This window comes from Ranitomeya variabilis, chromosome 8 (genome assembly GCF_051348905.1).
Source record: "Ranitomeya variabilis isolate aRanVar5 chromosome 8, aRanVar5.hap1, whole genome shotgun sequence".
NCBI lineage: Eukaryota > Metazoa > Chordata > Amphibia > Anura > Dendrobatidae > Ranitomeya > Ranitomeya variabilis.
In genome coordinates this window covers 138,144,706-138,721,421 of record NC_135239.1, presented here as the reverse complement: position 1 = coordinate 138,721,421, position 576,716 = coordinate 138,144,706, and the positions used below count along the sequence as shown (strand labels likewise).

Genomic DNA, 576,716 nt, shown 5'->3' with positions numbered 1-576,716 from the left:
GGATGAGCCCTATGAAAGGCACGGACCAGATCGGAGGCATGAACATCAGAGGCAGTCACCCAAGAATTATCCTCCTGACCGTATCCCTTCCATTTGACCAGATACTGGAGTTTCCGTCTGGAAACACGGGAGTCCAAGATTTTTTCCACAACGTACTCCAACTCGCCCTCAACCAACACCGGAGCAGGAGGCTCAACGGAAGGCACAACCGGTACCTCATACCTGCGCAACAATGACCGATGAAAAACATTATGAATAGAAAAAGATGCAGGGAGGTCCAAACGGAAGGACACAGGGTTAAGAATCTCCAATATCTTGTACGGGCCGATGAACCGAGGCTTAAACTTGGGAGAAGAAACCCTCATAGGGACAAAACGAGAAGACAACCACACCAAGTCCCCGACACAAAGCCGAGGACCAACCCGACGCCGGCGGTTGGCAAAAAGCTGAGTCTTCTCCTGGGACAACTTCAAATTGTCCACCACCTGCCCCCAAATCTGATGCAACCTCTCCACCACAGCATCCACTCCAGGACAATCCGAAGGTTCCACCTGACCGGAGGAAAATCGAGGATGAAACCCCGAATTACAGAAAAAAGGAGACACCAAGGTGGCAGAGCTGGCCCGATTATTGAGGGCAAACTCCGCTAAAGGCAAAAAAGCAACCCAATCATCCTGATCAGCAGACACAAAACACCTCAAATATGTCTCCAAAGTCTGATTCGTCCGCTCGGTCTGGCCATTAGTCTGAGGATGGAAAGCAGACGAGAAAGACAAATCTATGCCCATCCTAGCACAGAATGCCCGCCAAAATCTAGACACGAATTGGGTTCCTCTGTCAGAAACGATATTCTCCGGAATACCATGCAAACGAACCACATTTTGAAAAAACAGAGGAACCAACTCGGAAGAAGAAGGCAACTTAGGCAAGGGAACCAAATGGACCATCTTAGAGAAACGGTCACACACCACCCAGATGACAGACATCTTCTGAGAAACGGGAAGATCCGAAATAAAATCCATCGAGATGTGCGTCCAAGGCCTCTTCGGGATAGGCAAGGGCAACAACAATCCACTAGCCCGAGAACAACAAGGCTTGGCCCGAGCACAAACGTCACAAGACTGCACAAAGCCTCGTACATCTCGTGACAGGGAAGGCCACCAGAAGGACCTTGCCACCAAATCCCTGGTACCAAAGATTCCAGGATGACCTGCCAACGCAGAAGAATGAACCTCAGAAATGACTTTACTGGTCCAATCATCAGGAACAAACAGTCTACCAGGTGGGCAACGATCAGGTCTATCCGCCTGAAAATCCTGCAAGGCCCGCCGCAGGTCTGGAGAAACGGCAGACAATATCACTCCATCCTTAAGGATACCTGTAGGTTCAGAATTACCAGGGGAGTCAGGCTCAAAACTCCTAGAAAGGGCATCCGCCTTAACATTCTTAGAACCCGGTAGGTATGACACCACAAAATTAAACCGAGAGAAAAACAACGACCAGCGCGCCTGTCTAGGATTCAGGCGTCTGGCGGACTCAAGATAAATTAAATTTTTGTGGTCGGTCAATACCACCACCTGATGTCTAGCCCCCTCAAGCCAATGACGCCACTCCTCAAAAGCCCACTTCATGGCCAAAAGCTCCCGATTCCCAATATCATAATTCCGCTCGGCGGGCGAAAATTTACGAGAAAAAAAAGCACAAGGTTTCATCACGGAGCAGTCGGAACTTCTTTGCGACAAAACCGCCCCAGCTCCGATTTCAGAAGCGTCGACCTCAACCTGAAAAGGAAGAGCAACATCAGGCTGACGCAACACAGGGGCGGAAGAAAAGCGGCGCTTAAGCTCCCGAAAGGCCTCCACAGCAGCAGGGGACCAATCAGCAACATCAGCACCCTTCTTAGTCAAATCAGTCAATGGTTTAACAACATCAGAAAAACCAGCAATAAATCGACGATAAAAGTTAGCAAAGCCCAAAAATTTCTGAAGACTCTTAAGAGAAGAGGGTTGCGTCCAATCACAAATAGCCCGAACCTTGACAGGATCCATCTCGATGGAAGAGGGGGAAAAAATGTATCCCAAGAAGGAAATCTTTTGAACCCCAAAAACGCACTTAGAACCCTTCACACACAAGGAATTAGACCGCAAAACCTGAAAAACCCTCCTGACCTGCTGGACATGAGAGTCCCAGTCATCCGAAAAAATCAGAATATCATCCAGATACACGATCATAAATTTATCCAAATAATCACGGAAAATGTCATGCATAAAGGACTGAAAGACTGAAGGGGCATTTGAAAGGCCAAAAGGCATCACCAAATACTCAAAGTGGCCCTCGGGCGTATTAAATGCGGTTTTCCACTCATCCCCCTGCTTAATTCGCACCAAATTATACGCCCCACGGAGATCTATCTTAGAGAACCACTTGGCCCCCTTTATGCGAGCAAACAAATCAGTCAGCAGTGGCAACGGATATTGATATTTAACCGTGATTTTATTCAAAAGCCGATAATCAATACACAGCCTCAAAGAGCCATCTTTCTTAGACACAAAGAAAAAACCGGCTCCTAAGGGAGATGACGAAGGACGAATATGTCCCTTTTCCAAGGACTCCTTTATATATTCTCGCATAGCAGCATGTTCAGGCACAGACAGATTAAATAAACGACCCTTAGGGTATTTACTACCCGGAATCAAATCTATGGCACAATCGCACTCCCGGTGCGGAGGTAATGAACCAAGCTTAGGTTCTTCAAAAACGTCACGATAGTCAGACAAGAATTCAGGAATCTCAGAGGGAATAGATGACGAAATGGAAACCAAAGGTACGTCCCCATGCATCCCCTTACATCCCCAGCTGTCATGATCTCTGCAGGCAGAGATCATAGCAAGCCTATAGAGGGACAAGCTCTCGGAAGATGGAACTATACTGACCATGAACTAAGCCTGCCGCGCAACTAGAAATAGCCAGGTAGCATTTCCTATTTATCGCTAGATGCCCAGCTCTGGCCTAAGACCTAAATAGCTAGCAGAGGGAAATATAAGACCTGGCTCACCTCTAGAGAAATATTCCAAAGAAGACAGTAGCCCCCCACATATAATGACGGTGAGTTCAGATGAAACAACAAACGCAGCAGGAAAATAGTCTTAGCAAATTTGAGGTCCGCTTACTAGATAGCAGAAGACAGATAGTATACTTTCATGGTCAGCAGAAAAACACTAACAAAACACCATCCAGAGATTACCTTAAACTCTGGCATTAACTCATAACGCCAGAGTAGCAATCCCAGATCAACGAGAGCTTTCCAGACACAGTAACAAAACTTCAGCTGTGAACTGGAACAAATAGGCAAAACAAAACATGGACAAAAGTCCAACTTATCTAGTAGTTGTCTAGAAGCAGGAACAAGCACTGAGAGGCATCAGATAACATTGTTGACCGGCAAGAAACCACCAGAGAAATGAGCTTAAATAGCGACACCCACTACTGATGGAATCAGGTGAAACAGGAAAGAGGATGACAAGTCCAATTCCACAAGCGGCCACCGAGGGAGCCCAGAATCCAAATTCACAACAGTACCCCCCCCTCAAGGAGGGGGCACCGAACCCTCACCAGATCCACCAGGGCGACCAGGATGAGCCCTATGGAAGGCACGAACAAGATCAGAAGCATGAACATCAGATGCATTGACCCAAGAATTATCCTCCTGGCCGTAACCCTTCCAGTTGACCAGATACTGGAGTTTCCGTCTGGAAACACGAGAGTCCAAAATTTTCTCCACAACGTACTCCAACTCACCCTCAACCAACACCGGAGCAGGAGGCTCAACTGAAGGTACAACAGGTACCTCATACCTGCGCAATAACGACCGATGAAAAACGTTATGAATGGAAAAGGACGCAGGGAGGTCCAAACGGAAAGAAACAGGATTAAGAATCTCCAATATTCTATAAGGGCCGATGAACCGAGGTTTAAACTTAGGAGAAGAGACCCTCATAGGGACAAAACGAGAAGACAACCACACTAAATCTCCAACACAAAGCCGAGAACCAACACGACGATGACGGTTGGCAAAACGCTGAGTCTTCTCCTGGGACAACTTCAAATTGTCCATAACCTGCCCCCAGATGTGATGCAATCTCTCCACCACCGCATCCACTCCAGGACAATCCGAGGATTCCACCTGACCGGAGGAAAATCGAGGGTGAAACCCCGAATTACAGAAAAACGGGGACACCAAGGTGGAAGAACTGGCCCGATTATTGAGGGCGAACTCTGCCAATGGCAAAAAAGCAACCCAATCATCCTGGTCAGCAGAGACAAAACACCTCAGATATGTCTCAAGGGTCTGATTAGTCCGCTCGGTCTGGCCATTAGTCTGAGGGTGAAAAGCAGATGAAAAAGACAAATCTATGCCCATCCTAGCACAGAATGCCCGCCAAAATCTAGACACAAATTGGGTACCTCTGTCAGAAACAATATTCTCAGGAATACCGTGCAATCGGACAACATTCTGAAAAAACAGAGGAACCAACTCAGAAGAAGAAGGCAACTTGGGCAGAGGAACCAAATGGACCATTTTAGAGAAACGGTCACAGACCACCCAGATGACAGACATCTTCTGGGAAACAGGCAGATCTGAAATAAAATCCATCGAGATGTGTGTCCAAGGCCTCTTAGGAATAGGCAAGGGCAACAGCAGTCCGCTAGCCCGAGAACTACAAGACTTGGCCCGAGCACAAACGTCACATGACTGCACAAAGACTCGCACATCTCGTGACAGAGAAGGCCACCAGAAGGATCTTGCCACCAAATCCCTGGTACCAAAAATTCCGGGATGACCTGCCAATGCAGAAGAATGTACCTCAGAGATGACTCTGCTGGTCCAATCATCCGGAACAAACAGTCTATCAGGCGGACAACGATCCGGTCTATCCGCCTGAAACTCTTGCAAGGACCGCCGCAGATCAGGAGAAACGGCCGACAAAATTACTCCCTCCCTAAGGATACCTGTGGGTTCAGAATTACCAGGAGAGTCCGGGTCAAAACTCCTAGAAAGGGCATCTGCCTTAACATTCTTAGAACCCGGTAGGTATGACACCACAAAATTAAAGCGAGAAAAAAATAAAGACCAGCGCGCCTGTCTAGGATTCAGGCGTCTGGCAGTCTCAAGATAAATCAAATTTTTGTGGTCAGTCAATACCACCACCTGATGCCTAGCCCCCTCGAGCCAATGGCGCCACTCCTCAAACGCCCACTTCATGGCCAAAAGCTCCCGATTACCAACATCATAATTCCGCTCTGCGGGCGAAAATTTGCGAGAAAAGAAGGCACAAGGCCTAATGACGGAGCAGTCGGAACCTTTCTGCGACAACACTGCCCCAGCTCCGATCTCCGAAGCGTCAACCTCAACCTGAAAAGGCAGATTCACATCAGGCTGACGCAACACAGGGGCAGAGGCAAAACGGCGCTTAAGCTCCTGAAAGGCCTCTACAGCATGAGGGGACCAATTAGCAACATCAGCGCCTTGTCTGGTCAAATCAGTCAGTGGTTTAACGACATCCGAAAAACCAGCAATAAATCGGCGGTAAAAGTTGGCAAAGCCCAAAAATCTCTGAAGACCCTTAAGAGAGGAGGGCTGAGTCCAGTCACAAATAGCTTGCACCTTGACGGGATCCATCTCAACGGAAGAGGGAGAAAAAATATACCCCAAAAAGGAAATTTTCTGGACCCCAAAAACGCACTTAGACCCCTTCACACATAAAGAATTAGACCGCAGAACCTGAAAAACTCTCCTGACCTGCTGGACATGAGAGTCCCAGTCATCAGAAAAAATCAGAATATCATCCAGATATATTATCACAAATTTATCCAGAAAATCGCGGAAAATATCATGCATAAAAGACTGGAAAACTGAAGGGGCATTAGAAAGACCAAAAGGCATGACCAAATACTCAAAGTGGCCCTCGGGCGTATTAAATGCGGTCTTCCACTCATCCCCCTGCCTGATCCGCACCAAATTATACGCCCCACGAAGATCAATTTTAGAGAACCACTTAGCACCCTCTATACGAGCAAACAAATCAGTAAGCAATGGCAATGGGTATTGATACTTAACAGTGATCTTATTCAGAAGCCGATAATCAATACATGGTCTCAAAGAGCCGTCTTTTTTTGAGACAAAGAAAAACCCAGCTCCCAAGGGAGAAGAAGACGGACGAATATGTCCCTTTTCCAAAGACTCCTTTATATATTCCCGCATAGCAGCATGTTCCGGCACAGACAAATTAAACAAACGACCCTTTGGATATTTACAACCCGGTATCAAATCTATGGCACAATCGCACTCACGGTGCGGAGGTAACGACCCAAGCTTGGGTTCGTCAAAGACGTCTTGATAATCAGAGAGGAACTCAGGGACTTCAGAGGGAATGGACGACGAAATAGAAACCAAAGGTACGTCCCCATGAATACCCTTACATCCCCAGCTCAACACAGACATTGCTCTCCAGTCCAAGACTGGGTTGTGAGACTGCAACCATGGCAATCCCAGTACCAAATCGTCATGTAAATTATACAGCACCAGGAAACGAATAATCTCCTGGTGATCCGGATTGATACGCATGGTTACTTGTGTCCAGTATTGTGGTTTATTATTAGCCAATGGGGTGGAGTCAATCCCCTTCAGAGGAATAAGAGTCTCCAAAGGCTCTAAATCAAAACCACAACGATTGGCAAAGGACCAATCCATAAGACTCAGAGCGGCGCCAGAGTCAACATAGGCGTCCGTGGCAATGGATGACAAAGAGCAAATCAGGGTTACAGACAAAATAAACTTAGACTGAATGGTGCCAATGGAAACAGACTTATCAAGCTTCTTTGTACGCCTAGAGCATGCCGATATAACATGAGTAGAATCCCCACAATAGAAACACAATCCATTCTTCCGTCTAAAATTCTGTCGCTCGCTCCTGGACAGAATTCTATCACACTGCATACTTTCTGGCGTCTTTTCCATAGACACCGCCAGATGGTGCACCGGTTTGCGCTCCCGCAGACGCCTATCAATCTGAATAGCCATTGTCATGGACTCATTCAGACCTGCAGGCAAAGGGAACCCCACCATAACATCCTTAACGGCATCAGAGAGACCTTCTCTGAAAGTTGCCGCCAAGGCGCACTCATTCCACTGAGTAAGCACAGACCATTTACGGAATTTTTGGCAGAAAACTTCAGCTTCGTCTTGCCCCTGAGATAGTGCCATCAAAGTTTTTTCTGCCTGAAGTTCCAAATGAGGTTCCTCATAAAGCAAGCCCAAGGCCAGAAAAAACGCATCCACATCGCGTAACGCAGGATCCCCTGCTGGCAATGAGAAGGCCCAATCTTGAGGGTCACCCCTGAGCAAGGAAATCACAATCCTAACCTGCTGAGCAGGGTCTCCAGCTGAACGAGACTTCAGGGACAAATAAAGCTTACAATTATTTCGGAAATTCTGGAAGCTAGCTCTATTCCCTGTGAAGAACTCCGGCAAAGGAATTCTCGGCTCAGATACCGGAGCATGTACCACAAAATCTTGTAAATTTTGTACTTTCGTGATGAGATTATTCAAACCCGCAGTTACACTCTGGAGATCCATTATTGTCAGGTGCACACAGAGCATACAGAGATTAGGAGGAGAGAGAGAAAAAAGACTGCAGCAAGGCAGACTGGAGGAAAAAAAAAAAAAAAAAAAATTTCAGCAGACTTCTTATAACTCTCCTTTCTCAACCTGGGTCTTTAACACTTTATTGGCCGGTCAAACTGTCATGATCTCTGCAGGCAGAGATCATAGCAAGCCTATAGAGGGACAAGCTCTCGGAAGATGGAACTATACTGACCATGAACTAAGCCTGCCGCGCAACTAGAAATAGCCAGGTAGCATTTCCTATTTATCGCTAGATGCCCAGCTCTGGCCTAAGACCTAAATAGCTAGCAGAGGGAAATATAAGACCTGGCTCACCTCTAGAGAAATATTCCAAAGAAGACAGTAGCCCCCCACATATAATGACGGTGAGTTCAGATGAAACAACAAACGCAGCAGGAAAATAGTCTTAGCAAATTTGAGGTCCGCTTACTAGATAGCAGAAGACAGATAGTATACTTTCATGGTCAGCAGAAAAACACTAACAAAACACCATCCAGAGATTACCTTAAACTCTGGCATTAACTCATAACGCCAGAGTAGCAATCCCAGATCAACGAGAGCTTTCCAGACACAGTAACAAAACTTCAGCTGTGAACTGGAACAAATAGGCAAAACAAAACATGGACAAAAGTCCAACTTATCTAGTAGTTGTCTAGAAGCAGGAACAAGCACTGAGAGGCATCAGATAACATTGTTGACCGGCAAGAAACCACCAGAGAAATGAGCTTAAATAGCGACACCCACTACTGATGGAATCAGGTGAAACAGGAAAGAGGATGACAAGTCCAATTCCACAAGCGGCCACCGAGGGAGCCCAGAATCCAAATTCACAACACCCAGCTTAACACAGACATAGCGTTCCAGTCGAGGACTGGGTTATGAGATTGCAGCCATGGCAATCCAAGCACCAACACATCATGTAGATTATACAGCACAAGAAAGCGAACAATCTCCTGATGATCCGGATTAATTCGCATAGTTACTTGTGTCCAGTATTGTGGTTTATTACTAGCCAATGGGGTGGAGTCAATCCCCTTCAGAGGTATAGGAGTTTCAAGAGGCTCTAAATCATACCCACAGCGTTTGGCAAAGGACCAATCCATAAGACTCAAAGCGGCGCCAGAGTCGACATAGGCATCCGCGGTAATAGATGATAAAGAACAAATCAGGGTCACAGATAGAATAAACTTAGACTGAAAAGTGCCAATTGAAACTGACTTATCAAGCTTCTTAGTACGCTTAGAGCATGCTGATATAACATGAGTTGAATCACCACAATAAAAGCACAACCCATTTTTTCGTCTAAAATTCTGCCGTTCGCTTCTGGACAGAATTCTATCACATTGCATATTCTCTGGCGTCTTCTCAGTAGACACCGCCAAATGGTGCACAGGTTTGCGCTCCCGCAGACGTCTATCGATCTGGATAGCCATTGTCATGGACTCATTCAGACCCGCAGGCACAGGGAACCCCACCATAACATCCTTAACGGCATCAGAGAGACCCTCTCTGAAATTCGCCGCCAGGGCGCACTCATTCCACTGAGTAAGCACAGACCATTTACGGAATTTTTGGCAGTATATTTCAACTTCATCTTGCCCCTGAGATAGGGACATCAAGGCTTTTTCCGCCTGAAGCTCTAAATGAGGTTCCTCATAAAGCAACCCCAAGGCCAGAAAAAACGCATCCACATTGAGCAACGCAGGATCCCCTGGAGCCAATGCAAAAGCCCAATCTTGAGGGTCGCCCCGGAGCAAGGAAATCACAATCCTGACCTGCTGAGCAGGATCTCCAGCAGAGCGAGATTTCAGGGACAAAAACAACTTGCAATTATTTTTGAAATTTTGAAAGCAAGATCTATTCCCCGAGAAAAATTCAGGCAAAGGAATTCTAGGTTCAGATATAGGAACATGAACAACAAAATCTTGTAAATTTTGAACTTTCGTGGTGAGATTATTCAAACCTGCAGCTAAACTCTGAATATCCATTTTAAACAGGTGAACACAGAGCCATTCCAGGATTAGAAGGAGAGAGAGAGAGGAAGGCTGCAATATAGGCAGACTTGCAAGTGATTCAATTGAAAGCACACTCAGAACTGAAGGAAAAAAAAAAAAAAAAATTTTCAGCAGACTTCTTTTTTCTCTCCTTTCTCTGCCAATTAATTTAACCCCTTGTTTGGCCGGTCAAACTGTTATGGTTCTCAATGGCAAGAGAACATAGCCCAGCATACATAGGAACTAGCTCTTGGAAGGATGGAAACTTAAACTGACCATGAACTAAACCTGCCGCACAACTAACAGTAGCCGGGTAGCGTAGCCTGCGTTTTATCCCTAGACGCCCAGCGCCGGCCGGAGGACTAACTAATCCTGGCAGAGGAAAATATAGTCCTGGCTCACCTCTAGAGAAATTTCCCCGAAAGGCAGACAGAGGCCCCCACATATATTGGCGGTGATTTAAGATGAAAATGACAAACGTAGTATGAAAATAGGTTTAGCAAAATCGAGGTCCACTTACTAGATAGCAGGAAGACAGAAAGGGTACTTTCATGGTCAGCTGAAAACCCTATCAATACACCATCCTGAAATTACTTTAAGACTCTAGTATTAACTCATAACATCAGAGTGGCAATTTCAGATCACAAGAGCTTTCCAGACACAGAAACGAAACTGCAGCTGTGAACTGGAACAAAATGCAAAAAACAAACAAGGACAAAAGTCCGACTTAGCTGGAAGTTGTCTGGTAGCAGGAACATGCACAGAAAGGCTTCTGATTACAATGTTGACCGGCATGGAAGTGACAGAGGAGCAAGGTTAAATAGCGACTCCCACATCCTGATGGGAACAGGTGAACAGAGGGGATGATGCACACAAGTTCAATTCCACCAGTGGCCACCGGGGGAGCCCAAAATCCAATTTCACAACAGCCTCCCATCTCTCACACATCATCTTACCCACTGTTCCAGGTCATGTTGTGGTCTCTGTCTACTGCCGCCTCCATGTCCGGTCTGTTGCTTTCTGCCTGCTCTCTGCATGCTTCCTGGCTGTGTGCATAGGGGGGCGGCGCCAGAACTCTCTGGTTCTTATGGAATCAGGGTGCACCTGTCTATTGTGTCCCTGACCAATTATCAAGAGGCCTCTAGTATTTAGGGCAGGTCCACCCTGTGGATTGTGCCTGTGCAATGTCTAAACTCAGATAGTGTCTAGCTTCTGAGCTGCCAGGCCTTGCTCTGTGTTCCTCCTTCTCTGGAGGCTCCACTCTTAGCTTTGCCTTGTTCTTGTTGGTCTGCCCTCCTGGAGGCTATATATCCTGGTCTCAGTGTCTGTGTCCTTGCTTTGCCTTGTTTTGGTCTGTCCGCCCTCCAGAAGGCAGAATATCATGGTCCCTGTCTCTTTGTTCTTGTGCTTTGTCTCGTTCCATTACCTTGTCTGAACTTTGTCCTACCTCTGTCTCCTTGTCTGTGGTTTCTTTCCCTGCTGTGTCTTTCCTTGTGTCCTCTGTTTGCTTATGCTCCGCACTCTTGTGGCTCTGCCTGCTCTGTACCCTTGTGACTTTGCCTGTGCTCTGCTCTCTTGCAGCTTTACCTCTGCTCCGCACTCCTGCGGTTCTGCTCCGTTCTATTCTGCTCCGCTCCTGCTGCTGCAGAATCTCTTGCTGCAGCTCCTCTCCGCATTCCTTGCGGTTCCGCTCTGCTTAGCTTCTGCTGCTGCAGAAAGCTCTTGCTGCAGCTCCTCTCCGTATTCCTTGCGGTTTTGCTTTGCTTAGCTTCTGATACTTCTCTATCTCTTGCTGCTCTACAGCTCCTATCCGCAGCCTTGCAGTTCTGCTCTGCTTAGCTTCTGCTGTTGCAGAAATCTCTTCTTGCTGCAGCTCCTCTCCACATTCCTTGCGGTTCCGTTCTGCTTAGCTTCTGTTGCTGCTCTATCTCTTGCTGCTCTACCGCTCCTATCTGCAGCCTTGCAGTTCCGCTCTGCTTAGCTTCTGCTGTTGCAGAAATCTCTTGCTGCAGCTCCTCTCTGCATTCCTTGTGGTTCCGCTCTGCTTAGCTTCTGTTGCTGCTCTATCTCTTGCTGCTCTGCCGCTCCTATGTGCAGCCTTGCGGTTCTCTTCCTGTGTGAACAGGTCCCAACCTGTTCCTTCATACTTCATATCCATATCAGAACTTCCTGTGTGAACAGGTCCCTACCTGCTCCTTCTTACACCACACCAACCAGCCCTGTGTCTCTGCCGTACCTGCCAGCCCTGTGTCTCTGCCATACCTGCCAGCCCTGTGTCTCTGCCATACCTGCCAGCCCTGTGTCTCTGCCATTCCTGCCAGCCCTGTGTCTCTGCCGTTCCTGCCAGCCCTGTGTCTCTGCCGTACCTGCCAGCCCTGTGTCTCTGCCATACTTGCCAGCCCTGTGTCTCTGCCTGCCCTGTGTCTGTGCCATGCCAGCCTACTCATCTGAGTTTCAGCTGTGCTCATCTGCCAGTCCTGCCTGTCGCCTGCACCAGTCCTGGTGTTCCTGTTTCCCAAGTGGGTTCAGCAGCCACAGCCAGACACCACCCTGGAGTAGCACATGGCAGCTGCCTGCCACACAAGCCTGACCTCACCATCAGAGGCTCCAGTGAAAACCAAGGCAGCTGTCCTAGTCATGCCCCTTCCAGGGTAGTCTGGTTTGTGGCTCAGTGGGGCCACAAACCCCCCGAGCTCATGCCCACCAGTCAGGGCGTGAGTGTGACAGTTTGCACAGGCCATGGCCTCCACTGTATCCCATGTCCTACCGCTCGCAGAGCATGATGAACTTTCTCTCTACCCGCATGAGCAACCTGAAAAATTTGTTCCACCAAGGGTGGTTCAGATTGAGGAGACTTCTGACCCAATTATAGTCTCTAACGCTCTCTACAATCATCGTCTGGCCTATGAGGAGGAGCATGACCCAGCAGACCTGCCTAGGTTCTATGGGAATCCAGAAGAAAGCCAAAGCTTCCTGGAACATTGCTTGCGCTACATCCTGCAGAATGCAGCTTTTTTCCCCTCTGACTGGTTTAAGGTGGGTTACATTTTGTCCTATCTAGCAGGAGATTCTTTATTATGGATTTGGCCCCCCTGGGAAGCAGGGGATCCTATCGTCATGAGTCTTGGGGCCTTCCTGGTGGCCTTCCGTAGAGTCTTTGACATACCTCGTCCTGCTGCTCCTGTAAAGTCTTCCCCACCTAGATCCGAGAGGCGCTCCAGACGGGCTAAACCCGTGAAGAAACCTCCACCTCAAGCCATGACCGTCTGTGATCCTCCAGTTCCTCTACTTGTTAAGGCAAGCTACCCAAGTGAAGCCTAAGAAGATTGAAGAGTGGGCTGGCAAAGCAGCAGCCTGAAATCAGCCGTAAGAAGGGCATACAGTGTCGCTGCTGTTGTGAGGAACACCTGGATGGCCTCTGTCCAGGGGATCTAAAGCTCCAAAACCTTGGGCCAGTAAGAGAGACTGCCCTTGGTGAGAATAACTCCCTTCCACTAAAGTCTGTGTCTGTTCCGGTGCCTTGTGGGAGCTTCGGCCCTGCAGATGTATTCAAGCTGCAATCCAGATGGAGTCTATGTGTGGTTCCTGTTCCACTGCTCCAGAATCCTATGAAGGTGTTTGGTGATGGCCGAGCCCTACTTATGAACAGTCCAGTGTCGAGGGGACAACTACAGCTCCAAATTGGAGCATTATATTTGAAGAAATTTGTTTTCCACTGGTTGACCAGTCCGCCTGTCGGTCATTCTGAGCCAGATACTCTGCTGCCTGTTCCGGTCCGAAGACCCAGCGTAGTTCTGGGTTTGGAAATGTCAAGTCTCCAGAGTTTTCTTGTTCCTAAACTGCAATGTCAATCTACAGTGTTGACATTCTCTCCACCTAATTGAGTAATGGTATGCTGACCTTACTGAAGTAAAGGAAGTAGTGGCACCCTCTCCGCACACCACCAGTGACAATACCAGTGACCAGTTCCCAGGAACATCCCTGTCGCTTAAATATTTTTCTCTGAACTATGGGCAGAAGATGCTCCCTGTAAAGATGCCTTCAGACTCCATGTGGCAGGTCGATAAAGAGGTTGAAGCAGAAGCTCTTGTATCTCTGTTTTTCTCTGATCCAGAGAAAGAGGCTGTCCAGTTTTCTCAGGGTACCAGGCTGAAGATGCTTCCTAAATGTATGCCTTCTTCTTCCAAGTGGCTACTCGGTGAAAATACCAAGACAGAGACTTACTCACCCTCTAATCCGGAAGAGGTTGTCCAGTTTTCTCAGGCTACCAGGCTGAAGATGCTTCCTGTATGTATGCCTCCAGCTTCCATCTGGCTATTGGGTGAAGATCATGGACAGAAGTGTGCTCATCTCTGCTTTCCACCAGTCTAAAGGAAGCTGATCTTGCTGGACTCAAAGAGATTTGGCAACCTGAGATCCCTAATGTCACACCTATCTCATCCTACCCGAGGAATGGCGTGATGGCTCTGACTATGTGTGCTCCTATCCTTCTTCTACAAGTTATTCTAATGGGCTTGAAGAAGAGGGGCCGTAACAACTCTGCCAGCATCACTACATGGCCTCCCATCTCTCACACACCATCTTACCCACTGCTCCAGGTCATGTTGTGGTCTCTGTCTACTGCTGTCTCCATGCTCTGTGTCTCTTGCTTTCTGCCTGCTCTCTGCATGCTTTCTGGCTGTGTGCATAGGGGGGCGGCGCCAGAACTCTCTGGTTCTTATGGAACCAGGGTGCACCTGTCTAATGTGTCCCTGACCAATTATCAAGAGGCCTCTAGTATTTAGGCAGCTCCACCCTGTGGACTGTGCCTGTGCAATGTCTAAACTCAGATAGTGTCTAGCTTCTGAGCTGCCAGGCCTTGCTCTGTGTTCCTCCTTCTCTGGAGGCTCCACTCTTAGCCTTGCCTTGTTCTTGTTGGTCTGCCCTCCTGGAGGCTATATATCCTGGTCTCAGAGTCTGTGTCCTTGCTTTGCCTTGTTTTGGTCTGTCCGCCCTCCAGGAGGCAGAATATCCTGGTCCCTGCCTCTTTGTTCTTGTGCTTTGTCTCATTCCATTACCTTGTCTGAACTTTGTCCTACCTCTGTCTCCTTGTCTGTGGTTTCTTTCCCTGCTGTGCCTTTCCTTGTGTCCTCTGTTTGCTTATGCTCTGCACTCTTGCGGCTCTGCCTGCTCTGTACCCTTGTGACTATGCCTGTGTTCCGCTCTCTTGCAGCTTTACCTCTGCTCCGCACTCCTGCGGTTCTGCAGTTCTATTCTACTCCATTCCTGCTGCTGCAGAAATCTCTTGCTGCAGCTCCTCTCCGCATTCCTTGGGATTCCGCTCTGCTCATCTTCTGTTGCTGCTCTATCCCTTGCTGCTCTACACAGTGGCATATCTAGGGGGAGCAGCCGGGGCATGTGCCCCGGGCGCAGCCGGCAGGGGGTCGCAGTTGGGCCGCCTAATGTGGCTGTCCGCAGTGTCTCCCCCAGCGGCTGCATTCTGCCGCCCCCGGTCTGGGAGTCAGCTGTTCTCTGTGCCGACTGTCAAGCTGACAGCTGGCACAGAGAAGCTGCAGAGCGCCGGCTCCCCACATGTGCGGAGGTGGAGGGGTGCCCCTGCAGGGTGGCTGCGGCGGGCAAGGAAGAATCCCTGCAGCTCCCCTGCCTACAAGAGAAAATAGCAGCGGAGTTGCAGTGATCTGTCTTCCTGCTTCCTGCCAGCGCTTCCTCTCACACAGATGCGACACTGGATGACATCATCATTCAGCGGAAGGCGATGGAGATGCTGCTGCAGAGCTCGAGGAGAGGTGAGAGGAGTGTGTGTGTGTGTGTGGCGCGCTGCAGGGGAATATACAGAGAAGTAAATGGTGTGTGTGTGTACGGGAGGAGAGGTCAATGATGGGGCTGACTTGGAGAGAGCAATGATGGGGATGGTGGGGGAGGAGAGGGAAAAGATGGGGCTGACGGGGAGAGAGCAATGATGGGGATGGTGGTGGAGGAGGAAATGATGGAAGTGGTGGAATGGGTAAGGATGGGGATGGTGGGGGAGGAGAGGGGAATGATCATGGGGCTGATGGGGAGAGGGCAATGTTGGGGATGGTGGGGGAGGAGAGGGCAATGATGGGGCTGACAGGGAGAGAGCAATGATGGGGATGGTGGTGGAGGAGGAAATGATGGAAGTGGTGGAATGGGCAAGGATGGGGATGGTGAGGGAGGAGAGGGTAATGATGGGGCTGACAGGGAGAGGGCAATGATGGAGATTGTGGGGGAGGAGAGGGCAATGATGGGGCTGATAGGGAGAGAGCAATGATGGGGATGATGGTGGAGGAGGAAATGATGGAAGTGGTGGAATGGGCAAGGATGAGGATCGTGGGGGAGGAGAGGGCAATGATGGGGCTGATGGGGAGAGGGCAATGATGGGGATGGTGGGGGAGGAGAGGGCAATGATGGGGCTGATGGGGAGAGAGCAATGATGGGGATGATGGTGGAGGAGGAAATGATGGAAGTGGTGGAATGGGCAAGGATGGGGTTCGTGGGGGAGGAGAGGTCAATGATGGGGCTGACGGGGAGAGGGCAATGATGGGGATGGTGGTTGAGGAGGAAATGATGGAAGTGGTGGAATGGGCAAGGATGGGGATGGTGGGGGAGGAGAGCGCAATGATGGGGCTGACAGGGAGAGGGAAATGATGGGGATGGTATGGAGGAGAGGGCAATGATGGGGCTGATGGGGAGAGGGCAATGATGAGGATGGTGGGGGTGGAAAGGGCAATGATGGGGCTGACGGGGAGAGAGCAATGATGGGGATGGTGGGGGAGGAGAGGGCAAAGATGGGGCTGACGGGGAGAGAGCAATGATGGGGATGGTGGTGGAGGAGGAAATAATGGAAGTGGTGGAATGGGCAAGGATGGGCATGGTGGGGGAGGAGAGGGGAATGATCATGGGGCTGATGGGGAGAGGGCAATGTTGGGGATGGTGGGGGAGGAGAGGGCAATGATGGGGCTGACAGGGAGAGAGCAATGATGGGGATGGTGGTGGAGGAGGAAATGATAGAAGTGGTGGAATGGGCAAGGATGGGGATGGTGGGGGAGGAGAGCGCAATGATGGGGCTGACAGTGAGAGGGAAATTATGGGGATGGTGGGGGAGGAGAGGGCAATGATGGGGTTGATGGGGAGAAGGCAATAATGGGGATGGTGGGGGAGGAGAGGGCAATGATGGAGCTGACGGGGAGAGAGCAATGATGGGGATGGTGGGGGAGGAGGAAATGATGGAAGTGGTGGAATGGGCAAGGATGGGGATGGTGGGGGAGGAAATGCTGGAGGTGGTTAAATGGGCAAGGATGGACATGACGGAGAAGGCAATGATGGAGGTGGTGAAGAGAGCAATGATGGGGTGGGGTAGAGGACAATAATATGTGTGTGGACAATTTGAGTGGGGATAGGGGGATTTATTATGTGTGGGGTGAGATTTGAGGACACAGAATGAAGAGCAAAAGGGGAGATGGGGGTATATATGAGGAAACAGTACAGGGGAATGGGGGGCATGTATGAGGAAACAATATGGGGGAATTGGGGGCATGTCTGAGGAAACAGTATTGGGGAATGGGGGGCATGTATGAAGAAACAGTATTGTGGAATGAGGGCATGTACGAGGAAACAGGCATGTATGAGGAAACAGTATTGTGGAATGAGGGCATGTGCGAGGAAACAATATTGGGGAATGGGGGGCATGTTTGAGAAAACAGTATGGGGAATTGGGGGCATGTTTGAGGAAACAGTATGGGGGAATTGGGGGCATGTATGAGGAAACAGTATGAGGGAATGGGGGGCATGTATGAGGAAACAATATGGGAGAATGAGGGCACAGTATGAGGAGCGATGTGAAAAATGTATGTGGACAAAGTACGGGGAGTGAGGGTGATGGGATGTGTGCAGACACAGTATGGGGAGTTAGGTGAGCAGGTAGTATAGAAATTGAGGGGGTAAATATATGAGGAGACAGTATGGTGAACAGGGGGATGTGAGAGGAGACAGTATGAGGAGGGAGGAGAATAGTGTGAGGAGACAGTATGGGGGCACAAAAGTGAGTGGGCACAGAATCGAAACTGAATAGTGGGGGTGTAGCATAGAGGGACAGTGTGAGGGCACAGCCAGGAGGGGACAGTATACCAGGAAGGGGGAGTGTGATGATAGAGTACAGTATAAATACTGGGCACTATAGGGGGACACAGTATGAGAGGACAGTGTGAAGAGGGGGCCGGTATGGAAAGGAGAGGTCAGTGTGAAGAGCATGTACCATAAGAGGGACAGTGTGGGGGTCATATTTTGTGCAGACAATATAGTGAGGGGCAATTTTTTATTCAGGAGCATTATAATGACACTTATATCTTTAAGGGCATCATGTGGAGATTTTCTGCAAAAGAGCGGAGAAGATGGAAGTCTGCAGAGACGAGCTGTGGATGAGAAAACTCATCATGGGGTCTGGACAAGATGAAGAAAAGAAGGAGAACGACTCCAGAGACGACGTCATCTATAAGGTACCTCGATGTAAATGTTATGTGTGATGCTAACTAACTCTCATGTTTTTATTTATGTTAGGAGCTTTAAAGGGGATGTCCAGGTTTGTAATGAGTCTGCAGTTATTCTTTGTGACTGCAGACTTCTGACTTCTCACAGTGCGCACTGCACGCTGTCAGGATTCTCTCGTGCTGACAATTTAGATACATGCGGTCACATGCTGACTAGACATGTGTGGCCTCACTCAATGAAAATGAACTGAGTGAGGCCGGGCACATCTAGTCGGAATGTATCCAAAGGTATACAAATCGCATGCTTGTGCTGACATGACTGTCCACCGGCCAGGGAGAATCCTAATAGTGTGCAGTGCATTAGTTGTGAGAATTCAGAAGCTGCTATGTCAGGATTCAGCTCTGCAGGGTCCAGCAGTCATCGCATTGACACTTTACTCATATGCGACTTTCATACTTGTGGTCCTGTGACAACGAGCTTCTCTTCCTGCTTCTCTCAGTTTTTCACTGATCATTGAGAGCATTAGGGAGAGGAGCTCATGGGTACATGACTAAGGCCGGGATCACACACAGCAAGATACGGCCGAGTCTCGCAGGTTAAAACTAAGTTCTGGCACCGGCACTCAAGAGCGGAGTGTGCGGCCACATAGCAATACATGGAGCCGCACGCTCCACTCCGGAGTGCCGGTGCCAGAGCTTGTTTTTAACCTGTGAGACTCGGCCGTATCTCGCTGTAGTGTGTCTCCGGCCTAAGTGTGAAAATCGCATTTGTCCTTGGTAGGGGGGGGGTGTGCGCCAAAATGAATTCTTGCCCCGGGTGCCAGAAACCCTAGATACACCTCTGGCTCTACTGCTCCTATCCGCAGCCTTGCGGTTCCGCTCTGCTTAGCTTCTGCTGTTGCAGAAATCTCTTGCTGCAGCTCCTCTCCGCATTCCTTGCAGTTCCGCCCTGCTTAGCTTCTGTTGCTGCTCTATCTCTTGCTGCTCTACCGCTCCTATCCGCAGCCTTGCGGTTCTCTTCCTGTGTGAACAGGTCCCAACCTGTTCCTTCATACTTCATATCCGTATCTGCACTTCCTGTGTGAACAGGTCCCTACCTGCTCCTTTTTACACCACACAAACCAGCCCTGTGTCTCTGCCGTTCCTGCCAGCCCTGTGTCTCTGCCGTTCCTGCCAGCCCTGTGTCTCTGCCATACCTACCAGCCATGTGTCTCTGCCATACTTGCCAGCCCTGTGTCTCTGCCAGCCCTGTGTCTCTGCCAGCCCTGTGTCTCTGCCGTGCCAGCCTACTCGTCTGAGTTTCAGCCGTGTTCATCTGCCAGTCCTGCCTGTCGCCTGCACCAGTCCTGGTGTTCCTGTTTCCCAAGTGGGTTCAGCAGCCACAGCCAGACACCACCCTGGAGTAGCACCTGGCAGCTGCCTGCCGCACAAGCCTGACCTCACCATCAGAGGCTCCAGTGAAAACCAAGGCAGCTGTCCTAGTCACGTCCCTTCCAGGGTAGTATGGTTTGTGGCACAGTGGGGCCACAAACCCCCCGAGCTCACGCCCACCACTCAGGGCGTGAGCGTGACAACAGATACACATCTGCTCTTCTTATGAAGAGGAATCATCCTTTCATTATGTTTTTTTCTGTTTTTGGTTCTCCATTTTCTTTCCAACCCCCGTTCTTTTCATTATTTTTGATCCATATATTGCTACAGTGGGCACGGAAAGTATTCAGACCCCTTTAAATTTTTCACTCTTTGTTTCATTGCAGCCATTTAGTAAATTTTTTTTAAAAATAATTTTTTCACATTAGTGTACATTCTGCACCCAATCTTGACTGAAAAAAACCCAGAAATGTAGAATTTTTTGCAAATTTAATAAAAAAGAAAAACTGAAATATCACATGGTCATAAGTATTCAGACTCTTTGCTCAGACAAATGCTGTCCATTTCCTTGTAATCCTCCTTGAGATGGTTCTACTCCTTCATTGGAGTCCAGTTGTGTTTAAATATACTGATAGGACTTGATTTGGAAAGGCACACATCTGTCTATATAAGACCTCACAGCTCACAGTGCTTGTCAGACTAAATGAGAATGATGAGGTCAAAAGGAACTGGCCAAGGAACTCAGAGACAGAATTGTGGTAAGGCACAGATCTGGTCAAGTTTACAACAGAATTTCTGCAGTACTCAAGGTTCCTAAGAGCACAGTGGCCTCCATAATCCTTAAATGGAAGAAGTTTGGGACCACCACAAGTCTCCAATCACCGTACACAGGATAATAAGGTACCATCAAAATTAGCAATTCACTGAAATATGTACCCAATTCATACAAATTAATCAAATAAAACATAACCTTTAATGATATTATGCTAAAAAGAAAAACAATCTTTTCATAAAAACATTAAACATTAATGACTCACAAAACACCTATTTTGTCTGCAAACACAATAAGGGAAAAGGAAGGATGGGTTCACCCTATCATTAACACTGATAGCTCCCTACCTGACTGTGGAGGTTGGCACCCATCACCTGCGCAATGGCGCCCCAACTCGTCGGCGGCTATCCCTCTCTCTCCCTGCAAATCCCTAACAAAAGGTGATAGGGTGCACAAGGTCAAAAGTAAGGTTTCATATGATCAAATCCCCATAGTGCCCAAGCTCTGATATATCATATGGTACGTGCACTATATCAGATGAGGCTACTTTCACGCATCAGTTTTTTTCCTTCAGGCACAATCCGACCAATTAGTAAAAAACTGGATCCGTCGCAAATAGTGAAAACTTCCTGTTCTGGGTAGAGGAGAGAGAGAGAGACCCCAGAACGGAAAATGTGCATGATTTGAATGGAAAACTGGATTTGGAGGCTTGATTCGTCATTTCACATGTCAGTTTCATACATTTTTCACCGGATCAGTTGCTGGGCGTTTTTTCGCCGGACAGAAAAAACGTTTCTCTGAACATTTTCTCCGTCTGCCGGAAACTATTTTTTGGATGGATCCGGCAAAAAAAGGACGAAACGTGTGGCCAGCAGGCGCAATCTGGCGCTAATACAACTCTATGATAAAAAACGGATTAGAGGGAAAAAAACATCGTATTTTTAAAAAACTCGCCAGATTGTGCCTGACGGCAAAAACCTGATATGTGAAAGTAGCCTAAGGCAATCACTATTGCAGGGGCATACAGTTAAAGTTAGAGAAACAATCAATATACCAGAAAGAATTCAGAACAAATAATAAATCTCATAGCCAATAGCACAAAAATGATATGCATGTATGTAAATGCAGCCAAAAATAATCGGGTCAAAAAATGGTACCCCCTTTTTGGCAGTAGCACTAACTCTCTTAATAAGGGGAAGATAGAGACTAAACCCCCTCAATAAGGGAACAGACAAAATATTTTGCAGGGGAGAGATCATATAGGTGTATAACAATTTGCACACAATCCCCATCACAATACAAACTTAGAGTAGAGCCTCGGGAAAGAAAGGAACCACATGTTAAAGGGAACCTGTCAACTGAATTTGGCGGGACCTGTTTTCGGTCATATGGGCGGGGTTTTCGGGTGTTTGATTCACCCTTTCCTTACCCACTGGCTGCATGCTGGCCGCCAGGGCCGGACTGGCCATTTGGCAATTCTGGCAAATGCCAGAAGGGCCTGTCTGGTCATGGGCTGCCTTGTCTGCTGCATTGTTAACAGAATCGGTGTTCTCAAGATACCCATACTGTTAAGAGTTGTGACTGAGTACAAAGTTGCTGACTCTGTCACTTACCCCAGCAGGCCACAGATATCATTAGAAATGTTGGTCTTGTATAAAATCTTCCTTTCCTCCATCCAGGGTAATATTAGTAATATATCCCATCTGGTTCATGGGGATGGGGACAACATGGGCCTGTGTGATTTTAAATGCCAGGGCTGAATTTCAGCCCCAGTCCGTACCTGCTGGCCGCAATATTGGATTGAAGTTCATTCTCTGTCCTCCGGAGTACACGCCTGCGCAAAGCAATATTGCCTTGCGCAGGCGTGTACTCCAGAGGACAGAGAATGAACTTCAATCCAATATTGCGGCCAGCATGCAGCCAGCGGGTAAGGAAAGGGTGAATCAAACACCCGAAAACCCCGCCCATATGACCCAAAACCGGTCCTGCCAAATTCAGGTGACAGGTTCCCTTTAAGTAGGTCAATAAAGTGCTTTTTGTGCATTAATATTTAGCTAGCACATTGTTATTGCACATGTCCATTACTCCAATAGAAACATTTTTCACAGCTACTACCCTTCAGATAATCCAGTATGTATATACTCGATGCATTTCCCCGTCTTAGCGGTTCATCAGGAGAACATACTGAAAACAAGAACTTATCGTGTCAACAAGAAGAAAGGGCCATAGATAGCGTGTGGATGGTGCCCATTAATGCGAATCACGGAGCCGGTGTCCACCTATGTGTTTTTGCAGTTCACCACTTTAGATTTACCATATATACTCGAGTATAAGAAGACCTGAGTATAAGCCGACCCCCCTAATTTTGCCACAAAAAAACTGAGAAAACTTAATGACTGGAGTATAAGCCTAGGGTGGAAATGCAGCAGCTACCGGTAAATGTCAAAAGTAAAAATAGATACCAATAAAAGTAAAATTAATTGAGACATCAGTAGGTTAAGTGTTTTTGAATATCCATATTGAATCAGGAGCCCCATATAATTCTCCATGCAGTTCATGATGGCCCCATAAGATGCTCCATATTAAAATATGCCCCATATAATCCTGCATAAAGGTTAATAATGGCCCCATAAGATGCTTCATAGACACATTTGCCCAATATAATGTTGCACAAATGTTGATTATGGCCCCATAAGATGCTCCATAAAGATATTTGTCCCATATAGTGCTGCACAAACGTTGATTATGGCCCCATACAGACACTTGCCCCATATAGTGCTGCACAAACGTTATGGCCCCATATAGTGCTGCACAAACGTTATGGCCCCCATATAGTGCTGCACAAACGTTATGGCCCCCATATAGTGCTGCACAAACGTTATGGCCCCATATAGTGCTGCACAAACGTTATGGCCCCCATATAGTGCTGCACAAACGTTATGGCCCCCATATAGTGCTGCACAAGCGTTATGGCCCCATATAGTGCTGCACAAACGTTATGGCCCCCATATAGTGCTGCACAAACGTTATGGCCCCCATATAGTGCTGCACAAATGTTATGGCCCCCATATAGTGCTGCACAAACGTTATGGCCCCATATAGTGCTGCACAAACGTTATGGCCCCCATATACTGCTGCACAAATGTTATGGCCCCCATGTAGTGCTGCACAAATGTTATGGCCCCCATATAGTGTTGCACAAATGTTATGGCCCCATATGATGCTCCATACAGACACTTGCCCCATTTGCTGTTGCTGCGATAAAAAAATAAAAAATCACATACTCACCTCTCCGTCGCTCAGGCCCCCGGCACTTGCTATATTCACCTGCTTCTCGTTACGGCACCGCTCAGTCTTCAGCATCTCCTGCACTGACGTTGAGGCAGAGGGCGCGCACTAACCACGTCACCGCACCGTCTGACCTCAGCGTCACTGCTTAAGATGGAGCGGCGCCGGAACGAGGAGCAGGTGAATATCGCGCAGCGCTCCCCTCCCCGTTATACTCACCTGCTCCTGGCGCTGTGCAGTCACTGCTTCTCCGCAGCTTCTTCCTGTACTGAGAACACCGTTACCGCTCATTACAGTGATGAATATGCGGCTCCACCTGTATGGGAGGTGGAGCCGCATATTCATTACTGTAATGAGCGGTACCATGTGACCGCTCACTACAGGAAGAAGCTGCCTGCGCCGGGGAAGCCAGGGATGTGCAGGGACCACGCCAGGAGCAGGAGAGTATAATTAGACAGCCCCCGCTCCCCCTCCCCTGCCGACCCCTGGGTATGACTCGAGTGTAAGCCGAGAGGGGGACTTTCAGCCCCCAAAAATGGGCTGAAAATCTTGGCTTATACTCGAGTACATAGGGTAATTGAATTCCCCTGCATGGGATCATAAGGTGATTACTTCAAGGTGACTGTTTGACTTAAAGGGTGTCTTGTAAGTTACATTTTGTAGCCTTATACTAGATCTGTGGCCAGTTGATTGTTGAATCACATTCAGTGACCTTTGTGTGTACAATTGAACAATGATTTTAGATGTCCTCTTTGTTATTTAGCCTGCTTAGTGAGTGTTGCTCTATTTCCTAATCATATAATGTATTTATTCAGGTAATAAAAATTTATCCATTCCATCTAAAAGTACTCTTTGACCCTCCTTGCTGGATATGGTGTATAAGGTTTTTTGATGTTCACATTGTATCATTGAGTTTTTGGAGTTGTTACCTGATCTCATAGATTAAGGGAATTTTTTGGTGTTTAGTACTCAAGGTTCCTAAGAGCACAGTGGCCTCCATAATCCTTAAATGGAAGTTTGGGACCACCAGAAGTCTTCCTAGACCTGGCCATCCAGCCAAACTGAGCAATCAAGGGAGAAGAGCCTTGATGAGATAGGTAAAGAAGAACCTCAAGATCACTGTGGCTGAGCTCCAGAGATGCAGTAGGGAGATGGGAGAAAGTTCCACAAAATCAACAATCACTGCAGCCCTCCACCAGTTGGGCCTCTATGGCAGAGTGGCCCAACGGAGGCCTCTCCTCAGTGCAAGACATATGAAAGACTGCATAGAGTTTGCTTATAAAAACACAAGAAAGACTCCAAGACTATGAAAAATAAGATCTGGTCTGATGAGGTGAAGATAGACCTTTTTGGTGATAATTCTAAGCAGTATGTGTGAAGAAAACCAGGCACTTCTCATCACCTGCCCAATACAATCCCAACAGTGAAACATGTTGGTGGCAGCTAGTGTTGAGCATTCCGATACCGCAAGTATCGGGTATCGGCCGATATTTGCTGTATCGGAATTCCGATACCGAGTTCCGATATTTTTGTGATATCGGAAATCGGAATCGGAAGTTCCCAGTGTATTGTTCCCAGGGTCTGGAGGAGAGGAGACTCTCCTTTAGGCCCTGGGATCCATATTCATGTAAAAAATAAAGAATTAAAATAAAAAATATGGATATACTCACCTCTCCGGCGGCCCCTGGACCTTACCGATGTAACCGGCAGCCTCCGTTCCTAAGAATGAGGAGTTTAGGACCTGCGATGACGTCGCGGCTTGTGATTGGTTGCGTGAGCGGTCACATGAGTGGTCACGCGACCAATCACAAGCCGCGACGTCATCGAAGGTCCTAAACTTATCATTCTTTGGAACGGAGGCTGCCGGTTACATCGGTAAGGTCCAGGGTACGCCGGAGAGGTGAGTATATCCATATTTTTTATTTTAATTCTTTATTTTTTACATGAATATGAATCCCAGGGCCTGAAGGAGAGTTTCCTCTCCTTCAGACCCTGGGAACCATCCAGGATACCTTCCGATACTTGTGTCCCATTGACTTGCATTGGTATCTGGTATCGGTATCGGCGATATCCCATATTTTTCGGATATCGGCCGATACCATCCGATACCGATACCTTTGAGTATCGGAAGGTATCGCTCAACACTAGTGGCAGCATCATGTTATGGGTGTGTTTTTCAGCTGCAGGGACAGGACAACTGGTTGTCATTGAAGGAAGCATGAATGCGGCCAAGTACAGACATATCCTGCATGAAAACCTCTTCCAGAGTGCTCTGGACCTCAGACTTGGCCGAAGGTTCAGCTTCCAATAAGACAATGACCCTAAGCACACAGCTAAAATAACAACAAAGGAGTGGCTTCAGAACAACTCTGTGACCATTCTTGACTGGCCCAGCCAGAGCCCTGACCTAAACCCAATTGAGCATCTCTGGAGAGACCTGAAAATGGCTGTCCACCAACATTCACCATCCATCGTGATGGAACTGGAGAGGATCTGCAAGGAAGAATGGCAGAGGATCCCCAAATCCAGGTGTGAAAAACTTGTTGCTTGTTGCGTCATTCTCAGAAGACTCATGGCTGTAATAGCTCAAAAGGGTGCTTCTACCTAATACTGACCAAAGGGTCTGAATACTTATGACCCTGTGATATCTCAGTTTTTCTTTTTAATAAATTTGCAAAAATGACTACATTTCTGTTTTTCTCAGTCAAGATGGGGTGCAGAGTGTACATTAATGAGAAAAAAATGAACTTTTTTGAACTTACCAAATGGCTGCAATGAAACAGAGTGAAAAATTTAAAGGGGTATGAATGCTTTCCGTACCCACTGTATGTGATATATATTGGGATCACCCTCAGCATTCGCACAGTAATTGTAATTCCTCCTAACACTGAGGGTATGTGCACACGTCAGGATTTTGTGCAGAATTTGTGCAGAATTTTCCTGAGATTTTCCTGAGGAAAATCTGGCACCACTCCCAGGAAATCCTTATGCGTTTTTTGTGCGTTTTTTCAAACACATAAAGTTGGTTGAAAAAAAAACACCTCCCATGAGGTCATTTCCTGGTCCAACCCCTCTTCTCCATTTTGCTTCCTTGTTGGATTCAACATGCCGCACCATCGTCTTACTCCACAACAGAACCGGCTACTGTTGCATACGGCACTGCTTTTGCTGCACCACCACAGCGATCTGGTAAGATAATGTCATTAGATGTGAACACTTTGCGTATTAGGCTGGTTTCACACTGTGTACAGCAGCCCATTCAACACATACGTTAACGGGCTGCTGTAACGCAAGTGCTGACTTTGGCACATTGCTAGCGCAGATAGAGCATCTGCTAGCTCTATCAGCGCTAGCAGTGACAGACACGGCAACGCTGCAGTCCGAGTCTCGGGGTCCAACCGTCACTGAAATGACGGCACATGGCTTGCGATGCGTCCGACATAGGAGTCAATGACGGCGCTAGCAGACTACGTTTCACCGCATTATGCAGCGGTGTAACGAAATCCGGCTAACGGACTGGGGGAACGCAATGTGAACCTAGCCTTAGGCTACGGAGATGCCTAGTTTATGACGCTGCGGATTGGCAGCAGTTTTCCATGCGTTGTACAGTTCCATGTAATAACGCATTCTATATTCTCCCATAGGAGCAATCTCGGAGAAGAAGGAATAGCAGACGTCAAAAAAGGATGTGGGTTCATCCCATTATTCAGGAACGGGAGGAAAAGGGACACTTCCATGTCCTTTACCGGGAGGTAAGATATAGGGAGAAATTGTATATTGACAGCTGATTTTATTTGTAACTTTTTATTGCTATATACAACGTACTTTATGTTTAAAATGTGTGTTTTAAATTATTTGATTTTAATTTTTTTTTTTATTTTTTTTTTCAGCTTTCCAGATAAATTTACTCAGTTTTGCCGGCTTTCCATTGAGGCATTTGATCGTCTTCTAATTCTTCTTGGTCCACACCTCAGTTATGAAGATACGGTCATGCGAAGAGCAATCTCTGCAGAGGAAAGGCTGCTCATCACCTTGCGGTAAGGCCTTGCTGCGAGTGCCCCCCTAAATGCTGCCACAATGCTGCCAGTTTCCCTCTTAATGCTGCCGCAATAGTGCGAGTGCCCCCATAATGCTGCCAGTTCCCCCATAATGCTGCCGCAATGCTGCGAGTGCCCCCATTATGCTGCCACAATGCTGCCAGTTCCCCCATAATGCTTCCGCAATGCTGCGAGTGCCCCCCTAATGCTTCCACAATGCTGCGAGTGCCCACATAATGCTGCCGCAATGCTGCGAGTGCCCCCATAATGCTGCCAGTTCCCCCATAATGCTGCCGCAATGCTGCGAGTGCCCCCATAATGCTGCCAGTTCCCCCATAATGCTGCCGCAATGCTGCGAGTGCCCCTATAATGCTTCCGCAATGCTGCGAGTGCCCCCATAATGCTGCCAGTTCCCCCATAATGCTGCCGCAATGCTGCGAGTGCCCCCATAATGCTGCCAGTTCCCCCATAACGCTGCCGCAATGCTGCGAGTGCCCCCAAAATGCTGCCAGTTCCCCCATAATGCTGCCGCAATGCTGCGAGTGCCCCTATAATGCTTCCGCAATGCTGCGAGTGCCCCCATAATGCTGCCAGTTCCCCCATAATGCTGCCGCAATGCTGTGAGTGCCCCCATAATGCTGCCAGTTCCCCCATAATGCTGCCGCAATGCTGCGAGTGCCCCTATAATGCTTCCGCAATGCTGCGAGTGCCCCCATAATGCTGCCAGTTCCCCCATAATGCTGCCGCAATGCTGCGAGTGCCCCCATTATGCTGCCACAATGCTGCCAGTTCCCCCATAATGCTGGCGCAATGCTGCGAGTGCCCCATAATGCTGCCAGTTCCCCCATAATGCTGCCGCAATGCTGCGAGTGCCCACATAATGCTGCCGCAATGCTGCGAGTGCCCCCATAATGCTGCCAGTTCCCCCATAATGCTGCCGCAATGCTGCGAGTGCCCCCATTATGCTGCCACAATGCTGCCAGTTCCCCCATAATGCCATCGCAATGCTGCGAGTGCCCCCATAATGCTGCCAGTTTCCCCATAATGCTGCCACAATGCTGCGAGTGCCCCCATAATGCTGCCAGTTCCCCCATAATGCTGCCGCAATGCTGCGAGTGCCCCTATAATGCTTCCGCAATGCTGCGAGTGCCCCTATAATGCTTCCGCAATGCTGCGAGTGCCCCCATAATGCTGCCGCAATGCTGCGAGTGCCCCCATAATGCTGCCGCAATGCTGCGAGTGCCCCCATTATGCTGCCACAATGCTGCCAGTTCCCCCATAATGCTGCCGCAATGCTGCGAGTGCCCCATAATGCTGCCAGTTCCCCCATAATAGAAGGTACGAAAGGCTAGCACTCGACTGTTGAGGATATGACGGTGCAAGTGAACGGAACCAGTAGTCCCATCAACCATCCAAATATATAATCACTGCACACGTACTATGGAATATGCTTGATGCAGGTGAACAAGTTTATTGAAATAATTGTTGCAGTAAGGTGAACTGAAGAAGCGATAGGCGTAAAAGACGTTTCGGCCAGCTCGTGGCCTTGATCACATCATCGCTAAAAATAAATCATATAGAAAGTAATGAATAACTATATACAAAAAGTAATAAATAGCAATATATACAACATATCTACATATATACAATTCTAGAATACATGTCAAAATCACCATAGTCAGAGTGATTCATATGATGCCAAAACTAGTACATCTACCATGTATGGTGAAATGGACGAAAAATAGAACAACAAGGAGAACTGGAGGTAGATATGGCGTGCATTGGAGCTGGAGAGTAAAGAGATGATAAACATAATGTAACATAATGTAACATACCCTGGTGAAAGGTTCCTTGTATACTGCCGTATTAGAGTGTTTACTAAGGGTATCAGCCAAAGATAGAGGAATAAGGTAATCCTATAAAGAATGATGGAATATAGTCAGTAGTGGCCATGGTATAAAAAGGCTGAAACGTACTCGCAGATCTATACTTTTGCTGCTACTCATAAACGTGGCCGTATAATGTAAAAATGGGGCTTACGTGCACCCATTGCTGTAAAACAGACAGGAATACGATATCCGCTAGGTTCATAATGAGTATACTTGCCAATTGAGTGCCTGTGTTGTAACAATTGTACCAGGCTGGTCGTTGTAGTATGCGGCACCTGTATAGGTATGGCTATGGGGATATACAGACATATAGTGAGATGAATCTGTAGGTTCAGTTCATAAAAGGTCAGAACAGAGAACTATAGTATACTTGCCAATGTGATTTTAATGTTGTATGTTCTATAGTACATCAGATGCCCCGAATAGATGGATCGTGTACACAAGTATAGCTGTGGGAATAGACATACACGGGGTAAATGAGTAGTCAGATAGGCTTATCAGGTAATTGTATGTTATGTGCGCTACCTGCCAGTATGCAGACCCAGTCCTGGCCCAATTATACGGATCCCCTGCTCTAGAGTCAGTGAGAGCTGTGGTGCACGGATATTTTGCTATAAGAGAAAAAGATGTAAGAGAAAAAGATGTAAGGTTGGGGTTTAATGGATGTCCCAAGTAACTTATCTGGTAAGTGAAGTCTCACATCCGCAGTCCGCTGGTGGCGTTCGTGGCTGGGAGGCAGCATAGGTGGCCAGGTGGAGGATGCAGACACAGACAGTGTCGTTGCTGAGGAATGGCTGCCATGTTCAGTCTGGCAGTACTCTATAAATCCCCGGCCGGTCAGCTGACCGGATGTGATGTGGGACGCCCACGCATGCGCTATTGGTATAGGATCCTGGGAGGTGAGGAGCCCGACATATCCGACGCCTGCGCAGTGCACAAAAGGCCAGTGTGCGCTTGTTCACAAGGCAGAGGGAAAAACCTGTATCCATATTGCAGCAGGAGCTGCAAGATGGCGCCCGCGCATGCGCAATGCGTATTGTGGGTTGGACTGTCACGGAGGTAGAATGAATGTGTGATGTAGCAGTGTTATGTACGCTACAGAGTGCCGATACTGCACAAAGCAGATAAGAAAGGGGATGCACCAGCGTTACTAAAAGGGAGGCGCTGGACAGGCCGAGTATGTCACACTACTGTATAAGATGCTGATTCAAAGAAAAAACTCTGCAGATACATAGTGAATATACATACATTTATAAATACATGGTAGGAGTCCAAACTGAAAAAGGAAATAAGAAATAAAGGAAAATAAATGAAATAAAAGCGGAACTAAGGGAAAATGAATGAGGGAGACTAAAATGAAAAGAAGATTTCTATGAAATAAAAATGGGGTATAAAGGGAAAATGAAGAAATAAATTTGAAAAAATATCTGAAAAAAATGAATGAAAAAATAATAATAAAAAAATAATAAAAATAATAATAATAAAAAATTAATGGGATGTAAGTCAAGGAACCCAGGGTGTATGAATCTTACCATCTCGAAAGTGCACGCTGTCGAAGCTATCAGTGCAGTGGCTCAACTCGTCTAGGAAAAATAGATAAGGTTGTTTATGTTAGCCAGTCAATCTCACGATTTAGCCCCCTTGGGTGAAGGGTATCTAGGGTATAAATCCAAAATGTTTCCCTTTGCTTTAAGAGTTGGATGTGATTGCCACCCCTTCTCGGGCGGGGTACTTTTTCAACTATCTGAAACCTGAGTTGGGCGATATTGTGTCTCGCTTCCTTAAAATGTGCAGGTAAAGGTAGCCATAACTTCTCACGCCTGATGGTAGATTTATGGCTGGATATTCGATCCCTAATCGCCTGGGTGGTCTCCCCCACATATAACAACCCACACGGGCATTTTATAATATACACCACAAAGCTTGTTGCGCAGGTGTAATAATCCTTAATGGGATATGATTTCCCAGTCCGTGGATGGATTACTTCGTTGCCTTTAATGATATTTGAGCAACTCATACAACTCAAGCAGGGAAAGGTGCCCGTTCTTCTTTGATCAGTCAGGGTTCTGGTAAGTGGTGGTTTATGTGACCCTAGATCAGCTCTTACCACCTTGTCCCGTATGTTCCTGGGTCGTCTGGTACACATTAATGGAGGATCCCTAAAGATAGATATATTGGGATAGGCCTTAATGAGGAGGGGCCAATGTCCTCGAATGAGATTGTGTATTTTGTGCATAGTAGGATGGTGGTTATGTACAAAAGGGAGTCTTGGGTTTTTTTGTACGCTAACCGCCCCATCATCTGGGTCACTAGTGGCTCGAGCTGATTCCATCTGGAGAAGGTTGGATGGGTAATTGCGGGCTTCAAATTTTTGTGTCATTTCCCAAATTCTGGTCTCTCTAGTTGGGGGGTCTGAAACGATTCTGGTGACCCTTTTAAATTGTGATCTGGGAAGGCTGTTTTTGATCGATTTAGGATGACAGCTGTTGTATAGCAAAAGGCTGTTACAATCAGTCGGTTTTGTGTAAATATCCGTGCTAAGATAGCCGTTGACATCCTTGAGTACCTTAGTGTCTAGAAATGTTACCTCGTTACTGTGGTGTATCAGTGTAAAAGACAGCTCTGACCTAACAGCATTGATGGTAGCATAGAATTCAAGGAGACTTGTTAGGTCTCCTTGCCATATACAAAAAATATCATCAATGTACCTATACCAGGTACGTGCGTGCTTCTGAAAGGCGGGGTCTGGGTATACGTGTTCTTTTTCGAACCGGTCCATGTACAGATTGGCATAAGCTGGGGCCACATTTGACCCCATGGCAGTACCACATATCTGCACGAAAAAATCATCCTCAAATAGAAAGAAATTCTCTCTAAGTACTAGGTTTAATAAGTCTGTACATAGTTCTTGGGAACCTTTGTCCACGTTGGCCTCATTGAGTGTCAGAGATACTGCCTCAATCCCCTTATCATGAGTGATTGACGTATACAGACTATTTACGTCAAAGGTGCATAGGATGCTAGCGCATGGGATATTGTTAATATTACGTATTTTTTTAAGGAAATCTCCAGTATCTAATATGAACGATTTTGTAAGTTTGGTATACGGTGTGAGTAGTTTTTCCAAAAACATGGACAAAGGATTTAATACTGAATCAGTTGAAGCCACTATAGGGCGACCGGGGGGATTCTGGAGATTCTTATGGATCTTAGGTAAAATGTAAATTACAGGAGTCACCGGATGGTTATTGGTAAGGTATGCTTTGGTTTTATTGTCAATAGTATTCAATAGTAAGTGTTTATCCAACACCCCCTTGATTTTTCGTTGTATGGAATAGGTTGGATCGGTCTGTAATATTTTATACGTAGTTGTGTCAGAGAGCTGTCTTCTCACCTCACCCACATAGAAGCTCTTATCCATGACAACGATAGCTCCCCCCTTGTCCGCTGGTTTAATGATGATATTTTTGTTCTCACTAAGTGAGTCCAAGGCCTGTTTTTCCAGGGGATCAAGATTGTGGCGGACAGGGAGGAAGCCTAATCGCTGTTCATGGAGTGTCTTTTTGACATCTCTGTCAAGTAGATTAACAAAGGTCTCAACCGCGTGATTAGATTTAGGTGGAATGAAAGTGCTGCGATTGCGTAAGCCAAGCTGCTCAATAGTAATGGTGGGTCTCTCTGTTTGGGCTGGTGTAGAAACAGGTCTAAGGGGATTAGTGGATTCCTCAAAGTGTACTTTGAGCCTAATACTTCTATAGAACCGTTGTAAATCCCTCTCCAGTTGGAAAGAATCCCATTTTGGGGTGGGACAGAATGATAGACCCATATTCAAGACCTTTAGTTCTAGAGGAGAAAGGGTATAGTTAGAGATATTGACTACAGAGTTTGGACTCCTACCTGAGATCTGAGCGTCATGTGACGATCCCCGTCTCTTCTTCCTGGACCTCCGAGTTGGCGTGTGTTTTGTCCTAAAAAACGAAGTCCAGATGTTTGAGCCCCACCAGTCTCGCTGCCGGATCCTGCAGAGGAACCCCCGGCAGGTGAGGAGCCCCCTGAGTGGTAGTTCCCTCCTGGGGTACGGCGATATCTGGGTCTTGGACGTTTGGGGAAGGGGTCCTCCCATTTATAAACGTTATTGGTCAAATAGTCCTCAGTGTCTCTTTGGAATTTGGTGCGTTTCCTGTCTTCCAAGACTTTTTGGTGTGTTGTTAGAATAGAGTCCACTTTATTCTTTAGTGTGGTAAATTCGGTGCCGCTCAAAGTAGATGTTAACTGTGTTTCAATACTCTCTATTTTTTCTTCCGTAGTTTTGATGGCTTCTTGAAGGTACTCAATGGTTAGCAGTATAATGTCAAATGAGCATTTGTTCAAAATTTTTTGAAAAGTTGCACAATACTTATCGTTGTCCGAAAATAAGGTTGGGCGAAGATTGCAACGTAGTCCTCGTGGTATTTTTCCTTGACGATGGTATTCCCCCAAGGTGGCACAATGTAGGTCGTAGCCGATGAGTCTTTTTTTCTCCTTCTCCCAATCCCTCGATTTAACGTCCTTGCTGGGTAGATGTAGGAAGTCTGTATTAGTTTTTATTTTAGACAGAATGGTAGAGCCTGTGGCATCATCGTAGACGTGGGTCTCAGTTGACATGGATTCGGTCGGTGCTTAAAACCAAAATTAGTCAATGTAGAAGGTACGAAAGGCTAGCACTCGACTGTTGAGGATATGACGGTGCAAGTGAACGGAACCAGTAGTCCCATCAACCATCCAAATATATAATCACTGCACACGTACTATGGAATATGCTTGATGCAGGTGAACAAGTTTATTGAAATAATTGTTGCAGTAAGGTGAACTGAAGAAGCGATAGGCGTAAAAGACGTTTCGGCCAGCTCGTGGCCTTGATCACATCATCGCTAAAAATAAATCATATAGAAAGTAATGAATAACTATATACAAAAAGTAATAAATAGCAATATATACAACATATCTACATATATACAATTCTAGAATACATGTCAAAATCACCATAGTCAGAGTGATTCATATGATGCCAAAACTAGTACATCTACCATGTATGGTGAAATGGACGAAAAATAGAACAACAAGGAGAACTGGAGGTAGATATGGCGTGCATTGGAGCTGGAGAGTAAAGAGATGATAAACATAATGTAACATAATGTAACATACCCTGGTGAAAGGTTCCTTGTATACTGCCGTATTAGAGTGTTTACTAAGGGTATCAGCCAAAGATAGAGGAATAAGGTAATCCTATAAAGAATGATGGAATATAGTCAGTAGTGGCCATGGTATAAAAAGGCTGAAACGTACTCGCAGATCTATACTTTTGCTGCTACTCATAAACGTGGCCGTATAATGTAAAAATGGGGCTTACGTGCACCCATTGCTGTAAAACAGACAGGAATACGATATCCGCTAGGTTCATAATGAGTATACTTGCCAATTGAGTGCCTGTGTTGTAACAATTGTACCAGGCTGGTCGTTGTAGTATGCGGCACCTGTATAGGTATGGCTATGGGGATATACAGACATATAGTGAGATGAATCTGTAGGTTCAGTTCATAAAAGGTCAGAACAGAGAACTATAGTATACTTGCCAATGTGATTTTAATGTTGTATGTTCTATAGTACATCAGATGCCCCGAATAGATGGATCGTGTACACAAGTATAGCTGTGGGAATAGACATACACGGGGTAAATGAGTAGTCAGATAGGCTTATCAGGTAATTGTATGTTATGTGCGCTACCTGCCAGTATGCAGACCCAGTCCTGGCCCAATTATACGGATCCCCTGCTCTAGAGTCAGTGAGAGCTGTGGTGCACGGATATTTTGCTATAAGAGAAAAAGATGTAAGAGAAAAAGATGTAAGGTTGGGGTTTAATGGATGTCCCAAGTAACTTATCTGGTAAGTGAAGTCTCACATCCGCAGTCCGCTGGTGGCGTTCGTGGCTGGGAGGCAGCATAGGTGGCCAGGTGGAGGATGCAGACACAGACAGTGTCGTTGCTGAGGAATGGCTGCCATGTTCAGTCTGGCAGTACTCTATAAATCCCCGGCCGGTCAGCTGACCGGATGTGATGTGGGACGCCCACGCATGCGCTATTGGTATAGGATCCTGGGAGGTGAGGAGCCCGACATATCCGACGCCTGCGCAGTGCACAAAAGGCCAGTGTGCGCTTGTTCACAAGGCAGAGGGAAAAACCTGTATCCATATTGCAGCAGGAGCTGCAAGATGGCGCCCGCGCATGCGCAATGCGTATTGTGGGTTGGACTGTCACGGAGGTAGAATGAATGTGTGATGTAGCAGTGTTATGTACGCTACAGAGTGCCGATACTGCACAAAGCAGATAAGAAAGGGGATGCACCAGCGTTACTAAAAGGGAGGCGCTGGACAGGCCGAGTATGTCACACTACTGTATAAGATGCTGATTCAAAGAAAAAACTCTGCAGATACATAGTGAATATACATACATTTATAAATACATGGTAGGAGTCCAAACTGAAAAAGGAAATAAGAAATAAAGGAAAATAAATGAAATAAAAGCGGAACTAAGGGAAAATGAATGAGGGAGACTAAAATGAAAAGAAGATTTCTATGAAATAAAAATGGGGTATAAAGGGAAAATGAAGAAATAAGAGTTTTTTCTTTGAATCAGCATCTTATACAGTAGTGTGACATACTCGGCCTGTCCAGCGCCTCCCTTTTAGTAACGCTGGTGCATCCCCTTTCTTATCTGCTTTGTGCAGTATCGGCACTCTGTAGCGTACATAACACTGCTACATCACACATTCATTCTACCTCCGTGACAGTCCAACCCACAATACGCATTGCGCATGCGCGGGCGCCATCTTGCAGCTCCTGCTGCAATATGGATACAGGTTTTTCCCTCTGCCTTGTGAACAAGCGCACACTGGCCTTTTGTGCACTGCGCAGGCGTCGGATATGTCGGGCTCCTCACCTCCCAGGATCCTATACCAATAGCGCATGCGTGGGCGTCCCACATCACATCCGGTCAGCTGACCGGCCGGGGATTTATAGAGTACTGCCAGACTGAACATGGCAGCCATTCCTCAGCAACGACACTGTCTGTGTCTGCATCCTCCACCTGGCCACCTATGCTGCCTCCCAGCCACGAACGCCACCAGCGGACTGCGGATGTGAGACTTCACTTACCAGATAAGTTACTTGGGACATCCATTAAACCCCAACCTTACATCTTTTTCTCTTACATCTTTTTCTCTTATAGCAAAATATCCGTGCACCACAGCTCTCACTGACTCTAGAGCAGGGGATCCGTATAATTGGGCCAGGACTGGGTCTGCATACTGGCAGGTAGCGCACATAACATACAATTACCTGATAAGCCTATCTGACTACTCATTTACCCCGTGTATGTCTATTCCCACAGCTATACTTGTGTACACGATCCATCTATTCGGGGCATCTGATGTACTATAGAACATACAACATTAAAATCACATTGGCAAGTATACTATAGTTCTCTGTTCTGACCTTTTATGAACTGAACCTACAGATTCATCTCACTATATGTCTGTATATCCCCATAGCCATACCTATACAGGTGCCGCATACTACAACGACCAGCCTGGTACAATTGTTACAACACAGGCACTCAATTGGCAAGTATACTCATTATGAACCTAGCGGATATCGTATTCCTGTCTGTTTTACAGCAATGGGTGCACGTAAGCCCCATTTTTACATTATACGGCCACGTTTATGAGTAGCAGCAAAAGTATAGATCTGCGAGTACGTTTCAGCCTTTTTATACCATGGCCACTACTGACTATATTCCATCATTCTTTATAGGATTACCTTATTCCTCTATCTTTGGCTGATACCCTTAGTAAACACTCTAATACGGCAGTATACAAGGAACCTTTCACCAGGGTATGTTACATTATGTTACATTATGTTTATCATCTCTTTACTCTCCAGCTCCAATGCACGCCATATCTACCTCCAGTTCTCCTTGTTGTTCTATTTTTCGTCCATTTCACCATACATGGTAGATGTACTAGTTTTGGCATCATATGAATCACTCTGACTATGGTGATTTTGACATGTATTCTAGAATTGTATATATGTAGATATGTTGTATATATTGCTATTTATTACTTTTTGTATATAGTTATTCATTACTTTCTATATGATTTATTTTTAGCGATGATGTGATCAAGGCCACGAGCTGGCCGAAACGTCTTTTACGCCTATCGCTTCTTCAGTTCACCTTACTGCAACAATTATTTCAATAAACTTGTTCACCTGCATCAAGCATATTCCATAGTACGTGTGCAGTGATTATATATTTGGATAGTTCCCCCATAATGTTGCCGCAATGCTGCGAGTGCCCACATAATGCTGCCACAATGCTGCGAGTGCCCCCATAATGCTGCCAGTTCCCCCATAATGCTGCCGCAATGCTGCGAGTGCCCCCATTATGCTGCCACAATGCTGCCAGTTCCCCCATAATGCTGCCGCAATGTTGCGAGTGCCCCCTAATGCTTCCACAATGCTGCGAGTGCCCACATAATGCTGCCGCAATGCTGCGAGTGCCCCATAATGCTGCCAGTTCCCCCATAATGCTGCCGCAATGCTGCGAGTGCCCCCATAATGCTTCCGCAATGCTGCGAGTGCCCCCATTAGGCTGCCACAATGCTGCCAGTTCCCCCATAATGCTGCCGCAATGCTGCGAGTGCCCCCATTATGCTGCCACAATGCTGCCAGTTCCCCCATAATGCTGCCGCAATGCTGCGAGTGCCCCCCTAATGCTTCCACAATGCTGCGAGTGCCCACATAATGCTGCCGCAATGCTGAGAGTGCCCACATAATGCTGCCACAATGCTGCCAGTTCCCCCATAATGCTGCCGCAATGCTGCGAGTGCCCCATAATGCTGCCAGTTCCCCCATAATGGTGCCGCAATGCTGCGAGTGCCCCCATGCTTCCGCAATGCTGCGAGTGCCCCCATTATGCTGCCACAATGCTGCCAGTTCCCCCATAATGCTGCCGAAATGCTGCGAGTGCCCCCATAATGCTGCCAGTTCCCCCATAATGCTGCCGCAATGCTGCGAGTGCCCCCATTATGCTGCCACAATGCTGCCAGTTCCCCCATAATGCTGCCGCAATGCTGCGAGTGCCCCCCTAATGCTTCTACAATGCTGCGAGTGCCCACATAATGCTGCCGCAATGCTGCGAGTGCCCCCATTATGCTGCCACAATGCTGCCAGTTCCCCCATAATGCTGCCGCAATGCTGCGAGTGCCCCCCTAATGCTTCTACAATGCTGCGAGTGCCCACATAATGCTGCCAGTTCCCCCATAATGCTGGCTCAATGCTGCGAGTGCCCACATAATGCTGCCGCAATGCTGTGAGTGCCCCCATAATGCTGCCAGTTTCCCCATAATGCTGCTGCAATGCTGCGAGTGCCCCCATTATGCTGCCATAATGCTGCCAGTGTCATGAGTTGTAGGTTTTATCTTGCAATACTTACATTTTGTGTTCTTAGTTATTCTAAAGAATTTTTTTTTTCTCTCATCAGGTTTTTAGCTACAGGAGAGAGCTACACATCCCTGCACCTCCAATTTAGGCTAGGCAAATCCACCATCTCGCAAATTGTACGGTGCACATGTATCGTCATCTGGCAGAAGTTGCAGCCCATCGTGATGCCTTGCCCAACCGAGGAGACTTGGCTGCAGGTTGCAGCTGGGTTTCAAACTGTGGCCAATTTCCCCAACTGCGTAGGTGCTGTTGATGGCAAACATGTGAGAGTGCTGAAGCCACCACGATCAGGATCAAGCTTCTTTAATTATAAGAAGTATTTTTCTGTTGTCCTGATGGCGGTGGCTGACGCACATCACAAGTTTGTTGCCATCGACGTCGGTGCCTATGGCAGTTCTGGGAACTCTCGGGTGCTGCAATCATCACAGATTGGACTTCAAATTCTTTGAGATGGCGGCACGCTCCCAGCCCCAAGACCTTTGCCGGGTTCCACACATCCAGTGCCCTTTGTGATGGTATCGGATGAGGCATTTCCCTTAAAGCCCAACCTGCTGCGCCCATACCCACGAAGAGCACTGGATGATCGGCGTAGGATTTTTAATTACAGGCTGTGCCGTGCACGAAGATATGTGGAATGTACCAGTTGAGGAGCCACAGGTGTCGGAATTAGTTGCAGTGGACAACTTTGGTCAAGGAAGGCAATGTAACTCGGGTGTGCGTGTGAGAGAAACCTTCGCAGACTACTTCATGAGTCCTGAAGGTGCCGTGCACTGGCAATACTCTTGTGCCGGTGTTGAGCAGCCTGAACTGCAGAGAAGATCGGATGCCTAAACCGAATCAAGGCCCAAGCCTGGACGTCAGCGATAACAGCAGAAAACATATGATGGCAAAACCCATACAAATAAGGAACCAGTCTGTACGGCAGAGATGATAACAACAGAGAAAATGCGAGACCTAATCCCTATCTAGCGAAGCCTATTTCCTATCTACCAAGGCCCCTTTTTAATCATCAATATGAAAGCAAATAATCGTTAATAAATACAAAATATGATTTTAATAATTATCGCTTCCATGTTTGATTTTTTTGTTAATGTTGCTTCATCAGATCACATTATCCGGTCTTCACATTTTGTAATCATTCAAACTCACAGAGTAGTATAACTAAACTTTTTTTATTAAATTAAAAAATAATTTTATTACATAAAAGAAAATGTTGTGAAGATTATTAAAGGACGATACATTAGCTGATGTAATATCCAAAAATCAATAACAAAAATTTTTTTTCAATAAACTTACATTTTATATAAAAAACCGTAAATAACTTATTCACATTTGGGCTGGAACTCTCATCACAGTAAAACATTGTCTACACTCCCATCTCTACTCAAAAAGGAGGAGACATCAAATCTCAAAAATTGTGATATTCCAGTTGATATCCATAACCCGTAAATAAGTCATGTTGGGAGGAGAGACTGGTATTGGGTGTACTGGTACGATGGCCAGTTGCTGTAGGTCCAGGTGTATGGCCATAACTGTAGGCCTCTACGTGGTCGGCCCTGTATGTTGCCGCCTGCCCATAACGCTGCGGTGCGGCTGCTGGTGGTGGTGGTGGAGGCACAATGGGGTTATTAAAAATACCCATCATAATTTGTTGAGCTGGGGGTAGGGTGGATGTGCCATCAATTGCCGTTAACAGACAATTGGCTGCTGTCATGTACATTTGCTGCTTGTCCCGTGGCAGTGTTCTAAGACGGTCTGCCAAAAGTGACCCAAATTTGTCTTGCTCATCTTGCTTGGCCGAATTGTCTAGCAGATTGAGCGTACGGCTTGTTAAGCTTTCTATAACTTGAGCTTGTTTAGACTTCTTTGGTGCCGCCCTTCTCAAAGCCACAGGATGGGCAGAAGCAGCCCCCATCCCCATGTGCCTCGACACACCACCACCAGAGTTGGCTGCAGCGTCCGAGGAAGTAGAAGCAGTGTTAGAGTCCAAAACTTCTCCCGCACGAGGTGCTAGGTCACGTTCTCCAAAGATATCGGTAACCGCTTGTGACCTTCCGGACAAAGACATGTCCCCCGGAGAAGCTTGGCTGCCCATCCTGCATTCTTCTACTTCCTCTCCAATATTGTCCTCCGTGGTGTCACCTAGGTCCGGAGGTGTTTGGGCACATACGTTGCTTTCAGTTCTGCAGACCAAAAAAAAAAAACAATGTTAAAAAAATAATATTTTCAATCATTACGTCAAGCTAAACAATATATATATATATATATATATATATATATATATATATATATATATATATATATATATATATATATATATATATATATAAACTACCTCCTCAAACTCCGGCTTCCCAATATAAACTGCAGCTGGTCTGCATATGGCACCCTCTTCCTTGGCGGCGAGCTGCCACTCGGAGTCTTGAGGGACTTCATGAATCGATCTGTCACTGACCGCCATCTTTTCTTCACATCGGTCACTGAAATGAAAGAATTTAAAAATAAAACATTACAAATCCCATTTTCAAACTTTTTCAAAATAATTAAAAAAATCAATACTTACAAATTGTTGTTTGCCACTGTTTAGGTAGATTCGGCCACTCTGGAAATAGAGCTGTTGCAATCTTGGGCCAGGCTTCACGCTTTGACCCCTTGTAATTCTCATTTGACCGATCCCAGACCTCCGGGTGTTTTTCAATCTGAAAAATAACAGATTACAAGGGAAAATTTGTATTAAAATTTATAGTGGACGAACAGAAATATACGGTTATCTACAGTTGCACAAAGACCGTGTGCAAGAAAATACATGTAAGTGAAGGTTTTTTGGGTCGTTACGCACAAAATTTTTCTCCCTGCTACTACGTGGCTGGGCTATATACTACGTGGCCTGTGCTATATAAGTGGCTGGGCAATATACTACATGGGCTGTGCTATATACGTGGCTGGGCAATATACTACGTGTCCTGTGCTATATACTACATGGGCTGTGCTATATAAGTGGCTGGGCAATATAATACATGGGCTGTGCTATATACGTGGTTGGGCTATATACTACGTGGCCTGTGCTATATACGTGGCTCGGCAATATACTACATGGGCTGTGCTATATACGTGGCTGGGCAATATACTACGTGGCCTGTGCTATATACGTGGCTGGGCAATATACTACATGGGCTGTGCTATATACGTGGCTGGGAAATATACTAAGTGGCCTGTGCTATATACTACATGGGCTGTGCTATATACGTGGTTGGGCTATATACTACATGGCCTGTGCAATATACTACATGGGCTGTGCTATATACGTGGCTGGGCAATATACTACATGGGCTGTGCTATATACATGGCTGGGCAATATACTACATGGGCTGTGCTATATACGTGGCTGGGAAATATACTAAGTGGCCTGTGCTATATACTACATGGGCTGTGCTATATACATGGCTGGGCAATATACTACATGGGCTGTGCTATATACGTGGCTGGGCAATATACTAAGTGGCCTGTGCTATATACTACATGGGCTGTGCTATATAAGTGGCTGGGCAATATACTACATGGGCTGTGCTATATACGTGGTTGGGTTATATACTACGTGGCCTGTGCTATACACTACATAGGCTGTGCTATATATGTGGCTGGGCAATATACTACATGGGCTGTGCTATATACATGGCTGGACAATATACTAAGTGGCCTGTGCTATATACTACATGGGCTGTGCTATATAAGTGGCTGGGCAATATACTACATGGGCTGTGCTATATATGTGGTTGGGCTATATACTACGTGGCCTGTGCTATACACTACATGGGCTGTGCTATATACATGGCTGGACAATATACTACGTGGCCTGTGCAATATACTAAATGGGCTGTGCTATATACGTGGCTGGGCAATATACTACATGGGCTGTGCTATATACATGGCTGGGCAATATACTACATGGGCTGTGCTATATACGTGGCTGGGCAATATACTAAGCGGCCTGTGCTATATACTACATGGGCTGTGCTATATAAGTGGCTGGGCAATATACTACATGGGCTGTGCTATATACATGGCTGGGCAATATACTACATGGGCTGTGCTATATACGTGGCTGGGCAATATACTAAGTGGCCTGTGCTATATACTACATGGGCTGTGCTATATAAGTGGCTGGGCAATATACTACATGGGCTGTGCTATATACGTGGTTGGGCTATAAACTACGTGGCCTGTGCTATACACTACATGGGCTGTGCTATATACGTGGCTGGGCAATATACTACATGGGCTGTGCTATATACATGGCTGGACAATATACTAAGTGGCCTGTGCTATATACTACATGGGCTGTGCTATATAAGTGGCTGGGCAATATACTACATGGGCTGTGCTATATACGTGGTTGGGCTATATACTACGTGGCCTGTGCTATACCAAAAAAGAGGGGTCCAGTAGTGAAACAGTCACCTCCAATCACTATAATCAACTCATAATCACCAAAAAATAACTGGTGAAATACCGAGGCTAAGACAAACATAGGTAAAATAGATATATTTATTAATACAGAAAATACATAAAATTTAACATAAAACAAAACAAGGGAATTTCCAAGATACGAAATAACTAATGGTCACATATATGTAAGGGTCCAAAAATTGTTGGACTATGCAGATTCAGAAAAATATATGTTGGTACATCATATATTGCCCATTTTAACAAAATGTATTTCAGATGTATAATATTTTTATATAAAGAAGGGCAAGACTAAGCACAATTCTTGACTACAGGAAATTCTTATGGACACAAATATGCAGTTCATATGTATATGAAAAAATATTTTTAAAGTGCCTAATGCTGTGCAAATAATGCTTTTTAGCTTAATCAAAATGTAATAAATCCATATACATATAGACACTCAGTATATCTCTACCTGAAATATCTAGATAAAGTGCCTAGTGCTGTACAACAATGCACATACAATATAATAAACAGCAGCAATAGTAAAAAAGCACTATGTAAAGTGCTCCATGCTGTGCAAAGAGTGCATATTATGAATGAATCAGCAAAACAGGAGGAACTGAGATGCGGGAGTGCAGCAAAAATAACCGCACCCCAGCCTGTAAATTTTGCTACTTATACTCAGTATATCTCTACCTGAAATATCTATGTAAGGTGCCTAGTGCTGTACGACAATGCATTTACCAAATAACAAGCAACGGCACTAGTAAAAAAGCACTATGTAAAGTGCTCCGTGCTGTGCAAAAGAGTGCATATTATGAATAAATCAGCAGATCAGCAAAACAGGAGGAACTGAGATGCGAGAGTGCAGCAAAAAGTGAAAAGTGACCGTACCATAAATAACCTGTGAATCTTGCTACTTACACTTTGGAGACCATCAGTGACCCCGACAGCGCCGTTTCGCCATATTGGCTTCCTCAAATGGGGGCGTGTCTGTGTGTTAACTAATCCGTGTTTTTAAGCCCACCTAGGGCACGCATCAACAGCTGATTCGGGTGTCGGCATTAACGGCATTCCTTTGCACATGTGCCGTTTTTCGGGCTTCCTCTGTTGGAAAAGTGACTTCCCTTGCCGCACACCTGGAACGCAGGCGTGGAACGCACTGCATCCAGTAGAGGGCGGGGTAGGAAGTCACGGAGTCGCCCCAAACTGCGCATGCGCTAGACATATGCCGAGCTAAACCGAAGGAAAGAAAAAGGAGGAGATAAAAACGTCATGGGGATATTGCGCCAGCTACAGTATTGGATAATCAGGTGCCGGGAAGAGTGAATACTAACTGTGCAGTGCAAAATACTGAAGGTGAAATAAATGAACATACTCACTATGTGAGGAAACATGTGAAATATATAACTGCCTCCATTTTGGATTGCATAAAAATAAATATAACAAAAGATAAATGGAAGTTATTATAAAATTGATATAGAAATTGATAACATACAACTGTTATTCATAATAATAATCCTTATACTGTGGCTAACATGATGAATAAAATAAATAAACAGATTATACGTGCATCAAGACGTGTATATGCACATTCAAAAATTGAATAGGTGAATGAATATAATTTAACACAATTAATGCTGTCAAGTATTATGTGAACATATTCAAAGTGGCTTCATCATCCATAGGTTGCGTGGTTCCCCATGAATGGGACACTTCCAAGGACAACGAATTCGGATCCTCCAAATATAAGATAGAAAGGCCATCCTAGACATATCATCCTGAGCTGGACAGACACCCCAAGTACATAATCCTTACTATCTAAAAAGCAACAAACAGAAAAGTTAAAATCCAAAATACACAAACACAACTAATTAAAAATAAAAAATAAATTAAAAACAGGAATATACGAGGAAATTTTTGCTTATTCATTTACTTTGTAGGATTTCTACCCTGCAATATTTCACAAAAATGCCGTGAACCCCAAATTTTCATTTAGGCTGTCTGGGGCCATAGTGCCCAGGAGGTAAATCCATTTACTCTCTTTCTGTGCCAGGGCTTTACTCAAATTACCTCCTCTTGGCCCCAGACAGATCTGGTCAATGGCTTGAATCCTCAAGCCAGATGGGTCACATTGATGGAAGGACTTAAAGTGCCTTGGAAGAGTTTTCAATGAGGCAATATCTTCTACTACAGACGCTTTTTCAATATCTCTTACGTGTTCTCTAGTTCTTATTCTGAGTTCATGGGTGGTAAGACCTATATAAACCTTTTTACAAGGGCAGCAAGCGTGGTACAAAACCCCCTTTGAAGAACAGGTAAGTTTTTTCCAGATTTTAAAGACTCTTGTACTGTCGTGATTATGGAAGCATGTACTTTTAAAATGATTACTACATGCTCTACAATCATTACACGGAAAAAATCCTTGGAATTTCGACTCAATCTTCTCCCTGGATTGATTTAAATAATGGCTATGCACCAAGAAATCGCTGAAATTCTTTGACCGTCTAGGAGTTAAGAGTGGTCGTTTTGGTAAGATCCTTCTTAAAATGGGATCAGATTGTAAAACAGCCCAATGTTTTTCAAATATTGTCACTAATTCAGGCCATTGCTTGTTATTTGCGGTAATGAATCTTACATAGTTGGAGGTCCCAATTGTCTCCTTTTTGGTTATATTTTGTTTATACAAAATCTCCTCTCTAGAATGTCTGATTTCCTTTTTAAATCCTCTTTTTATAATCCTCTTACTGTACCCACGGTCAACTAGCCTATAGGCCAGATCTGATGCTTGCCGCATAAAGTCTTCTTCCATAGTACATATCCTTTTTAATCTCATGAATTGGCCAGTTGGAATACCTTTTAATGTAGACCTATGATGTGCTGAAGATGCATGTAGCAGACTATTAGTCGCTGTTTCCTTTCTAAATACGTCCGTAACTACATTTCCATCTACAAGGGCCTCAATTTTGAGATCTAAGAATTCCACTTTTCTCCCATAATTGAAAGTGAGCTTGATGTTAAACTCATTCCGATTTAGCCTTTCCATGAGTAGAAGTAAATTTTCAAGTCCTCCCATATAAAAATAATGTCATCGATGTAGCGACTCCACCCATGGATGGAGTCACTACCAATGACAACCTCCTCCTGGAAGATCCTCCTCTCCCAGAATCCCATGAAAAGGTTCGCATACGAGGGGGCACAAGAGGCCCCCATCGCTGTACCTTGTTCTTGCAAAAAAATTTCATTATCAAAAATAAAAACATTATGCTCTAGTACAAACTTGAGGAGTAATAATATAAATTCAATTAAGGGAGGGTCCAGATTGCTCTCATAGAGAAAATGGGAAACTGCCAGCAAACCATCCTCATGCCTTATGGACGAATATAAAGCTTCTACATCCGCAGTAACAAATATGGCCCCCTCTTCCAATTGTAATGAGTCTAATCTCCTAAGCATGCTAGTCGTATCTTTGATATAGGAAGGTAAAGAGAGCACAAAAGGCTGCAAATAATGATCAATTATTGCACAAATATTTTCACATAGGCCTCCTATAGCTGACACTATAGGCCTCCCAGGAGGATCTATTGGATCCTTGTGCAACTTAGGTAGGATATAGAAAGTTGCTAGTCTAGGTTGTAATTTCTTTGTTTCATCTACCAATTTTTTAGGGATAATACCATCCTCATAAGCCGTCTCAAGTATGTCAATCAATTTTTGCTGGAATTCAGACAGGGGATTATAAGGTAATCTTCTGTAACATCTATCATAGTTCAGGATTTTTGCCACCTGTCTTTCATATAATATACAGGGCCAGATCACTGTATTTCCCCCTTTATCCGCTTTTTTAATTACTACATCTTTCAAAGACTGTAGTTCTGCAAGCGCTTTTTTCTCTTTACCACTCAAATTTGAAACCAACTCGGGAATGCGGGGCAGATTTTCCACCTCCTCAGTGACTAGTTTCATAAAAATTTCCACAGCCGAGCTAGTACTCAAACTTGGAAATTTACGCGATTTATTAATCAGATGCATTGGGAACTTACCCTCTTCCAATGCTTTATTCTCTTCCAGAAGGTCTTCCAAGTCCCTCAAGGTTTCTCTCTCAGCCTCAGTAAAACCATCCAAAGCACCATCATTTTTATAGTGTAATTTTCGTAAAATGACTTTTCTCGCGAACAGGTGAAGATCCTTTACTACCTGGAATGTATCTAGATGTGAGGAGCGGGAAAAGTTAAGACCTTTCTCTAATAATTTAAATTGAGAATCGCTCAGAATATAATTAGATAAATTAATTACCTTTGGTTTATCTGTAAATTTTCTATTCGTCCTTTTATGATTAAAGATGTCAGGATACTTTATATTTTCACGATTCCCTGCCCTGGTTTGCATACGACTATCACCACTACTTTCAGCTTCACTACATGAAGTGCTGCTTTCGGCATAGGACAACTGTTCACGTCTTGTATTTGAGTCTTTAAATCCATCTAATGCAGATTTTTTCTTTGGAAGTTGCCACCTAAATATTTTATCTGCTTCAAAGTCGGCTGTATCCCTCAAAAAATTTTTAAGTTTTAGTTCACTAATATCCTTCTCCCATTTATCTATATCTGTCTCCAGAGTTGTGATGAAATTCTCCATTCTATCAGCAGCCAACTGTCTCTTAAGGGTTTTATGCAGCTCTTCAATTTCAATGTCCAGAGCATTCATGCTACTTGTGTTTTTGTCTATTATAATTTTAATAAATTCAATCGAGCATGCAATAGCCGCCTTTTTCCACCTCTGGACTAAATCTAAATCTTCTAATTCAAAGGAGGGATAAACTTGCACTCTAAGTCCTCTAGGAATGATATTTTGTGCTATATAATTCTCCAGGGTGGCTTTACAGTACATGGGCTGTGCTATATACGTGGCTGGGCAATATACTACATGGGCTGTGCTATATAAGTGGTTGGGCTATATACTATGTGGCCTGTGCTATACACTACGTGGGCTGTGCTATATACGTGGCTGGGAAATATACTACATGGGCTGTGCTATATACGTGGCTGGGCAATATACTACGTGGCCTGTGCTATATACTACATGGGCTGTGCTATATAAGTGGCTGGGCAATATACTACATGGGCTGTGCTATATACGTGGTTGGGCTATATACTGCGTGGCCTGTGCTATATACTACGTGGGCTGTGCTATATACGTGGCTGGGAAATATACTACACTAGATTGTGGCCCGATTCTAACGCATCGGGTATTCTAGAATATGCATGTCCCCGTAGTATATGGACAATGATGATTCCAGAATTCGCGGCAGACTGTGCCCGTCGCTGATTGGTCGAGGCAACCTTTATGACATCATCGTCGCCATGGCAACCATTATGACATCTACGTCGATACTGTGCCCGTCGCTGATTGGTCGAGGCAAATTCGCGGCAGACTGTGCCCGTCGCTGATTGGTCGAGGCAACCTGGGCCTCGACCAATCAGAGACGCGGGATTTCCAGGACAGACAGACAGACAGACAGAAAGACAGACAGACGGAAAAACCCTTAGACAATTATATATATAGATGGGCTGTGCTATATACGTGGCTGGGCAATATACTACATGGGCTGTGCTATATACGTGGCTGGGCAATATACTACGTGGCCTGTGCTATATACTACATGGCCTGTGCTATATACTACATGGGCTGTGCTATATAAGTGGCTGGGCAATATACTACATGGGCTGTGCTATATACGTGGTTGGGCTATATACTACATGGCCAGTGCTATATACGTGGCTCGGCAATATACTACATGGGCTGTGCTATATACGTGGCTGGGCAATATACTACATGGGCAGTGCTATATACTATGTGGCCTGCGCGATATACTATGTGGGCTGTGTGACATACTACGTGGGCTGTGCGATATGCCACGTATATCGGGCCACCATCTAGTGTGTGTGTGTGTGTGTGTGTAATATATATATATATATATATATATATATATATATATATATACACTCACCGGCCACTTTATTAGGTACACCTGTCCAACTTCTTGTTAACTTAATTTCTAATCAGCCAATCACATGGCGTCAACTCAGTGCATTTAGGCATGTAGACATGGTCAAGACAATCTCCTGCAGTTCAAACCGAGCATCAGTATGGGGAAGAAAGGTGATTTGAGTGCCTTTGAACGTGGCATGGTTGTTGGTGCCAGAAGGGCTGGTCTGAGTATTTCAGAAACTGCTGATCTACTGGGATTTTCACGCACAACCATCTCTAGGGTTTACAGAGAATGGTCCGAAAAAGAAAAAAAATCCAGTGAGCGGCAGTTCTGTGGGCGGAAATGCCTTGTTGATGCCAGAGGTCAGAGGAGAATGGGCAGACTGGTTCGAGCTGATAGAAAGGCAACAGTGACTCAAATCGCCACCCGTTACAACCAAGGTAGGCCTAAGAGCATCTCTGAACGCACAGTGCGTCGAACTTTGAGGCAGATGGGCTACAGCAGCAGAAGACCACACCGGGTACCACTCCTTTCAGCTAAGAACAGGAAACTGAGGCTACAATTTGTACAAGCTCATCGAAATTGGACAGTAGAAGATTGGAAAAACGTTGCTTGGTCTGATGAGTCTCGATTTCTGCTGCGACATTCGGATGGTAGGGTCAGAATTTGGCGTAAACAACATGAAAGCATGGATCCATCCTGTCTTGTATGGAGCATCTTTGGGATGTGCAGCCGACAAATCTGCGGCAACTGTGTGATGCCATCATGTCAATATGGACCAAAATCTCTGAGGAATGCTTCCAGCACCTTGTTGAATCTATGCCACGAAGAATTGAGGCAATATATATATATATATATATATATATATATATATATATATATATATATATTTTACTATTGCATACAGCGCTAGATTGCAGAAAAGCCTGTAATTAAATTCCCGGCTTTTTATATCTCCTCTCTTCTCTTATATGGAATAACATACAGTAAACAATGTCATATTTTTTTGGAGGGGGCCATATTCCACCGCACTAATGTTTATAATGAGTACGTGCCAAATTTGGGCGCTAAAGCTATTAGACAAAAGGGTTAAATCATGGGAAAAAATGGCGTGGGCTCCCGCGCATTTTTCTCCGCCAGAGTGGTAAAGCCAGTGACTGAGGGCAGATATTAATAGCCTAGAGAGGGTCCATGGTTATTGCCCCCCCCTGGCTACAAACATCTGCCCCCAGCCACCCCAGAAAAGGCACATCTGGAAGATGCGCCTATTCTGGCACTTGGCCACTCTCTTCCCACTCCCGTGTAGCGGTGGGATATGGGGTAATGAAGGGTTAATGTCACCTTGCTATTGTAAGGTGACATTAAGCCAGATTAATAATGGAGAGGCGTCAATAAGACACCTATCCATTGTTAACCCTTGCACATGAAAAGGGTTAATAAAGACAGACACAAATGATTTCAAAATTTTAATGAAATAAAGACACCCAGTTTTAGACCACATTTTATTAAACTGGTAATCCAAGGGTTAAAAAAAAATTGGTTTACAATGGAACCGGTGCTAATGCACCTGTCCCCTTGTAAACATTACTGCAGATGATATGTATCATCTCTGCGCAGCCTCAGCGGCTGAACGGAGATGAACAGATAGTATGGGAAAAAATTTCCCACACTCCAGAGTTCACCTCCGGTCAGCCGGAGAGTCCGCGCAGCCGCAGTGACTACCGAACGAGTTCCCCCGAACAGCGCGAGCTGCCTTCGGGAGAACTCGGTATACAGTGAACGGGATCGCTTTACGATCCCGTTCATTGTATCGGCGGCCGCGGTTTAGAGCAGTCACATGTTATGTGGCTGCTCTAAACTCAAGATCCTCGTGGGACACTCGTTTAATTGGATGCTGCGGAGGGTAGGTATACATTGTGGTTTGTTTTTTAACTTTTTTTCTGACGAGGGATTCGTGGAATTGGGCGTTTAGGTGAGTATGGGTTTGTTTTTTTTAATTTATTTTAGGTGGCGATCGCCGGGGACAGGTATTTATAATTTATTTCCACAGGTAACCACTGGCCACCAATGAAAAGGAATATTATGGAAAAGTAAAAAATTTTTTTTTTTTGTTTTCCACTGCCCACCAATGAAAATGAAAAATTTAATGGGGACATAATTGATTTATATATTATTTCCACTGGCCACCAATGTTAATTATTAAACACTGGCCACCAATGTAAATTAATTAAAGGGACTATAACCTACAGTATATTTAATTAATTAATTTACCACTGGCCACCAATGTTAATTATTACACACTGGCCACCAATGATAATTTTGTGTGGGGGTGAATAATTGTATTGTTTAGGGGGAATGGGCCCGTAACCACTGGTCACCAATGACAAGTATTTTTGGGGACATTTTGTGGGGGAAATTATTGGGACATTTTATTTGGATATTTAGGGGGTGGGGGCCACAATAACATTAAAGTAAATAACAGCAGGGACAGTTCAATGGGAAATACTGCTCCCATCGAGCTGAGCCTGCTGCAACGACTTGGAGGGAACAGACAAAGGCTGATGTGTGTAGTCTCATCGGCCAATGTCCGAACACACGCACACACATATATACACAGACACACACACACATATATACACACACACACACATATATACACTATATACACAGACACACACACACACTTACCACACTTATCATCTGCACCACATCCAGGCTCATGCGATCGTAGCACTCCATGCCGGCAGCTATAACACAGGAAGACGGGAATGTGGGAGTTTCCGCTTCCTGGATTATGGGATGCGCATGCATGGCATGATGGGATGGCCATTATGGGATGGACATAGTGTTGTCACTTCCTGCTTTACCGCAAAAATAACGCTAGAAATCCGCAATTTTTTATGTTTGCGGATTTCTAGCGTTTCAATGCAAGTCTATGTGTGCGGGAAATCAGCGATTCCGCAAAATTAATGAACATGTTGCTTTTTTTTCCGCGATTCGTTTTTTTCGCGGAAAAAAACGCAACGTTTGCACTATTTTTGCGGAATACATAACAACGATTGGGAACCATATGTAAGCGTTTTTTTCACGTTTTTATCGCGATTTTATAGCGAAAAAACGCGAAAAAAACGTGAAAAATCCTGAACGTGTGCACATGGCCTGAACATTCTTTTCGTTAAATTAGTCTAAAATCTTCAGAGCTTCTCTTATCTATTATTATCCTTTATCTACCATTATCTTGTGTAACTACCACCAAATAATGAGCTGAAATCAAATCCACTCCACTCATGGTTCAATAGTTTAAGGGTATGTGCACACATCAGGATTTCTGGCAGAAATTTTCCTGACAAAAACCGGACATTTCTGCCAGAAATCCGCATGCGTTTTTTTTTGCGTTTTCCCCGCGTTTTTGACGCGTTTTTTGCGTGTTTTTTCGCTTTTTTATGCGTTTTTGATGCGTTTTTTTTCGCGTTTTCTCCCAATGCATAGAATAGCAGGAAAAACGTGAAAAAAACGCAAAAAATGAATGAACGTGCTGCTTTTTTTACCGTGATGCTTTTTTTTCACGGAAAAAACCGCATCATGTGCATAAAAATTGCAGAATGCATTCTAAATGATAGCATGCATAATGCATGCGTTTTTAATGAATTTTTATAGCGTTTTTATCACGAAAAAATGCAAAAAAACCTGAACGTGTGCACATACCCTAAAACAGCAGTAGCAGGATCTTGATAAGGAATGAATGCGCTAACACCATAGGTCAAGTACTCTTCCAGCATGCAAAATTTATTTATTCACTCAACTACCTTTTTATAACTATGGTTTTCAAAAATTTGAATTTTTTTTTTTGTTTCTTTGCGTTTACTTTTAAATGTATAAGCAATGCTTTTAAGTGATATACTGCATTATGCTATATGATTGTTTTGTGTGTACTTTACGATGTATACATGTGTTTCTGTCTGATTTCCTGCCCATTGGGTGTGGGGTGTTTTGTTTTTCTGGAAAGGATGCATTTTCATGGGCCTCTCTCACTGTAGGGCTGGAGTAACACTTGACGTATGAAAAATCGGTCCGTCTCTCTCTCTGTATGGTCATCCATGTGCAATGTGTTTGCAATGCGTTGATGAGATTGCCTCGCATCTATGTATCCGTATGACATCCGTATGGCTTTACATTTCTCACTGCTCTTCCCTAATGAATTTAATAGTTCAATGGGCTGAAATGAGGAAAATGTGTGCAGATTTCTAGCAAGTCACACTGATGGTCCGTGTGATGTCCGAATTTTTTTCTCGCACCCATAGACTTGCATTGGCAAGACTCAGGTGATATTGTGTAAAATCGCAGAATGCTGAGATTTCACTCGCACGTAGAATATGCCCAAGAAAAAAAACGGTGATGTGAGCTTCCACATAGATTAACACTGGTCCGAGTGCTATGCGATGTTTTCTCACATAGCACTCATCCGTATTATACGCTAGTGGGACTCCAGACTAAAAAAGACTCTGTATGTGTTGTGATGCAGTGACCCCTGTTACAGGTGGGGGGGGGGCACTGCATGGTCTCCTCAGAATATGCATGGAGGCGTATTGAGGCCATAGGAATGCATGGCAGTCGCATGCATAACTATGGTGATGAGACAAAGTACTGCATTATTGTGAATGACCGGTATGTGTGTCGCAGAGGAAGATACTCTGCACTGTCAGCCTGAAGTAAGGTTGTTCTGGGACCTGTAGTCCCACAAATAATTGTGTTGTTTTAGAGGGAGGCTGGCAGGGGTAGTTTTGAGAGCTGGGCGGGTCGGACTAGTCACACACACCTTCCGCCTATGGGAGTGGTTACAGCTTGTTAATGTGACCAGGGTGTGGGTCACATGGTACCTGTGTATGAACCTGAATGGTTCTTGGCTGGAAGATCCTGTGACAGGAAAGGCCTGGGTGTTGGGAGGTCCAGAGTGTGGACTGGATCCCTGAAGAGCACTTGGTGAGGCCGTACATCCTTGTGTGTTGGACGGTCCCATGTGAGGACAGACATCCTGAACAGCACACACAGTGGCCTGTGTGTTGAACGGTCCCAGGTGTGGACGGATGTCCTGAAGAGTGCACAGAAAGGCCGAATGTATGCAGAGTCTGCAATGGCACTGCATTGGGTGAGCTACAGCCCGTCTGAGGATCTGGACTGACTGATGTGTGCTTGCCAGGCAAGTTGGTGGTCCCAGTTCCGCAGTTTTACCTGGAGGAGAGAGGACTGACAGGAGGTCAGCGTGTGGAGCAGGAGCTCCAAAAAGGTAACACCCGGGAAGGGGGCTATCATAACGGCAGAGAAGTATCTGCCAGTGGAACAGACTGTTGGTGCTTATTGTGTTCAATTAACTAGTTGAACTGTGCGGCATGCGGTCACTCATGGCAACTGGACAAAGTAAGGTCCAGCATGTTTAGTGTCTGAGTTGAAGCCGTATATGGAATGTATATAATGAACTGGGCATGACCCAGTTTATGCTGCATAAAATAAACCAGATAGACTGTTTAAGTGAAAAACCATGCCTGTCTGAGTGTATCCCATAGCCAAGCGAGTGTCCCCCAACACATGGGGTAAGCTCTATCTTACAGTGTATAGACTGTCCTGAGGAAGTGGTGTGATTACCGCGTAACTCGTAGAAATAAAGTCTATTTCTCTATTGCATCTACTTGGACTCCACTTGTACATCATTCTGACAGGCAAGCAGGGCAGTCTGATGCCCCATTCTCTTTACTCAACAAAGAAATACTCACCTCTCTGACATTTTCATTGCTGCCATAGCTCCTCATTATCGGATGGCAGAGCTGATACTCTCAGCTGAGTGTATAAATTAAATTATATATTGACTTCCTTTCCCTCCTGTGATTGCTGCCCCTGGGACTATGATCTCACATCTGAGTGTCCACAGGCTGTTGCTTTATCAGTGAGACAACTCACAATGCTGGAGATGGGAGAATTTGGTTATCTTGACCAGAGATGAGAGAATATTTCAATATTCGGTTTGGCTCACGGTCACCGAATTTGCAATATTCGCCTATTTAATCGCTGAATATAGCCAAACATACACAGCACAAAAACCGGTGTTTCCCACGTAGCGCTTCTGACCGGCAGTAACGTTACCAGGATAAGTGACTGCTGTACCCGGCCGCCTCAATACACTGACAGGACGTAATCATTCCTGCAGTGAATCACTGAGCTGCTGTGAGAGGTCACACGAGTTCATGATGAACTCCGGTGAACTTTCTCATGCAGTAATGGTGCCTTGAGATCAAAGATCTGATCAGCAGATAAACACGTGCGACCTCTCTCACGGCAGCTCAGTGATACATTGCAGGAGCGATTGGCTCCTGCGTTAGTGCATAGCCAGCTGTCTTTGAGAGCAGTCACATTAGTGACTGCTCTCAAAGTAATCAGGACCTTCATGAGACATTATGGATTACCTTCTCAGTGGACAGGTGAGGAATATTGTGGTTTATTTTATTTTTGTTGCAGGAGACGTTGGCGTTCATGGATTAGGCGTTCAGTAAGTATGGTTTAATTTAGATTCAGGAGTCTGTGTCATTATTTCAAATAAAAAACTTTATTCTGGGTGTCTTTTTTTATAATATCACTACGGGGTTAGTAATGGGGGCACCTGTGGGCTTGATGTCACCTGACAATACAAAGGTGACATCAACCTCCCCAACCATTACCTCACTTGCCACCGCTACAGGGCAAGTGGGAAGAGTGAGGCTAAGTGCCAGATTTGGCAAATCTTACAGATGTGCCTTTTCTGGGGCAGCGGAGAGCTGATGTTTATAGTCTGGAAGAGGGCCAATATCTATGGCCCCTTCCTAGGCTATGAATATCAGCCCCCAGCTGTCTGCATAGTCTTTGCTAGTTAGATTTTAGAGGGGGACTCTATGTCAATTTTTTTTCTGGGGTCCCTCTCTAAACTAGCCAGTAAATGCTAAGCAAACAGCTGTGTCAATGACAATAGTGTCAATAACAGCTGCTGACAGCAAGCCCTAATCCCATTACCTTGATGCTACTGCATCTAAATGAAAAAGAGGGTGTTGAACAAAAAAATTACATCACCAAACTTTTTTTAATCTTTATTTAGCTCAACAAAGTCTTCATTGCTGTACAAAAATGCATACAAAATTGAGGCAAAAATCGCACCAAAAAACACGGCAAAACGTGCGTTTTTGTCACAGCGTTTTTGCTGCCAAGAAATGCAGAAACCTTGCAGAAATTTCTGCAAGCAAATACTCAACATGTGCACATACCTTAAGGCTGGAGTCACTCTAGTGATTTTAAAATCAGTCCAGTTTTGTTTCTGCAAAGTCGGATGAGTGTTATGTCATGCATTTTTCATGCAAGTATAAACCCATTTTTAAGGCCAGCCTCACACTAGCGAGTTTTACGGACGTATGAGCGCATAAACTACGTCCGTAAAATACGCATAACACACGGCCCAATGATTCCCTATGTCCCAGCTCCTATCAGCCGTATTTTACTGATCCGTATTATACGGTCTTGTACGGCCGTACAAAATCGCAGCATGCTGCGTTTGTCACCGTATTGCGCAAAGAAATCGCCAATGAAAGTCTATGGGGGCGAGAAAAATACAGATTACACACGGACCAGCAGTGTGACCTGCGAGAAATACGCACCGGTGTTAGAGAGAAAAGCCGGTAATTCAATTGCCGGCTTTTCATTTCTCCTTCCCAAACCCGACAGGATATGAGACATGGTTTACATACAGTAAACCATCTCATATCCTTTTTTTTTTGCATATTCCACACTACTAATGTTAGTAGTGTGTATGTGCAAAATTTGGGTGCTGTAGCTGCTAAAATAAAGGGTTAAATGGCGGAAAAAATTGGCGTGGGCTCCCGCGCAATTTTCTCCGCCAGAGTGGTAAAGCCAGTGACTGAGGGCAGATATTAATAGCCTAGAGAGGGTCCATGGTTATTGGCCCCCCTGGCTACAAACATCTGCCCCCAGCCACCCCAGGAAAGGCACATCTGGAAGATGCGCCTATTCTGGCACTTGGCCTCTCTCTTCCCACTCCCGTGTAGCGGTGGGATATGGGGTAATGAAGGGTTAATGTCACCTTGCTATTGTAAGGTGACATTAAGCCAGATTAATAATGGAGAGGTGTCAATTATGACACCTATCCATTATTAATCCAATAGTACGAAATGGTTAATAAAACACACACACATTATTACAAAGTCCTTTAATGAAATAAAGACACAGGTTGTTTAATATTTTATTATTCTCTTAATCCAGCTGAAGACCCTCGTTCTGTGAAAAAGTAAAAATAACAAATCAACAATATCTCATACCTTCCAATGATCAGTCACGTCCCACGAAGTAAATCCATCTGAAGGGGTTAAATCATTTTACAGCCAGGAGCTGTGCTAAAGCACTCGCTCCTGCCTGTAAATCCCCGGGTACTGAATGGAAAGCAGGGTGATCTGTAGTTACCTTGAGTTGCGGTGATGCGCCCTCTGCTGGATGTCCTCATGAACTGCCTTGGAAAAGTTCCCACGCTCAAGTTCATATGAGGACATCCAGCAGAGGGCGCATCACCGAGACTCAAGGTAACTACAGATCAAACTGCTTTCCATTCAGTACCCGGGGATTTACAGGCAGGAGCGAGTGCTTTAGCACAGCTCCTGGCTGTAAAATGATTTAACTTCTTCAGATGGATTTACTTCGTGGGACATAACGACGGAAGGTATGGAATATTGTTGTTTGTTTTCTTAACTTTGTTTCAGGACGATGGTCTTCAGGTGGATTAAGAGTCTAATAAAATATTACAACAACATGTGTCTTTATTTCATTAAAATACTTGTAAATAATGTGTGTGTGTGTTTTATTAACCATTTCGTACTATTGGATTAATAATGGATAGGTGTCATAATTGACGCCTCTCCATTATTAATCTGGCTTAATGTCACCTTACAATTGCAAGGTGACATTAACCCTTCATTACCCCATATCCCACCGCTACACCGGAGTGGGAAGAGAGTGGCCAAGTGCCAGAATAGGCGCATCTTCCAGATGTGCCTTTTCTGGGGTGGCTGGGGGCAGATGTTTGTAGCCAGGGGGGGCCAATAACCATGGACCCTCTCTAGGCTATTAATATCTGCCCTCAGTCACTGGCTTTACCACTCTGGCGGAGAAAATTGCGCGGGAGCCCACGCCAATTTTTTCCGCCATTTAACCCTTTATTTTACAAGCTACAGTGCCCAAATCTTGCACATACACACTACTAACATTAGTAGTGTGGAATATGCAAAAAAAAAAAAGGGATATGAGATGGTTTACTGTATGTAAACCACGTCTCATATCATGTCGGGTTTGGGAAGGAGAAATGAAAAGCCGGCAATTGAATTGCCGGCTTTTCACATATATCGCGCTGAATTAAATATAAATACAGAATATATATATTCTCAATGTCTCAATGACATATATATATATATATATATATATATATATATATACACTGTATATATGTTTTAACGAACATTTGAGCACATAAATCCATTAGATGTCGGTTTTGCAAGCCTGCGAGAAAATATCGCAGTACGGATGCCATACGGATTACTTACGGAGGATGCCATGCGCAAAATACGCTGACACACCCTGCCTGCGGATGACATACGGATCACTATTTTGGGGAATTTTCTGCGTATTACGGCCGTAAAAAACGGACCGTATTTACATATGCTGAGTGTGAGGCCGGCCTAACACTTAGCATCTGATTTACATCCTAAGGCCGGTTTCACACGTCCTGATATTTCTGGTTCTGGAAAAAATAGTACCAGAGATGTCAGTGACATATACAATTAGTACAGTGTGTGTGCAGCTTACTGAACATGTGTTATTATTAAAAGATTATTTTTTTAAAAAAATGGCATGGGCTGGGCATAATTTTCTTAACAAGCAGAGGGAATGACAATAGCTGGGGACCAATGTTTATAGCCTGGGAAGGGGTAATACCACTGGAGCTTCCCAGGCTATTAATATCAGTTCACAGCTGTATACTTAACCTTTACTGGCTATTAAAATTGGGGATGCCCCAAAAAGCTGCGGGCTGATATGAATAGCCTAGGAAGGGGCCATGGATACTGCTCCCCCCGCGCTAAAAGCATCAGCTCTCAGCTGTCCCAGAAAAGGCGCTTCTCTAAGATGTGCCAATTCTGTCACTTAGCCTCGCTCTTCCCACTTGCCCTGTAGCGGTGGCAAGTTGAGTGATAGTTAGGGGTGATGTCACCTTTGTATTGTCAGGTGACATCAAGCCCAGAGGTTAGTAATAGAAAGGCATCAATAAGACACCCCCATTACTAACCCCATAGTAACAGTGTATGAAAACACAGACACCCAGAATACAGTCTTTTACGATACGATACAATGCGATACACTTTATTGATCCCGGGGGAAATTACAGTATTACACAGCACGGTGGCGCAGTGGATAGCACAGCAGCCTTGCAGCGCTGGAGTCCTGGGTTCAAGCCCCACTAAGGACAACATCTGCAAAAGAGTTTGTATGTTCTCTCCGTGTTTGCGTGGGTTTCCTCCGGGTGCTCCGGTTTCCTCCCACATTCCAAAGACATACTGATAGGGAATTTAGATTGTGAGCCCCAACAGGGACAGCGACGATAATGTGTGCAACCTATAAAGCGCTGTGGAATATGTTAGCGCTATATAAAAATTATTATTATTATTAATACAAACAGCAGTACATAAAATATTAGGACACAAATTTTGCACAAGTATACCAACATTACATAACAAATAAATGTGGGTAGTTCAGGTATATAAGTCACTGTTAATTGACATTAGCACACCTGCAATCAGTCATTGTTGTCTACCACCCTTAGGAAATTATTATACATCCCCACAGCAGTAGGTACAAACGATTTCCTGAATTTCTCCTTCTTACACCTTAGTAGGATTAGACGGCTGCTGAATGTGCTCTTTTGCTTCAGGAACAGCTCGTATAGTGGGTGTGCATTATTGAGCATTATAGCCCTACACTTCTTCTGAATTCTATCCTCCAATACCTCCTCAAAAGAGTCCAGATGAGGGCCAACAGCCGCACTTGCCTTCTTGATAAGTTTGTTGAGCTTATTAGCGTCAGATACTCACACACTACTGCCCCAGCATATGATAGCAAAAAAAATGGCACTTGCCCCAACGGAATGGTAGAACATTTCCAGCATTTTATTGCACACATTCAAGGACCTGAGCTTCCGAAGAAAGTACAGTCTGCTCATTCCCTTCTTGTAAACCTTTTCTGTATGACACCTCCAATTTAGTTTACTGTCAAGGTGAACCCCCAAATATTTGTAGCTCTCAACTATCTCCACCTCCTGGCCAGTAATATTGATCGGTAAGTAATCCTCCTTTTTCTTTCTATAACTTACCACCAACTCCTTGGTTTTCTTTACATTTAGTTCTAGACAGTTAGTCCGGCACCAATCCACAAAGTCAGAAACCACCCTTCTATATTCCTCCTCCCCCTGGCCCCCCAGAATGCCCCCTACAATCAGAGTCATCTGAGAATTTTTGGAGGTGACAAAAATCTGAGTTATACTGAAAGTCAGCTGTATACAATGTGAAGAGGAAGAGCACTGTACCCTGAGGGGCTGCAACACTGCTCCGTACACTGCCAGATACCACCTCCCCCATCCTTACAAACTGCGGCCTGTCCGTCAGGTAGTCGTTTATCCAGTTCACCATCCCCTCATCTACCGCCATATCAGTCAACTTATTACATAGTAAGGGCAGCTGTAAGGTATTGAAAGCACTTGAGAAGTCAAAGAACAAGGCGCGAACTACAGATCCATCATTGTCCAAGAATGAATGTACTGTATGTAGCAGAGACACCCCCAATCTCTGCTGGTACGCAAACTGCAGGGGGTCAAAAAAACCCTCACCCTTGGACACAAGTAGGCGAGTATTATTCTCTCCAAGGACTTCATAGCATGTGATGTTAAGGCCACTGGACGATAGTCTTGTAGGGAAGTTGGAAAAGTGGTCTTCGGAATCGACAGCAGGCAGGTGGTCTTCCACAGTTCTGGTACAGCCTGTGATTGAAGGCTCCAGTTAAACAGGTGCTGGAAGACAGTACACAGTTGGTTTGCACATGCTCTGAGGACACGTGGACTGAGGCCATCGGGCCCAGCTGCTTTGCCAATAACAAGTCTACTAAACTGTTTTCTCACGTCGCTTTGGGAGACGGTGAAAGAAGGCAGTTTATTTAGTAGAAAGAATGACACAGACTCCTTTAATACATCTTAATTAAACCATACTTACGACCTCATCCATTTCACCAATGCTCTTGTCATCTGCAAAATAGTTAAAAATAAAAAACAACCATATTCCTCACCTTTCTGCCAAGATGCTGCTAATCCATCTGTCCCATGAGGGTTCTAGCTCTGCTACATCTAGATGGCAGGGTGCATGGTTGCATGATGCGACCATACAGCCTGTCATCCAGCAGAGATACTGAGCAGCGTCTGCTACGGCTGCCCAGTATCTCACGGTAAACTGGTAGGACCTGTCTGATGTCACTGCGAGAAAGTTCTCATGCTACCGGTGCCTTCAGACAGGTCCTGGGAGTTCACAGTCAATGAACTCACTTCACCTCTCTGATGATAGCATGAGTGCCATGGAGAATTTCCCCACAGCGCTCGAGCTAACGTCAAAATTGTACTGGAAATGTCAGTGTCCGTGCGTAATACTTGTGGTACACGTGTATCACCCATGTGCCGCATCAGTACCACACAGTGGGTGCCAGGGAAGCAGCAGTACAGTAAGGCTGGTTTCACATTTGTGATTGTGTCTGCAGCGTTTCAGCCGCATTCATCCGCATGCGTCGTGTTTTCCTATCTTTAATGTTGTGGACGCAGGTACATGCGTTTCTATGCTTTTGGCCGCGTTTGAGTACGCATGTGTCGTTTTGTCTTGTGCGGCTGGGTGCAGCTAATGCAACATGTTGCAACTTTGGTATCGGAATTTGCTGCCAGCAAACGCATGCGGACGCTTGCGGAAGGAATGCGTCAAAACAATGCATTACAGTCTATGAGACTCGCGTTTTCGTACGCATGTGTATTTCCAGAGAAAACATTCTAGACACGGATTAGACACCCCCCACACAAAGATAGATAAAAAGAAGGTGTGGGCACTGGCAGCACACTACTCTACAGACCCCTGGAAGAAGACAGACCTGAAGCACGGACTTGGAAGGATACTGAAACGGGTCCCGTTGAAGCGCCACAGTAGGCGTGAAACGGCCGTTGTCTTTTCCCTGCTCCCCCGTGCCGTCAGCATGTTATCTTCACTGTAAGTGTTCTCAATAAAGGACTTGGACCACGCATCTTCGGTGAGTGCTGCCGCATTTTTTCTTTTATATAGTATGGACTTTTGCTTATCTTCATGCGAGCACCGCCGTTGTGAGGAACAGGCTCTCCTATTTTCACTACAAGGTTACTAAAGCTGACACATATAGCGGCTGTGCAGCCCTGCTTTTCTCTGAAGTTATGAAAGCGAAGGTCTGTCTGTCCTTTTTTCTATCTTTAGTATGTACTAAATTCTGTCTATTTTTTCTTGCAGCCTTCATAATGTCTTCTTCATCCTTGTCTTCTGAGGTGCCCCCTGGCCAGGAATGTGCAGGCTGGGAAAGTGAAGTGAGTACATTCCCTACAGATTGGTAAGTATTCTCTGTCACATATACACGTGTGGTTATTTTTTAATTTTTTTCGGTTTCTTATCACACCAGTTCCACTGCAGCGGAGGCAGAACAGGAGCAGCCAGAGCACATTCGGATGGCAAGACGGCGTGTAAGTATACTTGACTGTCTTTTTTTTCAGGACTAAACTATTCTTGCTTGTTTTTATTTCACTTTGCTTCTATCTTCCCTTTTTTGTCTTGACTACTATTTATTTCTTTACTTTAACTTATTCTTTCCTGTTTTATGTATCTCTTATTTTCTTTCTTTTTGTTATTTTTACAACATTAATGTCTTTCTTTCTTTTCTAGGTTCCAGAACGGGAAGAAGACTTCCTTGACAATGACCTACTAATTTCTCTGGTCGAGGAGTGAGTCCCGTTGTGGGACACCCGGGTTCAGCAGCATTCGGACAACGTGGTCATCCGGCAGTTGTGGAATGAGGTGGCCTGAGCGATGATGGATGGCTGGGACAACGCCACGGCACGGGTTTGCAAGGAATTTTGTAAGTATTTAAATGTTGTGGGATGTGCCATTCACCTTGGCCGTGATCACACAACTGTTTGTGATGCGATAAACTCCTCTGAGTTTCTCGCATCACACACAGTTGTGTGATCGCGACCAAAAGTGCATTGACTAAAAATTTGTTATTGTTTTTCCAGTGAACAAAGTCAGAACCCATTGGCGTTCGATGAAGGATCGCTTCAACAAGGACCTTCAATAGGAGAGCCAGGTTTACAGTGGTGCTGCAGCAAGGATCCAAAAGTACAAGTATCATAACATGATGGCGTTTTTGAGACAGGTCCTTGCCCAGAGAACATAAGTATTTTTGTGTTGTATTGTATTGTGTTTTATTCTGTAATCTGTTTTTTTTTCTAGCCCACAGGAGATGGTGCTTGCCTTTTACTATTGTAAATTTTTGGTACTAATGTTTTTCTTTTCTTTTCACAGAACCTGGAGCAGCACCCTCAAACCTGGATCTGGAGCGGTCCTTCATCGAACAGCCACGGATCCGTCCCAGCCATCCAGCAGCGCAGCAGCAAGTGGGACTGCAACACAGACTGGAGACCAGGAAGCTGGTCCATCAGGTGTTCCCCTGCCTCTTTTTTTGGGGGGCTCTTCCCGCCAGTGGCAGAAGGCCTCGGACAGGCCACTCATGCCCGAGTTTCTTCACTTGAGGTCGGTCTTCCAGAATGGCTTAAAGGCACTGGGAGATAGACTGGAAAGTGGTCTGACTCATATTAACACACTTTTCCTGGATGTCAACCAGCGCCTTAACCATCTGGAAGCCAACCTCCAGAGACCAGCACATAATTTCTTCAATCAAATTGAACAGGGCATGTCGGAATACCTTACTCCTGATCTCCAGCACAATGTCATGCAGGCCTGCATTGCTGCTTACATGCAGGCTATGCAGCAGACTCGGTACATGCAGCAGTCATTGGGGGTATTTCCACCTGTGCCAACACTGACACGCTTGATCTCAGTACCGAGTTCTGCTGCATACCACTGCACGGCTACCACCATTCCAAGCCCTGCTGGACACCACTACAGCGCCCCCACTATGCCGAGTGCTGCTGCACAGTTCACCGCCACTACCATGCCGAGGGCTGCTCCTGCTTGGTCCTCCTCCACCACCACCACCAACAACATGCAGCAGCAAGCAGACCCTGGCAGGCCGTCCACCAGCACTGTGCCGCAGCAGCAGCAACAATGTTATGCTGCAAGGCCGTCCACCCACACCATGCTGCCACAACAGCAGCAACCGGATACTGCCAGGCCACCCACCCACACAATCCCATTAGACATGACGCCTACACTCCCCAGAAGACATCAGCGCGAAACACTGGGGAGGAAGAAAAAAAGCAATGGACTCTCGCACTCCCTCCACCCTCACCTCCAAATGCGTCTGCGATGTCCAGTTTCTCTCCCTTCCAGTGTTTCTGTTCCGTCCCATGCCTCCACTACCATCCCTGACCTCCCTGAACCCACTACTTTCATCGCCGCTTCCCCTTCGTCGTCTTTACCCAATCAAACGTCATCTCAGCTCCACACACCCCAGTTCTGTCACGTTACCCCAAGTCGCCGTAGTTAATGTAATTTTTTTTTTTAAAATAAATGTGTAGTTTTTAGCCCCTACTACGGTTTGGTTCTTTGGGTTCTGCCGCCGGCAACACACCGTGCGCTATCACACTGCACCGTACACTTTGTGTTTTTGTCACCTCATATCTCCAGGACTGACACAACTTTAACACTGCACTGCAGCTTTGTTTCTTGTGTCTGTCATGGAGCTATGAGTTGTAAAAAACAAACCTGACTTTCATTTTATCCAGCATCTCTTCAGTCTGCGTAATGTATTGGACAAAGAACCGCAGAAAACACGCGATCAAGCAACACCCAAAATAGTATTTTTTTAAATATGAAAAAACTTTATTCAGATGGTGCAAATGTGGTGCCAATATTCAAAAAGGGCTCTAAAAGTGAACCTGGAAATTATAGGCCAGTAAGTCTAACCTCTACTGTTGGTAAAATATTTGAAGGGTTTCTGAAGGATGTTATTCTGGATTATCTCAATGAGAATAACTGTTTAACTCCATATCAGCATGGGTTTATGAGAAATCGCTCCTGTCAAACCAATCTAATCAGTTTTTATGAAGAGGTAAGCTATAGGCTGGACCACGGTGAGTCATTGGACGTGGTATATCTCGATTTTTCCAAAGCATTTGATACCGTGCCGCACAAGAGGTTGGTACACAAAATGAGAATGCTTGGTCTGGGGGAAAATGTGTGTAAATGGGTTAGTAACTGGCTTAGTGATAGAAAGCAGAGGGTGGTTATAAATGGTATAGTCTCTAACTGGGTCGCTGTGACCAGTGGGGTACCGCAGGGGTCGGTATTGGGACCTGTTCTCTTTAACATATTCATTAATGATCTGGTAGAAGGTTTACACAGTAAAATATTGATATTTGCAGATGATACAAAACTATGTAAAGCAGTTAATACAAGAGAAGATAGTATTCTGCTACAGATGGATCTGGATAAGTTGGAAACTTGGGCTGAAAGGTGGCAGATGAGGTTTAACAATGATAAATGTAAGGTTATACACATGGGAAGAAAGAATAAATATCACCATTACACACTGAATGGGAAACCACTGGGTAAATCTGACAGGGAGAAGGACTTGGGGATCCTAGTTAGGCCGGAGACACACTGGTGCGAGAGACGGCCGAGTCTCGCTGGTTAAAAGCAAGCTGTGGCACCTGCATTCCGGAGCTGAGCGTGCAGCTCCATGTATTGCTATGGAGCCGCACGCTCTGCTCCGGAGTGCAGGTGCCACAGCTTGCTTTTAACCAGCGAGACTCGGCCGTCTCTCGCACCAGTGTGTCTCCGGCCTTAATGATAAACTTACCTGGAGCAGCCAGTGCCAGGCAGCAGCTGCCAAGGCAAACAGGATCATGGGGTGCATTAAAAGAGGTCTGGATACACATGATGAGAGCATTATACTGCCTCTGTACAAATCCCTAGTTAGACCGCACATGGAGTACTGTGTCCAGATTTGGGCACCGGTGCTCAGGAAGGATATAATGGAACTAGAGAGAGTACAAAGGAGGGCAACAAAATTAATAAAGGGGATGGGAGAACTACAATACCCAGATAGATTAGCGAAATTAGGATTATTTAGTCTAGAAAAAAGACTGAGGGGCGATCTAATAACCATGTATAAGTATATAAGGGGACAATACAAATATCTCGCTGAGGATCTGTTTATACCAAGGAAGGTGACGGGCACAAGGGGGCATTCTTTGCGTCTGGAGGAGAGAAGGTTTTTCCACCAAAATAGAAGAGGATTCTTTACTGTTAGGGCAGTGAGAATCTGGAATTGCTTGCCTGAGGAGGTGGTGATGGCGAACTCAGTCGAGGGGTTCAAGAGAGGCCTGGATGTCTTCCTGGAGCAGAACAATATTGTATCATACAATTATTAGGTTCTGTAGAAGGACGTAGATCTGGGGATTTATTTATTATGATGGAATATAGGCTGAACTGGATGGACAAATGTCTTTTTTCGGCCTTACTAACTATGTAACTATGTAACTATGTAAGATAATACCAGGGAAGGAAAACTGGGAAAACAAGGTTCATGCCGTTAGACACATGTTGGAAACGCAAGGGTGCACAGCAGTGGAATGACAATACATACAGTGGGGCAAAAAAGTATTTAGTCAGTCAGCAATAGTGCAAGTTCCACCACTTAAAAAGATGAGAGGCGTCTGTAATTTACATCATAGGTAGACCTCAACTATGGGAGACAAACTGAGAAAAAAAATCCAGAAAATCACATTGTCTGTTTTTTTATCATTTTATTTGCATATTATGGTGGAAAATAAGTATTTGGTCAGAAACAAAATTTCATCTCAATACTTTGTAATACATCCTTTGTTGGCAATGACAGAGGTCAAACGTTTTCTGTAAGTCTTCACAAGGTTGCCACACACTGTTGTTGGTATGTTGGCCCATTCCTCCATGCAGATCTCCTCTAGAGCAGTGATGTTTTTGGCTTTTCGCTTGGCAAACCTCCAAAGGTTTTCTATAGGGTTGAGATCTGGAGACTGGCTAGGCCACTCCAGGACCTTGAAATGCTTCTTATGAAGCCACTCCTTCGTTGCCCTGGCGGTGTGCTTTGGATCATTGTCATGTTGAAAGACCCAGCCACGTTTCATCTTCAATGCCCTTGCTGATGGAAGGAGGTTTGCACTCAAAATCTCACGATACATGGCCCCTTGAAAAAGGCCATCACGCCAAAACGCGCGTCGGGGCGGGTGCACGCTGTGGTGGTGTTGACTTTTCATCTGTCCAGGTAATCATCTACGGTGTACATTGTAATCAATTGTTGGTATTTTAAAATAGTTACCTGTGACCTTGCCGAACAGTGTTCTATTGATGGTATATATTTATTGTATGGCTATATTTACACCACCAATACCATTTCTATGGTGGTGTGCAATTTATGCATGTATGTATTGTCATTCCACTGCTGTGCACCCTTGCGTTTCCAACATGTGTCTAACGGCATGAACCTTGTTTTCCCAGTTTTCCTTCCCTGGTATTATCTGAATAAAGTTTTTTCATATTTATAAAAATACTATTTTGGGTGTTGCTTGATAGCGTGTTTTCTGCGGTTCTTTGTTATTTGCGATTATCCCTCTATATTTCATGATATAGCCCATAATATAATGTGATTTTCTAAATATATTATAAATAGATTGATTTGGGCATGTGCAGGGGCGTAGCTAGAGCTTTTGCCGCCCGGGGCTGTTCCCGAGTTTGGCGCCCCCCCCAGAATGTATGCGATTTTCACACTTAGTCATGTACCGACGAGCTCCTCTCCCTTAAAGGGAACCTGTCACCTGAATTTGGCGGGACCAGTTTTGGGTCATATGGGCGGGGTTTTCGGGTGTTTGATTCACCCTTTCCTTACCCGCTGGCTGCATGCTGGCCGCAATATTGGATTGAAGTTCATTCTCTGTCCTCTGGAGTACACACCAGCGCAAGGCAATATTGCCTTGCGCAGGCGTGTACTCCGGAGGACGTAGAAGGAGTTTCAATCCAATATTGCGGCCAGCATGCAGCCAGCGGGTAAGGAAAGGGTGAATCAAACACCCAAAAACCCCGCCCATATGACCCAAAACTGGTCCCGCCAAATTCAGGTGACAGGTTCCCTTTAAGCTCCCAATGTTAAGTGAAAAACTGAGAGAAGCAGAAGAGAAGCTCGTTGTTACAGGACCACGAGTATGAAAATCGCATATGAGTGACGTGTCCATGTGTCGACGACTGGAACCTGCAGAGCTGAATCCTGACATCGCAGCTTCTGAATTCTCACAACTAATGCACTGCACACTTTTAGGATTCTCCCTGGCCGGTGGACGGTCATGTCAGCATAAGCATGTGATTTGTATACTTCTGACCACATTCCGACTAGACGTGCCCAGCCTCACTCAGTTCATTATCATAGAGTGAGGCCACACATGTCTAGTCAGCATGTGACCGCATGTATGTAAATCGCCAGCACGAGAGAATCCTGACAGTGTGCAGTGCGCACTGTGAAAAGTCAGAAGTCTGCAGTCACAAAGAATGACTGCAGACTCATTACAAACCTGGACATCCCCTTTAATGCTCCTAACATAAATAAAAACATGAGAGTTAGTTAGTATCACAAATAACATTTACATCCAGGTACCTTATAGATGACGTCGCCTCTGGAGTTGTTCTCCTTCATTTCTTCATCTTGTCCAGACCCCATGATGAGTTTTCTGATCCACAGCCGTCTCTGCAGACTTCCATCTTCTCCGTTCTTTTGCAGAAAATCTCCACATGACGCCCTTAAAGATACAAGTGTCATTATAATGCTCCTGAATAAAAAATTGCCCCTCACTATATTGTCTGCATAAAATATGACCCCCACACTGTCCGTCTTATGGTACTTGCTCTTCACACTGACCTCTCCTTTCTATACCGGACCCCTCTTCACACTGACCTCTCACACTGTGTCCCCCCTATAGGGCCCAGTATTTATACTGTACTCTCTCATCACACTCCCCCTCCTTTGTATACTATCCCCTCCTGGCTGTGCCCTTACACTGTCCCCCATGCTACGCATGCACACATCCCAACACCCTCACTCCCCGTACTCTGTCCACATACGTTTTTCACATCGCTACTCATACTGTATCCGCATACATCCCCCCGTTTGACCCCAAGCTGTCTGCACCCATCCCCCATACTGTTTCCTCATATATGCCCCCCCATCTCCCCCTTTGCTCTTCATTTTGTGTCCTCAGATCTCCCCCACACATTAAATCCCCCATCTCCACTCACATTAAATCTCCCCCCACAATAAATCCCCTCATCTCCACTCATATTAAATATCCCCAATCCAATAATATATCCCACTATCCCCACTCACATTAAATCCCCCCCACTCACAGTAAATCCCCCCCACAATTTATGCCCCCCATCCCCACTCACATTAAATCCCCCCCACAATATATGCCCCCATCCCCACTCACAGTAAATCCCCCCCACAATATATGCCCCCCATCCCCGCACATTAAATCCCCCCCACAATATATCCCCCCCATCCCCGCACATTAAATCCCCCCCACAATATATCCCCCCATCCCCGCACATTAAATCCCCCCCACAATATATGCCCCCCATCCCCGCACATTAAATCCCCCCCACAATATATGCCCCCCATCCCCACTCACAGTAAATCCCCCCCACAATATATGCCCCCCATCCCCTCACATTAAATCCCCCCCACAATATATGCCCCCCATCCCCTCACATTAAATCCCCCCCACAATATATGCCCCCCATCCCCTCACATTAAATCCCCCCCACAATATATGCCCCCCCATCCCCTCACATTAAATCCCCCCCCACAATATATGCCCCCCATCCCCACTCACAGTAAATCTCCCCCACAATATATGCCCCCCATCCCCACTCACAGTAAATCCCCCCCACAATATATGCCCCCCATCCCCTCACATTAAATCCCCCCCACAATATATGCCCCCATCCCCACTCACAGTAAATCCCCCCCCCTGCACTTTCGGTGTCTTCAGCTCCACTGGAGCACTTACCACCGCTCTGCATCTCCTGCTCTGCCGCGCAGGTGAGTGACGTCAGCAGCGTGATCACATGACCTGATCACACTGCTGGCGTCGCTCTGACCCGGCAGTCAGAGCTTCAATTGTACTCGCATCTCAGATACGAGTACAATTGAACACTGGGAGCCGGCGCGCCGCAGCTTCTCTGTGCCGGCTGTCAGCTTGACAGTCGGCACAGAGAACAGCTGACTCCCAGTGCGGGGGGTGACAGAATGCAGCCGCCGGGGGAGACACTGCGGACCGCCGCTTTAGGCGGCCCGACTGCGCCCCCCTGCCGGCTGCTCCCCCCTAGATACGCCACTGACTCACCCCCGCATTGTGCCGCCCCCCCGCATTGTGCCGCCCGGGGCGGCCCGCCCCCCCCGCACCCCCCTTCCTACGCCACTGGGCATGTGTCTTGTGAAGTTGTTATGGTAATGTATTGGACGCAGAATGAAGAGACGATGGAGGTAATACAAGGCATATCTATACTTACCTGGCCAGGTGTCAGAAATAGTGAATTCAGGATGCACAAAACCCAGCTTCCTGAATTAAGTATTTCTGAATTAAGTATTTCTGACACCTGGCCTGGTAAGTATAGATATGCCTTGTATTACCTCCATCGTCTCTTCATTCTGCGTCCAATACATTACGCAGACTGAAGAAACGTTGGATCGCATCAGAAGTCGCTTACCATAGCACTGACATCATAATGGATTTGAGTTGATTAAACACAGAGGGCACTCGGTACAGGTTTCAAAACAGGTTATAAACAGGGATAAATTCTTCCCAGAGAACGTTCCACAAAGCACGGCAGGTGTCCGCAACTATTAAAGACAAGGTGGAAATCTCAAGCCGGTACTGAAAATGGAGCGATGATAAGCTCTCTCCGGTAGCCAGGAATCTACCAAAAAAGAAATAAACAAATTACAAACAATTCTATTTATGATGGGGTTTTGCTAATGCTAAACACACAAGGAAAAAACAAATTATACATGGCAGAACGATAATAATTATGACAGGCATTTTTTTTAAATATTACATACCTTAATGTGACCAGGAGACGTTCTTCAGCAGGAATCACTCGACGGAGCTGGGTGTCCTGTCTCCTGATGGCTCCTTGGACACGATCAAGCAAATCCTGGAATGTCTCTTTAGACATCCTTGTATATTCCACAAATTTTGCCGGGTTGGCATGGAGCTAGCTGTATAGGGTGTGGTAGGCTCCACGGCTCTCTAGCACTTCGATAATGGGGTTTCTCCAAAAACACCGACGCCGTGTTCTTCTCTGTCTTTCTCTGTTTCTTTGTTGCTCACAAGCAAACGCAAAGGCAAGAAACAGCTTGATATCTAAATCCAGGTTGAAATAAAATAGACATCGTGAAGCAGAATACAGGAGCAAAATCTGAAGATTTCAGCTGTACAAAGTGTCTATATAAAGAATTCTCATGAGATACGCCCATTAGATTTTTCTCCTGGCACATTTTTCACCTCTACAACTCATGCGCATAAAAACCGCAAACGCATGCAAACTTTGCATTTTTTTTGCCATCATGCGTAAGATAATGCGGATTAAAAATGCTGCGTTAACATGCACTTGTATTCATTTTTGCATGCGTTTACGGTTGCGGACGATACGCTGCGGACTCAACCGCAAATGTGAAACTAGCCTAAGCGCTGTTCCCAGGCTCCGGGTGCTGAAGATGACTCTCATCATTCTCCCTTGCTCTGCTGATGATCAGCACAAGCAGGGGAGAATGATGACAGTTGTATTCAAGTGAATGACAGCTAATAACAGTGACAGTAGAAGTGGCTGAGAGTATTCATCAGCCGGCTCCTATGTTGTAAATAAATGAAAAATCCAGCATGGGTTCCCCTGTATTTTTGATAACCAGCCAGGCAAAACTCACAGCTGTGGGCTGCAACCCTCAGCAGTCAGCTTTAGCAAGGCTAGTTATCAAGAATAGAGGGGTCCCCACGCCTTATTTTTAATTATTTAAATAAATAATATAAAAAATTCGTGTGGGGTCCCACCCCTTTTTTACAACCAGCCTTACTAAAGCTGACAGCTGGGGGCTGGTATTCTTAGGCTAGTAAGGGGCCATTGATATTGATGCCCCCAGCCTAAAAATAGTAGCCCTCAGCTGCCCAGAAAAGGTGCATTTGTTAGATGTGCCAATTCTGGCGCTTTACCTGGCTCTTCCCACTTGCAATTTAGCGGTGGCAAGTGGGGTTCATTGGGGTTGATGTCCCCTTTCTATTGTCAGGTGACATCAAGCCCACGGATTACTAATGGAGAAATATCTATAAGACACCTATCCATTACTAATCCTATAGTTACATGGTAAACACACAGTCAGAATAAAGTCCTTTATTAGAAATGACTAAACAGTTTTCCTTTTTTATTTAAAAAGAAAACACAGTTATACTCACCTAATTCCACTGAATACCTCATCTTATGTAAGAAAACAAAAATAAAAAACAACAATATCCCTCACCTGTATGTCATTCTGTCCCACACCGTAATCTATATCTGGTGGGATAAACAGTTTTCAACCTGGATGGTGCCAAGATTTGACGGTCCAGGCTGAGAACGACTGGTGAATGAGCTGCTGAGAGCGCAGCCTCAGTGAATAGCAGTGACATCGAGGTTACTGACGGTCACTGAGGCTGCGTTCTCAGCCGGGCTGAACAGCGGTGACCTCAGTACTGTGGGAAAAAGTCAGTGATGAGGTCACTGCTGTTCAGCGAGGCTAAGTGCCAGAATTGGAACACCTTAGAGATGCGCCTTTTCTGGGATGGCTGTGAGCTGATGTTTTTAGCCTGGGGGAGCAAGTATCCATGGCCCCTTCCAAGGCTATTAATATCAGCCTGCAACCGTCTGCATAGCCTTTGTTGGTTATTAATTATAGAGGCACTCTACATCATTTTTTTGGGGGTCCCCCATTTTAATTTCCAGTAAAGGCTAAGTATACAGCTGTGACCTGATATTAATAGCCTGGGAAGCTCCATGGGTATTATTCCCTTCCCAGGCTGTAAACATCTGCCCCCAGCCATCGGCGTTCCCTCTGCTGGTTATGAAAATAACTATCTATTCTATGTGTATTTACTGTATGTAATCCATCTCTTCTCGCTCCTATGTGATTTTACACTAAGCGGCTGCTGAATTGATGGCTTTTATTCTATCATCTACTTTAAAATACTTTAGTAGCAACACAATTATTTTCCTGTACTTTTACCAAATTATAACGACTTTTTCCAATTTTAACAATAATGCTTGTGCTACCGATCACGAATCCGAATGTGCCATATTCATGTGCCGAATTTATGTTTGGCGACCGTTTTCTAAACATATTTGCTCATCTCTAATCTTGACCTCTATATTGCAGGCAATGAACCCAGAAGCAGAGTATACGTATCCATAGAAATATATTGTGTGTATAACAATGTATTTTTATGGTGCCTGTACACTGAGGTGAACAAATTATTTTTTTTGTTCCTATAGTATTAAGAATTAGAAGCAATTACAATAATGATTTTTTTCTATGAGTCTCCCATTTCTTGAATCCACAACTTTAACATTAAAGAGAGCTGCTTTAAGCTTCTGAGCCACAAGCTCTTGTAACATCACCATGAGACTTTTGTGCACTTGATCTGTATTCCAGGATCTTACTACAGGCAGATTATACTGATGGAAATACACTGCTGTGTACAATGGAAGTATTTTTTATTATAGAGGCAGAATAAGAGATTTTTACATCCTATAAAATTACTAAAAAGTTATGAAAAACACTTGATAGTGAAAAAAATATTGTCATTTGTAATTTAATTTAAAAAAAAATAATAAACATCACAAATCAACACATAACATGGACAAATTTTGTGTCTGTGTAATCGTTACGACCCGCACATCACAGCGATCCGATAATTTACAGGTTCACGAAAAATAATGTAAAAAATGGCGTGATTGTTAATTTTTCTCATTAAACCCATAAAAAATGTAGTAAAACTGTAATGCTGAGACCGTGTTCACACATAGCATAAATGCTTTTCTTCGGCAGGTGTCCATACCAGAAGACGCAGTAACAATCTGCTCTGATTATTGCGTATTTCCTGGTTTCTTTGATACGTTTTCCCCCTTATTTGATATGATATTTGGGAAGATATGTAGCAGAGTTTTTAACGCTTGTTTAATACAGAAAAGCATTGATTCTGCAAATAAAAATCAAACTGCGTTTCTTTCCATCACAAGTTTTTTTTTCAGAGGAAGCCTATAGAGAATAAATGCACCAAAACTGCAGAGTTCAGCATCGTCTTCAGACCTCAGAGAGCGGAGATTTAATGGAATCACGTTCACTTGCTTTGAAATTTAGACCATGTTCACATGTAGCATAAATGCTGTGTATTTTCTGCTGCTGTTTGTGCTGAAAAATTCTGCTGTGTTTATCTGTCCAAACAAAATGGATGTGATTTAATGAAAACTGCGCCCGTTGTTAGAATTCAACAGACAGTATTTTACATTGTGTAACAGTTTGTATTTATCTCTATGCTGGTCTCTCCTCCTGCTTTACAGGTGTTCTTCCTTTTCCTTGCCTTTCCCATTCTTTTTCTTCCCCTCCTACCTCTTAAATGTTTTCTATATATATAGTATCTTATAAGTGTATCATAACCACTTTCCCTTGCTTATCCTGTACATACCAATCTTTTTCATTTTCCTTCTATTCCTTTATTTTTTTATTTTTTACCATTTTTAATAAACCATATTTTATCCTTCCCCCTCTTCATTTTTAACCCTTTCCTCCCTTTATTTTGCGCATATCTTCCATCCCTTTATTGTTGCTTTTTTGCTTTTATTTTGTTCTTGTTTTTGTCTATATTACTTTGCATTTATAATATAGAAATAGATATAATATGCGGTTGTTCAATCTTTATTTGCAGTTTTCAGTTAAAGAGATTCTTGTGCTTCGGGGCGGCCTGTGGGCAGAGCTGTGGGCGGGACTTTATGTGGCGCTCTACTTATTCATCATATGGGCTTATGACAGATATTGATCCCTCAGTAACCTGTCCCCTATTTTACATACTGAATATTCTATTATGGGGTTACAAAAAAAAAATCAAATTGATCAAAATGGCACCAGGGCCTGTTCTGTAGCATGATACATGCCTAAAATGGCTATATGTATTCATGCATTATTCCTATAATATAGTGGGGTGTAAAAGCAATTATCGTCTTCAAAATGGCGCGTTCTGATAGATGCTACTGTGCAAGCGCCAATGCCGGTGCCATTTTCATGGAGCCAAACTTCACTTTAAGTGCAGAATCAAATTTTTTCTTTCCTATAAAAAGCACATTAAAAACGCATCAAATAAGGGGGATAAGTTTGTTATAGTGCAGTTTGAAGTGGATCCTGCAGAAAACAAAACACAGTATTTCTGCAACGTGTGAACATGGACTTACAAACACAAAAAAGCCGGATGTCATAGGCCGGCGTCACACATGCGTGTTTTACGGACGTAAGAGCGCAAAAACTACGTCCGTAAAACTCGCATTACATACGGCACAATGATTCTCAATGGGTCTAGTCCTATCAGCCGTATATTACGGATCCGTAATATACGGCGTTCTACGGCCGTACAAAATCGCAGCATGCTGCGTTTGTCAGCGTATTGCGCAAAAAAATCGCCAATGAAAGTCTATGGGGGCGAGAAAAATACGGATTCCACACGGACCAGCAGTGTGACTTGCGAGAAATACGCAGCGGTGTTAGTGAAAAGTCGGTAATTCAATTGCCGGCTTTTCATTTCTCCTGCCTAAACCCGACAGGATATGAGACATGGTTTACATACAGTAAACCATCTCATATCCCATTTTTTTTTTGCATATTCCACACTACTAATGTTAGTAGTGTGTATGTGCAAAATTTCAGCGCTGTAGCTGCTAAAATAAAGGGTTAAATGGCGGAAAAAATTGGCGTGGGCTCCCGCGCAATTTTCTCTGCCAGAGTGGTAAAGCCAGTGACTGACGGCAGATATTAATAGCCAGGAGAGGGTCCATGGTTATTGGCCCCCCCGTGGCTACAAACATCTGCCCCCAGCCACCCCAGAAAAGGCACATCTGGAAGATGCGCCTGTTCTGGCACTTGGCCTCTCTCTTCCCACTCCCTGTAGTGGTGGGATATGGGGTAATGAAGGGTTAATTCCACCTTGCTATTGTAAGGTGACATTAAGCCAGATTAATAATGGAGAGGCGTCAATTATGACACCTATCCATTATTAATCCATTTGTCAGAAAGGGTTAAAAAACACACACACACACACATGATTTAAAAGTATTTTAACCCCTTCACCCCCAAGGGTGGTTTGCAAGTTAATGACCAGGCCAATTTTTACAATTCAGACCACTGTCCCTTTATGAGGTTATAACTCTGGAACGCTTCAACGGATCTTGGCGATTCTGACACTGTTTTCTCGTGACATATTTACTTCATGATAGTGGTAAAATTTCTTCGATATAACTTGCGTTTATTTGTGAAAAAAATGGATATTTGGCGAAAATTTTGAAAATTTCGCAATTTTCCAACTTTGAATTTTTATGCCCTTAAATCACAGACATATGTCACGCAAAATACTTAATAAGTAACATTTCCCACATGTCTACTTTACATTAGCACACTTTTGGAACCAAATTTTTTTTTGTTAGGGAGTTATAAGGGTTAAAAGTTGACCAGAAATTTCTCATTTTTACAACACCATTTTTTTTTAGGGACCACATCTCATTTGAAGTCATTTTGAGGGGTCTATATGACAGAAAATACCCAAATGTGACACCATTCTAAAAATTACACCCCTCAAGGTGCTCAAAACCACATTCAAGAAATGTATTAACCCTTCAGGTGTTTCACAGGAATTTTTGGAATGTTTAAATAAAAATGAACATTTAACTTTTTTTCACACAAAATTTATTTCAGCTCCAATTTGTTTTATTTTACCAAGGGTAACAGGAGAAAATGGACCGCTAAAGTTGTTGTACAATTTGTCCTGAGTACGCTGATACCCCATATGTGGGGGTAAACCACTGTTTGGGCGCATGGCAGAGCTCAGAAGGAAAGGAGCGCCATTTGACTTTTCAATGCAAAATTGACTGGAATTGACATGGGACGCCATGTTGCGTTTGGAGAGCCCCTGATGTGCCTAAACATTGAAACCCCCACAAGTGACACCATTTTGGAAAGTAGACCCCCTAAGGAACTTATCTAGATGTGTGGTGAGCACTTTGACCCAACAAGTGCTTCACAGAAGTTTATAATGCAGAGCCGTAAAAATAAAAAATCATATTTTTTCACAAAAATGATCTTTTCGCCAACATTTTTTTATTTTCCCAAGGGTAAGAGAAGAAATTAGACCACAAAAGTTGTTGTGCAATTTGTCCTGAGTACGACGATACCCCATATGTGGGTGTAAACCATTGTTTGGGCGCAGGGCAGAGCTCGGAAGGGAAGGAGCACCATTTGACTTTTCAATGAAAAATTGACTGGAATTAAGATGGGACGCCATGTTGCGTTTGGAGAGCCCCTGATGTGCCTAAACATTGAAACCCCCCACAAGTGACACCATTTTGGAAAGTAGACCCCTTAAGGAACTTATCTAGATGTGTGTTGAGCACTTTGACCCAACAAGTGCTTCACAGAAGTTTATAATGCAGAGCCGTAAAAATAAAAAATCATATTTTTTCACAAAAATGATCTTTTCACCCCCATTTTTTTATTTTCCCAAGGGTAAGAAAAGAAATTAGACCACAAAAGTTGTTGTGCAATTTGTCCTGAGTACGACGATACCCCATATGTGGGGGTAAACCACTGTTTGGGCGCATAGCAGAGCTCGGAAGGGAAGGAGCGCTATTTTACTTTTCAATGCAAAATTGACTGGAATTAAGATGGGACGCCATGTTGCGTTTGGAGAGCCCCTGATGTGCCTAAACATTAAAAACCCCCACAAGTGACACCATTTTGGAAAGTAGACCCCCTAAGGAACTTACCTAGATGTGTTGTGAGAACTTTGAACCCCCAAGTGTTTCACTACAGTTTATAACGCAGAGCCGTGAAAATAAAAATTATTATTTTTTTCACAAAAATGATTTTTTAGCCCCCCGTTTTGTATTTTCACAAGGGTAACAGGATAAATTGGACCCCAGAAGTTGTTGTCCAATTTGTCCTGTGTACGCTGATACCCCATATGTGGGGGTAAACCACTGTTTAAGCGCATGGCAGAGCTCGGAAGGGAAGGAGCGCCGTTTGGAATGCAGACTTAGATGGATTGGTCTGCAGGCGTCACGTTGCATTTGCAGAGCCCCTGATGTACCTAAACAGTAGAAACCCCCCACAAGTGACCCCATATTGGAAATTAGACCCCCCAAGGAACTTATCTAGATGTGTTGTGAAAACTTTGAACCCCCAAGTGTTTCACTACAGTTTACAACGCAGAGCCGTGAAAATAAAAAATCTTTTTTTTCCCACAAAACTTATTTTTTAGCCCCCAGTTTTGTATTTTCCCAAGGGTAACAGGAGAAATTGGACCCCAAAAGATGTTGTCCAATTTGTCCTGAGTACGCTGATACCCCATATGTTGGGGTAAACCCCTGTTTGGGTACACGGAAGAGCTCTGAAGGGAAGGAGCACTGTTTTACTTTTTCAACGCAGAATTGTCTGGAATTGAGATCGGATGCCATGTAACGTTTGGAGAGCCCCTGATGTGCCTAAACAGTGGAAACCCCCCAATTATAACTGAAACCCTAATCCAAACACACCCCTTACCCTAATCCCAACGGTAACCCTAACCACACCCCTAACCCTGACACACCCCTAACCCTAATCCCAACCCTATTCCCAACCGTAAATGTAATCCAAACACTAACCCTAACTTTAGCCCCAACCCTAACTGTAGCCTTAACCCTAGCCCCAACCCTAGCCCTAACCCTAGCAATAACCCTAACCCTAGCCCTAACCCTAGCCCTAACCCTAGCCCTAACCCTAATGGGAAAATGGAAATAAATACATTTTTTTATTTTTTTTATTTTTCCCTAACTAAGGGGGTGATGAAGGGGGGTTTGATTTACTTTTATAGCGGGTTATTTAGCGGATTTTTATGATTGGCAGCCGTCACACACTGAAAGACGCTTTTTATTGCAAAAAATATTTTTTGCGTTACCCCATTTTGAGAGCTATAATTTTTCCATATTTGAGTCCACAGAGTCATGTGAGGTCTTGTTTTTTGCGGGACGAGTTGACGTTTTTATTGGTATCATTTTCGGGCACATGACATTTTTTGATCACTTTTTATTCCGATTTTTGTGAGGCAGAATGACCAAAAACCAGCTATTCATGAATTTCTTTTGGGGGAGGCGTTTATACCGTTCCGCGTTTGGTAAAATTGATAAAGCAGTATTATTCTTCGGGTCAGTATGATTACAGCGATACCTCATTTATATCATTTTTTTATGTTTTGGCACTTTTATACGATAAAAGCTATTTTATAGAAAAAATAATTATTTTGGTATCGCTTTATTCTCAGGACTATAACTTTTTTATTTTTTTGCTGATGATGCTATATGGCGGCTCGTTTTTTGCGGGACAAGATGACGTTTTCAGCGTTACCATGGTTTTTTATATCTGTCTTTTTGATCGCGTGTTATTCCACTTTTTGTTCGGTGGTATGGTAATAAAGCGTCGTTTTTTGCCTCGTTTTTTTTTTCTCACGGTGTTTACTGAAGGGGTTAACTAGTGATATAGTTTTATAGGTTGGGTCGTTATGGACGCGGCGATACTAAATATGTGTACTTTTATTGTTTTGTTTTTTTTTATTTAGATAAAGAAATGTATTTATGGGAATAATATATATATTTTTTTCTTTATTTAGGAATTTATTTTTTATTTATTTTTTTACACATGTGGAAAATTTTTTTTTTTACATTTTTACTTTGTCCCAGGGGGGGACATCACAGATCGTTGATCTGACAGTGTGCACAGCACTCTGTCAGATCTGCGATCTGCTGTGCAGGGCTGCAGGCTTACCAGCGCCTGCTCTGAGCAGGCACTCGGTAAGCCACCTCCCTCCCTGCAGGACCCGGATGCCGCGGCCATCTTGGATCCGGGACCTGCAGCGAGGAGTGTTGTGAATTCTATTTTTGGGCTCCCTCTAGTGGTCACAAGCGGTACTGTGTAGTGTTGTCTTTCTGCAGGTTGGCTGCATCAGCTGGTTCGTTATCCTTGGTTGGTTTCCTATTTATCTCACCTGGAGACTCAGTTCCTTGCCTGCTATCAATGTATTCAGTGCTCTTCAGATTCCTTGTGTCTACCTTGCTCCCAGTCTCTCCAAGACAAGCTAAGTTTTTGTTTGATCATTTTTTGATTATCAGTGTTCATTATGTTTTTAGTCCAGCTCGCTAAAATGTGATTTCCTCGCTTGCTGGTTGCTCTAGGGGACTGAGTTTCTCCCCCCACACCGTTAGTTGGTGTGGGGGTTCTTGAAATCTCAGAGTGGATATTTTGTAAGGGTTTTTTACTGACTGCATAGATTCCCTTTTCTATTTTCTGCTATCTAGTATTAGTGGGCCTCATTTGCTGAATCTGCTTTCACCCCTGTGTATGTGCCTTCCTCTTACCTCACCGTTATTATCTGTTGGGGGCTTCTATATCTTTGGGGATTATTTCTCTGGAGGCAAGAGAGGTCTTTTCTTTCTCTCTAGGGGTAGTTAGTTCCTCAGGCTGGCTCGAGACGTCTAGGATTTTTAGGCACGTTCACCGGCTACTTCTAGTGTGTTTGGATAGGTTCAGATTTGCGGTCAGTCCAGTTTGCCACCTCCCTAGAGCTTGTCCTATGTTTGTTACTTAGCTGGAGTATTTGTGATCCTCAACCACTAAGGATCATAACAGTATAGCAGGCCAAAAAGTGTTTAATGCATCGCAGAAGTGGGATAAAAAGAAGACCGGAGTACATTTTGTTTTTTTTCCTCCCGCTTTTCCTTTGCTGCAGTCTGTTTAGCTTCTTTCATCCCCTTGAACTCTGGGTGGTTTTGAGCTCAGCTGCAGACATGAATGTTCAGACTCTGACTTCTAGTGTGGATCATCTTACTGCACGGGTGCAAAGTATTCAGGATTTTGTTATTCATAGCCCTATGTCAGAACCAAAGATACCCATTCCTGAGCTGTTTTCTGGAGATAGATCTAGGTTTCTAAATTTTAAGAATAATTGTAAGTTATTTCTATCTCTGAGACCTCGTTCCTCTGGTGATTCCGCTCAGCAAGTTAAAATTGTTATCTCCTTGTTGCGTGGCGACCCTCAAGATTGGGCTTTCTCTCTGGCTCCAGGAGATCCTGCATTGCTTAATGTGGATGCATTTTTTCTGGCTCTTGGACTGCTTTATGAGGAGCCTAATCTTGAGAATCAGGCAGAAAAAGCATTGCTGGCTATCTCTCAGGGTCAGGATGAAGCAGAGGTGTATTGTCAAAAATTTCGGAAATGGTCGGTGCTTACTCAATGGAATGAGTGTGCCCTGGCTGCAAATTTCAGAGAAGGTCTTTCTGAGGCCGTTAAGAATGTTATGGTGGGGTTTCCCACCCTTGCAAGTCTGAGTGATTCTATGGCTTTAGCCATTCAGGTTGATCGGCGTTTGCGGGAGCGCAAATCTGCTCATCCTTTGGCGGTATTTTCCGAACAGAGACCTGAGTCTATGCAATGTGACCGAACTCTGACCAGAATTGAGCGACAAAGTCATAGACGTCAAAATGGGTTGTGCTTTTACTGTGGTGATTCTACTCATGTTATCTCAGCATGCTCTAAACGCTTAAAAAAGAAATCTAAACCTGTCACCATTGGTACTATACAGCCTAAATTTATTTTGTCTGTTACTTTGATTTGTTCTTTGTCGTCCTACCCGGTTATGGCTTTTGTGGATTCGGGTGCTGCCCTGAATCTGATGGATTTGTCGTTTGCCAGGCGCTGTGGTTTTGTCCTGGAGCCTTTGGAATTTCCTATTCCTCTGAGGGGAATTGATGCTACGCCATTGGCTGAGAATAAGCCTCAGTATTGGACGCAAATGACCATGTGCATGACTCTCGTACATCAGGAGGTGATTCGCTTTCTTGTTCTGCATAATTTGCATGATGTTGTCATTTTGGGTCTGCCATGGCTGCAAGCTCATAATCCAGTTTTAGATTGGAAAGCTATGTCTGTGTCAAGTTGGGGTTGTCAGGGAATTCATGGCGATACTCCGTTGGTGTCTATTGCTTCTTCCACTCCTTCTGAGGTCCCTGAGTTTTTGTCTGACTACCAGGATGTATTTGATGAGCCCAGGTCCTGTGCCCTGCCTCCTCATAGGGATTGTGACTGTGCTATAAATTTAATTCCTGGTGGTAAATTCCCTAAGGGACGACTTTTTAATTTGTCTATACCAGAGCATGCCGCAATGCGGAGTTATATCAAGGAGTCTCTGGAGAAGGGACATATTCGCCCATCCTCTTCTCCTCTTGGTGCAGGTTTTTTTTTGTGGCCAAGAAGGACGGTTCTTTGAGACCTTGTATAGATTATCGTCTTCTGAATAAAATCACAGTCAAATTTCAGTATCCTTTGCCACTATTGTCTGATTTGTTTGCTCGGATTAAGGGTGCCAGTTGGTCCACCAAGATAGATCTCCGTGGTGCGTATAACCTTGTGCGCATTAAGCAGGGAGATGAATGGAAAACAGCATTTAATACGCCCGAAGACCATTTTGAGTACTTAGTGATGCCTTTTGGACTCTCTAATGCTCCTTCTGTGTTTCAGTCCTTCATGCATGACATCTTCCGAGAATACCTGGATAAATTTATGATTGTTTATCTGGATGACATTTTGGTATTTTCTGATGATTGGGAGTCCCATGTGAAGCAGGTCAGGATGGTGTTTCAGGTCCTGCGTGCTAATGCATTATTTGTGAAGGGCTCAAAATGCCTCTTCGGAGTACAGAAGGTCTCCTTTTTGGGTTTTATTTTTTCTCCTTCTACTGTGGAGATGGACCCAGTCAAGGTCCAGGCTATTCATGACTGGACTCAGCCCACGTCTGTTAAGAGTCTTCAGAAGTTCTTGGGTTTTGCTAATTTGTACCGTCGTTTCATCGCTAATTTTTCTAGCGTGGTTAAACCTTTGACGGATTTGACCAAGAAGGGTTCTGATGTGACTAATTGGTCTCCTGCGGCCGTGGAGGCCTTTCGGGAGCTGAAGCACCGGTTTTCTTCAGCTCCAGTCTTATGTCAGCCAGATGTCTCTCTCCCCTTCCAGGTCGAGGTTGATGCTTCTGAGATTGGAGCAGGGGCTGTTTTGTCGCAGAGAAGCTCTGATGGCTCTGTGATGAAGCCATGTGCTTTCTTTTCAAGAAAGTTTTCGCCTGCCGAGCGGAATTATGATGTTGGTAATCGGGAGTTGTTGGCTATGAAGTGGGCATTTGAGGAGTGGCGACATTGGCTTGAAGGAGCTAAACATCGTGTGGTGGTCTTGACTGATCACAAAAATCTGATTTACCTTGAATCTGCCAAGCGCCTGAATCCTAGACAGGCTCGTTGGTCGTTGTTTTTCTCCCGTTTCAACTTCGTGGTCTCATACCTGCCTGGTTCGAAGAACGTGAAAGCTGATGCACTTTCTAGGAGTTTTGTGCCTGACTCTCCGGGAGTTTCTGAGCCGGCTGGTATTCTCAGAGAGGGAGTGATTTTGTCTGCCATTTCCCCAGATTTGCGACGAGTGCTGCAGAAATTTCAGGCGGATAGACCTGACCGTTGTCCACCAGAGAGACTGTTTGTCCCGGATAGATGGACCAGCAGAGTTATTTCCGAGGTTCATTCTTCGGTGTTGGCGGGTCATCCTGGGATTTTTGGTACCAGAGATTTGGTGGCTAGGTCCTTCTGGTGGCCTTCCTTGTCGCGGGATGTGCGTTCCTTTGTGCAGTCTTGTGGGATTTGTGCTCGGGCTAAGCCTTGCTGTTCTCGTGCCAGCGGTTTGCTTTTGCCTTTGCCTGTTCCGAAAAGGCCTTGGACGCACATTTCCATGGATTTTATTTCGGATCTTCCAGTCTCTCAGAGAATGTCGGTCATCTGGGTGGTGTGTGATAGTTTTTCCAAGATGGTCCATTTGGTGCCCTTGCCTAAGTTGCCTTCTTCCTCCGATTTGGTTCCTCTATTTTTTCAGAATGTGGTTCGCTTGCACGGCATTCCTGAGAATATTGTGTCTGATAGAGGATCCCAGTTTGTGTCCAGGTTTTGGCGGACTTTTTGTGCTAAGATGGGCATTGATTTGTCTTTTTCGTCGGCCTTCCATCCTCAGACTAATGGCCAAACCGAGCGAACTAATCAGACGTTGGAAACTTATTTGAGATGTTTTGTTTCTGCTGATCAGGATGATTGGGTGACTTTTTTGCCATTGGCCGAGTTTGCCCTTAATAATCGGGCTAGTTCTGCTACTTTGGTTTCGCCTTTTTTCTGCAATTCTGGTTTCCATCCTCGTTTTTCCTCGGGTCAGGTTGAGCCTTCTGACTGTCCTGGGGTGGATTCTGTGGTGGATAGGTTGCAGCAGATTTGGAACCATGTGGTGGACAATTTGAGGTTGTCACAGGAGAAGGCTCAGCGCTTTGCCAACCGCCGCCGCGGTGTGGGTCCCCGACTTCGTGTTGGGGATTTGGTGTGGCTGTCTTCTCGGTATGTTCCTATGAAAGTCTCCTCTCCTAAATTCAAGCCTCGCTTCATTGGTCCTTATAAGATCTTGGAAATCCTTAACCCGGTGTCTTTTCGTTTGGATCTCCCAGCATCGTTTGCCATTCATAATGTGTTCCATAGGTCTTTGTTGCGGAGGTATGTGGTACCTGTGGTTCCTTCTGTTGAGCCTCCTGCTCCGGTGCTGGTCGAGGGCGAATTGGAGTACGTGGTGGAGAAGTGTTGTGAACTCTGTTTTCGGGATCCCTCTTGTGGTCACAGGTGGTATTGTGTGAGTTTTGTTTTTGGGCTCCCCCTGGTGGCTTTGTTGGTTATCCTGCTGATCTGTGGCTGGATCAGCTGCCTCGTTATGCACTAGGGAGTTTCCTATTTAGCTCTGCTTCACCTCCACTTGTTGCCGGCTGTCGATGTATTCAGTGCTATTTTGATCTCCCCTGATTATCTTCGTTTTCAGTCTCTTCTGGAGAAGCTAAGTTTCTGTTTGATTATTTTTTGCTCATCAGTCTGCAATATGATTTCAGTGTATGATGAGTTAGTCCAGCTTGCTAATATGTGAGTTCTTGCTGCTGGTAAGCTCTAGGGTACGGAGTTGCTTCCCCCGCACCGTTAGTTGGTGCGGGGGCTCGAGCAATCTCTGCGTGGATATTTTGCTTAGGGTTTTCTATTGACCGCACAGCTCCCTTCCTATTTTCTGCTATCTAATGTTAGCGGGCCTCATTTGCTAAATCTATTTCATCTCTGCGTTTGTGCTTTCCCCTTAGCTCGCCGTTAATATTTGTGGGGGGCTTTTCTATATCTTTGGGGTCATTTCTCTGAGGCAAGTAAGGACTTTACTTTCCCTCTAGGAATAGGTAGTTTCTCAGGCCGTGAAGAGACGTCTAGGATTTCCAGGTAACGTTCCACGGCTGCCTATAGTTGTTTGCGGATAGGATCAGGTTGCGGTCAATCCAGATACCACTTTCCCAGAGCTGGTCGTCGGTTTAGTTACTTAGCTAGTCAGACTTGTGATCCTTGCCACTAGGATCATAACAGTACAGCCGGCACATAAAGTGTTAATTGCATGGCAGAAGCAGGAGAAGAGAAGCCTTGAATAATTTTTTATTTTTTTTTGCTGCCGTGTGTCTAGCTGCTGTGTGTCTAGCTTCTCTCCTCCTCTTAATCTTGGTGTGGCTCTGAGTTCAGCTGCTGACATGGATATCCAGAGTTTGGCCTCCAGTGTAGATCATCTTGCTGCAAGGGTACAAAGTATTCAGGATTTTGTTGTTCACAGTCCTATGTCAGAGCCTAGAATACCTATTCCGGAGTTGTTTTCTGGAGATAGATCTAGGTTCCTGAATTTTAAGAACAATTGCAAATTGTTTCTTTCTTTGAAACCTCGTTCCTCTGGTGATTCCGTTCAGCAAGTTAAGATTATTATTTCTTTCTTGCGCGGCGACACTCAAGATTGGGCCTTCGCATTGGCGCCAGGGGATCCTGCATTGCTCAGTGTGGATGCGTTTTTTCTGGCCCTTGGATTGCTCTATGAGGAACCTAATCTTGAGAACCAGGCTGAAAAAGCTTTGTTGGCCCTCTCTCAGGGGCAAGATGAAGCAGAGGTGTATTGCCAGAAATTTCGGAAATGGTCGGTGCTTACTCAATGGAATGAGTGTGCCCTGGCTGCATATTTCAGAAAGGGTCTTTCTGAAGCCATTAAGAATGTCATGGTGGGGTTCCCTATGCCTGCAGGTCTGAATGACTCTGGCCATTCAGATTGATCGGCGTTTGCGGGAGCGCAAACCTGCGCACCATTTGGCGGTGTCTTCTGAACAGACACCTGAGTCTATGCAATGTGATAGAATTCTGACCAGAAGTGAACGGCAAAATTATAGTCGGCAAAATGGGTTGTGCTTTTACTGTGGTGACTCAGCTCATGTTATCTCAGCATGCTCTAAGCGCACAAAAAAGATTGATAAATCTGTCACCATCGGTACTTTACAGCCTAAGTTCATTTTGTCTGTTACCCTGATTTGTTCCCTGTCATCTTACCCGGTTATGGCTTTTGTAGATTCAGGTGCTGCCCTGAGCCTGATGGATTTGTCATTTGCCCGGCGCTGTGGTTTTGTTTTGGAGCCTTTAAAATTCCCTATTCCACTAAGGGGTATTGATGCTACACCATTGGCTATGAATAAACCTCAGTACTGGACGCAGGTGACCATGTGCATGACTCCTGTTCATCAGGAGGTGATTCGCTTTCTTGTTCTGCATAATTTGCATGATGTTGTCGTGTTGGGTCTGCCATGGTTGCAGACTCATAATCCAGTCCTGGATTGGAAAGCAATGTCTGTGTCAAGTTGGGGTTGCCAGGGAATTCATGGCGACGCTCCTGTGGTGTCAATTGCTTCATCCACTCCTTCTGAAGTCCCTGCGTTTTTGTCGGACTACCAGGATGTATTTGATGAGCCGAAAGTCAGTTCTCTACCTCCTCATAGGGATTGTGATTGTGCTATAAATTTGATTCCTGGTAGTATGTTTCCTAAGGGACGACTTTTCAATTTGTCAGTGCCGGAGCATGCTGCTATGCCGAGTTATATAAAGGAGTCTTTGGAGAAAGGACTTATTCGCCCCTCCTCCTCCCCTCTGGGTGCGGGATTCTTTTTTGTGGCTAAGAAGGATGGTTCCCTGAGACCTTGTATTGATTATCGCCTTCTAAATAAAATCACGGTCAAATTTCAGTATCCTTTGCCATTGTTATCTGATCTGTTTGCTCGCATTAGGGGGTCTAGTTGGTTCACCAAGATAGATCTTCGTGGTGCGTATAACCTTGTGCGTATTAGGCAGGGTGATGAATGGAAAACTGCATTTAATACGCCCGAAGGCCATTTCGAGTACTTGGTGATGCCTTTTGGACTTTCTAACGCTCCTTCTGTCTTTCAGTCCTTCATGCACGACATCTTCCGCGAGTATCTGGATAAATTTATGATTGTGTATCTGGATGATATTCTGTTTTTTTCTGATGATTGGGAGTCCCATGTTAAGCAGGTCAGGATGGTGTTTCAGGTCCTGCGTGCCAATGCTTTATTTGTGAAGGGCTCAAAATGTCTTTTTGGAGTCCAGAAGGTTTCTTTTTTGGGTTTCATTTTTTCCCCTTCTACTATTGAGATGGACCCAGTCAAGGTTCAGGCTATTCATGACTGGACTCAGCCTACATCTGTTAAGAGTCTTCAGAAGTTCTTGGGTTTTGCTAATTTTTACCGTCGCTTCATCGCTAATTTTTCTGGTGCTGTTAAGCCTTTGACGGATATGACCAAGAAGGGTTCTGATGTTACTAATTGGTCTCCTGCGGCTGTGGAGGCCTTTCGGGAGCTGAAGCGCCGGTTTTCCTCGGCTCCGGTCTTATGTCAGCCAGATGTCTCTCTTCCTTTCCAGGTAGAGGTTGATGCTTCTGAGATTGGAGCGGGGGCTGTTTTGTCACAGAGAAGCTCTGATGGCTCTGTGATGAAGCCATGTGCTTTCTTTTCAAGAAAGTTTTCGCCTGCCGAGCGGAATTATGATGTCGGTAATCGGGAGTTGTTGGCTATGAAGTGGGCATTTGAGGAGTGGCGACATTGGCTCGAGGGAGCTAAGCATCGTGTGGTGGTCTTGACTGATCACAAAAATCTGATTTATCTCGAGGCAGCCAAGCGGCTGAATCCTAGACAGGCTCGTTGGTCGTTGTTTTTCTCTCGTTTTGATTTCGTGGTCTCGTACCTGCCTGGTTCGAAGAATGTGAAGGCTGATGCTCTTTCTAGGAGTTTTGTGCCTGACTCTCCTGGAGATTCTGAGCCAGCTGGTATCCTCAGAGAAGGGGTGATTTTGTCTGCCATCTCCCCAGATTTGCGACGAGTGCTGCAGGAGTTTCAGGCGGATAGACCTGACCGTTGTCCACCGGAGAGACTGTTTGTCCCAGATAGATGGACCAACAGAGTTATTTCCGAGGTTCATTCTTCGGTGTTGGCAGGCCATCCTGGAATATATGGTACCAGAGATTTGGTGGCCAGGTGCTTTTGGTGGCCTTCCTTGTTGCGGGATGTGCGTTCCTTTGTGCAGTCTTGTGGAATTTGTGCTCGGGCTAAGCCTTGCTGTTCTCATGCCAGTGGGTTGCTGTTACCTTTGCCTGTCCCGAAGAGGCCTTGGACGCATATTTCCATGGATTTTATTTCAGATCTCCCTGTCTCTCAGAGAATGTCTGTCATCTGGGTGGTGTGTGATCGTTTTTCTAAGATGGTCCATTTGGTGCTCTTGCCTAAGTTGCCTTCCTCCTCCAAGTTGGTTCCGCTGTTTTTTCAAAATGTGGTTCGTTTGCACGGGATCCCTGAGAATATTGTTTCCGACAGAGGATCCCAGTTTGTGTCTAGATTTTGGCGGACCTTTTGTGCTAAGATGGGCATTGATTTGTCTTTTTCGTCGGCCTTCCATCCTCAGACGAATGGCCAGACCGAGCGAACTAATCAGACCTTGGAAACCTATTTAAGATGTTTTGTTTCTGCTGATCAGGATGACTGGGTGGCTTTTTTGCCATTGGCCGAATTTGCCCTTAATAATCGGGCTAGATCTGCTACTTTGGTTTCGCCTTTTTTTTGTAATTCGGGGTTTCATCCTCGTTTTTCCTCGGGTCAGGTGGAGCCTTCTGACTGTCCTGGAGTGGATCTTGTGGTGGATAGGTTGCATCAGATTTGGGATCATGTGGTGGACAATTTGAAGCTGTCACAAGAGAAGGCTCAGCGCTTTGCCAACCGCCGTCGCTGTGTGGGTCCCCGACTTCGCGTTGGGGACTTGGTGTGGTTGTCTTCTCGCTTTGTTCCTATGAAGGTCTCCTCTCCCAAGTTCAAGCCTCGGTTTATCGGTCCTTATAAGATTTTGGAAGTCCTTAACCCTGTGTCATTTCTTTTGGACCTCCCAGCATCGTTTGCTATTCATAATGTGTTCCATCGGTCGTTGTTGCGGAGGTATGTGGTGCATGTGGTTCCTTCGGTTGAGCCTCCTGCCCCTGTGCTGGTTGAGGGAGAATTGGAATACGTGGTGGAGAAGATCTTGGATTCTCGTATTTCTAGACGGAGGCTTCAGTATTTGGTTAAGTGGAAGGGCTATGGTCAGGAGGATAATTCCTGGGTTGTCGCCTCTGATGTTCATGCGGCTGATTTGGTTCGTGCCTTCCACGTGGCTCACCCTGATCGCCCTGGGGGTTTTTGATGAGGGTTCGGTGACCCCTCCTCAAGGGGGGGGGTACTGTTGTGAACTCTGTTTTCGGGCTCCCTCTTGTGGTCACAGGTGGTATTGTGTGAGTTTTGTTTTTGGGCTCCCCCTGGTGGCTTTGTTGGTTATCCTGCTGATCTGTGGCTGGATCAGCTGCCTCGTTATGCACTCGGGAGTTTCCTATTTAGCTCTGCTTCACCTCCACTTGTTGCCAGCTGTCGATGTATTCAGTGCTATTTTGATCTCCCCTGATTATCTTCGTTTTCAGTCTCTTCTGGAGAAGCTAAGTTTCTGTTTGATTATTTTTTGCTCATCAGTCTGCAATATGATTTCAGTGTATGATGAGTTAGTCCAGCTTGCTAATATGTGAGTTCTTGCTGCTGGTAAGCTCTGGGGTACGGAGTTGCTTCCCCCGCACCGTTAGTTGGTGCGGGGGCTCGAGCAATCTCTGCGTGGATATTTTGCTTAGGGTTTTCTATTGACCGCACAGCTCCCTCCCTATTTTCTGCTATCTAATGTTAGCGGGCCTCATTTGCTAAATCTATTTCATCTCTGCATTTGTGCTTTCCCCTTAGCTCGCCGTTAATATTTGTGGGGGGCTTTTCTATATCTTTGGGGTCATTTCTCTGAGGCAAGTAAGGACTTTACTTTCCCTCTAGGAATAGGTAGTTTCTCAGGCCGTGAAGAGACATCTAGGATTTCCAGGTAACGTTCCACGGCTGCCTATAGTTGTTTGCGGATAGGATCAGGTTGCGGTCAATCCAGATACCACTTTCCCAGAGCTGGTCGTCGGTTTAGGTACTTAGCTAGTCAGACTTGTGATCCTTGCCACTAGGATCATAACAGAGAAGATTTTGGATTCTCGTATCTCTAGACGGAGGCTTCAGTATTTGGTTAAGTGGAAGGGCTATGGTCAGGAGGCTAATTCCTGGGTTGTCGCCTCTGATGTTCATGCGGCCGATTTGGTTTGTGCCTTCCATGCGGCTCATCCTGATCGCCCTGGGGGTCTTGATGAGGGTTCGGTGACCCCTCCTCAAGGGGGGGGTACTGTTGTGAATTCTATTTTTGGGCTCCCTCTAGTGGTCACAAGCGGTACTGTGTAGTGTTGTCTTTCTGCAGGTTGGCTGCATCAGCTGGTTCGTTATCCTTGGTTGGTTTCTTATTTAGCTCACCTGGAGACTCAGTTCCTTGCCTGCTATCAATGTATTCAGTGCTCTTCAGCTTCCTTGTGTCTACCTTGCTCCCAGTCTCTCCAAGACAAGCTAAGTTTTTGTTTGATCATTTTTTGATTATCAGTGTTCATTATGTTTTTAGTCCAGCTCGCTAAAATGTGATTTCCTCGCTTGCTGGTTGCTCTAGGGGACTGAGTTTCTCCCCCCACACCGTTAGTTGGTGTGGGGGTTCTTGAAATCTCAGAGTGGATATTTTGTAAGGGTTTTTTACTGACCGCATAGATTCCCTTTTCTATTTTCTGCTATCTAGTATTAGTGGGCCTCATTTGCTGAATCTGCTTTCACCCCTGTGTATGTGCCTTCCTCTTACCTCACCGTTATTATCTGTTGGGGGCTTCTATATCTTTGGGGATTATTTCTCTGGAGGCAAGAGAGGTCTTTTCTTTCTCTCTAGGGGTAGTTAGTGCCTCAGGCTGGCTCGAGACGTCTAGGATTTTTAGGCACGTTCACCGGCTACTTCTAGTGTGTTTGGATAGGTTCAGATTTGCGGTCAGTCCAGTTTGCCACCTCCCTAGAGCTTGTCCTATGTTTGTTACTTAGCTGGAGTATTTGTGATCCTCAACCACTAAGGATCATAACAGAGGAGGGAGATAGGAGACCCTCGGAGCAACGCGATCACATCGCGTTGCTGCGGGGGTCTCAGGGAAGCCCGCAGGGAGCCCCCTCCCTGTGCGATGCTTCCCTATACCGCCGGTACACCGCGATCATGTTTGATCGCGGTGTGCCGGGGGTTAATGTGTCGGGAGCGGTCCGTGACCGCTCCTGGCACATAGTGCCGGATGTCAGCTGCGATATGCAGCTGACACTCGGCCGCGATCGGCCGCGCTCCCCCCGTGAGCGCGGCCGATCGCGTATGACGTACTATCCCGTCGGTGGTCATACGGGCCCACCCCACCTCGACGGGATAGTACGTCAGATGTCAGAAAGGGGTTAATGTAAGAAACAAACAGGTTGTTTTAGTATTTTATTGTTCTCTCAATCCATCAGGAACACCCTCGCTTGGCAAAATAATAAACACACAATATACATACCTTCTGATGTCCTATCACGTCCCACGAGGTAATCCATCTGAAGGGGTTAACTAATATTACAGGCATGAGCTGCGCTAAACCACTCGCTCGTGCCTGTAATCCCCGTGTGCTGAAAGGAAAGCAGAGTGTTCTATACTTACATTCAGTCGCGGTGATGCGCCCCTGCTGGATGTTCTCATGAACTGCAGCCTGGGAACTTTTTCCCACGCTCCAGGTCATATGAGGACATCCACCAGGGGGCGCATCACCGCGACTGAAGGAAATGTAGGTCAATGACCTACATTTCCTTCATTCGCCGGGGAATTACAAGCACGAGCACAGCTGCATTTGCAGGGCTCCTGCTTGTAAATTATTTTAACCCCTTCAGATGGATTACCTCGTGGGACGTGACGGTTCAACAGAGGGTATGTATCTTGTGCATTTATTGTTTTGCCAAGCGAGGGTCTGCAAATGGATTGAGAGAGCAATAAAATATTAAAACAACCGCTGTTTATTTCATTAAAATACTTTTAAATCATGTGTGTGTGTGATTTTTAACCCTTTCAAACAATTGGAATAATAATGGATAGGTGTCATAATTGACGCCTCTCCATTATTAATCTGGCTTAATGTCACCTTACAATAGCAAGGTGGCATTAACCCTTCATTACCCCATATCCCACCGCTACACGGGAGTGGGAAGAGAGTGGCCAAGTGCCAGAATAGGCGCATCTTCCAGATGTGCCTTTTCTGGGGTGGCTGGGGGCAGATGTTTGTAGCCAGGGGGGCCAATAACCATGGACCCTCTCCTGGCTATTAATATCTGCCCTCAGTCACTGGCTTTACCACTCTGGCGGAGAAAATTGCGCGGGAGCCCACGCCAATTTTTTCCACCATTTAACCCTTTATTTTAGCAGCTACAGCGCCCAAATTTTGCATACACACACTACTAACATTAGTAGTGTGGAATATGCAAAAAAAAGGGGGATATGACATGGTTTACTGTATGTAAACCATGTTTCATATCCTGTCGGGTTTGGGAAGGAGAAATTAAAAGCCGGCAATTGAATTACTGGCTTTTCACAGATATCGCGCTGAAGTAAATATAAATACAGAATATATATATATATATATATATATATATATGTCTCAATGACATATATATATATATACTGTATATACAGTTAGGTCCATATATATTTGGACACAGACAACATTTTTCTAATTTTAGTTATAGACATTACCACAATGAATTTTAAACAAAACAATTCCGATGCAGTTGAAGTTCAGACTTTCAGCTTTCATTTGGGGGTATCTACATTAAAATTGGATGATGGGTTTAGGAGTTTCAACTCCTTAACATGTGCCTCCCTGTTTTTAAAGGGACCAAAAGTAATTGGACAGATTAAATAATTTTAAATAAAATGTTCATTTCTAGTATTTGGTTGAAAACCCTTTGTTGGCAATGACTGCCTGAAGTCTTGAACTCATGGACATCACCAGACGCTGTGTTTCCTCCTTTTTGATGCTCTGCCAGGCCTTCACTGCGGTGGTTTTCAGTTGCTTTTTGTTTGTGGGCCTTACTGTCTGAAGTTTAGTCTTTAACAAGTGAAATGCATGCTCAATTGGGTTGAGATCAGGTGACTGACTTGGCCATTCAAGAATATTCCACTTCTTTGCTTTAATAAACTCCTGGGCTGCTTTGGCTTTGTTTTGAGTCGTTGTCCATCTGTAGTATGAAATGACGACCAATCAGTTTGGCTGCATTTGGCTGGATCTGAGCACACAGTGTGGGTCTGAATACCTCAGAATTCATTCGGCTGCTTCAGTCCTGTGTGACATCATCAATAAACACTAGTGACCCAGTGCCACTGGCAGCCATGCATGCCCAAGCCATCACACTGCCTCCGCTGTGTTTTACAGATGATGCGGTATGCTTTGGATCATGAGCCGTACCACACCTTCGCCATACTTTTCTCTTTCCATCATTCTGGTAGAGGATGATCTTGGTTTCATCTGTCCAAATAATGTTCTTCCAGAACTGTGCTGGCTTTTTTAGTTGTTTTTTTTTAGCAAAGTCCAGTCTAGCCTTTTTATTCTTGATGCTTATGAGTGGCTTGCACCGTGCAGTGAACCCTCTGTATTTACTTTCATGCAGTCTTCTCTTTATGGTAGATTTGGATATTGATACGCCGACCTCCGGGAGAGTGTTGTTCACTTGGTTGGCTGTTGTGAAGAAGTTTCTCTTCACCATGGAGATTATTCTGCGATCATCCCCAACTGTTGTCTTACGTGGGCGCTCAGGTCTTTTTGCATTGATGAGTTCACCAGTGCTTTCTTTCTTTCTCAGGATGCACCAAACTGTTGATTTTGCCACTCCTAATATTGTAGCAATTTCTCGGATGTTTTTTTTTTTCTGTTTTCGCAGCTTAAGGATGGCTTGTTTCACCTGCATGGAGAGCTCCTTTGACCGCATGTTTACTTCACAGCAAAACCTTCCAAATGCAAGCACTACACCTCAAATCAACTCCAGGCCTTTTATCTGCTTAATTTAGAATGACATAACGAAGGGACTGCCCACACCTGTCCATGAAATCGCCTTGGAGTCAATTGTCCAATTACTTTTGGTCCCTTTAAAAATAGGGCATATGCCCCCCTATCTGAAGAAGCCAGTCAGGCGAAACGGCGCTGTCGGGGTTGCTGTGGAACATCTCCCACCAGGACAGTTACTTGTAAGTTTACAATTTACTCTGTACAATGGCGTGCCACATGCTAGCACACTGTATAGTGGCGTATAGATATATTTATCAGTTTAGGCATTAGAGCACTTTAGGTCTGGCAAGCTATAGGTGATTATTGAGGTTAATTAAACTTGGTACCATAGGAACTGTGGTTTCCTGTCAAATTGATTGTATTCAATATACCTCTTTTAGTACCGTCTTGCTTAGGTAGAGAATTAGTATATTTTTTGTATTTCCTGGTGTGGTCATTGCTCCCAGCCGTTTTATGAGCTTTACCCTGCTTTTTTCTATATATTTGTATTTTACGATGTTTATTAAAATTGGTTTTTAAATTTATAAGATGAGAAAGGTCTGGTGGCTCCGACTGTGAATGAAGGAACAAAATATAACCCACATGTCCCAACTAGAGATGAGCAGGAAGCACAGATGACGTCCGGATGGCTCTGGGTGATCAAAAGTGGAGCCGGGACGCTGGAAGGTTAGAGATTCGTGGCCTCCCATCCAGCCGCCAGGTACCACTGACCTGGACTCTGGAGATTCATGAATCCATCTGCTCATCTCTAGTCCCAGCTCTCCTGGATCCAGCAGACAGTCCTGGATTTGGGTCTACGCCCTGCAGTCTCAGGCGTCTGCTGAATGTCCCCCCATCTGCGCCCCTCTGACAACTCCTCCTGCCAGGGAAAAAAGAAACAGTAAATGGGCACGGATTGGGGTGTGGCCAAAGCTTGCCGCGGCTGCAGCATGATCTGTCCCTTTTTCAGTTTTTCAAAAGTTGGGAGGTATTCAACAAGCACCATGGAAATAAAGCCCCGCAAAACAATGGGGGAACCACATTTCTTTCACTCGTTCACTTCAAATTTTTCCCCAGTACAATATATGGTAAAATGAATGGTGTCACTCAAAACTACAGAAAACAAGCCTCACATAGGAAAGGTACAGCTCTTTGAAGAAGGGGAATAAAACAATGCATAAATAATAATTGGCTTCAGGGGTTTAATAACAGAATATTTTTCCCCATCACGAAAATATTAAAAGCTGAAATGTTTTTTCCTCCTTTTTTGTGAAACACAGCTTGGTGCATTCAGGAGAGCTGCCAGTAGAGGACGCACACCCAGCCGGCTCCAGAAAGGCTCGTGATCTGGGTCTCACTCGTCCTGTGTCAGAGGAAGGACCACGATGGACCCCAGCAAACTTCTGTGTGAGTGTGAGAGGGAGGGCGCCTAGTGAGAGGAAAAGGAGGAGGAAAGGAAGAGGGAAGCGAGGAAGAGGAAAGAGAAGCAGAAGGAAACTGGCAGCAGCCGCCCCATCCCTCCTCCTGATAGACCTGAATGTCTGATCCCAGATTGCGCCCCTCCTCCCCGAGCATCTCCGCTCTGCACGGCAGCCTGATTGGAGCTCTGATTGTTCCAGAAACAGCGAGACAAGAAAATCGGGGGAAGCCGGGTCCAGCCCGGGAGTGGACTGATCTGTCCGCCCGCAGCCGGCATTTACCAGGCTGCGATCCGGGAGTAACCTTGTGGTCGGCATGGGGAAGTGACTGCGCCAGGTAAGGGCCGGGGTGTGATGCGTGGGCTCTCCTCACTGTCACCCTGGCTCGTTCTGTGTGTGTGGCGAGCCCCCGCGCCATTCTGCTGCTCCGTACTACAGGCCGACCGCAGCCGGTGAGGAGGCTGCTAACAGCGGGCCTCACTGTGTACGCCTGCGCCCGATCGTTCACCGTGGGGGAAGAGAAGCAGCCCGTTCACTTAGGGGACCCATTCATTCTCTTAGGGGGGTGGCCCATTCATTCCCTTAGGGCACACATTCACTTCCTTTGGGGTGGTGGCGGCCCATTCGTTCCCTGGTGGCGTCCCGTTCGTTCCCTGGTGGCGTCCCGTTCGTTCCCTGGTGGCGTCCCGTTCGTTCCCTGGTGGCGTCCCGTTCGTTCCCTGGTGGCGTCCCGTTCGTTCCCTGGTGGCGTCCCGTTCGTTCCCTGGTGGCGTCCCGTTCGTTCCCTGGTGGCGTCCCGTTCGTTCCCTGGTGGCGGCCCGTTCGTTCCCTGGTGGCGGCCCGTTCGTTCCCTGGTGGCGGCCCGTTCGTTCCCTGGTGGCGGCCCGTTCGTTCCCTGGTGGCGGCCCATTCGTTCCCTTTGGGGGGGGGGGGGTGGCCCATTCGTTCCCTTTGGGAGGGGGGGGGGGTGGTCCATTCGTTCCCTTTGGGAGGGGGGGGGCGGCCCATTCGTTCCCTTTGGGAGGGGGGGGGCGGCCCATTCGTTCCCTTTGGGAGGGGGGGGGGGCGGCCCATTCGTTCCCTTTGGGAGGGGGGGCGGCCCATTCGTTCCCTTTGGGAGGGGGGGGCGGCCCATTCGTTCCCTTTGGGAGGGGGGGGGCGGCCCATTCGTTCCCTTTGGGAGGGGGGGGGCGGCCCATTCGTTCCCTTTGGGAGGGGGGGGGCGGCCCATTCGTTCCCTTTGGGAGGGGGGGGGCGGCCCATTCGTTCCCTTTGGGAGGGGGGGGGCGGCCCATTCGTTCCCTTTGGGAGGAGGGGGGGGTGGCCCATTCGTTCCCTTTGGGAGGAGGGGGGGTGGCCCATTCATTGAATGTCCACCCGATGAAGACGGTATTTCCGTTGAAATTGTGGCTTAGCCCCAGCCTGGTGTCAGTTTTCTTTCAGTGCTCCTTCGACTGAGCTTTATAATTTCTTCTGTTTTGTCCTCCATCAGAGGTGACCTGCTGGAGCTGTGGGGGACACTGCCCTTTCCCCCTCGGGGCTACCTTTTCAGCGCTCCTAACTAAACCGCCCATTACTGACTTTGTTCATTGTATGGCGGCTCATTATATTGGTTTTCATTGGCTGCACATCAAGAAGAGTGAGTGACCATGAATGAAAATGCCAGGATGCAATGTGCCCATCATGTCATGTGGTCTACACACCCTGTGCCAGGTCTCCTACCTCCAGGGAGGCACTGCACAGTGACAGTGAGCTGTGCCAGGGTCTGTAGGAAGTGATGTTGCGTGTTATGAATATTTGGCCTAACAAGCTTCGGGGAGAAGGACGTTGCCCATTTATAGCCAGTCTATTCACTGCTTTCCTCTTCCATAGGGCCCATGATTTGCATCTGGCTTGTTCTATGGACAATGCTCCCCTTTTTTCCGTTATGCTTGTTTTTGCTGCTTATGTTGGTGAATATAAGATAAACTACTCTTGGGATTGGGGGTGCCGTGTCGTAAGTAGAGATGAGGGAATTTATTCGGGTTCCCTCTTATTCGGTAAGAACTATAGCTTGTCGAATTAGCTGCAGAGGGAACCCGGCTTCCTGGATTGCGGCAGCCGATCAGCACCGCAGCTGCATGTGTCATGGCTGTGTGGCAGTCAGAGCACATACATGGAGAGCCCAACAAACAGGTTCTACATGCATGTGTTGTCACTGAGACACATGCAGCTGCGGTGCTGATCAGCCGTCGCGATCCGTGTATCCGGGTTCCCTCTGCAGCTTATTCGGTAAGAACTATAGCTTACCGAATAAGCCCTGACCCGATCAAATTCGCTCAACTCTAGTCGTAAGCATTAGATGGGCTACGACTAGGTGGCATGCCCCAGTTTTAGGCTTCCTGGACTTAAGCTGCGTTGTGGACAGTTTGGGTCAGATGCTTTATGGTTTTGTGGACCTTCTCTCTCTTTGTCGCTTGTACTAAAAAGAACTAAGTTACCATAATGACTTTTTGTTTTTTTATAGACCCATCATTCATTGCCAGTTTCACAAAGAGATGGCGGATGAGTAGTTGTAAAGAATTGGGACCTCTTGTCGGGTTTCCTCTATCTTGAAGAAAATGTATAATATTGGGGTCTTTTCTCATCCTTCGGTTTTTGGGCAACGTTGCCCTTCTTGGATCACTTTGCAAAGCTCTTGTAGAAAGAAGCAACTTTACAAATGACCTCTTACTAAAAGTGTTATTTTCATGCACCAAAGGATTTTTAATTCTATCATGTACTGTTTGTTGCCTAGGTTACAAGCCACCACTGCAGTGTTTCAGAGGTAGCCGGTCTCCCAGTCAAGGACTGCTTGCAATCTTTGCTCTGAAGCTGACCGCATCCAGCATCAGTGACCTGGTGCTCCTCTGATGTTGCAGGCTCAAAGCGACCTCTGCGAGAGTGCACAGTTCAGACCTGCAACATGATTGCACCACTGGCCGAACTGTCAATCATCAGAGCACACTACCCCCTGGCTCCTAGATGCCGGGATGGTTTCTTCCAAGCCCCAGAAGAAGCTATCATTTGAACAACGAAACCCTGGGTTGAGCTACCTATTCAACATCAGCCAAGAGGTGGACTGCTCCATACGTTTGATTTTAAGCACTGTTTTAACTACTTATGTACTTTTTTTTCTTTTTCTTTTTTTTTTAAATTCAGTTTATTCGGTCTATATTTTGTTCTATCGGTTGAGGTATCCTATTGCCTACGTTCACTTCAGGTATTCTGGAACTGAGACACTTACGAGGCACCAGCCGCTTCACTGCGGATTTGTTATTGGACCGATTACTGTAAAACCAAGGGCTCTGTTCACATTATCGTTCATTTGCATTGGGTGGTGAGCTCTCCCGTTTCTACCCACTGTTGTAGCTATTTCACACATTTAGGCTATGTCTCCACGTTCAGGATGGCCGGCGGTATCGCCGCAGCGGCGAAGCCCCGCCCCCTTTCTGGGACGCGATCATGCCGGATGTGTTAACTCTTCACATCCGGGATGATCGCTCTCTCCCATAGCGCCCTGTGATATGCCTTGCGGGGACGCTGCGTCTCCGCAAGGTGTACGGACATGCTGCGATCTGAAAAGACGCGCAGCATGTCCGGAGTCGCAGGGCCGCCGCGTGCGGGTTTCCACGCATAGTGGAGACGGGATTTCATAAAATCCCCTCCACTATGCTGGAACATCTGGACGCTGCTTGTTTGACACTGCAGCTCTGCGCAGCGTCAAACAAGCAGCGTTTCCTGACCGTGGAAACATACCTTTAAAGGGATCATTTCCGCTGATACATGCCCACATTTTGTGGGCAGCTTGTATCAGCTCCTGGCTGCTATCGCAACCATGTATGTTTGGCTCTGAAACGCTGTCATTTCAGAGAAAAATATACTTTTAATAGCTACTGAGTCGCACTAATGACTAGTACAGGCGGGGCCCCGGTAACATCTCCCCACTCACTGACAGTGACTGGCAAGCCTGTGTGTGTAGGGATCGATCTGTCAGCGAGTGGGGACCCACCTGTACGACTAGTCGCCTGCACGACTAGTCGCCTGCACGGCTCCGTCCATGGCGGCTGATAAAAGCTTGTTTTTTTTTTTTTTCCCCCTCAAAAACGCAGAGTTTTGGAGACAATCGGACATGGCCATGATCGCAAAGTCTGTGGCTGATACATGCTGCCCAGGGTTTCAGCTGTGAGGTTCCCTCTAACCCCTGGGATTGTAGGGTTCATGCCTAAAACTGCTTTCGCTCCATTGGGTTTGTTGACAGGATTGATGCAATAACCCAATTTCTTTGTGTTTTTATTTAGTGTCTTCACAATGGAAGATGCCTGAAGAATGATCTGCTCGCCTGTTTGGCCTCTTTGGAAAGCTTAAGCTGCTAAGAGACACTCAAACTACTGAACGTATGCACAGCAAGTGGTTAAATTCTTAGGAGCAGTTAGTTAGCTCTTTTCAAGGAGGGATTTAGCACAGACCCGCTTGAAAGACGTATACACATACCATTAGGCTAGTTTCACACATCCGTTTTTTGTTTGCAGGCTAAATCCGACCAATTTGTAAAAAAACGGATCCAGCGCAAATTGTGAAAAACTGATGCACCGGATCCGTTATTTAGCTGGATCCGTCCTTCTTTAATGCGAGAGAGAGAGAAAAAACTGCATGATTTGTATGGGACCAGAACGGAAAAACCGCATAATTTGTATGGGAAATCGGATCCGGGCGCCAGATTCATTGTTTCACACCTCCGTTTCATGTGTTTTTGGCCGATTACGTCACTGTGCGTTTTTTTCCCGCCGGACAAAAAAACGTTGCAGTGCACGTTTTCTCCGTCCACCGGAAACGACTATTTGGACGGATCCGGAAAAAAACGGATGAAATATCTGGCCATCAGGCACAATCCGGCACTAATACAACTCTATGGGAAAAAAACGGTTCAGTTTTTTTCCAAAAAATGACGGATTGTGCCTGAAACAAAAAGCCTGATGTGTGAAAATAGCCTTAGGCCTCATTCAGACTTGTGTGAATCTTGTGTTCTGTCCGCGGTTTTTACTCATAGCTCATGAACCGACTATATTCCATGGGGCTGTGAAAATCATGGCCAGCACACGCATGGCATCAGTGTTCTGTGTGCAGTCTGTGATTATCATTGTAAGGGATAGGCGAAGCTTTGCAGTTTGAACATTTCTGTGAAAATTACAGATGAAACACTGATGGTAAAGACTGACCAAACAATCAAGAGAATGAATGAAAAACACTAAATAACGGTCAGTGTTTTTTTTTTTTGTCCAGGAAAATCACAGTCGTTTGAGGCAGGAATGGGCTTTACTAGTTGAGGTTTTTTTCAGGCGGACTTTGCCTGGCATCTGTACAGTAAAGAACTGCAAGACTGCTCCAAAAATTATCACCGTGCACAACAATGTCGAAACGACTTGCTATACACACGTTCATCAGTTTGTCACTTTTAATTGCTTCAGGTTTGGAAACAGTTAAAGGGCACCTGTCACCCCGTTTTTTCAGTATGAGATAAAAATACTGTTAAATAGGGCCTGAGCTGTGTATTACAACAGTGTATTTTGTGGACCCCGATTCCCCACCTATGCTGCCAAAATACGTTACCAAAGTAGCCGTTTTCGCCTGTCAATCAGGCTGGTCTGGTCAAAAGGGCGTGGTGTCTTCCCCCAGATCTTGCTTAGTTTTCCGTTGGTGGCGTAGTGGTTTGCGCATGCCCAAGGTCCCGAATCCACTGCACAGGGGAGTTAAAAGAGCGCGATGTGCACTATTTCATTGGTGATCGGTGGGGGCGGCCATCTTACTTTGGCCGCGCGTGCGCAGAAGCGGCGCTCTGCTGGCCGCGGCTTCAGGAAAATGGCCGCGGGATGCCGCGCGTGCGCAGATGGAGATCGCGGCGGCCATTTTCCTGAAGCAGAGTTCGCATCTCGGCTTCAGGAAAATGGCCGCCGCGATCTCCATCTGCGCACGCGCGGCATCCCGCGGCCATTTTCCTGAAGCCGTGGCCAGCAGAGCGCCGCTTCTGCGCACGTGCGGCCAAAGTAAGATGGCCGCCCCCACCGATCACCAATGAAATAGTGCACATCGCGCTCTTTTAACTCCCCTGTGCAGTGGATTCGGGACCTTGGGCATGCGCAAACCACTACGCCACCAACGGAAAACTAAGCAAGATCTGGGGGAAGACACCACGCCCTTTTGACCAGACCAGCCTGATTGACAGGCGAAAACGGCTACTTTGGTAACGTATTTTGGCAGCATAGGTGGGGAATCGGGGTCCACAAAATACACTATTGTAATGCACAGCTCAGGCCCTATTAACAGTATTTTTATCTCATACTGAAAAAACGGGGTGACAGGTGCCCTTTAAGAGTAACGTTTGTTCTTTGGCCACTTCCACTAGGACAATACACGCTAGTTTACATGGTAGCAAAAAGATGATGGCGAAACCACTTCAAGAAAAAGCACCTGTGTTTTCCTGAAGAGGCTTCATCCAAAAAATCCTCAGCTGGTGCTCAAGTGTCTTAATGATGCCATGTGTATGTACTTGAGCAGCATTGCTCATTTTACGCTACTGAGTTTTTCAGTAGTCCTTGGCTAAGTTCACATGGTCGTGGAATTTGTCATCTAAATCACTTCATGAGATTGTGATAAGATTCTGGATGCAGGTATCATGGTCCCCAACATGCACTAGTATGGTCTGTTTATGGGACCTTCACATGAACCTGAGGTAATAGACCATATGCAGTAGCACAGTACAAGGTCTTTTTTTTTTTTTTCCATGGGCAACACTCGAATCGAAAATACATCCTGGTGAATGTGGCATTTGTGAGCTCTTAGTATCTCATACACTGGACTCCTTTTTAGTGGATATATTTTTGCTGTTGCATGTGAATTTTACATAGTTTTTTTGCAGTCATTCTGAGTATCCTTTTTATACAACTGAATTGTGAATACACAATATGTAGCAATCTTGTAATTTTTCTCCACAGTTGGCTTAACCCCATAGTGACTGAGCCAATTTTGTTCTTAATGACCAAGCCAATTTTTACAATTCTGACCACTGTCATTTTATGAGGGTATAACTCTGAAATGCTTCAACAGATCCCGCTGATTCTGAGAATGTTTTTTCGTGACATATTGTACTTCATGATGGTGGTAAAACATATGCAATATGACTTGCGCTTATTTTTAGTAAAATTTAGCAATTTTCAAACTTTTAATTTTTGTGCGAGAATCATATCGCAAAAATAGTTAATAACATTTCCCACATGTCTACTTTACATCACCACAATTTTTAAAACTTAATTTTTATCTTCTCCGATAGCAGCACCTCCTGAGAGAGGGTGTCTGCCCACAAGGACAGGAAACCTACTGAATAAAGAGGCGAAACCTCTCTACATCAGTTCGGTTTCCTGATCTCGTTGGAACCTGCAAATGAAGCTGTACACTTACCTGGGAACGTAGGATGCCATCCGTGGGTGAGGTGATGCCGACCGGGAGGTTGGTGCAGCGCCGTGCAGGCTGAGACCTCTTGGGCAAATGTCTTCTAGCCGACACGGGTCCCGGGACTGCGCGCGCTGGAGTTTGCAGGAGTGCCCCAACGATGTGCACCGTGACTCGCTTCCAGGTCTGCTCACGGCCGGGGATGCTGGGGAAAGCTAGCGTGGCCTGGAGCAGAGTGTGCCGGAAAGCGAGGCCGCCTGAGTCTGCGAACGCGTGGGGCTAAAGGAATCCCTGCACACTGCGCGCCGGATTTGAAAACTCAGGAGACGAGGTGGGCGGGGCCACCGGATATTTAAAGGGAAGTGCCCAGGAAGATGATGGCATTGCCTGCAGCATCCGAGTCATGGATGAGCTACAGCAGCAGCGTCGCCCGACACCACAACTACTACCACCACCATCTTTTTCGCTGCAGTTGACACAGGAGCCTTTTCAGCGCCGCCAGGAGCATCGGCAAGGGCGCAATGGCAGTCGTACAAGCAGCAGGACCAACCTGAAGAGCAGGTCACGAGTTCACCGGCAGGTTGATCAGCTGAATGGTGAGTGATCTACGTGATAGTGCAATGTATTAAAGCAGCCCCCCCATTTTCTCTGTGTATTCCTTTACTAGGGAAGGCCCCTGAAACATAGTTCCAAGCAGAACAATAGGTAGTGCACTCCGCGCAAAGGGGATCTACTCAGCACTTATAATAAGAGACTCTGCCCTGGGTGTATACCGCAGACTGTTTCAGCTATGGACCTAAAAGCCATCATTAGATTGGAGGTCCAGGGGTCCTTAAAACACCTGATGGGGCAAAGAGAAGAGGGGAAGCGAGAACCACTGTCATCAGTCTGAAGGATCAGTAGAGTTCAAAGGGGAGAGTTCAGACCCGACGGAGTCATCCTCCTCCAATGAGGACACTGGGGGAAGGCCCTGCTTACCAGCTGAGGTTACTGATCAGCTGATTAGGGCAATATGGTCCACAATGGGCATATCTGATCCCAAGCCAACCAAGACAGTTCAGGACGTTATGTTTGGGGGCTTGGGTCAAAAAAAGAGACGTTCCTTTCCGGTTAATGAGAGAATCAAGATGCTCATTAATAAGGAGTAGAAAAGACTGGAAAGGAAAGAGACACTACCATAGTCTTCAAAACGGAGATACCCGTTTGATGAGGAAGATGCAGGCATATGGGAAAAGACATCAAAAATTGACGGCGCGGTTGCTAAGTCAGTTAAAAAAATCTACGTTGTCCTTTTTGGCAGGCTCGTTAAAGCCGGTGATAGCAGCAACCTGGATTGCAAGCTCAATGATGGTGTGGTTACAGCATCCTGGCGACCATCAAAAAGACAACACCCCAAGAGAGAAGATCCTGGTGGATCTACCGCTGCTACAGGGAGCAGCTTCCTTTCTGGCCGATGCCTTGGCTGACTGTTAGGTTAGCGACAAGATCAGCAAACCTCTCTAATGCTGCCCGTAGAGCCCTATGGTTCAAATGCTGGCTGGGAGATGCTCAGTTCAAAACTAGGCTATGCTCTATTCCGTGTGAAGGGAAGTATATTTTTGGTCAAGCTCTGGACAATATTCTCGATAAGGCAGCGGGCAAGAAGAAAGTTTTCTCTAGTGTGTCCCGTCCTCAGTTTAAAAGTTCCTTTTGTAGGAGAAGGTATAGTTGGAGTAGACCCTCCAAGTAACAGGACGACTGGAGGAATAAAAAAACGAAAAGCAAGGGTTTCATGTTTGTGGGTTCCTCGACGAGGAGCCGAAAATCCTCCAAGTGAAGGGTGGTCCCAGGTAGGAGGAAGGCTGTCCCACTTCCAAACTGCCTGGGAGGAAATCTCGGCCAATGCCTGGGTGCTTCTATTTATATAATTGCCTTGTAATGTTTTAATTTCCTGTTCTGTCCAGATGTCACCGTATCCCAGAATTCCAAGCGGAGGAAGTTCACTGACCGCCATACTGGGACACCCAAGTGATGGGTGTCTCAATATGAAAACTGCTGCTGGTACCAAACTACTGCGTGGTACCACCAGCAGAACACCGTCGTACCACAAACACACACTCTCTATATGCCGTACTCACCACACACTCTCTCTCTCACTCTCACTCTCTCACTCTCACTCTCACTCTCACTCATGCAGCCTCTTGCTCGGTACCACCAGCGGAACACCACCGTGAACACGCCGCCGTCGGGATCAGCGGAATGATTCACTGACTGCCGCCATCTTTGTACAGGAGGAGTGCATGCGCAGTTTTAATGTGACCGCCGCTATCTGTCTGCACAAAGATGGCGGCGGTCTGATTTACTTTCCTGCGCGAATTATGCATAAGTGCATTGAATCATTCGGCTGATCCCGGCAGCAGATGCGCGACGTGTCTACAGGCAGAGGAAGCCGGTCACATTAAAGGAGTTTTCCCGCGAACGAAATTTCATTTTAAAAATTGACTGCGTCTGACCGCGTAAGGAGCATACCACGTCTCCTGGGCAGGGGAGGAAGCAAAAGATAATACTGATATTTCACTGACTGTTTTTAAAAAATATTTTACCTCATAAAATGTATCCTCTGCGATCTCCTGCTGTAATGTCAGTATTGTCTTTTGCTTCCTCCCCTGCCCAAGAAGCTGTGGCATGTTTGGTACACGGTCAGACAGACAATTTTTAAAATCAACTTTGGTTTGTGGGAAAACCCCTTTAAAAAGCAAATATCAACGCCATCATGGCTCCTCATAAAAAGTACGCCAATGACAATGAAAGGAAAACAGCAAAGGCACAAAGTCGAAGACAACACAGGGAAAATGAGACTCTTGAAGAGCAACAGCATCTATGGGACAAAAACAATGCATATAAGCGTAGGCGTCAAGCACATAAGTCCCCTGATGCAAAAATCATTAGATTATCACAGGATGCCATTAGGCAACAACAGCGCCACATGCCTGCCCCCATCGTGACATTACCGCCCTCCCGATGCGATAGCATCGGGCCTCCATCTAGTAGTATGATAAGATCGGGGCTGAGACTAGTGTTTAGATCTACCCCCAGGCACAGCTTCAGGATCTCGGTCCCCAGATCCTGGAAGGAACAACAGGCCCTGGAAGCAGAGGTGTTGCTCCTACTTCAAAAGAGGGTGCTGATGGAGGTGCCCGTTCAGCAACAGGGGAGGGGATTTTATTCTCTCGTTTCGGGTAAGGAAGCCCCACCAGTCATTCAGGACTATTATCAATCAGGTTTCTGGTCTACAGACCATTCAAAATGGAGTCAATAAAGACAGCAATAAAGATCATGTTCCTGGGCTGTTACATAAGTGTCTTGGGTTTAAAGGACGCATATTACCATGTCCCCCATTCATCAGGAATACCAGCAATTCCTAAGGGTAGCGGTATATATAAACAGACAACCTCAGACATTTCCAGTACAGGGCTCTGCCCTTTGGTCTGTCCATGGCCCTGAGAATCTTAACCAAGATTGTTCTGGAGGTGACGGCACATTTATGGGACCAGAACGTAAAATGATAAATATCGAAAAGTCGAGGCTGCAGCCCCTGAAGGTTCAATCCTTCTTAGGGCTTATTTTGGACTTGAGAAGCAGGTCCGTCTCCTACCAGAGGAAAAGAAAGACAGGATTATAGCCTTAGTGTCAGCAGTACTGACCAACCTGATCATGTCTCTGAGGAAAGCTGTGTCCCTTTTAGGATCCTGTCACATCCTTGCTGCCGCCGCCTCCTGCCATACTCGCGTGTCTTCGGCTTCCCGGCGCGCCTCCTCTGCTGCAGATCCCCGCCTGGCGTCTTCTCCTCTGCGCTCACTCCCGGTCTCTGCCTCTCGTCGGCTGCGTGCGCACGCTGGGTTCAGCGCTGCGCGCGCACATTTCTGAGGGAGTTCCTGCTTTCCCTTCCCGTCCTCTCTATTCCTTTGGAGGACTCCAACCTGGAAGCACTACTTTGCGTTGCCTTATTACCCTACCCCTTCCTCCTTACTTTGCCTTGTGTTCATTTGTGCTCCACAAGTGATTCTGGCCGCACCATTGTCTCTGTGTTCCTAGACCTGACCTTGTTCTTCTACCCATTCTCTTTCTAGGTCCTGTTTATGTACTCAGTCCTGTCTGTTCCTTCTGGGTCCAGCCTGCTAGTCCGTAACCACCGTTCAGTCCTTGTTCCTGCCTCCGGTCTGCCTGTCCTCATCTTCCGTTTGGACTGTGTTTTCCGCTAGTCCTACCCTTCTGCTCTTTCCATTCCCTCGGAGTCCTGTCTGCCAATATGTGTCCTTCTTCTTGTTCCGCTCTCCCTGTCTTCCAGCTGCCGTGGCGATAGTCTCTCACGGGTCTGCCCCTAATGCTCCCTAATGTCCACCAGGTCAGCTCGCCCGTGGGAGGATCGTTGTCACGGTCCAGTGGGTCCACCCATTTGTACCTTCAGTTGCGTCCGCATCACAGATCCATGACTTCATGCATTCTAGCAGTGTAGTGGGCCCAGTGTCATGCAAGGGCCTTTCAGCAGGATGTCCTAGAAGTAGAATTGAAGCTTGCTGGATGTCTAGAGGGAAAGATTATACTCTCCCAGGAAGCAGTAGACTCCATGGCCTGGTGGCTGGATCCAGGGAATCTATCGTGAGGCATTCCATGGTCCCTCCAAATATCAGATGTGATAGTGGCAGATGTAAGTGCGGAAAGATGGGGCATGCATCCCGGGGACCATATAATTCGGGGAATCTGGTCAGAGGCAGAAGCAGGTGGTTCCTCAAACTACAGGGAACTGCTAGCAATAAAGAAGGGTGTACCACACACGCGAAACGCGCGTTGGGGTGTACCACCTGAACCAGGATCCATCGCCTACATTTGGTAAGCACCATCCTCAGATGCGACTCATTTTGACTGCTTTCACTTCCTTTTATGATGTTACTCTTCTGTGGTGGTTCCAGCCATGTTCCCATTTGTTATTATACCAGCACCTTAAACACTTATGGGACATGTGCAGTGGTCTTGTAATGGGGAGTGGTGACCCTGGTATTTCTGCTGTTTCCTGGATTGTCATGTTACACTGTAATGTTTTGTGTTCATTTTTATACTTTTTTAAATAAAAATCTTGGGTTTTATTATATCCATCTGAGTATTCATCAGTCTCCTAAATTTCACATGTTTCTCTTGGAGTTGGTGTGTATTTTCTATCAGGGTGGGCCACTACTTTGTGCCACCACCCGGTATATAGCATGCAGCTGAGGCTACTCTTTTTATTAGCAATAAAGAACGCAGTGATAGAGTTCCTACCCCATTTAGAAGGGAGCCACATTCGAATAATGTCAGACAACATGAACTTCTGTAGCATATATCAATCATCGGGGGGGGGGCACAAGATCCCGGTCCCTAATGTGGCTAGCTCGGGAAATTCTCCAGGTTATCAGGGAACATCAGCTGCAAATAAAGGGGAAAGAGAATGAGGGAGCAGATTTCCACAGCCGGACAACCTTTAAAACGGGGAATGGGAAGTGGATCCATCTATCTTTTCAACAGATTGTGAATCTTTGGGGGCTGCCAGAGATGGACTTATTTGCCAACAGGAAAACAAAGATCTTCTGTTTCCTGAACCCAAGAGAAGGACCATACACAATAGATGCACTGCAGATTCCTTGGAATTTCCGACTGGCTTATGCATTTCCCCCATTAATGTTGAACCCGGCAGTTCTGAGGAAGTTTCGAGAGGAAGGAGCAGATGTCATCCTCATTGCTCCATTTTGGCCCAAGAGACCATGATTCTCTTGTGGATGAGAAGGATGTCGTTGGCAGATCCCTGGATTCTCCCTGATGTTCCAGGTCTCCTCAGGCAGGGCCCAGTGTCACATCCTCAGAACTCGGGTCTAAATTTGATGGCCTGGATTTTGAGAGGGCGCTGCTAACACAGAGTTCTCTCCGACCTTGGTAGCTAATCTGATGCAGAGTAGGAAGCCTATAACAACTATGATTTATGCCAGGATATGGGCTAAGTTTTTGGCTTTTTCAGGGCAATCTGTTGGGAGTATGGTCCCAATCATAGATACTTAAGAATTCCTTCAGAGGGGTATGGAGATGGGCCTGGCCACCAGCGCTCTTATGGTATCCGCCTTAGGGGCCCTATACAACTATAACCTGGCGGCAGATAGGTGGGTGGTCAGGTTCATTAAAGCATGCCAGTGGTCTAGGCCTATGCCAGCTCCAAAAATGCCTCAGTGGGATTTAAATTTAGTCCTAGAAGCCTTAACAAAATCACCCTTTAAGCCCATACTTGAGGTACCAGGTAAGATACTAGCACTAAAGACAGTGATTCTAGTAGCCCTGACGTCGGCTGTGAGGTCTTCTATAGACAGGTGTATGCCTTTCCAAATCAAGTCCTATCAGTTTAATTAATCACAGCTGGACTCCAATTAAGGAGTAGAACCATCTCAAGGAGGAGCACAAGGAAATGGACAACATGTGACTTAAATATGAGTGTCTGAGCAATGGGTCTGAATACTTATGACGATGTGATATTTCAATTTTTCTTTTTTAATAACCATGCAAAAATTTGTATGTTTCTGTTTTTATTTCAGTTAAGATGGGGTGCAGAGTGTATGGCAATGTGAAAAAAATGAACTTTTTTGAATTTACCAGATGGCTGCAATGAAAGAGTGAAAATTTTTAAAGGGGTCTGAATACTTTCCGTACCTACTGTACATTAAGAATGAAAGCAGATCTTTATTACCTCATAACCTATACACGAAGAGGTTATTAGTATTCATGCATGGTAACAATATAATTGGCTCGTCTTAAGGCTGTGTGCACACGTTTCAGATTTTTCGTGTTTTTTTTAAGCTATAAAAACACGATAAAACCGTGAAAAAAAACGCTCACATTAAGCATCCAATTAATAGAATGCAATCCACATTTTGTATGCACATGCTGCGTTTTTTTCCGGAGCGGAAACGCATTCCTGAAAAAAACGCAGCATGTTCATTAATTTTCGGAATCGTGTGGATTCCGCACACATAAGAATGCATTGATCCCCTTACTTCCCGCATGGGGCTATGCCCACCATGCAGGAAGTAAGCGGATCATGTGCGGATGGTACCCAGAGTGGAGGAGAGGAGACTCTCCTCCAGGCCCTGGGAACCATATAGTAGTTTAAAAAAAAAAAAAAGGGCTATGCTTACCTTCTGACAGCCCCCGGAGTCCTCCCGCCTCTCGGCAGTGTACGCGGCGGCTTCCGTTCCCAGGGATGCTTTGTGCAAAGGACCTGGGATGATGTCCCGGTCACGTGACCGAGACATCATCCCAGGTCCTTCGCGCAAAGCATCCATGGGAACAGAAGCCGCCCCGTGCACCGCTGAGGAGATCAGGGGCTTTCGGAAGGTGAGAACAAGCATATTTTTTTTTTTTTTTTATAACAGATCTTTTCTTACTATTGATGCTGCATAGGCAGCATCAATAGTAAAAGGTTGGTCACACTTGTCAAACCCTGTTTGACAAGTGTGACCAACCTGTCAATCAGTTGTCCAAGCGATGCTACAGGTCGCTTGGAAAACGCTAGCATTCTGCAAGCTAATTCCGCATGCGATGTACCCTCGGCAGGAGTTCCGCGGCAATTCTACAACGTGTTCACTTAGCCTTACTCTAAATATATGCTGGCATTAGCACACATACTCCTCATTAGCTAGGTAATACTGTCTACACCTAGCTGAAAAGTTAAGTGTTTCCGCTCCTTAAGTTTTGTTTTCTTCAACTTTCCTTTGCTTTTTCTAAGTCCGTTAGACAAAGACATTTCTAAGGACTTCTGTTATCTCGCACACGCATACTGGCTCAAACTCCCATCTTGGAAAGCAGGAGAGACTATATGCAGAATATCCACAGTAGAGTCTGCATAGATAAATATAAATCCTGCTTTCACAGAAGCATAATATGAGTGATTCCCCATACTATTGCCCTATTTGCCTATCCCAACCAGACCTTTGTATTTCCCCGTTTTGAGACCTACCCCAGCTCTTACAACTATTATTTTTTTTTCAAATGATATATATTTTCTGCTTAGTAGGCCCCAGTAGAGTAATTTTTATGGAACAAAAATTCTCAATTACTATTCAAACAAATTTTCATCCACATGCCCATGTCTGTATACTCCAGAATGTGAACCCCACAAATATTCTTGAACAAAGTCAGGTCATCTTACAATTACAAGACAAGATTGGTCAAATAAATGTTTGTGAGCATTCATCCCAGGCTCTTTTCACACTAGCGTCGGCCCGACGTACCGACGCACGTTGTGAAATAAATGCACAACGGGGGCAGTGGATGCATTTTTTCAATGCATCCGCGGCCCTATTGTAATGTCCGGGGAGGAGTTCCGGTCGCGCATGCGCGGTCGGAAATGGCGGACACGACTCACAAAAAGTTACATGGAAGGTTTTTTTGAGCCGACGGTCCGCCAAAACACGACTCATCCGTCGCATGACAGATGCGACGTGTGGCCATACGTCGCAATGCGTCGCTAATGTAAGTCTATGGAGAAAAAACGCATCCTGCGGGCAACTTTGCAGGATGCGGTTTTTCTCCAAAACGAGGCATTGCGACGTACATCACACAACGCAAGTGTGAAAGCAGCCTTAGTCTGACTGTTTTTACGTCTGTCTTGCTACACAAAATTTTAGTTTTTTTATATTGTTTATGTTGGTGATACGGGCATGATAATTTTATTGGAGGATCTCTAATAATGAGGATGTTCCATACTTATACATTATCGGCTATACTGCATGGTTCCTGCTGAACCTCCTGTACCAGACAAAACGGTCAGGATTCTGCTGGGGATTGATTGTTTTGTTCATATCGAAGTTCCTATCTTGGTGCGCGGAAGCCTGCTATGCTGTACCACGTCTATTGGCACATTCGTCATTGTCACGATTCACACCGTGACTATCAAGATCCCTTAGCCGCAGCCAGCAGTTTGTCACGAAATCCACAGGGATTCCTGACCACTGCCTCAATTAGGTCACGGATTGGGGTGACTTTAGACCAACAGACGGCTATCACATGTGCAGGGGGCTTATCTTGGTTATCCCTCCACTGCCACAATGTGATGAAACGAAAATACACACAAGGCTATTGACCTCTTAGTTTACAGCAGGGGCTTATTTTAGGTATCCCACTGCTCTTCAATATACCATGAACTGCAGGGATTTGTGTATATCCCGCTTACAGTTCCCCTTAAACCTTGCAGCTCTCTGGCGCCCCCCTTTCTGTCAGGTCAGATTAGGTACTGCACCTAGGGTAATTAGTCGCCAGAAAGGCTGCCTGCTATGTACTGGCTATTGGGCACGCTGCAGCGACGCGATAAACTACTCCCGCTCAGGCAGGAACAATAATTATCAAGCCGCAGTCGCTACAGTGACACCCAAAGGCCTGCACAGTACGGTATCACTGCCACCAGCTTCGATTAAACGGGTCCGAAGCTAACCCAACACAGTAGCGTAATTTCCCTTCAAGAGACAGGGTACGTTTTTAGAGCAGGGAGGAAGAACTGGCATGAAATAATATACCCCACAAAATGTAGGCAGTGCTTTATCAAAATATTTTACAAAGATGTTACAAATGAGACAATTGCAAATATGTAAAAATAAAAGGATTAAATGAAGAAAAGATAACACTCACATATTCTCAGATCATTGCATTGCAGGCAACCATACGTCCCAGCTCATTGGTCGTGCTCAGGGCTCTCAGGAAATCACAAGAAGACTGAGCTGGGGATCCTGCCACAAACTTAAAACCTGCAGCTAGTGACATCACAGAAAGGCTGACTTATCCAGACCCTCCTCTCTCTACATTCTGACTAAGTATAAGCTAAATCTTTCTAAGACTTGTAATTCCGCTACTGCACATATCATAGTCGTAACAAACCCAGCATTCATCTCGGATTAACGTGGGCTTTCTAATGAGATCAAATATGTCCTATTATTTACAGAGCAATCCCTACTTCACCCGATGGAGTTAGACGCCCGTGTTTAGAGTGATGCGTAGATCCACCGAGGGAGAATAAGAAGATATCTCTACCATTTTCCTATCTTACATCGTCTGCCTAATATCTTACAAAAATGGAACAAAGGACTTCCATGATTCCGGAATCTTCTCTAACAGTTCCAGCTAGAGCAGTTGGGAGGGGGCGAGTAACTTTCTTCAGAGCCTAGAATTTATGGCACGGCCATAAAACCTCCTTCTGCCTTAGATTCAGAAACTCACAGGGAAGCAAAGAGAACCAGAGAGAGGGGGGGGTTTAGCCCCCCGCAGGCTGGCAAGAAAACTAACTTACGATATTTCATACCATATCGTGACAGTCATTCATATAGAGATTGATGGAACTAAATGGACGTTGTACGACCAGTCTCTGAATATTTCGGTCATTCTAGCCTTGCTGGTGTTCTTTCATCTTTGGAGCAAACTCAGCTTGGCCACATAGTTGGCTGCATTTTCCTCCACATTTTGCTGTTCACTCCAGTATAGTTTATTCTTAAATATACACAATTGTGGGAAAACTGTTTTGTTAGCAAGACCAAGTTATATAATCAGCAAATATGTTTTTAGGGGTATGTAAAAATTCCTGGAAGGATTTTCTTGTTTGATAGCTCAATGTCTCTGTAAGCTTTGACTGGGTCCTGGAATTCCTTCAATTTTACCCTAAAGACCAAATGGTGTGCCTTCTATTATTATAGGCATAGCTGTTTTGTCCAAAACCCACATTGGTGCTATATTGGATGCATTTCTGAATACCTGAAAAACTAGTGCAATAAAATTTGAGTTCCTCGGAACATACAATAGATTAATAAGAATTGAAAATATGCAAATTGTACATTTTCAAACTTGTGTTGCATCAACTGCATGTAAAATGGTGGTATCACACTGCTCACTATCTTTACTAATTTAACCCCTTTATCCCATATGACGTACTATCCCGTCGAGGTGACCTGGGACTTAATTCCCAGTGACTGGATAGTACGTCATAGGCGATCGCCGCGCTCACGGGGGGAGCGCGGCCGATCGGGGCCGGGTGTCAGCTGATTATTACAGCTGACATCTGGCACTATGTGCTAGGAACGGTCAAGGACCGCTCCCGGTACATTAACCCTCGGAACACTGCGATCAAACATGATCGCAGCGTTCTGGTGGCATAGGGAAGCATCGCGCAGGGAAGGGGCTCCCTGTGTGCTTCCCTGAGACCCGTGGAGCAACGCGATGTGATCGCGTTGCTCCGAGGGTCTCCTACCTCCTCTTCCTCCCTGCAGGCCCCGGATCGAAAATGGCCGCAGGGCTCCTTCTGGGTCCTGCAGGGAGGTGGCTTTCAAGCACCTGCTCAGAGCAGGCGCCGGGAAGCCTCCCTACTGTGCCTGTGTGATCGCTGATCTGACACACTGCTTTGCAAAGTGTCAGATCAGCGATCTGACACTATAGTATGATGTCCCCCTTGGGACAAAGTAAAAAAGTAAAAAAAAAAAAATATTTACATGTGTGAAAAAAAAAAATCCTAAATAAAGAAAACAAAAATATTGTTCCAATAAATACATTTCTTTATCTAAATAAAAAAACAAACAATAAAGGTACACATATTTAGTATCGCCGCATCTGTAACGACCCGACCTATAAAACTGTCCCACTAGTTAACCCCTTCAGTGAACACCGTAAAAAAAGAAGCAAAAAACAACACTTTATTATCATACTGCCGAACAAAAAGTGGAATTACATGCGATCAAAAAGACGGATATAAATAAACATTGTACCGTCGAAAAGTCATCTTGTCCTGCAAAATACGAGCCACCATACAGCATCATCAGCGAAAAAATAAAAAAGTTATAGTCCTCAGAATAAAGCAATGCAAAAATAATTTTTTTTATATAAAAGTTATCGTATAAAAGCGGCAAAACATAAAAAAATTGATATAAATGAGGTATTGCTGTAATAGTACTGACCCAAAGAATAAAACCAAACGTGGAATGGTATAAACGCCCCCCCCCCCCAAAAAAAAAAAAAATAAAAAAAAAATTCATGAATAGCTGGTTTTTGGTCATTCTGCCTCACAAAAATCGGAATAAATAGCGATTCAAAAAGTGTCACGACCCCGTAAATGGTACCAATAAAAACGTCAACTCGTCCCGCAAAAAATAAGACCTCACATGATTCTGTGGACCAAAATATGGAAAAATTATAGCTCTCAAAATGTGGAGACGCAAAACTATTTTTTGCAATAAAAAGCGTCTTTTAGTGTGTGACGGCTGCCAATCATAGAAATCCGCTAAAAAAACCACTATAAAAGTAAATCAAACCCCCCTTCATCACTCCCTTAGTTAGGTAAAAATAATAAAATTACTCCCTTAGTTAGGTAAAAATAATAAAATTTTAAAAAAATGTATTTATTTCCATTTTCCCGTTAGGGTTGTGGCTACAGTTAGCGTTAGGGTTAGGACTGAAGTTAGGGTTAGGGTTGGGGCTAAAGTTAGGGTTTGGATTACATTTACGGTTGTAATTAGGGTTAGGATTAGGGGTAGGGGTGTGGTTAGGGTTATGGTTGGGATTAGGGTTAGGGGTGTGTTGGAGTTAGGGGTGTGTTGGAGTTAGGGGTGTGGTTAGGGTTGGTAATAGGGTTAGGGGTGTGTTGGGGTTAGGGGTGTGGTTGGGATTAGGGCTAGGGGCATGTTCGGGTTAGGGGTGTGATTAGGGTTGAGATTAGGGTTAGGGTTTCAGTTAGAATTGGGGGGTTTCCACTGCTTAGGCACATCAGGGGCTCTCCAAACGCGACATGGCTTCCGATCTCAATTCCAGCCAGTTCTGCATTGAAAAAGTAAAACAGTGCTCCTTTCCTTCCGAGCTCTCCCGTGCGCCCAAACGGGTTTACCCCAACATATGAGGTATCAGCATACTCAGAACAAATTGGACAACAACCTTTGGGGTTCATTTTCTCCTATTACCCTTGGGAAAATACAAAACCGGGGGCTAAAAAATAATTTTTGTGGAAAAAAAAGGATTTTTTATTTTCACTGCTCTGCGTTATAAACTGTAGTTCTCACAACACATCTAGATAAGTTCCTTGGGGGGTCTAGTTTCCAATATGGGGTCACTTGTGGGGGTTTCTACTGTTTAGGTACATCATGGGCTCTGCAAATGCAACGTGACGCCTGCAGACCAATCCATCGAAGTCTGCATTCCAAACGGTGCTCCTTCCCTTCCGAGCTCTGCCATGCGCCCAAATGGTGGTTCCCCCACATATGCAGTATCAGCGTACTCAGGACAAATTGGACAACAACTTTTGGGATCCAATTTCTCATGTTACCCTTGGAAAAATACAAAACTGGGGGCTAAAAAAAATCATTTTTGTGGAAAAAAGATTTTTTATTTTCATCGCTCTGCATTATAAACTGTAGTGAAACACTTGGGGATTCACAGTTCTCCCAACACATCTAGATAAGTTCCTTAGGGGGTCTACTTTCCAAAATGGTGTCACTTGTGGGGGGTTTCAATGTTTAGGCACATCAGGGGCTCTCCAAACGCAACATGGCGTCCCATCTCAATTCCAGTCAATTTTGCATTGAAAAGTCAAACGTTGCTCCTTCCCTTCCGAGCTCTTCCATGCGCCCCCAAACAGTGGTTTACACCCACATATGGGGTCTCAGCATACTCGGGACTAATTGTACAATAACTTTTGGGGTCCAATTTCTCCTGTTACCCTTGGTAAAATAAAACAAATTGCAGCTGAATTACTTTTATTGTGAAAAAGTTAAATGTTCATTTTTTTTTTTTTTTTTACATTCCAAAAGTTCCTGTGAAACACCTGAAGGGTTAATAAACTTCTTGAGTGTGGTTTTGAGCACCTTGAGATGTGCAGTTTTTAGAATGGTGTCACACTTGGGTATTTTCTATCATATAGACCCCTCAAAGTGACTTCAAATGTGATGTGGTCCCTAAACAAAAAATGGTGTAAAAATGAGAAATTTCTGGTCAACTTTTAACCCTTATAACTCCCTAACAAATAAAAATTTTGGTTCCGAAATTGTGCTGATGTAAAGTAGACATGTGGGAAATGTTACTTATTAAGTATTTTGCGTGACATATCTCTGTGATTTAAGGGCATAAAAATTCAAAGTTGGAAAAATGCGAAATTTTCAAACTTTTTGCCAAATTTCAATTTTTTTCACAAATAAACACCGGTAATATCAAAGAAATTTTACCACTATCATGAAGTACAATATGTCACGAGAAAACAGTGTCAGAATTATCAGGATCCGTTAAAGCGTTCCAGAGTTGTAACCTCATAAAGGGACAGTGGTCAGAATTGCAAAAATTGGCCCGTCATTAACGTGCAAACCACCCTTAGGGGTTAATTTACAAAAATTACATTTATGGGGATTTCTGTTGCTCTTGAACCACACAGGCTCTGCAAATATGACAATCTATTCCAAACTGAGCCAAATTTGTACTCCAAAATTCACATTGTCCTCTTTAAATAGAACAAATTGAGTCTGAAGTAAAATTTTTGTGAAAAAAAAATAAAAATTAAATGTTCATTTTTTTTCCCCCACGTTGCTAAAGTTGCTGTGAAGGGTTAATAAACTTCATGAATGTGGTTTTGAGCACCTTGAGTGTATTTTTAGAATGGGTTCATTTTGGGGCATTTTCTGTCACAGACCTCTCAAATGTGATGTGGTCCCTAAAAAAAAATAAAATAAATAAATAAATTTGTAACTTTTGTTGGAAAAATGAGAAATCGCTCGTCAACTTTTAACCCTTATAACTTTCTAACAAGCAGAAAATTGTTTCCAAAATTGTGCTGATGTAGACGTGTGGGAAATGTTATTTATTAACTTTTTTGTGATATAACTCTGATTTAAGGGCATAACAGCTCATAATTGACAATTGCAACATTTTTGCTGAATTTCCGAATCATTCGGATCTGCTGAAGCATTCCAGAATTATTACCTCAAAGTGACACTGGTCAGAATTGTAAAAATTTGTCTTGGTCCTTAATGTCACATTTGGATTGGTCACTAAAGGTACCGTCACATTAAGCGACGCTGCAGCGATATAGACAACGATGCCGATCGCTGCAGCGTTGCTGTTTCGTCGTTGTGTGGTCGCTGGAGAGCTGTCACGCAGACAGCTCTCCAGCGACCAACTATGCCGAAGTCCCCGGGTAACCAGGGTAAACATTGGGTTACTAAGCGCAGGGCTGCGCTTAGTAACCCGATGTTTACCCTGGTTACCAGTGTAAATGTAAAAAACAAACACCACATACTTACATTCCGGTGTCTGTCGCGTCCCCCGGCGTCCGCTTCCCTGCACTGTGTAAGCGCCGGCCCTAAAGCAGAGCGGTGACGTCACCGCTGTGCTCTGCTTTACGGCCGGCCGGCGCTGACACAGTGCAGGGAAGCGGACGCCGGGGGACGCGACAGACATCAGAAGGTGAGTATGTAGTGGTTTTTTTTTTTTTTACATTTACAATGGTAACCAGGGTAAATATCGGGTTACTAAGCGCGGCCCTGCGCTTAGTAACCCGATGTTTACCCTGGTTACCAGTGAAGACATCGCTGGATCGGTGTCACACACACCGATCCAGCGATGTCAGCGGGTGATCCAGCGACGGAATAAAGTGCTGGCCTTCTAGCTCCGACCAACGATATCACAGCAGGATCCTGATCGCTGCTGCGTGTCAAACACAACGATATCGCTATCCAGGACGCTGCAACGTCACGGATCGCTATCGTTATCGTTAAGTTGTTCAGTGTGAAGGTACCTTAAGAGGTTAATCAAGAGGCACCACTAACCAAACACTATGAATACCAAAGAGATCTCCAAACAAGTCCGGGAAAATTGTTGTGAAGTACAAGTCAGGGTTGGGTTATTTATTTTTTTACCCCAATCTGATGACCCCTGGAGAACTATCATATCCATTATTATCAAAAGAAAGAACATGATACCACAACAAACCTGCCAAGACACTGCCGCCCACTGAAACTCTCAGCCCAGGCAAGGATGGCATTGTTAAGAGAGCCAACACAAAGACCAAAGGTAACTCTGAAGGAGCTGCAGAGTTCCCAAGCAGAGACTGGAATATCTGTCCATACAACCACAATAAGCCATACATGCCATTGAGATGGCCTTTATGGAAGAGTGGGCAGAAAATTCCTGTACTTGCGCACAAAAATTGTAAGGAACATTTTCAGTTTGCCAAAATACATGTGGGAGACTCCCCAAATGTATGGAGGAAGGGTGCTGTGCTCAGATGAGAGAAAAGTTTGACTTTTTGTCCACCAAGTTAAGCGCTGTGTCTTGCGCCAAAATAGCACAGCTCATTATCCAAAGAACACCATCCCCACAGTGAAATGTGGTGACCACATCATGCTGTAGGTATATTTTATGGCAGCAGGGACAAGAAAAATTGTCCAAATTGAGAGGAAGATGGATGGTGCAAAATAGAGGGATATTCTTGAGTAAAACCTGTTTGTCAGTTATTTGAGACTTGGATGGAGGTTCACCTTCCAACAAGACAATGACCCAAAGCATAGTACTAATGCAACATTCGAGTGGTTTAAGGGGAAACGTGTAAATGTTTTAGAGTGGCCTAGTTTAAGCTGAGACCTTAATAGAATTGAGAATCTGTGGTCGGACTAGAAGAGTGCTGTTCACCAGAGGAAACCATCTAACTCAAAGGAGCAGGCGCAGCTTTACCTTGAGAAATAGGCAAAAATCCAAGTTGCAAGATGTGGAAAGCTCATAGAGACTTGTATATACAAAGTGGCTGAAATTCCTGCAAAAGGAGGCTCTACAAAGTACTGACTTTACCGGGTGAATAGTTATGGACACTGAAGTTTTCAGTGATTTTGTCCTATTCGTTGTATGCTTCACATTAAAAGAAAACAAAATGTTCACAGTTGTAGGCATGTTCTATACATGAACTTAGGGCTCTTTTCCATTTGTGAGAAACACGTCCGTGTCTCGCATGTGAAAACCAAGCTCTGGTGCCGGCACTTGGGAGCGGAGCGTGCAGCTCCATGTGTTGCTATGCAGCTGCACGCTCCGCTCTGGAGTGCCGGCGCCAGAGCTTGGTTTTCACATGCAAGACACGGACGTTTATCTCGCAAGTGGAAAAGAGACCTTAAGCAAACTCTTAACCACCTCACCCTCAAGCCTGTTTTCACGTTCATGACCAGGTCAAATTTTACAATTCTAACCACTGTCGCTTTGAGGTAATAACTCTAGAAGGCTTCAAAGGATCTCACTGATTCTGAGTTTTTTTTATCTAGACATGTTACTTTAGGACAGTGGTAAAAATTTAATTTCTAGGACTTGTTTGTGGAAAAAAATCGGAAATTTGGTAAAAACTTGGCAATTTCACAATTTTCAAACTTTCAATGTTTATGCCCTTAAACCAGAGACTTGTCACACAAAATTGACAGTACATAACATTTCCCACGTGTACTTTACATCATAGTTACATACATAGTTACATACATAGTTATTAAGGTTGAAGGAAGACTTTAAGTCCATCTAGTTCAACCCATAGCCTAACCTAACATGCCCTAACATGTTGATCCAGAGGAAGGCAAAAAAAACCCATGTGGCAAAGAGTAAGCTCCACATAGGGGAAAAAAATTCCTTCCCGACTCCACCTACGGCATCCAGACTAGTTCCCTGGATCAACGCCCTATCAAGGAATCTAGTGTATATACCCTGTAACATTATACTTTTCAAGAAAGGTATCCAGTCCCCTCTTAAATTTAAGTAACAAATCACTCATTACAACATCATATGGCAGAGAGTTCCATAGTCTCACTGCTCTTACAGTAAAGAATCCGCGTCTGTTATTATGCTTAACCCCTTCACCCCCAAGGGTGGTTTGCACGTTATGGACCGGGCCAATTTTTACAATTCTGACCACTGTCCCTTTATGAGGTTATAACTCTGGAACGCTTCAACGGATCCTGGTGATTCTGACAATGTTTTCTCGTGACATATTGTACTTCATGATAGTGGTAAAATTTCTTTGATATTACCTGCGTTTATTTGTGAAAAAAATGGAAATTTGGTGAAAATTTTGAAAATTTCGCAATTTTCCAAATTTGAATTTTTATGCAATTAAATCACAGTGATATGTCACACAAAATACTTAATAAGTAACATTTCCCACACGTCTACTTTACATCAGCATCATTTTGGAACCAAAATTTTTTTTTGTTAGGGAGTTATAAGGGTTAAAAGTTGACCAGCAATTTCTCATTTTTACAACACCATTTTTTTTTAGGGACCACATCTCATTTGAAGTCATTTTGAGGGGTCTATATGATAGAAAATACCCAAGTGTGACACCATTCTAAAAACTGCACCCCTCAAGGTGCTCAAAACCACATTCAAAAAGTTTATTAACCCTTCAGGTGTTTCACAGGAATTTTTGGAATGTTTAAATAAAAATGAACATTTAACTTTTTTTCACACAAAATTTAATTGAGCTCCATTTTGTTTTATTTTACCAAGGGTAACAGGAGAAAATGGACCCCAAAAGATGTTATGCAATTTGTCCTGAGTACGCCGATACCCCATATGTGTGGGTAAACCACTGTTTGGGCGCATGACAGAGCTCGGAAGCGAAGGAGCGCCATTTGACTTTTCAATGCAAAATTGACTGGAATTGAGATGGGACGCCATGTTGCGTTTGGAGAGCCACTGATGTGCCTAAACATTGAAACCCACCACAAGTGACACCATTTTGGAAAGTAGACCCCCTAAGGAACTTATCTAGATGTGTGGTGAGCACTTTGACCCACCAAGTGCTTCACAGGAGTTTATAATGCAGGACCGTAAAAATAAAAAATCATATTTGTTCACAAAAATGATCTTTTCGCCCCCAATTTTTTATTTTCCCAAGGGTAAGAGAAGAAATTGGACCCCAAAAGTTGTTGTACAATTTGTCCTGAGTACTCTGATACCCCATATGTGGGGGTAAACCACTGTTTGGGCGCATGGGAGAGCTCGGAAGGGAAGGAGCGCCGTTTGACTTTTCACTGCAAAATTGACAGGAATTGAGATGGGACGCCATGTTGCGTTTGGAGAGCCACTGATGTGCCTAAACATTGAAACCCCCCACAAGTGACACCATTTTGGAAAGTAGACCCCCTAAGGAACTTATCTAGAAGTGTGGTGAGCACTTTGACCCACCAAGTGCTTCACAGAAGTTTATAATGCAGAGCCGTAAAAATAAAACAAAAATTTTTTTCCCACAAAAATTATATTTTAGCCCCCAGTTTTGTATTTTCCCGAGGGTAACAGGAGAAATTGGACCCCAAAAGTTGTTTTCCAATTTGTCATGAGTACGCTGATACCTGATATCTGGGGGGGAACCACCGTTTGAGCGCATGGCAGAGCTCGGAAGGGAAGGAGCATCATTTGCAATGCAGACTTAGATGGATTGGTCTGCAGGCGTCACATTGCGTTTGCAGAGCCCCTAATGTTCCTAAACAGTAGAAACCCCCCACAAGTGACCCAATATTGGAAACTAGACCCCCCACGGAACTTATCTAGTTGTGTTGTGAGAACTTTGAACCCCCAAGTGTTTCACTACAGTTTATAACGCAGAGCCGTGAAAATAAAAAAATAAAAAATTTCCCCGTAAAATTATTTTTTAGCCCCCAGTTTTGTATTTTCCCAATGGTAACAGGAGAAATTGGACCCCAAAAGTTGTTGTCCAATTTGTCTTGAGTACGCTGATACCCCATATGTGGGGGGGGAACCACCGTTTGGGCGCATGGGAGGGCTCGGAAGGGAAGGAGCGCCATTTGGAATGCAGACTTAGATGGAATGGTCTGCAGGCGTCACATTGCGTTTGCAGAGCCCCTAATGTACCTAAACAGTAGAAACCCCCCACAAGTGACACCATTTTGGAAAGTAGACCCCCTAAGGAACTCATCTAGATGTGTTGTGAGAGCTTTGAACCCCCTAGTGTTTCACTACAGTTTATAACGCAGAGCCATGCAAATAAAAAATATTTTTTTTTTCCACAAAAATTATTTTTTAGCCCCAGTTTTGTATTTTCCCAAGGGTAACAGGAGAAATTGGACCCCAAAAGTTGTTCTCCAATGTGTTCCGAGTACGCTGATACCCCATATGTTGGGGTAAACCCCTGTTTGGGCGCACGGGAGAGCTTGGAAGGGAAGGAGCACTGTTTTACTTTTTCAACGCAGAATTGGCTGGAATTGAAATGGGACGCCATGTCACGTTTGGAGAGCCCCTGATGTGCCTAAACAGTGGAAACCCCCCAATTATAACTGAAACCCTAATCCACACACACCCCTAACCCTAATCCCAACGGTAACCCTAACCACACCTCTAACCCAGACACACCCCTAACCCTAATCCCAACCCTATTCCCAACCGTAAATGTAATCCAAACCCTAACCCTAACTTTAGCCCCAACCCTAACCCTAACTTTAGCCCCAACCCTAAATGTAGCCCTAACCCTAGCACTAACGCTAGCCCTAACCCTAACCCTAGCCCTAACCCTAACGGGAAAATGGAAATAAATACATTTTTTAATTTTTTTTAATTTTTCCCTAACTAATGCTACATTCACATTAGCGTTCTGCGCCGCAGCATCGGGCGCCGCAGCGTCGCCGCATGCGTCATGCGCCCCTATATTTAACATGGGGGCGCATGGACATGCGTTGCACTTGCGTTTTACGACGCATGCGTCACTGCGGCGCACACGTCATGGCGCAGAGGACGCAGCAAGTTGCATTTTTTGTGCGTACAAAATCAAGCAAAAAGACGCATGCGTCGCAAAACGCAGCGTTGTGCATGCGGTGTTCCTGCGTTGTGTGTTGCGTCGCCGACGCTGCGGCGCATAACGCAAATGTGAACGTAGCCTAAGCGGGTGATGAAGGGGGGTTTGATTTACTTTTATAGCGGGTTATTTTGCGGATTTTTATGATTGGCAGCCGTCACACACTGAAAGACGCTTTTTATTGCAAAAAATATTTTTTGCATTACCACATTTTGAGAGCTATAATTTTTCCATATTTGAGTCCACAGAGTCATGTGAGGTCTTGTTTTTTGCGGGACGAGTTGACGTTTTTATTGGTAACATGTTCGGGCACGGGAGATTTTTTGATCGCTTTTTATTCCGATTTTTGTGAGGCAGAATGACCAAAAACCAGCTATTCATTAATTTCTTTTGGGGGAGGCGTTTATACCGTTCCGCGTTTGGTAAAATTGATAAAGCAGTTTTATTCTTCGGGTCAGTACGATTACAGCGATATCTCATTTACATAATTTTTTTATGTTTTGGCGCTTTTATACGATAAAAGCTATTTTATAGAAAAAATAATTATTTTGGCATCGCTTTATTCTGAGGACTATAACTTTTTTATTTTTTCGCTGATGATGGTGTATGGCGCCTCGTTTTTTGCGGGACAAGATGACGTTTTCAGCAGTACCATGGTTATTTATATCCGTCTTTTTGATCGCGTGTTATTCCACTTTTTGATTGGCGGTATGAGAATAAAGCGTTGTTTTTTGCCTCGTTTTTTTTTTTTTTTTTTACGGTGTTCACTGAAGGGGTTAACTAGTTATGTAGTTTTATAGGTGGGGTCGTTACGGACGCGGCGATACTAAATATGTGTACTTTTATTGTTTGATTTTTTTTTTTATTTAGATAAAGAAATGTATTTATGGGAATAATTTTTTTTTTTAATTTATTTATTTAGGAATTTTTTTTTTTATTTTTTTTTTACACATGTGGACATTTTTTTTTTTTTACTTTTTCACTTTGTCCCAGAGGGGAACATCACAGATCGATGATCTGATAGTGTGTACAGCACTCTATCAGATCACCGATCTCACTGACAGGGCTGCAGGCTTACCAGCGTCTGCACTGAGCAGGCACTCGGTAAGCCACCTCCTTCCCTGCAGGACCCGGATGCCGCGGCCATCTTGGATCTGGGACCTGCAGCGAGGAAGGAGGTAGGAGACCCTCGGAGCAACGCGATCACATCGCGTTGCTCCGGGGGTCTCAGGGAAGCACGCAGGGAGCCCCCTCCCTGCGCGATGCTTCCCTATACCGCCTGTACACCGCGATCATATTTGATCGCGGTGTGCCGGGGGTTAATGTGCCGGGGGCGGTCCGTGACCGCTCCTGGCACATAGTGCCGGATGTCAGCTGCGATAGTCAGCTGACACCCGGCCGCGATCGGCCGCGCTCCCCCCGTGAGCGCGGCCGATCGTGCTGGACGTACTATTCCGTCCTTGGGAAGTAGGGCCCACCCCACATGGACGGAATAGTACGTCCAATGACAGAAAGGGGTTAAACCTTCTTTCCTCCAGACGTAGAGGATGCCCCCTTGTCCCCGTCTCAGGTCTATGATTAAAAAGATCATCAGAAAGGTCTTTGTACTGTCCCCTCATATATTTATACATTAAAATAAGATCACCCCTTAGTCTTCGTTTTTCCAAACTAAACAGCCCCAAGTGTAATAACCTATCTTGGTATTGCAGACCCCCCAGTCCTCTAATAACCTTGGTCGCTCTTCTCTGCACCCGCTCTAGTTCATCTATGTCTTTCTTATACACCGGAGACCAGAACTGTGCACAATATTCTAAGTGTGGTCGAACTAGTGACTTGTATAGAGGTAAAATTATGTTCTCCTCATGAGCATCTATGCCTCTTTTAATACATCCCATTATTTTATTTGCCTTTGTAGCAGCTGCCTGACACTGGCCACTGAATGTGAGTTTGTCATCCACCCATACACCCAGGTCTTTTTCATTGATGGTTTTGCCCAGAGTTTTAGAATTAAGCACATTGTTATACATCTTATTACTTCTACCCAAGTGCGTGACCTTACATTTATCCCCATTAAAGCTCATTTGCCATTTAGCAGCCCAAGCTTCTAGTTTACATAAATCATCCTGTAATATAAAATTGTCCTCCCCTGTATTGATTACCCTGCAGAGTTTAGTGTCATCTGCAAATATTGAAATTCTACTCTGAATGCCCCCTACAAGGTCATTAATAAATATGTTGAAAAGAAGAGGGCCCAATACTGACCCCTGTGGTACCCCACTGCTAACCGCGACCCAGTCCGAGTGTGCTCCATTAATAACCACACTTTGTTTCCTATCCCTGAGCCAGCCCTCAATCCGCTTACACATATTTTCCCCTATCCCCATTATTCTCATTTTATGTATCAACCTTTTGTGTGGCACCGTATCAAAAGCTTTTGAAAAGTCCATATACACTGTTGTGAACTGTGTTTCTGGGCTCCCTCTGGTGGTCACTAACGGTATTGTGTTAGGCATGTCTTGTTGCAGGCCTGAGCTCCAGCTGTGTCGTTAAGCAGCGGGTGTTCCCTATTTAAGTCTCCTCCGGACTCAGTCTCTTGCCTGGCATCGTTGTATCCAGACCTATATGGTCTCCTCCGGATTCCTTTCAGTCTGTCTCATGCAAGAAAAGCTAAGTCCGTTTTGTATAATTTGGATCGTTTGCATTTTTCAGTGTCTTTGTCCAGCTTGCTTAATATTTGATTTTCTGGCTCGCTGGAAGCTCTAGGGGGCTGATATTCTCCCTCCGCACCGTCAGTCGGTGTGGGGGTTCTTGAATGTTCAGCGTGGATGTTTTTGTAGGGTTTTCTGCTGACCGCATAGTCCACTATCTACAGTTAGGTCCATATATATTTGGACAGAGACAACATTTTTCTAATTTTGGTTATAGAAATTACCACAATGAATTTTAAACAAAACAATTCAGATGCAGTTGAAGTTCAGACTTTTAGCTTTCATTTGAGGGTATCCACATTAAAATTGGATGAAGGGTTTAAGGAGTTTCAGCTCCTTAACATGTGCTACCCTGCTTTTAAAGGGACCAAAAGTAATTGGACAAATGACTCCAAGGCTATTTCATGGACAGGTGTGGGCAATCCCTTCGTTATGTCATTCTCAATTAAGCAGATAAAAGGTCTGGAGTTGATTTGAGGTGTGGTGCTTGCATTTGGAAGGTTTTGCTGTGAAGTAAACATGCGGTCAAAGGAGCTCTCCATGCAGGTGAAACAAGCCATCCTTAAGCTGCGAAAACAGAAAAAACCCATCTGAGAAATTGCTACAATATTAGGAGTGGCAAAATCTACAGTTTGGTACATCCTGATAAAGAAAGAAAGCACTGGTGAACTCATCAATGCAAAAAGACCTGGGCGCCCACAGAAGACAACAGTGGTGGATGACCGCAGAATAATCTCCATGGTGAAGAGAAACCCCTTCACAACAGCCAACCAAGTGAACAACACTCTCCAGGAGGTAGGCGTATCAATATCCAAATCTACCATAGAGAGAAGACTGCATGAAAGTAAATACAGAGGGTTCACTGCACGGTGCAAGCCACTCATAAGCATCAAGAATAAAAAGGCTAAACTGAACTTTGCTAAAAAACATCTAAAAAAGCCAGCACAGTTCTGGAAGAACATTCTTTGGACAGATGAAACCAAGATCAACCTCTACCAGAATGATGGAAAGAGAAAAGTATGGCGAAGGCGTGGTACAGCTCATGATCCAAAGCATACCACATCATCTGTAAAACATGGCAGAGGCAGTGTGATGGCTTGGGCATGCATGGCTGCCAGTGGCACTGGGTCACTAGTGTTTGTTGATGATGTGACACAGGACAGAAGCAGCCAAATGAATTCTGAGGTATTCAGAGCCATACTGCGCACTCAGATTCAGCCAAATGCAGCAAAACTGATTAGTCGTTGTTTCATACTTCAGATGGACAATGACCCAAAACATAAAGCCAAAGCAACCCAGGGGTTTATTAAAGCAAAGAAGTGGACTATTCTTGAATGGCCAAGTCAGTCACCTGATCTCAACCCAATTGAGCAGCATTTCACTTGTTAAAGACTAAACTTCAGACAGAAAGGCCCACAAACAAACAGCAACTGAAAACCACCGCAGTGAAGACCTGGAGTAGCATCAAAAAGGAGGAAACACAGCGTCTGGTGATGTACATGAGTTCAAGACTTCAGGCAGTCATTGCCAACAAAGGGTTTTCAACCAAGTACTAAAAATGAACATTTTAGTTAAAATTCTTGAATCTGTCCAATTACTTTTGGTCCCTTTAACCCCTTCCCGACATGTGACGGAATAGTACGTCACATGTCGGGACCCCCGCTTTGATGTGCGCTCCGGCTGTGAGCGCACATCAAAGTCGCGACATGTCAGCTGTTTTTTACAGCTGACATGTGCGCGCAATAGCGGCGGGTGAAATCGCGATCACCCGCCGCTATTAACTAGTTAAATGCCGCTGTCAAACGCAGACAGCGGCATTTAACTACCGCATCCGGCCGTGCGGCCGGATATGAGCGCATCGCCGACCCCCGTCACATGATCGGGGGTCGGCGATGCTCCTCCATTGTAACCATAGAGGTCCTTGAGACCTCTATGGTTACTGATTGCCGGTGGCTGTGAGCGCCCCCCTGTGCACACCTGCATTTTAGCTACATAACAGCGATCTGATGATCGCTGTTATGTAGCAGAGCCGATCGGGCTGTGCCTGCTTCTAGCCTCCCATGGAGGCTATAGAAGCATGGCAAAAGTAAAAAAAAAAAGTTTTTAAAAATGTGAAAAAAATAAAAAAAATATAAAAGTTTAAATCACCCCCCTTTCGCCCCAATCAAAATAAATCAATAAAAAAAACCCCCAACCTACACATATTTGGTATCGCCGCGTTAAGAATCGCCCGATCTATCAATAAAAAAAAAGCATTAACCTGATCGCTAAATGGCGTAATGAGAAAAAAATTTGAAACGCCAGATTTACGTTTTTTTGGTCGCCACGACATTGCATTAAAATGCAATAACGGGCGATCAAAAGAACGTATCTACACCAAAATGCTATCATTAAAAACGCCAGCTCAGCACGCAAAAAATAAGCCCTCACCTGACCCCAGATCACGAAAAATGGAGACGCTACGAGTATCGGAAAATGGCGCAATTTTGTTTTGTTTTGTTTTTTGTAAAGTTTGGAATTTTTTTTCACCACTTAGGTGAAAAATAACCTAGTCATGTTAGGTGTCTATGAACTCGTAGTGACCTGGAGAATCATAATGGCAGGTCAGTTTTAGCATTTAGTGAACCTAGCAAAATAGGCAAGCAAAAAACAAGTGTGGGATTGCACTTTTTTTGCAATTTCACTGCACTTGGAATTTTTTTCCCGTTTTCTAGTACACGACATGGTAAAACCAATGATGTCGTTCAAAAGTACAACTCGTCCCGCAAAAAATAAGCCCTCACATGGCCAAATTGACAGAAAAATAGAAAAGTTATGGCTCTGGGAAGGAGGGGAGCGAAAAACGAAAACGGAAAAACGGAAAAAGCTCCAGGGGTGAAGGGGTTAAAAACAGGGTGGCACATGTTAAGGAGCTGAAACTCCTAAACCCTTCATCCAATTTTAATGTGGATAACCTCAAATGAAAGCTGAAAGTCTGAAATTCAACTGCATCTGAATTGTTTTGTTTAAAATTCATTGTGGTAATGTCTGTAACCAAAATTAGAAAAATGTTGTCTCTGTCCAAATATATATGGACCTAACTGTATTTTCTGTCTATCTAGATTAGTGGGCCTCACTTTGCTGAATCTAGTTCATCTCTACGTTTGTGTTTTCCTCTTGCCTCACCGTTATTATTTGTTGGGGGCTTTCTATATCTTTGGGGTTCAATTTCTCTGGAGGCAAGTGAGGTCTTATTTTCCCTCTAGGGGTAGTCAGTTCTCCGGCTGGCTCGAGACGTCTAGAACCAACGTAGGCACGTTCACCGGCTGCTTCTAGTTGTGTGTGCTAGGATCAGGTATGCGGTTAGCCCAGTTTCCACCTCCCTAGAGCAGTATTTATGTTTTTGCTATCTTGCCGGAATATCAGAGATCCTCTACCACTGGGATCATAACAGTATGCCAGGCCCAAAGAAAATGTTTATTGCATCGCAGAAGCGGGATTAAAAAGAAGTTCTGAGTTTTTTTTTTTTTTTTTGTTGCTGCAGTTTGCCTAGCTTCTTCCATCCCCTTTTTCTCTGAGTGGCTGGAACTCTGCTGCAGATATGAATGTCCAGACTCTGACTTGTAGTGTGGATCAGCTTGCTGCTAGGGTGCAAAGCATTCAGGATTTTGTTATCCATAGCCCTATGTCTGAACTAAAAATACCTATTCCTGAGCCGTTTTTTGGAGATAGATCTAAGTTCCTGAATTTTAGGAATAATTGCAAATTGTTTCTGTCGCTGAAACCTCGTTCCTCTGGTGATTCCGCTCAGCAAGTTAAGATTGTTATTTCCTTCTTGCGCGGCGACCCTCAAGATTGGGCCTTCTCTCTGGCGCAAGGAGATCCTGCATTGGTGAATGTTGATGCGTTTTTCCTGGCACTTGGTTTGCTTTATGAGGAGCCTAATCTTGAAAATCAGGCTGAAAAGATGTTGCTGGCTATCTCTCAGGGTCAGGACGAAGCTGAGGTATATTGTCAAAAATTTCGGAAATGGTCCGTGCTTACTCAATGGAATGAGTGTGCACTGGCCGCAAATTTCAGAAATGGTCTTTCTGAAGCCATTAAAGATGTGATGGTGGGGTTTCCTATCCCTACAGGTCTGAATGATTCAATGGCTCTGGCCATTCAAATTGATCGACGTTTGCGGGAGCGCAAATCTGTTAATCCTTCGGCGGTGCTGTCTGAACGGTCACCTGATTCTATGCAATGTGACAGAATTCTGACCAGAGTCGAGCGACAAAATCATAGACGTCAAAATGGGTTGTGTTTCTACTGTGGTGATTCAACACATGTTATCTCAGCATGCTCTAAACGCTTAAAAAAAAATTGTTAATCCTGTCGCCATTGGTACTTTTCAGCCTAAGTTTAATTTGTTCATTATCTTCTTACTCAGTTATGGCTTTTGTGGATTCTGGTGCTGCTTTAAGTCTGATGGATTTGTCGTTTGCCAAGCGCTGCGGTTTTGTCCTGAAGCCTTTGGAAAATCCTATTCCTCTTAGAGGAATTGATTCTACGCCATTGGCAGAGAATAAACCTCAGTATTGGACGCAAGTGACCATGTGCATGACTCCTGTACATCAGGAGGTGATTCGTTTTCTGGTACTGCATAAAATGCATGATGTTGTCGTTTTGGGTCTGCCATGGTTACAGGCCCATAATCCAGTTTTAGATTGGAAAGCTATGACTGTGTCTAGTTGGGGGTGTCAGGGGATTCATGGCGATTCTCCATTGGTGTCTATTGCTTCTTCTACTCCTTCTGAGATCCCTGAGTTTTTGTCAGACTTTCAGGATGTATTTAATGAGGCCAGGTCCAGTGCCCTTCCTCCTCATAGGGACTGTGATTGTGCTATAGATTTGATTCCTGGTAGTAAGTTTCCTAAGGGACGACTCTTTAATTTATCTGTGCCAGAGCATGCCGTGATGCGGAGTTATATAAAGGAGTCTTTGGAGAAGGGACATAATCGCCCATCCTCTTCTCCTCTTGGTGCAGGATTCTTTTTTGTGGGCAAGAAAGACGGGTCTTTGAGACCTTGTATAGATTATCGTCTTCTGAATAAGATCACGGTTAAATTTCAGTATCCTTTGCCATTGTTGTCTGATTTGTTTGCTCGGATTAAGGGATCCAGTTGGTTCACCAAGATAGATCTTCGTGGTGCGTATAACCTTGTGCGCATAAAGCAGGGAGATGAATGGAAAAAGGCATTTAATACGCCCGAGGGTCATTTTGAGTACCCGGTGATGCCTTTTGGATTATCGAATGCCCCTTCTGTGTTTCAGTCCTTCATGCATGACATCTTCCGGAAATATCTGGATAAATTTATGATTATTTATCTGGATGATATTTTGTTTTTTTCTGATGATTGGGAGTCCCATGTGAACCAGGTCAGGATGGTGTTTCAGGTTCTGTGGGAGAATGCTCTATTTGTGAAGGGCTCAAAATGTATCTTTGGGGTACAGAAGGTTTCTTTTTTGGGTTTTATTTTTTCCCCTTCTACTGTGGAGATGGACCCAGTCAAGGTCCGTGCCATTCATGACTGGACTCAGCCCACGTCTGTTAAGAGCCTGCAGAAGTTCTTGGGCTTTGCTAATTTTTACCGTCGTTTTATCGCTAATTTTTCCAGCGTGGTTAAACCTTTGACGGATATGACCAAGAAGGGTTCTGATGTTGCTAATTGGTCTCCTGCGGCCGTGGAGGCCTTTCGGGAGCTGAAGCGTCGGTTTACTTCAGCGCCAGTCTTGTGCCAGCCGGATGTCTCTCTTCCCTTCCAGGTTGAAGTTGATGCTTCTGAGATTGGTGCAGGGGCTGTTTTGTCGCAAAAAAGTTCTGATGGCTCCGTGATGAAGCCATGTGCCTTCTTTTCAAGAAAATTTTCGCCTGCTGAGCGGAACTATGATGTTGGTAATCGGGAGTTGTTGGCTATGAAGTGGGCATTTGAGGAGTGGCGACATTGGCTCGAGGGAGCTAGACATCGTGTGGTGGTCTTGACTGATCATAAAAATCTGATTTACCTCGAGTCTGCCAAGCGCCTGAATCCTAGACAGGCTCGTTGGTCGTTGTTTTTCTCCCGTTTTGACTTTGTGGTCTCGTACCTGCCTGGTTCGAAGAACGTGAAGGCTGATGCACTTTCTAGGAGTTTTGTGCCTGACTCTCCGGGAGTCTCGGAGCCGGCTGGTATTCTCAGAGAGGGAGTGATTTTGTCTGCCATTTCCCCAGATTTGCGATGAGTGCTGCAGAAATTTCAGGCTGATAGACCTGATCGTTGCCCACCAGAGAGACTGTTTGTCCCTGACAGATGGACCAGCAGAGTTATTTCTGAGGTTCATTCTTCAGTGTTGGTGGGACATCCTGGGATTTTCGGTACCAGAGATTTGGTGGCTAGGTCCTTTTGGTGGCCTTCCTTGTCGCGGGATGTGCGTTCTTTTGTGCAGTCCTGTGGGCTTTGTGCTCGGGCTAAGCCTTGCTGTTCTCGTGCCAGCGGGTTGCTTTTGCCCTTGCCTATCCCGAAGAGGCCTTGGACGCACATTTCCATGGATTTCATTTCTGATCTTCCGGTATCTCGGAAGATGTCTGTCATCTGGGTGGTGTGCGATCGTTTTTCTAAAATGGTCCATTTGGTGCCCTTGCCTAAGTTGCCTTCCTCCTCTGATTTGGTCCCTTTGTTCTTTCAGAATGTGGTTCGTTTGCACGGCATCCCTGAGAATATTGTGTCTGACAGAGGATCCCAGTTTGTGTCCAGATTCTGGCGATCCTTTTGTGCTAAGATGGGTTTTGATTTGTCTTTTTCGTCGGCTTTTCATCCTCAGACTAATGGCCAGACCGAGCAAACTAATCAGACGTTGGAGACTTATTTGAGATGTTTTGTTTCTGCTGATCAGGACGACTGGGTTACCTTTTTGCCACTGGCCGAGTTTGCCCTTAATAATCGGGCTAGTTCTGCCACTTTGGTTTCACCCTTTTTCTGCAACTCTGGTTTTCATCCTCGTTTCTCCTCGGGCCAGGTTGAACCTTCTGACTGTCCTGGGGTTGATTCTGTGGTGGATAGGTTGCAGCGGATTTGGAACCATGTGGTGGACAATTTGAAATTGTCCCAAGACAAGGCCCAGCGTTTTGCCAACCGCCGCCGCGGTGTGGGTCCCCGACTTCGTGTTGGGGATTTGGTTTGGTTGTCTTCTCGGCATGTTCCTTTGAAAGTCTCCTCTCCTAAGTTCAAGCCTCGCTTTATCGGTCCTTATAAGATTTTGGAAATCCTTAACCCGGTGTCTTTTCGCTTGGACCTTCCAGCGTCATTTGCTATTCATAATGTGTTCCATAGGTCCTTGTTGCGGCGGTACGTGGTGCCTATGGTTCCTGCTGTTGAGCCTCCTGCCCCGGTTTTGGTTGAGGGCGAGTTGGAGTACGTGGTGGAGAAGATTCTGGATTCTCGTATCTCTAGACGGAAACTCCAGTATTTAGTTAAGTGGAAAGGCTATGGTCAGGAGGATAATTCCTGGGTTGTTGCCTCTGATGTTCATGCGGCTGATTTGGTTCATGCCTTTCACGCTGCTCATCCTGATCGCCCTGGGGATCTTGGTGAGGGTTCGGTGACCCCTCCTCAAGGGGGGGGGGTACTGTTGTGAACTGTGTTTCTGGGCTCCCTCTGGTGGTCACTAACGGTATTGTGTTAGGCATGTCTTGTTGCAGGCCTGAGCTCCAGCTGTGTCGTTAAGCAGCGGGTGTTCCCTATTTAAGTCTCCTCCGGACTCAGTCTCTTGCCTGGCATCGTTGTATCCAGACCTATATGGTCTCCTCCGGATTCCTTTCAGTCTGTCTCATGCAAGAAAAGCTAAGTCCGTTTTGTATAATTTGGATGGTTTGCATTTTTCAGTGTCTTTGTCCAGCTTGCTTAATATTTGATTTTCTGGCTCGCTGGAAGCTCTAGGGGGCTGATATTCTCCCTCCGCACCGTCAGTCGGTGTGGGGGTTCTTGAATGTTCAGCGTGGATGTTTTTGTAGGGTTTTCTGCTGACCGCATAGTCCACTATCTATTTTCTGTCTATCTAGATTAGTGGGCCTCACTTTGCTGAATCTAGTTCATCTCTACGTTTGTGTTTTCCTCTTGCCTCACCGTTATTATTTGTTGGGGGCTTTCTATATCTTTGGGGTTCAATTTCTCTGGAGGCAAGTGAGGTCTTATTTTCCCTCTAGGGGTAGTCAGTTCTCCAGCTGGCTCGAGATGTCTAGAACCAACGTAGGCACGTTCACCGGCTGCTTCTAGTTGTGTGTGCTAGGATCAGGTATGCGGTTAGCCCAGTTTCCACCTCCCTAGAGCAGTATTTATGTTTTTGCTATCTTGCCGGAATATCAGAGATCCTCTACCACTGGGATCATAACAATACACTACATCTACTGGGTTCCCTTGGTCCAGTCCGGAACTTACCTCTTCATAGAAGCTGATCAAATTAGTCTGACATGAACGGTCCCTAGTAAACCCGTGTTGATACTGGGTCATGAGGTTATTCCTCTTCAGATACTCCAGTATAACATCCCTTAGAATGCCCTCCAGGATTTTACCCACAGTAGAGGTTAAGCTTACTGGCCTATAATTTCCGAGTTCAGTTTTTGTCCCCTTTTTGAATATTGGCACCACGTTTGCTATACGCCAGTCCTGTGGTACAGACCCTGTTATTATGGACTCTTTAAAGATTAAAAATAATGCACAATTTTTGAAACCTATCGTATATACTCGAGTATAAGCCGACCCGAGTATATGCTGAGACCCCTTATTTTGTCACAAAAAAATGGGGAAACTTAATGACTCGAGTATAAGCCTAGGGTGGAAAATGCAGCAGCTACCGGTAAATGTCAAAAGTAAAAATAGGTACCAATAAAAGTAAAATTAATTGAGACATCAGTAGGTTTAGGCTAAGTTCACACATTGCAGAATTGCTGCGGAAGTTTCCGCGGCAATTCTGCGCCTCCTGCCGCGGGTATATCACATGCAGAATTTACATGCATATACCCGCAGAAAACTAGCGTTTTGCAAGCATAATTAGCTTGCAGAATGCTAGCGTTTCCCAAGCGATCTGTAGCATCGCTTGGAAAACTGACTGACAGGTTGGTCACACTTGTCAAACATAGTGTTTGACAAGTGTGACCAACTTTTTACTATAGATGCAGCCTATGCAGCATCTATAGTAAAAGATCGAATGTTTAAAAATAATAAAAAAAATAAAAAAAATGGTTATACTCACCTGCAGACCTCAGCGGCTTCCGTTCCTAATGCTGTGTGTTCAGGACCTTCCATTGACGTAGCGGTCACGTGACCGCGACGTCGTCGCGGTCATGTGACCGCGACGTCATCGCAGGTCCTTCACACACACCACGGAAGCCGCTGAGAAGGTCGGGCCGCCAGAAGGTGAGTATATCGCTATTTTTTATTTTAATTCTTTTTTTTTTTAACCAAATACATGGTGCCCAGTCCGTGGAGGAGAGTCTCCTCTCCTCCACCCTGGGTACCAACCGCACTTGATCTGCTTACTTCCCGCATGGTGTGCACAGCCCCGTGCGGGAAGTAAGCAGATCAATGCACTCCTATGTGTGCAGAATCGCCGCGATTCCGCAATTTTAATGAACATGCTGCGTTTTTTTCTGGATTGCGATTCCGCTCAGGAAAAAAATGCAGCATGTGCACAAAAAATGCGGATTGCATTCTGTTACATAGGATGCTTAATGTTAGCGTTTTTTTCGCGGTTTTATAGCGTTTTTATAGCGAAAAACCGCGAAAAAAAACCGCAAAAAATCTGCTACGTGTGCACACAGCCTAAGTGTTTTTGAATATCCATATTGATTCAGGAGCCCCATATAATGCTCCATACAGTTCATGATGGGCCCCATATAATGCTCCATACAAAATACGCCCCATATAATGCTCCATACAGTTTGATGGGCCCCATAAGATGCTCCATATAAAAATATGCCCCATATAATGCTGCACAAATGTTGATTATTGCCCCATAAGATGCTCCATAGACACATTTGCCCCATATAAAGCTGCATAAATGCTTATTATGGCCCCATAAGATGCTCCATAGAGATATTTGCCCCCATATAATGCTGCACATAGCCCCATAAGATGCTCCATAGAGATATTTGCCCCCATATAATGCTGCACGTGGCCCCATAAGATGCTCCATAGAGATATTTGCCCCATATGCTGTTGCTGCGTTAAAAAAAATAATCACATACTCACCTCTCGTCGCTCAGGCCCCCGGCACTTGCTATACTCACCTTCCCCGTTCCACCGCTGAGCACTGCTGTCTTCTGCACTGACTGTTCAGGCAGAGGGCTGCGCGCACACTAATCTTGTCATCGCGCCCTTTGACCTGAGCGTCACTGCAGAGGACGCGGAAGACGGAGTGGCACCGACGGTGGAACGTGGGACAGGTGAATATCGCGCACTGCCCCCGTTATACTCACCTGCTCCTGGTGCGGTCCCTGCAGGTCCCTGGTTCTCCGGGCGCTGACAGCTTCTTCCTGTATTGAGTGGTCACATGGTACTGCTCATTACAGTAATGAATATGCAGCTCCACCCCTATAGGAGTGGAGTCTGGTCCATTTTCATTACTGTAATGAGCGGTACCATGTGACCGCTCAATAGAGGAAGCTGTCAGCGCCCGGAGAACCAGGGACTGTGCCAGGAGCAGATGAGTATTATTAGACAGCTGCCGCTCTCCCTTCCCTGCCGACCCCTGGGAATGACTCGAGTATAAGCCGAGAGGGGCAATTTCAGCCTAGAAAAATGGGCTGAAATTCTCGGCCTATACTCGAGTATATACGGTAATTATTATTTTTTTTGTTGCAAGGGTTAAAAGTTGACAAGCGATTTTTCATTTTTCCAACAAAATTTAGAAAAACTATTTTTCTTAGGCCGGTTTCACATTAGAGTTTTGAGGAGCTGCGGACTTCCTCCGTGAAGCCCCGCCCTCGGCCGCCCCTCCGCCGCTAGCACCGCCTACTTTTGCATGCAGCCTGCGTACCTATCTTTAACATTAGGTACGCAGGTCGTGCAGCTGTATGCGGATGCTTCCGCATGCGTCGTTTTGACAATGTGGCGACCAGCGTAGGACGCAGTTGGTAGCAATTTAATTTTTTCTCCGCATTGTCAAAACGACGCATGCGGAAGCATCCGCATACAGCCGCACGACCTGCGTACCTAATGTTAAAGATAGGTACGCAGGTCGCATGCAGGCCGCATGCGGAAGTAGGCGGAGCTAGCGGTGGAGGTGCGACCGAGGGAGGGGCTTCACGGAGGAAGTGCGCAGCTCCTCAAAACGCTAGTGTGAAACTAGCCTTAGAAACCACTTCAGATTTGAAGTGACTTTGAGGGGCCCACATGACAGAAAATACCCAAAAGTAACACCATTTACCCCTCAAGATGCTCAAAACCACATTCAAGAAGTTTATTAACTCTTCAGGTGCTTCACAAGAACTGAAGCAATGTGGAAGGAAAACAAATAGCATTTAACATTTTTTCGCAAATTTAGCTTTAGAACCAAATTTTATTTTCACATACTGTATATACTAGAGTATAAGCGGAGATTTTCAGCCCAAAAAATGGTCTGAAAGTGCCCCTCTCGGCTTATACTCGAGTCATGGTCGGCAGGTGAGGGGGAGCGACGACTGTCACATACTCACCTGCTCGTGGCGCTCCTGACGCGGTCCCTGCATGTCCCACGGTCTTCGGGCGCGGCAGCTTCTTCCCCTGTTCAGCGGTCACTGGTACCGCTCATTAAAGTAATGAATATGGACTCCACTCCCATAGGGGTGGAGCCGAATATTCATTACTGTAATGAGCGGTACCATGTGACCGCTCACTACAGGAAGAAGCTGCCGCGCCCGGAGACAGTGGGACATGCAGGGACCGCGTCAGAAGCGCCGGGAGCAGGTGAGTATTTCATATAAACCTTTTCGCATTCCACCGACGCTCCGTCTTCCGCGTCCTCTGCAGTGACTGTTCAGGTCAGAGGGCGCGATGACGTATTAGTGTGCGCGCCACCCTCTGCGTGAACAGTCAGTGCGGAGAGATGGGACGCTGAGGAGCAGCAGGCAGTGACGACAGGTGAGTATGTCTTTTTTTTTTTTTGTGCAGCAGCCGCATTACATGTGAGCATTATATGGGGCATCTATGGGGCCATAAAGAGCTGCATGGAGCATTATATGGGGCATCTATGGGGCCATAAAGAACTGCATGGAGCATTATATGGGGCATCTATGGGGCCATAATGAACTGCATGTGGCTATATATGGGGCCATAAAGAACTGCATGGAATATTATATGGGGCATCTATGGGGCCATAAAGAACTGCATGGAGCATTATACGGGGCATATTTGTATATGGAGCATCTTATGGGGCTATAAAGAACTGTATGGAGCATTATATGGGGCTCCTGATTCAATATGGATATTCAAAAACACTTAACCTACTGATGTCTCAATTAATTTTACTTTTGTTGGTATCTTTTTTTATTTTTGACATTTACCGGTAGCTGCTGCATTTTCCACCCTAGGCTTATACTCGAGTCAATAAGTTTTCCCAGTTGTTTGTTGCAAAATTAGGGGGGTCAGCTTATACTCGGGTCGGCTTATACTCGAGTATACACGGTAGGTTATAGGAGAATAGCACCATTTGACTTTTTAAACAGAAATTTTGCTTGAATCGAGAGCGGATGCCATGTCTCATTTTTGGAGAGCCCCATATCTGCCTAAACAGTGGAACCCCCCACAAGTTACACCAATTTGGAAATTATGCTCCCCATCCCCCAAAGAATTTATCTAGATGTGTAGTGAGCACATTAAAGCCCCAGGTGCTTCAGAGAACTTAAGAACGTTGAGCTGTGAAAATAAAAAAAAAAATTTTCTCACAAAAATATTCTTTTAGACCCAATTTTTATTTTCACAAAAGTATCAGGAGAAAATGGACCCCAATATTTGCAATTTTTCCTGAGTACGCTGATTCTCCATATGTGGGGAAAAAACTACTGTTTGGACGCACGGCATGACTCAGAAGGGAATAATTGATGTTTTGGAATGCAGACTTTGATGGAATGGTCTGCGGGTGTTATGTCACATTTGGAGAGCCCTTGATGTGCCTAAACAGTGAAAACCCCCACAAGTGACCATATGTTGGAATTGTTCTAGTGTTTCCTGTAATGTGAATTTTATAATGTAGTGGCATACGCGAGTTGTGTAATGTACATCAGATTGCCATACGTGAGTTGTGAAAGTCAGAAATTAATTTAGTAGTTTATAAATATGTGGTACAGTTTGAAGTGTTATTTTATACACAGGCCAGGTTTGTCGGGGCAGGTGTCGCATTGATAAGTGGTGTCCTTGCATATTCACCTTCTGTAATGTGCTCAGCACCTCTTTTGCGACCTTTCTTTCTTTTTGGTTTGAGGACGTCACTGGGGAAATGTTGGCCTGGTACAATACGAGCACCTTCTGTTCCGGAAGTACTGGCGCCTAGTCCTTCCTGATCTGCAAAGATGAGGGCCTTGATTACTTCGTCCTGAAACTGAATGTACTTACCGGTCTGGCCTGCACATCATGATGGCACGGAAGCGTTGTACATTGCCATCTGTACGATGTGCACTGACGGCTTTTTGTACAACACTTTCTTTTCTCATGGCACTGTATGCCTGAAGGACTTGATTAGAGAACTCAACTACCCCCATGTTCTTGTACCCCAGTACACAGTCTGGTTTGGTGACCTGTGCAGAGGTACCTATTACAGAGGTGAGGTTGCCGCCATCACCATGTGTAGTGGTAAAGAAAAGGACATTCCTCTTGTCCTTGACCACCAGTATGTTGTTGCTACATTGGGCTCTGCTCTCTCACTTTTTGAGCAGCTGCCCAATTAGTGTCATAGGGAGACCTCTCTGATTTTTGCAGACAGTGCTGCAGTAGCTCGCACAAAAAGGGACTTTAAGAGCAGGTATAAAAGTTATCTACATAGAGGTGATAACCTTGATCCAGCAGTGGGTGCACCAAATCCCAAACAATTTTCCCACTCACTCCCAGGACACGGTGACATCCAAGGTGTTCAATCCTGGTGTCCTTCCCTTCATAAACTCTAAACCTGTGGGTGTACCCTGAGGTACTTTCACACAGTTTGTAAACTTTAATTCCGTACCTGGCCCTCTTACTGGACACGTATTGCCGTAATTTGTACCTCCTCATGAAATATGAAATATGTTAGGTACTCAATCACGCAGATGTCCCTTTAAGTAATGTACACCTCAACAAACTTGTTAAAGTGCTCAATAACTCGCCGAACTTTGAAAAGTCGATCAAAGTCTGGTTCATCTCGGGGAGGACATTGTGCAGTATCGCTGTAATTCTTAAACTTTTGGATTTCCAAAAATCGTTTGTGTCATAGGCATGCGAAACAGTGGAGTGTTGTATAAAGCGGCAGCATTCCAATATCAAAATATATATATATATATATATATATATATATATATATATATATATATATATATATATATATATATATATATATATATATATAATATTAGTAAAAAATGGAAGGCAGCACTCCAAAAAGTGATTTTAAACTACTTTTTGGAATGCCGCCTTCCGTTTTTGACTAATATTTGTTGGCAAGTATGGATTGATTGCTGGGATACTTTGCACCCATTTGACTTTGTGCTGTTCCATTTTTTTGTAGAAAAACAAAAAAAAATTATATATATATATATATATATATATATATATATATATATATATATATATATATATATATATTTTTTTTTATCTATTTAACCTATTGAACCCGTCCTATGCCCGGGTGGCGAGCATTTGTATTGGTTAGATGTTCTACATCCTGGTATGTGCTGATTCCATCCTGTGTCCTAACTTTATGTGCTGCTACCATCTTGCTCCTCCATCCTGTCATATGTATGTTGTCATTCTGTCATGTGCTGCTTTGATCCAGTGCCTCCATCCTGTCGTGCTGCTTTCTTCCTGCTCCCCCATCCTGTCATGTGCTGCTCCCATCCTGCGCCCCCATCCTGTCATGTGCTGCTTCCATCTTGAGCTCCTATTCTGTCACGTGCTGCTCCCATCCTGCGCCCCCATCCTGTCCTGCACCCCCATCCTGTCATGTGCTCCTCCCATCCTGCGCCCCCGTTCTGGCATGTGCTCCTCCCATCCTGCGCCCCCGTTCTGGCATATGCTCCTCCCATCCTGCGCCCTTATTCTGTAATGTGCTGCTTCCATCCATATGCCCTGTACGCTGCTCTATAAAGGTTGATGGCCTCCATAAGATGCTGCATAGTATATGCCTCGTGTGCTGCTCCATAAAAGTTGAAGGCCCCAATAAGATGCTCCATAGTGTTACAGTTGTGGCCAAAAGTATTGACACCCCTGCAATTCTGTCAGATAATACTCAGTTTCTTCCTGAAAATGATGGCAAACACAAATTCTTTGGTATTATTATCTTCATTTAATTTGTCTTAAATGAAAAAACACAAAAGAGAATGAAGCAAAAAGCAAAACATTGATCATTTCACACAAAACTCCAAAAATGGGCCAGACAAAAGTGTTGGCACCCTCAGCCTAATACTTGGTTGCACAACCTTTAGCCAAAATAACTGCGACCAACCGCTTCCGATAACCATCAATGAGTTTCTTACAATGCTCTGCTGGAATTTTAGACCATTCTTCTTTGTCAAACTGCTCCAGGTCCCTGATATTTGAAGGGTGCCTTCTCCATTTTTAGAACTCTCCACAGATGTTCTATGGGAATCAGGTCTGGACTCATTGCTGGCCACCTTAGAAGTCTCCAGTGCTTTCTCTCAAACTATTTTCTAGTGCTTTTTGAAGTGTGTTTTGGGTCTTTGTCCTGCTGGAAGACCCATGACCTCTGAGGGAGACCCAGCTTTCTCACACTGGGCCCTACATTATGCTGCAAAATTTGTTGGTAGTCTTCAGACTTCATAATGCCATGCACCAGGGCTGTGGAGTCGGAGTTAGTTTTGGTTGGAGTCGGTAGAAATGTAACGACTCCAGCTTTTAAAAAAAATGTATTAATATTTCATAATTGAACTTTCATATGAATTTTATAAATGTTACTCAAATATATATGTTCTATCAAACTATGAACAACAGTGATAAGCAGTTCTGCTGGATATAGACATTTCTTACTTCTTGTGTGTCACTGTTCTCCACTGCCCTTATCTAATCTTATACTTGGTTAACCTCATGGTGCCCCAACCCCCCTACTTACAATGTATGAAACTGAAAGTGAAAATGTGTTGCAAATTCTTAGTAGTAAATCTCCTCCTCTAGACTAGATGTTTACTAGGTGTGCGTCTTCCAAGCATCTCACAGCTGCTACTCAGAAGAGGAAGACTGTAAGAAGTATTATCCTTTCAACAAACTTTGCATCAGTTAACTGTGAGTACGTGAGGAATAACAGTATTACTGACCACTATATCAGTTGTACGACCTGGCAATAATTTTGTACAATTGTTTTTAGGAAAAACAATTGTCATTTGGATTGTGAATGCAGAATTAAAAACCTGAGAATGTCAAAGAAGCGTCACATTAAATCAGCTGTATTTGAACATTTCACCATCACTCAAGATAGAAAACATTATGTCTGTCAGTGTATGACAAATGATCCAGATGAAAACAAATGCTGTAAAGCCAAGATCAGTGCATATTCAGGCAAAGATAAAAATGCTCCTACCAGAGCTTCTAATCTAAAGAGACATTTACAGCGCTTTCATCCAGAGGTACTGAAAGCAGTGGATGAGAAAGACTGCATCCAAACCAATGAACCAGTGCCCAGCTCTTCCAGCCAAACAAAGGAGCAGAGAACTTTGCAGCCATCAGTTGCAAGATATTTTGTCAGTGACAAAGTTACTGTGACAATGACAGTAGATACATTTAAAAAACAGATCATAGAGCTTGTTGTAAAGGATAGTGTGCCTATTTCATTATTTTCATGACCAGCTTTTATGTGTCTGAATGGGGAAATGGCCCGCAAGCTTGGTGTTTCTCTGGAGAGAGAAAGTATTAGAAAATTAGTAATCGAAGAAGCTTTTAAACAAAAGGAAGAACTTAAAAAAACCTCTCAAGGGACGCTTTCTGTTTCTTAAAATGGATGCCTGCACACGTCACAGAGTGAACTATTTTGCCATCAATGTCCGATTTGTTTGTGACAAAAATGAAATAGTTACCAAGACATTGGCAGTAAAAGACACCAAAGCTCATCACACCAGTGAGTTTCTCCAGGTCTTGGTGGAAAAGGTTCTGCAAGACTATGACCTTAAAAAAGAGCAAGTTCTTTCTGTCGTAACTGACAATGCTTCAAATATGATAAGTACTATTAAGCTAATGAATGAGAGTAATGATGGTGACCAGCAGCTCGAAGAACATTCTGGGTCCACAGACACAGAAATGTTTGAAATAGAGGAACACAGTATTGTAACGGAGGAGCAAACTGAAGTTGCTTCAGATGAACAGCAACATGATAGTTTAGATGATCTTGTTGAAACTGTGTCAATACGTTCTTTCATTCATCACATGCGTTGTGTTGTGCATACGCTACAGCTGGCTATAAGAGACAGTCTGCAAGGACATGCTGCTGCACTGATTGGCAAGGTGAGAAAATTGGCTACTGTTGCCAGAACCCCTAAAGTTGACTCAATTTTGAAGAGACGTGCTGGAAAAGGGGCAATTATTGATCAAGCCACACGATGGGGCAGTACTTACTTAATGATTCAGCGCTTGGTTGAACTGAAAACCTTTCTTGTAGACATGGCTAACCCTCAACTGATGCTAAATACAAGTCGGTTGAATCAGGTGACTGAGCTGGAAAAATTGCTAGAGCACCCATTTACAGTGACTAAAAAATTACAAGCAGAGGACTTAACTTCAGGTATTTTCTTAAAGGAGTGGAAGAACCTGATGTTTCGCCTGTCCCAAAGAGAAGGGTTAATTGCAAGTGGCATTGCTACATCAATGAAACGGAGAGAGGAGCTACTATTACAAAATAACATTCTGTTGGCAGCTGTTTATGTAAACCCAATGCATCGGATTCTTCTAGATCAGAGGTCCCCAACCTTTTTTGCACCAGGGACCGGCTTTAAGCAAGACCAGTTTTCCATGGCCCGGTGGGGGTGGGGCAGGGGCGGGGCTTTGGTCATATGGGGGTGGGGTTATGGAGGGATGGAGCTTAGTGCATACTTATCATATAATTATGACATTTATAATGAGAATGTGATTCAACTTACCATAGGTTCAGAATGAGTGGGAGCACCATGCTTGTTTCCCTGGTGCTTTGCACCATTATTGCCCCATAGCTGTGCCATATAGTGCTCTGCACCATTATTGCCCCATAGCTGTGCCATACAGTGCTCTGCACCATTTATTATTGCCCCATAGCTGTGCCATACAGTGCTCTGCACCGTTCATAATTGCCCCATAGCTGTGCCATATAGTGCTCTGCACCGTTCATAATTGCCCCATAGCTGTGCCATATAGTGCTCTGCACCATTATTGCCCCATAGCTGTGCCATATAGTGCTCTGCACCATTGCCCCATAGCTGTGCCATACAGTGCTCTGCACCATTATTGCCCCATAGCTGTGCCATATAGTGCTCTGCACCATTATTGCCCCATAGCTGTGTCATATAGTGCTCTGCACTGTCCATTATTGCCCCATAGCTGTGCCATATAGTGCTCTGCACCATTGCCCCATAGCTGTGCCATACAGTGCTCTGCACCATTATTGCCCCATAGCTGTGCCATATAGTGCTCTGCACCATTATTGCCCCATAGCTGTGCCATATAGTGCTCTGCACCATTATTGCCCCATAGCTGTGCCATATAGTGCTCTGCACCATTGCCCCATAGCTGTGCCATACAGTGCTCTGCACCATTATTGCCCCATAGCTGTGCCATATAGTGCTCTGCACCATTATTGCCCCATAGCTGTGCCATACAGTGCTCTGCACCATTATTGCCCCATAGCTGTGCCATATAGTGCTCTGCACCATTATTGCCCCATAGCTGTGCCATACAGTGCTCTGCACCATTATTGCCCCATAGCTGTACCATATAGTGCTCTGCACCGTTGCCCCATAGCTGTGCCATACAGTGCTCTGCACCATTGCCCCATAGCTGTGCCATATAGTGCTCTGCACCATTATTGCCCCATAGCTGTGCCATATAGTGCCCTGCACCGTCCATTATTGCCCCATAGCTGTGCTGCTGCTGCTGCAATAAAAATAATAAAACACATACTCACCTCTCTTGCTTGCAGCTCCTCGGCGCCATCTTCCCGGCGTCTCTCTGCACTGACTGATCAGGCAGAGGGCGGCGCGCACACTATATGCGTCATCGCGCCCTCTGCCTGAACAGTCAGAGCGGAGAGACGCCGGGAAGATGGAGACAGCGCCCGGCGTGTGGAACGCGGACAGGTGACTATGTAATACTTACCTGCTCCCGGCGTCCCGCTCCTTCCCCCGGACAGCTGGTCTTCGGTGCCGCAGCCTCTTCCTCTGTCAGCGGTCACCGGCACCGCTGATTAGAGAAATGAATACGCGGCTCCGCCCCTATGGGAGGTGGAGCCGCCTATTCATTTCTCTAATGAGCGGTCCCACGTGACCGCTGAACAGGGGCGCCGCGGACCGGCTGAAAAACCCCAACGGCCCGGTCCTGGTCCGCGGACCGGCGGTTGGGGACCTCTGTTCTAGATGATCAACAGCTAACTAAAGGAAAAGAAGCTCTGTTTGAAATAGCAGTAAGGATGAAAGGGTTGCAGAACAGTCAGGAGGAACAAGAAGAATTTGGTCATCCTGCCACATCTTCACCCGCATCAACTGATGAAGAATTTAATTTCGAAAAATATTTGGATCACAAGGACCGTGCAAAGCGTTCCCGCATAGAAGAAGAGTCATCCCCATCAAAGAACACAGCCAGTACATTTCAGCAGAATTTTTCATGTGCACTAAAAGAAATTGAGAAATTTGACCGTTCATCAAAAGTAACAGTGCAACAAGCGATTCCTCTGTATCCTGACATTGTCAGATGTTGCCCGAGTGGTTACTGCTTTGCCACCAACCCAAGTTAGTGTAGAGAGGTTGTTCTCTGCTCTCAAAATAATTAGATCAGATTTGAGGGCATCCATGAAGGAGGATCTGACAGAGGCAATACTTTTTCTGAGGACAAATTTATAGATTTCTTCTTATTAACTGCATAACAGTGTTTATTGCATATTTACTTACAAGAGTTTAGAAAAGTTTAGAAAAGTTATTTGCTATATTCTAATTGTATTCTAATAAATATAGTTTTTGCTCTAAGTGGTCCGATTACTTATATGATGGTGAGTTACATACACTCACCGGCCACTTTATTAGGTACACCTGTCCAACTTCTTGTTAACACTTAATTTCTAATCAGCCAATCACATGGCGGCAACTCAGTGCATTTAGGCATGTAGACATGGTCAAGACAATCTCCTGCAGTTCAAACCGAGCATCAGTATGGGGAAGAAAGGTGATTTGAGTGCCTTTGAACGTGGCATGGTTGTTGGTGCCAGAAGGGCTGGTCTGAGTATTTCAGAAACTGCTGATCTACTGGGATTTTCACGCACAACCATCTCTAGGGTTTACAGAGAATGGTCCGAAAAAGAAAAAAAAATCCAGTGAGCGGCAGTTCTGTGGGCGGAAATGCCTTGTTGATGCCAGAGGTCAGAGGAGAATGGGCAGACTGGTTCGAGCTGATAGAAAGGCAACAGTGACTCAAATCGCCACCCGTTACAACCAAGGTAGGCCTAAGAGCATCTCTGAACGCACAGTGCGTCGAACTTTGAGGCAGATGGGCTACAGCAGCAGAAGACCACACTGGGTACCACTCCTTTCAGCTAAGAACAGGAAACTGAGGCTACAATTTGTACAAGCTCATCGAAATTGGACAGTAGAAGATTGGAAAAACGTTGCTTGGTCTGATGAGTCTCGATTTCTGCTGCGACATTCGGATGGTAGGGTCAGAATTTGGCGTAAACAACATGAAAGCATGGATCCATCCTGCCTTGTATGGAGCATCTTTGGGATGTGCAGCTGACAAATCTGCGGCAACTGTGTGATGCCATCATGTCAATATGGACCAAAATCTCTGAGGAATGCTTCCAGCACCTTGTTGAATCTATGCCATGAAGAATTGAGGCAGTTCTGAAGGCAAAAGGGGGTCCAACCCGTTACTAGCATGGTGTACCTAATAAAGTGGCCGGTGAGTGTATATAGTTACATTTATAGTTTTATTAAGGTTGAAGGAAGACTGTAAGTCCATCTAGTTCAACCCATAGCCTAACCTAACATGCCCTAACATGTTGATCCAGGGGAAGGCAAAAAAACCCCATGTGGCAAAGAGTAACTCCACCATGGGGAAAAAAATTCCTTCCCGACTCCACATACGGCAATCAGACTAGTTCCCTGGATCAACGCCTTATCAAGGAATCTAGTGTATATACCCTGTAACATTATACTTTTCCAGAAAGGTATCCAGTCCCCTCTTAAATTTAATTAATGAATCACTCATTACAACATCATACGGCAGAGAGTTCCATAGTCTCACTGCTCTTACAGTAAAGAATCCGCGTCTGTTATTATGTTTAAACCTTCTTTCCTCCAGACGTAGAGGATGCCCCCTTGTCCCTGTCTCAGGTCTATGATTAAAAAGATCATCAGAAAGGTCTTTGTACTGTCCCCTCATATATTTATACATTAACATAAGATCACCCCTTAGTCTTCGTTTTTCCAAACTAAATAGCCCCAAGTGTAATAACCTATCTTGGTATTGCAGACCCCCCAGTCCTCTAATAACCTTGGTCGCTCTTCTCTGCACCCGCTCCAGTTCAGCTATGTCTTTCTTATACACCGGAGACCAGAACTGTGCACAGTATTCTAAGTGTGGTCAAACTAGTGACTTGTATAGAGGTAAAATTATGTTCTCCTCATGAGCATCTATGCCTCTTTTAATACATCCCATTATTTTATTTGCCTTTGTAGCAGCTGCCTGACACTGGCCACTGAATATGAGTTTGTCATCCACCCATACACCCAGGTCTTTTTCATTGACTGTTTAGCCCAGAGTTTTAGAATTAAGCACATAGTTATACATCTTATTACTTCTACCCAAGTGCATGACCTTACATTTATCCCCATTAAAGCTCATTTGCCATTTATCAGCCCAAGCTTCTAGTTTACATAAATCATCCTGTAATATAAAATTGTCCTCCCCTGTATTGATTACCCTGCAGAGTTTAGTGTCATCTGCAAATATTGAAATTCTACTCTGAATGCCCCCTACAAGGTCATTAATAAATATGTTAAAAAGAAGAGGGCCCAATACTGACCCCTGTGGTACCCCACTGCTAACCGTGACCCAGTCCGAGTGTGCTCCATTAATAACCACCCTTTGTTTCCTATCCCTGAGCCAGCTCTCAACCCACTTACACATATTTTCCCCTATCCCCATTACTCTCATTTTATGTAACAACCTTTTGTGTGGCACCGTATCAAAAGCTTTGGAAAAGTCCATATATACTACGTCCACTGGGTTCCCTTGGTCCAGTCCTGAACTTACCTCTTCATAGAAGCTGATCAAATTAGTCTGACATGAACGGTCCCTAGTAAACCCGTGCTGATACTGGGTCATGAGGTTATTCCTTTTTCAGATACTCCAGCATAGCATCCCTTAGAATGCCCTCCAGGATTTTACCCACAGTAGAGGTTAAACTTACTGGCCTATAATTACCGAGTTCAGTTTTTGCCCCTTTTTTGAATATTGGCACCACATTTGCTATACGCCAGTCCTGTGGTACAGACCCTGTTATTATGGAGTCTTTAAAGATTAAAAATAATGGTCTATCAATGACTGTACTTAGTTCCTGCAGTACTCGGGGGTGTATCCCATCCGGGCCCGGAGATTTGTCAATTTTAGTTATTTTTAGACGCCGCTGTACTTCCTGCTGGGTTAAGCAGGTGACATTTAATGGGGAATTTTTATCACTAGTCATTTTGTCTGCCATGGGATTTTCTTTTGTAAATACTGATGAAAAAAAGTCATTTAGCATATTGGCTTTTTCCTCATCCTCATCCACCATTTCACCCAGACTATTTTTAAGGGGGCCAACACTCATTTTTTAGTTTCTTACTATTTATATAGTTAAAGAATATTTTGGGATTATTTTTACTCTCTCTGGCAATGAGTCTCTCTGTCTCAATCTTTGCTGCCTTGATTTGCTTTTTACAGAATGTATTTAATTTTCTGTATTTATTTAATGCCTCCTCACTACCTACTTCCTTTAATTCTCTAAATGCTTTCTTTTTGTCCCTTATTGCGCCCCTTACAGCTTTATTTAGCCATATTGGTTTCCTCCTATTTCTAGTATGTTTATTCCCATACGGTATATACTGTGCACAGGTCCTATCCAGGATGCTAATAAATGTCTCCCATTTTCTTTGTGTATTTTTGTGTCTCAGGATATCGTCCCAGTTAATTGCACCAAGATCCTCTCTCATCCGTTGGAAATTTGCCCTCCTGAAGTTTAGTGTCCTTGTCACCCCCCTACTACCCATCTTATTAAAGGTTACATGAAAACTTATTATTTTGTGATCACTATTCCCCAAGTGACCCCCAACCCTTATATTTGATATGCGGTCTGGCCTGTTGGTTAATATTAGGTCTAGCAGTGCCCCCCTCCTTGTTGGGTCCTGAACCAGTTGTGAAAGGTAATTGTCTCTCATAGTTACATAGTTATTAAGGTTGAAGGAAGACTTTAAGTCCATCTAGTTCAACCCATAGCCTAGCATGCCCTAACATGTTGATCCAGGGGAAGGTAAAAAAACCCCATGTGGTAAGAGTAAGCTCCATCATGGGGAAAAAAATTCCTTCCCGACCCCACATACGGCAATCAGACTAGTTCCCTGGATCAACGCCTTATCAAGGAATCTAATATATATACCCTGTAATATTATACTTTTCCAGAAAGGTATCCAGTCCCCTCTTAAATTGAAGCAATGAGTCACTCATTACAACATCATACGGCAGAGAGTTCCATAGTCTCACTGCTCTTATAGTAAAGAATCCGCGTCTGTTATTATGCTTAAACCTTTTTTCCTCCAGACGTAGAGGATGCCCCCTTGTCCCTGTCAGCGGTCTATGATTAAAAAGATCAGCAGAAAGGTCTTTGTACTGTCCCCTCATATATTTATACATTAACATAAGATCACCCCTTAGTCTTCGTTTTTCCAAACTAAATAGCCCCAAGTGTAATAACCTATCTTGGTATTGCAGACCCCCCAGTCCTCTAATAACCTTGGTTGCTCTTCTCTGCACCCGCTCCAGTTCAGCTATGTCTTTCAAAAACCGATTACCTTTGCTGGAACTGCAGGTTTCTGTTCCCCAATCTATTTCAGGGTAGTTGAAGTCCCCCATAATAATGACTTCTCCTTGAGTCGCAGCTTCATCTATTTGCTTTACGAGGATATTCTCCATTGCTTCCATTAGTTTTGGAGATTTATAACAAACCCCTATCAGTAATTTATTATTTTTTCCCCCTCCCCTTATCTCCACCCACAGAGACTCTACATTTTCATTAGATTCACCTATATTATCACGCAGGATGGGTTTTAAGGTCTATTTTACAAACAGACACACCCCACCCCCTCGCTTATCTGTACGGTCATTTCTGAAAAGGCTATAGCCCTGCAAGTTAACAGCCCAGTCATGGCTCGCATCCAGCCACGTCTCAGATATCCCCACCATGTCATAATTATGCTCCAACAACATTAGTTCTAATTCATCCATTTTGTTGGCGAGGCTTCTGGCATTAGTATACATGCACTTGATGTTACTCTCTGTACCTCTATTCTTTCTTAAATTACTAACTGTTCTAACCCCACCCCCCATGCCACCGCCACCCCCAACTTCCTTATTTGTGCCCAGGTCTCTATCTGCACTATCTTCCCCTCCTATAAAATGAATACCCTCCCCCCCAATCCCTAGTTTAAACACTCCTCCAACCTTCTAACCATTTTCTCCCCCAGCACAGCTGCACCTTCCCCATTGAGGTGCAGCCCGTCCCTAGCGTAGAGCCTGTAGCCAACTGAGAAGTCGGCCCAGTTCTGCAGGAACCCAAACCCCTCCTTCCTACACCAATTCTTGAGCCACTTATTAACCTCCCTAATCTCCCGTTGTCTCTCTGGCGTGGCACGTGGTACAGGCAGTATTTCGGAAAATACCACGTTGGAGGTCCTTGCTTTCAGCTTGCAGCTCAATTCCCTGAAATCATCTTTAAGGACCTTCCACCTACCTCTAACTTTGTCATTTGTGCCAATGTGCACCATGACCGCTGGGTCCTCACCAGCCCCTCCCAGTAATCTGTCCACCCGATCAGCGATGTGTCGGACTCGAGCGCCAGGTAGGCAGCACACCGTCCGACGATCCCTGTCTTTGTGACAGATTGCCCTATCTGTTCCCCTAATAATTGAGTCCCCCACTACCAGCACCTGTCTGGCCTGCCCTGCTCTCCTTTTTCCCTCCTTACTGGAGCAGTCACTCCTCCGGCTTTCAGAGGACATGCCTGGCTGCAGCAGTGCTACCCCTGTACTGGCACCCCCCTCATCTGCCAACTTAGCAAACTTATTGGGGTGTGCCAGATCAGGACTAGCCTCCCTGGCACTCTTCCCTCTACCCCGCCTTCTATCTGTCACCCAGCTAACTGCCACACTGTCCTGCAGCTCCATCCTACCATCCCCCTCCTCATCTATCCCATTGAGCGTCTGCTCTGTGAGCAGAAGACTCCTCTCCATATTGTCTATGGATCTCAGTGTTGCCAGCTGCACATTTAGATCCAGTATCTGGGTTTCCAAATGCACAATGTGCTCACATCTCGCACAGCAGTATGCACCCTCGACCGGCTGGTCAAGGACTGCATACATGTGGCAAGATGTACACTGGATGGCATTAACAATTGTGGAGCACATTTCCTAATGGGGATTGCACCACACAGAAACGTTAATTAAAAATAAATACAAAGTATTAATTAAACCAAAAAAAAACAAAACAGAAGCAATTCCTCCCTTGGAAACTCCCTGATTCCAAAGTCACTGAATCACAAGTCACACACTTACCGCCGTTCACACTTACGCTCAGGTCACACTCAGCTCGCTCACACTCGCTGTGCTGAAGATTTATAGATTTTTTTTTTTTTTCCTCTATCTCCCCTCAACAGCAATCCACCTTGCTGTTCAGATGCACTTCCAAAAAGGACTTGAGCCCCAAACAGCTGCCCCTTATATCCCCTTAATTATGAGCCCCCACCCTAAGTTAACTCCTTATGAATATAGCTACTCCCAATTCAGCAACTCACTCCAATTCACACAGGTATTTGTTAAAGGCCTTCCAAATACCTCTTCACTGAATCACAAGTCACACACTTACCGCCGTTCACACTTACGCTCAGGTCACACTCAGCTCGCTCACACTCGCTGTGCTGAAGATTTATAGATTTTTTTTTTTTTTCTCTATCTCCCCTCAACAGCAATCCACCTTGCTGTTCAGATGCACTTCCAAAAAGGACTTGAGCCCCAAACAGCTGCCCCTTATATCCCCTTAATTATGAGCCCCCACCCTAAGTTAACTCCTTATGAATATAGCTACTCCCAATTCAGCAACTCACTCCAATTCACACAGGTATTTGTTAAAGGCCTTCCAAATACCTCTTCACTGAATCACAAGTCACACACTTACCGCCGTTCACACTTACGCTCTGGTCACACTCAGCTCGCTCACACTCGCTGTGCTGAAGATTTATAGATTAACTGAGTAACTGAATAAGCACGATGTTAATATTTTACAACAGTAAATTTATTGTTACGAATTGGCCATTTATGAAGGAGTCGGAGTCGGAACCTGATAAAATGCAGGAGTCTGAGTCTGAGTCTGAGTCACAACTGTGGCTTACCGACTCCACAGCCCTGCCATGCACACGGTCAAGCAGTCCAGTGCCAGAGGCAGCAAAGCAACCCCAAAACATCAGGGAACCTCTGCCATGTTTGACTGTAGGGACCGTGTTCTTTTCTTTGAATGCCTCTATGTTGATGCCTTTGCCCAAAAAGCTCTACTTTTGTCTCATCTGATCAGAGAACATTATTCCAAAACATTTTAGGCTTTTTCAGGTAATTTTTGGCAAGCTCCAGCCTGGCTTTTGTATGTCTCTGGGTAAGAAGTGGGGTCTTCCTGGGTCTCCTACCATACAGTCCCTTTTCATTCAGACGCCGACGGATAGTACGGGTTGACACTGTTGTACCCTCGGACTGCAGGGCAGCTTGAACTTGTTTGGATGTTAGTTGAGGTTCTTTATCCAACATCCGCACAATCTTGCGTTGAAATCTCTTGTCAGTTTTTCTTTTCCGTCCACATCTAGGGAGGTTAGCCACAGTCCCATGGGCTTTAAACTTCTTGATGACACTGCGCACGGTAGACACAGGAACATTCAGGTCTTTGGAGATGGACTTGTAGCCTTGAGATTGCTCATGCTTCCTCACAATTTGGTTTCTCAAGTCCTCAGACAGTTCTTTGGTCTTCTTTCTTTTCTCCATGCTCAATGTGGTACACACAAGGACACAGGACAGAGGTTGAGTCAACTTTAATCCATGTCAACTGGCTGCAAGTGTGATTTAGTTATTGCCAACACCTGTTAGGTGCCACAGCTAAGTTACAGGTGCTGTTAATTACACAAATTAGAGGAGCATCACATGATTTTTGGAACAGTGCCAATACTTTTGTCTACCCCCTTTTTTATGTTTGGTGTAGAATTATATCCAATTTGGCTTTAGGACAATTCTTTGTGTGTTTTTTCATTTAAGACCAATTAAATGAAGATCATAATACCAAAGAATTTGTGTTTGCAATCATTTTCAGGAAGAAACTGAGTATCTGACAGAATTGCAGGGGTGTCAATACTTTTGGCCACAACTGTATATGCGCTGTATGCTGCTGGGTGCCGAGTGCCGCAGTGTCTCTTCAAGAAAATGGCGCCGGAAAGCGCGGACTGCGCAGGTGCCAATTGCCGCGACGTCATGAGGGGGCGGGATTGTGACGCGGCATTTGGCGCCTGCGCAGTCCGTGCTTTCCGCCTGCGCCGTATGCTGCTGCGATAAACAAAAAAAAAGACATACTTACCTATCCTCGCTGGGTGCCGAGTGCCGCAGTGTGTCTAAAACAAAATGGCCCCGGAGAGCGGGACTAAGCAGGCGCCAATTGCCGGAAAGCGCCGATTCCGGGAGCAGTGGGACATTCGGCGGAATCAGGGGGCGTGGGGACACTGTGGTGGTGGACTTCATCAGTAGGTGAGATCGTGACGCCGACATCGGTACCAGCGCAGCGCGAGACCGCTACATCATCATCTCGCGAGATCGCAGCATGGAGCGGTTACCGGAGCGTCGCGAGCGGGAAAGGCCTGTTGTGGATCCGAGGGGCCGACGGACTGTGAGTATATAATGATTTTTTATTTTTTTAATTATTTTTAACATTAGATGTTTTTACTATTGACGCTGCATAGGCTGCGTCAATAGTAAAAACTTGGTCACACAGGGTTAATAGCGGCGATAACGGAGTGCGTTACCCGCGGCATAACGCGGTCCGTTACCGCCGGCATTAACCCTGTGTGAGCGGTGACCGGAGGGGTGTATGCGGGCGCCGGGCACTGAGTGCGGGGAGTAAGGAGCTTCCATTTTCTTCCAGACTGTGCGCGTCGCTGATTGGTCGTGGGCGTTTTGCCACGACCAAGCAGCGACTTGGATTCCATGACAGACAGAGGCCGCGACCAATGAATATCCGTGACAGACAGAAGGACAGACAGAAAGACTGAAGTGACCCATAGACATTTATATAGTAGAGGTATGTATATACAGTACAGATCAAAAGTTTGGACACACCTTCTCATTTAAAGATTTTTCTGTATTTTCAGGACTATGAAAATTGTAAATTCACACTGAAGGCATCAAAACTATGAATTAACACATGTGGAATTATATACTTAATAAAAAAGTGTGAAACAACTGAAAATGTCTTATATTCTAGGTTCTTCAAAGTAGCCACCTTTTGCTTTGATGAATGCTTTGCACACTCTTGGTATTCTCTTGATGAACTTCAAGAGGTAGTCACCAGAAATGGTCTAACGAAAATCTTGAAGGAGTTCCCAGAGATGCTTAGCACTTGTTGGCCCTTTTGCCTTCACTCTGCTGTACAGCTCACCCCAAACCATCTCGATTGGGTTCAGGTCTGGTGACTGTGGAGGCCAGGTCATCTGGTGTAGCACCCCATCACTCTTCTTCTTGGTCAAATAGCCCTTACGCAGCCTGGAGGTGTGTTTGGGGTCATTGTCCTGTTGAAAAATAAATGATGGTCCAACTAAACGCAAACCGGATGGAATAGCATGCCGCTGCAAGATGCTGTGGTAGCCATGCTGGTTCAGTGTGCCTTCAATTTTGAATAAATCCCCAACAGTGTCACCAGCAAAGCACCCCCCCACACCATCACACCTCCTCCATGCTTCACGGGGAGAACCAGGCATGTAGAGTCCATCCGTTCACCTTTTCTGCATCGCACAAAGACACTGGTTGCTTTGGTCTGATGAGTCCAAATTTGACATCTTTGGTTCCACAGATTTCCACTGGTCTAATGTCCATTCCTTGGGTTCTTTAGGCCAAACAAGTCTCTTCTGCTTGTTGCCTGTCTTTAGCAGTGGTTTCCTAGCAGCTTTTTTACCATGAAGGCCTGCTGCACAAAGTCTCCTCTTAACAGTTGTTGTAGAGATGTGTCTGCTGCTAGAACTCTGTGTGGCATTGACCTGGTCTCTAATCTGAGCTGCTGTTAAACTGCAATTTCTGAGGCTGTTGACTCGGATAAATTCTCAGAAGCAGAGGTGACTCTTGGTCTTCCTTTCTGGGAGCGGTCCTCATGTGAGCCAGTTTCTTTGTAGCGCTTGATGGTTTTTGCAACTGCACTTGGGGACACTTTCAAAGTTTTCCTAATTTTTCGGACTGACTGACCTTCATTTCTTAAAGTAATGATGGGCACTCGTTTTTCTTTACTTAGCTGCTTTTTTCTTGTCATAATACAAATTCTAACAGTCTGTTCAGTAGGACTATCAGCTGTGTATCCACCAAACTTCTGCTCAACACAACTGATGGTCCCAACCCCATTTATAAGGTAAGAAATCCCACTTATTAAGCCTGACAGGGCACACCTGTGAAGTGAAAACCATTTCCGGTGACTACCTCTTGAAGTTCATCAAGAAAATGCCAAGAGTGTGCAAAGCAGTCATGAAAGCAAAAGGTGGCTACTTTGAATAACCTAGAATATAAGACATCTTTTCAGTTGTTTCACACTTTATGATAAGTATATAGTTCCACATGTGTTAATTCATAGCTTTGATGCCTTCAGTTTGAATGTACAATTTTCATAGTCATGAAAATACAGAAAGATCTTTAAATGAGTAGGTGTGTCCAAACTTTTGGTCTGTACTGTGTGTGTGTGTGTATATGTATATATACACTCACTGGCCACTTTATTAGGTACATCTGTCCAACTTCTTGTTAACACTTAATTTCTAATCAGCCAATCACATGGCGGCAACTCAGTGCATTTAGGCATGTAGACATGGTCAAGACAATCTCCTGCAGTTCAAACCGAGCATCAGTATGGGGAAGAAAGGTGATTTGAGTGCCTTTGAACGTGGCATGGTTGTTGGTGCCAGAAGGGCTGGTCTGAGTATTTCAGAAACTGCTGATCTACTGGGATTTTCACACACAACCATCTCTAGGGTTTACAGAGAATGGTCCGAAAAAGAAAAAAAATCCAGTGAGCGGCAGTTCTGTGGGCGGAAATGCCTTGTTGATGCCAGAGGTCAGAGGAGAATGGGCAGACTGGTTCGAGCTGATAGAAAGGCAACAGTGACTCAAATCGCCACCCGTTACAACCAAGGTAGGCCTAAGAGCATCTCTGAACGCACAGTGCGTCGAACTTTGAGGCAGATGGGCTACAGCAGCAGAAGACCACACCGGGTACCACTCCTTTCAGCTAAGAACAGGAAACTGAGGCTACAATTTGTACAAGCTCATCGAAATTGGACAGTAGAAGAGTGGAAAAACGTTGCTTGGTCTGATGAGTCTCGATTTCTGCTGCGACATTCGGATGGTAGGGTCAGAATTTGGCGTAAACAACATGAAAGCATGGATCCATCCTGCCTTGTATGGAGCATCTTTGGGATGTGCAGCCGACAAATCTGCGGCAACTGTGTGATGCCATCATGTCAATATGGACCAAAATCTCTGAGGAATGCTTCCAGCACCTTGTTGAATCTATGCCACGAAGAATTGAGGCAGTTCTGAAGGCAAAAGGGGGTCCAACCCGTTACTAGCATGGTGTACCTAATAAAGTGGCCAGTGAGTGTGTATATGTATATATATATATATATATATATATATATATATATATATATATATATATATATAATATACCGTATAAGCAGAGTTTTTCATCTCATTTTTTGTTAGGCTGAAAGTGCCCATCTCGGCTTATACTCGAGTCTTCGTCACAGGGGGCCGGCGGTGTAGAGAAAGCAGCTGTCACATATTCACCCCCACCTGATGGGTCTCTGCAGGTCCCTGCTACTCAGATGGTCTCTGGCATCTGCAGCTCTTCCTGTGTTCAGCGGTCACATGGTACCGCTCATTAACCCCTTCATGACCCAGCCTATTTTGACCTTAATGACCTGGCCATTTTTTGCAATTCTGACCACTGTCCCTTTATGAGGTAATAACTCAGGAACACTTCAACGGATCCTAGCGGTTCTGACATATTGGGCTTCATGTTAGTGTAAATTTAGGTCGATAATTTTTGCATTTGTTTGTGAAAAAAATGGAAATTTGGCTAAAATTTTCAAATTTTGAATTTTTATTCTGTTAAACCAGAGAGTTATGTGACACAAAATAGTTAATAAATAACATTACCCACATGTCTACTTTACATCAGCACAATTTTGGGAACAAAATTTTATTTGGTTAGGAAGTTATTCATTTTTACAACAAAATTTACAAAACCATTTTTTTTAGGGACTACCTCACATTTGAAGTCAGTTTGAAAGGTCTATATGGCTGAAAATGCCCAAAAGTGACACCATTCTAAAAACTGCACCCCTCAAAGTGCTGAAAACCACATTCAAGAAGTTTATTAACCGTTCAGGTGCTTCACAGCAGCAGAAGCAACATGGAAGGAAAAAATGAACATTTAACTTTTTAGTCACAAAAATGATCTTTAACAAAAATGTTTTAATTTTCCCAAGGGTAAAAGGAGAAACTGGACCCCAAAAGTTATTGCACAATTTGTCCTGAGTACGCCGATACCCCATATATGGGGGGAACCACTGTTTGGGCGCACGACAGGGCTCGGAAGGGAAGGAGCGGCATTTGACTTTTTCAATGAAAAATTGGCTCCAATCTTTAGCGGACACCATGTCGCGTTTGGAGAGCCCCTGTGTGCCTAAACATTGGAGGTCCCCCACAAGTGACCCCATTTTGGAAACTAGACCCCCCAAGGAGCTTATCTAGGTGCATAGTGAGCACTTTGAACCTCCCAGGTGCTACACAAATTGATCCGTAAAAAGTGTTTTTTTTTTCACTAAAATTTTTTTAGCCTCAATTTTTTCATTTTCACCTGGGCAACAGGATAAAATGGATCCTATAATGTGTTGGGCAATTTCACCTGAGTACACCGATACCTCACATGTGGGGGTAAACCACTGTTTGTGAACACGGCAAGGCTCGGAAGGGAAGGAGCGCCATTTGACTTTTGAATGAAAAATTAGCTCCAAACGTTAGCGGACACCATGTCGTGTTTGGAGGGCCCCTGTGTGCCTAAACATTGGAGCTCCCCCACAAATGACCCCATTTTGGAAACTATACCTCCCAAGAAACTAATCTAGATGTGCGGTGACCACTTTAAACTCCCAAGTGCTTCACAGAAGTTTATAACGCAGAGCCGTGAAAATAAAAAATCATTTTTCTTTCCTCAAAAAATATTTTTTAGCCCGCAATTTTTTATTTTCTCAATGGTAACAGGAGAAATTAAACCTCCAAAGTTATTGTGCAATTTTGCCTGAGTACGCTTATGCCCCATATGTTTTGGTAAACCACTGTTTGGGCACACATCGGGGCTTGGAAAGGAGGGAGCACCATTTGACTTTTTGAACGCAAGATTGACTGGAATCAATGGTGGCGCCATGTCGCGTTTGGAGACCCCTAATGTGCCTAAACAGTGGAAACCCCTCAATTCGAACTTCAACACTAACCCCAACACACCCCTAATCCCAACCCTAACCATGACCCTAATCACATCCCTAACCCTAATCCCAACCCTAACCACAACTCTAACCCCAACACACCCCTAACCCTAATCCCAACCATAACCCTAACCACAAGCCTAACCCTAATCTTAACCCTATTTCCAACCCTAGCCCTAATTCCAACCCTAACCCTAAGGCTATGTGCCCATGTTGCGGATTCATGTGAGGATTTTTCCGCACTGTTTTTGAGAAATCCGCAGGTAAAAGGCACTGCGTTTTAACTGTGGATTTACCTCGGATTTCCATTATTTTTGGTGCGGATTTCACCTGTGGATTCCTATTGAGGAATAGGTGTAAAACTCTGCGGAATCCGCACAAAGAATTGACATGCTGAGGAAAATACAACGCAGCTTTTCCGCGCGTTATTTTCCGCACCATGGGCACAGCAGATTTGGTTTTCCATAGGTTTACATAATACTGTAAACGTGATGGAAAACTGCTACGAATCTGCAGCGGCCAATCCGCTGCGAATCCGCAGCCAAATCCGGACCATGTGCACATAGCCTAGTTCTAACCCTCAGCCTAGTTCTAACCCTCAGCCTAGTTCTAACCCTAACACTAGTTCTAACCCTAACGCTAGTTCTAACCCTAACGCTAGTTCTAACCCTAACGCTAGTTCTAACCCTAACGCTAGTTCTAACCCTAACGCTAGTTCTAACCCTAACGCTAGTTCTAACCCTAACGCTAGTTCTAACCCTAACGCTAGTTCTAACCCTAACGCTAGTTCTAACCCTAACGCTAGTTCTAACCCTAACGCTAGTTCTAACCCTAACGCTAGTTCTAACCCTAACGCTAGTTCTAACCCTAACGCTAGTTCTAACCCTAACGCTAGTTCTAACCCTAACGCTAGTTCTAACCCTAACGCTAGTTCTAACCCTAACGCTAGTTCTAACCCTAACGCTAGTTCTAACCCTAACGCTAGTTCTAACCCTAACGCTAGTTCTAACCCTAACGCTAGTTCTAACCCTAACGCTAGTTCTAACCCTAACGCTAGTTCTAACCCTAACGCTAGTTCTAACCCTAACGCTAGTTCTAACCCTAACGCTAGTTCTAACCCTAACGCTAGTTCTAACCCTAACGCTAGTTCTAACCCTAACGCTAGTTCTAACCCTAACGCTAGTTCTAACCCTAACGCTAGTTCTAACCCTAACGCTAGTTCTAACCCTAACGCTAGTTCTAACCCTAACGCTAGTTCTAACCCTAACGCTAGTTCTAACCCTAACGCTAGTTCTAACCCTAACGCTAGTTCTAACCCTAACGCTAGTTCTAACCCTAACGCTAGTTCTAACCCTAACGCTAGTTCTAACCCTAACGCTAGTTCTAACCCTAACGCAAGTGGAAAAATAAAAGTAAATATGTTTTCTTTATTTTATTATTGTCTCTACCTATGGGGGTGATAATGGGGGGGTTCATTTACTATTTTTTTTTATTTTGATCACTGTGATAGGTTTCATCACAGTGATCAAAATGTACCTGGAATGAATCTGCCATCCATTTTGGAAGATGGCGGCGCCCATGGAGGAGAGACGGACACCGGGAGGGACAGCGGAGCTCGGTAAGTATGGGGGGGTGGGATCAGAGCACAGCGGGCGCGGACAGGAGGACGGAGGGGAGCGGAGGGCTGGGGAGGAGATCGGTGGCGGGGCAGATCTTGAGCTTCAGCCATGGCCGATGATGTTGCAGCATCGGCCATGGCTGGATTGTACTATTTCACCAATTTTCATTGGTGAAATATAACGGTTGCTCTGATTGGCTGTTGAAAGTTAAACAGTCAATCAGAGCGATCGTAGCCCCTGGGCTGAAGTACCACTCCCCCTGCAGGTCGGGTGAAATTACAGTTAACCCTTTCACCCAACCTGCAGGGACGAGATCATTCTGTGACACAGCAAATTCGTCACAGGTCGGATTGGCACCGACTTTCATGACGCATACGCTGTGTCACAGGTTGGGAAGGGGTTAAAGTAATGTATATGGACGCGCCTCCACTCCCATAGGCGCGGAGCTCACATTTATTATTTTAATGAGTGGTACCATGTGACCGCTAAACACAGGAACAAGCTGCCAGAGACCATCGGGGAAGCAGAGACCACGCCAGGATGGGGTGAGTATGACGGGGGAGGGTGAGCCATGCGATATTCACCTGTCCCCGTTCCACTGCCGCGCTGTGTTTACGCGTCCTCTAGCTGTGACGTTCGTCAAAGGGTGCGATGACTTGTTCAATGCGCGCCCTCTTCCTGAACAGTCACTGCAGAGAGCTGGAAGACGCAGCGGCACGCGGCGGTGGAACGGGGACAGGTGAATATCGCAAGTGTCGGGGGCCTGAGCCAGCTGCGACACCGGCACCTGTCCCCAATAGCGTGCCGGTGTCCCCGCGTGCTCAGGACACCGGCACTCGGCGCCCAGCGATGAGAGGTAAGTATGTAATTTTTTTTTTTAATCGCAGCATCAGCATCAGAGCTGTGGAGTCGGTAAGCCACAGTTGCGACTCCGACTCCTGGATTTTATCAGGTTCCGACTCCGGCTCCGACTCCTTCATAAATGGCCAATTCGTAACAATAAATCTACTGTTGTAAAATATTAACATCGTGCTTATTCAGTTTCTCACCATCATATAAGTAATCAGACCACTTAGAGCAAAAACTATATTTATTAGAATACAATTAGAATATAGCAAATAACTTTTCTAAACTTTTCTAAACTCTTGTAAGTAAATATGCAATAAACACTGTTATGCAGTTAATAAGAAGAAATCTATAAATTTGTCCTCAGAAAAAGTATTGCCTCTGTCAGATGCTCCTTCATGGATGCCCTCAAATCTGATCTAATTATTTTGAGAGCAGAGAACAACCTCTCTACACTAACTTGGGTTGGTGGCAAAGCAGTAACCACTCGGGCAACATCTCTGACAATGTCAGGATACAGAGGAATCACTTGTTGCACTGTTATTTTTGATGAATGGTCAAATTTCTCAATTTCTTTTAGTGCACATGAAAAATTCTGCTGAAATGTACTGGCTGTGTTCTTTGATGGGGATGACTCTTCTTCTATGCGGGAACGCTTTGCACGGTCCTTGTGATCCAAATATTTTTCGAAATTAAATTCTTCATCAGTTGATGCAGGTGAAGATGTGGCAGGATGACCAAATTCTTCTTGTTCCTCCTGACTGTTCTGCAACCCTTTCATCCTTACTGCTATTTCAAAGAGAGCTGCTTTTCCTTTAGTTAGCTGTTGATCATCTAGAAGAATCCGATGCATTGGGTCTACATAAACAGCTGCCAAAAGAATGTTATTTTGTAATAGTAGCTCCTCTCTCCGTTTCATTGATGTAGCAATGCCACTTGCAATTAACCCTCCTCTTTGGGACAGGCGAAACATCAGGTTCTTCCACTCCTTTAACCCTTTCACGACATGCGCCGTACATGTACTGCGCATGCCGTGTCTCCCCCTTTGATGTGGGCTCCGGCGCTGAGCCCACATCAAAGTCGCGACATGTCAGCTGTTTTGTACAGCTGACATGTGCGCGCAATAGCGGCGGGTGAAATCGCTATTCACCCGCCGCTATTAACCTGTTAAATGCCGCTGTCAAACGCAGACCGCGGCATTTAACTACCGCATCTGGCCGGGCGGCCGGAAATGACGTCATCACCGACCCCCGTCACATGATCGGGGGTCGGCGATGTGTCAGGATGGTAACCATAGAGGTCCTTGAGACCTCTATGGTTACTGATGCCGGCCTGCTGTGAGCGCCCCCCTGTGGTCGGCGCTCACAGCACACCTGCATTTCAGCTACATAGGAGCGATCTGATGATCGCTGCTATGTAGCTGAGCCAATCGAGTTGTGCCAGCTTCTAGCCTCCCATGGAGGCTATTGAAGCATGGCACAGGTAAAAAAAAATGTATAAAACATAAAAGTTTAAATCACCCCCCTTTCGCCCCATCCTAAATAAAACAATAAAAAAAAAATCAAACCTACACTTATTTGGTATCGCCGCGTTCAGAATCGCCCGATCTATCAATAAAAAAAATTAGCATTAACCTGATCGCTAAACAGCGTAGCGAGAAAAAAATTCAAAACGCCAGAATTACGTTTTTTTGGTCGCCGCAACATTGCATTAAAATGCAATAACGGGCGATCAAAAGAACGTATCTGCACACAAGTGATATTAAAAACGTAATCTCGGCACACAAAAAATAAGCCCTCACCCGACCCCAGATCACGAAAAATGGAGACGCTACGGGTATCGGAAAATGGCACTTTTTTTTTTTTTTTTTTTTTTTTTTTAAGCAAAGTTTTGAATTTTTTTTCACCACTTGGATAAAAAATAACCTAGACATGTTAGGTGTCTATGAACTCGTAATGACCTAGATAATCACAATGGCAGGTCAGTTTTAGCATTTAGTGAACCTAGCAAAAAAGCCAAACAAAAAACAAGTGTGGGATTGCACTTTTTTTTGCAATTTCACCGCACTTGGAATTTTTTTCCCGTTTTCTAGTAAAAGACATGGTAAAACCAATGGTGTCGTTCAAAAGTACAACTCGTCCTGCAAAAAATAAGCCCTCACATGACCATATTGACGGAAAAATAAAAAAGTTATGGCTCTGGGAAGGAGGGGAGTGAAAAACGAAAACGCAAAAACGAAAAAGGGCCGCGACTTGAAGGGGTTAAGAAAATACCTGGAGTTAAGTCCTCTGCTTGTAATTTTTTAGTCACTGTAAATGGGTGCTCTAGCAATTTTTCCAGCTCGGTCACCTGATTCCACTGACTTTCATTTAGCGTCAGTTGAGGGTTAGCCATGTCTACAAGAAAGGTTTTCAGTTCAACCAAGCGCTGAATCATTAAGTAAGTACTGCCCCATCGTGTGGCTTGATCAATAATTGCCCCTTTTCCAGCACGTCTCTTCAAAATTGAGTCAACTTTAGGGGTTCTGGCAACAGTAGCCAATTTTCTCACCTTGCCAATCAGTGCATCAGTCCTTGCAGACTGTCTCTTATAGCCAGCTGTAGCGTATGCACAACACAACGCATGTGATGAATGAAAGAATGTATTGACACAGTTTCAACAAGATCATCTAAACTATCATGTTGCTGTTCATCTGAAGCAACTTCAGTTTGCTCCTCTGTTACAATACTGTGTTCCTCTATTTCAAACATTTCTGTGTCTGTGGACCCAGAATGTTCTTCGAGCTGCTGGTCACCATCATTACTCTCATTCATTAGCTTAATAGTACTTATCATATTTGAAGCATTGTCAGTTACGACAGAAAGAACTTGCTCTTTTTTAAGGTCATAGTCTTGCAGAACCTTTTCCACCAAGACCTGGAGAAACTCACTGGTGTGATGAGCTTTGGTGTCTTTTACTGCCAATGTCTTGGTAACTATTTCATTTTTGTCACAAACAAATCGGACATTGATGGCAAAATAGTTCACTCTGTGACGTGTGCAGGCATCCATTTTAAGAAACAGAAAGCGTCCCTTGAGAGGTTTTTTTAAGTTCTTCCTTTTGTTTAAAAGCTTCTTTGACTACTAATTTTCTAATACTCTCTCTCTCTCTCCAGAGAAACACCAAGCTTGCGGGCCATTTCCCCATTCAGACACATAAAAGCTGGTCGTGAAAATAATGAAATAGGCACACTATCCTTTACAACAAGCTCTATGATCTGTTTTTTAAATGTATCTACTGTCATTGTCACAGTAACTTTGTCACTGACAAAATATTTTGCAACTGATGGCTGCAAAGTTCTCTGCTCCTTTGTTTGGCTGGAAGAGCTGGGCACTGGTTCATTGGTTTGGATGCAGTCTTTCTCATCCACTGCTTTCAGTACCTCTGGATGAAAGCGCTGTAAAGGCCCCGTCTCACTAAGCGATTTACCAACGATCACGACCAGCGATACGACCTGGCCGTGATCGTTGGTAAGTCGCTGTGTGGTCGCTGGGGAGCTGTCACACAGACCGCTCTCTCCAGCGACCAACGATCAGGGGAACGACTTCGGCATCGTTGAAACTGTCTTCAACGATGCCGAAGTCCCCCTGCAGCACCCGGGTAACCAGGGTAAACATCGGGTTACTAAGCGCAGGGCCGCGCATAGTAACCCGATGTTTACCCTGGTTACCAGCGTAAATGTAAAAAAAAACAAACAGTACATACTCGCCTTTCGGTGTCCAGGTCCCTTGCCGTCTGCTTCCTGCTCTGACTGAGATCCGGCCGTACAGTGAGAGCAGAGCGCAGCGGTGACGTCACCGCTGTGCTCTCACTTCTCACTGTACGGCCGGCAGTCAGTGAGAGCAGGAAGCAGACGGCAAGGGACCTGGACACCGAAAGGCGAGTATGTACTGTTTGTTTTTTTTTACATTTACGCTGGTAACCAGGGTAAACATCGGGTTACTAAGCGCGGCCCTGCGCTTAGTAACCCGATGTTTACCCTGGTTACCAGTGAAGACATCGCTGGATCAGTGTCACACACACCGATTCAGCGATGTCAGCGGGGCCTCAACGACCAAAAAAAGGTCCAGGCCATTCCGACACGACCAGCGATCTCGCAGCAGGGGCCTGATCGCTGGTACGTGTCACACATAGCGAGATCGCTATGGAGGTCGCTGTTGCGTCACAAAACTTGTGACTCAGCAGCGATCTCGCTAGCGATCTCGCTATGTGAGACGGGGCCTTTAATGTCTCTTTAGATTAGAAGCTCTGGTAGGAGCATTTTTATCTTTGCCTGAATATGCACTGATCTTGGCTTCATAGCATTTGTTTTCATCTGGATCATTTGTCATACACTGACAGACATAATGTTTTCTATCTTGAGTGATGGTGAAATGTTCAAATACAGCTGATTTAATGTGATGCTTCTTTGACATTCTCAGGTTTTTAATTCTGCATTCACAATCCAAATGACAATTATTTTTTCTAAGAACAATTGTACAAAATTATTGCCAGGTCGTGCAACTGATATAGTGGTCAGTAATACTGTTATTCCTCACGTACTCACAGTTAACAGATGCAAAGTTTGTTGAAAGGATAATACTTCTTACAATCTTCCTCTTCTGAGTAGCAGCTGTGAGATGCTTGGAAGACGCACACCTAGTAAACATCTAGTCTAGAGGAGGAGCTTTACTACTAAGAATTTGCAACACATTTTCACTTTCAGTTTCATACATTGTAAGTAGGGGGGTTGGGGCACCATGAGGTTAACCAAGTATAAGATTAGATAAGGGCAGTGGAGAACAGTGACACACAAGAAGTAAGAAATGTCTATATCCAGCAGAACTGCTTATCACTGTTGTTCATAGTTTGATAGAACATATATATTTGAGTAACATTTATAAAATTCATATGAAAGTTCAATTATGAAATATTAATACATTTTTTTTACAGCTGGAGTTGGTACATTTCTTCCGACTCCGACTCCAACCAAAACTAACTCCGACTCCAAATCACGCCTCCGACTCCACAGCCCTGAGCAGCATATGTGGCATATTATTTTATGAAGCATCTTATGGGGCCATCATTAACCTTTGTGTAGCATTATATGGGGCATATTTTTGTATGGAGCATCTTATGGGGCTCATCATGAACTTTATGGGGCGTATTTTGTATGGAGCATCTTATGGGGCTCATCATGAACTGTATGGAACATTATATGGGGCTCCTCATTCAATATGGATATTCAAAAACATTTAAGCTACTGATGTCTCAATCAATTTTACTTATAATGGTATCTATTTTCATTTTTGAAATTTACCAGTAGCTGCTGCATTTCCCACCCTAGGCTTATACTCAAGTCAATAAGTTTTCCCACTTTTTTTGTGGCAAAATTAGGGGCCTCGGCTTATACTCGGGTCAGCTTATGCGAAGTATATAATGTATATGTGTAAAAAAAAAAATATATATATATATATATATATATATATATATATATATATATATATATATATAATATATATATATATATATATATATATATATATATATATATATATATTATATCTCTATCTATCTAATATACTTTCGCCTACTACAGTATTTTATACTGAATATAGTCAGGGTTAGTGTGAGTTGCAGACACACGCGCACACACACACACACAATCAGTGATTTCTGTCACCGACCAGCGATCGACGGCTGTAGGGCGCACTCAGGCGTGTGGTGCAGAAAAAGGCTTAATAAAAGACTGGGGAAAAGAAGTCCTAGAAAACAAGTGATTTACGTCACTGATGAGCGCTCAGCGCTGCGGGAAATGTGAAATCGAGCAATCAAGTACTGATCAATGTGGAGACATGGGGGGTGGGTGTCGGCGGGTGCCTCGGTCTGCTAGCCGAAACCGCATGGACCAGGGATCGACCAGCCGAACGCTGTCTCTCCTTTTAACGTGGGCATGACGCTACTCAGACAAAACAGGGTGAGGGGAAAATGGTGTGGCAACGCTTTGAGCCACAAAACCGGCAGATAACACGTAGAACAGTCCTAGTAAAATACCCCAAGATAGTGTACATTAGAGTCTCATTCCTCCGCTGACTCGCTGGGATAATGGCAGCTGTTACTTCCGAGCTCCCAGCATCTGCTACCCAATCTGTGGCACACACACAAATAGGTAACGACCAGCATAGGGAGATGACAGTCCATTCAGGTACAAGGCCGGTTGACCAAGGTTCACAATCTGGCTTCTCTAAACATCTCCATGGAGTCAGGCGACCGGCCAGTCCCAATCCTGGCTTTCTCCAAACTTATCCGTGGTTCAGAGATGGTCAATGGAGCAGATCTGTATTCTTCCAACCGGAGCCGAGAACACCTAGGTTGTTTCCTGTAGAATGATAGATCCCAGTCTCTCATGATGGAGCCATGACGAATTGGCTGCTGTCTTGTCTGTGGTCCTTTGGATGTATGGATGTTTTGGCAGAATCTCTGGCTGTCTCTCTCGGTCTATGTTTGAGTCTCTGTACAGAGGCATGTAACCTATTTTTATATTTAACAAGTGTCCTTCAGTCCAGCATCACTGATAAGGGGAAGAATGGTGACAACCAATTCGCCTTATTTGATTGTAATCTATTTGCATAGTTTTTCCTCTTCTGTTTTAAAAATCAACAAACTGTCTGGACTACCCAATGCTTAATTAGCATATCACTAGTCATTAAGGTTAAGAGCACACTGTCAAATATCAGCTTACAAGTCAATATTACAGGCTTACACAAACAAAAGTCTGTTTTCTTGACTATCCTGAAAGAAATGCATACATTCAAAAGCCAGCATACAGATAACAGCCTATTCTTTTTGGTTTGCTAAAAATATGCGTCTGGTTAATGAAGATACAATGCTGTGAACATTGGGAACAGGAATGTATTTTTCAACAGCAGCAGCACCAGAAAAAGTGATGGCATAGGCTTGAAAAAGTCTAACACCATAAGGCCCAGCACAGCGCAACAGAGCTTCGGTCACACGGGTCAAATCGCCTCTGTACACTCTGATGCGAATGGCTTCCTCATCCAATCTCGCCAATCACAGCTGACTCTGGTGATCTGACATCTAATATTCTTAGTATCCAGAGTTCCTGGCTACTTAAGGGATAGCTCCAGTGTGCTACAGGTTTTTGATAATTTTAAATGGGATTAAAATATTTGCTTCAATTCTTGTGATGTGGTGAAATTATATTTGGTAATTCCCCATGATGTAGCAATTCAGGCAATTAAACATCACATTGATAAATATAGTTCATAATGCTTAGAAATCAAACAGTTTATCACTGTATTAAAATATCTAATGGGACATAACTATTTTATGTCAATTCCACCTCTATTCCACCTTTAATTTCCCCCCCCCCCCCCCCGCTTGCAATATTGTACATGGCGTGGTGGGGGGAGTTTTTTCATCTTTCAATTTATAAAATCGTTTATTCATTCATTTTTTTTTTTTTTTAATTTGCATCGTTGGGTTGGTACTGATGATACGTGGATGACCTGTTGGTCTTTTGGACTCGTGGCATGTTGTCTGTAGCACATTTTGTTTCTTACCTCAATTCGAATAGTTTGAACTTGAGGTTTACAAGTTGTCCCCCCTCTGACATTGTCTTTCTTTCTACCTTCTTTCTACCTTCATGGCTCAAAACAATAATGTGGGTACTGCACACTATAGAAAGGAAGTATCTGGCAACTCCGTATTGTTAGCTTCCAGGTGCCACCCACATCATACCACTAGATGCATCCCCTATGGAGAATTGGTACGGGCCAAACAAACCTGAGAAAGCATTCAACATGGAAAAAGACATATTATTTTTTTCAAGACTGAAAAATAAAAGATACACTACTTCTGAAATTCATTCATCTTTACGTAACTAAAGTTAATAAAAGAACCAGGGAGGAACTTCTTTATAGCAACAGACACCAATTGAAAGAGTAAACTTCATGCCCCATCACCTTTTCCACTGTCTTCAGTTCAATAAAATTAAAACTATCATTGACAAATACTTGCCTGTTATTAACCAGGATGATACTTTGAGGGACATATTAAATAATGGATGTTGCTACGTTGTAAAACGAGGGCGATCCATAGGAAATGCTTTTTCCACAAGCCTCTTTCTGACCCCACTTGGCTTTCTCAAAGGGAAGGGGCTTTTTTTAAATGTGGGAGAAACCAGTGTGATGTGTTAGTTTACTATAAATTAAGAGTTCATTTATTTTGCCATCTGTTGATAGTCACAAAAATTATTTTAATCAATTGTGATTATTGTCTATTTTATTGAATGCACTTTGTGTCAAGTACGTTACATTGGATGTACTATTAGAAAACGCAAAACGGTATTGCAGAATATTTAACTAATGTTAAAAACAAATGTTGCACCTATTCAGGTGCAGCCAAGCATTTTATTAGGGTACGTTACCATGATCAGGAACTCCTGCGGGTTTGACCCTGCATATTTATGCAGCATTAAATACGCAGTGGCCAGATGTTACAGCATAGTGGATGGGATTTCTAGAAATCACATGTCCACTGTATGTCTGTGCACCTGCAGATCACCCGTGGAAACTGACATGCGGCAGATCTTTCAAGTCCGTAGCATGTCAGTTACTCGTGTGGATACAAATGCGGATTTTCCCCATAGACTTGCAGTAATGAGGAAAATCCGTATGTGTAAAAACGTAAAGGTGTGTCCGCTAATAGTGCGGACGTTCTGCAGCGTCAAAACCGCAGCAGATCCTGAACTTGGGAACGTAAACTTAAAGTGCACAATGTGGATATACAGTGGGTATGGAAAGTATTCAGACCGCTTTAAATTTTTCACTCTTTGTTTCATTGCGGCCATTTAGTAAATTCAAAAAAAGTTCATTTTTTTTCTCATTAATGTACACTCTGCACCCCCATCTTGACTAAAAAAAAAAACCAAAAATCAGAAACCTGTCTAAAGAAGACCTCACAGCTCACAGTGCATGTCAGACCAAATGAGAATCATGAGGTCAAAGGAACTGGCCAAGGAGCTCAGAGACAGGAATTGTGGCAAGGCACAGATCTGGCCAAGGTTACAACAGAATTCCTGCAGTACACAAGGTTACTGAGAGCCCAGTGGCCTTGATAATCCTTAAATGGAAGAAGTTGGGACCACCAGAAGTCTTCCTAGACCTGTCCGTCCAGCCAACCTAAGCAATTGTGGGAGAAGAGCCTTGGTGAGAAAGGTAAAGAAGAACTGCTAGATCACTTTGGCTGAGCTCCAGAGATGCAGTAGGGAGATGGGAGAAAGTTCACCAAAGTCAGCTATCACTGCAGCCCTCCACCAGTTGGGCCTTTATGACTGAGTGGCCAGATGGAAGCCTTTCCTCCGTGCAAGACATATGAAACCCCGCATAGTTTGCTAAAAAAACACAAGAAGGACTCCCAGACTTTGAGAAAAAAGATTCTCTTGCCTGTTGAGACGAAGATAGACCTTTTTGGGGATAATACTAAGCCGTATATGTGGAGAAAACCAGCCACTGCTCATCACCTGCCCATTACAATCCCAACAGTGAAACATGGTGGTGGCAGCATCATGCTATGAGGGTTTTTTTTTTCAGCTGGGACAGGACGACTGGTTGTCATTGAAGGAAACATGAATGTGGCCAAGTACAGAGATATCCTGGATGAAAACCTTTTCGAGTGCTTTGGACCTCAGACTTGGCCGAAGGTTCACCTTCCATCAAGATCATGACCCTTAGCACACAGCTAAAATAACAACAAAGGAGTGGCTTCAGAACAACTCTGTGACTATTCTTGACTGGCCCAGACAGAGCCCTGACCTAAACCCAATTGATCATCTCTGGAGAGACCTGAAAATGGCTGTCCACCAACATTCACCATCCAACCTCATGGAACTGGAGGGGATCTGCAAGGAAAAATGGCAGAGGATCCCCAAATCCAGGTGTGAAATACTTGTTGCATCATTCTCAAGAAGACTCATGGCTGTACTAGCTCAAAATTGTGCTTCTACTCATTACTGTGCAAAGGTAAAGGCACCAACTCACAGACGTTATCAGCATGGCAAAATATTATAGCACACCAAAATGGAAAAAGATGAGCGGAATAAATCCTAACCTGCTGTAATCAACTGGACCTACTAAGCAGGACAGGTCGTAAATAGTGAATAAACAAAAGGAAATGGCCGAAGGCCAGAACAAACGACCAACAAAGTCCATATATATAAATATGTATCAAAATATTTATTTATTAAAGAATAATACACAGAACAACATGGACACAGGGTATGAAAAAACGGCACAAGGGAACGACAACCATAGCCAAAGAGTACGAAAAACTAGCTAGTGTGGACGGACATGTGGAACCCCCACATCAGATGTGATATTGCTGTGTGTGATAGTACTAATATCACGGTAGTCAGAGAAGAAAAATAAAAAAATAAAAAATAAAAAAAATTGAATCATAAATCACTTATATATAATCCATGAGAATCAGACTGTAGCCCGGAAAATCTCATGCTGATGTTAAAGTAATGCACCAAAATTGGCAGCAGCATATAAAACATAGGATCATGTAAAGGAAAATTCACTAACAATCCCAGTAAGTATAGACATTTGTATAGATATTACATACCACAGCAATGTGATGTGAGGGTGCAGCAGGGCCGTCCACACACCCCAACGATCGTTTCGGATACTCTCCTTCCTCAGGGGGCATAGTGGCAGGTGTCTGAAGCAGGCATTAAATAGTAGTGACCCCCGAAAGTAGAGGAGTCCCAACCCGGAAGTATATATGTCTCCATGGAAACCCGCAATAATAAGTATAATGAAACATGAAAAACTGTGCAGTGCTGCACCCGGTAACCCCACCATCCACCTGCGCAAGCACCGCGCCACAGCACACCAGGAGAAATCACGGGGCCCCGTGCATCTCACCGGTGGGCGGGCAGAAGGGCGAGCGCTGGAGAGGGGCGGAGCTAGTGCCTCACATGCACAGAAGAAACAGGAAGCTGTAAAAACGCCATATTGGAAAGGGGCACCAGGTAAAAAGGATCGCTCAGCATAAAGAACGATATCCCATCAAGATTTAAGAAAGAAGGGCAGATTGCACAGGTACAATATTGTACCAAAGTGCCCAAATTGTATTCAATAGCCGAACAAAAATATGGCGCTACATCTCGGAAGGGTCAAACCCGCACCCAGAATATATTATAAAAGGGGAGGGCAAAACCAGAACCACATTTGTACTATAGGGACAAGGCATAAATGCCTACTAGAAAAATGCAGGTTTAAAAAAAAAAACAAAAAAAAACAATAATAATAATTAAAGGCCAGTGTCAATTAATGATAGCACGTCAAAAACAGGACATAAATATCATAACGCCCGTATACATGTAAAAAATAATAATAAATAGGCATTAAATATGCCCAAAAAGACGTAGGTATGCCCAAACAGGCCCAGCATATCAAGATGAAAAAATGGTATGGCAGTTATCAAATCTATGAATAATAGTATATATAAGCCACAGACACACAGCCAATACCATGCCCAATACCGATATAGACATAAGTGAAGTTTCTATATGCATGTGAAAATTCACAATAATCAAAACACAGCCACAATGCTTGTGATGCTTTATAGAAGTCGTATATATGTCACAATGTCCATTAGGGTATAGAAGGTCAGAAACATAATGTCCCAAATGAATGCTTTCTGGATGGCATGATTGTCAATTATAATGTCCTCAGGAACCGATGACGTATTCCATAAATGTTCCATAGCGAGTTTCTTAAGGTGCTTGTTCCATATACTCAGGGGTCACACCACAAAACGCCATGCTTTATAGGAGAGGCCATCATTCGAATTTTCACCCGTATAAAAGGCATGGGTTTCAACAGGGTGATGGTGTCCACCAGAATAAGGTAATTAACTTAAGTGATTATACACTTTCTTCTACAGACATATCTTTGTTGGAGAAAGGCTTGTCCTTTTCTCCATCTACTGGGCCTGACACCTTCACACTGATAAAAGATTTGCACTTATTTGCTCGGTCTTTATTATTTAAACGATATTTCTTTGATGAAAACCTACATGCTTTATTTCCTTCAGAAGAGGAGCAAGCAGCACTGAGGGCCCTGGAGGAGCTGTCCGAGGAACAAAGTATACCAGAAGGAGGTAGGATCCCATCCTCTATCTGGCCACGTTCTAGGAGGTTCCCCCCACTTTCTACCTGTAGTAACATAGAGCTAATTGTACAGGTTGTAACCAATGATTTCTTAAAAATTCCTAAAGTTGTGCAGGCTGATAACCTAACTAGGAATGAACGTCAGTGCCTCCGTACCCTGCAGGATCTGCCAGGTATAGTGTTGAAGCCAGCGGACAAGGGGGGAAATATAGTTTTGTGGCCCACAGTCCAATATGAACATGAGGCTTTTCGTCAACTCAATGATTCCACCTGTTACAAGAAATTGTCATACAACCCCCTGTCCGCTTATACTATGGCACTCCGCACTATCCTGGCGGAGGCTGTGGAAGGGGGTGCCATTACGAAGGAACTTGCAGCTGCCCTTACTGTCACTGAACCTGTGATCTCTACTTTCTATTTACTACCGAAAGTACACAAAAGTGTTAAGACACCTCCGGGGCGCCCCATTGTATCGGGCCGGGGGAACTTCCTGGAACATGTTAACAGGTGGATCAATTCAATTCTGCAACCTCTAGTGGAAGGTTTACCTTCATACCTCAAGGACACGACCCACCTGTTACGGATGGTGGATGGTCTTCCATTAGATCCTGACACCCTTCTGGTTACTGCCGATGTTGAATCGTTATATACGAGTATCAGGCATGTAGATGGCCTTAATGCAGCAAAATTCTTTTTAGAATCATCGGACTGCTCCTCGAATTTGAGGGCCCTGGTGCTTCAGCTCCTCGAATTTACATTGACACACAATTTTTTTGTTTTTAAGGGGTCCTTCTTCCTGCAGCTCCAAGGAACGGCTATGGGGGCGGTTTTTGCTCCCTCGTATGCCAATCTGTTCCTGGGGCTGTGGGAGAGGGACCTCTTCCTGTCAGACCAGCGATCGTCATCAATGGACCGCGTCCTTATGTGGACGCGGTACATTGATGACATGTTTCTGGTCTAGCAGGGCTCTGTCTCGGCCCTTACGGAGCTGATACATGAGCTTAATACTAATAGCCTCAATATACGTCTCACTACTCACCACCATTGTAGTGAGGTTGAATTTTTGGATGTGACCTTGAGGAGAGGGGATACGGGCAACATCTGTACTAGCATCTTTAGGAAACCTACCGCCACCAACGCACTCCTTCATGCCACGTCGGCCCACCCTCAACATATGATTAATGCAGTACCGGTGGGGCAGTTTCTCCGCCTTTGCCGAATCTGCTCTACACAGGCGGCTTTTGAGCAGGAGGCGGAGAACCTTAAATTGTGTTTTCGCGAGCGTGGCTATAGCAATCGTGCTATTAAGAGGGCATACCATCGTGCCAAATGGTCGGATAGGGATGGTCTCCTATATAATGAGGGCAGAAAGAAGAATGATTCAAATGTAACCAGATTTATAACTAATTTTAATTCTCAATCTGACTTAATTCGCTCTGCGAATAAAATCTTGGCCCATCCTTATGGCGGATAAGAAGATTGCCAAACTATTACCAGAACGCCCACAGATCACCTTCAGACGTGCTAAAAATCTGCGTGACCGCCTTGTCAGGAGCCATTATAATATTTCATCTCCCCATACGTTTTTGGATTCATTCAAGGCTCGACAGGGATGCTTCCCGTGCGGCCACTGTGTGGCGTGCATCAATATTGACTGCATATTTGTGACTCTTCTGGTCAGAAAACTTTTGAAATAAAAAGATCTATTACTTGTAATACCAGAAATGTCATATACTTTGCGGTCTGTCCATGCTCCCTGATCTATGTAGGACTAACAACACGTCAACTAAAAGTCCGGGTCAGGGAGCATGTACGAGGCATAGAAGCCGCTAGGGAGCAAGATGATGTGACACTCCTAAAGACAATACCTAAGCATTTTAAGCTATTTCACAACTGCAGTAGCAGGGACCTAAGGGTTAAGGGAATTGATATTGTGGACCCAGGCATTCGTGGCGGTAAAATTTCTCAGCGGCTAGCACAGCTTGAGTCACTTTGGATCTGGACTCTAAACACGGTCCACCCGTATGGTCTCAACGAGAGCCTCAGCTTCGCCCCCTTCCTATGATCGCCATTCACTGTACTATATGACACCTGCCACTATGCCCCCTGAGGAAGGAGAGTATCCGAAACGATCGTTGGGGTGTGTGGACGGCCCCGCTGCACCCTCACATCACATTGCTGTGGTATGTAATATCTATACAAATGTCTATACTTACCGGGATTGTTAGTGAATTTTCCTTTACATGATCCTATGTTTTATATGCTGCTGCCAATTTTGGTGCATTACTTTAACATCAGCATGAGATTTTCCGGGCTACAGTCTGATTCTCATGGATTATATATAAGTGATTTATGATTCAATTTTTTTTATTTTTTTTATTTTTTATTTTTTTATTTTTCTTCTCTGACTACCGTGATATTAGTACTATCACACACAGCAATATCACATCTGATGTGGGGGTTCCACGTGTCCGTCCACACTAGCTAGTTTTTCGTACTCTTTGGCTATGGTTGTCGTTCCCTTGTGCCGTTTTTTCATACCCTGTGTCCATGTTGTTCTGTGTATTATTCTTTAATAAATAAATATTTTGATACATATTTATATATATGGACTTTGTTGGTCGTTTGTTCTGGCCTTCGGCCATTTCCTTTTGTTCATTACTGTGCAAAGGGTCTAAATTCTTATGACCATGTGATATTTTCAGTTTTTCTTTTTTAATAAATTTGCAAAAATTTCTACATTTTGTTTTTTTTCAGTCAAGATGGGGTGCAGAGTATACATTACTGAGAAAAGAACTTTTTTTAATTTACTAAATGGCTGCAATGAAACAGAGTGAAAAATTTAAAGCGGTCTGAATACTTTCCGTAATGTGAACTGAGAAAAAACAATGCGGCAGCACTCACCAGTATGGTGCGGTAACGGTCCTTTATTGACAGATGAAACTGTGAAACAACATCTTCACGGCATCGGGGGATGTACAAAGGAAGAGGTGAGCAGGGAACGACGACGGCAACCGTTTCGCGCTAATCCAGCGCTTCTACGGGTGTAACGAGCTGGGAAGTGACGCCAGTAGAAATAGGTTGGTCAAATGACCCATCCCACTCCCACTACACGCCCACCTCCCGCACTCATAGTGTATAATATGAACAACACATAAAAACACAATAAACAGCAAATATTAAAATCAAAGTCACGAGGAGGTGACCTACACAGGTTTCTTCTCAGACAAGAAGCGCGGTGGATTATGCGGACCAGAGCCGCAGGACCTTCCGGCTTTAATGAGAGGACAGATATGTCTGTCTTTTTATAACAATCCTGTAGCCTATCCCGAGTATCTCTATGTATTAATGGTCGGCTTGTTTTCTTAGGATTAATCGTCTAGCCCGTTATTTTGCTATTAGGAGATATTTATAGTGTTTTTCTTCTTTTTCCCGTTTGTGATGTGATTACGAGATTATGAAATGGTGATGTTAATTGTTATGTAGTGTCACCATCATGCACTTTATTTGTATTTCCAGAGCTTTTTTTCTCTTGACTTTGATTTTAATATTTGCTGTTTATTGTGTTTTTATGTGTTGTTCATATTATACACTATGAGTGCGGAAGGTGGGCGTGTAGTGGGAGTGGGATGGGTCATTTGACCAACCTATTTCTACTGGCGTCACTTCCCAGCTCGTTAGACCCGTAGAAGCGCTGGATTAGCGCGAAACGGTTGCCGTCGTCGTTCCCTGCTCACCTCTTCCTTTGTACATCCCCCGATGCCGTGAAGATGTTGTTTCACAGTTTCGTCTGTCAATAAAGGACCGTTACCGCACCATACTGGTGAGTGCTGCCGCATTGTTTTTTCTCAGTTCAAATTTTGGCATAGACTTTTTTCCTTGCGAGCACCTCCAGCACTTAAGAAGAATATCTCAACACAGACACCAGAAGTGGACTGCACGTCCTACGCTTACATATAAGTGGTTGTGCGGCTTCATTTTTTTCTATTTTTTCTGAATACTTTCCGTACCCACTGTATGTGTGGTTTCAGATTTTTTGGAATGGAGAGAGTTAAATGAGAGGGTGACTGGCAGAAGCATTTAACCAAAGGGGAAGCTTTTTGGATACTCCCAATACCAAATTCCCTGGTGGTATGAACTCTTACATTTATTAGGGTTTTTTATGTAGTGCATACATTCTAGGCTTTCATAAACAGTTAAGCCCTTTGTCTAGGTATAGTTTGCAGTCCGTATAGGAGTATACATGCTAATTGTTTTTCACTGATTGTTTTTTGTTATATCTATATACACTCACCGGCCACTTTATTAGGTACACCTGTCCAACTTCTTGTTAACACTTAATTTCTAATCAGCCAATCACATGGCGGCAACTCAGTGCATTTAGGCATGTAGACATGGTCAAGACAATCTCCTGCAGTTCAAACCGAGCATCAGTATGGGGAAGAAAGGTGATTTGAGTGCCTTTGAACGTGGCATGGTTGTTGGTGCCAGAAGGGCTGGTCTGAGTATTTCAGAAACTGCTGATCTACTGGGATTTTCACGCACAACCATCTCTAGGGTTTACAGAGAATGGTCCGAAAAAGAAAAAAAAATCCAGTGAGCGGCAGTTCTGTGGGCGGAAATGCCTTGTTGATGCCAGAGGTCAGAGGAGAATGGGCAGACTGGTTCGAGCTGATAGAAAGGCAACAGTGACTCAAATCGCCACCCGTTACAACCAAGGTAGGCCTAAGAGCATCTCTGAACGCACAGTGCGTCGAACTTTGAGGCAGATGGGCTACAGCAGCAGAAGACCACACCGGGTACCACTCCTTTCAGCTAAGAACAGGAAACTGAGGCTACAATTTGTACAAGCTCATCGAAATTGGACAGTAGAAGATTGGAAAAACGTTGCTTGGTCTGATGAGTCTCGATTTCTGCTGCGACATTCGGATGGTAGGGTCAGAATTTGGCGTAAACAACATGAAAGCATGGATCCATCCTGCCTTGTATGGAGCATCTTTGGGATGTGCAGCCGACAAATCTGCGGCAACTGTGTGATGCCATCATGTCAATATGGACCAAAATCTCTGAGGAATGCTTCCAGCACCTTGTTGAATCTATGCCACGAAGAATTGAGGCAGTTCTGAAGGCAAAAGGGGGTCCAACCCGTTACTAGCATGGTGTACCTAATAAAGTGGCCGGTGAGTGTATATCTACTATATAATTGTCTAAGGGTCACTTCTGTCTTTCTGTCTGTCACGGAAATCCCAAGTCGCTGATTGGTCGTGGCCAGCGGCCGCGACCAATCAGCGATGGGCACAGTCCGGCTGCGAAATGACCGCTCCCTACTCCCCCGCCGTTAGTGCCCGCTCCATACTCAAGCCCCCCCCAATCAGCGCCCTCCACCCACATAGCGTTGTAGCAGTCCTTTAAACCGACTGCGTTACACCGCGGCATAACGCGGTGTAACGCAGTCTGTTAACGCTGCTATTAACCCTATGTGACGAGCTTTTTACTATTGATGCTGCCTATGCAGCATCAATAGTAAAAAGATCTAATGTTAAAAATAATAAAAAACAATAAAAAATCGTGATATACTCACCTTCTGGGGCCTTTCCCGCTCCTCGCGACACTCCTGGCCATGCATTGCTGTCTCGCGAGATGATGACGTAGTGCTCTCGCGAGACCGCTACGTCATCTCGCGAGACCGCAATGCATTCTTGGGACCGGAACGTCGCGAGGAGCATCGCTGAACGCCTCGCCTGGATCCGGGGGCCGCCGGAGGGTGAGTATATAACTATTTTTTTATTTTATTTTTTTTAACGGGGATATGGTGCCCACACTGCTACATAGTACTTGGGCTGTGTTATATACTGTGTAGCTGCTATATATTACGTGGGCAGTGTTATATACTGCGTGGGCTGTGCTATATATTACGTGGGCTGTGCTATATACTGCGTGGGCAGTGTTATATACTGCGTGGGCAGTGTTATATACTGCGTGGGCAGTGTTATATACTGCATGGGCAGTGTTATATACTACGTGGGCAGTGTTATATACTACGTGCCTGTGTTATATACTACGTGGCTGTGCTATATACTACGTGGGCAGTGTTATATACTAAGTGGCTGCTATATACTAAGTGGCTGCTATATACTAAGTGGCTGTGCTATATACTGAGTGGCTGTGCTATATACTGAGTGGCTGTGCTATATACTGAGTGGCTGTGCTATATACTGAGTGGCTGTTTGTGTTACATACTGTGTGGGCTGTGCTATATACAGTCATATGAAAAAGTTTGGGCACCCCTATTAATCTTAAGCTTAATGTTTTATAAAAATTGTTTTCTTTGCAACAGCTATTTCAGTTTCATATATCTAATAACTGTTGGACACAGTAATGTTTCTGCCTTGAAATTAGGTTTATTGTACTAACAGAAAATGCAATCTGCATTCAAACAAAATTTGACAGGTGCATAATTATGGGCACCCTTGTCATTTTCTTGTTTTAAATACTCCTACCTACTTTTTACTGACTTACTAAAGCACTTTTTTTGGTTTTGTAACCTCATTGAGTTTTGAACTTCATAGCTAGGTGTATGCAATCATGAGAAAAGCTACTTAAAGTGGCCACTTGCAAGTTGTTCTCCTGTTTGAATCTCCTCTGAAGAGTGGCATCATGGGCTGATGCCGATTCACAGTGACACCATCTGCAGCAAGTTGATGCTGCAGATCTCTGGAGGTGGCCTGAGGATTGTCCTTGACTGATCTCACCATTCTTCTTCTCTGCCTTTCTGATGTTTTTCTTGGCCTGCCACTTCTGGCCTTAACAAGAACTGTACCTGTGTTCTTCCATTTCCTTACTATGTTCCTCACAGTGGAAATTGACAGGTTAAATCTCAGACAGCTTTTTGTATCCTTCCCCTGAACAACTATGTTGAATAATCTTTGTTTTCAGATCATTTGACAGTTGTTTTGAGGAGCCCATGATGCCACTCTTCGGAGGAGATTCAAACAGGAGAACAACTTGCAAGTGGCCAACTTTAAGTAGCTTTTCTCATGATTGCATACACCTAGCTATGAAGTTCAAAGCTCAATGAGGTTACAAAACAAAAAAAAGTGCTTTAGTAAGTCAGTAAAAAGTAGGTAGGAGTATTTAAAACAAGAAAATGATAAGGGTGCCCATACTTATGCACCTGTCAAATTTAGTTTGAATGCAGATTGCACATTTTCTGTTAGTACAATAAACCTCATTTCAAGGCAGAAACATTACTGTGTCCAACAGTTATTAGATATATGAAACTGAAATAGCTGTTGCAAAAAAAAACAATTTTATAAAACATTAAGCTTAAGATTAATAGGGGTGCCCAAACTTTTTCGTATGACTGTAGTGCGTGGGCCGTGTTATATACTACATGGCTTCTATATACTACATGGCTGTGTTATATACTGCGTGGCTGCTATATACATACATACATATTCTAGAATACCCGATGCGTTCGAATCGGGCCACAATCTAGTGTATGTATATGTGTGTGTGTGTATGTGTATATGTGTGTGTATATATATATATATATCTCTCTATCTTGTGCGATTCATTTTCTTTATGCTATAATTAAGGGTGGTTTCTCCGCTTCAAAGTTTGTTTGTTTTTTCTCACCATTTCTTTTCTGTCAATTTTAATGGACTATTAATAAAATGGAATACCGTAATTTTTATCGACAGATGGCTGTCTTGGAGTTCCCTTTGCTTACCCGTTTGCGCTGACTCTCCACCCTCTGGTTGATATATGAAGCACGGACAGCAACTACTAGCAGCTCTGGTGAGCTTTTCTTTCTAAAAGAGAATGTTAAGCTGCAGCTTTGTACAGTTGTTTCTAATATACCGTTATGCGGTAAATGGCTTGGTTCAATTTTTTACATTTCTTCTTTGCAGTAGAATCCATTAGGCTGTGAGAATGGGATTTGAATCCTAAATCTATTGTGGTAGTTCCCATTTTCCCTCCGGCCCTAGTTTGCTTGCAGATCCAAACCTGTGCTGTGACACAGAGACCAGCCCTGCGTGTGCTGCAGTATAGAGGCTCTAATTAGCTCGGATAAGCACCTGCTTTTAGCATGTATGGCTTCTCTCGTCAGAAACTGCCTCCTTGTTACCATGGAGAGAGGATTGCTTAAGAGCCCACAGTTTACACAAGCTAGCTGCTGTAGGGGGAGTAATTGCTAAGAAAATGATAAAAATCAAAATGTCATTCTTTGTATGCCATGTCTCATGGCAGCAGACGGTTAATAAGGGAAATTTGAGAAAAAATAGCATTTTTCTACATGTACAGTACAGACCAAAAGTTTGGACACACCACCTCATTTAAAGAGTTTTCGGTATTTTCAGGACTATGAAAATTGTACATTCACACTTGAAGGCATCAAAACTATGGATTAACACATGTGGAATTATATACTTAAAGGGAACCTGTCACCCCCCCCCCCTTCCTAGGCGTTTGTAACTAAAAGAGTCACCTTGTGCGGCACTTATGCTGCATTCTGACAAGGTGGCTCTTTTAGTTATTGGTGCTGTAACTTCAGAAATAATCCATTTTATAATTTGTCTCAAATACCCTGAATCAGTCCTGGAGGCAGGTCTTTCCCCCCCCCTGCTGCAAACGCAGCACCGCCGTCACTCATGTCTTCTTGGTTCCGGGCGCCGCCTCCTCAGCGCTGTTTTCAAATGAGCCGGCGCCTGCGCTCTTTTCTCATGCCTTGGGCATGCGCAGTGAGCTCCCCGTCCTCTGTCCTCATTTGCAGTCTAGCTGACTGCGCCTGTGCGGCCACCCTGCCCGGGATCCCGCCCCGCAGTGTCTTCTGATTTATTCTAACTGCGGGGCTGGGATTCCTGGGCATGCGCAGTGCATATCTAAGCCTCTCACTCATCTCCCTCCGCCTTCTTCAGACTGTGCGGCGTCAGCTGATCCCTAAGCGCATGCCACGGCGATTAGGGATCAGCTGACTCAAGGATCTTGGGAGATAGGGATCTCGGGCAGGGCGGCTGCACAGGCGCAGTCAGCTAGACTGCAAATGAGGACAGAGGACGGGCAGCGCTTACTGCGCATTCACAAGGCATGAGAAAAGAGCTCATTTGAAAACAGCGCTGAGGAGGCGGCGCCAAGAGGACATGAGTGACGGCGGTGCTGCGTTTGCAACAGTGAGAGAAAGACCTGCCTCCAGGACTGATTCAAGGTATTTGGGACAAATTATAAAATGGATCATTTCTGAAGTTACAGCACCAATAACTAAAAGAGCCACCTTGTCAGAATGCAGCATTAGTGCTGCACAAGGTGGCTCTTTTAGTTACAAAGCCTGGGGGGATGACAGGTTCCCTTTAACAAAAAAGTGTGAAACAACTGAAAATATGTCTTACATTCTAGGTTTTTCAAAGTAGCCACCTTTTGCTTTGATGACTGCTTTGCACACTCTTGGCATTTTCTTGTTGAGCTTCAAGAGGTAGTCACCGAGAATGGTTTTCACTTCACAGGTGTGCCCTGTCAGGTTTAATAAGTGGGAATTCTTGCCTTATAAATGGGGTTGGGACCATCAGTTGTGTTGTGCAGAAGTCTGGTGGATACACAGCTGATAGTCCCACTGAATAGACTGTTAAAATGTGTATTATGGCAAGAAAAAAGCAGCTAAGTAAAGAAAAACGAGTGGCCATCATTACTTTAACCCCTTAATGACAGCCAATACGTCTTTTAACTGACCTGAGATATAAGAGAATAGCATCCCCATACAGGTGACAGTCCAGCAGCTGTCAGTTGTACACTATAGCTGACAACTTGCTGTATCAGCCACGATCAGTGTTTGCCCCGTCCAACTCTACTTAACCCCTTAGATGCTGCTGTCAATAGTAACTACATCATATAAATGGTTAACAGAGTGTGGGGGCTTCCTCTTTATCCCAATTGGTGCCCTCAGATCATGATTTTGTGGTCCTAATGTTTGCGATGGCAATTCATGACCAAATAGCGGCCTTACAGTCTGACGGCTTTTGTGACCTGTTCAGACGTTAGAGGCATTTAGGTGGTAAAAATACACTTTTTCATTTCTGTCATACCACTTTGCATTAATTCCTGAAAATCACCTGAAAGGTAAATGAACTACCTGACTGCAGTTTTCAATATGTCAGGGGGTGCTTTTTTTTAAAATGGTATAACTTTTGGGGTTTTCTCAATATTTGGGACCCCTAAAGTCACTTCAAACATGGATAGGTCCCTAAAAAATAAATTTTGTAAATTTCCTTGAAAAAATTAAAAATTACTGCTACATTTGTAAACCTCCTAAAATGCTAACAAAATAAAATAACATTTCTCAAATGGCGCTGATGTAAAGCAGACATGTGGGAAATGCTTTTTATTAATTTTTTGCTGTGGTATGACTATCTGGATTAAAGGGATAATCATTCAAAGTTTGAAAATTGCTAATTTTTTTACATTTTTCTCAAATTTCTGATATTTTTTATAAATAAACACAAAAGATATCGACCTAAATTTACCATTATCATAAAGTATAATGTGTCTCGAAAAAACAATCTCTAAATCACTGGGATTTGTTGAAGCATTCCAGAGTTATTACCACATAAAGTGACACTGGTCAGATTTAAAAAATTTGGCTCCGTCACTAAGGGGTTAAGAAATGAAGGTCAGTCAGTCCGAAAAATTAGGAAAACTTTGAAAGTGTCCCCAAGTGCAGTTGCAAAAACCATCAAGCGCTACAAAGAAACTGGCTCACATGAGGACCGCCCCAGGAAAGGAAGACCAAGAGTCACCTCTGCTTCTGAGGATAAGTTTATCCGAGTCACCAGCCTCAGAAATTGCAGGTTAACAGCAGCCCAGATTACAGACCAGGTCAATGCCGCACAGAGTTCTAGCAGCAGACACATCTCTACAACAACTGTTAAGAGGAGACTTTGTGCAGCATTCCTTCATGGTAAAATAGCTGCTAGGAAACCACTGCTAAGGACAGGCAACAAGCAGAAGAGACTTGTTTGGGCTAAAGAGCACAAGGAATGGACATTAGACCAGTGAAAATCTGTGCTTTGGTCTTATAAGTCCAAATTTGAGATCTTTGGTTCCAACCACCGTGTCTTTGTGTGACGCTGAAAAGGTGAACGGATGTACTCTACATACCTGGTTCCCACCGTGAAGCATGGAGAAGGAGGTGTGATGGTGTGGGGAGGTGCTTTGCTGGTGTCACTGTTGGGGATTTATTCAAACTTGAAGGCATACTGAACCAGCATGGCTACCACAGCTTCTTGCAGCGGCATGCTATTCCATCCGGTTTGCATTTATTTGGACCATCATTTATTTTTCAACAGGACAATGACCCCAAACACACCTCCAGGCTGTATAAGGGCTATTTGACCAAGAAGGAGAGTGATGGGGTGCTACGCCAGATAACCGAGCCTCCACAGTCACCAGACCTGAACCCAATCGAGATGGTTTGGGGTGAGCTGGACCGCAAAGTGAATGCAAAAGGGCCAACAAGTGCTAAGCATCTCTGGGAACTCCTTTAAGATTGTTGGAAGACCATTCCCGGTGACTACCTCTTGAAGCTCATCAAGAGAATGCCAAGAGTGTGCAAAGCACTCATCAAAGCAAAAGGTGGCTACTTTGAAGAACCTAGAATGTAAGACATATTTTCAGTTGTTTCACACTTTTTTGTTAAGTATTTAATTCCACATGTGTTAATTCATAGTTTTGATGCCTTCAGTGTGAATGTATAATTTTCATAGTCCTGAAAATACAGAAAAATCTTTAAATGAGAAGGTGTGTCCAAACTTTTGCGCTGTACTGTATATACTTGATGTACTTGATGTGTTCGCCTTCTACATTGTTGTAATTTAATGAACCTTTCAAAAATGCAATTTGAAAAATAATGACCATATTTAAGACTTGGGACCTGGCATCATGTTCTGACAAGGACTTAAAGGAGTTTTCCAGAATTATGCTTAGTTGTCACACACATTATGGGAAGACTAATTGCAACACGAGGGGAAAGGGGGAATGGAGACCACTAGGTAATATCTAATAGCACCCTGCCTCCCCTCCCGTCCCTATATTGGTTCCACACCAATTGCCGAGCAGCAATCTAAGGCTTGCATATTCCTAGAGCTAGGCCCTGAATAGGGAAAGGGGGGTGGAATGAACACTGGTCAGTCCCCACTGAACACTAAAGATAAGAAGGGAGACAAACAAGGGGAAGCAACTTAACTTGAGCAGATTTCAGAGAGAACATGAAACGTCATCTAACAGCACCAGAGAGGAAGTAAGTGGACTGCTATGGCTTCAAGACTTCACAAGGGGAAAATGTGAATATCATCGGCGACTCTCTGAAGCAGACTGGGAATCTTTAAACACCCAGGTCCAGGTGTGTCAATTTGAGCTGGAGGGAGGTTGCCACTGGGTCCAAAAGTCTGAAGGATTAAAAAGGTGTCTGCAATACCAAACAGAGACCTTCTGCGGCCTGTTGCAGAGCGACTGTAGCACCTGGCACACTTGTGACATTAGTTTCCTGGCTACATAATGTGAAAAAAAACAAAAAAACTACTCATCGACCATAGGTCACGTGCACTATATTGGTGATGTCACTTCTGTGGCCTGTGGTGAAGTACAGCTCATTTTGTTATTTACATTGGGCAAACCAGGAAACTAAAAATAATTAGTCGAAGAAAACCCCTTGAACCCGAAGAGCCAGTCATGCATCTGCTGTCCAGACCACCCTGGCTGTATTGTGCCCACCGTCACTTATTCCATTAGTGGGCAGCTAAGGAACCTATCAGCGACATAGGAAGACATTGTCTACATTCATCTCTTGGGCTAAATGGTTGGTGATATGGGTAGTTGGGAAGTCTTTCTGCAGGATTTCAAAGTGTATCTGTTTCATTGTTCTCACTCAACCTAAGGGATCATTTAGACATAAGTTTTCCTTGTGCGAGTGTATTTCAAGAATAGACCTCGTACGTGCTGTGGTTTACTGTGGTTACTGTGCTGTTCACATGACTAGTTTTTTGGCTCGAGTGGTACACAGCAAAACAAGAGACAAGTCTGTTTTTTTTTTTATCCAAGGCACAGATCAAACACAAATGCAAGCCTGTGCATGTGTGGATTAACGGGCAGCACTCAGATGTAGTTTGTGTTTTGTCTATTTTTCACTGACTTTTTAAGAGAAACTTTCATATCCCCCTCCCCCCTATGCAAAAAAACACTGATCAAACACTGATGAAAATTGGTAATTTTTTTTAATTGCATACTAGAATAATCACTGACCTCTGAATTGAGACTGACTCACTGTTGATTGATTCCAAACATGTTGAGGGGAGAGCTCTGTGCAGGCCACTTTTTAAGCCACTCCAGACTCTCCATACCATTGTCATGAACATTTTCTTTGTGCTCAAGGGCACTGTCATGCTGGTAGACAGTAACTTCACCCAAAAGTGGCACAACTTTGTAAAACTATAACTAATGTAGCAATGCCAGATAGGCTAGGGTTAAATCATAGTTTTGTAGGCTCTGATTAGGTTTACCTGGCTGGCTCTGCATATAACCAGGCTACTGTTGTGCTCAAAAGTTTGCATACCCTGGCAATATGAATGATAATACCAAATCTTTTTCTCCACTCAGTTAGTGGTTGGGTGAAGCCATTTATTGTTCGACTACTGTGTTTTCTCTTTTTAAATCATAATGACAACCCAAAACATCCAAATGACCCTGATCAATAGTTCACATAGTTCACATACCCCATTTCCTAATACTGTGTATTGCCCCCTCTAACATCAATGACAGCTTGAAGTCTTTTGGGGTAGTTGTGGATGAGGTTCTTTATTTTCTCAGATGGTAAAGCTGTCCACTCTTCGTGGCAAAACGCCTCCAATTCCTGTAAATTCCTGGTATGTCTAGCATGATCTGCACGCTTGAGATCTCCCCAGAGTGGCTCAATGATATTGAGGTCAGGAGACTGAGATGGCCACTCCAGAACCTTCACTTTGTTCTGCTGCAGCCAATGAGAGTGTAATAATTATAGGGGATAACTCGGGAGACTCTTTGCGTGGAACAAGACAACTACAGGACACAGTTTTATAAGTGGTAAAGTCTATATCATCACACGGTGATTCAAACAGGTGCAGAGAGAAACTCTAGTCCACAACACTTGGTGCAAATAATAAACACAGCTTAGCAGTCTATAGGAAACTTCAGAGGAAAATGCAATCAAGCAGAAAGTCTATGAAGCACAGTTATTCTTGAGGATACTTGACACGAATAAATCCTTGTCTTAGTCCAGACACCGATAGATAAGCTTATTAGGCATTTCAAATCATATCTTAGCTCAACCAGGGAGGCCTGGTTAATAGTCTCAGGTATTGCAAAGCAGCAACAGCTTACATGACTAGCAAATGCAGATGGAAGTAAACACGAACAGCAGATGAAGGAGGATTACTGGAAACTTGTGTATGCAGCAGGAACTCAGAGCAGAGTAGCAGGATCACCTCACAGGTTCACAGGAGCAGGTGTATAGCCAGGGAGTAATCAGAGGTCAGGAGCTGGATGCAAGGCAGAATACTCTAGCACAGACTGAAGGCTGGGGTGGAGTTTTATAGCAGGAGACAGTGCACATGAGACCAAAGATGCCATCTTGGAAAAGGGCAGTAATGCACAAAAGGTAAAAAATGTTCATAGTCCTGACATTATTCCCTCCTTAGAAGCAGCCTCAGGACGATCCTGGACCTGGTTTCTCAGGGAATCTCTGATGAAAACGAGAAATCTTCTGTTGGGCATTGATGTTTTCCACAGGTACCCAAGAGTCTTCTTCAGGGGGATATCCCTGCCATCCGATTCCTGCGAATCCTGGAATCAATAATTTCCTCCACCACGAATTGTTCTTGCCCATCAATCACCACAGGCTGCGGAGGTGGCACAACACAAGTCCCTGGAAGGTATTAGGAGATACAGGCTTTAGTAAAGATACATGAAAACCTGGGTGTACCTTCATTGTCTTAGGCAGCTTCAGCCGGCAGGCCACAGAGCTCACAATACCGTTGATCTTGAAAGGGCCAATGAATTTCTGTCCAAGTTTTTGTGAAGGAACGTTTAACTTCAGATTCTTAGTTGCTAACCACACGGAATCTCCTACCTTGAACATGGGTGCAGGTTTACGGAATCTATCAGCCGATCTCTTATAACATTCTTGAGCTGTGGTCATGGATTCCTTCAGAACCTCCAGATTCTGTCTCATCGCAGTCAGCCTTTCCTCCACTGCCGGAACTGGAGAATTAATTGGAGACCTAGGTAAAATACATGGATGATAACCCAGATTGGCAAAGAAAGGTGTAAATTTAGTGGAGGCGCTCTGAGAATTATTATATGAAAATTCGGCTAACGGCAACAACTCCAACCAATCATCCTGGAGATGGCTGACATAACATCTTAGATATTGTTCCAGCGTCTGGTTGGTACGCTCAGTCTGACCATTTGGGGATGGTAAGCGGAAGAGAGACTGACATTAATATTGAGTGCAGAGCAAAACCCCTTCCAGAATCTTGAAGTGAACTGTACTCCACGGTGAGAGATGATCTCATCCGGAACCTCATGCAACCGAAAGACATTCTGTATAACCAAGTTCACTGTATCTTTAGCTGAGGGGAGGCCGGTGCATGGAACAAAATGAGCAGCTTTAGTCAGGCGATCAACTACCACCATGATTGTATTCATGCCCCCCGATGTAGGCAGCTCCACAATAAAGTCCATTGATAAAGACCCCCAAGGGCGGGACGGAACAGGTAATGGTTGTAGAAGACCCGTTGGTGCCACATGAGGAGTCTTGTAACGGTCACATACCTCGCAAGAGAGAACATAGTCCTTGGTATCCTTCAGGCAAGTTGGCCACCAGAAGAATCGGCTCAGGAACTCGTGTCTTCTGTACCCCCTGTGACCAGCCAACTTGGAGTCATGTACCAACTTGAGGATCTGCAGACGGATGACCTCCGGGACGTAGATACGTCGATCTCTGAACCACATGCCACCCTTAAAGACAAGATTAATATCCACAGGTGGGTTGGCCAGAAATACATCACCTTCATAGGCCTCCCTGCACTCCTTCCACAAGTCCTGATCGTGGATAACTCCGATGAAATTGGCATCAGATAGAATTGTCTTGGACGGGGCTCCAGGTACGGAATCCGCAGCATGGATTTGGGATAAAGCATCAGCCTTCCCATTACGAGAACCTGGACGGTACGAGATAACAAAGTTAAATTGATTTAAGAATAAGTTCCAACGAGCCTGACTAGGAGAAAGACATCTAGCGGATCTAAGGAACTCTAGATTGCGATGGTCAGTTAGCACTATGATCTGTTGTGCAGCTCCTTGCCGATGATGCCTCCATTCTTTGAAAGCCACAATAATAGCCAGCAATTCCTTGTCTCCCACGTCGTAATTCTTCTCTGCTGAGGTTAGTGTACGGGAAAAGAAAGCACAAGGATGTAGCAGACCCTTCTCTCCAGTTCTTTGGGAGAGAATAGCCCCCAAAGCATTATCAGAAGCGTGCACCTCCACAATGAAAGGAAGGGTTGGATCTGGGTGTATCAACAGCGGTGGTGATGTGAAACAGACTTTAAGCCGATCAAAAGCTTCTTGAGCCTGTGATGACCACTTAAAGGGCTTTTCCTTCTTTGTCAAGGAAGTAATTGGACGGACAATATCAGAAAAATTTCGAATGAAGCGTCTGTAGAAATTTGCAAAACCAATAAAACGTTGGACCTCTTTAACGTTCTTGGGTACCGGCTAGTCAAGGATAGCCTGAATCTTACCAGATTCCATGTTCAGCCCCTGGGGAGAGATGATATAACCTAAGAACTGTATCTCAGAACGATGGAACTCGCATTTCTCCGACTTAATATACAGATGGTTCTCTTTCAGACGTCTTAAAACAGTTTTGACATGTTCTTCATGTTCCTGTAGAGACTCAGAAAAGATTAGTATATCGTCCAAATAGATCACTACAAACTGGTCCAACAAATCTCTGAAAATGTCATTAGCAAGGTGTTGAAATGTTGCAGGGGCGTTACAAAGCCCGAAGGGCATCACAGGAGATTCAAAGTGTCCATACCGGCATCTGAATGCTGTCTTCCACTCATCCCCTGGACGAATACGCACCAAATTATAAGTCCCACGAAGATCCAGTTTAGAGAACACCTTAGCATGGCGGACTCTTTCCAGTAATTTGGGAATCAGAGGCAAAGGGTAACGGTTTCGTACGGTTACTGTGACGCTGTAAGAATCAGGCTGCACTCAGATGTCATCCGAGTGCAGTCCCATTTGAGAGAGTGGATTCAAACAGGGACAACGGAGAGTGGACCCACTGGACCGTGACGACGAACCCCTCTCGGACGAGCTGACCAGGTGGACCGCCCCCTATACAGGGAGCGTTAGGGGCAGGCCCGTGAGGGACTATCGCCACGGAAGCTGGAGGGTCGACTGAGATAAGAAGGGTACACTGCAGGAACTCAGGGACCGAAGGAAACAGCGGAGGAAACAGAGGGAATGGCAAGGAACTACTGAGACGAGGGAGAAGATGGGAATACTACAGAGACACGGAGGCTGACGAGACAATATGGAGACACAGAGGCTGACGGGAGCAAGGAAATGGTAAAGGAGCCAGGCAGGTACCGCAGAGAAACAGGAACTGAAGGAACAAAGCAGGAACACAGGAAAATCAGGCAGGTACTGCAGAGGAAGGAGGAGTCCCAAGGTCAGAAAGCTAGGAACGCACAGAGACCACAGGTGACCAGAAGCACTTGTAAACACAAATGATCATCAGGCACAGAGGAGCAGCAGGAAGCAGCTTATATACCAGCGTGAGGGCTACTTCCGGGTTACAGTCCTCCAGGATGACAGAGAGGACAGGAAAGAGTGCCAACAGAGGAATCAGATGTGCGCACGCGCAGAGCTGAATGCGCCGCGCGCGCGCACCCGGCGAGCTGCAGAAGCCGGGGGCGAGCGCTGCATGACAGTACCCCCGTCTTTACGCCCCTCCTTTTTAAGACTTGAAAGAAACCGGGACAAAATGCGAGGGGCCTGAATGTTCTCACGAGGCTCCCAGGACCTCTCCTCAGGACCAAAACCTTTCCAGTCAACCAAAAACAAAGTTCTCCCTCTAAGTTTTTTCATGGCTAAAATGTCCCTAACTTCAAAGACATCATCCTCGGAAACAGGCGAAGGAGAACAAAGGTTAGAAGAATGAAACTGATTAAAAACTACGGGTTTAAGGAGAGACACATGAAAAGAATTAGAAATACGCAGAGAGGCAGGCAACTTAAGTTTGTAAGAGACGTCATTAATACGAGACAAAACTTCGAATGGACCGATATAGCGAGGACCCAGCTTATGTGAAGGAATTTTGAGACGGATAAATTTAGAAGAAACCCAAACCTTGTCCCCAGGATGGAATATAGGAGAATCGAGGCGTCTTTTGTCCGCATGTCTCTTCATCCTGACTTGAGCCAACTCAAGGGCAGACTTGGTCTCCTGCCAGACCCTGGAGAACTCTCTAGACAGAAGATCAGCCGCTGGTACAGTAGAGACAGGAGGAACCGGAAGAGGAAGACCAGGATGTTGACCGTAGACGATAAAAAATGGAGATTTGTTAGTAGCTTCGCTGGAATGGTTATTGTAAGAAAACTCAGCCCATGGCAGCAAGTCAGACCAATCATTCTGATGGGAATTGGAAAAATGACGGAGATAAGTTACCAAGGTCTGATTAGTACGTTCCACCTGGCCATTGGACTGCGGATGGTAGGCCGAAGAAAAGTCAAGCGAAATGTTCATAGATTTGCAGAGGGATTTCCAGAAGCGGGCGGTGAATTGAACACCTCGGTCAGAAACAATATGTAAAGGAAGACCATGAAGACGAAAAATATGGTGAACAAAAATCTTTGCCAATTCGGGAGCAGAAGGCAAACCAGGTAGTGCAATGAAATGAGCCATCTTGGAGAAACGATCCATGACCACGAAGATGACGGTACAACCAGATGAAGAAGGCAGGTCAGTGATGAAGTCCATTGATAAATGTTGCCACGGAGTGGAGGGTACCGGTAAAGGATGCAAAAGCCCGGAAGGTAGTTGCCTGGGAATTTTATTCTTGGCACAGGAGGGACAAGAGGCGACAAAACTTTGGACGTCCTTGGACAACGTAGGCCACCAGTAATAGCGAGAGATCAGACGGAGGGTTTTTTTGAGACCTACATGTCCAGCTAATTTGGAGGCATGACCCCAAAGTAAGATGCGTTCTCTGTTCTCTTCAGCAACTAAGGTCTTACCCGGAGGCAACGAGGAAAGAGAGAGAGGAGCAACTGTGATGACTCTAGCAGGATCGATGATGTGCGCAGGTTCTTCCTCCATATCCACCGCCTGGAATGACCTAGACAGAGCGTCGGCTCTGGAGTTTTTATCTCCTGGCAGGAAACGAAGTTCGAAGTCAAACCTGGCGAAAAACAAGGCCCACCTGGCCTGCCGAGGATTTAGTCTTTGCGCAGAGCGGATATATGCCAGATTCTTGTGATCTGTGTAAATTACAAAACGATGTAAAGCCCCCTCCAAGAGGTACCGCCACTCCTCCAATGCCAACCTGATTGCCAAAAGTTCTTTATCACCGATAGAATAATTCTTTTCAGAGGAGGAGAAGATCTTAGAGAAAAAACCACAGGGCACAAGACGACCAGAAGAGGATTTCTGCGAGAGCACAGCTCCAGCTCCAATTGCAGAAGCATCTACTTCAAGGATGAAGGGTTTATTGGCCACAGGACGATGAAGAATAGGAGCGGAGGCGAAGGCCTGCTTGATGGACCGGAAAGCCTCTTCGGCCTCAGACGACCATAGATGAGGATTGGCACCCTTCCGAATCATGGAGGAGATTGGAGCAGAAAGAGAGGAAAAGTGAGGGATAAACTGCCGATAGTAGTTAGCAAATCCAAGAAATCGCTGAATTGCTTTCACTCCAAGAGGACGTGGCCAGTTGAGCACGGCAGAAACTTTTCCTGGATCCATACACAAACCAGCGTCGGAAATGATGAAACCCAAGAAGGGAAGAGATGACTGTTCGAAGACACATTTTTCCAGTTTTGCGTACAGCCGATTCTCTCTCAAACGCTGAAGTACTTGCCGTACATCTCTTCTGTGAGTAGACAGATCTGGAGAGAACACAAGGATATCGTCCAAGTACACTACAACACAGGTGTAAAGTAGATCCCGAAAAACATCATTTACAAACTCCTGGAAGACTGCGGGTGCGTTGCATAAACCGAATGGCATAACCAAATATTCATAATGACCATCTCTGGTATTAAACGCAGTCTTCCACTCGTCACCGGAACGGATACGGACCAAATTATAAGCTCCTCTGAGATCCAATTTGGTAAAGATTCGTGCTCCACGTAGACGATCAAAGAGTTCTGGTATGAGAGGAAGTGGGTACTTGTTCTTGATCGTGATAGTGTTGAGACCCCGATAGTCTATACATGGGCGAAGAGAACCGTCCTTCTTCTTGACGAAGAAGAACCCAGCTCCTGCAGGTGAGGAGGACTTTCGAATGAAGCCTCTGGCCAGATTCTCTTGAATATATTCGGACATGGCTTGAGTTTCGGTAGGAGACAATGGGTAAATACGTCCTCGAGGTGGAGTAGAACTAGGAACAAGGTCTATCGGGCAGTCATAAGAGCGGTGCGGCGGCAAGATCTCCGCCTCCTTCTTGTTAAAGACATCCGAGAAGGCGCAATAGGCTGGAGGAATTCCCGTGGATTCCGAAGCAGACCGAAAGGAGGACGCAGGCTTGACAGGAAGCAGGCACCTGTTCAGACAAGACTGTCCCCACCGTAGAACATCTCCAGTGCGCCAGTCCAGAGTGGGTTCGTGATCTCTCAGCCAAGGAAGACCCAACAGGAAAGAATGAGACAATGAAGGTAAAACATAAAAGGCCAGTTTCTCACGATGAAGAGCTCCAATCTGAAGTTCAACTTCCTCCGTAACTAAGTTGACGGTCTCCCGCAAAGGCTGACCATCGACGGAAGCTATTTGTCTAGGAGTCTCCAAGGGTCTAACAGGTATCCCAAGCCTGTTAACAACCTCGAGCTGAACAAAGTTCCCAGCCGCTCCTGAATCAACATAAGCCTCCAGAGAAAAGTGACGGGAACCTAAATGTAGAATAACAGACAAAACCAGAGGTGGAGAGGAGTCATAACCACCTAGGAAGGCCTCTCTTACCTGTCCTAGGCGGAGGCGTTTCCCGACCTCTGAGGACAGGCGCGTAAGAGATGAGAGGCACTACCGCAGTAAAAACAGAGACCTTGTGCGAGTCTCTCCTTGCGGCGCTGCTCGGAAGACTCAAAGCGATCGACCTGCATGGGTTCAGGAGAAGATGAAGAAACCACCGGGGCTGTTTGAGAAAAAGAAGTCCCTCGAGCAATAGTGGTCTGGCGAAGAGGTCTCTTTTCTCTGGCAAGCTCGCGAGTGCGCTCCTGAAAGCGCAGATCAATGCGTATGGCCAAGGAGATAAGATCATCCAAAGAGGTGGGAGTGTCCCGTCCTGCCAGCTCATCCTTAATCCGTGAAGACAAACCACGCCAAAACGCTCCAACCAAAGCCTCATTATTCCACCCAAGGTCTGAAGACAGAGTCCGGAAACGGATGGCGTACTGAGCTACAGAGAGAGTGGCCTGGCTAAGGTTAAAGAGGGACTCTGTGGTAGAGACCAGACGTCCAGGTTCATCAAAAACCTTGCGGAAGGTATCCAGGAACGGATTGAGTTGGGAGACCAAAGGATCATTACGCTCCCAGAGGGGATTAACCCATGCCAAAGCCTCACCCTCCAAATGGGATACTATAAAAACAACCTTAGCTCGATCGGTGGGATAAAGTAGCGGAGACAATTCAAAATGCAACTGGCATTGAATAAGAAAGCCGCGGCATGCTTTAGGATCCCCACCATACCGAGGAGGTCTAGCAAGTCGGGGCGAGGGTTGTGGCGCAGAGACAGGAGTGGAGACAGAGGCCACATTCTGGAGGGCGAGAAGCCGATCATTAATAGAGGCCAAAAAATTCGAAATATGGGACTGAGTGTCCCATTGTAGACCTAGCTCCAGCTGAAGGGCAACCAACTGCGGAGCAATACCAGGATCAGAAGGCTGTAAAGCCGCTAGGCGAGACTCCATATTTTTTAAAAACGACATGATCCTAGTCTGGTTTTCACACAAAAAGAGTAAGTCTTTTTGAGTAGCGGAAGCTCCAGCGGGGTCCATGGCCTGATGATACTGTGACGCTGTAAGAATCAGGCTGCACTCAGATGTCATCCGAGTGCAGTCCCATTTGAGAGAGTGGATTCAAACAGGGACAACGGAGAGTGGACCCACTGGACCGTGACGACGAACCCCTCTCGGACGAGCTGACCAGGTGGACCGCCCCCTATACAGGGAGCGTTAGGGGCAGGCCCGTGAGGGACTATCGCCACGGAAGCTGGAGGGTCGACTGAGATAAGAAGGGTACACTGCAGGAACTCAGGGACCGAAGGAAACAGCGGAGGAAACAGAGGGAATGGCAAGGAACTACTGAGACGAGGGAGAAGATGGGAATACTACAGAGACACGGAGGCTGACGAGACAATATGGAGACACAGAGGCTGACGGGAGCAAGGAAATGGTAAAGGAGCCAGGCAGGTACCGCAGAGAAACAGGAACTGAAGGAACAAAGCAGGAACACAGGAAAATCAGGCAGGTACTGCAGAGGAAGGAGGAGTCCCAAGGTCAGAAAGCTAGGAACGCACAGAGACCACAGGTGACCAGAAGCACTTGTAAACACAAATGATCATCAGGCACAGAGGAGCAGCAGGAAGCAGCTTATATACCAGCGTGAGGGCTACTTCCGGGTTACAGTCCTCCAGGATGACAGAGAGGACAGGAAAGAGTGCCAACAGAGGAATCAGATGTGCGCACGCGCAGAGCTGAATGCGCCGCGCGCGCGCACCCGGCGAGCTGCAGAAGCCGGGGGCGAGCGCTGCATGACAGTTACCTTGAGTTCTCGATAGTCAACACAGGGTCTCAGGGTCCCATCCTTCTTCTTTACAAAAAAGATAGGTGCTCCTGCTGGTGAGGAAGAAGGGCGTATGAAGCCTTTGGCCAGATTTTCATCAATATACTCTAAGGCTTGAAGCTCAGGTGCCGCCAAAGGGTATATGTTACCAAAACGAATGGCTGCCCCGGGAAGCAGCTCAATGGGACAGTCATAATGCCTGTGTGGAGGAAGCTGATCTGCATTCTTCTTGTCACAGATGTCAGAGAACTCTTTATATGCTGGAGGTAAAGAAAATACCTGTACATGTGGTTCCCTAGCCGTGGACTCAGGGACAGCTTCTGTTAACACTGGATTGCTCCTTGTTGGAAAGATAATCTCCTTGGTCTCCCAGTTGATAATTGGGTTCTGAGAATGCAACCAAGGAATGCCTAGAATCAATTTGCATGGGCACCTCCTCCACCTCCCAAGAGGTTTTACCTGCAGGCTCTTTGGAAGGAAGGGAAAGTTAGAAACACGGTTATATGCAGCAAATTTCCCCTGCCTACGTTCAGGAAGGCGAATGTCCTATGCGCACACAATGCTGTATAAATGTCTCTAGCTCTTGTGGTGACTCAGAGCGGGCTAGTTCATCTTTTACAATACTAGACAGACCCCTTTTAACAATAGGCAATTGTGCATAACTGTCCCAGTTGGTATCTACCGCCAATCTCCTGAATTCAGTGGTATACTCAATAACAGAACGTTTAGCCTGGCGTAAAGACAACAAAGCAGATTCAGCGGTTGCACGGCGGCCAAGAAATCATCCAAGTCATTTAACCATGGGTCACAAGACTCAATCATCGGATTCGCCCAGGCGAGCGCTCGTGAGGTCAGTAGCATTATTACACACAATACTTTGGATCTATCAGTAGGAGAACGGTCAGCATGCACATCAAAATATAGCATACATTGATTCACAAAGCCACGAAATTTGTCGCGATCACCATTAAATCTGAATGGGGGCAAATTAGGTGGGCCAGCTGGTGGCGGTTGCCCAGAGGGTAAAGTCACTTGTGCAGCTATTTGCGTGCTTATGTCCTAAAAAGCCTGTCCATACTGGGACTCTATGCCAGCAAGTTTGTTTTCCTGCGCTGCCATGCGGTTGCTCAAGTCCTGCAAAGTTTGTCCAAACACTTGTTGATTGTGTTCAAAGCTTCCAAACTTCTTTTGCAGACCTTCCACATCTTTCTGCAGTGATCTAATTATGGAAAATACCTGCTCTAATTTGCTTTCTGCAGTCATTGTTCTAGCAGTCTCCTTTTTTTTTTTTAGGCTAGAGTATCCTGTAATAATTTTGATTAGGGTCATTTGGATGTTTTTTGGTTGTCATTATGATTTAAAAAGAGAACACAGTAGTTTGACAATAAATGGCTTCACCAAACCACTAACCAGTCCATGAGTGGAAAAAGTTTTGGTGATATTATTCATATTCTCTGAAAAAAGGCCAAGAAAGTAAAAAGTCTGGTGGGGTATGTAAACTTTTCAGCACAACTGTATGTGTTCATTAGTGATGAGCATGCTCAAGTGTAATCTGTCTACCGCATCAAAACATACAGCCACACTGACTCGAATATATTATCAGAGCATGCCCAAGATACTCTGATAATACCTGAGCATGCTCGGATAACACTGTATCCGAGCTTGTTCGCTCATCACTAGTGTTCATTTAAGTTAATGTGCTGGGGAGGCTGAGCAGACTGGATGTGTTGAAGTTAAAGAGAGACAAGCCAGAATCTCTCTGAGAAGGGTCTGTATGCTCCGTGTGCACAAACTGAAAGTATCAGTGGTTGCTGTGGACGATAGCCATTTTGTTTGACCGAACTGGGGCTAGCTCACCAGTGTCTGAAGTAGTCAGGGTCTATATTATTTAGTTAGCACCTGGACAAGGTTAGGTATTTGTTTGATTTTGTTTTTGGTGCTGTGCAACCATTAGAAGTAAACATTCTGTTTATGGCATCAGAACCCTGTGCCTGAGTGAACGCTACCTAATGGCTATATGAACATGTTAATCCCTACAATTGGATAAAATGCGGGTGTGAAGTCTCCAAGGGTACAAGTGATTGCACAGTGAAGATTGTATGTCCTGGGTAAAGGCTGCAGGAGTTGTGGCAGCAGATGGCTCTCCTGGCAGGAACTGTCAGAGCCAGGGAGACTGCATCTCCCACAAGCCAAAGTGTGGATACCCATGTGAAGCAAACAGTGTGGGAGGCCTTGCAGAAAATGTTAAAATGTTTCTGGAGGATAAGTCGAGGCTTTCATGACTGTATTTGAGAGGGTGTTAGACAGGGAGAAACTGTTCCCAGAGCCATGGGCAAAGGTCCTTACTCTGTACCTTTCTGGGGAACCGCAGAAACATGCTATGACCTTACCATGTGTATGATGCCAAGGAGTATGACAAGCTGAAGGTGGAGATTATGCCACATTTGGGCTTAACCCTGGCAGTCTGAGTACAATGGGTGCACCTCTGGCTCTACCAAAAGGACAAGCTTTCCCAGTCCCAGATTTTTGACCTGTTAAACCTGGTGCAAAAATGGCTGAAATATGTATCTATATAATAGTCTAAGGGGTACTTCCGTCTCTGTAACGGAAATCCCGCTTCGCTGATTGGTCGCGGCCTGCCGGCCGCAACCAATCAGCGACAGGCTTAGTCCGTCCACGAATTGGCACCTCCCTACTCTCCTCCAGTCAGTGCCCCCTCCCTACTCCCCTCCAGTCAGTGCCAGTGTGTCGCCCCATCCCGGACAAGCTTTTTACTATTGATGCTGCCTATGCAGCATCAATAGTATAAAGATATAATGTTAAAAAAAAATAAAAAATTGTGCTATTCTCACCTTCCGACGTCCACCGATGCACGCTATGCTGCCGCCAGCTTCCGTTCCTAGTGATTCATTGTGAAATTACCCAGATGACTGAGCGGTCTCGCGAGACCTTTAAGTCATCTGGGTAATTTCGCAATGCATCCGTGGGAACGGAAGCTGGCGGTAGCATCGCGTGCATCGACACAGCTTCGCTGGACTCCGGAGGGTGAGTATTTAACTATTTTTTATTTATTTTTTTTTTAACAGGGATATGGTGCCCACACTGCTATATACTACGTGGGCTGTTTTGTATACTGCATGGGCTGTGTTATATACTGCATGGGCTGTGTTATATACTACGTGGCCTGTGTTATATACTGCGTGGCCTGTGCTGTATATTGCGTGGGCTGTGTTGTATATTACATGGGCTGTGCTGTATATTACGTGGGCTGTGCTGTATATTACGTGGGCTGTGCTGTATATTACGTGGGCTGTGCTGTATATTACGTGGGCTGTGCTGTATATTACGTGGGCTGTGCTGTATATTACGTGGGCTGTGCTGTATATTACGTGGGCTGTGCTGTATATTACGTGGGCTGTTATATACTGCATGGGCTGTGTTATATACTGCATGGGCTGTGTTATATACTGCATGGGCTGTGTTATATACTGCATGGGCTGTGTTATATACTGCATGGGCTGTGTTATACAGTTGTGGCCAAAAGTATTGACACCCCTGCAATTCTATCAGATAATACTCAGTTTCTTCTTGAAAATGATTGCAATCACAAATTCTTTGGTATTATTATCTTCATTTAATTTGTCTTAAATGAAAAAACACAAAAGAGAATGAAGCAAAAAGCAAAACATTGATCATTTCACACAAAACTCCAAAAATGGGCCAGACTAAAGTATTGGCACCCTCGGCCTAATACTTGGTTGCACAACCTTTAGCCAAAATAACTGCGACCAACCACTTCCGGTAACCATCAGAGTTTCTTACAATGCTCTGCTGGAATTTTAGACCATTCTTCTTTGTCAAACTGCTCCAGGTCCCTGATATTTGAAGGGTGCCTTCTCCAAACTGCCATTTTTAGATCTCTCCACAGGTGTTCTATGGGATTCAGGTCTGGACTCATTGCTGGCCACCTTAGAAGTCTCCAGTGCTTTCTCTCAAACTATTTTCTAGTGCTTTTTGAAGTGTGTTTTGGTCATTGTCCTGCTGGAAGACCCATGACCTCTGAGGGAGACCCAGCTTTCTCACACTGGGCCCTACATTATGCTGCAAAATTTGTTGGTAGTCTTCAGACTTCATAAAGCCATGCACAAGGTCAAGCAGTCCAGTGCCAGAGGCAGCAAAGCAACCCCAAAACATCAGGGAACCTCCGCCATGTTTTACTGTAGGGACCGTGTTCTTTTCTTTGAATGCCTCTTTTTTTTTTCTCCTGTAAACTCTATAGTGTGCCTTTGCCCAAAAAGCTCTACTTTTGTCTCATCTGCCCAGAGAACATTCTTCCAAAACGTTTTAGGCTTTTTCAGGTAAGTTTTGGCAAACTCCAGCCTGGCTTTTGTATGTCTCGGGGTAAGAAGTGGGGTCTTCCTGGGTCTCCTACCATACAGTCCCTTTTCATTCAGACGCCGACGGATAGTACGGGTTGACACTGTTGTACCCTCGGACTGCAGGGCAGCTTGAACTTGTTTGGATGTTAGTCGAGGTTCTTTATCCAACATCCGCACAATCTTGCGTTGAAATCTCTTGTCAGTTTTTCTTTTCCGTCCACATCTAGGGAGGTTAGCCACAGTCCCATGGGCTTTAAACTTCTTGATGACACTGCGCACGGTAGACACAGGAACATTCAGGTCTTTGGAGATGGACTTGTAGCCTTGAGATTGCTCATGCTTCCTCACAATTTGGTTTCTCAAGTCCTCAGACAGTTCTTTGGTCTTCTTTCTTTTCTCTATGCTCAATGTGGTACACACAAGGACACAGGACAGAGGTTGAGTCAACTTTAATCCATGTCAACTGGCTGCAAGTGTGATTTAGTTATTGCCAACACCTGTTAGGTGCCACAGCTAAGTTACAGGTGCTGTTAATTACACAAATTAGAGGTAAGTAGAAAATACTTGGCACTCTGGAGAGTTTTTTTGCAAGTGTAAGAAATAGATTTTTATTCGGTGCATCCAGCTCAATATTTAAACGTTTTCGGTCTTATACAATCAGACCTTCATCAGAAATAGTTGTGAGAACTGGAGACCGCAGTATGTGTGTGTGTGTGGATATACACACAACGGTCAGAAGACAGCAGGGAAGCAGGAGCGCAGGGCGTCTTGCTGCTGGTGGCAATAAGTGAGAACAGCGCTGAGGAGGGCGAGAGACTGGCAGGGACAAAAGCGCTTAGACCGCCAGTGTTGCATGCGCCGTGCCACGAGGATAGACGCGCTCCAGGGCTGGAGTTGGACGGGTTGGATACCTAACTTTGGCACCTCCAAGAAGTCCTGAGTGCCGTGGCTTATATCTCTACACAACTTAGAGGAGCATCACATGATTTTTGGAACAGTGCCAATACTTTTGTCTACCCCCTTTTTTATGTTTGGTGTAGAATTATATCCAATTTGGCTTTAGGACAATTCTTTGTGTGTTTTTTCATTTAAGACCAATTAAATTAAGATAACTAGATGTGTATTTCCTGAAGGAACTACAGATAGTGCTTTGGAATGGTGCCCGGGCTGCCCCTGCAACACTTTCACACTTGGGTGTCCCTCAAAACTGCCCGGGGTCCCTTAGAGGCCTTAAAACTGCCTGGGGTCCCTTAGAGGCCTTAAAACTGCCCAGGGTCCCTTAGAGGCTTTAAAACTGCCCGGGGTCCTTTAGAGGCCTTAAAACTGCCCGGGGTCCGGGGGTGCATTTGGTTTTCACCCACGGGGCCGGGGGTGCACTTACTTTTCACACACGGGACCGGGGGTGCACTTTTCACATACGGACCGGGAGTGCACTTACTTTTCACACACGGGACCGGGGGTGCACTTACTTTTCACCCACTGGATCAGGGGTGCACTTACTTTTCACCCAAGGGGCAGGGGGTGCACTTACTTTTCACCCACGGGGCCAGGGGTGCACTTACTTTTCACCCACGGGATCGGGGGTGCACTTACTTTTCACCCAAGGGGCAGGGGGTGCACTTACTTTTCACCCACGGGGCCAGGGGTGCACTTACTTTTCACCCACGGGGCCAGGGGTGCACTTACTTTTCACCCACGGGGCCGGGGGTGCACTTACTTTTCACCCACGGGGCCGGGGGTGCACTTACTTTTCACCCACGGGGCCGGGGGTGCACTTACTTTTCACCCACGGGACGAGAGGGTGTCATAGTCTCTTTATTCTGATGTTTGACTTTGATAAATGATCATGTCCTAAAATGGACACCGTGCATTTGCATAGCTGCCATCTTTGGAAGGTCAAGTTGGGGGTAATGGAAAGTTCGCCATTATTTCCTATGGGAATTTTTTTTTTTAAATGCGATTTTTAAAAAAACTACAAATTGGATCGACACGAAAAATACTTAGCACACCTCTCGTGGACGCTGGCTTTGAAATGACGCCTCACTGGAGTCTGTGGAGAATAGACTGACAGGACGGGGAATGGCTGATAACAGAGAGAAATAGACTGACAGCAGGACAGGGGAATGGCTGATAACAGAGAGGAGCTGATATTATCTGACAAAACCTGTTTCCTAGTGGGCTCGTAGGCGTTGGCATAGTAACTGGATCTGACTGCGCATATCAATGAGCTAATCAGCCAGGTGGCAAGTTGGCAGTTATTTTTAGAAATTGCCTCAGAAACCAGGCCATTATACCCTATGAGGAAATTTCCCTATTGAAACGCATTGAGACAATGCTTTCCAATGAGGGGAAAACAATTTTCAAACGCAAATTGCGCCAAAACTACAAATCCGATCGACACGAAAAATACTTAGCACACCTCTCGTGGACGCTGCCTTCGAAATGACGCCTCATTGGAGTCTGTGTGTGCAGCGGTTTGGGCTGCATTAATTGCGGAAGAAAGCCTAATAATAATAATAAGAAGAACTAGATGGGTATTTCCTGAAGGAACTACAGATAGTGCTTTGGAATGGTGCCCGGGCTGCCCCTGCAAGACTTTCACACTTGGGTGCCCCTCAGGCGCTGGTTTGGTACTTGTAGCCCCTCAGGGTTGAGGCCACTCTGGGTCCGATTTGGTGGGCGGTGTCACTCTGGGACCAGTTTGGTGGGCGGAGCCACTCTGGGTCCGATTTAGTGGGCGGGGCACCTCAGGGACCGATTTGGTGGGCGGGGTCACTCAGGGTCCGATTTGGTGGACGGGGTCACTCAGGGTCCAATTTGGTGGGCGGGGTCACTCAGGGTCCAATTTGGTGGGCAGGGTCACTCTGGGTCCGATTTGGTGGGCGGGGTCACTCTGGGTCCGATTTGGTGGGCGGGGTCACTCTGGGTCCGATTTGGTGGGCGGGGTCACTCTGGGTCCGATTTGGTGGGTGGGGTCACTCTGGGTCCGATTTGGTGGGTGGGGCCACTCGAGGTCCGATCTGGGGGGCGGGGTCACTCGGTGCACTTACTTTTCACCCACGGGATTGGGGTGCACTTACTTTTCACACACGGGACGAGAGGGTGTCAGTCACTTTATTCTGATGTTTGACTTTGATAAATGATCATGTCCTGAAATAGACACCATACATTTGCATAGCTGCCATCTTTGGAAGGTCAAGTTGGGGGTAATGGAAAGGTCGCCATTATTTCCTATGGGAATTTTTTTTTTAAAAAAAAACTACAAATCGGATCGACACGAAAAATACTTAGCACACCTCTCGTGGATGCTGGCTTCGAAATGACGCCTCACTGGAGTTTGTGTGTGCAGCGTTTCGGGCCGCAATAATTGCGGAAAAAAACTGAATAAGTTTACCACTTTCGGATTACAATAATAATACTAGATGGGTATTTCCTGAAGGAACTACAGATAGTGCTTTGGAATGGTGCCCGGGCTGCCCCTGCAAGACTTTCACACTTGGGTGCCCCTCAGGCGCTGGTTTGGTAGTTGTAGCCCCTCAGGGTTGAGGCTTGGTGGGCCGGGTCATTCTGGGTCCGATTTGGTGGGCGGGGTCACTCTGGGTCCGATTTGGTGGGCGGGGTCACTCTGGGTCCGATTTGGTGGGTGGGGTCACTCTGGGTCCGATTTGGTGGGCCGGGTCCGATTTGGTGGGCTGGGTCACTCTGGGTCCGATTTGGTGGGCCGGTTCACTCTGGGTCCGATTTGGTAGGCCGGGTCACTCTGGGTCCGATTTGGTGGCCTGGGTCACTCTGGGTCCGATTTGGTGGGCGGGGTCACTCTGGGACCGATTTGGTGGGCGGGGTCACTCTGGGTCCGATTTGGTGGGTGGAGCCACTCTGGGTCCGATTTGGTGGGCCGGGTCACTCTGGGTCCGATTTGGTGGGCCGGGTCACTCTGGGTCCGATTTGGTGGGCCGGGTCACTCTGGGTCCGATTTGGTGGGCCCGGGTCACTCTGGGTCTGATTTGGTGGGCCGGGTCACTCTGGGTCCGATTTGGTGGGCCGGGTCACTCTGGGTCCGATTTGGTGGGCCGGGTCACTCTGGGTCCGATTTGGTGGGCCGGGTCACTCTGGGTCCGATTTGGTGGCCCGGGTCACTCTGGGTCCGATTTGGTGGCCCGGATCACTCTGGGTCCGATTTGGTGGCCCGGGTCGCTCTGGGTCCGATTTGGTGGGCCGGGTCGCTCTGGGTCCGATTTGGTGGGCCGGGTCCGATTTGGTGGGCCGGGTCGCTCTGGGACCGATTTGGTGGGCGGGGTCGCTCTGGGACCGATTTGGTGGGCGGGGTCACTCTGGGACCGATTTGATGGGCGGGGTCATTTTGGGTCCGATTTAGTGGGCGGAGACACTCTGGGTCTGATTTGGTGGGCGGGGCACCTCAGGGTCCGATTTGGTGGGCGGGGTCACTCTGGGTCCGATTTGGTGGGCGGAGCCACTCTGGGTCTGATTCGGTGGGCGGGGTCACTCTGGGTCCGATTCGGTGGGCGGGGCACCTCAGGGACCGATTTGGTGGGCTGGGCACCTCAAGGTCTGATTTGGTGGGCGGGGCACCTCAGGGTTCGATTTGGTGAGCGGGGCAATAATTATAATATGACTACAGATAGTGCTTTGGAATTGTGCTGTGCTTTCACTTTAAGAGCTGATATTATCTGACAAAACTTGTGTGCTGGGCTCATGTAGAGTTCATAGGCGTTGGCATAGTAACTGGGTCTGACTGCGCTGTATACTGCGCGGCTCTGCGCTGTATATTGCGCGGCTCTGCGCTGTATACTGCGTGGCTCTGCGCTGTATGCTGCGCGGCTCTGCGCTGTATACTGCGCGGCTCTGCGCTGTATACTGCGGGGCTCTGCGCTGTATACTGCGGGGCTCTGCGCTGTATACTGCGGGGCTCTGCGCTGTATACTGCGCGGCTCTGCGCTGTATAATGCGCGGCTCTGCGCTGTATAATGCGCGGCTCTGCGCTGTATACTGCGAGGCTCTGCGCTGTATACTGCGGGGCTCTGCGCTGTATGCTGCGGGGCTCTGCGCTGTATGCTGCGGGGCTCTGCGCTGTATGCTGCGGGGCTCTGCGCTGTATGCTGCGGGGCTCTGCGCTGTATGCTGCGGGGCTCTGCGCTGTATGCTGCGGGGCTCTGCGCTGTATGCTGCGGGGCTCTGCGCTGTATGCTGCGGGGCTCTGCGCTGTATGCTGCGGGGCTCTGCGCTGTATGCTGCGGGGCTCTGCGCTGTATGCTGCGGGGCTCTGCGCTGTATGCTGCGGGGCTCTGCGCTGTATGCTGCGGGGCTCTGCGCTGTATGCTGCGGGGCTCTGCGCTGTATACTGCGCGGCTCTGCAATATACTTCGTGGACATGCATATTCTAGAATACCCGATGCGTTAGAATCAGGCCACCATCTGGTAATAATAATAATAAGACTACAGATAGTGCTTTGGAATTGTGCTGTACTGTCACTTTAAGAGCTGATATTATCTGACAAAACTTGTGACCTGGTGGGCTGATGTAGGGTTCATAGGCTTTGGCATAGTAACTGTGTCTGACTGCACATATCAATGAGCTAATCAGCCAGCTGGCAGGTGGCAGTTATTTTTAGAAATTGCCTCAGAAATCAGGCCCATTATAAACGTATAGGAAAATTTCCCTATTGAAACGCATTGAGACACTTTTTTCAAACGCAAATTGCGCCAAAACTACAAATCCGATCGACACGAAAAATACTTAGCACAACTCTCAGGAACGCTGCCTTCGAAATGGCACCTCACTGGAGTCTGTGAGTTTAGCGGTTCGGGCCGCATTACGTGCGGACTGAATAATGAGAACTAGATGGGTATTTCCTGAAGGAACTACAGATAGTGCTTTGGAATGGTGCCCAGGCGGCCCCTGCAAGACTTTCACACTTGGGTGCCCCTCAGGCGCTGGTTTGGTAGTTGTAGCTCCTCAGGGTTGAGGCCACTCCGGGTCCGATTTGGTGGGTGGCGCCACTCCGGGTCCGATTTGGTGAGCGGCGCCACTCCGGGTCCGATTTGGTGGGCGGCGCCACTCCGGGTCCGATTTGGCGGGCGGTGCCACTCCGGGTCCGATTTGGCGGGCGGCGCCAGTTTGGCGGGCGGCGCCAATCCGGGTCCGATTTGGCGGGCGGTGCCACTCAGGGTCCGATTTGGCGGGCGGTGCCACTCCGGGTCCGATTTGGCAGGCGGCGCCACTCTGGGTCCGATTTGGCGGGCGGCGCCACTCTGGGTCCGATTTGGCGGGCGGCGCCACTCCGGGTCCGATTTGGCGGGCGGCGCCACTCCGGGTCCGATTTGGCGGGCGGCGCCACTCTGGGTCCGATTTGGCGGGCGGCGCCACTCTGGGTCCGATTTGGCGGGCGGCGCCACTCTGGGTCCGATTTGGCGGGCGGCGCCACTCTCGGTCCGATTTGGTGGGCGGCGCCACTCTGGGTCCGACTTGGCGGGCGGCGCCACTCTGGGTCCGACTTGGCGTTCGGGGGCACTCTGGGTCCGATTTGGCGGGCGGGGGCACTCTGGGTCCGATTTGGCAAGCGGGGGCACTCTGGTCTGATTTGGTGGGCTGGGTCCGATTTGGTGAGCGGGGCAATAATGATAAGACTACAGATAGTGCTTTGTAATTGTGCTGTACTGTCACTTTAAGAGCTGATATTATCTGACAAAACTTGTGACCTGGTGGGCTGATGTAGAGTTTATAGGCGTTGGCATAGTAACTGGGTCTCACTGCGCATATCAATGAGGTAATCAGCCAGGTGGCAGTTATTTTTAGAAATTGCCTCAGAAATCAGGCCCATTATAAACGTATTGGAAAATTTCCCTATTGAAATGCATTGAGACACTTTTTTCAAACGCAAATTGCGCCAAAACTACAAATCCGATCGACACGAAAAATACTTAGCACACCTCTCAGGAACGCTGGCTTCGAAATGACACCTCACTGGAGTCTGTGAGTTTAGCGGTTCGGGCCGCATTACGTACGGACTGAATAATAAGAAGAACTAGATGGGTATTTCCTGAAGGAACTACAGATAGTGCTTTGGAATGGTGCCCGGGCTGCCCCTGCAAGACTTTCACACTTGGGTGCCCCTCAGGCGCTGGTTTGGTAGTTGTAGCCCCTCAGGGTTGAGGCCACTCTGGGTCCGATTTGGGGGGCGGGGTCACTCTGGGTCCGATTTGGGTGGCGGGGTCACTCTGGGTCCGATTTGGGGGGCGGCGCCACTCTGGGTCCGATTTGGCGGGCGGCGCCACTCTGGGTCCGATTTGGGGGGCGGCGCCACTCTGGGTCCGATTTGGCGGGCAGCGCCACTCCGGGTCCGATTTGGTGAGCGGCGCCACTCCGGGTCTGATTTGGCGGGCGGCGCCACTCCGGGTCCGATTTGGCGGGCGGCGCCACTCCGGGTCCGATTTGGCGGGTGGCACCACTCCGGGTCCGATTTGGCGGGCGGCGCCACTCTGGGTCCGATTTGACGGGCGGCGCCACTCTGGGTCCGATTTGGCGGGCGGCGCCCCTCCGGGTCTGATTTGGCGGGCGGCGCCACTCCGGGTCCGATTTTGCGGGCGGCGCCACTCTGGGTCCGATTTGGCGGGCGGCGCCACTCTGGGTCCGATTTGGCGGGCGGCGCCACTCTGGGTCCGATTTGGCGGGCGGAGCCACTCTGGGTCCGATTTGGCGGGCGGCGCCACTCCGGGTCCTGTTGTGAATTTGGATTCTGGGCTCCCCCGGTGGCTACTGGTGGAATTGAACTTGTGACATCATCTTCCCTGTTCACCTGTTCTGATTTGATCTAGGTGTCGCTATATAACCTGGCTTCTCTGTTAGATGCTTGCCGGTCAACAATGTTATCAGAAGCCTCTCTGTGCTTGTTCCTGCTCCCAGACATCTACTAGATAAGTTGGACATTCGTCCATGTTTTGTTTTTGTATTTTGGTTCCAGTTCACAGCTGCAGTTTCGTTACTGTGTCTGGAAAGCTCTTGTTGATCAGGAATTGCCACTCTGGTATTATGAGTTAATGCCAGAGTCCTAAAGTAATTTCTGGATGTGTTTTGTTAGGGTTTTCTACTGACCATGAAAGTATGCTTTCTGTCTTCTGCTATCTAGAAAGCGGACCTCAAATTTGCTAAAACTATTTTCCTGCTGCGTTTGTTGTTTCATCTCATATCACCGCCAATATATGTGGGGGGCTTCTGTCTCCTTTTTGGGCATTTCTCTAGAGGTGAGTCAGGTCTTATATTTCCCTCTGCTAGCATTATTTAGTTCTCCGGCCGGCGCTGGGCATATAGGGATAAAAAGTAGGACATGCTACCTGGCTACTTCTAGATGATGCGGTAGGTTTAGTTCATGGTCAGTACAGTTACATCTTCCAAGAGCTTGTTCCTATTGAGGCTTATGCTAGTTCTCTGGCCATGGAGATCATGACAGTTTGACCGGCCACTAAAGGGTTAAAATCCTTGGCTGAGAAAGGAGAGAAATAAGAAGTCTGCTGAAAATTTTTTTTTTTTTTTTTTTCTCTAGTAGTTAGTGTGCTCTTAATTGGATCACTTGCCAGTCTGTCTATGCTGCAGTCTTTCTTTTTTTTCTCTCTCCTTCTAATCTTTGAATGGCTCTATGTTCACCTGTCTATAATGGATCTACAGAGTGTAACTGCAGGTTTGAATAATCTCGCCACGAAAGTACAAAGTTTGCAAGATTTTGTGGTTCATGCTCCGGTATCAGAGCCGAGAATTCCTTTGCCGGAATTCTTCTCAGGGAATAGATCTAGCTTTCAGAATTTTAGAAATAATTGTAAGTTATTTTTGTCCCTGAAATCTCGTTCTGCTGGAGACCCTGCACAGCAGGTTGGGATTGTGATTTCCTTGCTCCGCGGCGACCCTCAAGATTGGGCTTTTGCATTGGCACCAGGGGATCCTGCGTTGCGCAATGTGGATGCGTTTTTTCTGGCCTTGGGCTTGCTTTATGAGGAACCTCATTTGGAACTTCAGGCAGAAAAAACTTTGATGTCCCTATCGCAGGGGCAAGATGAAGCTGAAATTTACTGCCAAAAATTCCGTAAATGGTCTGTGCTTACTCAGTGGAATGAGTGTGCCTTGGCGGCTACTTTCAGAGAGGGTCTTTCTGATGCCATTAAGGATGTTATGGTGGGGTTCCCTGTGCCTGCAAGTCTGAATGAGTCCATGACAATGGCCATTCAGATCGATAGGCGTCTGCGGGAGCGCAAACCAGTGCACCATCTGGCGGTGTCCACTGAGAAGACGCCAGAAAACATGCAGTGTGATAGAATTCTGTCCAGAAGCGAGCGGCAGAATTTTAGACGGAAAAATGGGTTGTGTTTCTATTGTGGGGATTCTACTCATGTTATATCAGCATGCTCTAAGCGTACTAAAAAGCTTGATAAATCCGTTCCCATTGGCACTTTACAGTCTAAATTTATTTTGTCTGTGACCCTGATTTGCTCTTTGTCATCTATTACTACGGACGCCTATATCGACTCTGGCGCCGCTTTGAGTCTTATGGATTGGTCCTTTGCCAATCGTTGTGGGTATGATTTAGAGCCTTTGGAGACTCTTATTCCTCTGAAGGGGATTGACTCCACCCCATTGGCTAATAATAAACCACAATTCTGGACACAAGTGACTATGTGTATTAATCCGGATCACCAGGAGACTATTCGTTTTCTGGTGCTGTATAATCTACATGATGATTTGGTGCTAGGATTGCCATGGCTGCAGTCTCACAACCCAGTCCTTGACTGGAGAGCTATGTCTGTGTTGAGCTGGGGATGTAAGGGGACTCATGGGGACGTACCTTTGGTGTCCATTTCATCATCTATTCCCTCTGAAATCCCTGAGTTCCTGTCTGATTATCGTGACGTCTTTGAAGAACCCAAGCTGGGTTCGCTACCTCCGCACCGTGAGTGCGATTGTGCTATAGATTTAATTCCGGGTAGTAAATACCCAAAGGGTCGTTTATTTAATCTGTCTGTGCCTGAACATACTGCTATGCGAGAATATATAAAGGAGTCCTTGGAAAAGGGACATATTCGTCCATCGTCATCTCCCTTAGGAGCCGGTTTTTTCTTTGTGTCAAAAAAAGACGGCTCTTTGAGACCATGTATTGATTATCGGCTTTTGAATAAAATCACGGTTAAATATCAATACCCATTGCCGTTGTTGACTGATTTGTTTGCTCGCATAAAGGGGGCCAAGTGGTTCTCTAAGATTGATCTCCGTGGGGCGTATAATTTGGTGCGGATCAGGCAGGGGGATGAGTGGAAAACCGCATTTAATACGCCCGAGGGCCACTTTGAGTATTTGGTGATGCCTTTTGGTCTTTCTAATGCCCCTTCAGTCTTCCAGTCCTTTATGCATGATATTTTCCGCGATTTTTTGGATAAATTTATGATAGTGTATCTGGATGATATTCTGATTTTTTCGGATGATTGGGACTCTCATGTCCGGCAAGTTAAGAGGGTTTTTCAGGTTTTGCGGTCTAATTCTCTGTGTGTCAAGGGTTCTAAGTGCGTTTTTGGGGTTCAGAGAATTTCCTTTTTGGGATATATTTTTTCTCCCTCTTCCATTGAGATGGATCCTGTCAAGGTTCAAGCTATTTGTGATTGGACGCAGCCCTCTTCTCTTAAAAGTCTTCAGAAATTTTTGGGCTTTGCCAACTTTTATCGTCGATTTATTTCTGGTTTTTCGGATGTCGTTAAGCCATTGACCGATTTGACTAGACAGGGTGCTGATGTTGCTAATTGGTCCCCTGATGCTGTGGAGGCCTTTCAGGAGCTTAAGCGCCGTTTTTCTTCTGCCCCTGTGTTGCGTCAGCCTGATGTGACTCTTCCTTTTCAGGTTGAGGTCGACGCTTCTGAGATCGGGGCTGGGGCAGTGTTGTCGCAGAAAAGTTCTGACTGCGCCGTGATGAGGCCTTGTGCCTTCTTTTCCCGTAAATTTTCGCCCGCTGAGCGGAATTATGATGTTGGGAATCGGGAGCTTTTGGCCATGAAGTGGGCGTTTGAGGAGTGGCGCCATTGGCTCGAGGGGGCCAGACATCAGGTGGTGGTATTGACTGACCACAAAAATTTGATCTATCTTGAGACCGCCAGGCGCCTGAATCCTAGACAGGCGCGCTGGTCATTATTTTTCTCTCGGTTTAATTTTGTGGTATCGTACCTACCGGGTTCTAAGAATGTTAAGGCGGATGCCCTTTCTAGGAGTTTTGAGCCTGATTCACCCGGCAACTCTGACCCCACAGGTATTCTTAAGGAGGGAGTTATCTTGTCAGCCGTTTCTCCAGACCTGCGGCGGGCCTTGCAGGAGTTTCAGGCGGATAGACCGGATCGTTGTCCGCCTGATAGGTTGTTTGTTCCTGATGATTGGACCAGTAGAGTCATCTCTGAGGTACATTCTTCTGCATTGGCAGGTCATCCTGGAATTTTTGGTACCAGGGATTTGGTGGCAAGATCCTTCTGGTGGCCTTCCCTGTCACGAGATGTGCGAGGCTTTGTGCAGTCTTGTGACGTTTGTGCTCGGGCCAAGCCTTGTTGTTCTCGGGCTAGTGGATTATTGTTGCCCTTGCCTATTCCTAAGAGGCCTTGGACACACATCTCGATGGATTTTATTTCATATCTGCCTGTTTCTCAGAAGATGTCTGTCATCTGGGTGGTGTGTGACCGTTTTTCTAAGATGGTCCATTTGGTTCCCCTGCCCAAATTGCCTTCTTCTTCCGAGTTGGTGCCCCTGTTTTTTCAAAATGTTGTTCGTTTGCATGGTATTCCTGAGAATATCGTTTCTGACAGAGGAACCCAATTTGTGTCTAGATTTTGGCGGGCATTCTGTGCTAGGATGGGCATAGATTTGTCTTTTTCGTCTGCTTTTCACCCTCAGACTAATGGCCAGACCGAGCGGACTAATCAGACCCTGGAGACATATCTGAGGTGTTTTGTGTCTGCTGACCAGGATGATTGGGTTGCTTTTTTGCCATTGGCGGAGTTCGCCCTCAATAATCGGGCCAGCTCTGCCACTTTGGTGTCCCCGTTTTTCTGTAATTCGGGGTTCCACCCTCGATTTTCCTCCGGTCAGATGGAATCCTCGGATTGTCCTGGAGTGGATGCGGTGGTGGAGAGATTGCATCATATCTGGGGGCAGGTGATGGACAATTTAAAGTTGTCCCAGGAGAAGACTCAGCTTTTTGCCAACCGTCACCGTCGTGTTGGTCCTCGGCTTTGTGTTGGAGATTTGGTGTGGTTGTCTTCTCGTTTTGTCCCTATGAGGGTCTCATCTCCTAAGTTTAAGCCTCGGTTCATCGGTCCGTATAAAATATTGGAGATTCTTAACCCTGTTTCCTTCCGTTTGGACCTCCCTGCATCCTTTTCTATTCATAACGTTTTTCATCGGTCGTTATTGCGCAGGTATGAGGCACCGGTTGTGCCTTCCGTTGAGCCTCCTGCTCCGGTGTTGGTTGAGGGTAAGTTGGAGTACGTTGTGGAAAAAATCCTAGACTCCCGTGTTTCCAGACGGAGACTCCAGTATCTGGTCAAGTGGAAGGGATACGGCCAGGAGGATAATTCTTGGGTCACTGCATCTGATGTTCATGCTTCTGATCTGGTTCGTGCCTTTCATAGGGCCCATCCTGATCGCCCTGGTGGTTCTGGTGAGGGTTCGGTGCCCCCTCCTTGAGGGGGGGGTACTGTTGTGAATTTGGATTCTGGGCTCCCCCGGTGGCTACTGGTGGAATTGAACTTGTGACATCATCTTCCCTGTTCACCTGTTCTGATTTGATCTGGGTGTCGCTATATAACCTGGCTTCTCTGTTAGATGCTTGCCGGTCAACAATGTTATCAGAAGCCTCTCTGTGCTTGTTCCTGCTCCCAGACATCTACTAGATAAGTTGGACATTCGTCCATGTTTTGTTTTTGTATTTTGGTTCCAGTTCACAGCTGCAGTTTCGTTACTGTGTCTGGAAAGCTCTTGTTGATCAGGAATTGCCACTCTGGTATTATGAGTTAATGCCAGAGTCCTAAAGTAATTTCTGGATGTGTTTTGTTAGGGTTTTCTACTGACCATGAAAGTATGCTTTCTGTCTTCTGCTATCTAGAAAGCGGACCTCAAATTTGCTAAAACTATTTTCCTGCTGCGTTTGTTGTTTCATCTCATATCACCGCCAATATATGTGGGGGGCTTCTGTCTCCTTTTTGGGCATTTCTCTAGAGGTGAGTCAGGTCTTATATTTCCCTCTGCTAGCATTATTTAGTTCTCCGGCCGGCGCTGGGCATATAGGGATAAAAAGTAGGACATGCTACCTGGCTACTTCTAGATGATGCGGTAGGTTTAGTTCATGGTCAGTACAGTTACATCTTCCAAGAGCTTGTTCCTATTGAGGCTTATGCTAGTTCTCTGGCCATGGAGATCATGACAGGGTCCGATTTGGCGGGCGGCGCCACTCCGGGTCCGATTTGGCGGGCGGCGCCACTACGGGTCCGATTTGGCGGGCGGCGCCACTCTGGGTCCGATTTGGTGAGCGGGGCAATAATTATAATAACACTACAGATAGTGCTTTGAAATTGTGCTGTGCTATCACTTTAAGAGCTGATATTATTTGGCAAAACTGTGCTGGTGTGGTCATGTACAGTTCGCAGGCGTTGGCATAGTAACTGGGCCTGACTGCGCATATCAATGAGCTAATCAGCCAGGTGGCAGGTACATTTCAAATTGCCTCAGAAACCCGGCCATTATAACCTATGGGAAAATTTCCCTATTGAAATGCATTACAATGAGGGGAAAAAACATTTTCAAACGCAAATTGCGCCAAAACTACAAATCCGATTGACACGAAAAATAATTAGCACACCTCTTGGGGACGCTGGCTTCGAAATGACACCTCACTGGAGTCTGTGAGTGAAGCGGTTCGGGCCGCATTACGTGCGGACTGAATAATAATAAGAATAATAAGAACTAGATGGGTATTTCCTGAAGGAACTACAGATAGTGCTTTGGAATGGTGCCCGGGCTGCCCCTGCAAGACTTTCACACTTGGGTGCCCCTCAGGCGCTGGTTTGGTAGTTGTAGCCCCTCAGGGTTGAGGCCACTCTGGGTCCGATTTGGTGGCCCGGGTCACTCTGGGTCCGATTTGGTGGCCCGGGTCACTCTGGGTCCGATTTGGTGGCCCGGGTCACTCTGGGTCCGATTTGGTGGCCCGGGTCACTCTGGGTCCGATTTGGTGGCCCGGGTCACTCTGGGTCTGATTTGGTGGCCCGGGTCACTCGGTCCGATTTGGTGGCCCGGGTCACTCTGGGTCCGATTTGGTGGCCCGGGTCACTCTGGGTCCGATTTGGTGGCCCGGGTCACTCTGGGTCCGATATGGTGGGCCGGGTCACTCTGGGTCCGATTTGGTGGCCCGGGTCACTCTGGGTCCGATTTGGTGGCCCGGGTCACTCTGGGTCCGATTTGGTGGCCCGGGTCACTCTGGGTCCGATTTGGTGGCCCGGGTCACTCTGGGTCCGAATTGGTGGCCCGGGTCACTCTGGGTCCGATTTGGTGGCCCGGGTCACTCTGGGTCCGATTTGGTGGCCCGGGTCAATCTGGGTCCGATTTGGTGGGCCGGGTCACTCTGGGTCCGATTTGGCGGGCGGCGCCACTCTGGGTCCGATTTGGTGAGCGGGGCAATAATTATAATAAGACTACAGATAGTGCTTTGAAATTGTGCTGTGCTATCACTTTAAGAGCTGATATTATCTGGCAAAACTGTGCTGGTGAGGTCATGTACAGTTCGCAGGCGTTGGCATAGTAACTGGGCCTGACTGCGCATATCAATGAGCTAATCAGCCAGGTGGCAGGTACATTTCAAATTGCTTCAGAAACCCGGCCATTATAACCTATGGGAAAATTTCCCTATTGAAATGCATTACAATGAGGGGAAAAAACATTTTCAAACGCAAATTGCGCCAAAACTACAAATCCGATCGACACGAAAAATACTTAGCACACCTCTTGGGGACGCTGGCTTCGAAATGACACCTCACTGGAGTCTGTGAGTTAAGCGGTTCGGGCCGCATTACGTGCGGACTGAATAATAATAAGAATAAGAATAAGAAGTTTACCACGATGGAATAACAGTATAGTGCTTATGTTCCAAAGCACTATAACTAGATGGGTATTTCCTGAAGGAACTACAGATAGTGCTTTGGAATGGTGCCTGGGCTGCCCCTGCAAGACTTTCACACTTGGGTGCCCCTCAGATGCTAATTTGGTAGTTGTAGCCCCTCAGGGTTGAGGATTTGGTGGGCGGGGCCACTCTGGGTCCGATTTGGTGGGTGGAGCCACTCTGGGTCCGATTTGGTGGGCTGGGTCACTCTGGGTCCGATTTGGTGGGCCGGGCCACTATGGGTCCGATTTGGTGGGCCGGGTCATTCTGGGTCCGATTTGGTGGGCCGGGCCACTATGGGTCCGATTTGGTGGGCCGGGCCACTCTGGGTCCGATTTGGTGGGCCGGGTCACTCTGGGTCCGATTTGGTGGGCCACATCACTCTGGGTCCGAGTTGGTGGCCCGGGTCACTCTGGGTCCGATTTGGTGGCCCGGGTCACTCTGGGTCTGATTTGGTGGCCCCGGTCACTCTGGGTCCGATTTGGTGGGCCGGGTCACTCTGGGTCCGATTTGGTGGGCCGGGTCACTCTGGGTCCGATTTGGTGGGCTGGGTCCGATTTGGTGGGCCGGGTCACTCTGGGACCTATTTGGTGAGCGGGGTCACTCTGGGACCTATTTGGTGGGCGGGGTCACTCTGGGTCCGATTTAGTGGGCGGAGCCACTCTGGGTCTGATTTGGTGGGCGGGGCACCTCAGGGTCCGATTTGGTGGGCGGGGTCACTCTGGGTCCGATTTGGTGGGCGGAGCCACTCATGGTCCGATTTGGTGGGCGGGGCACCTCAGGGTCCGATTTGGCGGGCGGCGCCACTCTGGGTCTGATTTGGTGGGCGGCGCCACTCTGGGTCCGATTTGGCGGGCGGCGCCACTCTGGGTCCAATTTGGCGGGCGGCGCCACTCTGGGTCCGACTTGGCGGGCGGCGCCACTCTGGGTCCGACTTGGCGTGCGGCGCCACTCTGGGTCCGACTTGACGGGCGGCGCCACTCTGGGTCCGATTTGGCGTTCGGGGGCACTCTGGGTCCGATTTGGCAGGCGGGGGCACTCTGGGTCCGATTTGGCAAGCGGGGGCACTCTGGTCTGATTTGGTGGGCTGGGTCCGATTTGGTGAGCGGGGCAATAATGATAAGACTACAGATAGTGCTTTGTAATTGTGCTGTACTGTCACTTTAAGAGCTGATATTATCTGACAAAACTTGTGACCTGGTGGGCTGATGTAGAGTTTATAGGCGTTGGCATAGTAACTGGGTCTCACTGCGCATATCAATGAGGTAATCAGCCAGGTGGCAGTTATTTTTACAAATTGCCTCAGAAATCAGGCCCATTATAAACGTATTGGAAAATTTCCCTATTGAAATGCATTGAGACACTTTTTTCAAACGCAAATTGCGCCAAAACTACAAATCCGATCGACACGAAAAATACTTAGCACACCTCTCAGGAACGCTGGCTTCGAAATGACACCTCACTGGAGTCTGTGAGTTTAGCGGTTCGGGCCGCATTACGTACGGACTGAATAATAATAAGAACTAGATGGGTATTTCCTGAAGGAACTACAGATAGTGCTTTGGAATGGTGCCCGGGCTGCCCCTGCAAGACTTTCACACTTGGGTGCCCCTCAGGCGCTGGTTTGGTAGTTGTAGCCCCTCAGGGTTGAGGCCACTCTGGGTCCGATTTGGGGGGCGGGGTCACTCTGGGTCCGATTTGGGTGGCGGGGTCACTCTGGGTCCGATTTGGGGGGCGGCACCACTCTGGGTCCGATTTGGCGGGCGGCGCCACTCTGGGTCCGATTTGGGGGGCGGCGCCACTCTGGGTCCGATTTGGCGGGCAGCGCCACTCCGGGTCCGATTTGGTGAGCGGCGCCACTCCGGGTCTGATTTGGCGGGCGGCGCCACTCCGGGTCCGATTTGGCGGGCGGCGCCACTCCGGGTCCGATTTGGCGGGTGGCGCCACTCCGGGTCCGATTTGGCGGGCGGCGCCACTCTGGGTCCGATTTGACGGGCGGCGCCACTCTGGGTCCGATTTGGCGGGCGGCGCCACTCCGGGTCTGATTTGATGGGCGGCGCCACTCCGGGTCCGATTTTGCGGGCGGCGCCACTCTGGGTCCGATTTGGCGGGCGGCGCCACTCTGGGTCCGATTTGGCGGGCGGCGCCACTCTGGGTCCGATTTGGCGGGCGGAGCCACTCGGGGTCCGATTTGGCGGGCGGCGCCACTCCGGGTCCGATTTGGCGGGCGGCGCCACTCTGGGTCCGATTTGGCGGGCGGCGCCACTCCGGGTCCGATTTGGCGGGCGGCGCCACTCTGGGTCCGATTTGGTGAGCGGGGCAATAATTATAATAACACTACAGATAGTGCTTTGAAATTGTGCTGTGCTATCACTTTAAGAGCTGATATTATTTGGCAAAACTGTGCTGGTGTGGTCATGTACAGTTCGCAGGCGTTGGCATAGTAACTGGGCCTGACTGCGCATATCAATGAGCTAATCAGCCAGGTGGCAGGTGGCAGGTACATTTCAAATTGCCTCAGAAACCCGGCCATTATAACCTATGGGAAAATTTCCCTATTGAAATGCATTACAATGAGGGGAAAAAACATTTTCAAACGCAAATTGCGCCAAAACTACAAATCCGATTGACACGAAAAATAATTAGCACACCTCTTGGGGACGCTGGCTTCGAAATGACACCTCACTGGAGTCTGTGAGTGAAGCGGTTCGGGCCGCATTACGTGCGGACTGAATAATAATAAGAACTAGATGGGTATTTCCTGAAGGAACTACAGATAGTGCTTTGGAATGGTGCCCGGGCTGCCCCTGCAAGACTTTCACACTTGGGTGCCCCTCAGGCGCTGGTTTGGTAGTTGTAGCCCCTCAGGGTTGAGGCCACTCTGGGTCCGATTTGGTGGCCCGGGTCACTCTGGGTCCGATTTGGTGGCCCGGGTCACTCTGGGTCCGATTTGGTGGCCCGGGTCACTCTGGGTCCGATTTGGTGGCCCGGGTCACTCTGGGTCCGATTTGGTGGCCCGGGTCACTCTGGGTCCGATTTGGTGGCCCGGGTCACTCGGTCCGATTTGGTGGCCCGGGTCACTCTGGTCCGATTTGGTGGCCCGGGTCACTCTGGGTCCGATTTGGTGGGCCCGGGTCACTCTGGGTCCGATTTGGTGGGCCCGGGTCACTCTGGGTCCGATTTGGTGGGCCCGGGTCACTCTGGGTCCGATTTGGTGGGCCGGGTCAATCTGGGTCCGATTTTGTGGCCCGGGTCACTCTGGGTCCGATTTGGTGGGCCGGGTCACTCTGGGTCCGATTTGGTGGGCCGGGTCACTCTGGGTCCGATTTGGTGGGCCGGGTCACTCTGGGTCCGATTTGGTGGGCCGGGTCACTCTGGGTCCGATTTGGTGGGCCGGGTCACTCTGGGTCCGATTTGGTGGCCCGGGTCACTCTGGGTCCGATTTGGTGGCCCGGGTCACTCTGGGTCCGATTTGGTGGCCCGGGTCACTCTGGGTCCGATTTGGTGGCCCGGGTCACTCTGGGTCCGATTTGGTGGCCCGGGTCACTCTGGGTCCGATTTGGTGGCCCGGGTCACTCTGGGTCCGAGTTGGTGGCCCGGGTCACTCTGGGTCCGATTTGGCGGGCGGCGCCACTCTGGGTCCGATTTGGCGGGCGGCGCCACTCTGGGTCCGATTTGGCGGGCGGCGCCACTCTGGGTCCGATTTGGCGGGCGGCGCCACTCTGGGTCCGATTTGGCGGGCGGCGCCACTCTGGGTCCGATTTGGCGGGCGGCGCCACTCTGGGTCCGATTTGGCGGGCGGCGCCACTCTGGGTCCGATTTGGCGGGCGGCGCCACTCTGGGTCCGATTTGGCGGGCGGCGCCACTCTGGGTCCGATTTGGTGGGCGGCGCCACTCTGGGTCCGATTTGGCGGGCGGCGCCACACTGGGTACGATTTGGCGGGCGGCGCCACTCTGGGTACGATTTGGCGGGCGGCGCCACTCTGGGTCCGATTTGGCGTTCGGCGCCACTCTGGGTCCGATTTGGCGGGCGGCGCCACTCTGGGTCCGATTTTGCGGGCGGCGCCACTCTGGGTCCGATTTGGCAGGCGGCGCCACTCTGGGTCCGATTTGTTGAGCGGGGCAATAATTATAATAAGACTACAGATAGTGCTTTGAAATTGTGCTGTGCTATCACTTTAAGAGCTGATATTATCTGGCAAAACTGTGCTGGGGTCATGTACAGTTCGCAGGCGTTGGCATAGTAACTGGGCCTGACTGCACATATCAACTAGATGGGTATTTCCTGAAGGAACTACAGATAGTGCTTTGGAATGGTGCCCGGGCTGCCCCTGCAAGACTTTCACACTTGGGTGCCCCTCAGGCGGTCCGATTTGGTGGGTTGGGTCAATCTGGGTCTGATTTTGTGGGCGGGGTAAATCTAGGTCCGATTCGGTGGGCGGGGTCACTTTTGGTCCGATTCTGTGGGCGCGGCCACTCTGGGTCCGATTCGGTGGGCGGAGCCACTCTGGGTCCGATTTGGTGGGCGGGGCACCTTAGGGACCAATTTGGTGGGTGGGGTCACTCGGTCCGATTTGGTGGGCTGGGCACCTCAGGGTCTGATTTGGTGGGCTGGGCACCTCAGGGTCCGATTTGGTGGGTGGGGTCACTCTGGGTCCGATTTGGTGGGCGGGGTCACTCTGGGCCCGATTTGGTGGAAGGGGTCACTCTGGGTCCGATTTGGTGGAAGGGGTCACTCTGGGTCTGATTTGGTGGAAGGGGTCACTCTGGGTCCGATTTGGTGGGCGGAGCCACTCTGGGTCCGATTTGGTGGGCGGGGTCACTCTGGGTCTGATTTAGGGGGCGGGGTCACTCTGGGTCCGATTTGGTGGGCCGGGCCCCTCGGGGTCCGATTTGGTGGGCCGGGCCTCTCGGGTTCCGAATTGGTGAGCGGGGTAATCTACTATCTAATTATCTAAGGGCACTTCCGTCTTTCTGTCTCACAACACCGCTACGTCATCATCTCGTGAGACCGCAATGCACTCTTGGGACCGGAGCGCGCAACAAGCATCGGGTACCGGCCACTCCAGGTGCAACAAGCATCGTGTACCGGCCGCTCTAGGAGGTGCAACAACCATCAGATACCGGCCGCTCCAGGAGGTGAGTATGTAACTTTTTTATTTTAATTCTTTTTTTTTTTTAACAGGGATATGCAGTATACTATGTGACTGGACAATATACTACGTGACTGGGCAGTATAACTACGTGGCTCTGCGCTGTATACTGCGTGGCTCTGTGCTGTATACTGCGTGGCTCTGCGCTGTATACTACGCGGCTCTGCGCTGTATACTACGCGGCTCTGCGCTGTATACTGCGTGGCTCTGCGCTGGGTACTGCGCGGCTCTGCGCTGTGTACTGCACGGCTCTGCGCTGTGTACTGCGCGGCTCTGCACTGTGTACTGCGCGTTCTGCGCTGTATACTGCGCGGCTCTGCGCTGTATACTGCGCAGCTCTGCGCAGCTCTGCGCTTTGTACTGCGCGGCTCTGCGCTATATACTGCGTGGCTCTTCGCTGTATACTACGCGGCTCTGCGCTGTGTACTGCGCGGCTCTGCGCTGTGTACTGCGCGTGTCCGTGCTGTGTACTGCGCGTGTCTGCGCTGTATACTGCGGGGCTCTGCACTGTATACTGCGGGGCTCTGCGCTGTATACTACGCGGCTCAGCGCTGTATACTGCGCGGCTCTGCGCTGCATACTGCGTGGCTCTACGCTGCGTACTGCGCGGCTCTGCGCTGTATACTGGGTGGCTCTGCGCTGTGTACTGCGCGGCTCTGTGCTGTGTACTGTGCGGCTCTGCACTGTGTACTGCGCGGCTCTGCGCTGTGTACTGCGCGGCTCTGCGCTGTGTACTGCGCGGCTCTGCGCTTTATACTGTGCGGCTCTGCGCTCTGTACTGCGCGGCTCTGCGCTGTGTACTGCGCAGCTCTGCGCTGTATACTGCGCGGCTCTGCGCTGTGTACTGCGCGGCTCTGCGCTGTGTACTGCGCGGCTCTGCGCTGTGTACTGCTCGGCTCTGCGCTGTGTACTGCGCGGCTCTGCGCTGTGTACTGCGCGGCTCTGCGCTGTGTACTGCGCGGCTCTGCGCTGTGTACTGCGCGGCTCTGCGCTGTGTACTGCACGGCTCTGCGCGGTATACTGCGCGGCTCTGCGCTTTATACTGTGCGGCTCTGCGCTCTGTACTGCACGGCTCTGCGCTGTCTACTGCGCGGCTCTGCGCTGTGTACTGCTCGGCTCTGCGCTGTGTACTGCGCGGCTCTCCGCTTTATACTGCGCGGCTCTGCGCTTTATACTGCGCGGCTTTGCGCTGTGTACTGCATGGCTCTACGCTGTGTACTGCGCGGCTCTGCGCTGTGTACTGCACGGCTCTGCGCTGTGTACTGCACGGCTCTGCGCTTTATACTGCGCGGCTCTGCGCTGTGTACTGCACGGCTCTGCGCTGTGTACTGCGCGGCTCTGCGCTGTGTACTGCACGGCTCTGCGCTTTATACTGCGCGGCTCTGCGCTGTGTACTGCGCGGCTCTGCGCTGTGTACTGCGCGGCTCTGCGCTTTATACTGCGCGGCTCTGCGCTTTATACTGCGCGGCTCTGCGCTGTGTACTGCGCGGCTCTGCGCTGTGTACTGCGCGGCTCTGCGCTGTGTACTGCACGGCTCTGCGCTTTATACTGCGCGGCTCTGCGCTGTGTACTGCACGGCTCTGCGCTGTGTACTGCGCGGCTCTGCGCTGTGTACTGCACGGCTCTGCGCTTTAAACTGCGCGGCTCTGCGCTGTGTACTGCACGGCTCTGCGCTGTGTACTGCGCGGCTCTGCGCTGTGTACTGCGCGGCTCTGCGCTGTGTACTGCGCGGCTCTGCGCTGTGTACTGCGCGGCTCTGCGCTGTGTACTGCACGGCTCTGCGCTTTATACTGCGCGGCTCTGCGCTGTGTACTGCACGGCTCTGCGCTGTGTACTGCGCGGCTCTGCGCTGTGTACTGCGCGGCTCTGCGCTTTATACTGCGCGGCTCTGCGCTGTGTACTGCACGGCTCTGCGCTGTGTACTGCGCGGCTCTGCGCTTTATACTGCACGGCTCTGCGCTGTGTACTGCGCGGCTCTGCGCTGTGTACTGCGCGGCTCTGCGCTGTGTACTGCACGGCTCTGCACTGTATACTGCGTGGCTGTGCAATATACTACGTGGACATGCATATTCTAGAATACCCGATGAGTTAGAATCGGGCCACAGTCTAATAATCATAAGACTACGGATAGTGGTTTGGAATTGTGCTGTACTGTCACTTTAAGAGCTGATGATATCTGACAAAACTTGTGACCTGGTGAGCTGATGTAGATTTCATAGGAGTTGGCATAGTAACTGTGTCTGACTGCGCATATCAATGAGCTAATCAGCCAGGTGGCAGTTATTTTTAGAAATTGCCTCAGAAACCAGCCCATTATAAACGTATAGGAAAATTTCTCCATTGAAACGCATTGAAAGACTTTTTTCAAACACAAATTGCGCAAAAACTACAAATCCGATCGACACGAAAAATACTTAGCACACCTCTCAGGAACGCTGGCTTCGAAATGACACCTCACTGGAGTCTGTGAGTTTAGCGGTTCGGGCCGCATTACGTGCGGACTGAATAATAAGAATAAGAAGAAGTTTACCACGGTGGAATAACAGTATAGTGCTTTGTTCCAAAGCACTATAATGAGCTAATCAGCCAGGTGGCAGGTACATTTCAAATTGCCTCAGAAACCCGGCCATTATAACCTATGGGAAAATTTCCCTATTGAAATGCATTACAATGAGGGGAAAAAACATTTTCAAACGCAAATTGCGCCAAAACTACAAATCCGATCGACACGAAAAATACTTAGCACACCTCTTGGGGACGCTGGCTTCGAAATGACACCTCACTGGAGTCTGTGAGTGAAGCGGTTCGGGCCGCATTACGTGCGGACTGAATAATAATAATAACTAGATGGGTATTTCCTGAAGGAACTACAGATAATGCTTTGGAATGGTGCCCGGGCTGCCCCTGCAAGACTTTCACACTTGGGTGCCCCTCAGGCGCTGGTTTGGTAGTTGTAGCCCCTCAGGGTTGAGGCTTGGTGGGCCGGGTCACTCTGGGTCCGATTTGGTGGGCCGGGTCACTCTGGGTCCGATTTGGTGGGCCGGGTCACTCTGGGTCCGATTTGGTGGGCCGGGTCACTCTGGGTCCCATTTGGTGGGCCGGGTCACTCTGGGTCCCATTTGGTGGGCCGGGTCACTCTGGGTCCCATTTGGTGGCCCGGGTCAGTCTGGGTCCCATTTGGTGGCCCGGGTCACTCTTGGTCCGATTTGGTGGCCCGGGTCACTCTGGGCCCGATTTGGTGGCCCGGGTCACTCTGGGCCCGATTTGGTCAACCCGGGTCACTCTGGGCCCGATTTGGTGGCCCGGGTCAATCTGGGCCCGATTTGGTGGCCCGGGTCAATCTGGGCCCGATTTGGTGGCCCGGGCCACCAAATCGGACCCAGAGTGACCCGGGCCACCAAATCGGACCCAGAGTGACCCGGGGGTCACTCTGGGTCCGATTTGGTGGCCCGGGTCACTCTGGGTCCGATTTGGTGGCCCGGGTCACTCTGGGTCCGATTTGGTGGCCCGGGTCACTCTGGGTCCGATTTGGTGGCCCGGGTCACTCTGGGTCCGATTTGGTGGCCCGGGTCACTCTGGGTCCGATTTGGTGGCCCGGGTCACTCTGGGTCCGATTTGGTGGCCCGGGTCACTCTGGGTCCGATTTGGTGGCCCGGGCCACTCTGGATCCGATTTGGTGGCCCGGGTCACTCTGGGTCCGATTTGGTGGCCCGGGTCACTCTGGGTCCGATTTGGTGGCCCGGGTCACTCTGTGATCGATTTGGTGGCCCGGGTCACTCTGGGTCCGATTTGATGGCCCGGGTCACTCTGGGTCCGATTTGGTGGCCCGGGTCACTCTGGGTCCGATTTGGTGGCCCGGGTCACTCTGGGTCCGATTTGGTGGCCCGGTTCACTCTGGGTCCGATTTGACGGGCGGCTCCACTCTGGGTCCGATTTGACGGGCGGCGCCACTCTGGGTCCGACTTGGCGGGCGGCGCCACTCTGGGTCCGACTTGGCGCGCGGCGCCAATCTGGGTCCGACTTGGCGGGCGGCGCCACTCTGGGTCCGACTTGGCGGGCGGCGCCACTCTGGGTCCGACTTGGCGGGCGGCGCCACTCTGGGTCCGACTTGGTGGGCGGCGCCACTCTGGGTCCGATTTGGTGGGCCGGGTCACTCTGGGTCCGATTTGGTGGGCCGGGTCACTCTGGGTCCGATTTGGCGGGCCGGGTCACTCTGGGTCCGATTTGGCGGGCCGGGTCACTCTGGGTCCGATTTGGCGGGCGGCGCCACTCTGGGTCCGATTTGGCGGGCGGCGCCACTCTGGGTCCGATTTGGCGGGCGGCGCCACTCTGGGTCCGATTTGGCGGGCGGCGCCACTCTGGGTCCGATTTGGCGGCCCGGGTCACTCTGGGTCCGATTTGGTGGGCGGCGCCACTCTGGGTCCGATTTGGCGGGCGGCGCCACTCTGGGTCCGATTTGGCGGGCGGCGCCACTCTGGGTCCGATTTGGCGGCCCGGGTCACTCTGGGTCCGATTTGGCGGCCCGGGTCACTCTGGGTCCGATTTGGCGGCCCGGGTCACTCTGGGTCCGATTTGGCGGGCGGCGCCACTCTGGGTCCGATTTTGCGGGCGGCGCCACTCTGGGTCCGATTTGGCGAGCGGCGCCTCTCTGGGTCCGATTTGGCGGGCGGCGCAACTCTGTGTCCGATTTGGCGGGCGGCGCCACTCTGGGTCCGATTTGGCGGGCGGCGCCACTCTGGGTCCGATTTGGCGGGCGGCGCCACTCTGGGTCCGATTTGGCGGGCGGCGCCACTCTGGGTCCGATTTGGCGGGCGGCGCCACTCTGTGTCCGATTTGGCGGGCGGCGCCACTCTGGGTCCGATTTGGCGGGCGGCGCCACTCTGGGTCCGATTTGGCGGGCGGCGCCACTCTGGGTCCGACTTGACGGGCGGCGCCACTCTGGGTCCGATTTGGCGGGCGGGGGCACTCTGGGTCCGATTTGGCGGGCGGGGGCACTCTGGGTCCGATTTGGCAAGCGGGGGCACTCTCGTCCGATTTGGTGGGCTGGGTCCGATTTGGTGAGCGGGGCAATAATGATAAGACTACAGATAGTGCTTTGTAATTGTGCTGTACTGTCACTTTAAGAGCTGATATTATCTGACAAAACTTGTGACCTGGTGGGCTGGTAGAGTTTATAGGCGTTGGCATAGTAACTGGGTCTCACTGCGCATATCAATGAGGTAATCAGCCAGGTGGCAGTTATTTTTAGAAATTGCCTCAGAAATCAGGCCCATTATAAACGTATTGGAAAATTTCCCTATTGAAATGCAGTGAGACACTTTTTTCAAACGCAAATTGCGCCAAAACTACAAATCCGATCGACACGGAAAATACTTAGCACACCTCTCAGGAACGCTGGCTTCGAAATGACACCTCACTGGAGTCTGTGAGTTTAGCGGTTCGGGCCGCATTACGTGCGGACTGAATAATAATAATAAGAACTAGATGGGTATTTCCTGAAGGAACTACAGATAGTGCTTTGGAATGGTGCCCGGGCTGCCCCTGCAAGACTTTGACACTTGGGTGCCCCTCAGGCGGTCCGATTTGGTGGGTTGGGTCAATCTGGGTCTGATTTTGTGGGCGGGGTAAATCTAGGTCCGATTCGGTGGGCGGGGTCACTTTTGGTCCGATTCTGTGGGCGCGGCCACTCTGGGTCCGATTCGGTGGGCGGAGCCACTCTGGGTCCGATTTGGTGGGCGGGGCACCTTAGGGACCAATTTGGTGGGTGGGGTCACTCGGTCCGATTTGGTGGGCTGGGCACCTCAGGGTCTGATTTGGTGGGCTGGGCACCTCAGGGTCCGATTTGGTGGGTGGGGTCACTCTGGGTCCGATTTGGTGGGCGGGGTCACTCTGGGCCCGATTTGGTGGAAGGGGCCACTCTGGGTCCGATTTGGTGGAAGGGGTCACTCTGGGTCTGATTTGGTGGAAGGGGTCACTCTGGGTCCGATTTGGTGGGCGGAGCCACTCTGGGTCCGATTTGGTGGGCGGGGTCACTCTGGGTCTGATTTAGGGGGCGGGGTCACTCTGGGTCCGATTTGGTGGGCCGGGCCCCTCGGGGTCCGATTTGGTGGGCCGGGCCTCTCGGGTTCCGAATTGGTGAGCGGGGTAATCTACTATCTAATTGTCTAAGGGCACTTCCGTCTTTCTGTCTCACAACACCGCTACGTCATCATCTCGTGAGACCGCAATGCACTCTTGGGACCGGAGCGCGCAACAAGCATCGGGTACCGGCCACTCCAGGTGCAACAAGCATCGTGTACCGGCCGCTCTAGGAGGTGCAACAACCATCAGATACCGGCCGCTCCAGGAGGTGAGTATGTAACTTTTTTATTTTAATTCTTTTTTTTTTTTAACAGGGATATGCAGTATACTATGTGACTGGACAATATACTACGTGACTGGGCAGTATAACTACGTGGCTCTGCGCTGTATACTGCGTGGCTCTGTGCTGTATACTGCGTGGCTCTGCGCTGTATACTACGCGGCTCTGCGCTGTATACTACGCGGCTCTGCGCTGTATACTGCGTGGCTCTGCGCTGTGTACTGCGCGGCTCTGCGCTGTGTACTGCGCGGCTCTGCGCTGTGTACTGCGCGGCTCTGCGCTGTGTACTGCGCGGCTCTGCGCTGTGTACTGCGCGGCTCTGCACTGTGTACTGCGCGTTCTGCGCTGTATACTGCGCGGCTCTGCGCTGTATACTGCGCGGCTCTGCGCTGTATACTGCGCAGCTCTGCGCTTTGTACTGCGCGGCTCTGCGCTATATACTGCGTGGCTCTTCGCTGTATACTACGCGGCTCTGCGCTGTGTACTGCGCGGCTCTGCGCTGTGTACTGCGCGTGTCCGTGCTGTGTACTGCGCGTGTCTGCGCTGTATACTGCGCGGCTCTGCGCTGTGTACTGCGCGGCTCTGCACTGTGTACTGCACGGCTCTGCGCTGTATACTGCGGGGCTCTGCACTGTATACTGCGGGGCTCTGCGCTGTATACTACGCGGCTCAGCGCTGTATACTGCGCGGCTCTGCGCTGCATACTGCTTGGCTCTACGCTGCGTACTGCGCGGCTCTGCCCTATATACTGGGTGGCTCTGCGCTGTGTACTGCGCGGCTCTGCGCTGTGTACTGTGCGGCTCTGCACTGTGTACTGCGCGGCTCTGCGCTGTGTACTGCGCGGCTCTGCGCTGTGTACTGCGCGGCTCTGCGCTTTATACTGTGCGTCTCTGCGCTCTGTACTGCGCGGCTCTGCGCTGTGTACTGCGCGGCTCTGCGCTGTATACTGCGCGGCTCTGCGCTGTGTACTGCGCGGCTCTGCGCTGTGTACTGCGCGGCTCTGCGCTGTGTACTGCGCGGCTCTGCGCTGTGTACTGCGCGGCTCTGCGCTGTGTACTGCGCGGCTCTGCGCTGTGTACTGCGCGGCTCTGCGCTGTGTACTGCGCGGCTCTGCGCTGTGTACTGCGCGGCTCTGCGCTGTGTACTGCGCGGGTCTGCGCTTTATACTGCGCGGCTTTGCGCTGTGTACTGCGCGGCTCTGCGCTGTGTACTGCGCGGCTCTGCGCTGTGTACTGCACGGCTCTGCGCTTTATACTGCGCGGCTCTGCGCTGTGTACTGCACGGCTCTGCGCTGTGTACTGCGCGGCTCTGCGCGGTATACTGCGCGGCTCTGCGCTTTATACTGTGCGGCTCTGCGCTCTGTACTGCACGGCTCTGCGCTGTCTACTGCGCGGCTCTGCGCTGTGTACTGCTCGGCTCTGTGCTGTGTACTGCGCGGCTCTCCGCTTTATACTGCGCGGCTCTGCGCTGTGTACTGCGCGGCTCTGCGCTGTGTACTGCGCGGCTCTGCGCTGTGTACTGCGCGGCTCTGCGCTTTATACTGCGCGGCTTTGCGCTGTGTACTGCATGGCTCTGCGCTGTGTACTGCGCGGCTCTGCGCTGTGTACTGCGCGGCTCTGCGCTGTGTACTGCGCGGCTCTGCTCTTTATACTGTGCGGCTCTGCGCTGTGTACTGCGCGGCTCTGCGCTGTGTACTGCACGGCTCTGCGCTGTATACTGCGCGGCTCTGCGCTATGTACTGCACGGCTCTGCTCTGTGTACTGCGCGGCTCTGCGCTGTGTACTGCGCGGCTCTGCGCTGTGTACTGCGCGGCTCTGCGCTGTGTACTGCGCGGCTCTGCGCTTTATACTGCGCGGCTCTGCGCTCTGTACTGCGCGGCTCTGCGCTGTGTACTGCGCGGCTCTGCGCTGTATACTGCGCGGCTCTACGCTGTGTACTGCGCGGCTCTGCGCTGTGTACTGCGCGGCTCTGCGCTGTGTACTGCTCGGCTCTGCGCTGTGTACTGCTCGGCTCTGCGCTGTGTACTGCGCGGCTCTCCGCTGTGTACTGCGCGGCTCTGCGCTGTGTACTGCGCGGCTCTGCGCTGTGTACTGCGCGGCTCTGCGCTGTGTACTGCGCGGCTCTGCGCTGTGTACTGCGCGGCTCTGCGCTGTGTACTGCGCGGCTCTGCGCTTTATACTGCGCGGCTCTGCGCTGTGTACTGCGCGGCTCTGCGCTGTGTACTGCACGGCTCTGCGCTTTATACTGCGCGGCTCTGCGCTGTGTACTGCACGGCTCTGCGCTGTGTACTGCGCGGCTCTGCGCGGTATACTGCGCGGCTCTGCGCTTTATACTGTGCGGCTCTGCGCTCTGTACTGCACGGCTCTGCGCTGTCTACTGCGCGGCTCTGCGCTGTGTACTGCTCGGCTCTGCGCTGTGTACTGCGCGGCTCTCCGCTTTATACTGCGCGGCTCTGCGCTGTGTACTGCGCGGCTCTGCGCTGTGTACTGCGCGGCTCTGCGCTTTATACTGCGCGGCTTTGCGCTGTGTACTGCATGGCTCTGCGCTGTGTACTGCGCGGCTCTGCGCTGTGTACTGCGCGGCTCTGCGCTGTGTACTGCGCGGCTCTGCGCTGTGTACTGCGCGGCTCTGCTCTTTATACTGCGCGGCTCTGCGCTGTGTACTGCGCGGCTCTGCGCTGTGTACTGCGCGGCTCTGCGCTGTGTACTGCACGGCTCTGCGCTGTATACTGCGCGGCTCTGCGCTGTATACTGCGCGGCTCTGCGCTGTGTACTGCACGGCTCTGCGCTGTGTACTGCGCGGCTCTGCGCTGTGTACTGCGCGGCTCTGCGCTGTGTACTGCGCGGCTCTGCGCTGTGTACTGCACGGCTCTGCGCTTTATACTGCGCGGCTCTGCGCTGTGTACTGCACGGCTCTGCGCTGTGTACTGCGCGGCTCTGCGCTGTGTACTGCCCGGCTCTGCGCTTTATACTGCGTGGCTCTGCGCTGTGTACTGCACGGCTCTGCGCTGTGTACTGCACGGCTCTGCGCTGTGTACTGCGCGGCTCTGCGCTGTGTACTGAGCGGCTCTGCGCTGTGTACTGCGCGGCTCTGCGCTTTATACTGCGCGACTCTGCGCTTTGTACTGCGCGGCTCTGCGCTTTATACTGCGCGGCTCTGCGCTGTGTACTGCACGGCTCTGCGCTGTGTACTGCACGGCTCTGCGCTGTGTACTGCGCGGCTCTGCGCTGTGTACTGCGCGGCTCTGCGCTGTGTACTGCGCGGCTCTGCGCTGTGTACTGCGTGGCTCTGCGCTGTGTACTGCGCGGCTCTGCACTGTATACTGCGTGGCTGTGCAATATACTACGTGGACATACATATTCTAGAATACCCGATGAGTTAGAATCGGGCCACCATCTAATAATTATAAGACTACAGATAGTGGTTTGGAATTGTGCTGTACTGTCACTTTAAGAGCTGATATTATCTGACAAAACTTGTGACCTGGTGAGCTGATGTAGATTTCATAGGCGTTGGCATAGTAACTGGGTCTGACTGCGCATATCAATGAGCTAATCAGCCAGGTGGCAGTTATTTTTAGAAATTGCCTCAGAAACCAGCCCATTATAAACGTATAGGAAAATTTCTCCATTGAAACGCATTGAAAGACTTTTTTCAAACACAAATTGCGCAAAAACTACAAATCCGATCGGCACGAAAAATACTTAGCACACCTCTTGGGGACGCTGGCTTCGAAATGACACCTCACTGGAGTCTGTGAGTTTAGCGGTTCGGGCCGCATTACGTGCGGACTGAATAATAAGAATAAGAAGAAGTTTACCACGGTGGAATAACAGTATAGTGCTTTGTTCCAAAGCACTATAATAAGAAGAAGTTTACCACGATGGAATAACAGTATAGTGCTTTGTTCCAAAGCACTATAATAAGAAGTTTACCACGATGGAATAACAATATAGTGCTTTGTGCCAAAGCACTATAATAAGAAGAAGTTATCCACGATCGGATTACAATATAGTGCTTTGTTCCAAAGCACTATAATAATACCAAAGAATTTGTGTTTGCAATCATTTTCAGGAAGAAACTGAGTATTATCTGACAGAATTGCAGGGGTGTCAATACTTTTGGCCACAACTGTATACTGCGTGTGCAGTGTTATATACTACGTGGCCTGTGTTATATACGGCGTGGGCTGTGCTATATATTACGTGGCCTGTGCTATATATTATGTGGTCTGCGCTATATATTACATAGGCTGTGCTATATATTACGTGGACTGTGTTATACTACGTGGCTGCTATATACTACGTGGCTGTGCTATATACTACGTGGCTGTGCTAAGCGCGACGTACATACATACATATTCTAGAATACCCGATGCATTAGAATCGGGCCACCATCTAGTCCTATATAATTTTGGTTTTCAATTTGCAGGCTTACGATGCTATAAAAGCAACTTTTTGAAACTCAAATTCTACTGTAATTAAAGAAGTTGTCCACTACTATAACTTTTTTTTTTTTTTTCATAAATCTTGCTGTTATGTGCCACTCAAAACATCCACTGTGTTTATTTTAGCAATATTACCTTTTATCATGCTTTAGCAGCACATTCTCAGTGCTGGCTCCGGCTCTCATGGGGTTAATCGACAACTTCCTTTCTACTGACTTATTGTGCTCTAATATTACAAGTTCCATGATGCATTGCACTGGCCTGGAAGCCAGCACCTAGCACACCCACTCCAAAACACACCCAAACCCCTCCCTCCTCTCCCTCCTCTATCTTTAATCTGTGATGTCATTTCTGTCCAACCTCCTCTTTTACATTTGTCCAACCCACACTCCATTACACACAGATAGACAGATAGATATGGATAGATAGATATGGGATAGATAGATAGATAGATATGGGATAGATAGATAGATAGATATGGGATAGATAGATAGATAGATAGATAGATAGATGTGGGATAGATAGATAGATATGGGATAGATAGATATGGGATAGATAGATAGATGTGGGATAGATAGATAGATAGATAGATAGATAGATAGATAGATAGATAGATATGGGATAGATAGATATGGGATAGATAGATAGATAGATAGATAGATGTGGGATAGATAGATGTGGGATAGATAGATAGATATGAGATAGATAGATAGATATGGGATAGATAGATAGATATGGGATAGATAGATAGATATGGGATAGATAGATAGATATGGGATAGATAGATAGATAGATAGATGTGGGATAGATAGATAGATAGATGTGGGATAGATAGATAGATAGATATGGGATAGATAGATAGATGTGGGATAGATAGATAGATGTGGGATAGATAGATAGATGTGGGATAGATAGATATGGGATAGATAGATATGGGATAGATAGATAGATAGATGTGGGATAGATAGATAGATAGATATGGGATAGATAGATATGGGATAGATAGATAGATAGATGTGGGATAGATAGATAGATGTGGGATAGATAGATAGATATGGGATAGATAGATAGATATGGGATAGATAGATAGATATGGGATAGATAGATAGATATGGAATAGATAGATATGGGATAGATAGATATGGGATAGATAGATATGGGATAGATAGATATGGGATAGATAGATATGGGATAGATAGATATGGGATAGATAGATATGGGATAGATAGATATGGGATAGATAGATATGGGATAGATAGATATGGGATAGATAGATATGGGATGGATAGATATGGGATGGATAGATAGATATGGGATGGATAGATAGATATGGGATGGATAGATAGATATGGGATGGATAGATAGATATGGGATGGATAGATAGATATGGGATGGATAGATAGATATGGGATGGATAGATAGATATGGGATGGATAGATAGATATGGGATGGATGGATAGATAGATAGATAGATATGGGATAGATATGCAGCGCCCCAGAGTCCTGGTTGCTGCAGTAATATTATTCCTCCACCAGGGGGAGTGATATTACTTCTGGAGGCAATAAAGGAGATCTTCTGTCCAGGTATCACAGACACACCACACACTTCACACTCCAGCCACCAGGGGGAGCAAAGGTTCTATCTATTAGGCCACTCCTCAGTTAGGTAAAACTGGTAGTTGGAGGGAAAGTTAGTCAGAGAGTTCCTGGCTGGAGACCGAGAGAGAAAGGTCTCCAGGCCGAGCTGTCTGGAGTGATCTCCAGCAGATCCAGACTACGGTCTGAGGAGGACGAGGGTTCACGGTGCTGCGCCTGCACCCCATGCCGCAGCATCCAAAGGCTACTTTCACACTAGTGTCGTGCACTGCATGTCGCTATGCGACGTTGCGGCGCACCGACGCTAGCTGTGAATGCGCCGCACAACGGGGGCAGCGGATGCAGTTTTCCAACGCATCCGCTGCCCCATTGTGAGGGGCGGGGAGGCGGGGGCGGAGTTCTGGCCGCGCATGCGCGGTCGGAAATGCTGCAGCCGACACACCAAAAAACGTTACAAGCAACGTTTTTTGGTGGCGACGGTCCGACGCAACCGTCGCACGACGGTTGCGACGTGTGGCAATGCGTCGCACTGCGTCGCTAATAAAAGTCTATGGAGAAAAAACGCATCCTGCAAGCACTTTTGCAGGATGCGTTTTTTCTGCAAAACGACGCATAGCGACGTGCAGTGCACGACGCTAGTGTGAAAGTAGCCTAAGAAAGAGACAATTGAAAGAAAGCGTGTTTTAGTGAGTGAGAAACGAAGGCATAGCAACAAGTGGATACCAGAGAGGATAGTAGACGAGAGGAGCTGCATCCTTCTGGTGCGCGTTCCGGTAGCCAGAATACCGAGGGAGTAAAGTGCTCTACGCCATTGCTTCAGAGACTGGCAGGACAGTCAATTCCAAGTTGGCTGCCTGACCTAAAATACCTAAGAAGACAGGTGGCAACTTGTGGAGGTCGGGGCGTCTCTAGGGTCCCTATAAACAAGCCTCAGGCCATCAGTCATACAGGTTTTGTTCTATCCGACCACGGGGAACAGAGAGTGAAGAGTAATAACAGTGAGGACTTCATTAGAGCTTAAGCAAGTGAGGACCTACTGTATTACTGTGCGCATAGGAAGGCTATTGCATTCCACCTGTATAAGGAGACTCTGGATTTGCCTTCAGACCGGCCAGCAGGGCCGTATTTGCCACTAGGCACTCGAGGGCACGTGCCTAGGGCGGCGACATTGCGGGGGGGCGGCACCTGAGCAAGGGTTTTTTTTTTTTTTTTTTTTTAAGTCCCAGGTCACAAGCGACCGACTGCCCCGCCCCCCCACCTCCCTTCCTAGACCCCCACCTCCCGCCCCCCGCCTCCGAGTCCCACCCGCCCTCCTTGAAAACAATACTCACAACTCACACCGGGCGGGGAGAGCAGGTGCACTATCCAGCCAGGAAGTGTCTTCTCGCGCCGCAGCTCAGAGCAGTCGCGGGCGGCCGTCTCCCCCTAAGGAGGAAGCCGACGCTCGCATAATCAATGAACGAGTTCAACGGCTCCTCTGCCCCGATGCTGACGCCGGAGAAATCGTATGACAGTCAGCCGGACCGGGACCCGCACGACCTGAAGGTGAGTGCTGCGCAGATATAGCAGAGCCGAGCGGGTCCCGGTCCGGCTGACTGGCAAACTCCCCGCACGCCATCCAAGTCCTGCTCTGCCACCCCTGTGTATGCCAGGGCACGGTATATACCTGGTCCTACGGGGGAATATATGAGCCATATGCATGACTCATATTCCACCCCCCCTGTATGGGCCATCAGCCATGCATACAGGGGGGTGAAATATGAGCCATGCATACAGAGGGAGGGGTGGAGAGATGACCCATGCATACAGGGGGGGGTGTATATGAGCCATGCATACAGAGGGAGGGGTGGAGAGATGACCCATGCATACAGGGGGGGGGGTGTATATGAGCCATGCATACAAGGGGGGGTGTATATGAGCCATGCATATGGGGGGGTAGAATATGAGCCATGCATACAGGGGGGGGTGAATATGAGCTATGCATACAGGGGGGGGGTGAATATGAGCCATGCATACAGGGGGGGGTGAATATGAGCCATGCATACAGGGGGGGGTGTATATGAGCCATGCATACGGGGGGGGGTGTATATGAGCCATGCATACAGGGGGGGTGTATATGAGCCATGCATATGGGGGGGGTGAATATGAGCCATGCATACGGGGGGGGGGGGGTGAATATGAGCCATGCATACAGGGGGGGGGTGAATATGAGCCATGCATACAGGGGGGGGTGAATATGAGCCATGCACACGGGGGGGATGAATGAGCCATGCATATGGGGGGGGTGAATATGAGCCATGCATACAGAGGGGGGGGTGTATATGAGCCATGCATACAGGGGGGTGAATATGAGCCATGCACACGGGGGTGGGGTGGGGAGTGTGAGCCATGCATACAGGGGGGGAATATGAGCCATGCATACAGGAGGGGGGGTCATTATACAGTACCATGGAGAACTGTGTGTGGCCGTTGTACAGTATTGAGCATCATGTGTGGCTGTTGTACAGTATTGAGCATCATGTGTGGCCATTATACAATATGGAGCATCATGTATGGCCGTTATACAGTATGGAGCACTGTGGCCATTATACAGTATCATGGAGAACTGTGTGTGGCCGTTATACAGTATTGAGCATCATGTGTGGCCATTATACAGTATTGAGCATCATGTGTGGCCATTATACAGTATGGAGCATCATGTGTGGCCATTATACAGTATGGAGCATCATGTGTGGCCATTATACAGTACGGAGCATCATGTGTGGCCATTATACAGTATGGAGCATCATGTGTGGCCATTATACAGTATGGAGCATCATGTGTGGCCATTATACAGTATGGAGCATCATGTGTGGCCATTATACAGTATGGAGCATCATGTGTGGTCATTATACAGTATGGAGCATCATGTGTGGCCATTATACAGTATGGAGCACTGTGGCCATATTTTTTCGTTTAGAATTATTGAATATAAAACAGTGTGATCAGCAGTGCTAAATGGCTGTGGTTGGGACGTGGATATGGGTGTGACTAGTTGTGAAATGGGTGTGGTCAGAGGCGTGGCCTATAATTTGCCGCGGCGCGCTAAGCGCGCCGCACACTTTGTGCCTCCTTCCCTTCAAAAGTTGGGAGGTATGGTACCGCATTTGCCAGATCATGGCAAGTGCCGCAAATACCATAAGGAATGAATGAGGCCGAACGCAGTGTTGGCGTAAGTGATCCGTTATGCGGCACATGCAGAAAAACTTCCCGATCTGCTGCAAAAGGCGACTTTCACATCAGCGATTCTTGCTAAAGTCACTGCCGATAGTGTCATACTCACCAATGGGGGGGGGGCAGCACTAAAAGTGCCTAGGGCAGCAGAAACTCTAAATACGGCCCTGCCGGCCGGACTCTGCCTACCCCGTGATCCGGTGCCCAGGACTGTGGACACTGAAGCCTTCAGTAAAAGGTAAAGAGTCTGCAACCTTGTGTCCTCGTTATTCACCGCGCCTTACACCATCACCATCTACACCTCTGGGAAGCCCTGGGGATACACTTCACCTGTGGGAAGGTATACCATCTAGCTGCCATAACATCACCCCAGCGGACCCCTAAGCAGCGTTGGTCACCCTGACCGAATACCACAGGTGGCGTCACGAACATCATACAAACTTTCCTTTTCATTGGACGTCCCTCAAAGGGCCACGGAGCGGGTCGGGCCACCGTGACGTCCCCTGAACCGAAGGACCCGAGTACCCCATTTCCCTTACGTGGGGGCGATCCATCTTTTGGCGTCACGAACAGGATGTACTTAAGCCTGAAGAATCGTGTCATGTGTGCCTAAGAACTGTATTTGAACTGTGTTTCATTGCTGAACTGTGAACCACCATTACCGCAAAGATTCCCGCCAAAATTGCTGCCATTATAGTGCCACGAGGAGCGCAGGAGAAGAAGGGCGTGCCATGGGAGAAGATGACCAAAGCGGCACCAAGAGTGACGACCGCCCCCTCCAACTACTGCTACGGGATGACGACGTGCCCAGGAGCCAAGGAGGACCGCCCCCTGATTTGGGGGAACCATCTCTGGTACAGGTACGGAGACTGTCCTCACCCCGGTGACCAAGCCGACTCCAGCGACCGTCCAGCACCCAGACTCTGACTTGACCCCTGCGCTTCCGGTGCGATGGGGAGTAGTGGTGGTCTCTCCTTGCCAGAATAAGAAGGGCTACATCCAGGAGATAGAGCCGCCAGTAGGGGCCCCCGACACCGAAACGAAAGCATCATCTTTCACGGGCACAGACTGTACTGACTACGAGCCAGGAAGGGGGGGACATAGTAACCTACACCCGCTACTGAACAGCCGCCGGTTGGCATACCCGGGAAGTAAAGCAGGCTACCCCGCTAATGGTGTTGTCTAACGTCAGGCAGAAGGATCCTTGTTGTGAATTAGACTTTTTTGGCTCCCTCTTGTGGTCACTAGTGATATGACTCTGGGATTGTCTTTCCTCAGTTTGGCACCCACCTGGGTCGTTAGTCCAGGGGTGTTGCTATATAAACTTCCTGGATTCTCAGTCCAGTGCCTGGCATCGTTGTAATCAGTTCCTTTCTGGTTGCTCCTGTCTGCTGGTCCTGGATCTTGCAAAATTAAGCTAAGTCTTGCTTCCTTGTTTTTTGGTTATTTGCATTGCTATTATTTTTTGTCCAGCTTGTACTAAATGTGATTCCTGATTCTGCTGGAAGCTCTAGGGGGCTGGTGTTCTCCCCCCGGGCCGTTAGACGGTTCGGGGGTTCTTGAATATCCAGCGTGGAAATTTTGATAGGGTTTTTGCTGACCGTATAAGTCATCTTACTATATTCTGCTATTAGTCAGTGGGCCTCTCTTTGCTAAATATCTAGTTCATTCTTACGTTTGTCTTTTCTCCTTACCTCACCGTTATTATTTGTTGGGGGCTTGTATCCAACTTTTGGGGTCTTTTCTCTGGAGGCAAGAAAGGTCTATCTTTTCCCTTTTAGGGTTAGTTAGTTCTCCGGCTGGCGCGAGACGTCTAGAACCAACGTAGGCACGTTCCCCGGCTGCTGCTATTTGTGGTGCTAGGATTAGATATATGGTCAGCCCAGTTACCACTGCCCTATGAGCTGGTTTTTTGTGTTTGCAGACTTGGTATGTATTTTTGAGACCCTCTGCCATTGGGGTCATAACAGATCCTGCTCCCCTGCGGCTATCAAGGATGTGGCAGTAACTGATATGCGCACTCAAGCCACTCAGACTGCAATTGCAGCCTATGATCTGACAATGCATGAGCAACGGACCCATGGGGTCGACGTAGATGAGGACATATACACGGATCGTCCAAGGCCAAAGATTACCAGATATTGTATAAGGCCCTGGATGCCGTTTCACCAATAAACCTCGGTAACCTGAACATGTAAATAGTTAACCGTTCTTTGCTCTGCTGCTTAAACCCGTTTAATGATGTACTTTGAATAAAATTGAAGTTAAAGTAATTGCTAGGTTTTATAGAAATAGACTGAAGGAAAAAAAAATGCAGTAGGCCCGTGAGGGGTAGACAGATAGTCCTGCATATGTAGAAGTGAGAATAGCATATTGGTTTGCACTTTGAAGTTTTATAGTACACCCTTAGAGGGTATTTAAAGGAAGATACTGTTTTGTAATTGCATTTAGTAGATAGCATACCCATATGGGTAATGGTCATTCATAGTTAGTTAATAATTGTTATTTAAAGTCGCGCGCGTACAATGTAAATATGTTCTTAATTGTTTGCAACGTTCAAGTGTCCTTACCTCCCATAAAGGGAAGCACTGTTATATTAATTTGTTTATAAGCATTTCAAAAATTTTGTATGTCTTTTTGCTAATGTATTGATGTTTTCTTTTCCCAGCCCGGGAGTGCTGGAGATAGATGGATAGATATGGGATAGATAGATATGGGATAGATAGATATGGGATAGATAGATAGATAGATATGGGATAGATAGATAGATAGATAGATAGATATGAGATAGATAGATATGAGATAGATAGATAGATAGATATGGGATAGGTAGATAGATATGGGATAGGTAGATAGATATGGGATAGATAGATAGATATGGGATAGATAGATAGATATGGGATAGATAGATAGATAGATATGGGATAGATAGATATGAGATAGATAGATAGATAGATATGGGATAGATAGATAGATAGATAGATATGGGATGGATAGATAGATAGATATGGGATGGATAGGTTTGAGATGGATAGATATGAGGTGGAGAGAGAGATATGAGGTGGAGAGAGAGATATGAGGTGGAGAGAGAGAGATATCTATCCATATATCTATCTATATCTATCCATAGATATATCCATAGATGTATCTGTAGATATTTTCATAGATATATCCATACGTATATCCATGTTTCCTAATGAACAATATGTTTCCGTTAAAAAATAAAAAATGGCGTGGGCTCACACGCAAATTTCTGCTCTAGAGGGGCCAATATTTGTTGCCTGGGAAGCGTGGGGTCCCCTATATTTTATTGCCGGAAAGGCTGATATTCATAGCCTAGGAAGGGGCCATGGATATTGCCCCCCTGGCTATAAATACCAGCCCGTAGCCTCCACAGAAATGGCGCATCTGTAAGATGCGCCGATTCTGGCACTTATCTCCTCTGTTCCCACTCCCGTGTAGAGGTGGGATATGGGGTAATAAGGGGTTAATGTCACCTTTGTATTGTAAGGTGACATTAAGCTCGGTTAGTAATGGAGAGGCATCAATAAGACACCTATCCAATACTAATCCTATAGTAGTGAAAGCGTTAAATAAAGACACAGCCAGAAAAAAGTATTTTAATATTCTTAATTTCACCATACTTACAAACACGCCTAATTCCTGCGACACCCTCGATCGCCTGCAAAAAATAGAAAATAATAAACCAACCGCATACTCCCTGTCCGACGCAGTCCAATTAATGTGTCCCCCAATGATTTCCCCTATAGAACAGTGACATCAGGAGATTTCACTCTCTATAGGGCCTCCCAGTGATGAACTGACAGGAGACAATGGCTCCTGCAGAGTATCACTGACCTCTTTCTCTGTGGCGGAGGGATACACAGCGGAGGATTACCCCCGCTGTCATTTCATCGCTGGAGCCCCTGTAGAGCGGCTGACATCACCCGACCCGACCCACCGCACAGCTCCCCCGCCCACAGATCCTTTCACAGCCCAGTCACTCTCGATGAGTGACCTCTGTCTGTGGAGGCTGGGTCACGCCTGCTGATGATATCACGTCAATTTCCAGAGTCAGGAAATTGACATGACATCAGTGGATATTAGTGGCGGCTGCAGCCTGGGGGTCACGTGACCCGGACTCAGCCGCCGGTATAGTTCCGCTCACAGACAGTATGGGCAACAGAAGGTATTTCCAAAATTCATCAGAGGCTCCGGGGGGATACACTTGGGGTTAATTGAGTGGACAACCCCTTTAACTATTAAATATATCAAATTAGAGCCAATTGGACAAAATGAAAGTCATATTCTTAATCGGCACCATAACCTTAATATAAAACAGTACAGACATTGTTGGCACCAAAATCAGTTTACCAGTGTAATTAACAGTCAAAATTAACTTTGTTCTGGGACTAGTGGGCTAAAACTATATCACAAAGTAGTCTGGTATGCCGCCAGGAGTTGGCTATGGTAACAAGGTCACGTGATGCAAAAGGTGAATTGCCTTTTACTGTATTGGCTAGAGTGGACATTGAGGAAGCATCCCTTAAGGCCATGTTCACACTTTGCGGTTTTTACCGTGGAACCGCCGCGATTTTGATGCTGCGGGTCCGCAGCAGTTTCCATAGGGTTTCCATTTACATGTAAACCCTATGGAAACCGCAAACCGCTGTGCACATGCTGCGGGAAAAAACGCGCAGAAACGCAGCGGTTTAAAACCCGCAGCATGTCACTTCTTTGTGCAGAATCGCTGCGATTCTGCACCCATAGGAATGCATTGAACCGCTTACTTCCCGCATGGGGCTGTGCCCACGTTGTGGGAAGTAAGCGGATAATGTGCGGGTGGTACCCGGGGTGGAGGAGAGGAGACTCTCCTCCAGGCCCTGGGAACCATATTTGGGGTAAAAAAAAGAATAAAAATAAAAAATCATGTTATACTCACCTCTCAGCGCTGCACGCGGCCGGCCGGTCAGAGTTGCTGTGCGAACAGGACCTGCGGTGACGTCGTGGTCACATGACCGTAACGTCGCGGTCACATGACCGTGATGTCACGAAGGGTCCTTCTCGGACATAATCTTTGGAACCGGACCGCCGGGTGCAGCGTCGAGGAGATCCGGACATCAGAGCGTGAGTATAACCAATTTTTATTATTTTTAACATTACTATTGATGCTGCATATTGCTGCATATGCAGCATCAATAGTATAGGCGGAAACCCGCAGCGGAAACCGCGGAACAAACCGCGATAAATCTGCAGGGATAACCGCAGCGGTTTTGCCCTGCAGATTTATCAAATCCGCTGCGGGAGAACCCGCAGAGGTCACCTGCAAAGTGTGCACATAGCCTAAAGCCGATGTCCTTGACCTAGAGGAGTCCCATGACAACTTTGGGACTGATAAACTTAGAGATTTTGCGGTAAAAGGTAATCTTGGAAATGTAATGGTGTTAAATCATGTTAGCTCTACTAGCGTTTTTTCTTTCTTGGGTATGATTCAGCACAAACTTGCTCTGTCACTCCTCCCCTCTTCATAGACTGTGAAGTATCATGATGTGAAACATTTACTGAGCTATACCCTGAGAAATGACTGAGATTGAAAGTTCAAAGTAAAGCTATCTAATAACATATTATTTTATTATTATTATGGTGCTTGAACCCCCTAGGTTCAAGCAACATATTGTAATCCGATTTCTTATATTTATAGTGCTTTGGAACAAAGCACTATATTGTAATCCAAACGTGGTTAACTTCTTCTTATTATAGTGATTTGGAACAAAGCACATATATTGTAATCCGAATGTGGTTAACCTTCTTCTTCTTCTTCTTCTCCTTCTCCTCCTCCTCCTCCTCCTCCTCCTCCTCCTCCTCCTCCTCCTCCTCCTCCTCCCCCCTCCTCCCTCCTCCCTCCTCCCTCCTCCAGTGAGGCGTCATTTCGAAGCCAGCGTCCACCAGAGGTGTGCTAAGTATTTCGTGTCGATCCGATTTGTAGTTTTTTTTTTTTTTAAATCGCATTTAAAAAAAAAAAAATTGCCATAGGAAATAATGGCGAACTTTCCATTACCCCCCAACTTGACCTTCCAAAGATGGCAGCTATGCAAATGTACGGTGTCCATTTTAGGACATGAACATTTATCAAAGTCAAACATCAGAATAAAGTGACTGACACCCTCTTGTCCCGGGTGTGAAAAGTAAGTGCACCCCCGGTCCCCGTGTGTGCAAAATTACCAGGGTAATTATTATTAGGCTTTTTTCCGCAATTAATGCGGCCTGAACCGCTGCACGTACAGACTCCAGTGAGGCGTCATTTCGAAGCCAGCGTCCACGAGAGTTGTGCTAAGTATTTTTTGTGTCGATCCGATTTATAGTTTTGGCGCAATTTGTGTTTGAATATTTTTTTTCCCGTCATTGGAATGCATTGTCTCAATATATTTCAATGGGGAAATTTTCCCATAGGGTTATATGGGCCTGATTTCTGAGGCAATTTCAAATGTAACTGCCACCTGGGCTGATTAGCTCATTGATATGCGCAATCAGACCCAGTTACTATGCCAACGCCTACAAACTCTACATGACCCCACCAGGACACAGGTTTTGCCAAATAATAACAGCTCTTAAAGTGAAAGGAACAGCACAGCACAAATGCAAATCTAGCTTAATCACATGACCATGCCGCTGAAAGAGAACATGCACCAAAGTGGATGTAGAAGCCCACTGCGCCCGCTAAGGGACCCCAGGCAGTATTGCGGCCCCTAAAGGACGCCGGGCAGTATTGCGGCTCCTAAAGGACCCCGGGCGGTTTCAAGGCCTCTAAGGGACCCCAGGCAGTTTTAAGTTGAAAGTGGCCTCGGGGACCCCCGAAGGCAAAAGTGACCCACAAGGGTGACCCCGCTCACCAAATCGGACCCTGAGGAGCCCCGCTCACCAAATCAGACCCTGAGGTGCCCCGCCCACCAAATTGGCACCTGAGGTGCCCCGCCCACCAAATCGGACCCTGAGGTGCCCCGCCCACCAAATCGGACCCTGAGTGACCCCGCCCACCAAATCGGTCCTTGAGGTGCTCCGCCCACCAAATCGGTCCTTGAGGTGCCCCGCCCACCGAATCGGACCCAGGGTGACCCCGCCCACCGAATCGGACCCAGGGTGACCCCGCCCACCGAATCGGACCCAGGGTGACCCCGCCCACCGAATCGGACCCAGGGTGACCCCGCCCACCGAATCGGACCCAGGGTGGCCCCGTCCACCAAACCGGACCCAGGGTGGCACCACCCACCAAATCGGGCCCTAAGGGTCAAAGTTACATAGTTATTAAGGTTGAAGGAAGACTTTAAGTCCATCTAGTTCAACCCATAGCCTAACATGCCCTAACATGTTGATCCAGGGGAAGGCAAAAAAACCCCATGTGGTAAGAGTAAGCTCCACCATGGGGAAAAAAAATTCCTTCCCGACCCCACATAAGGAAATCAGACTAGTTCCCTGGATCAACGCCCTATCAAAGAATCTAATATACACTCACCGGCCACTTTATTAGGTACACCATGCTAGTAACGGGTTGGACCCCCTTTTGCCTTCAGAACTGCCTCAATTCTTCATGGCATAGATTCAACAAGGTGCTGGAAGCATTCCTCAGAGATTTTGGTCCATATTGACATGATGGCATCACACAGTTGCCGCAGATTTGTCGGCTGCACATCCCAAAGATGCTCCATACAAGGCAGGATGGATCCATGCTTTCATGTTGTTTACGCCAAATTCTGACCCTACCATCCGAATGTCGCAGCAGAAATCGAGACTCATCAGACTAAGCAACGTTTTTCCAATCTTCTACTGTCCAATTTCGATGAGCTTGTACAAATTGTAGCCTCAGTTTCCTGTTCTTAGCTGAAAGGAGTGGTACCCGGTGTGGTCTTCTGCTGCTGTAGCCCATCTGCCTCAAAGTTCGACGCACTGTGCGTTCAGAGATGCTCTTAGGCCTACCTTGGTTGTAACGGGTGGCGATTTGAGTCACCGTTGCCTTTCTATCAGCTCGAACCAGTCTGCCCATTCTCCTCTGACCTCTGGCATCAACAAGGCATTTCCGCCCACAGAACTGCCGCTCACTGGATTTTTTTTCTTTTTCGGACCATTCTCTGTAAACCCTAGAGATGGTTGTGCGTGAAAATCCCAGTAGATCAGCAGTTTCTGAAATACTCAGACCAGCCCTTCTGGCACCAACAACCATGCCACGTTCAAAGGCACTCAAATCACCTTTCTTCCCCATACTGATGCTCGGTTTGAACTGCAGGAGATTGTCTTGACCATGTCTACATGCCTAAATGCACTGAGTTGCCGCCATGTGATTGGCTGATTAGAAATTAAGTGTTAACAAGAAGTTGGACAGGTGTACCTTATAAAGTGGCCGGTGAGTGTATATACCCTGTAACATTGTACTTTTCCAGGAAGGTATCCAGTCCCCTCTTAAATTTAAGTAATGACTCACTCATTACAACATCATACGGCAGAGAGTTCCATAGTCTCACTGCTCTTACAGTAAAGAATCCGCGTCTGTTATTATGCTTAAACCTTTTTTCTCCAGACGTAGAGGATGCCCCCTTGTCCCTGTCACCGGTCTATGATTAAAAAGATCATCAGAAAGGTCTTTGTACTGTCCCCTCATACATTTATACATTAACATAAGATCACCCCTTAGCCTTCGTTTTTCCAAACTAAATAGCCCCAAGTGTAATAACCTATCTTGGTATTGCAGACCCCCCAGTCCTCTAATAACCTTGGTCTCTCTTCTCTGCACCCGCTCCAGTTCAGCTACGTCTTTCTTATACACCGGAGACCAGAACTGTGCACAGTATTCTAAGTGTGGTTGAACTAGTGACTTGTATAGAGGTAAAATTATGTTCTCCTCATGAGCATCTATGCCTCTTTTAATACATCCCATTATTTTATTTGCCTTTGTAGCAGCTGCCTGACACTGGCCACTGAATATGAGTTTGTCATCCACCCATACACCCAGGTCTTTTTCATTTGGCGGTTTTGCCCAGAGTTTTAGAATTAAGCACATAGTTATACATCTTATTACATCTACCCAAGTGCATGACCTTACATTTATCCCCATTAAAGCTCATTTGCCATTTATCAGCCCAAGCTTCTAGATTACATAAATCATCCTGTAATATAAAATTGTCCTCCTCTGTATTGATTACCCTGCAGAGTTTAGTGTCATCTGCAAATATTGAAATTCTACTCTGAATGCCCCCTACAAGGTCATTAATAAATATGTTAAAAAGAAGAGGGCCTAATACTGACCCCTGTGGTACCCCACTGCTAACCGCGACCCAGTCCGAATGTGCTCCATTAATAACCACCCTTTGTTTCCTATCCCTGAGCCAGCTCTCAATCCACTTACACATATTTTCCCCTATCCCCATTATTCTCATTTTATGTAACAACCTTTTGTGTGGCACCGTATCAAAAGCTTTTGAAAAGTCCATATACACTACATCCACTGGGCTCCCTTGGTCCAGTCTGGAACTTACCTCTTCATAGAAGCTGATCAAATTAGTCTGACATGAACGGTCCCTAGTAAACCCGTGCTGATACTGGGTCATGAGGTTATTCCTCTTCAGATACTCCAGTATAGCATCCCTTAGAATGCCCTCCAGGATTTTACCCACAGTAGAGGTTAAACTTACTGGCCTATAATTTCCGAGTTCAGTTTTTGTCCCCTTTTTGAATATTGGCACCACATTTGCTATACGCCAGTCCTGTGGTACAGACCCTGTTATTATGGACTCTTTAACCCCTTCACCCCCAAGGGTGGTTTGCACGTTACGGACCGGGCCAATTTTTACAATTCTGACCACTGTCCCTTTATGAGGTTATAACTCTGGAACGCTTCAACGGATCCCGGTGATTCTGACACTGTTTTCTCGTGACATATTGTACTTAATGTTAGTGGTAAAATTTCTTTGATATTACATGCGTTTATTTGTGAAAAAAAACAGAAATTTGGCGAAAATTTTAAAAATGTTGCAATTTTCCAACTTTGAATTTTTATGCAATTAAATCACAGTGATATGTCACACAAAATACTTAATAAGTAACATTTCCCACATGTCTACTTTACATCAGCACAATTTTGGAACCAAAATTTTTTTTTGTTAGGGAGTTATAAGGGTTAAAATTTGACCAGCAATTTCTCATTTTCACAACACCATTTTTTTTTAGGGACCACATCTCATTTGAAGTCATTTTGAGGGGTCTATATGATAGAAAATACCCAAGTGTGACACCATTCTAAAAACTGCACCCCTCAAGGTGCTCAAAACCACATTCAAGAAGTTTATTAACCCTTAAGGTGTTTCACAGGAATTTTTGGAATGTTTAAATAAAAATGAGCATTTAACTTTTTTTTCACACAAAATTTACTTCAGCTCCAATTTGTTTTATTTTACCAAGGGTAACAGGAGAAATTGGACCCCAAAAGTTGTTGTACAATTTGTCCTGAGTACGCTGATACCCCATATGTGGGGGTAAACCACTGTTTGGGCGCATGGGAGAGCTCGGAAGGGAAGGAGCGCCGTTTGACTTTTCAATGCAAAATTGACAGGAATTGAGGTGGGACGCCATGTTGCGTTTGGAGAGCCACTAATGTGCCTAAACATTGAAACCCCCCACAAGTGACACCATTTTGGAAAGTAGACCCCCTAAGGAACTTATCTAGAGGTGTTGTGAGCCCTTTGACTCACCAAGTGCTTCACAGAAGTTTATAATGCAGAGCCGTAAAAATAAAACAAACATTTTTTTCCCACAAAAATTATTTTTTAGCCCCAAGTTTTGTATTTTCCCGAGGGTAACAGGAGAAATTGGACCCCAAAAGTTGTTGTCCAATTTGTCCTGAGTACGCTGATACCCCATATGTGGGGGGAACCACTGTTTGGGCGCATGGGAGGGCTCGGAAGGGATGGAGCGCCATTTTGAATGCAGACTTAGATGGAATGGTCTGCAGGCGTCACATTGCGTTTGCAGAGCCCTAATGTACCTAAACAGTAAAAAAAAACCACAAGTGACACCATTTTGGAAAGTAGACCCCCTAAGCAACTCATCTAGATGTGTTGTGAGAGGTTTGAACCCTCAAGTGTTTCACTACAGTTTATAACCCATAGCCGTGAAAATAAAAAATAAAAAATTTGCCCCCAAAATAATTTTTTAGCCCCCAGTTTTGTATTTTCCCAAGGGTAACAGGAGAAATTGGACCCCAAAAGTTGTTCTCCAATGTGTTCCGAGTACGCTGATACCCCATATGTTGGGGTAAACCCCTGTTTGGGCACACGGGAGAGCTCGGAACGGAAGGAGCACTGTTTGGGTATGTGTCCACGTTCAGGATTGCATCAGGATTTGGTCAGGATTTTTCATCAGTGTTTGTAAGCCAAAACCAGGAGTGGAACAATTAGAGGAAAAGTATAATAGAAACATATGCTCCACTTTTGCATTTATCACCCACTCCTGGTTTTGGCTTACAAATACTGATGAAAAATCCTGACCAAATCCTGATGCAATCCTGAACGTGGACACATACCCTTTTACTTTTTCAACGCAGAATTGGCTGAAATTGAGATCGGACGCCATGTCGCGTTTGGAGAGCCCCTGATGTGCCTAAACAGTGGAAACCCCCCAATTATAACTGAAACCCTAATCCAAACACACCCCTAACCCTAATCCCAACGGTAACCCTAACCACACCTCTAACCCAGACACACCCCTAACCCTAATGCCAACCCTATTCCCAACCGTAGATGTAATCCAAACCCTAACCCTAACTTTAGCCCCAACCCTAACCCTAACTTTAGCCCCAACCCTAACTGTAGCCTTAACCCTAACCCTAGCCGTAACCCTAGCCCCAACCTAACCCTAGCCCCAACCCTAGCCCCAACCCTAACCCTAGCCCCAACCCTAGCCCCAACCCTAACCCTAGCCCCAACCCTAGCCCCAACCCTAACCCTAGCCCCAACCCTAACCCTAGCCCTAGCCCCAACACTAGCCCTAGCCCTAGCCCTAACCCTAGCCCTAACCCTAGCCCTAACCCTAGCCCTAACCCTAGCCCTAACCCTAACCCTAGCCCTAACCCTAGCCCTAACCCTAATGGTAAAATTGAAATAAATACATTTTTACAATTTTTTTATTTTTCCCTAACTAAGGGGGTGATGAAGGGGGGTTTGATTTACTTTTATAGCGGGTTTTTTAGCGGATTTTTATGATTGACAGCTGACACACACTGAAAGAAGCTTTTTATTGCAAAAAATATTTTTTGCGTTACCACATTTTGAGAGCTATAATTTTTCCATATTTGAGTCCACAGAGTCATGTGAGGTCTTGTTTTTTGCGGGACGAGTTGACGTTTTTATTGGTAACATTTTCGGGCACGGGAGATTTTTTGATCGCTTTTTATTCCGATTTTTGTGAGGCAGAATAACCAAAAACCAGCTATTCATGAATTTCTTTTGGGGGAGGCGTTTATACCGTTCCGCGTTTGGTAAAATCGATAAAGCAGTTTTATTCTTCGGGTCAGTACGATTACAGCGATACCTCATTTCTATCATTTTTTTTATGTTTTGGCGCTTTTATACGATAAAAACTATTTTATAGAAAAAATAATTATTTTGGCATCGCTTTATTCTGAGGACTATAACTTTTTTATTTTTTCGCTGATGATGCTGTATGGCGGCTCGTTTTTTGCAGGACAAGATGACATTTGCAGCGGTACCATGGTTATTTATATCTGTCTTTTTGATCGCGTGTTATTCTACTTTTTGTTTGGCGGTATGAGAATAAAGCGTTGTTTTTAGCCTCGTTTTTTTTTTTTTTTTTTTTTTTTTTTTTTTTTACGGTGTTCACTGAAGGGGTTAACTAGTGGTATAGTTTTATAGGTGGGGTCGTTACGGACGCGGCGATACTAAATGTGTACTTTTATTGTTTGATTTTTTTTAAATTTAGATAAAGGAATGTATTTATGGGAATAATATATATATTTTTTTCTTTATTTAGGAATTTTTTTTTCTTTTTTTTTTTTTACACATGTGGGAATTTTTTTTTAAACTTTTTTACTTTGTCCCAGGGGGGGACATTACAGATCGGTGATCTGACAGTGTGCACAGCACTCTGTCAGAGCACCGATCTCACTTACAGCCGTGCAGGCTGCAGCTTTCATCTGCAGCCTGCACGGCACCCGGAAGTAATCCCTGCAGGACCCGGATGCAGCCCCGCGGCCATTTTGGATCCGGGGCCTGCAGGGATAGGAGGTAGGAGACCCTCGCAGCAACGAGATCAGATCGCGTTGCTCCGGGGGTCTCAGGGAAGCCCGCAGGGAGCCCCCTCCCTGCGCGATGCATCCCTGTACCGCCGGCACACCGCGATCATGTTTGATCGCGGTGTGCCGGGGGTTAATGTGCCGGGGGCGGTCCGTGACCGCTCCTGGTACATAGTGCCGGATGTCAGCTGCGATAGGCAGCTGACACCCGGCCGCGATCGGCCGCGCTGGACGTACTATTCCGTCCTTGGGAATTGGGGCCCACCCCACATGGACGGAATAGTACGTCCAATGGCAGAAAGGGGTTAAAGATTAAAAATAATGGTCTATCAATGACTGTACTTAATTCCTGCAGTACTTGGGGGTGTATCCCATCCGGGCCCGGAGATTTGTCAATTTTAGTGATTTTTAGACGCCGCCGTACTTCCTGCTGGGTTAAGCAGGTAACCTTTAATTGGGAATTTTTATCACTAGTCATATTGGCTGCCATGGGATTTTCTTTTGTAAATACTGATGAAAAAAAGTCATTTAGCATATTGGCTTTTTCCTCATCCTCATCCACCATTTCACCCAGACTATTTTTAAGGGGGCCAACACGATCATTTTTTAGTTTCTTACTATTTATATAGTTAAAGAATATTTTGGGATTATTTTTACTCTCTCTGGCAATGAGTCTCTCTGTCTCAATCTTTGCTGCCTTGATTTGCTTTTTACAGAATTTATTTATTTTTTTGTATTTATTTAATGCCTCCTCACTACCTACTTCCTTTAATTCTCTAAATGCTTTCTTTTTGTCCCTTTTTGCGCCCCTTACAGCTCTATTTAGCCATATTGGTTTCCTCCTATTTCTAGTATGTTTATTCCGATACGGTATATACTGTGCACAGGTCCTATCCATGATGCTAATAAACGTCTCCCATTTTCTTTGTGTACTTTTATGCCTCAGGATATCGTCCCAGTTAATTGTACCAAGATCCTCTCTCATCCGTTGGAAATTTGCCCTCCTAAAGTTTAGTGTCCTTGTCACCCCTCTACTACACATCTTATTAAAGGAGACATGAAAACTTATTATTTTGTGATCACTATTCCCCAAGTGACCCCCAACCCTTATATTTGATATGCGGTCTGGCCTGTTGGTTAATATTAGGTCTAGCATTGCCCCCCTCCTTGTTGGGTCCTGAACCAGTTGTGAAAGGTAATTGTCTCATAGTTGTCAAAAACCGATTACCTTTACTGGAACTGCAGGTTTCTGTTCCCCAATCTATTTCAGGGTAGTTGAAGTCCCCCATAATAATGACTTCTCCTTGAGTCGCAGCTTCATCTTTTTGCTTTACGAGGATATTCTCCATTGCTTCCATTATTTTTGGAGATTTATAACAAACCCCTATCAGTAATTTATTATTTTTTCCCCCTTCCCTTATCTCCACCCACAGGGACTCTACATTTTCATTAGATTCACCTATAATATCACGCAGGATGGGTTTTAAGGTCAATTTTACATACAGACACACCCCACCCCCTCGCTTATCTGTACGGTCATTTCTGAAAAGGCTATAGCCCTGCAAGTTAACAGCCCAGTCATGGCTCTCATCCAGCCATGTTTCAGATATCCCCACCATGTCATAATTATGCTCCAACAACATTAATTCTAATTCGTCCATTTTGTTGGCGAGGCTTCTGGCATTAGTATACATGCACTTGATGTTCCTCTCTGTACCTCCATTCTTTCTTAAATTACTAACTGTTCTAACCTCACCCCCCATGCCACCGCCACCCCCAACTTCCTTATTTGTGCCCAGGTCTCTATCTGCACTATCTTCCCCTCCTATAAATTGAATACACTCCCCCCCCCAATCCCTAGTTTAAACACTCCTCCAACCTTCTAGCCATTTTCTCCCCCAGCACAGCTGCACCTTCCCCAATGAGGTGCAGCCCGTCCCTAGCGTAGAGCCTGTAGCCAACTGAGAAGTCGGCCCAGTTCTGCAGGAACCCAAACCCCTCCTTCCTACACCAATTCTTGAGCCACTTATTAACCTCCCTAATCTCCCGTTGCCTCTCTGGAGTGGCACGTGGTACAGGCAGTATTTTGGAAAATACCACGTTGGAGGTCCTTGCTTTCAGCTTGCAGCCTAATTCCCTGAAATCATCTTTAAGGACCTTCCACCTACCTCTAACTTTGTCATTTGTGCCAATGTGCACCATGACTGCTGGGTCCTCACCAGCCCCTCCCAATAACTTGTCAACCCGATCAGCGATGTGTCGGACTCGAGCGCCACGTAGGCAGCACACCGTCCGACGATCCCTGTCTTTGTGACAGATTGCCCTATCTGTTCCCCTGATAATTGAGTCCCCCACTACCAACACCTGTCTGGCCTGCCCTGCTCTCCTATTTCCCTCCTTACTGGAGCAGTCACTCCTCCGGCTTTCAGAGGATATGCCTTGCTGCAGAAGTGCTACCCCTGTACTGGCACCCCCCTCATCTGCCAACTTAGCAAACTTATTGGGGTGTGCCAGATCAGGACTAGCCTCCCTGGCACTCTTCCCTCTACCCCGCCTTCTATCTGTCACCCAGCTAACTGCCTCACTGACCTGCAGCTCCATCCTACCATCCCCCCCCCTCATCTATCCCATTGAGCGTTTGCTCAGTGAGCAGAAGACTCCTCTCCATATTGTCTATTGATCTCAGTGTTGCCAGCTGCACATTTAGATCCAGAATCTGGGCTTCCAAATGCACAACGTGCTCACATCTCGCACAGCAGTATGCACCCTCGACCGGCTGATCAAGGACTGCATACATGTGGCAAGATGTGCTCTGGATGGCATTAACAATAGTGGAGCACATTTCCTAATGGGGATTGCACCACACAAACGTTAATTAAAAATACATACAAAGTATTAAAAAAAAAAAAAAAAAAAAAAAAAAAAACAGACAGCAATTCCTCCCTTGGAAATTCCCTGATTCCAAAGTCACTGAATCACAAGTCACACTTACCGCCGTCCACACTTACACTCAGGTCACACTCAGCTCGCTCACACTCGCTATGCTGAAGATTTATAGATTTTTTTTCTCGCTTTTTCTCGCTCTCTATTTCCCTTCAACAACAAGCCACCTTGCTGTTCAAATGCACTTTCAAAAGTAACCCTTGAAAGTCAAATTGACCCCCAGGGACCCACGATGGTCAAAGTAACCCACAAGGGTCAAATTGACCCCCTAGGGTCAAAGTGACCCCCTGGACCCCTGAGGGTCAAATAGACCCCTGGGACCCCCAAGGGTCAAAGTGGCCCTGAGCGTCAAATTGACCGCCAGGGACCCCCGAGGCTCAAAGTGACCCCTGAGGGTCAAATTGAACCCCAGGGACACCCGAGGCTCAAAGTGACCCTTAGCGACCCCTGAGGGTCAAAGTGACCCCCGAGGATCAGTGACCCTCGGGGACCTCAATTGTCAAAGTGACCCCCGGGGGTTAATTGCCCCTCAGGGACCCCTGACCGAGTGTCAAAGTGACCCCCGAAGGTCAAAATGACCCCAGGGACCCCTAGGGTCAAAGTGACCCCTAGAAACCCCCGAGGGTCAAAGTGACCCCTAGAAACCCCCGAGGGTCAAAGTGACCCCTAGAAACCCCCGAGGGTCAAAGTGGCCCTCAGACACCCCCGAGGCTCAAATTGACCCCCAGCGACCCTCAAGGGTCAAAGTGACCCCGAGGGTCAAATTGACCCCTGAGGGTTAAAGTGGCCCGTGGGGACCCCCAAGGGTCAAAGTGACCCCCAAGGATCAAATTGACCACCATGGACCCCGAGGGTCAAAGTGACCCCCAAGGGTAAAATTGACCCCCAGGGACCCCCAAAGGTCAAAGTGACCTCCGAGAGTCAAATTGACCCTCAGGGACCCCCGAGGGTCAAAGTGACCCCCTAGGGTCAAATTAACACCCAGGGATCCCTGAGGGTCAAAGTGACCACCAAGGGTCAATTTGACCCCCAGGGACCCCCAAGGTGCCCCGCCCACCAAAAGTGTGAAAGTTTTGCAGAGGCAGCCCGGGCATCATTCCAAAGCACTATCTGTAGTTCCTTCAGGAAATACCCATCTAGTTATAGTGCTTTGGAACAAAGCACTATATTGTAACCGAACGTGGTTAACTTCTTCTTATTAGGCTTTTTTCCGCAATTAATGCGGCCCGAATCGCTGCACGCACAGACTCTAGTGAGGCGTCATTTCGAAGCCAGCGTCCACGAGAGGTGTGCTAAGTATTTTTTGTGTCGATCGGATTTGTAGTTTTGGCGCAATTTGCGTTTGAGAATTTTTTTCCCGTCATTGGAATGCATTGTCTCAATGTATTTCAATGGGGAAATTTTCCCATAGGGTTATATGGGCCTGATTTCTGAGGCAATTTCAAATGTAACTGCCACCTGGGCTGATTAGCTCATTGATATGCACAGTCAGACCCAGTTACTATGCCAACGCCTACGAACTCTACATGACCCCACCAGGACACATATTTTGCCAGATAATATCAGCTCTTAAAGTGAAAGGAACAGCACAGCACAATTCCAAAGCACTATCTGTAGTTCCTTCAGGAAATACCCATCTATTTCTCTCTGTTATCAGCCATTCCCCGTCCTGCTGTCAGTCTATTCTCTCTGTTATCAGCCATTCCCCTGTCCTGCTGTCAGTCTATTTCTGTCTGTTATCAGCCATTCCCCTGTCCTGCTGTCATTCTATTTCTCTGTTATCAGCCATTCCCCTGTCCTGCTGTCAGTCTATTTCTGTCTGTTATCAGCCATTCCCTGTCCTGCTGTCAGTCTATTCTCTCTGTTATCAGCCATTCCCCGTCCTGCTGTCAGTCTATTCTCTCTGTTATCAGCCATTCCCCCGTCCTGCTGTTAGTCTATTTCTCTGTTATCAGCCATTCCCCCGTCCTGCTGTCAGTCTATTTCTCTGTTATCAGCCATTCCCCCGTCCCGCTGTCAGTCTATTTCTCTCTGTTATCAGCCATTCCCCCGTCCTGCTGTCACTCTATTTCTCTGTTATCAGCCATTCCCCCGTCCTGCTGTCAGTCTATTTCTCTGTTATCAGCCATTCCCCCGTCCCGCTGTCAGCCTATTTCTCTCTGTTATCAGCCATTCCCCCGTCCTGCTGTCAGTCTATTCTCTCTGTTATCAGCCATTCCCCCGTCCTGCTGTCACTCTATTTCTCTGTTATCAGCCATTCCCCTGTCCTGCTGTAAGTCTATTTCTCTCTGTTATCAGCCATTCCCTTGTCCTGCTGTCAGTCAGAGTGACCCGGGCCACCAAATCGGACCCAGAGTGACCCGGGCCACCAAATCGGACCCAGAGTGACCCGGGCCACCAAATCGGACCCAGAGTGACCCGGGCCACCAAATCGGACCCAGAGTGACCCGGGCCACCAAATCGGACCCAGAGTGACCCGGGCCACCAAATCGGACCCAGAGTGACCCGGGCCACCAAATCGGACCCAGAGTGACCCGGGCCACCAAATCGGACCCAGAGTGACCCGGGCCACCAAATCGGACCCAGAGTGACCCGGGCCACCAAATCGGACCCAGAGTGACCTCAACCCTGAGGGGCTACATCTACCAAACCAGCGCCTGAGGGGCACCCAAGTGTGAAAGTCTTGCAGGGGCAGCCCGGGCACCATTCCAAAGCACTATCTGTAGTTCCTTCAGGAAATACCCATCTAGTTCTTATTATTGTTCAGTCCGCAACTAATGCGGCCCGAACCGCTGCACTCACAGACTCCAGTGAGGCGTAATTTCGAAGCCAGCGTCCACGAGAGGTGTGCTAAGTATTTTTCGTGTCGATTGGATTTGTAGTTTTGGTGCAATTTGCTTTTGAAAATTTTTTTTCCCCTCATTGGAATGCATTGTCTCAATGTATTTCAATAGAGAAATTTTCCCATAGTGTTATAATGGCCTGATTTCTGAGGCAATTTGAAATATAACTGCCACCTGGGCTGATTAGCTCATTGATATGTGCAGTCAGACCCAGTTACTATGCCAACGCCTACGAACTCCACATGACGCCACCAGGACAGTTTTGCCAGATAATATCAGCTCTTAAAGTGACCCGCCCACCAAATCGGACCCTGAGGTGCCCAGCCCACCAAATCGGACCCTGAGTGACCCCCGCCCACCAAATCGGACCCTGAGTGACCCCCGCCCACCAAATCGGACCCTGAGTGACCCCCGCCCACCAAATCGGACCCTGAGTGACCCCCGTCCACCAAATCGGACCCTGAGTGACCCCCGTCCACCAAATCGGACCCTGAGTGACCCCCGCCCACCAAATCGGACCCTGAGTGACCCCCGCCCACCAAATCGGACCCTGAGTGACCCCCGCCCACCAAATCGGACCCTGAGTGACCCCCGCCCACCAAATCGGACCCTGAGTGACCCCCGCCCACCAAATCGGACCCAGAGTGGCCTCAACCCTGAGGGGCTACAACTACCAAACCAGCGCCTGAGGGGCACCCAAGTGTGAAAGTCTTGCAGGGGCTGCCCGGGTACCATTCCAAAGCACTATCTGTAGTTCCTTCAGGAAATACCCATCTAGTTATTATTATTAGGCTTTTTTCCGCAATTAATGCGGCCCGAACCGCTGCACATACAGACTCCAGTGAGGCGTCATTTCGAAGCCAGCGTCCACGTGAGGTGTGCTAAGTATTTTTCGTGTCGATCCGATTTGTAGTTTTTTTAAAAAAAAATCACATTTTAAAAAAAAAATTTCCTATTGGAAATAATGGCTATCTTTCCATTACCCCCAACTTGACCTTCCAAAGATGGCAGCTATGCAAATGCACGGTGTCCATTTTAGGACATGATCATTTATCAAAGTCAAACATCAGAATAAAGAGACTATGACACCCTCTCGTCCCGTGGGTGAAAAGTAAGTGCACCCCTGGTCCCATGGGTGAAAAGTAAGTGCACCCCTGGTCCCGTGGGTGAAAAGTGCACCCCCGGTCCCGTGTGTGAAAAGTAAGTGCGCCCCCGGTCTCATGGGTGAAAAGTAAGTGCGCCCCCGGCCCCGTGTGTGCAAAAGTGAGTGCGCCCCGGGTGTGCAAAAGTGAGTGCGCCCCCGGGTGTGCAAAAGTGAGTGCGCCCCCGGGTGTGCAAAAGTGAGTGTGCCCCGGGTGTGCAAAAGTAAGTGCACCCCCGCCCCATGTGTGCAAAACTAAGTGCACCCCCATGTGTGCAAAAGTACCAGGGTGGCCCCGCCCACCAAATCGGACCATTCCAAAGCACTATCTGTAGTTCCTTCAGGAAATACCTTTTTTCCGCAATTAATGCGGCCTGAACTGCTGCACTCAGACTCCAGTGAGGCGTCATTTCGAAGCCAGCCTCCACGAGAGGTGTTCTAAATATTTTTCGTGTCGTTAGGATTTGTAGTTTTGGCACAATTTGCGTTTGAAAATTTTTTTTCCCGTCATTGGAATGCATTGTCTCAATGTATTTCAATGGGGAAATTTTCCCATAGGGTTATATGGACCCTGAGGAGCCCCGCTCACCAAATCAGACCCCGAGGTGCCCCGCCCACAAAATCGAACCAGAGTGACCCCGCCCACCAAATTGGCACCTGAGGTACCCCGCCCACCAAATCGGACCCTGACTGACCCTGCCCACCAAATTGGTCCCTGAGGTGCCCTGCCCACCAAATCAGACCCAGAGTGGCTCCGCCCACCAAATCGGACCTAGAGTGACCCCGTCCACCAAATCGGACCCAGAGTTACCCCGCCCACCAAATCGGACGCAGAGTGACCCCGTCCACCAAATGAGACTTAGCTTGACCCAACCCACCAAATGAGACCCGGGGTGGCCCCGCCCACCAAATCGGACCCAGGCTGGCACCACCCTCCAAATCGGGCCCTGAGGGTCAAAGTAACCCTTGAAGGTCAAATTGACCCTCAGGGACCCCCGATGGTCAAAGTAACCCACAAGGGTCAAAGCTCAACCCTGAGGGGCTACAACTACCAAACCAGCGCCTGAGGGGCTCCCAAGTGTGAAAGTCTTACAGGGGCAGCCCGGTCACCTTTCCAAAGCACTGTCTGTAGTTCCTTCAGGAAGCGCAGGCCGCGGGGACGTTCAGGAAGGAAATGGAGGCGGCACACGGAGGCCCTGAGTGACGGCTGCAAGGCATTTGTGTCAGGGGGGAAGAGACATGCCCCCCTGACAAATTCAAGTGTCAGGGGCACATTATAAAAGCGATTATTTCAGCGTTTGCAGGGACCCGAACTAAAAGAGCCACCTTGACAGAATGCAGCATTAGTGCTGCACAAGGTGGCTCTTTTAGTTAAAAACGCCTGGAGGGGATGACAGGTTCCCTTTAACCAAAAGGAAAATCTTAAAAAAACTCTTGACTCTCTATATTTCTTAAAATGGATGCCTGCACACGTCTTAGAGTGAACTATTTTGCTATCAACTTTCAATTTGGGACAACAAGAAAATTACCCTTTCTTGTAGAAATGGCCAACCCTCAGGTAACACTAAATGAAGGTCAATGGACACAGATGGCTGAATTGAAGGAATTGCTTCATCACCTATTTACAGTGACTAAAAAATTAGAAGCTGAGGATTTAACTCCTGGCGTTTTCATGAAGGAGTGGAAGAACTTGCTCTTTTTCCTTTCCCAAAGACCAGGTTTAATCGCAGATGGCATTGCTGCTTCAATAATACGGAGAGGGACACGGCTATTCGAAAATAAATTTCTTCTGGCAGCTGTTTATGTGGACCCAAGTCATCGTAGATTGTTGGATTATCAACAGCTTACCAACAGAAAAGAAGCTCTGACTGAAGTGGCAGTTAGGATGAGTGGGTCTACAGGGCTGCCAAGAGCAGGTGGACTAGGGACTTGCCAGTGCTACTGCTACCATATCTTTAACTTCATCAGATGAGTTTAATTTTGAAAAGTATTTGTACAACATGAAGCAGGGAAAAAGATTCCACTCCCATACAAACAGATTGACCATATTTCAGCAAAATTTTTCACTTGCTCTCAAAGAAGTAGAAGAGTTGAACTGTTCATTAAGGGTATGTGCACACATTCCAGATTTTTCACGCGTTTTTTCGGCGGGTTTCCGCTGCAAAAACGCTTAAACGCATACATTAAGCATCCCATCATTTTGAATGCATTCCGCAATTTTTGTGCACATGCTGCATATTTTTCCGCGATAAAAACGCATTGCGGAAAAATACGCTGCATGTCCATTAATTTTGCAGGTTTTTTTGCGGCTTTCCTGCCATTTAATGCATTAGGAAGCTTCGGAAAAAAACGTGAAAAATCCGCACAAAAACCACGAGTATAACGCGAGATAAACGCGTACGGATTTTCTGCAGAAAATCCTGACGTGTGCACATACCCTTGACCTGACTGTGCATGAGACAATTTATTTATACCCTGAAATTGTTAGTCGTTGCCCATGTGGTTACAGTTTTGCCACCAACCCAAGTTAGTGTAGAAAGGTTGTTCTCTAACCTTAAAGTAATTAGATCAGATTTGAGGTAATCTATGAAGAAAGATCTGATAAGTGATACTATTTCTCCGAACAAACTGATAGACTGCACAAATGGTACGTTTTTGTTGAAAACTGTTTTTTCTCACTTACTGCATAATAGTGCATTGCATATTTACAATTTATTAAAGTTGTGTTCTAAAGTTGTTCTCCAATAAATATATTTATGTTCTATCTAAAGAGCTTGATTATTGTTTCATAATGGTGAGTAAAAGCCTGATGTTACCATTTAAAGGGAACCTGTCACCCCCAAAATGGAAGATGAGCTAAGCCCACCGGCATCAGGAGCTTATCTACAGCAATCTGTAATGCTGTTGATAAGCCCCCGATGTATCCTGAAAGATGAGAAAAAGAGGTTATATTATACTCACCTGGGCGGGCGGTCCGGTCTGATGGGTGTCGTGGTCCGGTCCGGGGCCTCCCATCTTCATAGGATGACGTCCTCTTCTTGTCTTCACACTGCAGCTCTGGCGCAGGCGTACTTTGCCTGCCCTGTTGAGGGCAGAGCAAAGTACTGCAGTGCGCAGGCGCTGGGCCTCTCTGACCTTTCCCGGCGCCTGCGCACTGCAGTACTTTGCTCTGTCCTCAACAGGGCACACAAACGACGCCTGCGCCGGAGCCGCAGCGTGAAGACAAGAAGAAGACGTCATCGCAAGAAGATGGGAGGCCCCGGACCGGACCGCGACACCCATCGGACCGGACCGCAGCGGGACCGCCCCTGGGTGAGTATAATCTAACCTCTTTTTCTCATCTTTCAGGATACATCGGGGGCTTATCTACAGCATTACAGAATGCTGTAGATAAGCCCCTGATGCCGGTGGGCTTAGCTCACCTTCCATTTTGGGGGTGACAGGTTCCCTTTAATTACAGTAAATCTATCCCTTAAACATGAACCATGAATGAAGAAGTCAGAGGTTTGAGTTAGCGACTCCACAACCCTGGCTTGTTTGCCCAGTTAGAAGTAAACATTCTGGATGTCAAAGTAGCAGGAAATCTGACATCTTTCTAAAGACAACAAAAATAGGGGAAGATTCTTAGAGTTACTAGGTCACACTCATGTCATCAAATTTGAGCCTCCCGCTTGGGTCAATTTAAGGTGCTTTAGAATTCTTGAGGCCCACCTGAGGTAGTCTCAGAGAAGGCAATACAACTCTGGCCACGCCCTCTGTCATTTTTGCTAAATTGGCCCCCTGTAGGCACGGTGGTTAGCAGATGGTGCCCATCCCTCAGCTTTGGGCAGAGGGAGAGAGTATATAGCAATGCCTGGTAGGCTAGGGCTAAATCCTATCTCTGCAGGCTCTGACTTGGTGCACCTGACTAGCTCTGCATATAAACAGGCTAGGTGTTCATCTAAATTGGGAGAAAAACTGGCACATTGTCCTATTAAAAAATTGTGTGCTTGAGGAAGGGACTTGTGGTCCTGACTTGTTGAGGAAGAGACATCAGCCTCACAAAAGAGAATGACACTGTAGGTCTTGCTGCTGTGATAGTTTATTTTGATCCGTCAAGGAGTCAAAAACAGATATGGCCCAACTTTCGACCGGAAGCTGTCTTTGTCAGAAACGTCTGTTGCGGGTGCAGGTACTCGGATATCTAGTAGCGCAATAATGTAAATTGTAAGTTCTTTCATGTCAAGGAGGACCTGAGAGGAGCAGGAGCCGGGAATCGGGGAAATGCTGCAAGCAGGCTAAGAGATCTGACGATTTACGTTATTCCTCTACAAGTTTGTCTTTGAAGGTATTCATCTTACGTCAGTCTGCTGGGGAGGCTGAGCAGACTGGATGTTTGTTTTTGTTGGAGAGAGACAACCAGACTCTGAGAAGGGTCTGCACAGGCCATTTGCGACAAACAGTATGGATGATGGCAGTTTTGATTGACCAAACTGGGGCTAGCTCAGTGGTAACTGGGGCTAGCTCAGTGGTGCCTGAGGTATTCAGGGTCTATACAGTTTATTTAGCCTGGCATAATGCTAAGGATTTATGTTTATGATTTTGTTTTTGATCTTGTGCAACCTGTGGAAGTTAACATTACGCAGTTTGACATTAACTCCTTCACAGCATGCACCGTACATGTACTGCTTTTATCGTGTCTCTCCATTTGATGTGGACTCCGGTGCTGAGCCCACATCTTTCCCAACACTTGTCAGCAGTTTTGAACAGCTGACATGTGCCCCTAACAGCCACGAGTGGAATTGTTATCCACCTGTCCCTGCTAAACTGTTAAATGCCGTGTCACATGATCGCAGGTCGCCGATGGGTTGGCATGACAACCTGATGTCTGCACCAGACCCCTGTGGTTATCATTGCCATATTGCTATGAGCGCCGCCCGATGGTTGGCGCTCATAGCAAGTGAGCATATCTGCTACACACAGGCGATCTGATTATTGCCTGTGTGTAGCAGAGGCGATCAGACAACGGCATCTTCTACTCTCCTATGGATACTATTGAAGCATGCAAAAAGTAAAAGAAAATAGTTTTTAAAAATCTAAAAAAAATAAAAAAAAAAAATATAAAAGTTCAAATCACCCCCCAATCGGCCATCACTAATCTAATATTTGTGACCTATACTGATCATAATGTTTTACTAATATAGGACTTCCAATTTATGTTTTGTTAATCGCTCAAGTAGCCAGTCTCAGTGCTCCATACACTAGTCTCTCAAAGATCAGTTGGATTTTTATGTTTTGGGACGATGAAAGCTTGTAATCCAAAATGTCCTTTCCCAACCCACTTGGAATTACAATTGGGCTCTTTCAGGTCTCTTGACTTTCTTTTGACTCCCTGGATTCTGTTTCCATTAGAACTGTAACTCTAAAAGCCATTTTGTTCATAAAAATATCTGCCTGCATAGTGAATTGTGGGCCTTCTCCTTTTCTAGCAGCCTTTTGTAAGAATTACAGATAACAAACTCCTCTTTAAGTTACAGCCACAAAACACATTAATATAGGCTGAACCCGCCGATATCGCCAATAGAAAGGGTCCCATGCTATTAACCCCTTTCTGACATTAGACATACTATCCCGTCGAGGTGGTATGGGCCCGTATGACCACCAACGGGATAGTATGTCTAATGCGATCAGCCGCGCTCACAGCCAGGTGTCAGCTGACCTGGCACATTAACCCCCGGAACACTGCGAACAAACATGATCGCAGCATTCCGGCGGCATAGGGAAGCATCCCTGAGACCCTCGGAGCAACGCGATGTGATCGCGTTGCTCCGAGCGTCTCCTCCGTCCACCTCCCCGGCAGGCCCCGGATCCAAAATGGCCACGGGGCTCCTTCCGGGTCCTGCAGGGAGGTGGCTTGCAAGCGCCTGCTCAGAGCAGGCGCCAGCAAGCCTCCTGCAGTGCCTGTCAGATCGCTGATCCGACACAGTGCATTGCATCAGCGATCTGACACTTTGCGATGATGTCCCACACCGGGACAAAGTAAAAAAAGTAGAAAAAAATGTTACATGTGTAAAATATATATATATCTGCTATAGAATTGTCTAAGGGTCACTTCCATCTTTCTGTCTGTCCTTCTGTCTGTCACGGATATTCATTGGTCGCTGCCTCTGTCTGTCATGGAATCCAAGTCGCTGATTGGTCGTGGCAAAACGCCCACGACCATTGCCACGACCAATCAGCGACGCGCACGGCCACTTCTTACTCCCCGCACTCACTGCCCGGCGCCCGCATACACCCCTCCGGTCACTGCTCACACAGGGTTAATGCCGGCGGTAACGGACCGCGTTATGCAGCGGGTAACGTACTCCGTTACCGCCGCTATTAACCCTGTGTGACCAAGTTTTTTTTACTATTGACGCAGCCTATGCAGCGTCAATAGTAAAAACATCTAATGTTAAAAATAATTAAAAAATTAAAAAATCTTTATATACTCACCTACACCGCCTTTCCCGCTGCTCGCGATGCAAGCAGCACGTTCTGGTGGCAAGGATGGTCTGGGAGAAGGACCTGCCATGACGTCACGGTCATGTGACCGCGACATCATCACAAGGCCTGCGCGGGAAGGACCTGCCGTGACGTCACGGTCATGTGACCGCGACACAGTCACGTGACCGCGACGTCATCACACCCTGGGACCGGAAGCTGCCGCCTGCACCCCACACAGGCGACAGAGCTACAACGCGTCTGCAGAAGGTGAGTATATGTTTATTTTTTATTTTTTTAACCTGTGACATACGTGGCTGGGCAATATACTACGTAGCTGGGCAATATACTACATGGGCTGGGCAATATACTACATGGGCTGGGCAATATACTACATGGGCTGTGCAATATACTACGTGGCTGGGCAATATACTACGTGGCTCTGTGCTGTATACTACGTGGCTGGGCAATATACTACGTGGCTAGGCAATATACTACGTCACTGGGCAATATACTACGTGGCTGGGCAATATACTATGTCACAGGGCAATATACTACATCACTGGGCAATATACTACGTGGCTGGGCAATATACTATGTGGCTGGGCAATATACTATGTGGACATACATATTCTAGTATACCCGGTGCGTTAGAATCGGGCCACCATCTAGTATATATATATATTGTTCCAATAAATACATTTCGTACAGCAATACAATTTGTTATTGTACATCTTTATGTAAATAAAAAAACAAAACAATAAAAGTACACATTTTAGTATCGCCGCCTCCGTAACGACCCGACCTATCAGGCTATGTGCACAGGTTGCAGATTTCCTGCGGATCAGCAGTGTTTTTTACCGTGCAGAAACGCTGCATATCCGCAAGTGATTTACAGTACTATGTAAATCAATGGAAAAAAAGTGCTGTGCTAATGGTGCGGAAAATTCAGTGCGGAAATGCTGCGGATTAAAAATTACTATGTCACTTCTTTTTTGCGGATCTGCAGCGTTTTTGTACCCATTCGATTATAGAAATCCGCAGGGGTAAAAAACGCAAGAAATCCGCACAAAAAACGCATCAAATCCGCACCTGTGTTTTCTGCGAAGAGATGCAGAATCCGCACAAAAAATTCCACAAGCAAGTCCGCAACGTGGACACAGAACCTCAACCTGTCCCACTAGTTAACCCCTTTAGTGAATACCGTTAAAAAAAAAAAAAAAAAAGGCAAAAAACAATGCTTTATTATCATACCGCCGAACAAAAAGTGGAATAACATGCGATCAAAAAGACAGATATAAATAAACATTATACCGTCGAAAACGTCATCTTGTCCCGCAAAAAACGAGCCTCCATACAGCGTCATCAGCGGAAAAATAAAAAAAATAGCCCTCAGAATAAAGCGATGCAAAAATATTTTTTTCTATAAAATAGTTTTAATTGTATAAAAGCGCCAAAACATAAAAAATGATATAAATGAGTTATCGCTGTAATCGTACTGACCCGAAGAATAAAACTGCTTTATCAATTTTACCAAACGCGGAACCATATAAACAACCTCCCAAAAGAAATTCACAAATTGCTGGTTTTTGTTCATTCTGCCTATCAAAAATCGAAATAAAAAGTGATCAAAAAATGTCATGTGCCCAAAAATGATACCAATAAAAACATCAACTCATCCCGCAAAAAACAAGACCTCACATGACTCTGTGGACCAAAATATGGAAAAATTATAGCTCTTAGAATGTGGTAATGCAAAAAATATTTTTTTGCAATAAAAAGTGTCTTTTATAGTGTGTGACAGCTGCCAAAACCCGCTGTAAATAGTAAATCAAGCCCCCCATTATCACTGCCTTAGTTAGGGAAAAATAATAAATAAAAAAAAAAATTATTTCCATTTTCCCATTAGGGTTGGGATTACATTTACGGTTGGGTTAGGGGTGTGTTAGGGTTAGGGGTGTGGTTAGGGTTGGGATTAGGGTTAGGGGTGTGTTGGGGTTAGGGGTGTGGTTAGGGTTGGGATTAGGCTTATGGGTGTATTGGGGTTAGGGTTGGAGTTAGAATTGGGAGTTTTCTACTGTTTAGGCACACCAGGGGCTCTGCAAACGCAACATGACGTCCAATCTCAATCCATACAATTCTGCGTTGAAAAAGTAAAACTGTGCTCCTTCTCTTCCGAGCTCTGCCGTGCCCCAAAACAGTGGTTTACTCCCACATATGGGGTATCGGCGTACTCAGGACAAATTGGACAATAACTTTTGGGGTCCAATTTCTTCTGTTACCCATGGGAAAATACAAAACTGGGGGCTAAAAAATAATTTTTGTGGAAAAAAAAAAAGGATTTTTTCACGGCTCTACGTTATAAACTTTAGTGAAACACTTGGGGGTTCAAAGTGCTCACTACACATCTAGATAAGTTCTTTGGGGGTCTAGTTTCCAAAATGGGGTCACTTGTTGGGGGTTTCTACTGTTTAGGTACATCAGAGGCTCTGCAAATGCAACGTGACGCCCGCAGACCATTCTATCAAAGTCTGCATTCCAAAACGCCACTTCTTCATTTCCGAGCTCTTCCATGCGCCCAAACAGTACTTTTCTCCAATATATGGGGTATCGGCGTACTCAAGACAAATTGCGCAACAACTTTTGGGGTCCAATTTCTCCAGATACCCTTGGGAAAATACAAAATTGGGGGCTAAAATATCATTTTTGAGGAAAAAAAAGATTTTTTTTAATTTTCATGGCTCTACATTATAAACTTCTGTGAAGCACTTGGGGGTTCAAAGTGCTCATCACACATCTAGATAAGTTCCTTAGGGGGTCTAATTTCCAAAATGGGGTAAAATTTGGGGGGTTTCCACTGTTTAGGCACGTCAGGGGCTCTCCAAACGCGACATGGCATCCTATCTCAATTCCAGCTAATTTTGCATTGAAAAGTCAAATGGTGCTCCATCCCTTCCGAGCTCTGCCATGCGCCCAAACAGTGGTTTACCCCACATATGGGGTATCGGCGTACTCAGGACAAATTGTACAACAACTTTTGGTATCCAATTTCTCCTGTTACCCTTGGTAAAATTAAAACAAATTGGATCAGAAGCAATTTTTTTGTGAAAAAAAGTTAAATGTTCATTTTTTTTTTTAAGCATTCCAAAAATTCCTATGAAACACCTGAAGGGTTAATAAGCTTCTTGAATGTGGTTTTGACCACCTTGAGGGGTTCCGTTTTAGAATGGTGTCACACTTGGGTATTTTCTATCATACAGACCCCTCAAAGAGACTTCAAATGTGATGTGGTCCCTAAAAAGAATGGTGTTGTAAAAATGAGAAATTGCTGGTCAACTTTTAACCCTTATAACTCCCTAACAAAAAAAAAATGTTGGTTCCAAAATTGTGCTGATGTAAAGTAGACATGTGGGATATGTTACTTATTAACCCCTTCATGACCCAGCCTATTTTGGCCTTAATGACCTTGCCGTTTTTTGCAATTATGACCAGTGTCCCTTTATGAGGTAATAACTCAGGAACGCTTCAACGGATCCTAGCGATTCTGAGATTGTTTTTTCGTGACATATTGGGCTTCATGTTAGTAGTAAATTTAGGTCGATAATTTCTGAGTTTATTTGTGAAAAAAATGGAAATTTGGCGAAAATTTTGAAAATTTCGCAATTTTCACATTTTGAATTTTTATTCTGTTAAACCAGAGAGTTATGTGACACAAAATAGTTAATAAATAACGTTTCCCATATGTCTACTTTACATCAGCACAATTTTGGAAACAATTTTTTTTTTTGCTAGGAAGTTATAAGGGTTAAAATTTGACCAGTGATTTCTCATTTTTACAACAAAATTTACAAAACCATTTTTTTTAGGGACCACCTCACATTTGAAGTCAATTTGAGGGTTCTCTATGGCTGAAAATACCCAAAAGTGACACCATTCTAAAAACTGCACCCCTCAAGGTGCTCAAAACCACATTCAAGAAGTTTATTAACCCTTCAGGTGTTTCACAGCAGCAGAAGCAACATGGAAGTAAAAAAGGAACATTTAACTTTTTAGTCACAAAAATGATCTTTTAGCAACAATTTTTTTATTTTCCCAAGGGTAAAAGGAGAAACTGGACCACGGACGTTGTTGTCCAATTTGTCCTGAGTACGCTGATACCTCATATGTGGGGGTAAACCACTGTTTGGGTGCACAGCAAGGCTCGGAAGGGGAGGCGTACCATTTGACTTTTTGAATGGAAAATTAGCTCCAATAGTTAGCGGACACCATGTCGCCTTTGGAGAGCCCCTGTGTGCCTAAACATTGGAGATCCCCTACAAGTGACCCCATTTTGGAAACTAGACCCCCCAAGGAACTTATCTAGATGCATAGTGAGCACTAATAACCCCCAGGTGCTTCACAGAAGTTTATAACGCAGAGCCGTGAAAATAAAAAATAATTTTTCTTTCCTCAAAAATGATTTTTAGCCCAGAATTTTTTATTTTCCCAAGGGTAATAGGAGAAATTGGACACCAAATGTTGTTGTCCAGTTTGTCCTGAGTACGATGATACCCCATATGTGGGGGTAAACCACTGTTTGGGCGCACGGCAGGGCTCGGAAGGGAAGGCACGCCATTTGGCTTTTTGAATGGAAAATTAGCTCCAATCATTAGCGGACACCATGTCGCGTTTGGAGAGCCCCTGTGTGCCTAAACATTGGAGCTCCCACATAAATGACCCCATTTTGAAAACTAGACCTCCCAAGGAACTAACCTAGATGTGTGGTGAGCACTTTGAACCCCCAAGTGCTTCACAGAAGTTTATAACGCAGAGCCATGAAAATAAAAAATAATTTTTCTTTTCTCAAAAATGTTTTTTTAGCCCACAATTTTTTATTTTCCCAAGGGTAACAGGAGAAATTGGACATCAAAAGTTGTTGTCCAGTTTCTCCTGAGTACGCTGATACCCCATATGTGGGGGTAAACCACTGTTTTGGCACACGTCAGGGTTCGGAAGGGAAGCAGTGACGTTTTGAAATGCAGACTTTGATGGAATGCTCTGCGGGCGTCAGGTTGCTTTTGCAGAGCCCCTGATGTGCCTAAACAGTAGGAACTCCCCACAAGTGACTCCATTTTGGAAACTAGACCCCCAAGGGAACTTATCTAGATGTGTGGTGAGCACTTTGAACCCCCAAGTGCTTCACAGAAGTTTATAACGCAGAGCCGTGAAAATAATAAATGTGTTTCCTTTCCTCAAAAATATTTTTTTAGCCCAGAATTTTTTATTTTTGCAAGAGTAACAGGAGAAATTGGACCCAAAAGTTGTTGTCCAGTTTCTCCTGAGTACGCTGATACCCCATATATGGGGGTAAACCACTGTTTGGGCACATGCCGGGGCTCGGAAGGGAAGTAGTGACGTTTTGGAATGCAGACTTTGATGGATTGGTCTGCGGGCATCATGTTACGTTTGCAGAGCCCCTGATATGCCTAAACAGTAGAAACCCCCCACAAGTGACCCCATTTTGGAAACTAGACCCCCCAAGGAACTTATCTAGATGTGTGGTGAGCACGTTCAACCCCCAAGTGCTTCACAGAAGTTTACAACGCAGAGCCGTGAAAATAAAAAATCATTTTTCTTTCCTCAAAAAAGATGTTTTAGCAAGTAATTTTTTATTTTTGCAAGGGTAACAGGAGAAATTGGACCCCAACAGTTGTTGCCCAGTTTGTCCTGAGTACGCTGGTACCCCAAATGTGGGGGTAAACCACTGTTTGGGCGCATGTCGGGGCTTGGAAGGGAGGGAGCACCATTTGACTTTTTGAACGCAAGATTGGCTGGAATCAATGGTGGCGCCATGTTGCGTTTGGAGACCCCTGATGTGCCTAAACAGTGGAAACCCCTCAATTCTAACTTCAACACTAACCCCAACACACCCCTAATCCTAATCCCAACTGTAGCCATAACCCTAATCACAACCCTAACCCCAACACACCCCTAACCACAACCCTAACCGCAACACACCCGTAACCCTAATTCCAATCCTAACCCTAATTCCAATCCTAACCCTAATCCCAACCCTAACCCTAATCCCAACCCTAACCACAACTGTAACCCCAACGCACCCCTAACCCTATCCGTAACCCTAACCACAAGCCTAATCTTAACCCTATTTCCAACCCTAGCCCTAATTCCAACCCTAACCCTAAGGCTATGTGCCCACGTTGTGGATTCGTGTGAGATTTTTCCGCACGATTTTTGAAAAATCTGCAGGTAAAAGGCACTGCGTTTTACCTGCGGATTTACAGCAGATTTCCAGTGTTTTTTTGTGCGGATTTCACCTGCGGATTCCTATTGAGGAACAGGTGTAAAATGCTGCGGAATCCGCACAAAGAATTGACATGCTGCGGAAAATACAACGCAGCGTTTCTGCACGGAATTTTCCGCACCATGGGCACAGCGGATTTGGTTTTCCATAGGTGTACATGGTACTGTAAACCTGATGGAAAACTGCTACGAATTCGCAGCGGCCAATCCGCTGCGGATCCGCGGCCAATCCGCTGCGGATCCGCGGCCAATCCGCTGCGGATCCGCGGCCAATCCGCTGCGGATCCGCGGCCAATCCGCTGCGGATCCGCGGCCAATCCGCTGCGGATCCGCAGCCAAATCCGCACTGTGTGCACATGCCATAACCCTACCCGTAACCCTAACCCTACCCCTAACCCTAACCCTACCCCTAGTTCTAACCCTAGTTCTAACCCTAACCCTAGTGGAAAAAGAAAAAAAAATATTTTCTTTATTTTATTATTGTCCCTACCTATGGGGGTGATAAAGGGGGGGTTTATTTATTATTATTTTTTATTTTGATCGCTGTGATAGAACCTACCACAGCGATCAAAATGTACTTTGTAATGAATCTGCCGGCCGGCAGATTCGGCGGGCGCACTGAGCATGCGCCCGCCATTTTGGAAGATGGCGGCGCCAATGGAGGAGGCGGACGGGCACCGGGAGCCTCGGTAAGTATAAGGGGGGGGGAGATTGGGGCACGGGGGGGGCGTCGGAGCACAAGGGGGTGACATAGGAGCACGGGGGAAGCGGACAGGAGGACGGGGGAGCGGAGCACAGGACGGAGGGGACTACGGGACAGATCGGTGGCTTGGGGGGGCGATCGGTGGGGTGGGGGGGGTCACTTCAGTATTTCCAGCCATGGCCGATGATATTGCAGCATCGACCATGGCTGGATTGTAATATTTCACCAGTTTTTTAGGTGAAATATTACAAATCGCTCTGATTGGCTGTTGAAAGTGAAACTGCCAATCAGAGCGATCGTAGCCACGGGGGGGGTGAAGCCACACCCCCTGGGCTGAAGTACCACTCCCCCTGTCCCTGCAGAACGGGTGAAATCGGAGTTAACCCTTTCACCCGCTCTGCAGCGACGCGATCATTTCATGACGCCACATAGGCGTCATGGTTCGGATTGGCACGGGTTTTCATGACGCCTACGTGGCGTCATGGGTTGGGAAGGGGTTAAGTATTTTGTGTGACATATCTCTGTGATTTAAGGGCATAAAAATTCAAAGTTGAAAAATTGCAAAATTTTCAAAATTTTCGCCAAATTTCCCTTTTTTTCCACAAATAAACTCAAGTAATGTCTAGGAAATTTTACCACTAACATGAAGTACAATATGTCACGAGAAAACATTGTCAGAATCACCGGGATCCATTAAAGCGTTGCAGAGTTATAACCTTATAAAGGGACAGTGGTCAGAATTGAAAAAATTGGCCTAGTCATTAACGTGCAAACCACCCCTGGGGGTAAAGGGGTTAATATCAGCCCACAGCTGTCGGCTTAGCTTTTTCTGGCTAGTTTACAGGAGGACCCCAGAGAAAAAATTGACATAGGGTCTCCTTATGAAATCTAACCAGCAAAGGCTAGGCAGACAGCTGTGTGCTGATATTAATAGCCTAAGAAGGAGCCATGGATATTTGCCCCCTCCCAGACTAAGAACATCAGCTCTAAGCCACAAATGACAGTGTGAGAAACACCATAGGAAGCTGGTAAAAACGCAAACAGAAACTAAGCAAATCCGCAATCCTTTTTATACCTGCGTTTTTGACTGACTCAATTGAAGTCAATATGTGGTAAATGCTGAAAATCGACACAAAGAATTGACATGCTACCAAAAAAAAAATGCACTGCAAATACTCAAAGAAAATTTAATGATCATGTGCACAACACTTCAGGATTGTCATTGAATTAGCTTGCACAAGGATTCCATAGTGTTTTTGGCCCATTTCCATGCAAAAAAAGTTGTGAAAACGCATTAAAAACGCACCGTGTGCACACATAGTCTAAGTGTTCTAAAGATAAAAGGAGTTTACTGGGCATCTCATCTTTATAGTATACGAGGGCAGGGATAGAAACAAAAATTGTACTAACTCCCTGGAGTACCCCTTTAATGACCAGGCCAAATTTTAGAAATCTGACCATTCTCCCTTCATGATTTAATAACTCTGGAACGCTTCAAGGTATCTCAGTGATTGAGATTTTTTGGTGACGCACTGTACTTTTAGTGGTAAATTTAGGTAGATTATTTTTTGCATGGTTGACAATTTTGAAAAAATAAAAATCACAATTTTCAATTTATATCCTTAAACCAGTTAGTCATGCTGTAAAACAAAAAAAAAAAAATACATAATGTAAGAAAGTCCTTACTGAGAGCTGGAAGAGCCGTGAAAAATATGTAGACAATCTTCTTTTCAAGCAGAGACTGAAGTTTATTCGGCGTTATCGCAGCAGAACAGTTCATAGAAGTTAGAGAGATGAAGCATGCAGGCACGAACAGACGTCCAGACAGACAAAGTAATGCTGGGACATCTGGCAGTGGTCTGGCCCTAGCCTGGCCAGAGTGTGGCACGGCTGCAGAATGGCGATAGAATGGCCATGTTGTGACACAGCAGCAGGTTGGCGATGTAATGGCCCCGAACAACAGTAACAGGGGCTTTTTGTACATGATTTAGACAAAGGAAGCTGCACCTTGCAGCAAAAGGTGTATACATGATAACCTCATATTGCAGAGAGAAACGTGTTTTAGAACAAAGAATATAATGACGCAATATGACTAATTAACGTTTCCCCAAACCACATTAAAAGTCATAAATTTCCATGTCCCTCTTAGCTAACCTTATTATTCACATCATGCTTTTAGCGTGCTGCTATAACTCTTCATACACTGACAGCTCTTGATTCTGGTTTCTATCTTAACTCAATATATATATACTATTCACTACCATATACCGTATATACTCGAGTATAAGCCGAGATTTTCAGCCCATTTTTTGGGGCTGAAAGTCCCCCTCTCGGCTTATACTCGAGTCATACCCAGGGGTTGGCAGGGGAGGTGGAGCGTGGGCTGTCTAATAATGCTCACCTGCTACTGGCGCGGTCCCTGCAGGTCCCTGGTTCTCCCGGCGCCTCAGCTTCTTCCTGTACTGAACGGTCACATGGTACCGCTCATTACAGTAATGAATATGCGGCTCCACCTCCCATAGGGGTGGAGCCGAATATTCATTACTGTAATGAGCGGTACCATGTGACCGCTCAATACAGGAAGAAGCTGCGGCGCCGGGGAACCAGGGACTGCACCGCGCCAGGAGCAGGTGAGTATAATGGGGAGGGGGAGCGCAGCGCTACACGATATTCAGAACACCAGCAGGGCTAGAATAAAAAGGTTTATCTTTAAAAGAAAATGTGGGGGAGTCAGGAAAAGATAAAAATAACAATAACACAAGGAAGGAGGACGGGATGTGCATAATATGAACTAAAAAAAACATTTAAAAATATGACTAAGAAAATGACCATGTGGTCCAATATATAACATAAAGTACATCTGGTATAAATACATAAGGAAATGAAAAAAAGGGTCCACTGTATACAGCCTAGAACATAATTAGATCTTGAAAAAGTGCCTATGCAACAAATTAAATACCTTGTATACTCGAGTAAAAGCTGACCCGAGTATAAGCAGAGACCCTTAATTTTGCCACAAAAAACTGGGAAAACTTATTGACATAAGCCTAGGGTGGGAAATGCAGCAGCTACTGGTAAATTTCAAAAATAAAAATAGATACCAATAAAAGTAAAATTGACTGAGACATCAGTAGGTTAAATGTTTTTGAATATCCATATTGAATCAGGAGCCCCATAAGATGCTCCATACAAAAATATGCCCCATATAATGCTGCACAAAGGTTAACAATGGCCCCATAAGATGCCCCATATTAAAATATGCCCCATAAAAGGTGATGGCCCCATAAGATTCTCCATAGAATAATATGCCCCATATGCTCCTCCATAAAGGTTGATGGCCACATAAGATGCTCCATAGCATAATATGCTCCATATGCTGCTCCATAAAGGTTGATGGCCCCATAAGATGCTCCATAGCATAATATGCTCCATATGCTGCTGCTGCGATTTAAAAAAAAAAAAAATTACATACTCGCCTCTCATCGCTGGGCACCGAGTGCCGGTGTCCTGAGCAAGTGGGGACACCAGCGCTTTGGGGGTCAGGTGCCGATGTCGCCGCTGGCTCATGCCCCCGGCACTTGCGATATTCACCTGTCCCCGTTCCACCGCCTCGCTCCGCTGTGTCTTCCGGGTCTCTGCAGTGACTGTTCAGACAGAGGGCGCGCACTAACCACGTCATCGCGCCCTCTGACCTGAGCATCACAGCCAGAGGACCCGGAAGACACAGCGTGGCGGTGGAACGGGGACAGGTGAATATCACATGGCTCACCCTCCACCGTCATACTCACCCCATCCTCGCGCATCTCTGCAAGTCCCTGCTTCTCTGATGGTCTCCGGCGCGCGCTGGCAGCTTGTTCCTGTGTTCAGCGGTCACATGGTACTGCTCATTAACCCCTTCACAACCTTGCCTTTTTGCTTTTTCGTTTTTCGCTCCCCTCCTTCCCAGAGCCATAACTTTTTTATTTTTCCGTCAATATGGCCATGTGAGGGCTTGTTTTTTTGCGGGACAAGTTGCACTTTTCAACAACATCATAGGTTTTAGCATGTCTTGTACTAGAAAATGGGAAAAAAATTCCAAGTGCGGTGAAATTGCAAAAAAAGTGCAATCCCACACTTGTTTTTTGTTTTGCTTTTTTGCTAGGTTCACTAAATGCTAAAACTGACCTCCCATTTTGATTCTCCAGGTCATTATGAGTTCATAGACCCCAAACATGTCTAGGTTACGTTTTATCGAAGTAATAAAAAAAAATTCCAAACTTTGTTAAAGAAAATAAAAATTGCACAATTTTCCAATACCTGTAGCGTCTCCATTTTTCGTGATCTGGGGTCAGGTGAGGGCTTATTTTTTGCGTGCCGAGCTGGCGTTTTTTATGATACCATTTTGGTGCAGATACGTTCTTTTGATCGCCCCTTATTACATTTTAATGCAATGTCGCGGCGACCAAAAAAACGTAATTCTGGCGTTTCGAATTTTTTTCTCGCTTCGCCGTGTAGCAATCAGGTTAATCCTTTTTTTTATTGATCGGGTGATTCTGAACGCAACGATACCAAATATGTGTATTTTTTTCACTTTTGCCATACTTCAATAGCCTCCATGGGAGGCTAGAAGCTGGCACAACTGGATCGGCTCAGCTACATAGCAGCGATCATCAGGTCGCTGCTAAGTAGCTTAATTGCAGGATTGCTATGAGCGCCGACCACAGGGTGGCGCTCACAGCAGGCCGGCATCAGTAACCATAGAGGTCTCAAGGACCTCTATGGTTACCATCCTGACGCATCGCCGACCTCCGATCATGTGACGGGGTCGGCGATGCGATCATTTCCGGCCGCACGGCCGGAAGCGCCGGTTAAAGGCCGCTGTCAGCGTTTGACAGCGGCATTTAACTGGTTAATAGCGGCGGGTGAATCGTGATTTCACCCGCCGCTATTGCGGGCAAATGTCAGCTGTTCAAAACAGCTGACATGTCCTGACTTTGATGCGGGCTCACCACCGGAGCCCACATCAAAGCAGGGGATCCGACCTCCGCAGTAATAGTACGGCGGAGGTCGGGAAGGGGTTAAAGTAATGAATATGCATGCGTCGGCTATGGGAGTGGAGTTGCGTCCATATACATTGCATAATGAGTGGTACCACGTGACCGTTGCACAGGAAGAGCTGAAGGCACCAGAGACCATCTGAGAAGCAGGGACGTACAAAGACCGTGCCGGGATGGTGATTATGATGTGACAGCTGCCACTCCTCCTCCCCCGACGACCCCCTGAGACAATGACTCGAGAATAAGCCGAGAGGGGCACTTTCAGCCTAAAAAAATAGGCTGACAATCTCGGCTTATACTCGACTATATACGGTAATTATATATCACCTAATCAAGTGCTGATAATCAATAAAAGATTTTGTACCAAATGGGACCAATAAACGTAAGCAAGTGACCAGGAAGTAGTTTAATATATTGCACACAACCCGATTGTGAGGCTCAATGGAGCCAATGGAGACTGTAATCCCCTTGTATGAAAGTAAAAATGCATACGTGTCATCAGGTATAACAATAAAAAGATAGAAGAGGCAGTGGACAATTATTAAACATATATAATATACCAGATCCAAAATGGATACATACCAGCCAAGTGGAGCACACCACGTTTCGCTTCCGCAGCACGGTTGCTCAGTGGTTAATCTTGCAATATTGCAGGGCTGGGGTCGTGGGTTCAAATCCCACCAACGACAGCATCTGCAAGGAGTTTGTATGTTCTACCCATATTGGCGTGGGTTTCCTCCAGGTTCTCTGGTTTCCTTTCACATTCCAAAGACATGCTGATGGGGAAATTGGATTGTGAGCTCCATTGGGGACAGTAATGAGTTATGTAAAGCGCTGCGGAATGTGATAGTGCTATATAAGCAACGCATAATGCATAAAATAATAAATGGTCAAAAATGTTTGTGAGTGCTCAATTTCTGGAATTAATTGTCAGATGACCTGACTTTTCAAGAACATTTGTGGGGTCCATATTCTGGATTATACAGATGTGGGCATGTGGACGAGGCTTTGATATGTGATTTTCTTGGCCTGAAATTAATTGTGAAATGGGGTAGAATGTATTTTACTGATGAAAATAGTAAGTTTTATGGGACAAGTAATAGATTCTCTACTGGGGACCACTAAACAGAAAATATAAATTTAATATTGGAAAGTTGTGTGGAATTTCTCAAAATGGGGTGACACAAAGGCCTGGTTGTGGTGGCACATGGGGCAGTAATACTGGGAATCACTCCTTCTACCGTGCTTACTACAAACTTGGCATCTTTTTTGGGGACCGTTTTGGTTGGGAGTGGGAGGGACAAGACAAATAAAATGTTGTTCTGAAAGACTCCGTACTTCTTACAGCCTCCTCCATTGTTGGTCACATTATGAATCTGGACTATGTTTTGGCTAATATTATTCTCTGTGTTTTTCACAGTTTGCTCCAGTTATATAAGTATGGACTTTAGAGCCCGCGATGGTGCATGGCTCTCGCAATTAGACGATGTGTTCAAAGACACCGGTATCACAGGTGCTGAAGGGATTGACAAAGGAATAGGGGTGTTGACCACCAAATTTAGAGATCTCATAAGGAAAAGAACTAAGATATGGTGGAATCATGCTTTTCTTGACAAATACCTACAAAAAGGGTTAATCCCAAGGGGATTAAGAGTACAAGTATTTCCCTCCTTTGTGGTAGAAAACCCTGAGATACGGGATAAATGGGAAAGCTACACCAACACTTGCTCTATGGGATTCATGGAAATATTGAATGCAGAATCCCTGAGGACTATTGAGGTAGAAATGGAGGAGCTACAAACCACCATCAAAAAGAGCCTTTCACCCGAAAATTTAAAAAAATTTAATGCAGAGATACAGGAGGAAGCGCAAAAATGGGCAGAGGAAATACAGCAAACTAAATCAAAAAAATTTTCAAGAGATGTTAATGATAAACAAGAAAATAAGGTTTATAAATGGCGTAATTCAAATGAGAGATCACGCCCATTTTTTAGGAACAATTAGCAGTCTCGATCACGATCTAGATCAGCGAGACCTACTAAATCTGAGTTGCAACAACCTAAGAATAAGCAGGATACAAATATGGCCGGTAATGGCGCCACAATGGGGGAGAACAATCGAAAAATGAATACCAGACAGAATAGTAAAAAAGGAATGGAGACCAATAAATCTCAAGGAGGGCTCCAGGTAATAAATCTTTCAGACCACCATTTAAGTTACACACAGCTAGATGTTTTAAGTAAGGGCTTATCTTTTTCTCCAACTAACAGCTTTAATTACTTTACAGCCTTAAAAGATCTCCACCTCTTTGCACGTAAATTAATTTTAAAAAAGCTACATAGTAAGGGGGATACCGATTTGGAAGACTGGAGCCCCTCTGAGAGAGACACCATTCGGGTATTGGAGGAATTATTGGAGGAACAAACCCCTGATGAGGTAGGTGGGTTCCCCAAGAGTATCCTCCCCAGATCTACCAATTTCCCCCCCTTGTCACTCTGTCCAGCCGTGGAAGTCTTCACCAGACTGGTATCAGAAGATCTAAAAAAAATTATCTACACATCGTCGTTATGATAACCTTACCCGTAAACAGAGGGATGCTATTCACGATTTACAATCTTTGGACGATGTAGTGTTTAAAGCAGCTGACAAGGGGGGGAATATTGTAGTCTGGCCCATTGTCAAATATGAGCGGGAGGCTCTTCGCCAGTTGCGTGATACTAATGTGTACAACAAATTGAGCTATAATCCTGTGGTGTCTTTCTCAATCCAGCTTCAGAAAATTCTGGTTCGGGCTTTTGACTCAGGAATCATCAGTAAGAAGATTTTAGATGGTTTAACGGTCCCTTTTCCCAAGACGCCGACCTTGTACCTACTTCCGTAAGTACATAAGGATGCCATCAATCCTCCAGGACGTCCGATAGTTTCGGGGATAGATGGATTTTTACCTTAAAATACTAGTTGAAACTTTGCCCTCTTTTGTAAAGGACACCACGGATGTCCTGGGTAGGATTGACGGCGTCTCTGTAGAAACAGGGACTTTACTAGTCACTGCAGACGTAGAGACATTATACACCTGTATAGACCATGATGATGGTCTGCGGGCGGTCCGCTTCTTCCTTGGGACCTCCAACCTGGACGGCCCTCTATGTGAATTCATCTTAGAGCTGCTGCATTTTGTCCTCAACCACAACTTTTTCACCTTCAAAGATCAGTTCTACCAACAAAAACGTGGCGCGGCCATGGGTGCGGCCTGTGCCCCTGCGTACGCCAACCTCTTCTTGGGGTACTGGGAGAGGTTGGTTTTTGGAGACGCAGGGGCGGGGGCCGCTGACCATGTGCTGTGTTGGATGCGCTATATTGACGACGTCCTATTTTTCTGGCGGGGGACGGTGCAGCAGCTGGATGACTTCATGGCAACACTGAACAATAACATCTTTAACATTAAACTAACATATAGGTATGATTATCACAAAATTGATTTCCTTGACATCAGTCTGGAAGTGGACTTATCATCCACGATTCAGACTGATGTATACCGTAAAAAAACATCAATGAATGCCCTATTGCATGCTAAATCCGCACATAGTTCAGCCACTGTGAGGGCCGTCCCGGTTGGACAGTTTCTGAGGGTGAGGCGGATCTGTTCCACAGACCAAAAATTCAAAAGACAGGCTATGGATCTCAGGGACAGGTTCACACAAAGAGGCTACAGCCAGAGATGTATTAAAAACGGGTACAATAGGGCAAGGTCGGTGTCTCGGGACTCATTGTTATACCACAAAAATAAGAAGACCAAGCAGGAGGATAGGATTCGTTACATCTCGGTATATAATCACGAGTGGGATAACATGCGAGACATATTAGCAAAGCACTGGTCGGTCCTGGGTGCGGAACCTTCACTTAGACGTTTTGTGACAGATAGACCACTCATGACTCCTCGTAGATCAAGGAACCTCAAAGATTTACTTATAACAAGTCATTATGTTGCACCTAGAGTAAATCCTTTTGGCTGTTCAAAACCAAAACAGGGCTGTTTTAAATGTGGCCACTGCATGGCATGTAGCAATATCCTTCGAACCACCAAATTCAACTCAGTGGATGGCAAAGAATTCATGATTAGGGAATATATCTCTTGCAACACTATGAACGTTATTTATTATGCTACATGTAGCTGTCAGTTAATCTATATAGGCCTAACATCCCGGGAGCTGCGAGTACGCGTAAGAGAACATGTTAGGGATATTGTCGCAGCAAAGACTGTGGAAGATGTGTCGACCCTTAAGACCATCCCGAAACATTTCAGGATGGTCCATAATTGTAACCCCAAAGATTTTCTGGTAAGGGGTATAGACGTAGTACATATGGGCATTAGAGGTGGCAACGTCAAAAAATTATTGGCACAGCGCGAGACAAAATGGATCGTGACCTTGGGAACAATGAAGCCAGCTGGTTTAAATGATGCCCTTAGTTTCGGCCCCTTTTTGTGGTAATGTCCTTTCCTGGTTGGAATACCTTTTTCCTAAATCAATCTGTTTTTTTGGCACCTGTTTTTAATTGGTGTGAGTTTGTTTGTTTTTAACAGTTTTTATATTTGTTATACATCATATCAGGTTCCTTAAAGAAGAAAAGGGCGTTATGATCTTCAATCGTCATTTCTACAGAAAAATACTGAAGAAAGAAACGCAGCACCTTATTTAGAATGCATTATCTGTTCTGGTTAAACTTACCTTATATTATATGTATATATATATATATATATATATATATATATATATATATATATATATATATACACTGATGGACTTACAGAATTTTAGGTGTTATTAGTGATTGATTCTGTTTGTATTTATGTGCTCTGTTTTGCATATAGCATATACGTAGAATGTGACATCTCTCTCTCAGCTGTGGTGCGCGTGCGCAGGTCGGTCGTCACTACTTCCCCCCTCTCTGTCCGGCGCTGTCTGGCGACATGCAGGACCGGGTTGTTATACTCCCGTTCGTGCATTTAGCCGGACTGGTCCGGGCAGGGGCGGGTTAACCAGGACGATGACGGGCGCATGCGCCGTACAAACACAGCGGCGATTGGGGCAGGTCACCTGACGCCCATGTGACCAGTTTCCATGGGGATTTAAGGTCCTGCAATTCTTCCCACACCACACTTCCCCCTTGAGAAAGCAGGGTGCGACAGCGGCGAAACGCGCGTCGGGGTGCGTGCCGTGGTCCCTCCATACCCAGGTGAGACATGCTCCTCTTGGTTATCTTTTTTGGTGCTCACAGAGCTGAGTTATAGTAGTTGGAGATCGGCTGCCTTGCCATATCCACTTAATACATACTTTTCTACAGACTATTTATGGTGTGCTGTGAGACCTTGTAATTAGGAGGTGCTTTGTCAGTCCATATATCCTGAGTAGTATTTGATATGTACCATGGATACCAGAATTACATGAGGGCCAGGCACATTTTGGTGTCTTTGCATTTTATCGTCTTTAACACGGTTTTTGGTGTGTTTTTAATGTTTTGTATTGCTATTTCAATAAACTTGTTATGCATTTTATAACTAAATAAGCTTCCGCTATCGTTCTCTTTTTTGGTTTCACTATTTATATGTGGAAGTTGATTATCATGGTATGTGACTAAAATTGTTGGTCACATTATGAATCTGGACTATGTTTTGGCTCTTACAGCCTCCTGTGAGGCTCTTGAGTTAAACAGGAGACACTAACTTTTCTCCAGTTCCAGGAGAAAATTGTTGAGTGCTCCTTGAAACTTATTGTACAGGATGAAGCTGTTGTAGGTAGCAATCTGGATGAGGTAGATTGCTACCTTTTTTTATTTCGGGCCCTGGTCTTCCGCTTCACCAGATACGGTAGAAGAACTTGATCTGACAAGTCAACTACTCCCATCAATTTATTATAATCTGTTAGGCTAGGTTCACATTGCGTTAGTGCAGTCCGTTCAACGCATGCGTTAAACGGACTTCGTTAACGCAAGTGCCGAAAAAGCTTGCGTTATGCGATCACCCTAGCGGTGATGGACCCGGAAACTCTGCAGCCCGCGTCCGAGGGTCTGTCACAGAATGATGGCACATCGCTAGCGCATGCCGATTATGGCATGCGTTGGCGATGCGCCAGATAATAGGGGTTAATGGCAGCGTTAACAGACTGCGTTTCACCGCGTTATGCCGCGGTGTAATGCAGTCCATGTAACGGACTGCCATAACGCAATGTGAACCCAGCCTTAAGGTACCTTCACACTAAACGACTTTGCAACGAGAACGACAACGATCCGTGACGTTGCAGCGTCCTGGATAGCGATATCGTTGTGTTTGACACGCAGCAGCGATCTGGATCCCGCTGTGATATCGCTGGTCGTTGCTGAAAGTCCAGAACTTTATTTGGTCGTCAGATCAACGTGTATCGTCGTGTTTGACAGCAAAAGCAACGATGCCAGCAATGTTTTACAAGGGTAAACAGGGTAAATATCGGGTTACTAAGCGCAGGGCCGCGCTTAGTAACCCAATATTTACTTTGGTTACCATTGTAAAAGTAAAAAAAAAACACTACATACTCACCCTCTGATGTCTGTCACGTCCCCCGGCGTTCGCGCTGCTGCTCAGAGCTTCCTGTACTGAATGTGTCAGTGCCGGCCGTAAAGCAAAGCACAGCGGTGACGTCACCGCTGTGCTTTAGGGCCGGCGCTTACACAGTGCAGGGAAGCTGAAGGCGAGGGACGCGACAGACACGGCAATGTAAGTATGTAGTGTTTGGGTTTTTTTACATTTACACTGGTAACCAGGGTAAACATCGGGTTACTAAGCACGGCCCTGCGCTTAGTAACCCGATGTTTACCCTAGTTACCCGGGGACTTCGGCATCGTTGGTCGCTGGTGAGCTGTCTGTGTGACAGCTCTCCAGCGACCACACAGCGACGCTGCAGCGATCGGCATCATTGTCGATATCGCTGCAGCGTCGCTTAATGTGACGGTACCTTTACACAGACTGGCTAATTGTTTGTCCCAGGTGGTGCCATTGTTTTTGACTGTCAGTGATGTCTCCACCAGATAGCCTCCTACCAAGCTATTTATCTCTGGATGGATTCCTATTGAGTGTAAAGGTACCTTCACACTAAACGACTTTGCAACGATAACGATAGCGATCCATGACGTTGCAGCGTCCTGGATAGCAATATCATTGTGTTTGACACGCAGCAGCTATCTGGATCCTGCTGTGATATCGCTGGTCGTTGCTGACAGTCCAGAACTTTATTTGGTTGTCAGATCGGCGTGTATCGTCGTGTTTGACAGCAAAAGCAACGATGCCAGCAATGTTTTACAATGGTAACCAGGGTAAATATCGGGTTACTAAGCGCAGGGCCGTGCTTAGTAACCCGATATTTACCCTGGTTACCATTGTAAATGTAAAAAAAAAACAGTACATACTCACCTTCTGATGTCCGTCAGGTCCCTGGCCGTCTGCTTCCCGCACTGACTGTGAGCGCCGGCCGTAAAGCACAGCACAGCGGTGACGTCACCGCTGTGCTCTGCTTTTACTTTTCGGTCGGCCGGAGCTCACAGTCAGTGCGGGAAGCAGACGGCCAGAGACCTGACGGACATCAGAAGGTGAGTATGTACTGTTTTTTTTTTTTTTACATTTACAATGGTAACCAGGGTAAACATCGGGTTACTAAGCGCGGCCCTGCGCTTAGTAACCCGATGTTTACCCTGGTTACCCGGGGACTTCGGCATCGTTGGTCGCTGGAGAGCTGTCTGTGTGACAGCTCTCCAGTGACCACACAACGATGAAACAGCGACGCTGCAGCGATCGGCATCGTTGTCGATATCGCTGCATCGTCGCTTAATGTGACGGTACCTTAAAGCTAATTAGCTGATTAAATAATTCCCCCAGCCAGACAGTAGTCATAATTTCATAAGGAATGATGGAGTTGACGTATGTTCTAGCTGTATACTGGTTATATTTTCGATATCTCTGGAACAGGCCGAATGCTCGCCGGGGTTGCAACTCGTTCTAGCACGCAGGTGTAAGGAGATATGTAGAATAGCTAGTAGAAGCCAGGTAGCAAAGCAGTATTTGGTCTCAAAGTCTAACGGGGCCCGGTCGGACCAGATGGCTCCAAAACAGCCGCCCTTTGACCTTCCATAGAGAAGTTGTGATCCATCATAGGTTTTTGGCGTTTCAGCTGCCTGATCAAGTGGGAGGGAGGCTAGGACCATCCTAGGGGGCAGCGAAGGGAGCGATTAACCAAGGGGTTAAGTGCACGTGTGATGATGTGGGCCTTTGTTCTCTGCCAAGGGAGGTCACGCCATGTGTCGTTTAGGAAGAAACGGGAAATGGCTGGCCCCCACACCTCTGATGTGGTTGCCAGCATCCAACAGCCGAACATCATGCTGGTAACTGACTTGTGTCATCTGCTTATACTTTTGTACTACCACGTGTGCTTGCACATCTGACAATTGTATATGTATAGCCATTGTGTGTGTATATAGTGTATACACAGAGGGAGGGACTCTCCCAGGAAGGGACTCTTCACGCACTCGCACACACATTTGGGGATGTGAGAGACGCACACACACACATTCAGGGTGTGAGACACACGTTCAGGGTGTGAGAGACACACACACACACACACACACAAATTCAGCAAAGAGTTTTTTTACTCAGCAATCATTTTTATGCATTTTAATTTTTTATATTTTAACTTCTCTGGATGGTTCTTTTTATTCATAGATTTGTTACATACATGGTCTTTTTATTTGTATTTCATTTAATCATTGTGATGTTTTAGCTGTATGAACTTTGACTTGTCATGTGCCTGGTTTTTTTTTTTTTTTTTTTTTTGAGAAAAAGAAAGGGAGAAAAAATGAGACTGCATATAAGAAGGTACAGACCTGGAAATCCACTTGTGAGGTTTTGTCCTGAGGAAGAGGTCCTGCATGACCTTGAAGCGCATTGACTATTAACCTGTTTGAAATAAAGCTTTGAAGAATATCGTCTGCCCTTCATCTTTATCAGCAGCGAAGATTTGGACACACACCCGGTTTCAACACACATACACACACATTCAGGGAGTGAGAGACACACACATTTAGGGAGCGTGAGAGACACAAGGGAGAGGGAGACATACACATACACAACCACCCACCCAGGGAGAGGGAGACATACACACACACACACACACACACACACACACACACACACACACACACACACACACACACACACACACACACACACACACACCCCCAGGGTGAGGGAGACCTACACATACACACCCACCCAGGGAGAGGGAGACATACACACCCACCCAGGGAGAGGGAGACATACACAGGAGGGAGAGGGAGACATACACAGTGGGGGGGAGAGGGAGACATACACACCCACCCACCCACCCAGGGAGAGGGAGACATACACAAACCCAGGGAGAGGGAGACACATACACACAGATTCAGCAGAGTTTTTTATTCAGCAATCATTTTTATACATTTTAATACTTGTTTTTATCTTTTTATTTGTAGATTCATTACATACATTATCTTTTTTTGTATTGTATTTATCCCCTTAACAACATCCGATACGCCTTTTAACGGTGGCAGTTAAAGCTACTTAAACCACAGCGCCGTTAATTTACGGCACTGTGGAAAAAGTGTGTAGCACCCCCCAGTCGGAATTTCTCCGGGGTTTCAGCTACCGGGGGTAGCTGAGACCCGAGAGAACATGAATCGGGTCGTTTTTTACCGACCCCGGTGTTGCGATCGCCGTTATTAACGGTATAATGGCGACCGCAAAAATAAAGGTCAGGTTTTGCATTTAATTTCTCTCTCCTCTGATGTGATTGCACATCAGAGGAGAGAGAAATAGGGTCCTCCTGTCCACCGATCTCCCCCCTGGTACCTGTGGTGTCCCTGCATGCCCCTGTGATATCCCCCGGGCCGCCGATGTCTTCTTCTGAGAGCTGAGATCGGCTGGCAATCGGCAACAATAGGAACATTTTCCTAGTGGTTCATTTTCATCACAGTGGTAGTGTCTATCACAGTAATCAAAAATAAAAGGAGGTTTTATTTACTTTTTTTTTTTTTATCACCCCCTTAGGGAAAAATAATGAAATTAAAAAAATAAATTTATTTCCATTTTTCCATTAGGATTAAAGTGAGTTGGGCTAAGAGTGTTTTGAGGTTAGGGTTGGAGTTAGAATGGGGGGGTTTCCACTGTTTAGGTACATCAGGGGGTCTCCAAACGCGACATGGCGACACCATTGATTTCAGCCAATTTTGCATTCAAAAAGTCCAACGGTGTTCCCTCCCTTCTGAGCCCTGCCATGCACCCAAACAGTGACTTCCCCCTACATATGGGGTATTGGCGTACTGGGGAGAAATTGCACAACAAATTTTGTGGTCCATTTTCTCCTGATACCCATGTGAAAATAAAAAATTGGTTGCAAAGTAAATTTTTTGTGAAAAAAGTAAAAAGTTCATTATTTCCTTCCACATTGATTTAGTTCTCGTGGAGCACCTGAAGGGTTAATAAACTTATTGAATGTGGTTTTAGCACCTTGAGGGGTGCAGTTTTTAGAATCAGCGGGATCCATTGAAGCGTTCCAGAGTTATAACCACATAAAGTTACAGTGGTCAGAATTGTAAAAATTAGCTTGGTCATTAAGCAGCAAATTGGCTGTCACTAAGGGATTAATCATTGTGATGTTTAAGCTTTATGAGATTTGACTTGTCATGTGCCTGGTTTGGCTTTTTTTTTTATTTGTAAGAAAAGGAAAGAGGGAAAAAAAAATAAAAAATGAGACCGCATATAAGAAGGGACAGATCTGGCAATCCACTTGTAAGGTTTTGTCCTCTTCCTGAGCAAGAGGTCCTGCATGACCTCAAAACGCGTTGAAATAAGGCTTTGAAGAATATCGTCCCCAATTCATCTTTATCAGCAACGCAGATTTGGACACACACCCGGTTTCAACACACATACACACACATTCAGGGAGTGAGACACACACACGCACACACACACATATTTAGGGAGTGAAAGAGACACACACACATTCAGGGCGTGAGACACACGCGCGTTCAGGGAGAAATATATATACACACACACACACACATTCGGGGAGTGAGAGACACGCAAACGCGCGCACACACACATTCGGGGAGTGAGAGACGTACACACGCCCACATATTTGAGGAGTGAGGCACACACACATTCAGGGAGTGAGAGACACACACACACATTCAGGTAGAGGGAGAAGTACACCCTCCCAGGGAGCAGGAGACATACACACATATACACACAAATTTGTGGAGTGAGAACCATAGACACTCATATTCGGGGAATGAGACGCGGACACACACACGCATTCAGGGAGTGTGAAATACACACATTCGGGTGTGAGAGGCGGACGCACACACACACATTCGGGGAGTGAGAGACGCACACACTTTCAGGGAGAAATACACATACACCCACCCTCCGAGGGAGAGGGAGATGCGCACACATACGAACATGCACATTCGGGGAATGAGGCACACACATTCAGGGAGGGGGAGATACACACACTCACATTCAGAGAGAGGGACACACACACCCATGAAGAGGGACACAGACACACACACACACACACACCCATGAAGAGGGACGCACACTCATTCGGGGAGTGAGAGGCGGACACACACATTTGTGGAGTGAGGAACCCACACACACACGCACATTTTTCGTAGTGAGAGGCGGACACACACACATACATTCAGGGAGTGAGAGACACAAACACATTCAGGGAGAAATACACATACAGTACAGACCAAAAGTTTGGACACACCTTCTCATTTAAAGATTTTTCTAAATTTTCATAACTATGAAAATTGTAAATTCACACTGATCTAAATCTGCGAACTTGGCTTCAGGAAAATGGCCGCCGCGATCTCCATCTGCGCACGTGCGGCATTTTCCAGAAGCCCCGAGAAGCAGAGCACTCCATCTGCGCACGCGTGGCCTCAGGAAGATGGCCGCCACCACCGATAAACCGGTGATTAACCCGGCTCTGCTGCTCACATTGCATACCGGGCCGCTGCGTCACCTCACCTGTGGAAGGGACCCTGCGCACGCCATACCGCTCATCATCTCCGCACCTCTGCCACCGCACCTCTGCCGCCGCCACCACACCATTGCGGGTAAGCCTGCATTACAACTATAAGACCCACCCCCTATTTTCCCCCCTTTTTTTGGGGGGAAAAAGTGCATCTTGTAGTCTGAAAAATACGGTAATTCATAGTTTTGATGCCTTCAGCGTGAATTTACAATTTTCATAGTCATGAAAATACAGAAAAATCTTTAAATGAGAAGGTGTGTCCAAACTTTTGGTCTGTACTGTACACCCTCCCAGGAAGAGGGAGATGCACGCGCACAAGCACACATTCAGGGAGAAATACATACACACATGCGGGGAGTGAGAGATGCGCGCACACACACACACATACACAAACATAGAAGAAAAGGAGTATACTAGAGCAAAGAGAGTAGTATAAATATAATTTATTAGTTTTACAGACAAACAGTGCATAAATACATACTATTAGTACAAAATGGATGGTAAAAACAGGGCGAGTCCCCACCAGTCACAACACCGCCCTGTAAGAGTATCCTGCATATAGAGTAATAGGAAAGTAACCAAAGTGTGTGCTTAAGGTTAACCCTAGGAGAGCCTAATATACTCCCTACAGTGTGAATACTAGTAACCAAACGGCGCTTACCAAGGAGAAAGAGGCGGTGTGGACCGGACAGGAATCAGTCCATACGGGGTTCAGCATGCTCTAAGCGCTTAAAAAAAATCGCTAAATCTGTCACCGTTGGTACTATACAGCCTAAATTCATTTTGTCTGTTACTTTAATTTGTTCTTTGTCATCCTACTCGGTTATGGCTTTTGTGGATTCAGGTGCTGCCCTGAATCTGATGGATTTGTCGTTTGCCAGGTGCTGTGGTTTGGTCCTGGAGCCTTTAAAATTCCCTATTCCACTGAGGGGAATTGATGCTACACCATTGGCTGAGAATAAGCCTCAGTATTGGACTCAAGTGACCATGTGCATGACTCCTGTACATCAGGAGGTGATTCGCTTTCTTGTGCTGCATAATTTGCATGATGTTTTCGTTTTGGGTCTGCCATGGTTGCAGGTCCATAATCCAGTTCTGGATTGGAAAGCTATGTCTGTGTCAAGTTGGGGTTGCCAGGGGATTCATGGCGATGCTCCTTTGGTGTCCATTGCTTCTTCCACTCCTTCTGAGGTCCCTGAGTTTTTGTCGGACTACCAGGATGTATTTGATGAGCCCAGAACCGGTGCCCTGCCTCCTCATAGGGATTGTGATTGTGCTATAAATTTGATTCCTGGTAGTAAGTTCCCTAAGGGACGACTTTTTAATTTGTCTGTACCAGAACATCCCGCTATGCGGAGTTATATAAAGGAGTCTTTGGAGAAGGGACATATTCGGCCGTCCTCATCCCCTCTTGGTGCAGGATTCTTTTTTGTGGCCAAGAAGGATGGTTCTCTGAGACCTTGTATAGATTATCGTCTTCTAAATAAAATCACGGTCAAATTTCAGTATCCTTTGCCATTATTGTCTGATCTGTTTGCTCGGATTAAGGGGTCCAGTTGGTTCACCAAGATAGATCTTCGTGGTGCGTATAACCTTGTGCGTATTAAGCAGGGGGATGAATGGAAAACAGCATTTAATACGCCCGAAGGCCATTTTGAGTACTTGGTGATGCCTTTTGGACTCTCTAATGCTCCTTCTGTGTTTCAGTCCTTCATGCATGACATCTTCCGAGAATATCTGGATAAATTTATGATTGTGTATCTGGATGACATTTTGGTCTTTTCTGAGGATTGGGAGTCCCATGTGAAGCAGGTCAGGATGGTATTTCAGGTCCTGCGTGCTAATGCCTTATTTGTGAAGGGCTCAAAATGTCTCTTCGGAGTACAGAAGGTTTCCTTTTTGGGTTTTATTTTTTCTCCTTCTACTATTGAGATGGACCCAGTCAAGGTCCAGGCTATTCATGACTGGACTCGGCCTACATCTGTTAAGAGTCTTCAGAAGTTCTTGGGTTTTGCTAATTTTTACCGTCGCTTCATTGCTAATTTTTCTGGCGTGGTTAAACCCTTGACGGATTTGACCAAGAAGGGTTCTGATGTGACTAATTGGTCTTCTGCGGCCGTGGAAGCCTTTCAGGAGCTGAAACTATGAAAATATGTAACTATGAAAATTGTAAATTCACACTGATCTAAATCTGCGAACTTGGCTTTAGGAAAATGGCCGCCGCGATCTCCATCTGCGCACGCGCGGCCTCCCACGGCCATTTTCCAGAAGCCCCGAGAAGCAGAGCACTCCATCTGCGCACGCGTGGCCTCAGGAAGATGGCTGCCACCACCGATAAACCGGTGATTAACCCGGCTCTGCTGCTCACATTGCATACCGGGCCGCTGCGTCACCTCACCTGTGGAAGGGACCCTGCGCACGCCATACCGCTCATCATCTCCGCACCTCTGCCACCGCACCTCTGCCGCCGCCACCACACCATTGCGGGTAAGCCTGCATTACAACTATAAGACCCACCCCCTATTTTCCCCCCTTTTTTTTGGGGAAAAAGTGCGTCTTGTAGTCTGAAAAATACGGTAATTCATAGTTTTGATGCCTTCAGCGTGAATTTACAATTTTCATAGTCATGAAAATACAGAAAAATCTTTAAATGAGAAGGTGTGTCCAAACTTTTGGTCTGTACTGTACACCCTCCCAGGGAGAGGGAGATGCACGCGCACAAGCACACATTCAGGGAGAAATACATACACACATGCGGGGAGTGAGAGATGCGCGCACACACACACACATACACAAACATAGAAGAAAAGGAGTATACTAGAGCAAAGAGAGTAGTATAAATATAATTTATTAGTTTTACAGACAAACAGTGCATAAATACATACTATTAGTACAAAATGGATGGTAAAAACAGGGTGAGTCCCCACCAGTCACAACACCGCCCTATAAGAGTATCCTGCATATAGAGTAATAGGAAAGTAACCAAAGTGTGCGCTTAAGGTTAAACCTAGGAGAGCCTAATATACTCCCTACAGTGTGAATACTAGTAACCAAACGGCGCTTACCAAGGAGAAAGAGGCGGTGTGGACCGGACAGGAATCAGTCCATACGGGGTTCGTATGGACTAATTCCTGTCCGGTCCACACCGCCTCTTTCTCCTTGGTAAGCGCCGTTTGGTTACTAGTATTCACACTGTAGGGAGTATATTAGGCTCTCCTAGGGTTAACCTTAAGCGCACACTTTGGTTACTTTCCTATTACTCTATATGCAGGATACTCTTATAGGGCGGTGTTGTGACTGGTGGGGACTCACCCTGTTTTTACCATCCATTTTGTACTAATAGTATGTATTTATGCACTGTTTGTCTGTAAAACTAATAAATTATATTTATACTACTCTCTTTGCTCTAGTATACTCCTTTTCTTCTATGGTCTTTTTGGAGCTAATTTGTCCTTGGGACTCTGGGTTTCTGTAACACTATTTAGTGTGTTATGTTCCCAGTTAAATATGTTGCCTAGTTCTGTTAACATACACAAACATGCACATTCGGGGAGTGAGAGATACACATTTAGGGACAGTGAGACACACATACACACATGCACATTCAGGGAGAGGGACACACACACACCCATGAAGAGGGAGACAGACACCCACCCACTCACACCCATTTAGAGGGAGACAGAGACACCCACCCACTTAAGGAGCGGAAGACACAGACACCCGCCCACCCAGGAAGAGTGAGACATATACATAAACCCACCCACTCAGGGAGACACACATACACACACATTCAGGGAGTGAGAGACACACACACACACCCATGAAGAGGGCCACACATACACACATTTGGGGAGTGAGAGACACACATTTAGGGAGAGAGAGACAGATATACACACACATACACATATTCAGGGAGTGTGAGACACACACCCATGGAGAGGGAGAAAGACACCCACCCACTCACACCCATTTAGAGGGAGACAGACACCCACCCACTTAGGGAGATAAAGACACCCACCCAGGGAGAGGGAGACACAAACACACACATTCGGTGAGTGAGAGGGACACACACACACACACACACACCCTTGAAGAGGGACACCCCCCCACAATGAAGAGGGAGACAAACATACCCATGATGAGGGACACCCCCCCACAGTGAAGAGGGAGACACTCGCACCCATGATGAGGGACACACCCCCATGAAGAGGAACACACACAGACACACACCCATGAAGAGGGACATGTACACAGACACACACCCATGAAGAGGGACAGACAGACACCCCTCCTCCCCCCATGAAGAGGGACACACACACCCATCCATGAGGAGGGAGACAGAGACACCCACTCATTCATTTAGAGGGAGACAGAGACACCCATTCAGGGAGAGGAAGACACAAACATCAATCCCCTCAGGAAGATGGAAACACCTATTACCCTTCCTTCCTCCTGGGAGTTTTACACACTGGCCGCCCCGCTCCCCAGGAGAAGGAAACACACAGGTTCCCCTCCTCTCCCTGGGAGAGGGAGACAAACATGCAACCCCCCCTGTGAAGAGGGATACACACTCACCCACCCATGAAGGGGACACACATACACACACATTCAGGGAGTGAGAAACACACACACACTCGTGGATAGAGAGACACACACACATACACTCACTGGCCACTTTATTAGGTACACCTGTCCAACTTCTTGTTAACACTTAATTTCTAATCAGCCAATCACATGGCGGCAACTCAGTGCATTTAGGCATGTAGACATGGTCAAGACAATCTCCTGCAGTTCAAACCGAGCATCAGTATGGGGAAGAAAGGTGATTTGAGTGCCTTTGAACGTGGCATGGTTGTTGGTGCCAGAAGGGCTGGTCTGAGTATTTCAGAAACTGCTGATCTACTGGGATTTTCACGCACAACCATCTCTAGGGTTTACAGAGAATGGCCCGAAAAAGAAAAAAAATCCAGTGAGCGGCAGTTCTGTGGGCGGAAATGCCTTGTTGATGCCAGAGGTCAGAGGAGAATGGGCAGACTGGTTCGAGCTGATAGAAAGGCAACAGTGACTCAAATCGCCACCCGTTACAACCAAGGTAGGCCTAAGAGCATCTCTGAACGCACAGTGCATCGAACTTTGAGGCAGATGGGCTACAGCAGCAGAAGACCACACCGGGTACCACTCCTTTCAGCTAAGAACAGGAAACTGAGGCTACAATTTGCACAAGCTCATCGAAATTGGACAGTAGAAGATTGGAAAAACGTTGCTTGGTCTGATGAGTCTCGATTTCTGCTGCGACATTCGGATGGTAGGGTCAGAATTTGGCGTAAACAACATGAAAGCATGGATCCATCCTGCTTTGTATGGAGCATCTTTGGGATGTGCAGCCGACAAATCTGCGGCAACTGTGTGATGCCATCATGTCAATATGGACCAAAATCTCTGAGGAATGCTTCCAGCACCTTGTTGAATCTATGCCACGAAGAATTGAGGCAGTTCTGAAGGCAAAAGGGGTCCAACCCGTTACTAGCATGGTGTACCTAATAAAGTGGCCGGTGAGTGTATATATTCAGGGAGAGGGAGACACACACATTCGGGGAGTGAGACACACACACTCAGGAAGTGAGACACACACACCCATTAAGAGGGAGACAGACACCCATTCACACCAATTTATAGGGAGACAGACACCCACCCACTTAGGGAGCAGAAGACACAGGCACCCACCCACCCAGGGAGAGGAAGACTCACATACACACACATTCAGGTTAGTGAGACACACCTATACACACATCCATGAAGAGCGACACATGCACACCCCCCAAGAAGAGGGACACACACACCCATCCATGATGAGGGACACACACACACACACCCATCCACAGAGGTGTGTCTAGGGTTTCTGGCACCCGGGGCAAAAATTCATTTTGGCGCCCCCCCCCCCCCCCCCACCAAGCACATATGCCATTTTCACACTTAGTCATGTACCGACGAGCTCCTCTCCCTAATGCTCTCAATGATCAGTGAAAAACAGAGAAGCAGGAAGAGAAGCTCTTTGTCACAGGACCACAAGTATGAAAGTCACATATGAGCAAAGTGTCCATGTGACAACTACTGGAACCTGCAGAGCTGAATCCTGACATTGCAGGCTACTGAATTCTCACAACGAATGCACTGCACACTTTTAGGATTCTCCTTTACCTGTGGACAGTCATGTCAGCACAAGCATGCGATTTGTATACCTCTGGCCACATTCTGACTAGACGTGCCCGGCCTCACTCAGTTCATTTTCATTGAGTGAGGCCACACATGTCTAGTCAGCATGTGACCACATGTATCTAAATCGCCAGCACGAGAGAATCCTGACAGCGTGTAGGGCACACTGTGAGAAGTTAGAAGTCTGCAGTCACAAAGAATAACTGCAGACTCATTACAAACCCGGACATCCCCTTTAAAGCTCCTTACATAAATAAAAACATGAGAGTTACCGTATTTTCTGGTGTATAAGACGACTGGGCGTATAAGACGACCCCCAACTTTTCCATATAAAATATGGAATTTGGGATATACCCGCCGTATAAGACGGGGGTCATCTCATACGCCCAGTCATCTTATACGGCGTGTGGTTCCCAGGGTCTGGAGGAGAGGAGACTCTCCTTCAGGCCCTGGGATACATATTCATGTAAAAAATAAAGAATAAAAATAAAAAATATGGATATACTCGCCCCTCCGACGGACCCTGGCTCTCAGCGGTGCAAGCGTCTGCCTCCGTTCCTAAGAATGCAGTGAGTGAAGGACCTTCGATGACGTCGTGGTCACATGAGCGGTCGCGACGTCATTGCAGGTCCTTCACTCACTGCATTCTTAGGAACGGAGGCAGACGCTTGCACCGCTGAGAGCCAGGGTCCGTCGGAGGGGTGAGTATATCCATATTTTTTATTTTGATTCTTTATTTTTTACATGAATATGGATCCCAGGGCCTGAAGGAGAGTCTCCTCTCCTTCAGACCCTGGGAACCATCCAGGATCGCTCTGTGCACCCGTACCCGGCATATAAGACGACCCCCGACTTTTGGGACAATTTTTAGGGGTTAAAAAGTCGTCTTATACGCTGGAAAATACGGTAGTTAGCATCACACATAACATTTACATCGAGGTACCTTATAGATGACGTCGTCTCTGGAGTCATTCTCCTTCTTTTCTTCATCTTGTCCAAACCCCATTATGAGTTTTCTCATCCACTGCCGTCTCTGCAGACTTCCATCTTCTCCGCTCTTTTGCAGAAAATCTCCACATGATGCCCTTAAAGATACAAGTGTCATTAAAATGCTCCTGAATAAAAAATTGCCCCTCACTATATTGTCTGCATAAAATATGACCCCCACACTGTCCCTCTTATGGTACATGCTCTTCACACTGACCTCTCCTTTCCATACCGGCCCCCTCTTCACACTGTCCTCTCACACTGTGTCCCCCCTATAGGTCCCAGTATTTATAATGTACTCTCTCATCACACTCCCCCTCCTTGGTATACTGTCCCCTCCTGGCTGTGCCCTCACACTGTCCCTCCATGCTACACCCCCACTATTCAGTTTCTATTCTGTGCCCACTCACTTTTGTCCCCCATACTGTCTCCTCACACTATTCTTCTCCCTCCTCATACTGTCTCCTCTCACATCCCCGTTTACCATACTGTCTCCTCATATATTTACCCCCTCACTTTCTATACTTCCTGCTATCCTCACTCCCCATACTGTGACTGCACACATCCCATCACCCTCACTCCCCGTACTCTGTCCACATACATTTTTCACATCGCTCCTCATACTGTGCCGTCATTCTCCCATATTGTTTCCTCATACATGCCCCCATTCCCTCATACTGTTTCCTCATACATGCCCCTGTTGTGGATTCTGTTTGCGGGCTCCCTCTGGTGGTTACTGCTGGTACTAGGTGACTTTGGTGGGTTGCGGCCTTTGGTTTCCATCTGTCCGTCACAGGCTGGGTGTTTCCTATTTTACCTGGCCTTTCTGTCATTTCCCTTGCCGGCTATCAATGTGTTCAGATGTGCTCTGTTTGGTTCCTGCCTACCTGCTCCCAGATCTTTCAGGATAAGCTAAGTGCTGATTTTCAGTTGTTTGGTTTTTTGTCCAGCTTGCTTAGAATGTCTCTTTGTTAGCTGGTTGCTCTAGTGGACTGAGGTTCTCCCCATGTGCCATGAGTTGGCACATGGGTTCTTGTAATCTCAGGATGGTTTTTTTGATTAGGGTTTTTTGCTGACCGCTCAGTCCCCTTTTGTGTCATTCTCTTTCTAGTTTTCAGCGGGCCTCTATTTGCTAAAGCTATATACATCATCTCTATGTGTGTGCCTTCCTCTCATTTCACCGTCAATATATGTGGGGGGCAACTATACCTCTGGGGTTAATTCCTCTGGAGGCAAGTGAGGTCTTTGTTTTCTCTGCAGTACTAGTTAGCTCTTAGGCTGGTGCGTGGCGTCTAGAACCAATGTAGGCACGCTCCCTGGCTATCTCTAGTTGCGTTTGTCAGGCGTAGGGCAGCGGTCAGCCCAGGTTCCATCACCCTAGAGCTCGTCCGATTTTTATTATACTTTGCTTATCCTGTGCTATCCCTAGCCATTGGGGATTCATGACAGTATAGCCGGCCCACAAAGTGTTAATTGTTTGGGCTGAAGCAGGAGAAAAAGAAGTGTTCAAGGGAATTTTTATTTTTTTTTTTCCTTCAGAGTTTTGCTGCCTAGCCCTTAATTGCTGTCTAGCTGCTTCTTACCTCCTCTTAACCCTTGAATGGCTCTGATCTTAGCTGTTTATCATGGATGTCCAGAGTTTGGCTTCCAGCCTGAGTAATCTCGCGGCAAAGGTTCAAAACATACAGGATTTCGTTGTTCACACTCCCATGTCTGAACCTAGAATTCCTATTCCAGAGTTTTTTTCTGGAGATAGATCTACCTTCCTGAATTTCAGGAACAATTGTAAATTGTTTCTCTCTTTGAAATCTCGCTCCTCTGGAGACCCTGCTCAACAGGTCAAGATTGTTATATCGTTCCTACGGGGCGACCCTCAGAATTGGGCATTTGCATTGGCACCAGGGGATCCTGCGTTGCTCAGTGTGGATGCGTTTTTTCTGGCATTGGGATTGCTCTATGAGGAACCTAACCTAGAGATTCAGGCTGAAAAGGCTTTATTAGCCCTCTCTCAGGGGCATGATGAAGCGGAAATATATTGTCAGAAATTTCGGAAATGGTCGGTGCTTACTCAGTGGAATGAGTGCGCCCTGGCTGCAAACTTCAGAAATGGTCTTTCTGAGGCCATTAAGGATATTATGGTGGGGTTCCCTGCGCCTACAGGTCTGAATGAGTCTATGGCTATGGCCATTCAGATTGATCGGCGTTTACGGGAGCGCAAACCCGTGCACCAGTTGGCGGTGTCTTCTGAACAGGCACCTGAGACTATGCAATGTGATAGAATTCAGTCCAGAAGTGAACGGCAAAATTATAGGCGGAAAAATGGTTTGTGTTTTTATTGTGGTGATTCAGCTCATGTTATATCAGCATGCTCTAAACGCACAAAAAGGGTTGATAAATCTTTTGCCATTGATACTCTGCAGTCTAAGTTCATTTTGTCTGTGACTCTGATTTTTTCACTGTCTTCCATTTCCGTCGATGCCTATGTGGATTCAGGCGCTGCCCTGAGTCTTATGGATTGGTCATTTGCTAAACGCTGCGGTTTTAGTCTAGAGCCTCTGGAAGTTCCTATTCCTCTGAAGGGAATTGATTCTACACCATTGGCTATGAATAAACCGCAGTATTGGACACAAGTGACCATGCGCATGACTCCCGTTCATCAGGAGGTGATTCGCTTCCTTGTACTGTATAATTTACATGATGTACTAGTGCTTGGTCTGCCATGGTTACAAACTCATAATCCTGTCCTGGACTGGAAAACAATGTCTGTGCTAAGCTGGGGATGTCAGGGGGTTCATGATGATGCACCTCCGATTTCTATCGCTTCATCCACTCCTTCGGAGATCCCTGCGTTTTTGTCGGATTATAGAGATGTTTTTGAGGAGCCTAAGCTCAATTTGCTCCCTCCTCATAGAGAGAGTGACTGTGCTATAGAATTGATTCCTGGCAGTAAGTTCCCTAAGGGTCGTTTATTTAATCTGTCACTGCCAGAGCATACTGCTATGCAAAATTATATTAAGGAGTCCTTGGAAAAGGGACATATTCGTCCATCTTCGTCCCCTCTGGGAGCAGGTTTTTTTTTCGTGGCAAAAAAAGATGGTTCCCTGAGGCCTTGTATAGATTATCGCCTTCTGAATAAGATTACAGTCAAATACCAGTATCCATTGCCATTATTGACTGATTTGTTTGCTCGCATTAAGGGGGCTAGGTGGTTCACTAAAATAGATCTTCGTGGTGCGTATAATCTGGTGCGGATAAAACAGGGTGATGAGTGGAAAACCGCATTTAATACGCCTGAGGGCCATTTTGAGTATTTGGTAATGCCTTTTGGACTCTCCAATGCTCCGTCAGTCTTTCAGTCCTTTATGCACAATATTTTCCGTGAATATCTGGATAAGTTTATGATTGTGTATTTGGATGATATTTTGGTGTTTTCTGATGACTGGGAGTCTCATGTTCTACAGGTCAGGAAGGTGTTTCAGGTTTTGCGGGCCAATTCTCTGTTTGTGAAGGGCTCAAAGTGTCTCTTCGGAGTCCAGAAGATTTCTTTTTTGGGGTACATTTTTTCTCCTTCTACTATTGAGATGGATCCCGTTAAGGTTCAGGCTATTTGTGACTGGACACAACCTACATCTGTTAAGAGCCTTCAGAAGTTCTTGGGGTTTGCTAATTTTTATCGTCGGTTCATTGCTAATTTTTCCAGTATTGTTAAACCTTTGACTGATTTGACTAAAAAGGGTGCTGATGTTGCTGATTGGTCTCCTGCGGCCGTGGAGGCCTTTCAGGAAGTTAAGCGCCGGTTTTCTTCTGCTCCTGTGTTGTGTCAACCAGATGTTTCACTTCCTTTTCAGGTGGAGGTTGATGCTTCCGAGATTGGAGCGGGGGCGGTTTTGTCACAGAGAAGTTCTAATGGCTCGGTGATGAAGCCATGTGCTTTCTTCTCTAGAAAATTCTCGCCCGCCGAGCGCAATTATGATGTGGGTAATCGGGAGCTTTTGGCCATGAAGTGGGCATTTGAGGAGTGGCGTCATTGGCTTGAGGGTGCTAAACATCGCGTGGTGGTCTTGACTGATCACAAGAATCTCATTTACCTTGAGTCTGCCAGGCGTTTGAATCCTAGACAGGCTCGTTGGTCGTTATTTTTTTCTCGTTTCAATTTCGTAGTTTCATATCTGCCAGGTTCAAAGAATGTGAAGGCAGATGCTCTTTCCAGGAGTTTTGTGCCTGACTCTCCTGGAGACACTGGACCTGCTGGTATCCTTAGGGATGGGGTAATATTGTCCGCCGTATCCCCAGACTTGCGACGCGCATTGCAGGAGTTTCAGGTGGATAAACCGGATCGATGTCCACCAGAAAGACTGTTTGTTCCGGATGATTGGACCAGTAGAGTCATCTCTGAGGTCCATTCTTCTGTGTTGGCTGGTCATCCTGGAATATTTGGTACAAGAGACTTGGTGGCCAGGTCTTTTTGGTGGCCTTCCTTATCTAGGGATGTGCGCACCTTTGTGCAGTCTTGTGAAGTGTGTGCTCGAGCTAAGCCTTGCTGTTCACGGGCTAGTGGGTTGTTGTTATCCTTGCCCATCCCGAAGAGGCCTTGGACGCACATTTCCATGGATTTTATTTCTGATCTCCCGGTTTCACAGAAAATGTCCGTTATCTGGGTTGTGTGTGACCGCTTTTCTAAGATGGTTCATTTGGTGCCCTTGCCTAAGTTGCCCTCCTCCTCTGAGTTGGTTCCTTTGTTTTTTCAGAACGTGGTTCGTTTGCATGGGATTCCGGAGAATATCGTTTCTGACAGGGGATCCCAGTTTGTGTCTAGATTTTGGCGGACGTTTTGTGCCAAGATGGGCATTGATTTGTCTTTCTCGTCTGCATTCCATCCTCAGACGAATGGCCAGACGGAGCGAACTAATCAGACCTTGGAAACTTATTTGAGGTGTTTTGTTTCTGCTGATCAGGATGACTGGGTTGCTTTTTTGCCACTGGCCGAATTTGCTCTTAATAATCGGGCTAGTTCGGCCACGTTGGTCTCTCCTTTTTTTTGTAATTCGGGGTTTCATCCTCGTTTTTCCTCTGGTCAGGTGGAGTCTTCGGATTGTCCTGGAGTGGACGTGGTGGTGGACAGGCTACATCACATTTGGAATCAGGTGGTGGACAATTTGAAGTTATCTCAGGAGAAGACTCAGCAGTTTGCTAATCGCCGTCGCCGCGTGGGTCCCCGACTTCTTGTTGGGGACTTGGTGTGGTTGTCTTCTCGTTTTGTCCCTATGAAGGTCTCTTCTCCTAAGTTCAAGCCTCGGTTCATCGGTCCTTATAGGATCTCGGAGATTCTTAACCCTGTATCTTTCCGTTTGGATCTCCCAGCATCGTTCGCTATTCATAATGTGTTCCATCGGTCGTTGTTGCGGAGGTATGAGGTGCCTGTTGTTCCTTCGGTCGAGCCTCCTGCTCCGGTGCTGGTGGAGGGAGAATTGGAGTATGTTGTTGAAAAGATCTTGGATTCTCGTGTTTCCAGACGCAAACTCCAGTATTTGGTTAAGTGGAAGGGTTATGGTCAGGAGGACAATTCCTGGGTGGTCGCCTCCGATGTTCATGCGACTGATTTGGTCCGCGCCTTCCATAGAGCTCACCCTGATCGCCCTGGGGGTTCTCGTGAGGGTTCGGTGACCCCTCCTCAAGGGGGGGGTACTGTTGTGGATTCTGTTTGCGGGCTCCTTCTGGTGGTTACTGCTGGTACTGGGTGACTTTGGTGGGTTGCGGCCTTTGGTTTCCATCTGTCCATCAGAGGCTGGGTGTTTCCTATTTTACCTGGCCTTTCTGTCATTTCCCTTGCCGGCTATCAATGTGTTCAGATGTGCTCTGTTTGGTTCCTGCCTACCTGCTCCCAGATCTTTCAGGATAAGCTAAGTGCTGATTTTCAGTTGTTTGGTTTTTTGTCCAGCTTGCTTAGAATGTCTCTTTGTTAGCTGGTTGCTCTAGTGGACTGAGGTTCTCCCCATGTGCCATGAGTTGGCACATGGGTTCTTGTAATCTCAGGATGGTTTTTTTGATTAGGGTTTTTTGCTGACCGCTCAGTCCCCTTTTGTGTCATTCTCTTTCTAGTTTTCAGCGGGCCTCTATTTGCTAAAGTTATATACATCATCTCTATGTGTGTGCCTTCCTCTCATTTCACCGTCAATATATGTGGGGGGCAACTATACCTCTGGGGTTAATTCCTCTGGAGGCAAGTGAGGTCTTTGTTTTCTCTGCAGTACTAGTTAGCTCTTAGGCTGGTGCGTGGCGTCTAGAACCAACGTAGGCACGCTCCCTGGCTATCTCTAGTTCCGTTTGTCAGGCGTAGGGCAGCGGTCAGCCCAGGTTCCATCACCATAGAGCTCGTCTGATTTTTATTATACTTTGCTTATCCTGTGCTATCCCTAGCCATTGGGGATTCATGACATGCCCCCTATTCCCCCATACTGTTTCCTCAAACATGCCCCCAATTCCCCCATACTGTTTCCTCATACATGCCCCCAATTCCCCCATACTGTTTCCTCATACATGCCCCCAATTCCCCCATACTGTTTTCTCATACATGCCCACCCACTTAGGGAGATAAAGACACCCACCCAGGGAGAGGGAGACACAAACACACACATTCGGTGAGTGAGAGGGACACACACACACACACACACACACACACACACACACACACACACACACCCCCATGAAGAGGGACACCCCCCCACAATGAAGAGGGAGACAAACACACCTATGATGAGGGACACCCCCCCACAATGAAGAGGGAGACACTCGCACCCATGATGAGGGACACACCCCCATGAAGAGGAACACACACAGACACACACCCATCAAGAGGGACATGTACACAGACACACACCCATGAAGAGGGACAGACACCCCTCCTCCCCCCATGAAGAGGGACACACACACCCATCCATGAGGAGGGAGACAGACACCCACTCATTCATTTAGAGGGAGACAGAGACACCCATTCAGGGAGAGGAAGACACAAACATCAATCCCCTCAGGAAGAGGGAAACACCTATTACCCTTCCTTCCTCCTGGAAGAGTTTTACACACTGGCCGCCCCGCTCTCCAGGAGAAGGAAACACACAGGTTCCCCTCCTCTCCCCAGGAGAGGGAGACAAACATGCAACCCCCCCCCCCCGTGAAGAGGGATACACACTCACCCACCCATGAAGGGGACACACATACACACACATTCAGGGAGTGAGAAACACACACACACTCGTGGATAGAGAGACACACACACATATATATTCAGGGAGAGGGAGACACACACATTCGGGGAGTGAGACACACACACTCAGGAAGTGAGACACACACACACCCATTAAGAGGGAGACAGACACCCACTCACACCCATTTATAGGGAGACAGACACCCACCCACTTAGGGAGCAGAAGACACAGGCACCCACCCACCCAGGGAGAGGAAGACTGTTGTGAATTCTGTTCTCGGACTCCCTCCGGTGGTTATGAATGGTACTTCGGTGAGTTCTGTCCATGGACTCCCTCTGGTGGCTGTGAGTGGAGCTGCTGGCTCTGAGGTTCTTTCCTCAGCTGACCTCGTTTAGTTCTAGGCTGCTGCTCTATTTAACTCCACTTAGATCATTACTTGATGCCAGCTGTCAATGTTCTAGTACTGGTTCAGTTCTCTCTTGGATCTCTCAGATGACCTGTCTACTCCAGCAAAAGCTAAGTCCCTGCTAGCTTATTTGTTTACCACTGTTTTTTCTTGTCCAGCTTGCTATCATGATTTGGCCCGGCTAGCTGGAAGCTCTGGGATGCAGAGTGGCATCTCCACGCCGTGAGTCGGTGCGAGGGTCTCTTTTGCACACTCTGCGTGGTTTTTTGGTAGTTTTTTATGCTGACCGCACAGATACCTTTTCTATCCTCAGTCGGTTTAAGTAAGTCTGGCCTCCTTTGCTGAAACCTATTTCATTCCTGTGTTTGTGACTTCCATCTTAACTCACAGTCAATATTTGTGGGGGGCTGCTTATTTCTTTGGGGAATTTCTCTGAGGCAAGTTAGGCTTTATTTTCTATCTTTAGGGGTAGTTAGTTCTTAGGCTGTGAAGAGGCGTCTAGGCAGAGTCAGGTACGCTCCACGGGTATTTCTAGTTGTTTGTGATAGGATTGGGGGTTGCGGTCAGCAGAGCTCCCACTTCCCAGAGCTTGTCCTGTATTACTAGTTTGCTCATCAGGTCATTCCTAGTGCTCCTAACCACCAGGTCATCATAACAGAAGACACACATACACACATTCAGGGAGTGAGACACACCTATACACACATCCATGAAGAGCGACACATGCACACCCCCCAAGAAGAGGGACTCACACACAAACACCCAAGAAGAGGGACACACACACCCATCCATGATGAGGGACACACACACACACACACACACACACACACACACACACACACACACCCATCCACAGAGGTGTGTCTAGGGTTTCTGGCACCCGGGGCAAAAATTCATTTTGGCGCCCCCCCCCCCCCCCCCCCCCACCAAGCACATATGCCATTTTCACACTTAGTCATGTACCGACGAGCTCCTCTCCCTAATGCTCTCAATGATCAGTGAAAAACAGAGAAGCAGGAAGAGAAGCTCTTTGTCACAGGACCACAAGTATGAAAGTCACATATGAGCAAAGTGTCCATGTGACAACTACTGGAACCTGCAGAGCTGAATCCTGACATTGCAGGCTACTGAATTCTCACAACGAATGCACTGCACACTTTTAGGATTCTCCCTTACCTGTGGACAGTCATGTCAGCACAAGCATGCGATTTGTATACCTCTGGCCACATTCCGACTAGACGTGCCCGGCCTCACTCAGTTCATTTTCATTGAGTGAGGCCACACATGTCTAGTCAGCATGTGACCACATGTATCTAAATCGCCAGCACGAGAGAATCCTGACAGCGTGTAGGGCACACTGTGAGAAGTCAGAAGTCTGCAGTCACAAAGAATAACTGCAGACTCATTACAAACCCGGACATCCCCTTTAGGCTACGTTCACATTTGCGGTCTGCGCCGCAACGTCGGGCGCCGCAGCGTCGCCGCATGCGTTATGCGCCCTTATATTTAACATGGGGCGCATGGACATGCGTCGCACTTGCGTTTTGCGCCGCATGCGTCCCTGCGGCGCCCGCGTCCGGGCGCAGAGGACGCAGCAAGTTACATTTTTGTTGCGTCCAAAATCAATGAAAAAAAGGACGCATGCGGCGCAAAACGCAGCGTTGTGCATGCGTTTTGCTGCGTTTTTGTTTGCGTTGTGCGTTGCGGCGCCGACGCTGCGGCGCACAACGCAAATGTGAACGTAGCCTTAAAGCTCCTTACATAAATGAAAACATGAGAGTTACCATATTTTCTGGTGTATAAGACGACTGGGCGTATAAGACGACCCCCAACTTTTCCATATAAAATATGGAATTTGGGATATACCCGCCGTATAAGACGGGGGTCATCTCATACGCCCAGTCATCTTATACGGCGTGTGGTTCCCAGGGTCTGGAGGAGAGGAAACTCTCCTTCAGGCCCTGGGATACATATTCATGTAAAAAATAAAGAATACAAATAAAAAATATGGATATACTTGCCCCTCCGACGGACCCTGGCTCTCAGCGGTGCAAGCGTCTGCCTCCGTTCCTAAGAATGCAGTGAGTGAAGGACCTTCGATGACGTCGCGGTCACATGAGCGGTCGCGACGTCATTGCAGGTCCTTCACTCACTGCATTCTTAGTAACGGAGGCAGACGCTTGCACCGCTGAGAGCCAGGGTCCGTCGGAGGGGTGAGTATATCCATATTTTTTATTTTGATTCTTTATTTTTTACATGAATATGGATCCCAGGGCCTGAAGGAGAGTCTCCTCTCCTTCAGACCCTGGGAACCATCCAGGATCGCTCTGTGCACCCGTACCCGGCATATAAGACGACCCCCGACTTTTGGGACAATTTTTAGGGGTTAAAAAGTCGTCTTTATACGCCGGAAAATACGGTAGTTAGCATCACACATAACATTTACATCGAGGTACCTTATAGATGACGTCGTCTCTGGAGTCATTCTCCTTCTTTTCTTCATCTTGTCCAGACCCCATTATGAGTTTTCTCATCCACTGCCGTCTCTGCAGACTTCCATCTTCTCTGCTCTTTTGCAGAAAATCTCCACATGATGCCCTTAAAGATACAAGTGTCATTAAAATGCTCCTGAATAAAAAATTGCTCCTCACTATATTGTCTGCATAAAATATGACCCCCACACTGTCCCTCTTATGGTACATGCTCTTCACACTGACCTCTCCTTTCCATACCGGCCCCCTCTTCACACTGTCCTCTCACACTGTGTCCCCCCCTATAGGGCCCAGTATTTATAATGTACTCTCTCATCACACTCCCCCTCCTTGGTATACTGTCCCCTCCTGGCTGTGCCCTCACACTGTCCCTCCATGCTACACCCCCACTATTCAGTTTCTATTCTGTGCCCACTCACTTTTGTCCCCCATACTGTCTCCTCACACTATTCTCCTCCCTCCTCATACTGTCTCCTCTCACATCCCCCTGTTTACCATACTGTCTCCTCATATATTTACCCCCTCACTTTCTATACTACCTGCTCACCTCACTCCCCATACTGTGACTGCACACATCCCATCACCCTCACTCCCCGTACTCTGTCCACATACATTTTTCACATCGCTCCTCATACTGTGCCGTCATTCTCCCATATTGTTTCCTCATACATGCCCCCATTCCCTCATACTGTTTCCTCATACATGCCCCCTATTCCCCCATACTGTTTCCTCACACATGCCCCCAATTCCCCATACTGTTTCCTCATATATGCCCCCAATTCCCCCATACTGTTTCCTCATACATGCCCCCAATTCCCCCATACTGTTTCCTCATACATGCCCCCAATTCCCCCATACTGTTTTCTCATACATGCCCCCTATTCCCCGTACTGTTTCCTCATACATGCCCCCAATTCCCCTGTACTGTTTCCTCATATATGCCCCCCATCTCCCCTTTTGCACTTCATTTTGTTTCCTCAAATCTCTCCCACACATTAAATCCCCATCCCCACTCCAAATCTCACCCCACACATAATAAATTCCCCCATCCCCAAATTCTCCCCACACTTAATAAGTCCCCCTATCCCCACTCAAATTGTCCACACACATATTATTGTCCTCTACCCCACCCCATCATTGCTCTCTTCACCTCCATCATTGCCCATTTCACCACATCCATCGTTTCCTCCTCCCCCACATCCCCATCTTTGCCCATTCCATCACTTTCATCATTTCCTCCTCCCACACCATCCCCATCCTTGCCCATTCCACCACTTCCATCATTTCCTCCTCCCCCACCATCCCCATCCTTGCCCATTCCACTACTTCAATCATTTTCTCCTCCACCACCATCCCCATCATTGCTCTCTCCCTATCAGTCCCATCATTGCCCTCTCTTCCCCCACCATCCCCATAATTGCCCTCTCCCTGTCAGCCCCATCATTACCCTCTCCTCCCCCACCATCCCCATCATTGCCCTCTTCCCGTCAGCCCCATCATTGCCCTCTCCTCCCCCCTACACACACACACACCATTTACTTCTCTGCACATTCCCCTCAGCGTGCCACACACACGCGCACACACACACACCCCTCTCACCTCTGCTCGCTCTCTGCCACATCTCTATCGCCTTCCTCTGACACGGCCGGCTGCTGAATGATGACGTCATCCAGTGGCGCGTCTGTGTGAGAGGAAGCACGGGCGCCGGGCAGGAAGTAGTAAGACAGATCGCTGCAGCTCTGCTGCTATTTTCTCTTGTAGGAAGCGGAGCTGCAGGGATTTCTCCCTGCCCGCCGCAGCCACCCTGCAGGGGCCCCCCTCCTTCTCCGCACATGTTAGGAGCCGGCGCTCTGCAACTTCTCTGTGCCTGCTGTCAGCTTGACAGTCGGCACAGAGAACAGCTGACTCCCAGACCGGGGGCGGCAGAATGCAGCCACCGGGGGAGACACTGCGGACTGCCACATTAGGCCGCCCGACTGCGCCCCCCTGCCGGCTGTGCCCGGGGCACATGCCCTGGCTTCCACTCCCTAGATACGCCACTGCCCATCCATGATGAGGGGCACACACACACCCACCCATGAAGAGGGAGACAGACACCCACTCACACCCATTTATAGGGAGACAGACACCCACCCACTTAGGGAGCTGAAGACACAGATACCCATCCACCCAGGGAGACACACATACACACACATTCAGGGAGTGAGACACACCTATACTCACATGCATGAAGAGGGACATGCACACACCCCCCATAAAGAGGGACACACACACACACACACATACACCCAAGAAGAGGGACACACACACACTCATGAAGAGGGACACACCCATGAAGAGGGACGCACCCCAATGAAGAGGGACACACACACCCATGAAGAGGGACATACACACACGCACCCCAATGAAGAGGGACACACACACACCCATGAAGAGGGACACACACACACACCCATCCCCGTGAAGAGGGACACACACACGAAGAGGGACACACACATCCATGAAGAGGAAGACAGACAACCTTTCAGGGAGCGGAAGCCACAAACATCAATCCCCTCTGGGAGAGGGAGACGCCCCCCCACGGAGAGGGAGACATACACACACACACACACACACACACACACACACACACACACACACCCTGGGAGACAGATACACAGACATGCACCGACCCACCCAGGGAGAGGGAGACAGATACATACAAACACACACATCGACCCACCCAGGGAGAGGGAGACAGATATACACACACACCAACCCACCCACCAAGGGAGAAGGAGACAGATACACACACACACGCACACACACACCCCAACCCACCCAGGGAGAGGGAGACAGATACGCACACACACACATTCGGGGAGTGAGACACACACACACATTCGGGGAGTGAGACACACACACACATTCGGGAAGTGAATCACACACACACACACATACACACCCCCATGAAGAGGGAGACACACCCACCTGTTATGATCCTTAGTGGCTGAGGATCACAGAACTGACGAGCTAAGTAACTGAACATAGAACGAGCTCTAGGGAGGTGGTAACTGGACTGACCGCAATCCTGATTCTAACCAAACACACTAAAGGTAGCCGGTGAACGTGCCTGAATTCCTAGACGTCACGACGCAGCCTGAGAAACTAGCTACCCCTAGAGATAGAAAGTAAGACCTCACTTGCCTCAGAGAAATAACCCCAAAGATATAGAAATCCCCCAACAAATAATAACGGTGAGGTAAGGGGAAAATACAAACGAAGAAATGAAAACCGATTCAGCAAATGAGGCCCGCTAGTACTAGATAGCAGAAGACAGATAGGAAACTGTGCGGTTAGTAGAAAACCCTATACAAAATATCCACGCTGAGAATTCAAGAACCCCCACACTAACTAACGGTGTGAGGGGAGAAACTCAGCCCTCTAGAGCTACCAGCAAGCAAGGAAATCACATATTAGCAAGCTGGACAAGGACAGATAATAAACCAAGAAACATATTGAACACTGATGATCAAAAAATGAACAAACAGAAACTTAGCTTCTCTTGGAGAGACTGATAACGAAGGTAGTCAGGAGAGATCAAAATAGCACTGAATACATCGACAGCAGGCAACAACTGAAAGTCCAGGTGAGCTAAATAGGAAACCAACCAGCAGATAACGAGACAGCTGATCCCAGCCACAGACCTGCAGAATGACAAAAAGAGCCACCAGAGGGAGCCCAAAGATAGCACTCACACAGTACCACTTGTGACCACAAGAGGGAGCCCAAAAACAGAGTTCACAACACCCACCCACTCACACCCATTTATAGGGAGACAGACACCCACCCACTTAGGGAGCAGAAGACAGACACCCACCCACCCAAGGAGAGGGAGACACATTCAGGGAGTGAGACACCTATACACACATCCATGAAGTGATGCATGCACACCCCCCCATGAAGAGGGACTCACACACACATACACTCAAGATGAGGGACACACACACACACATACCCATCCATGATGAGGGAGACAGACACCCACCCACTTAGGGAGTGGAAGACACAGACACCCACCCACCCAGGGAGAGGGAGACACGCATACACACACATTCTGGGAGTGAGACACACCTATAAACACATGCATGAAGAGGGACACACACACATCCACCCAAGAAGAGGGACACACGCACCCCATGAAGAGGGACACGGAAACACACACCCATGAGAGAGACACCAATGATGAGGGACACACACACACAAACACCCATGAAGAGCGACTCACACACCCATACCCATGAAGAGGGACACACGCACTAATACACACCCATGAAGAGGGAGACAGACAACCACCCACTCACACCCATTTAGAGGGAGACAGACACCCTTTCAGGCAGCGAAAGACACCAACATCAATCCCCTCTGGGAGAGGGAGACACCCCCCCGGAGAGGGAGACACCCCCCCGGAGAGGGAGACACCCCCCCAGAGAGGGAGACATCATCCCCCGGAGAGGGAGACATCATCCCCCGGGGAGGGAGACATCATCCCCCAGGGAGGGAGACATCATCCCCCGGAGAGGGAGACGACATCCCCCCCCCCCCCCCCCCCGGAGAGGGAGACACCCCCCCCCCCCCGGAGAGGGAGACACCCCCCCGGAGAGGGAGACACCCCCCCTGAGAGGGAGACACCCCCCCCTGAGAGGGAGACACCCCCCCCCTCCACGGAGCTGGAGACACCCCCCCACACGGAGAGGGAGACAGACACACACCGACCCACCCAGTGAAGAGGGACACACACCCATAAAGAGGGACACACACACACCTAGAAAGAGGGACACACACACACACACACACACCCATGAAGAGGGACACACACACACCCATGAAGAGGGACACACACAAACAGGGACACGTGCACAGATACACACCCATGAAGAGGGAGACAGACACCCTTTCAGGGAGCGGAAGACACAAACATCAATCCCACCTGGGAGCGGGAGACACCTATCCCCCTCCTTCTTCCCGGGAGAGGGAGACACGTTCCCCCCACATGGAGAGGGAGACACCCCCCCACACGGAGAGGAAGACAGATACACACACACACTGACCCACCCAGGGAGAGGGAGACATACACACACACACCGACCCACCCAGGGAGAGAGAGACAGATTCACACACACACACCGACCCACCCAGGGAGAGGGAGACAGATACACACACACACCCCCAGGGAGAGGGAGACCGATGCACACGCATACACACACCAACCCACCCAGGGAGACAGATACATACACACATTCGGGGAGTGAGACACACACACACACACACACACATTTGGGGAGTGAGACGCACACATTCGGGGAGTGAGGCACACACACACACATTTGGGGAGTGAGACACACACATTCGGGGAGTGAGACACACACACACACACACACACACACACATTTGGGGAGTGAGACACACACATTTGGGGAGTGAGACGCACACATTCGGGGAGTGAGGCACACACACACACATTTGGGGAGTGAGACACACACATTCGGGGAGTGAGACACACACACACACACACACATTTGGGGAGTGAGACACACACATTTGGGGAGTGAGACGCACACATTCGGGGAGTGAGGCACACACACACACATTTGGGGAGTGAGACACACACATTCGGGGAGTGAGACACACACACACACACACACACATTTGTGGTGTGAGACACACATTCAGGGAGAAGGACACACACACACCCCCATGAAGAGGGAGACAGACACCCACCCACTCACAACCATTTATAGGGAGACAGACACACACCCACTTAGGGAGCGGAAGACACAGACATCCACCCACCCAGGGAGACACACATACACACATTCAGGGAGTTAGACACACATAAACACATGCATGAAGAGGGACATGCACACACACCCCCATAAAGAGGGACACACACACCCATGAAGAGGGACCCATACACGCCCCATGAAGAGGGACACGGACACACACACCCACGAGACACACCAATGATGAGGGACACACACACCCATACCCATGAAGAGGGACACACCCACACACCCATACCCATGAAGAGGGACACACCCACACACCCATGAAGAGGGACACACACACCCATACCCATGAAGAGGGACACACACACACGAAGAGGGACACACGCACAAATACACACCCATGAAGAGGGATACAGACACCCACCCACTCGCACCCATTTAGAGGGAGACAGGGAGTGGAAGACACAAACATAAATCCCCTCTGGGAGAGGGAGACACTCTCCCCTCTGGGAGAGGGAGACACCCTCCCCTCTGGGAGAGGGAGACACCCTCCCCTCTGGGAGAGGGAGACACCCTCCCCTCTGGGAGAGGGAGACACCCTCCCCTCTGGGATAGGGAGACACCCTCCCCTCTGGGAGAGGGAGACACACACCCCTCACGGAGAGGGGGACACACATCCCTCACAGCGGAGAGAGAGGCACACACATCCCTCACGGCAGAGAGGGAAGCACACACATCCCTCACGGCGGAGAGGGAGGCACACACATCCCTCACGGCGGAGAGGGAGGCACACACATCCCTCACGGCGGAGAGGGAGGCACACACATCCCTCACGGCGGAGAGGGAGGCACACACATCCCTCACGGCGGAGAGGGAGGCACACACATCCCTCACGGCGGAGAGGGAGGCACACACATCCCTCACGGCGGAGAGGGAGGCACACACATCCCTCACGGCGGAGAGGGAGGCACACACATCCCTCACGGCGGAGAGGGAGGCACACACATCCCTCACGGCGGAGAGGGAGGCACACACATCCCTCACGGCGGAGAGGGAGGCACACACATCCCTCACGGAGAGGGAGGCACCCCCCCCCACGGAGAGGGAGACCCCCCCCCCCCAGGGAGAGGGAGACACACCCATCCGCGGAGAGGGAGACAGATACACACACACACACCGACCCACCCAGGGGGAGGGAGACAGATACACACACACACACACACACACACACACACACACACACACACACACACACACACCCCGGGAGAGAGAGACAGATGCACACATACACACACACACACACCGACCCACCCAGGGGGAGGGAGACAGATACACACACACACACACACACACACACGGAGAGGGAGGCTGACACACACTTAGGCTAGTTTCACATTTGCGTTTAAATCCGCAGCGTTTAATCCGCATCCGCAAGTGGTGGAAAAAACGCATATAAACGCGTACAAACGCAGCATTTTTTTTTAGACGCGTGCGGTAACAAAAGCGCCGCGTTTATGTGCGTTTTTCCTGCGTTTGCGTTTTTGGTGCGCATGATGAGAAATTTCACAAGAGAAAAATCAAGATAACCAGACACCGCCAATGGGACTACAGAGGGCGTGTATTATGGGATTTCTTTATATAGACCCCTGAACAGCTGTAATCTTCAGATTTTACTCCTGTATCCTGTGTCTTGATGGATCTTTGCATGGAGAGCTTTTATTTCAACCTGGATTTAAGCATCAAGCTGTTTCTTGCCTGTGCTTTTGCTTGGGAGCAAAACAGAAATTGCAAAAGATGGAGAAGGAGACAACGTAGGCGTTTTTGGAGACACCCATTATCGAACTACGTGAGAGCCGTGGAGCCTATCACACGCTGTATGGCGAGCTTAATGCCAACCCGGAGAAATTCCATGAATATACAAGGATGTCGCAAGAATCGTTCCGGGATTTGCTTGCTCGTGTCCAAGGAGCCATACGGAGACAGGACACCCAGCTCCGTAGAGCGATTCCACCAGAGGAACGTCTGCTGGTTACATTAAGGTACGTTCAAAATCTAAACCAATGACAGTCCAAATTTTGTGTTTTCTGACATGTATGTTTTGGGTATTTTCCTTTCTTTCTTTCGCGTAACCACACCATAAATAGAATAGTTTGTAATTTTTGGGGGGTTTCTTTTTCTTACAGATTTCTGGCAACCGGAGAGAGTTTATCATCTCTCCACTTCCAATACCGGCTTGGAATATCCACCCTGTCCGGAATAGTTGCGGACACCTGTCGGGCTTTGTGGAATGTACTCCGGGATGAGTTTATACCCCTACCCACCATCGACATGTGGCTTGAAATTGTGGAAAAATTCTGGAGTTTGTGTGATTTCATCAACTGTTTAGGAGCGGTGGATGGAAAGCACATCCGCATTATCAAACCTGCCAGAACAGGATAGGAGTATTTCAACTATAAAAAATATTTTTCTGTTGTGCTCATGGCAATAGCCGATGCGAGCGGTCGCTTCATCACCGTGGACATTGGAGCTTTTGGCCGTGGCAACGATTCCCAGACTTTCAAGAACTCGGATATGGGCCGCCGTGTGTATGGCAAAAATTTCAATTTTCCCCCACCACAACCTCTCCCCAACACTCAAGGTCCACCGATGCCATTTGTTATGGTTGGGGATGAGGCCTTTCAGATGTGTGAAAACCTACTGAAGCCCTATTCCAGTCGGGACTTGAACCACACTAGAAGGATCTTTAACTACAGACTGACCAGTGCCCGAAGAACAGTAGAGTGTTCCTTTGGCATTCTGGTCTCTAAATGGTGCATTCTTGCATCAGCCATAAATCTAAAAGTGGAAACAGTCGAACGAGGTGGTCAAAGCCTGTGTGGTTCTGCACAATTATATAATGGCTAAGGAGCAACCCAACATTGAACTGGATGAACCAGTTGCACACCCACTGCCCGATTTCCAGCATCACCTGCTGCGGTCAACTGCAGCAGTTGGTCAAATGCGGGACCAATTTGCTGCCTTTTTTGATTGAGATATTGGACGTGTGTCATGGCAGGACAATGTTGTGTAAATGTCCTGTTGTAATTCGATTTGTACCAGTAATTTTCTGCAATGATAATATTTCTCATTAATAAACTTTAGTTTTGGTTGTGTTGACCATGTCTCCTATGTATTTCCTCTACAAACCAAGGCTGTCCTAAAACTAGCAGTATTTGGTCTGTATTTAATATCAGTATTTGTATCCAAAACCAGGAGTGGGTGATAAAGGCAGAGGTGCTAGGTATTATGTTAATATCATAATTTACCTCTAATTGTTCCACTCCTTGTTTTGGCTTACAAATACTGATATAAAACACTGGCCACATACAGCTAGTGTTATGGCAGCCATGTTGCTTTATTGGTAAGCTTGTTGACGTCATTGCGTCCTGATTCTGTTCTGCTGTATCCATTGGACACAGACTGAAGAGACAATGACTGTCACACTAAAGAGATCTATACTCATCAAGTCAGGTGTCAGAAATAATTAATTCATGATGCACATATAACAGCCTCATGAATTCACTGTTTCTGACACCTGTGCAGGTGAGCATAGATATGCCGTGTGTGATCACCATCATCCCTTTAATTTGTGTGTAATAGATTATGTACACAGAAGAGAAAATGGAGGTTATACAAGGCAGTTCTCTACTCACCAGGTCAGGTGTCCTAACTAATGAGTTTTTTGACACCTGACCTGTTCTGCACTGTATGTCCGCCATTTTCTCTTCTGACTGCAACACTAGTCACAGACAAAGCAGAAAGAAGAGATTATGGAGATAATACAAGTATAAATTTTTTGGCCCACCTCATATCTCAAAACTAAAGACACAACTGCATTTTTTTTTTTTTTTTTTATAACTACTGGAGATATGATGTGGCCAAAAAATAAAGTGTGTGGCGAAGTTTCTTATTTGGCGCACGGTGTGTGTTGCCGGCGGTGGAAGACACAATAAACCAAACATAATTGGGGCAAATCATTTTTTTTTTATTTTTTAACAACCAACAAATGTATTTAACTGCGCCGGCTTGGGGTAGAGTGATGTAAACGGGGGGTGTGAAGCACTGAGGCCTGGCTAACCGTGGACGACGCAGAGGTGGCAGGAGAAGGGGCAATGAAACTAGTAGGGTCTGGAAGTTCGGGGATGGGGCTTGACACATGAGAGGCTTGAGACGCACTGGAAGGGTGAGACAAACCTGACATTACAGACACATTGGGACGTGAAGGGGGAGGAATACTAAGAGTCCTCTGTTTTTTGTTTTTTTTGGGGGGTTGGCCAGGTTCTGGGAAGCCTTGGTGGGCTCATATGGCGTGGCGTAGTGGTGGGTGACCTGTCAGGGTCCGGCTGCACCATGCCAGAGTCCATAGTGCTCGTAGAGTGTGCAGCCATGCCATAGTCCATAGTGCTCATAGAGCGTGCAGCCATGCCAGAGTCCATAGTGCTCATAGAGCGTGCAGCCATGCCAGAGTCCATAGAGCTCGTAGAGCGTGCAGCCATGCCAGAGTCCATAGTGCTCATAGAGCGTGCAGCCTTGCCAGAGTCCATAGAGCTCGTAGAGCGTGCAGCCATGCCAGAGTCCATAGTGCTCGTAGAACTTGCAGCCATGCCAGAGTCCATAGCGCTTGTAGAGCGTAAGGCCATGCCAGGGTCCTGCTGCATCGTGGTGGTGGCGGTACGCAAGGCCATGCCAGGGTCCTGCTGCATCGTGGTGGTGGCGGTACGCAAGGCCATGCCAGGGTCCTGCTGCATCGTGGTGGTGGCGGTACGGAAGGCCATGCCAGGGTCCTGCTGCATCGTGGTGGCAGTACGGAAGGCCATGCCAGGGTACTGCTGCATCGTGGTGCCAGTGGAGGAGGTCCAAGCAGGAGCAGCTTTTGTCATGGTGGTGGCGGTGGGATGTCCAACTGCACTCGGCATGGTGGTGGTGCTGTAGTGGTGTCCGGCAGTGCTAGGAATTGAGGTGGCCGTGCAGTGATATGCAGCAGAGGTCGGCATTGAGGATAATCGTGACCGTGAAGGCACAGGTGGATATGCCGACACTGTCTGCTGGAAATACCGACTCTGCTGCATAGCCTGCACGTAAGCAGCATTGCAGGCCTGCATGACACTCAGCTGGAGTTCAGGAGTAAGGTGTTCCGACATGCCCTGCTCAATTTGGTTAAAAAAAATTATGTGCTAGCCTCTGGAGGTCGACTTTCATTTGGTCAAGGCTTTTGGTGACCTCCTGGATACGTGCATTCAAGAGGTTATGTGAAATATCCATTCGGTCACCCAAAGCCTTGATTGCTTCATGTAAAACCGAGCTCAAGTGCAAAAACTCGGGCATGAGTGACCTGTCCGATGCCCTCTGCCGCTGCCGGGAGGAGCCCCAAAAAAAGGGACAGTGGAAGAGGACTGCGAAAGGGGAAGATCTGATTGACCAGCTCCTTAGTCTCCAGTTAGTGTGGAAGGCCCACTTGCTGCAGTGACGCTGGATGGCTGGGACGGGTCCGTGGCTGTCGGATGAAGGACCGCTCCAGAACCTGGGCCAACTGTTGTGCTCCATGTGCTGTGAAGAAAGGAAAAAGAAAATTAATACCAAAAATTAACCAGACACAAAATCCTGTCGAATAGAAAAATACAGATTATGGCAATGCAATACAACCTAATGCACGTGATAAATACTTACTTTCTCTGGGCAAGGACCGGTCTTAAAAATGACAGAACTCGATAGCATTTGTATCTTCTGATCCTTGCTCCTGAACCACTGGGAACACGGCTCTCTTGACGCAGGTCCTCGTTGAAGCAGTCCTTCATCGAACGCCAACGTGTTTTGACTTTGGCCACTGTTACAAAAAAAATAAAAATTTATGGTCAGAAAAAAGACTTTTGGCCGTGCTCACACAACTGTGTGTGATGGCAGAAACTCCTGAGAGTTTCTTTCATCACACACAGTCGAGTGAGCACGGCCAAGGTCTCTGCTGCTTCACACTGCAGTGCAATACTTACCAAATGCATTTCGGACCCGAGTCGGGGCGTTGTCCCAGCCATCCCACATCTCTTTGTCCACCTCATTCCACAGGCGCCGGATCGTGACGTTGTTTGAGTGCAGTGGATCCCGGGTGTCCCACAGCGGAACTCGCTCCTGGACCGGGGAGATGAGGAGGTCATTTTCAATTAGGTCATCCTCCCGTTGTGGAACCTAAAAATTAAATAGTCATTAAATGTTTAGTGAATTAACATAAGAAAAAAAAGATGCTGAGAAATGGCATGAATAGGAAAGTCAACATACAAAAGGATTCCAGAAAAAAAAAGTTAAGAGGAATGGAAAGAAAAGAAGATTCAAGAATATTACACTGAGGATACAGTAAACAGTCAGTCTTCTATACGTACCCGCTGCCATCTTTCCACCCGACCTTGAGTCCGCTGCTCCTGCCCAGTCTGTGCCACAGTTGAAGAAGAGCTCTAAAAAAATGAAAAATTCAAATTGTCACGTGTAGATGTGACAGTGAATACTTACCAATCTGACGAGGCAAGTACTCACCTCACTGACATGCTCGTCTTCCGACGGCCCAGGACGAAACTCCTCATCATCATCAGAAGAAGACATTCTGATGCACGTAGAAAGAAAGAAATGCAAGAAATTAGGACATGTAGAGACAGAAAATAGAAAATAAAGGCATTGGCTAGGATATACTCACATTGTTCAGTGTCTTGTTTTCCTCCAAGATGTAGCCTGTGTCTCGTCTGCTTCAGTGTCTGCTGAGTAGTGACCTGCAAATGTCCACTCCCTCCCTTTATCACCTTGTATGTGGGGGGTGGCTTATCAGTGTCTAGACATGTTTTTATCTTTTGAAACGCATGCGTTCACGAACGCAAGCAAACGCATGTGCTTGTGGACGCATGCGTTCATATAGACAGCAATGCGTTTTTTTGCCGCAATCGACTGCATGCGTTTCCAGGCGGTAAATTGACGCCTCTAAAAATTACCACATGTTGCATTTCCACGCCAAGCCGCAAACGACGAAACGACGCATGCGTCGTCATACGCGGCTAAACGAGAACAATCAAAAACGCATGCGTCCCTAATGTTAAATATAGGAATACACAACGCATGCGGATATATGCGGTAGAAACGCTGCTGACACAACCGCAAATGTGAAACCAGCCTTACCCAGTGAGATGGAGAGACACTCCCCAGGGAGGGACACACCGAGGGAGAGAGACGCACACACACCCAGGAAGAGGGTAGGAGACACACACACACACCCATCCCAGGTGAGGGAGACACACACCCATTCTCCCAGTGAGGAGACAGACACTCTCAGGGAGAGGGAGGGAGTTAGAAACACACACACACACACACATACACACCCACTCAGGGAGAGGGAGGCAGGCACACACACACTCATCCATGGAGAGGGAGAGAGACACACACATCCAGGGAGAGAGACTCTCGTGCACACTGGGAGATGGAGACTCGCACACACACTCACCCACTGAGAGGAAGACACACACCATGGAAACTAAGAGGAAGGTCCAGGTAAAACCGATGCGTTTATTTGAAAAATAGATTTTTTTTAAAAAAAATACATCTTTGATGTGAAAATTAGAATGGGGTGTGTGTGGGGTCAATGCAACACGTTTTGAACGCCACTCCGGCATTCTTTGTCAGAATGCCTGAGTCGCGTTTGAAACGCGTTGCAATGCCAGAGAGAGGAAGAGAGAGTCATAGTTTGATAAAGAATGCCTCGAGCGTTTGAAACGCGTAGCTATATCTTGCCATGTGAACTTTGTCATTGCCATGGTTTTTTTCTTAAGAAGCATTTTCTAATAAATTTTTGGATTCAAAGAAGCTGGAATACATCTCCTTTTTATCATCAGTACTACACGTGCTGAGTTCTGTGCTTCTGCAAGCCGTATGCTGCTGTGGGTGAGCTGGTTCATTCTTTTTTCTTGGTTGGACCAGACAGAGAGGGAGGGGCAGAGAGAGAGGGGGAGGGACACAGAGAGAGGGGGAGGGACAGAGAAAGGGAGGGACAGAGGGAGAAAGGGACACAGAGAAAAAGAGGGAAGAAGGGACAGAGAGGGACACAGAGAGAGGGAGGGACACACAGTCTAGAAATATGGCATGGGGAGGGATGATTGGGGTGATTTGGAGATTGGGGAAGGATTTATTGGAATTGATTTAGATTTAAAAAAAATAAATTAAAAAATTCTAACAGGACCGCACTTGAGCGTAGTGTATCTCTCGTTTCTTCCAGAACAAGTACAAGGGGAGGGGAGAAGAAAATCAATGCCTAAGTGCTGTCCTATTTACTAAATATTTAGGGATTTTGGTCACTGTGAATGGTTCCTGAAATTTCAGCACTGTGATAGACCCTGTGTAATTGGTTCCTGACTTTGCAGGATGCTGGTCGTCAGATCTCGGTGGGCGCACAGCCGACTTTTATGATAGGTGGCATTGGAGTTCAAGTCTTCTTCCTTTCTGAAGGGGCATGTTGCATATTTATTTTCCCTGATGAACATTTCATGGCCTTTAAGTCTTCTTACACTGGCATATCACTCTCAACAAGGAGAAACGTCAGAGGTCTCATATACCAAATCAGATCTCATGCTTTGCACTGAGAAGGAGCAAACACCCCAAAACACGTCTATAAATTGAGATTATACTTCTATCCTATGTCATGCAGTAAGGCTCGTTAAAGGGAATACGTCACCACATTTCACCTATCTAAACAAACTATTAATATGGGAATACAGCTATTAGACCGCTGAGGAGAGTGATCCCTGTGTGCCTCTTATTAGCTGTTTTGTTGGTAAATCATCTTTTATCACTTTATATAAATGAGCTCCTCCGGGCTACGAGGAGGACACTGCCTGGAAGATAACTCTGCTTTGAAAGACACAGAGAGAGAGAGAGGGACAGATGCACAACAGAGAGAGAGAAAGAGACAGGGACAGAGACACAGATCTAGAGAGAGGGACAGACATAAAGGGAGACAGAGAGACACAGCAATAGACAGAGAGGGTCAGAGAGAGGGACACATGCACAACAGAGAGAGAGAGAAAGAGACAGACACAGAGAGGACAGACACAGAGAGAGAGGGACAGAGAAATAGACAGGGACAGAGACACAGACCTAGAGAGAGTGACACAGAAATAGAGAGAGAGCAAGGGACAGACCGAAAGGGAGACAAAGAAGGACAGGCGCACAACAGAGAGAGAAAGGGAAAGAGACACAGACCTAGAGAGACAAAGAGAGAGAGAGGGGCAGACGCACAACAGAGAGAGAAAGGCAGGGACAGACAGAAAGGAAGACAGAGACACACAGAGAGAGAGGGAAAGACACAGAGAGGGACTGACGCACAACAGAGAGACACACATACCTAGAGAGAAGGACAGACGCGCAGAGAGAGAGACAGGGACAGAGATACAGACCTAGAGAGAGGGACAGGGAGACAGAGACACAGAAATAGACAGAGGGACAGAGAAAGAGAGGGACAGATGCACAAGAGAGAGAGACAGGGACAGACAAAGGGAGACAGACACAGAGAGAGGGACAGAGAGAGACAGGGACAGACAGAAAGGGAGACAGACAAAGAGAGGGACAGACACAGATCTAGAGAGAGGGACACACAGAAAGGGAGACAGAGAGAGGGACAGGGACAGACAGAAAGGGACACACAGAGAGAGAAGGACAGACACGCAGAGAGAGGGAAAGAGACAGACTGAAAGGGAGACAGAGACACAAATAGAGAGGGAGGGACACTGAAAGAGACACACAGAGAGAGGGAGAGACAGGGACAGAGACACAGACCTAGACAGAGGCACAGACAGAAATGGAGACAGAGGGACAGGCAGAAAGAGAGAGAGGGACAGACACACCGAGAGGGACAAAGAGAGAGAGAGACAACTCTGCCTCCAGAGCTGATTTTACGTGAAGGGGGAGTTACCAGTGTGATGTGTATTGGCTGCTCTCTGCTCTCCTAAACTCAGCTGTGTGTGGTTATACCTGACATATCTGGAGGTTCCTCTCAGCTTTCATCTCACAGGCAAACAGGGATAGAATATTGCTACAATATTATTATTTATTATTATAGCGCCGTTTATTTCATAGCTCTTTACATGTAATGAGGGGTATACATAATAAAAACAAGTACAATAATCTTAATCATTACAAGTCACTCACGACTGGTACATAAGGAGAGAGGACCCTGCCCGCGAGGGCTCACAATCTACAAGGGATGGGTGAGAATTCAGTAGGTGAGGGTAGATACAATATTGTTACAATACAGCAGAACTAAGAGAGAAGGAAAAAAATGTGTTTGCAAGAAGAAAAATTTCATTTCTCCTGTTCTGTTAGTTACTTGTGTCATGCTAGTAACTCCTCTCCATGTAAAATAATCCCTGGAGGCAGAGTTATCTATCATGCAGGGTCATAGGATGACTGCGTTGCGCCAGAAACACATCAGGCTTTATATGTTTTCCTTGGATCCTTGTTTTTGTTGCCTTAAGAATAAACTGGATTTTATCGTTGGACGGTTGTGCCAGATTCCTTCCTTCCTCCTCGTCTATTTAATTTTTTTTGGTTTGTTGTTACCCATTAACCCCTTCCTGACATCTGACGTACTATCCCGTCGAGGTGGGGTGGGCCCGTATGACCACCGACGGGATAGTACGTCATACGCGATCGGCCGGGTGTCAGCTGCATATCGCAGCTGACATCCGGCACTATGTGCCAGGAGCGGTCACGGACCGCCCCCGGCACATTAACCCCCGGCACACCGCGATCAAACATGATCGCGGTGTACCGGCGGTATAGGGAAGCATCGCACAGGGAGGGGGCTCCCTGCGGGCTTCCCTGAGACCCCCGGAGCAACGCGATGTGATCGCTTTGCTCCGAGGGTCTCCTACCTCCCTCCTCGCCGCAGGTCCCGGATCCAAGATGGCCGCGGCATCCGGGTCCTGCAGGGAGGGAGGTGGCTTACCGAGTGTCTGCTCAGAGCAGACACTTGGTAAGCCTGCAGCCCTGCATAGCAGATCGCAGATCTGGCAGAGTGCTGTGCACACTGCCAGATCAATGATCTGTGATGTCCCCCCCTGGGACAAAGTAAAAAAGTTTAAAAAAAAATTCCCCACATGTGTAAAAAAATAAATAAAAAAAATATCCTAAATAAGGAAAAAAAATATATATTATTCCCATAAATACATTTCTTTTGCTAAATAAAATAAAAAAAACAATAAAAGTACACATATTTAGTATCGCCGCGTCCGTAACGACCCAACCTATAAAACTGCCCCACTAGTTAACCCCTTCAGTAAACACCGTAAGAAAAAAAAAAAAAAGCCGAGGCAAAAAACAACGCTTTATCATACCGCCGAACAAAAAGTGGAATAACACGCGATCAAAAAGACTGATATAAATAACCATGGTACCGCTGAAAACGTCATCTTGTCCTGCAAAAAACGAGCCGCCATACAGCATCATCAGCAAAAAAATAAAAAAGTTATAGTCCTGAGAATAAAGCGATACCAAAATAATTATTTTTTCTATAAAATAGTTTTTATCGTATAAAAGCGCCAAAACATAAAAAAAATTATATAAATGAGATCGCTGTAATCGTACTGACCCGACGAATAAAACTGCTTTATCAATTTTACCAAACGCGGAACGGTATAAATGCCTCCCCCAAAAGAAATTCATGAATAGCTGGTTTTTGATCACTCTGCCTCACAAAAATCGGAATAAAAAGCGATCAAAAAATGTCACGTGTCCGAAAATGTTACCAATAAAAACATCAACTCGTCCCACAAAAAACAAGATCTCACATGACTCTGTGGACTCAAATATGGAAAAATTACAGCTCTCAAAATGTGGTAACGCAAAAAATATTTTTTGCAATGAAAAGTGTCTTTCAGTGTGTGACGGCTGCCAATCATAAAAATCCGCTAAAAAACCCGCTATAAAAGTAAATCAAACCCCCCTTCATCACCCCCTTAGTTAGGGAAAAATAAAAAAATTAAAAAATGTATTTATTTCCATTTTCCCATTAGGGTTAGGGTTAGGGCTAGAGTTAGGACTAGAGTTAGGACTAGAGTTAGGACTAGAGTTAGGACTAGAGTTAGGACTAGAGTTAGGACTAGAGTTAGGGCAAGGGTTAGGGCTAGGGTTGGGGCTAGGGTTGGGGCTAGGGTTGGGGCTAGGGTTAGGGTTGGGGCTAGGGTTAGGGCTAGGGTTAGGGCTAGTGTTACGGCTAGTGTTAGGGCTAGTGATAGGGCTAGGGTTATTGCTAGGGTTAGGGTTGGGGCTATGGTTGGGGCTACAGTTAGGGTTGGGGCTAAAGATAGGGTTAGGGTTTGGATTACATTTACGGTTGGGAATAGGGTTGGGTGTGTCTGGGTTAGAGGAGTAGTTAGGGTTACTGTTGGGATTAGGGTAAGAGGTGTGTTTGGATTAGGGTTTCAGTTATAATTGGGGGGTTTCCACTGTTTAGGCACATCAGGGGCTCTCCAAACGGGACATGGCATCCGATCTGAATTCCAGCCAATTCTGCGTTGAAAAAGGAAAACAGTGCTCCTTCCCTTCAGAGCTCTCCCGTGTGCCCAAACAGGGGTTTACCCCAACATATGGGGTATCAGCGTCCTCAGGACAAATTGGACATCATCTTTTGGGGTCCAAGTTCTCCTGCTACCCTTGGGAAAATACAAAACTGGGGGCTAAAAATCATTTTTGTGAAAAAAAAAAAGAATTTTTATTTTCACGGCTCTGCGTTATAAACTGTAATGAAACACTTGGGGGTTCAAAGCTCTCAAAACACATCTAGATAAGTTCCTTAGGCGGTCTACTTTCCAAAATGGTGTCACTTGTGGGGGGTTTTAATGTTTAGGCACATCAGGGGCTCTCCAAACGCAACATGGCATCCCATCTTAATTCCAGTCAATTTTGCATTGAAAAGTAAAATAGCGCTCCTTCCCTTCCGAGCTCTGCTATGCGCCCAAACAGTAGTTTACCCCCACATATGGGGTATCGTCGTACTCAGGACAAATTGCACAACAACTTTTGTGGTCTAATTTCTTCTCTTACCCTTGGGGAAATAAAAAAATGGGGGCGAAAAGATCATTTTTGTGAAAAAATATGATTTTTTATTTTTACGGCTCTGCATTATAAACTTCTGTGAAGCACTTGTTGCTGATGTAAAGTAGACATGTGGGAAATGTTACTTATTAAGTATTTTGCGCGACATATGTCTGTGATTTAAGGGCATAAAAATTCAAAGTTGGAAAATTGCGACATTTTCAAAATTTTCGCCAAATATTCGTTTTTTTCACAAATAAACGCAAGTTATATCGAAGAAATTTTACCACTATCATGAAGTACAATATGTCACGAGAAAACTATGTCTGAATCGCCAAGATCCGTTGAAGCGTTCTAGAGTTATAACCTCATAAAGGGACAGTGGTCAGAATTGTAAAAATTGGCCCGGTCATTAACGTGCAAACCACCCTTGGGGGTGAAGGGGTTAAAATGCTATTTTTATTTATTTTTGAGTATAGAAAGAAAATTAGGATGTGAAAGCTGTAACTTTATTTTACCACCAACAGAGCCATAATAAGGGCTTTTGTTTGCAGAATGAGTTGAAGTTTTTATTGGTACTATTTTGAGGTACATCATGTTTAATCACTTTCAATTCCCATTTTTGAGTAGCAGAATGAACAAATATAGCAGAAAATGCCTGAATAATGGTTCTGTCATTTCTTTAACTGCTTGATGGTTTTGGACACCTGAAGCAGTTAAGACGTTCAGAAAAGTGAGCATATACACAGCAATCATTATTCCATAGAAATTATCATTTTTTTGGATTCTTGAAAACCACTTGTGCACATATACTTAGCTTTTTTTTGCCAACTAAAACAATTTTTGACCAAAGAAATCGAGTATTTTTCCATATTTCGAGAAGTAACTTTTATTTTCCTGCCAACAGCCATGTGAGGGCTTGATTTTTGCATGACAAGATGTCTTCTTCAGTGATTATAACTGTTATTTACATAGGACTTTTTGATTGCTTTTTATTCCACTTCTTGAATGGGAGTATGATGAAATAACAGCATTTTTCCTGCTTGAGAGTTTTTTTTGTTTGTTTTTATGGTGTTCACTGTAGAGGTTAAATAATGTAACTGTTTTAAAGGTCAGGTTTTTCCGGATGCGGCAATATAAATTGTGGTACTATTTTGGTTTACTTACATGGCTGCTTGTTGCAGTTTTGACTAAAATCTGCTTTCTCTGCTGCAGATCAACCATTTATCTGAATGCTGAGCTTTGTATAACACTGGCCACTTCACTTTTTTATTCCTTCCTATGCACAGTGTACACAAAGCTGCAAATTAATGGTGGTGGCAGGGTTATACAGAGCTTGTGAATATAAGGGACTACATGGCATCAATCTTACTAGTCCTCTACGGATGATAATATGCCAATAAAAGTTTTTATCAAAACTACATCAAACACCAAGTAAAGGAAACATTGCTAAAATTAGGGTCTCTGTCTTTACATCATGAGGCTCTCAGGTTAGGTGGTAAAAGCCTGGCCACAGACTCCCTTTAAATGTACATCAAAAGGCAATAATGGGAGACACTATTACTGTTTTTTTTTTTTGTTTTTTTTTATAAAAGCAGGCCAATTTTCTCAGTACAAGTAACATTTGCTGGGTTATATTGTAATTTAGTGACAGAATATACAGTATAATTGGTGGAGAGGTTGAACTTGATGAACCTGCCTTTTCAACCTATGTAACCATCATTGGTCAATCTGAGCATACATGTTTCAGGGAGTTATAGAAGATGGCTATGGGATGTGATTTTTTTGTTCTTTGGCAAGTTGCTTTGCAGCGCTGCGGTCCAGGGTTCAAATCCCAATAACATCTCCTAGGAGTTTGTATGTTCTCCCCGTGTTTGCATGGCTTTTCTTCTGGTGATCCTGTTTCCACACACATTCCAAAGACATACTGATGGGGAATATAGATTGTGAGTCCTAATGGGGGGGCATCATAAGAGATGCACTATAGAATACATCTACCTTATATACTCGTGTATAAGCCGAGATTTTCAGCACATTTTTTTGTGCTGAAAACGCCCCCTCGGCTTATACACGAGTCACTGTCCAGAAAGCCGGTGGGGAAGGGGAGCAGGGAGCCGGCGGCTGTAGCACAGTGACAGCTGCAGCTTCCAGAAGACATCAATACTCGCCCTCCGTTGCTACATCTCTGTCCCTGCAGCTCTGTCCCGGCAGCTCTTCCTCTTCCTGTGCTCAGCTGTCAGGTGGTATCGCTCATTAAAGTAATGAGTATGCATGCACCTCCACTCCCATAGGCGTGTAGCACATATTCATTACCTTAATGAGCGGTACCACATGACCGCTGAGCACTGGAACAAGGAAGAGCTGCCGGTGCTGGGACAGAGATGCAGCGGTGGGTTAGTAGGACGTGTGTGTGCGCCATGCGGGAGCCACATACCAGGACAAGACTGGGTTGCCACACATACCAGGACAAAACGGGGGGAGGCACGCATAGCAGGACAAAACGGGGGGAGCCACGCAGAGCAGGACAGGGTTGAGGGGACAATGCATACCTGGCTTATACTCGAGTCAATAAGCATACCCAGCATTCCGTGGCAAAATTAGGTGCTTCCGCTTATACTCGGGTCGGCTTATACTCGAGTATACTGTATATGGTAACTCAAATTTGGCTCACAAAAACTACACTAGTTTAAAACATTAATTTTATTGATAATTATAAAAGAACATTATATACATAGTACCAACAACTCCAATTGATGAGAAAAACATTTAGCAACCTACTACGTTAGGTAAAAAATGGGACTAATCTAATACAGGGAGGTGGGCAGTTTACCCTATTTTTAACTGTTGCAGTCTTTACCGCAGAGGTTGGCACCCTAAATACCTAGCATAAATGGTGCCCCCGTTAAACGTTTGATATCCCTAGTAGTCCCTATTACACCCTATATTTAGGGAGCGAGTGCTTTTGCATTACAAGAGAAACCTGAACTTGCATCATATTGTCACAGTGCATGTGACTGGAGCGCAGGAGCATCTTAAGTACTGAGTACTTCTGCAGAATAAATATTTAAGGTGCCATGTGTACAGCCCAGACTCATGCCATCTGCTGGATAGTGACTTGACATCCTGAGTCATGGCAGCTTTGTGGACAATAGATTGATATACAGTGGCTTGCGAAAGTATTCGCCCCCTTTTGGCTTTTTACTGATTTTGATACATTACAACCTGTTTAAAAGTTTTTGTATTTTGTGTGTTATGCATCCGCAGTAAAAAGTCTTAAGTTGGTGAAGTGAGAAGATTATAGGCATAAATTTAAATTTATGAGATCAAATAACTAAAAATTGGCATGTTCATATGTATTCACCCCTTTTGCTGTGAAGACCCTAAAAATTTCTTTTGCAAGCAATTACCTTCAAATGTCAAATACTTAGTGACAAGAACTCCACCTGTGTGCAATCTAAGTGTCACATGTCAGTCAGTATACACACACCTTTTCTGAAAGGTCACAGAGACTGAAACACCAATAAGCAAAGCAAGAGAGACATCTAACCAAACAACACCATGAAGACCAAGGAGATCTCCAAACAAGTCAGGGTCAAAGTTGTTGAGAAGTACAATTCAGGGTTTTTTTCTATAAAAAAAAATCCCAATCTCTGATGATCCCCCGAAGCACCATCAAATCCATTATAATCAAATGCAAAGAACATGGTACCACAACAAACCTGCCAAGAGAGGGCCACCCACCAAAACTCTCAGCCCGGGGCAAGGAGGGCATTTCTCAGATTGGCAGCACAGAGACCAAAGGAGACCCTGAAAGAGCTGCAGAGTTCCCAAGCAGAGACTGAAGTATGTGTCCATAAGACCACAATAATCTATACACTCCATAGAGGTAGCATTTATGGATGAGTGGGCAGAAAAAAGCTTTTAGTTACACACAAAAATTGTTAGGCTTATTTTGAGTTTGCCAAAAGACAAAGTATGGAGGCAGCAGCTGTGGTCATATGAGACCAAAATTAAACTTTTTGGCCACCAAGGTAAATGCTACGTCTGGCGCCAAACCAACACAGCTCATCACCACAAGAACACCATCCCCACAGTGAAACATGGTGGTGGCAGAATTCTGTTGTGGGGATGTTTTTCGACAGCAGGGACAGGGAAAATGTTTTGAGTCTAGGAGAAGATGGATGGTGTGAAATACATGGGTTATTCTTAAAGGGAACCTGTCACCCCCCCCAGGCGTTTTTTAACTAAAAGAGCCAGCTTGTGCAGCACTAATGCTGCATTCTCTCAAGGTGGCTCTTTTAGTTCGGGTCCCTGCAAACGCTAAAATAAGCGCTTTTATAATTTGTCGCTGATTCCTTGAATTAGACCTGGGGGCATGTCTTTTCCCCCGGACAGAAACGCCTCCCAGCATTCACTCAATACTTTGCGCGCTGGGCTCTGCCTCCTCTGCCTTCATTAACGTCCCACTGGGGCTCCCTGATTTACCGCCTTGTCAGTGACCACCGCGGAGCGTCTCTCGCTTCCCAGACAACCTTCCACAGTCGGAGCAGCAGCCGCAACAGCGACCACTTTGAGGAAGTCAACATGCAGCAGTCGCCCGTTTGTTGTGCTGCGGCCCCGGCGCCTGCGCTGTAAGTTCGAAGGGCAGTGCAAACTGCGCATGCCCCCCCCCAAAAAAAACTTACAGCGCAGGCGCTGGGGACGTTCTAGAAGGAAATGGAGGTGGCTCCCGGAGGCCCTGAGTGACAGCTGGGGAGGCGTTTCTGTCCGGGGATAAAGACATGCCCCCAGGTCTAATTTGAGGAATCGGGGACAAATTATAAAAGCGATTATTTCAGAGTTTGTAGGGACCCAAATTAAAAGAGCCACCTTGACAGAATATAGCATTAGTGCTGCACAAGTTGGCTCTTTTAGTTAAAAACACCTGGGGGGGGGGGGGGGTGACAGGTTCCCCTTAAGCAAAACCTGTATCATTCTGTCATGGATTTGCGATTGGGACAGAGGTTCACCTTGGGGTAACCAAACAGAAGAGAAAAGGTCATGTCCATATAAGTGGGAGCTCCACAACCATATATCGAAAAATTTAAGAAAATCAAAAAAGGTAAGGCTTTTATTGATAAACAACACAGCAAATGACAATGCACACAGACAACACAATTAAAAACATTTAAAAGTGCAAAATGCAACACAGAAAAACACTGCAGTCATCTCCTAGTATAGGGAGGATGACGAACCACATCCCTACCCTCTCCAAAACTAATAAATATAAGGTGCAATAACTTGGACTGGAATGATAAAGCCAAGAGCACTTGATGATTAAGAATATAAACAATCAATCAATGTTAAACTCTGAAAACATCACATGAGAAAAATAGAGGCACATGTGTACAGGGCCCCTTTGTATCACAGTACCACATTACCCACTGAGTGTGCCAAAGCAAAGAAGGTATCAGCAGACATCTAATGGACAAAGATAAGCACAATGGTGGTCCGTGCCTGGGTAAAGGTCCGTACCTAGGTAAAGGTGTGCATACGCCCCATGAATCCCCAAAAAGGCATAGCAGATGTTGGTCATGCAAGAGCTACAATGAAAAACAGAGCAACGGAGGAGAGGGAAAAGGATGTGGTACTGTGATACAAAGGGGCCCTGTACACATGTGCCTCTGTTTTTCTCATGTGATGTTTTCAGAGTTTAACATTGATTGATTGTTTATATTCTTAATCATCAAGTGCTCTTGGCTTTATCATTCCAGTCCAAGTTATTGCACCTTATATTTGTTAGTTTTGGAGAGGGTAGGGATGTGGTTCGTCATCCTCCCTATACTAGGAGATGACTGCAGTGTTTTTCTGTGTTGCATTTTGCACTTTTAAATGTTTTTAATTGTGTTGTCTGTGTGCATTGTCATTTGCTGTGTTGTTTATCAATAAAAGCCTTACCTTTTTTGATTTTCTTTAATTTTTTGATATATGGTTGTGGAGCTCCCACTTATATGGACATGACCTTTTCTCTTCTGTTTGGTTATCTCTTAGTGCTTTACTGTCCATGGTGAGCCCCAATTTCTTATACTTAGTGGTGCCCTGTGCCTCCTTGAATTTATAGACAGAGGTTCACCTTCTAACAAGACAATGACTCAAAGCATACTTCTAAAGCAACACTCGAGTGGTTTAACCCCTTATTGACAGAGCCAATTTGGTACTTAATGACCAGGCCAATTTTTACAATTCTGACCACTGTCACTTTATGAGGTTATGACTCTGGAACGCTTCAACGGATCCTGCTGATTCTGAGATTGTTTTTTCGTGATATATTGTACTTCATGTTAGTGGTAACATTTCTTCGATATTACTTGCGATTATTTATGAAAAAAATGGAAATATGGCAAAAGTTTTTAAAATTTAGCAATTTTCAAACTTTGGATTTTTATGCCCTTAAATCAGAGAGATATGTCACAAAAAATAGTTAATAAATAACATTTCCCACATGTCTACTTTACATCAGCACAATTTTGGAACCAACATTTTTTTTTGTTAGGGAGTTATAAGGGTTAAAAGTTGACCAGCAATTTCTCATTTTTACAACACCATTTTTTTTTTAGGGACCACATCGCATTTGAAGTCATTTTGAGGGGTCAATATGATAGAAAATAACCAAGTGTGACACCATTCTAAAAATTGCACCCCTCAAGGTGCTCAAAACCACATTCAAGAAGTTTATTAACCCTTTACGTGCTTCACAGGAACTGAAACAATGTGGAAGGCAAAAATGAACATTTAACTTTTTTTTGCAAACATTTTGCTTCAGAACCATTTTTTTTTTATTTTCACAAGTGTAAAAACAGAAATTTAACCATAAATGTTGTTGTGCAATTTCTCCTGAATGCGCCGATACCCCATATGTGGGGGTAAACCACTGTTTGGGCGCACCGCAGAGCTTGGAAGAGAAGGAGCGCCGTTTGACTTTTTCAATGCAGAATTGGCTGGAATTGAGATCGGATGCCATGTCACGTTTAGAGAGCCCCTGATGTGCCTAAACAGTGGAAACCCCCCACAAGTGACCCCATTTTGGAAACTAGACCCTTTAAGGAAAAGGAACTTATCTAGATGTGTGGTGAGCACTTTGAGCCCCCAAGTGCTCTAAGTTTATAAAGTAGAGCCGTGAAAATAAAAAATCGCATTTGTTTACACAAAAATGATCTTTTCGCCCACAAATTCTTATTTTCACAAGGGTAACAGGAGAAATTAGACCACAAAAGTTGTTGTGCAATTTCTCCTGAGTATGTTGATACCCCATATGTGGGGGTAAACCACTGTTTGGGCGCACCGCAGAGCTTGGAAGAGGAGTGCCGTTTTACTTTTTCAATGTAGAATTGGCTGGAATTGAGATCGGACACCATGTCGCGTTTGGAGAGCCCCTGATGTGCCTAAACAGTGGAAACCCCCCACAAGTGACCCCATTTTGGAAACTAGACCACTTAAGGAACTTATCTAGATGTGCGGTGAGCACTTTAAACCCCCAAGTTCTTCACAGAAATTTATAAAGTAGAGCCGTGAAAATAAAAAATCCTTTTTTTTCCCCTCAAAAATGATTTTTTAGCCTGCAATTTTTTATTTTCTCAAGGGTAACAGGAGAAATTGGACCCCAAAATTTATTGTGCAATTTATGCTGAGTAGGCTGATACCCCATATGTTGGGGTAAACCACTGTTTGGGTGCATGGCAGAGCTCGGAAGGGAAGGAGCGCCGTTTTGGAATGCAGACTTTGATAGAATGGTCTGCGGGCGTTATGTTGCATTTGCAGAGCCCCTGATGTGCCTAAACAGTAGAAACCCCCCACAAGTGACCCCTTTTTGGAAACTAGACCCCCCCAGGGAACTTATCTAGATGTTTGGTGAGAACTTTGAATGCCCAAGTGCTTCACAGAAGTTTATAATGCAGAGTCGTGAAAATAAAAATAAAAAGTTTTTCCACAAAAAAGATTTTTGAGCCCCCAAATTTTTATTTTGACAAGGGTAACAAGAGAAATTGGACCCCAAAAGTTGTTGTCCAATTTGTGCTGAGTACACTGATACCCCATGTGTGGTGGGGACCACTGTTTGAGCGCATGGCAGAGCTAGGAAGGGAAGGAACCCCATTTTGGAATGCGGACTTTGATAGAATGGTCTGCGGGCATTATGTTGCGTTTGCAGAGACCCTGATGTACCTAAACAGTAGAAACCCCCCAAGTGACCCCATTTTGGAAACTAGAGCCCCCAAGGAACTTATCTAGATGTGTGGTGAGAACTTTGAATGCCCAAGTGCTTCACAGACGTTTATAATGCAGAGTTGTGAAAATAAAAAAATTTTTTTTTTCCACAAAAAAGATTTTTTAGCCCCCAAGTTTTTATTTTCACAAGGGTAACAGGAGAAATTGGACCCCAAAAGTTGTTGTCCAATTTATCCCGAGTACGCTGATGCCCCATATGTGGGGGTAAACCACTGTTTGGGTGCACGGCAGAGCTCGGAAGGGAGGGAGCACCATTTGACTTTTTGAGCGCAAAATTGGCTGTGGCGTTTAGAGACCCCCTGATGTACCTAAACAGTGGAAACCCCCCAAATCTAACTCCAACCCTAACCCCAACACACCCCTAAGGCTTCTTTCACACTTCAGTTGTTTGGCGTCAGTCAGCTCCAACATAGTGACGGATCCGTCACAATTGTTGAGAAAACGGTATTAACGGATCCGGTTTTTTGACGGATCCGTTACTTGGGGTTGTCTGGGAAAAGTATCTACTTTTTGGAGCATGTGCAATTGAAAAAGCGGATTGGGGCGACGGATCCGCCGAAATGACGGTAACAACGGACCCGTCGCCCATAGGCGGCCATTCTATGGAATGACTAATGCGACGGATCCGTCGCGAACCGCCATTTCGGCGCAGACAAAAAACGTTACAATGGCCGTCAATGTCTAGATGACGTCCGCCAAATCTCGACGGATCCGTTACATGGCGGATGGAACGGATGACCATCCGCCACAATCCGTCGCTAATGCATGTCTATGGGAAAATAGGGGAACCGCCAAAAAAATGGCGGATCCGCTATTTGATGAAAATGGCGGTTTCAGACTGATGCCAAAAGACTGAAGTGTGAAAGAGGCCTAACCCTAATGCCAACCCGATCCATAATCCTAATCACAACCCTAAGGATAATCGCAACCCTAACCTCAAAGCAACCATAACCCTAATCAGAACCCTAAATCCAACACACCCCTAATCCTAATCTCAACCCTAACCTCAAACCTAACCCTAATCCCAAACGTAACCCTAATGCCAACCCTAACCCTAACTTTAGCCGCAACCCTAGTCCTAACTTTAGCCCCAACCCTAACCCTAAATTTAGCCCCAGCCCTAACCCTAAATTTAGCCCCAACCCTAACCCTAAATTTAGCTCCAACCCTAACCCAAAATTTAGCCCCAACCCTAACCCTAGCCCTAACCCTAGCCCTAACCCTAACCCTAGCCCTAACCCTAATTTTAGCCCCAACTCTTCTCTCCTGCCGGCCGGCAGATGACAGCAGAGAGCGGGCGCACTGAGCATGCGCCCGCCATTTTCTTTCTATAGGAAGAAGCCGGCCGGCAGGAGAAGACACAGGAGGACCCAGGGACACCGGTAAGTATGATAGGGTCCCCGAATCCCCCTATTTCTCTGTCCTCTGATGTGCGATCACATCAGAGGACAGAGAATTACACATCACTTTTTTTTTTTTTTGCGGTCGCCGGTAAACAGTTAATTACCGGCTATCGCAAAACAGGGGTCGGTAAAAACCGACCCCGATCATGTTCCTTGGGGTCTCGGCTACCCCCAGCAGCCGAGACCCCAAAGATCTCCCAGGTGCCGGCCGGCGGGCGCACTGCGCGTGCGCCCGCCATTTTTAAGATGGCGGCGCCCATGGGGAGCCACGAGGAGCACCGGGGGAGACAGGTGAGTATCGGGGGGGCATCCGGGGCGACCGGGGACCCCATTTCTCTGTCCTCCGATGTGCGATCACATCGGTGGACAGAGAAATTAAATGGGAAATCGCGTTTTTTTTTTTTTTGCGATCGCCGGTAAACGGTTAATTACCGGCGATCGCAACTCCGGGCTCGGTAAAAAAACCCCGAATCATGTTCTCTGGGGTCTCGGCTACCCCCGGTAACCGAGACCCCAGAGAAAATCCGACTCTGGGGGGCGCTATTCACTTTTTCCACAGCGCCGTTAATTAACGGCGCTGTGGTTTAAGTACCCTTAGCGGCCACCGTTAAAAGGCGTATCGGCGGTCGTTAAGGGGTTAAGGGGAAACTTATAAATGTTTTGGAGTGGCCTAGTCAAAGCCCATACCTTAATCCAATTGAGAATCTGTGATAAGGACTTGAAGATCACTGTTCACCAGAGGAAACAATCTAACTTTAAGGAGTTGGAGCAGTTTTGCATGGAGGAATGAGTAAAAATTACAGTGTTAAGATATAGAAATCTCAGAGGCTTATACATAGTGACTTGCAACTGTAATTCCTGCAAAAGGAGGCTCTACAAAGTACTGACTATAGGGGGGGTGAGTAGTTATTCACACTGAAGATTTCAGTTATTTTCTACTGTTTTTTTTTATTTGCTTCACAATAAAAAAAGAAAACCAAATGTTCACAGTTGTAGGTATATACTTTACATGAACTGTTGCAAACCCTAAAAAAAAACGTAAAATTCCAGGTTGTGAAGTAGCAAAATGCGAAAAATGCCAAAGGGGTTGAATACTTTCGCAAGTCAATATATGCACTGAATAGAAGTGAAAAATCTGGATAGCAATAAAAGCACAAATTGGGTCTTAACTGGTTAAAAATATAGGGTGCACAGGGGAGAGGTACTCTCACCTTGGTTTGTTGCAACTAAGCAACATGTGAAAAACATGGATCAGCTGCTGGAGGACATAGGTCCGAAGACCGAGGATAATGGTGAAGCCAGGTGTATGTGTCCAAATCTGAGCTGTTTGTAAGGTTTTGTCCTGAGGAAGTGGTCCTGCATAAGCTCGAAACGCGTTGACTATTAAACCCCCCCAGGCTTTTTTAACTAAAAAAGCCACCTTGTGCAGCAGTAATGCTGCATTCTGACAAGGTGGCTCTTTTACACTATGTTCCACATTATTATGCAAATGACATTTTTCTCGGATTTTCCAAAATGGTCAGTGCAAATGACAGTCAGTCTAATAAAAGTCATCACCCGTTAGCGTATACATCGAATTTTATTGAAGAAACCTCCCAATGATAACAGTATAATCTCCAAAATGAATAAAAACTCAAAATGCACTGTTACAAATTATTAGGCACAGTAGTATTTCTAAACATTTGATATGTTTTAAAGAACTGAAAATGCTAATTTGTGGAATTTGCAGCATTAGGAGGTCACATTCACTGAACAAAAAAGCTATTTAACTCCAAAAACATCCTAAGGGTGTGTGTCCACGGTCAGTAAACGCTGCTTGTTTGACGCTGCGCAGAGCTGCAGCGTCAAACACGCAGCGTCCAGATGTTCCAGCATAGTGAAGGGGATTTTTTGAAATCCCGTGTCCAATATGCGTGGAAACCCGCACGCGGCGGGCCTGCGACTCCGGACATGCTGCACGTCTTTTCAGATCTCAGCATGTCCGTACACCTTGCGGGGACGCAGCGTCCCCGCAAGGCATAGCACAGGGCCCTATGGGAGGGGGGCGATGATCCCGGATGTGTACAGTTAACACATCCAACATCATCGCGTCCCAGAAGGGGGCGGGGCTTAGCACCGAGCGGCTTCGCCGCTCCGTCGATACCGCCGGCCATCCTGAACGTGGACACGCAGCCTAACAGGCCAAGTTACATGTTACCATAGGAGCCTTCTTTGATGTCACCTTCACAATTCTTGCATCCATTGAACTTGTGAGTTTTTGGAGATTTTCTGCTTGTATTTCTTTACATGAAGTCAGAATAACCTCCCAGAGCTGCTGTTTTGATGTGAACTGCCTCCCACCCTCATAGATCTTTTGTTTGATGATACTCCAAAGGTTCTCTATAGGGTTGAGGTCAGGGGAAGATGGTGGCCACACCATGAGTTTATCTCCTTTTATGCCCATAGCAGCCAATGACTCAGGTATTCTTTGCAGCATGAGATGGTGCATTGTCATGCATGAAGATGATTTTGTTCCTGAAGGCACGTTTCTGCTTTTTAGACCATGGAAGAAAGTTGTCAGTCAGAAACTCTATTTACTTTGCTGAGGTCATTTTCACACCTTCAGGAACCTTAAGGGGCCCTACCAGCTGGTTCCCCATGATTCCAGCCCAAAACATGACTCCTCCACCTCCTTGCTGACGTCGCAGCCTTGTTGGGACATGGTGGCCATCCACCAACCATCCACTACTCCATCCATCTGGACCGTCCAGAGTTGCTCAACACTCATCAGTAAACAAGACTTTGAAAATTAGTCTTCATGTATGTCTGGGCCCACTGCAACCGTTTCTGCTTGTGAACACTGTTTAAGGGTGGCCGAATAGTAGGTTTATGCACCACAGCAAGCCTTTGAAGGATCCTACACCTGAGGTTCGAGGGGCTCCAGACGCACCAGCAGCTTCAAATAACTGTTTGCTGCTTTGTAATGGTATTTTGGCAGCTGCTCTCTTAATCCAATGAATTTGTCTGCCAGAAAATTTCCTCATTATGCCTTTATTTGCATGAACTCTGTCTGTGCTCTGTTTCAGTCACAAATCTCATCAGAGTATGATGATCACTCTTAAGTTTTCGTGAAATATCTAATTTTTTCATACCTTGTCCAAGGCATTGCACTATTTAACACTTTTCAGCAGCAGAGAGATCCTTTTTATTTCCCATATTTCTTGAAACCTGTGACCTGCATAATAATGTGGAACATCATTTTTGAGTAGTTTTCCTTTAATTAGAATCACCTGGAAAACTAATTATCACATGTGTTTAAGATTGATTTCAGTGATTCATTGAGCCCTGAGACACAATACCATCCACGAGTTTATTTGAAAAACAAAACAATTAAATCTTTAAGACACTTAAATCCAATTTGCATAATAATTTGGAACACAGTGTAGTTCTGGGTGCTGTAACTGCCGAAATAATCAGTTTTGTAATTTGTCCTATACCTTTTCTTCAGTCAAGGAGGCAGGCGTTTTCCCCCCTGCTGCAGTCGCCACACTGCCGTCACTCAAATCTTCTTGGCGCCGGGCGCCGCCTCCTCATCGCTGTTTTGAAATGAGCCGGCGCCTGCGCTCTTTTCCCCTGCCTGGTGCAGGCGCAGTGAGCGCTGCCCGTCTGTCCTCATATGCAGCCCAGCTGACTGCGCCTGTGCGGCCGCCCTGCCTGTGAATCCCAGCCCCGTAGTATGAATAAATCAGAAGACACTGCGTGGCTGGGATTCACATGCAGGGCGTCCACACAGGCGCAGTCAGCTGGACTGCATATGAGGACAGACGGGCAGCGCTCACTGAGCCTGCCCAAGGCAGGAGAAAAGAGTGCAGGTGCCGGCTCATTTCAAAACAGCGGTGAGGAGGCGGCGCCCGGCGCCAAGAAGATGTGAGTGACGGCTGTGTGGCGTCTGCAGCAGGGGGGGGAAAGGCCGGCCTCCTTGACTGAAGACAAGGTATTTAGGACAAATTGCAAAACTGATTATTTCGGCAGTTACAGCACCCAGAACTAAAAGAGCCACCTTGTCAGAATGCAGCATTACTGCTGCACAAGGTGGCTCTTTTAGTTAAAAACGCCTGGGGGGGGGGGTGTGACCAGGTTCCCTTTAACCTGTTTGAAATGAAGCTTTGAAGAATATCATCCGCCATCCATCTTTATCAACAGCGCAGATTTGGACACATACACCTGGTTTCACCACTGTATGCACTGAAGCACCTCATCATTGCATAGGAGATATCATAGCTTCATTTGAGAGCTAATTAAATGTATATGTCCTTAGTATGTACTCCTGATGAACCTTTTTAGGGGAAAAATGTTACACTAATTGTATATTTATACTTGATATAGATCATAGCATACTATATAGCTGGGATTTTTTCCATGCTGATCTATCCTGAGAACTATGACATATTATGTGGTATGTCCATTAGGTAGTAGGAAATTATATATAGCGCATTGATGTTCATTTCACATGTTTGTAATATAAGGGTTAGTTCTCTTACCCTCCCTCTATATTTGCATGGATATATACTGTAGCTGAATATCATTATGTGCACCTCTCCTTTGGTTTATGTGGATAACATTTGGCGGTATGTAATTAGCACAATTGTGTGCCTTTTCATGCATATATATGTAGGTCCTTAAAGGGAACCTGTCACCTGAATTTGGCGGGACCAGTTTTGGGTCATATGGGCGGGGGTTTTGGGTGTTTGATTCACCCTTTCCTTACCCACTGGCTGCATGCTGGCCGCAATATTGGATTGAAGTTCATTCTCTGTCCTCCGGAGTACACGCCTGCGCAAGGCAATATTGCATTGCGCAGGCGTGTACTCCGGAGGACAGAGAATGAACTTCTATCCAATATTGCGGCCAGCATGCAGCCAGCGGGTAAGGAAAGGGTGAATCAAACACCCCAAAACCCCGCCCATATGACCCAAAACTGGTCCCGCCAAATTCAGGTGACAGGCTCCCTTTAATACTAGCTAATATGCCACTACTACTTAGCTATTTAGGGTGCAGGGCATATCAGTTGAAAATAGGGTAAACTGCCCACCTTCCTGTAATCTATTACTCCCCTTTTTGTATCTAACCTAATATGTTGATAAATGTTTTTCTTATTAATTGGAGTTGTTGCTACTATGTATTTAATGTTCTTTTTAAATAATCCACAACAGTAATGGTTTAAATTAGTGTTGCTTCTGTGAGCCCTGATTGTCTGTAAAGCATTGTGGAATTAATCGCGCTATATTAGTGAGCAAAAGAAGGTATTCATATTGGATTTGGGTAGTAGAAGGTACCGATTATGGGGCATTTCACCCCTCATTTTATTATGAAAAATATGTGATTTGTGCTACATTTTATTGCACGTGTCTAATTCATTATGTACCTTGGTGTTTCTGGATGGTTTTCCCTTTATTTTTAAATCTTTATAGTTACACAAAGGTGTAAACACTTAACTGCTCCCATACGGTTTTTCACTGCGAGCTGAGGCTGCGGCCTTGTTGTTTCTATGGTAACCTGGATTGAAATAGCTCACATATAATAAGGAGATTTAGCGCCTGCAGGAGGAAATGTGACCCGTGATGGTTGGAATCCTATGTCTATTCAGTCTCTAGGCCTGATAATATTTCAATGTCGTATTTGTGTTTTCTTGGTACACAACTATCATTAACCATTTATTACCCACAATAGAAGTCTAAAAGCTAATTATTTTTGTCTATGCAAAATTATTCCATCTGTAAGTAGAAGTTTTTCATGTTTTAAGGAGCGTTGGCGATTGTATATTTTCTCTTCCGATGATGTCTTATAATATAACTGATAATATATTGCCCCTATGCCCAGGGTCTGTTTTTATAGTGACAGAGTCTCATAGATGTCCTGAGCAGTGAATTCCCTCCTCTCAAAAACATATATGTGTGTGTGTGTATATATGTATGTATATACAGTATGTATGTATGTATATATATATATATATATATATATATATATATGCATATATATATATATATATTATTTATTGTTATAGCGCCATTTATTCCATGGTGCTTTACATGTAAGGAGGGGTATACATAATAAAAACAAGTACAATAATCTTGAACAATACAAGTCATAACTGGTACAGGAGGAGAGAGGACCCTGCCCGCGAAGGCTCACAATCTACAAGGTATGGGTGAGAATACAGTAGGCGAGGGTAGAGCTGGTCATGCAGCGGTTTGGTTGATGGGTGGTTACTGCAGGTTATAGGCTTGTCGGAAGAGGTGGGTCTTCAGGCTCTTTTTGAAGGTTTCGATGGTAGGCGAGAGTCTGATGTGTTGTGGTAGAGGGTTCCAGAGTAGGGGTGATACGCGAGAGAAATCTTGTATACAATTGTGGGAAGAGGAGATAAGAAGGGAGTAGAGAAGGAGATCTTGTGAGGATCGGAGGTTGCGTGTAGGTATGTACCGGGAGACGAGGTCACAGATGTATGGAGGAGACAGGTTGTGGATGGCTTTGTACGTCATGGTTAGGGTTTTGTACTGGAGTCTCTGGGCAATGGGGAGCCAGTGAAGGGATTGACAGGGGAGAAGCTGGGGAATAGCGGGGGGACAGGTGGATTAGTCGGGCAGCAGAGTTTAGAATAGATTGGAGGGGTGCGAGAGTGTTAGAGGGGAGGCCACAGAGCAGGAGGTTACAGTAGTCGAGGCGGGAGATGATGAGGGCATGGACTAGGGTTTTTGCAGATTTTTGGTTGAGGAATGAACGGATTCGTGAAATATTTTTGAGTTGAAGTTGGCAGGAAGTGGAAAGGGCTTGGATATGTGGTTTGAAGGAGAGATCAGCGTCCAGGATTACCTCGAGTGTTGTGAACTATACCTTTTGGCTCCCTCTTGTGGTCACTAGTGATTTGGCACTTGGATTGTCTTTTACCAGGCTGGTACTCACCTGCTTCGTTAGACCATGGGTGTTGCTATTTAAACTTCCTGGATTCTCAGTCCAGTGCCTGGCATCGTTGTAATCAGTTCACTTCTGTTTGCTCCTGTCTTCAGGTCCTGGTTCTTTGCAAGATAAGCTAAGCCCTGCTTTCGTACTTTTGATCATTTGCATTGTTCCTATTTTTGTCCAGCTTGTACAAAATGTGATTCCTGTTATCGCTGGAAGCTCTAGGGGGCTGATATTCTCCCCCCACGCCGTCAGTCGGTTTGGGGGTTCTTGGATATTCAGCGTGGATATTTTGCAGGGTTTTTTGCTGACCATATAAGTCTTCTTACTATATTCTGCTATTAGTCAGTGGGCCTCTCTTTGCTAAATCTAGTTCATTCTTACGTTTGTCTTTTCTTCTTACCTCACCGTTATTATTTGTTGGGGGCTTGTATTACTTTGGGGTCTTTTCTCTGGAGGCAAGAGAGGTCTTATTTTCCCTGATAGGGTTAGTTAGTTCTCCGGCTGGTGCGAGACGTCTAGGATCAACGTAGGCACGTTCCCCGGCTGCTGTTAGTGTTTGCGCTAGGATCAGGTATATGGTCAGCCTAGTTACCACTTCCCTAAGAGTGAGTATTTATGTTTTGCAGACTTTGCGGTAATTTCTGAGGTCCCCTGCCATTGGGACCATAACAGTATGCCAGGCAAATAAATAGTTAATGCATTGCTGAAGTGGGATTAAAAGAAAAGAAGTTCTGAGTTTTTTTTTTTTTTCCCCTTTATCTCTGAGTGGCTTGAAACTTTGCTGCAGACATGAATGTTCAGACCTTGATTACTGGTGTGGATCAGCTTGCTGCACGTGTGCAGGGCATTCAGGATTTTGTTGTTAGCAGTCCTATGTCAGAGCCTAAGATACCTATTCCTGAGCTGTTCTCTGGAGATCGATTTGAATTTAGGAATTTTAGGAATAATTGTAAATTGTTTCTATCTTTGAAACCTCGTTCGTCTGGAGATTCAGCTCAGCAAGTAAAAATTGTTATCTCCTTCTTGCGTGGCGACCCTCAGGATTGTGCTTTCTCGTTAGCGCCAGGAGATCCGGCATTGGCGGATGTTGATGCGTTTTTTCTGGCGCTCGGATTGCTTTATGAGGAGCCTAATCTTGAAATTCAGGCAGAAAAAGCTCTACTGGCCATCTCTCAGGGCCAGGATGAAGCTGAGGTGTACTGCCAAAAATTTCGGAAGTGGTCCGTGCTTACTCGATGGAATGAATGTGCTCTGGCCGCAAATTTCAGAAATGGCCTTTCAGAAGCCATTAAGAATGTGATGGTGGGTTTTACAATTCCTACAAGTCTGAATGATTCTATGGCGCTGGCTATTCAGATTGATCGGCGTTTGCGGGAGCGCAAATCCGCTAAACCTCTGGCGGTGTTGTCTGAACAGACACCTGTCTCAATGCAATGTGATAGAATCCTGACTAGAACCGAACAACAAAATCATAGACGTCAGAATGGGCTGTGTTTTTACTGTGGTGATTCTACACATGTTATATCAGCATGCTCTAAACGCCTAACCAAGGTTGTCAGTCCTGTCACCATTGGTAATTTGCAGCCTAAATTTATTTTGTCTGTGACTTTAATTTGTTCATTGTCTTCCTACCCTGTTATGGCATTTGTGGATTCAGGTGCTGCCCTGAGTCTTATGGACTTGTCGTTTGCCAAACGCTGCGGTTTTGTCCTGGAGCCTTTAAAAGTTCCGATTCCTCTCAGAGGAATTGATGCTACGCCACTGGCGGAAAATAAACCGCAGTATTGGACACAAGTGACCATGTGCATGACTCCTGAACATCGGGAGGTGATTCGTTTTCTTGTTCTGCATAAAATGAATGATTTGGTCGTTTTAGGTCTGCCATGGTTACAGACCCATAATCCTGTTTTGGATTGGAAGGCTATGTCTGTGTCAAGTTGGGGTTGTCAGGGAATTCATTGCGATTCTCCGCCGGTGTCTATTGCTACTTCTGTTCCTTCAGAGGTTCCTGAGTATTTGTGTGACTATCAGGATGTATTCAGTGAGTCCAGGTCCAGTGCTCTTCCTCCTCATAGGGACTGTGACTGCGCTATAGATTTGATTCCTGGCAGTAAATTTCCTAAGGGACGATTATTTAATTTGTCTGTACCCGAGCATGCTGCAATGCGTTCTTATGTCAAGGAATCTTTGGAGAAAGGGCATATTCGTCCATCCTCTTCCCCTCTCGGTGCGGGATTCTTTTTTGTGGCCAAGAAAGACGGGTCTTTGAGACCTTGTATAGACTATCGGCTTCTGAATAAAATCACTGTTAAGTTTCAGTATCCTTTGCCACTATTGTCAGACTTGTTTGCTCGGATTAAGGGTGCCAAGTGGTTCACCAAGATAGATCTTCGTGGGGCGTACAACCTTGTGCGCATTAGGCAGGGAGATGAATGGAAAACTGCATTCAATACGCCCGAAGGTCATTTTGAATACTTGGTGATGCCCTTTGGGGTCTCTAATGCCCCTTCAGTGTTTCAGTCCTTTATGCATGATATCTTCCGGAAGTATCTGGATAAATTTTTGATTGTGTATCTGGATGATATTCTAGTTTTCTCGGATGATTGGGATTCTCATGTAAAGCAGGTCAGGATGGTGTTTCAGGTTTTGCGTGATAACGCTTTGTTGGTGAAGGGCTCAAAGTGTCTCTTTGGAGTGCAGAAGGTTTCCTTTTTGGGTTTTATTTTCTCCCCTTCTGCTGTGGAGATGGACCCAGTCAAGGTCCGAGCTATTCATGATTGGACTCAGCCCACTTCTGTTAAGAGTCTTCAGAAGTTCTTGGGGTTTGCTAATTTCTACCGTCGCTTTATCGCTAATTTTTCTAGCGTTGTTAAACCTTTGACGGATATGACCAAGAAAGGTTCTGATGTGGCTAATTGGGCTCCTGCAGCCGTGGAGGCCTTCCAGGAGCTGAAGCGCCGGTTTACTTCGGCTCCTGTTTTGTGCCAGACTGAGGTCTCACTTCCCTTTCAGGTTGAAGTGGATGCTTCTGAGATTGGTGCTGGGGCTGTTTTGTCGCAGAGAGGCTCTTGTTGCTCTGTGATGAGACCATGTGCTTTTTTCTCTAGGAAGTTTTCGCCTGCTGAGCGGAACTATGATGTTGGTAATCGGGAGTTGTTGGCCATGAAGTGGGCATTTGAGGAGTGGCGTCATTGGCTCGAGGGTGCTAAGCATCGTGTGGTGGTCTTGACTGATCACAAAAATCTGATGTATCTCGAGTCTGCTAAGCGCCTGAATCCTAGACAGGCTCGTTGGTCATTGTTTTTCTCTCGTTTTGACTTTGTGGTCTCGTACCTGCCTGGTTCGAAGAATGTTAAGGCTGATGCTCTTTCTAGGAGCTTTGTGCCTGACTCTCCTGGAGTCTCGGAGCCGGCTGGTATTCTTAAAGAGGGAGTAATCGTGTCGGCCATATCTCCTGATTTGCGACGTGTGTTGCAGAGATTTCAGGCTGGTAGACCTGACTCTTGTCCACCCGACAGACTGTTTGTTCCTGATAAATGGACCAGCAAAGTCATTTCCGAGGTTCATTCCTCGGTGTTGGCAGGGCATCCGGGAATTTTCGGTACCCGAGATTTGGTGGCTAGGTCCTTTTGGTGGCCTTCCTTGTCACGGGATGTGCGGTCATTTGTGCAGTCCTGTGGGACTTGTGCTCGGGCTAAGCCTTGTTGTTCTCGTGCTAGCGGGTTGCTTCTGCCCTTGCCCGTCCCGAAGAGGCCTTGGACACACATTTCCATGGATTTCATTTCTGATCTTCCGGTGTCTCAAGGAATGTCTGTCATTTGGGTGGTGTGTGATCGTTTTTCCAAGATGGTCCATTTAGTACCCTTGCCTAAGTTGCCTTCCTCTTCCGATCTGGTTCCTTTGTTTTTTCAGAATGTGGTTCGGTTACACGGCATTCCGGAGAATATCGTGTCCGACAGAGGATCCCAGTTTGTGTCCAGATTCTGGCGATCTTTTTGTGCTAAAATGGGCATTGATTTGTCGTTTTCATCTGCCTTCAATCCTCAGACTAATGGTCAAACGGAGCGAACTAATCAGACACTGGAGGCTTATTTGAGATGTTTTGTTTCTGCGGACCAGGATGATTGGGTGACCTTCTTGCCATTGGCGGAGTTTGCCCTTAATAATCGGGCTAGTTCCGCTACTTTGGTTTCGCCATTCTTCTGCAACTGTGGTTTTCATCCTCGTTTTTCCTCGGGTCATGTTGAGTCTTCTGACTGTCCTGGGGTGGATTCCGTGGTGGATAGGTTGCAGCGGATTTGGAATCATGTGGTGGACAACTTGAAGTTGTCACAGGAGAAGGCTCAGCATTTTGCCAACCGCCGCCGCGGGCCCCCGACTTCGTGTTGGGGATTTGGTTTGGTTGTCTTCTCGGTATGTCCCTCTGAAGGTTTCCTCTCCTAAGTTTAAGCCTCGCTTTATTGGTCCTTATAAAATTTTGGAAGTTCTTAACCCGGTTTCTTTTCGTTTGGATCTTCCAGTGTCGTTTGCCATTCACAACGTGTTCCATAGGTCTTTGTTGCGGCGGTACGTTGTGCCTGTGGTTCCTGCTGTTGAGCCTCCTGCTCCGGTGTTGGTTGAGGGCGAGTTGGAGTACGTAGTGGAGAAGATCTTGGATTCTCGTCTCTCTAGATGGAGGCTTCAGTATTTGGTCAAATGGAAGGGCTATGGTCAGGAGGATAATTCCTGGGTGGCCGCCTCTGATGTTCATGCGGCCGATTTGGTTCGTGCCTTCCACGCTGCTCATCCTGGTCGCCCTGGTGGTCTTTGTGAGGGTTCGGTGACCCCTCCTTAAAGGGGGGGTACTGTTGTGAACTATACCTTTTGGCTCCCTCTTGTGGTCACTAGTGATTTGGCACTTGGATTGTCTTTTACCAGGTTGGTACTCACCTGCTTCGTTAGACCATGGGTGTTGCTATTTAAACTTCCTGGATTCTCAGTCCAGTGCCTGGCATCATTGTAATCAGTTCACTTCTGTTTGCTCCTGTCTTCAGGTCCTGGTTCTTTGCAAGATAAGCTAAGTCCTGCTTTCGTACTTTTGATCATTTGCATTGTTCTTATTTTTGTCCAGCTTGTACAAAATGTGATTCCTGTTATCGCTGGAAGCTCTAGGGGGCTGATATTCTCCCCCCACGCCGTCAGTCGGTTTGGGGGTTCTTGGATATTCAGCGTGGATATTTTGCAGGGTTTTTTGCTGACCATATAAGTCTTCTTACTATATTCTGCTATTAGTCAGTGGGCCTCTCTTTGCTAAATCTAGTTCATTCTTACATTTGTCTTTTCTTCTTACCTCACCGTTATTATTTGTTGGGGGCTTGTATTACTTTGGGGTCTTTTCTCTGGAGGCAAGAGAGGTCTTATTTTCCCTGATAGGGTTAGTTAGTTCTCCGGCTGGCGCGAGACGTCTAGGATCAACGTAGGCACGTTCCCCGGCTGCTGTTAGTGTTTGCGCTAGAATCAGGTATATGGTCAGCCTAGTTACCACTTCCCTAAGAGTGAGTATTTATGTTTTGCAGACTTTGCGGTAATTTCTGAGGTCCCCTGCCATTGGGACCATAACACTCGAGGCAGCGAGCTTGTGGGACTGGGGAGAGTGGGCAGCTATTTACTGTAATGGATAGATTTGTTGGGGGGGTCACGTGAGATGGGGGAAAGATGATGAATTCTGATTTGCCCATGTTAAGTTTCAGAAATCTAGTGGAGAAAAGAAGGATGAAATAGTGGACAGACATTGAGGGATTCTGGTTAGTAGGGAGGTGATATCTGGTCCAGAGATGTAGATCTGTGTGTCATCAGCATAGAGATGATACTGAAAGCCATGAGATTCTATGAGCTGTCCCAGGCCAAAGGTGTAAATGGAGAAGAGCAGGGGCCCTAGGACTGAACCCTGTGGGACTCCGACAGATAGGGGGCAAGGTGAGGAGGTGGTGTGTGAATGGGAGATGCTGAATGTCCGTTAGGTCTGATAGGTATGATGAGATCCAGGATAGGGCCAAGTCTGTGATGCCAAGGGTTGAGAGGGTCTGTAATAATAGGGAATGGTCCACTGTGTCAAAGGCAGCCGACAGGTCCAGGAGGAGGAGGACAGCGTAGTGTTGCTTGCTCTTGGCGGTTAAGAGGTCATTGGTGACCTTAGTTAGGGCAGTTTCAGTGGAGTGGTGTGACCGGAAGCCAGATTGTAAGCGGTCGAAGAGGGAGCAAGAAGAGAGATGGGAGGACAGTTCAAGGTAGATGTGTTGTTCCAGTAGCTTGGAGGCATAGGGGAGAAGTGATATAGGGCGATAGCTAGATACAGAGGATGGGTCAAGAGAGGGCTTTTTGAGGATAGGTGTGATGGAGGCATGTTTAAAGCTTGAGGGGAAAGCACCAGTTGTTAGAGATAGGTTAAAGAGATGGGTTAGGGTTGGAATGAAGACTGTGGTGAGGTTTGGGATGAAGTGGGATGGGATCGGGTCAAGTGCACAGGTGGTGAGATGTGATCTTGAGAGTAGAGTGGAGAGTCGATCTTCTGTAATGGTGGAGAAGTTGGTTTTGGAGGTGGAGGGCTGGGAAGTCGGGAGGAAGGGCTCTGGGGGTTGTTGACCAAAACTGTCTCTGATGTTATCAATCTTCTGCTTGAAAAATGAGGCAAAGTCTTCAGCTGAGATTAGTGGGGAGGGAGGAGGTGCTGGGGGACGGAGGAGAGAATTGAAAGTGTTGAATAATTGTTTAGGGTTGTGAGACAGGGAGGATATGAGAGATGAGAAGTAGGTTTGTTTAGCTGTGGCGAGTGTGGTCTTGAAAGTAGTGAGGAACTGTTTGAATGCGATGAAGTGCTCGTTGGAGTGGGATCTTTTCCATCTGCGCTCAGCAGCCCTGGAAGCTCGCCTCAGTTCTTTGGTCAGGCTGGTGTGCCAGGGCTGTCTGTTGATTTTGCGAGCTTTGGTGTGTGTAAGTGGGGCAGCAGATTCCAAAGCTACAGCTATTGTGGTGTTATATAGAGCGGCAGCGTCATCCGCATTGTGTAAGGAACTTATATCTGTGAGAGGGAGGAGGTATTCAGAGAATGAGTGTAGGTCAAGGTGTTTAAGATTTCTGCAAGGGTGTGAAAGTTTGTGGGGTGGGGATTGTAGACATGGAGTGGAGAGGGAAGAGAATGTGAGAAGGTTGTGGTCAGAGAGAGGAAGAGGTGAGTTAGAGAGGTTAGATAGGGACCAGAGGCGGGTGAAGATGAGGTCCAGTGTGTGGCCATCTTTGTGGGTGGCTGTAGAAAACCATTGAGTGAGGCCGAAGGAGGAAGTGAGAGATAGAAGTTTAGTGGCAGCTGAGAGGGAAGTGTCAATGGGGATGTTGAAGTCACCCATGATGATAGTAGGGATGTCCGCGGAAGGGAAATGAAGTAGCCAGGTGGTGAAGTGGTCAAAGAAGGTGGTGGCTGGCCCTGGGAGGCGGTAAATGACAGCGAGTTGGAGGTTGGAGGGGGAGTAGATGCGCACAGAGTGCACCTCAAAGGAAGGGAGGGTAACAGAGGGTGGCAGTGGGATTGGGGTGAAGGAGCAGGTATCTGACAGGAGAAAACCAACTCCTCCGCCATGTTTGCTGCTGGGGCGGGGTGTGTGAGAAAGGTGGAAGCCGCCTTAAGAAAGTGCAGCAGGAGAGGCTGTGTCAGAAGGGGTGAGCCAGTTTTCGGTGATGACGAGGAAGGAAAGTTTGGTAGTAACAAAAAGATCATGGATGTAGGAAAGCTTGTTGCAGACAGAGCGAGTGTTCCACAGAGCTCCTGATAGTGGGACTGGGGAAGCAGGGGCTGGGTGAATGGGTATAAGGATAGAGAGGTTACGGAAGGTTGTGATAGAGCATGGATGGGAGGTAGAAATGACTGTGGGAATGTGGTGAGGAGGACCAGGATTTGGAGAGATATCACCAGCAGTGAGAAGGAGCAGAGAAAGTGTTAGCAGGTGGGAGCAGGAGAGGGCATGAGGAGACTGTCTGTGTTTGGAGACAGAGGATTGTATGTATATATATATATATATATATATATATATATATATATATGTATATAAAATGTGTGTGTGTACATATAAAAGCTTTTCTCACCCCCAATGGATGTGGTCTTTGTTGTCCTTTCTCATTCTCAGGTTTTCTACCAGAGGCCTGGGAGACTGTTATGATCCCAATGGCAAAGGATCTCAGAGATTACAGCAAAGTCTGCATACATAAATACCAGCTCATAGGGACGTGGTAACTAGGCTGACCATATACCTGATCCTAGCACAAACACTAACAGTAGCCGGGGAACGTGCCTACGTTGATCCTAGACGTCTCGCGCCAGCCGGAGAACTAACTAACCCTATAAGGGAAAATAAGACCTCTCTTGCCTCCAGAGAAAAGACCCCAAAGTAATACAAGCCCCCAATAAATAATAACGGTGAGGTAAGAAGAAAAGACAAACGTAAGAATGAACTAGATTTTAGCAAAGAGAGGCCCACTGACTAATAGCAGAATATAGTAAGATGACTTATATGGTCAGCAAAAACCCTGCAAAATATCCACGCTGAATATCCAAGAACCCCCAAACCGACTAACGGTGTGGGGGGAGAATATCAGCCCCCTAGAGCTTCCAGCGATATCAGGAATCACATTTTGTACAAGCTGGACAAAAATATAAACAATGCAAATGATCAAAAAAAAGAAAGCAGGACTTAGCTTATCTTGCAAAGAACCAGGACCTGAAGACAGGAGCAAACAGAAATGAACTGATTACAACGATGCCAGGCACTGGACTGAGAATCCAGGAAGTTTAAATAGCAACACCCCAGGCCTAACGAAGCAGGTGAGTACCAACCTGGTAAAAGACAATCCAAGTGCCAAATCACTAGTGACCACAAGAGGGAGCCAAGAAGTATAGTTCACAACAGGAGACTGAGGGTTCTGCGTAGGATCTTAGTTGTTCCCAGCATTGCACTTTTATTGACAGAGAATTCAGATGTTGCTCCTGAGATCTGTTGTAGCCATTTTTCCGACTTAAGGCTCACTGCTCCAAGTGCTCCTATCACCACTGGAATCACTGTAGCCTTCACCTTCAATATCTTCTCCAGTTCTCCTTTGAGGCCCTGGTGTTTCTTCAGCTTCTCATATTCCTTCTTTCTGATGGTGCTGTCACTTGGCACTGCCACATCTATTATGATTGTTGTCCTCTGATCCTTGTCTACTATCACAATGTCTGGTTGGTTAGCCAACACCTGCTTATCCCTCTGGATCTTGAAGTCCAACAGGATTTTTGCCCTTTCTTTCTCCACCACTTTTTCTGGGGTCTTCCACCTGAACTTAGGGGGACTTAGCCCATATGCTGTGCAGATGTTCCTCTATACAATTTCTCTACTTGGTTGTGGTGTTCGGTATACGCTGTTCCTGCTTGCATTTTGCATCCTGCCACTATGTGTTTGACGGTTTTTGAGGTTTCTTTGAATAGTCTGCTCCTTGGGTCTTGTCTTGTGGGGTGGATTCCTGCTTCTATGGATCTGGTACTTAGTGCTTGCTCTTGTGCCGCTATGATTAGTGCCTCTGTGCTGTCTCGGAGTCCAGCTTTCTTCGGCCATTGATAGGATTTCTCCATGTCAGCCACTTCCATTATCTGTCTATGGTACATCTCATGCAAGAGGCTTGTCTTGCCATGGCGCTTCATATTCCTGTTCTTCCTTCCAGATCTGTTGTTGGTGCCTTAGGCTTTCTTTCAGCATCTCCTCTTTTGGTGCCATGTTTCTGATGTTTTCCTGAATACTCCTTGTTTCATCTGTGATGGTGGCTTGGATGCTTATCAAGCCTCGACCACCCTCCTTCTGTTGGTATACAATCTTTGGGTGTTAGACTTAGGGTGGAGACCTCCATGCATTGTGAGGAGCTTTCGTGTCTGCACATCTGCAGCTTCCATCTCTTCTTTTGACCAGCACACTTTGCCAGTAGGGTATGTGATAACTGGCAGGGCATATGTATTGATGGCACAGATTTCTTTATTCCCATTGAGCTGGCTCTAAAAGACCTGTCTTACCCTTTGATGGTATTTCGATGTTACTGCTTTCCTTTCATAATCATGGTTACCGTATCCCTGTGGGATACCGAGGTACTGGTAGCATGTCTGTACATCTGCTATGTGCCCTGCTGGTAATTCCACTCCATCAGTCTTAATTACCTTGCCTCTTTATTACCAACCGGCCGTACTTCTGTCCGAAGGACATCCCGATGTCTTCGCTTCCATGTTGTTGTTAGGCAGGTTATTGGGCAGTAGTTGGATGGAACTGTTCCTTTGTGAGAATCCTTCATGATCAGCACTGTTCTTTCTTGTGTTAGCCAAGCTGGGTGGTAGCATGCTTCTACCAGTTGGTTCATCTGCTTTGCCATGCGTTCATGTACCGCTGTTAATTTCATTAGCCAGTAGGTGTGGATCATGTCTGGGCCAGGTACTGTCCAGCTCTTCATGTTCTTGACCCGCTGTTGGATGTCTGCTTCTATACGTCATACCAAGAAAAAATGGAGTACAAATCCAAAATAGTACAAAGATATATATAAGTTTATTACAAAATACATCAGGCAACAAAATTTACATAAAAAGTCAGCAGAGAAACATATCATGCTCAGGGAGGAAAAGCAAGATGGACACAGACCATGTGGCCGCCTACCACTGCAAAATATATGGAGAATAAAGTGCCATGTGCTATATAAGTAAATAAGATAAGGAGACACTCCAGGACATAATGACTAATGTATCATATGTATAAGTCCATGGAACAGACCACAATCATAAACATCTCACCAGCCTAAGTATATGCCCAGTCCTGGGTCCCTTACCCATATTGCAGTGACAGGAGATCCACACGGTGCAGCCCCAACGCGCGTTTTGCGTCGGCTTCGTCAGGGGGCGGTGCTGCAGTGTGTTTGTGGCGCGGTCTTATAAGGCCCCAAATTACCCATAATGAGCCACAATCAGCGGCGCATGTGTCCCGCTGGCCGCGCCGGGATCTGCATGCCTTCCGGCGTCCACCATGATATTGCGGTCCACACAGACGTCGCAATGACGTCAGTGGACCGCAGACGTCATTTCCGGGCGCCGTCCGCAATGCCCCGGACCGCAGGCCACAGTAGACATGCGCACTCACTGTGGTTCAGTGCGAGAAGATGCTGCTGTCATTCAAGAGAATCCTAAACTAATTAAGTGGTGTATTTCAGAATATAATAAGAGAAAACCCCTTACTCACGCCTCATAGTGATTGCATGTGATTGAGACAAACTAAGGGGAATAAAATGAAGAAGGAAGTACCGTCACAAGTAAATAGATGTATGTGCATATGATAATTAAATAAAATGGGTAAGTATACAACAATATGACAAATATAGATAAAATTTGTGAGTAGACGTGACAATAAATCACCATAGTTATTGCCAAACAGGACAAACCCAGTAAGTACAATCTATGTGTACCTCTTAAAGGTAAATATAAAAGATGATAATAAAGAAAAAGACAACACATATATAATAGTATTGCCTGTTTGGCAATAACTATGGTGATTTATTGTCATGTCTATGAATGTAATTTATGAAGATTTAAGAATAATGCAATGAATACACAGGATTCGGCCGGCCGGGCACGACCAATCAGCGAAGCGTGGTTCAAATCCCGCGCCAATTCGCTGCCGGACTGCACCTGTCGCTGATTGGTCGCGGAAGGCCGGAAGTGACCAATCAGTGAAGCCAGGGCCGGCTCCAGGTTTTTTGAGGGCCCCGGGCAAAAGAGTCTCAGTGGGCCCCCCTTTTAACACATACCACGATTCATGATGCACAGATATAGCAGAGAAATATAGCACAGCCACGTAGAATATAGCACAGCCCACGTAGCATATAGCACAGCCACGTAGCATATAACACAGCCCACGTAGCATATAACACAGCCCACGTAGCATATAACACAGCCCACGTAGCATATAGCAGAGCCACGTAGCATATAACACCGCCACATAGTATATAACACAGCCACATAGTATATATCACAGCCATGTAGTATATTGCACAGCCCACGTAGCATATAACACAGCCCACGTAGTATGTAACACAGCCCACGTAGTATGTAACACAGCCACGTAGTATATAGCACAGCCACGTAGCATATAACACAGCATACATAGCATATAGCACAGCTACGTAGCATATAAGTCACGTAGTATATAGCACAGCCTACATAGTATATAGCACAGCCCACGTAGTATATAGCACAGCCCACCTAGTATATAGCACAGCCCACGCAGTATATAGCACAGCCCACGCAGTATATAGCACAGCCCACGCAATATATAGCACAGCCCATGCAGTATATAACACAGCCCACATAGTATGTAGCACAGCCTACGCTGTTGTGAATTCCGTTCTCGAACTCCCTCCTGTGGTCATGAATGGTACTTCGGCGAGTTCTGTCCATGGACTCCCTCTGGTGGCTGTGAGTGGAGCTGCTGGTTCTGAGATTCCTTCCTCAGCTGGCCTCGTTTAGGGCTAGGATGCCTTCCCTATTTAACTCCACTCAGATCGTTACTCCATGCCAGCTGTCAATGTCTTAGTACTGGTTCAGATCTCTCCTGTTCCTTCTGAAGACCTGTCTACTCCAGCAGAAGCTAAGTCCCTACCAGTTATTTTGCTGTTCATTGTTTTCTTGTCCAGCTTGCTATCATGATATTGCCTTGCTAGCTGGAAGCTCTGGGATGCAGAGTGGCACCTCCGCACCGTGAGTCGGTGCGGGGGTCTTTTTGCACACTCTGCGTGGTCTTTTTTAGTGTTTTTGTGCTGACCGCAAAGAGACCTGTTCTATCCTCTATCTGTTTAGTGAAGTCTGGCCTCCTTTGCTAAAACCTGTTTCATTCCTATGTTTATGACTTCCATCTTAACTCACAGTTAATATTTGTGGGGGGCTGCCTTTTCCTTTGGGGAATTTCTCTGAGGCAAGGTAAGGCTTTATTTCCTATCTTTAGGGGTAGTTAGCTCTTAGGCTGTGAAGAGGCATCTAGGCAGAGTTAGGTACGCTCCACGGCTATTTCTAGTGTTTGTGTGTTAGGATTAGGGTTTGCGGTCAGCAGAGCTCCCACTTCCCAGAGCTTGTCCTGTTCTACAGTTTAACCATCAGGTCATTCCGGGTGCTCCTAACCACCAGATCCATAACACTACGCAGTATATAGCACAGCCCACGTAGTATATAACACAGCCACGTAGTTTACTGAGACCCTCTGATGTGCCTAAACAGTGGAAACCCCTCAATTCTAACTCCAACACTAACCCCAACACACCCCAACCCTAATCCCAACTCTAACCATAACCCTAACCCCAGCGCACCCCTAACCACAACCCTAACCCCAGCACACCTCTAACCCTAATCCCAACCCTATCCATAACCTTAACCACAAGCCTAACCCTAATTCCAACCCTAACTCTAATTCCAACCCTAACCCTAAGGCTATGTGCCCATGTTGCGGATTCGTGTGCGGATTTTTCCGCATTGTTTTTGAAAAATTGATTTACCACGGATTTCCAGTGTTTTTATGCGGATTTCACTTGCAGATTCCTATACAGAAACATGTAAAACGCTGCGGAATCCGCACAAAGAATTGACATGCTGCGGAAAATACAACGCAGCGTTTCCGCGCTGTATTTTCCGCACCATGGGCACAGCAGATTTGGTTTTCCATAGGTTTACATGGTGCTGTAAACGTGATGGAAAACTGCTACAAATCCACTGTGGATCCACAGCCAAATCCGCACCATGTGCACATAGCCTAATTCTAACCCTAACCCCAACCCTAATTCTAACCCTAATTGCAACCCTAATTGTAACCCTAACCCTAGTAGAAAAAAAATAAATATATTTTCTTTCATTATTTTCCCTACCTATGGGGGTGATAAGGGGGGGGGGGGGGTTGTTTGCTATTTTTTTTATTTTGATCACTGTGTTTCATTGGTGAAATATTACGATGGCTCTGATTGACTGTTTCACTTTCAACAGCCAATCAGACCGATCGTAGCCACAGGGGGGCAAAACCACCCCCCTAGGCTAAAGGACAACTCCTCCTGTTCCTACAGGTCGAGTGAAATTTCAGTTAACCCTTTCACCCAATCTGCAGGAACGCGATCATTCTCTGACACAGCATATGCGTCACAGGTCGGATTGGCACTGACTTTCATGACGCATACGGGAAGGGGTTAATGGAGTAAAATATGAATAGTAATTTAATAAGTTTTGATGTTTTCCACTTTTAAACACTAGGGGGAGCAGCTGCTGAAATTTCCCATGAAAACCTACTGTACAACTAGCTTACTTTACCTCTGCAATAATGTGGGATGAATCTGCTCTTATGTGTGTGTCGTCTCCTCCCCTTCTGGGTGTTTGCAAAAGGACAAGAGAGCATGAAGTTTAGGATCACCGTGCAGAGGCATTTTGTTGGTGACTGCAAAGTGATACTGAGATGTAGACGGTGTCATCGAAGATGGCCGGCAGCACTGATTCTGTTAGTTGGTGTTGCTCGCTGTCTCATAAAACTGTGGTTAGATACGCAAAGTGTATCACGAGCTGCGATTAATCCCAGCTTGTTACACTCGTGTTATCTAATCGCAGCACATGATACACTACGATAGGATTAGATAAACTGGTCTGGGGCTTATTACGCATGATAGGATTAGCTACAGGGTTCCAGGGAGTATTGCGCAAGATGGGATTAGATACTTGGGTATGGCATGAATCGGCCATGATGGGATTAGATACACTGGTCTGATCTACATAATGAGATCCTATAGATGACTATGGGCACATGACCGCTCCTGTACACTGATGCAAGTTATTTTTCAAGGTACTATACAGATGTATCTTAACACCTTTCTGACATCAGACATAATAATCCGTCCATGTGACTAGGGTCTATCTGACCAGGGACAGATTATTACGTCTGCTAGATCGCCCGCACACACGGGTGGTGTACGGGCGATCGCCGCCAGGTGGCAGCTGATTCTGACAGCTGACACCCGGCATTAAGTACCAGGACCCAGTCACTTACCGCTCCCGGCACCTTAACTCCCAAAATGCGGTGATCAAACGAGATGGCAGCATTCCGGGAGCTGGCAGAGGGATAAACTGTATGGTGCAATTTCTTCTGTTACCCATATGAAAATGCAAAATTTGGGGCCAAAATAACATTTTTGTGGGGAAAATGTGATTTTTTTATTTTCACGGCTCTAAACTTCTGTTAAGCACCTGGGGTTTCAAGGTGCTCATCACACATCAAAATACATTCCTTGAGGGGTCTAGTTTAACAACCAAAAAGGACAAAGGTATGCCCCTAAAATATAACTTTTATTTAATCAGGTAAAAAATGACCTGTTAGGGTCAGGAGACAGTAATTACTTAACCATATAACTAAATACTAAAAAGGATAGAGGTAATAAGGTGAGGGGGTGCTCTCTCCCTGACTCACCCTACCTTACCGCGGAGGTTGGCACCCTAAGTTCCACATGGCGCCCCCACTCAACGACGGCTCTCCCTTAAGACCCTAGCGGGGACTTACCAAAGAAACACCACCACCGACACCAGTAATAATAATTAATTAAGGTGCTAATGTGCTAAAAAAGTGCTTGAATAACACCTGCAAGGTATATATCGGTTTTGTCATATACCAGATATTTTCATTATTTCAGGATTCATTAATAAGAGTCCTGATGCTTAATAACTAGGGTGCAATTTGTGAGCAGAGATCGAGGGTTTTATGATATGTGCCTGATGTTGAGATAGGTATTAAGATGAAAACTGATACCTCCTATCTAGAACCAGTTGTAGGCTAATACACCTTATCAGGTATAGATGTTAGACGACATACAAGGAAAGATATTACCAATATAGGGCAGTGGCTTTTTAAAAAACTAAAAAAATAAATAGAGATATGTTCATAAATGTCAAAAACACCATCTTGTTCGAGGATGTTTATAAGTTATTCATATACATCACAATAGTTAGTATACCATAATGTGAATATGTAATAGCTAGCTGATGATTCAAAACATAATCACACTGCCCAGTATCATAAGTCAGAATGTAGTCACAGCTATAGAAGGCACAAAACCGCTCACAAAAGCTCAATCAAAGATAACAATAGATACCCAGTTATATGGCACATTGCAGGGATTTTAAGTGATCCATAGTTAGATCATGGTCATAGGAAAATAGTACAGATAGTACTTATCGGTTTGTTGCCCACCCGACGCGTTTCCCCCCGGGGTATAGACCAGGGTTCATCAGGGGACCAAAAAAGGGGCTTGTTTCCCGAATCGGGGGCTGCTACGATGTGCTGCACCCCGTCCTGACCGCTCACTATGAAGGGTTACCTGATCCTCGCTGTCCTGTTTAAATAACATCCGCCGCCATATTCAGCGTGTCTTCCCTCCGGACATGACGTATCGCTGGTACAGGCAGTAAGCCGGTCCTGCGGTGTGAGGCGCTTAGGCGTGCCTGTCACGAGGAAAGCTTTTTCAGTAACACTCAACATTGGAACGCTATGCGTACCACCTCGCGCAGGCGCATTGGATATATGACGTATCGCAAGTGTGCAGTATTGCAGAGAGGGAAGCATAAATATACCTGCTTAAGAGAAGTATCTCAAATCCCTCGATAAAGATAAACTCTGCATGCTAGTTTGCACGATAAAAGGGAAAGTATCAATTTTAAGACAAATTACTCAAATTAAGACAAATGCGATCTCACAAGTAAGATACCTCCAAGCCACCCTTAGGGGCATACCTTTGTCCTTTTTGGTTGTTAAACAATTATATGCTCCGAATTTATTTGGTTTGGTTTTTCTTTTTGAGTTATGGCCAGTTTTTTGTCCGGACCTGTGAATACAACACAATGGTTGAGTGATGCTCAAGAGGTCTTCTCCGATGCCCCCCTAGTGAACCTTGGGTCAGACAAACCTACATTGAAATCTCTTTTCTCTGACTTGAATCTGGCGTATAAGAACAACATAAAATCATGGTGGGAGGTTCAGTCGCTTGAAAATTAAGTGAAACAAAATATTGTACCTAGAGGTTTGAGAATCCCAATAGTCCCTGCCATAAGATGTCAAGCACCGACACTGATAGCTAAATGGGAAAAAGAGTCTGTGGCTTCCTCAATACGTTTTATGAACTTATTATTGGAAGAGGAAAAGAATACGCTAGAACGTACAACAAAGAGGCTACAGGAGTTAATAGAAGAAACATTGAAGTTTAAGTCTGACCCTGATTTTTGTAATAAGGAAGCAACCTTAAAAACATCAGTTGAACGTTATCAAAGCTCCCTAAAAGATAGGAAACATAAAAGATTTATTAGAGATCTGACTGACTTCAAGGAAAAGCGAGCCTACTCTTTTCTAGGAGACAATATCTCCTCAACGGGGGATATATCCTCTTCCGATATAGATCTATCAGATACTGAATCTAGGAATCGGTATCAACAGGATATTGGGAGAGGGAGAGGTTCCAATAAAAGAGGGTCTCAGAAAAGATGGCAAAAAGGAGGTTACAGAGGGAAACGGGGATCATACCAACAGTCAACATCCCCAGTACAAGGTTCATCAAATACTCTGCCATCAGTACCCTCATTTTCTTCCTCATCGACGTCTTTTTTAGAGAACAGGGAGCTACTTCCTTATCCACTACGTACACGACTCCACCAAGGTCAGAAAAGATAGCCAACTGTAAAGATGGAAGGGCAGAGCAAATTATCAATCTGTCTTCCCATGATCTGTCTCAGTCTGAATTATTAGTGCTGAGCAATGGGTTATCATTTGTACCAACTACCAGGTTCGACCCATTTCTATGGGTCAAAGATATTAATTTGTTTATGAGGAAATTAAAATGGAGAAAATTTTTCATTTATAATGATAAATCCCAATGTCAAGCACTGGGCATATCAGCCGACTCATTAGAAGATGTTAGAATGCTGGCTGGATTAGCTGCAGAAGGGAGTCGGGGTATTGGAGAAGGCCCGTATTCAGACCTGAAACCAAAGAGTAAAAAGATGCCTCCAACTGGAAATTTTGGTAATATTGATATCTTTTTGGATTTAGTTACCAAGGAGATTAACAAAATTGATCCAAGAAGGAATGCATTGACATCCAACTTGGAAGATACAGAAAGGCAGGCACTGTTATCTCTGGAGAAAAATCATAACATCATAATTAAACCCTCTGACAAAGGGGGCAATGTGGTGGTCCTGGATAAATCTCAGTATCTCACAATGTGTAGGAATATTCTATCTGATTCCACAACTTATGAGATTTTAAAAAAGGACCCCACATTGCCCTACCAAACTGAACTGAGAGCTATACTATCTGAAGCACTAGGGAATGGTCTTATATCCAGGAACGAGTTCGACTATATGTACCCCAAATATCCTGTGCTGGCAACTTTCTATTCTTTACCTAAAGTTCATAAGGGCTATAGCCCATTAAAAGGACGCCCAATTGTGGCTGGCATCGATGCACTCTGCCAAAATTCAAGCGTTTACCTTGATCAAATTCTGCGCCCGTTTGTATATTCTTTACCCTCATATATCAGAGACACCTCAGATCTGCTTACTAAAATCGAGGGGATTCAACTTGAGTCAGATGCTATTTTGGCATCAATAGATGTCGAAACCCTTTATAGCAGTATACCACACGACAAGGGCATGGAGGCAGTAGAATATTATCTGAAGGCACGAGGGAATCATTGCTTCCCACATAACAGCTTTTTGGTTGAACTACTTCGATATGTACTGACTCACAACTTCTTCCTGTTTAACGGGGAGTTCTTCCACCAGCTCAGGGGCACTGCGATGGGGACCCCTTGTGCCCCCACTTACGCAAATTTGCTCCTGGGCTGGTGGGAAGAGACATTAGTTTTTAGGGACGAGGATGTGACATGGTGCCCCCAGATCATTTTCTGGGGGCGCTATATTGATGACGTTCTTGTCCTGTGGTCAGGAGGGGCCGCTTCATTTAGAGGGTTTGTGGACCATTTGAACGAAAACGATCTGAACCTAAGATTTACCTGCGAGGTGGGAGGGGATAAGATCTCCTTTTTGGATGTCCTACTCTGGAAGAACAGAGAGGGGACATTGAATAGCTCTATCTATCGAAAAGAGACGGCTACCAATAGCCTCCTGAGATGGGAAAGCTACCACCCCACTAATTTAAAGAGAGGCATACCTAAAGGGCAGTTTTTTAGAATACGTAGAAACTGCTCCTCTCTGTCAGATTTTGAACACCAAGCAGGTAAACTAAAACAACGCTTCAGAGAAAGGGGATATCCAGATCATGTGATCAATGCCGGATATGAGACGGCACGTGGAGCGAACAGAAATCACCTAGTAAATGTTAAATCAAAAGAGGAAAATGAGAATCTAACTAGACTAATAGGAACTTTTGATGATCAAAATCAGAAGGTAATGGTGATTCTGAGACGCTATTGGGGCATTTTGAGAGCCGATCCGGATCTGGTAGGATGTATCCCCAAGTTCCCCTCGGTCACTTACAGAAGAGGGAAGTCTATACGTGAACACGTGGTCCATAGTCACTTCCCCCCCAAAAAAATGGGAGGCACATGGTTGGAGCGCAGAAATGTAGGTACATTTAAATGCAGAGGTTGCAAAACCTGTAAATTGATTAATCAATCAAATACATTTTACAGTGTAGCCACAGGACGTACCTTTAAGAATAGAGATTTTGCCAGTTGCAGAACAACGGGAGTAGTCTATCTCTGTACATGCAGCTGCCCACTAAATTATGTCGGGAAAACAAAAAGACAGCTGAGGATCAGGATAGGCGAGCATGTAGGGGACATTAAACATAAACGCGAGACCCCGCTAGCACGACATATGGTGGAAAAACATAGGGGGATCTCGACTCATTCTCGTTCCAGGTTATAGAGACCATCCCTATACCTGTCAGGATGGGCGATTGGGATAGAAAAATACTCCAGCGAGAGACAAGGTGGATTTACCTTTTGGACTCCATGTCTCCTTCAGGTCTGAATGAGCAGCTCAATTTTACCAGCTTTATTTGAAGTATTTTGGTTGTGTTCGCAAGGTTTATGGTGACAATAAACTGTGAATGTATAGGTCTATGGCCACATAAGTAGTCTTCGCTTACTTAGTGGAGTATTATTATATTGGTCTTCCAGAGTTGACCCCACAGCTCTAGTGGTGGTTAGAGAAAGGTTCTTTGATATGACCGTTTATGAAGGGTTGCCAATCCTCCTTATGAAAGTCCTGGGTATAAAAATGGTATATATGACTTATTAAATGTATCTCCTAAGGGTGGCTTGGAGGTATCTTACTTGTGAGATCGCATTTGTCTTAATTTGAGTAATTTGTCTTAAAATTGATACTTTCCCTTTTATCGTGCAAACTAGCATGCAGAGTTTATCTTTATCGAGGGATTTGAGATACTTCTCTTAAGCAGGTATATTTATGCTTCCCTCTCTGCAATACTGCACACTTGCGATACGTCATATATCCAATGCGCCTGTGCGAGGTGGTACGCATAGCGTTCCAATGTTGAGTGTTACTGAAAAAGCTTTCCTCGTGACAGGCACGCCTAAGCGCCTCACACCGCAGGACCGGCTTACTGCCTGTACCAGCGATACGTCATGTCCGGAGGGAAGACACGCTGAATATGGCGGCGGATGTTATTTAAACAGGACAGCGAGGATCAGGTAACCCTTCATAGTGAGCGGTCAGGACGGGGTGCAGCACATCGTAGCAGCCCCCGATTCGGGAAACAAGCCCCTTTTTTGGTCCCCTGATGAACCCTGGTCTATACCCCGGGTGGAAACGCGTCGGGTGGGCAACAAACCGATAAGTACTATCTGTACTATTTTCCTATGACCATGATCTAACTATGGATCACTTAAAATCCCTGCAATGTGCCATATAACTGGGTATCTATTGTTATCTTTGATTGAGCTTTTGTGAGCGGTTTTGTGCCTTCTATAGCTGTGACTACATTCTGACTTATGATACTGGGCAGTGTGATTATGTTTTGAATCATCAGCTAGCTATTACATATTCACATTATGGTATACTAACTATTGTGATGTATATGAATAACTTATAAACATCCTCGAACAAGATGGTGTTTTTGACATTTATGAACATATCTCTATTTATTTTTTGAGTTTTTAAAAAAGCCACTGCCCTATATTGGTAATATCTTTCCTTGTATGTCGTCTAACATCTATACCTGATAAGGTGTATTAGCCTACAACTGGTTCTAGATAGGAGGTATCAGTTTTCATCTTAATACCTATCTCAACATCAGGCACATATCATAAAACCCTCGATCTCTGCTCACAAATTGCACCCTAGTTATTAAGCATCAGGACTCTTATTAATGAATCCTGAAATAATAAAAATATCTGGTATATGACAAAACCGATATATACCTTGCAGGTGTTATTCAAGCACTTTTTTAGCACATTAGCACTTTAATTAATTATTATTACTGGTGTCGGTGGTGGTGTTTCTTTGGTAAGTCCCCGCTAGGGTCTTAAGGGAGAGCCGTCGTTGAATGGGGGCGCCATGTGGAACTTAGGGTGCCAACCTCCACGGTAAGGTAGGGTGAGTCAGGGAGAGAGCACCCCCTCACCTTATTACCTCTATCCTTTTTAGTATTTAGTTATATGGTTAAGTAATTACTGTCTCCTGACCCTAAGGCTACTTTCACACTAGCGTTAACTGCATTCCGTCACAATGCGTCGTTTTGCCGAAAAAACGCATCCTGCAAAAGTGTTTGCAGGATGCGTTTTTTCGCCATTGATTAACATGAAGCGACGCATTGTGACGGATTGCCACACGTCGCACCCGTCGTGCGACGAATGCGTCGTGCAGTGGCGGACCGTCGGGAGCAAAAAACGCTACATGTAACGTTTTTTGCTCACGACGGTCCGCTTTTTCCGACCGCGCATGCGCGGCCGGAACTCCGCCGGAACTCCGCCCCCACCTCCCCGAACTTCCCCGCACCTCACAATGGGGCAGCGGATGCGTTGGAAAAATGCATCCGCTGCCCCCGTTGTGCGGCGGAGACCACGCTAGCGTCGGGAACGTCGGCCCGACGCACAGCGACGGGTTGTTCCCGACGCTAGTGTGAAAGTAGCCTAACAGGTAATTTTTTACCTGATTAAATAAAAGTTATATTTTAGGGGCATACCTTTGTCCTTTTTGGTTGTTAAACAATTATATGCTCCGAATTTATAGGGGTCTAGTTTCCAAAGTGGGGTCACTTGTGGGGAGTTTCCACTGTTTAGGCACATTAGGGGCTCTCCAAATTGGACAAGACGTCCGCTAATGATTCCAGGAAATGTTACATTCAAAAAGTCAAATGACGCTCCTTCCTTTCTGAGCCCTGCTGTGTGCAATAAATAGTAGTTTTCTTCCTCATATAGGGTATCTTCGTACTCAGTATAAATTGCACTACAAATTGTATGGTGCAATTTCTCCTGTTACACTTATGAAAATGCAAAATTAGGGCTAAAATAACATATTTGTGAGGATTTTATTTATTTTTTTAATTTTACAGCTCAAAGTTATAAACTTGTGTGAAGCATCTGGGGGGTTCAAGGAGCTCACCATGCATGAAAATACATTCCTCGAGGGGTCTAGTTTCCAAAATAGTGTCTCTTGTGAGGGATTTTTATTGTTTAGGCATATCAGTGACTCTGCAAAAGCAACATGACATCTGCCAATTGTTCCAGCAAATTTTGCATTCAAAAAGTCAAATCGCGCTCCTTCCCTTCCGAGCTCTGCCGAGCTCCCAAACAGTGGTTTTCTCCCTTGGGCTTTCAGCATGCTCAGGAGAAATTACACAACAAATTTTGGGGTCCATTTTTTTCCTGTTACCCTTGTCAAAATTAAAAAAATTGGATCTTAAGTTAATTTTTTGTGAAAAAAATTAAATGTTAATAAAAGAAAAAAAAAATTCCTGTGAAGCACCTAAAGCGTTAATAAACTTCTTGAGGGGTGCAGTATCTTCTATCATATAGACCCCTCAAAGTGACTTCAAATGTGTTGTCCCTAAGAAAAAAAAAAATGGTTTTGTAAATTTTGTTGGAAAATTGAGAAATCGCTGGTCAACGTTTAACCCGAATAACTTCCTAACAAAAAGAATGTTGGTACCAAAATTGTGTTGATGTAAAGTAGACATGTGGGAAATGTTATTTATTAACTTTTATTTATTTATTAACTGTGTGACATATCTGTGATTTAAGGGCATGAAAATTAAGTTGGAAAATTGCGAATTTTTGAAAATTTTTGCCAAATTTCTGTTTTTTTTCCCTACAAATAAACGCTAGTCATGCCTAAGAAATTTTACCACTGTCACACAGTACAATAGGTCACAAAAAACAGTCTCAGGCTGCCATCACACTAGCAGTATTTGGTCAGTATTTTACATCAGTATTTGAAAGCAGGGCTGTGGAGTCGGTAAGGCTACGTTCACACTAGCGTTGTGCGCCGCTGCGTCGGCGACGCAACGCACAACGCACGCAAAAACGCGGCAAAACGCACGCAAAAACGCTGCGTTTTGCGACGCATGCGTCGGTTTTTGCCGAAAATCGGACGCAAGAAAAATGCAACTTGTTGCGTTTTCTTGGTCCGACGCTTGCGGCAAAAAAGACGCATGTGTGGCACAACGCAACAAAAAAAAACGCATGCGTCCCCCATGTTAAGTATAGGGGGCGCATGACGCATGCGTCGCCGACGCAAACCCGACGCACATTAGCTTAACGCTAATGTGAACGTAGCCTTAGCCACAGTTGCGACTCCGACTCCTGGATTTTATCAGGTTCCGGCTCCGACTCCGACTAAGTAATCATCTGACCACTTAGAGCAAAAACTATATTTATTAGAATACAATTAGAATATAGCAAATAACTTTTATAAACTTTTCTAAACTCTTGTAAGTAAATATGCAAGAAACACTGTTATGCAGTTAATAAGAAGAAATCTATAAATTTGTCCTAAGAAAAAGTATTGCCTCTGTCAGATCCTCCTTCATGGATGCCCTCAAATCTGATCTAATTATTTTGAGAGCAGAGAACAACCTCTCTACACTAACTTGGGTTGGTGGCAAAGCAGTAACCACTCGGGCAACATCTCTGACAATGTCAGGATACAGAGGAATCGCTTGTTGCACTGTTATTTTTGATGAACGGTCAAATTTCTCAATTTCTTTTAGTGCACATGAAAAATTCTGAAATGTACTGGCTGTGTTCTTTGATGGGGATGACTCTTCTATGCGGAAATGCTTTGCACGGTCCTTGTGATCCAAATATTTTTCGAAATTAAATTCTTCATCAGTTGATGAGGGTGAAGCTGTGGCAGGAAGACCAAATTCTTCTTGTTCCTCCTGACTGTTCTGCAACCCTTTCATCCTTACTGCTTTTTCAAACAGAGCTTCTTTTCCTTTAGTTAGCTGTTGATCATCTAGAAGAATCCGATGCATTGGGTCTACATAAACAGCTGCCAAAAGAATGTTATTTTGTAATAGTAGCTCCTCTCTCAGTTTCATTGATGTAGCAATGCCACTTGCAATTAACCCTCCTCTTTGGTACAGGCGAAACATCAGGTTCTTCCACTCCTTTAAGAAAATACCTGAAGTTAAGTCCTCTGCTTGTAATTTTTTAGTCACTGTAAATGGGTGCTCTAGCAATTTTCCCAGCTCAGTCACCTGATTCAACTGACTTTCATTTAGCGTCAGTTGAGGGTTAGCCATGTCTACAATAAAGGTTTTCAGTTCAACCAAGCGCTGAAACATTAAGTAAGTACTGCCCCATCGTGTGACTTGATCAATAATTGCCCCTTTTCCAGCATGTCTCTTCAAAATTGAGTCAACTTTAGGGGTTCTGGCAACAGTAGCCAATTTTCTCACCTTGCCAATCAGTGCAGCAGCATGTCCTTCTTGCAGACTGTCTCTTATAGCCAGCTGTAGCGTATGCACAACACAGCACATGTGATGAATGAAAGAACGTATTGACACAGTTTCAACAAGATCATCTAAACTATCATGTTGCTGTTCATCTGAAGCAACTTCAGTTTGCTCCTCAGTTACAATACTGTGTTCCTCTATTTCAAACATTTCTGTGTCTGTGGACCCAGAATGTTCTTCTAGCTGCTGGTCACCATCATTACTCTCATTCATTAGCGTAATAGTACTTATCATATTTGAAGCATTGTCAGTTACGACAGAAAGAACTTGCTCTTTTTTAAGTTCATAGTCTTGCAGAACCTTTTCCACCAAGACCTGGAGAAACTCACTGGTGTGTTGAGCTTTGGTGTCTTTTACTGCCAATGTCTTGGTAACTATTTCATTTTTGTCACAAACAAATCGGACATTGATGGCAAAATAGTTCACTCTGTGACGTGTGCAGGCATCCATTTTAAGAAACAGAAAGCGTCCCTTGAGAGCTTTTTTAAGTTCTTCCTTTTGTTTAAAAGCTTCTTCGATTACTAATTTTCTAATACTCTCTCTCTCCAGAGAAACACCAAGCTTGCGGGCCATTTCCCTATTCAGACACATAAAAGCTGGTTGTGAAAATAATTAAATAGGCACACTATCCTTGACAACAAGCTCTATGATCTGTCTTTTAAATGTATCTACTGTCATTGTTACAGTAACTTTGTCACTGACAAAATATCTTGCAACTGATGGCTGCAAAGTTCTCTGTTTCTTTGGCTGGAAGAGCTGGGCACTGGTTCATTGGTTTGGATGCAGTCTTTCTCATCCACTGCTTTCAGTACTTCTGGATGAAAGCGCTGTAAATGTCTCTTTAGATTAGAAGCTCTGGTAGGAGCATTTTTATCTTTGCCTGAATATGCACTGATCTTGGCTTCACAGCATTTGTTTTCGTCTGGATCATTTGTCATGCACTGACAGACATAATGTTTTCTATCTTGAGTGATGGTGAAATGTTCAAATGCAGCTGATTTAATGTGACACTTCTTTGACATTCTCAGGTTTTTAATTCTGCATTCACAATCCAAATGACAATTGTCTTTCCTAAAAACAATTGTACAAAATTATTGGCAGGTCATACAACTGATATAGTGGTCAGTAATACTGTTATTCCTCATGTACTCACAGTTAACTGATGCAAAGTTTGTTGAAAGGATAATACTTCTTACAGTCTCCCTCTTCTGAATAGCAGCTGTGAGATGCTTGGAAGACGCACACCTAGTAAACATCTAGTCTAGAGGAGGAGCTTTGCTACTAAGAATTTGCAACACATTTTCACTTTCAGTTTCATATGTTGTAAGTACGGGGTTTGGGGCAGCATGAGGTTAACCAAGTATAAGATTAGATAAGGGTAGTGGAGAACAGTGACACACAAGAAGTAAGAAATGTCTCTATCTCCAGCAGAACTGCTTATCACTGTTGTTCATAGTTTGATAGAACATATATATTTGAGTAAAGGTACCGTCACACTCAGCGACGCTGCAGCGATATAGACAACGAGCAGATCGCTGCAGTCGCTGTAGAGATGTCAAAGACAGCAACTCCAGAACGATGCAGGAGCGATCCTGTGACGTAACGGTGACTCCCTTATCGTTCTGACAGGTCGTTAGCTCCATGTAAAACATTGCTGACATCGTTGCTTTTGCTATCAAACACGACGATACACGCCGATCTGACGACCAAATAAAGTTCTGGACTTCCAGCTCCGACCAGCGATATCACAGCGGGATCCAGATCGCTGCTGCGTGTCAAACACAACGAGATCGCTAACCAGGACGCTGCAACGTCACGGATCGTTGTCGTTCTCGTTGTTAAGTTGCTGAGTGTGAAGGTACCTTAACATTTATAAAATTCATATGAAAGTTCAATTATGAAATATTAATACATTTTTTTTTTAAAGCTGGAGTCGGAGTAGGTACATTTCTACCGACTCCAACCAAAACTAACTTCGACTCCACGACTCCGACTCCACAGCCCTGTTTGTAAGCCAAAACCAGGAGTGGGTGATAAATGCAGAAGTGGTGCATAAGTTTCTATTATACTTTTCCTCTAATTGTTCCACTCCTGGTTTTGGCTTACAAATACTGATGTAAAGTAGTGACCAAATACTGCTAGTGTGACGGCAGCCTCAGAGTCACCAGGATCCGTTGAAGTGTTCCAGAGTTATCTCCTAAAGTGACACTGGTCAGAATTGTAAAAATTGTCCTGGTCATTAACATGCAAACCACTTTCGGGTGTAATGGGGTTAAAAGATATTGACAACAATGGGTTCTTTTTTTAAAAATTCTCCTATTTTGTGCTAACATTAATTTTAGCAATTCATTTTCATTAAAAATCTTGCACAGTTTAGCTTGCATTGTTTACTGCTGGCTGTAGGATGTACAGTCATATGAAAAAGTTTGGGCACCCCTATTAATCTTAAGCTTAATGTTTTATACAAATTGTTTTTTTTTGCAACAGCTATTTCAGTTTCATATATCTAATAACTGCTGGACACAGTAATGTTTCTGCCTTGAAATGAGGTTTATTGTACTAACAGAAAATGTGCAATCTGCATTCAAACAAAATTTGACAGGTGCATAAGTATGGGCACCCTTATCATTTTCTTGTTTTAAATACTCCTACCTACTTTTTACTGACTTACTAAAGCACTTTTTTAGGTTTTGTAACCTCATTGAGTTTTGAACTTCATAGCTAGGTGTATGCAATCATGAGAAAAGCTACTTAAAGTGGCCACTTGCAAGTTGTTCTCCTGTTTGAATCTCCTCTGAAGAGTGGCATCATGGGCTCCTCAAAACAACTGTCAAATGATCTGAAAACAAAGATTATTCAACATAGTTGTTCAGGGGAAGGATACAAAAAGCTGTCTCAGAGATTTAACCTGTCAATTTCCACTGTGAGGAACATAGTAAGGAAATGGAAGAACATAGGTACAGTTCTTGTTAAGGCCAGAAGTGGCATGCCAAGAAAAACATCAGAAAGGCAGAGAAGAAGAATGGTGAGATCAGTCAAGGACAATCCTCAGACCATCTCCAGAGAGTTGCAGCATCAACTTGCTGCAGATGGTGTCACTGTGTATCGGTCAACTATACAACGCACTGTGTTTTTTTGCCGCCATGCATAACGCCTTTTTGTATTACCAAACAACTCAATCTTGGTTTCATGAGTCCACAGGACCTTCTTCCAAAAAGAAATTGGCTTCTCCAAATGTGCTTTTGCATACCTCAGCCGACTCTGTTTGTGGCATGCTTGCAGAAACGGCTTCTTTCGCATCACTCTCCCATACAGCTTCTCCTTGTGCAAAGTGCGTTGTATAGTTGACCGATGCACAGTGACACCATCTGCAGCAAGTTGATGCTGCAGATCTCTGGAGGTGGCCTGAGGATTGTCCTTGACTGATCTCACCATTCTTCTTCTCTGCCTTTCTGATGTTTTTCTTGGCCTGCCACTTCTGGCCTTAACAAGAACTGTACCTATGTTCTTCCATTTCCTTACTATGTTCCTTACAGTGGAAATTGACAGGTTAAACCTCTGAGACAGCTTTTTGTATCCTTCCCCTGAACAACTATGTTGAATAATCTTTGTTTTCAGATCATTTGACAGTTGTTTTGAGGAGCCTATGATGCCACTCTTCGGAGGAGATTCAAACAGGAGAACAACTTGCAAGTGGCCACTTTAAGCAGCTTTTCTCATGATTTCATACACCTAGCTATGAAGTTCAAAGCTCAATGAGGTTACAAAACCAAAAAAAGTGCTTTAGTAAGTCAGTAAAAAGTAGGTAGGAGTATTTAAAACAAGAAAATGATAAGGGTGCCCATACTTATGCACCCGTCAAATTTTGTTTGAATGCAGATTGCACATTTTCTGTTAGTACAATAAACCTCATTTCAAGGCAGAAACATTACTGTGTCCAACAGTTATTAGATATATGAAACTGAAATAGCTGTTGCAAAAAAAAAACATTTTTATAAAACATTAAGCTTAAGATTAATAGGGGTGCCCAAACGTTTTCATATGACTGTATATAATATCGTGAGGCCCCATAGCAGAAGTCCTGATTGCGGCTCACCCCTCACCCACCCCAAAAACATAATATTCAGAGGGGTATGTCTCACAACTTTGTAGGCTTTACAAAGCAATTTTCCTCCTATTGAAGCCCCTAGATTCCCCTTTCATTACCCCAATAAAGTATAATGGCAACAAAAATGCCCCACAAACACTGTATTCTACCCGCACAGAGAATTCCTTCACAGTACCCTCCACAAGCGCGGTGTGATAAGCCTACTGTATCCCTCTCAGCTCCCAAAGTATGGTGACCCCCATACAATATGAGTCCCACACTCCTCCACACTGTATAATGGCCTCCACACAAACCTTCACTCAATATAGTTTCTTGCATACAGTATAGTGGCCCCCACATAGCCTTCCATATGGAATAATGGCCTTAACATAGCCTTCCATATAGTATAATTCACCCACTAGTCCTCCAAATAGTATAATGCATCCCCCCCATAGTCCACCATATAGCATAATGCACTCTCCATAGTCCTCCATATAGCATAATATACTCCCCATAGTCATTCATATAGTGTAGTGCACTCTCCATTGTCCTCTATTTGGTATCATGCACACCCCACAGTCCTCTATATAGTATAATGCACTCCCAATAATCCTCCATATAGTATAACTAGGTGTTTCCAGGCAGCTAACGCTCGGCACGCTCATTGCTATCTAATTAACGCTGCTAGTGATTAAACTAAAGTAAATAATGACAACATTCAATAGCGCTTACGCAGGTGGTAAATTAACTTAAAATGAAGTTAATAACAATAATAATCGTTAAAAATCTGAATAATACTAAGGGTATGTTCACACGATCCTGATTTCAATCCTTTTTTTTCCAGGACAAAAACCGCAGCTCTTGGCAGAAAACGCAGGTGCGTTTTTGGTGCGTTTTTGATGCGGATTTAATGCGGTTTTTAGTGCGGTTTTTTATGCAGTTTTCTCTGCAGATTGTCTGTGTTTGACACAAATAAAGCTTTAACTGCAGTGGGGGAAAAAAAAAAAAGAAATGATGTCATTTCCTTGTCCAACCCTTTTCTTCTTCCATCCTCCATTTTGGGACTAAACACCAAAATGAGTGGACGTGTTTTGAATGACAGCGCTCCGCAGAGTGCGGAGCGTAGGCCAGATCACAGCCCGCGGATCCAGCTCTATCCAGCTATGCGTCATGCGCCCCTATATTTAACATGGGGGCGCATGGACATGCGTCGCACTTGCGTTTTGCGCCGCATGCGTCACTGCAGCGCACGCATCCGGGCGCAGAGGACGCAGCAAGTTGCATTTTTGCTGCGTCCAAAATCAATCAAAAAAAGGACGCATGCGGCGCAAAACGCAGCGTTGTGCATGCGTTTTGCTGCGTTTTTGTTTGCGTTGTGTGTTGCGGCGCACAACGCAAATGTGAACATAGCCTAAGTGCCACGTATTTAAGTGCCACGTATCACGTATTTCAGTGCCACGTATTTCAGTGCCACGTATCACGTATTTCAGTGCCACGTATTTCAGTGCCACATATTTCAGTGCCACGTGCCACGTATTTCAGTGCCACGTGCCACGTATTTAAGTGCCACGTGCCACGTATTTAAGTGTCACGTATTTAAGTGCCACGTGCCACGTATTTAAGTGCCACGTATCACGTATTTCAGTGCCACGTGCCACGTATTTAAGTGCCACGTGCCACGTATTTAAGTCCCACTTGCCACGTATCACGTATTTCAGTGCCACGTATTTAAGTGCCACGTGCCACGTATTTCAGTGCCACGTATCACGTATTTCAGTGCCACGTATCACGTATTTCAGTGCCACGTATCACGTATTTCAGTGCCACGTGCCACGTATTTAAGTGCCACGTATTTCAGTGCCACGTATCACGTATTTCAGTGCCACATATTTAAGTGCCACGTATTTCAGTGCCACGTATCACGTATTTCAGTGCCACGTGCCACATATTTAAGTGACACGTATCACGTATAAGTGCCACGTGTCACGTATTTAATTGCCACGTATTTAAGTGCCACGTATCCCACAAAGATTTTCCATGGAGAACAGACACATCCAGAGATATGTCTGCTCTCCACGGCTGCAGCAACACACTGACAGGAGCCATAGTTCCTGTCGGTGTGTCACTGCGCATGCGCGAGCGAGTTTACCGGCGGTCATTGACCCCGGCACTCTCGCTTAACGGCAGTGCTGCGTGGGAAAGTTCAACGCAGCTGTACTGCTGTTAACCGAGACGCCGGAGTCATTGAACTCCGGAACAGTACGCGATACACTGCTAGGAGCTTCGCTCCTGGCAGTGTATCGCCGGAGAGCAGGGGATCGGCGTGGGACACTTGTTTTATGGATTCTGCGGACAGGGAGTATGAATTTGATTTTTTATTTTGTGATTTTTTCCTGGAGGATCGAGGGCTTCGCCTACAAGTGTGCTGTTGGTGAGTATATACTCTGTGTTATGTGTTGTATGTACTGTACTGTGTGTCATGTATGTGTATTGTGTGTAGGTGTTTTGTGTAACTTTACAATTGTGCTAAGTCGCCGGACACAGGGACAACTCTCCCATCCTAATACCGGATGGGAGTCGTAGTCCCATACGGCGACTTAGCACAATGGTGGCACTAGCGTCGCATGGGGACACACACACACACACACACACACACACACATACCAATTCAATCAAACGGCCGACACGATCCCCATGCGACGGTACGCCTCCATGTCTCTCCGCCCAAGCACTTCCGCCCACGCACTTCCGGCCGCTTCCCCGCACTTCCGGCTGCAGCGGTTCTGCACCACAAACCGCAATAAAACCCGCAGATATATTTTTGATCTGCGGGTTTTACTGCGGGTTTGACCTCACAATGGAGGTCTATGGGTGCAGAACCGCTGCAGTTTCGGGGAAAGAAGTGACATGCTCCTTCTTTTTTCCCGCACCGATTCATCGCGGCTTTTTAAGGGAAATTCAGGACCGTGTGCACAGTGGTTCCTGTTTTCCATAGGGGTACATTGTAATGTACCCTGCATGGAAAACAGCGGCGGAACCGCAGCGGCAAAACCGCTGCGGTTCTGCAGTAAAAAACGCACTGTGTGAACATGGCCTAATACATTTTATTCACAGTGTAAAATCAAAAACAAACTGGATTCAGTAAGATGTGCATTTTTTATTCATTCCAGCATCTAAACAAATTTCATAACGAAACATAAGTTAAGTTAAAATTTCTCTGTAAACACGAAGGAGTATCAGCTCTAAAGAAAGCACAAATATATTTTTAATTATTAAAAAAGAGTAGGAATGAATTAAAAACATATACACTTAATTGTATTCAGGTCTTTTACCTTAGAGAAGTTGATGTACAGTGGTACACTTGTCCATGAATGACTAAAATGGGTGGGCCACCAGAAAATTTCATTGACTGAAATCCAAAGGAGGCAAAGGCAAAAGCACTGTTGTACTTTCTGATGTTCTTTTTAAAATGTTTTGCCTCGTTCGTACGACGCAAACTTTGCACTGTGTAATTTTTCTTTCCAAAAATGAGATGCACCGCAATCACTACACGTAACGTCTCGCTTTCCCACGTGGTGTTCACTGGGTATATTCTTTGGATTTCTTGCTGCATACCTCGAAGGTGGTGGCAGTTTACTTTGACGGGCATTGTTGTTTTCAACTTCCGCAGGTGTCAAATTCCTTCTTTGTTGACGCCGGTTATATATATCAGCTTCCCTTCTTTCTGTCACTCGGGTGATATAAACCTTGTGATATCTCTCTCTGTCCTTATCAATCTGCTCAGGTGTTCGTTGTTGATAACCAATCCTACGATTTAGTCGATATTGTTGTTGTCGATCAGCTACTACATCGTTGTCCGGATTTTACTGCTGCCTGTGAGATGGACCTGGCGACTCTTCTTGGCTCACTTTGTTTGGGAGAATGCTGATGCAATTAAATGTACGTTTACCTTGACTGAAGTGGTTGAATTACATAGAAAGGAAGAGCTGCGTGTTGTCATGTGGGGAGGCCGAGCCTCATGTGATAATGTGTGGGGACGGAGCCTCGTGTGGTAATGTGTGGGGACGCAGCCTCGTGTGGTAATGTGTGAGGACGGAGCCTCGTGTGGTAATGTGTGAGGACGGAGCCTCGTGTGGTAATGTGTGGGGACAGAGCCTCGTGTGGGGACGGAGCCTCGTGTGGTAATGTGTAGGGACGGAGCCTTGTGTGGTAATGTGTGAGGACGGAGCCTCGTATGGTAATGTGTGGGGATGGAACCTCGCGTGGTAATGTGGGGGGGGATTATGTGTGGTAATGTGGGGGTGCGGGATTATGTGTGGTAATGTGGGGGGGCGGGATTATGTGTGGTGATGTGATGGGGGCGGGATTGTATGTGGTGGGGGGCGGGATTATGTGTAGTGATGTGGTGGGGGGCGGGATTATGGGTGGTGATGTGGGGGGGCCGGATTGTGTGTGGTAATGTGGTGGGGGGGCGGGATTATGTGTGGTGATGTGGTGGGGGCAGGATTATGTGTGGTAATGTGGTGGGGGGCGGGATTATGTGTGGTGGGGGGTGGGATTATGTGTGGTGATGTGGGGGGGATTGTGTGTGATGATGTGGTGCGGATTATGTGTAGTGATGTGGTGGGGGGCGGGATTGTGTGTGGTAATGTGGGGTTGGGATTATGTGTGGTGATGTGGGGGTGTGGGGTTATGTGTGGTAATGTGGTGGGGGGGCGGGATTATGTGTGATGTGGTGGGGGGTGAGATTGTGTGTGGTGATGTGATGGGGGGCGGGATTGTGTGTGGTGATGTGGTGGGGGGGCGGGATTGTGTGTGGTGATGTGGTGGGGGGGCGGGATTGTGTGTGGTGATGTGGTGGGGGGCAGGATTGTGTGTGGTAATGTGGGGGGCGGGATTGTGTGTGGTAATGTGGTGGGGGGTGGGATTATGTGTGGTGATGTGTTGGGGGGGCCTGATTATGTGTGGTGATGGGTTGGGGGCGGGATTGTGTGTGGTGATGTGGTGCGGATTGTGTGGTGATGTGGTGGGCGGGCAGTATTGTGTGTAGTGATGTGGTGGGGGTGCGGGAATATGTGTGGTAATGTGGGGGTGCGGGATTATGTGTGGTAATGTGGTGGGGGGGTGGGATTATGTGTGGTAATGTGGTGGGGGTGCGGGATTATGTGTGGTAATGTGGGGGTGCGGGATTATGTGTGGTAATGTGGTGGGGGGCTTGTGTGTGGTGGGGGGTGGGATTGTGTGTGGTGATGTGGGGGGGGGCTTGTGTGTGGTGGGGGGCGGGATTATGTGTGGTAATGTGGTGGGGGTGCGGGATTATGTGGTGATGTAGTGGGGGTGCGGGATTGTGTGGTAATGTGAGGGCGGGATTGTGTGGTAATGTGGTGGGGGCGGGATTATGTGTGGTGATGTGGTGGGGGGATTGTGTGTGGTGATGTGGTGTGGATTGTGTGTGGTGATGTGGTGGGGGGTGGAATTGTGTATGGTGATGTGGTGGGGGGGCGGGATTGTGTGTGGTGATGTCGTGGGGGTGGGATTGTGTGTGGTAATTTGGTGGGGGTGGGATTGTGTGGTAATGTGGGGGTGGGATTATGTGTGGTGATGTGGGGGGTGGGATTGTGTGTGGTGATGTGATGGGGGTGGGATTGTGTGTGGTGATGTGGTGGGGGGGCGGGATTGTGTGTGGTAATGTGGTGGGGGCGGGATTGTGTGTGGTAATGTGGTAGGGTGACGGGATTATGTGTGGTGATGTGGGGGTGCGGAATTGTGTGTGGTGATATGGGGGGGTGGGATTGTGTGGTAATGTGGTGGGGGTGGGATTATATGTGGTGATGTGGTGGCGGGGTGGGATTGTGTGTGGTGATGTGATGGGGGGCGGGATTGTGTGTGGTGATGTGGTGGGGGGCCGGATTGTGTGTGGTGATGTGGTGCGGATTGTGTGTGGTGATGTGGTGGGGGGCAGGATTGTGTGTGGTAATGTGGTGGGGGTGCGGGATTATGTATGGTGATGTGGGGGTGCGGAATTGTGTGTGGTGATGTGTTGGGTGCGGAATTGTGTGTGGTGATGTGTTGGGGGGGCCTGATTATGTGTGGTGATGTGTTGGGGGGGATTGTGTGGTGATGTGGTGTGGATTGTGTGGTGATGTGGTGGGCGGGCAGTATTGTGTGTAGTGATGTGGTGGGGGTGCGGGATTATGTGTGGTAATGTGGTGGGGGTGCGGGATTATGTGTGGTAATGTGGTGGGGGTGCGGGATTATGTGTGGTAATGTGGTGGGGGGCGGGATTGTGTGGTGATGTGGTGGGGGGCTTGTGTGTGGTGATGTGCGGATTGTGGTGATGTGGGGGGGCGGGATTGTGTGTGGTGATGTGGGGGGCGGGATTATGTGTGGTGATGTGGTGGGCGGCGGGATTATGTGTGGTGGGGGATTGTGTGTTGTGATGTGCATATTATGTGTAGTGATGTGGGGGGCGGGATTGTGGTAATTTGGTGGGGCGGGATTATGTGTGGTGATGTGGTTGGGGTGCGGGATTATGTGTGGTAATGTGGTGGGGGTGCGGGATTATGTGTGTTAATGTGGTGGGGGTGCGGGATTATGTGTGGTAATGTGGTGGATGTGCGGGATTATGTGTGGTGATGAAGTGGGGGTGTGGGATTGTGTCTGGTAATGTGGGGGCGGGATTATGTGTGGTGATGTGGTGGGGGGATTGTGTGGTGATGTGGTGCGGATTGTGTGTGGTGATGTGGGGGGCGGGATTGTGTATGGTGATGTGGTGGGGGGGCAGGATTGTGTGTGGTGATGTGGGGGTGGGATTGTGTGTGGTAATGTGGTGGGGGGGTGGGATTGTGTGGTAATGTGGTGGGGGTGGGATTGTGTGGTAATGTGGTGGGGGTGGGATTATGTGTGGTGATGTGGTGGGGGGTGGGATTGTGTGTGGTGATGTGATGGGGGGCGGGATTGTGTGTGGTGATGTGGTGGGGGGCTGGATTGTGTGTGGTGATGTGGTGCAGATTGTGTGTGGTGATGTGGTGGGGGGCAGGATTGTGTGTGGTAATGTGGGGGCGGGATTGTGTGTGGTAATGTGGTGGGGTTACGGGATTATGTGTGGTGATGTGGGGGTGCGGAATTGTGTGTGGTGATGTGTTGGGGGTGGTATTATGTGTGGTGATGTGTTGGGGGGGTGGGATTATGTGTGGTGATGTGTTGGGGGCGGGATTGTGTGTGGTGATGTGCGGATTGCGTGGTGATGTGGTGGGCGGGCAGTATTGTGTGTAGTGATGTGGTGGGGGTGCGGGATTATGTGTGGTAATGTGGTGGGGGTGCGGGATTATGTGTGGTAATGTGGTGGGGGAGTGGGATTATGTGTGGTAATGTGGGGGGGGGCGGGATTATGTGTGGTGATGGGGTGGGGGCTTGTGTGTGGTGATGTGGTGGGGATTGTGTGTGGTGATGTGGTGGGGGGCGGGATTGTGTGTGGTGATGTGGGGGGCGGGATTATGTGTGGTGATGTGGTGGGCGGCGGGATTATGTGTGGTGGGGGGATTGTGTGTTGTGATGTGGTGCGGATTATGTGTAGTGATGTGGGGGGGCGGGATTGTGTGTGGTAATGTGGGGGCGGGATTATGTGTGGTGATGTGGTGGGGGTGCGGGATTATGTGTGGTAATGTGGGGGTGCGGGATTATGTGTGTTAATGTGGTGGGGGTGCGGGATTATGTGTGGTAATGTGGTGGATGTGCAGGATTATGTGTGGTGATGTAGTGGGGGTGCGGGATTGTGTGTGGTAATGTGGGGGCGGGATTGTGTGGTAATGTGGTGGGGACGGGATTATGTGTGGTGATGTGGGGGGATTGTGTGTGGTGATGTGGTGCGGATTGTGTGTGGTGATGTGGTGGGGGGCGGGATTGTGTGTGGTGATGTGGGGGGCGGGATTATGTGTGGTGATGTGGGGGGTCGGGATTATGTGTGGTAATGTGGTGGGGGGCAGGATTATGTGTGTTGATGTGGTGGGGGGCGGGATTATGTGTGGTGATGTGGTGGGGTGATTGTGTGTGGTGATGTGATGCGGATTATATGTAGTGATGTGGGGGCGGGATTATATGTGTTAGTGTGGTGGGGGGGAGCTACTGTGCAGGTGGCGGGATTAGCGGGCAATCACGATGCCATATATATATATATATATATATATATATATATATATATATATATATATATATATATATATATAGATGTACTCTCTACATTGTATAATGCATATATAATGCACACCCCATAATCCTCTATATAGTATAATGCACTCCATAATTCTCCATATTGTATAATATACTCCCCATAGTTCTCTATATAGTATAATGCACTCACTATAGTCCTCTATATAGTTTAATGCACTCTCCATATAGTATAATGCACACTTCATAGTGCTCCATATATTATTTATGCAATCATAAAGCACTGAAGTATATTGTAGCTGAGAGTGAAAAAAATCAACTCTCCCAGGATGCCCCCAAGGCATCCAATCAATAAAGTCACCAGGACCGCTCCGAATAGAAGTAAAACCAAACAAATAGAGCAAAAAAGTCCACATGTACATAATTAAATGTAAAATTATCAACACTGTTTTTATTAAAGAATATACATAAGACAATGACACCATATATTAATACAAAAAGAGTGTGCAAGCATGTACCAAGCACACTATAAAACAGGAGGAAATACAATAGGGAGGAAGCATGACAGAAAAAATGCTGAGCGGAGGGGTACTATTAGTAATCTCTTATCATTTCAGAGTATGCCAAGCAAACACCTATTATTAGAGCAAAGGGCCCAAAGGTATCCTATGCAGTTTAACAGCACATGCTTAGGTGAAATGTAAAATAGGCTTACCCATTGTTAGCAGTCACAGAGAGTACCCCCTCCTCCTCACCGCCCCCGAACGCACGTTTCGCTGAATAGCTTTCTCAACAGGGTTCAGTTTGCAGCTTGTCCCATGCTGTTTAAATAGCAATAAAGCCGGAAATAGCGCCGGATAAGCGGCGCATGCGCGGTGGTGTCCGGCGCGCGTCACCGCCGCCCCCTCTGCAGCTGAGCGTGTGTGTGGGCGGAAAACCACCAGGTGACGTCAGATAACACACGCTCAGCTAGTGGCGGCTGGAGCGGCCAGGAACGAGCAAGCCGGACCACAGCGGGCATGCGCACTGCCGGCAGCCATATTTGAGAAGACCATGGTGGCGGCCATCCATAAGGAGACCACTGGAAAGCCATCGACTCTCATAAAGGTGATAGTGCTAGTGCAATTGCACATATGCAAATTAAGTGAATAAGATATACATCAGCATATTATGTAGATACATTTAAAAGAACAGCACAAAGAGATCATTATTAAGGAAACCCCTAACACTAAAGTGACACTGTGACATAATACGTTGTGATTAAAGTGACGAGTGCATTAATACAATATGTATAAGAAATCAGAATTGCAAAGAAGCAAAGCAACAATGATGATTTCATTTTCATCCCATGAAGAGGTGATGTAAGAGAGTCCGCTGTAACTTATGTGGCATCCAGAACCAAGGTCACATATAAGAACACTAAAAATAAGAAATCAAAAAATAGAAAAAACACGAGACAATTAATAACACATATATGTTAAAAATGGTGACTAGACTCAATTTCAAAGAGAGAGCCAGAACGTACAAATGCCTTATATTTTCCAATATCACACAGGCGTAACGAGTGCGTAAGGTGTGGCACACCTAAAGGGCCAAGTCGATCAAAGGAATGGGGCGAAGCTCAGTTTTTCATTTAGGCCCTTCGGAGTCAGGGTGTCAAGGGTGAAGATCCACTTACACTCACGTTGTGCTAACAACTTTAGATTAGAAACTGTGGGAAACACAGATGAATACTGATTATTTATGCAATCATAAAGCACTGAAGTATATTGTAGCTGAGAGTGAAAAAAATCAACTCTCCCAGGATGCCCCCAAGGCATCCAATCAATAAAGTCACCAGGACCGCTCCGAATAGAAGTAAAACCAAACAAATAGAGCAAAAAAGTCCACATGTACATAATTAAATGTAAAATTATCAACACTGTTTTTATTAAAGAATATACATAAGACAATGACACCATATATTAATACAAAAAGAGTGTGCAAGCATGTACCAAGCACACTATAAAACAGGAGGAAATACAATAGGGAGGAAGCATGACAGAAAAAATGCTGAGCGGAGGGGTACTATTAGTAATCTCTTATCATTTCAGAGTATGCCAAGCAAACACCTATTATTAGAGCAAAGGGCCCAAAGGTATCCTATGCAGTTTAACAGAACATGCTTAGGTGAAATGTAAAATAGGCTTACCCATTGTTAGCAGTCACAGAGAGTACCCCCTCCTCCTCACCGCCCCCGAACGCACGTTTCGCTGAATAGCTTTCTCAACAGGGTTCAGTTTGCAGCTTGTCCCATGCTGTTTAAATAGCAATAAAGCCGGAAATAGCGCCGGATAAGCGGCGCATGCGCGGTGGTGTCCGGCGCGCGTCACCGCCGCCCCCTCTGCAGCTGAGCGTGTGTGTGGGCGGAAAACCACCAGGTGACGTCAGATAACACACGCTCAGCTAGTGGTAGTCGGACAATGAGTCTGGGGTGAGGTTCATTTCTACCTCTAACTGTCAGTGGAGTCGCATTCGGGAGATCCTCAGCAAACATTGGTCTGTTTTACAGACCGATGGAATTTTGGCAACACATCTAACAGAGTCTCCCCTGATGACACAACGGAGGGGGAGGAACCTGAAAGATGCCTTGGTGAGGAGCCACTATGTGGCAAAAATTAACAATAGAAACTTGCTGGGTGCGACTAATCCAAGACAGGGATGCTTCCCTTGTGGTTCATGTGTCGCGTGTCCGAATATCCTCAGATGTGGGACCTTCAAAACTTCAGATGGGAGCAGGGAATTTAAAATACGAGAGTATATCTCGTGTAATACATCATTTGTAATATACTACGCTACATGTCCCTGCTCCCTAGTTTATGTTGGTCTCACATCTAAGGAACTAAAAATTCGGACGCGCGAACATGTACGAGATATTCTTGCCGCTAAAGAAGTGAAGGATATATCTAGCCTCAAGACTCTACCAAGACATTTCCGGACTTTTCATGGATCCGATCCTCGAGGCCTCAAGGTTAGAGGCATTGACAGGATACATGGAGGTGTCAGGGGTGGTGATATGGTCAAGTTGTTAGCACAACGTGAGTGTAAGTGGATCTTCACCCTTGACACCCTGACTCCGAAGGGCCTAAATGAAAAACTGAGCTTCGCCCCATTCCTTTGATCGACTTGGCCCTTTAGGTGTGCCACACCTTACGCACTCGTTACGCCTGTGTGATATTGGAAAATATAAGGCATTTGTACGTTCTGGCTCTCTCTTTGAAATTGAGTCTAGTCACCATTTTTAACATATATGTGTTATTAATTGTCTCGTGTTTTTTCTATTTTTTGATTTATTTTTAGTGTTCTTATATGTGACCTTGGTTCTGGATGCCACATAAGTTACAGCGGACTCTCTTACATCACCTCTTCATGGGATGAAAATGAAATCATCATTGTTGCTTTGCTTCTTTGCAATTCTGATTTCTTATACATATTGTATTAATGCACTCGTCACTTTAATCACAACGTATTATGTCACAGTGTCACTTTAGTGTTAGGGGTTTCCTTAATAATGATCTCTTTGTGCTGTTCTTTTAAATGTATCTACATAATATGCTGATGTATATCTTATTCACTTAATTTGCATATGTGCAATTGCACTAGCACTATCACCTTTATGAGAGTCGATGGCTTTCCAGTGGTCTCCTTATGGATGGCCGCCACCATGGTCTTCTCAAATATGGCTGCCGGCAGTGCGCATGCCCGCTGTGGTCCGGCTTGCTCGTTCCTGGCCGCTCCAGCCGCCACTAGCTGAGCGTGTGTTATCTGACGTCACCTGGTGGTTTTCCGCCCACACACACGCTCAGCTGCAGAGGGGGCGGCGGTGACGCGCGCCGGACACCACCGCGCATGCGCCGCTTATCCGGCGCTATTTCCGGCTTTATTGCTATTTAAACAGCATGGGACAAGCTGCAAACTGAACCCTGTTGAGAAAGCTATTCAGCGAAACGTGCGTTCGGGGGCGGTGAGGAGGAGGGGGTACTCTCTGTGACTGCTAACAATGGGTAAGCCTATTTTACATTTCACCTAAGCATGTGCTGTTAAACTGCATAGGATACCTTTGGGCCCTTTGCTCTAATAATAGGTGTTTGCTTGGCATACTCTGAAATGATAAGAGATTACTAATAGTACCCCTCCGCTCAGCATTTTTTCTGTCATGCTTCCTCCCTATTGTATTTCCTCCTGTTTTATAGTGTGCTTGGTACATGCTTGCACACTCTTTTTGTATTAATATATGGTGTCATTGTCTTATGTATATTCTTTAATAAAAACAGTGTTGATAATTTTACATTTAATTATGTACATGTGGACTTTTTTGCTCTATTTGTTTGGTTTTACTATAGTGCTCCATATAGTGTAATGCACACCCCATAATCCTCTATATAGTATAATGCACTCCATAATTCTCCATATTGTATAATGTACTCCCCATAGTCCTCTCTGTAGTATAATGCACACTTCATAGTCCTCCATATAGTATAATGCACACCCCATAATCCTCTATATAGTATAATGCACTCCATAATTCTCCATATTGTGTAATGCACTCCCCATAGTCCTCTATATAGTATTATGCACTCCCAATAATCCTCCATATAGTATAATGTACTCTCCACATAGTACAATGCATACTTCATAGTCCTCCATATAGTATAATGCACACCCCATAATCCTCTATATAGTATAATGCACTCCATAATTCTCCATATTGTATAATGTACTCCCCATAGTCCTCTATATAGTATAATGCACTCCCCATATTCCTCCATATAGTATAATGTACTCGTCATATAGTATAATGCACACTTCATAGTCCTCCATATAGTATAATGCACACCCCATAATCCTCTATATAGTATAATGTACTCTCATATAGTATAATGCACTCCCCCATATTCCTCCATATAGTATAATGCACTCCCCATATTCCTCCATATAGTATAATGCACACCCCATAATCCTCTATATAGTATAATGCACTCCATAATTCTCCATATAGTATATTCGCTCTCCATATAGTATAATGCAACCCCCTTAGTCATTGTAGTCCTCCACTGCTTTGGGACGTATCATGTATGATGGCATTACATACACAGCTCTGCTATGACGGTGTATGCCTCCTTCAGAGATGTTACAGTGAGATAGCATAGCTGTGTCAATGAGGACACAGCAGGGTGATAATTACTCTGTAGTGCTTGGAGTGCTGCAGTGACCCCCGTGCTTGTCATTGTGAATCTCCTGTGAATACCGGCTAACTTTGGAAATGTCCGCTCAATCAAAATATAAAAACAGTTAATCTTAATGATAAACTGTGTTCTGAGGAAAAAAATCGAAACCCCGGAATTACATTTTTTCCCACTGCAACATTTCAATAAAAGAACCCACACATTCCAAAATAGCGGTATTTAACCGCGTAAGGACACAAAGTGATTCCTGCAAAGAATATTAAAATCATGATTTATTAATAATGATTAAAAACAAGAAAAATGCACGAAAAAACCACTGGAACATGTGGAAGAAGTGTTTGCGAAACGTGTTGGGGATGTGCGTCTGTCCTGGTCCTCCTCTGGTCTCTCCTTATTTTTCATTTAAGGTGATGTAATCTCTTCTTTATGCATTGGTATCTGGACCATGGACCAGACCTCAGTAATGGGACAATAAAACCTTCAATATTGAACCGTTCCAATATTTACGTCCACAACTATAATGATAGTTCTGCTTCACGTCACTTGTCTTATCTATTGCATTATTTCTATGTCCCATTTTGCATAAATATGTGATTCTTCAGATTTTGTGTTATTTTATGTCTGATGAAAAGACCTGAGTAGTCTTGAAAGCTTGCAATTTGTTACCTTTTAATGGCTAACTGAAAAGAAGGTATCAGACATAGAATAACACAAAATCTAAAGAGTCAGATATTTATACACAACTAGATGGTCGCCCGATTCTAACGCATTGGGTATTCTAGAATAATGCAATGAATACACAGGATTTGGCCGGCCGGGCGCGACCAATTAGCGAAGCGTGGTTCAAATTCCGCGCCAATTCGCGGCCGGACTGAGTCTGTCGCTGATTGTTCATGGCCGGCCGGGGATGACGAAACAGTGAAGCCAGGGCCAGCTCCAGGTTGAGGGCCCCGGGAGAAAAAGTCTCACAGCCCACGTAGCATATAACACAGCCCACGTAGTATATAGCACAGTCACGTAGTATATTGCACAGCCACATAGTATATTGCACAGCCATGTAGTATATAGCACAGCCCACGCAGTATTTAACACAGCCCACATAGTATATAACAGCCCATGTAGTATATAACACAGCCCACGCAGTATATAACACGGCCCACGTAGTATATAACACAGCCCACGTAGTATATAGCACAGCGACGTAGTATATAACACAGCCCACGCAGTATATAGCACAGCCCACGTAGTATATAGCACAGCCACGTAGTATATTGTACAGCCACGTAGTATATAGCACAGCCCACGTAGTAAATAGCACAGCGAGGTAGTATATAACACAGCCCACGCAGTATATAACACAGCGCACGTAGTATATAACACAGCCCACATTGCATATAGCAATGTGGGCACCATATCACTGTTAAAAAAAGAATTAAAATAAAAAATAGTTATATACTCACCTTCCGGATCCAGCCCAGGCCGTTCCCAGTAATGCCTTGCGGCAATAACCCGTGATGATGTAGCGGTCTCGCGAGACCGCTACGTCATCTGGGGTCATCTGGGGTCATTGCCGCAATGCATTCTTGGGACCAGAGCATCGCGAGGAGCGGGAAAGGCTGCCGCGGACGCCGGGAGGTGAGAATATAATGAATTTTTTTATTATTATTATTTTTAACATTATATGTTTTTACTATTGATGCTGCATAGGCATAGCATTTGTGGACATTATACGGGGCAAATGTGTCTATGGAGCATCTTATGGGGCCATAATCAACATTTGTGCAGCATTATATGGGGCATATTTTAATATGGAGCATCTTATGGGGCCATCATGAACTGTATGGGGCATTATATGGGGCTCCTGATTCAATATGGATATTCAAAAACACTTAACCTACTGATGTATCAATTAATTTTACTTTTATTGGTATCTATTTTTATTTTTGAAATTTACCAGTAGCTGCTGCATTTTCCACCCTAGGCTTATATTAGAGTCATTAAGTTTTCCCATTTTTTTGTGGCAAAATTAGGGGTCTCGGCTTATACTCGGGTCGGCTTATATATCGAGTATATACGGTACATCATTGTACCGTATACAAGCTCTCAGAGCAGGGTTGTCTTATTTTGCTTTAATTATTGTATTGTTAACGTTGTTACTTATGACTGTTGTATTTGAAACTGTTAAGGTACCTTCACACTAAACGATTTACCAACGATCACGACCAGCGATACGACCTGGCCGTGATCGTTGGTAAGTCGTTGTGTGGTCGCTGGGGAGCTGTCACACAGACAGCTCTCCAGTGACCAACGATGCCGAGGTCCCCGGGTAACCAGGGTAAACATCGGGTTACTAAGCGCAGGGCCGCGCTTAGTAACCCGATGTTTACCCTGGTTACCATTGTAAAAGTAAAAAAAAACAAACAGTATATACTCACCTTCTGCTGTCTGTCACACGTCCCCCGCCGTCTGCTTCCCGCACTGACTGAGAGTGCCGGCCGTAAAGTAAAAGCAGGGCGGTGACGTCACCGCTGTGCTCTGCTTTTACTTTACAGCCGGCACTCACAGTCCGTGCGGGAAGCAGACGGCGGGGGACGTGTGACAGACAGCAGAAGGTGAGTATGTACTGTTTGTTTTTTTTACTTTCACAATGGTAACCAGGGTAAACATCGGGTTACTAAGCGCGGCCCTGCGCTTAGTAACCCGATATTTACCCTGGTTACCATTGTAAAACATCGCTGGCATTGTTGCTTTTGCTGTCAAACACAACGATACACGCCGATCTGACGACCAAATAAAGTTCTGAACTTTCAGCAACGACCAGCGATATCACAGCAGGATCCAGATCGCTGCTGCGTGTCAAACACAACGATATCGCTATCCAGGACGCTTCAACGTCACGGATCGCTATCGTTATCGTTGCAAAGTCGTTTAGTGTGAAGGTACCTTTAGGGTATGTTAACACGTTCAGGAATGTGTGCAGAATTTTCCTGAGAAAAACCTGACACCACTCCCAGGAAATCTGCATGCGTTTTTTATGCGTTTTTTTTTAGCAACACATAAAGTTGGTTTAACCCCTTAACGACCGCCGATACGCCTTTTAACGGCGGCAGTTAAGGGTACTTAAACCACAGCGCCGTTAACGGCGCTGTGGAAAAAGTGAATAGCGCACCCCAGAGTTGGATTTTCTCTGGGGTCTCGGTTGCCGGGGGTAGCCGAGACCCCAGAGAACATGATTCGGGGGTTTTTTACCGACCCCTGAGTTGCGATCGCCGGTAATTAACCGTTTACCGGTGGTCGCAACAACAACAAAAAAAAATGTGATTTGCCATTTAATTTCTCTGTCCTCCGATGTGATCGCACATCGGAGGACAGAGAAATGGGGTCCCAGATCGCCCCCGATACTTACCTATCTCCCCCGGTGCTATTCGTGGCTCCCGATGGGCGCCGTCATCTTTTTCTGGGAAAAAAATGGCGGGCGCATGCGAAGTGCGCCCGCGGCCCGGCACCCGGAAGATCTTTGGGGTCTCGGCTGCCGGGGGTAGCCGAGACCCCAAAGAACATTATCGGGGTCGTTTTTTACCGACCCCTGTTTTGCGATCACCGGTAATTAACTGTTTACCGGCGACCGCAAAAAAAAAAAAGGGTTGTCATTCTCTGTCCTCTGATGTGATCGCACATCAGAGGACAGAGAAATAGGGGGATCGGAGACCCTGTTATACTTACCGGTGTCCCTGGGTCCTCCTACTTCTTCTGCTGGCCGCCGGCTTCTTGCTCCAGTAAGAAAATGGCGGGCGCATGCGCAGTACGCCCGCCATGATCTGCCGGCCGGCAGAGGAAAATTCTTCCTCTTGTTTTATTTTGGTCACTGTGATATCCTATCACAGTGATCAAAATAAAAAAAAATTGTAAATAACCCCCCCCCCCTTTATCACCCTCTTAGTACACTATGTTCCAAATTATTATGCAAATTACATTTTTATCGGATTTTCCTAAATGGTCGGTGCAAATGACAGTCAGTCTAATAAAAGTCATCACCCGTTAGAGTATACATCAAATTTTATTGAAGAAACCTCCCAATCATAACAGTATAATCTCCAAAATGAATAAAAACTCAAAATGCACTGTTCCAAATTATTAGGCACAGTAGAATTTCTAAACATTTGATATGTTTTAAAGAACTGAAAATGCTCATTTGTGGAATTTGCAGCATTAGGAGGTCACATTAACTGAACAAAACAGCTATTTAACGCCAAAACATCCTAACAGGCCAAGTTACATGTTAGCATAGGAACCCTTCTTTGATATTACTTTCACAATTCTTGCATCCATTGAACTTGTGCGTTTTTGGAGAGTTTTTGCTTGTATTTCTTTGCATGAAGTCAGAATAGCCTCCCAGAGCTGCTGTTTTGATGTAAACTGCCTCCCACCCTCATAGATCTTTTGCTTTATGATACTCCAAAGGTTCTCTATAGGGTTGAGGTCAGGGGAAAAGATGGTGGCCACACCATGAGTTTATCTCCTTTTATGCCCATAGCAGCCAATGACTCAGAGGTATTCTTTGCAGCATGAGATGGTGCATTGTCATGCATGAAGATGATTTTGCTCCTGAAGGCACATTTCTGCTTTTTATACCATGGAGGAAAGTTGTCAGTCAGAAACTCTACATACTTTGCAGAGGTCATTTTCACACCTTCAGGAACCTTAAAGGGCCCTACCAGCTGTTTCTCCATGATTCCGGCCCAAAACATGACTCCTCCACCTCCTTGCTGACCTTGAAGCCTTGTTGGGACATGGTGGCCATCCACCAGCCATCCACTACTCCATTCATTTGGACCATCCAGGGTTGCTCAACACTTGTCAGTAAACAAGACTGTTTGGAAATTAGTCTTCATGTATGTGTGGGCCCAATACAACCATTTCTGCTTGTGAACACTGTTTAAGGGTGGCCGAATAGAAGGTTTATGCACCACAGCATGCCTTTAAAGGAGCCTACACCTTGAGGTTCGAGGGACTGCAGAGGCACCAGCAGCTTCAAATATCTGTTTGCTGCTTTGTAATGGCTTTTTAGCAGCTGCTCTCTTAATCCAATGAACTTGCCTGGCAGAAATCTTCCTCATTATGCCTTTATCAGCACAAACACATTTGTGCTCAGATACAGCCACAAATCTCTTAAAAGTACGATGATCACGCTTACGTTTTTGGGAAATTTCTAATGTTTTAATCCCTTCACCAAGGCATTGCACTATTTGATGCTTTTCAGCAGCAGAGAGATCCTTTTTCTTTCCCATGTTACTTGAAAACTGTGACCTGCTTAATAATGTGGAACATTATTTTTAAGTAGTTTTCCTTTAATTAGAATCACTTGGAAAACCAATTATCACATGTTTTTAAGATTGATTTCAGTGATCCATTGAGCCCTGAGACACAATACCGTCCATGAGTTTATTTGAAAAACAAAACAATTAAATCTCTATGACACTTAAATCCAATTTGCATAATAATTTGGAACACAGTGTTAGGAAAAAATAATAAAATAAAAAAAAGTATGTATTTCTATTTTCCAATTAGGGGTAGGGTTAGGGGTAGGGTTAGGATATGTGCACACGTAAAATCGTTCTCTGCGGATTTTTCCGCAGCGGATTTGATAAATCCGCAAAGCCATAACGCTGCGTTTTTCCTGCGGATTTATCGCGGATGTACCGCGGTTTTTGTGCGTATTCCCCTGCGGTTTTACACCTGTGTTTTTCTATTATGGAGCAGGTGTAAAACCGCTGCGGAATCCGCAGAAAGAAGTGACATGCTGCGGAATGTAAACCGCTGCGTTTCCGCATGGATTTTTCTGCAGCATGGTCACAGCTTTTTATGTTTCCCATAGGTTTACATTGTACTGTAAACTCATGGGAAACTGCTGCGGACCCGCAGCTGCAGAAACTCTGCGGATCCACAGCAAAATCCGCAACGTGTGCACATAGCCTTAGGGTTACGGCTAGGGTTAGGGCTTGGGTTAGGGTTAGAGGTAGGATTAGGGTTAGGGTTGGGGCTAGGTTTAGGGCTAAAGTTAGGGTTTGGGCTAAAGTTAGGGTTAGAGATGGGATTAGGTTTGGCATTAGGGTTTAGTTTGGGATTAGGGTTAAGGTTAGGGTTGGGATTAGGGTTAGGGGTGTATTGGGATTAGGGTTAGGTTTTGAGGTTAGGGTTGAGATTAGGATTAGGGGTGTGTTGGGTTTAGGGTTTTGATTAGGGTTATGGTTAGCTTTGGGATTAGGGTTAGGGGTGTTTTGGGGGTTAGGGTTGTGATTAGGATTATGGGTTGGGTTGGGATTAGGGTTAGGGGTGTGTTGGGGTTAGGGTTGGAGTTAGGATTGGGGGGTTTCCACTGTTTAGGTACATCAGGGGGTCTCTAAACGCCACAGCCAATTAAGCGCTCAAAAAGTCAAATGGTGCTCCCTCCCTTCTGAGCTCTGCTGTGCGCCCAAACAGTGGTTTACCCCCACATATGGGGCATCAGCGTACTCAGGATCAATTGGACAACTTTTGGGGTCCAATTTCTCCTGTTACCCTTGTGAAAATAAAAACTTGGGGACAAAAAAATATTTTTTGTGGAAAAAAAATATTTTTTATTTTCACGACTCTGCATTATAAACTTCTGTAAAGCACTTGGGCATTCAAAGTTCTCACCACACATCTAGATAAGTTCCTTGGGGGGTCTAGTTTCCAAAATGGGGTCACTTGTTGGGGGGTTCTACTGTTTAGGTACATCGGGGGCTCTGCAAACGCAACATAACGCCCGCAGACCATTCTATCAAAGTCTGCATTCCAAACGGCACTCCTTCCCTTCTGAGCTCAGCCATGCGCCCAAACAGTGGTCCCCCACACATGGGGTATTAGTGTACTCAGGACAAATTGGACAACAACTTTTGGGGTCCAATTTCTCTTGTTACCCTTGTGAAAATAAAAATTTGGGGGCTAAAAAAATATTTTTTGTAGAAGTTTTTTTTTTTTTTAATTTTCACGACTGCATTATAAACTTCTGTGAAGCACTTGGGCATTCAAAGTTCTCACAACACATCTAGATAAGTTCTTTGGGGGGTCTAGTTTCCAAAATGGGGTCACTTGTGTTTTTTTTTTTTACTGTTTAGGCACATCAGGGGCTCTCCAAACGCGACATGGTGTCCGATCTCAATTCCTGCCAATTCTACAAAACAGTGGTTTACCCCCACATATGGGGTATCAACGTACTCAGGAGAAATTGCACAACAACTTTTGTTGTCTAATTTCTCCTGTTACCCTTGTCAAAATAAAAATTTTGGGGCAAAAAGATCATTTTTGTGGAAAAAATGTGATTTTTTTTATTTTCACGGCTCTACGTTATAAACTTCCGTGAAGCACCTGGGGGTCTAAAGTGTTCACCATACATCTAGATAAGTTCCTTAAGGGGTCTAGTTTCCAAAATGGTGTCATTTGTGGGGGGTTTCCACTGTTTAGGCACATCAGGGGCTCTTCAAACGCGACATGGTGTCCGATCTCAATTCCAGCCAATTCTACATTGAAAAAGTAAAACGGCACTCCTTCTTTTCCAAGCTCTGCAGTGCGCCCAAACAGTGGTTTACCCCCACATATGGGGTATCAACGTACTCAGGAGACATTGCACAACAACTTTTGTGGTCTAATTTCTCCTGTTACCCTTGTGAAAATAAGAATTTGTGGGCGAAAAGATCATTTTTGTGTAAACAAATGTGATTTTTTATTTTCACGGCTCTACTTTATAAACTTCTGTGAAGCACTTGGGGGCTCAAAGTGCTCACCACACATCTAGATAAGTTCCTTAAGGGGTCTAGTTTCCAAAATGGTGTCACTTGTGGAGCATTTCCACTGTTTAGGCACATCAGGGGCTCTCTAAACATGACATGGCATCCGATCTCAATTCCAGCCAATTGTGCATTGCAAGTCAAATGGCGCTCCTTCTCTTCCCAGCTCTGCGGTGCGCCCAAACAGTGGTTTACCCCCACATATGGGGTATCGGCGTATGCAGAAGAAATTGCACAACAAAATTTATGGTTACGGTAAATTTCTGTTGTTACACTTGTGAAAATAAAAAAATGGTTCTGAATTGAAATGTTTGCAAAAAAAAAGTTAAATGTTCATTTTTTCCTTCCACATTGTTTGTTTCTGTGAAGCACGTAAAGGGTTAATAAACTTCTTGAATGTGGTTTTGAGCACCTTGAGGGGTGCAGTTTTTAGAATGGTGTCATACTTGGTTATTTTCTATCATATAGACCACATCACATTTGAAGTCATTTTGAGGGGTCTAAAAAAAATGGTGCTGTAAAAATGAGAAATTGCTGGTCAACTTTTAACCCTTATAACGCCCTAACAAAAAAAAAAAATGTTTCCAAAATTGTGCTGATGTAAAGTGGACATGTGGGAAATGTTATTTATTAACTATTTTGTGTGACATATCTCTCTGATTTAAGGGCATAAAAATACAAAGTTTTAAAATTGTAAAATTTAAAAAAAATTTCGCCATATTTCCATTTTTTACATAAATAATCGCAAGTAATATCGAAGAAATGTTACCACTAACATGAAGTACAATATGTCACAAAAAAAACAATCTCAGAATCAGCGGGATCCGTTAAAGCGTTCCAGAGTTATAACCTCATAAAGTGACAGTGGTCAGAATTGTAAAAATTGGCTCAGTCATTAAGTACCAAATTGGCTCTGTTACTAAGGGGTTAAAAAAAAAGGCTCCCATGAGGTCATTTCCTGGTCCAACCCCTCTTCTCCATTTTGCTTTCTTGTTGGATTCAACATGCTGCACCTTCAGCCTCAGTGGCGTCTTACCCCACAACAGAACCAGCTATTGTTGCTTACGGCACTGCTTTTGCTGCAGCACGCCAGCGAGCAGGTAAGATAATGTCATTAGATGTGCACACTTTGCGTATTAGGCTGCGGATATGCAGCGTTTCTGACGCTGCGGATTTGCAGCAGTTTTCCATGTGTTGTACAGTACCATGTAATAATAAAGACTATATTCTCCCACAGGAGCAATCTCAGAGGAGAAGGAATAGAAGACGACCGAAACGGATGTGGGTTCATCCCATTATTCAGGAGCGGGAGGAAAAGGGACACTTCCATGTCCTTTACCGGGATTTAAGGAGGTAAGATATAAGGAGAAAAGGTATATTGTCATCTGTGTTCCTTTTATTTTTTTTATTGCTGTTATACAACGTAGTGTTACATTATGTGTGTGTTTAAAATATTTTTTTTTTTTCTTCAGTTATCCAGATAAATGTACTCAGTTTTGCCTTCTTACCATTGAGGCATTTGATCGCCTTCTGATTATTCTTGGTACACACCTCAGTTATGAAGATATGGTCATGCGAAGAGCAATCTCTGCAGAGGAAAGGCTGCTCATCACCTTGCGGTAAGGCCAATTTTTTTTTATTTTTTACACATAACTCCCAGACACATTGCCCCCATAATTAATTCTGCCAGTGCCCCCATAATGCTGCCATACTGCGTAATGCTGCCAGTGCCCCCATAATGCTGGCACACTGCGTAATGCTGCCAGTGCCCCCATAATGCTTCCACACTGCGTAATGCTGCCAGTGCCCCCATAATGCTGGCACACTGTGCCATAATGCTGCCAGTGTCCCCATAATGCTTCCACACTGCGTAATGCTGCCAGTGCCCCCATAATGCTGGCACACTGTGCCATAATGCTGCCAGTGCCCCCATAATGCTGCCACACTGCGTAATGCTGCCACACTGCGCCATAATGCTGACAGATATAGTGCCCATGTTTCGTATTTTTTATCTTGCCATACATAATTTTAATTTTATTAGATACCGGTTTTTACGTACCGGTAATAGGATTTTACGGAGCCACGACAGCACCCCTACGAGAGAGGGGATCCGCTCACCTTCCGGACAGGAACCTACAGGATTTAAAGGGGCGGTCACCCTCACCACTCCAGTTTGTGTTTCAGAGTATAAGGGACACCGCCCATTGAGTTAGTACATAACCATATATACTTAAACATTACTAAATACCATCACCTCTAAAAGAGTGATAACTAACCGCACACCTTCCAATAGAGTGCAGGAAACCAGTGATTAACTACGGGGGGGAATGTGCGGGTGCTGTCGTGGCTCTGTAAAATCCTATTACCGGTACGTAAAAACCGGTTTTCCTATCGCCACGACAGCACCCCTACGAGAGATTTTCAAAGATCAATCACCTGGGAGGGACTACAGTACTAAGTACTGAACGGCCAAAAGTTAAATTGGCCTCTGACAGGTCAAGACGGTAATGTCTATAAAAGGTGGAAGGAGATGACCACGTTGCCGCCTTACATATTACGTCTATGGAGACGTCTGCTCTTTCCGCCCAGGATGAGGCCATGGCTCGAGTAGAGTGGGCTCTGATGCCATCTGGTGGTGTTTGGCCTTTGGCAATATAAGCAAGATATATGGCATCTCTTATCCATCTGGCGATAGACACTTTCGTTACACTCGCCCTCTTTCTCGGGTTCTGAAAGGAAACAAACAAAGCCCTACTCTGCCTCCCTGGCTCTGTTTTGTGGAGGTATTCTAACAGCGTTCTTCTAACGTCTAGCATATGGCATTTCTGCTCTTCAGCTGAAACTGGATTGTCACAAAATGATGGTAAAACTATTTCCTGGCTTCTATGAAACTTGGAAGCTACTTTTGGTAGATATGCTGGATCTGGTTTTAACACGATCCTATCCTGAAAGACCATTAAATAAGGGGGATCTACCGATAAAGCCTGCAAATCACTCACTCTCCTAGCAGAAGTTAGGGCAACTAGGAGGGCGGTTTTTAAAGTTAAATATTTAATGGAGACTGAATCAATTGGCTCAAAGGGGGGTTCAGTTATGGCATCCAAAACTAAACTTAAATCCCATGGTGGCAGACTGGGCACATACACTGGATTAGAACGTTCAGTGGCCTTAATAAATCTGGATACCCATCTGTTCCCTGCCACATCACTGCTATATAATGCCCCCAGAGCTGAAATTTGGACTCTAAGGGTATTTACTGCCAAGCCCAATTCTCGGCCTTTCTGTAAGAATTCCAGAATAGCCAGAATTGGAACCTTGCCTGAAAAGGGATGTTGGTAGAAGGCAAGGAACTTTTTCCAAGTCTTAGCATAGATCTTAGTAGTAACTTCTTTCCGGCTGTTTAACAGAGTAGAAATGAGAGCCTCTGAAAACCCTCTTCTCCTTAATAACTCCCTCTCAAATTCCACGCCGTCAGATGTAGGGATTCCACATTGGGGTAATGGAATGGACCCTGAGAAAGAAGCTCCGGAGTGACTGGCAATACCCAGGGATCGGTCACAGACATTGTTTTGAGTAACGAGAACCATGCCCTCCTGGGCCAAAAGGGGGCAATCAAGATCACTCTCGCCCTCTCCTCCCTGATCTTTCTGAGGACTATAGGGATCAGACACATTGGGGGAAATGCATACCCTAGAGGGAAATCCCAGTGCATCTGAAGGGAGTCTATCACACAGGGTTTGTCTGCCAACTGAAGCGAAGCAAATTTCCTGGTCTGTCTGTTCTCTCTCGTTGCAAATAGGTCTATGACGGGCAACCCCCAAAGATCTACTATCTGTTTGAACACCCGCCGATTTAGAACCCATTCTCCTTGACTTAGAGAGTGACGGCTGAGGTAATCTGCTTCTGTGTTGAGCTCTCCCCGAATGTGAACAGCCGATAGAGAACGAAAATGAGCTTCGGCTATGTTGAGAATGTCTGAGGCGGTGTTCATTAGGGATTTTGATCTTGTACCCCCTTGACGGTTGAGATACGCCACTACTGTTGTGTTGTCTGACTGGACTCTTACATGTGAATCCAGCAGAGATGGTAGCAACCTGAGTAGGGCCTTTTTGACTGCCGTAAGCTCTTTCCAATTCGAGGACTCTTGAGCCTCTAAGAGAGACCATTGCCCCTGAGCCCAAATATCTCCTATGTGAGCTCCCCATCCTATCGGGCTGGCATCGGTTGTGACCGTGTTGTCTGGTATTATATTCCAGCTTACTCCTTTCCCTAAATGTTCCATGTCTAGCCACCATCTCAGACTGTCTAGAGTGGCAGTGGATAGCCTGAGTCTTTTGCCTAATTGTCCTTGAAGACTCTTCTCTGCAACCAAGACCTGGGCCTGCAACACTCGAGTGTGGAACTGAGCCCACTGGACGGCCGGTATGCACGATGTCAAGGATCCCAGAAGGGACATAGCGTCTCTCAAAGTCAGATCTGGCCTTTTTGTTACAGTACTGACTTTGTGCACAATCTTCTGCTTTTTCTCTTCCGGAAGGAAACATAGTTGCTCTTCCGAATTTAGCAGAATACCTAGGAAAGTCTGAGTCGATGATGGAACCAACTTTGATTTTTCCAAGTTGACTAGCCAACCTAAGTCCTGTAAGGAAGATATTACATGATTTAGGCGATTCTTACACTGAGAAAACGAATTCCCCACTACTAGGAAGTCATCCAAGTAGGGTACAACTAAACGTATCGTGTTCTCTGACATAGGCCATTACTTCCGAAATGACCTTAGTGAACACTCTCGGTGCCATACATAGACCAAATGGCATTGCAGTAAACTGAAAATGTCTGACCTGGTCGTTTAAACGCACCGCCATTCTGAGGAATTGTTGATGCTCCTGATGAATGGGTAGATGATAATACGCATCCTTTAAATCCAGGACTGTCATATAACATCTGGGAAAGAGAAGTTTAGTCGCTGTTTTAATAGATTCCATTTTAAAAGCATGATATTGTAGATGCTTGTTCAATTTCCGTAAATTTATGATGGTTCGAAAGGAACCATCCGGTTTGGGAATTAAAAATAAAGGGGAATAGAACCCCTTCCCCTGTTGTTGTTTTGGAACCTCTAGTATAACTTTCTTCTGTCTTAACATCTGAACTTCCTTTTCAAGGGCCTTTTGTTGGTCTAAGGAATCAGGGGTAGTTAAGATATAAAAATTTGAAGGTTTTTCCCGAAACTCTAATTTTAACCCCGATTTAATTATGCCCAAAACCCAGTTACTCGATGATATTTTGGCCCACTGAGCATAGTAGTGTTTTAGCCTGCCCCCTACTGGGAGGTCACTATTAACGGTAATTTCTTCTTCTTCTTGATGGGGCATTAGAGTCCGAACCTTTTTTCTTCGGGTCTGTTGATTCCCAGTCTCGGTTCTGATAAGGTCTTCGGTATTGGAAGCGCCTCCTGAAGGTATTCCTAAAGGTAGGATTAAATACTTTAGGAAAGCCCCTTTTCCTATCTTCAGCCTTAGCTAGAATGTCATCCAATACCGGGCCAAACAGGTACTCACCCCTACATGGAATCGTACACAGTTTTGCTCTCGCCTGGGCATCTCCCTTCCAGGTCTTAAGCCATAGGGCTCGTCGAGCGGCATTTGAAAGACCTGCTGATCTGGCTGCTAACTTCAGCGAATCCTCAGATGCGTCCGCTAAATACGCCACTCCTTCCCGTATTTGCGATAGGGAGTTTAGTATTTTGTATCTGGGCACTTTGGATTTCAGCTGTTCCTCCAGCTGGGTTATCTGTTGTGAATTTGCTTTTTGGCTCCCTCTAGTGGTTACTAGTGATTTGACTCTGGGTATGTCAGTCATCCCTTGTATGCTCACCTGGGCCGTTAGTTCAGGGGTGTTGCTATATAAGCTCCCTGGACCTTCAGTTCAATGCCTGGCAACGTTGTAATCAGAGCTAATCTGTTGTGGTCTTGTCTACTGATCCTGGTTCCTGCTAGATTAAGCTAAGTCTGCTTTCTTGCTTTTTGCTATTTGTTTTTGTTTGCATTTTTGTCCAGCTTGTACATTATCTGTATCCTAACCTTGCTGGAAGCTCTAGGGAGGCTGGAGTTCTCCCCCCGGGCCGTTAGACGGTTCGGGGGTTCTTGAATTTCCAGTGTGGATTTTTGATAGGGTTTTTGTTGACCATATAAGTTATCTTACTACATTCTGCTATTAGTAAGTGGGCCTCTCTTTGCTAAACCTAGTTCATCTCTGTGTTTGTCATTTCCTCTTACCTCACCGTTATTATTTGTGGGGGGCTTGTATCCAACTTTTGGGGTCTATTCTCTGGAGGCAAGAGAGGTCTTTGTTTTCCTCTTCTAGGGGTAGTTAGTCCTCCGGCTGGCGCGAGACATCTAGCGACCAACGTAGGCATGTTCCCCGGCTACTTCTAGTGTTGGCGTTAGGAGTAGATATATGGTCAACCCAGTTACCACTGCCCTATGAGCTGGATTTTTGTACTTCGCAGACTTACTTGTTCCTCTGAGACCCTCGCCATTGGGGTCATAACAGTTATCCAAACCATGACAGATCTAGCCGTACAAGTACTGGAGATTGCCGGTTTGAAAGCACCAGCAGACGACTCCCACACCTTCTTCAAAAACATGTCCGCTTTCCTATCCGACGGATCTTTCAGAAGGCCGACATCCTCAAGAGGTAAGGCTCCGGCTTTAGATGAAGAGGCCACCGCTGCATCCACTTTTGGGGCCTTCATCCATACCGACAGATCATCATCGTCAAAGGGATACCTTCTTTTTGCTGACGACGGTAGGAAACCTTTATCTTGTTTATCCCATTCCCGTTTTATAAGGGTCTTCACTGTATCTACGACCGGGAATGACTTACGACTCCTCTGGCACAAGCCCGCAAACATTAAGTCTTGTGCAGATTTCGGTTCCCTGCTGTCAGTAACCCCCATGGTTGCTCGGACTCCTCTAACCAATATATCCATGTTATCAACCGAAAAACATGGCCTTCCTTCTTCCTCTGAGGAGGATGGTGACAAGGAGCGGGAACATTCACCTTCTTGCAGGGACGGACTAGATCCTGGAGATATGTCCCTGCTTAACCTCCCATGGCGGCTGGTTCTAAGGGAATAGTTTATTTCTTCCCTGATGACCTCTCTAAGGTCTGACGAACGAAGGGGAGCCTCCTCTTCTAAGGTCTGACAGATTCACACCTGACAAAGCCTTTTAGTATAACTGTCAGGCATTGGGGTCATGCATAACGCACATTGCTTGTGCTTAGATTTAGATGATTTTTTCCCCTAAAACAAAGCTATTAGATATTCTAATTTTTTTTTTTTTTTCAGGTTTTTAGCCACAGGAGAGAGCTACACATCCCTGCACCTCCAATTTAAGGTTGGCAAATCCACCATCTCTCAAATTGTGAGGTGCACATGTACCGTCATCTGGCAGAAGTTGCAGCCCACTGTGATGCCTTGCCCAACCGAGGAGACTTGGCTGCAGGTTGCAGCAGGCTTTCAAACTGTGGCCAATTTCCCCAACTGCGTAGGTGCTGTCGATGGCAAACATGTGAGAGTGCTGAAGCCACTACGATCAGGATCACACTTCTTTAATTATAAGAAGTATTTTTCTGTTGTCCTGATGGCGGTGGCTGATGCCCATTACAAGTTTGTTGCCATCGACATTGGTGCTTATGGCAGTTCTGGGGACTCTCGGGTGCTGCAATCATCACAGATTGGACTTCAAATTCTTCGAGATGGCGGAACGCTCCCAGCCCCAAGACCTTTGCCGGGTTCCACACATCCAGTGCCCTTTGTGATGGTATCGGATGAGGCATTTCCCTTAAAGCCCAACCTGCCCATACCCACGAAGGGCACTGGATGACCGGCGGAGGATTTTTAATTATAGGCTGAGCCGTGCACGAAGATATGTGGAATGTACCTTCGGGATCATGTGTAGTCGGTGGAGGATCTTTCACACTGCCATCCAGTTAGATCTGGAGACTGTTGACACTGTGATAAAGGCATGCTGTGTGCTCCACAACTATGCTCGGGAATACAGCACAGAGGTAGTTGAGGAGCCACAGGTGTCTGAATTAATTGCAGTGGACAACTTGGGTCAAGGAAGGCAATGTAGCTCGGGTGTGCGTGTGAGAGAACCCTTCGCTGACTACTTCCTGAAGGTGCCGTGCACTGGCAATACTCCTGTGCCGCTGTTGAGCAGCCTGAACTGCAGAGAAGATCGGATGCCTAAACACAATCAAGGCCCCAGCTTGTACGGCAGAGATGATAACACCAGAGAACATATGACTCCTAATCCCTATCTACCAAGGCCCGTTTTAATTCATCTATATCAAACCAAATAATTGTTAATTAATAAAAATTTTGATTTTTGAAAATTTTGTCTCCATGAATTTTATTTTCACTGTCACTTAATCAGATTCCATTACCCACTCTTCACATAATGTAATTATGCAAATACTCCATGTTTTTAATAATAAATAATCACAGACTTGTTCCAAAAAAACGTTTTTAATAAACTGAAATATATTTTTAGTAAATATTACAAACTGAATTGAAGATCAGTCCAGGAGGATACAGAAGCAGATTAATCCAATACGATAAATTACAAAGCCGATAGTTTGCATGTTATTAGGAAATAAAAATGAACATGTAAGTGCACTTAACTTTTCAGGGTTCGCCAGATTGTTGAGTTTCACACAACCCACTTATGCAGAAGGACGGGAGTAAGGCCACGTTCATACGTTCAGTATTTGGTCAGCATTTTACCTCAGTATGTGTAGGCAAAACCAGGAGTCAGTTATAAATACAGAAGTGATTACGTGTTTCTATACTTTCCCTCTGATTGTTTACTGACCAAATACTGAACGTCAAAAATCTGCAGAAAATAACATCCGACATTACCTTTGCAGTTTCATACTGGGTAGGGTCCAAAGGTACCAGTGACTAAATAATACTGCAGGTAACTCCCCATGTGTTAGATGCAGATTTTGATGCTGGTTTCACTGCGGATTTTATGTCTTATTAGGGCTAAAGCAGACAGTGCGTACCTAAACGACAGGCCGCAGAGTAAAAATCTGGACCGCGTGTCAGGTTCACAGGGCGAGCCTGAGGTTTGTTAGATCTCATGCGCTTTACTTTTCAGGAGGAACCCACTCCAGAAAATGCTGTGATTTTTTTTTTATTTATTTTTTTCTGTATAAACTTTTTTTTTAATAAATTGAAATATTTTTACTAAATATAAATAACTTTTTCATATTTATTTTTTAAAACACTTGGACAAACATTGTCCCAACGTCCATCTCAGCTCAAAAATGATGAAACGTCCAAACTCAAAATTGAAGATAATCTGGGTCATATCCATAACCCGGAAATAAGTCTTGTTGGGAGGAGACACTTGAATTTGGCATACTAGTACGATGCCCAGTTGTTGTAGGTACTGGTGGATGGCCACAACTGTAGGCATCAACAGTGTCGGGCCTGTATGGTGCCGCCTGCCCAAAACGCTGCGATGCAGCTTCTGGTGGTGGTGGTGGAGGCACAATGGGGTTATTAAATATATAAAAAATACCCATCATTATATATTGTGCTGGGGGTAGGGTGGATGTGCCATCAATAGCCGTTAACAGACAATTGGCTGCTGTCACATATATTTGCTGCTTGTCCCGTGGCAGTGTCCTTAGGCGGTCAGCCAAAAGTGACCCAAATTTGTCTTGCTCATCTTGCTTGCCAGAATTTTCAAGCAGATTGAGCGTTCTGCTAGTTAGCTTTTCTATAATTTGAGTATTTTTTACCTTCTTGGCTGCCACCTTTCTCAATGCCACAGGACGGGCAGAAGCAGCCCCCATCCCCATGTGCCTCGACAACACCACCACCAGAGCTGGACGCAGCGCCCAAGCCAGGAGCAGCATAGTTGGTCTCCGACACTTCGCCCGTATTAGCCGGAATGGCCATTACACCCAAGGACTCTGTCAAATCTTCTGACGTTCCAGCCGAAGACATGTTCCCCGGAGAATCTTGGGTGACCATCCTGCAATCTTCAACCTCCTCTCCGATATTGTGCTCTGGGCTGTCACCTTCATGTCCCGGTGGTGTTTGGCCGTAGATGTTGCCTTCAGTTCTGTAGACCGAATAAAAAACCATGTTAAGAAAATACTATTTGAAATCATGAAGTAAACACAAAAAAATTGTACTGTATATATAATCTACCTCCTCAAACTCTGGCTAGTCAATATAAACTGTAGCTGCTCTGCATATGGCACCCTCTTCCTTGGTGGAGAGCTGCCACTGAGAGTCTTTTGTGATTTCATGAATCGGTCTGTCACAGACTGCCATCTCTTCCTAACATCGTCCACTGAAATGAAACAATATAAAATAAAAATTCATAAAAAATCCTTTTTTCTTAAAATTTCCCAAAAATAAAATAATACTAACAAATCATTTTTCCCCTGCTTTGTTAGATTTGGCCACTGAGGATATAGAGCGGTAACAATGTCTGGCCAGGCATCACACTTTGACCCCTTGTATTCTTCACTTGCGCGGTCCCAGACCTCAGGGTGTTTTTCAATCTAAAATATATCGGATTACAAGGGACAATATTTTTTAAAATTAATTGTCAACTATTAGAAATATATCGATATCTAGACTAGCACAAAGACACACACACAAACCCCATACACAGTGCGTTCAACATAATATAAGGTACAAATTGTGAAGAAAATGTCCTAACATAACGAGTGAAATAGAGAAACGCAAAAGCATCACATAATGGACAGAAGCAGTGAAAAAATACCCATTCGAACTCATACACTAACCCCAACACACCCCTAACCCAACACACAACCATAGACACAACCGTAACCCTACATACAACCCTAACCCTAGACATAAGCCTAACCCTACACATAACCCTAACCCTAGACATAACCCTAAACATAACCATAACCCTAACCCTAGACATAACCCTAAACATAACCCTAACCCTAGACATAACCCTAACCTTAAACATAACCCTAGACATAACCCTAACCCTAGACATAACCCTAACCATAACCCTAAACATAAGCCTAACCCTACACATAACCATAACCCTAACCCTAGACATAACCCTTTTTTTGCATATTCCTCACTACTAATGTTAGTAGAGTCTGTGTGCAAAATTTTGGGGCTCTAGCTGTTAAAATAAAGGGTTAAATCGCGGAAAAAAAATGGCGTGGGCTCCCGCGCAATTTTCTCCGCCAGAGTGGGAAAGCCAGTGAGTGATGGCAGATATCAATAGCATAGAGAGGGACCATGGTTATTTGCCTCCCCCCTCCCCCGGCTAAAAACACCTGCCCCCAGCCACCCCAGAAAAGGCGTATCTCACAGATGCGCCTTTTCTGGCACTTAGCCTCTCTCTTCCCACTCCCGAGTAGCTGTGGGATATGGGGTAATGAAGGGTTAATGTCACCTTGCTATTGAAAGGTGGCATCAAGCCGGGTTAATAATGGAGAGGCGTCAATAAGACCCCTATCCATTATTAACCCTAGTATATTAATAAAGGGTTAATAAAGACACACATTTATGATTAAAATATTTTAATTTAATAATGACACCAAGTTTTTGACCACATGTATTTCATGGGTAATCCAAGGGTAAAAAAAAAAAATCCACGGTTCCAAAAAAAAAAAAAAAATAATATCCATTCTTAAGTTTACAATGGGACCGTTGCTAATGCACCAGCCCCGCTGTAAACTGCAGAATGATATGTATCATCTCTGCGCATCCTCCCCGGCTGACCAGAGATGAACTGAGTTCACCTCCAGTCAGCCGGGGAGTCTGCGCAGCCGCAGTGAGTACCTAACGAGTTTACATGAGCAGCGCGAGCTGCATTCGGGAGAACTCATTATACAGTGAATGGGATCGCTTTACGATCCCGTTCATTGTATCGGCGGCCGCGGTTTAGAGCAGCCACATGTTATGTGGCTGCTCTAAACTCAAGATCATCGTGGGACACTCGTTTAATTGGATGCTGGGGAGGGTAGGTATACATTGTGGTTTGTTTTTTTACTTTTTTTCGTGGAATTGGGTGTGTAGGTGAGTATGGGTTTGTTTTTTTTAATTTATTTTAGGTGGCGATAGTCGGGGACAGGTATGTACAATTTATTTCCACAGGTAACCACTGGCCACCAAGGAAAATGAATTTTATGGACTAATTTTGGAAAAAATAGGGACATGACATGGGGCAAAATGATTTTTATTAATTAATTAATTTATTTATTTATTTATTTATTTAACCACTGCCCACTAATGTAAATTATTTTTTAGGAATAATTTTAATATAATTAATTCATTTTTACACACTGGCCACCAATGATAATTTGTTGGGGGGGAATAATTAAATATTTTAATAATTTATTATGGGGCAATTTTATGGGCCCAAATAAGTTAGTAACCACTGGTCACCAATGAAAATTATTTTAGGGGACAATTTTAGGGGGAAATATTAGCAAATTTATTTATGAAATTAGGGGGAGGGGGCCGCCACTAAATTCGGGGATGTACATAACAGCAGGGACAGTTCGTTGGGAAATACTGCTCCCATCGAGCTGAGCCTGCTGCCACGACTTGGAGGTAACAGACATAGGCCGAAGGGAGTAGTAGTCTCATCGGCCTATGTCTGAACACACACACTTATCAGCAGCACATCCAGGCTCATCCGATCATACCACTCCATGTCGGCAGCCATAATACAGGAAGATGGGAATGATCTGGGAGTCTCGTCTTCCTGGATTATGGGATGCGCATGTATGGCATGATGGGATGGCCATTATGGGATGGACATTCACTTCCAGTTTGCTGCGTTTTTTATCGCAAAAAAAACGCTTGAAATCTGCAAAAATTTTTATGTTTGCGTATTTCAAGGGTTCCAATACAAGTCTACGTGAGCTGAAAATAAGCGATTCCGCAAAATTATTGAACATGCTGCTTTTTTTCCGCGATGCGTTTTTTTCGCGGAAAAAAAACCGCAACATTTGCACAAGATATGCGGAATACATAGAAACTATTGGGAGGCATATGTAAGCGTTTTTTTCGTGTTTTTATAGCGAAAAACGCAAAAAATCCTGAACGTGTGCACATAGCCTTAAACTGTAAAGCCCTGCGGAATATGTTGGCGCTATATAAATAAAGATGATTATTATTATTATTTTTAAGTATTAATAATAATTAACCATTGCAAAAGAACACATGCACATTTTAGATTTTATAGATTATGGCGACACAGACATTAATTTTCAATTTTTTATAGTTATTTACCTATCGAATGCAGCAGGGGTAGGGAATCTTTATTTCTGCCAAGGACCATTTGGATATTCATACCATCTGTACAAATTGCGCACTGTCTGCCCACAAAGTACGTCCTGGCACTGGTGTCAGGACACAATCTTTCATTGCGTGCACCTCAGCGTTCAGTAGTGAACACTACGTGTGCGTGCTCACAGAGCAAGAAAAATTTAATGGGCCGGCGACCGTCTATTACAGCAACCGGCCCAAGCACTGCGGTCCCTGGGAACCTATGGTTCCTGGGGCCAGATAAAAGGTCATCAAGGGCCGTAAACCGCCCAAGGCCTGAGGTTCCCCACCCCCTGAATACAGGGATCAGCTTCTTCTAACCATTATAGCTTTTTGTCTACTTTTCTGGTATTCTTTTAGGGAAATCTCTAATATAATTTTAGGGAATGTAGGCCCCTGCCTAGGTGCAACTTGTCTAGCCTTACACCATTATGGTGAGTCAACTATGTGATGATTAAGTAGAAAAATGTCATCTTTATACTGTGAATGGACAATGAATTTGACCTTTGTTGCTCATTGCTGCAGCAAATTTCACTTTCTATTCTTTTTTTATTAAAATGCTACTTTTAGGATTTTTCTATTGTAACATCGGGTGTTCAGAGCAGCTGGTGAGCGCATCTTCTTAGGCCAGGTTAACATTGCGTCAATGGCAATGCGCTAACGGCATCCGTTACACAGCGGCACTAACGCTATGTAACAGATGCGTTAGCGCACCCATTGACTGCAATTATGTAGCGCATCACTAACGCGTATCATAATTGGCATGCGTCAGCGATGTACCGTCATTCTGTGACGGACCCTCGGACGCGGTCTGCAGCGTTTCGGGGTCAGTCACCACTAGCGCAGATGAAGCATCTGCGCTAGCGCGATCGCATAACGTGATCTTTAACGGCACTTACGGCAAAATACTCGGAGGATACCCGAGTATGCTCGGGAAAACCCGGGCAACGAGTATACTTGCTCATCACTAGTGGAGATGATAATTCATCCTTGTTCTATACTCTTGTCCTGTCGCCCTGTTGGACATTTGTTACACATAATTAAGTACACCATATTAGATGTGATGCAGCTGAAAGTACTTGGGATGTTGTAGTTCTGATGTGAGTTGGTGATCTTTATCTTGTCTGTGATCATTAGAAATTAACAGGTTTTACTTTTTTTTTTTTCTGGTTGCAGCTGCATCACATCTACCGTATTTTCTGGTGTATAAGACGACTGGGCGTATAAGACGACCCCCAACTTTTCCATATAAAATATGGAATTTGGGATATGCCCGCCGTATAAGACGGGGCTCATCTTATACGCCCAGTCATCTTATACGGCATGTGGTTCCCAGGGTCTGAAGGAGAGGAGACTCTCCTTCAGGCCCTGGGATGCATATTCATGTAAAAAATAAAGAATACAAATAAAAAATATGGCTATACTCACCCCTCCGATGAACCATGCTGTCACCGCTGCAAGCGTCTGCCTCCGTTCCTAAGAATTGCAGAGCGTGAAGGACCTTCAATGACGTCACGGTCTTGTGATTGGTCCGTGACCGCTCATGTGACCGGTCACCTGACCGTGACGTCATCGAAGGTCTTTCACGCTCTGCAATTCTTAGGAAAGGAGGCAGACGCTTGCAGCGGTGACAGCCAGGCTTCTCGGAGGGGTGAGTATATCCATATTTTTTATTTTTATTCTTTATTTTTTACAGGAATATGGATCCCAGGGCCTGAAGGAGAGTTTCCTCTCCTTCAGACCCTGGGAACATCCAGGATCGCTCCCTGCACACGCCGTACCCGGCGTATAAGACGACCCCCGACTTTTGGGACAATTTTTAGGGGTTAAAAAGTTGTCTTATACGCCGGAAAATACAGTAGTGTGCAATTTCTTACCATCTTTTCAGTTACCCATTAAAAAGTATCAACCACTGAGGACTCTCAAATCGTAATATTTTTTGATCTACTGGCTAACACGGTACAAAGATAACTACATCTTTCCTGTATTGCAATACTGAAATGTTACATCATATAGTACAAGCGATCAAACACTTTCAGGTTCACGTTAATTAGTTGTGTAAAAACAAAATAAAGTAAAAGTTAAATTATCCTGTTCTGGTTGCTACACCTCCCCCAAAAACGCAATAATAAAAGATCAAAATGTCATTGAAACTACAAAATTGTACCAATAAAACAGCTTGCCATGCAAAAACAAGCCCTCACACAGATCTTTCCATGGAAAAGTAAGTTATTGGTTTCAAAATGACAGCAACCCTCCTGAAAAAAGTACTTTACAAATTGTTGAACTGAATGACCGTATGCACTGCAAGTAAAACAAAGTGTTGTACATATATTCAGGTTGTTTCTTTTTTTTTATAATCTTTTAACTGGGATGATGAGGCTAAAAGAAGTGACTTGTCCATTCTTCATTCAATATTAATGCATCATGTGGAAATGGCAAAGCTGCTGCAAAAAACATAGAGAGGAAAACTCCAGAGAAAACACCTTGCTGTGATCTCTTGAAGCGTCTTCCTCCGGCAAAACTCTGTGTCCACATACAGTACCTATAAATTTATTTGCCTTGAAAGGGTGGTCCGAATTCCAAAGTAATGTTCCTCCTAATTCCCTATTTAGTGCCATAATCAATTTTTTTTTTTTAATATACCTGAATTAAAAATTCCCTGTCCTTGCCTAACTGCATTTTATTTTTTTGTCCCTACTTCCTTTCTGATGACGCTTTCTTTGAGAATGCAAGCGCATGCTGGGATACACAGAGTCATCAGAAGGTAGAGGTTGCGATCACTGCCGGAGCCCCTGCTCCCTTTGTTGCCGGCTCGGCCAGCTTGTTACTCCAGATCTGAGCCTATGGGCTCATACCCATATGTGAGAAAAAAAAGCGGTCCGATTTCCGGACCAAAAAAAACGGACCAGTTTTATACGAGTGCCATGCGAGTGTAATGCGATTTCCGTGCAATTTTTTTTTCTTTTTTTTTTCCCATGGAACATCTGTATGACATGTGTGTGCAATGCGATTTTTAATATGAGGTTTTACATACAGCAGTTCTCGCTATGTAAAAGCTCATGTTAAAATCGCGTTGTAAAATACAACTGTACACATAGTTTTAAAACCAAATAATCTTCAAAACATAGATTAAAAGCCGGCCGATGCCACCTACAGTATAGAATAGAATACATAGAATAGATATATACATGTAACACCCCAGGTAACCGGTTGTTACAGTGGCATTGCTTTCCTCATGGGGAGAGTGATGTCATGCTTGGAAGCATGAAAGGATCCCTTTGACGGGTATTAAGCACATACAACACTGTTCTGACTCCAGGCCAGAAGGGGGAGCTCTACACCCGACTTCAGGGGAGCTGCTCTCTGTTCGGGAGGAGGAGTCAGTTGCTATGCAGTTGGGGAGAGTTAGTCAGTTGGTGAGAGGAGAGTGAGGAATGAAAGCTGGGGCCGTGCAGACGAGTGATTCTGCAGCTCCTGGGAAGGAAAAAGAGAGCAGAATAACTAACTAGAAAAGAGACTGAAAGGAGGAAGGGGCAGAGGCGAAGTTAAGAGCTGGAGAGAGAAGTTGTGACTGAACTTCCTCCACGCTGAGAGCATATACCGATAGCCGGAAGACCGAGGTTGTGGGGGTAACTTCATGCCCCACGGCAGAAACCAGCGGATGGCTGGACTGCAAGGTAACTGTCCACCATTAACACACCAAGGACACAGTAACAGAGCCCCAGTCGTGATAGAGATCCTGTAAAAAGGCTCGAGTTACCTGTCATACGGATTAGTGTCCAACTAAAGGGGGACAGAGAGAACGTGAGGACCTTGTGTGAAGCCTAAGGCAGCAAGGGACTACAACAACACAGCGCTAGAAGGATGGCTTCCAACTCCACCTGGTTAGGGGGATTCCTAAGACGCTTCCAAGCCGGCCAGACTACCACCAGCACCTGTAATCCGGTACCCTGGACTGTGGCTGCCTGCATCATACAGTAAAGAGACTGTAACCCTGTGCCCTCCGTTTCTTTCTACACCACCTACCATCGGTCCCTACTACATCGGGATCCCTGGGGACCCGGCTTCACCTGTGGGAAGCCATACCATCCCTGCTGCCATAACATCACCCCAGTGGACCCCTTTAAGCAGCGTCTGTCACCCCTAACCGAATACCACAGGTGGCGTCACGAACTTTTATTATTTCACACACCCCTTCAAAGACCTTTCCTTTAACATGGGCACCCAGTGCCACGAACCGGGTCACCGCCGCCGTGACACATTCCTTTGAGTACCGGACTCTGCACCGAGTACTCCACGGCCCTGGCGGGCGTCACATACACATAGAATACATATATACCGTATATACTCGAGTATAAGCCAAGGTACCTAATTTTGCCACAAAAAACTGGGAAAACTTATTAACACGAGTATAAGCCTAGGGTGGGAAATGCAGCAGCTACTGGTAAATTTAAAAAATAAATATAGATACCAATAAAAGTAAAATTAATTGACATCAGTAAGTTAAATGTTTTTGAATATCCATATTGAATCAGGAGCCCCATAAAATGCTCCATACAAAATACCCCCATATAATGCTGTATAAAGGTTAATGATTGCCCCATAAGATGCTTCATAGAAAAATGTGCCCCATATAATGCTGCACAAAGGTTAATGATGGCCCCATAAGATGCTACATACAAAATTTGCCCCATATAATGCTGCATAAAGGTTAATGATGTCCCCATAAAATGCTCCATAGAAAAATATGCCCCATATAATGCTGCATAAAGGTTAAAGGGAACCTGTCACCCCCAAAATCGAAGGGGAGCTAAGCCCACCGGCATCAGGGGCTTATCTACATCATTTTGGAATGCTGTAGATAAGCCCCCGATTTATCCTAAAAGATGAGAAAAAGAGGTTAGATTATACTCACCTGGGCGGGCGATCCGATCCGATGGGTGTCGCGGTCCGGGGCCTACCATTTTCATAGGATGATGTCCTCTTCTGTCCTCTTCTGGTCGGACCGGACCAGCAGCAGGAACGCCCCTGGGTGAGTATAATCTAACCTCTTTTTCTCATCTTTTAAGATACATCGGGGCTTATCTACAGCATTCCAGAATGCTGTAGATAAGCCCCTGATGCTGGAGGGCTTACCTCACCCTCGGTTTTGGTGGTGACAGATTCCCTTTAATGATGGCCCTATAGGATGCTCCATAGAACATTTGCACTATATAATGCTCCATAAAGGTTGATTATGGCCCCATAAGATGCTCCATAATAAATTTACCCCATATAATGCTGCATATAGGTTGATTATGGCCTCATAAAATGCTCCATAGAAAATTTGCCCCATATAATGCTCATCATATCCGTGCAGTTTTTGCTGATATGATTACTGTATTACTGATGCTGCAGTAAAAAAAAAAAAAAAATCACATACCTCTCGTCGCTGCTCCTCTACATCGCCGGCTCTCTGCAGTAACTGTTCAGGCTGAGGGAGCACCCTAATCACGTCATCGCGCCCTCTGACCTAAACGTCACAGCCAGAGGATGCGGCAGACACAGTGGAACTGGGACAGGTGAATATCGCAAGTGTCGGTGTCCTGAGCAAGTGGCAGCACAAGCACCTGGCCCCCATAGTGTGCCGGTGTCCCTGCCTGCTCAGGACACCGGCACTTGTCCCGGTGCCAATTCCAACTGCAGGCCCTGTCAGCTGCCACCGGAACATTTACCAAGGCTGCAGGGGACTGCGGACATGTTCCAGAGATGCTGGGGACCTCAGCACTAGGACCTTGACTCGTGTATAAGCCAAAGGGGGTCTTTTGCAGCCAAAAAAGGGGCTGAAAAACTCTACTTATATACGGTGTGTGTATATACATATATATATATATATATATATATATATATATATATATATATATATATATATATATATATAATCAAAAAAATAAAGGAAATACTAAAATCCCTCATCCTAGATATCACTGAATGGAATATTCCAGTTGTAAATATTTATTACATAGTGGAATGTGTTGAAAACATTAAATAAAATCTAAAAATTATCAACGTCAATCACAACTAATATCCCACGGAGGTCTGGACTTGGAATGATGCTCAAAATCAAAGTGGAAAATGAAGTTACAGGCTGATCCAACTTCAGTGGAAGTGCCTCAAGACAAAGAACTGCTCAGTAGTGTGTGTGGCCTCCACGTGCCTGTATGACCTCCCTACAATGCCTGGGCATGCTCCTGATGAGGCAGTGGATGGTCCCCTGAGGGATCTCCTCCCAGACCTGGACTAAAGAATCCGCCAACTCCTGGACAGTCTGTGGTGGTATGTGACGTTGGTGGATGGTGTGCGACATGATGTCCCAGATGTGTTCTATAGGATTCAGGTCTGGGGAACAGGCGGGCCAGTCCATAGCTTCAATGCCTCCATCTTGTAGGAACTGCTGACACACTCCAGCCACATGAGGTCTGGCATTGTCCTGCATTAGGAGGAACCCAGGGCCATCCGCATCAGCATATGGTCTCACAAGGGGTCTGAGGATCACATCTCGGTACCTAATGGCAGTCAGGCTACCTCTGGCGAGCACATGGAGGGCTGTGTGGCCCTCCAAAGAAATGCCACCCCAAACCATTATTGCCCCCCTGCAAATCGGTCATGTTGAAGGATATTGCAGGCAGCAGATCGCACTCCACGGCGTCTCCAGACTCTGTCACATGTGCTCAGTGTGAACCTGCTTTCATCTCTGAAGAGCACAGGGCGCCAGTGGCGAATTTGCCAATCCTGGTGTTCTGTAGCAAATACCAAGCATCCTGCACGGTGTTGGGCTGTGAGCACAACCCCCATCTGTGGACGTCGGGCACTCAGACCATCCTCATGGAGTCGGTTTCTAACCGTTTGTGCAGACACATGCACATTTGTGGCCTGCTGGAGGTCATTTTGCAGGGCTCTCGCAGTGCTCCTGCTCCTTGCACAAAGGCTGAGGTAGCCGTCTTGCTGCTGGGTTGTTGCCCTCCTACAGCCCCCTCCATGTCTTTTGGTGTACTGGCCTGTCTCCTGGTAGCGCCTCCAGCCTCTGGACACAGCTCGCATTGATGTGCCATCTTGGATGAGCTGCACTACCTGAGCCACTTGTGTTGGTTGTAGAGTCCGTCTCATGCTACCACGAGTGTGAAAGCACAACCAACATTCAAAAGTCACCAAAACATCAGCCAGAAAGCAGTGGTACTGAAATGTAGTCTGTGGTCCCCACCTGCAGAACCACTCCTTTATTGAGGCCAATAATTTCCATCTGTCGTCTATTCCATTTGCACAACAGCATGTGACATTGATTGTCACAGTGTTGCTTCCTAAGTGGACAGTTTGATTACACAGACGTTTGATTTATTTGGAGTTATATTCTGATGTTTGTGTTCCCTTTATTTTTTTGAGCACTTTGTGTATATACAGTATATATATATATATTTGTGTGTGTGTGTATGTATGTAAGTATATATATATATATATATATATATATATATATATATATATATATATATGTCTTTATATTTCATAGAGGGATATAGCTGATAATTCATTTGGCGGCTTCTGTAAAATCAGTGCAGAAGCCGACAGGATGGGAGACGTTGTTTACATACAGTAAACCATTGCAGAACAATTAGATTTATATACGTCAGTCACTAATACTGTTAGTAGTATGTGTGTGTTAAATTATCGGCTATTCTGCTATCTCTCAATGAAATATAAAGATATATATATATATATATATATATATATATATATGTGTGAGTTGTCATGCCGCTCGACGCGCCCTGTCATACTTACGTGTCCTCGGCATCCCGGCGCGGCTCCTCTGCTGCAGCGTCCTCTTCCCAGCACTCGCTCCCGGCTTCTGTTGCTCCTCGGGTGCTCGCGCACGCCAGGTTCCACACTTCTAATCTCCCTCCTGGTACTTCCTGTCCTGTCCTCTCTATCTTCCTGGAGGACTCTCAACCGGAAGTAATGCCCAGCGCTGCTATATCTTCCTGCCTCTTCCTCACGACCCTGTGCCTGATGATCTTTTGTGTATTCAACTGCTCTTGGCCGCACGCTCTCTCTGTGCATGTATATGCTTTCTGATTTTGGTTTTCCTCTTGATTCCAGTCCCTACTCAACCCAAGAGTGCAGGTCCCAACCACGGATCTCCGCGCTGACGATCTGGCCAATTACTTCAAAGAAAAAATTGACCACATTCGACAGGAAATCATCTCCCAATCTCTTCATACCATGCACTGTCCTCCCTCCCCCACTGCATCTAGTTCACTCTCTGACTTTGAACCAGTTACAGAAGAAGAAGTAATCAGGCTTCTTGCATCTTCTCGCCCGACCACTTGCACCAGTGACCCCATTCCGTCACATCTCCTCCAGTCCCTTTCCCCGGCTGTCACCTCTCACCTAACAAAAATATTCAACCTTTCTCTCACTTCCGGTATTTTTCCCTCCTCATTTAAGCATGCCATCATACAGCCATTATTTAAAAAACCATCCCTCGACCAAAACTGTGCCGCTAATTATAGACCTGTCTCTAATCTTCCCTTCATCTCTAAACTCCTCGAACGCCTGGTCCACTCCCGTCTTAGCCGTTATCTCTCAGATAACTCTCTTCTCGACCCTCTTCAATCCGGCTTCCGCTCTTTACACTCTACTGAAACTGCCCTCACTAAAGTCTCTAATGTCCTACTAACAGCTAAATCTAATGGTCACTACTCCATGCTAATTCTCTTGGATCTCTCCGCAGCATTCGATACTGTGGATCATCAGCTCCTCCTCACTATGCTCCGCTCCATCGGCCTCAAGGACACCGTTCTCTCCTGGTTCTCCTCCTATCTCTCTGACCGACCCTTCACTGTACATTTTGCTGGTTTCTCCTCCTCTCACCTTCCCCTTACTGTTGGGGTTCCTCAAGGATCAGTCCTAGGCCCCCTCCTCTTCTCTTTGTATACTGCCCCTATTGGACAAACAATCAGTAGATTTGGTTTCCAGTACCATCTCTATGCTGACGACACCCAATTATACACCTCTTCTCCTGCTTTCACTCTGACCTTTTTAGAAAACACCAGTGATTGTCTTACCGCTGTCTCTAACATCATGTCCTCCCTCTATCTGAAACTGAACCTGTCAAAAACTGAACTCCTCGTGTTCTCTCCCTCTACTAACCTACCTTTGCCTGACATTGCAATCTCCGTGTGCGGTTCCACCATTACTCCAAAGCAACATGCCCGCTGCCTTGGGATCATCCTTGATTCCGAGCTTTCATTCACCCCCCACATCCGATCACTGGCTCGCTCTTCTTATCTGCATCTCAAAAACATTTCTAGAATTCGCCCTTTTCTTACTTTTGATTCTGCAAAAACTCTTACTGTTTCACTTATTCATTCTCATCTGGACTATTGTAACTCTCTACTAACCGGCCTCCCTCTTACCAAACTCTCCCCGCTCCAATCTGTCCTGAATGCTGCAGCCAGGATCATATTCCTCACCAACCGTTACACCGATGCCTCTACCTTGTGCCAGTCATTACACTGGCTACCCATCCACTCCAGAATCCAGTACAAAACTACTACCCTCATCCACAAAGCACTCCATGGCTCAGCACCACCTTACATCTCCTCTCTGGTCTCAGTCTACCACCCTACCCATGCCCTCCGCTCCGCTAATGACCTCAGGTTAGCATCCTCAATAATCAGAACCTCCCACTCCCGTCTCCAAGACTACACGTGCTGCGCCGATTCTTTGAATGCACTACCTAGGTTAATACGATTAATCCCCAATCCCCACAGTTTTAAGCTTGCCCTAAAAACTCATTTGTTCAGATTAGCCTACCTCCTCAACGCATTAACCTAACTATTCCTGTGTGGCCTAATTAAAAAAAAAAAACAACAAAAAAAAAACGAAATCAGGTTCCTCGCATCATGTTCTCATACACTTTATGCAGTTAATAGCTCTCTGTGTCTGTATTGTTACATACTTGGGCAGTTAACTGGTTCATGCAGCTTTACATGAACACCCGAGCCTTACACTATGGCTGGTCCAAATAACTAAAGCAATTGTTACCATCCACCTCTCGTGTCTCCCCTTTTCCTCATAGTTTGTAAGCTTGCGAGCAGGGCCCTCATTCCTCCTGGTATCTATTTTGAACTGTGATTTCTGTTATGCTGTAATGTCTATTGTCTGTACAGGTCCCCTCTATAATTTGTAAAGCGCTGCGTAATATGTTGGCGCTATATAAATAAAATTATTATTATTATTATTGTTTCTCCTAGCTACAGTCCTGTGTCTCTGCAGTACCCTCGCCAGCTCCTGTGTTTCCACAGTCCTGTGTCTCTGTCGCTACCGCCAGTCTAGTGTCTCTTTTCTGCTCTGGTTCCCCAGCTTCCGTGGCGATAGTCCCTCTCAGGCCTGCCCCTAACTCTCCCTGTATAGGGGGCGGTCTGTCTAGTCAGCTTGTCCGTGAGGGGATCGTTGTCGCGGTCCACTTCTTGTTTTCTGTCTTAGAATCGTCACATGAGTGTGTAACTGATATATGTATTCTATGTGTATATATCTATTCTACTAGATGGTGGCCCGATTCTAACGTATCGGGTATTCTAGAATATGTATGTATGTGCGTCGCACTGTGAGTGGGGGTTAAATTCTGCGCCAATATTGCTGATTGGTTGCGCCCGGCTGGCCGATCAGCGAAGCGTGGTTCAAATCCCGTCCCAATTCGCGGCCGGACTGTGCCTGTTGCTGATTCGTAACGGCCGGCCGGGCACGACCAACTACCGAAGCGGTGTTAAATTCCCGCGCCAATATCGCTGATTGGTCGCAGCCGGACGGGCGCGACCAATCAGCGAAGCGTGGTTAAAATCTCGAGATTTGCGGCCGGACTGCGCGTGTCCCTGATTGGTCGCAGGATGTCGGGGGTTCGGGGCGCAGGATGTCAGGGGTTCTGGGCACAGGATATAGTACAGCCACGTAGTATATAACAGCCACATAGTATATAGCACAGCCACGTAATATATAGCACAGCCACGTAGTATATAACACAGCCCTTGTAGTATATAACACAGCCCACGTAGTATATAGCACAGCCCACGTAGTATATAGCACAGCCCACGTAGTATATAGCACGCCCACATAGTATATAGCAGCCACGTAGTATATAACAGCTACGTAGTATATAGCAGCCACGTAGTATATAACAGCCACGTAGTATAGAACACAGCCACGTAGTATAGAACACAGCCCACGTAGTATATAGCACAGCCCACGCAGTATATAACACAGCCCACGTAGTATATAGCAGTGTGGGCACCATATCCCTGTTAAAAAAAAAAAAAAAAAAAGAATTAAAATAAAAAATAGTTATATACTCACCTTCCGACGTCCACCAAAGCTGTCCCGCTCTTCGGGATGCGGCCGGCAGCTTCCGTTCCCATTGATGCATTGCGAAATTACCCAGATGACGTAGCTGTCTCGCGAGACCGCTAAGTCATCTGGGTAATTTTGCCATAGCTGTCTCGCGAGACCGCTAAGTCATCTGGGTAATTTTGCAATGCATCACTGGGAAGCTGCAGCCGCATCGCGAAGAGTGGGACAGCTTCGGTGGACGCCGGAAGGTGAGAATAGCACGATTTTTTTTTTTTTTTCATTATATCTTTTTACTATTGATGCTGCATAGGCAGCATCAATATTAAAAAGTTGGTCCGGGACGGGGCAACACACTGGCACTGACTGGAGGGGAGTAGGGAGGGGGCACTGAATGGAGGGGAGTAGGGAAGGGCGAATTCGCGGCCGGACTGTGCCCGGCCGGCCACGACCAATCAGCGACGCAGGATTTCCGTGACAGACTAAACAGATGGAAGTACCCCTTAGACAATTATATAGATTCTTAACCTGTCAATGTGATTTTACAGTAGCCGCATAAGAATTACCGGCTTTTCAAAGGACACTGGTGCGTAAAACTCAGACAGCACTCGCATAATGCAAGTGCTGTGCGATATTTTTTTTCTCGCACCCATTGACCTACATTTGCGAGTCTCGTCCGAGATGCGCAGCATGCTACGATTTTTTTTTTTCAGTCCGATTTCAGCTGAGAAAAAAAATCGCAGATGAGATGTAGCTCATTGAACAACATTGGTCCGAGTGCAATCCGATTTTTTTTTATCGGATTGCACTCGTCCTTATTTCTCGCAAGTGAGTATGAGCCCTATAACCTAGTGTGCGCTGTCATTGTGCACATCGCACAGTGTAGATATGACATGGACTAACCCAGGCAGGGGGCCAGGCGCCCTAGACCACCCCTTTAAAGTTTTCTGGTAGAAACATACGGTAGTTTTGACCATCAGAATTTTATGCCCCAAACTAATGACTAGAGATGAGCGAACCGAAACAGTAAAGTTCGGCGTTCATACCGAACACCTACTGTTTGGGCACGGACACCAAACACGGACTTCACCAGGACGTCCATGTTAGTGTTCGGCCCCCCGAACACCGGGTGTTACTCGCACTGTCATGTGCATGACAGCATGGCAAACAGCGCCTCTGATCAGCGGTAAAATCACTGCTGGTCAGACAGCCGAGGTTCACACACTGTCAATAGACAGCAGGAGCGCTCAGCTGTGATCAGAGGTATAATGATTTTACCGCCGATTGGAAGCGATGGTTGCCCCATTCAAGTGAATGGGGTCCGGGTACTGTTCAGGTACTTCAAATTTAACTTTTTGTAACTGTTTGGCCAAGCCTGCTGGACCGAACATCCAGGGGTCCGCCCATCTCTACTAATGACGTGTATATAAAGGCGCTTTCATGCTGATTATGTCCTTACCTTTTCCTGTCTGATTTTGGACTCGGCAGGGCCCGCCGGCAGCTCTTTAACATACAAATTCAACTATGGATAGGGCCTCTTTCACACATCAGTTTTTTAGAATCAGTCACAATCTGTCAGTATTGAAAAGACGGATCCTGTGCAGATTGTAAAGAACTGATGCACTGGATCCAGTTTTTTGACGGATCCGTCGAAGCAGCAGCTGCAGGAAAAATGGGTTAGGCTACTTTCACACATCAGGTTTTCAGTGTCAGGCTAAATCCGGCGAATGTTGGAAAAACTGGATGCGGCGCAGATTTTGAAAAACTGATACGACGGATCAATTTTTTTAGACGGATCCGGCTAGCCTATCTAGAGTATTGGATAAAAAAAAAAAATTTGGAGCATGCTCAGTTTAAAATACCGGATCAGGCCGCCGGATCCACCATTTTCCGGATCCTGCACCTTCCGGCTCCCATAGGCTTTCATTGTAGCAAACAGCCGGAAGCGCTGGATCTAGCGCTTCAGCCTTTTTTGCCGGAGACAAAAAACGTTGCAATGGACGTTTTTTCAAGAAACCGGAAGCGGTCGAAACGCAATGTCATCCGCTGCAATCCAGCACGAATACAAGTCTATGGGGAAAAAACCTGATCCGGCGGCAACATTCGCCTGATCCGTTTTTTTTGAAAATTAGCCGGATTTAGCCTGACGGCGAAAACCTGATGTGTGAAAGTAGCCTAAAATGAAAGGAATAGAAATTCTTCCAGACATGCAAAGTTTCAAAAAACGGAATCCGTTGCTGGATTCCATCTTTCGACGGACAGCGACGGATCCTGTGCTCATAGGCTTCCATTATAGCCAACGACGGATGGCGCAGGATCCGTCACTGTCCGACTTTTCAACGTACACAAAAAACGTTACTATGTTTACTAAGGCTACTTTCACACTTGCGTCGGTACGGGTCCGTCGCTATGTGAAATTGTGGCACGACGTTGGCAGCGGATGCAGTTTTTCAACGCATCCGCTGCCCATTCTGAAGTACGGGGAGGGGGCGGAGTTTCGGCCGTGCATGTGCTGTAGAAAATGGCGGACGCGACGGACAAAAAAACGTTCACTTGAACATTTTTTTTGTGCCGACGATCCGCCAAAACACGACGGAAGCGACGTGTGGCCATCCGTCACGATCAGTCGCTAATACAAGCATATGGGAAAAAAACGCATCCTGCGAGCACATTTGCAGGATCCGTTTTTTTCCCAAAACGACGGATTGCGACAGATTGCTAAAAACGCAAGTGTGAAAGTAGCCTAAGGCCTCTTTCACACTTGCGTCGTCTGGCGGCCGTTACAATGTGTCGGCGCGACGTATCGACGGATGCGTCAAAAATAGTGAAAAACGGATGCAACGCATGCAGTATTTCGATGGATCCGTCTCGGATCCGCTAGACTGTTCCGTCAAAAAACTGGATCCGTTGCATCCGTCTTGTCCGTTTTTACCATCCGTTTCATCCGTTTTTTTGACGGATCCGTTTTCCATGCCTAAAAATGGGAGTCTCCCAAATGTGATTGGCTACTGGAAAATAGGGAAACCTATATATTGACTGTTTTTACACCCCATCTTTGACAGGGTTTAGAGAAAGTGGCAGAGATGGAAGGAGTGCTTGTGAAGATTGCGAACATAGTTACTGATGTTATTTTTCAGACCAATAGGCTGGCAATAATAGTTCGGGAGAAGGAGGCAGCAGCAAGAGAGAGGATTCTTCAACAGCGACGTCGCCGCCTATGGATACATCCCATAAACGCCCAGCGAATGACCCGGGGCGTGTATTCAACTCTCTACATGGAGTTGCGGCAGAACCCGGATACATTTTTTAACTATTAACTACAGGAACACTTCGATGTTTTGTTGGAACTTGTTGGGGATGTCATCCGAAGGAAGGACACACGGTTGAGGTGTTCCATCTCAGCGGCTGATGGTGACACTGCGGTAAGCCTATTTGTATTTTTTTTTTTATCATTGTTCATAGTTAATGCCATGTTCTTGTTTTTGTTTTGTTTTTTGCAGCGGGTAACAGGAAAACCACATCAGCAGTGAACATGCTGCAGAAAATACTGCGCTGAAACACTGCGTTGCATTTTCTGCAGCATGTCAATTATTTTTTTGTTTGTGCCCATTCTACAGTGTTTAACACCTGCTCCATAATAGGAATGCACAGACGTAAAAATGCTGGTTTAAATGTGCACTAACACAGAAAAAAACTTATGCAGTGCCGTTTAACAAAATAAAAAAATATATATATATTAAAGATATTATATTTGTGAAAATTGCTTTAAAATGTAATGTTGGTGTTTGCATTTTTTAATATTTTTTTTTTTCCCACAGATTCCTTGCTACCGGAGAATCCCTAATATCACTGCATTACCAGTTTCGCCTTGGAATCTCGACAATTTCAGGAATTGTTAAAGTGACATGCCGCGCACTCTGGGATACTTGCACCAGGAATAGATTCCGAATCCGACTATGGACATCTTGCTGAAGAGTGCGGAAAATTTTGAAAAACTGTGCCATTTCCCAAATTGCTTGGGTGCCGTAGATGGCAAACACATCCGGATTTCAAAACCTGCAGGATCTGGCTCCAAGTACTACAATTACTAAAAGTACTTTTCGATAGTACTTATGGCCATAGCGGATGCCAATTGTAAATTTATTGCTGTGGACATTGGAGCCTATGGCCGCTCAAACGACTCACAAGTCTTCAAAACTTCTCCGATGGGCCGTTGTCTGTATGGAGACACCTATGATTTCCCACCACCAAGACCACTCCCGGGAACATCTGGCCCACCTATGCCATTTGTCTGTGTTGGTGATGAGGCATTCCATCTGTCACCACACCTACTGAAACCTTATGCAAGCAGTGGATTGACCCGAACCAAACGAGTGTTTAACTACAGTTTAACTAGAGCCAGACGAGTGGTGGAGTGCGCATTTGGCATTTTGACCGCCAAGTGGCGAGTGCTGCTAACCGCCATAAAACTACAGACAGAGACTGTGGATGAGGTTGTCAAGGCCTGTGTGGTGCTGCACAATTATGTGATTTCCCAGGAATTAGTTTCCATGGATGATGAGGACTGTCAGACAACCTTGTGGGATTATCAAAGCAACTCTGTTCGTACCGCAGGTTCGGTTTCCAGAATGAGGGACCACTTCGCTGATTATTTCATGTCAAATGAAGGCCGAGTTCCATGGCAAGATGACATAGTTTGAGATGTTTCTTTGATGTCTATGCCAATAATGTTTATGTACCGAGTCTTATGATAATCTTGACACCAAGTTTTCCCTAAAGTTTGGTATGTTTTCTAGTAAACCAAACATGTTATACCTTTACAACGTCTTATGTTTGTGTACCTTTTTTTTATTACTATAGTTAAATGAAGACACTTGACAATAAAAAATTTTTTAAACAAAACCAAATTTTTATTACACTTCTTATTAACAACTTTTTGTAACCAATTTAGCTTAAATTTTTTTTTTTGTACCATTTTTATTAAACAACTTTAACAGGCAAAAATTTACAAATCTGTCAACTGTGGGGTGGAGATACTAACGGTGGGGCTGGAAGGTTGGACCACGTCGATAGTGGGGGAAAGCCTACAGGGTCGGGGTTGATGTGAAGTGGAGGGGGGGGGGGGGATATGAGGCTGAGCAGGGAGGTCAGGTTGGACGGGGTGGTGTGGTGTAGGTGGCAAAGTAAACGGGGAAGGAAAATTTGACAGGGAAGGAAACAGTGGGGAGGACATCTGATATTGGGCCTGGGTTGGGAAACGACAAGTGGTTTGGAAAGGGTTGGTAGGAGAGACAGTGGCTGTGTGGGGAGGTGTGGGAATTGGACGGGCTTGGGTGATGGCCTGCACTAGAGCAGCATGGAAGCCTTGCATTACCTGCATCTGCTGGTCAAGAGTTAGCTTTTCCATTCTCTTGAGCATTGATTGAAAAAAAAAGGTTGTTTGGAGATTCCCTGGCATCTGAATGCAGCCTATCCAATCGACTGCTGAGTTCACTGATGCGTGTTTGCATCATGCTGAACCCAGCAGTCACTTACTCTCCCAAAAGTTTGAAAGCGCTCTGGAAGGATGCATTCAGATGCAGGAACTCAGGAGCATAACTCCTTTCCTGACCCCTCTGTCGCTGCCGCCCCGAACCTAATGGTGTTCTAGAGGTGGCAGGATCAGAGGGGTGGGGTAAAGGGAACGCTAACTCGTCACCAGCAGCTTCAAGTAACAAAGTCTGCGATGATGCTCCAGCGCTGGCGGAGGTTGAAGTGGATGTGGCAGAGGTCCTGGAAGGGCCAGACGAGGGGTCAGAGGGGTGGGGTCTACCGACGTGGCCCACGGTGATGGACTCCTGTGGGATCGCTCCAGAGGGGTCCAAGGTAGAAGCAGGCTCCCGAGTGCTACAGAAGGTGCTGTGAAATAGAGGAAAAATCTATTAATATATTGATAGGAAAAAGCCCTGCCTGAAACAAAATAAAGGTCAGACAGGTAAACATGGTGAATTATTCAATGGGCTGTTGAATATTTACCTACTTCTCAACATTGTTTCCCGGAGGAAGGACAGGTCACAGCTGTACTTATACCGCAGCCTTCGTCGTCCTCTTGAGCCACTCGGGGCCTGCATCTCCTGGTTAAACTCCCTCTTGAAGCGATCCCTGAGTGACCGCCACCGCTTCATAACCCTTTCACCTGTAAAGAGAAGAATGAAATAAAAAATGGGTTAAGTACAACACATTCCGTCCTGCTCCAGAAATTACTGAAATGTGACTACTTACGTTCTCGAGTCTGCTGCCGTAGATCAAGGTCCTCCCACTTGGCCACAATGTTGTCGCATACTTCCTCCCAGAGCCAACGTGTGACAAACTGATCTGCATGCCTGCGGTCAGCCATGTTCCACAGCGGCTCCCGCTTGCGGACCTCCTCGATGAGGCGGTCCACATCAAGTCCGCCGTCCTCACCATCTGAGTCGGGAGCATGCTGTGAAGACTGTGAAAAGAGCAAAAAAAATAAAAAATTAGTACACTGAAACACAAAAGTACCAAGAGGAAAAAAAAAAAAACAACTCACTGCTGGCTGACCGCTGCGGCGATTACGACGCCGACTCTGGGAGCGGCTGGGAGGTCCTTCATGGCGTTGGCCAGAATGGTGCAGCAGACTAAAAAAAAGGAAAAATAATTATGTTGGATGTGGGCATATGTTGTATGTGTACTGTGATGTATGATGATCTGTTTTGTATGTGTTGGGTGCACTGTGATGTGTGAAGCGACTGTTTCGGCACAACTTACACTCGGTGCGCCCGCTCCTGGCATTTCTCCACCCACTCCGTCTCCTTCTGAGAGGCCCTCGGCTGCTTCAGCTTCCTGTGAAAACATAATTAATGCATATAGTGTTTAACAGAAATTTTAACAAGTACACCAAAAACTTAAACATTTTTAATTTACCTCACTACGCAGATGCTGTGGAGGAGGGCTCCCAGAAGAAGACATTTTTTTTTTAGCTCAGTGGTCCCTGGTGTATCTGTAAGCATAAAGACACTTGTAAGCTGATATATAAATTGAATTAGAAGCTTTGTCGTCTTTAATACTTACATCAGGAAAGTGGCTTGCTGGCTCGGTCCCTGCTGGCTGTGGTCCCTGGTGGATCTGTAAGTATAAAGAATTTACACTGTGTTCCAAATTATTATGCAAATAATATTTCCTCATTTTCTCTAAATTACCTATCTGAATTGCAGTCATTGTTATTTTCCAGTCATCTACTATTCTAGTATAATTGCAATGTTTTGGAACAAACTGCCTATGAAAACAGTATCTTTTTTAAAAAAAATAAACACTCAAAATGCATGTTCCAAATTATTATGCACAGCAGAGTTTAACCTTTTTTTTATTTTGAACAAAAAAAAGGTCAATTGTGAAGTTATAAGCATTATCAGCTTATTACAAAATGAAATCAAACAGTTTAAGTGAAAACTTAATTCTAGGTGATGTTACATTTGCACATAGGACCCCTTGTTCGAAAGAAGCTTCCGAACTCTCTCGTCCATTGAATTTGTCAGTTTTTGGATGGTTTCTGCTTCAATTGTTTTGCATGTGGACAGAATACCCTCCCAGAGCTGTTGCTTAGATGTGAACTGCCTCCCGCCATCAGAGACACTCCTTTTGATGATGCTCCAGAGGTTCTCAATGGGGTTGAGGTCAGGGAAAGATGGTGGCCACACCATAAGTTTGTCCTCTTTTATGCCCATAGCAGCCAGAGATGTAGATGTGTTTTTTGCAGCATGAGACAGTGCATTATCATGCATGACAATGATCTTGCTGCGGAAAGCACGGTTCTTCCTCTTGAACCATGGCAGGAAGTGTTGTTTTAGAAACTCCACATAGATTATGGAGTTCATCTTTACCCCTTCAGGGATCATAAAGCGGCCGACAATCTCTCTCCCCATGATTCCAGCCCAAAACATTACTCCACCTCCTCCTTGTTGGCGCCTTAGCCGTGTTTTCATGGGGTGTCCATCAACCAGCCATCCTCCACTCCATCCATCTGGACCATCGAGCGTTGCACGGCACTCATCAGTGAGCAAAACAGTTTGGAAGTAAGTCTTCATGTATCGTTTGGCCCACTGGAGCCGTTTCTGCTTGTGTGCAGTGGATAGAGGTGGTCGACAGGATGGATTACGCACCTCTGAAGGACCCTGCATCTTGTTGTTCTGGGGACGTTGGAGGCACCAGCCGCTTCAAAAACTTGTCTGCTGCTATGACAAGGCATTTTTGCAGCTGCTCTTTTAACCTTACGCAATTGCCTGTTGGAAAGAGTCCTCAATTTTTCCTTATCAGCACGCACACGTGTGTGCTGGGAATCAGCTACATACCTCTTGATAGTGCGATGATCACGATGAAGTGTCTTGGCAGTGTTGATTGTAGTCATGCCTTGACCTAAATACTCCACAATTTGTTGCTTCTCAGCAGCCGACACATCCTTTTTCTTTCCCATTTTGGCAAAAAAATGTAGGCTGCTTAATAATGTGGAACAGCCTTCTTAAGTAGTCTTGCCTTTATTTGGACACCCCTGCCAAACTAATTTGCACAGGTATCTGCAATTGCTTTCAGTGATGTAAAGAGCCCTTGACACACATCACCATCAATGAGTTTAAATGACAAACAAAAAAATTCTAACCTTATCACTCCTAAACTCTTTGTGCATAATAATTTGGAACACAGTGTATACTTAGACCCACAAACCCCCCAAACTAGCTAATGTAAAAGATTTAAAAACTACCCTGCTCAAATGATCTGAGCAATGTTCAAGCAGGCCAACAAACAAAGTTTTGAGAAAGAACCCCAAAAAAATATACCCAAGACACACCAGTCTGAGCTGGATTACCTAGTTCAATAGTATGCGCAAGCAGTGAAACCATTTCCCCCCACCCAAAAAAATATATAAAAATAAATACCCTCATGTAAAATTGAAATGCCTAAACACCAGTTGAAAATGTATTGACCACATATGTGATTTGAAAAGATCCCTTTAAAAATTACTTAAATAAAAAAAAACTATTAATTTTCAATAACCTTTTATATTAAAAAAATAAACCCTCAACCAACTCTGTATTGCATGTGTGTACATTTGTACATACACCACAGTTTAAAATTTACCTTTATGAAATGATACAAATTCTTTTTTAATTTTCATTTTTTTTACCATCACAATTAGGAGCTACAATGCTCTTTATTTTAAATACAAGTACATTAACTGTAAATGTTTTCAACAATACAATTAAAAAAAAAAAATTAAAGAAAAAAAAAAAACACACACAAACACACACACGCAAGACACACGCTCATACCACCATTACACACACACTGAAACCACATGCTGCACAGACCACACTACTTGTTAAATACATCACAGTAAAAAAAACATGCACGCGCACTCACCCAGACGCACGCACGCATACACATGCACGAAAGCACACAGGTGCACGCAAACACACAGATGCACACACAAGCACACGCACGAAAGCACACAGGCGCACGCAAACACACAGATGCACACACATGCACAAAAGCACACAGGCGGACACAAACACAGACACACACACACAGACGCACACACACACGCGTGCACACAGACGCACGCAAAAATGGCAGGACTCACACTGGCTAGCAGGCCTCTAGCTGGACGCTCGCTGGCTTCACACTGTCAGGCCTCTGGCTGGATGCTGGCTTCTCACTGGCAGGCCTCTGGCTGGATACAGGCTTATAGCTGGACGCTGGCAGGCCTCTGGCTGGATGATGGCTGTCTTCTGGCTGGCTCGATGCTGGCTTCTGGCTGTCTTTTGGCCGGAGTCTTGCTGGGACATTTGGGGGTGACGCCCCAGGCCAGGTTTATATAGATTTAGGGCTGTCTGGCCAATTGGCTACTAAATCCTGATTCTGAGCATGCTCAGTGTAAAAAAAAAAAAACATATTCCAGGGCTGGATTCCGTTATATGACGTGTCACGACGGATCCTGCGTCCATAGGCTTCCATTCTAGCCAACGACGTATGCCGCAGGATCCGTCGCGACACGTTTCTCCGACGCAGACAAAAAACGTTACATTGAAAGTTTTTTCCAGATGACGTGTCGCCAAACTCTGACGGATCCAGTGCACGACGGACGAAACGTGTGGCCATCCGTCGCTAATACAAGTCTATGGGGAAAAAACGCATCCTGCAGGCACATTTGCAGGATCTGTTTTTTCCCCAAAACGACGCATTGCGACAGATTAAAAAAAAGGCAAGTGTGGAAGTAGCCTAGAGATTCCAGAATGGAAAAATTATTGATTTGTGTGAAAAACTGGATCCGGTCACGGGATTCGGTCATTTCACCATACGTTTTTGGCCGGATCATTCGCTGTGTGGTTTTCCGCCAGACAGAAAAAAACGTTCCTCTGGACGTTTTCTCTGTCCGCTGGAAAGCTAATTTTTGACAGATCCGGAAAAAAACTGATGAAACGTTAGGACATCAGACACAATGCGGCGCTAATACAACTCTATGAGAAAAAACGGATCCGGCGGAAAAAAAAGGATCAGTTTTTTTAAAAATTCACTGGATTGTGCCTGATGCCAAAAATCTGATGTGTGAAAGTAGCCTAAAACAGCAAAACGGATTTCTACAAGAAACGTAAGGATTTCCTTGGCATTAATGGGAACCTGTCACCTCGTTCTTTCGATATGAGTTAAAAATTTGGTTGAGTAGGGCCTGAGCTCTGCTTTACATCAGTACCTTTTATATCCCCCAATTCCCCACCTTTGCTTAGAAAATACCTTAGTAATCTCTTCGTTTTCGTATGTCCGATGGGCGGGGCCTAATCACCGTCTCTTCCCCCGCTCCTCGGCGTGTTTGAATAGCACAGATCCCATTCAGTTTCTGCCAATTTGCCTCTAGCGCCTGCGCAGTATGCTTTGACCAACTGTGGGCAATGCATAAAATCATTACTGCGCATGCGCCGGCTTTTGACCCAATGCTCTGTGCCCCGGAACATACTGCGCAAGAGGCCACTTCAATGCGCAGGCGCAGAAAACAACAGCAACGCAGGACAGAAGATAAATTAATGCGTAGAGGAAGGCAGGAGGTGGGGAGAAACAGTGATTAGGCCCCACCCATCGGGCCGTCCCAGGGTGATTGACACAGGAAAACAGAGATTACTAAGGTATTTTCTCAGCAAAGGTGGGGAATCAGGAGATATGAAAGGTACTGATGAAAATCAGAGCTCAGGCACTATTGAACCATATGTTTATTGGAGCGCCCCCAGACGTAGGGCAATGGGGTACCCGGTACCGGCTCTCTCTGTCTCGGTCCTGGGGATGTCACGGTGGCTAGACCCGGTCCGTGGCCCTGCTAAGGAGCGTCCAATTAAAGGTGATGGTGAGTGGTGCAAGGCGCAATGAATAACGAAGACACAGGGTTGCAGTCTCTTTACCTTTTACTGTAGGCTTCAGCATCCGCAATCCAGAGCACTGCTAACAGGGCTGGATGAGACCGGCCGGTCCGAAGGCACATCCAGAGTTCCCTTTGCAGGTGGAAATCAGTAGCCTTCCTACTTGTGCCTGTGTGTTGTAGTACCTCCCTGCTGAGCACCACTGGATAGTCCTCACAACTCTTGTATCTGATGTTCTCTCTCTCCGTCCCCCAGATGATATGGACAGGACGCACCCGTATGACGGGGTAGGCCTGGAGCTATTTTATAGGGACCCTAGAGACGCCCCTCTCCCACACCTTGCCTCCGTTGTCTTCGTAGGTGTAAAGGGTGGACAACCAACCTGAAATTAGCTGCCCCTGCCGTGATTCGGAGCAATGCGTGTAGTCAGTACTCCCTCGGTGTTCTGGCCACCGGCTACGTGCCTCAGAAGGATGTTGCCACGGTCTTCGGGCACGACTCCTCCCGGTATTATCTCCTAGTGCTGTGATCTCGTTTCTCACTTCTCCACAATATACTTCGCTTCTTGTCCTTTCTTAGGAGACTGCCGCTATCCAGTGCAGGCGCAGCTCCGTAACGATCTGTCTCTTGCTAGGCCACTGTCAGGATCCCACACCTTAACAGGTCCTTCCTGGAACTCCCCCAGGCTGCTTTCTGACTCACTTCCTATCCAACCCCCAGTTTTACCAGAGTGTGAGGAGTGGCCTAATAGATAGAACCGCTCCCCCTGGTGAGCGGAGTGTGAAGTGTAGTGTGTGACTGTGATACCTGGTCAGGTGAACTCCTTTAATGCAATCAGACGTAACATCACTCCCCTTAGTGGCAGAGCGACATTACTGCAACGACCAGGACTCTGGGGCGCTGCACTTATCATATCGAACAAACGGGGTGACAGGTTCCCTTCAATGCATGGCGTTAGAGTAAAACCTTGTGACTTTTGCACCCTTTGCTGGGTGAATTAGCAGCTGGGCTTGTTCTCCACACATTGGCCTCACAGGATGGAGCCCGGCTTGCTCCTGCTGCACAGCAGCACTGCCCTCTCATCACGGGTCCCACAGAGTGACGTGTGGCTCCGGTGACCGGTACCATTCATCACGGTACCCGTATGACACAATAGCTAGTAGGATGTGTTATCAATAAAGCTAGGCGAAGACAGGAAAAAAAATGCGCCTTTCCAGAAGATACAGGAAGTGATGTCAGAGGATGGCCGTGGTGTGTGTGCAACTGATGAGGGAGAGTTAGAGCGCAGCAGGCTGCAGGTATGGCCCGCCGCACGGCTGCTGGACGAGGAATGCGTGCTGCTGAGCTCTCCTGCCGTCGCGGTGCTTCACAACCATAGCGGTGACCCGATGACGCTCGGAGCGGGCAGTTCCCCGCCTGTGTGAGCTGCGCCTGCGGTGTACACAGTGCACAGCTGTGCGCATTGTGCTGCCTAACCAGGACACAAGGTGTCGGCGCCGACGTCAGAGGCCTCTGGTGGGACTGAGGGGTGGCTGTACGTCCTGTCCCCGCTGCACATGTGCCCTCTGCCAGCTGTGTAGTACTAAGTACATTGTTTCCTGTGCACACAGGAAGGCTACCATTGTCGCTGTCAGTGTAGCCTTTAGTGCAAACATACCTTCCTGCATTTAGTCTGCAACCAGCAAAAAACTGGAATTAATTACTCTTCTTTAGCCTAAATGTGCAGTGTTGAGTGGTTTTCTCTTCACTGGATATACCTTGATTTGAGTGACATACCACATGTCTACAACCTAATGCCGCCCATAATATAAAAAGCTTTAAACCTGAAGACAAGTTGATTTTCTTCTTCCATTACTATAACTAATGTGTTCTAATAATGTGTACAATTGTTTTTGTTATTCAAGGTGCAGGATGGAATTGACATCTTAAAGGGACTCTGTCGGCTCAGAATGACTTCAGACTGAGAACCAAGTCCTACCTCTTGGTGCATCATGGAGAGGCCAATCATTCATATACACCTTCTCACCTGCCTGTTTTCTCTCAATCTCCAACCCTTTTTCATTGATTGACAGCTCTGGCCTCATAGAGCCATAGAAGGGTGGAGATAGATGGAAAACAAGCACCTGGGAAGCTGCTCTTGAATGTCTGGCCCGTCATAATGCAACAAGCGCCTGTACTTTAGTTTGAACAGTCATTCTGTGCTGACAGTCTCTTTTCATTGTATGTTTTCTGTTAAAAATAAAAAAAAAAATGCTCCAGCAGTGGTTGTCATAGGTCACACACAATATGGCACTTCTGAAACACGGCGGGCAGAGTAGATCCTAGGGGGGTGACATACCTGCATCCAGAAGCTACAGAGCACTACTCTCTTGTACAGCCAAGTAACATGCATCGGTTTCAGGGCAATTATCTGTGTACTTTGCATACATGGTTTAGGGGACAGATGTTAAATGAGAATGTTATAGCGGATTTGTCATGGTAATGTTCTCTTGAGGCTAGGGCATATCTCTGTATCTATTTAGGTATACCTATCCCTCAGATAGACTCTATAACAAAGTGAAAGGCTGATCCCATTAAGCTGAGTGGGAGACACTAAGGGTACCGTCACACATTGAAATTTTCATCGCTGCGACGGCACGATTCGTGACGTCGCAGCGTCGTATAATCATCGCTCCAGCGTCGTAGACTGCGGTCACACGTTGCAATCACGGCGCTGGAGCGATGCCGAAGTCCCCGGGTAACCAGGGTAAACATCGGGTAACTAAGCGCAGGGCCGCGCTTAGTAACCCGATGTTTACCCTGGTTACCAGCGTAAACGTAAAAAAACAAACACTACATACTCACCCGTCGGTGTCCTTCAGGTCCCTTGCCGTCTACTTCCTGCTCTGAGTGCAGCCGTACAGTGAGAGCAGATCGCAGCACCGCTGCGCTCTGCTCTCACTTTCCGGCCGGCACTCAGAGCAGGAAGCAGACGGCAAGGGACCTGAAGGACACCGACGGGTGAGTATGTACGGTTTGTTTTTTTACATTTACGCTTGTAACCAGGGTAAACATCGGGTTACTAAGCGCGGCCCTGCGCTTAGTTAGGCTACGTTCACATTAGCGGCGAGCGCCGCAGCGTCGGGCGCCGCAGCGGCGCCGCATGCGTCATGCGCCCCTATATTTAACATGGGGGCGCATGGACATGCGTCGCACTTGCGTTTTGCGCCGCATGCGTCGCTGCGGCGCCCGCGTCCGGGCGCAGAGGACGCAGCAAGTTGCATTTTTGCTGCGTCCAAAATCCATTTAAAAAAGGACGCATGCGGCGCAAAACGCAGCGTTGTGCATGCGTTTTGCTGCGTTTTTGTTTGCGTTGTGCGCTGCGGCGCCGACGCTGCGGCGCACAACGCAAATGTGAACGTAGCCTTACCCGATGTTTACCCTGGTTACAAGCGAAGACATCGCTGGATCGCTGTCACACACAACGATCCAGCGATGTCAGCGGGTGATCAAGCGACGAAAGAAAGTTCCATACGATCTGCTACGACGTACGATTCTCAGCAGGGTGTCTGATCGCAGTAGCGTGTCAGACACAGCGATATCGTAACGATATCGCTAGAACGTCACGAATCGTAACGTCGTAGCGATGGAAATTTCAATGTGTGACGGTACCCTAATTCGTTATCTCACTTTTGAAGATCCTGTTTAAGGTACAGTTCAGTGGATACACAGGCATATGTAGGCATCTATAAGCAGTAATAACAGCAGTCTTTGCCTTATTACATGCCCATAGTTATTATATGTTATAGTTATATTTTCAAAAATTAAAGTGACAATATGGTTTATTGGCCTTTTTTTATTTTTTATGTATCTCGGTAACCTGAACCTGTAGTAATTATTTATTAGTATGTATTTCTTGGAATTGTTGTAATATGTATTTCTCTATTTTATTTGTATTGCAGGAAGAGAGAGCTTGGCACCATGCAGTCTTTCCGGGAGCAAAGTAACTACCATGGAAATCCGCCTACTTACCCACCAGAAACTCATGGACCCTCAAGGCTGGAGGAATTCAGCCCCCGACAACAGACTCAAATTTTCCAAGGCAGCTATGGAGGACGTCGTAGTGGGGCAGCCACACCTAATGCTTCAGCTCCAGGAGAAAACGCTAATCTGCAAAATTACCAAGGTTACCGCAAAGAATCAGGTGATTTCTATTACCTAGGCAGCAAAGAAGCTGACACCACAGGGGGTCAGACACAACAGCGTCGACTACCTGGACCAGTTCAAAGTTATGGTCCACCCCAAGGGAATAGCAGTACCAGCAGCACTGGCTTCAGCGCTCACTATGGGAGAGAGAGTCACCATAGCCAATTTGCAGGACAGCATTCGTCTCCAGCTGGTCTTTCTCAGTACTCACAGGATTTTCCTGGGTCCTTCTCTCCAGGTGGTGGACAGTATTCATCACATGTTTCTAGTCAGCAGCTTAGGCATCAACTTTATCAGTCTCATCAACCTATTTCTCAACCTGGTAATTCATCTGCATCCACAGGAACTTCACATCTGCAGCAGATTCAACGTTCTGCCAATATCAGTTCTCCTTCTGGATATCCCCTTCGAATAGGGCAGTTTGGTCAACATTATCAGACTTCACCAGGGTCATCATCTAGTTCCTTTCCTCCACAGAGGTTTGGACAATCCGGAACAAACTATGAAGACTACAGCCCTGGAGGTACTAGCACTCCATACGAGAGTCATTTGTCTGGATCCTCTTATGGGAGTCAACCAGGATATAGTAGCTATTCTAGCCAGCACTTAAAAAACTTTGAGGCAACTAAAATGCCTCAAGGAGGAGCTCAGCAACAGCAGCAGCAGAACCCTTCTCATTTATTGCAGTACTCAAACTCCTCTAAATTACTATCTCAAAACCAAGCTGGCCAGTATAATCAATCTGAAGTTCCTGTACGTTCGCCTATGCAGTTCCAGCAGAATTTTAGCCCAATCTCAAATCCTTCTCCAGCTGCTTCTGTAGTACAGTCTCCAAGTTGCAGTTCTACGCCATCACCTCTGATGACCAGTGGTGAAAACATTCAGGGTGGTCAAGGAAATGTCCCTCTTCAATCCAGAAATCGTATATTGTCAATGATGCCACAATTAAGTCCTAACACGCAAACTCCAAGTTTTAAAGGTTATGGTGTAGAAGGTCAACGCGAAAAGTGTTTAGCTGATCCAGGTTTGAGTAGTCTTAATGCACTTAGCAGCCAGGTTGCCAACCTGCCTAATACAGTTCAACATATGTTGCTTTCTGATGCTTTAGCACCTCACAAAAAAGGTGGTAAACGGACTTCCAGGAAAACGGACAGCTGTGCCAATTCTGAAACCTCATCTCAAGCTGAAGAGCAATTGAAATCGCCAATGGCAGAGTCTTTAGATGGCAGCTGCTCCAGTAGTTCAGGAGATCCAGGTGAAAGGGTAAGACAGCTAAGCGGCCAGAGCACCAGCTCAGAAGCCGGTTATAAGGGACCTCCTTCAGAAAAACAACCATCACCTGTTCACACTTGGCAGAATGAACCTTTGGGAAAGACTGCTGTTCAGGATATTAATGCAATCTCCGAGCCAGCAGAAAACTTTCAGGAAATTTCCAAGCCAAGTGAAAAGTCAGTTGGAGTTATTGTTTCAACAGAAACTATTGCAAATAGATCAGAGAAGGGAATTGATGAGGCCACAACACTGATAACTAATGATGATAATCTAACACCACAGCCAGAATTGCCTGAAATAGCAAAAGAGGAAGATCCCAAGACTTGTCCAAATGGCCAAAATGGAGAACCTAATCCTGGTGATTGTGTATCAAGTACAGTAGCTAATGTATCCCTATTAGAAACTGACAAATCTCCTGGTGAAGCTGGATTTGAATTCAAGGAAGCATCATCTAATTCTCGAAATGCTGTCATTTTACCCCAACAGCCGAAAAATTCAGATACAGGGACATTTGTTGGGCAAAGTGAAAGGAAAATGGGAAGAAATGAGAAGTATCCAAGCCTTTTGCAGGAAGTCCTTCAAGGACACCATCAGCAAGAAAGAAGATATGTAAGAAATGCACAGGAACAACCAACAGTTACTGAAAGTCCTGATGTTCCCTTAAGGCCTAATGTTCTCATGAACCAGACCAATGACCAAGCTAATCGCAGCATGCTTGGAAAGACTTTAGCCCCACATTTAGAATCCTCACAATGGGGACAGTGGGATAGAAAACACACATCAGAAATAAGACAAATCAATTTGGCAGATTATTCTAGTACCAGAAAGATTGAGGGAGAACCTCCAGTATCCTGTCATGAACACAGCAGTGGTCCTTCAGAAAGAAGATCTGTTATCTGTGATATCTCCCCACTTAGACATCTTGTGCTTGATCCATCTAGCTCTCATCATGTTGCCTCTAGTCAAGAAAGACCTCAGGAAGGCAGAGCTGGACAGTCTGTTATTTTGGCCAGTGGAATGTTGTCTTTGGAAAAGTCAAATAGCCAAAGTGGAGTTGCTAAAGGAGAAGAAACAGAGTCTTCAAAGATTCTCAGAAAACGATCAGGAGACCAATGTCTGCCATACAGCTCAAAAGAATCCCCCAGAGGAAATGCAAGTCCACGATCCATGACATTTGACTCCAACCAAGAATATAGTTCTCATGGCCGTTCATCTAATCCTAAAAGGGGACCCGGGAGAGTAGGAACTCGAGGAAGATCGCCTGCTCAATCTCAAGATCTTAGTGATAAATTAAAATTGTCCCCTGCAAGAAGTCGTGGTTCATCAGAGATTCATCACATGACTTCAATAGGTCTTTCAGAGCGAGCTAGTCGTGAGGCTTTGTACTCTGCTTTCTTCCAGAATGCTGATAACTCTGCCCTTGGTTACCATACTAACTCACGATCAAGTTCTTATGGGGAGCCTCATCCATCATTTACATCATCTTTGCATTACAAAAGACCGATGTACCAGCAAGAGGAATACAAAGAATGGTTGGGAAGCTCTGCTCAAGCAATACTGTCAGCTTCGCAGCATCGTCAGGATGTACAGAGAAAAAGTCCCAGACAGGAGTCCTTTCATGTTCGCAGTCCCGTTAGGAGTGAAAATGAAGGGATTGCATATGGCCAGGCAGGTTCCTTTCATGAACCTGGTAACTTAGATTTTAGTCGCCAGATGCATATATGTGAAAGTGCAACTTCTACTTTAACAGCTGGAGACTTCAAACAAAATATTCAAAAAACTCCTCCAGGAGATTCTGCTGGTTGGCACCTAGGGCGACAGTCTTCTGCAAAGAAAGCTGGTTCTCCAGCTAGTGCCAATCAAAAGCCATTCAGTCCTGTTCGGGATTCTGAAACACATGGTCATAGATCCAGTGAACCAACTGAACTTTCTAAATCTGGGTGTAGTACTCATCGGCCTTTAGCACCTGAAGAGGTATCTCACCATAACCCTTTAATTATGAGAAGAAAAGTACGTTCATTCATCTCGCCTATTCCAAGCAAAAGGCAGTTGTCTGAAGAGAAAGCACGTCCTATTATTGGCCCTTTAAAAGATGGTTCTGACAGAACACTTGGATCACACATTCGATCACCAAGAGGAAATGACAATGAATATTTATGTATGACAGAAGAGCAAACCAAGTCTGGTCTTGCGCAAAGGAGCCCCACAGCAGTGACTCTTTCAAGTCCAACCAAGACAAAAATTCTCCCTCCACGCAAAGGAAGGGGTCTTAAGTTGGAAGCCATAGTGCAGAAAATTACATCACCTAATGTTCGGCGTACTACAGCCCAGAGTATCTCGGAGAGTGTAGTTGAGCCTGTAACACTTGATGATATTCTGTCTCTCAAGGGTAGGAGTTCTGAGGCTAGTAGTTCCATGGAAGAGACAGCTGAAAGAATAGTGGTTACTGTGTCAGACATTTCTAACAACGAGGATATAAAAATTCAAAGTCTTTCACCAAAGTCTTTTGAAGCTTGGCCTGTTAATGATGACAAACAGATTAAAAAGGAAATTGAAAAACAACTTCTAGAAGACAAAGAGCTCCCGCAAGCTGGGCCTGTAATACAGCAGGCACCCAACCATTACTTGGAAATGATGGGAAACTCTCCAGCTTTAGAACAGAAATGCTCGTTGCCACAGATTCAACCTCCTGAGATGACTGATAAGGAGAAGGTAGTAAATGCACCGTTTCCTGTTATCCCTAAGCAAGGTATTATACCCCCAAAAGGATACTTTCCATCTGGGAAAAAGAAAGGTCGCCCCATTGGTAGTGTCAACAAGCAGAAAAAGCTGCAGCAGCAGCTTCAGCAACAGAATGCTCAGCAGCAAGTGCAAGACCTTCAGCAATATCAGTCTCCTATTGCAGCAAGCATGGCACCTCTTTCTCCTCCACAAAAAACACAGCTAATACCAGAGCAGGTCTTAGAGTCTGAGCCTAAACCAAAAAGGAGGCGAAGGGAAAGAAGGAAGCAACCTGGAACCACTAGGAGGAGGAGGGGAAAGCAAGCAGCTCCTATTATGGCTCCCATTGAACCAGAGATCAAATTAAAGTATGCCAGTCAAACACTTGACAAAGCAGAGACCAAAACCAAATCCTTTTTCCCCTATATTCATGTAGAAAACAAGGAAGAGTTAGGCTTGTCTTGTATCATTATCAATGCTGAAGAGGAAGAGCAGAGATGGAGAAAAGTATCTTCTGTACGAAAAGATCAAAGGTCCTCATCCTCACAGCCTTCTGAGAGTAAAGCTCTTCCAGTCTCAAGCTTTATGGTACAGGGACCAGCTATCACAGAATCTGCATCAGTTGGTCACCTTGTCTGCTGTTTCTGTGGAAAATGGGCAAACTACAAAAATCTTGGTGATCTTTTTGGTCCTTTTTATACACAGGAATATGCATCTACTCTGTCCAAAAACCCACCACCCAAAAAATCATCCGAAACCCCCAAAAAAGTGAAGGTTCGACACAAAGATACATTGGATGGTTCTAAGAGTGACTCTGATGAAGAAGAGGAGGAGGAGGAGCCACAACAAGCCAGAGAACATCGCAGTTTGTCTGCACATCCCCGTTACAAACGCAGAAATCGTTCTGGAGACTGTGCTTCAAGGCATGCTGTACCTTCTCGTAGAAAAACCACTGATTCTTGTGAACTTGGCTCGTTAGACTCAAGTGGGTTAGTCACTACAGATGGAATCCCTGAGCAAGGATTTCAGATCCCCCAGCTACCTCTTGACAGCAATGAATTCTGGATGCATGAGGCATGTGTCCTGTGGGCCAATGGTGTCTATTTTGTTTGTGGACGATTGTATGGATTGCAAGAGGCTTTTGACATTGCCAGAGAAATGGTAAGTGAGTTAAATATGTCATTTTCTCTTGTGTACCGTAGTGTTTTGGTTTATTATTTTTTCTCTTTTATCATGAGAACTTGGGTACCCCTCAAGGGATGAGCAGAGAGAGATGATTGAACTGAAGAGATCTGACAGATTTGTAGGGTGGTTGCGGTAGAGTGGGGTCACAGAAGGCAGGGTCGCCGCTGTGGGAGGCCGACATCTGTGGCAGGAGTAGGGTGATGTTGCTGGCTCCGGGGTGGGAGGAGGGGGTGTCCCAGCGCTCCGAGGCTGTGGGCCATGGGTTGTCAGAAAATGTCGGCAATGAGCGGAGTCCTCGCGCTTCCCAATGATTTCCCAGCTGTGGGCTTCGGGAAAATGACCACCGGTGGTGGCTCATGCGTAGATTGAGATCTCTGCTCCATTGAATGTCTGCTATAGTTTTGATGAAACACCTGTTTTATCAGGAGGCGCTTAAGGATGACTAGTATACCTACAGCACTGTAGCCTCTACTTTCTCTGATATATGGTATACAGAGGGAAATGGTATAATATCCACTAATGAACTTATAACATAAATTCTCTTTCTCTAAGTCTGTCTAAACCTTTCAAGACAGTTAAGGGGAATTTGTCACCTAATCTGAGAGCAGCATGATGTACAGACAGAGAACTTGATTCCAGAGATGTAGCACGTATTGGGCTGCTTAGTGTAGTTTTGATAAAATCACTGTTTTATCAGTAGGAAATTATTATTAGAGGACTAGTAAACTTACTGCCAAGTAGTCAAGTATATTAATGACCTAAGTATAACCCTGCCCCCACCACTAACTGGTAGGTTTCTGTGTACACTATACGTTGGCAGAAAGCCGCCAGTCGGTGGTCAGGACGGGATTATACAGGGCTCGGCATTCAGAGAACTGCTGTAAGTGATTTTCATCAAACTGTCAGCAAGAAGCCCGGTAAATGACACATCGCTGTAATCTGTCATCATCCTGCTCTCAGTTGGTAACTTGGTAACAGAACAGTTTATTCATAAATTAATAGTTTTCATGAAAGATTAATAGAGAGATGTTTTTTTTGTTTTTTTTTATTTTCCGCAGTTTCAGAATTTGAAGCTTCCATGCGATCAATCCTTTTGCTATATGTTTCAAGTTTTATGATTAACTAGCTGTTTCCAGCTAATGCTCGGCACGCTCATTGCTATCTAATTAACGCTGCTGGTGATTAAACTAAAGTAAATAATGACAACAATCCTACGATTTAGTCGATATTGTTGTTGATCAGCTACTGCATTGTTGTCCGGATTTTCCTGCGGACTGTGAGATGGACCTGGCGACTCTTCTTGGCTCAATTTGTTTGGGAGAATGCGGATGCAATTAAATGTACATTTACCTTGGCTGAAGTGGTTGAATTACATAGAAAGGAAGTGCTGCGTGTAGTAACGTGGGGGGGCGGAGCCTCGTGTGGTAATGTGTGGGGACGGAGCCTCGTGGTAATTTTTGGGGACGGAGCCTCGTGTGGTAATGTGTGCGGATGGAGCCTCGTGTGGTAATGTGTGAGGACGGAGCCTCGTGTGGTAATGTGGGGGAACGGAGCCTCGTATGGTAATGAGTGGGGACAGCGCCTCGTGTGGTAATGTGTGGGGACGGAGCCTCGTGTGGTAATGTGTAAGGACGGAACCTCGTATGGTAATGTGTGGGGACAGGCTCATGTGGTAATGTGTGGGGACGCAGCCTCGTCTGGTAATGTGTGGGGACGGAGCGTGGTGTGGTAATGTGGGGGGGGGTGGAATTGTGTGGTGATGTGGGGGGCGGGATTATCTGTGGTGATTTGGTGGGGGGCGGGATTATGTGTGGTAATGTGGTGGGGTGGGATTATGTGTGGTAATGTGGTGGGGGGCGGTATTATCTGTGGTAATCCCGCCCCCCACCACATTACCACAGATAATACCGCCCCCACCGCATTACCACACCCAATCCCGCCCCCCACCACATTACCACACATAATCCCGCCCCCCACCACATTACCACACATAATCCCGCCCCCCACCACATTACCACAGATAATACCGCCCCCCACCACATTACCACACATAATCACACCCCCCACCACATTACCACACATAATCACACCCCACCACATTACCACACATAATCCCGCCCCCCACCACATTATGTGTGGTAATGTGGTGGGGGGGTGTGATTATGTGTGGTAATGTGGTGGGGGGCGGTATTATCTGTGGTAATGTGGTGGGGGGCGGGATTATGTGTGGTAATGTGGTGGGGGGCGGGATTATCTGTGGTAATGTGGTGGGGGCGGTATTATGTGTGATGTGCTGGGGGCGGGATTATGTGTGGTGATGTGGGTGGGCGGGATTATGTGTGGTGGTGTGGTGGGCGGGCGGGATTGTGTGTGGTGATGTGGTGGGGGGCGGGATTTTTTAGTAATGTGGGGGGGCGGGATTTTTTGGTAATGTGGGGGGGCGGGATTGTGTGTGGTAATGTGGGGGGGTGGGATTGTGTGTGGTAATGTGGTGGGGGGGCGGGATTGTGTGTAATAATGGGGTGGGGCGCAGGATTATGTGTGGTGGTGGGGGCGGAGCTACTGTGCAGGGGGCGAGATTAGCGAGTAATCACGATGATATATATATATATATATATATATATATATATATATATATATATATAGATAGATAGATGTTATCAAACTATTTTTGCATGATATTTAATTGCCTCTCCATATTTAACTGATTTATTTTATTAGTCTGTCCAAATTTAACTGAATTGATTGGCTAAAGAATTTAAGTAGATTCTTCATATTATCCTGGGTAATTGCTATGCCTCTAGCAGGAGAAATATTTGCCCAGGTCTCCTCAAATGAAGGTGTATGTGCAGAATGCCTCTTTTTTTGTTATTGTTTGACTCTTGAGTTCCACAATCTTTTCTTGGACTTTGTTTGTTTGGGCTGCTGGAATAAGTTGAATGGGATGAAGCCTCGTCCTCCTGATCTGAAGCATGTGGCATTGCTGTCTTCTTAAATTTATCCTTATCTTTGCTGGAGGCAAGTAGTTTGGTTTTACAACAAAACAATATTGTGTCTGCTAGACTTCCATTGTTGAGATCATCTAGTGAATGGGATCTGAATAATCTAGGGTTTTTGTTAGAATCCAGGGGTTTAAGTGTGTTGCTTGAGGAATATGGGATATTGAATTTAGGATCTTTAATAAATGTTAGTACACTGTCCTCCAATACTTTATTCTTTAAGCGCTATTCACTCAGTCCCTGCACTGTGATGTGCCTCCTCCATAACTGTAAGCCCCACATCACAACACTTCTCAGATCCCTCAGCACCTTCACTGATTGCCAGATTGTACTGGGTTGAGAGAGCAGATCTTGCCCCCCCAGTTCCTTGTTTCCCCATCGGGTATCTCTCTGAGGCTGGGAGTGGGGAGGATAAGTCAGGCTACCACACTGGGCAGCTGTGTAGCTCTTCCAGAATTAGGAGTCATATGAGCAGGGGTAGTTATAAACCCCTGAGCAAGTGACTTTATGGGGACATTACAGTCGTGCAAAGTCTTATGTGACTTACCCTTCACATGAGGGGAACGACCGGCAGACAAAAGCTTCTTTGTAGAATTCTTGGGCATCCCGGGACTCGTGTCTCAGATATGATGAATCAGGCAGTCCAATTATCCAAAAATATAGTAATTTGATCCACTTTTCTTAGTTTTTTTGTCACTTTTTCATAATCTCCTGCAGTAGCTCAGTGAATGTATGTCCTAAATGTACTGAGTCCAGGCCATGCGTTTTAGCATTAAGGTCAAATTTTGACCTAATGACCATTCCAATTTTTTTAAATCTGACCAGTGTTACTTTGTGGTAATAACTGTGGAACGCTTGAACGGATGCCACTGATTCTGAGATTATGTTGTACTTCATAATACTTGTAACTTTTGTTCGATATGACTTGCTTTTATTTGTGAAAATATCTGAAATTTGGCTAAAATGTAAAACCTTTTGCAATTTTCAAACTTTTAATTCTTATGCCCTTAAATCAGAAAGTTATATCACACAAAATAGATAAGTAACTGTTAAAGGAAGGGGCTTTCCTCCACAAATTACTAAACTTATAGTATCAAAAGGGGGAACTCTCCTTACACCTCTGTTGAAGTCCTATATTAACTATTATTGCCAAACTTGACTATTAACCCCTTTCTGCCAGCTGACAGAATAGTACGTCAGCTGGCAGATCCCCTGCTTTAAGGTGGGCTCCGGCGCTGAGCCCACCTTAAAGCCGCGACATGTCAGCTGTTTTGTACAGCTGACATGAGCGCAATGAGCCATTAACTAGTTAAATGCCGCCATCAAGCGCTGACAGCGGCATTTAACTAGCGCTCCCGGCCGCGCGGCTGGAGTTGCTCGCAATGCTGACCCCCGTCACATGATCGGGGGTCAGCAGTGCATTGCCATAACAACCAGAGGTCTCCTTGAGACCTCTATGGTTGTTGATGGCCGAATGCTTTGAGCGCCACCCTGTGGTCGGCGTTCAAAGTACACGACCATTTCTACTACATAGAGGTGATCTGTACTTCACCTCTATGTAGCAGAGGTGATCGTGTAGTGCATGCTTCTAGCCTCCTATGGAGGCTATTGAAGCATGCAAAAATTTAAAAAAAAAAGTGTTCAAAAATATAAAAAAAATAAACAATATATAAAAGTTTAAATCACCCCCCTTTCGCCCCAATCAAAATAAAACAATTAAAAAAAAATCAAAAATACACATATTTGGTATCGCCGCGTTCGAAATCGCCAGATCTATCAATAAAAACAAAGGATTAACCTGACCGCTAAATGGCGTAGCGAGAAAAAAAATCAAAACGCCAAAATTACGTTTTTTTTGGTTGCCGCGACATTGCATTAAAATGCAATAACGGGCGATCAAAAGAACGTATCTGCACCAAAATGGTATCATTAAAAACGCCAGCTTGGCATGCAAAAAATGAGCCCTCACCTGACCCCAGATCACGAAAATTGGAGACGCTACGGGTATCGGAAAATCGCACAATTTTTTTTTTTGCAAACTTTGGAATTTTTTTCCACCACTTAGATAAAAAATAACCTAGACATGTTAGGTGTCTGTGAACTCGTAATGACCTGGAGAATCATAATGGCAGGTTAGTTTTAGCATTTGGTGAACCTAGCAAAAAAGCCAAACAAAAAACAAGTGTGAGATTGCACTTTTTTTGCAATTTCATCACACTTGGAATTTTTTTCCTGTTTTCTGTTACACGGCATGGTAAAACCAATGGTATTGTTCAAAAGTACATCTTGTCCCGCAAAAAATAAGCCCTCACATGGCCATATTGACGGAAAAATGAAAAAGTTATGGTTCTGGGAAGGAGGGGAGCGAAAAACGAAAACAAAAAAACGGAAAAAGCTCCGGGGGTGAAGGGGTTAGTTAATATCCACTTGATATACCTCAGCGTTATCTTTTCCTTATACTATCTACTAACTGAGACAGTCGTGTATCAATAAAGGATATTTATTACACCACACACAAGTCTGCAGTCTATAATATATATATATATATATATATATATATTTACTAGATGGTAGCCTGATTCTAACGCATCGGGTATTCTAGAATATGTATGTAGTTTATTTATGAAGATTTTAGAATAATACATTGAATACACACGATTTGGCCGGCCGCGACCAATTAGCGAAGCTTGGTTCAAATCCCGTTCCAATTTGCGGCCGGACTGCGCCTGTCGCTGATTGTTCGCGGCCAGCCATGTAGTATATAGCACAGCCCACGGAGTATATAACACAGCCTACGGAATATATAGCACAGCCTACGGAGTGTATAACAGCCCACATAGCATATAACACAGCCACGTAGTGTATAACACAGCCCACGTAGTGTATAGCACAGCCCACGTAGTGTATAGCACAGCCCACGTAGAGTATTGCACAGCCCACGTAGAGTATTGCACAGCCCACGTAGAGTATTGCACAGCCCACGTAGAGTATTGCACAGCCCACGTAGAGTATTGCACAGCCCACGTAGAGTATTGCACAGCCCACGTAGAGTATTGCACAGCCCACGTAGAGTATTGCACAGCCCACGTAGAGTATTGCACAGCCCACGTAGAGTATTGCACAGCCCACGTAGAGTATTGCACAGCCCACGTAGAGTATTGCACAGCCCACGTAGAGTATTGCACAGCCCACGTAGAGTATTGCACAGCCCACGTAGAGTATTGCACAGCCCACGTAGAGTATTGCACAGCCCACGTAGAGTATTGCACAGCCCACGTAGAGTATTGCACAGCCCACGTAGAGTATTGCACAGCCCACGTAGAGTATTGCACAGCCCACGTAGAGTATTGCACAGCCCACGTAGAGTATTGCACAGCCCACGTAGAGTATTGCACAGCCCACGTAGAGTATTGCACAGCCCACGTAGAGTATTGCACAGCCCACGTAGAGTATTGCACAGCCCACGTAGAGTATTGCACAGCCCACGTAGAGTATTGCACAGCCCACGTAGAGTATTGCACAGCCCACGTAGAGTATTGCACAGCCCACGTAGAGTATTGCACAGCCCACGTAGTGTATTGCACAGCCCACGTAGTGTATTGCACAGCCCACGTAGTGTATTGCACAGCCCACGTAGTGTATTGCACAGCCCACGTAGTGTATTGCACAGCCCACGTAGTGTATTGCACAGCCCACGTAGTGTATTGCACAGCCCACGTAGTGTATTGCACAGCCCACGTAGTGTATTGCACAGCCCACGTAGTGTATTGCACAGCCCACGTAGTGTATTGCACAGCCCACGTAGTGTATTGCACAGCCCACGTAGTGTATTGCACAGCCCACGTAGTGTATTGCACAGCCCACGTAGTGTATTGCACAGCCCACGTAGTATATAGCAATGTGGGCATCACATCCCTGTTAAAAAAATGAATTAAAGTAAAAAAGTTATATACCCACCTTCCGTTGGCCCCCGGATCCAGGCGAAGCGTTTACCGATGCTCCTCGCGTGCTCCGGTCCCAAGAGTGCATTGCGGTCTCGCGAGATCGCAATGCATGGAGCGGTCACCGGAGCGTCTCAAGGAGCGGGAAAGGCCTATTCTGGATCCGAGGGGCCGACGGACGGTGAGTATATAACAGTTTTTTAGTATTTTTAACATTAGATATTTTTACTATTGATGCTGCATAGGCAGCATCAATAGTAAAAAGTTGGTCACACAGGGTTAATAGCAGCGTTAACTGAGTGCGTTACACCGCGGCATAACGCGGTCCGTTAACGCTGCCATTAACCATGTGTGAGCACTGACTGGAGGGGAGTATGGAGCTGCCATTTTGCTGCCGGACTCTGCCCGTCGCTGATTGGTCGTGGCTGTTTTGCCGTGGCAAATCAGCGACTTGGGATTTCCGTGACGGACAGACAGAAAGACGGAAGTGACCCTTTGACAATTATATAGTGTATGTGTATATATGTATATATATATATATATATATATATATATATATATATATATATATATATATATATATATATATATATATATATATATATATATATATATATATATATATATTAATATATATTATATACACACTCACCGGCCACTTTATTAGGTACACCTGTCCAACTTCTTGTTAACACTTAATTTCTAATCAGCCAATCACATGGCGGCAACTCAGTGCATTTAGGCATGTAGACATGGTCAAGACAATCTCCTGCAGTTCAAACCGAGCATTAGTATGGGGAAGAAAGGTGATTTGAGTGCCTTTGAACGTGGCATGGTTGTTGGTGCCAGAAGGGCTGGTCTGAGTATTTCAGAAACTGCTGATCTACTGGGATTTTCACGCACAACCATCTCTAGGGTTTACAGAGAATGGTCCGAAAAAGAAAAAAAATCCAGTGAGCGGCAGTTCTGTGGGCGGAAATGCCTTGTTGATGCCAGAGGTCAGAGGAGAATGGGCAGACTGGTTCGAGCTGATAGAAAGGCAACAGTGACTCAAATCGCCACCCGTTACAACCAAGGTAGGCCTAAGAGCATCTCTGAACGCACAGTGCGTCGAACTTTGAGACAGATGGGCTACAGCAGCAGAAGACCACACCGGGTACCACTCCTTTCAGCTAAGAACAGGAAACTGAGGCTACAATTTGTACAAGCTCATCGAAATTGGACAGTAGAAGAGTGGAAAAACGTTGCTTGGTCTGATGAGTCTCGATTTCTGCTGCGACATTCGGATGGTAGGGTCAGAATTTGGCGTAAACAACATGAAAGCATGGATCCATCCTGCCTTGTATGGAGCATCTTTGGGATGTGCAGCCGACAAATCTGCGGCAACTGTGTGATGCCATCATGTCAATATGGACCAAAATCTCTGAGGAATGCTTCCAGCACCTTGTTGAATCTATGCCACGAAGAATTGAGGCAGTTCTGAAGGCAAAAGGGGGTCCAACCCGTTACTAGCATGGTGTACCTAATAAAGTGGCCGGTGAGTGTATATATATATGTGTGTGTGTGTGTGTGTGTGTATATATATATATATATATATATATATATATATATATATATATATATATATATATATATATATATATATATATATATACATACATACATACATACATACATACATACATACATACACACACACACACACACACACACACACACACACACACACACACACACACACACACACACACACACACACACACACACACACACACACACACACACGTTACAACTCTGATACAGTAATATCACTCCAGTATACGGATATCCCAACAATAGCCAGTAACATCACACAGTATAAAAATCCACAATTAACTGCCCAAATCACACATACAATACCAGCCCTCCCACCTATGGCTTATCTATCCCTAAGGCCTAGTAAATATAGTATACTCAGCCATGGCCATGTGTGTCCATCCTCATTCCAGGCAATGCAAAAGAGGTAAGAGAGGCCCCCAAGCACTTGTTGTCCCTTTTATGTCCAGCCAAGAAGAGGTGTGTTCAGCCCCAGGTGTGTGGGGATGAGGTCACAAGTCTATTGTCCACTGGCAAAGGTACATCCCCCCCCCCCTTTCCTTCTACAGTAACCTTCCCCACATGTCTACTTTACATCTGCATCATTTTTTTAAACATATTTTTTGTTAGGAAGTTATAAGGGTTAAAAGTTGATCAGCAATTGTTCATGTTTCCAACAAAATTTACAAAAACATTCTTTTTAGGGACCACATCACATTTGAAGTGACTTTGGGGGCCTATATAACATAAAATACCCAAAGGTAACACAATTTTAAAAACTGCACCCATCAAGGTGCTCAAGACCACATTCAAGAAGTTTATTAACCCTTCAGGTGCTTCACAGGAACTAAAGCAATGTGGAAAAAAATGAACATTTACCTCTTTTCGCCAAAATTATACTTTAGCTCCAAATTTATTTTCACAAGGGTAACAGGAGAAAATGTTCCTTAAAATCATTGGGTAATTTCTCCTGACCATGCCATTACCCCATATGTGGGGGAAATCCACTGTTTGGACGCACGTCAGATCTGGGAAGGAGTGCCATTTGACTTTTTGAATGCAAAATTTGCTCGAACAATTAGCGGACGCCATGTCACGTTTGGAGAGCCCCTGATGTTACCTAAACAGTAAAAATCACCCACAATTGACACTATTTTGGAAACTTAGAAACCAATGTACAGTACAGACCAAAAGTTTGGACACACCTTCTTATTTGAAGATTTTTCTGTATTTTCATGACTATTAAAATTGTAAATTCACACTGAAGGCATCAAAACTATGAATTAACACATGTGGAATTATATACTTAACAAAAAAAGTGTGAAACAACTGAAAATATGTCTTATATTCTAGGTTCTTCAAAGTAGCCACCTTTTGCTTTGATGACTGCTTTGCACACTCTTGGCATTACCTTGATGAGCTTCAAGAGGTAGTCACCAGAAATGGTCTTCCAACAATCTTGAAGGAGTTCCCAGAGATGCTTAGCACTTGTTGGCCCTTTTGCCTTCACTCTGCAGTCCAGCTCACCCCAAACCATCACGATTGGATTCAGGTCTGGTGACTTTTGAGGCCAGGTCATCTGGCGTAGCACCCCATCACTCTCCTTCTTGGTCAGATAGCCCTTACACAGCCTGGAGGTGTGTTTGGGGTCATTGTCCTGTTGAAAAATAAATGATGGTCCAACTAAACGCAAACCGGATGGAATAGCAATTCAATTTTGAATAAATCCACAACAGTGTCATCAGCAAAGCACCATCACACCTTTTCCTCCATGCTTCACGGTGGGAACCAGGCATGTAGAGTCCATCTGTTCACCTTTTCTGCATCGCACAAAGACACGGTGGTTGGAACCAAAGATCTCAAATTTGGACTTATCAGACCAAAGCACAGATTTCCACTGGTCTAATGTCCATTCCTTATGTTCTTTAGCTCAAAAAAGTCTCTTCTGCTTGTTGCCTGTCCTTAGCAGTGGTTTCCTAGCAGCTAGTTTACCATGAAGGCCTGCTGCACAAAGTCTCCTCTTAACAGTTGTTGTAGAGATGTGTCTGCTGCTAGAACTGTGTGGCATTGACCTGGTCTCTAAACTGAGCTGCTGTTAACCTGGGATTTCTGAGGCTGGTGACTCGGATAAACTTATCCTCAGAAGCAGAGGTGACTCTTGGTCTTTCTTTCCTGGGGCGGTCCTCATGTGAGCCAGTTTCTTTGTAGCGCTTGATGGTTTTTGCAACTTCACTTGGGGACACTTTCAAAGTTTTCCCAATTTTTCGGACTGACTGACCTTCATTTCTTAAAGTAATGATGGCCACTCGTTTTTCTTTACTTAGCTGCTTTTTTTCTTGCCATAATACAAATTCTAACAGTCTATTTAGTAGGACTATCAGCTGTGTATCCACCAGACTTCTGCTCAACACAACTGATGGTCCCAACCCCATTTATAAGGCAAGAAATCCCACTTATTAAACCTGACAGGGCACACCTGTGAAGTGAAAACCATTTCCGGTGACTACCTCTTGAAGCTCATCAAGAGAATGCCAAAAGTGTGCAAAGCAGTCATCAAAGCAAAAGATGGCTACTTTGAAGAACCTAGAATATAAGGCATATTTTCCGTTGTTTCACACCTTTTTTTTAAGTATATAATTGCACATGTGTTAATTCATAGTTTTGATGCCTTCAGTGTGAATTTACAATTTTCATAGTCATGAAAATACAGAAAAATCTTTAAATGAGAAGGTGTGTCCAAACTTTTGGTCTGTACTGTAGATGTGTAGTGAGCACAATGAACCCTCAGGTGCTTCACAGAAGTTTATAACGTGTGAGCCGTTAAAATAAAAAAAATAACATTTTCCCCACAAAAATGTTTAGCACCAAATTTTGCATTTTTATAAAGATAATAGGAGAAATTGCACCATACATTTTGTTGTGCAATTTCTCCTGAGTATGCTGATACCCCATATGTAGGGGTATACTATTTTTGAGGTACATTGCAAAGCTCCGAAGGGAAGAGGCGCCATATTGGAGTTCATATTTTGCTGGAATGATTTGCCATGTCACATTGGCAGAGCCACTGAGGTACCAGAATAACAGAAACCCCTATATGTGAACTCATTTATACAAACTATACTCCCCAATGAATTCATCTAGGGGGGCAGTGATCATATTAACACCACATGTGCCTCACAGAATTTTATATCATTGAGCAGTGAAAAAAGAACACATTATATTTTTAACATTTAAATTGTTTCATCGCCATACTTTGAGAGCTATATTTTTTTACATATTTCGACCCACAGTCATGTGAGGGCTTTGTTAAGCAGGACGAGTTGACATTTTTATTGTTACCATTTTCAGACACATGTCATTTTTTGGTCCCTTTCTATTCCAAGTTTTGAGAGGTAGAGTGAACAAAACCAGCAATTTAGGATTTTTTTTTTTTTAATGTTCCGCGTGTGCTAAAATTAAAAAGGCAGTCTTATTTTTCAGGTCCGTACGATAAGTGATACCACATTTATATATTTTTTTATGCTTTGGCGCTTTCACACAATAAAAATTATTTTATAGAAAAAATAATTTTTGCACTGCTTTATTCTGACAGCGATAACTTGTTTTTCTGCTAATGGAGCTGTATGTTGGCTTGTTTTTTTGCGAGACAAGATGACGTTTTCAGCATTACTGTATTTATTTATATTTGTGTTTTTGATAGTGTTTTATTCCACTTTTTGTTTGGTAGTGTGATAAAGCATTTTTTTTTGCTTTTTTTTATGGTGTTCACTAAAGGAGTTAACTAGTGGGGCAGTTTTAGGGTATGTGCACACGTTGTGGCTTGGCCGCTGTGGATTCGCAGCAGTTTTCCTTGAATTTACAGTACAGTATAAACCTATGGAAAACAAAATCCGCAGTGCACATGATGCGGAAAAAAACGCAGGGAAGGAATCCGCAGGTGGAATCCACACAAAAAACACATTAAATCCGCAGTTAATCCTCAGGTAAAACGCAGTGCTTTTTACCTGCGTATTTCTCAACACAGGTGTGGAAAAATCCGCAGAGGTTTCTTCTACGTGTGCACATACCCTTAGGCCGGCCTCACACTAGCGAGTTTTACGGACGTATGAGCGCATAAACTACGTCCGTAAAATACGCATAACACACGGCCTAATGATTCCCTATGTCCCAGCTCCTATCAGCTGTATTTTACTGATCCGTATTATACGGTCTTGTACGGCCGTACAAAATCGCAGCATGCTGCGTTTGTCACCGTATTGCGCAAAAAAATCGCCAATGAAAGTCTATGGGGGCGAGAAAAATACGGATTACACACGGACCAGCAGTGTGACCTGCGAGAAATACGCACCGGTGTTGGAGAGAAAAGCCGGTAATTCAATTGCCGGCTTTTCATTTCTCCTTCCCAAACCCGACAGGATATGAGACATGGTTTACATACAGTAAACCATCTCGTATCCCTTTTTTTTTTTTTTTTTTTTTGCATATTCCACACTACTAATGTTAGTAGTGTGTATGTGCAAAATTTTGGCGCTGTAGCTTCTAAAATAAAGTGTTAAATTGCGGAAAAAATTGGCGTGGGCTCCCGCGCAATTTTCTCCGCCAGAGTGGTAAAGCCAGTGACTGAGGGCAGATCTTAATAGCCTAGAGAGGGTCCATGGTTATTGGCCCCCCCGGCTACAAACATCTGCCCCCAGCCACCCCAGAAAAGGCACATCTGGAAGATGCGCCTATTCTGGCACTTGGCCTCTCTTCCCACTCCCGTGTAGCTGTGGGATATGGGGTAATGAAGGGTTAATGTCACCTTGCTATTGTAAGGTGACATTAAGACAGATTAATAATGGAGAGGAGTCAATTATGACACCTATCTATTATTAATCCAATAGTACGAAATGGTTAATAAAACACACACACATTATTACAAAGTCCTTTAATTAAATAAAGACACAGGTTGTTGTAATATCTAATATTCTCTTAATCCAGCTGAAGACCCTCGTTCTGTGAAAAAGTAAAGATAACAAATCAACAATATCTCATACCTTCCGATGATCAGTCACGTCCCACGAAGTAAATCCATCTGAAGGGGTTAAATCATTTTACAGCCAGGAACTCTGCTAAAGCAGTGCTCGTGCCTGTAAAAACCCCGTGGAATGAATGGAAAGCAGGGTGATCTGTAGTTACCTTGAGTTGCGGTGATGCGCCCTCTGCTGGATGTCCTTATGAACTGGAGCCTTGGAAAACTTCCCACACTCGAGTTCATATGAGGACATCCAGCAGAGGGCGCATCACCGCGACTCAAGGTAACTACAGATCAAACTGCTTTCCATTCAGTACCCGGGGTTTTACAGGCAGGAGCGAGTGTTTTAGCACAGCTCCTGGCTGTAAAATGATTTAACCCCTTCAGATGGATTTACATCGTGGGACATAACGACGGAAGGTATGGAATATTGTTGTTTGTTTTTTTAACTTTGTTTCAGGACGATGGTCTTCAGGTGGATTAAGAGTGTAATAAAATATTACAACAACATGTGTCTTTATTTCATTAAAATACTTGTAAATAATGTGTGTGTGTTTTATTAACCATTTAGTACTATTGGATTAATAATGGATAGGTGTCATAATTGACGCCTCTCCATTATTAATCTGGCTTAATGTCACCTTACAATTGCAAGGTGACATTAACCCTTCATTACCCCATATCCCACCGCTACACGGGAGTGGGAAGAGAGTGGCTAAGTGCCAGAATAGGCGCATCTTCCAGATGTGCCTTTTCTGGGTGGCTGGGGCAGATGTTTGTAGCCAGGGGGGGGGCAATAACCATGGACCCTCTCTAGGCTATTAAGATCTGCCCTCAGTCACTGGCTTTACCACTCTAGCGGAGAAAATTGCACGGGAGCCCACGCCAATTTTTTCCGCAATTTAACCCTTTAATTTACAAGCTACAGTGCCCACATTTTGCACATACACACTACTAACATTAGTAGTGTGGAATATGCAAAAAGAAGGATATGAGATAGTTTACTGTATGTAAACCATGTCTCATATCATGTCAGGTTTGGGAAGGAGAAATGAAAAGCCGGCAATTGAATTACCGGCTTTTCACATATATCGCGCTGAATTAAATATAAATACAGAATATATATATATATATATATACACACACACACACACACACACACTGTATATATGTTTTAACGAACATTTGAGCACATAAATCCATTAGATGTCGGTTTTGCAAGCCTGCGAGAAAATATCACAGTACGGATGCCATAGAGATTACATACGGAGGATGCCATGCGCAAAATACGCTGACACACCCTGCCTACGGATGACATATGGATCACTATTTTGGGGATTTTTCTGCGTATTACGGCCGTAAAAAACGGACCGTATTTACATACGCTGAGTGTGAGGCCGGCCTTATAGGTCGGGTCGTTCTAGACACTATACCAAAAATGTGTTTTTATTGTTTATATATATATATATTTTTTTTTCATAAAAATATCTGTTCATGGGTACAATATATTGTTTCTTTATTTTAATTTTTTTATATTTTAAAATTTTTAAAAAAATTTAACTTTTTTTTTAGTCGTTTTATGAAACTTTCATTTTTTGCAGGCTGAACTCTTGTATAGCATAGAGATGCAGCAGCATCCCTGTGCTATGCAAGCTGTCAGCGCTGCACTGACAGTTGCTAATCCATGCTCTGAGCATGATCAAGCAACTTTGCTAGGTCTGGTGACCCGGATGTCGTCATGACGACAACGGGTCTCCATGGCAATGATCAAGACTCCACAATGATGTCGTGGGGTCTCTGATCCAAGGACAGAGGGGATTTCTTCCCTCTGCCTGCTCCTGAAATGCTGGAATCGTGTTCTATCTCAACATTTAGGGTGTTAAATTTCCGTGGGTGGTGCGGTACTGCTCCTGGCACTGAGTGCTTGGTGTCAGCTGTCAGAATCAGCCGGCGGCGATTGCGCACGCACAGCCTCTGTGCACACAAAATCTCCGGGCCGTATCCATACGTTCCAGCTCAATATATACCAGGTCACAGGGACGTATGGATTCTTTTCATGTGGGAAAGGGGTTAAGGTCAAATTGGTTTGGTCACTAAGGGGTTAAATAAGTTTTCTGGGGAGAGAATTTTTTTTTAGAAAAAGTTTTTTACAATTTTTTTCAAAAAATAAATGAAAGCAGTAATACCAGAAAGAGATCATTGAGGATAGAAGGGATTAGTGAGGTGACTATTGCTGACTTTTTTTTTTTCAACTGATTAAACTTGTTTTTGCCTAAGAAATAAAGGCAATCTGTAAATCATGTTTTTGCTATCCCATCTGACAACATCATGATGTATGGACAGAGACCTATTGTAATGTCTGACCGAGGCCACAGGTTGGAAAGACAGACTTGGCACAAGCCACTCCAGTCCCTCTGGCAGACTCCAGGGAAATCTCAATATCTTTTAACCCCTGTACAGGGATCTGGTGTTACAATAGGACCCAATAATAATAATAATCTTTATATAGTGCCAACATTTTCCGCAGCACTTTACAGTTTAACAGTTTCAAACACAACAGTCATAAGTAACAACGTTAACAATACAATAATTAAAGCACAATAAGACGACCCTGCTCGTGAGAGCTTACAATCTACCATGAGGTGGGGGAGATACAAAGTACAGGTGTGTATTTACAATGATGTATTTACAATGATGGTCCGGCCATCTTCAGGGGCTGGGGGATGGATGGGGGATAGTGAATGGGCTACACACACAAACATAAAATGACTGATTAGTGAACGTGGTAGGCCGCTCTGAACAAATGTGTTTTGAGCGAGCACCTAAAACTATGCAAATTGTGGATGGTCCTAATATCTTGGTAGAGCATTCCAGAGGATTGGCGCAGCCCGGGAGAAGTCTTGGAGTCGGGAGTGGGATGTACGGATTAGTGCAGAGGTTAGTCGAAAGTCATTTGCAGAGCGCAGCGGTCGGTTAGGCCGATAGACAGAAATGAGGGAGGAGATGTAAGGGGGTGCCGCACTGTGGAGAGCTTTGTGGGTGAGAACAAGTACTTTGAATTGTATCCTGTAATGAATAGGCAGCCAGTGTAACGAATGGCGAAGAGCGGACGCGTCCGAGTAATGATTAGCCAGATGGACGATCCTGGCTGCTGCATTAAGGATGGACTGGAGAGGGGAAAGTCGAGTGAGGGGGAGGCCAATTAATAGAGCATTACAGTAGTCCAGGCGGGAGTGGGCGACAGTGAGGGTTTTTGTTGTTTCTGTGGTGAGAAAAGGGCGGATTCTAGAGATGTTCTTTAGGTGTAAGCGGCAAGAGATTGTATATGGGATGTGAAGGAGAGATCGGAGTCAAACATAACACCCAGACAGCGCGCCTGCTGCCGGGGTGTTATTATGGTACCACCCACAGAGAGGGAAATGTCAGATTTAGGGAGGATAGTAGATGGCGGGAGCAGAAGTTGTTCAGTTTTGGAGAGGTGGAGTTTCAGATAGAGAGCAGACATGATATTGGAGACTGCAGACAGTCAGTGGTGTTCTGTAGTACAGCGGGGGTAAGGTCAGGCGATGATGTATATAGTTGTGTCATTAGCATAAAGATGGTACTGAAAGCCAAATCTGCTGATGGTCTGTCCAATTGGGGCCGTGTAGAGAGAGAAGAGAAGGGGGCCAAGGACTGAGCCCTGAGGTACCCCGACAGTGAGAGGAAGAGGAGACGAAATGGAGCCAGAGAACAGAACACTGAAGGAGCGGTCAGAAAGATAGGAGGAGAACCAGGAGAGAGCAGTGTCCTTAATGCCTAGTGACTGGAGCCTAGAGAGTAGGAGAGGGTGGTCAACTGTGTCGAAAGCTGCAGAGAGGTCGAGAAGAATGAGCAGAGTGTGGTCACTGTTATGACTTACTGTCAGAAGGTCATTGGTCACTTTGATGAGTGCAGTTTCTGTCCAATGTAGGGGGCGGAAACCGGACTGTGAAGGATCTAGGAGGGAGTGAGTGGAGAGGTAACGGGTAAGGCGGGAGTATATCAGGCGCTCCAAGAGTTTAGAGATGAAGGGGAGATTGGAGACTGGTCTGTAGTTGTTTGTGCAGGATGGGTCGAGGGTGTGTTTTTTTTTTTCTTCTTAGTAATGGAGTAATAATAGTGTTTGAAGGAGGAGGGGAAAATGTCAGAGGAGAGTGAGAGATTAAAGATTGTAGTTAGGTGAGTTGTGACGACTGGAGAGAGAGACTGGAGGAGGTGTGAGGGAATTGGGTCGGTAGTGCATGTAGTCGGGCGAGAAGAGGAGAGGAGCCTGGAGACTTCTTCTGTGATGGGATCGAATGTGTAGAATGTTACCATGGAAGGGCTGCCTTCCAAATGGTCTGCAAGCAGGGTTAGAGCCAAGAGGTTACGTCAATTACAAAATCATGATTCAAAAGAATAGAAAAAGCCGGAGTCAAAACAGGAATACAATAAACAAAACAGGAGCAAAAGATGCAGACTTAGGCTAGAGTCACACTAGCAATTTTAGAATCGGTCTGATTTTGTTCCTGCATAGTCGGTCAAGTATAATGTGAGTATCATGCGTTTTTCATGCGAGAACAATCTGATTTCTCACACTTGGCATCCGATTTACATCTAAATGCAGTGCGATTGCTATCCGATTGCAATACAATTTTAACATGAGCTTTTACATGGAAAAGTTCTGTCACTTACACATCGTTTTCAAAAGAAATATTCTTTAAAACACATACAGTGGGGGAAAAAGTAGTCAGCCACCAATTGTGCAAGTTTTCCCACTTAAAAAGATGAGAGGACTGTAATTGACAACATAGGTAGACCACAAATATGAGGCTATGTGCACATGTTGTGGATTTGCTTGTGTTAAATTCTGCGAAGTTTCTGCCTCTCTTGGCAGAAAACGCAGTTGAAAATATTTTTGTAATGCTCGCGCCGAGACTGGTTGGCGCGGGCGTCTGGGGGTGTGGCCCCACTGGACCACAGACCAATCTTCCCTGGAAGGGGCGTAACTAAGTAGCTACCTAGGTGTTCGCTGGAGCCTCTGATGGTGAGGTCAGACTTGTTCAATAGGAAGCTACCAGGTACCAGTCCAGGGTGGAGTCGGACTGTGGATGCTGATCCCACCGGGGACAAGACAGGCAGGCACGGCTGTGACACTGGCTGACGGATGGGTACGGCAGAGGCCCTTATGGGCAGACTGGCTTGACGAAGATACAGGCAGGCAGACGGGCACGGCTAGCACTCTGGCAGACAGGCCTGATACTCTGGTAGGAACTGGTATTCAGGCGGGTGTATGGAAACAGGTAAGAACCTGTTCAGACTGTAGAATATAAACAAACAGGTAGAGACCTGTACGGCAAGTTGCTGATCAGAGGTAGAGCAAGAGCAGAGGAGGAGAAGGCGGAGCCAAGAGCAGAGGAGGAGAAGGCGGAGCCAAGAGCAGAGGAGGAGAAGGCGGAGCCAAGAGCAGAGGAGGAGAAGGCAGAGCAGAGATGCTGGAGGCGGAGCCAAGAGCAAACCGCAGGAGGCAAAGCCTAGAGCCAGAGGGTGCAGAGCCACAGGTTGTGGCGAGCAAAGCTGAGAGGCACAGAACCACAGACAGTGGCGAACAGAGCGGAAAGATAAGCCGAGCCACAGACAGTGGCGAACAGAGCGGAAAGATAAGCCGAGCCACAGACAGTGGCGAACAGAGCGGAAAGATAAGCCGAGCCACAGACAGTGGCGAACAGAGCGGAAAGATAAGCCGAGCCACAGACAGTGGCGAACAGAGCGGAAAGATAAGCCGAGCCACAGACAGTGGCGAACAGAGCGGAAAGATAAGCCGAGCCACAGACAGTGGCGAACAGAGCGGAAAGATAAGCCGAGCCACAGACAGTGGCGAACAGAGCGGAAAGATAAGCCGAGCCACAGACAGTGGCGAACAGAGCGGAAAGATAAGCCGAGCCACAGACAGTGGCGAACAGAGCGGAAAGATAAGCCGAGCCACAGACAGTGGCGAACAGAGCGGAAAGATAAGCCGAGCCACAGACAGTGGCGAACAGAGCGGAAAGATAAGCCGAGCCACAGACAGTGGCGAACAGAGCGGAAAGATAAGCCGAGCCACAGACAGTGGCGAACAGAGCGGAAAGATAAGCCGAGCCACAGACAGTGGCGAACAGAGCGGAAAGATAAGCCGAGCCACAGACAGTGGCGAACAGAGCGGAAAGATAAGCCGAGCCACAGACAGTGGCGAACAGAGCGGAAAGATAAGCCGAGCCACAGACAGTGGCGAACAGAGCGGAAAGATAAGCCGAGCCACAGACAGTGGCGAACAGAGCGGAAAGATAAGCCGAGCCACAGACAGTGGCGAACAGAGCGGAAAGATAAGCCGAGCCACAGACAGTGGCGAACAGAGCGGAAAGATAAGCCGAGCCACAGACAGTGGCGAACAGAGCGGAAAGATAAGCCGAGCCACAGACAGTGGCGAACAGAGCGGAAAGATAAGCCGAGCCACAGACAGTGGCGAACAGAGCGGAAAGATAAGCCGAGCCACAGACAGTGGCGAACAGAGCGGAAAGATAAGCCGAGCCACAGACAGTGGCGAACAGAGCGGAAAGATAAGCCGAGCCACAGACAGTGGCAAACAGAGCGGAAAGATAAGGCGGAGGTACACACAGCAGAGTGGGAAATGACTAATGACAAAGAAGGAACAGGAATGGACATAGACCAGAGTTCCGACAGGAACAGACACGGGTACACAAACAGAACACAGATGAAGGCCTGCTAATTGCAGCCCTCTGAGACAGGAAACAGACATGACCTGGCAGCTCAGTAGCAAGTGCTAACTGAGGGAAAGTTTGCTCAGGCATCTTCCAATGGGTGAGGATGCCTTAAGTATCAGAGGCTTCAAGGCTATTGGCCAGGAGCACCTTAGGGAGGTGCACACCGTCTCAATAAGAATCCGGAGTTGCTGGCGCCGCCCCCTATGCACACAGCCAGGAAGTGTACACAGAGTAAGCGGCCATGGAGCACATGGCATGGAGCCGGCAGCAGACAGACCTCACAGCATGGCACAGGGTGAGTGAGTTGATGTAATAGGCAGGTGGGGAATGGAAGGCCATGCAGTGATGCCGGCAGGGTTGTTACAATTTTCTTTCGTTTTGTAAATCCATAGAGTTAAATAAAGGTATATTAAAAAAAAAAAATATTTCCCTGTTCAACCTCTTCAGCCAGGTTCCCTCATTAATATTAAATAAAGACACACACACCAGCCTATGTAGGAGCATTAACATAATTAACCACATGTGCTGTAACAAAAAAGCAACTGTCAGGGTATGTTCCCACGGTCAGTAAAAGCTGCGGCCAGATTTTACAGCATAGTGGATGGGATCTCAAAAAATCCCATCTCCACTATGAGAGCACGGACTCCTCCGTCTTACCTGCGGAGACGGACATGCGCCTTTTTCCAGACCGCAGCATGTCTATTTATCTTGCGGAGACCCTCAGTCTCTGAAAGATAAATATCACACGTCCAATGTATTGGGCGCTGTGATTCCGCACGGTTCAATGAATACATGCAGAATCACCTGCATTCAAAAGCTGGCAGCGCTTTGGACAGAGCGGACATGTGCTGCGTCCGAATCGCTGCCGGTTACTGACAGTGGGAACATACCCACAGAAATTTGTGAAATTCAATATCTGTTTATTTTTCCAAAAATGAAAAAAAAAACTGCGTAGGCTCCCGCATAATTTTAATAACCAGCTGAGGGAAAGCTGACGGTTGAGGGCAGATATTAATATTCTGGCAAGGAGCCAATAGCCATAAAGATTCCCAGGCTATTAATATCAGCTCACAGCTGTTTGCTTGGCCTTTACTGGCTAGTTTACAGGGGAACCCCAGAAAAAAATTGACATGGGGTCCCCCTATAAAATTCAACCAGCAAAGGCTAGCCAGACAGCTGCGGGCTGATATTAATAACCTGGGAAGGGGGCCATGGATATTGGCACCCCCAGGCTAAAAAACATCAGCTCTCAGCCATCCCAGAAATGGCGCATCTTATAGATGTGCCAATTCTGGCACTTAGCCTGTCTCTTCCCACTTCTCCTGTAGCGGTAGCAAGTGGGGTTCATATTTGTGGCATTGATGTCACCTTTGTATTGTCCGGTGACATCAAGCCCACGGCTTAATAATGCAGAGGTGTCTATAAGACACCTATCCATTACTAATCCTATGACAGCAGACATAGCCGGATGGGAGTAGTAGACTGGGTACTCACACACACAGACACCGGCAGACAGACTCCCGCAGGCAGGCGCGCATTCTCTGCTCACACACTCTTCCTCTCTCTGACTTTTCCTTTCTGGACCGTTTTTGGCACGCAAATCAGCAAACCTTTTTACACCTGCGGTTTGGCTGCAGGTTTAACTGACTCAATATAAATCAAGGAGTGCAGAAGCGCTGCAGATCCGCAAAAAAATTGGCATGCTGCGGAAAATAAAACATTGTGAATCAGGATGGAATTTTCCGCATCATGTGCACACCAATTCTGGATTCCCATTGATTAACCTTGCTTGAGCAATCCCTTGTGGATTTGGTGCAATCCTGCGCAGAATAAATGCTGTGGATCCTCAACAAATACGCAACGTGTGCACATAGCCTGAGAGTCAAAATGAGAAAACAAATCCAGAAAATCACCTTGCTGATTTGGCAAGATTTATTTAGCAAATTATGTTAGAAAATAAGTATTTGGTCATTAACAAAAGTTCATCTCAGTATTTTGTTATATATCCTTTGTTGGCAATGACAGAGGTCAAACGTTTTCTGTAAGTCTTCACAAGTTTGGCACACACTGAAGGTGGTATGTTGGCCCATTAATCCAATGCAGATCTCCTCTAGAGCAGTGATTTTTTTTTTTTTTTTTTTTTTGTGGGGGGGAGGGGGGCTGTCGCTAGGCAACACAGACTTTCAGCTCCCTCCAAGCTTTTTCTCTGGGATTGAGACCCGGACCTTCATATGCTTCTTACGAGGCCACACCTTCGTGTCTCTGGCGGTGTGCTTGGGATCATTATGCTGAAAGACCCATCCCCATTTCAATCTCAATGCCCTTGCTGATGGAAGGAGGTTTTTACTCAAAATCTCACTATACATGGCCCCATTCATTCTTTCATATACACTGATCAGCCCCAAAGCAGGATGTTGCCACCCCCATGCTTCATAGTAGGTATGGTGTTCTTTGGATGCAACTTGGCATTCTGTCTTCTCCAAACACGACGAGTTTTGTTTCTACCAAACAGTTCTACTTTGGTTTCATCAGACCATATGACATTCTCCCAGTACTCTTCAGCAAACTTCAGACCTGCTCTGACATGCACTGGCTTAAGCAGGGGGACACATCTGGCACTGCAGGATTTGAGTCCCTGGCGGCGTAGTGTGTTACTGATGGTAGCCTTTGCTACGGTGGTCCCAGCTATATACAGGTCATTCACTAGGTTCCCCCGTGTGGTTCAGGGATTTTTGCTCACCGTTCTTGTGATCATTTTGACCCCACGGGGTGAAATATTGCGTAGAGCCCCAATTCGAGGGAGATTATCAGTGGTCTTGTATGTTTTCCATTTTCTTATTATTGCTCCCACAGTTTATTTCATCACACCAAGCTGCTTGCCTATTGCAGATTAATTCTTCCCGGCCTGGTGCAGGGCTACAATTTTGTTTCTGGTGTCCTTCGACAGTTCTTTGGTCTTCACCATAGTGGAGTTTTGAGTGTGACTGTTTGAGGTTGTGGACAGGTGTCTTTTATACTGATAACAAGTTGAAATAGGTGCCATTACTACAGGTAATGAGTGGAGGACAGAGGAGCCTCTTAAAGAAGAAGTTACAGGTCTGTGAGAGCCAGAAATGTTGCATGTTTTTAGGTGACCAAATACTGATTTTCCACTATAATTTGCAAAATAAATCTTGCCAAATCAGACAAGGTGAATTTCTGGTTTGTTTTCTAATTTTAACTCTCATAGATGGACCCACGACGGGTCTAGCTCTGCTACATCTAGATGGCAGGTTGCATGTTGCAACCATGCAGCCTGCCATCCAGCAGAGATACTGAGCAGTGTGTGCTACCGTTGCCCACTGTTTCCCTGTGAACTCCTATTACCTGTCAGACGGCATCGCGAGCAGTAGAACTTTCTCACGGTGCCGTCAGACAGGTAATACGAGTTCACAGTGAGACACTGAGCACACGCTGCTCAGTGTCTCTGCTGGATGACAGGCTGAATGGTCGCATCATGCAGCCTGCTATCTAGATGTAGCAGAGCTAGACCCGTCGTGGGACAAATGGATTATCATCTCTCGGAAAGGTGACTAATATGGTTGTTTGTTATTTTAACTCACTTGCAGGAGACAATGGCGTCTGTGGAATGGACGATGTCGTAAGTATGGTTTAAGATTTATTAACCCCTTCATGACCCTAGCTTTTTTCAGTTTTGCGTTTTCGTTTTTGAAATTTCAAAAAAGTGCAATCCCACACTTGTTTTTTGTTTGGCTTTATTGCTAGGTTCACTAAATGCTAAAATTGACCTGCCATTATGATTCTTCAGGTCAGTACGAGTTCATAGACACCAAACATGTCTAGGTTATTTTTTATCTAAGTGGTGAAAAAAAGCTGACGTTTTTAATGATGCCATTTAGGTGCAGATATGTTCTTTTAATCACCCATTATTGCATTTTAATGCAAAGTCACGGCGAGCAAAAAAACGTAATTCTGGCGTTTCAAATTTTTTTTCTCGCTACGCCGTTTAGCGATCAGGTTAATCCTTTTTTTTTATTTTTTTATTTTTTTTTTTATTGATCGGGCGATTCTGAACGCGGCAATACCAAATAAGTGGTTTTTTTAATTATTTTTATTTTATTTTGGTTGTGGCGAAAGTGGGGTGATTTAACCCCTTTCTGATCTCGGACGGGATAGTACATCCTAGGTCATACCCCTGCTTTGATGTGGGCTCTGGCGCTGAGCCCACATCAAAGCTGCGACATGTCAGCTGTTTTGACCAGCTGACATGTGCGCGCAATAGCGGCGAGTGGAATCGCGATCCACCTGCTGCTATTAACTAGTTAAATGCTGCTGTCATACTACCGCTTCCGGTCGCGCGGCCGGAAATGCGCTCATCGCCAACCCCCATCACATGATTGGGGGTCAGCGATGCGTCGGCATAGTAACCAGAGGTCTCCTTGAGACCTCTAGGGTTACTGATGCCGGCTTGCTGTGAGCCGCCACCCTGTGGTCGGCGCTCATAGCAAGCCTTTAATTAACCCCTTCGTGCCATGCATTGTACTACTACGGGGCTGCGGCAACTGCAATTGTGCCAGCCGCAGTACTAGTACGGCGCACCGATCACTGTGGTCTCGCGCTGAGCGCCGTGGTGATCGGGTGCGGTTGTCAGCTGTATGTGACAGCTGACACCCCGCCGCAATGCCCGCTATCAGTGCTAGCACCGATCGCGGGCATTTAACCCCTCTGATGCCGCTGTCAGTAGTGACAGCGGCATAGAGGGAGATCGTGCAGGGACGGGGGCTCCCTGCGCTCTCCCACCGGAGCAACGCGATGCGATCGCGTTGGTCTGGTGATCCGGAAAGAGTTCACGGATCAAAGATGACCGCGGGACTCCTTCCGGGTCATGAAGTGAGGTGGCTAGCCGGCTCATGCTCAGAGCAGGCACCGGATAGCCTCCTGCACTGCCTGTCAGATCGCTGACAGGCAAAGTGTCAGATCAGCGATCTGATGAAATATAGTGATGTCCCACCCTGGGACAATGTTAGAAAGTAAAAAAAAAAAATAGAATGTATAAAAAAAATAATAATAAAAAAAAATCCCCAAATAAAGAAAAAAAAATATTTCCCAATAAATCCATTTATGTAAATACATTAAAAAAAAAACAAAAGTACACATATTTGGTATCGCCGCGTCCGTAACGACCCTCTCTATAAAACTATCCCACTGGTTAACCCCTTCAGTGAACACCGCAAAAAAAAAAAAAAAAAAAACTAGGCAAAAAACAATGCTTTATTATCATACTGGCGAACAAAAAGTGGAATAAAACGCCATCAAAAAGACGGATATAAATAAACATGGTACCTCTGAAAACGTCATCTTGTCCCGAAAAAAAAAAAAGCCGCCATACAGCATCATCAGCACAAAAATAAAAACGTTATAGCTCTCAGAATAAATCGATGCAAAAACAATTATTTTCTATATAAAATAGTTTTTATTGTGTAAAAGCGCCAAAACATAAAAAGATTATATAAATGAGGGATCGCTGTAATCGTACTGACCTGAAGAATAAAGCTGCTTTATCAATTTTACCACACGTGGAATGGTATAAACGCTCCCCCTAAAAGAAATTCAGGAATTGCTGGTTTTTGCTCATTCTGCCTCCCAAAAATCGGAATAAAAAGCGATCAAAAAATGTCATGTGCCTGAAAATGGTACCAATAAAAACATCAACTCGTCCCACAAAAAACAAGACCTCACATGACTCTGTGGGCCAAAATGTGGAAAAATTATAGCTCTCAAAATGTGATGCAAAAACTATTTTTTGCAATAAAAAGCATCTTTTAGTGTGACGGCTGCCAATCATAAAAATCTGCCAAAAAAACGCTATAAAAGTAAATCAAACCCCCCTTCATCACCCCCTTAGTTAGGGAAAAATAATACAATTTTAAAAAATGTATTTATTTCCATTTTCCCATTAGGGTTAGGGCTAGGGTTAGGGTTGGGGCTAAAGTTAGGGTTAGGGTTGGGGCTAAAGTTAGGGTTGGGATTAGGGTTAGGGGTGTGTTGGGGGTAGGGTTGGAGTTAGAATTGGGGGGTTTCCACTGTTTAGGTACATCAGGGGGTCTCCAAAAACGACAGCCAATTTTGCGCTCATAAAGTCAAATGGTGCTCCCTCCCTTCTGAGCTCTGCCGTGCGCCCAAACAGTGGTTTACCCCCACATATGGGGCATCAGCGTACTCGGGATAAATTGTACAACAACTTTTGGGTACAATTTTTCCTGTTACCCTTGTGAAAATATAAACTTGGGGGCTAAAAAATCTTTTTTGTGGAAAAAAAAATATTTTTTATTTTCACGACTCTGCATTATAAACTTCTGTGAAGCTCTTGGGCATTCAAAGTTCTCACCACACATCTAGATAAGTTCCTTGGGGGGGTCTAGTTTCCAAAATGGGGTCACTTGTGGGGGGTTTCTACTGTTTAGGTACATCAGGGGCTCTGCAAACGCAACATAATGCCCGCAGACCATTCTATCAAAGTCTGCATTCCAAAACGGCGCTCCTTCCCTTCCAAGCTCTGCCGTGCGCCCAAACAGTGGTTTACCCCAACATATGGGGTACCAGCATACTCAGGACAAATTGGACAACAACTTTTGGGGTCCAATTTCTCTTGTTACCCTTGTGAAAATAAAAAAATGGGGGCTAAAAATCTTGTTTGTGGAAAAAATAAATATTTTTTATTTTCACGACTCTGCATTATGAACTTCTGTGAAGCACTTGGGCATTCAAAGTTCTCACCACATATCTAGATAAGTTCCTTGGGGGTTCTAGTTTCCAAAATGGGGTCACATGTGGGGGGTTTCTACTGTTTAGGCACATCAGGGGCTCTCCAAACGCGACATGGCATCCGATCTCAATTCCAGCCAATTCTACATTAAAAAAGTAAAACGGCACTCCTTCTCTTCCAAGCTCTGTGGTGCGCCCAAACAGTGGTTTACCCCCACGTATGGGGTATCAACGTACTCAGGAGAAATTAGACCACAACTTTTGTGGTCTAATTTCTCCTGTTACCCTTGTGAAAATAAAAATTTGGGGGCAAAAAAATAATTTTTTTTTAGAAAAAATGCGATTTTTTTTTTTTTTTATTATTTTCACGGCTCTACGTTATAAACTTCTGTGAAGCACTTGGGAGTTCAAAGTGCTCACCACACATCTAGATAAGTTCCTTAAGGGGTCTAGTTTCCAAAATGGTGTCACTTGTGGGGGGTTTCCACTGTTTAGGCACATCAGGGGCTCTCTAAACGTGACATGGCATCCGATCTCAATTCCAGCCAATTAGGCATTGAAAAAGTCAAACGGCGCTCCTTCACTTCCAAGCTCTGCGGTGCGCCCAAACAGTGGTTTACCCCCACATATGGTGTATCGGCGTATTCAGGAGAAATTGCAAAACAAAATTTATGGTTAAATTTCTGTTTTTACACTTGTGAAAATAAAAAAAAATGGTTCTGAAGTAAAATGTTTGCATAAAAAAGTTAAATATTCAATTTTTCCTTCCACATTGTTTCAGTTCCTGTGAAGCACGTAAAGGGTTAATTAACTTCTTGAACGTGGTTTTGAGCACCTTGAGGGGTGCAGTTTTTAGAATGGTGTCACACTTGGTTATTTTCTATCATATAGACCCCTCAAAATGACTTCAAATGTGATGTGGTCCCTAAAAAAAAAATGGTGTTGTAAAAATGAGAAATTGCTGGTCAACTTTTAACCCTTATAACTCCCTAACAAAAAAAAATTTTGTTTTCAAAATTGTGCTGATGTAAAGTAGACATGTGGGAAATGTTATTTATTAACTATTTTTCGTGACATATCGCTGTGATTTAAGGGCATAAAAATACAAATTTTGAAAGTTGCAAAAATAATCGCAAGTAATACCGAAGAAATGTTACCACTAACATGAAGTACAATATGTCACGAAAAAACAATCTCAGAATCAGTGGGATCCGTTAAAGCGTTCCAGAGTTATAACCTCATAAAGTGACAGTGGTTAGAATTGTAAAAATTGGCTCGGTCATTAACCCCTTCACCCCCGGAGCTTTTTTCGTTTTCGTTTTTCGCTCCCCTCCTTCCCAGAACCATTACTTTTTTATTTTTCCGTCAATATGGCCATGTGAGGGCTTATTTTTTTGCGGGACGAGATGTACTTTTGAACAATACCATTAGTTTTACCATGCCGTGTAAGGGTATGTTTCCACGTTCAGGAAACTCTGCTTGTTTGACGCTGCGCAGCGCTGCAGCGTCAAACAAGCAGCGTCCAGATGTTCCTGCATAGTGGAGGGGATTTGATGAAATCCTGTCTCCACTATGTGTGGAAACCCGCACGCGGCGGCCCTGCGACTACGGACATGCTGCGCGTCTTTTCAGATCGCAGCATGCCCGTACACCTTGCGAGGACGCAGCGTCCCCGCAACCCGCAAGGCATATCACAGGGCCCTATGGGAGAGAGCGATCATCCCGGATGTGAAGAGTTAACACATCCGGCATGATCGCGTCCCATTAAGGGGGCGGGGCTTAGCGCCGAGCGGCGATACCGCCGCCCATCCGTACCGTGGAGACATACCCTAACAGAAAACGGGAAAAAAATTCCAAGTGTGATGAAATTGCAAAAAAAGTGCAATCTCACACTTGTTTTTTGTTTGGCTTTTTTGCTAGGTTCACCAAATGCTAAAAATAACCTGCCATTATGATTCCCCAGGTCATTATGAGTTCACAGACACCTATCATGTCTAGGTTATTTTTTATCTAAGTGGTGGAAAAAAATTCCAAAGTTTGCAAAAAAAAAAAATTGTGCGATTTTCCGATACCCGTAGCGTCTCCAATTTTCGTAATCTGGGGTCAAGTGAGGGCTTATTTTTTGCGTGTCAAGCTGGCGTTTTTAATGATACAATTTTGGTGCAGATACGTTCTTTTGATCGCCCGTTATTGCATTTTAATGCAATGTCACGGCGACCAAAAAAAACGTAATTTTAGCGTTTTGATTTTTTTATCGCTACGCCATTTAGCGGTCAGGTTAATCCTTTGTTTTTATTGATAGATCGGGCGATTCTGAACGCGGTGATACCAAATATGTGTATGTTTGATTTTTTTTTATTGTTTTATTTTGATTGGGGCGAAAGGGGGGTGATTTAAACTTTTATATACCGTATATACTCGAGTATAAGCCGAGATTTTCAGCCCACTTTTTTGGGCTGAAATTGCACCTCTCGGCTTATACTCGAGTCATACCGGGGGTCGGCAGGGGAGGGGGAGCGGGGGCTGTCTTAAAATACTCACCTAGTCCAGGCGCGGTCCCTGCTTCCCCGGCGCCGGCAGCAGCAGCTTCAGTTTCTTCCTGTACTGAGCGGTCACATGGTCCCGCTCATTACAGTAAATGAATATTCGGCTCCACCTCCCATAGGGGTGGAGCCGCATATTCATTACTGTAATCAGCGGTACCATGTGACCGCTGAGTACAGGATGAAGTGCTGCGGCGTCGGGGAAGCAGGATCTACACAGCGGCAGGACCGGGTGAGTATACGGGGAGGGGAGCGCAGCGCTGCGCGATAGTCACCTGCTCCTCGTTCCGGGCGCCGATCTGTCTCCAGCAGTGACGCTGAGGTCAGAGGGCGTGGTGACGTGGTCAGTGCACGCCCTCTGCTGAACGTCCGTGCTGGAGACAGATCGGCGCCCGGAACGAGGAGCAGGTGACTATTGAAAGTGCGGGGGCCTGAGCGACGGAGAGGTGAGTATGTGATTTATTTTTTTTATCGCAGCAAATGGGGCAAGTGTCTGTATGGAGCATCTATGGGGCCATAACGTTCCTGCAGCACTATATGCGGCCATAACATTCCTGCAGCACTATATGGGGCCATAACATTCCTGCAGCACTATGTGGGGCCATAACATTCCTGCAGCACTATATGGGGCCATAACATTCCTGCAGCACTATATGGGGCCATAACATTCCTGCAGCACTATATGGGGCCATAACATTCCTGCAGCACTATATGGGGCCATAACATTCCTGCAGCACTATATGGGGCCATAACATTCCTGCAGCACTATATGGGGCCATAACATTCCTGCAGCACTATATGGGGCCATAACATTCCTGCAGCACTATATGGGGCCATAACATTCCTGCAGCACTATATGGGGCCATAACATTCCTGCAGCACTATATGGGGCCATAACGTTTCTGCAGCACTATATGGGGCCATAACGTTTCTGCAGCACTATATGGGGCCATAACGTTTCTGCAGCACTATATAGGGGCATAATGTTTGTGCAGCACTATATGGGGCAAGTGTCTGTATGGGGCCATAATTAACGTTTGTAGGGCACTACGGCATATGGGGCAAGTGTCTGTATGGAGCATCTTATAGGGCCATAACGTTTGTGCAGCACTATATGGGGCAAATATCTTTATAGAGCATCTTATGGGGCCATAATCAGCATTTGTGCAGCATTATATTGGGCAAATGTGTCTATGGAGCATCTTATGGGGCCTTTATTAACCTTTATGCAGGATTATATGGGGCATATTTTAATATGGAACATCTTATGGGGCCATAATGAACAGTTTGGAGCATTATATGGGGCTCCTGATTCAGTATGGATAGTCAAAGACACTTAACCTACTGATGTCTCAATTAATTTTACTTTTATTGGTATCTATTATTACTTTTGACATTTACCGGTAGCTGCTGCATTTTCCCCCCTAGGCTTATACTCGAGTCAATAAGTTTTCCCAGTTTTTTGTGGCAAAATTAGGGGGGTCGGCTTATACTCGGGTCGGCTTATACTCGAGTATATACGGTATTTTTTATATATATATTTTTGAACACTTTTTTTTTTTTTTTTTTAAATTTTGGCATGCTTCAGTAGCCTCCATAGGAGGCTAGAAGCATGCACTACACGATCGCCTCTGCTACATAGAGGTGAAGTACAGATCACCTCTATGTAGTAGAAATGGTCGTGTACTTTGAACGCCGACCACAGGGTGGCGCTCAAAGCATTCGGCCATCAACAACCATAGAGGTCTCAAGGAGACCTGGTTGTTATGGCAATGCACTGCTGACCCCCGATCATGTGACCGGGGGTCAGCAGCGCGAGCACTTCCGGCCGCGCGGCCGGGAGCACTAGTTATATGCCGCTGTCAGCGCTTGACGGCGGCATTTAACTAGTTAATGGGTGCGGGCGGATCGCGATTCCGCGCACATGTCAGCTGTACAAAACAGCTGACATGTCGCGGCTTTAAGGTGGGCTCAGCGCCGGAGCCCACCTTAAAGCAGTGGATCTGCCAGCTGACGTACTATTCCGTCAGCTGGCAGAAAGGGGTTATGCACCAAATTGGCTCTGTCACTAAGGGGTTAAATATAGGGGCGCATGACGCCTGCGTCGCCCCGGCTGTGCCCGACGCTGCGCCGCACAATGCTAATGTGAACTTAGCCTTATGGGGCCCATCCTAAACTGTATGGAGCATTATATGGGGCTCCTGATTCAATATGGATATTCAAAAACGCTTAACCTACTGATGTCGCAATTAATTTTACTTTTATTGGTATCTATTTTTATTTTTTAAATTTACCAGTAGCTGCTGCATTTCCCACCCTAGGCTTATACTCGAGTCATTAAGTTTTCCCAGTTTTGTGTGGCAAAATTAGGGGTCTCGGGTCGGCTTAGGCTATGTGCACACGTAGGAAATGTGGTGCAGAATCTTCTGCACTAAATCTGCATCTGCAGATTTGATGCAGTTTCTGTGCAATACAATGTAAATCAATGTGAAAAAAAAAGCTGTGCACATGGTGCAGAAAAATCTGCGCAGAAACGCTGCAGAACTGCACAAAAGAAGCGACGTGCACTTCTTTCAAATCTGCAGCGTTTCTGCGCAGATTTTTCTGCACCATGTGTACAGCTTTTTTTTTTCACATTGATTTACATTGTACTGTAAATCACAGTGCAGTTCTGCACCAATTCTGCACTAAATCAGCATTGTGTGCACATACCCTTATACTCGAGTATATACAGTAAAAGTTTATGTGCACACGTAGGAAATGTGGTGCAGAATTTTCTGCACTAAATCTGCATCTGCAGATTCTATGCAGTTTCTGTGCAGATTCTATGCAGATTATGTGCAGTTTCTGTGCAGTACAATGTAAAATCAATGGGGAAAAAAAAAGCTGTGCACATGGTGCAGAAAAATCTGCAGCAGAAACGCTGCAGAACTGCACAAAAGAAGCGACGTGCACTTCTTTGAAATCTGCAGCGTTTCTGCGCAGATTTTTCTGCACCATGTGCACAGCTTTTTTTTTTCCCATTGATTTACATTGTACTGTAAATCACAGTGCAGTTCTGCAGCATTTCTGCAGCAGAAAAATCTGCTGCAGTTCTGCACCAATTCTGCACTAAATCTGCATCGTGTGCACATACCCTAAGGCCATGTGCACACTTTGCGGTGTGCTCTGCGGGTTTATCCCGCAGCGGAATTGATAAATCTGCAGGGCAAAACCGCTGCGGTTATCCCTGCAGATTTATCGCGGTTTGTTCCGCGGTTTCCGCTGCGGGATTACTCCTATACTATTGATGCTGCATATGCAGCAATATGCAGCATCAATAGTAATGATAAAAATAATAAAAATTGGTTATACTCGCCTTCTGACGTCGTGATCTCCTCGGCGCTGCAAGCGGCGGTCCGATTCCAAAGCTGCTGTGCCGAGAAGAACCTTCGTGACGTCACGGTCATGTGACCGCGGCGTCATCACGGTCATGTGATCGCGACGTCACCACAGGTCCTGCTCGGCACAGCAACTCTGACCGGACGGCCGCGGGCAGCACTGAGAGGTGAGTATAGCATTATTTTTTATTTTAATTCTTTTTTTTTTACACTATTCATGCTTCCCAGGGCCTGGAGGAGAGTCTCCTCTCTTCCACCCCGGGGAGCAACCACGCATTATCCGCTTACTTCCCGCATCGTGGGCACAGCCCCATGCGGGAAGTAAGCGGTTCAATGCATTTCTATGGGTGCAGATTCGCTGCGATTCTGCACAAAGAAGTGACATGCTGCGGGTTGTAAACCGCTGCGTTTCTGCGCGGTTTTTCCCGCAGCATGTGCCCAGCGGTTTGTGGTTTCCATAGGGTTTACATGTTAATGGAAACGCTATGGAAACTGCTGCAGACCCGCAGCATCAAAATCGCCGCGGATCCGCGGTAAAAACCGCGAAGTGTGAACATGGCCTAAATCACACCCCTTTCGCCCCATTCAAAATAAAACAATAAAAATAAAATCAATTATCCACATATATGGTATCGCCGCGTTCAGAATCGCCAGATCTATCAATAAAAAAAAGGATAAACCTGATTGCTAAATGGCGTAGCGAGAAAAAAATTGGAAACACCCGTATTACATTTTTTTGGTCGCCACAACATTTCATTAAAATGCAATAACGGGCAATCAAAAGAACATATCTGCACCAAAATGGTATCACTAAAAGCGTCAGCTCGGCATGCAAAAAAGTAAGCTCTCACCCGACCCCAGATCACAAAAAATGGAGACGCTACAGGTATTGGAAAATGGCGCAAATTTTTTTTTTTTTTTTTTTTTTTTTTTTTTTTTTTTTTAGCAAAGTTTGGAATTTTTTTCACCACTTAGATAAAAAATAACCTAGACAAGTTTGGTGTCTATGAACTCGTAGTGACCTGGAGAATCATAATGGCAGGTTAGTTTTAGCATTTTGTGAACCTAGCAAAAAAGCCAAGCAAAAAACACGCATGGGATTGCACTTTTTTTGCAATTTCACCGCACTTGGAATGTTTTTTCCATTTTCTAGTACACGATATGGTAAAACCAATGATGTTCTTCAAAAGTACAACTCGTCCCGCAAAAAATAAGCCCTCACATGGTCATGTTGACAGAAAAATTAAAAAGTTATGGCTCTGGGAAGGAGGGGAGCGAAAAACGAACACGGAAAAATTGAAAATCCCAAGGTCATGAAGAGGTTAAACTTTTTTTTTTTAATATATTTTTCATATTTTTTAAAATCTTTTTTTTTTTTTACTTTTGCCATGCTTCAATAGCCTCCATGGGAGGCTAGAAGCTGGCACAACTCACTCGGCTCAGCTACATAGGAGCGAAGCATAGATCGCTCCTATGTAGCTGAATTACAGGCTTGCTATGAGCGCCGACCACAGGGTGGCACTCACAGCAAGCCGGCATCAACGACAATAGAGGTCTTCAATAGACCTCTGCTTGTCATGCTGATGCATCGCTGACCCCCGATCAAGTGACGGGGATTACGATGCGCTCATTTCCGGCCCGATGGCCGGAAGCGCCAGTTAAATGCCGCTGTCAGCGTTTGACAGCGGCATTTAACTAGTTAATAGCGGCAGGTGAATCGCGATTCCACCGTCAGCTATTTAAAACAGCTGACATGTCCCGGCTTTGATGCGGGCTCACCGCCGGAGCCCAAATCAAAGCAGGGGATCTGAGCTCGGACGTACTATCCCTTCCAAGGTCAGAAAGGTGTTAAAGGAGTCTGTCATTCTTTTAAATAAAATTCTTTATTCTTGGTGTCTGCGTTTTTACACAATATTGACTACAGGGTTAGTAATGGGGGAGTCTTATTGACACACCTCCATTAGTAACCTTGGGGCTTGATGTAACCTGACATTACAAAGGTGACTTCAACCCCCCCCCCCCCCAAACTATCACCCCACTTGCCACCGCTACAGGGAAAGTGGGAACAGTGAGGCCAAGTGCCAGACTTGGCACATCTTATAGATGCGCCTTATCTGGGGTGGCTGAGAGCTGATGTTTTTAGCCTTGTGGAGGCCAGTATCCATGGCCCCTTCCTAGGCTATTCATATCAGCCCACAGCTGTATGCATAGCCTTTGCTGGTTATTAACCCAGTCACCCTGAAGCTTGTTTTCGCATTCCTGACCAGGCCAGGCTGGTTATTAACCCAGTCACCCTGAAGCTTGTTTTCGCATTCCTGACCAGGCCAATTTTTACAATTCTGACCATTGTCACTTGGCATGAGGTCATAACTCTAGAACGCTTCAATGAATCCCACTGATTCTGAGATTATTTTCTCGTGATATATTGTACTTTATGATAGTGGTAACATTTCTTTGAGATGACTTGCGTTTGGTTCATTCCATATCAAGTGATCCAAATATGAATATTTTTTTACCTGACATCTTTAGATTTTTTTTTTTTATGAAGTACAACTTTAGTTAATAACAAATTAAAAGTTTTTATTTTTTTTCTTCATCAGTTAATTTTTTATAGACTTCTAAAAGTTTGAAAAAGCGCGAATTTTGGCCTGGTTTGGCCTTACATTTTTTTATCATATCTTGGGCTAGAATTAAGATAAAGATGTGGGAGAGGCTTCATTTTTCTCAGAACGATATCTGCTTTCATTTGACATGTCACAAGACTGTTTCTTTATATTTTGTTTTGGAGAAATCAAATTCAAAATTTTGATGCGCAATTGTGAAAAAAAAAATATATTTTAAAATTGTGAAAAAATGCTTCTTTGTTATTTATGTTCTTGTTTATATTTGTACAGGGATTCAACTTTGGACCTATCAAATTTGTATTTTTTTTTTTTATTTTTTTTTAAAGCCTTTAATCATCTGACTTTGTTTGCGAGTTTCTTCCTTTTTTCTTTTCAAATTACAACTTACCGTATTTTTCGGACTATAGGACGCACCGGACTATAAGGCGCACCCAGGTTTTAGAGGTGGAAAATAGGGAAAAAAATATTTGAAGCAAAAAAAATGTGGTAAAATATTTAATAACATAAATAACATACTATTATATGTGGTGTTATTATATATAATAGTACGTTATTATGTTGGAAGCTGTGGGACCAGTGTGGTGTCTGTATACTATATGAAGACACTGGAGGGTGAGTATAAGAATGGGGGCACAGGGCTTATAGTGAAAGCACCACTCCAGCACTGCAAAATAACACTGGAGTGCTGCTTTAAAATCCCATGGGAGAACTATAACTCCCAGCATGTCCTGCAGATCCTATGACATGCTGGGAGTTATAGTTCACCAAAGGAGTGGCAGAGTGCTTTATTGTGTTTTGTAAAGACTAACCTCTTAATTGTGGGAGCCAGCCTGTGGTGAGGTAAAAGCTGGAGCATCCCATGGCTGCACACACAGAGCCCTCTCTCTTGTTGCCTTTCCACAGCTCATGCGCAGGACATAAGAGGAAGCTGCAGATTCTAGGTGGGAGTCTGAAGGACCTATGATGATGTCAGAAGAGGGAGGGCTCTGAGCTGCCATGTGATGCTTCAGCCCGCCCACTTCTGACATCACACAGGTCCTCCTTGTGCACCACAGACAGCTCAGCGTCCAGCACAGGCAGGTATGCAGCGATCTCCTGGCCCCTGCTGCTGCTGCCTCCTCCCCCGGACACACAGATTCTCCCCAGAATCAGTGCTGGGGAAACTGTGTCCCTGCTTAAGTGCAGTATTCATTTGCTGCTCCCCGCTCACCGCTCAGCTGATCGGTGGGCAGGTAGCCGCTAATGAATATTCACTGCACTTAATCAGCGGGGCCATGTGGTTTCCCCAGCAGCTGATTCCGGCAGCGGGGACATCCTGAAGTGGGATATCATTGCGATCCCACTTGCTGCTGCCCCCCTCCCCACATGCTATATCCGTACTATAAGACGCACCCACACTTTCCTCCCAAATTTGGAGGAAAAAAGTGCGTCTTATAGTCGGAAAAATACGGTAATGAATTCAACATTTATATGCAACAATAAAGAAACACAAAAAACAAATACCGAAGTGCCAGAATAAATACATCTTAACCCCTTCATGACCTTGGGATTTTCCATTTTTCCGTGTTCGTTTTTCGCTCCCCTCCTTCCCAGAGCCGTAACTTTTTTATTTTTCTGTCAATTTGGCCATGTGAGGGCTTATTTTTTGCGGGATGAGTTGTACTTTTGAACGACATCTTTGGTTTACCATGTCGTGTACTAGAAAACGGGAACAAAAGTTCCAAGTGCGGTGAAATTGCAAAAAAAGTGCAATCCCACACTTGTTTTTTGCTTGGCTTTTTTGCTAGGTTCACTAAATGCTAAAACTGACCTGCCATTATGATTCTTCAGGTCAGTGCGAGCTCATAGACACCTCACATGACTAGGTTATTTTTTATCTAAGTGGTGAAAAAAATTCCAAACTTTGCTAAAAAAAAAAAAAAAAAAAATGTGCCATTTTCCGATACTCGTAGCGTCTCCATTTTTCTTGATCTGGGGTCGGTTGAGGGCTTATTTTTTGCGTGCCGAGCTGACGTTTTTAATGATACCATTTCAGTGCAGATACGTTCTTTTGATCGCCCGTTATTGCATTTTAATGCAATGTCGCGGCGACCGAAAAAATGTAATTCTGGCGTTTCGAATTTTTTTCTCGCTTCGCCGTTTAGCGATCAGGTTTATGCTTTTTTTTTATTGATAGATCGGGCGATTCTGAACGCGGCGATACCAAATATGTGTAGGTTTGATTTTTTTCTTTATTGATTTATTTTGATTGGGGCGAAAGGGGGTGATTTAAACTTTTATTTTTTTTTTTATTTTTTTGATATTTTTTTTTACTTTTTTTTTTTACTTTTGCCATGCTTCAATAGCCTCCATAGGAGGCTAGAAGCAGGCACAACGCGATCGCCTCTGGTACATAGCAGCGATCTGATGTTCGCTGCTATGTAGCAGAAATGCAGGTGTGCTGTGAGCGCCGACCACAGGGTGGCGCTCACAGCTGCCGGGGATCAGTAACCATAGAGGTCTCAAGGACCTCTATGGTTACTATTCAGAAGCATCGCCGACCTCCGATCATGTGATGGGGGTCGGCGATGAAATCATTTCCGGCCGCCCGGCCGGAAGCGGTAGTTAAATGCCACTGTCTGCGTTTGACTAGTTAATAGGCGCGGGCAGATCGCGATTCTGCCCGCACCTATTACGGGCACATGTCAGCTGTTCAAAACAGCTGACATGTCCCGGCTTTGATGCGGGCTCACCACCGGAGCCCGCATCAAAGTGGGGCTTCTGACCTCGGACGTACTATCCCGTCCGAGGTCAGTAAGGGGTTAATCATCATAACACAATCTTGCTCTGCATTTTCAACCTGAATGCATTGAACAAACCAAAAGAAAAAAGGTGATCATATCCTCTAGTGTGTCTTTTTAATTAGTCTCATTCTAATTATATGTTAAAAACAAGAATAAAAGAATCAGAAAAAATTTCTACATGTATAAATAGGTGGTAAAAATATTTTTATTATATCACTAAACATGTCATTTATGAAGTGTTTAAGAATAGTACAGTAGTTAAATCCTCGTTCTATAAAATATGAACTAATCAAACAATGGTACGTTTTTAGCCCCTTAGTGACAGAGCCAATTTGGTACTTAACCCCCAAGGGTGGTTTGCACGTTAATGACCGGGCCAATTTTTACAATTCTGACCACTGTCCCTTTATGAGGTTATAACTCTGGAACGCTACAACGGATCCTGATGATTCTGAGATTGTTTTTTCCTGAAATATTGTATAGTGGTAAAAAAAAATTGATATTACCTGCGTTTATTTGTAAAAAAAACCCCCAAAAAACGGAAATTTGGCGAAAATTTCGCAATTTTCCAAAATTGAATTTTTATGCCCTTAAATCACTCATATGTCACACAAAATACTTAATAAGTAACATTTCCCACATGTCTACCTTACACCAGCACAATTTTGGAACCAAAATTTTTTTTTTGTTAGGGAGTTATAAGGGTTAAAAGTTGACCAGCAATTTCTCATTTGTACACCACCATTTTTTTTTTTTAGGCACTACATCACATTTGAAGTCACTTTGAGGGGTCTATATGATAGAAAAAAAACAAGTGTGACACCATTCTAAAAACTGCACCCCTCAAGTTGCCCAAAACCACATTCAAGAAGTTTAATAACCCTTCTTATATTTCACAGGAATTTTTGGAATTTTTTTTTTAAACATTAACATTTAACTTTTTTTTCACAAAACATTTACTTCAGCTCCAATTTGTTTTATTTTACCAAGGGTAACAGGAGAAATTGGACCCCAAACGTTGTTGTCCAATTTGTCCTGAGTACGCTAATACCCCATATGTGGGAGAAAACTATTGTTTGGTGCATGGCAGAGCTCGGAAGGGAAGGAATGCCGTTTGTAATGCAGACTTAGATGGAATGGTCTGCAGGCGTCACATCAGGACACGTCACGGCAGGAGCCCATGATGTACCTAAACAGTAGAAACCCCCCCACAAGTGACCCCATATTGGAAACTAGACCCCCCAGGGAACTTATCTAGATGTGTTTTGAGAACTTTGAACCCCCAAGTGTTTCACTACAGTTTATAATGCAGAGCCGTGAAAATAAAAATTATTTTTTCCACAAAAATGATTTTTTAGCCCCTCAAATTTTTATTTTCCCAATGGTAACCAGAGAAATTGGACCCCAAAAGTTGTTGTCCAATTTGTCCTGAGTACGCTGATACCCCATGTGTTGGGGTAAACCCCTGTTTTGGCGCACGGGAGAGCTTGGAAGGAAAGGAGCACTGTTTTACTTTTTCAATGCAGAATTGGCTGGAATTGAGATCGGACGCCATGTCACGTTTGGAGAGCCCCTGATGTGCCTAAACAGTGGAAACCACCCAATTCTAACTGAAACCCTTATCCCAACCCTAACCATAACCCTATCCACACCCCTAACGCGAACATGCCCCTAACCCCAACCACACCCCCAACCCTAACCACACCCCTAACTCCAACACACCCCTAATCCCAACCATAACCCTGACACACCCCTAATCCCAACCGTAAATGTAATCCTAACCCAAATTTTAGCTTTAACCCTAACCCTAATGGGAAAATGGAAATAAATACATTTTTAAAATTTTATTTTTCCCTTACTAAGGGGGTGATGAAGGGGGGGGGGGTTTGATTTACTTTTATATATATATATATACTTTTTTTTAGCTGATTTTTATGATTGGCAGCTGTCACACACTAAAAGACGCTTTTTATTGCAAAAAATAGTGTTTGCATCTCCACATTTTGAGAGCTATAATTTTTCCATATTTTCATCCACAGTCATGTGAAGTCTTGTTTTTTGCAGGACGAGTTGACGTTTTTATTGGTACCATTTTCGGGCACATGACATTTTTTTATTGCTTTTTATTCCGATTTTTTGGATGCAGGATGACCAAAAACCAGCTATTCATGAATTTCTTTTGGGAGGGTGGGGGGCGTTTATACTCTTCCACGTTTGGTAACATTGATAAAGCAGTTGTATTCTTCGGGTCAGTACGATTACAGCGATATCTCATTTATATCATTTTTTTATGTTTTGGCGCTTTTATACGATAAAAACTATTTTATCTAAAAAAGAATTATTTTTGCATCGCTTTATTCTGAGGACTATAACTTTTTAATTTTTTTGCTGATGATGTGATGATGCTGTATGGCGGCTCATTTTTTGCGGGACAAGATGACGTTTTCAGCGGTACCATGGATATTTATATCCGTCTTTTTGATCGCATGTTATTCCACTTTTTGTTCGGCAGTATGATAATAAAGCGTTGTTTTTTGCCTTGTTTTTTTCTTACGGTGTTCACTGAAGGGGTTAACTAGTGGGACAGTTTTATAGGTCGGGTCGCTACGGACGCGGTGATACTAAATATGTGTACTTTTATTGCTTTTTATTATTTGAAGAAATGTATTTATTGGAACAATATATACACTCACCAGCCACTTTATTAGGTACACCATGCTAGTAACGGGTTGGACCCCCTTTTGCCTTCAGAACTGCCTCAATTCTTCGTGGCATAGATTCAACAAGGTGCTGGAAGCATTCCTCAGAGATTTTGGTCCATATTGACATGATGGCATCACACAGTTGCCGCAGATTTGTCGGCTGCACATCCCAAAGATGCTCCATACAAGGCAGGATGGATCCATGCTTTCATGTTGTTTACGCCAAATTCTGACCCTACCATCCGAATGTCGCAGCAGAAATCGAGACTCATCAGACCAAGCAACGTTTTTCCAATCTTCTACTGTCCAATTTCGATGAGCTTGTACAAATTGTAGCCTCAGTTTCCTGTTCTTAGCTGAAAGGAGTGGTACCCGGTGTGGTCTTCTGCTGCTGTAGCCCATCTGTCTCAAAGTTCGACGCACTGTGCGTTCAGAGATGCTCTTAGGCCTACCTTGGTTGTAACGGGTGGCGATTTGAGTCACTGTTGCCTTTCTATCAGCTCGAACCAGTCTGCCCATTCTCCTCTGACCTCTGGCATCAACAAGGCATTTCCGCCCACAGAACTGCCGCTCACTGGATTTTTTTTCTTTTTCGGACCATTCTCTGTAAACCCTAGAGATGGTTGTGCGTGAAAATCCCAGTAGATCAGCAGTTTCTGAAATACTCAGACCAGCCCTTCTGGCACCAACAACCATGCCACGTTCAAAGGCACTCAAATCACCTTTCTTCCCCATACTAATGCTCGGTTTGAACTGCAGGAGATTGTCTTGACCATGTCTACATGCCTAAATGCACTGAGTTGCCGCCATGTGATTGGCTGATTAGAAATTAAGTGTTAACAAGAAGTTGGACAGGTGTACCTAATAAAGTGGCCGGTGAGTGTATATTTTTTTTTTTCATTATTTAGGAATTTTTTATTTTTTTTTTACACATGTAACTTTTTTTTTTTTTTTACTTTATCCCAGGGTGGGACATCACTATATATTGTCAGATCGCTGATCTGACACTTTGCAAAGCACTTTGTCAGAACAGCGATCTGACAGGCAGCGCAGGAGGCTTGCTGGTGCCTGCTCTGAGCCCCATGGCCATTGGGGGATCCGAGGGCCATTGGATCCGGGGCCTACAGGGAGGAGGAGGTAGGAGACCCTCTGAACAACGCGATCACATCGCTTTGTTCCGAGGGTCTCAGGGAAGCACACAGGGAGCCCCCTCCCTGCGCGATGCTTCCCTATGCCGCCAGAATGCTGCGATCATGTTTGTGTTCTGGGGGTTAATAGACCGCTCCTGGCACATAGTGCCGAATGTCAGCTGTAATAATCAGCTGACACACGGCGATCGGCCACGCTCCCCCAGTGAGCGCGCCCAATCGCCTATGACGTTACTATTCCGTCCATGGGAAGTAGGGCCTGAGTCACATGGACGGAATAGTACGTCTAATGGCAGAAAGGGGTTAATGACCAAGCCAATTTTTGCAATTCTGACCACTGTCACTTCATGAAGTTATAACTCTGGAACTCTTAATAATAATAATCTTTATTTTTATATAGCGCTAACATATTCTGCAGCACGTTACAGTTGTGCTGTCCCCAATGGGGCTCACAATCTAAATTCCCTATTAATAGGTCTTTGGAATGTGGGAGGAAACTGGAGTGTCCAGAGGAAACCCACGCAAACACGGGGAGAACATACAAACTCCTTGCAGCTGTTGTCCTTGGTGGGACTTGAACCCAGGACTCCAGCGCTGCAAGGCTGCAGTGCTAACCACTGAGCCACCGTGCTGCCCCACGGATCCTACTGATTGTGAGATTATTTTTTCGTGACATATTGTTCTTCATGACTGTGGTAACATTTATTTGATATTACTTGCGTTTATTTATGAAAAAAAACGGAAATATAGGGAAAGATTTTTTAAATTTTGCAATTTTCAAACTTTGAATTTTTATCCCCTTAAATCGCACAGATATGTCACACAAAATAGTTAATAAATAACATTTCGCTCATGCCAACTTTACATCAGCACAATTTTGGAGACACATTTTTTTTTCGTTAGGGAGTTATAAGGGTTAAAAGTTGACCAGCAATTTCTCATTTTTACAACAAAATTTACAAAACCATTATTTTAGGGACCACCTGACATTTGAAGTCACTTTTAGGGGTCTATATGGCAGAAAATACCCAAAAGTGACACCATTCTAATAACTGCACCCCTCAAGGTGCGCAAAACCACATTCAAGAAGTTTATTAACCCTTCAGGTGCTTCACAGGAGCTGAAACAATGTGAAAGGAAAAAATTAACATTTAACATTTTTTCACAAACATTTTACTTCTGAACCAATTTTTTTATTTTCACAAGTGTAAAAAGAAAATGAATCACAAAATTTGTTGTGCAATTTGTCCTGAGTATGCCGATACCCCATATGTGGGGGTGAACCACTGTTTGGGTGCACAGTAGAGCTCAGAAGGGAAGGAGAGCCATTTGACTTTTTCAGCGCACATTTGGCTGGAATTGAGATCGGAAGCCATGTCGTGTTTGGATAGCCCCTGATGTGCCTAAACAGTGAAAAAACCCCAAAAGTGACACCTTTTTGGAAACTAGACTCCCTAAGGAACTTATCTAGATGTGTTGTGAGCACTTTGAACCCCCAAGTGCTTCACACAAGTTTATAACGTAGAGCCGTAAAAAAAAAAACATTTTTTTTTCACAAAAATGATTTTTTCACCCCCAATTTTTTATTTTCTCAAGGGTAGCAAGAGAAATTGGACCCCAAAAGCTGTTGTGCAATTTGTCCTGAGTACACTGATACCCCATTTATGGGGGTAAACCTTTGTTTGGGTGCGCTGCAGAGCTCGGAAGGGAAGGACCGCCATTTGACTTTTTAATCTCATAACTGTGAATGCGGACGACATTTTGGTTTTGTAGATGTGCCTAACAGCAAAAACCCCGTCTACTGACCCCATGTTGGAAACTACACCCCTCAAAGATATTATCCAGGGGTATATTGAGCAATTTGAACCCACAGGTACGACACAGAATTTGATAACATTAGGTCTTCATATTGAAAAAATTCATTTTTTTTTGTACAAAAATCTTGTTTTAGGCTGGTTTCACACTTGTGTTTTTGTAAGCTGCGTTTTAGCGCTAAAAATCGCAAAAAATGCATGCGTTTTTTTCCCTATACTTAACATTAAAAACGCATTTGCAGAAATGCTACCTGTAGTATTTTCTTGCGGCGTTTTTTTTACCGCGAAAAAACGCATGCGTTTTTTCGCGGCAAAAAATGCATTGCTGTCTATGTAAACGCATGCGTTTTTAAGCACATGCGTTTGTTTGCGTTAAAAACGCATGCGTTTTTATAGAAAAACACAAGGAAACACAAAAAAAACAAGAAAACCCTAACCCTACCCCTAACCGTTTAATGAACATTTTCTGACAGTCATAGTGCCACGTATTTCAGTGCCACGTATTTCAGTGCCACATACTATAAATACTATAACTACGTGGTTATACGTGGCACTTAAATACGTGGCACTGAAATATGTGGCACTGAAATACGTGGCACTTAAATATCGTGGCATTTACGTGAAATACGTGGCACTTAAATACGTGGCACTTAACCCCTTCACCCCCAAGGGTGGTTTGCAGGTTAATGACCGGGCCAATTTTTACAATTCTGACCACTGTCCCTTTATGAGGTTATAACTCTGGAACGCTTCAACGGATCTTGGCGATTCTGACATTGTTTTCTCGTGACATATTGTACTTCATGATAGTGGTAAAATTTCTTCGATATAACTTGCGTTTATTTGTGAAAAAAATGAATATTTGGCGAAAATTTTGAAAATGTCGCAATTTTCCAACTTTGAATTTTTATGCCCTTAAATCACAGACATATGTCACACAAAATACTTAATAAGTAACATTTCCCACATGTCTACTTTACATCAGCACAATTTTGGAACCAAAAATTTTTTTTGTGACGGAGTTATAAGGGTTAAAAGTTGACCAGCAATTTCTCATTTTTACAACACCATTTTTTTTTAGGGACCACATCTCATTTGAAGTCATTTTGAGGGGTCTATATGATAGAAAATACCCAAGTGTGACACCATTCTAAAAACTGCACCCCTCAAGGTACTGAAAACCACATTCAAGAAGTTTATTAACCCTTTAGGTGTTTCACAGGAATTTTTGGAATGTTTAAATAAAAATGAACATTTAACTTTTTTTCACACAAAATTTATTTCAGCTCCAATTTGTTTTATTTTACCAAGGGTAACAGGAGAAAATGGACCCCAAAATTTGTTGTACAATTTGTCCTGAGTACGCTGATACCCCATATGTGGGGGTAAACCACTGTTTGGGCGCATGGCAGAGCTCGGAAGGAAAGGAGCGCCATTTGACTTTTCAATGCAAAATTGACTGGAATTGAGATGGGACGCCATGTTGCATTTGGAGAGCCCCTGATGTGCCTAAACATTGAAATCCCCCACAAGTGACACCATTTTGGAAAGTAGACCCCCTAAGGATCTTATCTAGATGTGTGGTGAGCACTTTGACCCAACAAGTGCTTCACAGAAGTTTATAATGCAGAGCCGTAAAAATAAAAAATCATATTTTTTCACAAAAATGATCTTTTCGCCCCCAATTTTTTATTTTCCCAAGGGTAAGAGAAGAAATTAGACCACAAAAGTTGTTGTGCAATTTGTCCTGAGTACGACGATACCCCATATGTGGGGGTAAACCACTGTTTGGGCGCATAGCAGAGCTCGGAAGGGAAGGAGCGCTATTTTACTTTTCAATGCAAAATTGACTGGAATTAAGATGGGATGCCATGTTGCGTTTGGAGAGCCCCTGATGTGCCTAAACATTAAAAACCCCCACAAGTGACACCATTTTGGAAAGTAGACCCCCTAAGGAACTTATCTAGATGTGTTTTGAGAGCTTTGAACCCCCAAGTGTTTCACTACAGTTTAGAAGAACGCAGAGCCGTGAAAATAAAAATTCTTTTTTTTTTTTTTCACAAAAATGATTTTTTTAGCCCCCAGTTTTGTATTTTCACAAGGGTATCAGGATAAATTGGACCCCAAACGTTGTTGTCCAATTTGTCCTGAGTACGCTGATACCCCATATGTGGGGGGGAACCACTGTTTGGGCGCATGACAGAGCTCGGAAGGGAAGGAGCGCCATTTGGAATGCAGACTTAAATGGATTGGTCTGCAGGCGTCACGTTGCATTTGCAGAGCCCCTGATGTACCCAAACAGTACAAACCCCCCACAAGTGACCCCATATCGGAAACTAGAACCCCCAAGGAACTTATCTAGATGTGTTGTGAGAACTTTGAACCCCCAAGTGTTTCACTACAGTTTACAACGCAGAGCCGTGAAAATAAAAAATCTTTTTTTTCCCACAAAACTTATTTTTTGGCCCCCAGTTTTGTATTTTCCCAAGGGTAGCAGGAGAAATTGGACCCCAAAAGATGATGTCCAATTTGTCCTGAGTACGCTGATACCCCATATGTTGGGGTAAACCCCTGTTTGGGCACACGGGAGAGCTCTGAAGGGAAGGAGCACTGTTTTCCTTTTTCAACGCAGAATTGGCTGGAATTCAGATCGGATGCCATGTCCCGTTTGGAGAGCCCCTGATGTGCCTAAACAGTGGAAACCCCCCAATTATAACTGAAACCCTAATCCAAACACACCCCTTACCCTAATCCCAACAGTAACCCTAACCACTCCTCTAACCCAGACACACCCAACCCTATTCCCAACCGTAAATGTAATCCAAACCCTAACCCTATCTTTAGCCCCAACCCTAACTGTAGCCCCAACCCTAGCCCCAACCCTAACCCTAGCCCTAACCCTAGCAATAACCCTAGCCCTATCACTAGCCCTATCACTAGCCCTAACACTAGCCCTAACCCTAGCCCCAACCCTAGCCCCAACCCTAGCCCCAACCCTTGCCCCAACCCTAGCCCTAACCATAGCCCTAACCCTAGTCCTAACCCTTGCCCTAACCCTAGCCCTAACTCTAGTCCTAACTCTAGCCCTAACCCTAACCCTAATGGGAAAATGGAAATAAATACATTTTTTTATTTTTCCCAAACTAAGGGGGTGATGAAGGGGGGTTTGATTTACTTTTATAGCGGGTTTTTTAGCGGATTTTTATGATTGGCAGCCGTCACACACTGAAAGACGCTTTTCATTGCAAAAAATATTTTTTTTGCGTTACCACATTTTGAGAGCTGTAATTTTTCCATATTTGAGTCCACGGAGTCATGTGAGATCTTGTTTTTTGGGGGACAAGTTGACGTTTTTATTGGTAACATTTTTGGACACGTGGCATTTTTTGATCGCTTTTTATTCCGATTTTTGTGAGGCAGAGTGATCAAAAACCAGCTATTCATGAATTTCTTTTGGGGGAGGCGTTTATACCGTTCCGCGTTTGGTAAAATTGATAAAGCAGTTTTATTCTTCGGGTCAGTACGATTACAGCGATATCTCATTTATATCATTTTTTTTTATGTTTTGGCGCTTTTATACGATAAAAACTATTTTATAGAAAAAATAATTATTTTGGTATCGCTTTATTCTCAGGACTATAACTTTTTTATTTTTTTGCTGATGATGCTGTATTGCGGCTCGTTTTTTGCGGGACAAGATGACGTTTTCAGCGGTACCATGGTTATTTATATGCATCTTTTTGATTGCGTGTTATTCCACTTTTTGTTCGGCGGTATGATAATAAAGCGTTGTTTTTTGCCTCGTTTTTTTTTTCTTACGGTGTTTACTGAAGGGGTTAACTAGTGGGGCAGTATTATAGGTTGGGTCGTTACGGACGCGGCGATACTAAATGTGTACTTTTATTGTTTTTTTTTATTTAGCTAAAGAAATGTATTTATGGGAATAATATATATATTTTTTTTCTTTATTTAGGATATTTTTTTTATTTTTTTTTTACACACATGTGGGGAATTTTTTTTTAATTTTTTTACTTTGTCCCAGGGGGGGACATTACAGATCATTGATCTGACAGTGTGCACAGCACTCTGTCAGATCGACGATCTGCTGTGCAGGGCTGCAGGCTTACCAAGTGTCTGCTCTGAGCAGGCACTCGGTAAGCCACCTCCCTCCCTGCAGGACCCGGATGCCGCGGCCATCTTGGATCCGGGACCTGCGGCGAGGAGGGAGGTAGGAGACCCTCGGAGCAACGCGATCACATCGCGTTGCTCCGGGGGTCTCAGGGAAGCCCACAGGGAGCCCCCTCCCTGCGCGATGCTTCCCTATACCGCCGGTACACCGCGATCATGTTTGATCGCGGTGTGCCGGGGGTTAATGTGCCGGGGGCGGTCCGTGACCGCTCCTGGCACATAGTGCTGGATGTCAGCTGCGATATGCAGCTGACACCCGGCCGCGCTCCCCCCGTGAGCGCGGCCGATCGTGTATGACGTACTATCCCGTCGGTGGTCATACGGGCCCACCCCACCTCGACGGGATAGTACGTCTGATGTCAGGAAGGGGTTAAATACGTGGCACTTATACACGTGGCACTTAAATACGTGGCCACTGAAATATCGTGGCACTTATATACGTATATACGTATATAAACGTATTTCAGTGCCACGTATTTCAGTGCCACGTATTTCGGGTTAGGGGTGGGGTTAGGGGTAGGGTTAGGGTTTGGATCCCTTTGTCACCCTGATGGTGGGGGGTGGCTTAGGGGTAGGGGTAGGGTTAGGGTTTGGATCCCTTTATCACCTTGATGGTGGGGGGTGGCTTAGGGGTAGGGTTAGGGTTTGGATCCCTTTATCACCTTGATGGTGGGGGGTGGCTTATCAGTGACCTGGTGACCAGGACATTCTAATAAAAAGCTACCCCTAACCCTAGGGATCCTAACCCTAGCTAATTCTATTAATAGTGTGTTTTCTAGTTGATTTTGATGTTTGGCAGCTGTCACACACTTCTCAGCATGCGTTTCAAAAACGCAAACATGGGAAAAAACGCATGTAAACGCGGGAAAACGCCGCGTTTTGACGCAAAAAATTTTTGGGGCGCAAAAACGCATGCGTAAAAAAAACGCGGCATTTTGCAGCGTTTACATGCGTTTTTTCACCACATGCATTTTTTAAAAAAACGCTGCAGATCAAAACGCAAGTGTGAAACCAGCCTTAGACCTGAATTTCTCACTTTTGTCAGAAATTACACCAAAAAGTGGACCCCACAATTCGTTACCCACTTTATTATGAGCGCGGAGATATCCCATATGTAGTCAAGTTCTATTTGGACAAATGGCAGGGCTCGGACAGAAAGGGGCACAATGTGACAAATTTGGCTTTATTTGAAATAGATTGTTATACTGGCAGAGCCTGTGTGGTTCAAGAGCAACAGTAATCCCCCATAAATGTCTTTTTTATAAATTGCACCCTCTCATCTATTTATCTAGGGCGGTAGTAAGTAGTTTGATGCCACCATTTTTTATGCAGTTGATGCAACACAAGTTTGAAAATTTACAATTTGCATTATTTTCACCGTCTTTTGTGATTCTTCTTTGTACGTTCTGAGGAACAAACCTCAAATTTTATTGCTCTAGTTTTTGTGTTCATAAATATATCCAATATGGCACCAATGTGAGTACTGGACACACGGCTGTGTCTATAATAGATGGCACACCATTTAGTCTTTAAAGGGGTTGTCCACTACTTTCAATTAACCCCCCAATGTATCCCCCCGGGGCCCCTGATGAATTGTGCAAATACCTTTTGTTGCCGTTTTTGCCTGTGAGCGGCGCTGTAGCGGCGGCTGAGTCCGGGTCACGTGACCCCCAGGCTGCAGCCGCCGCTTATTTCCGCCGACGTCACGTCAATTTCCAGGCTCTGGAAATTGACGTGACGTCAGCAGCAGGTGTGTCCCAGCCGCACAGTCAGAGCAGTCACTCATCAAGAGTGACTGGGCTGGGGGCTGCCTGCGGGGCTGTGCTGGGGGCAGGCGGGGCTAGGCAGGGATGATGAAGGTGCGGGCGCTGAGGTCTGTATGTACGTGCCGGTGCTCTGCGTGCCAGCGCCGGAATGTGGGTACGGCGCCGGGGCTCTGCGCCGGCATGTGGGGGTGGGGGCCGGCGCCGGTGCCCTGCGTGCCAGCGCCGGTATGTAGGTACGGCGCCGGGGCTCTGCGCCGGCATGTGGGGGTGGGGGCCGGTGCCGGTGCCCTGCGTGCCAGCGCCGGTATGTAGGTACGCGCCGGCATGTGGGGGTGGGGGTGGGTTGGCCGGCGCCGGGGCTCTGCTGCCGGTATGTGCTGGGTGTGCTGCGGGGGGTGGGGTGGTCTTTGGTGTGTGTGTGTGTGTGTGTGTGTGTGTGTCTCTGTGTGCAGGCATTGTCCGATGGGACTACAAGTCCCATCGTGCTCTGCCTGCTACAGTGACAGTCAGTGACACATTAGCCAATGATGGGACAGTAGTAGTCCCATCATCCGGCTAATGTGTTGAATGTAAAAAAAAAAAAAAAAACCACACATATACAGTACATACACACATACAGAACATGCGCCATGCGACGACATGCTGCATGCGACGACATGCTGCATGCACCATGCGACAACATGATGCATGCGATGGCATGCACCACGCGACGGCATGCGCCACGCGACGGCATGCGCCATGTGACGGCATGCGACAACATGCGCCATGCGACGACATGCGCCACGCGACGACATGCGCCATGTGACTGCATGCACCATGCGACGCCATGTGACGCCATGCGACGGCATGCGCCACGCGGCGGCATGCGCCACGCGACTGCATGCACCATGCGACTGCATGTGCCGACATGCGCCATGCGACGACATGCGGCATGCGACAACATGCGCATACAGTACATACATACATACAGAACATACATACAGACATATAACATAGAGTACATACTCACCATCACTTGTCACTTTGATCCCCGAAGCCAGTGTCATAAAAAATATTAAAATAATAAACAACCAATATACTCCCTGATCCGCAGAAATCCAATTAAAACGAGTGTCCCACGACGATCTCCCGTGGAGAACAGGAGCATCAGATAATGCGACTACTCTCCAGGGGCTCCAGGAACACAATGAGGGGAGGAAGGTATCCTTCCACAATGTATTCCCCACAATGTATTCCTACGCCCCTGTGAGAAAATAGTCCCTAGTCTCACTTTATGGTATGCTGTATGAGAAAGTTCCCATGCAGCTTTTTGCCATAAAGTGAGACCAGTGAACTATAGTAACCTCAGTGATGCACTGCAGGAGCCATTGTCTCCTGTCAGTGTGTCACTGAGGGTCCTATAGAGCAGTGACATCACCCGATGTCACTGTTCTATAGGGGAGATCGTCGTGGGACACTCGTTGTTATTTGGACTACGGCGGACAGGTAGTATACGGTTTTATTATTTTACGTTTTTTTGCAGGGGCTGAAGTATGGTAAGTATGGTGAAATGAAGAATATTAAAATACTTTTTCCTAATGTGTGTGTGTTTTATTAACCCTTTATTAATATTGGATTAATAATGGATAGGCGTCTTATTGATGCCTCTCCGTTATTAACCCGGCTTAATGTCACCTTACAATAGCAAGGTGACATTAACCCCTTATTACCCCATATCCCACCGCTACACGGGAGTGGGAAGAGAGGGGCTCTAAGAGAGGGGCTTAGAGCGGCTGGTTTCACACTTGCGTTTTTATCTGCATGCGTTTTTTTAAAAACCGCATGTGTGAAAAAACGCATGTAAACGTGGTAAAATGCTGCGTTTTTTAGACGCATGCGTTTTTGCATGTAGAAAAAAAACGCGGCGTTTTGCCGTGTTTACATGCGTTTTTTCATGCGTTTGCGTTTTTAAAACGCATGCTGAGAAGTGTGTGACAGCTGCCAATCATCAAAATCCACAAGAAAACCCACTATAAATAGAAATAGCTAGGGGTAGGGTTAGGGCCTAACCCTAACCCTAAACGTGACAGAAATACGTGGCACTGAAATACGTGGCACGGGGCACTTACATACGTGGCACTTAAATCCGTGGCACTGAAATACATGGCACGTGGCACTGAAATCCGTGGCACTTAAATCCGTGGCACTGAAATACGTGGCACTTAAATCCGTGGCACTGAAATACGTGTCATGTGGCACTTAAATACGTGGCACTTACATACATGGCACTTACATACGTGGCACTTACATACGTGGCACTTACATACGTGGCACTTAAATACGTGGCACGTGGCACTTACATACGTGGCACTTATACGTGGCACTTACATACGTGACACATACGTGGCACTTACATACGTGGCACTTACATATGTGGCACGTGGCACTTACATACGTGGCACTTACATATGTGGCACTTACGTGGCACTTAAATACGTGGCATGTGGCACTTACATACGTGGCACTTACATACGTGGCACTTACATACGTGGCACTTACATACGTGGCACTGAAATATCGTGGCACTATGTAATAAAATGTTCATTAAACGGTTAGGGGTGAGGTTAGGGTTTGGATCCCTTTATCACCCTGATGGTGGTGGGTGGTTTTTCAGTGTTTTTTCTGTTTTTTTTTCTATAAAAACGCATGCGTTTTTAACGCAAACAAACGCGCGCGTTCAAAAACGCATGCGTTGCCGAAAACGCATGCGAAAAAACACATGCGTTTTTAATGTTAAGTATAGGGAAAAAAACGCATGCGTTTTTTAGCGCTAAAACGCAGCGTCCAAAAACGCAAGTGTGAAACCAGCCTCAGTGCCGGAATTGGCGCATCTAAGGCTACGTTCACATTTGCGTTGTGCGCCGCAGCGTCGGAGACGCAACGCACAACGCAAACGAAAACGCACGCTAAAACGCTGCGTTTTGCGACGCATGCGTCCTTTTTGGCCGAAAGTTGGACGCAAAAAAAATGCAACTTGCTGCGTCCTCTGCGCCCAACGCTTGCAGCCAAAAAAACCCATGCGTCGCAAAACAGCACAATGCATGTCCATGCGCCCCCATGTTAAATATAGGGGCGCATGACGCATGCGGCGACGCTGCGGCGCCGAACGCTAATGTGAACGTAGACTTACAGATGCGCCATTTCTGGGGTGGCTGCGGACTGGTATTTGTAGCCGGGGGGGGGGGGGGGACCAATATCCATGGCCCCTCTCTAGGCTATTAATATCAGCCCGCAGCTGTCTGCGTAGCCTTTCTGGCTATAAAATATAGGGGGACCCCACGTCATTTTTTTTGGGGGGTCCCTCTATTTTAATAGCCAGTAAAGGCTACGCAGACAGCTGCGGGCTGATATTCATAGCAGGCTACAAATATTGGCCTCGGCCGTCGGCTTTCCCCCTCTGGCGCAGAAAATTGCACGGGAGCCCACGCCGTTTTTTTCAGTTTTTTATTAAATTAAACGCTCATTAAGCCCTGTTTCACACTTGCGTCAGCACGGGTCCATCGCTATGCGTTGGGCCGACGTACCGACGCACGTTGTGAAATTTGTGCACGTCGTGGGCAGCGGATGCAGTTTTTCAACGCATCCGCTGCCCATTCTGAAGTCCGGGGAGGAGGGGGCGGAGTTTTGGCCGCGCATGCGCGGTAGAAAATGGCAGACGTGACGGATGTGCCAACGGTCCGCCAAAACACGACGCATCCGTTGCACGATGGACGCGACGTGTGGCCATCCGTCGCGATCTTTCACTAATACACATCTATGGGTAAAAAACGCATCCTGCGAGCACATTTGCAGGATCCGTTTTTTTCCCAAAAAGACGGATTGCGAAAAACGCAAGTGTGAAAGTAGCCTTATAGAAACATCGGCCTTTCTATTATATATCTATGGATATATCTATCTATAGATATATTTATCTATAGATATATCTATAGATACATAGATATATCTATCCATATATTTGGCTGCTTTCACACATCAGGTTTTTGCCGTGAGGCACAATCCGGCGAGTTTTGAAAAAAACGGATCCATTTTTTTCCGACGGATCCGTCTTTTTCTCATAGAGTTTCATCCGTTTTTTGCCGGATCCGTCAAAAAAGCTGTTTCCGCCAGATGGAAAAGACATACAGAGGAACGTTTTTTCTGTCCGGCGAAAAAACGCACAGCGACGGATCCGGCAAAAAAAGTATGAAACAGCTGTGAAATGATGAATCCGGCCTTGGAATCCGTTTTTTCATGCATGTTTCCATTCAAATCATGCACATTTTCCGTTTATTTACTTATTTCCAAAAACGGCATTAAAACCGCGCATAAACCGCACCAAAAAAAGCATAAAAACTGCATCAAAACTGCACCAAAAACTGCATCAAAACCTGGTGCAGTTTCGCAGTTTTGGTGCGGTTTTGATACAGTTTTTGGTGCGGTTTTGATGCAGTTCTTGGTGCGGTTTCGGTGCGGCTTTTTCCGCAGCATGTGCACAAGTCTGCGGCTCCCATAGACTTACATTGGTTGTACACTACACTGCGGATTTGATGCAATTCAGTGCAGCAAAAAACGCTGCGGATCTGCAATCAAATCCACAATGTGTGCACACAGCCTCAGCATTTAGTGAACCTAGCAAAAAAGCCAAGCAAAAAACAAGCGTGGGATTGCACTTTTTTTGCCATTTCATTGCACTTTGAATTTTTTTCACATTTTCTGCTACACGACATGGTAAAACCAATGATGGTGTTCAAAAGTAGAACTTGTTCCGCAAAAGATAAGCCCTCACATGGCCATATTGACGGAAAAATTATGGCTCTGGAAAGAAGGGGAGCGATAAACGAAAACAAAAAAGCTCCAGGGGGTGAAGGGGTATAGAAACATGGATATTGACATATCTATGGAAATAGACATAGATATATCTGTATGTATCTATCTATCTATCTATCTATCTATCTATCTATCTATCTATCTATCTATCTCATATCTATCTATCTTTCCCTCTATCTATCTGTAATGGAGTGTGGGTTGGACAAATGTAAAAGAGGAGGTTGGACAGAAATGACATCACAAATCTTTTTGAAGCTAGAGGAGGGAGGGGTTGGGGTGTGTTTTGGAGTGGGTGTGCTAGGTTCAGGCTTAGTAGCAGTGCAATGCATCATGGAACTTGTAGTATTAGAGCACAATGACTCAGGAGAAAGGAAGTTGTCGATTAACCCCATGAGAGCTGAATCCAGCACTAAAATGTGCTGCTACAGCATGATAAAAGGTAATATTGCTAAAATAAACACAGTAGATGTTTTCAGTGGCCCATAATAGCAAGATTTATGAAAAAAAAAAAAAAAAAGGTTATAGTAGTGGACAACTTCTTTAAGGTGAAATTGAAGATCCAGGACCCATTCAAAGCTTCTAGAGACATTGAGCAAACTAGAAAATCCTTCCAGGAATTATTACTCACAGAGGGAGGCATGCTCCTAAAAACACATTGGCTGGTTATAAAATTTGGTCTTGCTAACCAAACAGTTGTCCCGCATTTGCGTATATTGTAGCAGGAAGAATAAACTGTACTGGAGTGAAGGGCAAAATGTGGAGGAAAATGTTGCCAACTATGTGGCAAAGTTGAGTTTGTTCTAAAGATGAAAGAGCACCAGCAGGGCTAGAATGGCACTTTCAGAGACTGGTCGTACAACGTCCGTTTAGCTCCATCAATCCCTATATGAGAGACGAATGTGCCAATAGACGTGGTACACCATAGCAAGCTCCCACCCGCCAAGGTCAGAACCGCTATATGCACAAAACAACCAGTTCTCTATAGAAAGTATTGTCTGGTACCAGAGGTTCGGCAAGAACCATAAAGTAAAGCCCATAGTGTATGAGTATGGAACTTCCTCATTTATAGAAATCCTCCAATAAAATGATCATGCCGTATCACCAATATAAATATAAGTAATATAAATGGAAGCCAAAGTTTTGTGTAGCAAGACAGTCGTAAAAACAGACAAAGTTAGATAAATGGTCAAAAATGTTTGTGAGTAATCAAGTCCTAGAATTCATTTTCAGTTGATCTGACTTTGCAAGAGCATTTGTTGGGTCCACACTCTAAAGCGTACAAACGTGGGTACGTGGGCAAGAATTTGTTGGGGTAGTAGTTTGGTATGGGATTGATCAAGTCCTAGAATTTTCAGATGACCTGACTTTGCAAGAACATTTGTGGGGTCCACACTCTAAAGCGTACAAACGTGGGTACGTGGACGAGAATTTGTTGCGATAGTAGTTTGGTATGGGATTGATCACGTTCTGGAATTCATTGTGAAATGGGGTAAAATGGGATCTACTAATTAAAATATTATTTATTAATTGTTCCAAATTGTTCTACTGGGGCCACTAAGCAGAAGATAAAAATTATTGAAAAAAAATAAATAAATAATTGTAGGTGGTGTGGTAGGTCTCAAAACAGGGGGAGATACAAAGGCCTGGTTGGGATGGGCATTTGGGGCAATAGAACCGGGAATCACTATGTCTGCCATGCTTTCTGCAAACTCTGCATCTTTTTTGAGGATACCTTTGGGTGAGAGTGACAGGGACAGGGTGAGGAAAATGGAGCTCTCCAAGTCTCGGGGAATCCTCGGAGTCGAAGCCTTCCCCCGGTGCCATTGACTCAAATATGAGGTCCTCTACAATTTTTTCCTGATATTACAGGAACGTAAGTGGTCCTTGGGACTTTTTATACAGGACAAAGCTGTTATATGTGGCAGTTTGAATAAGGTAGTTTGCCATGAATAAGGTAGTTTGCCACCTTTTTGTACCAGGCTCTGGTCTTCCTCTTGACCAGGTATGGTTGCAGAACCTGGTCTGACAAGTCTACACCACCCATATATTTGTTATAACCTGTGACACAGATCGGTTTTTCCTTGTCCCTGGTGTCATCCCTCTCTCTGACCGTCACAGTGGTGTCCGCATGCAGTGTGGTAGCATGTAGACGTCCTTCCTGTCTTTTCACTTCACTGCAAGAAGTTAGTCTCTTGCGAGTTAGAATGACGCCCCCCCCTCTCCAAACGTCTGGACACCAACTGTGACAGAAACCCCACTCTGTTTTTCCTCACTGTCCCACAGGCCCCTATATTTGCAGCATGGAGGGATTTATATAAGGGGACGCTCGTGTACAGAAAAAGGGAAGAAAGGAATAGGTCATAATGGGGGGGGTCACCTGAGGCTGGAATGCAACATATTTTTGTATCTGCTCCACCCTGACTCCACTCCTCATGGGTATTTTATACTAACGCTGCTATTCCATGCTATTGCTCATGGGTGGCATGTATAGCTGGCGCCTTTAACCCGGTTGAGCATATCTAGGGGAGATATTGGGCTCACTCCCTTTGTGCTTTTTTATTTTTGACTTGAACTCTGTGACTCACATTATATGTAGCTATTTAGGCTCCTTTATAAACAAGTGCACCTCAGGGAGTCACACTAATTTGTGTTCATACTGTGATTATGGCTATATACAGAGTCATGTGATATGTACCGTATATACTCGAGTATAAGCCGACCCAAGTATAAGCCGACCCCCCTAATTTTGCCACAAAAAACTGGGAAAACTTATTGACTCAAGTATAAGCCTAGGGTGGAAAATGCAGCAGCTACCGGTGAATTTCAAAAATAAAAATAGATGCTCCATACCGTTCATTATGGCCCCATAGCTGTGCCATATAGTGCTCTGCACCGTTCATTATTGCCCCATAGTTGTACCATAGAAAGCTGTGCCATATAGTGCTCTGCACCGTTCATTATTGCCCCATAGCTGTGCCATATAGTGCTCTGCACCGTTCATAATTGCCCCATAGCTCTGCCATATAGTGCTCTGCACCGTTCCTTATTGCCCCATAGCTCTGCCATATAGTGCTCTGCACCGTTCATTATTGCCCCATAGCTGTGCCATATAGTGCTCTGCACCGTTCCTTACTGCCCCATAGCTGTGCCATATAGTGCTCTGCACCGTTCCTTATTGCCCCATAGCTGTGCCATATAGTGCTCTGCACCGTTCATAATTGCCCCATAGCTGTGCCATATAGTGCTCTGCACCGTTCCTTACTGCCCCATAGCTGTGCCATATAGTGCTCTGCACCGTTCCTTATTGCCCCATAGCTGTGCCATATAGTGCTCTGCACCGTTCCTTATTGCCCCATAGCTGTGCCATATAGTGCTCTGCACCGTTCCTTATTGCCCCATAGCTGTGCCATATAGTGCTCTGCACCTTTCAGAATTGCCCCATAGCTGTTCCATATAGTGCTCTGCACAGTTCCTTACTGCCCCATAGCTGTGCCATATAGTGTTCTGCACCATTCATTATTGCCCCATAGCTGTGCCATATAGTGCTCTGCACCGTTCATAATTGCCCCATAGCTGTGCCATATAGTGCTCTGCACCGTTCATAATTGCCCCATAGCTGTGCCATATAGTGCTCTGCACCGTTCATAATTGCCCCATAGCTGTGCCATATAGTGCTCTGCACCGTTCCTTACTGCCCCATAGATGTGCCATAGAAAGCTGTGCCATTGCTGCTGCAATAAAAATAATAAACCACATACTCACCTTTCTTGCTTGCAGCTCCTCAGCGTCCCGTCCCGGCGTCTCTCTGCACTGACTGATCAGGCAGAGGGCTGCGCGCACACTATATGCGTCATCGCGCCCTCTGACCTGCACAGTCAGTGTGGAGAGACGCCGGGAAGATGGAGCGACGCCCGGCGTGTGGAACGCGGACAGGTGAATATGTAATACTTACCTGCTCCCGGCGTCCCGCTCCTTCCCCCGGACAGCTGGTCTTCGGTGCCGCAGCCTCTTCCTCTGTCAGCGGTCACCGGCACCGCTGATTAGAGAAATGAATAGGCTGCTCCGCCCCTATGGGATCCACTCCCATAGGGGCGGAGCCGCCTATTCATTTCTCTAATGAGCGGTCCCACGTGACCGCTGACAGAGGAAGAGCTGCGGCACCCGGAGACCGTGAGACTGCAGGGACAGCGCCAGGAGCCCCGGAAGCAGGTAAGTATGCCTCAGCGCCCTCTCCCCCTCACCCGCCGACCGTGACTCGAGTATAAGCCGAGAGGGGCACTTTCAGCCCAAAAATTTGGGCTGAAAATCTCGGCTTATACTCGAGTATATACGGTATTCATTATTTTCATTTTATATCTGCTCAGCTATTGTTTTTTCTGTTATCAGTTTTTGGATTATTAAGTCTCTCTATACATGCTGGGTTTTTACAGCCGTAGGTGCTTAGCATACAATTCAAATCCCTCATATGCTGTTCATATAGGCAGCACAGTTGTGTGCACGGTACTTATATATTTCCTTAGAGGGTAGTTAAGGGTGGTTGGTTCTATTCTGAACCTTTGGTAAAATGTATACAATGTCAATTGTGACAAAATTTTAATATTTCTATTGTTTTTTTGCTAGTTTTCTTGTGTGTTTAAATAAAAATTGTATTGATCATATGTTGCTTTCCAGCCTCAGGTGATCCCCCCCCCCCCCCCCCCCCCCATTATGACCTATTCCTTTCTTCCCATTTTTCTGTATGACATTTGTTGTATAGGCCGGGGTGGATCCCTTTTGGATCTGTCTGTGGTGCCCCCTAAACTTATATTATATGGGATGCTCGTGTAACAATTATCCATATACACATGGTACCCTTGATGAAGAAAGGGCATCATTAGCTCCCAGACAATTATTCCTGGGATGCCAATTGTCTGGGGGCAGTTTGGGGGGTTTATTTGGCTGTCCCTGCCTTCGTAAATTGGGAAGGTGGATGTGTACCCTGATGAGCTCTCGCAAGTTTTGTATAATTTTATGCCGTATTTAGCATGCGTTGGAGGGAATAAATTGGTGGAATGATAGACTGCCCTTGTAGCTCGTCAAGGACTCGTCGACTGCAACATTTTTCTTTGGGGTATATGAATTTAGAAATGACGTTTTTCGGAGGGAAATTAGGGGTCTCAAATTATTTAGCCAATCGTAGTTGGGGTCAGTTCTTGGTGGGGCTTGGGAATTGTCACTGAATTGGAGGAATCTCATCAGGGCTGCGTAACGGACTCGGGACATGACGGCTGCAAATACAGGGGTGCTGTGGACAGCTTTTGTTGTCCAGTAAGAGCGGAGTGTGGTTTTTTTTTTACTAAACCCATATTCAGGGTAAGGCCTAAGAATTTTTTTTATTTCGGGGACATTTGTGGTGATCCAGGAACGGGAATGAAAGGCAGTGGATTTTTGGAAAATATATTGTCGGGCATACAGGTTTGTTTGGTGGACGATTAGTTGCAGGACTTCGGGGCTAATAAAAATTTGGAAATAATTAATGGGGGTAAAATTGGCAACATCTACTATTATTCCAGGGGCTGCAGAAAAAGGGGGAATTTGAGGGGAAAATAGGTGTCATTAGGTGGGGGGTCTGCGGTACTTGGTCCTGCCTCTGAAGCTTCAGCAGTGACGACCGACTCCGCTACCATCAGGCTGGGGGATCCCGTGAAGGAAGAATCGTCGTCACTGTCTGAAAGTTGCTCAGCTTCAGGGGCAGATTCTGTTTCGTTGCCGGAGTAACGCAGGCTGTAAGCTTGCTCCGCGCTGAAACTTCTGTAGGCCATTTTATTTATTTCCTCTGCTAACCCTAAAAAAATTATAAAAAATAAAGTTGCTTGCTTGGTGCCTGCTGGGAGATCTTGGCGGACGCACTGCGCATGCACCCGCCATTTTCTTTATGCCGGAGGAGAAGAAGGCAGGCCGGGGACCGTGGGTCCACTTTTTCGGTGCATAAAGGTACCGTGGGGGACTTGGGGGACCCTACATCTCTCCCCTCTGATGTGCGATCACATCAGAGGAGAGAGAAAATGCAAGACAGGACTTTTTTTTTTTTTTTTATTCCCCGATCGCTGTTATATAGGGTGATCGCAACCCCGGGGTCGGTAAAAACCGACCCCAATCGGGCTCACAACATAGCAGCCGGATGCCGGTGGCAGATTTTGGCCACCAGAGTCTGGTTGGTCCTCTCTACCAACCCATTCGTCTCGGGATGGTATGCAGAAGAGAGATTCAGCTCAATGCTGAGTAAACGACAGAGCTCTCTCCAAAACCGAGACGCGAACTGGGGACCCCGGTCACTGACAATTTTGTCAGGCATGCCATGTAGACGGAAAATATGTTTAATGAACAACGCCGCCAAGGCCCGTGCAGAAGGTAACCGTGGAAGCCGCACCAAGTGCACCATTTTAGAAAAATGATCGGTGACTACCCAGATAACGGTGCAGCTACGAGACTTAGGTAAGCCCACCACAAAGTCCATCCCGACCATCTCCCAGGGCCTGTCTGCCACTGGCAGGGGGTAAAGTAGCCCAGCAGGCCGTTGCCGAGGAGACCGATTCTTGACTCAGGAGACACACGCCCGAATATAATCCCCGACGTCACGAGCCATATGCGGCCACCAGTATGTCCTCAGCAGAAGCTCAAATGTCCTCTTGGTCCCAAAATGTCCACCCACCTTGGACGAATGAGCCCAAGAGAGAACCTCCGGTCGCAAATTTGATGGTACAAAAGTCTTGCACAGACTCTAGCGAAACCGGAGCCACGGTTCTCAGGCTCTCAGAAGGGACAATAAGCCAAGGCTCCTCCTCCTCTGATGACACTACGGAGCGGGAGAGAGCGTTGGCACGAATGTTCTTCTCCCCGGAGAGAAAATGAAGGGAGAAATGGAACCGGGAGAAGAACAGGGACCATCTGGGCTGGCGAGAATTTAGCCACTGGGCTGTCTGTAAGTACACCAAATTTTTGTGGTCTATAAAAACCTGGAAGGGAAAGCGAGCCCACTCAAGGACGTGTCTCCACTCTGAGAAAGCCAACTTCATAGCTAGCAACTCCCTGTCCCCAATGGAATAATTCCTCGCCGCTGGTGAGAAGGTCTTGGAAAAGAAGCAAGGATGCTTCCGACCTTGAGCATCCTTTTGGAATAGGACTGCTCCAGCACCAACAGATGAGGCATCCACCTCCATTATGAAAGGTTTATCTACATTGGGGCAACGTAGAATGGGAACGCTAGCAAAGTGGGACTGAATAGAGAGGAAGGCCTTGGAGACCTCGTCCGACCACAGTTTGGGATTTACAACCTTCTTGGTGAGGGCAACCAAGGGAGCTACCAAAGTTGAGAAGTGAGGAATGAACTGGCGACAGTACCGTATATACTCGAGTATAAGCCGACCCGAGTATAAGCCGACCCCCCCTAATTTTGCCACAAAAAACTGGGAAAACTTATTGATTCGAGTATAAGCCTAGGGTGGAAAATGCAGCAGCTACCGGTGAATTTCAAAAATAGATGCTCCATACCGTTCATTATGGCCCCATAGCTGTACCATGGAAAGCTGTGCCATATAGTGCTCTGCACCATTCATTATTGCCCCATAGCTGTACCATGGAAAGCTGTGCCATATAGTGCTCTGCACCGTTCATTATTGCCCCATAGCTGTGCCATATAGTGCTCTGCACCGTTCATAATTGCCCCATAGCTGTGCCATATAGTGCTCTGCACCGTTCATAATTGCCCCATAGCTGTGCCATATAGTGCTCTGCACCGTTCATAATTGCCCCATAGCTGTGCCATATAGTGCTTTGCACCGTTCATAATTGCCCCATAGCTGTGCCATATAGTGCTCTGCACCGTTCATAATTGCCCCATAGCTTTGCCATATAGTGCTCTGCACCGTTCATAATTGTCCCATAGCTGTGCCATATAGTGCTCTGCATCGTTCATAATTGCCCCTTAGCTGTGCCATATAGTGCTCTGCACCGTTCATAATTGCCCCATAGCTGTGCCATATAGTGCTCTGCACCATTATTGCCCCATAGCTGTGCCATATAGTGCTCTGCACCGTTCATTATTGCCCCATAGCTGTGCCATATAGTGCTCTGCACCGTTCATAATTGCCCCATAGCTGTGCCATATAGTGCTCTGCACCGTTCATTATTGCCCCATAGCTGTGCCATATAGTGCTCTGCACCGTTCATTATTGCCCCATAGCTGTGCCATATAGTGCTCTGCACCGTTCATTATTGCCCCATAGATGTGCCATAGAAAGCTGTGCCATAGAAAGCTGTGCTGCTGCTGCAATAAAAATAATAAGACATACTCACCTCTCTTGCTTGCAGCTCCTCAGCGTCCCGGCGTCTCTCCGCACTGACTGATCAGGCAGAGGGCGGCACGCACACTATATGCGTCATCGCACCCTCTGACCTGAACAGTCAGTGCGGAGAGACGCCGGGAAGACAGAGCGGCGCCCGGCGTGTGGAACGCGGACAGGTGAATATGACATACTTACCTGCTCCCGGCGTCCCGCTCCTTCCCCCGGGCAGCTGGTCTTCGGTGCCGCAGCCTCTTCCTCTGTCAGCGGTCACCGTTACCGCTGATTAGAGAAATGAATAGGTGGCTCCGCCCCTATGGGAGTGGAGTCCATATTAATTTCTCTAATGAGCGGTCCCATGTGACCGCTGAACAGGGGAAGAGCTGCGGCACCCGGAGACCGTGGGACTGCAGGGGGAGCGCCGGGAGCCCCGGAAGCAGGTAAGTATGCCTCAGCGCCCTCTCCCCCTCACCCGCCGACCCTGCTGCCGACCGTGACTCGAGTATAAGCCAAGAGGGGCACTTTCAGCCCAAAAATTTGGGCTGAAAATCTCGGCTTATACTCGAGTATATACGGTAATTAATGAACCCCATAAAGCGCTGCACCGCTTTAAGAGAATGAGGTTCCTGCCAGTCCATCACAGCCTGTAGCTTGGCAGGATCCATAGCCAATCCCTGGGCAGAGATGATATAGCCAAGGAAAGGCAAGGACTCCTGCTCAAACACACACTTCTCCAACTTGGCATAGAGGGAGTTTGCCCGTAAGAGATCGAAGACTTTGCAAGCATCTCTCCGGTGGGAGTCAATATCTGGAGAGTAGATGAGAATATCATCCAGATAGACTACGACCGAGGTGGAGAGCATATCCCAGAAGATGTCGTTCACAAAGTCTTGGAAAACGGCTGGGGCATTACAGAGCCCAAAGGGCATCACCAGATATTCATAGTGCCCATTCCTGGTGTTAAAAGCCGTCTTCCATTCGTCCCCTTCACGGATGCGAATCAGGTTGTAAGCACCCCGCAGATCTAATTTAGTAAATACCCTTGCTCACCGTAGCCTATCAAAGAGCTCAGATATCAGGGGTAGTGGGTACTTATTCTTAACGGTGATGGCGTTAAGACCCCTGTAGTCTATGCATGGACGTAGTTCTCCACTCTTCTGCATGAAGAAGAACCCAGCCCCTGCAGGTGACACTGACTTCCTAATGAATCCTCTTGCCAGATTTTCTCGGATGTACTGGGACATTGCCTCCGTCTCTGGAAGAGATAACGGATAGACTTGACCCCGGGGAGGCTCTGCACCAGGCAAGAGGTCAATAGGACAGTCATAGGGGCGGTGAGGCGGAAGTGTCTCCGCAGCGTTTTTGGAGAACACGTCCGCAGAGGACCATTAGTGCTTGGGGAGAGAGGAAAGATTTGCAGGTACCTCAGTTGTAGCAACCTGAACGCACTCCCTCTGACATCTACCTTCACAGGATTTACTCCATCCCAGAATTCTCCCTGAGGACCACTCTACAGTTATATGAAAAAGTTTGGGCACCCCTATTAATCTGAAGCTTAATGTTTTATAAAAATTGTTTTCTTTGCAACAGCTATTTCAGTTTCATATATCTAATAACTGTTGGACACAGTAATGTTTCTGCCTTGAAATGAGGTTTATGGTACTAACAGAAAATGTGCAATCTGCATTCAAACAAAATTTGACAGGTGCTTAAGTATGGGCACCCTTATCATGTTCTTGTTTTAAATACTCCTACCTACTTTTTACTGACAAAAGCACTTTTTTTGGTTTTGTAACCCCATTGAGCTTTGACCTTCATAGCCAGGTGTATGCAATCATGAGAAAAGCTACTTAAAGTGGCCACTTGCAAGTTGTTCTCCTGTTGGCCACTTGCAAGTATTTCTCCTCTTTGAATCTCCTCTGAAGAGTGGCATCATGGGGTCCTCAATACAACTGTCAAATGATCTGAAAACAAGATTATTCAACATAGTTGTCCAGGGGAAGGATACAAAAAGCTGTCTCAGAGATTTAACCTGTCAATTTCCACTGTGAGGAACATAGTAAGGAAATGGAAGAACACAGGTACAGTTCTTGTTAAGGCCAGAAGTGGCAGGCCAAGAAAAACATCAGAAAGGCAGAGAAGAAGAATGGTGAGATCAGTCAAGGACAATCCTCAGACCACCTCCAGAGAGCTGCAGCATCAACTTGCTGCAGATGGTGTCACTGTGCATCGGTCAACTATACAACGCACTTTGCACAAGGAGAAGCTGTATGGGAGAGTGATGCGAAAGAAGCCGTTTGTGCAAGCACGCCACAAACAGTCGGCTGAGATATGCAAAAGCACATTTGGAGAAGCCAATTTCTTTTTGGAAGAAGGTCCTGTGAACTGATGAAACCAAGATTGAGTTGTTTGGTCATACAAAAAAGGCATTATGCATGGCGGCAAAAAAACACAGCATTCCAAGAAAAACACTTGCTACCCACAGTAAAATTTGGTGGAGGTTCCATCATGCTTTGGGGCTGTGTGGCCAATGCCGGCACCAGGAATCTTGTTAAAGATGAGGGACGCATGGATTCCTCTTAGTATCAGCACATTCTTGACAATAATGTTTATGAATCAGTGACAAAATTGAAGTTACGCAGGGGATGGATCTTTCAGCAAGACAATGATCCAAAACACCGCTACAAATCTACTCAGGCATTCATGCAGAGGAACAATTACACTGTTCTGGAATGGGCATCCCAGTCCCCAGACCTGAATATCATTGAACATCTGTGGGATCATTTGAAGAGGGCTGTCCATGCTCGGTGACCATCAAACTTAACTGAACTGGAATTGTTTTGTAAAGAGGAATGGTCAAAAATACCTTCATCCAGGATCCAGGAACTCATTAAAAGCTACAGGAAGCGACTAGAGGCTGTTATTTTTGCAAAAGGAGGATCTACTAAATATTAATGTCACTTTTTTGGTGAGGTGCCCATACTTATGCACCTGTCAAATTTTGTTTGAATTCAGAATGCACATTTTCTGTTGGTACAATAAACCTCATTTCAAGGCAGAAACATTACTGTGTCCAACAGTTATTAGATATATGAAACTGAAATAGCTGTTGCAAAGAAAACAATTTTTATAAAACATTAAGCTTAAGATTAATAGGGGTGCCCAAACTTTTTCATATAACTGTATATGAGGAGCGTGGTATCGTAGCCGTGGTATACCCAACATGACCTCATCAATTCCCTCGGGAATGACTAGTAGGGAAATAATCTGGTGAGATGGAGACATGGAAAGAGAGAATGGAATAGTTTGTTGTGTAATCTGTGAGGGCAGTGTCGACCCATTTACCACTCAAACGGTCACAGGTTTGGCAAGCATCACCAGGGGTATTGCGTGTCGTTGGGCGAAAGCAGATGACATAAAATTGCCCTCCGCCCCGGAGTCCACGCAAAGCTCTACCATAAGAGTGGATGGGCCTATGGTAATTGTCCCCTTGAAGGACAATATGGAGGGAAACATCATCGTGTCTAGTATACCTCCGACTACCACTAGACGCTGACGTTTTCCCAACCGCTGAGAACACCTGGAGGCAAGGTGTCCTGACTGCCAGCAAACATGACAGACCTTAAGTGCATGAGCGGTCCGGGACTTAGATCCCGCTCGTGACACCGCCATGGCCTCATGGCCTTCCCTGGGTGTGCTCAGTGCGTGAAAAGCAGGAGTTAGTCCCAGAAAAGCCTGCTCGCCGCTGACCAGTGCTGGCTACAAGAGTAGAGCCTGGAAAGGCAACAGTAATCATTTGCACAGTATCAGGCTGAGCCAGACGCTGGGACCGACATCTCCGCTGAGCAGGTTCCACTGCGGCTGGAGGAGAATGGGAGACCACAGCAGACATGGCTCGAGATTCCCCCTGTGCAGCTGCGAGAACTCGACACCGAACACAACCCTTCAAAAACAGTGTTAAAGGAGTAACACTGGAATCAAGCAGTGCAGCAGAGGAGGTTTTTGACCAAGATGAAGATGATTTTGAATACTCAGCTCCCTCAAATAGTCCAAACAGAGAACAAGAAGGGTTTTTGGTGACTCACCTAATGTAAAATCATCAGCATACCACCGCACATCAGAAAAAAATCAAGGAGACCCATGGGAGATTATTAGACTAATGGAGAAGAATTTATCAATAGAAGAGTATATAACTGAAGCCCTTAAAGCATTTGGCAAGTCAATTCAAATAAGCATAGAAAAGCAATTTGTTATCCAAAATGCAATAGAAAATATTAATACAAAACTGGAAGTGTACGATAGAAAGATAAATAACATGGAAAAGCCATAGAATCAACTAATAAGGACCAGAAAGAATTGAACGATGAAATTAAAAAACTAAAAGCCAAGATGGCAGATCTGGAGGACCAAAACAGAAGAAATAACCTGAAGATGAGAGGTATTCCGGAGAGTATCAGACAATCCAAACTCCAACCTTTCATTCAGGATTTAATAAAGAAAACCATTCCAGACATTAAAGAAGTAGACACAAAGGTGGATAGAATTCACAGATTGCTAAGACCTAAAAACATCTCCCCAGAGTTACCAAGGGACGTAATAATGTGTTTTCACTTTTTTCAGACAAAAGAAAAGATCACAGAATACATAAAGGAAAATGACAACCTGCCAGTTCCTTTTGAAAAGATTAAGACATTCTCAGACTTTTCTAAAACACTGGCAGGAAGAAGAGCATTTGGTGATGTTACGTCCTTTGAGACGAGAAGAGATCTGTAGCAGATCTCTTCTGCTACAGGTGGGGCTTTCCCACCAAAAATCCTCATTCTTCATCGGGAAAATCATCCCTACTTACAGACCAGAAGATGCAAAAGAGATACTTAAAAAGGATTGGAAAGAATTACCGACCTTCAACTGACAGAAGAAGTCGCCCTCCAAGAGGATGAATTATAAAGCCCAATCTTTATGATTTATATACATTTGGGGTCTCAAGCTCAACCTGTGGTGAAGATTTATAAGGATCCAGGAGCCAACAAATATCCTTTAGATTTTCTTCACTGACCATTTATTCTTTTTCCCTGGATAATGCCAGAACTGTGCACCCAGAGGTTGTTTGCCATTTAGCTTTTTTTTTTAAATCTATTGGCACCACCTGGAGTCAATAAAGTGTCAACACCTTTTTGTCTTATATACCAACAAGGAATATATTGTGGTTGTGGATGGCTGGAAGCGCTTGTTAAATGCTGCTGTCAGTTTGGCTACGGCATTTAACTAGTTAATAGGTGCGGGCGCATCGCGATGCTACCCGCGCCTATTGTGGGCAAATGTCTGCTGTTCAAAACAGCTGACATGTCCCGGCTTTGATGCGGGCTCACCTCCGGAGCCCACATCAAAGCGGGGGTTCTGCCAAGGGACGTACTATTCTGTCCGACGGCAGAAAGAGGTTAAAGAAAATCCATCAAATAATATATCACCACTTCTGGAGAGCCCATACAGCCCTTATGAGAGGGATACTCGGATCTCATAGAGATATCAGAGAATAAAAAAAAAGGGAAAAAATTGTGGAAATTACAAAACAAATAAATAAAAAATGCATTAAAAGCCCAGCAAGAACTTACTACACCTTCACCAGACCTTCACAAAAAAAATCATAGGGTTGAGAATAGAACTTAAAGCCCATTTATCAGACGAATACAATAAATACGTCAGGAATATGAAAATTAATCGATATTTTACTAATAGTGAACCAACAAAACTCATGACAAGGAGGCTCAAAGAGCAAAAAGCCAAATCAAGAATTGCACTAATTAAAAATGATAAAGGTGAAAAACAAGAACGCCCAAAAGATATATTTAAAGCATTTGCAGAATACTATGAGGCATTATATAATCTAAAAAATGACAAACAATGCAACCAACAGAAAAAAACATAAATCGCTTTTTTAAGAACCTTCAGTTACCAAAATTAGATTGCGAACAGTTAGATAATCTATACAAACCATTTACAGTACGTGAAATACAAGAAATTATAAGTAAACTAAAAAACAATAAGGCCCCAGGCCCAGATGGGTTCAGTAATGAATAGCATACACAAATTAACCCCCCACGTAACTAGAGTATTCAACACCTTTTTAATTGAAGGAAACATTTCAAAACAAATGGTAGAAGCAAGTATAATTGTCATACCAAAAAACAAATGTGACCAAACATTAGTAAAAAATTACCGGCCGATATCCCTACTAAATTCGGACATCAAAGTATACTCAAAAGCTATTGCCAATAGACTAAAAAAAATATTACCCAAAATTATATACCAGGACCAAGTAGGATTTGTATATGGTCGACAGGCCTCTGATGCTACCAGAAGGCTTATCAACCTCATTAACCTAGTAGAGGTTGAGCAAATGCCTTCTCTGCTTCTCCCCCTGGATGCAGAGAAGGCTTTTGATAGGATTCATTGGGGATTTCTTACTTCCACCCTTGAAAAATTTGGCTTTAGTAGTCCCATCATGAATGGAATAATGTCACTGTATAAATATCCCTCGGCTAAAGTAATAACAAACCACTATGCTTCGGAAATCTTTAATATCGTCAATAGAAGGAGGCAAGATTTCCATGTCTCCCCCATATTAATTGCAATAGTAATGGAACCATTCACAGAAAAATTAGAATAAATCTTCTAATTAAAGGTATTCCAACAAAAGTCAGTAGCTATAAAATAAGTCTATTTGCAGACGATGTAATGCTCACCATAACTAATCCCTTAGAATCACTTAGGCCTCTTTCACACTTCAGTCTTTTTGTTTCAGTCAAAATCTGTCATTTTGTGAAAAAAAAACGGATCCAGGGAATTTGCCCGCTGGATCCGTCTTTTTCTCATAGACTTGTATTAGCGATGGATTACGACGGATGGCCTCACGTTTCGTCTGTCGTGCTCTGGATCCGTCGGAATTTGTTAATCCGTCATCTGGAGAGGACGGACAAAGTAACGTTTTTTTGTCTGTGTGGAAAAGTCTGACAGCGACGGATGCAGCGGCGGATCCAGCGGCATCCGTCGTTGGCTAGAATGGAAGCCTATGGGCGCAGGATCCTTCGCTGTCCGTCAAATGACTAAATCCAGCGACGGATTCCGTTTTTTTACACTGAGCATGCTCTAAATCTGTATTTAGTAGCCAATTGACCAGACAGCCTCAAATCTATATAAACCTGCCATGTGGCTTCATTCCTCAATGTGCCAGCATGAAGCATACAAGCAAGTTTCCTACCGTGCCATGAAGAGTTATTCAGCCTGTATTTTTAATATGGATCAATAAAGAATTGGAATTTTATATTTTGGAGCTGGAACGAATCCTTTCTTCCTTTGTCTATACAAGCAAGAAGCCTGCCAGCAACCTGCCTGATGGATAGATGCATAGATGGTCACAACATTTGCTAGAACTCCTTCCATTTCTGCTACTTGCTCTACAACCTCTCAAAGATGGGGTGTTAAAACACTCAATATATAGATTTCCATTAGTTTCCAGTAGCCAGTCATGTTTGGGAGCCTCCCATTTGGAGATATGAAAAAACGGATGCAACAGATCCAGTTTTTCTACGGATCCGCTATACAAATCCGTTGAAAAACTGGATCCTTTGTTTCCATTTTTAACTATTTTTGACGGGGATTTTGACTAACGCCAGTAGACTGAAGTGTGAAAGAGGCCTTAGAGAGAGAACCAAAATAATAGATGAATCTTCCAAGAACAAATCACAAGTTTTGGACTTATGTTTGGATGAGGAAGAAAAGGAGAGTATTAAGAAAGAATTGAAGTATGTATGGGGAAAAGACGCTATACCATATTTGTGAATTCAAATAACTAGGAAAACAAAAGACTTAATAGATACAAATCTAGCCTTAATTTAGAACAACATAAAGATTGATATCAAAAGTTTGCCAAACAAGACACATCTTGGTTGGGAAAAATATTGACATAAAATGTTTTGTCTCCCTAAAATACTTTACGTATTTAGAACAATCCCCCTTGAGGTTTATCAAAACGGGCTACAGAAGTTACAGTGGTGTTCAAAAGTCCTGCATAGGCATAGCATAAATTGATTTTTCAAGTTTTAAACGTTTTCGGTCTAATATCTTCGATGCTAATACGACATATTATATATGGTTTTGTTCAGAATACAATTTTGCATTCTCTCCCTGTAATATTTTTAGCTTTTGAAGCAGTTTTGCCTGAAATTATTGCAACAATATGGGAATTGAAAGCACAACTAAATATTGTACAGCTTCAGATCCAAAATTAGCCAATCACAGATGAGGTTCTTGTAACCAATCATAACCTGGATATGGCAGCCAATCACATTGCATCACAGCTGCTGCTTTGTTTGTTTGTTTTATCTGTTGGTCTATCTAGTGAATCATACTGTAGAGTTTTATGATGGGAGCCTTCAGATTTTTGTCAACGGAGGATCGTGTGCGAGTTGTGGTGCTACATGAAGAGGGTTATACTGGCCCCCAGATCGCAAGGAAGGTCGGCTGTAATCAGAGTACAGTCGTAAGAATTTTGCAGAAACATAAGCAGCTTGGAATTACCCAGGACAGGCCCAGATCTGGTCGGCCCAGAAAGTCAACTAAAAGGGAGGATAGAGTACTGATGATAACATCCCTTGCCAATCGAAAGCTCACCTCTCCTCAGCTTCTGCGAGAATGGCAAGAAAAGTGCAATATTGAGGTAGCAACATCAACTGTTAGGAAGAGATGTTTGGAAGCAGGATTGAGTGGGTGCAAAGCCCGAAAGAAGCCATTGATGACAGCCATACAAAGACAAAGGCAAAAACTGGGAATTGAAATATTTAAAATGGAGGAAGGAGGAGTGGGAAAAAGTGCTATTTAGTGATGAAAGCACTTTTTGCATTTTAGGAAATGATGGCAAGTGTTATGTGAGAAGGTTCCCACATGAAGAGTACAAGCCAGAGTGTTTGAGCTTCTCTGTGAAACATCCGATGAAAGTAATGGTCTGGGGCTGTATGGCAGCCAATGGTGTTGGAAGAACAAGGTGGCTACTATTGACTGGCCAGCTCAGTCCCCGGACCTCAATCCAATTGAAAATTTGTGGCACAAGGTATCATTAGAGATATCTAGAAAACAGCCAAGGACCAAGAGTGAGTTGATTGAGGCTCTGATACAGGCCTGGAACCACATCATCACTCGTGAACATCTGCAGAAGCTTGTTCACTCAATGCCACAGAGATGCAAGCTGGTGCTCAAGAGCAAAGGCTGGCCAATAAAGTATTAGAAGCTAAAGATGCACTCAAAAGGGCTTTTTCAGCACTCTGAATTAAATAAAAAATAATAAATCTTAAAAAGTAAAATTTAAGTCTGTGTGAACTTGCATTGGAAGTTAATGAACTTAGAAACCTGTTCACCATTCTACACACTGTACTGGTGTAGGTATGGTTATGGTGTAAAAAAATTATCAAAAATGCGCATACCATAACAATTTATACACTTGGGACATTCAAAAATGTGTATGGCATACAATGAGGGATTACAAAAACATATATGTTCCACCAGTTTCACTGTAGAGATTCAGAAGTATGAAACATATAGTTTTCTTCACGCCTATGCAGGACTTTTGAACACCATTGTACAAACCCAAGTTTCTGGATTTATTTGGAGTGGTAAAAGACTAAGGGTTGCTAACGCCACACTGCAAAAACAAAAAAAATGGAGGCTTGAGTGTACCAAATATCATGAACTACTACCTAACCAACTTGAGCAAAGTCAAAAATGGATCAACAGTAATGATAACACAGGATGGTTATTACTTGAAAATGTATTAAACATTAACAAATCATTAAAATCTCTAATTTTAGCCCATATGTTAGATTCATCTCTTCAATTGCCACAATTTCCAACCCTACAAGCTTCAATTAAATCATGGAAGCTACTAAATAAAAACCAATAGACCATCCTATCCAGGATAAAATAAAAAATATTCCAATGTGGATTCTGGAATCGGAATTACCATATGTAACAGAGGAATGGGGGGGGGGGGGGGGGGGGAAGGTGTCAATCACTTAGATGACATATATCAAGAAGGAACTAAAGAACTATTATCTTTCTATATACTACAAGAACAATACAAAGTAGATGATATAGAGTAAGTAAAATAATTGGACATTAAAAGATACATAAAGAAAAAAACAGAACCAACAACTACAAATATCTAAACCAATAATCACTTTGATCGAGGAACCTAAGAATGAAATAAAATGGAAAACGTAGTAGTATAAACTTTTTAATAGTGAAATTGATCTTAAAAAGATAACTAACATGACAAACTGGGGGAAAGATTTGATCTTTACTCAGGATTCAGAACTATGGGGAAAATCTATTAAAACAGTATATAAATCCAATACATGCGCTACGCTGCATGAAACTTAATATAAGCTGATCACAAGATGGTACTTTACCAGTTAGACTAGACCAGTTAGACTTGATAAAATCCTCCCAGCGCAGTCACCATTGTCCTGGAGGGAATGCGGGGAAAAAAGGAGACATCGAGCATATCTTTTGGGAATATACCTCAATTAAAGAAACATGGAAAAAAGTGGAACATCTGATACAACAGATTACCCACAATAATATAAGACTCTCCACAATTAACAATTCTAGCAATAGGGATAAATGATATACCAAAAGAAAATAACTATATACTGTAGTCTCACGTATAATAATGGTAACAAATAGTGATGAGCGAATATACTCGTTATTCGAGATTTCCCGAGCGTGCTCGTGTGACCTCCGAGTATTTTTTAGTGCTCGGAGATTTTGTTTTCAGCGCCGCAGCTGAATGATTTACATCTGTTAGCCAGCATAAGTACATTTGGGGGTTGCCTGGTTGCTAGGGAATCCCCACATGTAATCAAGCTGGCTAAGAGATGTAAATCATTCAGCTGTGGCGATGAAAACGAAATCTCCGAGCACTAAAAAATACTCGGAGGTCACCCGAGCGTGCTCGGGAAATCTCGAATAACGAGTATATTCGCTCATCACTAGTAACAAATCATTTAATTGCATCCCCATTGGAAAAGGCAAGATCTTCCAAAAATAGAGGACATCTTAGAATGCATAGCTACACATAATGTGTAAGAATTTTACAATGCCGTAAGGCACAATAGATTTCCCAAATACTAAAAAAATTGGGCCCCCTGGAATAAAGAATTCAAAACACCATTCACCTAGTCCCCTCTAATCTCACAGGAAAGAAGGAAAGGGAAAAAGGAAAAAAAAATCAGTATGAGACGTCCTCAGATGGCTGGCAAGGATCCCTCCTTTGCAATGGGAGAATTAACAATTGCAAAAGAAATGTAGGCTTGGAATACAAGAATGTTTTATTACATGTAGAACTAGAGACATAATTAGAAGTAAATGTATTGTGTATTATTGGTGGATATAAAGTTGGTATAATTAATAGGTAATAGTATGATTATAACTGTTTAAACAGATACATTATTTTGTTGTTTGTTTTTTTTTTTTGAGAAAATGGACTATACAGCCTTTACTCCTGTGTTTATCCTAGATTTGGATAAACCCATTCCTTTACCCTTTTATCATCCCCTCCTTGTCCTTCCCCTGCCTATCTCTATCATTACAATAAATATGTCTTAAGTATAGTAAAATATTGAGAGAAGATATATGGTACTTAAAAGATAGAAGTGATATGCCATATGCACAGCTTGTTATTGTTAAAAAAAAATAAAAAAAAAAAAAATGATTTTTTTCGGAAAAATAAATAAAAATCTATTGAAACAAAAGCCACATTCAAGAAGTTTATTGACCCTTCGGGTGCTTCACAAAAATTTTTGGAATGTGGAAGGAAAAAAATAAACATTTACTTTTCTTTCACAAAAATTTTCCTTTAGACCTAATTTTTTTACTTTTTCAAGGATATCTCAAAAAAGTTGACCATACAATTTGTTGTGCAATTGCTCCTGAGCATGCCGATACGATACCCCATATGTGGGGGAAATCTACTATTTGGGCACATGGCAGAGCTTGGAAGAGGAGGAGCGCCATTTGACTTTTTGAATGTAAAATTTGTTGGAATAATTAGTCGTGGCCATGTTGTGTTTGGAAAGCCCCTGATGTGCCTAAACAGTGAAAACCCCCAACAAGTGACAACCATTTTGGAAACTAGACCCCTTTGGGAACTTACCTAGATGTGTGCTGAGCACCTTGAACTCACAGGTGCTTCACAGAAGTTTATAACATTAAGCTGTGAAAATAAATCATATTTTTACAACAAAAATCTTTTTTAACTACAAATTTTCACAAGGGCAACAGGAGAAATTGGACCACAAAGTTTGTTGTGCAATTTCTCCTGAGTTCACTGATACCCCATGTGTGGTCCAAAACTACTTTTGAGGCACAGTGCAAAGCTTAGAAGGGAAGTAGCGCCATATTACAGTGCAGATTTTGCTGCACTTGCTTGAGGGTGCCATGTTACATTAGCAGAGCCCCTGAGGTGCCAGAACAGCAGAAGCCCCCCATAAGTGACCCAATTTTACCAATTCAATTTCCCAATGAGTTCATCTAGGGGTGCAGTGATTATATTGACACCACAGGTGTGTCACAGACTTTTATACCATTGAGCAGTGAAGAAAAAATAATTTACATTTTTACCACCAAGATTGTGTTTTAGTCCCAAGTTTTACATTTTCATACTGGGAAATGGGTAAAAATAGCACCAAAATGTGTCCCACAATTTCTGCTGAATGTAGAAATACCCCAGTATGTGGCTGTACAGTACTGCTTAGCCATGCGGAGAGACTCGGGAGGGACAGAGCACTACTTGCCTCCTGGAATGCAGATTTTCCTAGAATAGTTTGCGGATTCCATATAAAGACCCCCTAAAAAAGAAAAGCAGAATCCCCCCTCAAGTGACTCCATTTTGGAAATTGTACGCCTTTGGGAATTTATCTAAAGGTGTAGTGACAATTTTGACTCCATGGGTGTTTTTTGCAGAAACAAGCAGCAGTGGATGTTGCTGAGTGAAAATTACAAACTGACATTGTAGTGACCAGTTCATTATACCCAGCTCATTCTTCTGGAGACACACACCTGTAAATTAGGTGGGCTCTCATCACTACAGAAATGCCAAACGTGAGCGCTAAATGTGGTTTAGGCACACTGGGGCCCAGAAAGTAGGGAGGTCAATTGGATTTTGGAGCAGAGAATTTGCTGAATTTCTTTTAGGGAGCGAGGAGCGATTTAGCTACCAGTAACTTGAAAGCCCTTATATTTCCGTTATCAGATGACAGAACTGAGTGGGGACTTGCTTTTTTTGCGGATTGAGTTGAAGCTTTTATTGGTAACATTTTACATAACGTTTGAGATCACATTTATCCTGTGCTCTACGCTGAGCACTTACATCGCTGTTAACATCTAAATCTCCGAGCGACATGACAGATGAAACTCCCGATGGATCCATTCACTATAATGAGGCAGCAGAGTTACTCTAGACTCTGTCTGGCCTCTGTTCAGTGGTGTCCTTTTCAGAAGTGCACAAAGTGCAGGATTGCATAAAAGTGGCCGACGGCACTTTTATGCAATCCTAAAAAGATGGACACTGTCGCATCACAGGTCAGACGGCATCCACAGTGCATCCATCTGCCTTATTATAGGGAATCTACTACCGGGTGTTCTGTCTGAATCACGTATTTCAGAGATTTACATGGAAACGCTGGTGTAAGCTCTCAGCGTAGAGCGCAGGATAAATGTGCGCCAAGCCTTACTGCGATCTATGGGAGGCTGAATGAAAAAGTCAACAGCATGTGAAGAATTGGTTTTATTTATGTTTTACGCCATTCCTCGTGCGATATAAGTGATTAGGCGACTTTATTGTTCGGGTCAGTGCGATTACAGCGATAACAGATTTATTTTGGGTTTTAATGTTTGGCCGCTGTCACACACTGAAAGACGCTTTTTGTTGCGAAAACTAGTTTTTGCATCACCATATTTTGAGAGCTATAATTTTTCCATATTTTTGCCCACATAGTCATGTGATGGCTTATTTTTTGAGGGACTAGCTGACATTTTTATTGGTACCATTTTAAGGGACATTTTTTTTATCGCTTTCTAGTCTAACTTTTGGGAGACAGAATGACCAAAAACCAGCAATTCAGGAATAGCTTTTTTTTTTTTTTTTTTTATACCGTTCACCGTGTGGTAAAATTGATATGGCAGTTTTATTGTTTGCGTCAGCACGATTACAGCGATACCTCGTTTATATAGTTTTTTTTTATATTTTGTCTCTTTTACACTAAGAACTATTTTGTAGAAAAAATTATTTTTGCATCGCTTTATTCTGAGAGCTATAAAAAAAAATTTATTTTCTGCTGATGGAGCTCTATGGCTCGATGTTTTCTGGAGTACCATTTTTATTTACATCCATCTTTTTTATCGTGTTTTAGTGCACTTTTTGTTCAGCAGCATGACAAAGCATTGTTTTTTGCCTTTTTTTATAGTGTTGTCTAAAGGGGTTAACTAGTGGGACAGTTTTATAGAGCAGGTCTTTTTTTTAACTTTTTTTACATTGTCCCATCCTGGGACATCACTATACAGTGATACTCTGCAATGCATCTGCACTGCAGAGTATCAGATCAGGATCTGACAGGCAGGGAAGGAGTCATGTCAGCACCTGCTCTCAACAAGCACTCATAAGCCACCTTCTCTGCAGGACCCGGAAGGACCCTGTGGCCATTTTGGCTCCGGGGGTCTCCAAGGATCTCAAAGTTTTTGAATATCCATATTGAATCAGGAGCCCCATATAATGCTCTATACAGTTCAGGATGGCCCCATAAGATGCTCCATACAAAATACGCCCCATATAATGCTCCATACAGTTTATGATGGGCTCCATATTAAAATATGCCCCATACAATGCTGCACAAATGCTGATTATGACCCCATAAAATGCTCCATAGACACAGTTGCCCTGTATAATGCTCCACAAATATGGATTATGGCCCCATAAGATGCTCCATAGAGATATTTGCCCCATATAATGCTGCACATGGCCCCATACAGATATTTGCCCCATATAATGCTGCTCATGGCCCCATAAGATGCTCCATACAGATATTTGCCCCATATAATGCTGCACATGGCCCCATACAGATATTTGCCCCATATAATGCTGCTCATGGCCCCATAAGATGCTCCATACAGATAATTGCCCCATATAATGCTGCACATGGCCCCATACAGATATTTGCCTCATATAATGCTGCACATGGCCCCATAAGATGCTCCATACAGATATTTGCCCCATATAATGCTGCACATGGCCCCATAAGATGCTCCATACAGATATTTGCCCCATATAATGCTGCACATGGCCCCATAAGATGTTCCATACAGATATTTGCCCCATAAGATGCTCCATACAGATAATTGCCCCATGTAATGCTGCACATGGCCCCATAAGATGCTCCATACAGATATTTGCCCCATAAGATGCTCCATACAGATATTTGCCCCATAAGATGCTCCATACAGATAATTGCCCCATATAATGCTGCACATGGCCCAATAAGATGCTCCATACAGATATTTGCCCCATAAGATGCTCCATACAGATAATTGCCCCATGTAATGCTGCACATGGCCCCATAAGATGCTCCATACAGATATTTGCCCCATAAGATGCTCCATACAGATATTTGCCCCATAAGATGCTCCATACAGATAATTGCCCCATATAATGCTGCACATGGCCCAATAAGATGCTCCATACAGATATTTGTCCCATATAATGCTGCACATGGCCCCATAAGATGCTCCATACAGACATTTGCCCCATATGCTGTTGCTGCGATTAAAAAAATAAAAAATTACATACTCACCTCTCAGGCCCCCGGCACTTGCTATACTCACCTTTCCCGTTCCACCGCTGACCGCCGCTGTGTCTTCCCCATCCTCCGCACTGACGCTCAGGCAGAGGTGCACACACTAATTGCGTCATCTCGCCCTCTGACAGGAGCGTCAGTGCAGAGGATGCAGAAGACGCAGCGGCGCCCACGGTGGAACGGGGAGCAGATGAATATCCGCACTGCGTTATACTCACCTGCTCCTGGCGCGGTCCCTGCACGTCTGTTCCCCAGCGCCGGCAGCTTATTCCTGTAGTGAGCAGTCACATGGTTCCGGTCATTACAGTAATGAATATGCGGCTCCACCCCTGTGGGAGTGGAGTCGGGTCCATATTCATTACTGTAATGAGCGGTACCATGTGACTGCTCACTACAGGAAGAAGCTGCCAGGGAACCAGGGACTGCGCCAGGAGCAGGTGAGTATGATTACACAGCTCCGCTCCCCCCTCCCCTGCCGACCCCTGGGTATGACTCGAGTATAAGCCAAGAGGGTTACTTTCAGCCCAAAAAAGTGGGCTGAAAATCTCGGCTTATACTCGAGTATATACGGTATGTATTTACTGCATGTAATACATCTTTTCTATCCTGTTGTGATTCTACAGTGCTTGGCTGCTGAATTGCCGATTTTTATTCTATCTATGATATATATATATATATATATATATATATATATATATATATATATATATATATATATATATATATATTTATATTTATTATTATTATTATATGTGTGTGTGTGTGTGTCACTGACATCTATATATCTATGTAATTCTATGTGTATATATCTATTGTATTCTAACCTGTCACGCTGTAATATTATTGTACGTGGCAGATTAATTGCCGGCTTTTCAAAGGAGATTGGTGTGTAAAAATCGGGACTGCACTCGCATGGTCCAAATGCTGTGCAATTTTATTTTTTTTTCGTACCCATTGATTTCTATAGTGGGATGCGATCCGATTTCCGATTAGAATCACAGCATGCTGCGAGTTTTTTTCCAGTCCGATCGTGATCCAATACAAGCTCGAAAATAAAACGCAGATGAACACACAATGATATAATAACATTGGTCCAAGTGCAATCTGATTTTTAATTAGGATTTAGCCCTTAGCCAGAGGAACACAAAGCTATAGTCCGGCAGCAACCTGGAAGCCATAGTAGGGTGGGGTGCTTTCCAATTTCCTTGAGCAGGTAGTTGATGACTTCAACTGGAAAGCACACACACCAATACTGCCAGACTGGATAGCACTACAGATCCAGCCACTCTAACCTTAGTGGCTGGACAGAGCACACCTTCCAGAGCTTCTGATTCTGACAAGTCTATCACTAGCGCCACCCGCAGCTGTGCCTGGCGGCAAGCAGAAGTCACAAGAACACTTTTCTGGTGGAATCACTTTTATTTTCTGGATATTTAGCAGTTCTCTGAATGCTGAGCTCTGTATAACACTGCGCACACCACTGGCAGTTTTCTAAATATGCATAGTGTACACAGAAAGCTGCCAATCAGTGGTGGGGGCAGAGTTATACAGAGCTCATGAAAATGGAGGACTACATGGCAGCAGGTTTACTAGTGCTGTAGTTAGTAATCTTCTGATAAACCAGTGATGTTTTTTAATCAAAACTACACGGGCAGCCCCTTAAGGGACACATCGCTGGAATCAGGGTCTGTGTCCTATATCATGCTGCCCTCACATTAGGTGGCAAAAATCTAGCAGCACATTCCCTTTACATATCTTAAATATGTTTAATTAGTGTTTAGTAGAGTTTGTGGCTTGGACCAGTTTTCATTAATTACATCAGTTTGTTGGGACTAATTATGGGGCACTCGATGCTTTGTACACTGTTGACTTTGTTAAAATAAAAATGCAGCAGACACATATCTGTATATTCTGTTTTTTTGTTTGTATTTGGGGAAATTATTTTATGGTTAACTGATCATACTTGAATTTTTCCCGTCTAGATCTGTGCTCACTGCCAGGAACCTGGAGCTACCCTAGGCTGCTTCAATAAGGGTTGTGCCTGCTGCTATCACTTCCCATGTGCCATGGACTCAGGTAAGGACAAAGTTGGTACAGTAAAACAAAAGGTTTCTGGGATGTCAAAATCAAATACTCAGAGGGCCAATATTAACCCTTTCCTTACATTTGACATACTAGTATGTCAGATCCCCCCCCCTTTGGTGCAGACTCTGGCGTTGAGCATGTAACCAAAGAATAAAGAGTGCAAAAATCCAAAGATAAAAATAACACAAGAATTTAATTAATTTACATAAAAATAAACACGGTAACAATATATTTAAAGACAAAGTAAAAAAGTGACCATGACAGGTGTATCACACTGCCTCGCTTGATAAAGGTCATTGTACCGAAACGTCGCCGCAGGAGGCAGATTAAATATGTAAGACTTTCATCACTGGCCGTTGTGGCGCTTTCTTTCTTCTGTTTTGGGATTTGGCTTTGTAGCCGGGTTGACCCCCTGGCTTTGACTTGCGCCAACATGCGTATGGAAGCTGTATGGACATAGGGTGCGGTTTAACCTTTTTTGGATTTTTTTAGGTGTATCACACTGGTCCACCTACATTATAAAGGATGGGGGAGCAAACTGTGGTAACAATTTCAAAAGAGGAAAGTGATGTGGGAGAAAATTTTAAAGTGCCAGTGCACATCAACACTCCCACAAGTCCCAAAACACATACAGACGCCAGCCTGTACAAAGTAATCTGTAACTCCTCCTATGACTAAAAAAGTCACAGCAAATTATCACCATACCAGAAGCCTGCTCTTACCCGTAGTGTCCTTAATAGAGACCAGTTGTGCGCAGCTCCAACGCGCGTTTCGCGTGAGCTTCTTCCAGGAGCTGTTGTCTGACGTTCAGCATGCACCTTTTCCGGCACATGACAGCTGATCTGATCAGCTGACACGTGCCCTTAACAGCCACAGGTGGAACCACGATCCACCTGCGGCTTTTAACATATTAAATTCCACTGTCAAAATCTGACAGCGGCATTTAACATACACGCACTGGAAGCGCATCATCAACACTGTTCATCGGCACCAGTGACACATGACCGCCTGTCGCTGATGGATTGACATGACAACCTGGGGTTTGCAGGAGACCCCTGTGGTTGTCATTGCCGGATCGCTATGCTCTGCTCTGTGTAGCACAAGCAATCGGATTATCGCAGTTTCTAGTCTCCCATGGAGACTATTGAAGCAAGAGAAAAGTAAAAAAAACAAATGTTTTAAAAAATATATAAAAGGTTAAATCACCCCCCATTCGCCCCATTCAAAATAAAACAAAAAAATACCCATATTTGTTATCGCCACGTTCAGTATCGCCCGATCTATCAATGCATAAGAATTAATCTGATCTGTAAATGGCATAATGAGAGTAAAAATCAAAACGCCAGAATTACGTTTTTTGGGTCACCACATTACATTAAAAAGCAATTAAAAGATCATATCTAAGCCAAAATGGTAGCAAAAAAAACAGCTTTACACGCAAAAAATAAACGTTCACCTATCCCCAGATCCTGAAAAACTGACGCGCTATGGGTCTCAGAAAATTACACAATTGTTTTTTTTGTTTTTGTTTTTTTTTTATTTGCAAACTTTGGAAATTTTTTTCACCACTTAGATAAAAAAGAACCTATGTATGTTTGGTATCAACGAACTTGTAATAACCTGGAGAGCCATAATGGCAGGTCAGTTTTAGCATTTGGTGAACATGGTTAAAAAAATCAACTAAAAAACATTTGTGAAATTGCAATTTTTTTTGCAATTTCACTTCACTTGGAATTTTTTTCCCGTTTTCCAGTACATTATGCGGTAAAATCAATGGTGTCGTTCAAAAGTACAACTCATCCTGCAAAAAAACAGCCCTCACATGGCCATATTGACAGAAAAATATAAAAGTTATGGCTCTGGGAAGAAGGGGAGCAAAAACAGAAAATGTTTCGGGGCCAAAATTAAAAGCTTGGAGGCAGTTGCGGGCCAACCATGGTATTTATTTTAAGGAAGTTTTCCCCTTATCATAAAATATAACTGAACTTAACAAACTTAAAAGGGTTTCCCACAAACTAAGTTCACTTTAAATAAAATTTGAAACTAAAATATTGGAATAATGTTATGTAAGTGTAGTAAAAAGCATATGGCCCAATAGCTTAATTTAAATATGCAATAACAAAGGAGAAAAACGTTGAATAATGCAGATAAGTTATGATGAAACCAAAAGTGCTCCCAGCAGTGAAATCCTCCACAATACCCTCCACACGCAATATAAGATGAACCTTCTGTACCTTCCCTCCCTCAATCCCTCCTACAAAGAATGGTGACCCCATCACAGTATAATTCTCCAACTTAAATCCCACTACAGCCCTCCATAGAGTATAATGGCCACGAAAAACGCTGCGTACAGTATAATGAACCCCACATAGTCCTCCATGCAGTATAGCCGGGGCCCTGCATTCCTTCTATACATTATAATGGCCCCACCTAGTGCTCCATACAGTATAATTCGCCCCGTATAGTGTTCCATACAGTATAACGGCCACAAAAAAGTGCTCAATACAATATAATGGCCTTGCATAGTGCTCTATAAAGTATAATGGCATCACAAACAGTATAATGGCCCCAATCCAATAATGCTGGTCCATACAATGTTAAAGGGAACCAGTCATCCCCCCCCCCCCCGGGCCGATTTTAAGTAAAAGAGCCACCTCCTGCAGCACTAAGGCTGCATTCTGTGAAGGTGGCTCTTCTTCTTTTGCTCCCTAATAATGCTGCAATATTAAGTTTTATCATTTTCACGCCATACCTTTCTTCTGTCCGGGGGGCACGTCTTTTCCCCCTAACTCAACTGTCTCTCAGCATCAGTCAGTCCCTCAGTGCTTCCTCTATTTGATTGCACATACCCGGCGCCTGCGCTGTGCTCTCATATTTCTGTCATGCGCCGTGCGCACTGCCCTGCAAGTCCCATCAGGTGATCTGGTTATCCTGCCCCGCAGTGTGTTCTGATGTATTCACACTGCGAGGCTGGAAATCTCGCGCATGTGTAGCTAGTATCTGCGGCTGTCCCCATCTCCTACGCCTCTTTCCTCCAGCATGATACGACTCGTCTGCACTTAAGCGTCAGAGTTTTCACAAGCTGCAGACGAGTCGTATCACGCTGGAGGAAAGAGGCGTAGGAGATGGGGACAGCCGCATATACTAACTGCGCATGTGTGAGATTCCCAGCCCCGCAATGTGAAAACATAAAAACACACTGCGGAGCGGGATGACCAGATCAGATCACCTGATGGGACTTGCAGGGCAGCGCGCACGGCGCATGATAAATGAGAGCACAGCGCAGGCGCCGGGTACGTGCATACAAATAGAGGAGGCGGCGCACTGAGAAACTGACTGACTGGCTGGGAGGCGGTTGAGTCCGGGGAAAAAACGTGCCCCCCGGACAGAAAAAAAGGTATGTCGTGAAAATTATAAAACGTAATATTGCAGCCTTAGTAGGGAGCAAAAGAAGAAGAGCCACCTTCACAGAATGCAGCCTTAGTGCTGCAGAAGGTGGCTCTTTCACTTAAAACCGCCCGGGGGGTGACAGGTTCCATTTAAGGGCCCCACCTAGTGCTCCATACAGCATAATTCGCCCCATATAGTGCTCCATACAGTATAATGGGCCCCACATAAAAAAAATCAAATACTCACCTCTGCCTAGGTTTTTGTCCAGATGAAGAAGAGGTCCTGCGTGACCTCAAAACGCATTGACTCTCAAAACCTGCAAATTAAATTCCTCTAAGTATATTCCGTCATTGAGCCTTCATCAGCAGCGCATTGAGTGATACCTCCATCCCGTTTCCACTGCGGCATTGTGTCCATATGGCTTTTGTTCCGGAGGTGTGCACTTCTTTTTTGCAGATGTACAAAAGTGTCAGCAACTGCTCCTTTTGTGCATACCCAAAAGTATAAAAAAAACATGGGAACAGATACAATATGGCAATATAGAGCTGCACCACCCCACAAAGAAATGTCTAGGTAGTGGTTGCAAGTTTGCTAAAAGAGGATGATCTCAATCCCCCATAAGATGCAAAAGTGAAAAGAGCGACAACTGTGTTCATGTAGCTCGGAGTATCTTCCTCTTTATTAATACATCACATAATACAGGTAGACAGCGATGTTTTGACTTTTTATAAAACAGGTGCGTCTCTATCAAGCCATAAACCGAAAACATATTTGTAAAGTACAGAATATAGTTACAGCATTATTTACATATACTTAATTTATGCCCTTAAAGGGACGGTACCACCAAATTTTCTTGTAGTTTACTATTTTAAGCTTAATTACACAAAAAAAAATGTATTAATGCACTGTTTGCAAACATTTCTATATAAAATATTATATATTTTCTTAAAAATGTATATGTTTACTACTAGGGGGGAGCATTTTCAGTTTTAGACCTCAATTTAGACCTCAAGCAGCTTTAGGGTATGTGCACACAGTGTGGATTTTGCTGCGGATCTGCAGCGGTTTTGACGCTGCGGATCTGAAGCTGTTTTCCATGAGTTTACAGTACCATGTAAACCTATGGAAAACAAAATCCGCAGTGCACATGCTGCAGAAAAAGCCACACGGAAACGCAGCGGTTTACATTCTGCAGCATGTCAATTCTTTGTGCGGATTCCGCTGCGGTTTACACCTGCTCCACAATAGGAATCCGCAGGTGTAAAACCGCAGGTGCAATCTGCATAAAAACCGCGGTAATTCCGCATTAAATCCGCAGTGTGGTTTACCTGCGGATTTACAAAAACAGGTGCGGAAAAATCCATAGACATCCATTCTACGTGTGCACATACCCTTAGTAAGACTTACGAGCTTTACTGTTAGCAGCAAAATTGGGGCAGTAACTGCGGACATCACCATTTCCCTCTCCTTTTGGGTGGTCTAGTATCCCTGGGGCAGAATGAAGAGTAGCATCACAGGGCAGTGCCACTTTGTGGGAGACTGCCCTGTGATCTGCTATCACCAGCAGTTACTGTCTCTCTCGCTCCCATCAATCTCTCTCACCCAGATGACATGGTTCTCTCACCCCCCTCCACAATGTCTGGCCATTCACTGCAGACCTGCATCTCCTTCTTATCTTATGAAGGGATGAGTCACAACTCCTGCAGAGCAGCTGACAGTCCTGCTCCAATAATGCAAATGGTACACTGTTCCTTTTTAATGTCTCTGCTGTTCTGCCTTGCTTTTCTCCTGCATTTTACTTCTGTCCTCCCTCTATCTAGGATCTGTTCTGCTGAAAGCAGTACTGCTTAGTTAGTAGATCCCGAGGGCTCCATAAAAATGACAGCAGAACACTCCCACTACTGTGAATTGTGCAGCCCACAGAGGTATGCCCAGTTCACAGCAGTGACAGTTCTATTAGAATAGATTGGGTCGGAGTCCATCTGTTATCTCCTATGACCATGGGGTGCCGTATTATGACACTGATAGTCTTGTGCTGCTGCTGTGAAAGCAAGATGTCAGCCCCCAGTGCCTTCTATAAACTCCTATAACACACAAATTATGTTTCAAATGCATTCAAAACTTGGTTATAACAGCACGTTACGCTACATTACATTGATTAATGATCTACAAACACGGTACCTTCCCTTTAACTGTACAATCGGGACTAGAACATAATGGGTAAAAAGCTGGTCATCAAAAGCGTGAACTCCCTTAATGAACTGGATAAAATGCATATAGTAGTACTACTGCTCCCAATAATGGCTCTGACGTAGCAGAAAAAAAAAAAAAAAAAAAAAAAAATATAAGATCAGAGTAAAAAGCTTTGCCAGAGTAATAAGAACAAGAAAAAAAAAGTTTTAAAAGTGGTTGCCTGATATTGGACATCTTTGTTGGTTATCACAATCATAACTTAACAGTGGTGATGTCCACGCCAATAATCCATGAGTACAAGTGTGACAAAAAAACTTGGATGATATGGTGTGCCAACATCATCTGGTAACTCCTTAACCCCCAAGGGTGGTTTGCATGTTAATGGCCGGGCCAATTTTTACAGTTCTGACCACTGTCCCTTTATGAGGTTATAACTCTGGAACTCTTTCATGGATCCCAGTGATTCTGACACTGTTTTCTCATAACTTATTGTACTTCATGGTAGTGGTAAAATTTATATGATATGACTTTTGACGAATATTTAGCAATTTTCCAACTTTGAATTTTCATGCCCTTAAATCAACAGAGCCCCCTCTCTGCGCGATGCTTCTCTATGCCACCGGAACGCTGAGATCTTGTTTGATCGCAGTGTACCAGGGGTTAAAATGCTGGGAGCGGTCCATGACCCGTGTGTGCGGCCGAACGGCCTCGACGTACTATCCTGTCATTGTCATACGGCCAAGCCCACATGAACGGGATAGTACGTCGAATGTCAGAAAGGGGTTAAAGCAGGGAAAGGCAAGTTCATGTCATCGCCCATCAGGTAAGGTGCACTAAACAACCAAATATGTTGCACTGGCCCCAAAGGCAGATCCATCAAATGTGCCATGCATGTCATACATCCCCATCACGGCAAAGGCCTAAGGAAAAACCTATACCCCACTGTAAGCCTGGGGAATTAATGTAGTGCTCAGTGATGTAGATGGCAACCACTTGCTTAAATAAAGCTCAGCAAAGCTAATAGTGATATCAAACAAAATAATAAAATGTTTTAAAAACAAAAGGGAAAAAATTAATAAATCCTGACCAAATATGTCATAGTATGGAAAATTTTGTGTTTTGGCATTTTATGAATATTGAGTCCGAGAGCCAACTAAAGGACTCAGAATGATGTAGCTGAAAGTACATAGAAAAGCCGTTAAATTGAAAAACATTTTTTTGTTAATAGGAAGAGAAGCAAAGCTGTATTGGTAGACCCCCCGCCGAGCACATAGGGTTAAGCACCTAAGTAAAAAAAAAAAAAGCTGGTATAGCTATTCATGCCATGTGGCATGAATCTCCCTAGCCCATATATCCACATCTGTTGTTTTTCTGTTTCAGTGACCTTCTAAGAACTGGTACATGAGCTATTACATTACTTCTGTTGGACCGATACTATGTGCATTCGCCACACAATGTCTGACCACAGGCAACTTCATGATGTTTATTTGCATGGTACGCTTAGGTTTTCTGATCTGTGTATGGTCTCACCCGTGTAGGCCAAGCCGCATGGGCAAGTAAGGACAGATGACTTATTTAGATTGCATAATATATCAGTGTTTAAGGCTGTGTGCACACGTTGCGTTTTTTTCGCTATAAAAACGCATAAAAAACGCATACATATGCATCTTATCATTTAGAATGCATTCTGCAATTTTTGTGCACATGATGCGTTTTTTTCCATGAAAAAAACGCATCGAGGTAAAAAACGCAGCATATTCATTAACTTTGCGTGTTTTTCACGTTTTTTCCGCTATATAATGCATTGGGAAAGCTCTGGAAAAAAACGCAGAAAAAAACGCGGTAAAAACTAAAAATGCATGCAGATTTCTTGCAGAAAATGTCCAGTTTTCTTCAGGAAACTTCTGCAAGAAATTCTGGCGTGTGCACATACCCTAATGAAATATTCTTTGCCTGTCCTAGGATTCCTAACCCCTTCATGACCAGCCTATTTTGACCTTAATGACCTGGCCATTTTTTGCAATTCTGACCAGAGTTCCTTTATGAGGTAATAACTCAGGAACGCTTCAACGGATCCTAGCGATTCTGAGATTTGTTTTTTTCGTGACATACTGGGTTTCATGTTGGTGGTAAATTTTGGTCGATAATTTTTGCGCTTATTTGTGAAAAAATCAGAAATTTGGCAATTTCAAAGTTTAAATTTTTATTCAGTTAAACCAGAGAGTTATGTGGCACAAAACGGTTAATAAATAAAATGTCCCACTTGTCTACTTTACATCAGCACAATTTTTTGGGGAAAAAAATTTGTTAGGAAGTTTATAAGGGTTCAAAGTTGATCAGCAGTTTCTTTTTTTCCAGCAAAATTTACAAAACCCATTTTTTTAGTGACCACATCACATTTGAAGTCCCTTTGAGGGGTCTATATGACAGAAAACACCCAAAAGTGACACCATTCCAAAAACTGCACGCCTCAAGCTACTCAAAACTACATTCAAGAAGATTATTAACCCTTCAGGTGCTTCACAGGAAGAAAAAAAATGGACATTTTAATTTTTCCAACAAAAATGTTCTTTTAGCTTAAATTTTTTTCATTTTCACATGGATCCTAAAATTCGTTGGCCAATTTCTTTTGAGTACATCAATACCTCATATGTGGTCATAAACCACTGTTTGGGGACATGGCAGGGAAGAAGCGCCATTTGACTTTTTGAATGGAAAATTAGCTCTAATCGTTAGCGGACACCATGTCGCGTATGGAGAGCCCCTGTGTGCCTAAACATTGGAGATCCCCCACAAGTGACCTCATTTTGTAAACTAGACCCCCCCCCCCCAAGGAACTTATCTAGATGTGTGGTGAGAACTTTGAACCCCCAGGTGTTTCGCAAAAGTTTATAGCGCCTGGGCATGAAAATAAAGAAAATCATATTTTTTCCACAAACATGATCTTTTAGTCCCCAATTTTTTTATTTTCCTAAGGGAAACAGGAGAATTTTGACACCAAAAGTTTTCCAATTTGTCTTGAGTACGCTGATACCCCACATATGGGAGAAAACCACGGGCTACTGCCGGGATAGCCGAGACCCCAATGAACATGATCGGGGTCGGATTTTACCGACCCTTGTTTTGCGATCGCCGGTAATTAACTGTTTACCGGCGGCCGCAAAAAAAAAGCGATGTGTCATTCTCTGTCGTCTGATGTGATCGCACATCAGAGGACAGAGAAATAAGGGGATTTGGGGACCATGTTATACTTACCGGTGTCCCTGGGTCCTCCTGCGTCCCCTCCTGGCCGCCAGCTTCTTCATCCGGTAGGAAAATGCGGGCGCATGAGCAGTGCGCCCACCATGATCTGCCGGCCGGCAGCTAGAGGAGTTGGGCTAAAGTTAGGGTTGTGTTGTGAACTCTATTTTTAGGCTCCCTCTAGTGGTCACAAGCGGTACTGTGTAGTGTTGTCTTCTGCAGGTTGGCTGCATCAGCTGGTTCGTTATCCTTGGTTCGTTTCCTATTTAACTCACCTGGATACTCAGTTCCTTGCCTGCTATCAATGTATTCAGTGCTTTTCAGATTCCTTGTGATTACCTTGCTCCCAGCCTCTCCAAGACAAGCTAAGTTTTTGTCCGTTCATTTTTTGATTATCAGCATTCATCATGTTTCTTGTCCAGCTTGCTAAGATGTGATCTCCTCGCTTGCTGGTTGCTCTAGGGGACTGAGTTTCTCCCCCCACACCGTTAGTTGGTGCGGGGGTTCTTGAAATCTCAGTGTGGATATTTTGTTAGGGTTTTTTACTGACCGCACAGACCCCTTACTATTTTCTGCTATCTAGTATTAGTGGGCCTCATTTGCTGAATCTGTTTTCCCCCCTGTGTATGTGCCTTCCTCTTACCTCACCGTTATTATTTGTTGGGGGCTTCTATATCTTTGGGGATTGTTTCTCTGGAGGCAAGAGAGGTCTTTCTTTCTCTCTAGGGGTAGTTAGTTCCTCAGGCTGGCTCGAGACGTCTAGGATTTTTTAGGCACGTTCACCGGCTACTTCTAGTGTGTTTGGAAGGTTCAGATTTGCGGTTAGTCCCGTTTGCCACCTCCCTAGAGCTTGTCCTATGTTTGTTACTTAGCTGGAGTAATTCGTGATCCTCAACCACTAAGGATCATAACATTATAGCAGGCCAAAAAAGTGTTTAATGCATCGCAGAAGTGGGATAAAAAGAAGACCTGAGTACATTTTTTTTTTTTCCCGCTTTTCCTTTGCTGCAGTCTGTTTAGTTTCTTTCATCCCCTTGTCATCTGGGTGGTTTTGAGCTCAGCTGCAGACATGAATATTCAGACTCTGACTTCTAGTGTGGATCATCTTACTGCACGGGTGCAAAGTATTCAGGATTTTGTTATTCATAGCCCTATGTCAGAACCTAAGATACCCATTCCTGAGTTGTTTTCTGGAGATAGATCTAGGTTTCAGAATTTTAAAAATAATTGTAAGTTATTTCTGTCTCTGAGACCTCGTTCCTCTGGTGATTCCGCTCAGCAAGTTAAAATTGTTATCTCCTTGTTGCGCAGCGACCCTCAAGATTGGGCCTTCTCTCTGGCGCCAGGAGATCCTGCATTGCTTAATGTAGATGCATTTTTTCTGGCTCTTGGACTGCTTTATGAGGAGCCTAATCTTGAGAATCAGGCAGAAAAAGCGTTGCTGGCTATCTCTCAAGGTCTGGATGAAGCAGAGGTGTATTGTCAAAAATTTCGGAAATGGTCGGTGCTTACTCAATGGAATGAGTGTGCCCTGGCTGCAAATTTCAGAGAAGGTCTTTCTGAGGCCGTTAAGAATGTTATGGTGGGGTTTCCCACCCCTACAAGTCTGAGTGATTCTATGGCTTTAGCCATTCAGGTTGATCGGCGTTTGCGGGAGCGCAAATCTGTTCATCCTTTGGCGGTATTTTCTGAACAGAGACCTGAGTCTATGCAATGTGACCGAACTCTGACCAGAATTGAGCGACAAAGTCATAGACGTCAAAATGGGTTGTGCTTTTACTGTGGTGATTCTACTCATGTTATCTCAGCATGCTCTAAACGTTTAAAAAAAAAATAAATCGCTAAACCTGTCACCATTGGTACGATACAGCCTAAATTTATTTTGTCTGTTACTTTGATTTGTTCTTTGTCGTCCTACCCGGTTATGGCTTTTGTGGATTCGGGTGCTGCCCTGAATCTGATGGATTTGGCGTTTGCCAGGCGCTGTGGTTTTGTCCTGGAGCCTTTGGAATTTCCTATTCCTCTGAGGGGAATTGATGCTACGCCATTGGCTGAGAATAAGCCTCAGTATTGGACGCAAATGACCATGTGCATGACTCCCGTACATCAGGAGGTGATTCGTTTTCTCGTTCTGCATAATTTGCATGATGTTGTCGTTTTGGGTCTGCCATGGCTGCAGGCTCATAATCCAGTTTTAGATTGGAAAGCTATGTCTGTGTCAAGTTGGGGTTGTCAGGGAATTCATGGCAATACTCCGTTGGTGTCTATTGCTTCTTCCACTCCTTCTGAGGTCCCTGAGTTTTTGTCTGACTACCAGGATGTATTTAATGAGCCCAGGTCCAGTGCCCTGCCCCCTCATAGGGATTGTGACTGTGCTATAAATTTAATTCCTGGTAGTAAATTCCCTAAGGGACGACTTTTTAATTTGTCTATACCAGAGCATGCCGCGATGCGGAGTTATATAAAGGAGTCTTTGGAGAAGGGACATATTCGCCCATCCTCTTCCCCTCTTGGTGCAGGATTTTTTTTTGTGGCCAAGAAGGACGGTTCTTTGAGACCTTGTATAGATTATCGTCTTCTGAATAAAATCACAGTCAAATTTCAGTATCCTTTGCCACTATTGTCTGATTTGTTTGCTCGGATTAAGGGGGCCAGTTGGTTCACTAAGATAGATCTCCGTGGTGCGTATAACCTTGTGCGCATTAAGCAGGGAGATGAATGGAAAACAGCATTTAATACGCCCGAAGGCCATTTTGAGTACTTAGTGATGCCTTTTGGACTCTCTAATGCTCCTTCTGTGTTTCAGTCCTTCATGCATGACATCTTCCGAGAATATCTGGATAAATTTATGATTGTTTATCTGGATGACATTTTGGTCTTTTCTGATGATTGGGAGTCCCATGTGAAGCAGGTCAGGATGGTGTTTCAGGTCCTGCGTGCTAATGCTTTATTTGTGAAGGGCTCAAAATGCCTCTTCGGAGTACAGAAGGTCTCCTTTTTGGGTTTTATTTTTTCTCCTTCTACTGTGGAGATGGACCCAGTCAAGGTCCAGGCTATTCATGACTGGACTCAGCCTACGTCTGTTAAGAGTCTTCGGAAGTTCTTGGGTTTTGCTAATTTTTACCATCGTTTCATCGCTAATTTTTCTAGCGTGGTTAAACCTTTGACGGATTTGACCAAGAAGGGTTCTGATGTGACTAATTGGTCTCCTGCGGCCGTGGAGGCCTTTCGGGAACTGAAGCACCGGTTTTCTTCAGCTCCAGTCTTATGTCAACCAGATGTCTCTCTCCCCTTCCAGGTCGAGGTTGATGCTTCTGAGATTGGAGCAGGGGCTGTTTTTTCGCAGAGAAGCTCTGATGGCTCTGTGATGAAGCCATGTGCTTTCTTTTCAAGAAAGTTTTCGCCTGCCGAGCGGAATTATGATGTTGGTAATCGGGAGTTGTTGGCTATGAAGTGGGCATTTGAGGAGTGGCGACATTGGCTCGAAGGAGCTAAATATCGTGTGGTGGTCTTGACTGATCACAAAAACCTGATTTACCTCGAATCTGCCAAGCGCCTGAATCCTAGACAGGCTCGTTGGTCGCTGTTTTTCTCCCATTTCAACTTTGTGGTCTCATATCTGCCTGGTTCGAAGAACATGAAGGCTGATGCACTTTCTAGGAGTTTTGTGCCTGACTCTCCGGGAGTTTCTGAGCCGGCTGGTATTCTCAGAGAGGGAGTGATTTTGTCTGCCATTTCCCCAGATTTGCGACGAGTGCTGCAGAAATTTCAGGCGGATAGACCTGACCGTTGTCCACCAGAGAGACTGTTTGTTCCGGATAGATGGACCAGCAGAGTTATTTCCGAGGTTCATTCTTCGGTGTTGGCGGGTCATCCTGGGATTTTTGGTACCAGAGATTTGGTGGCTAGGTCCTTCTGGTGGCCTTCCTTGTCGCGGGATGTGCGTTCCTTTGTGCAGTCTTGTGGGATTTGTGCTCGGGCTAAGCCTTGCTGTTCTCGTGCCAGCGGTTTACTTTTGCCTTTGCCTGTCCCGAAGAGGCCTTGGACGCACATTTCCATGGATTTTATTTCGGATCTTCCAGTATCTCAGAAAATGTCTGTCATCTGGGTGGTGTGTGATCGTTTTTCCAAGATGGTCCATTTGGTGCCCTTGCCTAAGTTGCCTTCCTCCTCCGATTTGGTTCCTCTATTTTTTCAGAATGTGGTTCGCTTGCACGGCATTCCTGAAAATATTGTGTCTGATAGAGAATCCCAGTTTGTGTCCAGGTTTTGGCGGACTTTTTGTGCTAAGATGGGCATTGATTTATCTTTTTCGTCGGCCTTCCATCCTCAGACTAATGGCCAAAAAGAGCGAACTAATCAGACGTTGGAAACTTATTTGAGATGTTTTGTTTCTGCTGATCAGGATGATTGGGTGACTTTTTTGCCATTGGCCGAGTTTGCCCTTAATAATCGGGCTAGTTCTGCTACTTTGGTTTCGCCTTTTTTCTGCAATTCTGGTTTCCATCCTCGTTTTTCCTCGGGTCAGGTTGAGTCTCCTGACTGTCCTGGGGTGGATTCTGTGGTGGATAGGTTGCAGCAGATTTGGAACCATGTGGTGGACAATTTGAGGTTGTCACAGGAGAAGGCTCAGCGCTTTGCCAACCGCCGCCGCGGTGTGGGTCCCCGACTTCGTGTTGGTGATTTGGTGTGGCTGTCTTCTCGGTATGTTCCTATGAAGGTCTCCTCTCCTAAATTCAAGCCTCGCTTCATCGGTCCTTATAAGATCTTGGAAATCCTTAACCCGGTGTCTTTTCGTTTGGATCTCCCAGCATCGTTTGCCATTCATAATGTGTTCCATAGGTCTTTGTTGCGGAGGTATGTGGTACCTGTGGTTCCTTCTGTTGACCCTCCTGCTCCGGTGCTGGTCGAGGGTGAATTGGAGTACGTGGTGGAGAAGATTTTGGATTCTCGTATCTCTAGACGGAGGCTTCAGTATTTGGTGAAGTGGAAGGGCTATGGTCAGGAGGATAATTCCTGGGTTGTCGCCTCTGATGTTCATGCGGCCGATTTGGTTCGTGCCTTCCACGCGGCTCATCCTGATCGCCCTGGGGGTCTTGATGAGGGTTCGGTGACCCCTCCTCAAGGGGGGGGTACTGTTGTGAACTCTATTTTTAGGCTCCCTCTAGTGGTCACAAGCGGTACTGTGTAGTGTTGTCTTCTGCAGGTTGGCTGCATCAGCTGGTTCGTTATCCTTGGTTCGTTTCCTATTTAACTCACCTGGATACTCAGTTCCTTGCCTGCTATCAATGTATTCAGTGCTTTTCAGATTCCTTGTGATTACCTTGCTCCCAGCCTCTCCAAGACAAGCTAAGTTTTTGTCCGTTCATTTTTTGATTATCAGCATTCATCATGTTTCTTGTCCAGCTTGCTAAGATGTGATCTCCTCGCTTGCTGGTTGCTCTAGGGGACTGAATTTCTCCCCCCACACCGTTAGTTGGTGCGGGGGTTCTTGAAATCTCAGTGTGGATATTTTGTTAGGGTTTTTTACTGACCGCACAGACCCCTTACTATTTTCTGCTATCTAGTATTAGTGGGCCTCATTTGCTGAATCTGTTTTCCCCCCTGTGTATGTGCCTTCCTCTTACCTCACCGTTATTATTTGTTGGGGGCTTCTATATCTTTGGGGATTGTTTCTCTGGAGGCAAGAGAGGTCTTTCTTTCTCTCTAGGGGTAGTTAGTTCCTCAGGCTGGCTCGAGACGTCTAGGATTTTTTTAGGCACGTTCACCGGCTACTTCTAGTGTGTTTGGATAGGTTCAGATTTGCGGTTAGTCCAGTTTGCCACCTCCCTAGAGCTTGTCCTATGTTTGTTACTTAGCTGGAGTAATTTGTGATCCTCAACCACTAAGGATCATAACAGGGTTGGGGCTAAAGTTAGGGTTAGGGTTGCGGCTAGGGTTAGAGTTGGGGTTAGGGTTTGGATTAAGGTTGGTATTAGGGTTAGGGTTGGCATTAGGGTTACGTTTGGGATTAGGGTTAGGAGTGTATTGGGATTAGGGTTAGGTTTGAGGTTAGGGTTGAGATTAGGATTAGGGTTGGATTTAGGGTTTTGATTAGGGTTATGGTTAGGGTTGGGATTAGGGTTGTTTTGGGGTTAGGGTTGTGATTATGGTTAGGGTTGTGATTAGGATTATGGATCGGTTTGGGATTAGGGTTAGGGGTGTGTTGGGGTTAGGGTTGGAGTTAGAATTGGGGGGGTTTCCACTGTTTTGGTACATCAGGGGGTCTCCAAACGCGGCAGCCAATTTTGCGCTCAAAAAGTCAAATGGTGCTCCCTCCCTTCTGAGCCCTTCCATGCGCCCAAACAGTGACTTACCCCCACATTTGGGCATCAGCGTACTCGGGATAAATTGGACAACAACTTTTGGGGTCCAATTTCTCCTGTTACCCTTGTGAAAATAAAAGCTTGGGGGTTAAAAAATCTTTTTTGTGGAAAATTTTTTTTTTTATTTTCACGACTCTGCATTATAAACTTCTGTGAAGCACTTTGGCATTCAAAGTTCTCACTGGTCTAGTTTCCAAAATGGGGTCACTTGTAGGGGTTTTCTACTGTTTAGGTACATCAGGGGCTCTGCAAACGCAACATAACTCCCGCAGACCATTCTATCAAAGTCTGCATTCCAAGCGGCGCTCCTTCCCTTCCAAGCCCCGATGTGTGCCCAAACAGTGCCCCCTCCCCATTTATGGGGTATCGGCATACTCAGGACAAACTGGTCAACAAATTTTGGGGTCCAATGTCTCCTGTTACCCTTGATAAAATAAAAAATTGCAGGCTAAAAAAATCATTTTTGAGGGAAAAAAAAAAAGGATTTTTTATTTTCACGGCTCTACGTTATAAATTTCTGTGACGCACTTGGGGGTTCAAAGTGCTCACCACACATCTAGATAAGTTCCTTAATGGGTCTAGTTTCCAAAATGGTGTCACTTGTGGAGCTTTTCCACTGTTTAGGCACATCAGGGGCTCTCCAAACGTGACATGACATCCGATCTCAATTCCAGCCAATTCAGCATTGAAAAAGTCAAACGGCGCTCCTTCTCTTCCAAGCTCTGCGGTGTGCCCCAGCAGTGGTTTACCCCCACATATGGGGTATCGGCGTATTCAGGAGAAATTGCACAACAAAATTTATGGTTAAATTTCTGTTTTTACATTTGTGAAAATAAAAAAAATTGGTTCTGAAGTAAAATGTTTGCAAAAAAAAGTTAAATGTTCATTTTTTCCTTCCAGATTGTTTCAGTTCCTGTGAAGCACATAAAGGGTTAATAAACTTCTTGAATGTGGTTTTGAGCACCTTGAGAGGTGCAGTTTTTAGAATGGTGCCACACTTTGTTATTTTCTATCATATAGACCCCTCAAAATGACTTCAAATGTGATGTGGTCCCTAAAAAAAATAATGGTGTTGTAAAAATGAGAAATTGCTGGTCAACTTTTAACCCTTATAACTCCCTAACAAAAAAAAAAATTGTTTACAAAATTGTGCTGATGTAAAGTAGACATGTGGGAAATGTTATTTATGAACTACTTTTTGTGACATATCTCTCTGATTTAAGTTTGAAAATTGCAAAATTTTAAAAATTTTCGCCATATTTCCGTTTTTTTTCATAAATAATCGCAAGAAATATCAAAGAAATGTTACCACTAACATGAAGTGCAATATGTCACAAATAAACAATCTCAGAATCAGCGGGATCAGTTAAAGCGTTCCAGAGTTATAACCTCATAAAGTGACAGTGGTTAGAATTGTAAAAATTGGCTCGGTCATTAAGTACCAAATTGGCTCGGTCACTAAGGGGTTTATCTTTATTTACAGTTTTGAATTAATGATGTGCTCCGGGACGGCCTCTGGCGGGAGGGGTCTTCATGTGGTGCTCTGACTAGGTATTCATCTGTATGGCTTCTGACAGGTCACTGATCCGTGACTGACCTGCCTGCCTCCTAGTTTATATAATGAATATAAATAAAAGAATAAATCTATATATATCTTGAAAAAAAAATTCCCTTTCTGCAGGCAAAAATCAGTTTGACAGTGGCTCCGACGCAATAGCAGCTATCGACGATCCGATAGCTGCTTCTGCACAGGCGCCAGCTTGCTAGAGAAAAAAAAAAACAATTTCCTCCTCCAAGATGGTGCTGCCTGCGCAATAGCAGCTATCTGCGATCGCAATTTTTTTTTTCTCTAGCAAAATGACGCCTGGTCTGCATGGTTCCTCATCCCTATCCTGGTATGCGTGCATGTAGAGCCCAACAAACAGGCTCTACATGCATGTGTTTTGACTGTCACACAGCCGCAACACATGCAGCTGCGGTGCCGAACAGCTGATTATTGGGAGCCCTCCATGTTACCGAGGCAGCTATTCAGTAAGCGCTATAGCTATTCGGATAAGCACTTATCTGAAGCTATTCGATCAATCCTAGTTGTTACCAACCTCTGATGAGAATTTCATGTCAACAGCACTAGTGATGAGCGAATATACTCGTTACTCGAGATTTCCTGACCACGCTCTGGTGACCTTCGAGTATATTTTAGTGCTCGGAGATTTAGTTTTCATCGCCGCAGTTGAATGATTTACATCTGTTAGCCAGCTTGATTACATGTGGGGATTCCATAGCAACCAGGCAACCCCCACACGTACTTATGCTGGCTAGTAGCTGTAAATCATTCAGCTGCGGTGATGAAAACTAAATATCCGAGCACTTACAAATGGGTCATTCCACATCAAGTGGACCAGTTTTAAAAATTGTCCCCACTCGAACACCTCCGATTTTGCTGAAAATTTATAAGGATGTACATGTATGTTTGAAAAGAGGTTCTGTAAATTTTTAGGGCCAGATCTCAAATACATTGGCCTCTGTTGACCTGTTGAGCAACAATTCCAGACCACTTAGACTGAACATTATGGCTTGGGAAACAACAAAAGATACCCAATATTAGGCTTGGGATCCTAGGCAAAGACACCCACCCTCAGGCTTCGGAACCTGCAATAAAGAGACCGCCCAAGGCTCGCCTTGCACGGCTATCGGCCATGGCTCCTAGGCGATGGGGCTGCCAATTCTCGAAAGACAGCATTATTACAATTCTTAATAGGATTATAATACCAATTCTTAGGGAATTGCTTGTGGTATAACCACCATGGACCAACGCAAGGGTTTGAATAGTGCAGTTACCATTCATTGCATATTAATAAATAACACCATGTTCAGTGGCATTTTTCATTTCTTAAACTGAGAGACTCCAAAAAAACAAACAATGATCCTTGTAGAGAAAAATGTGCTCTTTCTAATGATATCAGAATTAATATATTTTAGGGGTACCCTTTTTGAGAAATTTGACCTAAAAATAGGTAAAATTCAGTTTTCTTTAAGTTTTTCATCATATGTGGGTGTGAATATTTCCACAAATACATATGCTTTGACCGTGATATTGCAGCAATGCAAAGTCATGTAGATGTTTGGTGTACAGGGCAAAGCACCAGTTACTATTGGTTTTTGGTCTTGAGTTATATATGGGCAAAGTTTGGCATAAATTTTATGCGACGCGTTTTTCAAGCTACTTTGACACAAAATTGCGGCCCTAATATTGTTTTGTCATAGCCGGTAATAATTTTGTCGTGTTTAGCAGCAAAAGTTGAGATAGTATGCCAAATTTCAGCATCATAGCCAGTATAGAACTCTAATGGCTATGTGCCAAAGTTTGCAAAATCCTCTTAGCTGAAGCCACAGGCTTGGTGGAACCTCCAGTGAAAGGTCAACAGTGCCCGAAGTATTTGAGATCTGGCCCTAAAAATTTACAGAACCTCTTTTCAAACATACATGTACATCCTTATAAATTTTCAGCAAAATCGGAGAAGGTCGAGTGGGGACCACTGGTCCACTTGACACGGAATGACCCAAATACTCGGAGGACACCCGAGCGTCCTCGGGAAATCTCGAGTAACGAGTATATTCGCTCATCACTAAACAGCACCTTTAAAAATATATTTACTTAGAAAATTGGAGACGTGTTCAATACTTATTTCACCCGATATATACACAGTCAATTAAGAGTTCCCGATCTCAACCACCTGTTTACTCATTATTTTCATTGTTTTGTAGTCCTTTGTATAGTTAAATGAATACATTTATATACGGTACATTCATTTATATACATACATATTTAATTTTTCTATTGCCCTATTAATTGGCTGATCACACAATGTTTTAATTGGTGAGAGGTAATAAAAATATGGATGTAGTTCTCATTTAATGTCTTGATCAAGACCCATGTGTCTTTAAAGGTCGAAACATTGCTGTCTCCCTCTATTGTGTGACATTAATAAAGAAGATACTACTTTCCACTGTGGATGCTGTTGTAGCTCTCTTCACTTTCAGATCTGGGGGTTTTCTGCTGTTTTGGCACCTCCTAGGTCATCAATTGCAACATGGTGTCTGCAATCTGTTCAGCCAAATATACTCTCCAAAATGAAATGGCGAACCTTCCCTTTCGAACATTGCTGTGTGCCCATGAAGTAGTTTCTGGCCATACAGTGGCATGTAAGTTTGGGCATCCCTGGTCAAATCAAAATTACTGTTGTTGTGACCGGTTAAGCAAGTTGAAGATGAAATGATCCCCAGAAGCGCTGAAGTTAAGATGACACATTTCCTTTGTATTTTAGGCAATATATATTGTACTTTTTTACATTTTAATAATTACAAAAAGGAAAATGGGCCGATGCAAACCTTTGGAGATTTGTGTGCTCAGATAACTTTGACCAAGGTTTCAGACCTTAATTATTCTGTTAGTTACGGCTTGTTCACTATCATTGTTAGGAAAGTCCACTAGATTCAAATTTTTCAGCTTTATATAAGTCCAGCCTCCTCTAACCTTAGAATCTAGCCTAAAAAAACAGCAACCATAGGTGCCGCTGCCTAGCACTCTGAAAATGTTGGAGGCCCACAAAGCAGGAGAAGACTATACGAACAGTGGAGGTAAATATAAGGACTGGAAGACCAAGCAAAGTTCCTGTGAAAGCTGCTCATTGGATTTCTAGAGTGTTATGATCCCAATGGCAAGGATCTCAGAGATTACAGCAAAGTCTGCAAACATAAATACCAGCTCATAGGGACGTGGTAACTAGGCTGACCATATACCTGATCCTAGCACAAACACTAACAGTAGCCGGGGAACGTGCCTACGTTGATCCTAGACGTCTCGCGCCAGCCGGAGAACTAACTAACCCTATCAGGGAAAATAAGACCTCTCTTGCCTCCAGAGAAAAGACCCCAAAGTAATACAAGCCCCCAACAAATAATAACGGTGAGGTAAGAAGAAAAGACAAACGTAAGAATGAACTAGATTTTAGCAAAGAGAGGCCCACTGACTAATAGCAGAAAATAGTAAGATGACTTATATGGTCAGCAAAAAACCCTGCAAAATATCTACGCTGAATATCCAAGAACCCCCAAACCGACTAACGGTGAGGGGGGAGAATATCAGCCCCCTAGAGCTTCCAGCAATATCAGGAATCACATTTTGTACAAGCTGGACAAAAATATGAACAAGCAAAATAACAAAAAAATAAGAAAGCAGGACTTAGCTTATCTTGCAAAGAACCAGGACCTGAAGACAGGAGCAAACAGAAATGAACTGATTACAACGATGCCAGGCACTGGACTGAGAATCCAGGAAGTTTAAATAGCAACACCCCAGGCCTAACGAAGCAGGTGAGTACCAACCTGGTAAAAGACAATCCAAGTGCCAAATCACTAGTGACCACAAGAGGGAGCCAAGAAGTATAGTTCACAACAGTACCCCCCCTTTAAGGAGGGGTCACCGAACCCTCACCAAGACCACCAGGGCGACCAGGATGAGCAGCGTGGAAGGCACGAACCAAATCGGCCGCATGAACATCAGAGGCGGCCACCCAGGAATTATCCTCCTGACCATAGCCCTTCCATTTGACCAAATACTGAAGCCTCCGTCTAGAGAGACGAGAATCCAAGATCTTCTCTACCACGTACTCCAACTCGCCCTCAACCAACACCGGAGCAGGAGGCTCAACAGCAGGAACCACAGGCACAACGTACCGCCGCAACAAAGACCTATGGAACACGTTGTGAATGGCAAACGACACCGGAAGATCCAAACGAAAAGAAACCGGGTTAAGAACTTCCAAAATTTTATAAGGACCAATAAAGCGAGGCTTAAACTTAGGAGAGGAAACCTTCAGAGGGACATACCGAGAAGACAACCAAACCAAATCCCCAACACGAAGTCGGGGGCCCGCGGCGGCGGTTGGCAAAACGCTGAGCCTTCTCCTGTGACAACTTCAAGTTGTCCACCACATGATTCCAAATCCGCTGCAACCTATCCACCACGGAATCCACCCCAGGACAGTCAGAAGACTCAACATGACCCGAGGAGAAACGAGGATGAAAACCAGAGTTGCAGAAGAATGGCGAAACCAAAGTAGCGGAACTAGCCCGATTATTAAGGGCAAACTCCGCCAATGGCAAGAAGGTCACCCAATCATCCTGGTCCGCAGAAACAAAACATCTCAAATAAGCCTCCAGTGTCTGATTAGTTCGCTCCGTTTGACCATTAGTCTGAGGATGGAAGGCAGATGAAAACGACAAATCAATGCCCATTTTAGCACAAAAAGATCGCCAGAATCTGGACACAAACTGGGATCCTCTGTCGGACACGATATTCTCCGGAATGCCGTGTAAACGAACCACATTCTGAAAAAACAAAGGAACCAGATCGGAAGAGGAAGGCAACTTAGGCAAGGGTACCAAATGGACCATCTTGGAAAAACGATCACACACCACCCAGATGACAGACATTCCTTGAGACATCGGAAGATCAGAAATGAAATCCATGGAAATGTGTGTCCAAGGCCTCTTCGGGACGGGCAAGGGCAGAAGCAACCCGCTAGCACGAGAACAACAAGGCTTAGCCCGAGCACAAGTCCCACAGGACTGCACAAATGACCGCACATCCCGTGACAAGGAAGGCCACCAAAAGGACCTAGCCACCAAATCTCGGGTACCAAAAATTCCCGGATGCCCCGCCAACACCGAGGAATGAACCTCGGAAATGACTCTGCTGGTCCATTTATCAGGAACAAACAGTCTGTCGGGTGGACAAGAGTCAGGTCTACCAGCCTGAAATCTCTGCAACACACGTCGCAAATCAGGAGATATGGCCGACACGATTACTCCCTCTTTAAGAATACCAGCTGGCTCCGAGACTCCAGGAGAGTCAGGCACAAAGCTCCTAGAAAGAGCATCAGCCTTAACATTCTTCGAACCAGGCAGGTACGAGACCACAAAGTCAAAACGAGAGAAAAACAATGACCAACGAGCCTGTCTAGGATTCTGGCGCTTAGCAGACTCGAGATACATCAGATTTTTGTGATCAGTCAAGACCACCACACGATGCTTAGCACCCTCGAGCCAATGACGCCACTCCTCAAATGCCCACTTCATGGCCAACAACTCCCGATTACCAACATCATAGTTCCGCTCAGCAGGCGAAAACTTCCTAGAGAAAAAGGCACATGGTCTCATCACAGAGCAACCAGAGCCTCTCTGCGACAAAACAGCCCCAGCACCGATCTCAGAAGCATCCACTTCAACCTGAAAGGGAAGTGAGACATCAGGCTGGCACAAAACAGGCGCCGAAGTAAACCGGCGCTTCAGCTCCTGGAAGGCCTCCACGGCTGCAGGGGCCCAATTAGCCACATCAGAACCTTTCTTGGTCATATCCGTCAAAGGTTTAACAACGCTAGAAAAATTAGCGATAAAGCGACGGTAGAAATTAGCAAACCCCAAGAACTTCTGAAGACTCTTAACAGACGTGGGCTGAGTCCAATCATGAATAGCTCGGACCTTGACTGGGTCCATCTCCACAGCAGAAGGGGAGAAAATAAAACCCAAAAAGGAAACCTTCTGCACTCCAAAGAGACACTTTGAGCCCTTCACAAACAAAGCATTATCACGCAAAACCTGAAACACCATCCTGACCTGCTTTACATGAGAATCCCAATCATCCGAGAAAACCAGAATATCATCCAGATAAACAATCATAAATTTATCCAGATACTTCCGGAAGATATCATGCATAAAGGACTGAAACACTGAAGGAGCATTAGAGAGCCCAAAGGGCATCACCAAGTATTCAAAATGACCTTCGGGCGTATTGAATGCAGTTTTCCATTCATCTCCCTGCCTAATGCGCACAAGGTTGTACGCACCACGAAGATCTATCTTGGTGAACCACTTGGCACCCTTAATCCGAGCAAACAAGTCTGACAATAGTGGCAAAGGATACTGAAACTTAACAGTGATTTTATTCAGAAGCCGATAGTCTATACAAGGTCTCAAAGACCCGTCCTTCTTGGCCACAAAAAAGAATCCCGCACCAAGAGGGGAAGAGGATGGACGAATATGCCCCTTCTCCAAAGACTCCTTGACATAAGAACGCATCGCGGCATGCTCTGGTACAGACAAATTAAATAATCGTCCCTTAGAAAATTTACTGCCAGGAATCAAATCTATAGCGCAGTCACAGTCCCTATGAGGAGGAAGATCACTAGACCTGGACTCACTGAATACATCCTGATAGTCACACAAATACTCAGGAACCTCTGAAGGAGTAGAAGGAGCAATAGACACCGGCGGAGAATCGCAATAAATTCCCTGACAACCCCAACTCGACACAGACATAGCCTTCCAATCCAAAACAGGATTATGGGTCCGTAACCATGGCAGACCTAACACGACCAAATCATTCATTTTATGCAGAACAAGAAAACGAATCACCTCCCGATGTTCAGGAGTCATGCACATGGAGGAAAGAAGGTTTAAGCATAATAACAGACGCGGATTCTTTACTGTAAGAGCAGTGAGACTATGGAACTCTCTGCCGTATGATGTTGTAATGAGTGATTCATTAATTAAATTTAAGAGGGGACTGGATACCTTTCTGGAAAAGTATAATGTTACAGGGTATATACACTAGATTCCTTGATAAGGCGTTGATCCAGGGAACTAGTCTGATTGCTGTATGTGGAGTCGGGAAGGAATTTTTTTCCCCATGGTGGAGTTACTCTTTGCCACATGGGTTTTTTTTGCCTTCCTCTGGATCAACATGTTAGGGCATGTTAGGTTAGGCTATGGGTTGAACTAGATGGACTTACAGTCTTCCTTCAACCTTAATAACTATGTAACTATGTAACATGGTCACTTGTGTCCAAAACTGCGGTTTATTTTCCGCCAGTGGCGTAGCATCAATTCCTCTGAGAGGAATAGGAATTTTTAAAGGCTCCAGGACAAAACCGCAGCGCTTGGCAAACAAGTCCATAAGACTCAGGGCAGCACCTGAATCCACAAACGCCATAACAGGGTAGGAAGACAATGAACAAATTAAAGTCACAGACAAAATAAATTTAGGCTGCAAATTACCAATGGAGACAGGACTGACAACCTTGGTTAGGCGTTTAGAGCATGCTGATATAACATGTGTAGAATCACCACAGTAAAAACACAGCCCATTCTGTCGTCTATGATTTTGTCGTTCGGTTCTAGTCAGGATTCTATCACATTGCATTGCTGGATCGGGGTTTCTATCACATTGCATTGAAACAGGTGTCTGTTCAGACAACACCGCCAGAGGATTAGCGGATTTGCGCTCCCGCAAACGCCGATCAATCTGAATAGCCAGCGCCATAGAATCATTCAGACTTGTAGGAATTGTGAAACCCACCATCACATTCTTAATGGCTTCAGAAAGGCCATTTCTGAAATTTGCGGCCAGAGCACATTCATTCCATTGAGTAAGCACGGACCATTTCCGAAATTTTTGGCAATACACTTCGGCTTCATCCTGGCCCTGAGAGATAGCCAGTAGAGCTTTTTGTGCCTGAATTTCAAGATTAGGCTCCTCATAAAGCAATCCGAGCGCCAGAAAAAACGCATCAACATCCGCCAATGCCGGATCTCCTGGCGCTAACGAGAAAGCCCAATCCTGAGGGTCGCCACGCAAAAAGGAGATAACAATTTTAACTTGCTGAGCTGAATCTCCAGACGAACGAGGTTTCAAAGATAGAAACAATTTACAATTATTCCTAAAATTCCTAAATTTAAATCGATCTCCAGAGAACAGCTCAGGAATAGGTATCTTAGGCTCAGACATAGGACTGCTAACAACAAAATCCTGAATGCTCTGCACTCGTGCAGCAAGCTGATCCACACTAGTAATCAAGGTCTGAACATTCATGTCTGCAGCAAAGCTTACAGCCACTCTGAGAAAAAGGGGAAGGAAGAAAGAGGAGAGAAAAAAAACTCAGAACTCCTGTTCTTTTAATCCCACTTCTGCAATGCATTAACTATTCATGGCCTGGCATACTGTTATGATCCCAATGGCAAGGATCTCAGAGATTACAGCAAAGTCTGCAAACATAAATACCAGCTCATAGGGACGTGGTAACTAGGCTGACCATATACCTGATCCTAGCACAAACACTAACAGTAGCCGGGGAACGTGCCTACGTTGATCCTAGACGTCTCGCGCCAGCCGGAGAACTAACTAATCCTATCAGGGAAAATAAGACCTCTCTTGCCTCCAGAGAAAAGACCCCAAAGTAATACAAGCCCCCAACAAATAATAACGGTGAGGTAAGAAGAAAAGACAAACGTAAGAATGAACTAGATTTTAGCAAAGAGAGGACAACTGACTAATAGCAGAAAATAGTAAGATGACTTATATGGTCAGCAAAAAACCCTGCAAAATATCCACGCTGAATATCCAAGAACCCCCAAACCGACTAACGGTGAGGGGGGAGAATATCAGCCCCCTAGAGCTTCCAGCAATATCAGGAATCACATTTTGTACAAGCTGGACAAAAATATGAACAAGCAAAATAACAAAAAAATAAGAAAGCAGGACTTAGCTTATCTTGCAAAGAACCAGGACCTGAAGACAGGAGCAAACAGAAATGAACTGATTACAACGATGCCAGGCACTGGACTGAGAATCCAGGAAGTTTAAATAGCAACACCCCAGGCCTAACGAAGCAGGTGAGTACCAACCTGGTAAAAGACAATCCAAGTGCCAAATCACTAGTGACCACAAGAGGGAGCCAAGAAGTATAGTTCACAACACTAGAGGCTCAAATCGGAACCCCCGTTTGACTGCAAAATACCTTCAGGAAGATTTACCAGACTCTGGAGTTGTGATACATTGTTCTACTGTTCAGAGACACCTGCACAAACATGGTCGGCACTCGGGAACGGAGCATGTGGTTGGATAGAAATACATGCAGCTGAATGCTCCGGGCAGTGCTGGGTATTGATGCGAGACTCGCGTGAGTTTATCGCATTGCTCACGCAAGTGTGGCCCCGGCCTTTTAATGGCCCTCTCAGTCCCCCCTAGCTGAACATCATTGACATCTGTGTAGAGACCTCAAAATAGCAGTGTATGCAAGAAGACCCAGGAATCTCACAGAAATAGATGGATTTTCATTCATTCTGTCTTGGAAAATTCTTCTAACAGGAATTGAAAGAGTCTTGCTGGCTACAAAATCCGTTTACAAGCTGTGATACTTGCAAAAGGGGGTGGTACTAGGTACTAACCCTGCAGGGTGCCCAAACTGTTTCATCGGCCAATTTTCCTTTCTGTCATTTTTAAAATGTAAAAAATTCCTTTTTTTTTTTTTTTTTGCGGAAAATACAAAGGAAATATGTCATCATTAAAGGGAACCTGTCACCACCTTTTTGGAAGATGGGATAAAAATAGCGTTAAATAGGGGCAGAGGTGGGCGTTACATTAGTGTGTGTGTTATGCGTTTATTACCCACCTAAGTTGCCGAAATAACTTTGCAAAGTCTCCGTTTTCGCCTGTCAATCAGGCTGGTCAGGTCACATGGGCGTGGTGTCTTCACCCAGATTTGGCGTAGTTTTCCGTTGGTGGCGTAGTGGTGTGCGCATGCCCAAAGTCCGGAATCCTCTTCCAGGGGATTTAAAATAGCGCGGTGTTCGTTATTGCATTGGTGATCGGTGGGCGCGGCCATCTTCCTTTGGCCGCGCGTGCTCAGAAGCGGCGCTCTGCTGGCCGCGGCTTCAGGAAAATGGCCGCGGGTTGCCGCGCGTGCGCAGATGGATATCGCGGCGGCCATTTTCCTGAAGCCGCGGCCAGCAGAGCGCCGCTTCTGCGCACGCGCGGCCAAAGGAAGATGGCCGCGCCCACCGATCACCAATGCAATAACGAACACCGCGCTATTTTAAATCCCCTGGAAGAGGATTCCGGACTTTGGGCATGCGCACACCACTACGCCACCAACGGAAAACTACGCCAAATCTGGGGGAAGACAACGCCCATGCGACCTGACCAGCCTGATTGACAGGCGAAAACGGAGACTTTGCAAAGTTATTTCGGCAACTTAGGTGGGTAATAAACGCATAACACACACACTAATGTAACGCCCACCTCTGCCCCTATTTAACGCTATTTTTATCCCATCTTCCAAAAACGTGGTGACAGGTTCCCTTTAACTTTAGGCCGTTTAGAGATCATTCCATCTTCAACTTGCTTAACTGTTCGCAATAACAGTAAGTTTGGCCAGGGGTGCCCAAACTTTTATGTGCCACTGTATATGGGGCATTGGTGTACTCGAAAGAAACTGCAAAACAAATTATATGGTCCCTTTTTCTCCTTTTACTCTAGTGAAAATGAAAAATTTTGGGCTAAAACAGTAGTTAGTAGAGCAAAAAGACATTTACATTTATTTTAACCCCTTAATCCCGTATGACGTACTATCCCGTCAAGGTGACCTGGGACTTAATTCTGGGTGACGGGATAGTACGTCATATGCGATCGGCCGCGCTCACGGGGGGAGCGCGGCCGGGTGTCAGCTGCCTGTCGCAGCTGACATCCGACACTACAGGTCCTTCTCAAAAAATTAGCATATAGTGTTAAATTTCATTATTTACCATAATGTAATGATTACAATTAAACTTTCATATATTATAGATTCATTATCCACCAACTGAAATTTGTCAGGTCTTTTATTGTTTTAATACTGATGATTTTGGCATACAACTCCTGATAACCCAAAAAACCTGTCTCAATAAATTAGCATATTTCACCCGACCAATCAAATAAAAGTGTTTTTTAATACCAAACAAAAAAAACATCAAATAATAATGTTCAGTTATGCACTCAATACTTGGTCGGGAATCCTTTGGCAGAAATGACTGCTTCAATGCGGCGTGGCATGGAGGCAATCAGCCTGTGACACTGCTGAGATGTTATGGAGGCCCAGGATACTTCAATAGCGGCCTTAAGCTCATCCAGAGTGTTGGGTCTTGCGTCTCTCAACTTTCTCTTCACAATATCCCACAGATTCTCTATGGGGTTCAGGTCAGGAGAGTTGGCAGGCCAATTGAGCACAGTAATACCATGGTCAGTAAACCATTTACCAGTGGTTTTGGCACTGTGAGCATTATTTGATGTTTTTTTTGTTTGGTATTAAAAAACACTTTTATTTGGTCGGGTGAAATATGCTAATTTATTGAGACAGGTTTTTTTGGGTTATCAGGAGTTGTATGCCAAAATCATCAGTATTAAAACAATAAAAGACCTGACAGATTTCAGTTGGTGGATAATGAATCTATAATATATGAAAGTTTAATTGTAATCATTACATTATGGTAAATAATGAAATTTAACACTATATGCTAATTTTTTGAGAAGGACCTGTATGTGCCAGGAGCGGTCACGGACCGCCCCCGGCACATTAACCCCCGGCACACCGATCAAACATGATCGCAGTGTACCGGCGGTATAGGGAAGCATCGCGCAGGGAGGGGGCTCCCTGCGTGCTTCCCTGAGACCCCCGGAGCAACGCGATGTGATCGCGTTGCTCTGAGGGTCTCCTACCTCCTTCCTCCCTGCAGGTCCCGGATCCAAGATGGCCGCGGCATCCGGGTCCTGCAGGGAGATAGGTGGCTTACCGAGCGCCTGCTCAGAGCAGACGCTGGTAAGCCTGCACCGATGTAAGTGAGATCGGTGATCTGACAGAGTGTTGTGCACACTATCAGATCATCGATCTGTGATGTCCCCCCCTGGGACAAAGTAAAAAAAAAAATTTTCCACATGTGTAAAAAAAAAAAAAATTCCTAAATAAATAATAAAAAAAAATATATATTATTCCCATAAATACATTTCTTTATCTAAATAAAAAAAAACAAAACAATAAAAGTACACATATTTAGTATCGCCGCGTCCGTAACGACCCAACCTATAAAACTGCCCCACTAGTTAACCCCTTCAGTAAACACCGTAAGAAAAAAAAAAAAAAGAGGCAAAAAACAACGCTTTATTACCATACCGCCGAACAAAAAGTGGAATAACACGCGATCAAAAAGACTGATATAAATAATCATGGTACCGCTGAAAACGTCATCTTGTCCCGCAAAAAACAAGCCGCCATACAGCATCATCAGCAAAAAAATAAAAAAGTTATATTCCTGAGAATAAAGCGATACTAAAATAATTATTTTTTCTATAAAATAGTTTTTATCATATAAAAGCGCCAAAACATAAAAAAATGATATAAATGAGATATCGCTGTAATCGTACTGACCCGTCGAATAAAACTGCTTTATCAATTTTACCAAACACGGAACGGTATAAACGCCTCTCCCAAAAGAAATTCATGAATAGCAGGTTTTTGGTTATTCTGCCTCACAAAAATCGGAATAAAAAGTGATCAAAAACGGTCACGTGTCCGAAAATGTTACCAATAAAAACGTCAACTCGTCCCGCAAAAAACAAGACCTCACATGACTCTGTGGATCAAAATGTGGAAAAATTATAGGTCTCAAAATGTGGAGACGCAAACACTTTTTTGCTATAAAAAGCGTCTTTTAGTGTGTGACAGCTGCCAATCATAAAAATCCGATATAAAAAACGCTATAAAAGTAAATCAAACCCTCCTTCATCACCCCCTTAGTTAGGGAAAAATAATAAAATTAAAAAAATGTATTTATTTCCATTTTCCCATTAGGGCTAGGGTTAGGGCTAGAGTTAGGGTTAGGGCTAGGGTTCGGGTTGGGGCTAAAGTTAGGGTTAGGGCTAGGGTTAGGGCTAGGGTTGGAGGTAAAGTTAGGGTTAGGGTTGGGGCTAAAGTTAGGGTTAGGGTTTGAATTACATTAACGGTTTGGATTAGGGTTGGGATTAGAATTATGGGTGTGTCAGGGCTAGGGGTGTGGTTAGGGTTACCGTTGGGATTAGGGTTAGGGGTGTGTTTGGGTTAGGGTTTCAGGTAGAATTGGGGAGTTTCCACTGTCCAGGCACATCAGGGGCTCTCCAAACGCGACATGGCGTCCAATCTCAATTCCAGCCAATTCTGCGTTGAAAAAGTAAAACAGTGCTCCTTCCCTTCCGAGCTCTCCCGTGCGCCCAAAAAGGGGTTTACCCCAACATATGGGTTATCAGCGTACTCGGGACAAATTGAACAACAACTTCTGGGGTCCAAGTTCTCTTGTTATCCTTGGGAAAATTAAAAATTTGGGGGGCTAAAAATCGTTTTTGTGAGAAAAAAAAAGATGTTTTATTTTCACGGCTCTGCGTTATAAACTGTAGTGAAACACTTGGGGGTTCAAAGTTCTCACAACACATCTAGATAAGTTCCTTGGGAGGTCTAGTTTCCAATATGGGGTCACTTGTGGGAGGTTTGTACTGTTTGGGTACATCAGGGGCTCTGCAAATGCAACGTGACGGCTGCTGACCAATCCATTTAAGTCTGCATTCCAAATGGCGCTCCTTCCCTTCTGAGCTCTGTCATGCGCCCAAACAGTGGTTCCCCCCCACATATGGGGTATCAGCGTACTCAGGACAAATTGGACAACAACTTTTGGGGTCTAATTTATCCTGTTACCCTTGTGAAAATACAAAACTGGGGGCTAAAAAATCATTTTTGTGAAAAAAAAAATATATATATATTTTCACGGCTATGCGTTATAATCTGAAGTGAAACACTTGGGGGTTCAAAGCTCTCAAAACACATCTAGATAAGTTCCTTAGGGGGTCTACTTTCCAAAATGGTGTCACTTGTGGGGGGTTTCAATGTTTAGGCACATCAGGGGCTCTCCAAACGCAACATGGCGTCCCATCTCAATTCCAGTCAATTTTGCATTGAAAAGTCAAATGGCGCTCCTTCCCTTCCAAGCTCTGCCATGCGCCCAAACAATGGTTTACACCCACATATGGGGTATCAGCGTACTCAGGACAAATTGCACAACATTTTTTGGGGTCCAATTTCTTCTCTTACCCTTGGGAAAATAAAAAAATTGGGGGCGAAAAGATAATTTTTGTGAAAAAAATGATTTTTTATTTTTACGGCTCTGCATTATAAACTTCTGTGAAGCACTTGGTGGGTCAAAGTGCTCACCACACATCTAGATAAGTTCCTTAGGGGGTCTACTTTCTAAAATGGTGTCACTTGTAGGGGGTTTCAGTGTTTAGGCACATCAGGGGCTCTCCAAACGCAACATGGCGTCTCATCTCAATTCCAGTCAATTTTGCATTGAAAAGTCAAATGGCGCTCCTTCCCTTCCAAGCTCTGCTATGTGCCCAAACAATGGTTTACACCCACATATGGGGTATCAGCGTACTCAGGACAAATTGTACAACAACTTTGGGGGTCCATTTTCTCCTGTATTTTCTATCATATAGACCCCTCAAAATGACTTCAAATGAGATGTGGTCCCTAAAAAAAAAATGGTGTTGTAAAAATGAGAAATTGCTGGTCAACTTTTAACCCTTATAACTCCGTCACAAAAAAAAATTTTGGTTCCAAAATTGTGCTGATGTAAAGTAGACATGTGGGAAATGTTACTTATTAAGTATTTTGCGTGACATATGTCTGTGATTTAAGGGCATAAAAATTCAAAGTTGGAAAATTGCAAAATTTTCAAAATTTTCGCCAAATTTCCATTTTTTTCACAAATAAACGCAAGTTATATCGAATACATTTTACCACTAACATGAAGTACAATATGTCATGAGAAAACAATGTCAGAATCACCAAGATCCGTCAAAGCGTTCCAGAGTTATAGCCTCATAAAGGGACAGTGGTCAGAATTGTAAAAATTGGCCCGGTCATTAACGTGCAAACCACCCTCGGGGCTTAAGGGGTTAAGGGCATAAAAATTAAAAGTTTGAAAACTGGCAATTTTTAAATGTCAAATGTTCGATATCTTCATAAACACAAGTCTACCTAAATTTACTTCCATCAAGAAGTTTATCTCCAGAATCACTGGAATATGTTGACGTTGTTCCACAGCTATTACCGAATAAAGTGACACTGGTCAGAATGAAAAAATGTGGACTCGTCTGGAAGGTGAAAACAGGCTTCGGAGGGAACGAGTTAAACTGCAATAGGGGTACGTTTATTTGGTGTTCCTAACCAAATAAACGTACCCCTATTGCAGTGAATAAACACACTCTCTAAATTTCATTGACGATATAGTGCATTATTTTTCCATTTTGAGTTTATTCATTCTAATGTTTCATGGCCATGTGTTGTATCGGATGCTGCTGGCAGAGTGGAGTTTGCTATATTTTGCATAAAACGACATTTTTGCTGCATTTTCCACATCTGCAACCATGCTAAGGCTACGTTCACATCTGCGTTGTGCGGCACATCGTCGACGACGCAACACATGCAAAACGCAGTTTTTTGTGACGCATGCGTCCAATTTTGGCATGATTTTCGGCGCAAAAAAAATGCAACATGCAGCGTCCTGTGCACCCTGACGCTTGCGCCAAAAATGACGCATGCATCACAAAACGCAAGACAACGCATGTCCATGCGCCCCCATGTTAAATATAGGGGCGCATGACGCATGCGCCGCTATGCGTCGCTGAACCTGCGCCCGACGCAACGCAAATGTGAACGTAGCCTAATGTAGTTTTCCACTTCTTGCATTTTGGAGGGGGGGATGGAAATTCAGCAACTTTCGGGAAAGGTCATTGCATATAACCACCTTTGTGATTGAAAACTGTTGTTTCATTTGCAGAATGTTTACTAAATGAAGAAAACTTCACTGTACGGTGCCCCAAGCACAAGGTAAGGAAAGCGGTTCTGTAAGAGCGCAAAAGCCTGTTTTGTATTTTATTTTAGATAAAACTTCAACAGCATTGTGTGCCCTCATTTAGTCCCTCTCCACAGAGGTTTAGTAGACGTGTGTATATGCTATTTTAGGGCCGCCATAAGACTGCATTGTTAATGATGGACAGAACACAGACTGTACACTGATTCCGTCCATGTCGTGTCTGTACTTTTTTTTCTTGGATCCATAGACTTGTATGGGTGACTGTCATCTGTGACACCTGGTTAAAAAAAAAAGCCTTGTCTATGTGATTTTTTTATTTTATTTATGCAAACACTGGTTCCTCAAAAAAAAACTCAAAATAAAAACGGATACATGAGCAGCCCAATAGATTACAATTGGCATGTGTTGAATGTGTGAAAAGCATGGACAGAGCACATACTTGAAAAACACATGTTTGAGACCTGTGTAACTCACAGCTTCAGAACATACAGCCCTACATGTACATGGGCGCAGGAACAGGATTTCTGCCCATGCCATTTGCAGCATGAGCTAACTGCTGCTGAGCTCCTCCATCATCTGTTGGAACCAAAGCAATCTGTGACCCCAGTAGATTGAACATCGGACTGACTGCAGTCAAACAATACTATGTATTGTACACCATCTAACAGTGTGATCACAAGGTACCAACGGACTGCTGTGTCAACCAGAGGCCTAAAAATGTCTTCCATGTCTGCCTTATACTAATGCCTGTTGGACCCTCCGAGATGCATCACCTCTTTATAATTTGAAGAGTGTGTTCTCTGAAGTTACCCCTGGAAAATATTCATTTTTCTTCTGATCCTTGTTGATCCTCAATTTTCTTTTAAGGGAATTGTAATTGTATTTATGACATTCCCTTTGTACTGTATGTAGAGGATATATTTTATATGCATGTCTTCTTAGGCTGGTTTCACATTTGCGGTTGTGTACGCAGCTTTTCTTCCGCAATTATCCGCATGCGTCGTGTATTCCTATATTTAACATTAGGGACGCATGTGTCTGCGATCGGTTGCGTTTTGCCACGTTTGACGACGCATGTGTCATTTCGTCGTCTGCGGTTTGGCGCGGTAAATGCTACATGTAGTAATTTTAGAGGCGTCCATTTGCCGCCTAGAAACGTATGCGGTTGTTAGCGGAAGGAATGCGGCAAAAAAACGCATTGCGGTCTATGTGAACGCATGCGTTCGCAAGCACATGCATTTGCTTGCGTTTGTGAACGCAAGCGTTTCACCACAGGAAAACATGTCTAGACACTGATTAGCCTCCCCCCACATACAAACTGATAAAGGGAGGAAGTGGACATTTGTAGGTCACTACTCAGCAGACTGGGAACAAGAGCAGACGCAGCAGACCAGACACAGGAAGGAATCTACACTCTGAACAATGTGAGTATATCCTAGCCAATGTCTTTATTTTCTATTTTCTGTCTCTATATGTCCTAATTTCTGCCATTTTCTTTCCTTCTGCATGCATCAGAATGTCATCATCTTCTGAGGAGGAGCAACGGCCTGGGCCTGCACAAGCCGAACATGCCAGTGAAGTGAATACTCACCTCCTCAGATTGGTAAGTATTCACTGTCACATCTACACATATGACAATTTTTTTTTTAGAGCACTTCTTCCACTGCGGCAGAGGCTGCTGAGCAGGAGCAGCGGAGTCACGGTCAGGTGGCAAAGCGGCATCGTGTACGTATACATGGCTGACTGTTTATTGTATCCTCACTTTACTATTGGATGTTCATTTCTTTACTTTCCTCTTTCTTTCCCTTTTTCTTCTTGACTCCTTTTGTTTCTTGACTTTCAATATTCATGCCAGTTTTCCGTGTCTATTTTCTTTATTTTCCTTATGTTAATGTATCCAACATTAATGTCTTTATTTATTTTTTAGGTTCCAGAACGGGATGAGGACCTCATTGAAAATCACCTAATGTCCCTGGTCCATGAGCGAGTCCCGTTGTGGGACACCGGGATTCCGCAGCACTCGGACAACGTGACGATCCGGCGGCTATGGAATGAGGTGGCCAAAGCGATGTGGGATGGCTGGGACAACGCCCCGACTCTGGTCCAAAATGCATTTTGTAAGTATTGCAATGCAGTGTGATGCAGCAGTGATCTTGGCCGTGATCACACAACTGTGTGTGATGAGAGAAACTCTCAGGAGTTTGTCTCATCGCACACAGTTGTGTGATCACGGCCAAAAGTCCATTGTCTAACCATTCTTTTTTGTTTTTTCAACAGTGCTCAAAGTCAAAACACGTTGGCGTTCGATGAAGGATCGCTTCAACAAGGACCTTCGTCAAGAGAGACGGGTTCCTAGTGGTTCTGGAGCAAGGACCTGAAAAATATAAATACCACTGGATTCTGGTATTTTTGAGACCGGTCCTTGCCCAGAGAACGTAAATATTTTTTTGGTGTATTAGGTTGCGTTGTATTGCCATAATCTATGTTTCTATTCCACAGGAGTTGGCATTTTGTAAATGTTTGGTATTAATTTTTTTTTTCTTCTTTTTTCACAGCACATGGATCAGCACTCTTGACCCTGGTTCTGGAGCGGTCCTTCATCAGACAGCCACAGACCCGTCCCAGCCATCCAGCAGCGCTGCAGCAAGTGGGCCTGCTATAGAAGCTGGAGACCAGGAAGCTGGTCCATCAGGTGTTCACCTTTCCCAGTCCTCTGCCCCTTTTTTGGGGGGCTCTTCCCGGCAGCGGCAGAGGGCCTCGGACAGGTCACTCATGCCCGAGTTTTTGCACTTGAGCTCGGTTTTTCATGATGGACTAAAGGCGATGGGTGACCGACTGGATACTGCCATTAGCCATATAAATACACGTATCCAGGAGGTTACCAAAAGCCTTGACCAAGTAAAAGCTGACCTCCAGAGGCCAGCACATCATTTTTTCAATCAAATTGAACAGGGCATGTCGGAACACCTTACTCCTGATCTCCAGCTGAGTGTCATGCAGGCCTGCAATGCTGCTTACGTGCAGGCTTATGCAGCATAGTCGGTATTTTCAGCAGACAGTGGCGGCATATCCACCTGTGCCTACACTGTCACGCTTGACCTCAATGCCGACCTTTCCTGCATACCACTGCACGGCCACCTCCATTCCAAGCACTGCCGGACACCACTACAGCACCACCACCATGCTGAGTGCTGTAGGACAGCCCACCGCCACCACCATGACAACTGCTGCTCCTGCTTGGACCTCCTCCACTGCCACCACCATGCAGCCGCAGCAACCGGACCCTGGCATGGCCTTCCCCACCACCACAACCATGCAGCGGCACACGGACCCTGACAGGTCGGCCACCACGGCCAGGCCGCTAGAAATGAGCCCAACGAGACTCCCCGTACCGCAGTGCTGATCCCAAAAAGGGAAAGGAAAAAATAAACAGGACTATCGCTATCCCTCCCCCCTCAACTCCCAATGTGTCTGTAATGTCTGGTTTGTCTCACCCTTCCAGTGTGTCTCTGCCCTCTCATGCGTCAAGCCCCATCCCCGAACTGCCAGACCCCACTAATTTAATTGCCCCTCCTCATGCCATCCCTGCGTCGTCCACAGTTAGTCAAGCTTCACAGCTACATACCCCCCATTTCCGGCACTCTACCCCAAGCAGGCGCAGTTATTTATTTATTTTTTTTGTGTAAAAATAAATGTTTTTTGCCCCCAATAATGTTTGGTTAATTGTGTATTTCGCCACCAGCAACACACACCATGCGCCAAATAAAACACTGCGCCACACACTTTATTTTTTTGCCACCTCATAGCTCCAGTGGTTAGTAAGTACAACACTGCAGCTTTGTGTGTTTTTGGTATAGAGATATGAGGTGGTCCAAAAGAATAATACCTGTATTTTCTCCATAATCTCTTCTTCTGCTTACTCAGTGACTTTCTGTTGCAGGCTGAAGAGAAAATGGCGGCAATACAAAGCAGAACCATACTCAACAGGTCATGTGTCCAAAAACTCATTAGTTATGACACCTGACCTGATGAGTAGAGAACTGCCTTGTATAACCTCCATTTTCTCTTCTGTGTACGTAATCTATTTCACACAAAGTGAAGGGACGATGGAGGTCATACAAGGCATATCTATACTCACCTGGACATGTGTCAGAAATAGTGAATTCATGAGGCTGTTATTTGTGCATCATGAATTCATTATTTCTGACACCTGACTTGATGAGTATAGATCTGTTTTGTAAACAGCCATCGTCTCTTCAGTCTGAGTCCAATAGATACTGCAGAACAGAATCAGGACGCAATGACGTCAACAACCTTACCACTAGCAACCTAAGTGGTTTGTAGAGGAAATACATAGGAGACACGGTCAAGATAACAAAACATGTAGTTTATTAACAACAAATATTAGTAACATTTAAAACATAACTGGTACAGACCCAAACCCAACAGGATATTTTACACAATATTGTCCTGCCATGCCACACGTCCAATATCAGAATAAAAAAAGGCAGCAAATTGGTCCCGCATGTGGCCAACTTCAACAGTTGACCGCAGCGGGTGATGCTGGTAATCTGGCAATGGGTTTGCAACTGGTTCATCCAGTTCAATGTTGGGTCGCTCCTTAGCCATAATGTAATTGTGGAGAACCACACAGGCTTTGACCACCTCATCGACTGTCTCCATTTTTAGATTAATGGCTGTTACAAGAATGCGCCATTTTGAGACTAGAATCCCAAAGGTACACTCTACTGTTTTTCGGGACCTGGTCATTCTGTAGTTAAAGATCCTTTTAGTGTGGTTCAAGTCCAGACTGGAATATGGCTTCAGTAGGTTTTCACACATCTGAAAGGCCTCATCCCCAACCATAACAAATGGCATTGGTGGACCTTGAGTGTTGGGGAGAGGCCGTGGAAAATTAAAATTTTTGCCATACACACGTCGGCCCATATTCGAGTTCTTGAAAGTCTGGGAATCGTTGCCACGGCCAAAAGCTCCAATGTCCACGGCGATGAAGCGACAGTCCGCATCTGCTGTTGCCATGAGCGCAACAGAACAATATTTTTTGTAGTTGAAGTACTCCGATCCAGTTCTGGCAGGTTTGATAATGCGTATGTACTTTCCATCCAAACAGTTGGGGAAATCACACACACTCCAGAATTTCTCTGCAATTCCCATTCACATGTCCTCGGTGGGTATGGGTATAAATTCATCCCGGAGAACGTTCCACAAAGCCCGGCAGGTGTCCGCAACTATTCCGGACAGGGTGGAAATTCCAAGCCGCTACTGGAAGTGGAGGGATGATGAGCTCTCTCCGGTTGCCAGAAATCTGTAATAAAATAAAAAATAAATTACAGTCAATTCTATTTATGGTGGTGTTCTGCTAAAGACATAAAGGAAAATACAAAGAATACATGTCAGACCAACATTTTGACTGGCATTTGTTTAGGATTATTACGTACCTTAATGTAACCAGAAGATGTTCCTCTGCAGGAATCGCTCTACGGAGCTGGGTGTCCTGGCTCCTTGGACACGACCAAGCAAATCCCGAAAAGAGTCTTGCGACATCCGGGTATGTTCCGGGAATTTGTCCGGGTTGGCATTAACCCCTTAATCCCATATGACGTACTATCCCTTCGAGGTGACCTGGGACTTAATTCCCAGTGACGGGAATAGTACGTCATATGCGATCGGCCACGCTCACGGGGGGAGCTCGTCCAATCGCGGCCGGGTGTCATCTGACTATCGCAGCTGACATCCGGCACTATGTGCCAGGAGCGGTCACGGACCGCCCCCGGCACATTAACCCCCGGCACACTGCGATCAAACATGATCGCAGTGTTCCGGCGGCATAGGGAAGCATCGCACAGGGAGGGGCCTCCCTGCGTGCTTCACTGAGACCCTTGGAGCAACGCGATGTGATTGCGTTGCTCCGAGGGTCTCCTACCACCTTCTCCCTGCAGGCCCCGGATGCAAAATGGCCACGGGGCTGCATCCGGGACCTGCAGGGAGGTGGCTTACCAGCGCCTGCTCAGAGCAAGCGCTGGTAAACCTGCAGCCCTGCCTGTCAGATCGCTGATCTGACACAGTGCTCTGTAAAGTGTCAGATCAGCGATCTGACCCTATAACATGATGCTCCCCCAATGTTATAGTGTAAAAATAAAGAAAAAAAATAATAGTTCCCATAATAAATTTCTTTATCTAAATAATAAAAAAAACAAACAATAAAAGTACACACATTTAGTATCGCCGCGTCCGTAACGACCCCACCTATAAAACTGTCCCGCTAGTTAACCCCTTCAGTGAACGCGGTAAAAAAAGAGGCAAACAAACGCTTTATTATCATACCGCCGAACAAAAAGTGGAATAACATGCGATCAAAAAGACGGACATAAATAACCATGGTACCGCTGAAAACTTCATCTTGTCCCGCAAAAACGAGCCGCCATACAGCATCATCAGCAAAAAAATAAAAAAGTTATAGTCCCCAGAATAAAGCGATGCAAAAATAATTATTTTTTCTATAAAATAGTTTTTATCGTATAAAAGCGCCAAAACATAAAAAAATGATATAAATGAGGTATCGCTGTAATCGTACTGACCCGAACAGTAAAACTGCTTTATCAATTTTACCAAATGTGGAATGGAATAAACGCCCCGCACCCCCACACACACACACACACAAAATGTGGAGACGCAAAAACTTTTTTTTGCAATAAAAAGCGTCTAAAAAAAATCCGCTAAAAAAAAACGCTATAAAAGTAAATCAAACCCCCCTTAATCACCCCCTTAGTTATAGGGGAAAATAATAAAATTTAAAAAATGTATTTATTTCCATTTTCCCGTTAGGGTTAGGATTAGGGCTAGGGTTAGGGCTAGCAGGGCTGGCGTCAACACCCGGCGCACCTGGGCAAGTGCGGGGCCCTGGCGATACGGGGGGGGGCCCACTCACGCTGTCTGGGATACAGCGCACACACACTGGTGTAAGGGGCCCGGGAGCTGGAGGTGCCCGGGGTCAGAATTTTCACAAACCTGACGGTGTGTGTGCGGAGGGAGCAGGAGTCATCATTGTGACAGACAGCTAAGAGAGGCAGCCACTGCTGAGCAACAGGAGGGCGGGACTTTCCCAGCATCCAATCACTGTTGAGCGCGGGCTTAGTGCAGTTACAGTATTCTCCCATCACACAGTACAGTCAGGAGTGAGTCATGGAGCAGCGCAGCCCCCTTCCCCCGGTGAGTGTTGTCTGAGCCTGTGTTTAAGTTTATGGACGGTGTCCTGACAGGCTCTGTCCAGTCCCTGCAGCCAATCCACATTGAGTTGGCTACTGTGCTCATTGACAGGGTCAATCAGCACAGCAGCTGCTATGTCCTGAGTCTGACCCATCTGTATCATGAAAATAGCAGAGCTGAGTGCCCCTTCCCCCTTCACCTCCTGCAGAGAAGCATAAGACTGCTAAGCCCAACCTGCCCCCTGACAGGACACAGCAGCCCCCTCTCAAGATTCCCTGCATTTACATCTGAGAACTTCAGTCTTCAGAATGGAGCTGAGGTGTCCTGTCAGGGGGCAGATGGGGCACAGAAGCCTAAAGGTACCTTCACACTGAACAACTTAACAGCGATATCGCTAGCGATCCGTGACGTTGCAGCGTCCTGGATAGCGATATCGTTGTGTTTGACACGCAGCAGCGATCAGGATCCTGCTGTGACATCGTTGGTCGGAGCTAGAAGGCCAGCACATTATTTCGTCGCTGGATCTCCTGCTGACATCGCTGAATCGGTGTGTGTGACACCGGTCCAGCGATGTCTTCACTGGTAACCAGGGTAAACATCGGGTTACTAAGCGCAGGGCCGCGCGTAGTAACCCGATGTTTACCCTGGTTACCAGTGTAAATGTAAAAAAAAAAACACTACATACTTACATTCCGATGTCTGTCGCGTCCCACGGCGTTCTGCTTCACTGCACTGTGTCAGCGCCGGCTGGCCGTAAATATTAAAATATTTTTAACTACATTCGTGTGGCCTGTCTTTAATTAATTTTTTCGAGAGGCCTTTGTGTTTACCGATTATCTCATGCAAGAGAATCAGATGACACTCGGATGAGAGTTTGAGCCGAATGTCAGTGGCATAATTGAGCCGATTCTCTCACATGAGAGAATCATCACTCGTGTTACCCCGGTCTTACACTTTTTTCCGCTGGGGAATTCTTTTATATATCTTAATTATTCCTAATATTCCCGAAAACTTTATAAGTATCCTTCTTCCCAAACCCACTGACCTAAGCAGGGCCGCCATCATGGCATTACTGCCCTTACTGGATGGGGCCCGATGAGCAGATGGGGCCTGCACTGGGCCCGCTCTCCTCTGCTCAGCAGGCCCCAGCTAAAGGCTTCTGCCAACTCAGCAACTGATCGTGTGTCCTCTGACGTACAGGCAGTTAAAATTTGTTCCTGTGTGGGAGATTGCTACTCCACGGCAACAGTTAACATCCGCCAGCCAATCACAGGCTGGCAGCTGACGTCGGCGGGCACTTAGCCGGCATATGACATCACTGTCATACGCCGGAACGAAGGTCCGGGCCTCAGATGCATCTAGTGGAGGACACTGTTGGATCTCAGCCAGGTAAAGAGAAACTACATTTTTTTTGTAAAGCCGCGGTATGGGGCATATTATTCACTATGGGGGTGCATTATACCACTATGGGGCTGAATTATACTACTATATATAGTAGTATATATACTTGCGAGAACCTCGCATCACTTCACCCTGCATAGGCGCCCGTTCTTTGGACAGGAGTGTGCAGCTGTATAGAAAAACGGACATTTCGGATGAGGCAATGCAAGGCTCGCGCATCGCTCTCGCATAATTGGCATATAAGGGGTTGACTTATATAAAGCCCCTCTGCTGTATGGTATTGTAGAATTTACAATAGCTATCGCTCATGTAAGAAGTGAAATCTGGCATTGTACTATACCTATATTTCGCTGCTGTATTTCATTATGAATCATGGTATGTGTTAAAGGGGCCCACTGAGACTCTTTCGCCCGGGGCCATCAAAAACCTGGAGCCGACCCTGAGGGTTAGGGCTAGGGTTGGGGCTAGGGCTAGGGTTAGGGTTTCAGTTAGAACTGTTTAGGCACATCAGGGGCTCTCCAAATGCGACATGGCGTCCGATCTCAATTCCAGCCAATTCTGCGTTGAAAAAGTAAAACGGTGCTCCTTCCCTTCCGAGCTCTCCTGTGCGCCCAAACAGGGGTTTACCCCAACATATGGGGTATCAGCATACTCAGGACAAATTGGACAACAACTTTTGGGGTCCAATTTCTCTTGTTACCCTTGGGAAAATAAAAATTGGGGGGGCTAAAAAAACATTTTTGTGGGAAAAAATTATTTTTTTATTTCACGACTCTGCGTTATAAACTGTAGTGAAACACTTGGGGGTTCAAAGTTCTCACAACACATCTAGATAAGTTCCTTGGGGGGTTTCTACTGTTTAGGTACATTAGGGGCTCTGCAAACGCAATGTGACGCCTGCAGACCAATCCATCTAAGTCTGCATTCCAAATGGCGCTCCTTCCCTTCCGAGCTCTGCCATGCGCCCAAATGGTGGTTCCCCCCCACATATGGGGTATCACCGTACTCAAGACAAATTGCACAACAACTTTTGGGGTCCTATTTCTTCTCTTACCCTTGGGAAAATAAAAAATTGGGGGCGAAAAGATCATTTTTGTGAAAAAAAATATTTTTTATTTTTACGGCTTTGCATTATAAACTTCTGTGAAGCACTTGGTGGGTCAAAGTGCTCAGCACACATCTAGATAAGTTCCTTAGGGGTCTACTTTCCAAAATGGTGTCACTTGTGGGGGGGTTTCAATGTTTAGGCACATTAGGGGCTTTGCAAACGCAACATGGCGTCCCATCTCAATTCCATTCAATTTTGCATTGAAAAGTCAAACGGCGCTCCTTCCCTTCCGATCTCTGCCATGCGCCCAAACAGTGGTTTACCCCCACATATGGGGTATCGGCGTACTCGGGACAAATTGTACAACAACTTTTGGGGTCCATTTTCTCCTGTTACCCTTGGTAAAATAAATCAAATTGGAGCTGAAGTAAATTTTGTGTGAAAAAAAGTTAAATGTTCATTTTTATTTAAACATTCCAAAAATTCCTGTGAAACACCTGAAGGGTTAATAAACTTCTTGAATGTGGTTTTGAGCACCTTGAGGGGTGCAGTTTTTAGAATGGTGTCACACTTGGGTATTTTCTATCATATAGACCCCTGAAAATGACTTCAAATGTGATGTGGTCCCTAAAAAAAAAATGGTGTTGTAAAAATGAGAAATTGCTGGTCAACTTTTAACCCTTATAACTCCCTAACAAAAAAAATGTTGGTTCCAAAATTGTGCTGATGTAAAGTAGACATGTGGGAAATGTAACTTATTAAGTATTTTGTGTGACATATCTCTGTGATGTAATACAAAGTTGAAAAATTGCGAAATTTTCAAACTTTTTGCCAAATTTCCATTTTTTTCACAAATAAACACAAGTCTTATCGAAGAAATTTTACCACTATCATGAAGTACAATATGTCACGAGACAACAATGTCAGAATTATCAGGATCCGTTGAAGCGTTCCAGAGTTATAACCTCATAAAGGGACAGTGGTCAGAATTGTAAAAATTGGCCCGGTCGTGCAAACCACCCTTGGGGCTTAAGGGGTTAAGATCGCCATATAGTGTGTGATAGGCTCCACGGCTCTCCCGGAGTTCGATAATGGGGTGTCGCCAAAAACGCCTTCTCTGTCTTTCTCGATTTTTTTTGTTGCTCCCAAGCAAACGCACAGGCAAGAAACAGCTTGATGCTTAAATCCAGGTTGAAATAAAAGCTCTCCATGTGAAGATCCATCATGACACAGGATACAGTAGTAAACTGTGAAGATTTCAGCAGTCCTAGGGTCTATGTATAGATATCCCATAATACACGCCCTCTGTAGTCCCATTGGTGGTGTCTGGTTATCTAGATTTTTCTCCTGTTAAATTTTCCACCATGCACACAAAAAACGCAAAAGCATGAAAATGCCGCGTTTTTTAAACCGCATGCGTTACCGTATGCGTCTAAAAAAAAACGCTGCGTTTGTACGCGTTTCCATGCTGTTTTTCCTTCATTTGCGGTTGCGGATTAAACGCTGCGGATTCTAACGCAAATGTGAAACTAGCCTTACCTTTTCTTTTTCCTTCTCTTAGACCAAGACGACAAAGGGTGTGTCAGCAGAACCACCTGAGCAGGGCTGATGGGGAAATTGTGGAGCAAAGTTGGAGATAAAATTCAAGCACAGGTGGGTTTTCGGTGTTTTCTTTACTCTATGAAAATGGTCCCATGTATTTTCATAAATTCAACATATTTGCCTCCTTCACTTGTTTTCTTAACAAGATAATGACACCATGCTGAAAATGGAACCACAAGAGAGAAAAGACTGGACCAATAATGGTATGCACACCCATAGAATTTACAAAAAATATATCAAACTTTAATTGCACCTCAAAAAAGACAAACATATAATAAAACCACTTAAAACAAGGCCTGAATACAGGACCAAATGACCATCACCCTTATATATAATGTATATGGAGCAGCATAATTAACATATAAAGTGCCTGATCAAATAACAATAATGTATCAATATACAGTGTCTCCTATCCATAGTTACAATAACCCCAATAGCAGAATGATATACAGGCTTAATAATTACAAATATAAGAAAAGAGCCAAAATAATAACACACATTAACCTGTAGTCATATGTATATGTTGATCTAACCCCATATAATAGATATAGTAAACTGCAGTATTATCTTAGCATGCTCAATACCCCAACAATAATGGTACCAATAGTTCTCTCATGATATTGACTTGGGCTATACACCCAAAGTCCCAACCAAGTGTGAACCGAGCCTGCCCACCGTAATCTGTGGAATATGCTGCAAGGTAAAAAGCAATAGATTCACAAGCTCAAAGCAAAGCATGGGAAAGGAATTTTACCCTTCGCCACGACAGCACCCACTTTGAGAGAGGGACCCGCCCATAGGAACAGGAAACCTACAGAGATAAAAGGGCGGCCCCCCTCTCCTCCTCAGTTGGTTTCCAGTTCCTATCGGAACTCTCTGGATTACCTACAGATGGAGGTGGTTGGAGCACCTCCGCTTTTCTTACCCGAGCCGGTACATCCGCCTGCGTGGTTCTCTTGGTGACAGCAGGGGCTGCGGCATCGGAAGCAGCGGCGGGGGAGCCACTGCATGCAGCCTCCCCCCTCGTCTGGGCACTATCCGGCAGGTTCCGGGCATGGAAGCCCGGCCTATGGAGGGAGCCTGTGTGTACGGGGCGCCGATTCCAGGTATGAAAGGAGCGGCGCCGGCCCTGGTGCGCGGGTAAGTCTGCGCTGCTTCATTGAACCGGAAGTGTTGGTGCACTTCCGGTTCGCGGGGGGCGCGGCACGCTGCCTGGGACCGCGCGATTCAAAAAGGCCGGGACACAGGGCTAGTTGCTCAATATGTCGTCCTCGGCAGATAGTGACCTTCCACTTGCTGTGGAACGTGATAGCGCTGACAAGAGCAGCGCTAAGAGCTTAAAGTCAGCAGCTAAACGGAGTGTTCATTCCATGGATGGATCTGACTCTCACAGGAGTAAATCAAGAAGTACGGATGCAGTACTCAGACCCCACACAGCGTCTCCATCTCCTAAACCGGTATAATGATGATAATAATAGCTTCACTGGGTGAGTGTTATGATCCTCTTCCTATAAGCTGATCCCTTCCTTCTCTGATCTTCCCCTAGGCTAAAAGGACTAATAAATCCAAGCATAAAGAATGTGCTCTGTGCACGCAGCCCTTGCCTGACACATATCCTAAAAGGCTGTGTCAATCCTGTATCAGCCAGACCTTACAGGATGAGGCAGCTGTTACAGCCACAAATATTAGTGCCTTGATAAAGCAAGAAATACAGTCTCTGGGGTCAGAATCCTTAAAAAAGCAGGGCAGTAAGCACCTATCTCCAGTCTCTAGCTCGGAGGATCGAATTAGGCCCTCTTCAGACTCTAACACCTCAGGATCATCTCCTAGTTCCTCTGAGGATGAAGGTGGAGCGTGTTTTCCAGTTGAGAGCATTGACAACCTTATAAAATCTGTAAGGAACACTATGGGGTGTCCAGACACTAAATGAGTTAAATCTGCACAGGACATTATGTTTGCAGGCCTGGGTCATAAAAAAAGGCGAGGTTTTCCAGTAGTTTCTGCCGTTAAAGACCTTGTAAAGAAAGAATGGGACAAATAGGGGAAGGGGTTTCTCCCATCCTCTTCTAAAAGACGCTACCCCTTCAGTGATGAGGAATTGGCAGTGTGGTCTAAAGTCCCGAAGGTGGATGCAGCGGTGGCATCTACCTCGAAACCAGCATCTCTTCCTGTGGAAGATGCAGGGATTCTATTAGATCCCTTAGACCGCAAAACCGAAGCTCTTCTAAAAAGGTCCTGGGAGACAAACACTGGAGCTTTTAAACCAGCCATATCAGGCACGTGTACAGCCAGGTCCCTATTAGTCTGGGTTGACCAGCTTGAACAACAGGTGAAAGGCAAGATTACAAGGGATAAGATTCTTCAATCCTTGCCTCTGATTAAAAGTGCCGCAGCATTTCTAGCTGACGCTTCAGCGGACTCCCTCCGTTTAGCAGCCAGGTCCGCAGGTCTGGTTAATGCAGCTCGTCGTGCCCTTTGGCTCAAAGGATGGAAGGGAGACGCACAATCAAAAACCAGATTATGTTCAATCCCATGCCAGGGTGAGTTCTTGTTTGGGAAGGTTCTTGATGACCTACTTAACAAGGCAGGAGAAAGAAGGAAGGGCTTTCCTAAACAGTTTCTTCCTTCTTATAGGAGAGCGTTTAGAAGACGGCCATTTAACAGGAGGAGGCCGTATGAGGCACAAAAAGATCGTTGGGAAACAAAAGAAACCAGACCGAATGGTGCCTTATATAGTAATCCCGAAACATCTAAGCGGGGGAGATACCATCAGTGATGAGTACCCAGTTGGGGGCAGACTGAAATTCTTTTATCATCAATGGGAAAATATAACCTCAAATCACTGGATCCTTCAGCTAATAAAATCTGGATTAAGATTAGATTTCTTTAAATTTCCACAAGACAACTTTGTAATAACATCTCTAAAAGCGCCGGAACAACAGGAAGCGCTTCAGTTAGAAATTCTGAGCCTTTTGGCAAAGAATGTTCTCATCGAAGTACCAATAAACCAGGAAGGGAGGGGGTTTTATTCCTCTTTATTTCTGGTTCCAAAACCTGATGGTACTTTTCGTACTATAATTAATCTAAAGAGACTAAATGCCTTTTTGTTTGAACACACCTTTAAAATGGAATCTATAAGATCAACTATAAAACTCTTGTTCCCTAGGTGCTTTATGGCAGGTCTGGATTTGAAGGATGCGTACTATCATCTTCCAATTCATATAGAGCACCAACAATATCTCAGAGTGGCAGTAGATCTACAAGGCCGGATCCGTCACTTCCAATTTACGGCCATGCCATTCGGCCTATCTATGGCTCCTCGGATTTTCACGAAAATCATGCTAGAGGTGATGGCCTATCTACGTCATCAGGACACATTAATTGTACCCTATTTAGATGATTTCTTAATAATTGGTAATTCAGCATCTCAATGTGAAAAACGCTTGTCTAATACCGTTTCATCATTACAGGCCTTAGGTTGGATTGTAAACTTCAAAAAATCCAGACTACTTCCAGAAACTCTTCAGTCCTTCCTAGGACTAGTCTTGGACTCTGTAAGTCAAAGATGTCTTTTACCAGAATCCAAAAAGTTAACCATAGTTTCAAAGGTCACTACGGCAAGATCTAATCCTCATATGTCCCTCAGAGAGGCCATGTCTCTCTTGGGCTCTCTCTCCTCCTGCATTCCTGTGGTTCAATGGGCCCAATACCATACTAGAGCCTTACAACACCAGGTGCTTCATGCTCAGTCTCATTGCCAGGGTCATCTAAATTCAAAAATCACCTTATCTGAAGACGTACTTCATTCACTTTGTTGGTGGTTAAATAAAGACCATTTGTCCAGAGGAGTCTCATGGACATTTAGGTCCCCTAAAATACTTACTACTGACGCAGGCCCAGAAGGGTGGGGAGCCCATCTGGATCAAAATATAGCCCAGGGTTGCTGGACTCCTTTAGAGACTCAGCAGTCTTCCAATTGGAAAGAACTAAATGCAGTATATTATGCTTTAAATTCTTTCCTTCCTCAGCTTCGAGGTTCTCATGTCAGGATCCGGTCGGACAACACAACTGTCGTTGCGTATTTAAATCGGCAAGGCGGAACGCGATCGGGAAGTCTCATTTGTTCAGTGGCAGACATCTTCGATCTAGCAGAACCCAATTTTCTATCACTCACGGCTGTCCACATCAGAGGTATAGAGAACTCAAGGGCCGACTTTCTAAGTCGCCATACGCTCCGCCAGGGAGAATGGACCCTAAATCCTCACATATTCAAAAACATAGTGGACATATGGGGTCTTCCGCAGATAGATTTATTTGCAACCAGGAGCAACAGGCAAGTACCAATGTTTGCATCCCTGAATGTGGCAGATCCTCCAGATATAGTAGACTCGCTCCAGTATCCATGGAATTACGATCTAGCCTACGCCTTCCCACCAATGATGCTAATTCCTTTGGTGGTCAAGAAAATAAGAGAAGAAAAATCAAAGGTGATTCTGATAGCTCCATTTTGGCCAAAGAGGCCTTGGTTCTCCTGTCTTCGAGCGATGTCAGTTTGCGATCCATGGATTCTGCCAATGACTACAGACCTACTCTCTCAGGGTCCATTCTACCATCCACAAGTAAGGGGCCTCCACCTCACGGCGTGGAACTTGAGGCAGATACTAACTTTAAGAGGGTTTTCTCAAGAACTAATCAATACATTACCGTTGAGCAGAAAAAATCTACAACTCTAATCTATAGCAGAGTATGGAGAAAATTCCTCAACTTCCATACAAAACCCTTCTCTAAGGTTCCTGTTAAAGCCGTCCTTGAATTTTTACAGAAAGGTCGTGAGATGGGGTTATCGGTTAATACTCTGAGAGTTCAAGTGTCTGCCCTGGGAGCCCTCTATAGTGCTAACATAGCTAGTAATAGATGGGTAGCGAGATTTATTAAGGCATGCGAGAGGTGTACACCGGTTCATGTTCCACGCCTCCCGCCCTGGGACCTGAATCTAGTTCTAGACGCCTTATCTGGTCCTCCCTTTGAACCTTTACATTCTATCCCTCTAAAAAACATCACATACAAGGTAGCTTTACTGATGGCCTTAACTTCTGCCAGAAGAGTGGGTGACATCCAGGCCCTCTCTATAGACCCTCCATTCCTAATAACATATCAGGATAGGATAGTTCTCAAACCTGATCCTTCATACCTCCCTAAGGTAGCTACAAAATACCATAGAGCCCAAGAGATTTTTCTACCTTCCTTTTATGATAATCCAGCAAATTCAGAGGAGGAAAAACTACATATGCTTGATGTTAAAAGAGCAGTCCTGGGCTACATAGACAGAACCCGCTCTTGCAGACAGAGTAGGGCTCTGTTTGTGTCTTTTCAGGGTCATCGAAAAGGCCATGGGGTCACAAAAGCTACCTTGTCCCGGTGGATCAGAGAGGCTATCCATCTTGCATACTTGTCAAAAGGTGAAAATCCTCCAGAGGGAGTAAAGGCGCATTCAGCTCGAGCCGTATCATCCTCGTGGGCGGAGAATAAAGACATCTCCATCGAGCTCATATGTAAGGCCGCAACCTGGTTGTCGCCTTCAACTTTCTATAGACACTATAGACTTGATCTGTCTTCCGCTTCTGACTTGGCATTCGGGAGAGCCGTCCTTAGTACGGTAATCCCACCCAGGTGAAGGTTCTCTGCAAATCTCTCAAAGTGGGTGCTGTCGTGGCGAAGGGTAAAAAGCCGGATTACTTACCGGTAATGCCCTTTTAATGAGCCACGACAGCACCCTGTCACTTCCCACCCTAGTAGATATGTATAGTTATTAATACAAACTATTCTCATGGGTGATTATAGATATAATAAGATGTACTAATAATTAAGAATGTATACTAATTTAACAACGGCGGTTCCTCTTGTACTCTGAAAAACAACTGAGGAGGAGAGGGGGGCCGCCCTTTTATCTCTGTAGGTTTCCTGTTCCTATGGGCGGGTCCCTCTCTCAAAGTGGGTGCTGTCGTGGCTCATTAAAAGGGCATTACCGGTAAGTAATCCGGCTTTTCTAAAGAAAATTGCCAAAGGCAAAGCACCGGTGCTAAGGAATCATATACCATGGGTAGAGATGCTTAGAGAAGATAGGAGACATGCCAAGGGGTGAGGTAAGAGCCCCACGCGTATCGCTGTAGGCACAGCTTTGTCAGGGGAAGCTTGTGAATCTATTGCTTTTTACCTTGCAGCATATTCCACAGATTACTGTGGGCAGGCTTGGTTCACACTTGGTTGGGACTTTGGGCGTATAGCCCAAGTCAATATCATGAGAGAACTATTAGTACCATTATTGTTGGGGTATTGAGCATGCTAAGATAATACTGCAGTTTACTATATCTATTATATGGGGTTATATCAACATATACATATGACTACAGGTTAATGTGTGTTATTATTTTGGTTCTTTTCTTATATTTGTAATATTAAGCCTGTATATCATTCTGTTGTTGGGGTTATTGTAACTATGGATAGGAGACACTGTATATTGGTACATTATTGTTATTTGATCGAGCACTTTATATGTTAATTATGCTGCTCCATATACATTATATATAAGGGTGATGGTCATTTGGTCCTGTATTCAGGCCTTGTTTTAAGTGGTTTTATTATATGTTTGTCTTTTTTGAGGTGCAATTAAAGTTGATATATTTTTTGTAAATTCTATGGGTGTGCATACCATTATTGGTCCAGTCTTTTCTCTCTTGTGGTTCTATTATTCATTACAGACCAGGTTTTTGCACCCTGTTTTCATGACCTATACAGGGGTGCGCCCCTTATATATATAATTATAGACCATGCTGAAAATGTACATCACTTGGTGCTGGGCTTCAATGGAGTGTCATTGTAAATTTACTTTGGGTTAAATTTCCTGTAAGCTGCAGTTTATTACTACTTTTATCATCTCTTTTGCCTGCTAAACGCTGGCTTTCACAGGAGAATCGTCAGGACAAGCATACAGGTCTTCAGCTGACCATCGGCTGTCATGGCAACCCATCAGCGTCCCGTGATCATATCACAGGCGCGTGGAATGAAGCGCCCCCAATGTTGGCGCGTGTTAAGTGCCACTGTCAGATTGATAGTGTGACAATTAGCAGGTAAACAGACGCAGGCGGTGCTCTGCCCTGCTCGCTGTTATTAAAGGCACATAAGGGCTGATTAAATTAGCCATCATCTGCCAGGAAAGAGGTGAGCAAGTCCGCATCAATGTCACTGAAACAAGATGGCGTAAATATTAGTGATGAGCGAGTGTACTTATTGCTCGGGTTTTCCCGAGCACGCTCGGGTGACCTCCTAGTATTTATGACTGCTCGGAGATTGTTTTCATCGCGGCAGCTGAATGATTTACAGCTGCTAGCCTGCTTGATTACATGTGGGGATTCCCTAGCAACCAGGCAACCCACACATGTACTCAGCCTGGCTAATAGCTGTAAATCATTCAGCTGCCACGATGAAAACTAAATCTCTGAGCAGTCATAAATACTCGGAGGTCACCCGAGCGTGCTCTGGAAAACCCGAGCAACGAGTATATTCGCTCATCACTAGTAAATATACATCATATGTCGAATCCAATGGAGTTTATTTTAGTTTTGACAAAATTGTACTTCAAACCGTTTCAACCAATCAAAATCAAGTGAAAAAAAGGTGTCAAAAGTCAGTGTTCTCCTCAGTCATCCCCAAGTTGTAGGCCAAAGGGAAATCTGAGTTCCTTCTGGTACTGCTTGTGTTTACCTCCCAAGAAGTTTAGTTATATGTGAAATATTTATACAATCTGCATTTTGGTCATTGATCTAGTCTTTTGTCTTTCAGGTAAAGGGGATCATCACACCGTAGACCACTTCAGCAGTCTGCTCCAGTTCTATGGGTGGACATTGCCTTCTCTTGGGATACATCACACTTAGCTAAAGCATTTCCATGGACTCGGTGATGCATAAAATAAGTGGTATCAAGGAATTTTTTCTCGTAGTTCTCATAACAATCTTCATCCTTATAATAAAGGAGAATGGCTGTGTAATTTAATGGGGGGGGGTGAGTATTAAATAAAAATATATAGATATATTTTTAATCTGAAAAGGTAAGGCGCAAAATCTTTGTATGGCTCAGATTAAACTTCCTTTTAAAAACTATGTGCGGGATAAAACTTAAAGTTTTTAAAATATTTTGTTCACTTTTTGACCGATGCTCAACATGATAGTTGTTTTCTGTACCCATGTAATCTCTATTCTTTCAGATGAGGATTTTCAGCTATCAAATGCATACATTGAAAGTTTGTACATAGCCAGTGTATTCTGTGCATCAAACATAGAGTGGGAGCTGCTGTTAGCGGCCTTTTCATGTAAATCTTGTATAAAATAAAATAATCTGGCCAGATTTTAATATGCAAATGCAGTGATGTCAGCTTATTGTATTTGTCTCCCACCTTTTGCCCTTTCTGCTTTACAGCTGTATATACTTAATTTTTTTAACATAACAATACGTTTTAGACAACTTCTCGATCTGTTATAAAGTTGTAAGAATGCAAAACATGTTGGTCAGTCCGCTTTTTTGTTTTTAAAGTAAAACAAACAACCTATGGACAGTATAAATATATATATATTTTTTTTATATTTTGTGTATGTTGGCCCACACGATCAAATGAGGGAAGGGGGTGGGAGGATTCCTTTACTCTATCATTTGAATTAGGTGTTTCACAATGTCAACTTTATTTTTTTTCTAGTTAAAAAAAAAATTAATAAAGAAAAAAAAATTTAAAAAGAAAAAAATAAAGGTCATTTTATCATTTGACTTTCTTACTTAGTTTTCTGTGTGTTGCCTATGAACTGCATGCTTATCAAGAAATAATATCTTATTCCTTTATTTGATTACCTGCCAAGCAACAGTCTTGCATTTTTGGAGGACCCAGAACTGCAAAATATAGAATGTCGCTAGATCACAAGCAGATTATAAAGCAGAAAACGGCTTTTAAAAGGGATATTATGAAGTTTGAAAGTAATACTCTGCCTAGTGGATTAAGTATAACTTTCCGATTGATGAGGGTCCATCCAACGTGTCTCCCACAGATACTGGGATCTGAAGAGCCCCAGCTGAATGGAGCAAATGTTAATCATACCCACTGCTGCGCCATTCCTTTGAATGAATGGAGCGGTATTGCACATTATTGACCTCTACTCCATTCATCCTGGGCTCTTCTTAGCCCCAATTCTCTGGATTGTTGGGGGCCATTAACCCCAAGAGATTGGAAGGAAAATTCCCCATCACACAAATATAGAATAACTTTTAAAGAAGTTGTCCATTACTAGCACAACCTTTTCTCATTCCCCATGTTTGGCCTGATAAAATAAAAAATCTGATGCTCACCCCCTCTGTCGGTGCCATTCCTGCAGTGTCTGCACTCGCTCTCCTGCGGCTCAAGTGCAGTTATGACATATGAGCCCCTCACCCAATCTGAAGGAGGAGACAGTGACGCCAGTGTTAAAGGGAACCTGTCACCCCGTTTTTTCCGTATGAGATAAAAATACTGTTAAATAGGGCCTGAGCTGTGCTGGACAATAGTGTATTTTGTGGACCCCGATTCCCCACCTATGCTGCCGAAATACGTTACCAAAGTAGCCGTTTTCGCCTGTCAATCAGGCTGGTCTGGTCAAAAGGGCGTGGTGTCTTCCCCCAGATCTTGCTTAGTTTTCCGTTGGTGGCGTAGTGGTGTGCGCATGCCCAAGGTCCCAAATCCACGTCACAGGGGAGTGAAAAGATCGCGATGTGCTGTATTTCATTGGCGATCGGTGGGCGCGGCCATCTTTCTTTGGCCGCGCGTGCGCAGAAGCGGCGCTCTGCTGGCCGTGGCTTCATGAAAATGGCCGCGGGATGCCGCGCGTGCGCAGATGGAGATCGCGGCGGCCATTTTCCTGAAGCAGAGATGCGAACTCAGCTTCAGGAAAATGGCCGCCGCGATCTCCATCTGCGCACGCGCGGCATCCCACGGCCATTTTACTGAAGCCGCGGCCAGCAGAGCCCTATTTAACAGTATTTTTATCTCATACGGAAAAAACGGGGTGACAGGTTCCCTTTAATTGGGCGCCGGGCTCATGTGTTATGACCGCACTTGAGCCGCAGTAGAGCGAGTGCAGACACTGCTGGAATGTCATCTGCATCGGGCTGTGATTATCAGATTTTTTATTTTATCAGGCCAAACATAAGGAATAAGAAGGGGTTATGCTAGTAGTGGACAACCCCTATAAACTTTAGAATACCACTATTCAAGCAAGTTTTAACACAAAAAGGTTTTCTTAACCTTAAAATGTGTGCTTGAGCAATAAATGTTTAAATAAATAATCATTACTCATCTATTAAATCTTTTTTATTAACTTTTTAACAGGCCGCATTTTTAAAATCCCAGACAACTCCACTAGCATTTTATTCAAGATCCTGAAGGTTATCTATACTTATCCATAATATTTTGTTTTGGTACCTAACATACAGTGCCTTGCGAAAGTATTCGGCCCCCTGGAAATTTTCAACCTTTTCCCACATATCATGCTTCAAACATGAAGAAACCAAATGTAAATTTTTGGTGAAGAATCAACAACAAGTGGAACACAATTGTGAAGTTGAACCAAATTTATTGGTTATTTAAAATTTTTGTGGAAATTCAAAAACTGAAAAGTGGGGCGTGCAATATTATTCTGCCCCTTTACTTTCAGTGCAGCAAACTCACTCCAGATGTTCATTGTGGATCTCTGAATGATCCAATGTTGTCCTAAATGCCTAATGATGATAAATATAATCCACCTGTGTGTAATCAAGTCTCCGGATAAATGTACCTGCTCTGTGATAGTCTAAGGGTTCTGTCTGAAGCACAGAGAGCATCATGAAGACCAAGGAACACAACAGGCAGGTCCGTGATACTGTTGTGGAGAAATGTAAAGCCCGATTTTGATACAAAATGATTTCCAAAACTTTAAACATCCCAAGGAGCACTGTGCAAGTGATCATATTGAAATAGAAGGAGTATCATACCACTACAAATCTACCAAGACCCGGCCGTCTAAACTTTGATCTCAAACAAGGAGAAGACTAATCAGAGATGCAGCCAAGAGGCCCATGATCATTCTGGATGAACTGCAGAGATCTACAGCTGAGGTGGGACAGTCTGTCCATAGGACAACAATAAGTCGTACACTGCATAAATCTGGCCTTTATGGAAGAGGCATTACCTAACAAGCACCATACTCATAGTAGGTGAAAAAGAGGCATAGGCAAATATAAAAACATATCTACTTTATTGACAATTAATAAAACAAACAAGACAAGGATATTCATACAAGACTGATAGCAGGCAGAACAGGACCATATAATAACATACTAATGGGTAATCAAAGCCATCAAAATAAATCACCATATCATGTTTAAATCAGCCAATAAAGAGGTAAACATGCACAACTTTCATGCACTCTGTATAGATTATTACAAAAAGGGATTTTTATATAAAGCTTCCCACAGAACAAATTATTACTTATATCTGATGGGAGCCAAAAATCTCAAGATTAAATCTCCAACATAATAGTACTAGAAAGTGTCTAGTGCATCTAAGATAAAGTGCTCTTTCATGTCCTCATTCCCAATGGCAATATTGACTCTCCCAAGCAGCATAACAATATATAAAGGTGTCTAGTGCATCTAGAGTAAAATGCCACGACCTATCACTATTTTCAGTGGCAAATAGCACCAATCATTATTGACTAAGTCCTAAACGGCATATTACTTACATCAGTATGTTTTCCCGTCTGCGTGCTCCTCAGTCACCCCGACAGCACCGTTTCGCCTCTGTGGCTTCCTCAAAATAGGGGCATATCTTTATGGAAGAGGGCAAGAAGAAAGCCATTTCTCAAAGATATCCATAAAAAGTGTCGTTTAAAATTTGCAACAAGCCACCTGGGAGACACACTAAACATGTGGAAGAAGGTGCTTTGGTCAGATGAAACCAAAATTGAACTTTTTGGCAACAATGCCAAATGATATGTTTGGCGTAAAGGCAACACAGCTCATCACCCTGAAGACACCATCTCCACTGTCAAACGTGGTAGCAGCATCATGGTTTGGGCCTGCTTTTCTTCAGCAGGGACAGGGAAGATGGTTAAAATTGATGGGAAGATGGATGGAGCCAAATACAGGACCATTCTTGAAGAAAACCTGTTGGAGTCTGCAAAAGACCTGAGACTGGGATGGAGATTTGTCTTCCAACAAGTCAATGATCCCAAACATAAAGCAAAATCTACAATGGAATTGTTCACAAATAAGGTGTT

General features: G+C 45.4%; 3 protein-coding genes and 3 long non-coding RNA genes across 10 annotated transcripts; 4 read left to right on the top strand and 2 right to left on the bottom strand.

The window, feature by feature from the left end:
* The first annotated feature begins 26,659 nt into the window (after positions 1 to 26,659).
* Positions 26,660 to 27,739, top strand: LOC143788828 (uncharacterized). The gene is made up of 3 exons (XM_077278735.1): positions 26,660 to 26,802; positions 27,258 to 27,365; positions 27,504 to 27,739. Exons 1-3 carry the CDS (start codon positions 26,660 to 26,662, stop codon positions 27,652 to 27,654), a joined length of 402 nt encoding a protein of 133 aa, XP_077134850.1. The 3' UTR covers positions 27,655 to 27,739.
* Positions 27,740 to 30,092: 2,353 nt separating this feature from the next.
* On the bottom strand, positions 30,093 to 33,586 carry LOC143787486 (uncharacterized). Its single transcript, XR_013218381.1, has 3 exons — positions 33,437 to 33,586; positions 31,072 to 31,122; positions 30,093 to 30,150 (listed from the first exon to the last, which is right to left on the bottom strand). It is a non-coding gene; the product is annotated as an uncharacterized LOC143787486 (long non-coding RNA).
* A 62,156-nt stretch (positions 33,587 to 95,742) lies between these two features.
* TCF20 (transcription factor 20) lies at positions 95,743 to 573,201 on the top strand. Of its 4 annotated transcripts, XM_077278242.1 has the most exons (10): positions 95,743 to 95,826; positions 96,907 to 97,033; positions 183,861 to 183,957; positions 394,733 to 394,848; positions 394,968 to 395,114; positions 433,575 to 438,972; positions 520,047 to 520,140; positions 553,074 to 553,123; positions 564,347 to 564,438; positions 572,227 to 573,201. In XM_077278242.1, the coding sequence occupies exons 3-9, from the start codon at positions 183,925 to 183,927 to the stop codon at positions 564,392 to 564,394; spliced, it is 5,886 nt and encodes a 1,961-aa protein (XP_077134357.1). In that variant the 5' UTR covers positions 95,743 to 95,826; positions 96,907 to 97,033; positions 183,861 to 183,924; the 3' UTR covers positions 564,395 to 564,438; positions 572,227 to 573,201. The 4 variants fall into 4 exon arrangements, with proteins under 4 accessions (XP_077134357.1, XP_077134356.1, XP_077134358.1 ...); XM_077278241.1 differs by lacking the exons at positions 95,743 to 95,826; positions 96,907 to 97,033 and adding an exon at positions 97,041 to 97,381; XM_077278243.1 differs by lacking the exons at positions 95,743 to 95,826; positions 96,907 to 97,033; positions 394,733 to 394,848; positions 394,968 to 395,114 and adding an exon at positions 97,041 to 97,381.
* LOC143788531 (uncharacterized) lies at positions 240,263 to 283,071 on the top strand. The gene is made up of 4 exons (XR_013218660.1): positions 240,263 to 240,442; positions 280,592 to 280,740; positions 281,075 to 281,181; positions 282,915 to 283,071. It is a non-coding gene; the product is annotated as an uncharacterized LOC143788531 (long non-coding RNA).
* On the bottom strand, positions 402,100 to 430,805 carry LOC143788530 (uncharacterized). 2 transcript variants are annotated; one of them, XM_077278245.1, is made up of 4 exons: positions 429,676 to 430,805; positions 403,955 to 404,088; positions 403,730 to 403,874; positions 402,100 to 403,640 (listed from the first exon to the last, which is right to left on the bottom strand). In XM_077278245.1, exons 2-4 carry the CDS (start codon positions 403,959 to 403,961, stop codon positions 403,280 to 403,282), a joined length of 513 nt encoding a protein of 170 aa, XP_077134360.1. In that variant the 5' UTR covers positions 403,962 to 404,088; positions 429,676 to 430,805; the 3' UTR covers positions 402,100 to 403,279. The 2 variants fall into 2 exon arrangements, 1 of the variants encoding a protein (XP_077134360.1); XR_013218659.1 differs by lacking the exons at positions 403,730 to 403,874; positions 403,955 to 404,088 and having other exon boundaries at positions 429,676 to 430,802.
* Positions 554,518 to 555,309, top strand: LOC143788263 (uncharacterized). The gene is made up of 3 exons (XR_013218584.1): positions 554,518 to 554,533; positions 554,625 to 554,712; positions 555,037 to 555,309. It is a non-coding gene; the product is annotated as an uncharacterized LOC143788263 (long non-coding RNA).
* Positions 573,202 to 576,716: the final 3,515 nt, after the last annotated feature.

Excerpts from the sequence above, each read along its gene's own strand:
- LOC143788828 (XM_077278735.1), top strand. The coding sequence starts at position 26,660 with ATGAGGTCATTTCCTGGTCCAACCCCTCTTCTCCATTTTGCTTCCTTG. Across the intron at positions 26,803-27,257 it reads TGCACCACCACAGCGATCTG|GAGCAATCTCGGAGAAGAAG; the intron begins GTAAGATAATGT and ends ATTCTCCCATAG. Across the intron at positions 27,366-27,503 it reads TCCATGTCCTTTACCGGGAG|CTTTCCAGATAAATTTACTC; the intron begins GTAAGATATAGG and ends TTTTTTTTTCAG.
- TCF20 (XM_077278242.1), top strand. The coding sequence starts at position 183,925 with ATGAAGCACGGACAGCAACTACTAGCAGCTCTG. Across the intron at positions 183,958-394,732 it reads AGCAACTACTAGCAGCTCTG|GAGCAATCTCAGAGGAGAAG; the intron begins GTGAGCTTTTCT and ends ATTCTCCCACAG. Across the intron at positions 438,973-520,046 it reads TTGACATTGCCAGAGAAATG|ATCTGTGCTCACTGCCAGGA; the intron begins GTAAGTGAGTTA and ends TTTCCCGTCTAG.
- LOC143788530 (XM_077278245.1), bottom strand. Across the intron at positions 403,641-403,729 it reads ACTAGCCAGAGTTTGAGGAG|AACTGAAGGCAACATCTACG; the intron begins GTAGATTATATA and ends TTCGGTCTACAG.